The sequence below is a fragment of the Oenanthe melanoleuca genome, chromosome 20 (genome assembly GCF_029582105.1).
Source record: "Oenanthe melanoleuca isolate GR-GAL-2019-014 chromosome 20, OMel1.0, whole genome shotgun sequence".
Classification (NCBI taxonomy): domain Eukaryota; kingdom Metazoa; phylum Chordata; class Aves; order Passeriformes; family Muscicapidae; genus Oenanthe; species Oenanthe melanoleuca.
Genome location: NC_079353.1, coordinates 11,164,017 through 11,740,732, shown reverse-complemented (window position 1 = coordinate 11,740,732; position 576,716 = coordinate 11,164,017). Strand labels below are relative to the sequence as shown.

General features: G+C 43.2%; 2 protein-coding genes across 4 annotated transcripts; both read left to right on the top strand.

The window, feature by feature from the left end:
- Positions 1-93,862: 93,862 nt before the first annotated feature.
- PTPRT (protein tyrosine phosphatase receptor type T) lies at positions 93,863-532,928 on the top strand. 3 transcript variants are annotated; one of them, XM_056507593.1, is made up of 35 exons: positions 93,863-94,206; positions 203,547-203,672; positions 249,858-250,129; positions 256,633-256,714; positions 259,730-259,845; positions 262,530-262,704; positions 303,673-303,966; positions 373,930-374,226; positions 376,015-376,124; positions 411,998-412,199; positions 415,310-415,412; positions 433,604-433,877; positions 442,574-442,610; positions 446,890-446,946; positions 455,819-455,954; positions 461,361-461,390; positions 468,591-468,638; positions 471,803-471,951; positions 477,795-477,872; positions 478,078-478,113; positions 487,325-487,512; positions 493,437-493,524; positions 501,001-501,077; positions 501,947-501,983; positions 502,838-502,935; positions 504,671-504,787; positions 506,771-506,925; positions 509,021-509,156; positions 510,314-510,463; positions 514,192-514,365; positions 517,848-517,979; positions 521,685-521,810; positions 524,242-524,405; positions 525,205-525,340; positions 526,140-532,928. In XM_056507593.1, exons 1-35 carry the CDS (start codon positions 94,137-94,139, stop codon positions 526,191-526,193), a joined length of 4,524 nt encoding a protein of 1,507 aa, XP_056363568.1. In that variant the 5' UTR covers positions 93,863-94,136; the 3' UTR covers positions 526,194-532,928. The 3 variants fall into 3 exon arrangements, with proteins under 3 accessions (XP_056363568.1, XP_056363566.1, XP_056363567.1); XM_056507591.1 differs by lacking the exons at positions 446,890-446,946; positions 477,795-477,872; positions 478,078-478,113 and having other exon boundaries at positions 93,865-94,206; XM_056507592.1 differs by lacking the exons at positions 446,890-446,946; positions 468,591-468,638; positions 477,795-477,872 and having other exon boundaries at positions 93,866-94,206.
- A 14,502-nt stretch (positions 532,929-547,430) lies between these two features.
- On the top strand, positions 547,431-549,452 carry LOC130261524 (uncharacterized). Its single transcript, XM_056507832.1, has one exon. The coding sequence runs from the start codon at positions 547,431-547,433 to the stop codon at positions 549,450-549,452; it is 2,022 nt and encodes a 673-aa protein (XP_056363807.1).
- The last annotated feature ends 27,264 nt before the right edge of the window (positions 549,453-576,716 follow it).

Here is a 576,716-nt window from a genome sequence, read left to right as displayed (position 1 = left end):
ACAGAGCGTTTTAGTCTTGTCCTGCACTGTCCACTCCTGAATCCAGGAGTCTCCCTGCCCAGCCTGACTTTTTTTTTTTTTGCCCTAGGTGTTAGGGAAATAATAAAAAATAATGCATTTAATTGAAGGTCCCAAGTGCTTTCCAAATACTGGTGCACTATGCTTTGCCACTAAATTGGTGATAGCTTTATCCATATGCAAGTCCTGTCCTGTGGATAAGCATGCAGTACCTGTGAGATGCAGCACCACAGTAGATAACAGCATAATTTATACTTTATCAATCTTGCTGTACAGAAGTTTTGAAATAATTTTCAGCTCCCTTCATGTTTTGAAAACATTTTTCTAAACAATGCTACAAATAATTTTTAGGGTTTTTTCTTCGATCCTGTTTTTCTCAGTTCTTTGCAGAAGGATTGAGGAGCTGAAGAGAATTTACTCACATGAAAATGAACTTCAAAATTTTGACAAAACTGCCTTGTTTGTGAGCAAATTGTTAGGGGAAGTGGGTTCATTCTGTTTAGGTTTTATTGCACTCAGTCCACCACAAGACTTTTAAAATTTTAAAGGTTTATTAAACCTTAACAAGATACAACGAAGGACTGAATAAGGAAATATTACAGCATTGAGAACATAGGACTAAACTGCCATGTGCTCATCTAAAAAATGGATGCTTTGCTTTTTATACCCTTGGCTCCTCTTAAAGTCTTGTCAGTTAATTCTCCATCTATTGGTGGAGGATTCTTTTTTGCAACTTGATTGGAGATCAGGTGTTCCCATGCCATGCCTCCCTTGTCCCAAAATGCCCCATGCAAGGGGCACAGGTCAGTCACACAGGGGGGTGATGGGGACTGTGGGGAGAACAGAGGATATCTAAATAACAAATTACAATAACACAGCTAAACATCAATAAAGCTTCATTTAACACACACATAATATTAATTTCTTAATTGTGAGAGCATTTCCCATCTATGACAGCACTGACCCATGATCTGGTGGTGTGGATGCACCATTGGGTGGGTTTGGCAGAGGATGGGCTGCACTTCTGTGTTCTTTCTCTGCAGGAGAAACCCAGCACTTGCCCCTCAGCCAAAAGTGCTGCTGCTCCCAGACAAGACCAGACAGGGCAGGGTGCTGACAGAAATGGGAAATCTTGAAAAGGCCTGGAAGGGATTTGGATTGATATGGTCTTTATGGTCTTTCCAACCCAAAGCATTTTGTGATTCGTTCAGGTAAATGATGCACAGTACATAAGGGGACCTGGATAAATCCCAGAGGAGAGGAGGATATTGGGAGGGAGAGCAGCTGCTGTTTCTTACTGAAAGGAGCTTGCTGGGTTAGTTTTTTTCATTAAATTTGGATGTCAAACCCTATTTTGTAATTTTGGACTCCAGTATATAATTTCATACAGTGACTCACAAAGCCTTACTCAAAAACTAAGCTTGGTCTAATTCCTTGGAGTCAGTGCACATGGACTGAGCATTCCCTGAAGCTGTTAGCTGTGCCACATCAGTGTGCAAGGCCTGGCTAGGGGAAGCTTTGTTGGGCTACCTCAGGGACTTCTATTATGTTGTCTTGCTCAAATTCACAGTTACTGACCTGGAAAAGCAGATAGAAAGCACAGCAATTAAACTCCCAGGTGATACCTAAATTCAAGGCATAGCAAACAATAATGGGAAAACCATTCTGGGGAAAGCACTGATGGACCAAGAGAGGAAAGAAATGAGGCAAGGAGCAATGAGATTAAACCAATGGATGGATGGCTTGGTAGGTGGGATTGATTGGCTTTGGTAGGTGGGATACACTCAGCAGGGGGAGGCAATATGGAAAACCCCAAATATCTGATATTTCAGAGTGTATTTCTGGCAATGCAGCACAGCTGCAAATAAGTCCACCAGACAGTTAAGTCTGAAAGAGTTGAGGCTTGGAAGGGAGAAAAGATGTGAATATTTTCCATAAAAGAGCAGCTGGGCATATATAGAAAATTGTATTCTTTTATGACCACTTCAACACCAGGAAGAAGCCAACAAATGAAAAGCAATTAAGAAGGAGTGACAGAGAGTTATCTGATCAATAAAAGCTGTATTATGGCAGTGCTGCTGAGCTAAAATTTGAAGGGAGGAGGGAGAATTATGGTGAGCAACAAGTATTTAAGATGTAGATAGAAGCATTAACATGTAGATAGAAAAAGAGGCAGGGATTTCTGGTGGCAGCCAGAAAGTGCCCACTGGGGAGGAGAGGAAATTATTGGCTGAACATCAGCATCAGTTCCCTATTATCCAAGCAATTAGTCCTGTGGAATGAGCTCTGGAGAAAAGCACTGACTGATTTTAAACTGGTACAGTCTGAGAACTGGAAAATAAACCATGCAGCAGCAAACAGCCTTCCACTGGCACAGGGATTCAAAAAAACTTCATTTTCCTACAAGTTTTGTTTGCAGCTCTTGACAGTTAAATCATCCTGACACTCAATACTGTGACTGCTTGAAGGACTTTACTCTTTACCACTTTTATTTTAACACATAGGAGGGCAGCAGTTAACAAGGAAAAAACTCCCAGAGTGGATGAAGGACCTTTCCCATTCAGTCTTGGTAAAAAAAGATATGAGCAGAAGACTAAACCAACTTTCATCAAACTTTCTGATGCTCTCAGCTGGTGGGAATATTTTTGCAGCTCCCTGGTGTCCTGCTGCCACGTTGTGCAGCCCAGGCACCCCTGGGATTATTTGTGGAAGGCTGTAGGGCAGAGCAAGACATATTTCAGCTGACTCTTGCCAGTCTTTGGTTAAAATGACATAAAAGTGGTGCCTACTTGCTATGCAGAGTGAAACCACAGTGTAAGATATTCCTTTGTGAAAAGGGAGAAGGGTTTCTCCAGCTCTGCTTTTTGTTCCCTCCCAGGAATTATGAAAAACTGAGCACTTAAATCAAGCCCTATGCCTTGTTTCAGCAGGAGGAGATGTTAGGTGCTGAAAATGGGGACTTCAAACGGAGATATATTTGTGTGGAAAGAGTCAGCTGTGAATGCAACACCCATTTCCATAGCTGCAGGAGAGAAAAGGCTGGTTATACAGGAACAGCTTTTCCTCTAGCCTGAGACAGAACAGAGACAGATAATAAGGTCCTGAAGCCTCATGCAAATTTGCTTCATTTTTAACTTATGCTACTTTGAAGCTAGCCCAGCTCTGAGCAGTGGGTTGGACAGGGTGACCTCTGAAGTCTCTTCCAACCTGAATTATCCTGGATTTGTCATTGTAATTCTGCTCTTTCATCTCACCAAGACGTGTATGGCTGCCCAAGGAGGATCAGGGCTGCTCCCAAAGCGTGTCCTGCTGACCACCTCATGCTGGGGGAAAGGACAAATCTGCTCCTCAGGCTTCCAGACATTTTTAGGGAACTCATTATGTTCTAGATAAATTCACAGCGTTTAGCATTCATCTGCCAGTGCAATCTGTTGAGTTTGGATCAGGAGGAGAATTTGACCAAAATGAAACTTAGAACATTCAGAGATGAGTGCTAAGATCAAGGCTCACATTTCCCAGCAGGAATGCTGCCCCGAGGGCTGGATCAGGATGCTGAGCCACAGATACCCCTGGGAGCTGCCCTGCAGAGGGCAGGGTGCGTGTGGCCATCCCCTCCAGCCACCTGTGTCACCCACTGTCCCCTCCAGAGCTGGTGCTGGACCAAGTGTCAGCGAGCAGCAGCAGCAAGAAGTGCTCCTGCAATCATTTTATTGCTCACACAACGATGGTGCTGCACTGCAGGATAAGAAGGTTCTTTCATATCCAGTGCAGGAGCCAGCCTCAATCCCCGTTGTGCCTTCTCACTCACTTTATTAAGTTTACTTCATTTCTGCTCTGCCTCTGTACCTCTGTGCCCTCTGCTGTGTGTACCAAATCTTATTGACATTTTAATATTAAATTATTATGACAAGAAGATATTCCACTTGCTAAGTAATTTGTTTTATTCGGAGGAAAATTGGAAGCTGCAGAAAAACCATTATGAAAGATTAAGACAATGGAGTGATACTGACTGATACAATATAAATTATTATTTTGTCGGCAGCGCACCCAAAACCTCTACAAAAATTTTAAGCAATAAAGCCAACAAGTTAGAAAATTAAATTTGGGGGATGAAAAGAATATTATGCACACAGGAAAAAAAAAAAAAAAATCAGACTGACATTACAGAAAAATGCATCCCAGAGAAACCTGCAGGAACCAGAAGAGAATCAATAAATGAGCCCCTGGCCTCAACTGGGCTCATCAAGGGTGGGATTTTGGAATTGGCATTGACTTTGGGACACAATAGATTCTCACAAAAACTGATTCATAATGGTAAGGAATTTCCTTAAGTGATTGTTGAAGGGTGTATCCTTATTCTGTCATCTCCCCCTCTCCTTTTGAAGGCCTGAGCATCAGCCCTGATGGATGAACATGCAGTTCCTGTCCCTCATTTCTCTCTGCCTTCCATCTCCAGAAGCTCTTGAGATGCTCCAAGAGCTAAAATTATCTCCTGCCTCCTGCACTGGGACAATCAAAGCTCGAACACTGGAAGGGAGGTGACTTCCAGAGTGACATGTCATGGTTCCCAGGCAGCCTGGGGAGTGCAGCACATGTCCTTGCTGCTCCTGTGCTCCCTGCTCAGCAAGGGAAGCAGCTGGTAGGGATCGTGCTCTGGCACCAAGAAAAGCTCCTGACTTTTGGAAATGCCTTCCTGCTTCTAGGGTAGACCCAAGCTCACAGGAAATCTGGGAAATCAGGAGCCAGGAAACAAGGCTGTTAAAGAAAGGAATTTTATGTGCAACTTGTGGTCCTGCAGTTGGCGTTTCAGTTAAGATGTGCCACATTTTGGGTGAAGAATTATTGACCAAAATATTTCTCCCAACTGGCAATTAACCTCAAAAGCAATAGAACTGTAATCTGAACAAATGCAACTCATTCTTTGCCATCATATTTGTGACAGGAGTGACAACATCAAGAGTGAGGTTGCTGTTTGCTTTCTGGACACTCCTGATTTGACAGCACTGTGTGTGTTTAGCTTAGGTACAATTTCCTTTGTTCAAGCACAGGAGGGGAGCAGAGGTTTTATGGCTGTGTGAAAAGCCTGTGCATTGCAGATACACCCAGGAATGAAATGCCAGGACCCTTCCACCTCTCAGGGGTCTGGGATGGGTAAAACTGGCCAATGCCAGTGCAGAAGCCAAGGATACACATCCTCCTGCTCTGACTTTGGTTGAGGAAGCCTAAAGGCTTTCAGGGGAGCCAGTGGAGCAGGCTGGGAGAGACAAACATCAACCACTGGGTTCAGTCAGGCTGTACTGGGAATCATGAAGGAGCTGCAAAGCTCAGTGCCTGCCTGGGCATCACTGCCCCACACCTCCAGAGAAACCTGGGCATTACCTGTCCATACCTGCTCAAATAAGAGCCTTTAGAAAGCCTTCCCAGAGGGCACAAGTTAAGGCTCATACATTTTTGTGAAGCTGATAGATCATGGGGACCAAAATGCTGCACGTGGCTGCAGTCTGTTCAAGGCAGGTGAGCTGATCCCAGAGCCATGACCTGACTCCTGGCTCTGCTGGGATTTATTTTTTCAGATGATTGCAGCAGCAATGTGACCACAGGTCAGTGTATAAGCAGCTTTACCCTCTACTAGCTGGATTTGTCCATAAACTCACTCCAGATTAGAAATGAGCCCTTGCTACTCACACTCACTCTCTGGAGGTTTGTTTATTCAAAACCAATGGAAACATCCCTGCTGCAAATCTAAGAAGGATTGGGCTCTGCAGAACTTTTGGATGTCTGGAGTGTTTTATTCAGGGTTCACTTGCTAGCAAGAGAAAAGTAACTACTGTTAGGGAAGTAATCAATTCTTTAGGAAGGAAAGAGGAGCTGCTGCCAAACTGGAATTGTGGCCAGTGTCTGGCCCTTTCTTGTGAGGGTGGGGAGGTCCTGGCACAGGGTGCCCAGAGAAGCTGTTGATCCAATTCTGGACTCACCCCTGGAAGTGTCCAAAGTGTGGGACAGGGCTTGGAGCACCCTGGGGTGGTGGGAGTGGGACTGGGTGGGCTTTAAGGTCCCTTCCAACCCAAACCATGCTGGGATTTCATGATTCTTTAGGCAGCTCTTCAGAGCTTGTGGTGCAAGATTTTGCCTTGCATTATGTGAAGTCAGCAGAAGGGAGGCTGTGGATGGAGCACTCTCAGTTCCCAGAATGAGCCCTGTGCCTGAGAGCAGCACGTGCTGCTACCTCCCCCTAGGCAAGAAAACCACCCAACATCTGGAGCTGGCTCCTTCCACCTCTGCTTCTCCAGAGCACCAGGGGTGATGTGACATTTTCACACTGAGTCAGTTTAGCTTTTTGTCCTTCTTTCCTCTGGGCAGCCTGGAGTGTTCACATTCTCCCTTCCTTTGCTGTTTAAGGCAGGAGGAAGAAAAGTCAAAGTCATGATTTGTTAGGAAATATAAATTACAGCAGCTGTAAAACAGGGGAGGAATTTAGTTCATGGGCCTGTTGTATGTAATATCAGACTCTGAGCATGTCAGGTATTTGACTGACATTTAGAAAAAAAAGATTCATTAACCAAGTGGAAAGCTGATGTATTTCTTGAAGATCTTTGCAAAACTCCTATTATAAGGACAGGATTCTTGTGTACTAGACATGGAGTCCCCAGACACTTAACAGATGGAATTAGATCACAGTCTCTTTTTAATCTTCCAATGATGACCTCAATTGCAAAGGTACTGCTTCTCATCTTGTCCTGGCACTGATCTGGCTCCTCCTAGCATTTCACACTTGATGCTCAGTGGTACTGAATGTAAGCTGAAGAGAAAATAGAGAATTAAAATGTTAGCTCATTTTTTAAGACTCACAGGAACACCTTCACTGCCGGTAGGAGAGGGAATTCAGGGATCACTGTGTCCATAAAGTATTGTTATCATATTGAAGTCTAAATTTTGTAGGTCTATGCTGATCAAGTTTTGAAGATGAAAGATTGGCCTGTAGAAATTACATTGTAGAACAGGCATTAAATATTAATCTTTGGGTACCAGAGAGATTTCGGATTAAAATTTATGATCCTGAAACATCTCCCTGTTCCCTCCACATAAAAACACCGATTGTCTTGGTAAATGCAACTATTTTTGAGGAGAGAAAACAATCCAGGTTGAGAGCCAAGCCAAACCTCTCCAATGCAAAGCCATGGGTTTTTATAAAGTACCAGTGACTGTGGCCATGGCATGTCCACGGGAGGGCAGCAAGGAAACACCTTCAGCTCCTGTCTGGATTTTCCACAGGGATCCCTTGGCTCTCCAGAGCCCCCAAAGCCAAGGCTGGGACTGTCCCTGGGTGGGGACAGCAGGCTGGGGAGCAGGGACAGGACTCAGAGGAGCTCCCTCTGCTCCTCAGCTGCTGTGAGATGTGTAAAGACACAAAAACTGTGCAGTACACCTTGGCTGAGTTTGCAAAGTGGAGCAGAATAATCATCTGGGGTGAAACTGTAATTAAAGGCGTGCTGGTGTTCTCAGAGAATGAGAGTAAAGGAACAAAACATCACTTTGGGCTGGAAGGTTAATTTAAATGCCAAGCTTCCCTTCATATTTTGAAATAAAATTAGAATTAATCTGGAGATTAAATGTCACTTTGAGTGCATGTTAAAAAATGAGCCAAACTCGCCACAGCTAATGTCTAACTGAACCAGTGTTTTCAGATTGGCTTGCCCTGCTTTTGGTTTATTTTATTGCAGCCATTTTTCCCAAGTAAAACCTGAATTCATGGAACATTTCAGGGCTTATTTAAACTTTCCATTAATCAGGAGCATGAGAGCACCTGGAGCATCATCCCAACCCCAGCCCTGCTGGTTTCTGTCTGGAAGCCTTGCCTGGGTCAGTGCCTGGGTCAGTGCCTGGGTCAGTTCCTGCCCTTGGCACGATTGTCCCTTGTCCCCTCCTATGGCAGAGACCCCTTATGGAGAACTAATTCCATTCCTGGGAGGGCAGTGTGCAGCCACAGCCCTGCTGACTGACCAGTCTCCTGCAGTAAGTGTCAAACAGACCCTTCCAGTCAGCAGTGTGAGCAGAACTGAAACAGAAGGAGAGTTTCCAGAAGTGATGTGCTCAGCAATGAGGCACGAAGGCTGAGCAAAGAGAGATGCTCAATATGGCTCCAGTGGAACTGAAACCATGGCCTATATTAATATTTTTTTTTTTCATTTTATATCGATCTCAAAAGCTTCCACCCAGAAAAAAAAAAAATAAAAGGAAAAAAAAAACAAAAACAGAGAGACTGCAGACTGAACAATATACTGAGCCTTATCTTAATTGAACATTAGGAGATGTTCCTGTGGCCAGCTCGAGCTTCTGCTGGTTCAGCACTCAGGATGGTATCTCCCAATTACTGCCATTAGCACTGTACTTAAGGGAAACGTTTTATCCTTTCCCAGGGAGGCTGAGCACCTGGAGGTGTCAGCGTGGATGAGTGAGGCTGCAGACCTGCAATTTGCTCTCCTCTGTTGTAAGTGCCCTCATACCTGCTTTTAACCTCTCATAAATGCAGTGTAGCTCACTTTCTTTTTTTTTTTTTTTTTTTTTTTTTTTTTTTAAATCTATTGAATAAAATGTATGAAATACCTTCAGAGAAAAACATTAGATTAGAGGACTATTTATTGAGGAGGTGCTGAGGCCCTGGCACAGGGTGCCCAGAGCAGCTGTGGCTGCCCCTGGATCCCTGGAAGTGTCCCAGGCCAGGCTGGACAGGGCTTGGAGCACCCTGGGACAGTGGAAGGTGTCCCTGCCCATGGCAGGGGAATGGAATTGGATGAGATTTATTCCAACCCTAAATCATTCTGGGATCCTGTGGTTCTGAGTGCAGGCACACTCTTAAGTTCCTGTGGGGAAGAGAGTAGCTGTAAATTCACAGCCACTGGAGCTGCCGTGGTGGCTGCACTACTGAGAACCAGCAGGCTCAAAAGTGATTTTCTGTAGGCAATTTCTGGCTATTTGCACACAGGAGTTTTGCTGGCTTATTGATTTACCCATTTCTTCCAGCCAGATTCATTCCAACACCAGAAACCCAGTTTGTCACATTACAATTTTCCCTTCAGGAATGATTTGTGACAATGAACACTACCAAGGTATATATTGACTGCAGTGTTATGAAATCACAGAATGGTTTGGGTTTGAAGGGGCCTTAAAGCTCCTCTCATTCCAACATCCTGCCATGGGCAGGGACACCTCACCCTAAACCAGCTGGCCCAGTGCCCCATCCACTCAGGCCTTGAACACTGCCTGGAAAACATCTATTTAAGATATGTGTTTTTTCACCATGCAGAGCTTAGGGAGATGATTTTTCATTCATGCACTCCTTTCCCTGCTGGGTGGATGTGCTGTGATGCTGGAGATGTCTTACATTATGCACAGACTTGAGGAAAGAAATACGTATATTTTCCTGGTAACTTCACTCTATTTTTCCAGAGTTTTTGGGGATATTCCAGTGTGTAGTAACTCTCTCCAGATCTGTTTTCAGAATGTAGTCTGCTCCAGATGAAGTTTGGAGTCTCTGCTGCCAGGTTATGCTGTGCCGAGACAGAGATTTTGTTTATCGTGCAGTTTCTTTACCAAAACACCCAAGATCGTGTTTTTCTCACTTCTCTTCTGAAGACATCACAAAGTGATAGATGATTGTCATTTTGCATAGCTGATTGCTATCCCAGAGCCTCAAGTGATTGCTTGAGCTTTTTGAGAGCTCTGCCACGCGTCGCTGCCTGGGTGGGCAGTGACACATTTCTCAGCAAAGTTGAGCATGGCACAGGAGAAAAGTGCTCCTGAGGTCCTTCCAGGAAGGACATGAAGATGTAGGAAGCAAAAAAAAATTTTTTTTTTTTTAAATCTGGGTTTCCCCAACACCCAGGAACGGGCAGTGCAGGCTTTGGCTGGGAGAAGAAATCACAAGGGAGGGAGTTCTTTCCTCTGTCAAATGTTCTACAGACAGTTGCCAGCTTGGTGCTAATTATATAGTGTTAGCCTACCACCAGGGCCAAGAGTTATCCAAGGAGACTTTTATCCTGTTGTTCAGCTTTAATTGACTGTGCCTAGCTGAAATTTGCCTTTGGAAGTCTCTCCATACTTCCAGTATCTTGGAAACAGAACCTTTTCAAGGAAGGAGCCTAATAATATATCTTCCTTCTCCCAGCCAGAACTTAGCTTAACAGACAAAGATTATTAAAATCCAAGTTCCAAGTAATTACTATCAGTCAAGGTGTGGAAGCTCTTCCATACTAAGTTGTCTGTGTCTTTTTGGTTTTACACAAATTCCCTCTGCTCTCTCTCCAGACTTTAAAGATTTAAACAATCAAGTTCCCAGTTTTCTCTTAATACTCTGCATTATAGCCATCAATAACTCTGGATCATGCTTTCCAAGCAAACATTTCCAAGAATAGAAATATATATAATTTTAATTATGGGGGGTAAAAGGGCTGAGTTGCTTAAGGAAAATGAAAGGAAGCAATCCATCCTGTGTTTCCAACAGAGGTTGATATGACCCATGCTCATGGACTATTGGACAAATCTTGAGTTCCTTTACAACCCCTCTTGTTCTGCTTTTATTCTTCTTATAGAGCTGAACACAGGTGGCAGGAGAGAACAGGAAACTCTTTTTAAGGACCTGTTCCTGTCAGAAATCTATCTACTCATCCTTTCCTTCCACTGACAGCATTCCTCATGCTGATGAAGAGCTGCATAAATCTCTCCTAGTTCTCTTCCTTATTTTCAGATCATTTCAGCTTTGCTAGAACTTTTCTTCTGCTCCCATCTTTCATTTGGGATGTTTTCCTTAATTTTGCTTCATACCTGATAATGTGCAGTATTCAATAATCAATCAGGGTCCCAAACACTTGAAATATATTGTCTGTATGCACTGTCACATTTGCAGCTGCTTCTGTTTAAAGGAAGCATGAATTTCCTCAGCATGTCATGCTCCAAATCCCTGTTTCTGAGAACCTTTCTCACTTACAGTCCCCAGTGCTGTAGTTACTGCCTTTAATAATTGTCTTCCTCCATTTTTATGTTGAGGAGTTCTTTTTAAGGCTCTCCTGGGGGAAGAAAAAGGCCATAAAATTCTTTAGTCTCAGGGTCATTTCAGACCAGGTACAGATTTTGTAGGCACCAGACTGGTGCCTTATTGCTCCATCTGTAGAAATTCACTGAGGTAATGGGAATAGCTCAGCCTGTCCTCCCGAGAGCAGCTGAATGTCCTACAGAGCTCTGTGTGACTGCCAGAGGAGCTGGGCAGATGTTAGCCATGAGGTGGCAAAGCTGCCCAAGCCCTGCTGCATTCATCCCCTCTGGGCTGCCCCACTGCAGGTACAGCTCCAGCAGCTCCCTGGGCTTTGTTGGGGCTCCCATGATAAATCTCAAGGCTGGGATATCTTTATGTAGGGCTAGGAAGTGGTGAAAGAACACATTAACACAACTCCTTTTCCAAGCAGCAAGAAAGAGTGATTTGTTGAAAAGCCATGGCATCTATATAAGGAAGATTGTGAAAAACAAAGTAGAAAAGACTCATTGGTCCAAGAAGGCAACACCTCTCTGAAAACATGCTTTGTGCAAACATCACCAGACACTCACACGGCTCCGTGGTCAACACCAGGTGTCTGTCTGTGTTTTCTTTCTTCCTTCCCTTGTTTTGTCTCTGAGAAAGATCCCAGCCTGGGAAAGATCCTGGCTGGAGCTGAGAAAAGCCAGATTATGTTTCTCCACGAGCCTTCAGCAGGGTCCACAGGAATATGTGACGAGGTGAGAGGTGCTGGTCAGCAGTTGGCTGCCGTGGTGCACAGATCCCTCGTGCTTCCTCCCCACTGCAGCTCCCAGGGAGGCACAGCTGGGCTGTGTAACCTCCCCATGGAGCAGAACCAGCACAGGGCACTGCTCTGCACACAGCTGTGCCCAGGGATCAGGTCTGGGATCTGCCATGGAACCCAAATTATTTACTCCATAACTTCTGGAGGTGACAGGGCTGGTGAATCCAGGCAGAGGCTGTGAGGAGCTGAGAGAATCAGAGAGTCACAGAAACTCTGAATGGTTTGGGTTGAAAGAGACCTTAAAACTGATCCAGTCATCAGCAGGGACACCTTCCACTATCCCAAGCACTGTCCAACCTGGCCTTGGACACTTCATGGGTGGAAACAAACTGTTCATTCCATTTCAGCTGCCTTCTTTGTGCCTTTAACAAAGCCTCACCCTTGGAAATAGCTTCCTCCCCTGAATCCTCACAAAGCTCTGGTTGCACACAGGGTTTTATCCAGCAGAGCTGGAGAGCCAGACAGTCTCTTGCCTTGCTCTGTATGGGCTTGGTAGTAATGGAATGAGTCATCAGCTGGGAGCTTAAAATTATGATGTGTGGCACCGCTTGTGCAAACCTAAAGAGATTAATATTAAAAAAAAAAAAAAAATGGATCTAGTTCACTCAGTGCTGTAATGAAGAGGTATTATACACACCAGGCACCTGTGTGAAGGTATCCCTGTAACAATCTATTACCATTTGAATGCAGACAGATTAAATACACACTAGAAACTGAGCACTGGGGAATTTATAATGTTTTCTCCAGGACTGCACCATGAGAGAAAAGAAGCTGCAAGGAAAAATGTAAAAATCCCTCAAAATACTTAAAAGGATATTGCTGCCCTGTATTTTGTGTCTCCTTGCTGCTCTCAGCACTAGGGATTTTTGTGTAAAAACAAAATACTTATGCCAGTGGGAGTTGGGTCCACAGACTTCCTTGCACATGCAGGGACTGGTTCTAATGATCCTTAATGGAGAAGCTCCCAAATGAATTTTCAAAGTCTCAGCTTTCCAAAATCCTTATCCATATCACTGATGGTCATGTTTTGTTGGAAATAGCATTTAGAAGGGATTTCTGTAAGAAATAAATTGCTGCCAAACTCCAAGAAACCAATACTTCACACACAAAGTCATCTTACTACACACTTTCAAGCAAGTACTTCACTTGCATTTTCCTTCCCATCATTGCTGATAAATAAAATAATATTACTTTTATCTGCTGCCTTTGTGAAGTGCTGTACATGTTATTTGTGCAAGGAGAATGCCAATGAACTCATTCTTTTTTCCATTACTTACATGAGAATAAAGCCCAATTTCTCGATAGAGGCAGCATCAGATATCCAGGTTCTAGATGAAGCAAATCAGATTTTTTTTTTTTTTTACTTGAAATTTAGCAGAGCTGAGTTTTCTAACACCAAGCAACAAAGCTTTTGGGGTAGATCACTGACCTGAGGAAGTGCTGCCATTCCTCAGGTGCCCTGCAGATCCCCCAGTACTACCTCACATATTGATGCACCAAAACATCCTGCTGCTCAAAATAGGTGGTTTAATTTTATTAAACCAGCTTTATTATCATTAGCCACAATTATTATTATTTAACCCCCATGAAAATAGGTTTTATTGGTGGTTCTTTAGGTTCTGCTTTTGTTGGTGTTGTGCCTGACCCACCAGAAGGTATTTCAAAGGAAATTCTTGGTGTCTTTAATGTGTTTTGCCCCATTTGATGCCCCTTTGGCTGCCAGATTATAGAGGGGTGGTCTTTGGAGCACAAAAAGATGTTGCCACATTGCTGTGTTTGCTTCCCTTAGAAATTGTGGATGTCAATCCAAGCAGAACTGTGGCACCAGGTGAGGCAGAACCTTGGGACCACAGCTATTCCTTCATCCTTTCTACTCTTGTATTTTCTTTTATGTCCCTTGTCATGAGTTCTCTTTGTACAGCAGGGTTTTAACAGGGTATCCCCAAGCTCTCCTGCAGATTTGATTTGTTGCTTTATTTCCATCGAGAAAGATGGGTGGGTGAGGAGGGAGGATGTTGATTTTTCCTGCATTAAAACTGGCAAAGAAAAGAAGAAAGGATCTGAAACCTAAGGAAATTGCACCACTAATCATATTTTTGTAAGCCGTCCTCTGTAGCACTACAGTCACAGAGTATATTTATAATTTGGTTTATATGAGCAACAGTTTAAGTTAAGGGAAATTGGTTTCCTTTTCAAAATGTCATGTTTCTCATTTTCTTGCCGAATCTTGGGCTGCTCTGAGCTCACATCAGACTTTAAATCATTCAAAACCACACTCCATAATTAAAACGCCGTAAATCCTCATTAATCAATTTAGCAAGTTTGATTTGTTCTAGAACACATTAAAATCAAGCTGAAAGCTCACTGAAATTCCAGGTAGCACATACACAAGTGCAAAGCAGAGGAAAGAGAAATCCACCACTGCAGAAAGGCTGCAGAGTGTGGGATTGGACTTGGAATTTTTTATGCCCTGTCCTGACCAACCCGGGTTAAAGGCTTCAGATTTCAACTTTGTGGGATTTGTTTTGCTTTAGAATTGAGCTTTTCTTTCTGGAATATTTAATGTTTTCTGTAGCACTGACAGTGTCCAAGCACTGTCCTGGCTCCTCAAACTTCCCCATGGACCATCTTTTATCCCCTATTCCAATCAAAGCCTTTGTCTTGATGGGTGAAGGCTCTGGGATTCTTTGTTGGGTGGAAATGAATTCAGTTCTGCCACAGCTCACAGATGTGAAATAGATATTTTGGACATTCCTCACCATGAGAGTCAGAAACAAATCACTGATTAACACAAGAAACTTGCACAGCCTTGTGACATTTGGTCTGGGGTTTGGACTTGTCCCATTAGTAATTATAAGAATGTGATAAAATCACAGCATATGAGAAGATGTGGAGACAAAATCTGTTGATTCATGGATCAAAAATTCTGAGTTTCACAGTGCAGTGTTGGTCAGCTGTCCCTTCCTTAAGGCTGCTTTATGTGAAAATGAAAAGTGTCATAGAAGTCCCTGCTGATATATATCCAGCTATACCCAGCTACTGGTAATGGTACTGAGATTTATTCAACCCAAATAGTTGCCTTCAGATCTCCATAAGTGTTAGAGTAAGGGAAAATAAATTAAAATTAAACTAAAGATAAATGAAAGAGGAAAGAACTGACCCCTGGGTCCCAGGAACATATTTGCTCACTGCAGTTCTTGCTGCAGAGGCAGCTACAGAAACAAACTGGTTGCATTAGAAACAACAAATAAAGGTACCACCCTAGAGGGAACAAACATTAATATTTCAGAAAGGATATACCCAGAAAAAAAAAAAATTATATTGGGCCTTTTTTTCCTTCAGAGTTTTCATGCCTATTGTTAGTGCAGGTAGAGCCAAAGCCAATAATTACACCTTATGGAAAGATATAATGTTTTTTCTAGAAATTTAACTTAAGAAAATGTGGCAAGGGAGAAGCAGGTTGTTGAGGATGAGCACTATTAATGCAACATTTCACAGAAGAGAAAAATGAAGTTTTCTTGGAAAGGCAGGGAGATCAGGGTCCTTATATGTTTCTATTAAAGAGTGATAAAGGCCTGCTGTCCCAGGCTGTGGGACACTGGCAGGGTCCTTGCATATGGATTTCCCTTTCCCTGCCAGCACTCAGCTGGATGAAAGCCCAGCAGTGCATTCTGTTAAGGAGCTTATCCATACAATTAACTTTAATTGTCAGCAGTTTTGGTACTTCAAACTAAAATGAAACCTGGCTCCATTTCTGCATCTTAGATTCACCTGCAGCCTGGGAGAATTCTGAAGGTATTAAAATTAGAGTCTTGCATTGCTAAAACACCAGCCAGCTGCAGGGATTAATTCTGCACGAGCAGGTTGTTTCCTCCCAGGCCTGGGGAACAGAGCAGCAGCTCCTCAACACAGTATTTTTATTTTTCTTAAGCAAGTTTCTCAGGCACTAGAGCACAGGGAAGGTCTTTCCTGCCCACATTGCCCTCCCCCAGCTCCAGGACAGGTTTTTGCAAGATAGACAAACAGACCATAATTGATATTTTCCTTAGGCTGAAGTGACATTTTGCCTTATCACCAGACTCACACACAGTGTGCTGATGAGCCTGAACCTTAGTGTTGCCCTCAGTACTAGAAGAGAAAATCTGAGGAATGCTCTACTTCTGGTGTTGCTTCCTGATTTCTGACTCAAGAATTCCTGTTCTTTATTTCTCTTTCATCACTGGAAGTGTCACAAGGCCATACTGGACAGGGCTTGGAGCAGCCTGGGACAGTGGAGGAAGGGGGTGGAACAAAGTGGTCTTTAAAGTCCTTTTCAGCCCAAATGATTTGAGAATTCTGTGTTTCTGTGATTAATTTTAAATCAGGATCACAACAAATCAATGTCTGTGGCCCTCCAGTGTCAGTTTTTAGTTTAGGAATCTTGCTGGTGCACATTCTGAGCTGCCTGGGATGAGGATTTTACACAGTTAAAAGCAGTCCTGGCTCCCACACCAATAGGTAACACCATCTAAGCTTTACTTCCATGGAAGCATCAGGGAATTCATCATCTATCCTGGCCTGGGTCTTAGGGTGAGGTTGTGACCATGACTGGGCTGTTTGACCTGGAGGATTAAGGCTGAGTTAGATGTTCTTTATTTGAGCATTGATTTGAACCAAAATGCACTCTCTGCTCATGAGTGTCCAGCCCCCATGGAGGGTGAGAGGCACAGAACTGTGGCAGAGGGTTTGTCATAACTGGGATGCTCTCATAAAAAGCAAGATTATTTGGGTAAAATTGCTGCCCTAAATTGGTGCAACGGAGGATTTGAACCTGAAACTCTGTAATTTTGGATGAGACTTTTAACACTTGGTACCCAAGACCAGGACAGTAACATTCTACTTTCCCTCCTGCCTTGTAAATGGTGGCAAGGTCCTTTTCTAGCTCCACCACTCTCCTTCTATTTTTCCTTCACCTTTTAAAGTACCCAAAATCAAAACATTGTATTTTGCTTCATTTAAATCAGTTTCACATATTCATGCAAATTACTTTAAATTCTGTCTCCAGGTGATCCTAATGGACTGTTCCTTTTCCCCCAGACCTCTCATTATAATCACCTATCACAGCAGTGATCATTTACTTGTGCCTTACTCAACATCCACAGGAATACTTCAAGGAGCAAGAGTTCAGTGCACAGCCCAAGTCACGTTTCTGTGACATGAGCAGGTGATTTGCAGAGGCAGGATAACCACAACTAATCACATTTTGCAATTCATGGAAATTGTGACATTACTTAATCAGCTGCTGCCATAAACACCAAAACCTTTGTCCTCCTTTAGAAACCAAATTACAGGAGAAAGAATTTCACCCGAGCTTTACCTGTCCATTACAGTGCTGCTGGATCATTAGGGAGAGCAATTAAACATCAAGCAGGAATAATTATTATAATTACAGGACATTTGAGATTTCATTTGCTTTCATGAAATATGAGTTACATAAACTAATTCCTTTTGTAAGGCCCTCTCATAATAACAGTGAATGTCCAAACAGCTCTGGTCTTTGCCTGCTGATTTTGGCAGCATTATTGGGCCAATGTTATAGTACCTATTAAAACCTCTGAAATTACCAACTATTATGATACCAGGATAGCCAAATGGCCTCTGTGTAGTTAGAAAATAGGAAATTACCATAGTAATTGTACTAGTTCTTTCTGTTCCTGCTTTCAGAGTGAGAAACTCTGGGAATAGTCCAGTATTTTCTCTACTGCACTGATTACAACAGAAAATGTTCAGTTCCTGATGGCAACAACCACTGCTTTTTTTGGTTTTTATATTGTATTTTATAATTTGTTTACAGCTGGATTTTGGTGCTGTGGTGACTTTGTGAGGGTAGTGAGCTAATTCAGCACCCAAGCCCTGCAGCATCCTCTCCTCTGCCTCCTCAGGAGTGGTTTGCTCTTGGACTCTACCTGAGCTGAAGGATCTTGGCCAGCATGGCTGAGGCAATCTAAAGCAGCACCACTGAAATATTTCCCAGTGAAATACTCCTTCCTGCTGAATGTTTTGAGAGAAGTGAGCTGGCTCCTAGAGAAGGGCAGGGCAGCTTCCTGAGGGACTCTAATGTGCATGTTCTTCTGCAGGTAATCAAGAGATTGCTCTGACACGTTGTACTAGTTAGAAAGCAAACCAGCAAGAGATTCCAAGTCAGAACTACAGTGTAATAGGAAAATGAAAATAAAGACAGAAAGATACAGGCTTGAACTGACAGAGTCAGGATATATCCCTGTTGGTCAGGGTGGGGGAAGAAGTCTGATTAAATGGTGGCTGCTGAAGTCCTGTTGAAGTGATAAATGTGGTTCTGTTGAAGCTGTGATCCTCTAGAAGGGTCTGGTCTTCCTCTGGTGGTTATGGGGCTCTTGTTCCCTGGGAATCCAGTGGATAAAGCTGTTCAAACCAGATTATATCAAGATTATATTCTGGTAGGAATGCTTGGTTCGTCCCCCTGGGAGGAGCATCTCTCAACGGGATGATGGAATTTATGAGTCATGCAGTGAGACCTGATGGCCCATTAACAGAAGATATCCCTCAGAGGGAGTTACCAGGGATGAGCCATGGAGGAGATCAAGAACACCACCCCACCTGTTTTTAACAGTTTATGGAAATGGTGGTAGAATGTAGCAAACTGTAACTCCCTCCTAGCTATTCACTCTGAGGGAGCTAGAGTTTGTTACATAGATAAAAAAGGAATCCAAAAGAGGCTGTTTGTCTTTCTCAGGGTTCTGGTTTATTGCATGATGACTCCAGGGAACAAAGAGGCAGAGGATCTAAGCTAAGGTCCTTTTCTAGGGAAAGGGTCAGGGAGGGGATTTGGCTTTGTGCCAATAAGGTAGTGACACGAGGTTAGGGTAACCGGAGAGATAAGGGAGGAAAGAGGCCCCCAGGGCTTTTCTGCCAATGGGATAGGGACCTGAGAAGGGTAACACATTCCTTATACCTCTAAGAATTGGGTTACAACAGTAGAATACTTGTGGGTACATCTTACACTGTAACCTGAGACACACATGTACAGAAACATACAGGTTTTGCCAACAGACTGCATTAGGTCTGGATGCTCAGAATTACACATTTATTTTCCTCTCTGTGATGATGTGCTGGAGAAGGCTTCTCATTCACAGAGCCCTGCCCTACAAAGGCACTGCTGGTGCAATAGCAAGTGGGGTGTGTAGTAAGAAAAAGTGGAAGAGGACATACAAATATCAAAGCCACCATTTTAATTTAATTTCTCCAAGAAAGGGAATGTGTCGGAGTAGTGGGGTAATGTAAATGATAGAAATTAACCCAGAGATATTGTATTTAGGTAAAAAGTTTAAAATAGGGCTTGTTCTGGTTAAAGAAATGCTGTAGACCTACATCCAGAGCATCCATCTGCTTGTGGCTGGCAAGTACTTTACATGCAGGGTACAGGGAGAAGGACACAGGTTTGGAAAAATGGCCAGAAAACACCACCAGCAACAGGGAAAAGTGGCTTTATGGTGTTTAATTTCTCCTACACACATCACAGCAAAATGTCCCCAACTCTGCAGGGTTTGCTTCCTCATTTTGAAGCAGTAGAACAGAGTTCCAGGGCAGGGATAAAGGCATCTCCCTGTGAGCTTGGGCAGGGCTAGGCAGTGTCAGCAGGCACAACTGGGGATGGAGGAGGTTTTCTCTTCCCTCTTCCCCCTGACCCATGAGCCTGGATACCTGGAATGCGTTTTCAGTCTGAACCAGCTTTCCTATCTCTTCCCTTTTTTCCTTTTCATGACAAACTCAAACCAGCCATGGCCACCCCACCGAGCTGCTCCAGCCAGGATTTGCACCAGCTGCCCTTTCAAATGGAAATAAGTACAGAGTGGCCCGTGAATACAGACTTCTTTAAAAGGTTCCAGGATTACATTAAAGGGGGCGATTTGGGCACAGAAAATCACAAAGAAAGTCACAGCCAAATTTTACCCAGGTTTCCAGGGAGCAACCTAATAAAGAAGAATGAATAATACCCAACAAGAGGCTATGACTCCTATTAATTCATTTGTTTACTCGGCTCCCAGAGATGTTCTTGCCACATTATCCTGCAAAGGAGGCTCAGGTGGCTTTTTATTTGCTTATTTAAATGCCTTCCCCACCTTGTGCAGAATCCCTGTGGGTTGTGACTGTGCCAGGCTGATTCTGCTACTGTTATTCCCTGGAATGTCTGAGTTTATTCAGTTCTCCATGGGATTATCAGGCAAGGAAGGAGATAACAAAGAGATCCATTGTCTACATTTAGGAGAATAAACAGATTTAAAATGAGTCCAGCATCTCCACAAAAGTATTTAGCTCTGGCTAAATGTATTCCTTCTCCTCACATAATGAAACAGGAATTAGAAATGATCATTGAGAAACCAAATTAGTGCAACAGGTTACTGTTAATGCATAAACTCAGCAACCTGTTTGTCTTATATTTCTCCTGTTTGGTTTCAAATGTACATAATTAATTATTGCATTTAATCTCTGCTCTCCCTCCAGTCTGCAGCATCAAACCAGGCCTTGATGGTGTCAAAGCTCATGTCAATCTGAGAAAAAAATTATGGGACCTTGCTTTACAGTTTCTAGGACTCTTTGGTATAGCAATTAAGATGCAAATGAAAGAAATTAATTGATATAAGTAAGTTATTATCATCACCATCGATTAAGTATAATCAAAATCAGTGTCTACATGAGCTATTGATTGCCACTTGCTTTTGTAAGTGTAATTGTAGCATGAATTGTCTGTGCATGGCTGGGCCTTTTATTGTTGTAAATATCCAAGCAAAGCAAGAGATTAAATTCTGTGCAAGCTCTAAAGTGTGAAACCTTTGCTTTCATTCGTTGCTGTGAAGATTTAAATAGAGTACTGAAGGAATATTTTTCGGTTCCCTCAATTGGATTACAGGTCTCGTCACATTTGTGCAAGGATAACAATCTCTAGACTGTGAGGCAGCTTTATAAACAGACCAAAACCAGTCTGCAGTCTCTCAGGTCATATCTGGCACTGTCCACCAGCCTGGGCTGCTGCAGAGGAAGCCAATTCTGCAAAACAGATGGGCAATGGCATATGCAAAATTTAACTTCTTGCATAAATGCTCCTGTTTGACCACAGGATTTATCCAATACCTAATTCTGCAGGATTTCAGTCCCAGTAAATCTGGAAGTGCTTCAAGTGCAAAATCACTGCATTTCCTTGTTGCTCGTGGCACCTTTTGGCAGCTGTGATCAGTACTGAGCATTTTCAGTCACGTTACTTGAAAATCTGACTCTGTGTCTCATCTGGAGTATTTATGCCATAAGGAAAACAAAGACCTGATTGTGCTGATTCACCCCTTTGCAGGCAACACCAAGAATTCTGATATAAATAGCAAAATACAGTAGGTGATCACAATGGTTGATTAGAAAAGTTACCTAATTACATCTCTTTTTTTTCCAAACTTGTTATTTAAAATCTGCTTCTGCTATTCTCCCTTTGCACACAGTGTGGGGCCTTGCTTTACTTTCCCTTTGCAAACTCCATGCAGAGCATGGGGAGAGGTAGGGGCTGGCAGGCTTAGCTGGGATTTCAGTATCAGACTATAATCTGGAATTATTTCAGTGTGACCAAAGGCTCCATAATTCTGTGGCTGAGCTGCTCCACTTCACCCAACCACTGAGTCCATTCTGCAGTGAGGAAATTGAGAGCAAATATCAGGGTTCCAGACGAGGTGACATCACTCTCAGATGGCTTATTAGCCACACTAGAAGATAATTTTGGAACCTTTAATCTTCAGTATTGGTTTCCAAATGACAGCTGAAGTTCGCTGGAGAGGCTCTGTGCATGGGAGATGTCATTCTCCTGCTCCACCACTGCTCCATCCTCCTGCTTAATTTTAGTTAAACAAACTTCAGATAATTATTTTCCTTGATGATGTTACTCTTATCCATAGCTAGTACCAGAGATGCAATTATTTAATCTGGAAGTGGATGGACACTTGCTTTTAACATTTTTTGGGGTGCTGCTTCCTGTCAATCCAAGCTGGACTGAGCTTCACAAGCATGGAACAAATGTAGGTTGTCTGAGAAGGGTTTCCAAAGCTGTTTCTTCACCCTCATCAGCAAATTTAGAAAGAAATTTGAACCGAATGTGCTCAGCTCTGGGAGTTGCCATGGTTGCAACACAGACGATCTAAATGTGGGAGATTATATAATCAGACAGAATGACTATTTATACAAAGAGTTTAATTTAAACAAAAAAAGGGAGAGAAAAGCAAATGCACTGTACAATACCCGACTTTGTCCCTATGGCAGAGCTGCAGGGGCACCAAAGGTGTTAAATCCCAGTGCTCACACTCCCCTTCTTGGCAAGGTGTTTGTAATGAGCACTGAATCTAAAATAAAAACAAGAAAAACATGAAGCAAAAAGTTGTGTAGATTACACAGATCCATCCAGGCCAGAAGGAAGCTGTTTATTACACCTGGGTCAAAGGCAGTCTCTTCTTTATGGAGAGTCCTGTAAACCTTTAAAGCACAGTGGTGTGGGTCTCCTCCTTTGGAAGGATTATCCTGTGTATCCTACCACAGGGACTGATTTATATTCCCTGGAAGTGATTAATCATATGGGAGAAGATTCTATGGCTCATAGGATGTTACCTATGCATGGTCATGTCACTCCTTCTGGTTCAGCTCTTGTCCTGCTCCCTCGAGGCTGCATTTCCCTCTCCTGCACATCCTGGGCTCATCCACGCATCAGAGACTGGCTGGAGTGAGATTTCACCCCTACAGATTTCCCTTTAAACAGGTTCTTGGGGTCTGTAGGTCTTGGGAGCTCAGCAGGGACTTCCCCACAATGTGCTGTTTCCCACAGTGAGGTGAGGAGCAAGGTAATAATCAACACTCACCACAGGCAGCCCAGGTTGTTTCCTAGAGCTTGGCCTCACCTTTGCTGGTTCCAGATTAGACAGATGTGAACAGTTTGCTTTCATACTTCAACATTCTAGGACATCCCACAAGATGCCCTTTAATGCCCACTAATGGGAAGCTGGAAGGAGGGTGTATTTATTAAACACCTTTTTGGAGTGGGGGAACTTTCTGCCCAGTGACAGGAAATGCTGAAGCCACCAAACCAAGCTGATGCTGCATTCTGGCATCAATCAGCTGAGCCATTAGTCTGAGCAGTGGGTGTTTCTCCTCCCTGCCTTTTACTTTCTGTGATGATAAACTTCCCATGGAAGTATAGCTCTGCTCAAATGACAATGAGAAATGGGCTGGGGAACCGCAGGGGGCAAGGACAGAAGAAAATCTCTATTGCAGACATAAAAATGTTAAGGTTGCACAAGTAAATCCAGTTAGAGGAGAGAGATTTGCAGCAGAACCTGTCTGTCCATCAGACCATGGAGGAAAGTGCAGGTCTTTTTTCATTATTTACTGATTTTCCAGGTTTTTTTAATCACCTTGTAGTGTAGTGTGGACATACCAAGACTGGGGTTTGAGTATGAATGAATTCTTTTCAGTTTTAGAGGAGCTGACCCCAAAACCCAGTGCAGGGGCAGATATAACTTCCCATGATGGGCAGTGCTGAGCTCCAGTTTCAGTGGGAGGGTTGAGCTCCCCATGGGTGCAGGGAGGGTCACAACTTCTGTCGCTGCAGGGTTTTTTGGGGAGGTGGCTCTGAGGGGAACATGCAGCCCTGCAAGGAAAACAAAATTGGTGCCAGGCAGTTCTCTCTTGGGCTGTTGTGGGAGCTGAATCTTGTCTTGCTGCTTAAAAAGCTCTTGGGTGGTTGCAGAGTGCAGAGCACACACAGTCCCTTTGGTAGGACACTCTGCTTTCTTCTCTTCTAATCCCATAGTGGATGTCTCTTGCCATTGTAAGGTTCACCTCTTCTACCTTCACCTCTTCTAGAGTGAAAAAAGACTTGCAAATGTTGGCCCCCTTGTGTGAAATGCTTCATTTTCATTTTAAAGGAGTACAAAGAGAAAGCTTATATTTATAATTCAGGCAGGGAAGGCAGATTCTGCTCTGTATTTCTGAGCTGAAAGCACGGTGTGAGAGAGGCCTTGCAGCAGCCTGGAGCAGGTCCCTGCTGCTCTGCTGTAAATCTCAGCAAACAGGGATGCTGCAGCCAGAGCTCTGCCTTTGCACAGGGTGTTGTCACTAGAAAATACATGGATTTTTCAAAGGTGATTAATGCTCAGCTCTCCCACACCCCAAGGAGCCACCCACTTGCTGTCTGCTCCAAAGGAGGGGTAGCTGAGAGCTGAAGGTTCTCAAGGGAGCAGGACACAAGCACATTCCCATGGGCAGAGAGCTGGAGGTGTGCAAAACCCATGTCCAAATTAAACATCTGCTGCTGTCTCTGTGGAGACTCTCAGGTGAGAGATTTAAACACTGCTGCTGCAGGCACACTGCTCTGTCCACCCTCCTGCTGGGCAGATAGCCATGGGTCACAAGGAATGTGAAACTGGTATTTCAGAGAGGTTACTGGGTGTGGGAAGATTTTCCCCATTCACTTTTGGGCCTCTGAAGTGTCAGTGTGGGCACAGTCACTGGAGAATGTCCTCCCTGCACGTGCTCTCTGATCAGAGTCTGGGTGGGGATGGGTTTCTGTATCTCACACATCCTGAAGCACCCTCAGACAGCCCCTGCCAGCCCTGTTCTACAGGAGCCTGACTCTGGTACTGCTCTCTGCCTTCCAACCTCCCTGGGACAGCAGCTATGGAAAGAGGAAAGCTAAAGGACAGTTTTAAAGCTCAGGGAGGCTTTTTAATCTTGCCCCAGCTCCTGTTGAGATCCCCATGGCCCAGCCTTTGGCAAGCAGTGGGATGGTCATTGGGGTGGGTTCCCCCTCTGAGCTGCAGAGTCCTTGTGCATCTCACTGGGCTGGGTGAGCCCTGGCTCCCTGGGGAGGAGGGGGTGCTTGCCCAGGTTGATTCACCTTTCTGCTGTGCTAACACTGAGAGGAGCACACCCTAAAAATAATTATTTCTTTCCCTTGACTTTGAGGTGGATTGCAGAAATGGAGACATTTCCTTTTGGGCAAAGAGCCCTACCCTGATGGATCAACGTGCCTGAATCTGATGTGTGAGTGTCATAAATCACATACTGAGATCCCAGGTTCAGTTATTTGCAGGTGTTTTGGTACATTTTGCATTGAGATCTAAGGCAGTATGCCTGGCATTGATTTAATTTCAGACTTTCTTTTTCATAGGGGATCTTCCCTACAAGCTGTCATGTTTATTTTACCACCCCCCAAATCCTATTCACTTATACATGTTTCCTTAGTGGCATTTCTGGGATGACATGGGATTGTACCAAGGTCTTAAGAGGTCTTTTTTCATCTAGCCTCTAGCCTTTTTATCTTCCTAAAGCTCCATGTTATCTGAGAAGTACTTCAAACTGCATCTCACTGTCCTCTCGTGTCTTCTAAGTAAAAAGTATGAAATAAGCTTAGTCCAAATCTCTGGAGGAATTTTTTTCTGATTGACAAGTCCTTGCAAATATGTCCTGGGACCTGTCTGTTCTGCCTAATAAATCATCATTAACTCTCAGCAGATGAAGAGAGATTCTCATCATCTGACAGGGTATCAATTCACTTGCCTTAATGTATATAAGGCTTTAGGTCTCTCCCCCAGTGCTCTCCAAGAGAGGCTTTCTGTCAAGTGAAAAAATGGGATTTGGGCAGCAGAACTGAGCTGCCAGGTTTGCCAGTGATGGATAAGGCAGGTGGGAATGCAGCTCTTTCCTCCTCTGCTTTATTGATCCTGTGGCTCTGGCCAGTGTAGCAAAGTTTCTGCAGTGCTCAAACCAAGCAGGAAATTAATAAGGGGGAGATGAAAGCCTGAAGTTGGAGTCAAAGCCTGGCTGCTCTTGGGGAGAGCTTCTGGGAGGCTGCCAGCAGTGTCACCTCTAACCTGGGCCAGTGCAGGACCTCACAGGACAGAGAGCCACAGTCTGGCACCAGCCCAGATGGCAGCACCAGTGGAAGGAAGTTTCCATTTCCTTGATTGTGGCTGTCTCTGGGTAGATGGTGTAGGGCAAAACTCAAACACTCTGTTGGACCTAAAGGCTGCAGTTCCAGTTTATTATAAAAGAGCCTGCTAGGGGCTGCCCAGCACAGCCCCAGAGCAAGATTAAAGAGATAAAGGGGGGAGAGAGAGAGAGAAGAGGGAGGGTAAAAGAGAGAGAGTAAAAGGCGGTAAAAGAGTAAAAAAGTAAAGGCAGGAGGGAGAGTAAAGAGAGTAAAGAGAAAAAGAGACCAACTTCCCTTTTACAATACAGTAAATCTTCTTCCATGATGAATATTCTAATTTCCAAGAATCAATCTAATACAACATACAAATTCTATAGCATTTACATGCAGCCTATAGGAATCCTTATATTAGCATAGTGTGTTATATTTTAAACTCTAAGATCTTTGGACCCTGGCAAGTCTTTTGTGACCTTTGGTCCTGCCCTCTGACCAAAGGCATTGTTTAATCAAGAGAGGATTAGCTCCAGGGGCCATCCTATTGTTTCATGGTTATTTAGTAACTAAGGCTTTCCTGTTTTACCTTCCCCAACACTTGATCATCATCTTATTTGGGCACATCAGCAAAGAGCTGCTCACAAGCAAATCAAGAAACCAAAATAAGGCAGGCAAGCCATGGTTTCAGTGCTCACTGCTGGCCAGAGCCATTCCTTGCTGGAATTTGGAGTCTTGCCCTGGCTGAAGGGATGTGCTTCACCTTACCTGCCGTTCTCTCCTGGACTTCCCCACTTCTGCTGTCCAAAGCTTCAAAGAAACCTCCCCAAAGCCCCAAACCCACCAAATTATCCTCTTCTGCCTTGGCCTGAGGGGCACTTTTTTACATGCTAATTAATTAGAAATAATCTCCCAAATGTGCTGGGACCTTAAAAAATAATAGAAACCAGAATAGTTACAAAGTGCACAAATTCTTGCTAACATTAAATACAATCCAGGTATTTCACTAAGGCCTTCATTTTCTTTCCTTATCTTTATCTTTCTTAAGTATTTGTAGATTAAAAAAATACTTCTATGTATAACTACAGTTTATATTCTTTTGCATTTTTCTACATAAACACCAAGATTTTTTTAAAAAAGAGAAAGCTTTAAGGATTTTTCAACTTAATCCTTTCCCTGCAAGAGCTCAGCTATAAAGAAATACACCAGACAGAAGTGTTTTAATACACTCAGAGAAGTGGCAATACTGAAATCTCTGCAGTATTTTAGTCATTGTGTTTGAATACCAGGATCCTGCTTAGGAAAAAAAGCAGTTTATTGTCTGTTTGTTGGCTTAGTTGCTATGGCAGAGAGTTCAGTGTGAGTGGCTCTGTGGGGAGGCAAACACCTCCTGATATTTGAAATTGGGCTGTGGCCCTGGAGAAACACAACAGAATTTGTGCTGCCCATCAGAGGAGATGTGCAGGGAATATTCTGAGAAGAGTCCAGGACATTCCCAGGATTCTGATTCCCCAGCAGAATGTTAGTGCTCCCAGATCCACTATGAGAGTACCAGGGAAGTCAGATAAATATGCTGAGTTTGTTGAATTTAATTGTCTGGAATCAAGTAGACACAAGGGGGCAGGAAGTTGGGGAGCAAAATTCCAAAAATGCCACCAACCTGAAGGAAAGAGGAAGAAAGAAAAATTATTATGGTTGAGGCTGCTATGAAAACAGTCTGAGTGTCCAGATAAAGGAATCTACTGAAAAGTAAAAATTCACAGAATAGTTTGGGTTGGAAGGGACCTTAAAGACCATCTCATTCCAGACCTCTTCATGGCCAGAGACTTCTCACCAGAGAAAGTTTCTCCAAGATCCATCCAGCTTGGCCTCAAAATCAGTGATTCTGTTCTTTTAATCACTTTTAATCACTAAAGCTTGTGTCAATGAACAAGAGTGCAAACAAGATTTAAATATCTACTCAAATATTTTCATTCTGAAGATGCAACTATTTGAATAGCCATCCTTTTAAGATTTTCCTAGAGGTAAATCAGGTCCTTTTTAGTGCACAACTTGCTTTTCTGTCTTCTCCATTCCACAGGAAAGCTGAACTTTTGAGACTGTTCTCCTTCCCAGCCTTGACTCCATATAAAAACCATGAAGATTATTTTTATTGTCTGGTCCAATTTTTCAAGCAGTTGACAAGGCTTTTGAAAACAGCTACTTGAAATCTGTGCTAACACAGAAAATGATAGTAAAACACATATACCCCTCAGTGTTTAGGTTGTGAGAGCATAGGCATGTAAAGGTGGCATTCAGGGAACTGGAGCTTGCACTGCCTCTGGGGATTGAAGGAAAATCAGGGGCTGGGGCATGGAGCAAAAGAGCAGAGGAATGTGCAGTAAGTGGCCACCAACCAGCAGAAGAAAAGATGAAGGAAGGAAAATTCAGCTACTCATGTGGTTTAGGCTGTGCTAGAAAGAGTCTGGGCGCCCAGGTAAAGGAGCCATCAATGGAAAGTTAAAATAAGAAGCAGAATCAGTCATCACTGAAGCATCAGTGTCAAGAGTCACCAAACAAAGAGCAGAGTCCTTTCCCTTCTATTGCCTGGCAAGTGAAGGAGGTGTTGGCAAATAAAAAGGAAATTTCTTAGAGTGCCTTCCAGCACTCAGCCCTGAGCCACTCAGTGCTTGGCACTTCTGCAGCACCTCTCACCTGGGAAAACATTGAGTGAGAGACCTGCTAGCAGCTTTGTGGTGTGAGGTAAATCCCATCATCCTGGACTGCATGAACATGGGTGGACTCCCAGCTGCTGGAGTGCCAGGGGACTGGGCTTTATCCAACTCTCAGACAAAGCAGAAAGAAACAACTTTGTGGAACAGGAAGTCAGGAGTTCTGCACATTTTTTTATTTTATTATGGCATGTGTCATAAATTTACAAAGGGCTCCCAACAGCACGAACACTGTCAGGCTTGTTACAGCACCACGACTTGTTTATGGCTTGGTTAACTGCACACACACACATAAAAACCTTCCACAGCTGTGTGGAATTCACAGCACAAACTGGCATCAGCTGCCTCGTGAACTCTGGTTTATTGTGATCCTAAATTAGGCCTCTTTCTGTAGGTAAGTAGTATTCAGTAATTTGCAGTGTTCTGGGAGAGGTTAACCAAGTGTTGGTGCATCATTGTGAGCAGGGGCTGTGTTTTCTCATGGCCTGGTACTGAAATGCTGCATCTGTTACCTTTCTGGTGATAGCTGTTCAGAAAACCTGGCCAGTTTCCAGAGCAGTACCTTTTTTTCATCACTGTCAGGTTCTGTCAGTTCATCTCTCAGTCATAAAATTTTTAAAACAAAGTCTACTGTCTGTTGTCTAATATTCCTTCCATTAGCCATGCCCTGCACTTTCATTGCAGGCATCTGACATTAACTTTTGGCACAGACAGTGTTTTACAAATCTAAAATACTGTGCTGACACTACCTGACCCTCCAAGCACGCTTAGGAAATTGCCATAACTATCTCTATTTTACAGAAAAGCCAGAAAGAAGACTCAGACAGAAGTGATACCCCAATTTTCATTCAGGGATGGTAATTTAGGTGTCTTGTTAGTTGTGCTCTCAGCACTTCAGCCTGAATTTCACTGCTGTTAAATAATCAGCTCTAACAGGATATGTGTGTGGTTTATTCTCCTGGAAACAAGGCATTGTGAGCAGGATGCCCCAAAAGGATGTGCACACAATAGAAATTTTAGTCCCTTTAAAAACTGAAGCTTCTGTCGTGAACAATAGACAAGGATTTAAGGAGCCTTGCAGATCCTCTGCAGGAATTTCAATGTGCTTACAACTTTTATTATTGTTCTTTTTTTTTTTAATTTCTTTTCCCCTTGTCCTTCATCTGTGCTGTTTTGCTGCAGTAATTTCACGACCTTCTGTTGAGGTATGATGTGTCCCAGCTAGTGGAGGTCTTGTTCCTTGGTATTGACTGTGCTGCACTATTGGAAACCTGTGGTTCAGTTTATAACCCATCATATTGTCCCTGGCTCTCTTCAGAGGAATAGTGCTTCTGATTAATTTTATTAGTGGGTTTATTTCAGTTCAAAATGAGGCGTGGGTTTCCAAGTGACAGAAAATAGTCCTTTTCTTAGAGTATAACAATGTAGTTCAGAGAGGTATTATCCAGAGAAAATGAGAAGATTTTAAAGGTTTCTTTAAAGGAAGAAAATTTCAGGCTTGATTAAAAACAGACCTAAAGGGGGAAAGAAAGGTTCAGCAGTAATTTCAAAACAGGAGTTGCAAAGATTTTTTTTCATGGGTGACTGCTGTAATCTATTACCAGCACAGCAACACAGTGCTGAACACTGGGTGGCAAAAATTCCATTAGATTAGGAGCTAGTGCACAAAATGTAGAAACTTCCAGATAAAAGAGAGCGATGGACTGAGAGTTTGAGGAACTAAACCTTAATACAAGAAGAAAGGGGAGCAACCACAAGTTGTGTGTCAGTCTCTGGATCCAAGGGCATGAATGAAATGGTTTTCACGAGCTTTTCTTGAGTAAGATTATTCATTCTAATTTCTTCCCCTTGCCTTGCAATTGGTGCAATTGATGGACAATGACCAATTCTGGAATTCTTTATTGTTCTCCCAAGACAGGCAGTATTTTTCCTGCACTGAGGACCACGTTCATCACAAAAAGTTTCCTCGTTTTTATTCCATCTTCCTACCTTTACAGCCCAGCTTCTTTCTCATCTGTGAATCATCTGCCTTACCTCTTGATACCAGAAGTGAAGTGAATGCTACATTTTGCTTAAATTCAATTATCTTCTCTCCCAGCCCATCTCTTTCTAAAGCATTCATCAAGCAAATTATGGAGTCTCGAGAGCATGAAGTTCTCCTGTTCAACTCTTTCCTCCCGTTTAAAGCAGCGAAGGCAGGGAGCAGAAATTAATGTAACTCTTGTCTCTGCCTAGACTTCAGAGATCTCTTAAAACAGAGAATTTCCTCTTATCAAAAGCTTTCTCCGAGGTGCTGCTCACTTTACTCAGAGCTGGTGTGCATCCATCTTCCTCAGTGCTTCATTAATCACTCAGGGGAGGTCTGCTGTGGGGGATCCTGGCTGAAACTCCTCCTGTTTTCTGGTTTAAACTGGGGGTTAATGGTTTGATACCTTTGTAGAACAAGCCCCTGTGGGCCAGGAGTGCTCTGGGTGCACTGGGAGCACTGGGAGCTCAGCCCACTATTGTTGACTCTACTCACCCCTTCACACTGGTGCTTTCCAGTGAAGTTTTTCAGTGTTAGAAAGTCCAGCATTGCTTGATTCTAATGTCCTTTATTGTGCCAACAGGAGTGACTAACTTTTCCTGGCTGACATTTATATCCTTTTGTAAATGAGTGATTGCACTGCCTGGTTCATGGTTATACACTTGCTGACAGCTACATGTTTAACTTCATTTTTATGAGTTATTTACAAGGGCAAAGTTAATTACAATTATTTTCTACCCAGTTTGCATAGGGGGTACATACAAATCACATGAAATATTTCAGATATCTGTGATTTTTTTTTTTCTGAAATGCCAAAGGCTGAACTATTGCAGAACATTAAAACAAAACAAGTAACTCCTTTTCCCAGGAGCTCTAATTTAGAATAAGCTTCCAGGCCAGCATGTACAAATACAATAAAGATTTGTAATGGTGTTTTGTACTTCCAGGTGTCTTTATATTCCTGGTATGCCCATTTCCCCTCCATAAGATATTCAAATTTTCATCCTTTATGTAAAAGCAATTTCATTTTTCGTCACTCTGTAAATCTACAGAGGTAGATGGTTTTTAGCAAATTAATTTATCCTGTAAGTCTCCTCAGCAGATCATTGGTGAGCCAACATATCAAGACACATCTTGAAAAGTAGAAGGAGTCATTCAGAAGAGGAAAGGAAGTTAAATAGGTTCAGAGTTGGGCATAGTTTAAAAAGGTTTGAAAGCATTGAAAGGAAGAAGGAAAGGCTGATGGAATTCCAGATCCAGCACAAAGATAGACCTTGCTCCACCTTACCCCACCACCCATTGAAAGGAATAATGCAAATCTTCAGTGCTGAAAAATTACTTTGAATCAGCCCTGAAAAAGGAGAAGCCAACCTCATCATGAGACATTCTGTGTTCTCATTTCTTTTGATTTTAATTTTTTAGGATCCAGAATGCAAACCTTCTTGACACAGGCTAATAGAAATTCCACTTGTGAACTCCAGTTGAATTGTAAGTCATTGGGAGTGGCCCAATTATTTTCCTTGAAAAGAGGCTGAAATAAGGATGTCAGCATGACCCTCATAGTGTTGCACACTAACTAGTTATACAAACATTTGGGATTTGAATTAATAGACCCCAGGCTCCTTAATCCCATGGCAATAATCAGCCTTAAGGATCTTTTAAGCTGTCATTAGAGATATAAGAAAAAGTAGTTAAAGAATGTAAGATGTTAGGTATAAAGCAAGGTTTTCATTTCAACAATATCCCTTAATCCTTTTTCCTTTAGCTATTTCTAAGGAAAAGTCAGGTTTGGATACTTTCAGGTGGTGCAAAAAAAAGATAACTATTTGGGAGAAAAGAGCAGTTAGTAGAGATAAGGGAGCTGATGTTACTGCTGCTGCTATTGCCTGTTGAAATCTAATTCTAATGCCTGAGGAAAAAAAAAAAAAAAAAAGAAAAAGAAAAAACACTGAGACACTCACACCAGGAGCAAGAAGAGATTAGCAAAGAAAAGATGCATCCTCTTTCTTTTGTGGGACAGATTGTTCCTGGCAGTTATACTTGTAGAGACACAGAGAGAGCCTGTGATCTGATCAGCTTCTCCAGCACTGATTGGGGTGCTGGAACTCTGTTTTTAACTTCATTTCCAGTAGCAAACACAGCTCTGCTGCAAAGAGATAGTGAAGTCTTGCCTGGCTGACCCTTTTCTGTTCTAATAGAAGAAGAAAATAGAGGAGGAGAATAGAAAATATAAGTAGATCTGTGAGGAATAAAAATTACTGAAGCCTTTTTTTTTAGGGATGTGTGTCCAGTGGCTGACTGGATTTCTGCCTGAGAAGATTACAGTGGAAATTCTTGCATGTTTAAGCCCCTTATCTTGGGACTCTGAGCACCCTGGTCTAGTGGAAAGCTTCCCTGCCCATGGCAGGGGGGTGGAATGAGATTTAAGGTCCCTTCTAGCCCAACCATTCTGTGATCTTACAGACAATACCTACAGTTTCTAGGGGCATTAATGTGTTTGTGTTTCTCCTCGCCCCTCTCCCAGCTGCCCATCCTCACCACACTGCTGAGGATCCAGTGGTCTTTGAGTTTTCCTCTGCCAGTTCTGCTCAAGACAGAGCTGCAGGCTGAGGAGCTGTGTGTGAGGTGAAGGGAGGAGAAAGAGCAGGATCACATGAGCCTTGTTTCCATAGTAAATGAGGTTGAGAAGGTGGAGGAAGAGAGAGGAGCCAGATGGCAAGTGGTGATGGCAGGAACCAGAGCTCTCTTCTGAGGGTGGCTTCAGGGTTTAGTCATGTATTGGAGCCAGAGATATAATTTCTCTCAATCAGCCAAGATGCTTTAGAGGATCACATGGAGTTGAAAGAGCACCAGGGAGCCAGGAAATTATAAGATGTTTTGGTAAACACAGTTCTTCTTCTTCATGTCCTTCTATGCAATGTCACAATATTTGGCCACCTTCCCTTCTAGTTTATTTGTTTATTCATTTTATTTGAGAAGGTCCCCAAATTCTGATGGCTCCCATTGTTTTTCAGGCCATTTTTTCCCTTCTACTACACCAGGTTTCTTCTACCCAGCCTGGCAGGAGCCTCTGTTGGGGGCTCAGCCACACAGTGCCTCCCCCAGACCCCAGCACATCTCTTAGAGCTGGCAGTTTTCATCTGATCTGCAATTCCTGACTCCTCTACATCCAACCCCAGCATCAGCTCAGACCATGGGGCACGTGGAAGTGCCAATTAATGGGACAAGAGGAATGGGCAGGAATTGATGCACAGCAAGTTCTACCTACATATTAGGAAAAACTTCTCCACTGGGAGTATCAGAAGAGATTTTCCAGAGAGGGTGTGGAGTCTCCCTCACTGGACATATTACAGACTCACCTGGACACAGTCCTGTGCCTTGTGCTCTGGGCAGGGAGTTTGCCCTAAGTGACCCCTGAGGTCCCATCCAGGCTGAACCATTTTGGGATTCTGTAGTAGTGGGGTGGAAGAGTTCAATGGCAGATGTCCTACATCTTCCCCATGTGCTGGGAAGGTGTCTTGGTTTGAAGGACAGGTGTCTGCTAAGAAAGGCAGGAGCCTCTCTTTGAAATGGAGAATGTAAACCCCCTCCTTAAAAATTATTATAATTTTGAAATTAAGGGGCTCTCAGGCAAAGATATGGGAATAGGAATAACAGTTCTTTACTAGGAAAATTAAAATAGAAATGCAGTATTACACAGAACAATCCCAACCCTGCCACAGTCAGAATCCAAGCTGACACCCGTCAGTCAGTCAGGGTGTTGGCACAGTCCCATTCAATGGTGGCTGCATCCTCCTGCAGGGGCAGATGTGGTTCAGCTGGAGCAGTGCTCCTGGAGAAGGTGCAGTTTCCTCTGAAGCTCCAGGGATGATGTGCAAAGGTCTGGCTTTCCTCTGGAATCCAGTGGAAAGAAGGTTGTCTTGGTGTCCCAAATGTCAGTTTTTATCTGGGTAGGAAAGGCTTGGCTCCTCCCCTGGCTGGAGCATCTCCCAGTGGGATGATGGAATTTTATCAGTCATGCCCTGGGACTCAATGGGCCAGCAGCAGATGATATCTTCCTGGAGGGAGGATGGGCTATGGGAAAGATAAAGATGATTGCCCAGCTGGTTTAAAGATGGCCCATTAGCAGATAATATGTGCCAGGAGATCAGGGTCACTGCCCCACCTGGTTTATGTTCTGTAGTGCAATCCCAGACAGAAGGTGACAGGGAGGTGTGCTCTTTGCAGGAGAGGAAATGTCCCCAGCAGTGCTGAGAATCCACTGTGGGTCCTTCAGAGCAGCTGCAGGTGATCCTCGTGCCAGGAATTGTGGCAGTGCCTGTGGATGGCTGATTGAATGCAGCTGGTTTGCCTCTGCCTGTCTCCTTCCCTCGTGCTCTGAATGATTCACTGTCAGGGCGAGGATGAGAGAAACCAGAGCACAAAGGCAGCTTTATCTGCATCCCTGCTCCCCTCTCCATCCTCGGAGATGCTGCTGTGGGGAGCTGCTGGTTGCCAGGGGGGCACTTCTGCACCTTGTGCTGGGTCAAATCCAAGCTGATCCTGTGCCCTTGAGCTGTGCTCAGCCCCTGGGCTGCAGGGCAGGCAGGGAGGGCCAGGCTGTCCTCTGCCAAAGTGGCAAAGAGTGAATTAACACAGCAGGTAACATTCTGTTGCTTTTAAGTAATCGTCAAACATAATGGCAGTTACCTGCCTGTTTCCTTGAGGGATTTGTACTGAACAAGGGGAAGAGCTGCTAACAGGATCCCAGGGTTGTGGAGAGATTTGAGAGGAAGGATCAGAAGAATTAAATACGTAGCATGCAGCGAGGAAAGATGATAATGAATGGGTGTATCTGCCTGTGCTGCTCACTGCAAGCCACTTGAATGAATTTATTTAGGGAACAGAAGCAAAATAGCTGAATTGCTGCGATTCTTTTTTCCCCTCAAAAATATCAGTTAGCTTGAGAAAAACCTTCTTTCCAGTTGCATGGGGCTGAAATGTTCCCATAGGCACACTTTTGGGATGATCTAATAGCCATTCAAATCAATGGAAACCCTTCCTTGGATCAAGATTTGAAATCCAGCTGTTTGAGGAGGAAGGGTTGTGCTAGAGCTCTGTATATTTTGGAGGCTGTAAATGCTGAGGTGAGAGGAAGGGGTTATTTCATGTAGCACAAAGAGATCTATTTAAGCACAGAGTTGCACTAAAATAGGAATTTTATATGAGCCATAAGAGTGTCAGATGGCTCAGATAATAATAATATCACATAAAATAAAGTAATTGTATTGTATAAAGGTTGTCAGTTTATTTGCAACACATCTAGTCATAAAGCTGATCATTTTCTGTTAAATTAAAGTTGCACAACTTGCCTCTGAGCAAGAAATAAAGGCCTGGTGCTCTTTATTCCATATTTGTAATTTGGCTTGCTCTGTTTATTGGATTTTTTAAGTCATTAAGTGAAAGACAGAGGGCCAGATGCCGACTCACTCAAACCCAGCCCACTTCAAGTGAAAAACTGAAGTCAGCTTTGGAATATTGCTTTTAAAAAGCACTTGTATGATGGGAGAGTGTCTCGAGGAAGGCAAAATGAGCATCATGACTGGGCATGGTTAAACCAGGCAGGACAGAGCAGCAGGAGAATGGTGCATTCAGTGCACTCAGGGGATGGACTGGAACCTCATGGGGCCTGGAAACCATTTGTAGCAGAAAACTCTCTGTTGCAGAGAAGCACAGGGTAGGAAAAATTAGGATGGAAGCTCCAATTTTTATGAAGAGCACCAAAGTTGTTCCAATTCTGTATTCTCAGCAGCAGGTCTTGTACATCTTCCATCACAGGGTATCAGTTTGGTGGCCTGCATTAAGTGGCACAGCAAATAGCACTCATATTTTATTTACTCTCTGGAACAGGACATATATATATAATTGTCAAAACTCATCATAAAACCCCTTTTTTTCGGTCCTTGATAAATGAGTTTAAAACTCCAACCCTTCAGATCAGTGAGTAAGGAAGATGAAGTAGTAAAGCAGAGAAGATACTTATTGCCAAATGGATTAGGAATTTGAGAACTCCCTCTATATAAGCTATAAGTCCCAAATCAGATTTGATAAATCAAGTGATATTAGAAGAGATCTTCAGGGCTCAGTAGACTTAAATATTGCAAGGAACTATTACTGTCATATCCATCTCAACACACAACAGTGCTGTATATTAAATGGCAATGGATCAGCCTCCCTCTGCCTCTTACATATTCCAAAGACAATAGATCTTAATTAAAAAAAAAAAAAAAAAAAAAAAAGGCAGTCCAAGTGGAACTGCATGAAGGGCGATTTCTGGCATTAATTTATTTGCACATTACATCTGTGCAGCAAAATTTGCTTCCCTTCCATGGGACCAGTACAGCCACAGCTGGATATACCAGAATGGTGCAGAGGCAGCTCAGATCTCTCTGACTTGAATGTGATTTTCAATTTTTTCATTAAAATTATTCCAGCTAGCAATGAAAGCAGGGTTAGAGAGTGGTCTCCACCTGTCACATGTTTGGACAGCACAGTCAGGGAATCCACACTAGACCTTTAATCCTTTCTGCTTCAGAGCCACATTCCAGTTCTGTCCAGAGTCCTGGTGAACATCTTGCACAGTGAACATCATCTCCACCAGCTCCTTTTGCTGCTGGACACTCTCTTCAGGTCCAGGTGAGTTCAGCAGTGGCACAGATGCTGTGTGAAGAGCCCCTGGGTGGTGACATGCTGCATTAAAAGGACAAACCCTGGGGAAATGGCTTGGTTAAGGTGCCAAGGTGCTGCTCCAGCACACTCAGAGTTTACAACACTCAGCACCAGTTTAACATGCTCTGGGTTGGACTTTGGAGCAGGAGGGAAAGCAGCTTTGTTCTCACCTGTTTTGGTGTCTGGCAGGACATCCCCTCACCACAGCAGAGCTCACCTGCTCTGTCCATCAGCTGGTGCAGCTCAGGACATTCTCCCCTGACATGAACTGATGAAATAACCCAGGTCAGCTCGTGTCATTACTGAATCCTCACTGGCTAGTGAGTTATTTCTCTCTCTGGCACCAGGGGTGGAATTCCCAATAAACAACTGGCAGTGAGAACAAGATGTGGGGAGGTAAGCTGGAATTCCTGACTGAGGGACACGACTTTTATAAACTATAAATGCTCTACAAACTTTCATGAATGCAGAAGCCTCTTCACACACCCAGGAAATGTATAGGACTTCTCCTGCAGAGTTTGGGCACAAATTCCATGGATAGTTTCCAGGGAACTGAGTGAAAGAATTCTATGTGTACTCCATCAGTTTGGTGATAAATTACATTGAATCCTAACCTATACTATTTCTTCACTAGCTGTAATATAGATACCTTTATTATGTATATTTGTATACTAGAACTACTTGTAGTTCTTTTTGTTTTACCCTGTGTAGTCTGTTCAAAGACTTAGGTCTGTTAAAATTGTATCTATTCAATAAATAATTTGTTTTGCAACAGACCTAATCAGCCATTATTAAGAATTTGTGAATGAGAACAATCTGGGGCACAGGCTGCCTCAAGCAGAGCTACTGCCAGAAATCTGAGTCAAGGGTAGGATCTGCACAAACTCTCATCTCCATTTGTAACCTCCAAACTCTCATCTCCATTTGTAACCTCCATGTCTCTGCAGTCATCCTGCCCTCAGCTCCCACGTGTCCTCCTGTCCTGAGCTCCTGGAGAGCCCAGAGCTCGTTCAGCTGCTGGGCTGGCAGGAGCCAGCACACAGATCTGGAGCTCTCATTGTACACCTGCCATGTACCATGGGCTCCTCTGCCACAGGAGCACTTGCTGATGTTCCTCCCCAGCCACCAGGTTTCTTCCAGGAAATTTAAAATCAAATGCAAAAGTTGTTTGGAGCAAGTAAAAGGAATTTTTGAGGGCATTCATTAGGTTTGCACAGTAGTTACTCGGAGCAGCTCTCTGCAGGTGTCCACGTTCCTTGGCAGGCAGTTTGATCTTTTGAATGTTAGGTGCTCTAAATTTCATCTTGGGTACCCATAATGTGCTGAAGCAGTGGCCATTAACACAATTCAACTGTCTGTGTCTTCACAGCCAGCCCACTTCTTGCTTTAACTGGGGTCTGCAGCTCCAGTCCTGCTCACTCCTGTACAGATATCAAAATAACAGTACTTATCCCTGATAAACTGAGGATTATTTCACACCACTTTTTTTTCTTCCAGCCTCCCATGAAGTGTAAAAGTGGCTGCTAGGGAGTCAGCTCAAAAAAAGAAAGTTAAAAGCACTTTCATTGACTTAGTGTATAACCTACCTTAAAAGGCTGGGTTGAATTCCACAGACAGAATATTTCTACCTGGCAATTATGGTCATTTTTCATTATTATCACAACCAAGATCCATTTAATAGAAGATATTCTCTTTAGCAATTCCTTTTTATGCTATTTGCCAGTGCATATACATTGCCAGCACCTATTTTTGCACGTGCAGGTCATGGAATGACAAGCAGAAATTGGCCAGGTGCAAAATAGATGTGGATACAAAAAGGTGAATTACTCTGATTTGGAAAGAAACCCTCTATAAAATCATGGAAGACAGGGAGATGGTGGTGTGATGTCCAATATGATTGAGCAGTAGGGCTGGAAGGGCTTGTCAGAGGACTTGGATGAGGCTCCAAAGGAAGGGAATTCTGCCCAGTTGGACAGACACCCTTGGCTCTGAAAATCAGGCCCTGGACTTGTACAAATGTGTAGATTTGATGAGCCTATTTAAAAGGAAACTAATTAGAAGTATAGACAATCCACCTTTCTTAAATGGAATTATTGTAGTCTCTGATCCATAAATCTGACATTTATACATATTTATACTCTATTTCTTAATGAATACCTGATTAAGGAATACAGCTGCCAAGTGAATAAATTTGTTGTTAATCAAATGATACCATAAAGACAGATCATCAGACCTATTAGAATATATTCATTTGGCAGATAAATCTGTTCACTGCAGCCTGTTAGTGCAACGTGTAATGCAAATCAAATTGTTCTTTAGAGCTAAACCTTCATCTTTGCCAGAATAAAAAAGACTTTGCATGGAGCAGATGAGATGAAATCCTATATTTTTATGGAGGGTGTGAAAGCCCTTGGCATTATGTCTTGTATTGAAAGTAAATTTCACCCTAATTGAAGACTAAAGACTGAGGAATGCTTAAGTCTGTGCACTGAAGATTTTGCTGTGGTATATAATTGCCTCTCTCTTTTGTTGCTTTATCTAATTCAGCAGTATAAATTACCAGCTTAATTTTTGTGTTATTGTGTGATGTACTTATACTATTATTTTGTACTACCAAGAATTAGCAACTGGCATTTGCCTTTATGGATCCTTTCATTCAGGGAAATTCTAATAACAACATTGGTCTAAATCTTACATTAAAGGGTTGAAGCATATGAAAAGATAGCCTGAGGTAACTGTGAAACGGCCACAGTGTTTACAGGGATCTGCCAAAACACTACAGTGACTTTCAGTAGTTTGAAATGGTGGTACATTTCTGTATGCAGGCTTGAAGTGCTGTTTGATGGACTGGACTTCATGCTGAGCCATGAAAAGTGTGTTTATGCTTCAGATATTAAAGGAGGGCAGACACAGGTCCTCTAGTTCATGCTGAGAACTGTCCACCCTTCTCCATCAGGCACCAATTCCACCAGTCAGCTGGAGGGGTTCAGACTGGGAATCACCCATGAGGAGCTGCTGATGCCTCTCCTCCAGTCCCTTGCCAATATTTTGAATTGAAATGCTGCACCTGTGCACAAATGAAGTGTTCAGGGCAGGTTTAAATCCAGCACAACCCTTTTTACCCTGATTGTGTACAAAAGTCCTGGTTGCCTTGCATAAAACATTAAATCAGGCATTTCCTTCATTTTTCCACCTCCAGCCAAGTTTTGTTGCCCCAGCTACTTCTCCTCAGCCCACTTTTCACCTGAGGAGTATTTGCTGATGATAGTTAATATAATAGTTCACATTCAGTTGAAATTATTCCTACTAGGTTTATTAGCATCTGTGAAGGAATAAAGGACATGAGCAAAAAGTCCAAGAAGAAGGGGAAAACTTTTGAGAAGTTCTGGTTTGGGACTTCTTGGTCCAGACTGTAGATGGGAAGAACAGGTTATTTCTCTGTTATTTTCCCATATGGTTTTGTTTCCTCTGGCTATGGAGAACTTGCTGGGAGAGTGGAAAAGGCTGGGAGAAGAGCAGGAGGAGGCTGGGCTGCACTTTCCTCCCAGGCCACCAGCAAAGGAGCTGGACTGAGGCAAGGCAGAGGCAAGAGAAGACAGTGTCCAGGGAAAGGCTGTCCCCATCCTGGAGAGACCTCCAGAGCAAAGAGAAGGAAAGCACCAGGCCTGTGCCTTGTTTGCTGCTCTGCTCCTGGCACTGAACAGGTTCCCACTCTATCTGCTGTCTGAATTGAATGTCAAAATCCAATCTAGTGCCTTATTAATTGCATTTATCATGTACTTTGACCATCTTACACGAAACTTGCCCATTAATTTGTCTCTCTGATGGCTTGACTTGCTCTTAAGAAACCTCTGGAGCTGCTTCAGAAAATGTTTTTCAAGCCAGATATTCTGGGTAATTTCTCCTTAAAACCCAATTAAGTCTCCTCAGCCAATGCAAGTGCATGGAAGGCAGCTCAATCTGCTTGTTTGTGCTGGGAACACCCTCTGGGCATGCACTGGCCAGTGGGCAAACAGAACCAGTCAGGAATGCAGAGCTTGAGTCAAATAACCCAATAAAAGCATCAGAGAAAATTAAGACTTGAATGGATCGGAGATTTGTCCTTTATTTGGATTGTTGTTCTTGCACAGATGTGTACAGATGTGTGTGCACCTGCAGTGCTCAGAGCTGCTCCTGGTGCTCTCCTGGCTTTGGTGGGGATGGGGTGCCCAGAGAGGATGTGGATGTCCCATCCCTGGCCAGGCTGGACAGGGCTTGGAGCACCCTGGGACAGTGGAAGGTGTCCCTGCCATGGCAGGGGCTGGGATGAGATGAGATTTAAGGTTTCTTCCAACCCAAACCATTCCATGATTTGGCAATTCTATAATTTATAATTCTACTCCCAAGCAAGCTCTATGTCCATAACTAAGCAGCTTTCCAGTATGATTAATGGGCCAGATGAAGGCTTCAGCTATTCCCTTTTTTCCTAACATACAGTACAGTATTCTTTCCTTTAGTATGAGCTCAGAAGGAGTCTTGATGTTTTTATTTCAGAATTTGTACAGAAGCTTTTCTTCACTGTCAGAAGTTTCAAGTGAAGTTCCAACTGAGATTTTTGCACTCGTCAGCGTTTCTCAGGTTTGCCTTGAATAACTGAAATGTTGCTGAGAACAACAAATATTGGTTTTGACAGAGTCCCAGAAGTTTTGCACACGGTGGAATCCATGCTTATGTCTCAGTTGTGTCAAAAGGTCATCTTAAATTATTTTTTTTATGTTTTTTTTTTTTTAAATTGACAAAACAAACAGCACACACAGAGACTCAGCAGTAAGAAATTTGGAAATCTATACTCAGAAGCATCACATGTGTATAACCCTAGAAAAAAACAAGGATTCTCCTGAAAGTAGTGAGGTACAATGGGATAAGGGGACAAGAGTGATTTTTTTTCTTTTCTATTTTGGAGGTTGCATATGAGGAGGGAGAAATTGGTTAAAAATACCTGTACAAATCAGAACAGACAGGAGAGGGAAGATTAAGCAGTGATTATAAGCATGCTGTCTGAAGAATCAGGTCGTGCATATGCTTAGGGTATGCACAGCTCTGTGATCTCACATCTCTCCCTTCCTGTTTGTTCCCTTCCTTTGTGTCATCAGGAGCTAAATGGCAGCAAATCTGTGAAAAGGTCTGTCTGCCTTGCATTTATAGAGCAAAGGGTTTCAATAGTGACAAGTGTCTGAACAGTGCTGTAACAGAAGCTCAGCCCTCCTCCTCTCTGTCCCTTGTCAATGTGCATACAGATGAGTGCTCCAGCTCCTCACCAAAGCACACACACACTCTGGTTTTGAGAGGAATGTTGGACTTGTCTTTGCAAACAAGCTGTGGGTCTGCTGGTGGGAAAGACTCAGAGATGAAAGAAACAATGGGATGGGTTCCACTGATTAATAAATGGAAAAAAGATGTTTGCCTTTACAAACAAACTGTAGGTTTGCTGATAAATGAAATTGGATATTGGAAGGTGAAAGAAGCAATGGGGAAAAACTATGAATTCTGTAAGAATTAAAAATTAAAAGGAAGGGTTATATTAAGGGAATCTTAGGTATCAGGTGTTTAGGGAAGTCTGTGCCTCTCAAGTACCTCAGCCCATGGGGAAAGAGAGAGGGAAATGCAGCTGGGAAAACAGGATAAAAAAGAGGCTGTGTCCTCCAAAAATCTGAGAGATCCCAGGGCAATGCCCCATGGCCTCTGCTTTTATTGGAATAAAGCAAAAAGAACTCCTCTGTCTCCTTTTTGGACATAAACCTCTGGTGTTTGTGGATTAATTGTGGATTGAACCCACAGCGATGAAATTGTAGATTTAGCCAAGTGACTGGAATTAATGCACCATCTGAACAGCTCTGGGAGGTCTGCCTTGATGTTCCTCATTTCCAATGAATCTCTCCAGACCTGAAGGCTGTTTGGGAGCAGCTGATGGTGCCTGTAATGAGGATTCCAATCTCCAAGTCTCCAAACTGGAATTAGACATATGTCCTGACATGTTGACATTAATTTGAGCTGTTATAGCTATAATGGGTTTATTTGGCTGGCATTTTTAATAGAATTTCAGGGGAGACAGGCTTTGCTTCATGAGTCAGGTTGGGGAAAGGCCGTGAGCAGCCATAATTTCAAAGGTTAATTTGAAAATGCTTTTCTCAACAGGACTTTTCTGAATTGCAAGGTTACTTGAAAATGTGGTATCATAATAGCTGGTGCTATGGCTGGAAATAGCAGGCTGGGGAATTTCCAGTGGGAATTTCCAGGTATCAGTTCCCTATTCCATCTTGACTCGAGGTGAAAGGCAATGATGAGTAAATCTAATAGAGCAAAAGTGATAGATTCTATTCCCTGTATAAAATATTGATGTACAGACCACAAACCCAGCACCAAACTTCAGTTTTCTACTAGGCAAACTTGCAGGTATTGACTGGAATGAGTTGGTTGAATGTGTTAACCCCACTCAGAGGGGCTCAGTACCTGGTTTATGTGACTTTTTTAAACCCATGAAGTATTTGGATGAGGCTCTGGGTGCCCATGGCAGGGGCTTGGACATGGATGATGTCTGAGGTCACTCCCAGCCCAAAGCAGTGAGTGACTCTGGGATGGTTATGAAGGGACAGGTGAGGAGGTTTCCTGACCCAGGGATGGTGATGGGGGATTTTGGAGGCCATGGAGGAGCATGGAGTGTGGACATGGGGACACCTCAGTCACACAGCTCCATCACAAACCACTTCCCCAGGGCACTCACTCCCAAACACCAGCTGCTTCTGGCAAAACTGCAAATGAGAGGCAAGTTCAGGCATGGGCATGGCTGAGTAAAAACTTTGTGTTTGGATTGAGGTGGGATGGAGACATCTTCTGCACTGTGGTGCTCTGGGGCTGGCAAGTAACTGATCACTTGACACAGAGTGTTTTAGTGATTTGATATTCAGCACCAGAGGATCCATCAGGGAGAGAGAACCCTTGTCCTGACAGTTTCCTCTGAGCAGAACCATTCTGCCTCCTCCACAAACCCCCTTCCCACTGCAGGGACCCCACAGAGATGCTGAGACCCTCTGCTGCCCACAACCCACAGAATGACCCAGGCTGAGCCACAGTTGAGTCAAAACTATTTTTTTATTAGATATAATTGAAATTTCACCACCTTTCTAGGGCCATTCTGTGGAGGGGCTGAAAGGAACTCAGTTTAGGAGAATGCTGGTTTTGAAGGGTAAAATGTCACTGATGGCAGATTTTTTAACTCAGTGCAATTTAGCAGATATTCAATACTTTTATTTCCTTCTGCTGACTTTATACAGTGGAACAGGAGGCGATTTGCAGAGATTAAACAATATTCTGCTCACAAATTAAAATCAATAACTTATTTATAGGGCTGCTGATGCTCCCAGAACAAAACAGGCCTGCCAAGAGGCTGTGAAAGTCCTGAATCAAATGTCATGTATATCCAGCCCATCTACACAGTCTGTGACTGCAGATATAACACAACCCACCCAGTCATTCAATCTCTTGATAATCACAGTACATAAATAAATATCATTCCTGAACCAAGCAGTGCTGGTGGTTGCTTTCAGGTCTAGACACTGCCTGCCCCCATATATCATTAATAAATTTAATATTATTCAGTGGGATTTTTCAGGAGCCCATTTCTTTTTGTGAAAGGGGGTTGGCCAGATGCTACACTGGGTTTTAAATTTCTGCAGATGTTCAAAAGAGCAAATCACACCGTGGTAAAGGGAGCATGACAGAAGATCGAAGCTCTGTAATTATTTTATTCCTATTCCTTTCAGCAAACCACATTCATGTGACTTGACACTGAGTTAAGTCCCTAATTCATTTCTTTTGCATATTCTACAGGCCACCATTTCTCTTCTTTGGAGTGTTTTGGTTCAGAGTGATCTTTGTTGGGTCACTGGCACCTCTGGGAGTCTTCACCACAAATCTACTGGGGCTCTGATCTCTGAAGGCAAATCTTTACACCAGAATTGTTTGGAACAATTTTGTCCCTGAGCTGTGAGAGGAATACCTTGGAAAGGGGAATTGTGTTTTCAGAGAAGCTGTTTCAAATAAGAACCATGTATGGAGGTGATGCTTTAGATGGGCTTGATGAGATTTTTGTACCTGGGTCTGCCAAAGCTCATATTTCTTAAAGAAAGAAATTTATGCTTTTATTGGCCTGAAGAAGTGATAAGTGCTTGAGCATGCTGCGGTGGGATATACAAGTCAAAGATTTTAGACTTTTTCTCTCCCTTTCAGTCTGGAACTCTCATAGCCAATAGTTTCTGTGAGTTGTAGTACATATCCAGGTTCTTGTGCATCAGGGCTTTGTCTTTCATTCCCTTTTTCTCTGAATATATGGGATCTTTAGGTTTGCATATCTGTTCTGGGACTGGTAAAACAGACTAATTTTCCCATCCTATTTTCCTCCCATCTTGGAGCACTGGGCAGCCCTGGCACCTGCTCCTGGAGCAGCAGCAGGGCAGGGATGCAGAAACCTCCAACTCCTGCTGAGGAAATGGAGGGAAAGGGAATGGGAGGAGAGATGGAAATAGATGCCACACAAATTGTCATTTTGCAAAATGACTTTTTACACGAGTGCTGCTCTGAATGCACAGTGACACTGTACAGATGATTCTTGGCCTGTTAAATAACATTCCCCATATTTATGGCTCTTGAGCTGTGCCTGACAGCTTTATTGCATGCAGACTGGCACATTATGAAAAGAAAAGTAAATAGGTCTGTGGAATCATGGCCACAGTATTCCTGTTTAAGGGGAAAACAACTCTTTGGTTTTACATGTTTGAAAAGAGGAGACAGCTCTCCCTCAGTGTTTTATGGCAGCTCCCCCTCCCGCCTCCCCCTCCTGCCTTAAACAGTCTGGATTTGTTTTGCTTGTATAATTAGGCAATAGCAGCTGATTGGGTTGGAATCCACAGCATTAAATCATCCCAAGAGCTGATGGACAGGAGAGGCAACATTCTGTTTGTTTGCCAGAGCTGCACTCGGGCCTGCCTGTGCCATGCACACAGCAAAGTGCAGCAGGGCAGGATTCTTGGAGAGCAGATACACTGCCAAGGCACTTGAACTCCATTATGATGTCAAGCTTCTGCTATTTTCTATTATCCTTAGAAAGAAAGCAAAGGAAATCTCTCACATGGTTCCATGAAAGAGGATCTATCATTTGAGAATAATTGTGCCCACAGCCCTTAATGCGCTGTCGAACCGGCACAAATTAAAAGAACCATTATCAAAGCCAGGGCAGTATTTATGCACTCAACCATCTCTTTGCTAAATAATTGCAATAATGGTGCACAGCAGCAGTGCTGAAAATGTGTTTTACTGACTTATTTCCTTCCTGCAAGAAGAGATACAGCTATCTTCTCCTATCAGCCAAGATTTGGATTTAATGACTTGCCCTCTTTCCTCCTAGCCTTCTCTGTCTGGTCAGTTAAGAGCTGCAACTCTTTTTTTCCCATGTATCCCACCCTATTTTTGCCCTCAGTTGCTTGCTGTTATCTCCTGCTGTGAACATCTTCTGCATAAGGTCTCTTGGTGCAGCAAGAGGCACCCCAAGGATGGCTGTGTGTGAGGATGCTAAAAAACCCAGGGAGGAAATCTCCCACAGAGCAGAGAGGTTTTTTCAATTATTTAATTGAGACTTAGAGACTTCACTGGCTGCCTGTAAAGCTGTGCTTGCTAGTTCAACCATACCCTTTCCAGCAAAGTAGTTTAAATTTTCTGCAGGAACTCCTGTGGAATTAGAACTGAATAATTCCATGAGTGTTGATTCAGATTAGAAATTAGAAAGAAATAATTCCCTGCAAGGGAGATGAGCCCTTGGCACAGGGTGCCCAGAGAAGCTGTGGCTGCCCCTGGATCCCTGGGAGTGTCCAAGGCCAGGTTTGACCTGGAATGAGATCCTGCCCATGGCAGGACTTGGAGCTGGGTGATCTTTAAAGTCTCTTCCAACCCAAACCATTCTGTACTTCTATGACTCTGTGATATTTGCACAACAAGACATAAACTAGTTTACCCATGCATTTGTTCACAACCAGATTAATTTCCCACCATATCTCAAAATATGTTTTTTCCTTTTGAAGTGGCAAAGCAGAGTGGAGTTTTCTCGGTGCCAGTGCCCCTGCAGCCTTGTGTCCAGTCCCTCTTGGTTCTGTGACAGGGCACTGGGGGTGCCTGGGCTCCTGCAGCTCTGGAGGCTCAGGAGGGGCAGCCTCAGGCTCTGCTGAGGATTCCCTGGTGCCTGGCAGGAGCTGAACTCAAGATGCTTCAGCCTCAGCTCAGCTGCTGCTGGGATGCATTTCCTGTTTTAATGTCTGATTCAGGAATTAATGGGAGCTTGTCACACAAGGTCTTGACAGATTGGGTGTGGGGACAGAAGGATCACAGGGCTAAGCACCTCTCCTGAAAGCAAGCCCTTCTCCCTTTTTATTCTCATTGCTCTTCCATCTGTTGTGCAGCCACCCAGGAGCTGAAATGAAAGAATGAAATCCATATTTGAACAAAAATCTCTGTAGCCACAGAAGTTCCACGGGTCACTGTGGCTCCCACCCTCAGTGGCAGCTCAGGTCTCTATTAAAAAGCAGTTTATTTGTCTCCCAGAAGATACTTTGAGCACCAAAAGAGGCAGCAGAGCCGTGCAGGCTGTGCTGGGAAAGGGGCTGCAGGGCTTTGCTGGCTGCTGTGTCTGGGAGCAGGGACAGAGCACTGATGGAGAGAGATGTGCAGGAAGATCCAATTTCCTTGGGAGAAGCTGTGCCTGGCCTGGCTGGGGCTCTCAGGCTCATTTTCATAAATACCAGATTTATTGTGACATTACAGTGAATATTTTTCTCTTGCCTGAGCTGGGGGAGTGAAGCAAACAGCAGCACTTGGCTAAACAGGTTCTTTCCACTCTGCTGTGTAAAAGGTGCCTGCCTTTTACACTTGTAAATATGAGAGAGAAAATGGTGTCATCAGCCTGTAATAAAGCATTCCAGTCTCAGATTGCCATCTGTCAATGATATTTTAGCTCATTTTCTTTCAGGGAAGAAAGTGAGCTTGTATTCTTTAATCTCCTGATAAAATTCCAGTTATTTACAGCATTGGATTTTCCTGAAAAAAAAAGAAGATTATGCTGCAGCCAAGAGAATTATTTGACCAAACAGGTTTTTTGGCCTTTGTTTCACTGCATTAGCTTATTTCAAAGGAGGAAATAAAAGCTTAGCTCGTGCTTTGTGGAGGCTGCTAAAAGTTTTTTACTTGCCAGCTCTTCTGTCTCTGCAAAAAAAAAAAAAAAAAAACCAAACCAACAAACCCATGATACAGAATTATCAACCTCACACCCTTTGGAAGTTTTAAAACCCAAATAACCCAGAACTGATTTTTTTTAAAATTTGGTTTTTTACACCATATTTTCATGCTTTTATTTGCTCCCTGCTTTGAGCCTCAGCTCATTGAAGATGCTCTATCATTTGGCTGCCATCAGGATGGAAACTTTCTGAGGGAAAACAGGGCTTTGCTGTCACCTCCAAGAACAGACTCCAAATAAACCCCAGTTCTGGCACTAGTTTTGGAAAAGGTGCCCAGGAACAGGAGTGAAGAAAGGAAAAGTAGTTTTGGGGAGGAAGAGGGATCCCATTTTGCCTTCTGATGGTCAGGGGTGTCTCAGCAGTGACAAGTGGGGTGTGAGTAAATCCATGTGGAGTGGGCACACTCCCTTCCATCATTCCCAAGCCCTCCTCAAGGAGTGTGATCCTCACCCCCCACACACCAGCAGCATTCAGCAGCTGAGGCACGAGCAGGAATTCAGCACTAATTAAACTCCAGGGACTGGGCTGGGATCAAATCCCACCTCCTGGAAGGAGGCAGGGAATGCACCTGGAGGCAGCCACTGATCTGCAGATTTGAAAACTGGGAAACAGCTCCCAGTGGAATTACTCTTCCCTAAATATTGCAGCTTCCATTTGCTAAATGGCTGGTGTTGGGAAGAACCTAAAGAATCAGCTCTACAGCCCATTATTCTTTTCACTAGCAGCTAATGAATTTCCCTCTGCCCTTCTACATCAGTTTTCTTTTAGCAAGAGACTTTTTTCCATATTACTTTCAGCTGTCTCTGGTGTTGGAGCTTTGATATGTGGTTAGTACAATCTGTAAAAACCACTCTGCAGACATTGCTCAAGGGCAGACTTTGACCCTGAGCTCTCCAGCAGCTCCTGCTCTAGGAAACACATCTGCAAAGAGTTAACTGTGAGAAGGGAAATGTGATGGTGGCCAAGTTTATCCCTGTCACACACAGTTGTTTTGGCATAAAAATACTCTATTATGTCAAAGTGTTGCCAACTCTTGCAGTTTTAATATGGTTCACACTTTATGTTTGTTTGGGCTTTTTCCTTTAAATTCCTGGAGTTCTGCCAGAGCTTTTCCCAGCTTTTTCTCCCCCCTAAAAGTAAGTTTCTACTTCATGGTTAAGAACAAAGCCTTGAAAAGATGATTTAAATTCATTTTAACAAGTCAGAAAAGCAGAAGATAAATAACTAAACGCATATTATTTTTCTGAAAGATAATACCTCATGTTTTTGTGAGGCCTGACTTGTGACTTTTAGATGCCAGTGGTTGGCAGCAGTGCTGTTATAATTTATGACTAAGTTTGATTTTTTTTTTGGTTTTGTTATTGTAATCAGTCATATCTATGTCTACATACTATATAGACTCCAAAATAAATGCATGTAACTCCCATGTTTGTACTGCAGGAAGGGGTTGCTGTTTACCTTTGTAGAGAGTTATATAATTCATGGAATAATTAACATTGGAAAAGATCAATCACATCCAAATTTGGCCCTCCAAGACCACCACATCCAAACTTTGGCCAAGTACTATGGTGTTCACTGAACCTTATTGTGAAGTGCCACATCTGCCTGGGTTTTAAACAATCCCAGGGATTGTGACTCCATCACTTCCCTGGGCACCTTGTTCCAAATTTTGACCACCTTTTCAGTGAATAATAAACAACTTGAGTCTCCCCTGATGCAGCTTGAGGCTGTTTCCTCTTGTCCTATCACTTGGGAAAAAACAAAAATCCCCCACCTGGCTCCAATCTCCTTCCAGGTGATTTTAGAGGGTGATAAGAACCTCCTGAGCCTCCTTTTCTCCAGGATAAACAACCCCAATCCCCTCAACTGCTCCTCATAGCTCTTATGCTCCATAACCCATAATATATCCAGATATCCAGTCCAGATTCAGTGTGAATTTCAGGAAGAGGAAAAAACCAGCACAACAGAGGTGCAGTTTTAATTTGAGAACAATGTCTCTGTAACAGTGTGGAAAAGATGGGAGAGCCAGCAAACATCCTCCTCCTCCCCACATCAAGCTGATCCATTTCACACTTGCCAAGGGGGATTTTTTGGCTGTCCTCATGCCAATTTTAAAGATTTACCTCATTTGGAGCTGGGGATGTGTTTGTGCAGAAGGGATGCACGACACCAAGGGCTGATGAGGCAGAGCTCCTCAGTCCCAACACCTGCCTCCAGGACTGGGGGTTTTTACACTTTTTTAAATGAACTGACCTTGTAAAGCCAGGTTTTGTGCTGAAGGAGGTGCCTCCACCATAAAACATGAATCTTGGCATCCTGTGTTCCAGGACAGGGCTTGGAGGAGCCTGATCTAGTGGAAGGTTCCCTGCTCATGACAGGGAGTTGGAGTGAGATGAATTTTAAGATCCTTTCCCACCCAAACCAGTCCTGGATTCTCAGATTATGGGGTTGAAACAGCCTTAACTGACCCAATGCACAGCCAGCCATTCCAGGGGGATGGCACTGCAGGGGTCTCTGGTTTGGCAAACCCTCCCTGGCTCAAAAGGAACCCTGACAGTGTTGGTAGAAAAAAAACCAAAACAGGATTCAGTCTTGGCTTTCCTTCTCCTTTTTCAACTCAGGAACTTCCCTCCTCCCCATAAAAAATCCCAAACAGAACAAACCCATAAGTATCATTGATATATTTATCTACTGATCCTGCTGCAAAGCAGGACATTCTATAATAAAATAGATTTCAGAAAATTGCCTTTTGAGCAGGATGTTTAACACAGAGCCTCTTCCATGCTGAAAATGCAAGATTTCCTGTGTGAGTGCTCAGTACAACAATTAGTGAGGGGCCTTATTTCAGCAAAACCTTGGCATTGCAGCAAAAACCTACTCAGGAATCTATTCAGTGAGCAAAACCTATTCAGGAAGCACAAGAAAATGTATAGAAATAGTAACACCTACCCCCCAAATATGCTGAACAATCAGGCAGAGCAGCATTTACCTCCCTGAGAACTTTCTGTGAGTGGCCACAAGGAGAAGAAGATGGACACAGAAAGTGCTGTGGCAGAGTTCTTGCTCTCCCTTGGCCCAGGAGATTGAGCCCTGGATAAATCCCAGCAGTCCCAGTTTCAGGTGGGACCAGGCTGGGAAATGGCCTTGGAATATCTCACAGACCCACTCTGCAACTGGCATTTGTATTTTCTAACCACACAGCTCACAGTCACACCTTCCAGTTTTGGGGCTACTTCCTGAAGCCCAGCTCCAATATTTCCCTGGCTTTCCAATCTCCTGAGTGCCCCTTTCCAACCCTGCTGGCACATGATCCATCAGCTCTCCCTGTGCTCCTTGAACCAGCAAACAGGGAGCTGCTCCAGTGCTAATAAACACCCTGCAAGAGCCAGGAGAGGCTGCTGGAATGCCTGCAGAAATAATATTGGAAATTTGATTTACAGTTTTCAGAGCCTCCTAAGGATTATGTCTCAAAATTAAGAAGGGAAAACTTATTTTTAACATCTTGGAGGATGAATAGAAAGCAGTGAGTGCTTGCTTTTCCTGCTTAACTTACACCTTTGCTCCTCTCTGCCTAAACATAGTCTTGGTACTTCATTATTTCAGCCTGGAAAATTCCTGAAGGTGGACAAGCTGGAAAAATCTGGGGTAACATTTAGTTTAAGTTTTCAGACTGAAAGGTATTTGCATTGATTTCATCCTACACAATTAACCCACTTTTCACTGATGTTCTTCCCTTGTTTTGGTAGAACTCCATAAATTTAACCTGTCTGTATGTAAAATAAAGAATTATCTCAATAAAGTAATTTCCTCATTTTCCCATTAGAGGTATTTGGTTTTTGTTTTCTCTTTTTTAGGGTTTATTTTGATGCAAACATCTCGATAAAAATGTTATGTAATGTCAGTCCTGGAAGGTAAAGAGAATGATGTACCTTGGGTTTTAGTGCATGAACCAGAGCTGTTCCCTACACATCAAACACCTGCTGGAAAATCAATGTACAGGCTGCATAACATAAATATTTGCACTTTGGGTGTTTTGCATGAGGCTTTTATTTTTAAGTAATGTCAAAATTTTTAAAAGTCTTAAGGATTGTTGGTCTGCTGATGTTGGTTATTCTGTAACAGCTTAAAAAGAGACTCAGGCTCTTTATTTGTCTGATAGGATCTCTAATACATATGTGAATACTGAAGGTAAGTAACTGTGCTGAGCTCCATTTGAAGAGAAATTCATTGCTGCAGCAGAGGTTTTTCATCACATTGCTGTGATTTGATAATTTCAGTGCTGCTGGTCAGGGAGTCTAAGGCAAAGCTCAGAGAATTATCAGCTAATAGCTCCTGAAGGCCTGCAGCTGATACTAAACTTGAATTTCTATGGAACTGGTTTTTCTGCTACAAAGAGGCCAAAAAAGCACATTAAATCTGTGCTAAATGAGAAAACATGTTTTTTCTCTTTGCATGGGGAGCAGTGCTTCCACACTTGCCCTGCCAGACCTTGGGCTAGCAACAAGCAGCATTTGGCCAGTCCAGAGTCAGAGCTGGTGCTGCCATGGCTGTGGGAGGTGAGAAGGAGATCTCTGAACTTGGCTTCTTAATGATGGATGCAGCCAGAGAATCCCAGAACAGTTTGGGGTGGAAGGACCTTAAAGATGCTCTCATTCCACACCTTGCACTGTCCCAGGTGTTCCAAGCCTGTCCAGCCTGGCCTTGGGCACTGCCAGGGATCCAGGGGCAGCCACAGCTGCTCTGGGCACCCTGTGCCACCACCCTCACAGGAAATAATTTCCTTTCTGCATATCAACCCAAATTTCCCCTCTTTCACTTTGAACCCATTCCCCTTGTCCTGCCACAGCAGCTCCTGATGCAGGGCCCCTCTCCTGCCTCCCTGGACACTCAAAGGCTGCTCTGAGCTCTCCACACAACTTTCTCTTCTCCAGGCTTGATATTGAGACAAAGAAAAAGTGACATTCTTATTATCTTTTAGACCAACCAGAAAAAAAATGCTGAATTTCTGAGAACTCACCCAAAACCAGGTGAGAAAGGCCTTTGAAATAATAGTGGATATTTTGACTGACCTTTTTTAATATATCTGCAGTATATGAAAAGCTATTTCATGAAAGCATCCCAGTGCAAACTCAATTATTTCAGTGCCACAGTTGTGTTGATGGGCATTTGTGAACTCCTTTTGTGGCTGGCACGAGGAGAATAAATCACACCCACACAAGGCTCTAATCAGTCACATTTTCCAGAAGAGCTCTTAGCAGGCCAAATAAAGCCTTTTAGCCTGTTCAGCCTGCAGGTAGGGGTTGGGGGGAGGGAGTTTTAGTGCAGAATGAGCAAATCTGGAGCAGCTGCTGGCAGAACATCCACCTCACCCTGTGCTGTGGAGACTCCCAGCTCCTGGGAATGACTGAATTTGCAGGAATCCTGCTCCCAGGAGGCAAGGCTTCAAGGAATAAATTCAGATGGCAAAGTAGGGGCATTCTGGCAGCAGGGTCAGTCCTCTTTTTTATAAATGATCATGTGTTTGTCCATTCTGTTCAAACTGCAATTAAAAGCACAGTCAGGTGATGCCCACAGTGCCATGGACAAAGAAAACACCTGGTTTGTCAGTCTCCAGGGCAGAAAAAGGAGGAGGAAACATCACAGGTTTGCTGCTTTCTGAAAGGTCAGTGTGAATAAAAAGGGACAAATCTGTGAGTGAGGGTAGAGCTCTGTATTATCCATTTATGTCCCAACTGATATTGCTGTGTAAAAAAGCCTGGTGAGATGTTCATTAAACACAGAGGCTTAATGATGTTTCAGGATTCAACACTTTCATAGGGTGTTCTCTGTCCCAGGAGCATTTGGGATGTTTTCTGTCAGAAATCTCAGTTAACCAAAGCAGCTGGAGGGAGGGCTGGCTGCAGCAATGCCATGGCACATCTCTCTTGTGGTTTACAGTTAATCTCCTAATTGCTCCCTGTCAGAGTAGGGAAACTCAGAAGCTCTCAGTTGTGGTTATAAAATATATTGGATTATACAAAAGACAAATTAGGCTCATATTTTTCCTAATTTATAAGCTTTTTGAATAAATTTCTCTGATTGCTGTGGAAAAAAAAAAAAAAGAAGAAATCAATTCTCTTGCTGCCTTGTGTTTTTTAAGAGTGCCAGGTGTGATTATAGGGACCAGCTGGGTAGGGCTGGGGGATGCAGTTTGCAAGGTGCAGAGAAGGGGAGGGAAGCAGGGAGGCAATCAGGAAACCAGGTGTTTGTGACCATGGAAACAATAAATTCCCAGGGAGGTGCAGGGACTGTGTGAGTTTTGTTGTGCTGCAGGAGCCTTGGCAGGAGGATTCACCTGGCTCGGTAGGTGAAGCTAAGCTGGTGTAGAAATCCCTAAATTTTTTTTTAAATTCTGGGTTCAGTTTGATGTTTTGTGCTTTTACTGTTGTAGAAATTTAATTAGTCTGACTTCTATACTGCTTAAACCTCATTCTTTCAGCTCAAAAGCTGGTTTAGTCTTTTGTGGTGCCCTGCTCTAAGGGAGAGGTTTGCCTCAAGGCCATGAGGATTCCTGATCCTGTGTTGCCCTCTCTACCTTTGGTGCAGGCTTCTGGGCATGTACCCAGTGGTATTTGCCCTTCTACACTTTGAATTTTATCAAAAGGAAAGAGTGCTGGAAGGAAATTAAGTATAAGTATAACTTACTCCAGGTCAGCTTGGTTAATTAGAGAGAAAATCCAGCCTGCAGCAGAGTCCAGTAGGGTCTAAAGCACAGAGAGCAAGGTAAAAATATGTCTAAAAATAGCATCTTTTGATCATCCAGAGCTCCCATTTTTAAGTGAAATCCTTTTGTCCACCACCCCAAACAACTCCTGGCACATTCTCTGGGGGGTTTGAAGCTGCTGGGGCAGACAGTGCTTCCCTTCCTGGTGGTGCTGGCTGGAGGATTTGGGAAAAGGGTTCCTGGGGCTGTGTTAGGGCACAGGGAAGCCCTGATGGATTTAGGGAGTTTTGGGAAGAGGGAAGCCCTGTTGGATAAAGGGAGGATTTTGGGAAGAGGGTTCCTGGGGCTGTTTTTAGGGTACAGGGAAGCCCTGTTGGATAAAGGAAGAGTTTTAGGAAGAAAGTTTCTGGGGCTGTTTTTAGGGCACAGAAAAGCCCTGATGGATTTAGAGAGGGTTTTGGGAAAAGGGAAGCCCTGTTGGATTAAGGGAAGATTTTTGGGAAGAGGGCTCCTGGGACTGTTTTAGAGTATAGGGAAGCCCTGATGGATAAAGGGAATTTTGGGAAGAGGGTTCCTGGGGCTGTGTTAGGGCACAGAGAAGCCCTGATGGATTAAGGGATGGGATGCTCTGCACAGGTGAGCACAGAAGGCTCCAGGATTAGCTGAGGAAAGTGTCTGCTGGGGAACCTGCTGAGATGAGGCTCCAAAGTGGCTTTTCCAGGAGATGAGGGGCCTGTGTAGGCTTGGCAGCCACACAGAAATTTCTTAACCTGGATTTTTCCTGCCCCTGTTGGGGATTGGAACTGGCTGATCCTTAAAGTCCCACCCAAACCATTCTGAGAGTCTCTGATAAAAGCAAACCTGCAAAGACCTTGTGTGGGGGGAAATAGTGGTAGAAAAGAGGCCTCTTTCAAAATCCTCTCCTAGTTCTGCTGCCTTTGTTTCCTCTTTCACAGATGTGTCTATTTAGTGTTTGCTCAAAGCAAAAGTATTGTTTTCCTTTTAAACTTCAATCCTCCCAGGGGATCTAGGAGCATCTCCCTGAAAGCTGTGCCTCACCATGAATCTCACCATGTCTGTTTAGCTGGGAAGGTGATTCTGAGCTTATTAGCCATGATAAAACAGAGTTTGGTAAAAAAAAAATACAAAGAATATCGAAGTTATGCTTTGAACTCGTGTTTTGACTTGAGGGATTTCTTCTTCCAAGCCTGCTTGCTCTTTTTTTTTTTTTTTTTTTTTTTTTTTTTTTAATTTCTGATGATCTTTCTAGTAATGAGAATGCAAGTTATTCAAAAGGGTTTATAAAGGTTGACAGTGAATTATTATTGGTCCGTTGGGTGTTTAAATTGCAAATATTACACTCAAAATCAAGCTTTAGAAGCAAGCTCTTCTTGAAAGATTTATGGCTAGAGTCACAGGGGGTGTGATAAATTTAACATGGAATACAAAGCTTTATCAGTCATGGCTTTCCTGACTGGATTCCTCCTTGCATTGGTTGTGAAAGCTGCTCCTGCTCTTGAGTCTTGGCAAAAAAAGCGTTTGGGATGTTGTGGAAATCATCACCTGATACAGGAAGAGAGAAAAATGATGTTTGTGTGCTGGGGCTCTGCTGGTGGCAGCTTCTCTCCTCTGTGCCCACCCAAGGGGCAAGAAGAAGGAAGGGCTGAAGTCAGATGTGAGTTCCAACCTTGACAAATCAGTAAGGTTGGAAAAAACATCCAGAATCATCAAGTCCAACCTCTTAATGGTGCCATTCACACGTGCTCCCAGTTTCACTTATGGCAGCAAAACTGGAGAAAAAACTAAACCCACTTCCAACTACTGCAAGCTCCATTGTCAGCTGTGTGCTTGGCAATTTATTTTTACTGCAAACTGGTTGTGCTTTAGGGGCATTTTTTTCAGAAGTTGGTTGAATTTCTAAGTGTTCCTCACCTGGAATTCATTGCTCACTGTAATTATCTTGTTGCTGTCGTGGCAGGGACTGATCATCTGCAGCTGAAACTTGTTCCACACCCCACCACAGTCCCACCTACCCTAGGTAAGTTGCTCATAGAGATATTTCTTCCTTTCCATTATTTATACAGACCAAAAGTAATCAAAGATGCCTTCCCATCCCTTTTGTTTTGTGCATTTTGAGGTGTCATTCACAGCACACCTCTGGTGCTCTGCTCCTCTCTGGAATGATGAGGAGATTATTTTGGTCAATATGACTGAACGATGATTTAATGCTTTTCAATGGTGGGCTGCATTAGTGACTCTTTAAGGATTAGAGGCTTAATGAAATGCACACACCAGGCTGGTGATTTAATCTTTTTCTCATAAAAATCTTCACAACAAGATAATAAAGCGTAAGAATAAAAATCATTTTGACAAACCTGTCTGGCTTTCAGGCTGTGAAAAGTCTGAGTTAATTACCTGTGGGCCCCTTCTGTTATACTGAGGATTATTGAAAGGGCAACTTCCAGGAAAGGTGCAAAGTTCCCATCTAGGCAACTGCAGTTCAAGGCTGGGAATAAAGGGCAGGAAATCTTTCCTTCCATACCAAGGCATGGAGCCTCAAATGTATCCCTGTGTGTGTTTGCCAACAAGTGATTTTAAATTTTCCTGTGCTTATTTATAAAATAAACCTTCAAATGTCACACTGGAAGGACTCTCTTATGAATCAAGCAGCTTTTCAAAATTTAATAGGACAGCTGCTCATTAGCAACTTGTCTGGGCTGGTGACTCTCTTGTTTTTTGGAAGTCTTGTCTGATTCCTCTTAGTCAGAATTTCTCTGGGTTATCAAGCTGAGCTTCTCCAAGGCTGAGCAGTGGAAGGTTTGGATTTGGCAGCTCCCTGAGGGCCTGGGTGAGAAGTTTGGTGTCTCAGCCCAGTTTGCAGCAGACAGAGGTTTTTTTTTTTGTTCTGGGCATGTGTTTTTATCTTTGTGCCTGCACTGGGAGCTCTTCTTTCTTCTCCCTCTCAAGTGGAGGGCACAGCTAAATGATGGCAAACATCCCTCTTGGAATTACCAGCTCCTGAATGGAGCTGGAGAAGGAATTTCCAACATGAAAAAACCGAAGTAAGTATAAAGTTACTCGTATTTATAACTTGAAAAAAGTTTCTGAACTCAGGCAGGAGCTCCTGTGTGGGTCTATTGCAAGGTGTGCTGTCCCATTCCTGGCTTTCCTCCTCCATCTCCCCTTTTTTTTTTTTTGGTGTAGAGGGAGTTGGCTGCTGTTAGAGCTGGTCTCCCATTTCCATAAGAAATTATAGAGGATCCCCAGAATGTCCTTCAGGTAAGGTAAGGAAATGACAGGAGGCATTGCAGCCATGGGCTGACACCTGGGCTTGGGAGCACAGAAGAAAAAGATATTCCAATAGAAAAGTAAATGCTCCATTGTGAGTAGCAAACTGGAATTTAAATGCAAAATGTCAGTTTTTTAGAAATAGACTTGAAGAGGAATAGGAAAATAGTTGAAATTTTTTTCCTCATTAAACAACATTCTGTGCTTTTCATATTATCCCTTCTTTCCTTTGAGAGCTTTTTGAGACTCAATGAATTGCCTTGTAAATGGTTATAAAGTGAAAGTGCCCCTTAAATGGTAAGATTTTTGCCAGATATAATTCCATCTCTTTTGTCTGTCTCTTGTTCTCCTCCTCCCCAGCTCTAAAACTTTGGGGTGGCACGGGGAGCAGCATCTCCTTTGTTAGATTTATAAAACTGCTCAGGGAGGAGCAGAACTTGTATAGGGGAAATCTCATTTATCACTGGCACTGCTTCTAAACTTGGACTTCTAAGACAGATGTGAGGAGGATGAACAAGACTCCAGGGAGGCTGAAATGTATTTTCTTAGGGATAATGGCAAGTCTTCCTAGAGAACTCTCTCCTGTTTCTCAGACTGGATGCCCTCAAGCTGCTATCCTGACACCTCTTTCCATATTTCTGTCTTCCTGGTAATCAAAGCTGAAATGATGCTCAGAATTACTACATTTAAATGAACTGCTTGCTGGTACTGAGATTCAAGGATGAATTTTAAAAAAGAAATAGTAATTTTGAGGTTGAAGTCTATTCTGGGCTGGAGTGTAATACAGAATAATCTGCTGGCTATCCAAGTAAATTCTTGTTCATTATATAAACATTTCCTTGGCTTTGATACTGTGGCTAAAACTAAGATAATCAGGTTTTGAAATCTGATTTAGAAAAGGCAAAATATACTTTGGTATCATTTGAGAGCTGACAGAACATGAATAGATCCCTTTTATCAGGCATCTGTACCAAAGCAAAAAGCTCAGAAGCTGATTTTTGACTCTGCTACCACAAAAATCAAATGCCAGTGCTTGTTTAGTGTTTTCTTACTAATGAACCCAAATGTTGTGACCTGGGTTTATGAATGTGCTTGATTTGTAATCAACTTCATCTGACAAGCTGTACTGCTGCCTTTTTTTTTTTTTGTTTTTTTTTGGGTTTTTTTTGTGGGTTTTTTTTTTTTTTTTTTTTTTTTTTTTTTTTGTTTTTTTTGTTTATTTTTGAGGGGATGTGCTGCTTGAAATGGTTTTTTTCATCTTTGAGATGCTCCCAGCAACTGTGTGTGCTCTGCTAACGAGCCTTGCTGCCCCTGCCTTTATGTTTGCTCACTGGCAGCCCTGCCAGCTTGATGTATGGAATAAAGCAGCTAATTCCAAGCAGTGCTCTCAGGCCAAATCCATGCTCTGGGTGGGAATTGCAGGGTTGGATGGATGGGGTCTGGTGAACAGGCAGGATGACAAGGATGCTGAAGTGATGCCATGTGGTCTGGGAAGGGTAGGGAGGAGAAAAAAGGGGGTTATGATATTTTTTTACATTTGTAGTATGATCAATAGCCCAGTGAAGCTGCTGGTAATGAGAAAAACCCAGCCATGGGAAAATCCTGATCTTGGTGTGGGTTGGACAGCAGGAGTGGGTAATCACCTGCTGCCTTAGTCTCAGGTTGCTGGAGAAGGAAATAATGACAACCAGAACTGAGCTTTTCCTCAGCACTCCTGGCAGTAAAAGCTGTTCCCTCTTCAGAAGTGCAGCACCCCCAGAAATCAGGAGATGCAAGTGCAGACCTGTGAAATCCTGTGAGCAGGGTCTGACAGGCTGCACTGGGGGGTGTTTCAAGTTTGGTTTTGGGTGAGGAGGCAAGGGGAGACTGAGGCTCTGTGTGCAGGTGAGTTTGTTTAAAGAGCAGCAGCACAAACCTCATTATGGGCTGTGCTGCAGGAGGGACCTGTCTGTGGCATTAATAATGAAAATTCAGAGGTGATTGCTGGCAGAAAGCCACTTTGTGCCACAAGAACTGCACAAACTCATGGCAGCAGAAGCCAAAAAACTTGTGCAATGCTTATGAATAGGCAGCAAGGATTTAAGAAGCTAAAAGTGCCCCTTAAAAGGTGCTTGAGTTCCTAGGGGGACTTTGCATAAGTGATCATCTTCCACCAACCTGTAAAGCTCTAAGTGGCCCAGTGCTATAAATAACTCAAAATTGGACACTTGTAGAAGCCAAAACTTTGCATTTTCAAATTTATGCAAATAGCTGGATGTGAAATGAAAACAAGGCAGTTTGCCTTGTTAGAAGGACTCTTTGCAGGGGGAGTTAAAATGTGCTGATGGGGGCTGCCCTTGTTGAAATGAAGTAACTTGGCAGGGCTGCACACCCTGGGAGTCTGTAGGATTCTGTCCCAACACAGGATGACAAAAGAAACAAATTGCTGAGTCTGATGGTCCTGGGCCAAAGACAAAGCCTGGTAACAAGAAACTACAACTACTTTTGGGGAAAATTCTACAAACAGGTTGTAGCTAAATGCAAGGGCTTTAGGAATCCTTGACTTCCAGCCAGGCATTTCTAAAAAGTTTTCTGCATTTAGCAACCACTTCATGGCTAAGACACAGATCCACTGGCGGGTTTCAGGGTAAAATCCTAGAAAGGAAAACTATTCCATATCTGCAGAGAATGCTGAGGACAGAGTGTCTTAGCAGAAGAGTTTGCTGAAAGAATCAGCATGGATGACTGACAGATATGACTTGGCATGTAGGGATGGCAAAGCTATGAATGAATTTTTCATCTGAGGTGGTTCCTGTGCTCTGTACAGACATGACCTGCTGTTTGTGCTGTGTCTGTGTGGCTGGAGGGAGGATCTGATGGTTAGGTGAACAGCAGGACAGGGATAATCAAGGTTAAATGCCATAAATAAAAGGACTTCTCTGAGATGAGCAAAATTTGTTTGAAACTCACATTTTTGTAGTGGGATTGACAGGCTTTCCACACTGAAGGAGATGAACCTGAACACTTGTCAGTGCTGGAAAAGGTGTTTCAAAGATGACAGTGAACATGTTTTTGCTCTCTTTTCCTCCTGGAGCCAGCTGTGAAATGTTTGAGATGGGAAAGGATGTGTTGGGTAAGGGAAGGATGGTCTGGGCTGTGTTACCCTGAGTGCCAGTGTCCTACAGGTTTGTCACACAAAGCTGTGCTGTTATTGCAGATTTCTTCTACATTTTCCATGTGTTGAACACCCACTGCCTGCTGGGTGTGATGTCTCATGTTGAGCAAAGAGGATTTGCCCAAAATCTGAAATTTTTAAGGTCCCTGGAACTGTTGGGGCAGTTCTTGGTCAGCATTAAAATGATCTCAGGTGCAGCAGCTTCCTTTTTCTCCCCAAAAGTAAAATTCATTCAGTCAACTTGCTACACATCCATCAAGGTCAGCCCTCACAGAGGAACAGGGCTCTAACAATAAACACCTTTTTCTTTTGTTTTAATTTGTATCCCAGTAATACTCATCTAGAAAGCTTTTTATTCTTCTGTCAGAAAACATGTGGATAACAAAGAGCAGCTTCAACAATTTCATTTCTTAAAAGCCTTAAAAATGCATGAAAAGCAAAGTTGTTTTTTTTTTTTTAATTAAAAGAAAACAAACACAAAAATGAAAATGGAAGAATCAAATGGCCTGTGAAATTAAATAAATGAGAGGAAGTTTGAGAGGAGGTGGTGCCTGGCCAAAGAACATAACCAAACTAGCATGTCTCAGTCTTCTTAATGTGGTGCAGAGTTCCCACAAATCACTTGGAGGAGGAGTCATTGAGGTTTCTCTGTCCCCCCACCCTTTGGAAGAGGGAAACTGAGAAGTTTTGTTATATTTAGGAAGGGCACTAACCCTCCACACATGGCTTTGTCCTCACTGTGTGCTCCTTGTGCCACAGCACTTGCCCTGATTGGAAAAAGGTTTTCCCTGTGCATTCCCTTCCTTTAGCACAATGACTGAAGAAGTTTTCTGCACTGATTGATTTCTCTGCTCTGAGGTATTGATTTGGTTTGTGGAAAATGGTCAAATAAAATCAAGTAGTTTTTGGTGCAGACTGAAAATCATCTTTTCCAGGCTCTTGTGATTAGATCACACTGGGCTTTGTTCTCTGCACATCCTGCTCAGCCTGGCACTAAAAGCCCTTGTGAGAGTTTGGCTGCAAGGCTGAGTAAATAGCTCAGTTGTGTTTCTGAGGTTCTTTAAAACAAACAAAAATCTTCCTGTTCAACAAGTAAGGATTGATACAGTGACCTGACCCTTTGTTCATCCCACCCATAACAGGTGAGACTCACATTTCTCAGGTAAATTTAACTTCCAGTGTCCTGGATATTAATGCCTGTGAATTTATTTTTTTTCCTTCTATCAAAAAATTCCTAAAACCAATAACAAAAAAAAAATTAAAAAATCCACAACTGCCCCCCAGTAGGCTCCTTGTTCTTTTTATTTTAGCTCTGAAGTTGGTTACTGTCATCACTGGAGATTAGGATTTTGATAAGACAGGTGAATGGTATTAATGCCTTTCAATCTATTAAATTGATTTTTGTAACTTAAAGAACTTCACAAAAATCTGAAGAAGTCAAACTGAAACCCAATCCCTGTTCAGCCTGAAAGAGGGAAAATTTAGATTTGATGCACAGAAGGAGAATTCCTCCCAGTGAGGGTGGGCAGGCCCTGGCACAGAGCAGCTGTGGCTGCCCCTGGATCCCTGGAATTGTCCAAGGACAGGTTGGACAGGGCTTGGAGCAGCTGGGACAGTGGAAGGTGTCCCTGCCATGGCAGGGGTGGGATGAGCTGAGCTTGAGGGTTTCTTCCAGCCCAAACCATCCCCTGGTTCAGTGATTGTCTCTGGACACCTCTGAGTGCTACAAGCATTTAACTCGGGTGTGACACAATTTTCTTGCCCAGGAACACGGACACAGAAATCCACCAAGAGCCTTTCTGGCCCCAAATTCTGGGCTCTGTAATCCCAGAGAAGCTGGGCAGTGACCAGGGAGGGGGGACAGCTGGCAGCTCAGGGGATGCACACTGAGGCACCTGGTGGTACCTGCAGGAGCACCAGGGGAGGGCTGAGAAGAAATGGAGAATAATGGAGAATGTGGGGGGTTTTTGGTTTGTTTTTTTTTTTTTTAATCTGGTGGTCAAGCACTGAGAGGAGCAAGAGCTCACACTGGAGGACTCTTTTGCCTCTGAGGGGTGAAGGGAAGGTTTAAATAACCTTTTGTTGACAGCAGCACAGTGGCAGAGCTGTGTCCTCTGTGCTGGGTGCCACTTCCTCAGGGCAGAGCAGGTGGAGAGCACTGAGCAGCCCCCAAACTCTGCTCCTCACCACCTCAAAGGCTCTGGAGTGCCCATAATCCACCTTAGTGCTGCTCCACAGGAGCCTTGGACAGAGAGTGCTCTTAACCTTGTCTCACCTGATGGTGGCAGGTGATGCTCCTGCCTCTACAATCCCATTTATTTTATGCCTGTCCATTTGGAGCAAGCAGTTGCAGTCATTGTGTTAGATGTGAATGGTTCTTCTGCTGCACTGTTAGCTGAATAACTCGAGCTGTGTTGCTTCAATGTGCTGCTATTGTAAGAGAACATCTTCAGGGGATTAAGGATTTATTATAGGAACAGTTGATTTGGCTCTCACTATTACATTAAATGCTCTTATTCTGTTTTCTGTGAAATAATTTGTTTCCTTTTGTTGTCTCTGCTAAAAGTATTTCAACAACTTGGCAGAAGAATAAACAAACAGCTTCAAAATAACTCGAAGTAGCAAGATTTTTATTTTTTTTTTTAAATTAAAAGAGGAGAAAACAGGTATGGGGGAAGCTTATTACTTAACACTTTGCTGCAATGATGAATTGCCTGGTTCTGATGCTTTTATTGCTGTTCATGTGACATCAGCCTGCTTCCTGAAGTCATCAGGTGAAAGAAGAATGAGGGTTTCTTGTGACTCACATTGTAATCTCTGCTTCATGTAACACAAACAACTTTGGTTCCTGTATTAGCATAGGAAAAACAAATAGATTTAAGGCAAGGCTGCGTTTTATTTGGAAGTTTTAGTCCTGAATGCTTCTCTGTGGAGCAGAGCAATTTCTCAGTTGCAAGCACAAATGTCAGTGTTCTGTTGTGTGGGTTAGCAGCACGTTGTGCTGTCAGAAAACAATCATTTCCTTCAGCACTGTGGTGCCAGTGCTTGGCTTTCTGTGGGTACAAGGTGGAGGGATGCAGATGAATCCACACAGATTTCTTGCTAAGTGCACTTGTTCAGCCTTGTCCCAACAACAGGAGACTGGTGATGGCAATGTCCTTGGTGCTTCAATTACCCTTCAGATCCAAGGAAAGAGAAACAGGAGCTGTTACATCAGACAGAAATACACATCAGGACAATATTGATTGTGGGGTAAACACCTGGTATGAGCTGTTGGGCTGGGAAATGAGTTGTGTTCACCTCTTATGCCCCATCAAGGCAAAAAGGAACACAGGAATAAAAATGTTCAACATTATTCCCATCTCTAAACATCCCCTTATCCAAATGCTGCCTCTGAACAGCCATAAATGCTGAGATTTCTCCTGGGTAGCTGGTTCTGATCTGCTCCTGGATCAGGTGTGGTGTCTTAGGTGGAAACTTCCCATCCTGATTTTTCAAGGTTACCATTCTGTGGTTTGTTTTCTTAGGTTTTTTCCAGTCTGTGTCTGTAGGAGCAGGACTTTAATATTATCACAGCAGTTTGTGGGTGAACTAAACCATATTTGCAGAGCATGCTTAGGATTTTTTTTCAACTTAATTATTTAAAAAAATTTATTAGCACAGCTTCCCTAAGGCAGAAGGCAAGGTAGATGAGTTACTTCATATGACAATCAAGGTACCTTGGGTGCTACAGGTTTGGCAGGAGCTCCTCACTACATTTTGGCACCTGCTGCCACTTTGCACCTCTGGTGTGTGAGATGCAGGGACTGTGCTGGTAATGCATGAGGAATTCCTGTGGCAAAAGCAGTCATGTGCTCTGGAGTGCCTTGTGACTTTATCTGGCAACCCATTTTCTCCTGAGTCCTTTGCTTCAGCCCAGGCTGTGTAATTAAATGGATTGATGGGTGCCAACAGGCTGGGCTGTCCACACCTGTGCTGAAAAAAGGGACAGGTAGGGAACATCTGAAAATCCAGGTGGGAGAGCACTAAATAAGCCATGTGAGTACTTCTGATAGGGCTGTTGAGATAGATAAAGCTGTACTTTGTGCAAGTATCTCTTGGTGTATTTTCTCATTGCAGGGCCCCTCTAAGTATGGCTAAAGTGCTGTTTCCCTGCTATAAATTGCTGGAGTGAAATCCAGAGAAGCAGGCAGAGCCACCTCTCCAAGAGACCCTGTAATTACATTTTTGACGACTCAAGGCTGGTGTTTGTCTTTTTGTTTGATGCTGGCAGGAGCCGTGTAGCAAAAAGCCTTTTGAAGTTAATACCTAATTAAGATGGATGGGGAAGGTCAGAGCCCCTGGTAGTGCTGTTGGTTCAGGCTGTTGGCTGCTTCAGGAAAGCATCAGCAGGAAGATTTACTGGGAGCCATTCTGTGCATCCAGGTTGGGAAATGTTATTTAAAAATCAATGGCTAAACAGGAGTCCTGAGTTCTGCACACAGATGGGGGAGCCAAGGTACTTAACTCATTTTCCTATCAGAACATCCTTGTTTCTGCTCTCCTCTGATTAAACACAGCATGAGAGGGGTTTGATTCACATGGAGGAACTGGGAATGTTGGGGCTGCAGGGTTGTAGATGCACCCAGGGTTTGGCTGTCAGGCTGTAAATGGAGCTTTGGCTCTGATGTGTGATCACAGCTGGTCCTCATAGCAGAGCAACACTGGATGTGAGCACCAAAATAAAGACTGGGATGTGTTCTCAAGCATGTTTTCCCAATCCTGAGCTGATGCTGCTGTTTGAGTGTAGGAGCATACAGTGAAAAACCAGAAAAGAAAGTGAACCTCAGACCCCATGGCACAGGGGAAAGGGAAACAAGGCAAAGTTTTGGATGACACTAAATCAGTTCACACTTTACAGAGCCCAGCTCTGTTCATTGTGCACCGTGGATGTGGGACACTGAGAGGGATACTGAGATTATTTGACCTATCTTAGAATAACAAGTGAACAAGACAGCCAGACAATTTCCTAAAGGGGTGATGTGTTTTGTGTGACTAAAGCAGACATGGACTAATGAGTGCCTGAGTTAAGGGAATTCCCACTGCTGCTAGATTGGATGTAGAGAAGCAAATTAAAATGTAGCCTGTTTAGGTGCTGTGTGCACCTCTGAGTTTTGGAGAGCAAAAAGTCTACCATGTCTTCTTTCTGAATTGAGTCCCAGCCTTATATTTGCAGCCTTACTGCTCTTTATTTGCTGCCTTTGCTCAGCCAGCTGAAAGCTTTTCAAGCCTTAGATGAGGTGGTGTTGCTAAATTACAGAAATCTGGCCTGAAGGTGGAAAGCTAGAAGGAGGTGGTGCTGTTAGGTAAGCCATAATTTAGTGTATTCATGCAGGCCCCAGTAAGTGTTTTGCACCACTTGAAAATTCAGGATGTCTAGTGAGAAAACACCGCTGGATAATGACAATACAGAAACTAGTTTCATCCTGGATAATTTCTGCCAGCTGGAAATGAGAAAGAAGAATAAAAGCACTTTCCAGGGGAGCTCTGGTAACCCAGATTCAACTCCTTTGCACAGGATGGCTTGGTCATGCCAGAGGGATGGGAGGCATATCTAGGTCTAGTGGTGGGTGGGGTGGCATGTTGGATCAGAGAGAAACCCCCCAAACTTCTCCACAGAGCTCCATTTGTTCCAGCTACAACCTTATTTCTTCATGTCAGTTTGTTATTGCTGCCTCCTACACGTTCCTTAGCACATTGGCCCTGCCATGGTCTCTCTCCTGCTGCTTCACAGAGCTGGAAAAATATCTCCTTGTGCCTGCAGTCAGTGGTTGAACAGGGGGGCTTTGGAGGTGAGTTTGTGAAAGATGGTTCAACTGTGTGAAGGTGTGTGGAGTATAACTGGGCTTGATACCAGCTCAGGTAGTTCAGAATGGGTGTTTTCTGCAGATAATTTCAATTAAATTTACTTTGTCTCGCTGTCCAAGAAAATGGTTACCACAGCAAAAAGCCAAGATTTGCTTATTGTATATATTTCTTGTTAAAAGCTAATGAAGAAGCCCTTCAGTAGCACTGAAAGAAAAAAAAATGGAAAAAAGTGGTAATAATGATGGTTCAATAATGTTGTAAGTATGCTCTTACTAATTTTGGGGGAATTTCAGCTAGGATTAAATTAGTCCCTTTGTTTTACTTAGTCCAGCAGCACCTTGGATTAATTATGGGGAGAGAAATTGCAATTTCTGTGCTGTGCTAGAATAGATTGTTAAATATCTAGATCAGTAGACCACCAGAGCAGAGATAAGTGGAGAATGAGAATCTGAGTGTTTCAATATTCATTAGGGATGCACCTTTTCTTTATTTAGGAATGGGAGCTCAGCCTTGAATGACCCAGGGAAAACATCCCTGGTCTAATGGTATTAATGGTTTGGTGTGTTTAAAAGTCTGTGCCACAGGGCAGTGGCACTTTGGAAACATTTTAAAGGGAGTATTTACAGTAGATCAGAGGATTTCATCCTGTTTGAAGCCCTGGAAAACAGTGCTGAGGCTTTCTGTGCACGCCTGATTTCTGCTGAGCAGACCACCTTGCTTGGCAGCAGGATTGCAGATGAGTGGGAGAGGATGCTGCAGGGACCTGGGGAGTGTGTTTGGAGTAAATGGAGTAAATTGCCCTGTGTGTTCAGCATGGGGATGCTGCCAGGAGGGTGGGGAGGGAGGAGGAGATTTGGGATCAGCACCCAGGGAATATGCTGGTTTTCTGAGAGCTGCTTTGGGGGATGGATCATTGGTGCCTCCATCTGCTGCACTGAATGCTCAGCTCTTGCCCTGTGTTTTTTTCCTTCCTTTGCCCACGAGTGCTGCTGATTCATTTGGAGGCCAGGGAGCCACACATACATCAGCTCTGGGAAAAGGCAGTGGGAGTGTTTGTGCTGAGTTACTTTGGACACTGAGCCTTCCAGGTGAGGCTGTTGGCAGCTTGCAGAGGAGTGACAGCACCTCCTCTGGCCCATCATCCTCCTCCTTTTCCATCTTCCACACAGCCCTGTGTATTCACCCAGTGCACTCCTTAGGTCCTGAGGTAATTGCTCTGCCCCTGCTGTGTTAATTCATACTGGGAATTAATCTCAGATGAGCAATGGTTATTGGATGTGGATATTAAATATTTGGTGATGAGCTCTGGAGTACTGCAGAGGAGGGATGTCTGTCAGGGTGTTGTGCTGTGAGCTCTGCAGGGTGGATCTGAGTGAATGCTGAGGTTGGGAGAATTGTTTGTTTATTCTGAGTCAGGATGTGGTAGGGTCAGGCCACCAGAGAAATGTCTGGGGGTGACTGAGAACATGCAGGAATAAAGTAGGCTGTGGAGAAGGAACAGAACAAGGAGATTCTTAAGGGCTAAGGAACAGAAGAATTTAAGGGAGAAGACAGAATGGGAGTTTAGAAGAGTAGAGGAAAGTGTTTTGGAGCAAAAATAACATTTGCTAAATTGCTGAAGAATTAAAATTAGGTGGAGTGGCTGAAGAAGTTGCTATAAAACTAAGCAGTCATGAAATTGAGGAAGTAGTTACCACAAATATCACACAGAGACAGGCATGGAGGGCTTGAGGACTTGGGGAGATGTTATTTGGCAAGAATTTTCCTTAAATTTAATCATGTGTGTAACATTTCCCACAGGAGCGATGAAATCCTTGTGTTCCCGGGCTGAGGAGTCTCTTGGGGACTTTGGCATTGCAGTCCCTGGTGGGGGATGAGGCAAAGCTGTGTCTCACAGCTCCCCAGGGCCCTGATGTGTGTCAGAGCTTCCCAGGGAGCCCCAGCACCGGGAGCTCGGGTTTGGGGGCAGGAGCAGCTCTGTGGATGAGACTTTTTGTGTCTCTCCCTGCTGCCATGGATTTTGGGGTGGCTGGAGGAGAGATCCTGAAGTTTCCAGCCTGCTGTAAAAAAAAAATAAAAATTACTTTTCAGCTGGTCCAATGACCCCATGTTGAGCAGTGGGATAACAGGAGCTTGGAGTCATCATTCTTGAGACTAACCCTGGCTTTTAGAGCCCCTCTTCTGGCTGTTCAGCCCTGTTTTAAACTGTTATTATTAATCAAGTTATTCCTTGGGATATTTGTCACCTCTGTGTGGTCTTTTGCAGCTTATAGTTGAAGCAGAAATGTTGGTTCTGTGTCTGGTCAGAGGATACCTACAGCACTGTCACAATCCTCAGCCTAACAGCCCTACAACCAGGCATAAATGAGATGTGAATTGCTGATGTTTATTAGTGTGCTACACTACAAAGTACTTTAGAGCCTTTCTGTCATATGTGTCAAACGATTCCACTTCAACCAGACAAATTGTCCCAGCTTAATTTCCAAGAAATCATTGTCAAAATTGCTGAACCAGTATAATTCTAAAGCACATATTTATACTGAGCTGCACAAAGCACACCGCCGAGTGAGATTACAAATGGCAGAAAGTTTAATCAGAAATGAGATTAAATTTGAAAATGTGGAGTGCTAGTGATTGCTGCTGAGGCTCAGACAGGGTGTAAAGTCAGAGATTTTTCTTAGCAGGGCTGAGAATAGCTCACTTGAGGAAGCTGAGGAGCACACATGGCCTGAGCTGACAGCGGGAGAGGGCGGCGGAGGCCTCGGAAAGGAGAATGGGGTTTGAGCAGGGTGCTGCAAGGTTGTGCTGTGGAGTGAGAGGGAAATCATTCAACAGGGTCCTCCTTGCCCCGAGTGGAGATGGGGGACTGCTGCATTTTGGCTATAGGAGAGCAGCAAAAAGATAATGCAACATAGTTCCTCATGTAATGGAGAAGGAAAGAGAGAAACTTCTATTTACAGAAACACCACACTTATATAGGGTAGTACGTGAAAAACAGAATAGAAAAGACTCATTGGTCCAAGAAGGCAACACCTCTTTGAAAACATGCTTTGTGCAAAACATCATGAGACACTCACACAGCTCTCACACACCCTGCAGGTGCATAATCATTGTTATAATTTCTTGTCCTTGAGCAGCCTGAGAAACCCAAGGTTCAAGGCTGCTTTTTCCCTGGTTCCCAGCAGTATCCAACGACATGGGACAGGAAATAAATAAATTGGTGTGAGCTGGTGCTTTGGGAGGTGCTGCCCAGCCCCTCTGAGGGGTTTGGAACACAAACCCTGTGAGGAACAGCTGGGGGTGTTCAGCCTGGAGAAAAGGAGACTCAGGGGTGACCTGATCACTCTGTACAGCTCCCTAAAGGTGGCTGTGCTCAGGTGGGGTTGGTCTCCTTCTCCAGGCAGCATTGACAGAACCAGGGGATACAGCCTCAAGCTGCACCAAGAGAAATTCAGGTTGGATATTAGGAAAAGTTCTTTATGGAAAGAGTGATCAAGTACTGGAATGGTCTGCCTGGGGAGGTGGTGGAGTCACCATCCCTGGATGCGTTTAAAAACAGACTGGATGTGCCAAGGTTTAGCTGAGTGGTGTTAGGGCATGGGTTGGGCTCGGTGATCTCCAAGGTCTCTTCCAAGCTGCTGATTCTGTTCTGGTTGGTGAGGACACCTGGCTGGTCTTGAGTTTTTGGGCCAGCTCTGTGTATTTAAGGGGAGGGTTTTGCCAGCTGAAGTTAGAGAGGAAGTTTCTGAGGTGGCATTTCCCCATGGATGCAGTGTCTCCACTGTGCCCTGGCACTGAAACAATGCCATGGTGCTTACTGATCCCAGGGTCAGCTTTAAATGCTGCCTGCCCCAAGAGTGACCTTTTTGTGCCATTCCTGATCCCATTACACCTAGATGGAGTGTATACATTTGTATTAATATGTTATGTTTGTATCCAGAGCTGCTGTCCTGCACATCCAAGCCCTGTTCTCTGTATGCAGGAGCCTTGGATGGGTGTGTGGAGCAGCAGGAGGAGACACAGTGCTGTCTGAATCTGTTTTTCCTGAAAATGTACACTTGGCTCAACTTCCCTCTTTTTGTATCGTGGGATGAGCAGTTCATGCTGATCATTTCAGCTGTAGGAGGAATTCTGAACCTCAAAATGGGATGTTTTGCTTTAGGGAAAGATTTTTTTTATTTTATTTTATTTGAACACTTTGGTGTGTTTTCTTTCTTTTTTTTTTTTTTTTTTTTTTTGAAGTCCTTTCTTGAGCACTTCTAAATAGGAAAGAATTGGTGCAAACCTGCTGTTGTTGCCACACTCCCCCTACAGAAATCTGAAAAAAATCCCCTAATTGAGAACTGAGCAGATCCCTGCCCCCAACACTTAGAGATTATGTGCTGTTTTATAATCACTACAGGGAGAAGCAAGGCAGAGCAGCAGCCTGTTTATTACAGATGAACCAGGATGAGCTCAGCAATCTCCCAGGCCTGTATTAAATCTGGGACACCTCTCCAAATTGCAGGTTGATGAGAAGTGCAGCCCAGGAGCAGCGTTAATGTTTTGATGTGTAACACAGATTACAGCAGCTGCTGCTAAGATGCTTGTGTTCCCTGCACTCTGAAGTGCACATCTTCAGGCCACCAAAGGCTCCTGATTGTCCTTATTTATTTTTTATTAAGCATTAATGAGACAATTTAAGCCTTGCACTTCTGCGACCACTTACTTCTCAGCTCTGTCCGTACTACTTTCTATTTTTTCTTGCAGCTCTTTAGTTTTGTGTTTCCTTCTAAAATTTATTCCTTGGAAAATTCTTTCTTGCTGATCCATATTTTAGTGTACAACAGGATTTAAATTGGAGGTGGTGTTTGGGTTTAAAGGCTCATGATACTTTTTTAAGGGATCTAAGTAGCACCAAGCACTGCTGACAGTTTGTGGTGCATACTTGCTTTGAGGGGAGAACAGAGAGGGATCCATTGCTTGGTGGACAATGTCCTCATGGAAAACTGACCCATAAGTGCCAAATGGACCAGTACAGAGATGGCATAAATCATAGAAGAGACCTTGATCACTTTAACATCTCAGGGATGACAAATTCTGTGTGTCTATGTAAGGAGTGATGGTGAACAATCCACCTAAGGAACACAACCTACCTCAAGTTTGGGTATTCAAAACTGTTCTGCTTTTGAATTATCTGTGAAGTTGACTGAATATACATTGTGTGAAGTTATTTGTCCTGGGAATGGGGTGGGACATCCTAGGAACTGGGGAAAAATCTTTGCTCCTCTTCCTGCTGCTTTGGGGTCTTGAAGGATGTGGTGCTGTTGATGTTGCTGGGTCTGTGGCTGCAGATGGGATTTCATGTTCAGTTACTGGGGCTGTGTTTAAAGAACTAGAAAGCCATGGAGGCTGGAAGCAGGTTCTCAGCAGGTCTGGCTGCTTGTGCCGCAGAGATGCCCACAATGATGTGCTAACATATATATAACAGGAATGTGTTATAATTCAAGCATCTCAGTGTTTTGCATGGAGGTAGGACCAGTTTTCTGAAATGTCTCCCTTTTGCAAGTATTGTGCAAGCTGATGGGTCATAATTTTAAAAAAAATCACAAAGCAAAAGCCCCACAAAACTTTGACATGCCAACACCTCACTGACTAACTTCATATGCTGATTTTACTTCCTTTAGTTCTGTGTCAATCAGCCACAAATTAGATTGTACAGCAGCTATTAAGAGCAAGTGTTGTGTTTTGGTCTTTAAAATGCTGGACAAGCTCTAAAAGCCTTTACTGAATTTCAAATATGGCCACGGTATAATTGGACCCAGGATTATATTGTCACTTCTCCCTAATATAGAATTATTAAAGCATATAAAGAGAGGAGCAGAGCTGGAGGCCAATATATCATGGGATAGACTTTGTGTCAGGCCACTGAGGGAATGCTGCTCACGCAGGACAGGGCAGAAGTGTTCCCTCACATGGAGACAAATTGGAGCAAGTGGCAGAAAGCTGGGCAGGCATTAAAGGGTGGCCTCAATTAGGGCAGAGGTTTGGTGGCTCCAGCAAAGGGAGCTGGCAGGCACAGCACGAGCCTGAGGAAAGGGAGGGCTATGCTGATGAAATAAAGACTTTTTGTGCTGTGGAGGAACCCACAAGCATCCCAGAGGGACCCATTAGTAAACACTGGCTGTGGTCCTGCACTGGGGTGGCAGTGGGGAGTGGGGGATGGATAACACACGGGGTATTAAACTGCTTGGCAGTATGTCCTTAAGTGTAATGATTGCTGCAGTGCTAAAGTGCCATGCATAAAATAGGCTCTGATGTCCTGAATACATTTTCTGTGTAGCTCTAAAGAGGTGGTTTTGTCTGTGCATAACCAGAAAATGAAAATGTCAAGAAAAGTTTCAAGTGCTGTTGCTTCTTAGGAAAATTATTTTCTTTGCATTGGCTGAAAGGAGAGTTCCTCACCTGCCTGAGCCTGGATCCTCTCCTTGGGTTTGTGTGGTGCCTTGCAGGAGCTGGAGAGCAGCAAGGTACACATTAATCTGTAACCTGAGCTGGGGTTTTTACACCAGGAGTGAGCCTGAGTCACGATTGTGTAGTGCCAGTAGAGATTGAAGGGTCTGAAATAGCTGGGCTGCACGTGGGTGAACAAAGACGTTAAAGCACAGCTTTTTGTTGTTCTGCAAGCATCTTAGGAAGGACACTTATTCAATTATTTTCTTTCCCTCCACTCTTCCCAGGAGCACGAATACAAAAGGAAACAAAGACTGAAGAGTGAGACTATAATTTTGTGGCATTACAAGGACACTTGCTTTGTTCAGTTCTTTGCTTCTTTCTTCTCAATATTGTTTCATGCTACTTTTATATCGAGTAGGTGCTTTAGTTTCTTGCAGATTGCACCCCTGAAAGGGTAACCTGGGTGAGTAGTGTGTAGTATGAGTTAAATGTGACAATCAGCAAGCAGCAAACTCTGAGAAGAGATTAAAAACTTTGCCTGTGCACACTAAGTTATGAAAAATCTTTACATGAATAAAATAGCACTTGGATCTCAAGAGCTTTATCCAGTATTGGAGAAATTATCTTTATTCCATGCATCAGGAACTGGTGACAGAGACAGCCTGACAGCTGCTGGGGAGGCTGTGGGTAGCCAAGCCAGTCCTGTAGTCAGGAAATGTGTAGGGACTTATTTGGAGCCCCTAGGGGAAGCTGTTAAATTTTCAGCCCATAAAGCAGTGTGGCAATGGGTTATTCTGCCTTTAAAGGAAATGGTGCCAAGCAGATCCTGTTGAGTTTTGAACTTGTAGCCCCACCGAGGGTGCTATTTAAAAATGATTCCATCTGACCAAACAGCAAGCGTGAGGGCAGCCAGCTTGGTGTGAGATAGCACCTGCTTCCCATGGAGAGATGTCTGTGGTGGAAGATTCTCACTGGCTGCTGTCAGCCAGCCAGAAGTGGATTATTGTGGAGGAGCAGGAGACAGACCCTGGCCTTTGTCAGCTGCAGAGCTGTTTTTCTCTGGTTGGCAGCCAGCAGCTTGCTGTGCTACTGCCCTGTTCCTGAGCTGAGGCTCCTCTGACAAATGAAACAGCAGTGATGGTGGAGAAAGGAGTGGCAGCAGCACTAGAAGATGCCCCTCAGATTCACATTTGCTTGGTGAGCCAGAGGATCCTGCAGAGTCTTCTGGGGATGGAAGTGGCAGTGCCTAGCTCTGCTATGACATGAGATGCATTCCCTCCCTTCTGTGATGACTAAAGTGGGAACTGGGCTGTGTTCCAGACCTGTAGCCTGTGGCATTGGGCTGAAGAGATAAGAATTCACAGAAATGTAGAGCACCACAAAGTATATGAGAAAAATTGAAATGACAAAGTTCTTACAGTAGAACTTCCATAACTGGAAGCGTTTCAAACAGTTTCATCCTCCCTGATAACTGCAGTCAGCTTTCATGCTCCCTTCTTATCTTCTCCTGCCATGTATGCAATTATCAAAAATGTTTGTTGAAAAAACCTTCCCTTGGTTGGGATTTCTGTTCTGTGTGAAATCCTTACAGCCAAACTGAGTGTGCACATGGAAGTTATCTCCCAGAGGTTTGAGCAGTGATGTCTCCTGTCTCCAGATCTCACACACGGGTTGTTCATGGAGCAAGGTTTGATGTTTACAGGCACCCACAGTCCAGACAAGCCATGGTGAGTGTGCATCCACAAGAGCCACACAGTTGATCTGAAATCCAAGGTATTGCTTGTTTGCAAATGCCTGATGCAGAGTTTTGCATATGCAAAGTGTTTCTGAAGGCATTCTGTCCTGCTAAGGAACAGCTTGGGTGCTGAAATACAGCTACTACTTCATTGGCAGAGTTTTCTGATGTATGAGGAAAACTCAAGATGAGCTGGGAAAACATTGTGCTCGCTTTTCATGGCGTAGTTCTGTCTTGTAGTAAGTTGATCATTATGGGTATGGAAGTGGCACTTGGCACAGAGATTCCTTTAATCCTTCAGTGATCTCAGCAGGGATGAGGATTTCACTGCTGCCCAGCATGAGGGATGGTGCTGCTTGGCTCTTACTGTGCCACTCATGGTGCTCAGGAGCCAAACCTGTAGATTTGTACTCTTTTAAAGCCATCAGTTGTTGGGGAAGTGTTGGGGAGAGGGAAGATGTTACAGGAAAGCCCTGGTTACTAAATAACCATGAAAACAACAGGGTAGCCCACTGAAGCTAATCCACTCTTAATTAAACAATGCTTTTGGCCAGAGGGCAAGGCCAAAAGACACAAGACTAGCCAGCACCCAAAGATTAGATCTTAGGCTTTAGAATGTCACACACTATGCTAATATAAGGATTCCTATAGGCTGCTTGTAAATGCTATAGAATTTGTATTTTGTATTAGATTGGTTAATGGAAATTAGAATATTCATCATGGAAACAGATTTATTGTATTACAAATGGGAAGTTGGCCTCTTTGCTCTTTTTTCCTTCTCTTCTCCCACTTCTCTCTTCTCCCTCTTCTATTACCCCAATACCCTTTTTCCCAATACTCTCTCTCCCTCCCCTTGCTCCTCTTAACTCTAATACTTCTCTCTTCTTCCTCTTTTTCATTTATGCTCTTTACCTTCTTTACTCTCTCTCTCTACCCTCCCTCTTCTCTCTTTCTTTCCCCCCTTTTAGCTCTTTAACCTGCACGTGGCTGTGCTGGGCAGCCCCTAGCAGACTCTCTTATAATAAACTGCAACTGCAGCTTTTAGCATTTACAGAGCGTTTGAGTTTTGTTCCACGCGTCCACCCTGATACAAAGAATCCAGGAGTCTCCCGCACCTTTGCCAATGGATAAATTGTCTTCTTAGGCCATTAAAAAATGATCTCAGTGTCACATGCCCCAGTTTCAAAAGAGCCCTGCTAATCAACAGAGCTCTTTAAGATTCAACGGGTTCCTTTAAAATGAGGAGCAGGAGGGATGGGCAAGGTGTGATCCTGGTCCTATCACCATATATCACAATCCTCATTTCCTCCTGGTCTTGCTAGTGTCACACTGGAGCAGGGCTGTGCCCCGAGCTCATCGCTGCGGGTTTGAATTTCCCGCTCTCTCACGCCATTGGTCGGAGCCTTAGCCCCGCCCAGCTCACTGGCCAATGGGAGCGCTGCTGGCACAAAGGGATTGGCTGGGCTGCCCTGTCTGGGTTTGAATTGACCAATCACGTTCAGAGCTGGGGATTGCTCACTCCTTGTTCTCTGAGGCGCCAGGGCTGGTCCCGCTGGGTCCCTCACGGCCGAATTGTCTGTGCAGCTGCTGTCTCATCCTAGAAAACAAGATTCTTGTTCTCAATCAAAATCTGGGGATGCTTTGCTGGAACATGCTCACATTTCTGTGACAATCCTTTTACTCTTGTTTTTCTTGTTCTTGATGCTGTGGGTGGGATTAGAGGAGCTCAGGAGTAAATGTGCCCATCTGTGTCTGCTCCCCATCCCTCCCCACATTCCTCTGCTAGCAGAAGAAAAGGGAAAGGGTAATGTGTAAATTTGCCAGATCAGGCTGATTTGATGAATGTCATCAAAGCTCTTTATGACAGTTCAATAGGTGGAATAGATTCAGTAAATTTTCCAAGGCCTGTAGTTTGGAATACATTCCACACTCCTCTCGGGCTTCGGGCATTGTGGCACTGCCAGCTGGGGGAATGCTGTGCAGCTCTGTAATTGTCATTCCATGGTGGTGGGATTCACATTCCCAGGTGTAAGTGGTGCTATCTGTTAGAAACACAATGCAGTTTTTTGCTTTTATGCTGTAATAGGAATAAATCTAACCCTCATAAAGAGTTCTGTATTACACATAGCCTGTTTTCTATAATGTATGCATGCACACTGCCGTATGTTTTTCCTTTGCACTGCAGGATACTACAAGACTCTGCCTTATTTAAGTCTCCAACAGTAGAAAAACCACACCAGGTTCATTAGGAAAGGCCATAAATAATTTTTTTTTTTTTTTTGGAGTGGGAGTGCAAAGGGGATGAGGAAGAATGGGAGTGTGAAACAACATTGACATTTCTGAGTGAATGGTAATAACTGAATGTTGTAGCAAGAGACAGAGTGATACTTTTCTTACTGACATTCAGTGATGCTTTGAAGACAGCAGGAAGCTTTGCTTTGAATCCTGAGCATATCAAAATTAGATAATTTAAATTTTTTTTGCCTCCAAATATACCTTGTCCTCGAGCAGTTTTTATTAAAGATGCTAATTGCCCAGACCCTGACTAATGCAGGCTGCACTGTGCTGCTGGATTATTCTCCTCTTCGCCTTCTGAAATTGGGCAAGGCAAAAATTAAAGCAGGAGATGTAAGTACCCTTTTAGTGCTTTAATACTGCAAATGCCATTGCAAGTGTAACTTAGCCTGGAGCCAGGGCACTGACGGGCAGCTTGCACAGAGCTCTATTCCCTATTAGCACATCTGAACCAAGTGTGCTGGACACAATATCCTGCATCAAGGAGCTGCCCACAAGTTTTTGTTCTCTCTCTCTAACAGTTGTGGAGTTGCACACTGAATTTTATAGATGCTTATCTGTATGTGTGAACTGGGCCACAATATCCTGGTATCACTGCCAGATCAGTTTTATTAATGACATAATTAAATGGCAGAAAATGGAGTGGAGCAGCTTCCTGCAGTTGATGGTTCTGTGTTCGTGCCCTTCAGATTTGTGGGGGATGATGCCTCCACCCCTATCCCACAGCCAGAAGCTGCTTGGCCCTGTTAGTGTTGCATCTGGGATAAAAGGGACTTGAAAGTCTCAGTGACAGCCTGCTGCACGCTTCCTCCTTTGTTGCTTTAAGGCAGCCTTCAGTTTTTCCTTTTAATTTTCTTGCATAAATCAAATGTCTTAAAATATCAACACTTCCTAATGACTTTTTTTCCCCTCAAACCGAGCCTTATTTCCCTCTAAACATTCAAAAAAAATCCTCATACTTGTCAGATTTATCTGTTTCAAGTATTTAGATGCCTCTTTAATAGATTAACTGTTTGACCATTTTCTTTTATGTTTCCTTCATTGGTGAGGAAAGAAACTATAGATTTTTTTTTTTTGCAGGCAAAAATAAGTCTATGGGGCAGCACTATTTATGCTGGATAAGAGCCTGGGAATCTTAACTGCTTTCTTCACAGACTGTAAGCACAACTAACTTAATGTCTCTTTATGGATTACATTGAATTGTAACTCTTCAGTGTTCCTGATGCTTATTTAGATTATTTTTTTAAGGATTCCGTGTACCATGCACTATATATTTTCATTGTCCTTATAATTTATGTTTTAATGTACTTTTGCTTTTTTATAAGCTCTGCCATTTTAACTGATGACTTATCTTGCTGCATTTATATGGGGAGAATAATTAAAGATACAGCAGCTCTGGTGGAGCCCAGTGTCTTGTCCATGTTCCACAGACAGTTTTCTCCCTCTGGATTCATTCCAGCATTGCCATTTTACTGTTGTACCCCCTGAATCCTGAACTTGCTGGCTGTTTTTGTTGGCATAAGGGTGACCTGGGAGAAGCAAATTGTGTGTGGTGCCCATTCCTGGGTTTTCCAGAAGGAGCAGCTGGCTCTGGAAGGACCCTGCTTGCCCTCGCTGGTGGGGCTGTGTGAATCCATCACTGTGCACTCAATCAGATTAACCTCCTCTCAAGTGGGAGTTCAGGAAGTCGGCAAAAGTTTGGGTGGCTGGGCTTTATCTGAAAATAATTGCCTGTCTTATCCTCCTCTAATTCAATAGTTCACAGATCATCTTTCAAGTTTCAGGGCAAGATAAGAGGTTTTAAAGGAGCGTCCCTCAACTTGCTGACCTCAGGCACAGCTCTGGCTACAGGAAGGTTTGAAGTGAGTGCTTTGGTTCACAGCATCTTGCTCTGGGTGCAGGGAGGGGTGAGTGTGTCGGAAATGCAAATTTTCAGAGGAAATGGGATCAGTCAAGTACTGACCAAGGTGTAAATTTACTTCCTAGAGCAACTGGAAATGTCAATTGCTGTTAATTTGGGTGGCTTAAATGGCTAATGGCAAGCAGAACTTCTTGTACCCCTGGTGAGGTGAGTGGTTGTTGAAAGAGTGGAGGATTTTTATGGGGCTCTAAAAAGAATTCAGAAATACTATTTTTCTTTTTTCTTGACTGTGCACTGAAGTGTATCATATTCAAGTCTAAGTGGCTGAGCTGCCACAGGGACTATTCTCATATTTGTCACTAATTTGCCATTTATTTTAACTGATATATCCTGTAACCTCTTGCAGTAGCAGTGCCTGTGATAACAGGCACGTTAAACTGTGTTTTAGAGATGCATCTAAAATACTCTTTGGATCTGGAGAGCTCTACAAAGCATCAGAAACCAAATTGTTCATCTCTGGTGATTCCAGCTCTGTTGATGAGCCTTACAGGTCCAGGCTCAGATGTTTTCATGCTGGTTTTAGGAATGAATAAAGTCTCTAAAACAAATCCAGCAGGTCTGCGCTGGCGTTCTGGGAACTTTCTCCAGCAGTGCAAACAGTAGGATCTTGCTGACATGAACGACTTGCTCCTACCTGGCACTTGGTTTGCACAACGTCCCAGCTGAAGGCTGAGTGAGAGAGGAAGGAAGGATTGATCAAGGCTCAATTCTGCCGAGAGTAGTGTGTATCCTACCAAAATGTATTCCTAGAATTGCAATCTCTCTCCTCAGTCCCGGATTGAATAGAGGGAATTTGGAGAACAAGGGGTCGTGAATAGCTGTCTCTGTGCTTATTCAGGGCTTGCAATTTACCTTGAGCCTTTCAGATGAAAGATGCTGTGAAAGACTCCAAATAGCCTGTAAAATAAAACAAGCCCTGCCTGGAAGGTGTAACAGACCTAAGTGAGTTAACATCTGCTCCAAGTTGAAGCCTTCAGGACAGATGCTGAGCTCCAAAAAACCTGAGCTGGGTGAGGGGAAGCAGAGCTGTGCAGGCGCTGCAGTGAGCCAGGTGAGTGCTGAGAGTGAGCTTTTATGTTCTGATTGCTCTTTATCACCTGCCATTTCTGGGGATTCTTCCCACTGAGCTGGTATTAGCTGTATAAAATATGTCTTCAGGAAGCTGTAGAAACGTCATGGGCTCCTTTTTTGCTTCTGAGAAAGCTGCATGCTGGGCAAAGGAAGACAAAGAAGTGTGTGTTTACAAACTGGCAGAGAAGAGAGTAAACCTGTATATAGAATTAAAAGATATTGTTTAGCTTGTTAAGAGAAGCTTATTTGGAAATGATTTTTGTTAATCAAGATGATACCCCTCATGCTGTCATTTTTGTGGCACTGTTTCAGTAGACAGTTATATTTATAAATCCAGCAATATGCCATATTCAAGAGCTCAGCCATGTGGGTTTGGTCTTCAGCATCCCCAATGATTATTTTACTGCTTCAAGTGGTGTAATTTTTTATTTAAGGGTGGTGGTGGTAGAAATAATGTTGCTGAGGTTTTGTGGTTTGCCTCATTTTTTTTTTTCCCCCCTCATTGTGGTTGGGCAGAGGAGAAAACTTGCCAAGTTTTTCAACTTGTCTGATTTAGCCTTGCAGACATTGCTCCTTGTTATGTTGTTCTCTATTACATTAAGAAGCTCTTTAGGAGCTGGTATCTTATCCCCAAGGACACACTTGTAATCAAGTCCCTTTCAATCTTTTTGATAAAATAACCAGAGTGATCTCTTGCCTACCCTCTCATTGTGAGACACTTGCTGCCCCTAAAACAAATATCCTGATGCTTTCCATAACATCTTGACTTCTTTTTATTGTGTTTTTTCAATATTGTGAGTGAATGTGAATGTTGGTTTTAAATCAGTACCTGTCATATGCAGTGGTGGGAAGAGTTTCTGTTGTTCCTGTTTCATAAATCCAGAAAAGCCTTAAAATTGCACAGGTCATTAGTGCCACACTACTGGTGTTGTTACTGAGAGTATGAACCATTAATCCCTCTCAGCTTCTCTCCTTACCAAAATTTGCCATTCCACAAATAATTCTGTCCGTTCTAGAACAGTCCTGCCTGGAATTGCTGAAATTCCAGTTGTGGGAGTGGATGTGTCCCTGTGGGAGCCCTCCAGGCTGCTGGGTGGGACAGACCTGCCTGATCAGCATCTCCAACTCCCAAAATGTTTGTGATCCAGGTGTTGAGCTTTACCCCATACTGCTGATAGACACAGTGATATCTGATGCACTGAGCTGGAGAGCTCATGACAAACTCTGATCACAGCTCCTGACAACCTGTGGAACAATCAACTCCTATTCCTTACTCTGTCTTAATCTCCTTATAGCTTACAGTATCTATTAGGGAACTGTGTGTGTTATTAAATCAAACACCTTAAAGCACTCAAAACCTCCCATCTGCCAAGGTCAGCTTGATGAAGGGATATCAACCCAACCTTCTATAAATTCCTGTCCCATAATTTCCCCTCAGTTACATAGCTGGACACATTTTTTCCTTTTTTGCCTAAGATTTAGCTCAGAGCAAACCAGTTTTTGTGCACTGAGTCACTTCCCTTGCCTTACATGGATATTGGTATGATGTTATCAGTCTTTAGAGATGTATTAAAATTAGCACCAGCATGTCAGCCATGTCCCAGGGTGCTTTCAGTGAGTTCCTGTTATCCTTGGAGTTGTTCTTGATTGCAGCTGCAGCATCAAGTACTTTGTCTTTCTCAAGTGATACAAGTATATCCTCCTCCTTCACTCAAAAATGCAAACCAGAAATATTTATTGAGCTTTTCTGTCATTATTAATAATTTTGCCCTTCTTCTGCAGCAATGGGCCCATGCCAATGATAAAAATCTCGTTGCACTTTAAAACAACAACTCTTTGTCATGCTTAGCCCTTCTGCTGTGGGTTTTCCCTGGTGCCTTTTGATTGCTCTATGAGTTATTCTCCATTTTCCAGTCTTGTGTCCATTGATTGTCCTCTATTAGTTTGTAATAATCACTCAGTTTCCCATTCCTGTGAGGTATGTTGGCTGCATGTGAACCCCATCAGAGGTGATTAAGGATAAATACATTTTTTTTTAGATAAATGAGCATTGGTGCAATTCTGTGACTGACCTATTGCATGTGAGCCACCTGTGATTTAGCCAATGAAATCTGATGCTTATTTTAGAGCAAATCAACTTCTAAAATTTTTTTTTCTAGTGTCACCTAAGGGAATTAATTTTAAATTCACTGGGATTTATTGGAAGCTTAATGCTACCTTTGAGCCTCTTTAAACTCCCAGCCTGATTTCTTTTTTCTAAGTGTCATGAATATATATGTAAGTGCTCTTGACTTTGTAGAAGAAACTGCCTTTGGTATTTCTAACAGAATTGTAACAATCCACTTCTAGAAAGTGTGGGTATTTTTGCTGAAGTGGAATTGTGTATCCCTCAACACAATGGGGCACAAAATGTGTGCCAGACAGAACTGGATTGCGTTCTAGGCCTGATGCTGTGTGCTGCTTATTTTCAGGGACATGGTTATTTAGGATTTGGAGGGGGAAAGATGGGAGATATTGCAGAGAGCTCAGGTTGCACCAGCTTGTGATCACTGGGAGTGCTTAATTTGATGTTCTTGCTGAGTGAACTGGATTTTTATAAACTTTGCTATGGTTGTGCCCTCAAGTTCACAGGAAATCTTGTCTGTTTATCTGCAGAGGGAAGCAGAGCTGAAGACTTCTGCCTTGTACGAGCAGTGTTGTTGCTGTTTGACATGGACAGTGAAATTTAATCTTTGCCTTGCCTGAGCTTTAAGGCTAAAATTAGTTCACCTGTCATGTAAGGGGAACTTCAGTAGTATTAACCAGTACTTTGGGAAGGCTATGAGAGAATGTAATGGGGGTATCATGTACATGAAAGTGCTGGACTACATAACCTACATTTTATTTTCCCCTCATTTTCCCAGTGGGAGTTCTGTTCAGAGGGCTAAAGGAAGGTAAATCCAAGCAATAAGGGTGAGGTGAAACACTCCCTGACTTGCCACTTGAACATGTCTTGCAATTAGTGAACTCTTCTCATGTGAGATTTCCCTGATTACACAGATTTTGGAAGTTGTGCTTTTACAAATTCACTTGTTAAGATACTGCTTTTACTGCAGACTGAACAGTTTTATTTCTGGCTCTAGCAGAAAGCAATTACTGCAGCTACAAAAACATTGAGTATTGAACTAGAATTCTCAGCCTGAGAATTTCTGGACCAATTTTTTTTTTCTTCTTTTTTGGTGGTGTTATATCAAGGTGAATTGCATATATGCTGTTTTGATTTTAAAACAACAAAAAAGCACTGCTAAATTCCCCAACCCTACAAAAATCTAAACTATGGTTTGAGACTTAAAGCATATCAAGGTGGGTTTTGTTGGTAGGGTGTAGAGTAGACTGGGTTTGTGGGGTTTTTCTGGAATGGGTTTTTATCATCTTGATTTTACTGCAATATCTTACACTGTCTTACAGTGATTACCTACAATGCCTTACACTGATTTTTTTTTTTTTTTTTTTTTTTTTTTTTTTTTTTAATGTATGATGCCAGTTGTGTCCATCTCAACAGAATTGCAGCAGCCAGGCAGTGCATCCTGCTCTGCAATAAGCTGCTCTTGGGAGGCAGCAGGACTGCTGCACAAACCCACTGCTCTATCGAGTGAATCAAGCACGTGGGAAGTCTGTCTGAAGCTGGTTTAAACAAATACTTGAAACCTTTCCATGTATTTTTACTAAAAGCTGGGTTTTTGGAAGGAAACTGTGATTATTGACTAAGTTTCCCATCCATGGGTTTTGTTTGTGAGCCATAAGGATACTGATAACATGGAATTAATTACATGTTTTAGTTCTAAAATTAGTTCTGCTCTGCACCTCTTCAGTGTGTTGTCAGAACTTGACCCTGTCTGTTTTTCTGTCTGTAAAATCAAGATAATGATGCTGCTCTGCTCAACACAGTTATCATAAGGTATTTGAATATGTAAAAAAAAAAAGATGCTAGCTGAAAAAGAAGCCTTAAGTTTAGGTGTGCCTGTATGTCAAGGAGATAATCAGGAGAATTTGAGCACTTGGTTTGAGTGGGGGTGTGATAGCCACACATTGCCATAGCAGGAGGGCTGGAAATGAGGAGAGCTGCTTTCAGAGAACTCTCTCAAATGCTATTTTCTATTAGGTGGTAAAGCTGATGCATTTGGGCACAGAGAGCCTTGCCAGGTTCCCAGCAGGGGACTGATTCTTCACACATCTTTGAGTGCACAGCCACTTAGTAACTTCCCAGGCTAAAATGCTTTCTCCCATCAAAAGCTTAGAGCTTTGTGTTGTTGGTTGTTTAGGTTTTTTTAATTTTTTTTTTATATTTTTTCCAAGAGACTGTGTAAGTGAGCTGGAAATATCACCAGTAGCTGTGATTCAAGTGAAATTCCTGCTGCTAATTACACAGGCTTTTTGCTAAAGGTAGTAAATAGAAATCATTCATGGGTCCTTAGAGGCCTCAAAATCATTCAGTATTCAGGGTAAATATATCAGAGAGCTTCATAAGAGAATAATTTTAAAACAAAGCCTGGTCAGCTCTTTAATAATTTACTGATTGTGATAGGAAGGAGAATGTCTAATAACTAGCAAGATTGGCTTTCAAGTAGAAAATAAATTAGTGTTAGAGGAGTGTTTTTTCAAAGAATCATAATTACTATTAGAGAAACATTTGGTTATCATATCAGTTCTTGATTGCTTTACAAGCACTTACTGAGGCAAAGGCACTTTATGTGATTGTTTAGGAAGCTGCAAAGACAGATTTATTCACGTGATGCTTGTCTGAGAGAGGGAACTCTCAACAGCCTTGTCAAGTCCAGTCTTTAAATACTGCAAGTGGTCCACTGAAATGTTTTTGTGTCTGATGGCCAGCTCTGTTCACTGGTCTGCCATGGGAAGGGATGCTCCTGGACTCACAAAGATGCTCCAAGGACTGGAACACCTCTCCTGGGCTGGGGTTACTCAGTCTGGAGAAAAGAAGGGTCCAGAAGACCTCAGAGCTCCTCTAGTGTCTGAGGGGGATTCTGGAGGAGCAGGACAAGCTTCAAACTGAAAGAGATTTGATTTAGATTGAATATTGGGAAAAAAACTCTGTGAGGGTGCTGAGGCCCTGGCACAGGTGCCCAGAGCAGCTGTGGCTGCCCCTGGATCTCTGGCAGTGCCCAAGGCCAGGCTGGACAGGGCTTGGAGCACCTGGGACAGTGGAAGGTGTCCCTGCCATGGCAGGGGATGGAACAGGATGAGCTTTAAGTTTCCTTCCAACCCAAACCATTCTGGGATTCTGTGACTTTGGCCAGCTGTCAGCTATTGAGTTTTATTTCTGAAAGCTAATCTAGGATATCTATAGGAATTCAGTGAGGGAATACAGGCTTGCACAGAAAGACAAGTCCTTGCTGTAGGATAACTTGCATCTGCTGATGTTGCTGCCAATGGCAAACCCAGATTACAGCCTGTAGGAGAACTTAAATGGGAAAATAGAAATGTGAGCAGTCCTTGCCTCCATCCCCCAGGATTTGGGTCTGTTTTGGTCCAGGAGGCCCAACAATTGGGGCCACTGAAATGGCAGGACCAGGGGGTTTGGTGAACTTGGCTTTATGGAAGGTTTCAGGCTGCTGAGAAGGGAAGATGAAGAACAATCATGTGGGAAATGTAGTCATGAGGGGGTCAACAAATGTAAATTGTTCACCTAAACACCTTTAGATGGACTGTGCCATGGGATGGGATGGTCAAAGGAAGAGGGAAAGTTGAATTAAATGGTGAAGGAATGGGTGGGGTTTTGTTTCCTATAGGTCCTTTGTCCTGAGGAGGAGTTTGCTCCTTTGTTTCCCAAGCTGTGACACTGCTCCTGCCTCCTCTGCTAATGGCTGTTAATGACACAGCACTGAAAGGAAAATATGGCCTTAATGAACCCTGATGAATGGCTATGTCTTAAAATGGAATTAAGTGATATTTTTTGAGGGGGGGGGAAGTGAAGATACATTAATTCTAATTACTTTTATTTTATGGCACTCTATATTTTCCAAATAACTGATAAAGTTTATGCTTGGTTGTAACACTGCAGTAAATTCCTAACAAAAAATATTTGTTATCATTATGCTAGCTTGTAAATTTCCCTGTAGATATTATTAGATAGGCTTCATGAACAATCCATTAAAAACGGGAGCTGTAGAATTTGCAGGTTTTCCATGCAGTTTACTTGAAATCTTCCATGTTTTCCTGAATGAGTGCATAATGGATGTGACTCTTTAGTCACAATTCATTGGCACATTGCAGGGGCTGGTGCTCTGCATGCTGTGCAGGGAGAAGAAAGGCTTCCACCTCCTGCCAAAGCTCAGCTGCTTTCTTTATGTGGGCTCAAATCCCCTGGGTACAGCTCATGAGAAGAAGGGAACAACTTATAGTTTACTCTGTGCTAATCCACATCGTCATAAATTTTAACAGAACCGGTTTACTTGTAAAGTAATTCCTGATGTTTTAGGCCTCTTGCACTTTCTAGGGAAGTTCCAATCACAGAATCTTACTTTTAAAGATCAACTGTGTCAATACTGCAGCACCACCATATTCAACTAATCCACGTCCTCAGTGCCACACCCACAGAATTTTTGGGTTTGGTGATTCCTCCACTTTCTGGGCAGCCCATTCTAATGCCTGGCTACCCTGTCCATGCAGAAATTTTTCCTGCTTATCTCCACTCTGTACTTCTGGGTTACATCCACATAGTGACAGGTTCTGCTTTTATATCTGCAAAAGAGAAGTGAAAAGCCTGCTGTAGGTTCCTACATAGGCAAGTATGAAGTGCTGAACATTTCTGGCTTTTCCTTTCTGGCAAACTGTTCTTTCCAAAGTTTCACAAGCTGCAGTGCTTGAGACAACTCTGTCTGCCATTTCTCATTGATTAACCTAAATGGCTTATGTTTTTTATTATTTTTTTGTTTGCTTTGGGTTGTTTTCTTTTTTTGTGGTTGTTTTGGTTTTTTTAAATGTATCTTGTAGAACCTTAGCTCCCAGATCAGGATTCTGCAGTTTCTAGGAAATAAGACAGAGTGAGGTAGTGGAAGAAGTGTCTGTGATTTGTTATACTGAGCTCAATTTATTTTGGAGAAAAAACGACTTTCAGATATGCTAGCTGGAGTTAAACTTGGCATAGTTGTTTATTCTTCCTTCTACCTCTTAAAAAAAAAAAAAACAAAGCAAGAGATTTCTAAAAGTTTTTAGAATTAGTATTTTTTTTTATTTGTGCTATTGCCTGTTCCATAAACTGTGCTTGGCGTAATTTTTAACTGGAATGCTCCCTTCTTTATAGATGTCAAATGCAGTAGCTATTTCTGGATCCCAATAGATACAGAGATAGAATATCACTTTCAGATGGTTTGCTGAGGTTTCCTATTGCAAGTGGAATCTCTGAGTTGTCTGAGTTAGGTAGCAACAAATTTATGTCCCCTGCCTGGAAGAGCTGTACTGTTCCTTGTGGCTGATGAAAAGGCACTTAGTTCCCCTTTTTCAGTGACAGCATCCTCTGGAAAGCTGTGCAGAACACCTGCATGATGATACAAATGTCATCCAGATCCCCTCTTCATAGTGTTAATTCAGGTTAATTCTACATCAAACAAAACATGGAAGCTTTCAATGAGAAAAATGAGCAGCATCGAGTGCTAGAGCTTGAGATGTATCATGGTACATGATGGAATTTTGGTAAAACAGGAGTTTTACCTGCTCAGTGCTCTGGAAACAGCTAAAAAGAATTGGATTAGTGGGGAAATATTCCATGCAGGGAAATGCACTCGAGGTCCCAGTGAGTCAGAAGGTGGCAGCAATGACACTGACATCCCTCTGCTGTGCTTTGCCTTGACAATGTACAGCTGGCACTGCAAGAATTGCAAACTTTGGATAACAGTTAAGAGCTCAGAGGGATCTTAAAAATATTGAACAAAAATTAAAGGTTGGCTGAGCAATCTGTTCCTCCAGAGTCAGTCTGTGCCCTCATGGAACAGTGCAGTGCAAACGCTGCACCAGCTCTTCCTGGTGCTCAGAAAAGCCTCTCTGCTCCCTCCAGGGCATCCCTGTGGGTCTGCAGTGCTGCTGCTCCTGGCTCCCCTCACCCTGGCTCACTTCTGCCATCTCAGGCTGCACATGAGAGCTTTCCCCACTGAGCACAACCAGGTGCTTTCCAGAGGGAGGGAAAATCCCCTCTCCCAGGGCAGGTTCCAGCCACCCTGAGTCTGCAGCCAGCACGAGGAGCCAGGTGCTGCCCCTTCTGCTGCTCACCTGTAGTGAACAGCAGGCAAGCTAAACATTGTGTGTTCCAGCTGTCTCTGGAATTTTATTAATTGTGATCCATAAATTGAGCTACACCCATGGAAAGCTGTGCATTCTTTTAGAAAGGTCTTATCAAGGTCTTCTGACTTATTCTATTATATGGGGAAGATAAAGTTTAAAATCAAAATTTGCTGCTAATGTTGTGCTTTCTTTTAGAAAGATGCATATCAAGGTCCTCTGACTTATTCTGTTATATGGGGAAGATAAAGTTTTAATTCAAAATTTGCTGCTAATGAAGAACAACTGCTGGGCTGTTTGACATTTTCAGACTGTTTTGATGTTGCCTCCTTGCTGTACCTTTCTATTTACTTGTGTCTGGCTATGATATTAATATATTGCTTTTCCATGAACCTGCATTGTTAAAATAAACTGCTAGATCCAGGTCCTTTTAGCATTTCCCAGAAGGTGTCATTGTGTTCATGTCTAAAGGTGAACTTGTATTTCTGAATAATTGATGGCAGGTAGTTAATTTCTTTATCTTCAGAAAGGAAGAAAGTTATTAATGAGGATAATGCATGGCAGATCAATGCCAATGTGTGTGACATCGATTAATGATTTCAACTTGTAACCAGGTTGGAAAAAGCAGCTGGGCTCTGTATTTGAGCACATAATTATCTGTAATTGTGCTGATTACATGGTGGGAGTGGAAAAACAGATAAGGCATCACTTAAAGGGTACAGAGAACTGGGCAGAGGTCTTCTTCCTGATACTCACTGAGCTGGTTTATTATTAACTCCTCAGTGGTTACAGTGATGCACAGATGTGGAGTGGGTTTATTTTTCCTGTGGGGATGGCATGTCTGGATGTGCATGTATATATCTATAAAAATGGATGAATCTGCACAAAGAATTGAAATCAGAGCTGGAGAGACAGTTTTGTTTTTAATAATAAAAAACTGTAATCAGGAAGGCAGATGGTGAAGTTGCAAATAGTACCAGGAGAACGACCCAAGGTGTTAAGTTTCCTTTCTTTAACACCATGACAACAAAAGCTCAACAGATCATGTTCTAGACCCAAGCCTCCAGTGCAGTGAAGTGGAAACTTTAATCTACTCTTTGAAGTTTACCTAAAACTTTTGCCCATCAGTCCTGGTTTTTAACCAGGGTACTGCCTCTGTAATGAAAGCTGTAAGTTGTGTGTGTATTTATTTGCAAGTACATATTTACTGCTTGACTTGGGGGAAAAAAAAGAGCTTGCTGTATGGAGCAGACTGATCTTGGTGTGTATTGAACTTCTCAAAGCTGAGGTTCTCTTTCAGCACCCACTGGTGTGTGGAATGAAGATTCTCCTATAGCCAGACTTGAGTGAGTTGTGTTTTGGGGACCTGTGCACCCTCAAAGAACCCTGTAGAACTGCAAAGAGATGTTTTCCTTCCCTTCCAAGAAAGCACATGGGCTGTGGAGTACTCACTCTCAGGCAGAGGAGCTGTGGTGTCTGTTGCAGAGGCTGTGCTCTGAGTCAGCTTTCTGCTGTGAGAGGTTCAACACACTGCAGGGGGCTGCAGCAGTTCCTCCACCTTCCCATTCTAGCCTGGTTGTAACACTGGATATTTACATATTAACTTTTTTGTTAAATACTTCAAAAACATACTTATTGATTCAGTCTTGTGAGCTGATGTTGTTTAATGTGTTTCCTTGATTAAATGCATCTTCTTTCCTAATGTGCTTTTTGTTGTTTAGCAGTTCATTTTCCTCACCACAAATGGTACTTCTTGTCCCTGGAAAAGAAACAGTTACGCTTTTTTGTCTCATCTGACCCAGTGAGGAAACAATTTTACAGAGTCAAGTAGCCTCAAGAAAACTTCAGTTTGTCATTGTTTCCTTTTTTAAGCCACTAGAGAGTCACTAGTAACAGCAAAATAAGCTGTGGTGTTGTACACTAGGATGGGATCAGACTTAGAATTCTTCTTCACAATTTTTAGAAAATAATGTCATGTAATACAGACTAGTCCTGAAATGTAGAAGTCTAATAAGACCCTTTTGTAGGGGTTTTAATTCTTCATGCCAGCTCCAAAGCCACCTATTATAAAAGCCTTTGTGTGTGTTACTGCTTGGTGAACACCTGAGTTTTAGAACACAGCTTGTCCCTGTCTTGCTTGATGGTTTATGAACCAACATTATGGCCCTGTTTGAATTTCAGGAGTTCCCTTAGCAGTAAATGAGTTATACTGGTGGCATGTCTCTTTATTTTTAAATTACACATTCCTTATCTGCAGCATGTTTTCTCATTTCCCTTCTCCCGCCTTACAACTTCTTTTAATAGCTGGATTTCATCCCACCACTATATATCTAGTCCTCAAAGATGCTGTTGTTGTCTGGAAGACTATTTCAATCCTCCTGGGTTACAAATATCTATTGACTTTGCCATTAACTGAAATAATTTCAGACTTTGCAATTTTGTGCTTACATATGCCTAGTTTTCCTTTGTCCTGTTCCTGCTGCAGTCATCCTGCATCTTATTTTCTTTGGCTTCCTTTCTCACAAGACTTTTTGAGTTCAGACAACTCTTCATAAGATTTTTAGCCTGATTTTAGTTCAGCCTAATGTTTGCCTTTGCACTAGCTGATGCCCAAGACAGTTTATCTCTTGTCAGTTTTTTCCTGGATTCTTGTAGGCAATTTATTTCCAACCTTTCTTCCCTATCCAGATCTTCCCTCCCACCCTTCTTCACCTTGCTTGTGATGCAGACTTCTTGGTTTGAATATCTCCCCTGTAAGAAGTATTAAGTTTCTCTCCTCTTCACTCCCTGAGTTCTCCTGGACCTCAGGAAGTCATTTAGTTTATAAATTTTTTGTCATTCTGAACATGAATGCCAGACTTGCTTCTGTTTTTTCCCTTTTATTTAGTTTATATGAAAACAACTTTATTTAGAGTTTTTTTACAGCTGTCCTTTGCTACTGTTTTATTAGCTTCTTACAGAGCATCCCTGTGTTTCAAGATTTTCTGTTCTTATTGCCCAGGCAATTTGCACTGATCTAAAAATTATTCCAGTGGTTTCTATGTCTACTGTGCTGGCTGGATCCTTTCTGCTGCCTAGCAGATTACTTAGTGAGGTTTTCTTCTTGTTGTTCTGTTCTCTGCTCTCCCTTAATCTACAGTTGTGCTTGTGATTGTCCTTGTGCTGAATGAAAGATAAGCAGTGCCTTAATTTCTGAAGTGATGCTGACATCTAAAGACAGGGTCACACATCATTGATTGGAGGGGTTCTAGGACTGGGCATTGGATTTTGTTGCCCAGAGAAGCTGTGGCTGCCCCTGGGGAGTGCCCAAGGCCAGGCTGGGCAGGGCTTGGAGCAGCCTGGAATATGTGTAAGGTGTCCCTGCCCATGGCAGGGGTGGGACTGGATGATCTTTAAGATCCTTCCAAACCAAACCATTCTCTGCTGACACACAGGGACCTCTCAAGCTCATTTCTGACTAGGGCTGTGAACAGCTGAGGAGGAGCATTAGCTGCAAACTGATGCTCTCTTTGCTCCCAGAGTGGTGCTCTTGCTTAACCAAGGGCTGCAATGTGCAATTCCTCAGTGGTTACTCCAGAACCACAGAACAGTTCAGATTGGAAAGGACCTCTAAGATCATTGGATCCAGCAGTGCCAAGCCCACCACCAAGCCATGCCCCAAGTGCCACAAGCACCTGCTTTTTAAATCTCCCCAAGCCAACCCTAATAGTGCGTGAAGAAATAATTTCTGACTATCGCACCAGGACACCTCGGCCCCTAAGAAACTTCCATACTCCGGTAATTATAAATCTCGTAGTATTTAAAGTGAAAGGCCAGGCGGCTGTTTTAAAGGCACAGCGGTGCGGTGGCTTTGGGTGGGAGAAGGGGAACGGGAGCGCTGCCCGTGCCCGGGGCACCCCCGGCAGCTCCCGCCGCCGGTCCAACACCGCCCCCTTCGGGCCTGCCGTGCCAAGGCCGGGACTAACTCAGAGCTGAGACTGACTAAGAGCCGGGATTAGCAGCCGGGACTGTGCCAGCCCCGCTGCGAGCCGGGCCCGGCTCACAGCCGGCCGCGCTGCGCTGTGTGCGCTGGCCGGTGCACGGTGCTGCTCAGCTCTCAGTGCTCTCCTTTTCGTGTGCATATTCCAGACTAATCCGAGACCTATTGGGTTTTCCCCCCACTTAGGGCAGCTCTGCGTTTTGGGTCAAGAAGTTCCCTGTGGGCAGCGATTGTGCCCGGAACTGTCTCCCTGCCTCAGCCTTAGGAGCGCCCAGGGTGCGGTGTGACTCGGTGCTCGGCAGTGAACTCCCGAAAGTGGAGCGAATGAGGATGGAAATCACTGTTTTCAGCTGTAGGTGCCCGTGAGCTGCTCGTAGCAGCCCATCCATCAAACGGCAGGGCTGGGGGCCCTACCTCCTCCGTGCCTCCAGCAGAGGGTCGCTCCCTCCATCCCATCCCATCCCATCGCGGCCCCAATCCCACCCCCAATCCCAGCCCACCGCTTAACGCCAGCCCCTCGCCAGCCTCGCAGGGAGCTGGGCAGGAGCAGCAAACCTGGCAGCGCCGAGCGATGCTGCGCTCCAGCCGCTGCCGCGGGGCGCTGTGCGAGCGCGCAGCCGGGCTTGACTAGGCACCGGGACCGGGCACCGGGACCCGGCACCGGCCCTGCCCGGGGCGGGGAGGGGGCCGGGCGAGCCCCGCGGGCAGCGGGGCCGGCTCTGCTCGGGCGCGGCCGGCGCTGCGCTCGGGGCTCCGCCGGGCAGCTCCGCGGGGCCGCGCCGCGCACCGCCACCAATGCGGGGGACAGCGGCGGGCAGGCAGCGGCTCCGCGGCAGCGGGGAGGGCAGCTGAACTCCGGGGAAGGATGACCGGCGTCGCCGCGATCCTCTTTTTCCTGCAGCTCTTGCCCAGGGCGGACGGACAGGTTTTCCCAGGTGAGTGATGCCCGCCCGCCCGGTGCGCTCTTCCATCCTCCGGCAGCCCGAACTCTTCGCCTCCGGCCTCGCAGGGCGCTCCCGGTGCCATCCGGGGGGCGGCAGGGGATGGAGGAGCTCGGCAGGGGATGGACAGCGAGCAGCATCGATCCCCGCCGGTTCCGAGGTTCGCGGATGCGGGGGCTCTGCCCGGCAGTGCGGGGTCCGGGGGGGCTCGCTCCTGCCGAAGTTGCGTGTGGCAAGAGGTGACAGCATCGCCTTTATTGCGGGATTCGCGACACGCGAGGCGGTTTTTGGTGGTGAGAGCGTTTGCGAGCCCGAGGCAGGAGTTGGCTCCCGCGGGGTGTGCAGCGCGGGGAGCCGCTGCTTTTCCCTTCCTCCGGTCAGGGAGAGGGGTCTGCGCTGGCCCGGGAACTTTGGCGGCAGCTGCTTCACCCCTTGCATGCCACAGCGCCAGGAACTTTCTCGGGGTGCTCAGCCACTCGATTGTCACTTTCTCTGTGGCTGATGTTAAGGAGTACTTTGTTCCCTGGCATGTGTACAGTAATAGTAGCCGGCTATTTTCCCACTCCTACGAGTTCCTTTAGGCATAGTTTGAATTACTTGAAGATGACAGGTGCTTATAGAGCTGGCTCTCTCCTCCTGTGCTATTCTGTAGGTAATCCAAAGCTACATGGGTCTTGTTTTTTACTGGATCTCGCAATACGTTAATTTTCTCACTGCAGTTTGTGCTCATGCCTAAAAAAATAAGCAGTTATAGCTTTCTTCCCTCTTGACTTAATAAAAAAAAAAAGTATTTTTAAACTACCTGTATATGTAAGACCAGTAAAATTTCCCCGTGTTACGTCGCTTAACATAGGGATGTAGCTCACTTCTTGTGACTTAGGCGTGCTGGAGGCACGAAACTAAGTTGAGCTCAAACACAAGGAGGTTTTTGTGACTGGGAGCAGCTCGCATGGCTCCGTCTCGCTGTTTTAAAGCAGCAGTAGTGGCGTGCTGGAGATGCTGAGCCCTGGGCTGGCCGGGCAGACCCTCGCCCAAGGAGGAGCTGTCACCACCCCGGCTGGCTTTGACACCTCCGGGATCTTGCTGACATTGCTAGGCAACTGCACAAAGAACAGATTTATTAGAGAGCCTGGGAAATCTAACCTAGTTAAATAACTGCTTCCTTGAGTAAGCAATATGTGGAGTTATTTATTTCCCCCCCCTTTTCTCTCTCCTTCCAACTGTTTTCATGTTCTTGACACTTGTCATATAAATTGAGATTAGATCCTGGGTTTTTGATGAATCATTTAGTCAGATACTTAGAAAGAAGAGTATTCTGTGAAAATAGCAAAGTTTTAAGGGGGCAGAAGACACTTTGTATTTGAGGGAGATACTGTAATAACTAAACACATGTAAATTTAACATATTTAAATTATTTTTAGGAAAGCCGTGGAATATTTTAATTATCAGTTCAGTGGAAATAATAACCGTGAGGATTTTTTTAATCATCAGTATCCCCTTCTCCCTCCTATTTGAGCATGTGTCCTACTATCCAAAGTAAGAGGCACTGATTTCAATAACTAATGTTTTCTGAGCTTCCTGTAGTACTGAAATTAGGAGAAAGTTTTCTACTCTTAAAATAAATACCTGCTGTGAAGTGTATCGGTCTGGACTTTGTCCCTGTAGCTGATTTTTACTTTTTTATGGTAAAAAGCAAAGTTTAGCAGGTGCACTTTGTCCCTGAAAATTCGGTGAAGTTTGGAGTGGCTCCAGTCGCTGCCATCGGTGTCTTTCCCCATCTTCCATCAGGTGGTGCTCTCTCCATAACTTTTAGGATGCAAATACCTCCCATCTCCGATTATTTTTCAAAGCCTACTGCGTTTATACAGCAACCTTTTGTTAAACATCCCGAAAAATCACTCTGCAAGTTGTTGGCTGTGTTGTTTCTCTTTTAAAAATTATTAAGTGATCGCTGGGCTAGGAAATAGGGAAGGCACAATCCAAGAGGAAATGTAGTCAATTCCTATCCGATTTGCACAGCTGCTGCTGCTGCTTTGTATCATCCCCAACGTAAAATTAGGAATACTACAGAGACAGCAGAGTGCTCATGGCTTCTCCCTGGAATACCTCGTTTCATCCTGAGGGAGCTGGCTAACACTCATTTCTTTATTTCTCTATCGCTCTATTTATAACTCTTCTCCCCAGCAATTACTTCCCCTTCTCTGCAGTATCTCTATTTATTTGTAACTCAACATATGCTTGTCGAGGTTCTAAACTTTTTTTGTCAGCTCTAGGGTCAGCTGCTAATTTAAACGCTTTATTTTCCGTGCCAGCCACAGAGGTAGCACCAGGTGATGACAGTGGTTCCCGGTTCTTTTTGAACTGAAGGAGCATTTCTTAGGGAAGTTCTTCTCCTGAAAGTCCATGTGAGGTTTTCCTCCCACCAGAACATGTGGGGTGTTCCTGCAGTGCCGCACACTTTCCTGTTGTCTGTTCTGTGAGGATTTTTAGCACAACAGGGGCATAAATAGATTAAAGTAATTTGCAGCTGTGAAAAAAGCATCTGGGGGGGGGAAAGTAGGACAGAGAGTTTACATGGGGGCAGTCGACCTGAACACCAGATTATTTAACTTGTTTTTCTGCTGCTGGCAGTGATTTAATTTTCCCACCATCCTGCTCCTCCTTTTGCTGGAAGTTGGAGCGCTCGGATGTGGATGCTCCCAAAAAAAAAAAAGCCAGATCGCAAACTCGCGGCAGCTGGGAGTTCATCACACACGGCTGGTCCGGGAGGAGAGGAGATGAAAAGGGAGCAAACCGCAAGGAAATTTTTGGGGGAAGCCTTAATTTAGTAGGAGTTCATTTGCCCAGGGTTTGCTGTCAGTAAATTGGCGGTGAAAAACGGGCCTTTCTGAGCGAGCTGCTCTGTGTGGCACTTGTTAACAATGCAGCCATTTAACTCAATAATCACTTTTCTCTCCCTCTGGGGAGCTGTTAGCGCCACAATTCCACTTTATTTTTATCCCTGGCTGGCTCGATTTGTTTTCTAATACATAAACAATTAATCCTAAGAAGGTGATGTTGTGAAACTGCCTCTTTCGACAGCGGCAACGAAAGGTCACTGTGTGTATAAAGGCGTTTGTGATTCTCCGAGGGATAATCCTTCTCTTTTACAAACGCAGAGCCCTTTTTAACCATCCACCCTCCTGCAAGTCCCCGAGCTCTGCTTTTCTTCTTTAATTGTACTTTTAAAGTCTGTTATGCTTTGCGTGCAGGCCCACGTGCTCCGGTTTTCATTAATATTACGGGAATGATTTGGGGCACTTACTGTAGAATATTAAAGTATATTTTTTTCAGAAGGCACCATCATCTGTTGCCATGGAAACCCGAATAGTAGTGAAGATGTAGGTCTGAGGCTTTGAACCTCGAAAGCCATGGACAGGGGTTGTTTCTTATAGGAACAATTACTTTTGTATATGAAATCCAGTTAAGTGGGGAGAAGAAAGGGAAATAAATTGATCTGTTCAGCATTGCTCTGACAATCCTCTTGAATAACATTCAGCACAGAAGGATCAGTGTCTCTGATTCTCACTGTGTGTATGGTGTGGGTTTTTTTAAAGCTCATTATTTATCATAATAGTTGCTTTATGCCTCTGGTAATTTTCATAGTGATTTTATAAGTGAGGTGCACAAATGTGTATTGGCAGGTATTGTTCTTTGCTTGAATGGGAAGCACTGAATGTACAATAAGAGGTGTGCATTGGAACTTAAATATTTTGGCAATGGGCAAATTTGAGACTGATTTAACGTGGCCCTAATTAAAAAAAAAAAAAAAAAAAAAAAAAAAAAAAAAAAAGAATAAAAGTAGCAGATGTTGTCTGAAATCCACCTACCGAAATCTGATTGCATGCAGGGGTTTGCTGACTGATGAGAGCAATACTTCTGCATTAGCACAGAAATCCTGCAGCCTGCTTGACATCCCCACAAACTCTTGCAGTGTTTGGGTGATGAGCAGCAGGATGTGTGTGTGCATTGCTATATAAAACCCTCTGTCTTTCTAGAGAGACATTCCTTCATTTTTTTATGGAAACTGCTGCAGTCTGTTTCCTCGGTGAGTTGTAATGCACAGATTAAAAATGTAACTGAGCTTCCAAAATGTGCTCCTAGGAGCATTCATAGATGATACTTTCCTTGCAATGCATTTGAAAAAGCAGCAGCACACAGGGCTCACCTGCTGCTGTGAACATCTCCATCTGAGATGCAGGAAACCTTCTGTGGCTCCTTGCCTCAGTAGCAGAGGACTCCTCTCCCCTTGGAAGGGCTGGCATTCCCTGGCTCTGTGTTCTGGATAAGAAGGTGGTATATGGCTCTTATGGTGTTTCTGGAACGTTTTATGGAGCAGGATTACTTGGTTTATTTAAGCCAGTGCATTTGGCCTGGAGTCACTTTTTTATACCACTCACAGTTCCTAGTTTTTGTATTTTTTTCTTTAGCTGTGTTCTCCCCTGTTTGTGCTGGATGGTACTACTTGGATGTACCTTCATTTAGATGGTCTCTTTTTTTTTTTTTTTTTTTTTTTTGAGGCATCCTTACCTACCTCTTACCCTACCACCTTCCTGGCCTGGTGCTGTCCCAGACTTTTGATGCCATTCCAGGCAAAGCCAGAGAAGAAGAGCAGGCACCCAAAAATGGTGGGTGTTGTTGATGGCATCAGTGAAGTCTTCTCACAGCCTGGTCCTGTCTTTCTGTGCACTTATCATTACATAACAAAAAAAGAGTTCATTATTGTGAGCCCTAAAGATCATACATCTTCATGGTGAAGGAGACAATTACTGTGTCTTAATTGGACCATGCATCATTTAATCAGTCCTGCTTGTTTTTTTAATCTCCAATAAATACATCCCATCTATCACTGCAGTTCAGAGATGTCAAATACTTTGTAAACTGGATGACAGGACATTGCATGTTCCAGAGGAAAATGCTGATAAGAAAGATATTTCAGCTGAAGCAAACAAGGACCTCTGGAGAATGAAGGCTGTTAAGGTGTTGTTTAATGCCCCAGTTAAAGATGATGTGATTCTGGGAAGTCCTGGTAAAACAGGACAAGAAACCCCAGGAAGAAAGGACCTACTTAGTACTTGGTCTCCTCTGGTTTTCTTGTTTTCTTTTAAGTAGTGCTTGTAAATCAATCCAAGACCAGTTTGTTTGATTTCTTTTCTCCAGCTGGGTCCCCCTGGGACTGCAGCCTTGGGAATCCAGAGCTTCTTGGTGAATTCTGCTGCTGTTTGAAGTGGTGCAGCTCATGTAGCTGAAGAATGATTGAGCTGCTTATGAATTTTGGGAGGATGGGACCTGGCTCTTGTTCCTTGATATTTTTGAGTTCATCTCTCAGGAAGGCTGTGGGGTTTGACAGCTGATGATGTTGTGTGGGCACAGATCAGTGCTGCAGCCTGAGCCAGCTCTGGTTCTGCACAGCTCTTTGTTCAGCCATGCTGCTCCCTTTGTGCTGGGAGTGCTCAAAGTGTCCCATATCTCATGTTTTCTTAGCTCAAACAGCTTCAGATCTGGCTTTACAGAGGAAACAGAGTTTATCACTTTTTTCCCCACATTCATCCCTGTCAATCTCAGCTTCATTCCTGGTAGTGGCTGTGTTGAATCACTGGGAAGCAGCTCCTGGCTGTGAATTCAGCTGTAGAGTGAAGGAGGGCTGCTCCACTCTTGTCCTCTGCAATGCTGTAAAGAACAACAAAATCAAGGGTATTACCACTTCAGCCAGGGTTTATCCATTTTTATGTTGAGGATCAATCCTTCCCTCTTTGAATCTGAAGCAAGTATCATTACCTGTGTGAGCAGAAGAAGGGCTTCATGCTGTGCTGGGGATATTACTGGAATATTGTGCTTTTGACTTCAGCACTGCTGAATTTCTTGCTGCTTCCTCAATCTGAATCTTCCTCCCCTTAGTACTGACTCAAAGGTCAGCCCTCAATAGCAGAGGGGAGAAAAGAAATCCTAAATTTGCAAAAATACCAATTTTGTGAAGTGGCCTTTCAGGATCCTTTTTTTTTTATTTTTATTTATTTTTAATTTTTTTTACTGTCAAAGTGTGGAATTGGGGATGGTAATGGTGCCACGTGGATTTGTTTATTTGAGAAGATAAGGATGATTTGTAGGAGTGTTGATTTGTAGGAGTGAAAAGCCTGTGTGATTGTGACCTAGCAGAAGTAGGGCACAAAGCAGGGGAGGGAGAAGGAATTAAAGCTCTGTAATGGGCCTTCCTTCCTTTAGAAATGTTTACTGGAAGTGCAGCAGCATTTGCTGGATAAGCAGAAGAGCTCTTCTGTCAGCAAGATGAGAAGCTGCTGAGCTTGATGGTTCTTTACTCCAGAAAAGGGATTTGCTGTCAACATGTCCCCACTTAGGTGTGGGCAGCCCAAATCTCATTCTGCATTTCTAGGTGGGAATTCAGCAATCTAATGGGAACAGTTGTTGCTGAAAATGTAAAGTGCAGTGTGTTTCTCCCACAGTCACTCATTTCTCAGGGAAATATTTCATGGTTTTGATGTTTCTTCAGAGGTGTGTGGCTGAGAGGTAGGTTTAAAAAAAACCCAACCAGCTTAGGCAAGAGGCTGTGTCCATCCAGCTCCACTCCACTGCTTTGGGCTGGTACCAAGAATTTTTACTGATTTGTTCTTTGTTCTTAAGAAAAGCACCAAAATAAACAACAATGAGCTATTTCTGGTGTTTTCCATGCATGCCCACCTGTTTAAAAGAGGTGTATCTCTATAGAAAGTCTGTTCTGTGTTTCTCTGGCCTTTATTTGGGGTGTTTGTCAAGTGGCTGAGCAGAAGTGCTCCTTAACTTCTTGTTACCTTCTCATTCCCCACTCAGAGGCAATTGCCAGTTTTGCAGTGGCACCAACTCTTCTCTCCTAAGGAGTCTCTTCAATAAAACTCCCTTCTCCCTCTTAATTGTTTATTAAACCTGAAGGGATGGCTTTGTTGTGTAGTAACTTTGGAACACTTGAAGAACTAAATGCTTTAGAGACACAAATTACTGTTTCTTTTTGTTTTGTTGTGGGTTTCTTTTTATTTTTTATTTATTTTTTTTTTGATACCCTGAAGAATGTTTTCTTTGCAGTTGTATGAGGGAGAAACAGAAACAGCAGCAGAAACATGAGCAGTGCCACAGTCAAGCAAGAAGGGTGGCAGCTGGCAGGATCCTGGTGTTTGGGTGGGGGTTAGGGATGGAGAGTGTGATGGGAAGGAGAATATGGTGAATTTACAGCAGTAGGAGGAGAGCAGGTGTAAAGGGAAATAGGAAAGGGACTTTGCCAGGACAGAAACACTGAGGAAGCAGGCATAAAGTAAAGCTCTGGAGTGGGCTGCTGGATGCTCTCAGGCTGGGAGGGTGGCTGGCACTGATATATTCTCCCTTTCTTTGAACTAATTGTCCATCAGAGTCATTGTGAGATAGCTCATGGCTGCAAATTTTCTCCTTAGGCTGAAATGTGGGATACAGCATCTAGTTCTTGTCTTTAATTTCACAGTGATTGAGCATCTCTCTTCACAAACCAAACTGATATGAATATTTTGGATTTACCAGCAGCCCATCCTGGGTTTGCTTAGCAAAGCATATATTTATCTGTTATATTTGCCAGTTGCTGATATTTTAAGAGCCTTAACCACACCACCAGCAGCTTCCCTGTTGTTCCTGCAGCTCAGCTGGTGTTTCATAGCTCTGCTCATGTGTTCACACGACAGTTGCACACTGTTTATTTCAGTAATGGAAAGGAATGAGCTTGTGAAAGGAAAAGCCTGTTGTATTTACACTCTGCAGAACACTGCTGCCTGTATCAGAGTGGCTGAGCAGGATATTCTGGGTACCTCAGTGCATCACTGGGCTCGGGTCAGAGCCTGTGCCAGCTGAGCTGTGCCTCAAATTAAACCTAATTAAACATCCAGGAGCCACCAGCCATCACCCACCTAAAACCAGTCACTCATCTTTGCTCCTTCCCTTCAAAGAGCTGGCTTGGAGCCTTCCACTGTTGGAATTTTGTGTTGCATTGCTGGCTCTGGCTGCCCAGGTGCAGTCACCTGGTGGATTTGACTTTCAGAGGGTGGCTCCCACTGCCCTGTGCCAGCACTGACTCATTCCTCTCTGGAAGTTTTCTGCTGCTCTCCTGCCCAGCAAGGCAGGTGAGGAGAGCCAGGGCTGGCTGCCAGCATCCCACTGATCCCATGGACCTCCTGTGCATTCAGTACCTGCCAGGGATGCTGCATTGCACCCACTGTTTGTTTATTTTAGGAAGTGGGAATTTAAATTAAATCCAGCCCCACTTGAAATTACCCCCAAATATAATCTGAATAGTCATTTTGTTGAAAAAGAGCTTCCCCACTTGAGGTTCAAACATTCCAGCCTGAATCAGGGAGAATAAATCCATATGAGCTAGTAAAAATAATAGGTTAAAAAAAAAAAAAATGGTTTTAAAATGGATCTTTGCCATGCAAATGTTGGTCCAAACATCTCCCCAGCTTCCTGAATAAATTTTTTGTTGGCAATAGGGTTTCCCACGCAAACAGTAAATATTTTTATGATTAAAACATGGGAGATGGTGTATGTGCTAACAGCTATCAGCACGTGGCAGGAATGATCAGAGAAGTGGAAAGCTTGGAAATAAACACAGTGTCTCTCTTGGCACAGGGATAACCCTGGAGACTGCCAAGGCCAGAGCCTGCAAAAATAAGAAAGTATAATTAATTGTCCTTAAATGAACTTACTGAGCAAAAATAACCCTTTTAAAGTAAACACTCAACTTTGCATCTTTTATAATAAAGCTTTTTCCATGTGCCAAAGATTTCCATGTCCTATAATGCATTTATTAAGATTTCTGTGCATATTTATTGTAAAAAAAAAAAAAAAAAAATTACCATGCAGAGTACAGCTGCACTGGACATCTGCTTTACCCTTGAACTTTGATTTTCTAGCAACAATAGAAAAATATTTCTGATGATGGTTGGGAAGTAACGTTTTGGAATGTTGCTTGATGGTTTCTGAAGCTCCCTTAGCAGTTGCCTGTGTTGAATCACTCCTGGGTTTTGGTGTGATTTTTTTTTTTTTTTTAAATTAGTTTTTGTTTGTTTGGATTTTTGAAGAGATTTTTCTTCCATCCTCAAAAGCTGCTACTGCTAACAGAATGCTCAATAAATGAGCATTTCAATGGAAGAAATATTAAATTTCCTTGAGTCCTTTAGTGTAATTCCCAGTGGTCACTGACTTCAGGGTGACTTGCAGGTATTTAAAACATGAAACAGCAGCAGCATTAATAGCACATAAATCCCAAACTTGTATCATCCTGCTTGCCAAGTGTAATTCATGCTGGAATTGCTGGAGAGAATACAGGAGAGTGTTTGGATTATCCAGTTTGGGTTACCCACAGAACTCTTCCTCTTGTAGGGGATGGCAGAAGGATCACTCATCAGATTCAGACTTCAGATGCAATCTCCATTAAAGCTGAGAAAATTTGAGTAGTTCCTTTATACATTTTTGCTTAGTGAGGTAAACTTTCAAATTTTCAGTTTTTAAAGAAAATGTCAGAGTTGGGAATCTCAAGCAGAAATTTAGCAAAAATCCTGAGTAGTATTGCAGTGTAAATCCAGAGTGAAGGTGTATACAAAGTAATTTTTGAGTGGAGGAGAGAAATCTGGGGGTGATTAATGCTGGGATATTTGGAGAGGACTGACTGGCAGTTGATGGGATATTTGCATCAAACTGAATGTGGGTTTGAAAAGCAGCAAGTGCACTAAACTAAGGGCAGAATATGCCACCTGCTGTGTTTGTATTTTAAAAAGATATGTCAGGATGTTTTCTCTGCCTGGAATATTCCTCCTGAGCATCCTCTTATTTCCAGGAGTGACAAATTAACATATTGAGAGTACACAAAAGTGGCATAAATTTCTCCTCTTCTGAGCAAAGATTTATAGTTTCTAAATCCATTTAATTTCTGGGTTTCTGCCTTAGAATGGAGTTGTGAAGAGGAGAGTACCTCAGAGGGAAGGAAGGGAATAAGGGAGAAATATTTAATGTACAGTGAAAGGAATAGAATGAGATAAAAACAAGGAAATAATTACTTTGGGCATTACAAAAGTCTGACTGCAGATCCATGAGGCTGTGGAATTGTGTCCCAGAGGAAATGGTGGAAACTCTGTTGTCTGAGTCACTTTAATTTAGACAGGACAAAAAATTGAACAATCTACTGCAGGCTTTTTTTTCCCTCTAAATTTCTGACTTTATTATAATGCTGTTGAAGAGGGTAAAGAAGAGGAGGTATGGTGAGAGAAAAAAAGTGATGATGCTTTATTTAGCATAAGTGATAACACATACTAATGCTTCTCTGCTGTTTTTTAGTTAATCTGATTATCTGTTAAATATCAACAGCATCATAGTGAAGACAAGATAGTTATCATGTGCCACTCACCCTCAAATCTGCACTTAGATTTTACCTAATCTGGGGGCAAATAGTGAGTGTGGGATTAAAAATCCCAACCAACCGAACAAACAACCCCACAAAAAAAAAATCTCAGCCCAAAGCCCCAAGCAAACAGAAAACCAGCCCAAACAAAACAACAAACCCCAATTAGAAGTGCAATATCTGATCTGTGGGTGCTAAAGAAGCACATAATGTACCAGTCAGGGAGAGGAGGAGTGTTAAGCATGTGATGCTTTATTTCTGTACCACAATTCCTGAGGCTGGTGGGTGAGTTTCTGGAGAGCTGTGGCAGGAGAGCATCAGCTCTTACCTGGGGGGGTGAGGGGAGACCCCAAAAAGGGTTTTGGATGTCCCATCACACCTGCAGTCAGGTTTTTCTGGGTTTGCAGAGCCTGAAAACCCCTGCTGGGAATGGGGAATGTGACCCCAACGTGGGTTAATCCTCAGTCTTTGAGTGCCTGAAAGGACAAGGTTGGGCACAGGTCTCTGAGGTGGGGTGGTGAGTGAGTCTGAAAGCTGCTGAAGGCCCAGAAATTCTATAGCTGTGCAGAAACCTGAGAGGAAATTAATGATTCTCTGTGTGGAGCTGGGTTTGCATAGTGTGCAGTGAATAATGCATGGGCCCACGGAGCTAACAGCAAGAATAAAACAAAATATTGAGCAGTGCCCCTCCAGGCAGGGCCATCCATCTTTGGCACAAACAACCAAAGGTCCTGTGGCAGAAGTGTGTGATCAGGTGATTTTTTCAGTCAAACCTGCAAGAGGGTTGGCACAGGGTTTTATGGATAACCTTCTACTAGGGCAACTAATACCCCTGAGAAAGCTTGATTATTTATTGATGTTGATATTACTCTTTTCTTAGTGTCCCTTTGTGGCAGGGGAGCCCATCACCTGAGTGGTGAGGAAATTGTGGGCTTCTCTTTTTTTCCTCTTTTTTTTTCTCTTTTTTTTTCCTCTTTTTTTTTCCTCCTTTTTTTCTCTTTTTTTTTTTTTTTTTCTTTTTTTTCCTCTTTTTTTTTTTCTCTTTTTTTTTTCCTCTTTTTTCTCTTTTTTCTCTTTTTTTTTTTTTCTCTCTGTAACTCTGCAACAGCCTTGTCCTTTTTTTGTATTACCCCAGAATTGATAAAGCAGGGCTGTGAACAGAATTTTGGGGATTTGGGCAGGGTAAACTGCCTTTTCTAGTCTAAACAATTGCATGGTTTTATGTTGTGAAAGCTGGTGACAAGCCATGAAAATGTAAGGAAAGTGTGTTGGAATTAATAGATTTGCTTTTTGCTGTCATAGATTCAGATTCCCTGAATTCATGCGGGAAGGCAAAGCTGTCACTTCTCAGGCTGTGTGTCAGGATAGTGACTTAGTTAATTGTTCAGAACTGGATGGCATTAGAAATTTTTCTTTTCTGAGAATTCAGGACTAAACAGAAGCCTGGAAACTGAGCCTGTGTTTTATTGGTAGTGCATGTCCATAGAGCTGTGCAGGCAGCTCTGTGAGCTGATCATGAAGGGCTGCAGGAATTTTATTGTGGTTTAGACTTGCAAGGAGGCAGTTGGACTGCAATGAATTGGGATTAAACTTTATGGTTTTGCTGAAATTTATATTTGCTATGTGGTGCACTGGTACTTTTTGTTTGAATCAAAATCAGCATCATGTACAAATTAAGGTCACCCTGCTTTGCTTGCCTTGACTGGAGTAGTAGAAAGCTGGGTGGGAAAACCAGTTGCAGTTAAACTGAATCATTTGAGTCCCATTAAAGAAAAAAAAGGAGGAGAGAAAACACTGTTATTTATCAGTCAACTTGAGGGAATTCATGTCTTCTGAAAATTAGCTTCAATCCTATTTTTTTTTGCTATTGTTCTCAGCGTTGTTGTTACTGTGGAGTTAAAGAGAAAAAATTATAATGAGTTTTTTCCAAACATTCCTTTTTCTTTATGCCCCTAGGCTTCCAATCCATTTTCCTTACTCTGCTCTCTCCTTTTGCAAGTGGCCTTTCATTCCTGCTGTGTTCCTGCAATGCTCATCTATGTTAAATGATATTCCAGGAATTTACAGTGGCACAGCAGCAGGTGTTTGTGTGCTCAGTAAAAGTTGTTTGTATGTGCCCAGTAAATCTGCAGATAATTTCCTGTTCTCAGGCTGTCAGGGTGATTAGGGCTGTAGGAAACTTCTAGATTTTCCACTTTGACAACTCTGTTAAGAGAAATAAAAATTTAAAAAATATCAGTGGTTAAAAATGTTTTAGCAGATGTGTCTTACAACCAGTGGTCTTGAGTTTGGCTTTCAGACACTTGATGGAAGGAAGGCAGGAAAATGATGGTTCATGCCAAGCTGTTGGTGCAAGGAGGTGTAATAAATTCATATTATTGTTTTTGCAAATATTAGGGTGGTGTTGAAATGGTCTTTAAGGTGTAGTTTTCTTTAGGAGAAACATAAGCTGATGAAGTGTCTTTGTAGTAAGTGAACTGCCTGCTTGGTTGGATAACACCCAGTGAAGACACCTGCTACTGATACACCAGCTACCAGAATGGACTGGTAGAAACTGAAAGTCTGTAGAAACTGAAGCCCAAATTAAGAGTGATAAGAAAAATAAATTTAAAAAAGAAAAACAAATTAAAACCACGCATGCTCTAAAAAGATGGACTCAAGGAGTGGCCATGCAAAACAGTTCCTGGAATATGGAAATTAGATTTTGGAAAAGTTTGAACATGTATGATGGCTCTGTGAATATGCAATGGGTTGATGAATTTGAGTTATGTCTCCAAACCAAGCACCCAGCCATATTACCTTTTGCTTTATTGTCTCTTACTGTCTTTTATTAAACTTTTTTAATTTTACCAGGACAGTGAAGCTTGTTTTTCAGAGGGAAGCCCTGCTGAAGGAGATCTCCCTGTGCTGCTGGGTTTTGCTTTCCTCCTCCTTGGGCTCATCCCACCAGCATGAGTGCTTCACCCTGACCTGCCAGGGGCTGGAGAGCTCTGCTGAGGATGCACACCAGGGATCTGGAAATCTCTGAAAAATCCAGCAGGACCAGGGCAGTGATTGTGACCCCCCACCTCAAATCCTGGGGTTACTTCTGGGGCCTTGTGACAAAATCCTGGAGGGGCTGGAGTGTCCAGGGAAGGGTCTGGAGCACCAGGAGGGGCTGGTGGAGCTGGGAAGGGGCTCAGGCTGGAGAAAAGGGGGATCAGGAGGGACCTTGTGGCTCTGCACAGCTCCCTGACAGGAGGGGACAGCTGGGGGGAGTTGGGATCTTATCCCAGGGAACAGGGACAGGAGAGGGAACAGCCTCAGGCTGGGCCAGGGGAGGTTTAGACTGAATATTAAGGAAAATTCCTTCATCAAACACTGGCACAGCTGCCCAGGGCAGTGGTGGAGTCCCCATCCCAGGGGAAATGAAAAGGTGTGTGGATGTGGCACTTGGGGACATGGTTTGGAGGTGGCTTGGCCAGGGCTGGGTTCACAGTCTGACTCAGTGATTTTGGAGAATTCCATGATTCAGTGTTGCAGGAGAAGCTGGTGGCAAGTTGCAAAAATCTGGGAGAAGCATGGTGGGATTAAGAAGTTGGCTTTTTGCAAATTTGCAGTTTTCTCTTTGTCATGGAGAGAGGTTCTGCTGGCATCTAATTCATGCAGGAAGACAGGGCTGCCACTTCTTAGCCTGTCTGTCAGAATGGGAGCTTAGGTAATTGTTCAGAAATAGCTGGAACTTGGAATTTTTCTTTTATGGGAACTCAGTACAAAATAAAAGCCTGGAAACCTAAACTGCAGTTTACTGGCAGTTCATGTCCTTGGGACACCATAATAAAATTGTACAAAATAATGGAAGCAGGAATTGCATCTCCAAGCTAAATATTTATGCATGAATTGACCTTGGTTCTTTCTCTTCCCTTCCTTGCCTTTAATATTTTAAAGAGGAAGTAAATACCAATGAAAAATTATTTGTTGTATTGAATACTGTTCCCCTGGATACCTCTCATCAGATGATAACTTTGATTCCAAAGATATTAGGGAGGAGGAAAATGTTTATGTTGCTGTTTTACAGCAAGGCAAATTGAGTGCAAGAACATTATCTGTAATATATGAGTAATTGCACAAGGAAATGATTTAAAGAAAAAGTATTTAAAGATGAACATGAATCAAGGTTCCCCTCCCCCAGCCCCTTATGATACTTCACTGCTAATTAATTCTTTCAGACTTAAGGGTATTGCAGCTCTCTGTCTGCTCCTGGTTCACCAGGAAAATCAAAGTGCTCTGACTCACCACACTTGTGTTTGGTAATCTCACAGGAGAGAGTGAAATCCTGCCTTTTTAGCAAAGTTCAGCTTTCCCTGGGAACAGAGCATCTCACTGGGTGTTGCACTGAAATCATGCAGGTAGTGAGAGCTGTGCTCCCTTCCAGCACTCCTCAGACTCAGGGATTCCTGCACTGGGGATGCTCCACCAGGGAGCAGCTGGGTCTTGGGTACTGTGCTTGGATCAGGGATTTGAAGGCTCAGGTTCCCTGGTCCAAACTCTGTCCCCATCTCTTTTGATAATCTTGGGCAAGTGAATCTTTTCCATGTCCCACATCAGCCTCTTGTAAGGAGCATCCTAGTTTCTTTTCTGTCTCTCTGGAGTTTGGGGTGAACTATTTGAAGATTTCCTGATGAAAGGTGGCATGGGGGGTGTGAGTTTTCAGGTTGGCTCCTATTTCTCAGCAGTATCAAATGATAACTTCTCAAGAAGGTTTGTTTAGATCTTGGCTGTCATCCATGAACATGAGTTCAATAAAATCAGAGGAGGTGCTGCTTCTTCACCTTCCAAAAACCTCATGAACACTGAGTGGTGCCAGTTCTTTCTTGGAGGAGATCATAAAATCAGAGAATGGTTTGGGTTGGAAGGGACCTGAAAGACCTTGTACCACCCTGCCATGGGCAGGGACACCTTCCACTGTCCCAGGGTGTCCAACCTGGCTTGGGCACTGCCAGGGATCCAGGGGCAGCCACAGCTACTCTGGGCAATCTCCTTTATTCCTTCCCATGGATAATCCACAGGAGCTTTCCTTAGACTGAGCTTTCCCAGCTTTCCTGGTGTGTCAGGTGCTGCAATCCCTTCATTTTTGTTGCCTTTTGCTGGGTTTCCATCCAAGCAAGGATGTCAGCAGGGCATCCATGTGTGTCCTGTAACACTTGTGTCTGTGTGTCTGTTTTAATCCTCTCTGCTCAACCCTCATACAAACCCTGTTTGTACTGTCACATTTTTTTCTGTGTGTATTTTACACATATATGTGTATTTTAGGATTTATGTGGAGGTAGCTGATGCACAGGACAGGATTTCCCAGGTGATTGTTGCTTGATTAAATTTTAGTGTGTGCTTCCTCAAATGTTTGGCTTTGCTGAATAAATTGGTGTATTATGTTCATCCTGATTTACTGGCTCAGTGCTGTCCACTCAATACAGAAAGTTAATAATCAGAGTGTCAGTAGCTCTTACATTTTCATTTAAGTGAAAACATACTTATTCTTTTTTGAGACAATATACAAGAGGAGAGATTTATTTTTTTTTGTGGCACACTGACTTGTCTAGAATTTGTTTTGCTAGAAGCTGAGGTGTTTTTGTTTTGTTTTAAAGGCTTCTTGAACAATTTATTTGGTTCTTTTGGAGAGCTGAACATGCTTCTAGTACTTGGCCTCATTGAAGTGTGGATATATCCCTGCTGTCCTTGTGGTTTGGACACTAAGACTAAACCTAGCTTAGAAGCAAGCTTAGAGTGTGTTTTAATTTTGTAAATTGTGAAAAAACCCAAGTCAGTTTTGTCTCCTGTGGTGTGTTGGGTGGGTTGGGCTGTTTGTGGTTTTACTCACTGAACACATTTATAGGGAATGGTGCTACAAAGTGCAGTGCTGCATATCTGACACCTCCAAAAGCCCTTTTCTGCCAGCACTCTCTTTGAAACTTATTTTTGCATTTGATCACATCTTAATATAGCAGAGCAGTCTTTGTAGGAGAAGGAGGTTTTTTTTTTTTATTTTTTTCATTGAAGGAGCTGAAGTAGAGAGAACTCTGAGCAGAGGCAGACTCCTGCTGTGTGCCCAAACCATCCTGCTTAGTCTGGGTTTGCTCCTCTGGCTCCGTGTGTGGCTCCATTAGCACCTTTAGCTCCCATTACAGGTTTGACAGTGCTGCTGTCTGTCTGCTTGGAGCAGCCTTGTTAAATGTAATGGTTTTTGAAACACTCCCCTGCCTGCCTGCATGGTGTAGTGTGAACTGCAAGCACTGCAAGTATTCCTGGAAGAGTATTTTAAATGTGTGCATTAAAAGGGTGGGAGAGAGCTGCTGTGCTCTGAGCTCCCCCTGCTTTGCTGAGGAAGGACACAAACATTTATCTGGACTTGTACAGATGCTCAGCTGCAGGGTTGGTGTAGTCTCATCCTGCCTGAGTCTGAAGAAGCTCCTACATTTTTTTTAACAGATAGAAAGGATGGTTTAGGATGAGGCTGTGCAGGCTCCTGTGGCTGCAGAGAGGTTTTGGCTCATGTTGGAGATGATGTTTCCTAAGGAATCAGGGGCAGCCTCAGTCCTGTCTGTAGCTCTGCAGGTAGGGGTAAAAACAGCTCATTTACCTCTTTTTCAGCAAGACAGGAAGAAAATGTGTCAGTTTTCACTGTATTCTTCCAGCTTTACTTACTTTTTTGGGGAAACTTTCAAGTTTTATATTACACCATGTAGGAATTGGAATGGAGCATTCTGCTGATGAGTGAAATTGGAATCAATAGTCCAACACCTGTTGAGGAGCAGTCTTTAGCAGAAAAGCATGGAAACCCTGCTTCAGTTCAGAGCAAAACATTACTTTGGAATGAACAATTAAAATCTATTGATTTTTAACTTGGAGGTATTAAAGTAAGGAAGTTTAGTGTCAGCTGCTAAATTGCTTCCTTTTAGCATTGTTTTCTCATCCAGATAAAGCCTTGCACATTGAGCTGACTGCTTTTCTTCCTTTTCCCCTGGCACCTTCCTCCAAATCTCTTTCCACATCTGTGCTGAGCTGTGGATTAGCACAGGCTGAAAATTGTCAGCATTTCCAATGGGTGTAGAAATATTTCTGAACTGTGTGGTTTTGTGAGACCTCTGCTGGCTTTGGGAACCAGAACTTTGGCAGGATGTTTCCCTGCTCCATGTGCATCCCATCCCTGCTCTGTGTATTTTGTACTGGGGGAAATTTTTTGTGAATTTTCTCCCAAATCAATGTTGAATCTAATTATTCTCATAGGGTTTTTCTATGAGTTAGAGGATACCAATCTGCACAAATCTCTCCACACAAGCTGGTGATTCTTAGCAAAGCTGGGAGTGACCTCATTGCTCCCACAAAGTCATGTGGCAAATAATTTACTTCAAAAAAAAACCAACTAAACTATATGAACAAATTTTGGGTCGTGGGGTTGATTTAATCTTCTTCCCCCCCTCATTTTTTAGGGTTTAAAACTCAATATAGTGAAGCTGCCTGTAATTCAAACAGTCTGCTCTGCACTTTTGTATTTGACTCTAAATGTTGCAGATTTTTATGTCTTTGTTTTGCAACTCTAAAAGTTTGAGTGTGTGTGTTTATATCCACTTGTGCACATATTCTTATATAGAAGAGGGGACAGAGGTTTCAGAGGGGAGTCTTGAAGACAGTTCTGTTAATTCTAACAGAGCTGGAAAGTTGATCAGCAATCCCATAAGTTGTTATTATAAGTTATTATAATAAGTTATTATAAGTTGTAGTAATCCCATGTTGTTATTTTGCTTGAATTTCTCTGTTGTTAATAATTAAAGGTAACTTACAGTGTTAAAAAAAAACGTTTATGGAAAGATGGTAATTTGCATATATGGTCCAAAATCTTTTCAGGTAATGTAATTTCCACTGTTGCAAGGAGGATGCTTAAGGAAAGGCTGGGGGAGGAGATGAATTTTTGGATTTGAAAAGAAAAGACCTGGGTTTCTGATGTATCTGACTTTCACTGATGCTGCTCACAGGTAAAATACAAACAGCAGAATTTTGCCTGTGACTTCAGCTGCACAGAGGAGACATTAAAGCATTCTTTGAGTTTCTGTGCAGGTTTGTGCATTAAGGACTGAGCAGCTGTGCTCAGGGATCTGCTTCAGAGCCCAGATGTGGAAAAGCTCCTGGTCACCCCTGAGCTGACCCACGGCTCTGCTGGACCAGATGGGTCTGAGCCTTTTACAGTGATTTTCTTCCTGTGAGTGTGGCATCTGTGTGCAGACCTCTGCCAGGGTCAGTACCCACATTGCAGCTGGCAGAGAGGGAGGGGGCTCAGCCCAGGTCCCAGCAGGGACAGGGACCCTGCTCTGCTCTGCTTGCAGATGCTCCTGCTCCATCAATATTTGTGCTTCTCATCCCTTGGAATATTGCCCTTCTCAGGAGAGCAAACATTTGCTCTTCCCTCCTTTCAGTATTGGGTTGTGAGAGAAAGGTGGTGATTGCTGCTTCATACCAGGGGTCTAGAAGGCATCTGAGTGCTGCTGGTTTGTTTTTCTTAAATGCCAACTTGTTTTTCTGCTTGGATTGCTGAAAATAATGTGTGTGTGTAGCTGTTCAGTAACATGTGCAGATGGAGGCCCTGACTAACTGTGAGGTTTGGGGAGTGTCTTGGCCCTGAATTAGGAGGATTAATCACATGTAAGAAATTATTCCTGTAGTTTCACTTTTGCCAAATGTAAAGCTTTTCTGGCACATGGAGTATCATATTTGGGCTGATGTCCAAAAATAAAAAATGGTCAGTAATGATTGCCAGTTACTCTGGCAAGGAACCAATTATCCCATTCTGTTTCCATCCCTCTGTGCACATGTCAATAAATAATCACTCACCCGTGATCCCAATCAACTCCCTGATTAAACATATGTGTGCTGAAAGCTTTGAAACTCTAAATGGTAGCAAATATCAAAATGCCTTTACTCATTTGGATTTCTTTCCATCTGTTAAAATACCCATTGAGGCCTTAAATTGTTTGATTACACTTAAAGTTGACTATGGAAAATCAGTTGCACATTGTGTGGACTGATCCATATTGACACAGAAATACCCATGCACTGTGTGAATTGTGTAATAGCACTGGGAAAGTGTCTCAGTGCTGAATAATGGGATTTCTGTCCATTTTAGAGCTGCTCAACTTGGGAAGTTGTACAGAGTGACTTTGTAGTTGTCCTTGTTTGTGAGATTTATAATCAGCTGTTCTGCATGCCACTTATGCAGGCTGGAGACTTTCAGATAAATCCAAGATTAAAAGAATTATTTTATAAACAGTCAATAGAGACAGTAATGGGTGTTGATAGAGATGGTTTTTGAGGCTGGCTTTAGTGGTAGCTGTGTGGCCAGCATGTCCCCAGTGCTGCCTGTGCATTCCCCAGCCTGCAGTGATGCTCCAAAATGATGCTGGCTGACTTTGGTCCATATCACCTGCAGCAGGCAGCATCAGATTGGCTCCAGGGCTCTGGAAGAGAGAAAAACTGTGGCTGCAGGACTTCAAACAAAAGTGGTGTTTGTGTTTTTGCATGTGGTGCAGGAGAGCTGTGGTGACAGCAGTGGGGTGTTTGTCCTTGTTCACCCCTGCTGCACATCAAACACTGTGCCACAGAGCTGTAATGCTGCTGATGAGACCTCCTGTCAGTGTTCAGGAGCAGATGTGCCTTCAGCTTAGGAATTCACATGTGGATGTTGGGGGAGCTGCTGGAGTACCAGGCTGAGGCTCTGTGGGCTGAACCTGAAGCTTGCCAGCAGCACAATTCCATGTTAAATGTAAATGCAGGGCTGCAGATGGCATCTCGGGTTTCAGGCATGGGAGATGAAGCTGCTGCTGAGCTGGGTTTGAATTCTCTTCCACCGTGGAAAAGCTGAAGCTGCACGAATTGGACCTTGGGTTTGTCTTTGTTCAGAGGAGAACAGATTGCTCATTTTATGACTGACAGCATTTTGCACTGAAAAAACCCCAAGTTCTCCCAAAGTTCCAGGTGCAAGGTGCCTGGGCTGTGACAGATTTTTCTTGTCTTGCTGCTTTGTTTACCTGATTCCAGCCATGTTGTATTTCATGCATCAGTAATAGTTTAATTTGTAATGATCTTGCACTTCCATGAACTTTTTGTGCTCAACCAAACAAAATTTGTCTCTGTTTTTAAAAAAAGTTCTGCTTTCTATTAATTTTCTCAGGAAAAAAAAAAAAAAAAAGGACATAAATAGTAGTATTCTACCTCTTTCTGTTTAGTTCTTTCTTTTGGATGTGTTGGGTTTTTTTTTTAGTTCTTGCTCCAAATTGTTGCAGGGCAGCATTAGCAGCTGTTCCTCCTGGCATATGCTGTTTAGTACAGTATGACACCACCAATTAATAAACCTTTTACTGGGATGAATAAAAATGTCAAATATGAAAGTTATGAGATCCTAATTTGATGCTGTCTTGAATTTAGTGAAATTCCCTTCCATGCTGCACCACTAGTTAGCTATTGATATTTATTTTACTGTCTTTTCTGTTGAGTATTTAATTGAGGTAAGTTCATATAAATCAATCATTTGAGACTGTGTAATGTAGAAATTTCTGTGGTTTGAAAATGGGAAGGGGTTGAGGCTCCTGTTGCAGACTTTCTAGCCCAAACCCCTTGGATCTCCATTGTGCTGCTACTCAGAGATCATTTCCTCCAATTTACAGCTGTGTTTAGACCCTGATCTCAATGTTAAGGAGGTTCAGCTCTTAAGATCACTTGACCTTCAGTAGGAGTGAGCTTGAATATGTAAGTTCTGTGCAAACTGAGTAATGTTTATTAAATGGGTTATCCAAGGCTCATTTTTCATGTATGGTGCTTCCCCTGATGCTCTCTTTTGGGGCCTCCCTATTTCTCCCTCTTTCAATTCATCTGTGGTAGAATTGATGGTATTTAGGAATAGCCTGGCTGTTTGCAGATGCTCTCTGTTTTTTGCCTGAGCTGCTTTTGATGCGTATGGCACAGCCCAGCCCACACACACACTTGTTCTCTCCTCTCTGAAGCTGCAAAACCTCAATTTTACCCTCACCCTGCTGTGCTGCCAGAGCTGTGGAAAGGATCTGGATCCCTAAGAAGGAACCCTACTCCTCTGTGCAGTCATTCCACCCAGGCAGAAAGAATGCATTTAAACTGTATTTTCTTATAAAGAAAATTAATTTTCAGTGCCTGGAGTCTGAGAGCTGGTGTTCAAGTCAGACTTCATCCCAGGGCACAGTTGTCTTTCCTCTGGTACAAGGGGTATGCAAGGGCACAAATGTCAGGTGACAAGTTGATTCCTTAATGCACAAAAACATTCTTAGTTTCTATAGTAAAAACCTTCCACATAGCAGAATTTGAGAAAAACAATTTGTAGAAGCAACTTCCTTTTGTTGGAAGAAGCTAGCAGGGGAGCTAGATTTGTGGTTTTGTTTAACTCCCTGAAAGTAGTTTAGGAGTTCAACAGGAGTTATTTTCAAGTTAACATTAAGCAAGATTTGTAAATGGTTCTTAAAGACCCCTCTGTGCTTCAAAAAAGCATAAAGCAGTTTCATGTGCTGCCATTTGGCTCCTGAATTTTGCAAGCCAGCCCCTCCTTTGGGCTGCTGTGTTTGGGAGGGAATTCCCTGGCCATCCTGTGAGGCTGGACAAATTGCTGCAGTTGTCCCTAGTCTGAACAGGCAGATGTCACAGTAAAAATGATTTGTGTGTGAGACAATGTGTGTGTCCAGAGGGTAATGTGCAAAGCAGCCAGGAAGTTTAACTTTTATTATTTTGGGGCAGGTTAGTGGCAGATGTCACTGCACTGAGCATGGAAAATTGCACGATGTGAATGTACCAGAGGAAACCTGATGGGGCCAGAGATGACATGATCAATAGAAAAAGAAATATGAACAGATCAATACCTTCAGATAGCTCTTCTAATTCAGAGAGAGGCACAGCATTGATTTGTAAAATCAGAGTATGGATGCAGCAGTTAAAGCACCCTGTGTGCACATGTACTAGATAATAAAATCATGTGCAGTGCCCTCAGCCTCAATCAAAGGGAGTAAATCAGCAAACCTGGGTCCCCTCTGAAGCAGGAGGCTGTGGAGCATGTAAATGAACAAGGTGCCTGAGAGAGGGAGAGCTGCACCCCCAGGGGATGTTCATCAGTCAGGGAGATGAACAGCCCTTGCTCCACATTGTGCAGCTGTCCTGCAGGATGCCATGAGTGAATTAGGAGTGTCTGGAGGATCCCACAGTGTAAAAATCAGTGTTTCCTATTGTGGATGTCTTCAGATCTCTCACTTGCAAATGCAGGCAGCTGTTTTGGGAATTACTTAATATCTAAAATCAGGGAAAATGCATTTTTCTCTCCTGAAGGATCCTGCATCTTGTCAATGTAGATGTGCAAAGAGAAGTGTTGGCTTTAACTGGGACTCACAGATGCACCAGAATTTTTAAGTTTATTTTGTTCTTAAACTTCTGTTTATGGCTGAAGGGCTGTAACCTTTCCTAGCCTGTTTCCTCAGTGGGCACCTGTTTTTTAGGGGCAGATGATGCACATTGATCCCCTATTAAGAGTGTCTGAAGTGGGGAAACCCAACAAGGTTACAGAGACAGGTTCAGTCCAAATAACAGGTCTGAGGGGAACAGCAGAAATTCCCCACCTGGATGAGAAAAAGTTATCATTGAACAGAAGTTACTGTTAAAGGAATTGTATTGTTAAAAAAATACAGCCCCCTGTGTTTTATACCACTTTTTTCAGTGCCCCTTCTACACGTACTTTTACCACTGACTTTTCCTGTTGCTGTGTTTGTAGATGAGCATGTCAGTTCTGACATATAATAATTCAGGTTTGGATATGTTTAGAGCTAAACTAGATGGGATTTGTATGTACAGAGGTGAATTATGAACTGCCTTCAGAAATTCCTGCTCTGAACACCTGATGGAAATTGGGTATCTGAGGCCTGTGTGACACAGAATTGCTCAGAATTTAATATTGCAGCTTTTCTGGCAGTTCTCATTTCAGGTAGGCAGTGGCAATTAATTATTAAGAACCACACATGAAGTTGTGGTCTTTAATAATAATGAAGTTTCTTTTATTTGTGGTTTTTGAAAGTGGGGGGATTATCTTCCCCAGTGCTCCTCAGTGTGTTCCTCACTTGCCTTAGGGAAAATTTATAATATTAGTGAGAATGAAAAGCTGCAGCTTTCTGGCTGTTCAGTACCTTTGCTGGTGGAGGGAATAACTGTTCTTGAAAGATTTTACAAAATTCCTTATTTTCTGCCAGAAAATATGCAAGGTGAGTGGCTGCAGGTGTTTGTGCTGTGCAGGTGTGTTTTGGGAGGGGAAACCCTTCAGATTCTGGAATCACAGGCAGATAAAGCTTTTCTCGTCCAGCCATGCAGGAGCCTGTTCAGGCTCAAAGGTGACACAGTGACACTGCTGTCATTGCTGTGTGACCTCACAGAGCAGGGCAAGCCAAGCCCCACATGGGGCTGCTCCTTTGTGCAGACAGGGATGATTTCCTGAGCATTTGCAGAGGTGGTAAATAATCTGTAAGTGCAGACTTTGCAATGCAAACACCTGTGTGAAACCCCTGGGCGACTCTCTGAGCAGAAACTCGACTTGAGGAGTGCCTGTGCTGGGATTGGGAAAGCCTAAAACAAAATAATCCTTCCAGAACAACTTCTAAATAAGCAGCTTTAGTTCCTCAGCCTTGCTGTGCATCTGAGTGATGTGTTGTCAGAGATAATGCTGTAGAGAGATGCTGGTGTATTATAAAAATGTTATTGAATTAAAATGTGAGCACGATCCAGCCCAAGCCATTCTATAAATATCTTATTATGAAAGGCTCAGAGATGTTTCTCTTAGCAAATTTAAAATAATCATTAGAATCCTTTAGCAGATTGCTGTTAATTGGATTGAGAATTAAACAGCTTTGTATGAGTGCAAAGTTAATTAATAGCTCATTACTTTTTAATAAGGCAAATTCATTTGGAAATAAAAGAGATGCCATGGAGTTTACCACAGATTTGAGATGAGATTGGGAATATCAGCTATTCTTTGTGAGAGAAAAGATTTATAATGAAGTTGCCAAGGTTGGCTGGTGGTGAGGGAGATGGAAGTGAGCAGAACTGGTGTTTGACTCCTCTGAGAGCTGGAGCCCTGGGGATGCCCTGTGGAGCAGCAGTCACAGCTCCTGACCCACCTGGGCAGCCCTGTGGGGCAAGAGTGGGGATCTGAGGTGCCCCAGAGCATTGTCTAGTTAAATTAAGTGTCTGGAAAAAAAAATCTATTCAGAAGTGTCTCCTACATAAAATGTTTGTGGCTTTTTTCCTTTCCTTGACAATTATTTACCTCTCCCAGTCTCTTGACTAGAACCAGCTCCTGACTTTCCCTATTGCTCCTTTCTCATGTCCCACATCCTCTGCTTGTTTTCCCTGCCCATTAAACACTCCACAGACCTCTCATGACTCAGAGGTGCTGGTTTATCTCCAGCAAACTGTGGGGTTAAGGAGCTGCAGCTCATCTTTGTGTCTGACCCCTCATGTGTCCTTGCCAGCTGTACTGAGGAATGTTTTATACCAGTGATCCCAGAGGAGGGCTGGAAAGCCAAAACTGCTGAATGTTGGAGAGGGAGAGGATGTCTTCCCCACAAAGGAAATGTGCCTGCCCTGTGCTGCTGCAGCAGCTGCTGAATTGAGCAGGTGCCACCTCATGCCAAGGGAAATGTGGAAGTTTGGAGTGACTTTATCAACACTTCCCCTTACTGGCATTTCAGAAGTTTTACTGGAAGAGATCCTATTGCTATATCAAGGGCTATTATTTTAGTCTGCATGGATTTATGGATTAATTAGTTTAATTCTTTAATAATTGATTTCTGTATCAGCTATTCAATTCTTTTACTTGGGGTTGATGCCAAGCTGAGAACTGCTCAGGTCATTTAAGTTGTCCTTTAGAATTTACAAATAAAAAACCCTCCCTTGCACATCTCCTTTAGGCTAAGTCATAGTGTTTGGATTTTACTCAGTACATAACTTCTTTATTTCTGTTCCTCTGCAAACACACTGTGGATTTTGGAACTTCTTGTGTTCTAGAGCTGTTTGTCCCCATTCCCATTTGCAGGGCCAGCAGAGTTCATCCCATTCAGTGGATGAATTTAGGTCTCACTAAATCCAGCACTCTGTTTTGTCACCTTTCTCTTTATTTTCTTGTCTGGCTCCAGTTAGCAAAGTGTCTTCCAGTCATGTGGAAATAGGATGATATTTTGTACAACTCATTAAACCAGCTTAGTTTTGAAAATCAGCTTTTTTTTCCTTTCCCCCTGAAGTCAGGATGTAGTCATCATCTGCTCTCTTCCCTTCCATCTTTTTCCCTCCCCTGTAAAATAGAAATGTAAAACCTGGAAATGAATCAAGAGCAGAAGCTGATTAGTTTGTGGCTTCTTGAACTATGATTTTGGGATGAGGTGGGAGACTTGATCTAGATTAATAAAACCCCAGAGATGGTTCCAAGTCTGGGCTGGCCTCACATGGAATCTTTAAGGCATGCTACAGCTCCTGATAAAAGCTGAGCATTAACAGGAGCTATTTTTAGAGTAAGACAAGGAAAGTAATTTCAATATCAAGCAGCAGTTTTGCTCCTGAATGAAAGAAAGCTTCACTAGCATCCCCCTGTGCAGTGGTGTGTCAGGTAAGGAGTTCCACTCATTGGGAAATACCTGCCTGGGTGTTTCTGGCTGCATCCATCTCTTCAAATCCTGGCACTTGCTGTGCCAAGGGATGTCCCTTGCAGATGGACCCATCTGTGCACTGACCCCAGGGGTCTCCAGCCATCAGTGATTTGTCATTTGGATTCATTTGGAATCTCTGCTTGAAAAAATGCCAGAGAATCCTCAGACACTTCATCATCCCATCCCTCAGTTGAACTGTTACTAATGTTTTGAGGAGAGTTATTGAAATCACTGGGTGAGGATTTCCAGGATTACCTGAAGAGAAGGGAGGAGGGGAAATACCCCAACCCCCTGTAGGCTTATTTAGAAACAATTAGGTCAGAACTAATGCCTGACACACACAGCTGATTTTTCAGCTGTTTCTAGGCTATATTTTCAGCTTATCCAGACTTATTTCCAGGACAGAGCAGCTGTTCCTGGGAGTTCTCTAAACTGATGTGGGGTGTACAGGTGAAGTGATGGTCACTGTGTTGGTGATCAGGTGTCCAAGGCCAGGCTGGATATTGGGGCTTGGAGCAGCCTGGGACAGTGGAAGGTGTCCCTGCCATGGCAGGGGGTGGAACAAGATGATCTTTGAGGTCCCTCCTAGTCCAGACCTTTCTGTGATTCTATGATCCATAAACTTTGTGTTACCAAATGCTGTGAGTGGAGAATTTCTCCTGTTGAACCTGCATCCTTGCAGGCAGCAAACCAACCTGACCTGGATGCAGCAGGATCAGGGCTTTTTGTCTTTAACACTGGAATTTCACCAGTGCAGGGAAAATCCTTCTCCATTAGCACTGCCAGCATTTATCACTGCCCACTTCACAGCCAGGAGAGCTGCCCTGAGTCCTGAGCTGATAATCCACAGCTCTGTCACTGCCAGCCCAGGCAGTCCCTTCCTTCACCTGCTAACATCTTGTTTTGCTCCAGAGGTGGGCAGAGATGATAGCTCAGACTGAGGATGCCCCTCCAGGTGTGATGGACTAATTAGAGCAGGAAGGAGTGGAGGAGCTGCACTTTGGGATTAAAGGAACCAACAGGGTCCTGCTGAGTGCTGCAGGCACCAAGGAGGTGCTTAATGCAGCTCTTACCACTTAATCAAGAAAAAGACATTGTCTGGGCATCAGTATCACTGTGGGCTCCCAGAGGCATCAAACCTGGGCTTTCTCTAAGCTTTTCTTCTTCAGTTTCAAGGTGTTTTTGAAATAAGATTAACTGATGCTTTTAATTCAGATGTTGTGTCCTAAGCTTTAGTGAAGGAGTGAGTTTAAAGGGCCTGAAATAAGGATGTGTTTATTCTTGTGATATGGTGAGAAAAATGTCTTCAGGTGTACCAAGGCCTTAAAGATCCAGAATTTTATTTAATGTAAGAAAACTAATACATAAAAGTCCACAAAAGCTATTTATGTCTGATGCTGTTATCAATTATTTCTGGCTTTTCAGAGAAAAAGCCTTTTTTTTGTGTGTGAGCATCAGGAGTGGTGAAAAAACAACATTCAGGTGTGAAGTAGGCTGAGCATTCTTTGGCATTAAAAATTTGGATTGCCATCCAAATAATCTCTCAATTTAGAGGTCAACAAGATATTTTCCTTGGAGATGTATTTTAAAAACCTGGTAAAACCCCAATTAATGAAAACAAGCTGCTTACTCTCCTTATGTGTATTTAGTATTTGCTGTAGGATTGGGTTTTCCCTAGCTTTTTTTAACTTTTTTTTTCATTTTTTGTTTTGTGAGTTGTGATAAATGTTACAGTAATGATAAATTTGGCTCATCTTCATGTTTTGCAACCTCCTAATTACAGTTCTTACTAATGGTAGTAGGAATTTAATCCATGTATGCTCTCTGAAGATCTCAAATCTTTATTATTGTAAATGAAACCATTGATCATCCTACAGGAAAATGAATAGGAATTGAAATGGCTGATGGTTCTGACAAGGAAGAAGATAAGAGTTGTTTTGATTTAATTTTTTTGAAGTTTCTGTAATTTTTTTACATTTTGAATACATGCTCCAGCCACGAGTTGTGTATGTAAAATGTATTTTGCATTGAGTGCAGACAACACTGCCTTTACTTAACTTTATTTTTGGAAAATGAAACCATCCTGAAATGTTTTTCATGAGGAATCAGTGACAAATTTGCAATATGTCTCTCTGCCCAAAGCAAGTGTCTTCTGAGGTGATGAATGGCTGGGAAGATGAAATTTGCACCCTCTGCAGACTGTTTTCTACCACATTCCTCCAGATGTGTATAAATCTTCCAGTATTTCCCCCTCCAGCCTTGCTGTGAGATGTCTCAGGTTTTTTATCTGGCATTTTCATTATGTTGCAGGAATGCTGGGGAACAATTGTGTTTTATCCTGGTGAATGCAGCCAGGAGATGGGCTTGGGCACTGCTGCCTTCCTAGCTCAGCCTTCCTCATCTTTCCCAAAAAAAAAAGCCAAATTTCATTCCCTTGAACCTGTATTAAGGGAAATCTGCTGTCATGAATCCCCAGGTCACAAACTTCTCTTTTATTGTACTGAAGTTTTGCAGTTGCAAAACCCAGTTATCCCTAGGGAGATGTAGGTGATGTTGGATGTCAGTTTGGCTTGTCCATAATTTTGGTGGGATTTGTGTCAAGGTGCCCACCACAGGCTTCATTTCCACAAGTTTTTTATTTTACAGCTTGAAGGGGGTCAAGCACAATCGCTAGTGAGGAGTAATATTCACTTGAGATGAATTAGATAATAGGAGTTTAAAGCTGTAAAATCTTAAAATATCTCATGTGGGAAGCTAAAAGAGGCTGATCTGTGCTATAGGATGGTCAGAGGGAACCCAAATCTGGCCATAAAGTGACAAATAAATTTTTTCCCATTAAAGCTGAGCCAGTGACCACAAATACCTCATGGGTGGCATGCAGCTGCCAGCACTCCCAAATCCCAGGTTGATCCCCATGTGTAGGACAAGGCTGCAAAGTGCAGGAGAGGTAGGAAGGGAAATGAAAACTTAAGTTCTGTTCTTCCCATCCAGCCTTCTTCCCAAAAAAGAGAAATAAGATGAATGCTGCTTTCAAAGAGAGTGATGGTGCTGGGGAAGAGATGTTTTGCCTGGAGGAAATACATTTGAATAGGTGCTGGCTTAAGCAAGTGAATAATTTATTTTGAGACTGAGGCATAATTTTGTGTGTTTCGAGTGTATAATTTTAGTCTTTTTCTTGTTTGCTTGAATAGTCATAAATTATTTTTTTTAAAGGAATTAAAGGCAACATTAGGGATTTGTCTGTTGGTTAATGCAGTGTTAGTTGTCAAAAGGCTTAATTGATTTCCACTCTGTATTTACTAGCTAAGGTTGTTTTCACACATGGATATTTAGAGAAGGAAGCACAAGATAGGTATCCACATGCAGTATCAGACTTCAGCTCCTGATTTCAGCCTCTGGCCCAGCCAATTTATTTTTCTCTTTTGAGATTCTGTGCCAAACACTTGTATTTGTGTGAAGTCTTGGTGTGCTCTTAAAATAAAATAAATAGTTTTCTTGTATTGTTTAGTGTGTTTTGGGGAGGCAGAATGCAAATCCCTGAAAAGCTGCACCCAAAGAGCAACAGAACCCCCCCAACTAATCTGATTCAAACCAGTTTCTCAGGATTAGTTCTCCTGAGATGCCCTGGGATTCTGGGTGAGGCACAGTTTGTGCCTGTGGTTAGTTATTGTAGGGACAGGGAATTGTTTAATATTTTGTGAATGAATTTTGAACACATAAGTGTCTTCTGTGATGCCTGTAACTGCTCCAGGTACATCTGAGTGCAGCAAGAATGCAAAGACAGATTTTGGGGGATAAGTCCAGATATAAATGAACTTCACCTGTGTGCTGGCAGAGCTGCTGCTCTGCTGTGTGAGGCTTCTCCCACTTTTCTTCTGGAGTGCTGAACCATGCAGCAGCAGCTGGGGCACAGGGATGCTTCAAACCAAGCAGATGTCATTTCTTTTTTTTTTTTTTTTTTTTTTAATTTTGCTGGGTAAGACAGATAATTGGTGATTCACAGGTCAGAAACTGTGCCCCCAAATTTTAAAAGAGAAAGATCAGGAGTCAAGGGGCTTATTAAATTTTGCACCAGGATTGAGTAGAGATGCTTCACGAGAAACTTGCTACTGAGCAGGTGGCTTTGAAAACCAGAAGTCTGGGCTGAAAATGTGCAAGGACAAACAGGGGACAGTGTCCAAACTGTGAAGGAATGTCATTTCTGTCTGACTCCATTGCCCAGATGTGCTGTTTGATGTCACACATCCTTCTGTCTGTCTCCAGCTCTGCTCTGTGTGGTGACTTTTTTTTAAGATGCATTTAGGCATTCAAGGCTGAGAACAAAACAGATGCTGAAGTTATCCCATCTGGAAGGGGATCTGCTCCCTCCTCCTCCTCTCTGGCTGAGCTCCCCACTGGGCTGTCTCTGCCTGGCTGAACATGTCCATTTATACCTATTTAGCACCACTGATGAGAGCTAGATAGATTTTTGGCACTCCCCACCCCATGGCATCTTATTTCTTCTCTGTTGAAGCCTTTAACTGTTGAAAGGCTTTGATCTCCTTTCCTTCCCAGCAGTTCTGTCAGCATGCTGATGCTCTGTGCTGTTGCAGGTGGAGCTGTGGTGCCAAGGGCACAGACCAGGCAGGTGGTGCAGGGCAGGGTGACTGTGCTGGGGTGGGTTTGCTAACAGCACCTCAGACAAATACTGACTGTTACAGCAGGGCTGAGCTCATGGTGCTTAAACAGAATCCCTTGGCCCTGCTGCTGCTGCTGGGAATCCTCTCTCAGCTTTGGAGGTACTTGGGAGAGGGGAGGAGAATCTCTTAGTCCTGAACTTGCTCTGAAACCCACTCAAATGCCTCATGTGCCAGAGCTTCCAGAGGAAAAGAGCTGCTGGATCCTCTCCAGAGGGTGGGATGAAGGACATGAGACCTGAGCAGGACCCCTGGGAGGGAGAACTTCTCCCAGGACTCTGGTCCTTGTCCTCAAACAGCTGAAAACATCAGCCCATCTATCCTGCTGCTCCTCTGCCACCACCACCACTCTCCTCTGTCCCAGCCTCAAATTATTCCTGGGAGCAAAACACAAGCTCTGCCACAAGAAAATCTCATTGCCACTTGCTGTGGATAATTCAGGAGGGACACTCTGCTGAAAGGGCTTGTAATGCTCCTTCCCAAATGGCATTTACTGGTTTTGCTTGCACTGGTAAAAGAACCATGAAAAGATTTAGCTGCTTGCTGATGTGTGTTGGGGGGAGGGGATTAAATTAATGATCCTGAATTTAAGGATGCTACTTATCTTTCTGCTCCTATTGCTGCAGTCTTCAAAGAAATGAAATTCATGAGGTTTATTGGCTCATAGTTATAAAGCATCAATAACGTTCCCCTTGGCAGGCTTTTCTATGTGTGTATGTGTGTGGTGAATAGAGGGAAATGTAATCTCCAAGTTATCAAACTGTTTTACAGTGTTCTCCCGAACTGCAGAAACCCTTGGGAATATTTATGCCTCTCCTGGGTCTTATTACCACAAAAATTATATGTGTATTTTATGGGATAGGAAATATATTGTACTCCTTTCTGATAATAAACAAAACAGAAATATGAGCTCTTACAAAAAAAATGTAGTGGATGCTTTTGGGCTGGTTTCAGTTGCTGCATCTCTCTGTGATGCTTTTCCCTTGGTTCTGACACCCCTGAAGATGCTTCTTGGGTTCATTTGCCTTTTCCCCTGTAGGTCCTGGAGCTGCTCCCAGGCTGTGTGAGCACAGGACCCTCCAGGGAAACTCAGGGGTGAAGAGACAGACAAAGCCAAATGCTGATTTGAATTTTATTTTTCCTCCAACTAAACTGGGGCAGCAGCATGGGAAGAGTCTGCAGATCACTTGGGAAGGGAAAAAACTCCCTGGGATGGAAGATGAAGCAGGTGTGCCATGCATCTTTTCCTCAGAGCTGTGTTTATCCTGCCTGTGAAAGGATTGTTTCATGGTGGGGCTGCACTGTGAACTGGGCTTCATGTGCCCTTTTTTACCAACTTACTGCCCAGTCTTGGATAACTGAGGCCTCTTGGATCTGCTGGAAATGAGCTGTGTTTAGGCACCTGCTTATCCTGACAAATCTGAGCCCTGGGTCTTGTGATTTATTTGCAGATGTCCTGAGGGGACACAACTTCTCTCTTGTCCAAGGATCCAAACAAATTAATAAAAGGACTTGATGTGTCCAGAGGTTGCAGAAATGGGGCTGCATAATTAATGTGGATGTAGCATCCTGTTGGAATCCCAGGTGACTCTGAGGATCAGGGTTTAGACTTTTGTATCTTTGAATTTTATCCATGTGAGAATTAAATCCAGTGTGAGGAGTAAGGGCAGTGTAGGAGTAACCTGCTACAGGTCTTGTCAGGTTTGACCACAAAAATCAGTGGGGTTTGATTTCTCTGTAAGTGATAAATACGAGCACGTAAAAGGAGGCTTCAAAAAAATGTTCTTTTTTTAACTGTATTGGACCTACTATCTGCCTTTTCAGAGAAATTTGGTGAATAGTTTTGTCTTAAGATTGTAATTTACCAATTGCTTTCAGGACTTGCACTCACTTGGAGATTAGGAGAAAATAGGAATAAGGGATGAGCCCTCATAGGATGAGACAAATTTGCTTTAGGTGAACCTTTTATTAAAGAGTTCTCTTAGTTTCTACTAAGAATGCTCAGCCATCACCAGCAGTAAGAGCTGTTTTTTTCTTTTTTTGTCCCCTTTCTTTATAAATATTGTTCAAACCTCTTTCTTCCCAAGAGACCCTAATTATTTATAGAAATTTCTCAGTGCTTTCCACACTCTTTTTGCCATGGAGGTGCAGTTCACAGTGTGAAATGCAGCTCAGGCTCTGCCAGTGTAGAGCTGCTCTCTCCCCTTGCTCCCTCTGCTTTTGGGCTGTCTGGGTTGTTCTGGGGGTGCTGGAAGGTGCTGTGCCAGCAATCCTAATTAGGAGTCAGGAACAGCTGAGCAGGACACACCAATGTGCAAGGGGCAGTGTGACTGAAGTTGCAGGGAGTGGAGCAGGAATAGTTTGCAAATGTCAGTGAGAAATTCAGAAGGGCACAGGGAGAGCTGTTACTCTGAAAATTTGCTGGAGGGGGTTTTCTCAGTGACCATGGGAAGTTAGGACCTTTGCTGAATCTTTTATCAGTTCAGGATTTGCTTTTCCCTTCTGATGGATGCTGCCTCCTGCTGTGCTGGCTGTCCTGCCCCTCTGGTGTCCCCAGCTGTCCCCACAGCCCAGAGGTGGCTGCTGGTGTGGGTGAGCTGGATGCAAGTCTGGGAATTCAGCACTAATTAAGTTCCTGGACATGAACTGCTTCACCAACTCCACTTAGAGGATTTGTCTAATTGACTGAGGAAATAGTTTGAAGTGGAGGAACATTATGAGCTGCAAATGACTGAATTTTGAAGCCTCCATATTTCCTGAAGATTAAAGCTTTCTCAAAAATGGGAACTGAACTTTGTTTTAAATCAGAAATAGATGCATTTGTATGGGGGGGAGGGTGTTTTAAGTAATTTTCTGCATGAATTATTTGAAAGCTGCTGATGACTGATAAAGATGGGCTGTAACATTTCCCACTTTTAGACTGGGCAATATATATATATAATTTTTTTATCTTCTGGAGTGGGAACTGATTGGGAGAGAGCAAAGACATTTCCTAGGCTTAGCAAACACCTTCTCATCTGAGCTGTGTCTGGTGCAGTCCTTCCCTTTACACAGCTGCCAATTACACAGCATCTGGGATGCACCTTTCTGTCATCATGGAGTGGCAGAATTAAGGTGGCAATTGCAGAACCAAGATGTTTTCCTTAAGGGATGGAATATCAGAGTGGGAGGGAGGGGGCAGAAGTACCAGACTGAGCATTTGACACGAAAACAGAGGCTGGTGCTGTAGGATTAGTCATGGGCTGATGCAGGATGAGACCACCATCAGCACAGGCTCACTTCCTTTTCCATGACCTTTTCACTTTGTGATGGATTGATCTTGAAAAAGCCCACAAAAACTACTGCTGCATTACCATATTTCCCTTCTTAAAAAATCCACAGTGGAACATTTTAAGGGCAAACGTTGTTCTACATTAAAGGAACCTTAAGATGATTCTGTGGGATCTTTAAATTTCCAGAGGCTGCAGCATTCTGGAAACCCCTCCCTGCTCTGGTGTAATTATATAAGGAACAGAACCATTCCTAATAATATCCTTGTATTGTTTCCCCCATCTGTTCTGCAGCCATTATGCTCCTGTGCAGGAGGAGCAGAGTCTTTATGCACAGCTAATGTGGGTACTCTCAGGGGATATAAATATCATTGCTCTTCCTCTGGAAAGGGGAGCAGATGGCACCTAGCCATGTACACACTGGGATTTTCTGCATGCTGATGTGCTGCTGTCTCAGGGGAAAGGGAAAAGAGAAACTTCACTATGCTGATGCCTTTTTGGGTTTACCTAAAAACACAGGCCAGACAAAATTTGGGAATAAAAAGTGATTGTATTTATTGAAGAGCCTTCAGGTACATTTTGGGCAGACAAAGCCTCTCCAGGAGCTACACCCAAAAATGGACAGTGGGTCACAGGTTTTCACACTTTTATGAGTTTGGTCCATTTGCATATTGGGGGTTAATCTCCCAATTACAGCTTCAGGTAATGAAGTCATTTACCCCAAGTTTGCTCTCCCCAATTTACTTTTATTTACATTTCTCAGGGCCTGAGACAATGAGGTGTCCTTGATTCCTAGAGAGAAATTGTTGTGTCTGGCCAAAATGGGAAAGCAGCATCTAACACTGAATATGGAATTTGGAGTTACAGACTAAAGAATTGCAGGATGACAAATATATGGAAAATAGAAAAGCTAAAATCCAAAAGCATCAAGCCTTTTGCTGCCCTCAGCAGGCAGGGCTGGTGCTGAGCTCTGTGAGCAGGGGCAGGTCTGGACAGGGGGGTCCCTGCTTTTATTTTGGGCAGGGAGGATGCCCTTTGCAGCTCTGGTCCTCTCATGGCTGCATCAGCTCATCCCCATCCCTAAAACAGAGATGAAAGGTGTTTCCTAGGGAGAGCAGTGAGCAGTATTTACTCAGAAGATGGAGAAGGAGATAAAAGGAGCTGCTTTGTTCTCCCCCTTCTCCCTGTGATGAAGCTTTGTCTTGAAGGATGTTAAAGGAAACTCCTGTTCAAAACAAAGCCTAAAGAAAGAAGATAACAGGAATTGGCTTCTAGGGGGTTTATTCTGCTTCCTAGATCTGCATCTCCTTTTTATTATGGAGAAATAATCCCTGCTTTGGATGAAGCTCATGTAGATCTACACTGTGTTAGCTTAATTCTAATTTAAAGCACATATTTGATCTATCTTTCAAAGTATTTCACTTCTGTGATGCTCATTCAGGTTTATAACCCTAGTTTTAACCCTGAACCTGGATGTGATCATCAGTCTTTGACCCAAAAGTGTTGCTGGTGGGAGCTGCTGGAATGGGATAAAAACCTGTGTGCCCCTGAAAGGAATTCTGCACATACTAAAGAAATTCCCTGCTTTAGATTATATTTTGAGTATTCTGAGCATGGAGTAATTCCATGTAACTGCCATTACTTAAGTTAATCTGCTTTTTTTTTTGTTTGTTTGTTTTTGACCGTCCTGCACCAGGCTCTGCCTCCTTGCTCAGGGTGGGTTTTGTTCACCTAGGCAGCAATTTCAGCTCTGAAAGGTCTTGCCTGCCTCTGTAATGAGGAGCTGGGAGCTCAGAGCCACGGGAGAACCCGTCAGCACAAGCACAGATTTTATGTGTATATAGTGCTTAGCAGAGGTGGTTTTAGAGGCTTTTATCATTTGTCAAGGAAGAGTTAGGAAGGGAAAAAAACCTCAGAATGAATGGGTACTGTCAGAAATGTCTGTGGCTCTGTAGTGAAGAGGATATGTTCAGTGTTCCCTGCCAGGCAGGTTCAAAGTGATCTGGGATGTTTCTCCCCTGGGCAAAGACAATCCCAGGATCTGAGTGGTGTGGGAGGGATAAACTGTGTGGGAGCATTTTCTTGTCAAACAGGGGTGGGTGCAGCTCTGGGGCTATGCCAGCCCTGTGTGGTTCAAGTCTCTAAACCAGGTTCTGACTCTGCTAACACCTTGGAATTGGGGTTTTTGAGGTGTTCTGTAAGAGCATCCCTTGGTCCAGGAGCAGAGGGAGAACTGGTGATGGAAGCCCTTGTGTGGCTGGGGTTGCAGGGCAATCTCTGTATGCAGTGAGTGGCTGCCTAAAATAGAGGGTAGACAAAATTAAGTGAATAAATGCAAGTATTTATTGAAGGCCTTGGGCAGCCAGGAGCCTCTGAGGAGCTACATTAAGATGGATGATGGTCACGAATTTTTCATATAATTATAGGTTTGTTCTATTTACATTTCATGGGTTAATCCTCCAGTTACAGCTTCAGGTAATGAAGTCATTTACCCCAAGTTTGCTCCCCCCAACTCACTTTTATTTACATTTCTTGGGGCCTGAGACAGTGAGATGTCCTTGATGCCCAGCCTGGAGAGGAATAGTTGTGTCTGCCCAAAATGTGAAGACAGCAGCTCACACTCTGTATGGATTTAGAATTATACACTAAAGCAGTTCAGGATCTGAAAATGCATCAGCTAAATCCTAAGGCACCAGCAGCAGGGCAGGGTCCAGGAACAGAGGCTGGTGTTGAGCAGGGATGCTGAAGCACAGCTGGAGCCCTCAGCAGGTCACATCTGGCCCTTGCTGGAGATGGAGAACATCCCTGAGCAGGGCCAGTGCCACCAGCTCTGCTGTGGAGACTTCTGGAGACTCCTTCAGCTCCAGAGGTTACCCACCCAGCTGGGACATAAGGTATAGGTGGTATTCTATTGAAAATTAGTTTTCTTCATGCCTAATGTCCTCAGCTCATTCATCTGTTGAAAGGAAATTATTGCAATTGCAGCTCTAAATGCCTTAAAGAGACTTTTTGTAGTTCCTGTGCAGTCACACACATCTCTCATTTTCCCCTCAAGGCTGCTAAGGAAAAGCCCAAATGATAAATCTGTGAAGACAGCTAATGGGAAATTATATTGATTGTTGTTTCAGAGTTACTTTTTATGCCAGTGGTCTGTGTGTCAGGTTGGGGGGTTTATTTTTTTAAACAGGTTCTGTTGAGGAACCTTAGAGATGTTTGGAATGACAGCAGGGGGTGCAGGGAGTTGGTAGGAGCTTGTTTTAATTGACTTTAAATGCCATGTTTGTGAGAAATAACAGATGATATCCAATTCCCCAGTGTCTCATTCCTGCCTGTGAGGTATCTCCAGTGTAAGGGTTTTTTCTGGCCCCTTTAGCACTCCTGATTTGAGCCTTTCTTTTGATGGAAGGAATGTTTTCTGATGAGCAGCTCCTGCACAAACAGAGCTGTGATACCCATCCATACAGTACAACTGGGAGGTAGATTCTGTTAAAAAAATTCAGCTTTTTTCCATTTCACTGTGGCACTGACTCCAGCAGGGTGGGCCCAGGGCTCTCTCTGAATTAACCCTTTGTCAATATGTCACAGTCCTCAGCATGAACACTTGGTTTCCACAATAAGTGTAAAAGGGAAGTTTGGTTGTAAGGACAGCAAATTTCTGGTTTGCATGTTTGCAAAGGAATGAAAATAAAACCATATTACACCTCAATAAACCCACTAAATCCCTCCTTAGGGTTTTCCAGCTGTCACAGCCAGTTTACTTGGCCATCTCCAGCAGCTCAGGAGCAGTGGGGTGTTTCTGAGTCTGATCTCCATCCACAGGTGCCCTTACAGAATTTCCTGTGTGCCTCTAAACCAGCTGGGTACTGCCTTCCCCTAAACTCATGTTCAGCAGCCTTCACCTACTTCACACAACCACAATATCAGTATGAAATGACCCTTTGCTGTATTTTTGTTGCTGCCAGTGTACCAGAAAATCCCAAATTTTCCCTACCCCTTATCAGAGAGTTTCCTAAATTGCTCAGGGAAATATTGTGCTATTGCACAATTAGCATAAATGTGTGCAGGTCTCCTGGAATATAAATCCTATATCTTATTTCAGAGGAATAAAAATGGAGAAGTTTGTTGTGATGGACTGCCCAGAGAGAGTAAATCTCTTACTGGGACTGCTGAGATCACATAGCACTTTCTTGGCTCCTTGAAATGTCATCTTTAACCAGCCCCATCCCATAACTCCAGATGATGTTCTGTGCAGCCACTAACACTGAAAAGTTGGTACCTCTTGGCAGCATCAGATGTTTATCTTGAGCATATGTTGTGAGGAAGGAAGAAAAGCCATTGCAGGGAAGGAACAGTGGAGGCTGTTCTGGGTGGGCTGGAGATGTCAGCTTGATTTCACAGTGGGAAATGTCAGAAGCATTGCTGGAGTGTGGGAGAAGTCACAATATTTGGTACAGGGTTTGGAGATGCCTTTTTTTTTTTTTTTTTCCCTCCCCTTGAAATCTCTTCTGTCTCCACCACGTGTTTTTGTGGAAGTGTCAACTGATGTTATTACACTTGGCATCCTGAACCCTGAGGTTGCTGAAAAAGCAATGTGAAGTGTGCATTTGTTTTCTCTTCAATAAAGCAGAGTTTTTTGATGTTGTAGGATCTTCAGGGCAGGTTCAGCAGTGTTTGCACACTGCCTGGTACAGGCAGAGCTGCAGCCTTTTCTCTGCCACCAAAATCAAAATACACCACATTGTTCTGAAGGGGAAAAAAACCTCAAAGAAAATCAGTCTAATCTCATGGCTTCTCACGTGCTGTGCAGGAGCAGTTTAATTTCTGGTTTCACCTTTTTCCTGTGCTTTAGAGATATGGTCTCAGTCCCAGCTTATTGTGCCACACACAGCAGTGTGGCTGAGGGCTCAGTGTGTGCATCCACAGCAGCCCTGGGGTACCCTGTTCTCTTGGCTCATGCAGGACACATTCCCTTCCTGCTGGAGCACTTGGGCAAAATAAAAAGTGATGAAGGATCTGGAGGGGCTACATGAGGAGTGGCTGAAGTCACTTTTTTGTTCAGCTGGAGAAGAGGAGCCTGAGGTCAGATCCCATCAGGGCTGCAGCTCCTCCCCAGGGCAGCTCTGATCTCTGGGACAGGGACAGGGACAGGAGCCAGGGCATGGCTGAGCTGTGTCAGGGAGGGTCAGGGTGGATATCAGGAAAGGTTCTCCCCAGAGGTGCTGGCAGTGCCCAGGCTCCCCAGGGAACAGCCCGAGGCTGCCAGAGCTCCAGGAGCTGACAGAGACACTCAGGGTGGAATTTTGGGGTGTCTGGGCAGGAACAGGAGCTGCCCTGGGTCATCCTGGGGGTCCCTCCCAGCTCAGGACATTCTGTGATTCTGTGAGGCTACAAAAACCCATAATCTGTACAATTTCTGTCCATGCATGTCTTTACTCATTCACAGCAAACTCTCCTGTGTAAAGGCAGAATAAATTTCAGGGTAACAAATGGGTGCATGTTAAACATTTAAAAACAAACTGAAAATGTCTAATTGCCTTAAAAACCCCAGGGAACCCAGCAGACTAGAAGCAGGGGTGCCCTGGGGGAGTGCAGTGTGCAGATGTTGCAGCTGTGGAGCTGAATTTAATAATACATTGGGTTTGTCATTTGGTAGGGGTTTGTTTCCTTTCCTCTTGCCTTGAAACTTCATAACCTTGTTTTTTGTTATGTGGTATCAAACCCCCTCTTTAATTTAAAACTATGACCATAACAAAGTAATTATAATCTGTTTTATCCCATTACAGATTTGTATGCTATGGCAATGGTGCAGAATGTACTTTTCAGCTCTTGTTTAAAATTTGACTTAATTTTTATTTATCTATGTATAGACTCCAAAACCCTAAGCTGCTTCAGCACTCCTCTCTCTGTAGCAAGCACTATTGAATTTCTTTTTGCATGCAGTGTGTGTAGCTGCATATCTGTGTGATCATCACTGCAAAGCACCTCAGTGACTTAAGGGAGATTTCCTGCTTCAGAAACATGGGTTTGCCTTCTGTGCTCAACAAAGAGAGTGTCTGCCAGCCCTTCCAGTGTTTTATGGCTGCTTCTCCTGGTTTAACCCCACAGAACAATCAAGGCCCACAGAGATGCTCACTCAGCATCAGTGGGAGGGGGAGAGAGTCAGGATGGGAGCAGGGACAACTTCTGGAGTAAGTGAAAGCTTTAATGGGGCAAGCCAAAGGTGTGCACACAAAGCCAACAAGGAGTTCATTCCCTGCTGCCCATGGCCATCCCCAGGGGAGCTGGGCTCCAGCACACTCAGTGCTGACTCCAAATGTCCCCCTCTTTTTAATTCCTCCTTCCCCAGGTTATTTACAGAGTGTGGTGTCACAGTCTGGGGTCTCCCTGGGGTCAGCTGTGCTCACCTCTCCTGGCTGGGTCCCCCAGTGTGGCCACAAGAGGGGCAGGACAGGCCTTGGCTCTGTGCAATCCCTGCTCAGCAATAACAAAAATATCTGTATTATCAACCCTGTGTTCAGCACAAATCCAAACCCAGCCCCAAACAGCCACTGGGGAGGGAATTAACTCTGCCCCAGCCAGAGCAGCACACTTCAGTGTATGAATGCATTCACTGAGCCTAGCAAGCTGTGTTAAACTGTGTTAAACCAGTGACACTCAAAATTTGTGCTTTAACTGCTGCTTTCCTTTCTGCAAAGACCTGGGCAGTGTGTGCTGTGCCCTGGGCAAGGGGAATATTTCAGCAGCTTGGGCTTTGGGGTGCTCTTCTACCTCCTGCTGTAGGATTGCTGTGCTGCTCCTTCAGTTCATTTCTAGTGGAAACTGCAAAATGAGGGTGGGAAAAGACACTGAGAACAGGCTGGGGAGAGGAGGGAAGCTTGGAAGGCCAGGAGAGCTGGCAGGGAGAAGTCAGGCATTTCTCCCTGATAAGCTGGCAGCCAGAGGGATGTGCAGGTGTGCATCTGCTGTGCCTCTCAGGTTGAAGAATTAGCAAGCAGGGAGCTCTAGGTGATATTTTTTAACTGACTTGTGCAGTGACTGGTTTTATCCCCAGTTTTTTTGGAAGCATGAGAGAGGAATTTGTAGCAGAGGTTGTAGCCTGTGAATGGTTAATCTTATCTCCTTTTAAACTTGAACTTTAAAATTGAAACAGACCATAATAATGCTGAGATTGGGCTCTGCTGAGTTTATAGTCAAAGTAAGTTAATGATGTAGTCCTTTTCTGCCTCCTCATCACTGCCCTCATTCCCAGAACGCTTCATGTGCCTGTTTTGATTTTCTTTCAAAATCAAAGACATCCATACTGGGAGGCACTATGAAGTCTCCATAATAAACAACCACTAAGGGATGACACAAAGTCATTTTCTTTAGTGAGAAAAGTCAAGGTCTATAGTAACCTTGTGACAAAAGCAAATGTAGCATCAGCTATTCAATTTAGCAACAGCCAGCACATTGGAAATGTGCAACAGAAAAAAGGTGAGTGACTCTGCCAAGGAGGGTGGGAGCAGAGGGGTAAGTGGCAGATGTTGTATTGACAAGCATGGGATGGCCCCTGTGCTCCTGGTGCCTTTGGGAGTGATGCTTTCCAAAACTGGCATCACCAAGTCAGAGGAGGAGAGGAGATGGGAATTCTGCACTGACACAGCAGAGGGGCCATTACACTGAGAGAGCTCCTGGTTAAAATACTGCTTTGGGTGAAAGCAAACACTTCTCAGTGAGCACATCTTGCTGTCTGAGCAGAATTTATCAAGAGCTTTCTCCACTGTAATCAGGGTATTAATGTTCAGTGGGTCCTGACACATCAAAGGCACTTGTGTGTCTGAATGCATCTTAGTGCCAAGCAAAGCCTTGCTGGGAAAACCCAACAGGGAAGTTCTTCAAAAGGGAACATCAGCCCAGGCCAGCCTGTCACAGAGCAGCTGAGGCTGTTACAGCTTTTCCAGTCAGTCCTGGGCTTGGATTTAAAACTTGAATTTCTGCTCTGGTTCAGTCCCCACCAGTGCTGTCACAGGAGGGTAAGTCTGTAACATCAGTGACATTAATGATCTCTCCTTAACAAAAGTTCTGGTATTGCCTTCCCTGCTGAAATACTGCCCTTACCAGGGGCACAGCACACACTGCCCAGGTCTTTGCAGAAAGGAAAGCACCAGTTAGAGCACAAATTTTGAGTGTCACTGGTTTAACACAGTTTAACACAGCTTGCTCAGGGTCAGTGAATGCATTCATGCACTGAAGTGTGCTGCTCTGGCTGGGGCAGAGTTAATTCCCTCCCCAGTGGCTGTTTGGGGCTGGGTTTGGATTTGTGCTGAGCACAGGGTTGATAATACAGATATTTTTGTTATTGCTGAGCAGGGATTGCACAGAGCCAAGGCCTGTCCTGCCCCTCTTGTGGCCACACTGGGGGGGCCCAGCCAGGAGAGGTGAGCACAGCTGACCCCAGGGAGACCCCAGACTGTGACACCACACTCTGTAAATAACCTGGGGAAGGAGGAATTAAAAAGAGGGGGACATTTGGAGTCAGCACTGAGTGTGCTGAAGCCCAGCTCCCCTGGGGATGGCTGCACACTCTATGGGAGTGGCTGTGCTGGTTTTCCTGGGGTGGCCCCTGTGGAGTGTGCCAGGACTGGGGGAGGCTGCACTGCCCTTCAGGGGCTTCCAAAAGTCACCCTGGGGTCCCAGGAGGAAGAACTCTGGATTGGTTTAATGGGATAAGGGCTGGAGGACAAGGGATCCTTCTGTGTTAGTGGCTTCTGGGCCACTTCCCTGCAGAGTTCAGGAATTTGGGCACCAGGGTCTCGCCCTGGGGTGAATTGGTGGGAATATCTCACTTTGAAGGGCTTCATGGTGGTGCTTTAGGATTTTAGCTTTTATATTATCCATACATTTGTAATCCTGCAATTCTTTAGTGTATAACTCTAAACTCCACATTCAGTGTTAGATGCTGCTCTCCCATTTTTTTGGTAATTCACAATTCCTCTCTAGGAATCAAGGACACCTCACTGTCTCAGGCCCTGAGAAATGTGAGTTGGGGGAGCAAACTTGGGGTAAATGACTTCATTAGCTGAAGCTGTAATTGGGAGATTAACCCCCAATATGCAAATGGACCAAACTCATAAAAGTGTGAAAACCTGTGACCCACTGTCCATTTTTGGGTGCAGCCTCTGGATGGACTTCATCTGCCCAAAATGCCCTTTAATAAGTATTTTTTATTCCCTTAACTTTGTCTGGTCTCTGATTTAGGTAAGTTTGAAAAGGCATCAGTGACCTTTGGGACAGAAAAGTGGGGCTGTAGTCCTCATGTGCTGGAATGGCGTTTTTAAGTTGTATTTTTTTATTATTTTTAACAGATGGCATTTCTAGGAGAAAGGTTAACAGGAGAAAATTTGAGCTTTATTTTCAAAGACAGAGAAGTCTCATGTCCCACTCAAAATAAGTGCAAGGAGAATGGAGAGATTTAGAAAAGCTTTCATAGCATTAATGTCTGATACATCTATTTATTATGCTTATTACTTGATTTTGTCAAGTGGCAGAGAGTAAAAATTCTTTATCAAGCATTTCCAGCACACCATTAACTTCTTTAGACCTTGTGAGTGTTGTACAGCACTTATGGCAGAGCCACTCTGGAAATCACCATAAAAAGAATACTAAGTCTGGAGGTGGATAAGCATGATTATTTAAATAGGAAATAATTTTGGTCTAGTAAAATGCTATGTTTTTCTTTTAAGATACAAATTCTCCAGAGAATATTCTGTCTCTTGTATAAATTTAGCAGAGAAGATTATCAGTTGATTTGCCTCTGCTTCATGCTCAAGTATGCAAAGCTGCTGAAGAGTTTTTGCTTTAAACTTCCCTGGGCTTTTTTGTCCTAATTTATTCTGTATTTCCAATTAAACTGGATGTTGTTTAAAAAGAAAACAAGTTACATATTTTTCCTTTTTTTTTCCCTCCTAAAAAATAAGTTTCTCTTCTAGTTGAATAAATCCCCAATGGAATCTTCCTGCAGCCTTTACTGAGAGAAAATTACAGTCGTTTTTCTGGAAGATCAAGATTGCATTTTTCACTCTGGAGTTAATGTGGCCTCTGCAGAAGTCAAGGATACACACTTGATGTGATTATTATAGCACTCCTCTGCCTGAAAATTCAAATGTGGAGCACTTACAAGAGTTTATAGTGTAAGAAAACAATGTATTTAGGTTTTATTTTAAATTTGGGGGGTACTTTCACTGCAGCCAAGCACATCTGCAGCAAATGGGTGCTGGATCAGGATGTAGATGTTTTTCCTCTGGCCAGGAATGACTGAAGAGCAGTGCCCAGGCACCCTAAGGAGACACTGGAGGGTTGTTTTGGGGCCCAGGATGGTGATGTCCCTCGGGTGTGATGCTACTCTGCAGGATTTCAAAACCTCAGTTAATTTGTTGGGTTTTTTTCCCTCAACCTGCCATTGACACCACAGTGCAGGAGTGAGAAATCACCTTTGAAATATATTGCTGATCTCTAGGGCTGAAGTGGTGGATGAAAGGGTTAATTGTGCATCCATCTAATTGAGGAAAAAGGGGTGGGGGACATGGCAGAGGGGGAAGGCTCAAGCTGTGCTTGAAGTGAGGAGTTTTGCAACACCAGAAAACAGCTCCATGTCCCCCCCAGGCACAGGATTTCTTTAGTTCCCAGGTGTGAGTATTCCCCATAGCTCTGGAATTTATATTTACCTGGGAATGCTACAGCCAAGGACTCATCTCTGGGAAGAAAATAGGAAAATTGCTCTGTTTTAATGCAGATTTTGAATTTGGCCTGTGCTGCCTGCTCAGGATGGTGAATTCCACCCAACACTGTGCCCCAGGGTATTTTCTCACTGTGGGACTTTGTGCCCAGCTCTGTGCAGAAGCTGTTTCATTCCATCCCTACCTGGGGGTCCCTGGGGTCACCAGGACTCCAGGGTAACCAGAATTTCACAAACATTATTCAGTATTTAAACTCTCAGGCTGTAACTTTTGAGCCTATTGACTGCATTGAGTGTTTGGTAAGAATAAAATAATTGGAGAAGCAGGGCTGCAGTTTCAGGTGTCAGATTTTTCACCTAAACCCTGCTTTAAAGACATACAAGGACACAATTTCTGTGTTCATGCAGCTTCTTAATGCTGTTTTAAGATACTTTCAGGAGTGTAACAGTAGAAATATTTCATTAGATATCTGTAGCAAATACCCAGTGATTTACATATTACTATTGAACATCAGTATGCAAAGGAAAATTAATTACTGCACACAGCACTTACAGGCAAAAGCAGGGCACTTTCTTGATAATTACAGTATCACTGCAGAGTAAATATATCGTTCTTCATCTGACAGTGTAATTTATAGCATCTCTGGAGCAGTTTGACTGCTGTACTTTTGTTCCCAGAGTGATTTTCTGGGTGGTGCTGAGCAGCTGTGGCTCCTCAGAGCTGGAGCTGTTTGCTCAGAGCCTCTGGAAACCACACCTGCAGTACCTGCACTTTGTGTGTTTCTCTTTGATTGATGAGCTGCTCAATTTTGGGAGTTGGGAATAAAGGAAATTTCGTTTTTTTGGTAAGACTTCCTGCTCAACTGAGAGAGAGGAAGACAGACAGAATAAAATCCAGAAATAAAGATCCCCAGTGCAAATTTCTGGTGCCGGGTTTTTTGACAGGTTAGTCACAAAATCATAAATTTGAGCATTTTGGCAGAACCAGCTGAGGACACAGCTTTAGCCTTTCTGCTCTGACAGGATGTGCCATGAGGATTAAATATTAAATGTGTGACTGAAGGAACAAGGTCTCTCTCTCTCTGTTTTCTGGCTGATCCAGTTCTGCAGCTCCTGAAGATTTTACCACCCTGTCCCATTGTGGTCATCAGCCTTTGGCCACCAAAGAGATTGCTTCAGTGCTTAGAACACAAGGAAATAGTGAAGTAAAAAAAATTCCAGATGGGATCTTACCTCTGCCTTTCCAGTATTTCCTGTGTCTCTGAACTGGTGAACAAAGTTTGAGTATTCTGGATAAACTTCCATGGTTTATAATGGTGACTCTTGGGGGAGATACTTTGGTTTTAATTTAATTCCCTGTTTTTGTAACTCCCACCTTTCTGTTCCTGTTTGTCAGGGGCATTACTTTACCAACAAAAATTACTCCAGCCAACCAACAAACCAAAAAATTCCCTCCACACCACACTTTGTATGCTTTGTTGGTCAGACCTGTGAAATTTTAAAGTCATGGTACTATTAATTAGTGCCATTAAGATTATGTAGTCTCATCATATTTAAAGCTAAGCCTCAGGTAATAGTTAATGGTGCTGCAAAGTATATTAATAAAATTACTTGTAGTAATTAAGGGAGAAATGGAGGAGGGAGAGAGAAGTTTGGAGTGTTATGTTAGGAATGGGAATGCAGCTCAAGGGGTTTTTGGCTGCTTGTCCATCCTCCCCAGGGTGTGTGGGTGGCCAGGGGGGACACTGGGCTTTGGAGCTGTGGGAGAGCATCCTCTGCATCCTCTGCCTGTGCTGGGCACTTGTGTTTGCACAGAGGCAGCTCAGCTATGGATTGACCCCTAAGAGTAAAGCAAGTAAGAAAGGATGGATTTAATTCTCTTCATTTACTCAGAAGAATTAGTCATGGATCATTTGCAGCTTTTGCTGCTGCAGGGTAGAACCTGAAGATTGATTCCTGCTGCTGCTCTGGAGGAAGCATTTCAAGGAGTTGTGTTGTCAGTGTAGCCCCAGATTTGGACATTTTGTTTTATCAATAACCTCTGGCAGCTCAAGTCACACATGGATGAACTTGGAGCACAGCTGGCTGTCACTTTTTGTGTCCATTCTTCCTTCTGTGCATGTAACTGGCTGCTCATTTACAGCTAATCACTAAAACCAAAGGGGTTTTATCGACCATGGAAAGCTTGCTCATCTTGCCAGTCTGTTTATATAATTGATTATATTATATATAATTTATTGCATCAGCCAAACATGGAATTTTGCAGAGTGGAGATTAAGAGACACCTCTGTCCCTTGCTGCCTCTCCTTGTAAAGTCCAGAGCATTCCCTCCCAGCCCTGGGGTCATTTCTGCCCCTTGCAAACATCACTGCAGCTGCTCTGGTTGCTGCAAAGAGGAAAAGGTGGAACCTGTGCTGTGCTTTTCTTTCCCTGGCTTCAAGCTGTGGCACTAATCACATTCCTGTAATTAAATGTTAGTAGAAAAAGTAAAATATTGTCTTAGGCTCTCTCTTTTTTGAGAGAAAAGGGGAATTGAATGGTAGTTAATGGTTTGAGAAGCTTCATGGCCTCTCTGCAGTCCCATGCCAAGCACAGGACTGTGCTAAATACCAAAACCTCAATGACTGCAGGATTTTACATTCCTTCTGGAAGTTCTTCTCTGTATTCAAATGAATTTGATCTTTCCTCCTGATACAGCAGGAACAGTGAATAAAAGCAGGTCTCCCTGACAGTACATGAATATCTGTGTTTGCTGAATTTCCAAGCCATGTTTCTCTGTCCTGGTGTTGTTTGTTGGTGTTTGTAGCTTCCTCAGATAATTTTGTCGGAGTTTTTATTGCTGGCTGCTTCAGAGCAGACAGAAGAAAACTCAAAACAAACAAACAAACAACAAACCAAAAAAGGGCAATTGGAAGATTAATGACAATTGGAATTAATTCTAGTGGCCCATTAACCACTACTCAGCCTTAAAGGAACACTGAGGGGAAAAGAAGCTTCAATGAGCAGTTCAAATATGAATTAATTCACAGCTTTAAATAAAAACTGTTTGGGAATTATTAATTGTAATTATTTTATGGTAGAAAGTGGTTTAACTTCTAAGTCAGTTTCTCAGTGGGGGTTTGAAGACAAGTTTGAAGATGAGCAAACAACTTCCCTCTTGCACTTTAAAGGAAACAGAGGATGCTTTTTTCATGGTCCATACAATAATATTGGTGCTTGGATTGAAGTGTCTGAACTATCTTCCAGTGTTTTCCATTTGAATTGGAGAAATTTTGGCTTTATTTTGCTCTGAACTCCTTCCTGCCTGGGACTGGCTAGAGCTGCATCTCCTGCAGCAGCATTCCCAAATTCTGATGGATCCCCAGTGCTGGAATGGGGCCCCCACAAAGGGCTGGTCCTGCCAGAGAGGGGAGCTCAGGATGGAAACATCCCTTCATAGGCTGACTTGCAGCTTGGAGGACTCAGAGGAGTGATCCTGAAATATCAAAATGTGTCATTTTGATTAAAAATACCATCAAAACAGAGCCTGAAGAATCCTGTTTCACAGGTTAAAAGAAATTCAGCTCTTACTCAGATTTGGAATGCAAATATTTTCGTGTTTGAATTTTTTTCTAACCCAGAAATGCTGAACTTAATTCTGCTTCTATTATAGCCTGGCAGAAATCTCCAGTGCCTTTGATTCTTCTGTTCATTACAGTGAAATGTTAAATTAAAATGAGAATGGCTTTGGTTTATCCAAATGAGAAATTCTTCATCAAAGTTTGGTCTCAGAGCAAACCATCAATGTGAGAGCTTTCCAGTACAGATCTGTTGCCTCTCTGAAAATGCAGTCAGAGCAGAAAACAATGCAGATTGTGTTGTCCTTGCCCTCAGTGGGCTGGGAGAGCTCATCAGCAGATGGAGAGGCTCTGGGCTGTGCATTCCCTGCACTCCTTGTCTGCCTTGTGGCTTTGGGGCAAATGAATCCCTTCTATTTCTCCATTTGCTGAGTGCAAGTACAGACCTTAGCTCTGAAGAGTTTAATGTGCTGATCTTCCTGCAGACAGGAAAGGCAGGAATGTGCAAAAGCCAGATTTTAACTTGTTTTCATTAAGCTTGTTAGTTTTAGGATGAAATTTAAAAACTACTTGGTGTGGTTTAGGCTTTTTTTCCCCATGGAATCCTGTGCCAGCTTCATCCCAACTGGAGCTGAACTTTGCTTGTTAGAAATCTCCCACTTTTAATTTTCTTTAGTTACATAAGGAAAAAAAAAGGTGTTTAACAAGTAAACAGTAGAAAACATGATGTTTCCAGTAGTATTGTGTAATAATAGATTTTAAAAAGAATTATTTCTCCCCTTTTTTGGGGGGGCTGCCTTGGGCAGTGGGTAGCAGAGGAAGGTCTGTGCATCAGGAGATTGCTGTGTGGCATTTTAGTAGGTGATTCATGGCACTGGGAGAAACATCCATTATACTTCCTGCAGTTCATGCAGGGAAAATGGGAATGCTGGCCCAGGCAGAGCCTCCTCAGAGCCCCTGAGTTAACAGGAATTTGCCTGAGATCAGCAGAGAGATGGAAAAAAACCCCCTATAGGTGTGGAGAATAGAGGGATCATTGCTTTCTTTCTGCTCTGCCCACAACTTGTGATGCTGTTCTTACTGGGCAGAATAAAGTTTGGGATGAAGTTTTCATCAGGAAGGTTAGAAAAATGCCAGCTTGCTGTGTCTCTCCAAAGTGACTGCTATGGATCATAAAGAATGGAAATTAGGAGCATCCTGCCTGTTCCTGCCACCACAGCTGCTCCACGTGCAGAATTACCCTGGATAGAGGAGAGGGCTTTTGGCTTTTAAATTCCAAGTTGCTGTTTTGATGCTGGAGAACCCCTGAAAGGCCCTGCCCTCTGCCAGCTCTCCTGTGGTTGAGTGGGAATGATTTACTGGCTCCTTTATCCTCATTGAAAAGATAAACACACCTGTTCAGTGCAGTCCTGCAGTCAGAGCTGGGACTTTACCTCTATAGATGTTTTTTTAGCTTTTTAAAATGTGTGTTCCACCTTAATTCCCTGTTGTTCCTGCTCCTGCAGATGGATGGCTGTGTCCAGCACAGGCACACATGAAAATCTCTGCTGGGTGCCTGACTTGCAGCAGGGGAAAGTCCAGGCTCTGTGTGGCTATTTTCCCTTCAGGTGAAACAAAATGCAGCTCAAGCAGTGAGAAAAACATTTTTCCCTGTGTGCAGGAGCCTGATGCAAGCAGTGCTGTGTCGTGAGAGCGAGCAGGAGTCATCATGTTGGAAAGATGAAACAGGAAAACCTTACAGATATGAATGCTCAGATTCTGGGAGTGTAGAAACCATGAACGAGGTTGAAGTGAAAGCCACGTTTGAGATACCAAACTTTAGTTCCTGAATTACCATGAAACAATGGGATGGCCAGCTGGGGGTAATCCCCTCCTGACAGAACAATGCCTTCTGCTGGATAGTGGGTCCAAAGGTCAGAGACATCCCTGCCAGGGCCCAAAGAGCAGTTTCTAAAGTAACACACTCTGGTAATGTAAGGATTCCTATAGGCTGTATGTAAATGCTATAGAATTTGTATCTTGTGTTAGATTGGTTAGTGGGAATTAGAATATTCATCATGGAAGAAGATTTCTTTTATTGTAGAGGGGAAATCACTCTCTTTACTCTCTCTTGCTCTTACTCTCTCTCTTACCCCTCTTGCTCTCTCTCCCTTCTTCTCTTCCCCCCTCACCCTCTTACCCCATTTCTCTTTCTCTAACCCCTCTCACTCCTTGTCCTACTCTGTGCTGCAGCCAGCAACACTCAGCAGGACTCTCTGTACTTTCACTCTTACAATAAATGGAACAGGAACTTTGAGCTTGCACAGAGTGAATGAGTTTTGTCCCTGGCACGTCTATCCTGACACAAACACTCCCACATCACCACTCTTGGGATGTGGGCTGAGAGAATGGGCTGAGCTCCACACCCAGCTGGGATGAGGGGTGAGGTAGAAATGTGTCTGTACTGCACCACAGGAAGGTTCTTGTTGCAGTTTGCATCTTGCAAACTTTTTCTTGGATTATTTGGAAGTGTGCTAGGCCAGACACTGCTCATTCCAGCCACTTCTGAGCTCTCAGTTCCCCTCAAGAGCCCAAAAGAACCTTGTGTTCCTTGAAAACACTGCCCTGCATGGGATTTCACTCCCTCACTAGCAGCTGCCATCACAAAAATCAGGTTTCAGACACAGGGAATGCCTGCTCTATATTCTACTTGCACTACCAAGAATTTCCCCCTTTTAATGGCCAGCTGGGGCATTATGAGATCCATATGCTTATGTAGACTGTCTAGGAGCTTTTAACTTGTGAGGAGGAACTCATGAGCTCAATTTGGAGGCATTAAACCACAACTCTTCTCCTGAGAGAAATTCTCCTGAAACAAAAATTGGATTTGATCAAGATGTTCCTGTTTGCATTGCAGCTTTCATTCCCTGGAGGGATATTTCATTAACATGTGACATCTGCTGGGGGTTTGGAGAGGTGATATTGAAAATGGAGGTGAAGGAAATAGGGCAGATATAACATCCCTGCATTGGCTGGGAAGGAATTGGGCATTAAAGGCACTAAAAGGTGGAGAGGAGCTTGGTGGGGTTTTGGTGAGAGAGAGGAAGCAGATCATATTTGGAATATCCTGTATTGAAGGCATCTTGAGCCTTTTCCTCTAATTTTGGGACAGTGAATTGAGAGGATCTGGTTTTGAGGGCTCTGAACTCCTTTTCTTCTGGATGGTACTGAATAACAGAAGTGCTGAGGTTAGATGGTGTCTCTAGAGATCCTTAAATATCTTCTCTGTCCTTACAGCAGGGTCACCTGGAGCAGGTTGCTCTGGAATTTATTTAATTTAAAATATCTCCAAGGGTGGAAACTCCCCAGCTTTTATGGGCAAATCTCTTTTAATGTTCAATCAAGGTTGTGGTAAAAGTTAATTCTTATGTTTAAATGAGAATAACAGCATTTTACTCTTTCCTCCTCTTGTCCTTTCACTGGACACCAGTGAGGAGAGAGTTCCTCCATCACCTTAGTTCCCTGCTTTAGGTGAGCCAGGACACTGCTGCTCCCAAAAATCCCTTTAGCACAACTTCTTGGTGCCTTCATCCCTTCTTGATATTTTGCCTAAATCTCTCTTTTTCCCCCTTACCTGTTGTGACTCTCAGGCTTTCTCTGATTAGCTCACCTTTGATTTCCTGTACCCTGCTGTTGGCACAGGGCTGAAACCAGACTCCTCTGTCTCCCTCATCTACATCTCCTCCTTTTTGTCAAACTGCTGGCCAAACCTGAAAACAGATTTAAGTAAATCTATGGCAGTTGGCATGTTAATGGATGAAAGTGTGTGTGGGGATCAGTCACACCTAGGTGAAAGTCAGGAGCCAATTTATAATGGGAATTAAAGGCCATTTAAATGCTAAAATAATAATCAGAGTGGTTGGGATGCTAAAGCTCATCCTTCAGGGGGATAGGAGAGAGCTCCCACAGAAGAATTTCTGCTTTATCTTCTCCACCCTTCCCCTAATAAAAATTCCTTTAGCAGCATCTATGTGAAAAGATTAAAGTTACATTAATAATAATAATACAATAATAATCAAAATTCAGATCTGTATCTCCTTCAGAAGCACTGTCTGAATGAGCCTGGGTATTTCAGAGCTGTGACATTACTGGGTGCATTATCTTGGTAACCTTTGTGAGGTGTTATTAACAGAGCTGCACAGATTCCCAAAGGAGCATTTGCAGTTCAGGAGAGGGTTAAGATCAGGACACAAATCACAGAGCTCCAGCCCCTCAATCAAAACAGGTGAAGATATTTAAAGAGGAATTGGTAAATAAAATAACTACTGAGAATAAATAAGGAGGGGGAAAGCTCTCCCATCCTTATTTTTATTATAAAATGCAAAATCACTGTTTTCTTGCATGTCACAGCACATCTGAGAGGGATTAACCCTTGCTGTCCCTGGCAGGTCAGGAGGCTCAGGGCTGGTTTGCACAGCTGGCAAAGGCAGGTTCACACCTCTGCCCTGCCAGATTTAACCAGGAAAAAGCCCACAAACAGCACAAGTGCTGCACTTGTGTAGATCCCTTCCTGCAAAATCTGCCTCTGGTCCTTTTCTGGATAAATATTTTGGTGCCAGAGTAATTTTTATTGGCCAGATGTGCCCAAACAGCTGGAGCTGCCTCACTACTGCTGTATCAGTGCCTTTCCCACAGTTTGGGTTTTCTTCCCCTTTAATATTCCCATTATGGCATATTTTCAGCTTAATTAGCAGCAGTCCTAATCTACCTTTTTTTTTTTCCTTCTCTCTCCTTGGCATTGGAGGCTGCAGGGGAGGCACTGGGGAGGACAGTGGGTCTCTTCCCACCTTCAGCACTGTTGGCAGTGCTGATGTGATGCTGGAGAGCCATGGGAAGTAACTCTGTAAATCAAGCCCTTTGCTGCTTTTCCTGTTTTCCAGGTATTTTCTCAGTTGTGCATAGCCTGTGCACTTCTGGAGTCAGGAACAGCAAAGTCAGCAGACCCCATCTTTGGTAAAATAACCTGAATCAAAGACCTGCATTCTCCATTGTGATTTACAGCATCATTATACATAAGATTTATCTGTCATCCTTAGTGCCTTATTTCCAGCTGTATCCAACACTCATCTCTAGAGAAAGGCAGGTAATCCTTTGGATAAAATAATTCTGGTATGATCTGCTTCCTCCCAGTGCAAATCTGAGTTTGAATCTGTGTTTTCCTGTCTATATACCATGAGAAAAAAAAAAAAAAAAAAAAAAAAGACATTTATGCCATTCTACTGTGTCAGTGGTAGGTGCAACCAATTATTTCAGCTGATGGATCTGCTTGGTCTCTAGGAGCTGCAGCTCTTTGATATCTAGTGAAAGTATTTGCCACTTTCAGTGCTTTACATCTTCAAAGCACTGTATAAACACTTAATTTAGTACAGAACCCACTGGGGATGGTAAATGAATGAAGAGTGTACAAACTTCCACTTAAAGGACTAAAAGGCCTGGGAAGTTACTCTTGCTTTACACAGCATGTAATTTATGCCAGTCCTGGTTTGTACCTGATGTTGCCTTTAAGGGACATCTCTGCTCAGGTGATGAGATTAAAACCTCCTCCACCCTCCTTCCCCTTATTTTTATCCATGTAAAACACCACACTCAATCCCCTGATCAATGAGGTTATTCCAGGATATTCCAGGAAGGGATTTTGCTGGCCCACAAAATTCCAGCTGAACCAAGCAGAGCAGTTGGACTTGGTGCTTTTAAAGGCTCCTTCCAACCTAAATGATTTTAGGATTCAAAGTTTCATCTTTAAAAATTCCCCTGGTATCATGTACCCTGTTTCCTTGCCCTGAGTGCCCTTCCCCTGGTTCTGCCAGTGCTGAGGTATCTGGTTCATGGTGCTTTGCTCCTGTGCTGAATGGAAGGTCCTAAGGAACCTGTGGCTTAATTCCAGTGGATTTCCAGTGTGGAGCAAATACTTTTTCACAGTCAGATCTGAAAGCAAGTCCAGGCATCCAGTTCTTCTGTCCCTGCTTGCCTTTCCTTTGCCTTCAGTCAGTGTACTCAGCCTTTTCTCAACACTGAGTCCTCTCTACCCAAAAAAGAGAGTTTATTCCAGCTGTTGGTATCATTACTGTTACCAAAATAAAGGCTGTGTGTGTGATGAGTGAGTTTAATTTGTTGCAATTAAAACTGCTGATTCCCAGCCAGTTATGGGGACTGGAAGTGTTAAACTAACTCAGACTGAACTTCCAGAGAGTTTCTTAATCCAGGCAGGGTCATGGAGAGCTGGGGTCTGTCTTCCAAGGCCCAGGATATTTTGTGTGGTGCTCTGTGCTGTGTTTTGCAGATCACTTAGGGCTATTCCTCTGCTGTAGCTTCCAGAAAATAGGTACCTGTGGAGGCACAATTGCAGCTGGGGCTCAGGGTGGTCACTGCTGGCTCCCAGGGCTTCAGCACAGGTTTGGTGTGAGCTGGGCTGCCCAGGGCTGGCACTCAGAGTCCTGTGAGCTGAAACTCATCAGTGCCTTCTGCCACTGTCCAGAGCAGCTGCTGGATGTGCACATCCAGCTCCCAGTCACACAGCTGTGCTTTCAATCAGTGAAAGGCTCAGAGCAAACAGCCCAGCAGACACGATAACACAGCAGGAAATTTTTTTTTCTTTATGATATTTGATTCTCAGAGGTGTTTGCACCCTCTTGCCAGTGTTGGGTTTGATGTGGTTTAGTCATCAGTGCCTCCAAGCTGCTGCTTCCCATTGCTCTGCTCTGAATCCCTCGTGGGTTTTGTAGTAAAAATCTAGCACAAATTACCTTGCCAATCTGTCTTTTGTAAATACCACTGCAAAAGAGGCAAACTTTGCATTCATGCATCCTTTCATTATTATGATAATTAATTTCAATTTATAACCGATTAATGCTGTTCTATGTCTAACCTGCCCCCTGTTAGTAGTAGCAAGAGGGAATCAGTGAGTGTCTGAATTGCAGATGCTGGGCTGTACACTGAGAGAAAAACTCCCTTGGCAGGGGCAAGGATCCTGCAGGAGCTGCTCTTCCCTCCTGTCCCACTTCCCAGAGCTGCAAATTGTGGTGGATACACTGGGATTCCATCACTGAGGTGCAGGGGGGAAGGTGAGAAGTGGGAATGCCTTGTAATTAAAAGTAGCAGTTAGCTGACAGTGTGATCAGAAATACAAACCTGTCTGGTGGAGCAAAGAGAGGGGAGGAGGAAATCAAAATCTTGCTGTGCACAGGTGCTCTTTGATCTCAGCTCTAATTCAGAGCAGCCCAGTCCTGCTGCAGGTGGCATTAGATAAGAGGATGAATTCCCTGGGTAGATTTTGCTGGCACTCTGAAGCAATTAACTTCTGCTTGTTTGTAAAGTGAACATAACCAGGTACTCCCCCTCTTCCCCAAAAAGGGTTTGAGACATCCTCATCTCCCGAATGGATTAATTATGGTTTCATCTCCCTCCTGGATCAATTATAGAAGTCTGTGCTGCTGGGTTTGCTGGGGGGGTTTCTTGTTCCCTTTCTCTCTCTCTCTTTTTCTTTTCTCCCCTCAAAGGTGCTCCTGAACTGAAATCCCTCTTAATGGGTGCAGAGTAAAAAGTTCAGAAACTCTGTAACATTAAACTGAGACCCAGAATAGTTCTAGTTCAAGGGCCAAGAAGTTCCTCACTGGAATGTGATGACATTGCTGAGGGAAATGGGGCAAGATGCAAGAGTGCCTTGGGGGAAGCAGAGCTGCAGTTTGGGCTGGGATGCTGCACATCCTGCTCTGTGTATTTTTCAGACTGTCTCTCTTCATAATGGAATACAAATCTCTGTGGCTGCTTCTCTGCTTTGTCCTAATTTTGTGCCAAATGACCCCTGCAAGGAGGAATGATGTGCATTAGGAGTGCAGCTGTGCCCTGCAGCTGCAGGAGGCTGCTCTGGCTCTGTGGAGCAGAGAGGCAGGTGTGACCCTGCTCAGGAAGGTAAACCTGCAGCCCTGAGCTAAAGCCTCACCTTAACAGGCATTTTCCTGCTGGTGATCTCTAGGCTGGACTGAGCAGAGCCTGGGAGGCAGAGGAGAGGTCCTGGCTTGGGAGAGAGGTGTGCTGCTCCATCAGGGATCAGCTCCTGCTGCAGCTTCTAAAATGCACATTTTAAACAAAGCTCCTTGCTCCGTGAAGAAATTCATAGGCAAAGAGAGGCAGGAGTTCAGGCTCCTTTCTCATCTATTTTGTGCTTGTTTTGTGTATTTTCCAAGGCAGACCCAAGGACCCTTCTGGAGGGTGCCCTGGGAAGCGCTGGGATTGCATTTGGAGTCCTTACCTCCAGCAATTAGTTTAACAAATCAGCTTTCTCCAGATCCTCAGCCATTTGCTGCCTCACAGTGTAATTGTGCGTGACTGCTCCTCATTAGACAGCACTATTTACCCCCAGGGAGTGAGGATTTCAGCCTGGGATGGATCAAACTTTGGCAAATGTCGCTGCTGTTGTCAGACAGGGCTGGAATGAAGGAGCTGGCTTGGAGCACAGCAGCTTTCAGCACCTGGGTGTTGTGTGGGGGCTGCCAGGGGGAGACAGGGCAGCTTTGACAGAGATGATGCTTGGAAACCCCGTTCCTTTCCGTGGAGCAGGAATTGAGAGCCTGAGCAGGCTGGAGAGTGTTTTGCTGTGCTCAGTTGGATTGCACTGGGGACCACTTGGCAGGGATGCCTTGCTCATAGCATCACTGCACAGGCTGCCAGGCTTGTTAGCAGTTGTGGTTTAGGGTGTGCACATCTGTGATCCTGACTGCCATCCAAGCTATTTTGCCTATTTGTGCAGGAATGCAAGAGGTAAATTCCAGCTTTAAGCCTGAAGGTTGCAGCTCTCCCTTAGGCTCCTCTCTGCAGGGGAAGGTGGGGATTCTCCTCTGTTTGGGGTTTTACAGAAGGCTTTACAAAGCCCTGCTTTGCTCACTTTATCATGTCTTATGTTATAATTTTATTTATCTTTTGTTGCCTTCATGGAAATCTGTTCCAGACAGTGGATTCTTATATCCAGGGTCCGAGCACAAGAAGTTAATGAGGCATCTGACCTGCAGTGAGAACTGATCTCTGTGAGCTGGATAAGCCAAGCTGCAGCTGCCTGAGCTCCCCTGAGTGCTCCAGAGGCACTGATGGGGTGACAGGGAGAGGAGGAGTAGGGCAATTCAGAGAAGCAAACTGGCCTGAGATTTTTTTTTTTTTAACTTATTTTACTAGTCATTCAAACTTTAGGATTGGTGCCCTCCTATGAAGCAGAAAGCAGGAAAAGCAGAAGGACCCAGAGTGTTAATTTGTCCTTGCAAGGGGAATTTGTTTATTTGGGGCTTGGAGGGTTTTTATCAGGAGATGTCAGAATAGGTGTGAGGCTGCCTGGTGACTGCTTGAATGTTTTGTGTAAATCTCTGGATGTGCTTTGTGGGTAGGTAAGGGTTGGAGTTTCCATGCTTCAGCCTGGGTGCTCCCTGCTCCTGATGTGCTCCTGGTGTTGGGATCAGGCCAGCACAACCACTGCCTTCCATTGCCCTGGCTTTTTTCACACACTGCTGCAACTGTCATACCATTCTCTGCTGTCTGTTTTACATTATCAGTATTAAACAGTAAATGGATTTTTCCTCATGGAGGTTTCCAAACACAGAAAAGAGCAGACAGGTATTTCTGCTTGGATACCAAGTGGGCTCAGCCTGTCCTCCTCAGTGGTAGAACTTGGAGCAATAAAAAACTTCTACTCTGCTGTGGTTGTGAACTAAAAAACCCAAACAAAACACACCAAAGGAAAAGGGAACAACAAAACATCAAAACTAAAAAGTACTGAAAAGACTATTTACAAGAGCATGGTCCCTGGATCTCTGGCAGTGTCCAGGGCCAGGCTGGACAGGGTTTGGAGAAGCCAGGGACAGTGGAAGGTGTCCCTGCCCATGGCAGGATGGAATGAAATGAGCCTTTATTTCCTTCCAGCCCAAGCCATTCCATGTTTCTGGTGGAGCTCTGTCAGCTCAGGATGCCAAGCAAAGGGCAGCTGGTCAAGGCTGTTCTAAGAATTGAGCTGGTGCTCTCAAATTTTGGTCAGATTTCGGTGGATGGGTGGGTTTGTTTGGCTTCTGACCCCTGAAGAGTGAGATCCATCCCTGTGAGGTGTCTGTGTCACTGGCAGCTGCCCTGGAGTGATCCCTCAGAGCCTCTGGAGTGTTCTCAAGGATGATCCATCTCACCAGGACATCTCCAGGAGCCTGGGATGACATTCAGAATATCAATTTTTCTTCAGTAACTGCAAAGAGAGCAGAGGTGCTGTGGGTGGCTGTTAGAATCATCTGAGATCTGGGTAAATCCCACCTGGTGTGATCTCTGTTCCTTGCTGAAGCTGGTGGGATTTCAGACCATTAAGTTTGATGTGGGGGATGTTGAACCTCACCAAACCAAGCCTGAACTGCCTGTGTCAGATGTGGCAGCTGTTCCACTTGTGTCCTAAACTGCCCTGGATGGTGAATGCTTTCATGTGTCAGGTGAAAAATTTGGATTTGGAATAAGCCACTGTTCAGTGATATTTGAGCACATCTCACAGTATCAGCTTAAAAGCTGAATAGATCCAGATATTCAGAATTCTCAAAGATCTTACTTTGTTGTACTTATTTTAATGCTTTTCCAGGGCAGCACAGTTCATTCTCTTCCTTGCATTTCACATTCAAAGCATCCGGTTTAAATACAAATTAGTCTGGAAACAATCCTCTCTTTACTTTAAATTTTAAAAGCTTGGATTTAGCTTTTAGGCTCATTAATATTCACAAACATTGCTTAGTTAAGCTTGCTTTAATTTCTCTGTGTGCTTTGTTAACAGGGATTATAGTGATGTTTGCATTTGCATGGGAGACTTTTAGTATTGTGCAAATTTTGGTCATTATTATGGAAAAAATGTTGAAAGTCTGCCTCAGTCTGTCTTGTACTTTCTCTGACTCTTGTACTTCTTGCTAGCTTAGTGAGAGTGTTTCTTTCCATATGCATTAGGTGGATTTTGCATTTTTCTTTGGAAGGTGTTTGAGAGTTTCAGAACCCCAGAGGAGACTTTTGGTGTCCAGGTACAACTTTGGCACTTGGCATCAACAGGGGAATGCATCCCTTCAAATTTGGGAGGCAAATTAAACTTGCACAGCCTTTCCTGAGGCACTGGCACACTGCCAGGGTTTGTCACCAGCCTTGGCCAAACCAGCTGGAATGCACAGCAGCCTTATCCCAGTGATGGGCTGGAGCTGAACATCTGGATGTGCATGTGGATGGGTGGATGATTGATGGTGGATGGATGGATTGATGGATGGATGGGTGGATGGATGATGGATGGATTGATGGATGATGGATGGATGATGGTGGATGGATGGATTGATGATGGATGGATGGATGATGGATGGATGGATGATGGAAGGATGGATGGATGGATGGATGGATGGATGGCTGATCCTCAGCTGCCCTTCCCCCTGCTGAACCCCAGTGCTCAGTGCTGATGAGCAGCAGCAGCACAGTGACTGGGGCAGCTCCAGCCCTGCCTGTGCTGGGAGGCTGCTCAGCCTGAGCAGTGCTGGCTGCTCCAGGGGAGCCCAGGGCTGCACCCCAGCCCTGCCCTGCTGCAGGGATGGACAGAGCTCCTGCAGCCCTGGCTGGGAGAGCTGGGAGTGCCCAGGGATGGACAGAGCTCCTGCAGCCCTGGCTGGGAGTGCCCAGGGATGGACAGAGCTCCTGCAGCCCTGGCTGGGAGGGCAGGGAGTGCCCAGGGATGGACAGAGCTCCTGCAGCCCTGGCTGGGAGTGCCCAGGGATGGACAGAGCTCCTGCAGCCCTGGCTGGGAGTGCCCAGGGATGGACAGAGCCCCTGCAGCCCTGGCTGGGAGTGCCCAGGGATGGACAGAGCTCCTGCAGCCCTGGCTGTGAGAGCTGGGAGTGCCCAGGGATGGACAGAGCTCCTGCAGCCCTGGCTGGGAGTGCCCAGGGATGGACAGAGCCCCTGCAGCCCTGGCTGGGAGTGCCCAGGGATGGACAGAGCTCCTGCAGCCCTGGCTGTGAGAGCTGGGAGTGCCCAGGGATGGACAGAGCTCCTGCAGCCCTGGCTGTGACAGCAGGGAGTGCCCAGGGATGGACAGAGCTCCTGCAGCCCTGGCTGGGAGAGCAGGGAGTTGGGGCACTGAAATGCTGAGACCAAGATTGATGCTCCCAACCCATCTCAGGGCAGCAACCACTGCTGTTGTGTTGGGATGGTTGGGATAACCTCCTGAAAAGTGGGAAGAGTTAGTTTAATTTCCTTTTCTTCTTTTTCCTGAATCACAGCTTTAGTGGAGAAACTTTAAGTTTCATTGCTTGTTTTGTTTTTGTGGGTTTTTTTTTTTTTTTTTTTTTTTTGGCTTGGGTGTACCAGCATTTCCAAGACATAGATGATTGCCATTGTAGTACCTTCTTCATGCTTAATTTAAAAGTTCATTTCAGCTCCCTAAGCCAAATCTTTTCTATTGCTAAGTGCCACTGGCACCTTGATCCTTTCTTCCTGGGGGGAAGAACAGCTCAAACTGGCTGGTTTTTTAATAGAAACTCGATGACAGAGAAGAATTTGCAACTGAGCCTGAAATTTGAAGGTTCTCATTCACAGGGCAGATGTCACACCTGCCCAGGCTCTGGGTGTGACAGCCCCTCCACCTGGGGGGAGCTCACCTCTTCTCTGTTGGAACTGTGTCCTTGACAATGCCATGAGAGGGAGGAGGTGTTACAAACCCTCTTCCAATCTTGCCTGCCTGTTCTTGCACTGTAGCACAGTTTATTTTCTTCCTCTGTCCTGTCAGCCTGACTTAGAGCAGCTCTATAGCTTGGCTTTCCTGATAACTTTAGCCTGGATTTTGTAAAGAAACAGTTTTTGGCAGAAGTTGTCCATGGAGACCTCTCCCTCCTGTATGAGTGACACAGACAGCTCTGTCACAGCCTCAGCTTCTGGGTTTTTGTCACATCTTTGCTAGCAGAGATATCCAGCTGTGTGCCTGACTAAGATTAACATGGTTTAAACCATCAGTGCCTGTGGAGAGGCTGTGTCAGAGCACCAGGCAGAGCCTGAGCTGAGCAAAGCTGCTTTGCCTCTCTCTGGGCTTTCCAGCTGGAGCCTGGTGCAGGTGGCTCTTGGCAAGTGTGAGAGGTGAGGAAGGAAGAGAATAACTGGCCATGTCCTACAGGAACTTCCCTTGCAGAGGAAAAGCTGCAGGATACAAATTGCTAAACCCCAAAATCTCACAAATCAGCAGCCAGGTGGAATCTGTACATCCAGGAACTTGTGATGCAAAGGGAACTTCTTTTGGCTGGTTTGACTGCATCTTGCATGCTGCACCTTCCCTTGGGATCTTTGAGAAGATGTTCCCCCCAGTCTGTAATTCATGCACCCCTGTAATTTGTCACTCTTGTAATTTTGGCTGCAAGAGATGCAGCAGAATCTATAAATCAGATAAAACATTACTTTGATCATACAATAAGTGAAGCCTTCATTTCATCTAATGTCTTCAGTGGCTCTTGGGTGTTGTTTTTGAGGGGTGCAGGGTGTTAAGGGGGTGGAAAATGTAATGGAATTCTCAGAGACTGCCCTTTGCATTTGGATTTGGCAGGAAATAATTCATTAATTGAGTTCCAGCTGTGTGCTCAGTCCCATTGTATGGGATTCATCACAGGAGTGTGGAAGAAACATCAGAGGAAAGTCCTGGTGCAACTTTTAGAGATGTTCTCTTTCCCCCTTCAGCTAGAAAGGTGCAGAGGGTTAATGTGTCTTAGGATTTGTTTATTTATTTATTGAGATTCAATCAAATGGATTTGGGGTTTTCCATTATCCATGTCACTGTCTAATCCTTTGTTGAATCAGTAGCAGCAGGATGCAGTTCTTTGTTTGCTCCAATTTAATAAATCATGGCAGAGGTTGGGAGGGGATAATAGTTTCTGTACCTTTCTGACTTAGAGTGCTTCATCCAAAGGCTCATTAAACTAATCTGCCCTGCTCAGAAAGAGGTGAGAACCTGAAAAAAAAACTAAAAAAAAAAAACAAGAGAGAAAGCAAATAATTTATTTAATTTTATTTATTTAATAGAAGTGTGCCCCTGTGCCAGGGCCTCAGCACCCTCACAGGGAACAGTTTCCTCCTCATATCCAATCTAAATCTCTCCTCTTGTAGTTTAAACCCATTCCCCTTGTGCTGTCACTATCAGTCCCTATCAAAAGTCACTCTCCAGCTTTCCCATAAACTCCTTTTAAGTAGTGGCAGCTCAGTGAGGTGTCCCTGGAGCCTTCCCTTCTCTGCCCATGTCATGCTGAGTGGATCTGGGTTGGGATTTGTGTGTTCAGGTGGATGAACAGATGCAAAACCCTGTTCTCTCCTTGTGTTTCAAACCAACAAAACTGTAGGAGATGATATTACACTAAAAAAAAATCATTGCTGGCTTTAGTGTTGGAGTTTCTGGCTTTCAGATCCTGTTTTTTTCATTTAGTTTTGTCATTTGAGTGGCTCCAGCAGAGTAGTGGTTGGAGATGAGTTCTGCAAGAGGCAGAACACTTTATTCTGTCAAATACATGCGTGTTTTTGAGTCCTGCTGACTCAGACCAGAGTGCTTTAGATGGCATAAAGCCATATCAATAGAGTTTAAAAGGCTTGAATTGAAACAGAGAATTTGTCACTCCAAGTTAAAGTAAAATAATGATATTTGGAGATTTTTGAGGTTTTTTTGACATAGAGCATCACCAATATGAGAGTAATGAAAGAGGCAGAATCATTAAATCTTCCAGAGTTTGTTTTGATGAGACAAGCTTTGCCTTGCTGGTTAAATCTGAAATAAAGGGTGATCTGAGAAGTGGCTGTTGAGGCCATTTTTCACATGTGTTCCTTCTCTTTCCCTGTGCACCCATAAAAGCTGTTCATATATCTAACCTAAATAGAAATTAGTCATTGAATAACTGACAGAAATTTTAACTGTATTTTATTTAGGGTCAGTGAGTCTTTAGATAGTTTTTATTGTGGCATTATGGGGTGACAAAAACATCTTATATGGTCCCAGTAGTAAGGGATTAATTACCTGAAACTTGACTGCTGCAGAGATTCTGTCTGGTTTGATTTAAACATTTAAGTCTTATCAAAGCTACAAGGTATTCAGAACATCTGAACATGGGAATGATTTTGAGCCTGAGGCTTAAGGGATGTTTGTGCTTCTGTGTGAGGCTTAAAGTGGCATCAAGGTTTAAGAATTGTTGTGTATGTGACACATTAATTTATTATTGTGAGAGGAAAGAAGGAATCTGAGGAAAAGAGAATAAAGATCCCATAAGAAGAATGAAAACATCCAGTTGCACAGATGTGTAAACTGTAAAGCTTAGCACTGGTAAAGATGGGATTATTGTTTCTGAAAACATGTTGCAATTATGCACTCTGCTTTGGAGACCTTAAGTCCTTTCATACACTCTCTCATTTTGAGATGAAAACTGCTAAGCAACAGAAGAGTTTAGCTGTGCTCTAACAGGATTTCTCTGATTATGTAGAAAGGTAATTGCAAAATCAAGCTTTTTTTTTTTAAAGGAACAACAATAAAACATCCTTCCAAAGCAAAATCACCATTTTCTACATTTAATAAAGCTCTGAAATATTTTGCTACAGCTAAATATTTTCATTCATATGGTTTAGATCTTCCCATTTGTGGTATCCCACAAGGGGATCAGTTTTGTCAGACATGTTCTTATGTTCTATGGTGACTCTGGAGAGATTTAGATATTTAGAAAAAATTCTTCCCCATGAGCCCCTGGCACAGGTGCCCAGAGCAGCTGTGGCTGCCCCTGGATCCCTGCAACAGTGGAAGGTGTCCCTGCCCATGGCACAGGCTGGAACTGGATTAATTTTAAGATCTCCAACCCAAACCATTTTATATTTCTGCCTGGAACTGGTTTTCTTAAGACAGCTGGGAAAACTGGCCAGGTTAGAAATATAAACCTTCAAGCCTAGGTTGAACTGGAAATGAGATTCTTGTGTGGATTGTGGTGAATTGTGCAGCTGTGAAATTGAAATGTTTATCTTTTTTTTCCTTGCTTTTGAGTTAAGTTCTTACAGTTCAGAACATTAAAAGTGTTGTAGAGAAGACAGAAAAGATTACCCAGTTTATTGAATCCTCTTTGCTTTTGCCATAGTAATCACTTTTACTTGAGACAAAGCAATAGTTCAAACTATGGATTATTATACTATCAAAAGAAAATACTTGTTAAGAATGAAAGAATTATGTTATCTAAAGTAAGACCATTTTAATATTCCATGGCTCTGCAGGCTTGAAATCTTAAGTTATTGCCTTAAAATCCTCTCTCATAAAATCCATAAGCCCTCTGAAGGAAGGGTTCTTGTTCCAGTTCTCTCAGAAGTGGTGTCTGCACTCCAGCCTGTCACCATCCCAAGGAAAACCTCCTGGAGTGAATTGTGTCCCACCTCTGAGACCTCACTTTTCCAAGCAGAAGAAGGTTTTGCAAATTTATGTGTGAGAATAGTCCTTAAAACTCAGTCAGAGGAATTAGGCACAGGAGGGACCATCCAGTGGCACTGCATTTTGTGGTAGTCAAACTGCTGCTTTTCACTTCTTTTCCTTCCCTCAGAGCCAAAAAAAGCACTGCAGCTCTGACCAAACCTAGCTGATGTTGTGTCTAAATGTGTCTTTTGGAAACTTTTCATCTCAAACATCAAGACATGGCAGCTCCAGTCCTTCCCTTTGCTGTTTGCCCCAGTGGTTAATCACCCATATACTGTAAAAAATGTGTCCCTTCTTCCTAATCTGAAATAGTCTGAGACTGTGGAGCAGCAGCTGTGAATCTTACAGAACAGTGTTTCATGTTCTTTCCCTGAAGTGCTCTAATAATTAACATCTGTGGACCCCTTGGGCTGCCAGGATTTTAAAAGCCTGCAGTGAGAGTTTGCATTATAAAGGACACCCCACTTTTGTGCTGCTCTCATACATGAACATTTGAGAAGTTTTTAGTAACATTTTTGTGGGCTGCACATTTATTGAGCTCTGCAGTATCAGTGTAAACTTGTATTTTTTGTGTATCTTCATCTTCCATGCCTGGATGCATTCTGCATTCTCTGTGCTGTCCTAGAAAAAAACAAACTGTCTTGGACAGAAATAGTAACTAGGTTTGGGCAAATGTTGCAAGTGTTTTTCAGTCCTAGAAAACTCAAAATTAAAACCTGGAGGGTGCAGTAGTTGTGCTTGAATTCAGGACTTGTTTAAAAAACTCCAAACAAATGAACAAATAAAATAGAGTCTTGTACTCTGAACAGAGACTTGCAGCAGGTTTGTTTGTGCTGCTTCATTTTGTTTTTCATAAATAAGAGTTTTGGTGGTACAGGAGATCAGAGCTTGTTGTTTCCTGAGACAGAGGTTTTTGGAGGCAGGACAGAAGATTTGTGCCTGGAGGTTCTTCCTGGGTTTGTGAGATGCCCCAAAAGGAGAGAGAGAGGGGCTTTGCTCTGCTTTGGTATCAGATACTGGAGAGTTTGTTCTTGTGGGTGACAGCCCAGGCTGCTTCAGAATTCCTAAGAGTTAAAAGGACAATGTTTCTTGCCCTGGAAGCTGCTGAGGCTGAGCACTGTGCTCTCTATTTGCTTCTTAAAACTCTTTTCATGGGCTGGGGATGGTGTGGTCACTGTTTTAACAAGTGTAGGAATGTGCTGAGAATGGAAATGACACAAGGTTCTCGGTCCTGGAATTTCACTACTTGAGAAATTCAGTATATTTGCTACTCCTAGGATTTCCACTTGCACATTAACTTCTCTTCTAGAGCCTTAACCTCAAGGGCTTTCCCATCAGTGGCACAGTGGGGCTGGAACACGATGTTATAAAGGTTTCTCCCATCCTGGTTCCATGAAGTGCTGAGCATTTGTACTGTGTTGAGCCATCCTTGTCCAGCCTACAACCCAGCACTCATCCCTTCTTTGGGACAAGAACAAATTACCTGCTGGTCAAGGCACTGGGTGTTAAATGCCTGCATCCAGCTCTTTGATGGAAGTTTGATACAAATTTCTGTGCTGTTAAGGACATGGGAGCTGTGTAGGAGCCTGATGCCAGCTTGAGAAAGGTGTTAAGTGATTAGTTCCCACTGGTTTTCAGTAGGAGTTTCGTGCCTGGCTGCTGCTTTCAACCTTGCTAATTGCCACCTTACAGCTTTGGGCACATTGCTACACATGAAAGTGTCTCCTGTGGTGCTTATATGACAGTTTTCACTCACAGTATAGGGACAGCGTTCATTCATTTCACATTAATGAAGAGCACGTGAAAAATTGCTGGATTCCTGAATTGTGTGGCTAAACAATTAAACTGATCCTTTGAGCAGCACTTGGTCATAAGCTCATAACCTCATTTCTCAGCAACACCTGAAGATTTTGCTTTTCATTTGAAAGCTGATTTTTGTATGAAAAAAATCCAAGTTTGGTTCTCAGCTTGCCTCTGGACCAAGGGGCTGAGAGCACAAAGCACTGAGGCAGAGGAACTGCAGGGAACACCTGGCACAGGGATGCTGAGAGGGGAGGGATGCTGGAGGTAATTTCCTCTGGCTGCAGAACACTCAGCAGCCTCAGTTCTGCATGGCAGCAATCCCACTGTGGCTTGGAAGGGATGGGATTAGAGGAGCAGTGATTAAGATTATCTTTTCCTTTAATGCTCCTGTTCTGTCTGTATTGGAATAGTCACTGTGATTATCCCCATACCCTGAGATTGATTTCTTGTCCTCAGATGATGGAGTAGGAAGTGTGGCTTTTATGCAAACATATTGTGAGTGTTGAACAAACTCAATATTGGTTCTGAGCTCAGAGGATCTTTCTCTAGGCATTGGTGTGATATGAAATCTTCTTTTATTTTGCCTTTACATGAAAGATCTGCCTCTGGCCTTCAAATACAATATTTTGGTCCATTCCTGCTCTTGGCCTCCTGTGGAATTAGTTTTTTTCAGATTTGAAGTGCTGTTTTGTTGGGTAGCAGTCTGTAATGCGTTTAGCTTCAAATTATGTTATATTAAAGTTCAGTGAAGCTGAATCTGTTTTTATTTCTCTGCCAGTCAAATCAATATCCTTCATCTATTTGCCAATGGGAGGCAGAAAAAAAAAGAATGGTTTATGTGGGTGGCAGTGCCTTGATTGGCACACGAGAGGAACAAACAGGAGCAGATAAATTGTTTTCCATTTTTCGTGTTTCTTTGTTTTCCAAGTTCCAGGGTTTATTTTTTTTCAGTAGGGTCTTAAGCAGCTCTCAAAATGATGGAATTTCAACTTGTGAGGAACACATGCTCTGTCAGTGCAGGGTTTGTTGTGAGATCCTTGAGGACCATGTGCTGCTGCAGGTGTTCCTCTGCTGACACAGTTGATTTCCCTGATGACACCTGGATCCTCACTAAAAGCTTTCCTTGGAAAGAAAAACATGAATATGACCAACTGCTTAAACCTATTCCTGGCTAGAATAAAGGCTAAAGAACATTCTTAAAATGACAGAATCACAGCATTTTGTTATTGCTGTTTTTGAGTCAGTAAAAGCTGAAATGCCACTTGAAGAGCTGTGAACAGAGAGCAGAAATTAGAGAAATGAAAAATGAGAGAAAGCTGCATCCATCACACCCAGTGGAAGGATTAGTGGAGGTTGAGGATTTCAGGAATAACCCATAGTGCCCTGATTCTGCTGCTGTCAAGGCTGGTGGGGAAAGGCTCCCTGGCAGCACTGAGAGCCAGGGTGAGCTGATGAGGAGCACTGGGGCAGCTCCATCCATGGAAAAACTGCTGAAGGGCACTGTGGCAGCTCCATCCATGGAAAACTGCTGAGGAGCACTGTGGCAGCTCCATCCATGGAAAACTTCTGAGGAGCACTGGGGCAGCTCCATACATGGAAAAACTGCTGAGGAGCACTGTGGCAGCTCCATCCATGGAAAAACTGCTGAGGAATCGCACTGTGGCAGCTCCATCCAATGGAAAAACTGCTGAGGAGAACTGTGGCAGCTCCATCCATGGAAAAACTGCTGAGGAGAACTGGGGCAGCTCCATCCATGGAAAACAGCTGAGGAGAACTGTGGCAGCTCCATCCATGGAAAACTGCTCTTGAGGAGCACTGTGGCAGCTCCATCCATGGAAAAACTGCTGAGGAGCACTGTGGCAGCTCCATCCATGGAAAACTGCTGAGGAAGAGCACTGTGGCAGCTCCATCCATGGAAAAACTGCTGAGGAGCACTGTGGCAGCTCCATCCATGGAAAAACTGCTGAGGAGAACTGGGGCAGCTCCATCCATGGAAAACTGCTGAGGAGAACTGGGGCAGCTCCATCCATGGAAAAACTGCTCTTGAGGAGCACTGTGGCAGCTCCATCCATGAAAAACTGCTGTGGAGAACTGTGACAGCTCCATCCATGGAAAAACTGCTGAGGAGCACTGTGGCAGCTCCATCCATGGAAAAACTGCTGAGGAGCACTGTGACAGCTCCATCCATGGAAAAACTGCTGAGGAGAACTGTGGAAGCTCCAAACATGGAAAAACTGCTGAGGAGCACTGTGGCAGCTCCAAACATGGAAAAACTGCTGAGGAGAACTGGGGCAGCTCCAAATATGGAAAACTGCTGAGGAGAACTGTGGAAGCTCCATCCATGGAAAAACTGCTGAGGAGCACTGGGGCAGCTCCATCCATGGAAAAACTGCTGTGGAGAACTGTGGCAGCTCCATCCATGGAAAACTGCTGAGGAGCACTGTGACAGCTCCATCCATGGAAAAACTGCTGAGGAGCACTGTGGCAGCTCCATCCATGGAAAACTGCTGAGGAGCACTGTGGCAGCTCCATCCATGGAAAAACTGCTGAGGAGAACTGGGGCAGCTCCATCCATGGAAAACTGCTGAGGAGAACTGGGGCAGCTCCATCCATGGAAAAACTGCTCTTGAGGAGCACTGTGGCAGCTCCATCCATGAAAAACTGCTGTGGAGAACTGTGACAGCTCCATCCATGGAAAAACTGCTGAGGAGCACTGTGGCAGCTCCATCCATGGAAAAACTGCTGAGGAGCACTGTGACAGCTCCATCCATGGAAAAACTGCTGAGGAGAACTGTGGAAGCTCCAAACATGGAAAAACTGCTGAGGAGCACTGTGGCAGCTCCAAACATGGAAAAACTGCTGAGGAGAACTGGGGCAGCTCCAAATATGGAAAACTGCTGAGGAGAACTGTGGAAGCTCCATCCATGGAAAAACTGCTGAGGAGCACTGGGGCAGCTCCATCCATGGAAAAACTGCTGTGGAGAACTGTGGCAGCTCCATCCATGGAAAACTGCTGAGGAGCACTGTGACAGCTCCATCCATGGAAAAACTGCTGAGGAGCACTGTGGCAGCTCCATCCATGGAAAACTGCTGAGGAGCACTGTGGCAGCTCCATCCATGGAAAAACTGCTGAGGAGCACTGTGACAGCTCCATCCATGGAAAACTGCTCTTGAGGAGCACTGTGGCAGCTCCATCCATGGAAAACAGCTGAGGAGCACTGTGGCAGCTCCAAACATGGAAAAACTGCTGAGGAGCACTGTGGCAGCTCCAAACATGGAAAAACTGCTGTGGAGATCTGTGGCAGCTCCATCCATGGAAAACTGCTGAAGGGCACTGTGGCAGCTCCATCCATGGAAAACTGCTGAGGAGAACTGGGGCAGCTCCATCCATGGAAAACTGCTGAGGAAGAGCACTGTGGCAGCTCCATCCATGGAAAAACTGCTGAGGAGCACTGTGGCAGCTCCATCCATGGAAAAACTCCTGGCTGCTCTTGAGCCCTGACATCTCTCATGCTCAGCCAGCTCTGGAGTGCCTTCACCTCTTAAATTTTAATTTAACATCCCAGTTTCTAATGATGATTGTAAAACTGGCAAGCAGGATGAAGCTGCATTTTGCTTTTCTACCTGGTTATTTTCTCAGGTTAAGATTCTCAATGGATGATAAATCCATTTAAAGCTTAAGGCAGGATGTATTCTTAGAGCTGAGTTTTTTAGTGCTAAGACTGCAATGTTTAAGCTATAAACACTTTTTTAAGCAGGTTTACAGATGGATGTGGATATGGGTTCTTGGTTTTCTGTATGTTTCTGTCACTGGGTGAATTGAGTGTTATTTTCATTAGATTTGGCTGTTACTTTTGATTTGTCTGTGTGCATTTGAATTGAAATTGGGAAAAAATGGTGTTTCAGGATGATTAAATACATAAAGCAGTTAAACTTACTGTCTGCAGAATGAGAAAATAAGCTTATAAGATTTTTTTTTTTTACATTAAAATTGATTTACTAAAGTAACTTGGTAGATAAAAAGTTGAAATAGATGTAATATAAGCCATGCAAAAACTTCCACTTACTTGCCTTGAGAGTGATGTAGAAGCAGTGGGGGCATTTCTGGCTCTGTGGGTGGAGAAGGTCAAGGATGAGCAGGAGACTGAAGGTTTCTGTGCTGGGCACAGCCCTGCCCTGCCCTGTACAGGAAATTTGGATTGAGGAGCTTCATCCTGCCCTGGCATCAAGGGCACTTCTCCTTTCCAATTCTCTCTCAAGTCACTAAGCTTTTTCCTAGCAAACCATAACACCTTGCTAGTCATCTCTAAAATGTTCACTCCAGATTTTTACTTAATTCCCACATTTTCACTCTGCTGGCCTCCTGATCACCACAAATCCTCTTTATCCTGGTGAATTGTGAATATGGAAAACTTCTTTTAAATAATGCTGCGTTTGAGCAGGAGATAATTATGTTTATCTGTGTCGTGCAAACCCAGCTTTCACAGCACATTAAGTCTGAGAAGTCAAGCATTTAGAAAAGAGCAGCATCACAGCTGAGCAGCAAATCTATGGGCTGTTATCCCCACTTGAGAAGGATGCTCCTGCCAGCTCCCCCTCTTCCTTGCTGCTTCCTGGGATTTTGGTCAGCAGAATTCCTGCAGGGGTGGGATGAAAACTGAAAACTCCCTTTTCCAGCAGCAGCAAAGTTGGCTGCCTTTACTACAGTGTCTGGACTCTTCCCATTTTTTTAATTCACCTGTTGGGGCTTTTTGGGAGCTGGGAGTGGGGCTTGCTAACACTTTGCTTTCCAAACCTGTTTTTGTGTCTGAATTTGTGCAAATTTCACCTTTTTTCATTCTGGGTAAATGCAGAGCTTCATCAGGCTTTCAAATAAAGCAGAAATTATCTATTGGTGAACTTGGCTACTGATCAGGAAGAAAATTTATGTGCTTTTATTATTAACACAAAGCTTAAGATTGCAGCTGCCATGCCATAAATTTTAAGTAAGGCTGCTGAAGTGGATCATTTTATACTTTGTGAAACAGCATAGAATGCAAACACTTAACAAGATTGGACCCAGCAGACACATCAGGCAGCAGCTTTGCAGAGCTGGCGTGCACACACTGAAACAAAAATGAACATGGAAAGGCCAGACCTGCTTTTGAGACACATAAACTAGAATTGATTCCCAAAACAGGTGTTGAGATGAGCATCCAGACAGGTGTAGCTGTGCCTGATGAAGAACTGAGGGGTTTTGCTCTTTTATTGATAATAGGTAGTTAAGAACTCAAGCTCAGCTCTGCTCCAGAAATCATCAGGAGGTTTTTTACTTTTGGTGATTTCCTGATCCTCAATGAGCAAGGCAGCTCTGCTCTCAGGCCAGGCTGTAACTCTGGATAAGTGTCCTCTCTGCCAGTGGTTGGTTTCCACCTGTTCAATGTCATGATAATTCAGAAATTATCAGAAAAATTCTGAATTTTGTGGTGTGTTTACAAACACAGTCAGGAGAATCTGTGCTCTGGAGTGTAACTTAGGCTGGGAGAGTGAATTCTGATGATGTGCACAAGGATATTGTGGACCAGAGCTGCTTCTGTGCTGTCTTGGAGGGGGAAATGTGAGGATTGAGAGACTCTGTTGGTGTCAACAGGTCGAGTTTTTCCTGCTCTCTGTACAGGTGTAAAATCACTGCTTAAAAGAAAATAAAAAATGAAGGCACTTGGATTTGTGCTGCTGGAGCAAAGCAGAACATTCCTCTCTGGGTGTAGTTTCTGTGCACTGAACAGATAGAGGCTCAAATGCTTTAAATATTGAAAGTGTGTTATTTTTTTCAAAATGCTTATTTACCAAAAACTAACAAGGAGAATATGGGAAGTAATTCCTGCCTTTCCATGCATCTCCAGGAGGGAGAATCCATCCTTATGTGCAAGGAGAGCACTGACCAGCTCAGCTGGAGACTTGGGAGCTCTAATGGAATTTGTCCCTTTCCAAGGACTCAGCTGTGGGAAAAGGTTCCTCTGGACTGGCAGCACTTTTGGAACTCATCCTCCTGAAATCCAAGACTGAGAGCTGCTGCTGTTTCCAAGATACTTTTGAAATCTGGCCTCACATTTTGGTTTGATCTGATGCACTTAGTTCCCTTCTTGCATACACTGCATTATCAACAAAGAAATAAAGCAGAGTGTGCATTGTGCTCTTTGTCTGCTGTGGGGTTTATTGGAATTCATAATCTAAACTGTGTATTAAAAATCATGGTAAATGTTGATACAGCATCTTCCCTTTTTAATTTCCTGCCTTTTCCCAGGACCTCAGCATCAATTGGTTATTTTTTCAACCACTGCCACAGTAGCCCTGACCCAAGACCATTCCAAATGATGTTCCCTCTGTTCTGCCAAGTCAATATTTTCTGTCTGCTGCTCTGTAAATACCTCATGTTATTAAGTCCCTGCCCTTTATTACATCTCTCTGTGGCCTCCCTGCTGGGATAGGACAAATATTTGGAAATGGAGAGAGAGTCAAATACAAAGAAGGATCTGAGTAAGAGACACAAAGTGGTTTTTCCTTGTGTCTGACTGAGGTGGCTGTGTGGATGTGGGTTTTAAAGCAGTGCAATTGTCACATCACCCTGCACAGCATCAGTCTTTCTGTAACTGTGCACTTCACTCCTGTGCTGTTGTAGAGGTGCTCCTCTTTGTCAGTGTGTTCTTGCTGTGTCTGCTCACTGATGTGCATTTTTGGGTTGTCTCTGAGTGTTTCAGGTGTGGGACAGCATTTGGGCTCAGTTTTTGTGTGGCATTTCCAGGATGGGATGGGCACTGTGAGGATCAGCCCAGGCTGGGTCTGGTATTTACTGGAAGCAGAAGAGAGCAGGAAGCAGTGCAAACACAGCTGGGTAGTGATAATGCAATGAAATTACTTCTCCCCATGTCCTCATTCTGCAGCCTCACCTCTGCTTCCCAACATGGAATAAATAGAAAGAAATTAAGTATTTGATTTCCTTAAGATGTCAATGCTACTGAAATCTCAGCTCTGAGATCAGAGGAGACTCGAGTGAGTTCTGTCATTCTAAGTGGCTTTGTCACCAGGGTGCTGAGCACAAACCTTCATTTCCACTTGGTCTCAGCAGTGATTGCATCAGGCACATCTTTTATGGTGCAGCCTCCCTGAGCATCTCAGAGATCACTGTGAGCACTGGGTGCTTCATGTGCCTTGGGAGATTCTCTGCTGCTCTCCCCAAATCCAAATATCCTCTTGGGGACTTGGTGTGTGTTTGCCTTGGTCACAATGTCTGCTCCTTTCTCTTAACTGAGGAATTCAGAGATGGCTTTGGCTTCCTCTGCCTTTCTTCAGTTATTTTCTGTGCATTCCAATGACAGAGCAAGGGAGGAAAAAGTTAATTTACAAACTTTTCAACAGAGTTTGAAACCAGCTCTGAAGTTATTTAACAATATTTAACAATTAGGAATAGATACTGTGGAACAGTTTCTTTCAGAGTAGCTTTGCTGCTGAAGATGTGTGTTGGGCAATGAACTGCTTGGCTCCCTGATTCCAGTGCACAGATAAGGAGATTAAAGTTGAAAATGGACTTATGACTATTCTTTAAAGCTTGGTACATTTAAAGCTGGTTCAAAAGGAATTATTAATGTCTATGTCGAGTAGGAGGACTGATCTTTTTTTTTCTTTTTTAAACATAATTTCTATTACCCCCTTTGAAAACCTCAATCTAACTCAAAGAGGTCAAGACCAAGTATTTCCTATGGGCAGGCACTGAGGCTCTCCCCCCATGCTGGTTGGAGTTATCAGCTGCCAAGAGTGGAAGAGACTCCAGGCATGAGGTGAATTCTTTCATATTATTTGATGTGTGGAGCATCAGCTGAGAGAAATTTGTCTGTGAATAAAGTTTTGCCTTCTGTTTCTAGTGTAGTTTGGGAGTTTCACAACTTGAACTGTTTTTTTTTTCTTGTATTTCTCTTGGTGAGTTTGGTTTGAGTGTGTTTGCTTTGCAGCCCTTCAGGTTACAGCTGAAGAACTTTTACAGCATCCTGAAGCAGATCTGTGTAATCAAAGCCAAAAAGGATTTCCCTGTGTCTGCTGGGGTCAGGCCACTGGTTTAGACAGGGAAAATGCTTTTTCACTCAGTTAGCACTAATGATTTCCTTTAGGTGATTTAATTTTAAGTGGCAGATGGAGCACCCATGACAAAGTCCCACTGTGGTCAGGAGGAGAGAGGCAGAGAAGGTTTGTGGCACTGGGTCAGTGTGGAGAGAAAAGAGCTGCAGGGAGCTCTGCTGTGCCTTTGTGCTCTGGGGAGAGGAGTCTGACAAAGGAGAGTGGATGTGGAGGAGCATTAATGATAATAAAATGTCACCTGTGAAGGCAGCACTGTCCTCCTGCACTCTGGGGCAGAGAGCTGCCAGCAGTGCTGGATGGGTGGCAACTCCCCTGTTAAGTGGAGGAGGGAATACAGGGTTTGTTCCAGCCTTTTAATTATACACAGGGCACAAAAATGCTGTAGTATCACCATGAACTAAATAATTTATTTTTTTTTTTAAACTTCCTTGTTCTTGAGATTGCACACATCAGCAACCTGTATGGCAATTTTCCTACCTCTCATATTTGAATTACAATCATGTCTCTCTTTCCTGGACCTGTTCTTGCAGGAACAATTTATTACAAACTACTTGAATTCGATATTCTGTGAGTTTAAAACTCAGAAGACACTGTGTATTTCTGTGGGGTAGCCATTCTATTTATAGTTACCATCACTCACTGTTTTTCCCTTGCTGGAGTGCTGAGCATGAGCAGCAAATCTAAACTCCAGCAAGAACCCTTCTCCATCCTGAGCCTGTTCTTGCTCAGCTCCTCAGTGCTGAATTTGAATTAACTTGAGCAATGGGGCTTCTAAACTTTTATCTTGGTGGTCTTACCTTAAAATACCCACTGTTCACTTTCTTAAGCTCTCTGGCTCTTTCCTGATAGTTATATAAAAGCAAAACACCGTTTTGGGGAGAATGTGCTCCAAGGTGAAGATGAAAAAATGAAATTCAAGTGACAGATGTTAATGGCAAGGCTGAATTCTCTGCTGGAAGCACAGCACTGAGGAGGGCTGGGTGAGAACCCACAACTGCTGATACTCATCACCAGGGAGGGCTCAGTGAGTGTGCAAGGTAATTAATGTCAGCAGAGTGCCTCTGCTCTGATTTACACAGATGTTACTGAGCTAAACACCATGCCCTTAATCATATTTGAAGCCTGGCAAATTGAAAACTTTTGCAGATTGTGGTTGTAACACTTAAAGGAAGATCTTAAATCTTTCTTGCCCCTGCTGCTCTTGCTGCCCTGTCCTTCCAGGTTTCTTAAGGGCCTGAGGGGCCACTTTCATCTCCTAATTGAGGTAAAGGGGGATACTTTTTCTGCTGAATTCTGGTTTTACTTGCTTAAAAGCTCTTCCTTCAGGCAAGAGGCTGTGCAACACTCCATTAATGCCAAGTGGTGAGGGTTTTCCTCCCCCTTCTACTGGGAGAAATCACAGAAACAGGGAAATGAGCAACTGCTGTAACACTCTGTAAGTAAAAGGTAACTTCTCCATTTTCATCTAAGCCTAGATTGCAGGAATTTCCAGAGTTGTTTTTTTGTCTAAGCTGCAGAGAATTCCAGGGAATTCTGGAGCTGGATCCCCATGGAGTGGATTTTGTTGTGTCCATCCTCTCCCTGCTGCTGTCTCAGGCTGTCAGCAGAGGAACTCACCAGTTTCAGCTGTTCCCAGGAGATAACTCTGGTTTTCCTTCAAACAGGCAAAATGCTTTGGGATTTTTCCCTTTAACTCTAGAGCACTGAGACTTTAATTTCTAGAAATGACTTTCTTAAACTAAAATTAGTTGAAATCCGTGAATTTTGCAGAACTTGGGGAAGTCCTAGTGCACAACTAAATCAACAACCCCAAAATGAAAGAGTTGGAATTGACAGGACCTGGTTGCCTGCAGAATTTTTGGGTTCTGGTCTTTTTTGAGTGAAATAATTTAGCAGCAAGGAGCAGGTTCATATTGAAAGTGCCTTGCACATGTTCCCTGCCAAATCACTTTTTATAGTTTCAGAAAAGTGTGGAAGATTTCTTCCAATGTTATAGACTGGGGAAAAGGTGTTGCAAAATTACTTGTTTAAAATTGTAAGGAACTGATTCACAGGTAATTAAAAATGTGAGTATTTAAAAATTCACTGAACTTTGCTTAGATTTCCAGAAATCAAGTCCAATCTGAAGGGATGTCAGGCATCCTGCCTTGAACTTTATTGCAAATTCTATTGTTGATATCAATGAATATTGCATCAGGTTTTAAGGATTGATAATACATTGAATTTTCATTAGTTTTGCTTTTTAAAACATATTCTGGAAATGCACAAATGTTTTGTGCCTGTCTGGAAGGGAATTTTTATATGTATTATCTTCTTGGAAGTTATCTCAAGTTACATTTGTATTAGGAAACAGCTTGAGTTTGCAGTGTTGATTCTGAGAGTAATTTTGTACAGATCAGGCCTTGGACATTTATTGTAACTTTGTTTTTTGCTGTTACCTAACTGAGGGAGGAAAAAAAGCCAAGGATTTTCTTCCATAGATGACAGTGGGATTTTTCAAGCTCCCAACAATAAAAAGATCTTAGCACTCTGATCCCTTCTTATAACAGTGGTGTCATAAGCAAACTGAAGATTTCCACTTGTGTACTGCAGATATTTGTATTCACTTTTGTGCCTGTTCATCATCTTCAGATCCTGTTCCCAGTCTCAGTACAAGAACTTTGAGGAAAAGTAATTTTTTGATCTACATGTGTCCTTCCACATCCCTCTTTACCTCCCTGTGTTCACCAAGCCTCCTTTCTTCCCTGGTTCTCGTTTCCAAGCTAATTTCTTCTGTGTTTTTTTTTTAGTGTGCATTTGATCAATTAACTAATCTGAAATGAAAATACAAGTCGGTGATCTTTAATTTTTGTGTCTTATAATGCACAAAAAAAAAAATCCATCAGAGAGAATGCAACATCTGTGCAGCTCTTTTTAACAGCTATTTGCCACTCTGGTAATGTGGGAACAAAAGGACATCCAAGAAATTTGGAAGGTGATGTATTTAAAAGTGAATAAAATGATCTTTTCTGCTGCTTGCCTGCCCTTCTGTCAGAGCTGAGCCCTGCACAAGCTGCTGCACTGCTCCAACCCAGTATGTTCCTCTTTAGTTTAGCTCAGCACACCAGTTAATTGCTCATAAAGCTGGCCAGGCTTTATGAGGTGGGTGATGCAGGAGGCACAGGAGTGATGTGTCAGGGCTGGGGCTGCTCCCACTGTGTGCTCACACCTCCTGCACAGCAAAGAGCTCACTGCAGCCATTGCTGTCCAGGGAATTTAAACAAATAATTATGGTGTTCATCCTTCCCTTCCCTCTTCCCTGAGCACTTGGTCTGTGGTGGTTTTGGGGGTGGCACAGGTGTGCTTGGGCTGGTGGCTGCTGCAGGGGAAGGAGGCTGGCTGGGACAGGGGGGAGTCACCAGCTCAGAGCCCTCAGAAATACCCCATGGAACCAGGGGGAAGGGGGCTAGCTTGGGAGTAAAGGACACAAAGCCCTGTGTTGGTTTCACACCTGTGGGGGGAAGCCTAAGAATCAATCTCTCCGTGCTGACATCCGAATGTTTCTTCCTTGTGCTTCACTGTGGTATTTCTGTTTCTGTGGCAACCAGGGGTTTTTCTAGGCTGGCAAACTTTCCTGTAGCACATCCAAGGAAACAGGTGCTGGCCAAAGCTTTTAGATTAGCCAGTAAAGGCCCCAGAGGAGGATGTGGCCCCAGGTGTGCAGGGATGCTGTGCCACTGCACCCCAAAGGCAGGGCAGCTCACTGAGTGCTCTCTGTTCCCAGGCTGCAGGTGGAAATCACATCAGGACTCCACTTTTAGAGTATAAGGCAGACATACAGAAAGGGTCAGAAAGCACTGACTTGTGTTTCATTCACACAAACTTTTGGTGGTGTGACATTTTAAGAAGCTGCTGCTTCTCCTTCAGATTAGATTTACAACTCTTCAGTCACATTGTCACCTTATGCCCAGGTGGAGCATTGATCCACATTGCTCCTAATAAGCTGCATTAACTAAAACATTATCTTTGGTTGCTAAGGAGTGTGAAAACTTGGCTTAATACATTGGTGGAATCAGCTGTCTGAGTGAGTAAAGTCAGAGCTGTGCCATTCCTTTCTGCATATTCACTGTAAGAAAGACAAAGAGGTGTGAGCTTCCCTAAGCCCTGTTTCTGCAGGCAGTGAGATCTTGGACCAGGGGAAGGAAAGCTGTAAAATCAGGCCTGTGAACTTGTATCCCCAAAGGACTTTGAGGTTTCTTTGTCTCTGTCACAGTGGTAAGGAGGTGTGTTGTATTTATGGTATGATTGTGGTATTCTGCTCTCCACATGTTTTCCCTGCTGGTGGATGTGTTGCTAAAAGAGGGGAACTGGGTGAAAGAAATGTTCTTTTTCTTAGTGTGTCTCTGTTGCATTAACAGCAAGAAGTGAGGTGTAAAATAGTCGCTAAAGAAAAAGTTGGTTTGGTACAATGCAATGCACTTTTCTTGTTGATTAAAAAAAGATAGGATAAAACACCTAGGGATTGGAAATGGTTTGTTTTCCTCCCAGCACAGTCAGATGAAGGTGTGAGCTGTAAAGCATGAACTGTGTGTGTAGCATTCAGGAAAAGCTGGCTGTGGATGGCAGCTCCTTGCCTCCCCCCGTGTGCTGTCCCCTGTAAAGAGAGATGGGTGAAATTAAGAAATGTTGGGTTTTAGTGAGGCATATGAATTGCCAGTGTGTACCCAAACCTCTGCAGGCTTAGTCTGGAAGTGCCACTGGATATCAGGCTGCTGTGGCAGGGCTGGAAATGCTCAGAACAGCCCTAAGTGGTGAATTTGTCCAGAGGGGAAGTCTTGGGGGAAACAAAAGACAGAACTTGGAGCTTTTAGGTGTTTGGTAGCAGCTTAGATGTGGGTGTTCTGTCTTCATATCTCATGGAAAGAAGAGATATCAAATCTCACTCAAATCTCAAACCACCCAAGTATAAATGTGCTTTGCAAGCAAATGTGATGGGGTTTTTATTGAACCCCTGGTGGAAAGCTTTTCTCTCTCAGCACGGTGGAATTGTGGATAGCTTGTACATCCTGTGGATCCCTCCCAAGAAGTGCATCTGTCTGGTGTCCCTGGTGTGGAAGCAGGATTTATTTCTGCCAGGAAGGAGGGCTGGGCTGGGTGGAATCCCAGCTCTGGGAGCTGAGCTCTCTGGAGCAGGGATGGTTTGATCCTGACCCTGCTGGATGTTGTCACTGTGGGACAAGGATGAGAGCAGAGGGGCTGGAGCAAGGTCTGAGCTTAGTCCATGTCTGGACACAGAAGAAGGGCCTGGGGTTCTCTCTGCTGAGTAGAAAAGAGATTGATGCATGTTCCATGCTGGGCACTTAACACTCCTCACATGTCAAAAATGCAAAGAAATGTTCTTTTCTCCCTGTGCCCTGCAGAGATTAGAGAGTCCAAACATTTACCCAACCTGACCACTAGAGTTGCAGGATGCTTGGGTTTGCTGGCAAAACCTTGAGTTCACATAATCACAGAATTGTGTAGGAAAAGACCTCTGAGAGCCTCAACTCCAGCACTGACCAGGCACTGCCAAGGCATCACTTGTGTCATTGAGCACCTCTGTGGGATGTACTGGGGTGTTACCAGCACTGCTGAACATTTCTGAATGATTGGAGAATAAAAGCTGGAAGTTCAGCAAGGCAATTTGTCAGATCTTCTTACCAAAAAAAAAAAAAATAAAAAAAAAAATAGTCTGGTGCTGGAGATGCAGCACCTGTTTGTCCCAAGACTGACTCTCCTTTTAAATGAGAGATGTCACTATCTTCCTTCTGCTGTGGGTCCTCCACCTTAGCAAACACTTCCAGGTGCTTCCAAAGCTTTCAGCATTTCAAACTGCTAGGCTGCATTTTGCTGTGTAAGTCTGATATTCCATTAGCAATTTGGCTCATTGCTGGGGAATGGATGTTTTTACAAAGTACTAAAAAAAAGGGATCATCTCTAAAATGAGCAAGTTTCAGAAAGAGTTTAGAAGTCTGTCTGATGAGACAGTGACAAAACTGGAGTCTCAATATCTAACTTCTGTTATTCCTTTATCCAGTCTGTTCATGGCTGTGGGAAAAAACAATTGGATTGATCCATGACAGTTGTTGGCTGTTACTCATTTCCTTGTCATCCAACTAGATATGAGTGATTTCTCTGTAAATATGTGCTAGTGCTCTGTGGAGGGATTTTGAGTTAAGCCAAACCAGACTGGGATTAGCAGGTTTTTTTGACAGGTATTAGGTTCACCTTTGTAGATATTCAAGATTCTCATCAGTCCTCTAAGTTTTATTGAAAATAAACAATGAAACCACCAGTTGTGAGAATTTTATCCAGCCAAGTTACAGATATTTGATATTTGTAGAGATGTTCAACTGTCTTCCCCCACATTTTGTCTGCTGTCACAATAGTGTTTTCTTACTGCCTTCTGTGGTGTTGCTTCTTTAATATAGTCCAAGGGTTTCTTGACAGGTTTTATAATATTATTTTAGCTGTTTCTGTGTCACTGGCCTGATCTCCATCTGCTCCTGATGGGACTCACTGAAGGACTATTGTCCATTTCACTCTCTTCAGTCTTCCTGCTTGCACATGAAATTACAGAAGAAATTGTGATTCAGTCCTTTTAGTTTCTCAGTGCTGTCCATTTTCTGTGCCATGAAAGTTTGCTTTAAAGAACTGCAAGGTTTCCTCATCATTCCATGGCTGTTAAAGTTGCACAGAAGTTGGAATAATTTTTGCCAAGCTGTGAATGCTCTAGATTATGGGTGATAACAACATTAAGCAATGAATTTTGGGGAAACTTTCCTCCTGCAGGTGAAATTCTGTAGCCACCTGTCCTCCAAAGAATTAAGTTTCAAACAGCACCGGGTACAGAAGTGTTCTGATGGTGTGGTGTGTCTGCCTGTGAGCTAAAATAAGAAGGGAATTTAGCTTTAGGGAGTTGTAAATGAGGCTGGAATGACTGATGGGCTTGGCTCACCATTATCCAGAGCTGGGTTTCCAAAATGGAACAGAGGGACTCAGCCTAATACCAATGAGAGGAAATGCCTTGCAAATAGTGGGGGGGATTGGGAACACCTCTCCTGTTCCAGCACTGGCAGAGGTTTCATGAATAAACATTTCTCTCTTACTGATTGAAGTTTAATTTTCTTGGGCTCCTTCCAGAAGGAGCTTGTGCCTCCTGATTCTGGCTCTCTCCACCTCATCCTCGCAGGAGAGGGAGCACCTAATTAAATTTCATGTTCCTGCCTAGGAACAGTCTCTGCTTTTGGCTGCCACTTCACAAAACCACAGAGAGAGGGTGAGGGGGGAGATGAGAGAAAATAGCGATTCAGGAAGATGTTACAACTTCACAAAAATGAGGGGAGAAATGGGAACACGTTATTTTCCTCTAATTATTGCAGCAGTGCTTAATACCTCACTTTCCTGGGGGCACACAGCAAGCTCTGGGGTACTTGGGGCTTTGATTTCAGGTTAAAGATGAACATCCTTATTCTCAGGAGTGTAGAGCTCTCTGTGCCTTCTCAAGGCAGAGAAGGGATAGATGGAGGAAATTTAAGAGCTAAAGGTGGAACACTTCAGACTGCTTGAGGAGATGGAAGGGATCCAGCTCTATTTTCACCTTTTCCTTCTCATAATGGTCCTGGTGTGCTCTTTGATCCTCTGGCAGCTGGGAAATGCAGCCATTGCTGCCTGTTAAAAGTGACATCTTGGTGGCATTACAGGAAATTAATTTCAATTCTTGGCTGAGAAATAATGAACAGCGAGTTTAGGGAAAACCTGAGTAATAAGAGACCTTAAGCAATGTGGGTTTTTAAAGCTGTGTTATGTACCTTTAATCTTTCTGAAGATTATAGGGTGACAGGATTTTCTGGAAATGGGCAGGCTTGTTAAAACAGTGTGTGGAGATCAGCTGAGAAACAGCTACTTTTATCATAACCCCTCAAAGAGATCTCTCATGGTGCAGTTGGGAGATAAGCGTGGGTTGTACCTGGGAAGTTATAATAAATGCTAATTGTGTTTAAGAACTACTTCTAAAACTGCTGCTTTTTCTGTTTCATGGGAGGAAAGAAGGGGAAGAGGGTAGGGTGGTTACTCCTTTGAACAGTGACTGAGCTAATTGACAAAACATGTTATTAGACTCTGCGTGTAAAAATATTTTTCTGTGCTTTGTAACAGATTCCTCGAGTTTACAGGAATGCTCTTTGTTTAGGAACAGCTTTGGTTACAGTAGAGCTCTCCTTACCCACCCACATGGTTGAAAACACAAATACACTCTAGGTGAGGAAAGTGCCACCATTCTTCATTTCTGGCTGCTTTGGCAATACCTGCTGAGGTGCATGTTCCCTCCAGACACCAAACCCCAAATGTGGCTCCTGCTGCCACCCCAGATGCACAATTTTCACGGGTCTGCAGTGAGTGACATTGTTCTGGCAGGGGCCTGAGATGTTTTCTCACAGAAATCTCCTGGTGGCATCTCAGAATTTTGCTGCTTTTTAATTTGGATCTGGGCAGCAAGCAGGAGTCTCCTGGCTGACCAGCTGAGGTCTGCTGCCTGTGAAGCTCTGCCCTCTCTGTAGGTGAGATGGACATGTTGGATATCTAGACAGACTTAAGGAGAACAAAAGGTTGGGTCACCTTGTGACATGAGAGGTCAAAGATTAAGAAAATGTTCACAAATTCTTCCCATCTGTAAGGTTTACAGGACAGTAGCCTGACAGGCTGGCCTGAGGTGCTTTGGCTCAGCCTGATGTCTTGAAACAGGTTTGCCAGCACACCCCAGAGAAATGCTTGCAGCTCTTCTCCCAGGTCCTGAGCTGGGACAGAACACATCCTCCCTTTCCTAGAGCCAAGGTGAATTGTCCTTCCCAAAGTGCAGCTGGATCTATTCCATCTTTGGGGCTTTCAGAGTGTTATGTTGGAGGCACATTTTTGCTGCCTTCTATTTCCTTGTGATTAATTCTGATCATGAGACACCCAGTGCCACACCAGAGTATTCAGAATGTAGGTTAGTATTAAGATGTTGGGAAATTGGTCCCCTCCTCTTGATTTTTGCAGGCTGGATGGATGTGAGTGCCAGGAACTCTGTGCAAATTCCTCCCTTTTGGTTGTGTGGCTTTCCCAGGAGCAGGTTCTGCTCCTGTTTGTGCTCTCCCATCCTGGAAGGGAAGGAAACTGCACACTGAAGGCTGTTTTTGATGAAAGGAGCAAGCCTCTACCACAGCTAAATGTTCCCTGTGGGCCTTTCACACTGTCAGGGTGACAACTCTGTGTTTTCTCACGAAAATTCTGCTTCAAGCACGTGCAACATGAGTGGTGCTGCTGCTCCTGTCCCTCCCCTGTGTCTCTGCCATGTGAGGAGCTCAGTGATGCTCAGGTGAGCAGGAGGCTGAGATGTGGCTGCCAGCATCCCCAGAGGTGGGGCAGTGATGGCAGGAAAGGGGAGTGCTGCCTGTTTCACTTCCTATTTGATGGTTTATGTGCACATAAGCCTGGGGGCTGTGCCCTTTCTCCACTGCAAGCTGTCCCCAGCACCTTTGCTCCCACACCTGAGCTCCTCTGCAGCTCTCTGTGCCTGAGGAAGGTGAGAGCTGCTGCCTGCCTGTGACCTACTTGTGAATCTTGTCTTTGGAAATCCATCCCACAGTAGTCATTCCCCTGGAGCAGACTTGAGGCAGAACTCTGTGCATGGAGCATCTGCTGGGGAGGGCAGGCAGTGTGGAGGGGCTGCAAAGTGCCATGTGCCAGGGGAATCTCAGTGTGGGGACACTCTGTGCCCCAGGCAGCAGCACTGGGTGAGCTGGGAGAACTGGGAGAGCTGGGAGGGAATAATCCCTGCCAGCCTGAGAGCAGGAAGGGAAAACTGCTGCTGGGGTGGAGGCTCCTTCTAGGTGGGGAAGGCTTGGGCTGTGTTTTGTGACAACAAGGAAGGAATTTCTTAACCTGACAACTTCATTGTTTGGAAGAGAGGGAATGTTCAAATTGTAGTACAGCCTTCAAATTGTGCTTCCTGAACTTGTGCCAGACAAAGAGACCAGTAAAAATGGCTTTTTTATTAGTTTGTTACAGGAATGTTGTTTGGGTTTGGGGTCCTGCTCTGTGCAGTTACACCTGCAGCATGTCAGCAGTGCCATCAGTTAATTATTACAGCAGCATCACAGCTTTTACACATCAGAAACCATGAAAATCATAGCCACTAAGCAATATCTGTTGTACCCTGCAAGATCTTTGGTACAGGAACATTAATTCTGTGTGATCCTTTGGGTTTCTGTCTTCTCCACAAGGTCTCCATAGAAAAAAACCCACAAAACCAACCAAACCAGGAAAGAATTGCAGCTGATGGAAACAGCCAGGTTTAGCTGGTGCTTTTTACAATGTAAAGAGAAAAAAAAAAAGGAAAAAAGTTGTTTGCAAGGTGCAATAAACACATTCTGTTGATGCACTGGCTTAGAGTCTATTTGAGCTTTTTTATGTCATTATAGTAGAAATCCTGAGCAGCCCTGACTCTACAACAGGAAACTACTCATTACTAGCAGGAGCATAGAAATACAGGAGGTAAATTCTCTCAGCTCTTGAGAGAAAGATAAGTGGCTTGCAGGGAATGGGAGAGAAAGGAAAGTCCAATTTTCCTGTTTTTTCTCTCCTCTCTGTTCATGTGAAGCAAATAATAGGGCAAAATTCTTCAGATGTAATTCTGGGTGGGTGAGTGTGCTCTGCTATACAGGGGGCAGTGGCAACTATGGGACCAGAAATGTAATGCTTTGAAACTTAGAATCCCTCAAAAAAAAAAAAAAAACCAAACCAAACCAAAACAAAAACAAAAAAAGGAGGGAAATCTGACACCTCTGCATATTCATATTCTGGATGCAAGATGTAGAAAAAATTTGCAGTTTCACACAAAAACCCCATCCATTTCAGACCACAGGACAATGAGAGCTGTGGCTGTGTTTGCAGTCTCAGAAATCTTTGCTGTCCCCACAGCAGCCATGGAAAGCATTTTCCTCAGCTTCCCATCCAAGTTACCTTCACCAGCTGCTCTCTGCTCCTTTTCCCTTTTGATCTTTTTTTTTTTGAAGCCAATCACCAAGTTCAGATGAATTCCAAGCAGGATTTAGTCCTGAGTAACATTTTGCAGGGGTGGAGGGGAGAGTAGTACCAAAGTTTGTAGTAGGTGCCAAATTAGAGGGCACCCAGCTGTGCTCAGTCCTGCTGTGCCTGGCTCAGGTCAGTAGGAGGGGATGGGGAGGTGCTGCACTGAAGTCTTGGGGATGTGAGCAGATAAAAGGATCAACACTTCAGAAAGTTTATTTCTGCTGAATATCAGGGTTTTGGTGGTCGATTGTTGCTGTTTTGGAGTGTTCTAATGATGCCATTTCATTCCTGTTAATTAATTTTCCTTCACAAAACTTTATTATTTTATTATTTTTAACACCCTTGTTCACTAAGGCCTTTCCTTGGCAGCAGCCTGGTTCAGCAGCCATGGGTGTGTATTTGTGCTTTTCTATTTCTATATATGTTCAGTTGTAAAGAACAGGAAGGTATTTGCCCTGTCCTGGCTTAAAGTCTTAGGTGGCAAATGCTTTTTTGCCAAACTCCATAAGTTTAAGTCTAGCTCTAAAACTACTTTTATGTCAGTGTCCATTCAAATTAGCACTTTATTCAAGCACTAATTAGCATCCCATTCAGATATTTGACTTTATCTGTGCAGAGGGTTTGAGCAGGGCACACTCATCCTCACAGTGGCTTCTACCCTGCTGCTCCAAAAGTTCATTTGGCTCCACACTTCAGGTTGAAATTGCTGGTTGTGAGTGTGTGGAACCAGCAATTTATAACTCAAGGGTTTTTGAATTTTCCCAGCGTGGAGACCTCCAGCCTGGCTCTGGCTTCCTGATCAAGTAATGCTTGTCTTGGGCTGTGATTCTTTATTTAAGGCTATCAAAGTTAATGCTGTGGTTAAATTGTTCACAGATGGTGCTTTTTGAAGTCCTCTTGACCCACCTTAGTATTTGGCATCAGCCAAACTGGGGCAAAAGGTAAAGAAATCACCAGAGACTTCTGCTGCTCTGGGTTATGCTGTGCACTTCAACTCCCAGCTTCAGCCTGGGGAAGTCTGCTTGAAGTTGATTTTTTTCAGTGGCTTCAGAGAACTACTGCAAAAGAATTTTAATTTTCTCTCTCTCATCTGAGTGGAACTGGTTTTATCAGCTCTTTAAATGGTTTAGTGTTTGTACTTCTTTGTTAGAATTCAGGACTGCTGATGCTGCTCCGATTTCTGAGCTATGGTTTTGCCTCTAATAACATGTTTTAAAAAGACAGAACACAACACAAATCAAACCCCTAATTCTCTTTTCCTGTCTCCCTTCCATACACAAAACAAAAACAAAAACCCAAATAAACAAAACAAAAAAAATCCAGCCAAAAAACAACCCAAAGAAGTAATTCCAGCTTGAGCTGAGTGCTGTGTGGGTCTCATTAGGATTTTGCCTTTACACTTTTGGGTGTGTGTGGTTAAAAACACCTAAATGAGAAGAGAACTGCTCTGCTTTGGCAGCCACATGCTTTGGATCAAATCTAGTTATTACTTCTGCATTTTTAGCTGGAGTTGTCTACAGGATTTTTGCTTCAGAATTTATCTATGTTTCCAGTCTTGTGCTTATTTGCAATCCCAGATTTGTAAGCAACTGAGTATTTCCTACCTGGTTAAAAATCATCCCAGGCAGTACTGCAGATGTAATTTATATTTTTTTATTGCAAGAGTGTGTTTGCACCTGTAAACATATTTTCAGTGAATATTTGTACACAGAGTTTAATGTTTTCTTTTTGCAGAGAGTGTGCCAGGAATTGCTGTATTTAAAAATTATACACCTGGCATTGGTGTGATTAAATTGCTTCCCAGTTTTTGAAGGAGTTTTTGCTGTTTGCTGCCTTGTTGCCACGGTGGCAGTAGTTTTGTTTCTGGAAATTTGTACTGTGCCTTCTTTGTGAAGGCTCTGTCAGTGCTATATTGACTGCTTAGAATACAGATTGGTTAAATTCCCATTGGTTAAAGAGGAAAGTCCAAACATATTGAATATAGAATTGTACGTAATAGTTGTACATAAATAAATGTCTAAGTGATTTGCCAGGAAATTGAAGTTAGTGTTTCAAAACTGCATTATTGTCAACTCAGGGTTTATTTTTCTTTGATTCAAGCAAGTGAGGGTGAGGAGTGAAGGTGCTGATGGCATCAGAAGAGCAGAGAGGTGTCTGCAGAGTGCTTTCCTCTTGTTCTGCAATAAAGAAATAACATGTTCTCTCCATCCTTTGTGTCCTCCTCCTTTCAGGAGCTGCACCATTTGACTGAAATGGGCCCTGTGTCTCCTGGAGGTAAATCATCCCCTGGTTGTAGCTATTTTGGAGGAGGTGTGGGGCAGCTGAGGAGTTTTGGATGAGCTGGGGGCTGTGGAGCCAGCGTGACTCAAACCTGCCCGTGGCTGCTCAGCCACTGAGAGCACGTTCAGAGGGTTTGTGGCAGGGTGAGGGGTGGCAGAGCTCAGCTTAGTGTAAAACCTCCTCGTGGAAAGTGCCAATTTCTGCCTCATCATCACTGCTAGCAGTGCTTTTGCTCTGTTCTGCTGTCAGCTGAGCCTGGAAATCAAGGTCAGTGATGTTTTCTGCAGCACTGGGAGAAGTGTTCTCCTTCCCACTGGCTGTGCCTCGGGGTCTGCTCAGGTCTTCAGAGCTTGGCTTGATTTGCTGTGTGCAAAACAGGTCAGGAAAACAATGAGGATACTGATCTGTGCCTGTTGCACTGGGGAATAGGAACACTAACATCCATAGTGAGACCTCCTCTCCTGTGGAAGATGTTTGAGCACTAAAATTCCCATGAATGAGAAGAAATTTTCTTTGCTCAACTGCAGCTGTTTCTTCTTCTGTGTATCACTCTTCACGTAGATAAATGTGAGGAGAAAATAAAAGGATCCAAAGTAACAATTTAGAATTTTTTTAGCTGATATAAAAGTACTTTGTGCTTCCAGTAAAACATTTCTCTAATGCTAAGGCTTGCAGCACCTATTTGTAAGTGGGAAAGGCAGGGAAAGAAATCCCAAGTGCCACAAGCATCCAAATACTCTTTGCTTCCAGGAGTTAATCCTGCAAATACATCTTGTTTGCCTTGTGATTTAAGACAAGCTTCAGATTTCTCACACCTTAGATTTTGAGAACCTGAGTATTGTACTTTCATTGCCACTTGGATTCAATACATGAACCATCTGATCCTAATTCCCCTTTTGTTTTTGCACCAGCTCAAAGCTGCAGGAGGTTTGAATGGTGATTTTTCTGAATATTGACAAATTCTCTAAGTGTTTCAGGGCAGCAAAACAATAGATTTTATGACTCCTGAGTTTAGCAAAGCTTTACTGGCTTAGAGGCTTTGGAAAAAATCGTTAAGAATTAGGATTTGATCTGCACTTCCATTTGCAGGGTCACAGCTACGAGTATAAAATTGTCAAAGAAAGTTCAATGTGTGCAAAGCTCGGAGCATTCAGCAGTTATTTATTGCTTGCTGCTTGTTTCTCTCTTGCACTGTTGCTTTTTCTTGTGTAGAAAGATGATCTGAAGTTGTGCTGGGGAGGTTTAGGAGAAGTTTTTTTGGAAAGGGCTGTCAAGCTCTGGCACAGCTGGCCAGGGCAGTGGTGGAGTTGACATTCCTGGGGGGATTTAAGAGGTGTGCAGGTGTGGCACTTGGGGACAGGGGTTAGTGCTGGGGAATGGTTGGATTCAATCATCTTGGAGGTCTTTTCCAGCCTAAATGATTTTGTGAATTTTAGAGGTGGAACATGACTTTGCATTTCAACGTGGCAACCCTAAGGATTTGTAGGAAACCGTCCTGGTTTTTGTGGGCAGGTGCACAAGCAAAAACTTTCCACTGAGTTCAGGTTTGTGCACCTAAGCAAGCTGTGCCATTTAAATTGTGTTTGTGGGAAAGGTTATTGCTGTTCCAGCATCATGAAAGGGATAAAAACACCAGGAGATTGTGTAAGGCTGGCAGAACAGGATGAAATTGAGTTTGGCACTTCTGGGTTCTCTGTCATGGAGTTGGTAAGTGTCTGATATCTTACTTGGACTGCTGGACATTTTCTTACACAGCAATGAAAAGATTTGCTGTTGTTTGGTTTATTTTGTTTTGGTTCAACCCCTCCCCCCTAGATTTTTGTAATTTCTAGGGAAGGTTTTGCTCTTGGGAGAAGGAAGGAAAGGATCTACACAGAAAACCCCCAGCATGTTTGGGTTTGGGTGTCTGAACAGCCCCCAGGAACATTTGTGTGGATCAGCAGTGCCAGTGCAAAGGGTGACAAAGCTTGGAAGAGCTCTGGGATGCTTTGACAGAGTAAGTTGGAAGGGAGGGAGGGAGAGGGGAAGCTCACACTGTAGCATTTTGCTTTTAAGTACCAGCTGTCCTTTCTGCAGCCCTGGATTTATCAAATTAACTCCCTTCTCTCCCCATGCTTAGTTTTAATATGTCCACTTGTACCACGGAAAAAATGCAATTAAACCTTTGCTTTCACTCAGGCATTGGTACAGCGAGAACATTTGCTCATTTACAGCAGTGGCAAGGTCATGAGCTGCACACTTATTTCAATCTAATTCTTGTGATTCTGTAGTTGACTTCTTAACTGAAATTTTCAGCTCCATTAATTAAATTTAAGCAGTTATTTATTTTTTTTTTCCCACCTAGGATTATCAGTTAAAAGGGAAAATGAGTGGGGAAAGCACAAACATTGCTTTCTGTTCCTACATCTTGATTTGAACTCTGTGCTGCTACTACCAGGAGAAAACATGAAAGAGTCTGAGAGATGAAACCCAGAGCTGCTGGTGAGGGGAGGGGAGGTCACAGGTCATGGTCAGTTTAGCAGGGACACAAAGGAGAGACAATGCAGTTGTGCAGAGGAAGACAATCTTTTCAAACAGCATTAATTCAGCTCAGAGTTTTAAAGCAGTATTGAAGTTGTTCTTCTGAAAATCTATTATCAGAGGCCACTGCTGGAGCTAAACCACATTTCCCTAATATACTGAGCAGCTGTCAAATGGGGTCTTCAGACTCTTGTCTTTCCATGTGTGTGTCCTGCTCCTACTTTCATTTGCTTGTCTGGCTCACTCTTCCTGTGTGTAATGTTAGGGAGGTCTGCAAACAGCCCAGAGTGAAAGTCTCTCAGTATTTAAGTTTCTCACAGCTAAGTGAAAAGCACTTAGTAAAAGTAATGCAGCACTATCCTTAATGCTAGACAATTCTTTTAAAAGGTCTATAAAGTAACACTGAAAGACTTTTTCACATAATCTAAAGTGATGGTAAGTACTGACCAATAAAACATTGTCTTTTCTAGAAATACTGCTTTTTCTGGAAGAGTAATATGATTATTCTCCTATTTAGCTTTCTTTTCCAAGGTAGAATTTGAAAGGGAAATGCCTGACCTGCTAATTGATAGATCTTATCCATTATTTTAATGTAGTCACATCAGGATGCATTTGAATTGTTTGTTGATGTGTCTGTCCCACAACCCCACATTGAGAAAGTATTTCCAACTGTTGTTTGCTTTTCAGGGAATTTTAAACCTAAATTGTAGGTGAAGGCTTTATAGTCACAGGTGTTAAGTTTAGTCACTGGTGAATGTGAACATGACAGCAGTGTGTGCCTGGGAATTACAGCCTGGGATGGGGGTGAGGTGGGATGGGGAATGAGGTGGGATGGGGAAGGAACTGGGATGGAGAAGAATCTGGGATGGGGAATGAGGTGGGATGGGGAGTGAGGTGGGATGGGGAAGGAACTGGAATGGGGAGAGAGATGGGATGGGGAAGGAGCTGGGATGGGGAAGGAGCTGGGATGGGGAGAGAGATGGGATGGAGAAGGATCTGGGATGGGGAAGGAGCTGGGATGGGGAAGGAGCTGGGATGGGGAAGGAGCTGCTGCTGCTGTCCCTGTGCTCAGCACGGGCAGGGCTGGGCTCTCCAAAGCAGGGTTGTGTGTGTGCAGCCAGAGGAGCTGCTGGGATCCATCCAGGGATCCATCCAGGGATCCATCCAGGGCAGGCTGGGCTCTGTTGGCAGCCCAGAGAGGCCATCAACAGCTGTCATTTTAGATTAGATATTAGAAGGAAATTCCTCCCTGTGAGGGTGGGCAGGCCCTGGCACAGGTGCCCAGAGCAGCTGTGGCTGCCCCTGGATCCCTGGCAGTGTCCCAGGCCAGGCTGGATGGGGCTTGGAGCACCCTGGGACAGTGGAAGGTGTCCCTGCCATGGCAGGGGGTGGAACAGGATGATTTTTAAGGTCCCTTTCAACTCAAACCATTCTGTGATTAACTGCCAGGAAGTTTTGGAGTCTGCAAAAATGCTCACAGGTGGAAATCCATGTTCTCTTTCTTGCTGAAAAAAAAAAAAAAGCCCTGTCTGGAATAGAAGTAAATTAATGATACAGGATCAGAGCATTTGATTTATTTGAATGCAGTGCTTTGTACCTCAGGGAGGAAAAAAAGAATCAGCAATTCTTTCCTTAAAAAGTATTTTTTTGATTGAGAATTAGCTTTGAACTTTATGTTGAAGATCTGAGATCTCCAAAGAAGTTAGAGACCCATAACTTGGTAGTTTTCCAGGAGCTGCAGCACAAGAATAACCATCACTCCTGCACCCTGTGTCTCTTTATAGGTAGCAGGGTGAAGCTGCTGGTGGTTCAGAGTTTCAACCCAGTTTTTGTTAAGGCTTTTGGATCTTTCAGGCAGAGCAAGTGTGATATTTGGCTGTGTGATTGTTTTGAGGAGTAATGAAAACACCTGATAATCTGAATTAGGTAAAGACTGTGTGGTCTGTGTGAGGACAGAAGATGGAAAATCTTCAGACTTGAATTCCTCTTTATTTTTCTTAATCTGTAGTTGTCAGTGTCTGTATCTGCCTTGCAGTGCCATGAAGGAGTCAGGTCAGAAAGAATCAAAGCAAAGAGCTGGAGCCTTTAATTTAAAAGCCTGTGACACCTTTGTGAATGAGGCTGGTGAGCCAGAACTGGAGAATCGATGGCAGCTGCTGCTTCCCTTGCCTGGGGAGTGGTGGGTGTGAACTGGGGGGAATTAAGGTACCTGTTGGGGAAGGTAAAAAAAAAAAGCCTTAGTTACTGAATGACCATGAAACAATAGGATGGCCTCTGGAGCTAATCCTCTCTTGATTAAACAATGCCTTTGGCCAGAGAGCAACTCCAAAGGTCACAAAAGACTTGCCAGGGTCCAAAGATTAGATCTTAGAGTTTAGAATTTAACACATTATGCTAATATAAGGATTCCTATAGGCTGCATGTAAATGCTATAGAATTAGTATTTTGTATTAGATTGGTTCTTGGAAATTAGAATATTCATCATGGAAGAAGATTTATTGTATTGAAAACGGGAAGTCTTTACTCTCTCTTTTACTCCCTTTTTATTCGCCCCTCTCCCAAGGATTGCTGGCAGTGCCCCTTCACTCAGGCACAGGAAAGCAGAATTTCAGCAGGTAAATCAGTGTTTGCAGCCAATCCTGGACTCCTGGCATTAATCCTAAACTCCTGCTCTCCCAGCACGCTGCCAGCATCTCATCCATCCAGATTCCAATCCATCACTGTGGCTTTACAGTGTAACAGAGATTCCACAGCAGTGAAGGGCTTTAGCTCAATAACCTGCATTTGATCACATTCTGGCCCCCATTCAGGTCTCTGGGGTGCTATGATAATACAAGTAATGGAAAGTTGCATATTCAGCTGGGTATATAGTTTTCATCTCCAGCATAAGGAAAAAGGATGAATATCCATTCCAGGGGACATTTTTGGAAAAGGCCTGTGATTGATATCTTAGCCAAAAAAGATTTAAAACTCTTTATAATTGCCTCAAAATGCTGGTACTGAGTGGCAGCAATTTTAATAATTTAAAGATTAAAATAAGATTATTATAATTTAATGAAGTCTCTTTATATGCCTGTGGTGTGTGAGGTTTCAGGAAGATCATGGTTTTTTAAAAGTCACACAGAAAAGGAACATAATTTAAAAGCTTAATAATAATTAAAAATGTAAAAAACAAGTCGTTCATTAAACTGCTTCCTATTTCCTAGAAACTTTTTCCTTTTTGAGTACATGAAGTCCACAAAGCTCACTGGAAGCAAGCAAAGGCTTTTTTAAGGCTGTTGTAGAAAATCATGGATTAATGGCTGGAATTATGTGACCTTCACAGGAGTCCAGAAATTTGCTGAGCTGACTGAAAAATTAAACAATATGTTCAATAAACTGAATTTCCTGGTAGAGAGGGAATTTATCTGGATCCCTGGAAGAGTCCAAGGCCAGGCTGGGTGAGGCTTGGAGCAGTCTGGGACAGTGGAAAGTGTCCCTGCATGGCAGGGATGGGGCTGGATGGGCTTTAAGGTCCTTTCCAACCCAAACCATTCTGTGTTTCTATGATTTTCATGTGTCCAAATCTCTTATTTCTGTGAGTGTGTAAAGGTATTACAAAATGATGTGGGCTTGGTGTTTGTTGTTGTTGGTTTTGGGGTTTTTTCTTTGGTTGGTTGGTTTGTTTTTGTTTTGTTTTTCTCTTCTCTGAGCAGTCTCTTAAGAAATTTTAAATTTTTTGCTGTGGGTGACATCTCTTCCACTCCAGTATAAATGCACTGTAGAGGGAAACAGTCATGGTGCATAATTTATACTCCTCATTGCCACATCCCTGTTCAATTAGTAATCAGCTTTATGATAGTTTGGTCCCTGGGATTCATCATCCTTAAAAAAAGAACTTGAATTCTGTTTCTGTGCTTTGGCACCTTTTTTATCATATCCCAAATATTGCTTAGCAGCACCTCATTGTTCTGTAAAACAAGGGACAGACCTAATGCTTTCCCCAGTTTTCCAGGGTTTGTTTCCTGACTCTCAGCTGCTGTCCTTGGTGAGTTACCTGTTCCCCTCCTGTTTGTACACAGGTTTTTTACACTGGGAAGGAAAATAAGGGGAAATGCAGATCAACTCCCTGAATGTGACAGTTAGCAGGAAGAGGATAGGATAATTCCCTAGGTGTGTATATGGATATACTTGTTATATGTATATAAAAATTAAACTTGCAAAGAACCAGCATTTCTGTTCAGTGTGTGGAATTCTCCTAAAATTCAATAAGGCCAAAATCTCACTTTGTAGTAACTAGTAAAGGTACTTAGGAGTTACTGATTCTAGATTATTGATTCTCCATATCAAAACAGTAACTGCAAGTTTGGGGAAGTCAGGTGGAGCTGGTTAAAGGAAAGGTTTTAGAGCAACTCTGGTTTTTTTGTGTTTCTCACCTTCCTGCCTGTGAAACACTGTCACTTTGCCAGGACTGAAAGTCAGGTTCTATTTTCTAATTGCCTTGTTTAATTAGTACCAGCATGTTAGTGCACTGACTTTATCTAAGATATTAAATCACATAACTGACACTTTCAGTGTTGTAAAGTGTGGAATTGAATGATGGAGGATTGGTCCAACAGGGCAGAAATTCTTTTATTCATACTGAGTCTTTTAATGTTGATTGCTAAAGCTGGAGAGGTTGAATTTAAAGTGTAGGTTTTTGGAAATACTACCATAGATCCTAAAATACAGACTTTACAAGGGAATTGGTACATGGATGCACTCTTTACCTGGATGATACCAAGAGATTATTTGTGTGTTTGAAATGCAGTGCACAGGGATGGGCAGCCTGGGACAGTGGAAGGTCCCTGCCATGGCAGGATGCTGGAACTGGATGGGCTTTAAGGTCCCTTCCAGCCCAAACCATGCCAGGATTCCGTGACTGCTTTGGAAAACACAGTGTGGTAAATTTAACTCAAGTTTAACAGCATTGCTATGGACAAATAAGTTAAATGTGTGAGTCTAGGAATGCCCTGGGCTTTCTACTGGACCAGGCTGGAGGAATCATAACTGACATTAAATGATAATATTTGAAATCTTAGTTTATTTCACTGCTGCTCTGAACAGAAAAACAAGAAATGTGCTGTTTTAGGTAGTCCCTCACATGCAGCTGGAGGAGGATAAAATTATCAGACAGGAGGAATTAGGATTTTGAAATGTGATGAAATAAAAAAATGGGATGTAATTTAGCATTACAGAATGCAAGGTCATGCATCTCAGGACTGATTAGTTTTTTTGGTTTAAGATTTGAAATCAGTTGGAAGTGACAAGAAGCTGGAGATTGAGATGAGTCTGAGATGTGCTTCTGCAAAGAGAATGTTTTTCTGTGAGGCAAGATGGCAAAACAGGAATGTCTTACATAGACCAAAAATTATTTTATCTGGAGTATTCAGGAAGGTGATTCCATCTGGACAGCACAGGAGCTCCTTCAGAGGAGAGATGAATTCAGCACATCACAGATGTGAAGAAGGGCTCCAAGGAGCTTTGGCATAGCTGAGAATCTTTGCCATGGAGAGACTGGAGTGTGTAGCTTCCTTAATCCAGTGAAGGAAAGCATGGAATGCTCCAGCCACTCTGGATTGGAAAAAGAATGAATTGAGCAGGTTTCACCATCTGTGAGGATCCAGCAGTGCCACCACTTCTAGTTCCAAGAATGGGAGGCAGTGCTTGGATCCTGCCTTAGCACCCCCCTCAGGCTGTGTGGTTTGGATGAGATTTCTTTCATGTGGGAACCTCACTCAGGAACAATCAGACTTCTGCTACAGTGAAACTGTGGTTTCACAATCTGCTGGTGCACCAAATTGGTGCCCAAACTCCTTCAGGAAGAAATTATTTTCTTTTCCTAAATAGCAATAAACAGTGCTTCACTTCTTTCCTTACCAAGGTGTCCCAAGAAAGCTTTGGTGACATTGGCAAGAAAATAACACTCTGTGTCATTGGTCATTTTTCTCTTGAGGACATCTTATTATTGCCTCCATCATTCAATGTAGGTTAAAAAAAATTAAAATCAGATAATTTTGCTGAGGATCTGTTAATAACTGTTGTAATTGTGGCTCTGGGCACCCAGCCTGTGCTGCCACCACGAGTTCAGTGTTCCCAGGGGCTGCTGTCAGGGCTGGCCAAAGAGGTCACTTTTTAATAACTCAGGTTTTTACATCCTTGTTTTCAGCTGAGTGCCATCAATTCCATGTTTGTGGTAGTTCCCCCATTGCAGAGGTGTTGTGGCAATGAGCTCTGGATAGGTGAGAAATCTGCCAGCACAGCTGGCCCTGAGCTCTGGTGCTGCTGTGGGGTCACCAGTGTAACTCTGAAAAGTTGGTGCTGGGACTGGGATTCAGGTGCAGTGTGCTCAGAAAGTCTCTGCTCACCCTTGTCCTGCAGCTGGATGCAGATGATCTGTGGTTGTGTCATCACCACCTCTGAGGAAAGAGAACATTAAACCAAACCCTGACTGACACAACTCCAGTATAACCTGTATATCTGAAACCAAGTCCACTCACTTGGATTGTTTTTAGTTTCTGTGCTAATAGAATTGTATCTGCTGGTTAAATAATGCCTTTTTTTTTTTTTTTATTAAATCCATATTAATTGTTTTATCTGTTCTGGGAAATTCTATTAGTTTTTGCCACAGATGAGTGTTTTCAGATAAACAACATCTTTATTCCAGCTGGGACTTCATCATTGAGTTTATCTTAATTATCTAATCTTAAAATAGTCTTAAACTGCTAGGAAGGCTGCAGTATAGTCAAGTATCACAATTATTTCCTCCCTGTGAGACAGTGCTTTAGAATTGAAAAAAACCAACCAAACAAGCAAACCAAAGCTGATATTGATATTCTGGTGAGAAGTCTGTCTTGTGTGAAGTGCAGAATGTGATGGGAAGCAGTTGTACCTCCTGGTACAGCCTGCCAGGCACAGTCATTTCCATGGAAAAACAACCTCCTGCAGTCCCTGTCTCATCCCTGGGGTGCTGGTTCAGCACTTGGCAGATGCTCTCTCTGCAGGGTCACTGTCCATGCCAGGGCAAAACCTCTGTCCCTCTGTCTGCAGCTGACCCCACGGAGGTGACAGCCAGATGTCAGGGTGTGGCAAAGCTGCAGAAGTTATCCTGGGAGACTACAATCCCAGAAGTGCAGAATGTTTAACTATCAGTGAAGCTTGTCCATGGAATCACAGAATATCCTGAGCTGGATCCCCAGGATGACCCAGGGCAGCTCCTGTCCCTGCACAGACACCCCAAAATCCCACCCTGAGCATCCCTGGCAGCTCCTGGAGCTCTGGCAGCCCATTCCCTGGGGAGCCTGGGCACTGCCAGCACCTCTGGAAGGTGGGAAGGGGTTTGAGGCTGGGAATGTGCTTTGAGGAAGGTGCAGTGTGTATTTATTCTGTTCATGAGTGTTTCCAGATAACCTCTGGCAGGTGTCTGGCCTGATCCAGCTCTTCTGCTGGTTTCCTGTTGTTTCCCTTTGCCAGTCACAAGTGTGTGCTGGTGAGGGGATTGTGAGAGGACTCTAGGGTATAAAAAAAAGTGGTTTAATGTCATAATTGTTACAATAGGCTGCAAACTGCAGAAATAACAAAAGAGATGCCTGATTAGCTTATTTTATTATTGTTTTTTATCTTACTTTAGCCTTTCAGGTACAAACCTTAGCACACTGAATAAAGATGAATAGAGAGGTCACAGGACAAAACCAAAGAAATTCACAGGACCATGGAATGGTTTGGGTTGGAAGGGACCTTAAAGAGGGAGGGCAGGGACACCTTCCACTATCTCAGGTTGTTCCAAGCCCCATCCAACCTGGCCTTGGACACTTCCATGGATCCAGGGGCAGCCACAGCTTCTCTGGGCACCCTGTGCCAGTGCCTCTGAGTAAAGAATTTCCTCTTAAATTCTAATCTGAATATCTCCTCTTTTATTTTAAAAATGTGCTTTCAAACATTCTTTCACTCCATCTCTCTTACATTTTTGGCTGCAATGCCTAATGTGCAGTTAGCTCAAGTATCACTATAATTGCACTCTGGTTATAATTGGATAAGTATATTTAATACCAATTCAGTTGATCAGAAACTGAATCTAATTTCTGAATGACTTAATGTCATGATCATAATCTTCAGAAGAATCATGTATTTAATAAATCAGATTCTCACACAGGCATCTTAAAATTTAAATGACTTGTATAAAAATGGACAATGGATTTATTAGAAATTTTATACTTAGTCAAGCTATGGAGCTGAAATCTTGAGGAGGACACTTATTAAAAATCTTTGCTTCTGAGTAGCTGCACTTTCACCAGGGGCTCTGGGAGTGCATTACATTTTAATGGAGTTTCCTGGGCTGTTAAATACTGCATGCAGCTATACTTACAAATACCCTTTCATCTACAAAATCAAGTGGAAAGGTGCTTTATAGGGCTTGGTGAAGATGTGGATAAAGCAATATCATGCACAAGGTATTTGTCTAATTTTTGGAGTTGGTGACATTCAATTTCAAGTGTAAAGAGAAGTCTTTAAAGCAAAGACAATTATCTTCTTAAATTGCTGGTAAGACCTTATTTCCAGATGTAAATATCCAGTAAATGAGCTTTTTGTGCATCTGAATTGCACTTAGGACTTTGACTATTTCAGTGCAAGAACAGCAATAAAGTTTGGGGTTTTACACAGGTTTTATAAAAGATTCCTGAAAGGAAATATTGATGCACTGTCTGGGAAACAGCTTTGAAGCCTGTTTGAAATTTAGATTTTTAGGCTCTGCCCTTTACTGGGCCATCTCTGCTGCATGTCCATCCCAACTGCAACACCAAGGGCTGGTGAGGTTGGGATAAAAAGCTCAGAGCACTTGGTTCACATGTCTCAATGGACCAAGGATTAAAAGCTGACTGAAACCATGGTTCATATGACAGAAAAGGGCTGGTTCCAAGCTGGTCATTCAGTATCCCAAGAAGTGATTGCTTTTTGATTCTTTCACCTTGTTCCTTTCATGTCTTAGAAAGAAATGTTTTAAGGATTTAATGCTTCCCAGCAGAGTTCAGGCTTGATGCTGCTTAAAAGAAATAAGAGCTGTGGAGTTCAGCAAATCTGTCTTGAAAAATATTTTCCCTTGGAAATGTATTATTCTAAGTTTCAGCCTTATACTGGAGGTTATCCATAGCAAAGACAAGAATAAGGCCTTAGATGATGGAACAAGAATGTTTTTCTTTCTGCTTGTTACCAACCTGGTTTTGTATAACAGAGATAGTACTGCCTGAAACTGTTCCAAGGTGAAGCGCAGAGTGAAAATAAGATGTTGACATTTCATTTCTATTTTAAAGTTAGGAATTCCTGAGCTGTTCACATCCTGTTATTAACAAATCATTTTCCCCCACCAGTGGATGGAGACTGGGGTGGCTCCTGGGGGCTCCTTCAGCAGCACGTGGCCATTTCTGAGCCCACCTGTGACTTGTCACTGGCTGCAGGTGGCCAAGGATGTGACAGGGCAACACCCAGGGGGATCAGAGGCTGTGATGGCCCCTTAACCAAACCTGAGCTGTCTGCAGAGATAACTGCACTCCTGCTGAAGTTACTCTGGGTTCTCTCCTCCTTGCCATGCTGTCCCTCATTAATACAGAGTTTGGAATGCTGCAGCTCTGCTAAATGCACATTCTGGGTCAGGGACTGTGAGAGGAAGATTCATGGCTGTAATTAGAGAGGCACTTTGCACATATGCTCATGTAGTAGTAGGAAATTTGGTTAAACAGAAGAGGAGCTCTGTATATTTTCAAGAACTCACAAGTGCTGTTAGGCAGAGACCCATTTATTCCTGGCACGTATTTACTCTGTGTTTTGCTCTTTGGGCAATGAATTTACACAGAGGAGGCTGGAAGATAAAAGCAAGCAGATCTTTTTTCTCACACAGCTTCCAGTGTGCTGCAGAGGAGCTTCCAGGGCTTGTTGTTTGCCCCACTGCTCTGGGATTCTGAACAGCATCCTGAGTATTGCAGTGCACTGGTACAGCAAGGGAGGAAATGTGGATAAAAAATGTGGATAAAAAATGCAGAGGCAGAATAAACAAAGTGAAAAAGCAATTAAAAGTAACAAATCACTAAAATTCCAATCTGTAGCTGACTGTCAGAGCCTCAGCCATCAGAGGACTGATGGAACTTTACAGGAGCTCTTAGGGAGCTCAGGATTTGCCCTCCTGCTCCCAGTGTGACTCCAGGGCACCTGGAGCAGAGCAGCTGGAGAGCCACTGCCACCTCTGGGGCTGACTTGCTCCTGACACACTGAATGAAGATCATGGCTTGACTGAAAACAATTTAAGATACATGTCTTTAAATATCCTTGACATTGCACTTTGACTGTAATTTGAAACAGTGACTGTCAGCAACAAGTGAAAGGGCATTTGGAAGATAACCTTGATCTGAGATATGGATAAAGGTGGAGCTATAGGAATGGTTAGAAGTCAATAAAATTATTTATACAGCTATTCTCTGGAAGTAGCTTCCAAAAACAAAGTTATTAAATTTAGCATGATATTCCAGTGGCAAGACTCATTGCAAGTTATTACCGTTGTATCATTAGCCAATTAGATTTTATTTGCTGTTACTCAGTAACAGATGATAGCTATCCTTTCATCTAAATCTGACATTTAACCAGGGTGGAGTTGAGCTAATACTTGTCAAGCATGGTAGCTCAAATATCAAGGAGTTTTTGGAGTCCTGCATAGTGCTGGATCTTTAATTGGACGTGTTCAGAAGCAATTTAAACAAAATATCAGTATTGTTCCTCAAGAATCAACCCACTTTGTTAGAATCTTTTCCAGGAAAACCTTTAAACTACTGATAGTTCTTTTGGGAACTGTTTAGAGTACAGATGGGATGTGTGTGTGCACATGGATGTTTTTGTCCTCATGAAGACTGGAAGTCCAGCACTGAGTTAATTTTCTTCCCTTGGCCTTATTTGGGAAGTTAATGGAATGATTATAAAAATGCCAATCCAATAAAAACTTAAATCCTTCTCTGAAAAGGATATGTCTGTTCTGGTTATATTTGATTGCAGCCAGATTGTGTTTAATTTTATTCTGTGTTTGGTGGTGTGGCAACAAACCAGACTTCCTACCCTTATTTAACAATCCTTGTGTTTTATGACCATGAACTTCCAATAAAACATCTCTGTTGGAAGGAGATCTTCCTCCAAAACAGGAGCCTGAAGAGCAGAACAGGGAAAGGAGAAAAATTGGAAGTTTTGTAGTTGCTGTTGGAATTCCTGGAATGGTGTCTGTTGAGACAATATTTTATTCATCACCAAAGATAATGTGAGTCAGTCAACAGCTGCTTCTTGCTTAAAGTTCAAACACATTAATTTGAAGTTTGTATAAAAGCTTATTGAGAAAGAGAGGCTTGCTAATAGAATATAAAATAAGTGAGAAACAGCTACTTCCAGACATGTTTTCTGCCTTGTAGAGTAAAGTAAGGATGTATTTTAAATGTGCAGCTTGAACAGGTATCCATGTGACAGGTAAAATGCTGAAATTAAGCAAGTCAATAGAGAGCTCTGACTGATCAATGCTCCAGTGTAGCAGCTGGAATTAGAATTTAGTGGAAATGCACTATAAACACAATGTTGGACAAAACTGTTAAGATCCACTGAATAATTAGCCCTAAGAATTTTCAGATATTGGAAGAAAAGAAAAGCAATGTTCCCTCTTTTTTTTTTTTTTTTTTTTTTTTTTAAACAATGAGCACCAACAAATAGCTTTTACTGACAACTATAACTAAGCACATCTTCAGCAATCATGGCTAACAATTTAAGGTGCATTTTTAGAATACAAAACAGAATTACTTTAGAAAAAAAAATGTCTGTGACTTTAAAAATGAATTGAAGTAAAGTAAGGCTTTTTTAAATATTTAGTCTACAAGTATAGCAGCAAGTGTGTGCTACAAATCTGTGTTTTTAAAAAGAAATTTTCGTTCTGTCATACTATGACTAAAGCAGAAGTCTGCTTCACTGGTGGAAAGCCATTAAATTTATAGATTGAAGGATCATTAGTTAGAATCTTGAGCAAAGTTAGTGGGGAATGTCTGTTTAAGAATCTTTTATGGGTTTGATAACCTGTGTTAATTTTACAGGTTTAATTTCCTTGGGACAGGCAAGTCTGAAAATTCTTAGCATAAATCTTGGTGTGTTGCAGCAGACTGGAACTAAGTGAACTTGGAAAGTCAGGGTTCTTTGAAAAGGTGCAGGATATTAACTGACTTTTTTTGTAGTTTGAAAAAAATAATTCAGTCAGATTAGAAATATGTACAGATCTCTAATATTAACTTATGCTTAAAGCAATAAAATGTTAATATTGAGCTATTGAAATAGTGACAGCTCAGCTGTCAGTAGCAAAAATGTATTCCTAGTATTAAATAAAGGACATACATTTTTGCAAGGCAAGTTAGATGAGTCATCCTTGATTTGGACATATAAATTGAAACAAATGACATTTAGTGTTAGTTTTAGTCCTGGGATACCTCAAAGTGATTTCACTGATCCGTGGTGGATTATGAAGTGCAGAATTAGTAATGAGTGTTTGAGCTGGTCTGGGGCTCAGTGATGAGACACAGGGAAAATTCAGCAAAGAGAAACCTGTAATGATGAATTTAAGGAAGAGAACTCAGCTTAAAATGACAAGTTCAGGGAATGGAGCTTAAGCACAGATTTCATGCATGTCAGGATCCACGGGATTAGGAGCAGAGCTGATGAACTCTGTGGGGCTCTGCTGCACATGTGGGACCAATGCTTCCTGCAGGGAAGGGCTGGGAGAAAATCTTGTTTTTACTGGGAGGGCACTTGAGGTGACAAAGCTGCACCTGTCTGCTCCTGGTGATGCTCCTCACGGACCCCACATGGGATCCCTTACTCAGGGGATGCAATAATTTGATTGTAGCAAGGTTCCTATGCAAGGAACCTCCAGCTATTGATTTTATCCCTGCATGGGCAACCTGTGTGCATGGAAACTGTGCTCAGAGCTGCTGCAAAGCATGTGGGAATAGATATGTAACACTGAACTGCAAAGACAGCAAGGTCACAGGGTGTATAATTGGAAAAAGACTTAGAAAATACATAAATATATGCTGATAGTATGAGTGTTTTCCTTAATGATTGATAGCACTTGGAATCACAATTCCAGTTTTGAAACCAAGAAGAAGAGCTTTTCTTGGTTCTGCATTCAGGATATTCAAGGATTACATTGATTTAAGGGAAAAATAATCTCAAACCCTATGCATATATATTTTAATTCTAAAGAGAAACAACTTAAATTGCTGTTTTTAAAAATAAAGACAAGTTTTCTGTATGCTTCCCCTGTAACCTCCATTGCCAGGGCACAGAATGTGTAAAAAGGAATGAAATTTAGTAAAATCTAACACAAAAGTTAACACAAACATTAATGGTTGAGTGACTCACCTGAATTTGCACAAAGTCTGAGCCCAGTTCTTAAAGAACTGACATCAGAACATGAAGTTATGAATGCTTTACCTCAGAGTTAATTCCTTCTTACTCACTTGAGAACCTGCTCCTCAGTTTCTCCTGCTGTGGGTCCTCTGTTAGCTAAAGAACCATAAAAAATGATCAAAAGTCTCCCTGGAGTTTGAGGAATCAGAGCATCTTTGTGTCCCTTGTAGAGTCTGAGTTTAAATACACCCTCAATCCATGGTGCTCTTTGACTCAGTAAAAATTACTCTTGTCTCTCTGCAGAAACCTTTTCTTTGAAAATCTGTGGCTGTAGAACAAACATTTGGTTAGGATAATAAAGTACTCACTGAAATTGGCCAGTTGAGAGCAGGTTGATATGTCTGATGTCTTCTGTCTTTATTTTCTGGAAGGACTAGGAAGCACATAAAGGACTTACTGCTCTTCCTGAGTGAGGAAATCCCAATATTCCTTGATTCATCCCATCCTAAAGCAACTCAGCACAAACTTTACATTTACATTTTCATTCTGCACTCTCTCCCACTTCCAGAACAATATACAATAAGATTTCTCAGGAATTTGCTATATGAATTCTACAGTCTGAAAAATAAGTTACAAATGGATTTTTATACAATAAATCCCACACTAGGAGTTACTTTAATGGGCCAAATGCATCTTCTCCAGCCCTGGTAAACAAGAATGTCTTTGGAAGGGATGAGAATGAATGATCAGAAACAGTGGTGGGTTAATTTGTAGAGTTTTATAGTTCATAAGCACTGCCTCATCCTGACAGCATTTGTTTTTTCCTTTACTTGCTTTGCATTTTGTGGGTTTAAGATAAAAACTGATAGACTAAATCTCAGCTCTCATGAAAGTTTCAAAGTGTTCATGCTTTCTTCTCTTTCTCCCATTTTGTTGCCATTTGGGGGTTATTGTTTTTTATTTGCTTTTATTTTTGTAGTAACTGAGAGAAGTAATCACTGATTTTTGGAGGAATGGTGGAGTGGATCAATGACACTGATGTTCTCATTGTCTCTATCCCTCTCCCTCTTTGGGAATGCTGTACATGCCTGATCAAATTATGTCTGCTGCTCTGTTTCCTGTGTGTGTTCAGAACCAAGGGATAACCAATGAAGCTTCTCACATCAGTGTGTTTCTTTATCCCCTTTCAGAAGTATTGTGTTTTTTATCTGGTGAGTCTGTGAGAGTTTGACATTGGATGACTTTATAAAACATTCAACTAATTGGATTTGTTAAAATAAATAAATCAAACACTAATTGGAATGTGCCCTGCCATTATTTTTGCTTACTGAATTAGATATTGTGGCGTGAAGTTCTTTTTATCATATTTGTGCACTTACTTAAACACCCCCCTGGCGCACACTCCTGCAAATTCAATTATGTATTCAAAGGAGCCATTCAATTTATGCAAGGCTGGTTTACATTTAATCCAGGGGCAAGTCTCAGTAACTGATGATAGGTCTGCTCAAGATTAATTAGCATCACTCAGATGAGCAGTGGCATTGTTACAAGCCCACAGTGTAAAACAAGGGATATTTTATCCTTCTTATGTGAGCCATTATTTGCTTCAATATGACCCTTTTCAGGAAGGGAAAAGCTTCCTTGTTTAGATTTCATCTTGTGGAAGGGGTTTAACACCACCTGTGTTATCCAACACCACCAAAGCCATCTCCATTCCAGCACTGGCCCCACTGAGCAACTGCATTTCTTTAATTTTTAGTCAGGCAGGACAAAACATCCCAATTTATTTTCCAAAAATCCTCATTCTTGCTAACAATTTATGAAGATGCAGCACCCCATTTTGGTGATTGTGCAAATGTTGTCATTCTCCTCAAGCTGCTCTGTGCTATGTGGCTGAAGTGATAGCATGCAGACCTGGTAACTAAATCCATCCAGTGGTTGGTCTTCCTTTCCCTTCAACTTGAGGATTACTTTTTCAAGGTTTATGAATAGCCCAGTTCTGCCTCTAGGCTGTCAGATTTCAGCCATGGATGATTTTCTCTGGGGATGGATCTAACCTCTTCCTATCTTTATGTTCCATCATATTTGGGTGTAGCTCATCTAAGTATCTGGGGTGTCTTTGGAAATGTTGAATATTAAGCTTACACTGACATCAGTGAAAACAACACTTCTGCTTGTTACTATTCCTACTTCAATGAACTCCTAAACTCTCTGCAATTTTCTGAACCTGGCTGCCTGTAAGGGAAAGCTGCAATGTCACATCTGGCAGCTTCTGCAGAAAGCAGTGTCACACTACTGTCCCTGCTCAGCAGGTATGAGCACAGACCACTGTGGCTGTGTGGCTTTACCAAGGACTGGATATAAGAATGAATTTTTTTTTTTTACTGTGAGGGTGGTGATGCCCTGGCACAGGTGCCCAGAGCAGCTGTGGCTGCCCCTGGATCCCTGGCAGTGCCCAAGGCCAGGCTGGATGGAACTTGGAGCCCCCTGGGACAGTGGAAGGTGTCCCTGCCATGGCAGGGGTGGCACTGGATGGGCTTTCAGACCCTTTCCAGCACAAACCATTCTGTGACTGTTAGAGTAACCCCAAAATGTGTCATGTTCTGATATAGTGTACCAATTACCTGTCACTTTCTGAAGTCTTTTCCTGTTCCATAATACAACATGCACTACAACAGTGTGAAGAGTTGTTGACTCTTTGGCTCACGAGTCACTGTGGCTCTGGCTCCCAGCTGAGTCTTTATTTAACTTTTAATTCTGCTCTCAGTGGGACACACCAGAGCAAGAAGCTGGTGGGCACTGCCCCCCTCTTGGCACCCAGGATTCACACAGGCAATCTTAGCCCTTAAAATTGACTCCAGCTTTTTCTCCTTGTCCTCATTTCCTGCAAATTCACCCCCACATTCCAATTCTGCTGCCTCCAGTAAATGAATCCTTCTGCCTTATTGCCCTGTCACTCTGTATTTGGAGGTTTCTCCACTAACCTTCTCTTCCTCTGAAATGTAGGTGTCTTGCTGCTGCTTTTAAGGCTCTCCATGGCTTATCCTTTCCTTTCCTACTCAGCTGTATTACAAGGTTAGCTTTGACTTTCAGGCAAGGCACTTTAAAGCTTCCTCAGCTGTTGTCTTGTATCAGCAGATGCTCCCAATTAATTTCCACAAGTTTTCACTTTTTCAGCTGCTCACACTCCACCTTCCTCAGTGAGGATAAAATCACCTGTTTAGCAGATTATGCCAGGCTATTGACAATTATATTCCCAGTTCAGTGAGCACTGCTGCCCCACATTTTGCTACTTATTGCTTGTTTTGCTTCTGGAACTTTGAAGCAGCTCCTGTGCAATTTTCCCTGTGTACAGGAGACCTCCTACCACAGTTGGGCTGGAGCAGAGCAGGTGTTTACAAATCCTTCAAAAGAATAGCTCCCAGACAGCCCCATGCCTGTGAATGAGCAGGGGGTGGGGATGGCTTGTGTCTGAATTAAAGGGTAGCTATCAAAATGAGAATGCCCTGTGTGGAGGCTGAGAGCAGAAGATTTGATTCTGCCTCTTGTTCTGCTTGCTGGGATAAGGTGACTTTCACTGCTCACTCCCACACAGTCCAGGCTGCTGGATTTTCCCTTAGATTTTTTTTTAATGAGCCTGTTCAATATTGTAATTTTGAACTTTTTCACCTAAATTAATTAAAAAAAGAAATTAGGGAAACAGTTTTTAAGTGTAATCCTGCTTGTTTTGACAGCTGGGAAAGCTTCACAAATGCAATAAATTAAAGGCAAGGATTATTTAAATATTATAAAATCATGACAACTCAGAAATATTTGCAGAAGCTACTGAAACAGGCAAATTGTCAAGGGTCATAAAATCTATTAACAGATCTATTTATAATGAAAATATGTAATATATAAAGTTTGGGGCAACAAACCTTCCTAGAATATATTTAACTAGAAATGTTTGGTGAAGTTTTGTAAAACCACTTAAAAAAAAACAGTTGGAGTGCACAGAGAATCATTTAACAGAGTAGGGGATTGAGAAATATTAATGACATGAAATATATTTGTAATATGTGAGGAGTTCCATAGGAACTGAGACAAAGTTTGGGCTTTCCAGGGTGATGGGGAATATGGGTGAAAATTAAAGAAGGCTTTAACTCAGTGTTGGGTGATGCTTTATTGCAGAGGAACCAGAGGTCAGTGGTGCTCCAGGTGCTCATTGTGTGAGTGCAGCTGTGGGAAGGAGGGAGGAGTTGGGGATACCTCTGTCCATCCAGCTCTGATTGGTGTCAGGAGCATTGTGCTTGGCTGGCAGAGCAGGGCAGTGTTACCCTGAGCACTGTTCCATGGATGTTCCATGTGCCCAGCGCCTTTGGAGAGCTGGGATCTGCTGAGGAAAATGATCCTTTCTTCCCTAAGAGAAACCAAAGCTTCATAGACACACCCTGGGCGTGATTCAAGTCTAAACTGAGGGATCAGTGTGACCCAAGTTTCAAAGATCTGCACTGGAATACAAAATTTCATTCCAAAGTCCCTGGATTTCCCTTGGTTCACAAGTGTTCAGGCAGCTGCCAATGTATTTATGAGAGTTAACTTCTTCCAAGAATTTCAGGAATTGCAGTAAAGATCTTTCAGTCAAAGTCTGGAAGGTGTGAATGCCAATTGACATCTGCTGCTTCTCATTCTCCTGTTCAGAAACTACAGAGCCATGCTCAAAAATATTGACTTGAAAGATTTGGAGGAAGCTCTGTGTGTTCCTGGACCACACAGAAATATGCATTGTTAAGTTTAGGAGATGGTAAAAGCCAGGTTAAATACAATCAAGGCTCAAAAGCAAAAAGAAGTGAGGCATTGCTGTAGGAACAGTTATGGTGTGCTTTTTTGTCATTTGCACCCCTCCTTACTTTTCCTGATTTTTGAAAAATTTCTTACTTAGAGGTTCATGCAAATATTCCTGCATGGGGGTATCCTGTAGAATTGTCCTTGAAAATGACAAGTTTAAATAAAGGAGACTTATCTTAGAAACAGTAGTGTGGAGGGAAGAAAATAAGGGCTTCCAGTGGGTATAAAACATGGGAAGTACAAAGATTTTTTTAGACATCACCTTTGGAGCTGCATGAAAAGTAATGTTGAGGAAATTAGTTCCATTTATTTTAATTTCCTATGTAAGCTTGGGTACAAAATATCTAAGTAAATGGCCTGCCACAATGAAAGAAAGCAAATGAACCCAGAAATGTTTTTGTTTTTCTTGTTTAGGTGGTTGCTCATTCGATGAGCACTACAGTAACTGTGGCTACAGCGTCGCCTTGGGAACCAATGGATTTACCTGGGAGCAGATCAACACCTGGGAAAAGCCAACAATGGATCCTGCTGTCCCAACTGGTGAGTAAGGAACCTCATCCACAGTGAAGAGATGTGGTTCTTGCAGGGAACCAGATGTTATTCCTGTATATTTGTGTACTGGCTCTGGATACACACAACAACAGAGTAGGATTTTATTCAGCAATAAAATGTTATTTTTGTGTTCAAAATAGTCTGGCAACAGAATTCATAGATGTGAGGTGGCTTTTTGGCAACACTTGCCATTAGATATCCTTGCAGAATTGTTTTACATTTCTTATTCTGTTTCTCATTTAGCAGAGAGAAAATGCTTTGGCTATAAAACTCCAAGCTTCAGCCAGCTCTTGGCATGTTTCTGGATGAGAGGTTATGTGAGCAGGTTCATGTTAGACAGGCCAGAAGAAGTAAAACCTTAAAATGTGTGGAAATATTGGACAGTCCAGCTACCATTTAGCTCTCAACTGATTGTTTTTAATTCCAATTTTGAGAAAGACAAGAAAGTTCCTAGAGAATTAATTGTGGTAGCTAATGCTTGATTAGGCTGGAACTTGAGACAGGAGAATTTTCATATGCAAGAAAAACATTTCCAGCAGAGAGTTACCAGAGTTTCTAATTTACTAATGTGTACTGAGTATAGTGTAGACTTCCCTGTGATAGTTGGAATATTCTTAGCAGAGCTCACTGTGGTAATAATTTCCAAGTCTTGTTTTTCATTGGAAGTTACCATGATGCTTTATATGAGAATGAATTCTCCAGCCTTAAGGTGCTGTGGAATGCTTTGTTTACATTGAAGAAGAACTTGATTTAAGAAAACACTAAAGTTCACCGAAGATCCTTCTTTGTCCATGTTGGTTGCCTAAAATAGCAATACAAGTCTCTTTCAGGCACACAGTGGCAAAAAGACTTCATCAGCCAGTTAAGACTTAAATTTCACTCCTAAAAAAAGAAATATTCATTCTGGTTAGTGCACTGCACTGTGAGAGCATGAGCTGCATGGAAGAACAGAATGTAATCTTGTTCAAGACATTTTCTGATGCCTGTAATTATTGGGATAAGAGACTTGTAATTGCTGGCTGCCTGGCAAGGACATGGTGTGGAGCTGAGACAGCAACAGCTCCCTGCCACTGCCTCTGCCAGACAGCCCAGACCCCATCCCTGGGTGCTTGTACTAAAAAAAACAGCTCAGGAGACACCAGCCTGGCTGGGCTTCCTCCAGCCCTGAAAGCTGTACAGGTTCAGTGGGTTTTAAATCATTTTATCATTGGAAGTTGTCCAGAATTGGAGCCTTCAAAGTGTGTCACACCTGGCACCACTTGGTTTGGCTGTGGCATCCCCACTGGGGTTAATTGTGGAAGCTGCAGATTTTTGGTCCTGTCTGTAAGAGTGTACTTTGGAATTCTGGGTGCTGTTGTGTTTTAAATGATAGTGATTTTATCTCTGGGGCTCCTCAGCTTTTGGTTCATTGCTATGTCCTTATTTTGTAAAGTCCAAGCTAGAGAGACATGGCAGATCTTTGAGTTAAGTGATCCCAGGGGGAAGGAGTAGGAATTCACACAGTTTTGGTGCAATTGAGAATCTGGAACAAATGGGAAGGTTTATATGGCTTGCAGGACAAGTTCAATGCTTTGTTACCTCTAGATGTCAAAGTAAACCCTTCCTGGCCTCCTTCAGGTGTATTGTCACCTGAAATACCCTGGAACCATGGAGAGGTCAGCAGAACTCACAGAGCTGGAAAAGACCTCTGTGGTTATTGACTCCAACCATTATCCCACCCCAAACTGTGCTCCCACATCTGTGTTTTATGACCACACGTGCCACATCCCCTCATTTTATGAATTCTCCCAGGGATGGTGACTCCACCACTTCCTGGGCAGCCATTCCAGTGCCTAACAACCCTTCCAACAAAGAAATTTTTCCTAATATCCAATCTAAGCAACAATAGACAAGCAACAGCCAGGAGTGGCTTGATTAAAAACCTCAAAGCAACAAACCAACCCAAAAAAATCCCAACCCCAAACAAACTGCTCCATATACACAAAAAAACCCATGTCAACCCCAAAGCATCACAGTGTAATTTCTCCAAATACTTGTGGTGTCCCCCTTTCCTTGATACCTGGTTTAAAAAAAAAAAAAATCTAGAGATACTCCAGCAGCTGCAAATTTAATAAAGGTTAGACCTAAAACAAAAAAATACAGAAAACTTTATTGAAGTTAAGAGGCAAAGGTAAAGCAGCCATCAAGTGGGAATGTGCTGATACTAGGTAAAAAGGTTTTAAAAGGAGCATGAGGGGAAATGAGTCAGTTCTAATGTGGCTGATTGGTGTCACAGGACTGCTCACAGAGAACAAAGGGCAAAATCAGTAGGTGGAAGATGATCAACCACAGCAAATGGCTACAGAAGGACCTGGTGTCACAAACCCCAAGTCTTGAAGAGCTGTCCAAATTGGAGCAAATTGCAGTGTTCAGTCAGACTCCTGAAGCTGGCAGAGATTTTTGGAGCTATTATTGAGAGTCTGTTGCTGGCTAGAATTGTGATGTTTGTGTTGGTTACTCTTTGAAAAGCTGTTTGGTGGGAATAAAAGTTGTTTACTTAATATTCATGTGGTGGCAAAGGCAGGTGGGTAAACTGAAGAGCAGCATGTTCCACTCCTACAGGCAGGCACATCTTTAAAGCTGGAGTCCCAGAACATGAGATGGTTGACTTTCCATTCCATTGAATTTCTCCACAGCAACTGAGAGAAGCAGGGTGCAAATCCACTGAGCTGCAGGGTGTTCACAAAGAGGTGTTCATGGAATAAGCATCCAGAGGCACGAGTGGTGGCAGGAGTGCCAGCAGGGCTCTGGGAACACACCAGTCATGCAGATTTTCTTTGCTGGGGCTGTATTTTAAACTCTACCTAATTTTTATTGCTAGAAAGAGGTTAAAATTCTACATTGTGGAATTGTTAAAAACAAAAAGTGAGCAGGGTTTAGGTTGGTTCAGTGACACTGAGTCAGCCTGCAGTGCTGGAAGCACCCCCAGCTGCTCAGCCCTTTCCTCTGGAAAACATTTTGGCTTTCCTGAGTACCAGCAGATCCCTTTGAATTCAACCAAGCCACAGAACTGTGTCCTCCTGAATACTAATGATGCTGTCCAGCACTTTTTAAAGTCCTTTTCACTGCTAGATCTCAGAGTGCTCTTCAAAGGAGGTCAGTACCATGAATGAGAGTCCGAGTCCCCAGAGCTGTGTAATTCTCTGCTGACACACTGCTGCAAAGGTCTCTGCCCAGGGATGTCTTTCTGGTCTTTATTTTTTTAATTAAAATGTCAAAAAGAAAAAAAAAGAGGCAATTAAATTGCTCCATTAGCAATGTAGAAGTTTGTAGGCAATTTGTTTTACTCCGTTGCCAGCAAATAAACTGTTTCCCATGAATTCTGTGATTAATTCCTTAGGGCTGGAAACAGTGTTAATTGGGGGATTAAGAACCAGATGTTTGTTGTTCTGAATAAATGTTTCAAAAATGTGGAACACATGAATCGTAGGTATCCAACCCCCAGACTTCAGTGGGACTTTGGTTCCACCTCCTTGCACAATAGCAGGAGTGATTATAACAAAATATGCTTGAACAGATGGGTGTTTACTTAAGCCTGAATACCCTCAGTGATGAGTATTCTGCAGCTCTTGGGCTATTTGTTCCACTCTTTGTATTGTAGAGGTTCTCAAACCTTCATTTTCTTTTCTGTGGCTGCAACTCATTATTTTTTTTTTCCATTTTTGAATAGGGAGAATAATCAGTTGTTGCTCTCTTATAACCTCTCCTATATAGTAATATGCAGTTAAATCTTTATTCTGTAGGACTAAATGTAACCCAGTCCTTTTCACCTTTCTTAATTGTCTTGTTGTCTTCAGTCACTATTTTCTCACCTTTTTTGGGGGTATTTGTGTGAAGTTGTGCTGCCAAGCAAGGATTCAGCACTTGGCATGGCAGTGCTGGGAGACACAAGAGCAGCCCAAGCCAGGCTGGGATCCTGTGAGAGCAGAACTTGAGCTCTTTTGTGGGTCTTTTTTGAGGCAGATGCTTGGTTAGCACGACAAAGGAATGTCTTTAAATCAACCAGGCAAAAGTACTGCTCCTATTCTCCATGTCACCACTTTGCAGCATTCCAAGGAGCCAGCACCTGGCTGCTCTTGCAGCACTTGCAAGAATGATATTAACAATGAAGGTATTTAACATTTAAAGTTCAAAGTGTTTTACTATCATTTGCTAATTAACTCCAACGGAGACTTAACCAGGGCTGACTAGACTGAAGTAATTACTTTAATTGTATTAAATATGATTCTATCTGAATGCACAGGCATCGTGTCTTGTGCCTTTGTGCAGCTTCATTCTTTGCTGTTAGATTTTAATCCCACGTTTACTTTGTGAAGTTTTCCTGTTCCAACTTAGCAGATAATCAGCAAAGAGAGGTTGAATTTCTGGCCCCATCTGCCTGACTGCTCACTTCCTTTCATCTCTGTAGCACTTATAGCAAGTGCTACTTACCTTTCACAGAAATAAACTATAATTCTTCCAAGAGAAATTGAGTATATGTGTATATAAACATGGATCTGCATCTCTGTGTGCTCCATATCACATCATTTCTTGCTCAACTGTTTGCCAACTGGACATTATATAGGCAACAGAAGTGTAAGTATGAAGAATATATGGATTGCCAAAATGTTTGGAATAAATGATAAATATGATAAATTCAAAATGACACCATTGTAGGTTGCCTAGCAAGTGCAAATGGCCTCACTTTGCATCATTATTCCACAAAACATTTTCTGCAAAGAGCAACAGGGACCTGTTATTGTTGAAAGGTAATTTTGTGAAAGAAATTGGTGCTTTTTTATCTCAAATGGAATCGTTTAGGCTGGAAAAGCCCCCTAAGATCATCAAGTCCAACCATTAACCCAGCACTGCCAAGACCACCACTAAAGCGTGGTCCCAAATGGTCCATGACATATTTTTCAATGTTTCCAGGGATGATGATTCTACTGCTGCCCTGAGTAGCCTGCTCCAAAGTCTGACCACCCTTTTGGTGAGGACATTTTTCCTGAGAACCAATCTAAACCTCCATCTAAATGGTGGGTTGTCCTGGTTTGAAAGATAGGCGTCTGCCAATAAAGGCAAGAGCCTCTCTCTGAAATGGAGAATGTAAACCCCCTCCCTCCAAATTGTTATAATTTTGAAATTAAGGGGCTCTCAGGCAAAGATATGGGAATTAGGAGTAACAGTTCTTTACTAGGAAAATTAAAATAGAAATGCAGTATTACACAGAACAATCCCAAACCCTGCCAGAGTCAGAATCCAAGCTGACACCCGTCAGTCAGTCAGGGTGTTGGCACAGTCCCATTCAATGGTGGCTGCATCCTCCTGCAGGGGCAGATGTGGTTCAGCTGAAGCAGTGCTCCTGGAGAAGGTGCAGTTTCCTCTGAAGCTCCAGGGATGATGTGGAAAGGTCTGGCTTTCCTCTGGAATCCAGTGGAAAGAAGGTTGTCTTGGTGTCCCAAAATCTCAGTTTTTATCTGGGTAGGAAAGGCTTGGCTCCTCCCCTGGCTGGAGCATCTCCCAGTGGGATGATGGAATTTTATCAGTCATGCCCTGGGACTCAATGGGCCAGCAGCAGATGATATCTTCCTGGAGGGAGGATGGGCTGTGGGAAAGATAAAGATGATTGCCCAGCTGGTTTAAAGATGGCCCATTAGCAGATAATATGTGCCAGGAGATCAGGGTCACTGCCCCACCTGGTTTAACAGATGGGGACAGAATTCACATTTCTGGCCACAATCCTGTATTGCAACTCAAGACCAAGGGTGTTTTGAGATGATGGTTTCAGGCACAGAGGAGTCCTGAGTGTGGCCTTACAGCCCATCCTGTGTCCCATGAAGTGAGTCCAGCTGGAGGGCTGCTCAGGGTGTGCAGTGCATCACCTCCCCTGGATGCACGGCCCCACCTCCCTGAGGAGCCACAGCAGAACTTTTATCTGTCCTCTTGCAGCAGAGATAAGGGATGGGGGGCTCTTCCCACTCTGCAGGGAGTGTGTTCCTTTGCTCCAGGAACTGGAGGAGTCTCTGAGCTTCTCACTGGAACAACAGAAGTGTCACCATCATTAGTGTTGCTCTGTGAAATACTCATTTAGCAGGTGAACATCCAGGATTTCCAGATGGCCAATTCCACACTGGATGGGCAGGATCCTTTAATTCTGTTCAGGAGATGAGAGATGTGAAGCTACTGCTGACCTCTAGAAAGGCCAGAGACCAACTGAGCATAGGTCAGGCATTTGTCTCTTCTCCCTGCAGGCCAGAATGGTGCCAGCAGGAGTTAGACTCAACATTTGTAAACCTGAAAGGCGAGGCAGTAAAATTAACATTTCCCCATGTCTGAGTGTATTAATTCTTGCTTACAAGAAAATACAAAAAGAAACTTGTTAAAGGAATAAATTAAAATTCATCTGTGTATATGATGAATCATGATCCAGTTTTGTCTGAGAGGGAGAAAAAAAAATTGGCTCAGCTGCCTGTATTTCTTTTTTTTTTCCTCCAAAAATATTTTATGCAGGGGAAATTACTAAGAATGAGTCAAATATGTTTTTCCCCACTCTTTCACTTCCATACAAGTAAATAGATTAGTCTGTGGCTTGTTAATAAACTCCAAGTAATTTCTCAGCTGTTAAGGTCTAAAGAGAAAGGGATCTCTGGAAAGTTTCCCCAATGTGTTTTTATTTTGCTATTTACTCTGCAGCCTCCTGTGTTTTGGATTTTTTTTCTTGTAGTTGTAAACAATTCTTCCCAATTTCCAGAATTCCACCCCTGCTTGATGTTAACCTGAATTTTTGGGGATAGATTGCAAGTGTTGGGTTTGTTTTGTTGGGTTTATTTTGGTGGATGTGCATGCTAATTTTGAGATTTCCAGGAAAGTGGACAGTTTTGACCTATTTATGAATGCAGCTTTGGGAGGAATGTAACCTTGCAGGGAATGAGGGGGGAAATTGCAGACCTATAAATTAAGTATATCCCACTTAGCTATGTGCTTGCTTTTATTCAATGATGTAAAAAGTTGATTTAATTAAGAACATTTAACTCTAGAAGACTTCTGCTGAGAGGAAGTTACATCCCAGTTTTCAAATCTGTTTCATTCCCATAGTGAAGGTGAGAGATAATTTCTCCTCATGTGCTGTTGTCAGAGGTCAGCAGAACCATCCTTCCATTTAGAGGGAGGTGTTTTGGTACTGAAATCAAGCTTAGCAAGGATGTGCAGCCTTCAGGGAGCTCACAGGGTAGAAAGAAACGATATCAAAGATGAGAATTGGCTTCTAGGAAGTGTTTTAATGACCCTGAAGGGATTGCTGTCTGCTGGGAGCACATGGTGTTCCTGCACCTTGATGTGCTAAATGGTACATCTGAACTGTTGTCAGTCTCTTCCTGACCCTCTCCTGTGAGAGAGAGCTGTTTGTGGGTGTCAGGACCTTTCCATTATCATCATTAGTGAGACCATGGCACTTCTGAAGCACTGCCACAGCATCACTCAGCATCACCCTGGGAGGAAGGACAAGCTCTTCTGCTCCTTTCTCCTGCATGGTTTCAGCACAGAAACATTAATTTTTCTCAGCTCCTGTTGGCTCTAGCAGGAATTGATGCCTCTCAGCATCTGAGCACACAGCCTGTATTTTTTATAATGTGTTATTTTGAGCTCTGCTAGGACATGCTGTCCAGATGCCAACATGTTAAAACTGTTTTTTGTTTGAGGGTTAAGTTAGGGAATTTTACAGCCACACCAGTGGAAAAATATTTCTCATTAACAGCTTCAAAATCTTCAGGAATTGGAAAATAGAAGAAAGAGAGGTTTCTTGCACATAGATGAAATTTAATAAAAATTCTATTGAAATAAATGGGGTTGCAGGAGTAAACAAATTGCATTGGTATAATGAGGGATGGAGAAGGTCTTTCTGACAAAAATACTAAAATTGATAAATGTGAAGTTAGTGGATATTAAGGAATAGAGGCAAAGCAGTCAGTAAATAGGAACAGAAGTTTTAGGAGGAGTAGATAAATTCTAGTGCTTTTGAAGGAACTGACAGAATTAGGGAATACTGCAGGTCTAGTGAGGGCAGAAATTTGTAACAACATTTGAAAAGTGAATTTTTGAGTAGACAGAATTCTGGTTTTATTTTTTCTTTTCCTCCTCTCAAACTGTGAACTTGCTCTGTATTGGGTATTTTTCCTTTTCCTTGCAAGGTTTTGAACAGGCTGGAGGTGGACAGGTTTAACAGGAAAGAAGTTCCAAAGGAGAGTGACCTGAAACCTGCATGGGGCAGGTGGTCAAAGTCAAGACAGACCAGATTTGATAGAGGGAAGAAGAAGCCCATGAATGAACAAATACTGACAGATAAGGGTTTACAAAAGGAAATGTTGGGGAAATCAGAGGCAAAATTACTCCTCAGCATGATCCAAGAAAGCAATTTGGTCATTCAACAGGGATTCAAGACAGAGGGTGGACAAAATACAGGAAATATAAGAAGTATTATTAAGTGTTGCTCTGCCCCTTATGAGCCTTGGTAGCTCTGAGTGAATTTTCAGCTTTTAGGAGTTGTTTAACAGTCAGTGGAATTCTCCTGAAATCCTTGAAATTCAGTGGGAGCTGGGTGTAATCTCTTGGAGGAGCTCTGTGCTGCAGTGCATTGTCTGGCTAATGCACTTTCCTCCCCCCATTTGTCTCCTTTGCAAAGAGAACTCTCTTCTTTAATCTTTCTTACTTTTTTCTTTAGTTTTTCACTTCTGTCACCAACCATCACACCACTTAACAGGCTCCCAGCACCAGAGTACAAAGCTATGGAGGAAGATTGCAGTGTTAAGAATTATTTAACTAATGCTGTTTCTTTACCACCAGCCCTATTCAGTGTATAGTGAACCAACTGTAAGTCTTTCTGCCAGCTTCAGAATAAACAGGATGGAGACTTATAATGAGCAGATTTTCAGATGCTTTACTATTTAATTAGAAGGATACAGATTATTTGATGGAATGATAATAACAACCTCTGATCACTGGTTCCAGTGAGAACTGTTGCTATTGAGAATTTGTGGGGGAAAGAGAGTTCATTTTTCATGCTTAGGAAATATTAGCATTTGCTATTGCCAGTATCAGATATTTAGTGCATGTAATTTGGCACATGAAAAATGCTGGCTTTTAAATCTCTTTTCCAAAAGTCATTTATGTATGTACAAAAGCAAGTTGATAGCAACAACATTAATATAGCTTCATGGGAAAAAAATAATGCAAGCTTCTCCTTCATAGGCAATCCAGCCATTCACCTCCTTTAGAAGGGACTGGAAACTGTTGTGCTTGTATTCCTTTGAGATGTAAAGTTGTTATATTGCAAATTATCGCTTGTTTTCAGTATTGACTAGATAAATAAATGCAATTATGTTTATCAATGTTGAAAATTAAGCAACAGAAAGCAATTGTGTGTGTTTGAGGGTCTTTTCAAATGAAAAGCTGTATTCAGTGAATTCTCATCGGCTCTTTTTCTCCCTGACATGTTTCATGGTGTGAGCTCTCAATTGAATGAACAGCTGCAGTAAAAATGGCACCAGCAAAGTCAGAGGGAATTCACAGGAAATTGAGATGTTTCAGGCTTCAGCACAAGCCATTTGGGCCCTCATTTAGCTGAGATGCTTGGCTTTTCCTTTGTCAAATGTCTATAAACACAGAAAGGTGTCAAGCCCTTTGGGCAAAGCTCATATTGGTAGAAGAAGGTCACTTTGCTGGGTGGGTTTATCTTTCTAATGGTGGAAGAAACTTTTCCTTCTGGTCTTCTACTTTGGAGTAACTTACAGTGCATGCATGAAGGGGTAACATGAAGGAAATGTCAGTGTTCATCAGAAGGAAGCAGAAAAAGAAACCCTTATCACAGCTCAGGTGAACCCTCATCACACTCTAAGAACCTCCTTGATTCATCTCATTCTTCTAAGACACTGAAGATCTGAAGATCTTTTAGACCTTTGGAAATGCCAAATTTGCCTTGTAGGGATGCTGGCAGAGTCAGGATGTTTTGTCCCAGCTTCCCACCCAGCCCTGGCACACACAGCAGGATGAGAAAAGCACCAAGTTGGAGGCAGAAAGTGGCTCACTGTCTTCAGAGCCATGAAACAGCAGAGCTGTTTCTGATTAATCTTAAATGCTTTAGAACAAATGTTTTATGTCCTCAAAGTTTATGCAGCACATCAATTTTTAAATTTACTTCTGTGCCACTCTTAACAGCCAAGTTAGTAAAGCTTTAAGCAGTGTGGTGAACATTGTCATGGCAGAACTGCTCCTGGTGCTTCCTCACAAGTCAGTCTGCCCCATAAACTCACCATTCATGGAAACATAAACCCTCTAAAATCTTCCTATCCCTCCATCCCTCTTGTGTCCCATGTATATGAGAGTTCTTTTGTATTTCTTTTTTCCTGCAATACCATCTTCATCTTATAATCTCCTCTAGTTATGGTAGTGAGGATCAAGCTGTGAAGAAATTTGGAATAAACCCCAAATCACCTTCTCCATCAACTCCAGCGTAATAGGAGATAATCAGAGTATTAAGAAACAAACAAACAAACTATAAGCTAAATTAACTTCTTGCTAAATTTGTTGCAGTCTGGGGTGGCTGAGTGAAGATGTGCCATGGATATTGCTGTGCTTTCTCATGGCCACTTTTACTACTCCATCTGTCCGTGGCAGAAGAATCTCTTTCCCCGTTTCAGTTTTATAGGTTTGAGTTGTTTAGCAGTACAGTTATGGGAATATTCAAAGGAGGAATCATAACCAGAGAAAAGTGGTTTAGCTTAGCTCTCATTAGCTGTTCACTAGAACAGATTGCCTAGGATGGACTTCTGGAGAGTGTCTGATTGCTGCAGCATGGTGACTTAATGGTGAGACGTTTCTATCAGCTTGTTTAAGGGTGCCAGCTGACCTCACAGCTTGGTGTGCAGTGAATGAGCTCTAGAAACTACAGTTTCAGTCCAGGATCTCATTTGTATGTCCCCCTCTGAACTTAATTTGCTGTTGTGTGTTTGGTTTGAATTTGGCATCTGGCATCGCTGATCTGAGCTAAACCTCCACCATCCATCCATAAACATTTATTGTCATTCAGTCCCGCTTTCTAGTCCAAAAAATCCTGCTCCCTACATTTTTCCTTCAGTCTCCTTATGCCCTAAGCCTTTCTTCTGATGTAAAATTCATGTTCCTAATCCTGCTTTTTCTAGGAACTAGGTTTTATTCCTTTACTCAGAAGTGCTTTTATATAGAAACAAACTGAGAAGCTTTCAAGCCTCACTACTGCAGCTCTTAAACCATCAGGGCCAGGTTGGACAGGTCTTAGAGGAGCCTGGTCTGATGGAAAGTGTCCCTCCCTGTCCATGGCAGGGGGTTGGAGTGTGATGAGCTTTAAGGTCCCTTCAAACCCACCCATTCTGTGATTCTGTGATTTCTGTGTGTCTTCATTCTCAGGACTGTGTCCATTACTTTTCCTCATCTGTTCCCTTCTTTAGCTTCAGCCCTCAGGATCTGCCATTCACAGCCTCAAACCCAGGGAGAGACCAATCTGTAAAACTCCCCTTCAGCTCACCAGGAAAACAGCACAAACACACTCCTGCAGCTGAGCTGAATTGGTACAGAAAGCATTTCTCAGCCTTGTAGCCTTAAAGTGAGAAACAGGATTTCAAAAGCTAATTTGCTTGTTTTTGTAGCACAATCTTAATTCTACAAGGGAGAGAAGATGATCTAATCTAATTTAATTTTGCTCTTTGAGGAGAAGGGAGATCACTTGGCCAGCTGCTGCTCTGAGCAAACACAGAGCGCAGGCTACAAGATAAGCTTTGAACTTTATCAAGTCTCTTGGCAGTATATGCTAATGTGTGCTGTTGGGAGAGTTCTGAAACTTTCGCCTCTGATTGTATTAATTAGTTTGCTGCTCCAAATGAGCCGTATCTCACTGTAAAATAAGGAGCTGGTACACATCAGACTTTCCCTGTCCCCCATGCTCTAGTGTTTGGGCAGAGTGGACCACGATTTCAAAATCAGGCCAAGCCTATGTCCTCACAGTACTGCTGCTGTTTTGATTTCTTTTTGAAACTTTAGGTATAATGTATTCAAGCTATTAATTTATTAATTAATCCTGTGCTTGAAGAGGAAGACTTTTCCTCCCCAAACATTTTGACTTTTCAAACCCAGGGTAAGGAAGCTTCTGTGGTCATACTGTCCAGACAGTGACAAACCCCTTCAAAAAACAAATCCACTGTGATTTAGGGCCTCAGGGTTCATAAAGTAATCTGTCTCTGAGGTGGATTTGCTGCATTCTTAAACCTGTAGTTTCTAGATGAGGTAAATTTACCAACGTGTTTAGATACATTTTCATGTCTATCACTTTTATGTGACAGCCACAGCTGCTCTGCAGCTGCACAGACAATTCGGCCGTGAGGGACCCAGCAGGACCAGCCCTGGCGCCTCAGAGAACAAGGAGTGAGCAATCCCCAGCTCTGAACGTGATTGGTCAATTCAAACCCAGACAGGGCAGCCCAGCCAATCCCTTTGTGCCAGCAGCGCTCCCATTGGCCAGTGAGCTGGGCGGGGCTAAGGCTCCGACCAATGGCGTGAGAGAGCGGGAAATTCAAACCCGCAGCGATGAGCTCGGGGCACGGCCCTGCTCCAGTGTGACACTCCTACAGCAGCCTGGGACCTTCCACCAACCAGCTGTGCCCTCCAAACCTTCCCTGCCACCTCTGCTTCCATCCCTGCTCTGCATTCCCAGCAGGAACGAGATCTTCCTGTGAAATCCACAGGGTTGTATCTCAAGGTGCAGATTGTTGGCAGGCGTGTGTGTTAGACATGGACAGTAATACAAAAGTCATACAAGCTTCGGGAAAAATTGGATTTTGTAGTGATTATCGTCTTATCTCTTCTTGCTGATGAGTTCATCATCTGACTCTGATCCTCTTCTTGCAGTGTTGTCCCAGGCTGTTTGACAGAGCCATCCCTGTCTTCAGGAAAATACTGCTAACCAGGGGTTAAGCTCCAGGAGTTCTGTGCTGCCTTTCTTGGTGGTACAGCAGAAGTCCATGACTGCTCCAACAGCAGTCAGCATTCCAGTGCTTCACTGCAGCCTGGATAACCTGGGCTGAGAACCAACACCCTGTGAGCTGACAGAGTGACACAGAGCCCCAAAACCTCACCCAGGCTGGGAGGTTCTGACTGTCTGAAGCTGTGATTCCATTCTTGCTGCATTCCAGAAGTTCTCCTGTCATCATGCTCATTTTTACAGATTTGCAGTCTACTAGGACAAAAAGCTTAACTTTATCTTCATTATATCACCTTAAAGATGATATCATTGCCTCATGCACGTGGTTTAAATTAAATAATTGACTTTTTCATCACTTTTTGTGAGCAAGCACGGGTCCAGCCTACAGCTTCACAGTTAGGCTGGCCTGTTGCTAAACTTTTACACCAAATGCCTGCAGGTTTTAAGTTGTGCTTAAGCCCCTCAGCCATCTCTCTAAGCTAAGAGATCTAAACTTTTGGCTAAAATCTCAGTTTTTGCTCAAAGATGAGTGTGAACTGCTCAGAAATGCTCGTTTCGATCGAGGCACTGCTCTGTGAGAGCATTTCCAACACAGGTAATACACTGGGAATTCTTTTGGCTTTCTTATTCTATCAGCTATCTCTTTAGATTTCTTTTTCCATTTCTCTGAGAAAGACTTAAGAAGTAGATGAATCACCAACATCCTTCTTGTGAAACAGGGAGTTCATACCTTCCATATTAAAGATAAAACTTCATCTCGAGTCCTTCATAAAGACTCCATATTCCTGTGGAAAAAGAGAAGATACTGACATTTCTATCTGAAATTAACTCCTTGCTCAAATTGCAGTCAGCCCAATCATTTTCCCTTACTATTTTTAATTAAAGGAATGTGACCAACAGTAGGGTTTTTTTAGGCAGCCTAAAGCTCTCTGCCTGCCTTTATATTTCTTTTTTTTTTAAATCTCATGAGATAGCAGACTTAATACTCCCACCTGCTTTTCCTGAATACTTTTACATTATTTGAAGAGCAAAGGCAATAAGCATTATCTCACTCAATGATAGTTATATTTAAAGCTTTCTTAAACTGAGGTCAGATAAAAAATCTGAGTGGCATAAACTGGGATTGTGAATGTAGAATGCAGCAGCCTGGATAGAATTCAGTGGGTTGTGGCAAATTTTCTACAAGCACAAATACTATTCTGTGTATTTGATGTGTGTATTCACATAACTCCACTTGAATTTAAAGAAAGTGATAAAACCTGTCAAACATCATGGGCCTTGGGGCAACCTGGGATAGTGGAAGGTATCCCTGGCCATGGCAGGGGGTGGCACAAGATGAATTTTAAGGTCCCTTCCAACCCAAACAATTCTGTGATCCTATAAACAATAAAGTCCATTCCATATTGTATCTAATAGGGGGGTTTGGGTAGTAATTGAAGCGTTTTTAGTAGATAATTATTCCTGGAGCCTGGTTGACTGTGTAGGTGTCTCCTGGTTAGACTGGAGGGATGGAGCTCTTGCCTCTCTGCTTGGAGCAAGGCTGGGAATGTTGTCCACCTCTGTAGTTTCTGCAGTGGGATGGGCCTGTCAAATGTGTGCCAAATTTGCTATTAAATGTTTTTTTTTCCTGTCATTACCTCATCCCCCAGCCTGTGATCCAAACACCAACCTTCATTTTCCCCTTGCTTATTTACAAGCCTGTAACTAATAATGCTTTCACAAACCAATTATGCTTTCACAAACTGATTATGCTTTTACAAACACATGCATAATCATTTATTGTCTCTAATTGAAAGTTTGCTGCAAAGACTCCATTTCCCAGGCCAGTGTACACAGTTTCTGTCGTGTTTGTTGTGCTTAGCTGGGATTGTTGGTGCAGTCCAACAGTGCTGTGCTGCCCTCTGCTACACCAGCACCCAGGAAATCAGGAAATCCCTGCACACAAATAATAACTTCTGCAATCCTTTCATGTCAACAGCTGTGCTAAGAGAGGGCAAGTGCTCAGGTGCATAGGTGAAAGCTGGAGATTTGGATAACACCTTTACTAATTAGTTCAGGCATGTAAGATAATTCTGCTAATTTTTGATTAGTTAAAAGTAAGTGGAGGATGGTGCAGCAGGGAAGGAAATTATTTCAGCTTCAGTTAACACACAGTAAACTACCTTTTCCAGCCTTTCCACTGCAGACTTACTTGAGAATATTAACAGTTCAAAGTACTTAGCTCTAAAAATCTCATCATGAACATAAGAATTATTTTTATTTCAGGATACTGTCTAACTGCAGCAGCAGTTCAATCAACCTTACTGTAGTGCAATCTTATTGAATTTCTGCCAGGAATGTAAATGGGAAGCCATTCTTCTTTAAAAGCTTCAGCTAATATAATTAATTGCATTCATTTTCAAGGTGATGTCTTGCTTGTTTGGGTGAGTGAGCAGTAGGGGATAAAAAAATGGAAATTTCATCAGTGATTACAAAAGAGATAGTGATTTACTAATTGCCTTTCACCTTTTCCTGACAGTTGGTATCTCTTACCAATCTGCCTCCAGCCACTGGAAACAGTTGTGTGGTGAGAGATTAGGATAAATACACTGTGAGGAATTCTTTAGTGGTGAATTTGTTTTTCCTTCACAGGGAACTACATTTGTCTTCTGTGCTTTGTAGCAAGTGCAGCCATTTACCCTGTGACCTCTGTGCTTTTGGTTAAAATGTGCTCCAGCAGAGAGGATTGTAGTTTGGAACAATCCTCCTTTGCAGGCTGCTGTGGACCTTGCTGGGAGCTGAGTCTTGTGTTTTCAGCTCCAGAAACATAAAATGAAGAGTGATTTACATCAGTTCCACAGAGGTGCCATGGGATGCTGCAGATGCTGCCCATTCCTTCATATTGCTGCCTTGACAAATGAGATGACCACAGTCAGATTTCACAGCCTGATGTGGGTGTTGGATATCAAGCAGGGCAGCAGCTCACCTGCTGGGATCACTCCTGGTCCCTTCATTTCCTTGTGCTGTGGAGTTTCAGTGTGCAGTGGCCTGTGCTGGGGAAATGCATGAGCTGCTCACAGGTGTGAAGAAGCAGATGTTTTTCTTGAAATCCATGATTGCAGAGTGATATGCATTTAAGGAAGCATTGCTCTTACATGAATATAAATACAGCTGGATATCCCCTGCTGCAGTTCAAGCTTGGGAACCTGGCTTAGGTTTTACCAGAAAAAAAATGAAAAAGCTTCAGAGTTGGAGAACCCTGAGAACAGACATGATAGCACATCCAGGAAACTTTTTAAAGCTATTTAAGCTTTGATGCAAAATATATTTATACTCCTGACAGTTATACTTCTTATTCCTCCATTTAAATGTCAGATATTTTATATCTACAGGAAACTCCCAGTGATATGGCTCAGTACTCTGAGGGAACCACCCGCACAAGAAAAGAGCACGAGAGTTTTATTTGAGCCCCACCTGTGTGAGGAAAGGCAGGAACCATCAGCACTGGCTTTGCCAGTGCCCTGGGGTTCAGAGGCTCTGTGATTCCCAGTTCTAGACACCAGGATGAGAGGGGACACTCCCAGCAATTTCTTTATTTCTGCAGAAAAGAAACCAGACCAAAGGGAGGCCATGGGATGCTCCAGCAAATCCTCTGTTGCTGAAGAACTGGAGAAACCTTGAGTAAAGGTGCAGAGTTGTCAGGTGTGCCCAAATACATTTGTCTCTTAGTAGAAACAGAGCTTCTGTGACCAACTGTTTAACAATAATTTTAACTCTGTTCTTCTCCTCTTAATTGCAGTAGTAATTTGGACAGATTAAAAAATATTAATTAGGATTTAGAAAGATTTTTCCAATCTCTTTTGCTATTATTTATTTGTTTTGCTAGAAGCAGGATTAGAGCTTGCTCCAGCCCACAGGCTGAGACAGTGTAAGGTTTGGGAGTTGCAGATAAATGGGATTTTGTGTGTTGGGTGACTGCAGCTGTGCCACGTACTGAATCAGGACAGTGGTTCCTGCAGCCTCCCTTGCTGCATCTGGTCCATCTGTCCTGGTTTGAAGGACAGGTGTCTGCCAATAAAGGCAGAAACTTCTCTTGGAAATGGAGAATGTAAACCCCCTTCCTCTAAATTATAATTTTGAAATTAAGGGGCTCTCAGGCGAATATATGGGAATTAGGAATAACAGCTCTTTACTAGGAAAATTAAAATAGAAATGCAGTATTACACAGAACAATCCCAAACCCTGCCAGAGTCAGAATCCAAGCTGACACCCGTCAGTCAGTCAGGGTGTTGGCACAGTCCCATTCAATGGTGGCTGCATCCTCCTGCAGGGGCAGATGTGGTTCAGCTGGAGCAGTGCTCCTGGAGAAGGTGCAGTTTCCTCTGAAGCTCCAGGGATGATGTGGAAAGGTCTGGCTTTCCTCTGGAATCCAGTGGAAAGAAGGTTCCTTGGTGTCCAAAATGTCAGTTTTTATCTGGGTAGGAAAGGCTTGGCTGCTCCCCTGGCTGGAGCATCTCCCAGTGGGATGATGGAATTTTATCAGTCATGCCCTGGGACTCAATGGGCCAGCAGCAGATGATATCTTCCTGGAGGGAGGATGGGCTGTGGGAAAGATAAAGATGATTGCCCAGCTGGTTTAAAGATGGCCCATTAGCAGATAATATGTGCCAGGAGATCAGGGTCACTGCCCCACCTGGTTCAACAGATGGGGACAGAATTCACATTTCTGGCCACATCCTGTATTGCAACCCAAGACACCATCTTTGCTGGAAATGTGCAGATAACTCATTAAATCGATCTGTTTAATGAGATCTGTTTGACTCTGTTTAATTTTGTAGAAAAGCGTATTGAATGCAGATGGAATCAGGGAAGTGCCCTCTCAGACAGATGTCTGGGCTGTGCTGGGGCTCCTTGGGGCATTTCCCAGTTTTTCTTAGCCATAGGAAAGTGCCAGCTTTGACCCCAGTGAGCTGGCAGATCCAAATCCATCAGCCTGTGGATCCAGGGAGGCAGAGCCCCTGCTGATGCCAGCAGATTCCCAGTTCCAGGGCTTTGACAAACCACAACTGGAGCCTCCAAAAACTATCAGCAGATAAACAGAAAGTATCAGAAGCTGAATAAACACTGAAGGGTTGGACAGCATAGTGAAAAAGACCACAAAGAATGTTTGCTGCTTCACTGAGGCTTAAATCATTCCCCTGTAGTTCTATTTGGAAATGCATAAATAAATACTTTGTACTGCAAGAATGGTTGCTTCTCTAGGATAAGCAAGTTGACAGTTGTTTTTAGGTTTTATTTCTCAAATACTTTTTTTTTTTTTTTTTTTTTTTTTTTTTGCAAAATCAATGCAGAAGAGCAGACAAACCTAGAAGAAAGAAAAGTAATAAAGTGTTAAAGGTCTGCCTCTCCTACAGTTGTAAAGATATCATTCTGTGACATTTCCTTTTGGTTTTGCTGTTATCCTGGAGTACTTTGCAAGCTGGTTCTGGTGTAAATTCACTCTTTTTATTCCTGGTTCATCTTCCTTCTTCCTGGGGGTAAAGTGGGGCAGGAAGGAGTGGAGTTCTGCTGCTTGTGGAGGATCCTGGCCCTGCAGCTCCGGGCTTGTAGTTTTAAATGGTGGCAGAAAGCTTAAAATGCTGAAGACACTCATTAAACTCTGAATCCAGCATTTGCTCCTTTCCCCAGCAGTTGCTGCTGGCATTCAAAGCCCCTGGGCCCAGTTGAGTTAACTGTGGTGGCTATCACAGAGTTGTTCCTCTTCCCTGCCTAAATGAGATGTCTCCCCTGAAAATAACACCAGTCTGGGATGCAGGTGGCACAGCTTTCAAATGTGAAACCACACAGCAATTATCCCCACTTAGTCACTCATTTGCAAACCTTCCCCAGGTTTTGCAGTTGGACTTTTTTTTTTTTTTTTTTTTTTTTTTTTTTTTTTTTCTCTCTTTTTAAGCAGTTGTGTTTGCTGTTTGATATTTAAAGACTTGTTTGCTTTTGCTAAAGTCATGGACTGTTCTCATCTGTGAGAAAGGCTGTGGCCAGGGACAGGAGGAACTTGGTTGATTCTCACCTCTGGAATTCCCCAGCACATAACAGGAGACTCTGTTCCCATGCAGAAAATCAACACTATTTCAATTTAAATGCTACATTTGCCATATACCACATTTCTTTTATTTTTTGAGCTTTAAAAAAAAAAAAAAAAAAAAAAAAAAGCCTTTAAAACTGTAACTTAGAATACAAATCAAGGCATGAGACTCTCCAAAAACTGATTTAGCCTGGAGATGGTTTGTGGAGTCTCTCTGCTCTGGAAATGCCCATCAGAAAACTTTGATCCCTCTCTCAGCTCCAGACAGGAGACACAGTTCTCAAAGAAGATGTGAAGATGCAGAACAACTTTATTTGCATTTTCTAGTATTTTAAAACAAAATAAAGTTGGATCAATTGGAAGTGTAGTGTGGATTTTTAAAATGTGAATACTGATTTCTGAAATTTAAAAATCATGTGATATTGAATAATTTCTCTGCAACAAAGGAAATTGTCTCATCTGGAAAGGAAAATGTAGAAGAACTTTGCTGCCTCCACAGAATCATTCTGCCTTCTGTAGTTGCTCTTTGATCAGTGTGGAGTGTAAAATGAAAAAGAAGTGGTCAGGATTGTTTCATTTCAATACCTTCAGGAGGATTTTTTCCAGTCTGCAAAACACAGATACTTCTGCATACCTTCTGATTTGTAAATTCAGTTTATGTTTCATGTCCTGGCACAACCCTTAAGAATCCAGTTGGATTGTGTAGACAGTGGAAATAAAAAGTGGATTATTTCTTGTGTAGAAGTGATAAAAGAATAATGAGTGTAATCTGAGTATGAAAACAAATTGCATCATCCTCTGGAATTAAGGTTGATGTTTGTATACATTAAATAAATTAAGGAGAAATATTTTTGGAGGAGGAATTGATCAAAGATCCAAAACCTGTTTGAGCTGGGCTTATGTACATATTTTACCTCTTTACAAGGTAGTAAATTGTCAAAATAAAAACTAGAACTGGCTTGAGGAGTTTCTCACAGGAGTGAGTAGGAAGTCTGTAGTAAGATGTTGAAAATGCAAACTTTAGGTTTTGTATAAAGGTTATTTTATAATCAAAGGGAAAAAAAATTATAGAATTTGCTCTAGCCCAGGGGTTAAGACAACCTTTGGTTTGGGAGTTGTAGGAAAACATAAGGCAATGAAACTGTAAAAGCTGAAAAGAAGGGGAATATAAATAATCATACAGTTAAAAGAAAAAACAAGGCAGCAATAGAAAAAAGGATTATAAAGGGTAAGGGGTGATGCCTTTAATGCACAGCTCAGCAGCATTAAATGTCTAATAAAAAGCAAATTCTGGGCTGAATGAGCAGAGTGAGGAAAATTGCACTTGTCTGCTCAGGGCTGCTCCCCTGTTATGGAAGGGATGTTCCAAAAGAGATCAGGGCACAGCCAAGGCCATGGTGGGATGGTCTGGGGTTCTGAGGGTGTAAAAGTCCTGAGGGACATTTGAAAAATGGGAGTTTAATACTTTGGGAATATAGAGAGGGGAAAAGGATTAGTGGGGGCTGATGGATTGATAAAGGCATTCTGCTGGAATAAAATGGGGAATGTCTGAGCTGGTGGGACATGAGGCCAAGGCACTGAAACTGGTGTGAGAAAGGGATTTATGCACTGGGTCATGGTTCCTTGGAATAGAGAGAAACACAGCAGAGGCTTTCAGGGAGAAGAGTGGGATAAATGCTATAAGGACTTCTAAAACTGGCTAAGCTGTGACTCAGTGTGAGGAGGAAAAGGGAAGCTGTTTCATGCATGCAAACTCTTTGCATGTTGTTGGAACAGTGCTGGAGATTATTGAGTTCATGTGGCTGCTGGGATCAGTGCTGAAAATCCAGGCTGAAGAGGGGAGAGAGGCTCTGAAAATTCAGCATTGCTGGGATTTAGGGGTTAAAATGGACCTTCCCCCAAAGCATGTGCCAGTGCTAGAGGTGTAACATTCCTATACAAATTTATTTAACATTCTTATATGAATTTATTTCAGTGTATATGGCAGCATCAATGGTACTACTGTGGTTTTCTAGTCTCTTTTATCTCTTGGATTGACTGCTTTAATTACACATTAATCACCCATTTAGACTGCAGTTGTAGTCAAAACAATGTATTTGTACATTCTGTATTTTTCTGACACTTGGTCAGGCTCTGTGTTTTTCCAGTGGACGAGTATTTCATGGATTTTCTCTGCTAGTTTTAAGAGACATTCTGTTTATTAGCTTGTCTAGATGCTTATTGTTTATATGTCAAATTCTTCAACACTTCACTTGTACTGATGATGTTTTTCTGGCTGTGAAGAGGTTGCTTTGTCCTGAAGGAATGATTGTTGTTTGTCTTGGTGGATAACACTTAACATAACTTTCTTCATAAACAGTAAATACAACAAAGCCATAAATATTGATTCTTTTATTAAAGAAACATTTGTTGTTGTTTTTTTACTCTGTTTCCAAACTAGCTCTTGCAGGCAAAAAGGAAACATTTAAGCATTATTTTTGTTCATGAAACTGTAAGTTTTCCCAGAAGGTGGGTTCCAGCTTCCTGGGTTGATTTTGACATCTGTACACAAGAATGCAATTACTGCAAAGTAAAATTCTCTGCTAATATTTGAGAGCAGAGTTAAAAACAGCCCTGTGTATGACCCTGTTCTTTGGATGCTGATCATGGGAATCCTTTTCCATCTCTTTGTCCTGCCTCATCCATGTATGACTGGATATTTTTGCAATTCCCATGAAATGTCTCCAGTGGCAACATTTCTCATTGGAAGTTGACTTCACTCTGAGAAATCCTTGTCCAATATCCAACACTTTTGTTTACTGGATTAGTTGTATCTCTTTGGAAGACTGTTCTACTGTAGGAAAAGAAATAAATTTCCTAGATCAGGTGATTTTTGCTTAATGATATTTACAGAAGTGAGGGATGGTTGCTGTTACCTGGAGCTGTGGTGTTAAAAAAGAGCAGAAAAGCCTCAGTTTGGAGAAGTCTCTTTATTTTTCAGTGTGTTGTGAGGAGTAACCTGCAGACCTTGTTACCATGGGCTGCTTCCTCCTCCCATAAGGAATCCCCTCAGGAAAGGGGAAGATGCTTGTCCAGAAACTCTTGGTCATCAGTGGAGAACTGGCTTGGTTGGGTTTTGGTGAATCCAGGATAATGTGTGGGCCTTTGAGATGTTTTTTAAGGGAGACATGGGTTGTTCACTGTGTTAGGACAATCCCAGCACTAACTTTGCCATGTCTCTCTGCCATTTGAGGTTTACCTCTTAGGATAAGATCTTAAATGCCATTAGCAGCTAAGGAATTACACCTGAGAAATGTCAAAGATCTCATTTAATGATCCTTGCAAATAACAAAATCACCTCTGAAAATCACCATGCTGAGCTAAAGCTAAAAGGACCTTTGTGGGGTTTTCTGTTTGCTTTTTGGGTTTTCCCATTCCCCCATGTTTCAGTACATCTCTCACCTCTCTCAGCTTTCTTGGAGCTTGGCCAGTTTGCATCAGTTGAGGATTTAATTTTTTTCTTGAAGGTCTCTCTATCAATTGCAGTTGTTTTCCTGGGGGAGGAGGAAGTATCTTTTCCCATTCTGCAACCTGTCTTTCTCCTTCCTGGTGTTTTTCAAAAGTCATCATATCTTAACACGTTCTAAATGTCACAAAGGGCTTGGATAACTTCTACTTCAACGTATGGTGTGGATCAGCTGTGAATTCCACTACAAAAAAAAAAAAAAGAAAGCAAACTGCATGAGGCAAGGCAGAAAGCAAATTAGGTGGAGGAAAAAAAAAGTGGAAATAGTGGAACAATGAGATAAATCAGTTCACCTATTTTAAATAGTTGGATAAAATAATATGCTTGAAATTCAAGAAGAAATTACTGGCTTGGCTTGTCTATGTCCATATTTATTTAATGTTTTCTGCCTGGTTTAAAAAACAATTATCTGTCCATATTTGACATAATTTTAAGTATTGACAAAAATGGGGACTTATAATTTAAAAGTAATTGTCTTTATTAATTAAGATCCAGAGGTGAGCCAGGCTGAACTCATTTGTCTGTAGATGACAAATGAAGGAAGGAGCATTTCCTTCCATGGCCCCAGAAAACCCCGTGAAACACAAATTATTTATCAAGATAAACAAGGTCAGAGGGTGACCTGCTACTTAATGGTGTTTTGTGGAATTTTTTTCTTTTTCTTGCTGTTATTTCCAGTTGATGAAGTGCTATATTATGCATCAGTGTACAGTGAGTATAAATATAAATATTGTGTGTATATATAGTGTTTGTACACTCATGAATAAAATATACATGTGTACACACACACATATATATATGTATATTTATATAGGCATTTTCTGCTGAGGAAGCATGGAACAGGCAGGACTATATTAATGAAGTTTCATGTTCTGAATTCCACTTTTCCTGGTGACTCTTTCTGTGGCAATGTGTGACTCCAGCCTCCCTGGTGAACAGAATCTCCAGAACCTCCAGTGGCTCTCTGAAGGCTCCAGCTGTACATTCCCAGTCCTGGCACATGGCTGGATACCTTTCCAGAGTTGTAAGGAGGCTGCTTTAAACACAAATTTATATTTCTCAAACTATAAAAAAAAGCAGCTGAAGTTCTCTAGAATATCATTGAGACAACTTGTGGAGGTGACATTGTTTCTTCCTTTTAAAATTTCTTTTTGCAGTGCATTCTGCATTCATATGTGAGAGATAAAGTTTATTTTATTGTGTCACCTGACCTCTGTCACCTCATGTGTCCCACTAAGGGATTTTTTATCTCACTGTGTGTTTCTGGTGTAGTGAGTCATGGGACAAGGGAATGCTAGGGATTTGTTCTCTGAGATTTTTACAGTGAAAATGGTTCCATTTACCTCTGTGCACTGAGCAATGTCCACTTGCTTGGTTTTGCACAAAAGGCAGAATCACTGTGGGCAGTTTGACTCCAGCCCATTGCAGCAGACCCTCAGGGGATGAAATCCTGCCAGCAGCAGGATTTGGGGCTCTCTGAGGGTCACAGTCCATCCCATGCATGTACAATACACCTCACTTCATCTGGACTTTCCTACATTCAGCTGATCTGAGATGCTGTTGAAATCTCTGCTGCTGGTGGGTCTCACTTTACTGGTTATCCAAAACAGGTAATTTAAAAAGCAAATTAAAGCTGAGTGAAAACCTGCTGAACAATGAAGTGTAATAGGAGGCAGATATCACTATATGTTTTACAGAAATAGACCTGTCAGAGGTATTTCTTTGTGACTCTACAGCTGAAATTGAATTTTCTAAACCGTGTCAAAAACTAAAAAACGACACAGTGCAAAGACTTAAAGATGTAGATAAACACAGAGCTTCTGTGGGGAAGCACAGAGAGGATCTGTGGTAATTGTAGGAATAAATCCCCTCATGTGAGTGACATATGTAACTCTAAAAATCCCCTCACCACTGGCACATGTAACTCTAATAGCCTTGTCTTTTTCCTGTCCTCAGCTGTGCTCTCTGTTGAGGCACAGGCTGCCTGGAGATTTGAACAGCTATTTAGAAGTGTGTCAGAATTTAAAAAAAAAAACCCCAAACAAACTTGAGATCTCCCTGTTTTGAGACAGCAGCTGCAATATAGGCTGGCACTCGTTTCCAAATGGTTATTACAGAAAACTTTGGTAAACGGGGTAAAAAAAGGCTTGGAGAGTTTTTCCTACAGTTTCCTGTAGGAATCAGGACATTGTGCACCTTTGGGTGATGCCATGGGCTGTGCTGGTGCAAAAAGGTGAGAACAGAGTGAAAAGCTCCAGGAGTTCCTGGGAGGAGCACAGGGCTCCATAGTGCACTTAAAATAAGCTTGGAATTGGGCACTTAATTAAATATTTGTTATCAATGGCATTGAAAGCCATGGGCAGGGACACCTTCCACTGTCCCAGGCTGCTCCAAGCCCCACCCAGGGGGCACACTTCAGGGATCCAGGGGCAGCCACATTTTTTCTTATTTTTTTTGTATTTCAGACCCCCAATGCAATAAAAGGCAAATACTTTTAAGGTGATTGATACTGCGTCTTCTAAATGCAAAATATTAAAAAGCAAAATAAAATATTACTTTTATCAGATTATTTTTTTGAATTAAAACTCTTGCAAGGCTTTGCTTTTCCCATTCTGTGTTTGGAATGTGTTGGTTGCAGTGTCTTTCTTCCCTGTGCATCCATCAGTGGTTTTAGGTTTTTTTTACAGATAAGTTCTATCACTAAGACCAGATTGGTGTTTCTTTCTGCCACTAAGGGAAAAGGTTGGCTCAGCAGTTGGAAAATCAGGTTTTTTCCTCTAAATACTTCCCCAGCCCCCAGAGCTGCTCAGTCCATTCAAAATCAGTGTGTGTGCTCCCTCTGGCACCCTTCTGACCCTGCTGTGGCTCTCATGCCTTTCTGAGGATGTTCATCTTATTCTCTTGATCAAGGACAAATAAAAATCAAATTGGACAGAGCAAGAGAGATATTGGGAAATCAATCACAATGTGAGTAGGTTTGGGGTTTTAGCAGATGGGAAGCTTAGAAATTTGGGCAAGTGGCTATTACTGACAATTTCAGAGTCTGCCTGAAAAAAATGCAGCTGATATTTGCTATTTGTTGTGTGAGCAGTTGTTCCTCTCTTGTAAAGGGCTCAGTGATCCAATCCAGGAATAGAAGCAGTGATTTTGTTGCTTGGAGGCACATGTTGTGATGAACAGAACTGAATAGTGAGTAACCCATCAGCTGAAAAATGCCACATACAGGATTTAGGCTATTACAGAGCCCAAACAATTTCCAAGGTGTCAAGCTGGGTTGGTGAATAATTCATAAGTGAGAGAATTGTCCATGTTACCAGGTAAAGAACTTGCACAGGGTTTTGCTGAGCCCTTCTCATGGTGGTGACTTATGAGCTTGTGTAACATTCTCTACACCCCCACAATAAAGCTTTTTTATTTAATTTATTTCCTAGCTGGGTCAGGAATTCAGCTGGCATCCCAACCCTTCTGCCAGAATTTCACAGGGAGCTCAGACATTGCCCTCAACAGATGGCCTGATGGGCTAAAACCCTGACTCCAGGGTGCAAGGCTTCCCCAAAATGCTGCTCCCAGGAGAGCATGTGCTCACATTCCTGCCAGGGGTTTGGACAGCAGCAAGGCATGGAAAGCTGATCCTGCATGGAGTGCTGGTGTGAATGCCATGCTTTTACACTTCTCCTGTGGATTTTTTCCTTCTCTAAGAGATACTCCATAGCAGGAAAGTATGAGAATATCAGTGATTTATTCATTTTGCTGAGCATAACATCACCCTTGCTGAGATTAAATCTTCCAGGGAGTTGGAGTTTCCTGTTTGTTTGGTTTTTGATGTTGTAGCAATAAGCAGAAAAACTCTGGCCTTAAGGGGTGAGGAAAGCAGCTGGCACATGAATGGCAGAAGCAGCTGAAGCCCTGAGATGTCTGAATAATTTCCAGTGTATTATCACCTCCCTTTTCATAACTACATTAGAGTTCATTAAAAAGATTGGTTCTTTGAACTGGCTGACATGGTGTTCACTGAAATATTTTGCCCAGCTCCCACCACTGGCTTGCATGTTAATAAGTGAAGCTCAAAGTCTGACCCTGGGTTTTGAAATCCTCTGGTGGCATGTCAGGGCTGGGGAATAGGCTTGTAATTGGATTTTTAACAGATACGAGTGTGTTTTAAGCTCTCCTTGAACTCTGTGAGTAGAACTGATGGAATATGCCAGTAAATAGGGAAAAGGAAAGTAAACACAGGATTTGGGGCATAGGGATCACTCTGTATCCCTTAACTCCTGAAGGAATCTCTGGGATGCTCTTCTACCAAGTGCAAATAATAAAGATCCAACAGCTGCTGTAAATAATACTGCTGGCCAGTTCAAGTGAAGACTCAAGGGAGACAAAGTTATTATTTTCTTTTTTTTCTTTCTCTTCTACTTCATTATTCATCATAGCAAATCAATGTATGCATGTATGTATGCTTCATGCATTAACAAGAGGTTATTTGTGGTACCTTGAGAGGAAAAAGCCCCAGAGAAAATAAAAAATAAAATTTACGAGTTCATATATTGAGATTAGACAATATCAGCCTTGTTATGAGTGGAGTAGGGTTTGGCAATTGTTTTCCTAATGACTTATTCATTAAAGAGAAGAAAATCTATATGGAAAGAACAGGAGAAATCTGTGTTTCTTCACAAACATTTGCATCAGCACAGACTCCAGCAGGTGCTGTGGCAGTGTGTGTTCTTCCCTGTGCCCATCACAGGGGACTGAATTCTGCCACACTCTGTTCTGGGGTAAGAGATCTGAGCAATGCTGGCTTCAGAACACTAAGGACATGTGTCTCCATTAATTAGGGAGCACATTCTGTTGTGTTTGCCTTTATTCAGGGAAGCTCTGCTGGTTGGGCTCTTTGGGGAAGAGGGACAGATTCTTTTCCTTTCCCACTTTTTGTATCTGCATTCAAATTTGTGACATTTTCAGGGCAGAAAGAGGCAACTCCCCAAAAAAGCTGAGATATCAGGACAATAAAACATCATTAATGTGTCTGTTGATTTAGGAAAGAAAGGCAGCTCTGAATTTTACTCTGTTTGAGGTGCCCTTCAGATCCTTGGCTTATTTAAAATTTGTCTTAGCAACAAATTTTCTGGTAGCAGATCTTTGAGCAGTAGCAACTCTGCTGTGATTCTCCATAGCTGAATAGAATTTCCTGTCCTTGTGATTTTTCCCTGTATAATAAGCCTAAAAGGAAATCTTCAGTTTAAAGGTTTCAAGGTTTCTAACTAATTACCCAGACTTAGAAAGCTTTCTCTGGAAGGTGTTGTACTGCAACTGCTCAGTAAAAGATTTTTTGTACTATTTTATTTGAAAGCATAGCTGAATCTAAAGAGAAAATACCAGACTAATTAGTTGCTTATCAAGTGGGATCTGTCAATTTGTATATTCTTTATCTGAAGTAAAACCCACAGTTTCACACTGCAGAAATATCAAACAATTGGACTAATTTCATGTTCACCTTAATGTTTACTCTGTCTTTGCTTTGAAGGAAGAACTGTTCTCCCAATATTTACATTTATTAGGAAAGTGTTGATTTTTAAGGAGTCTCTGGGAGATTTGCAGAGCTGATTTTCTGGATTAAGTGCTGTTTCAGCCATTGGAGCCACTCCTGGCTGTGCATTAAGAGGCTCGAGGCCAAAGCCAGGCTGTGATTTATTCTGTGGCCCTCTTGGCTGTGTAAATGGCATTTCACACCTTCTGTTTGGCTGTGATAAATGTGGAGGAATGAGTTCTAAGAGCCCTGCCCTGGCTCAGGGAGTCTTGGCTCTGGTTTTACTGGGAGCTTCAGCAAGGACATGGTCTGAGCTGGGACAGCACTGAGAAACTCAGTGACAAAGTGGAATAAAATTAATTTTTCTTGTGATTTCTCCTTGTATAATAAACCCAAAACTTCTTCAGTTGTGCTTTGTTGTCAGTGTCACCAGCTTTCAGTGCTGGAACAGTGCTGAACACTTGGAATCCCACATGTGTGGTTTGAAGGCTTGTGAAGGCTTTGGTTTTTTTGGGAGCACCAGGCTGAGGAGGGAAACCCAGAGACTGTGGCTGGACTTACCCATGGAACATCTTAGACATCAAAGCAGTAACAACATCATCTCTGAGAGCCTGATGAGTAACTGAACTCATTTCAAAGTTATGGGCAAGCAGTGCTTCACATTTTAACATCCTGTAAGACTTTGGCTGTAAAATTGTGTGGTTGAGTACATGGAATTTTAAAATCACAGAAAGGCTTGGTTTGAAAAGGATTTTAAGGATCATATAGTGCCAAAAAATGCCCCAAAAGCCTACAAAATACTTCATATCTTGGTTCAATGTGGCATTTTAGGTGACTTTTGATGCTTGATTTCTAGCACCACTGTGTATGAAGGAGACTTGTTGAGTAGTTTACTAAATAACAAATGGTTAAAACATTCTTTTACACTGAAGTCTAAGAAAAATCTATTAGAGAAAAATAAGTATGTTAAAGAGCCCAAGAATTCCAGGGGGGTTAAGGATATACTCTTTAGAAATACAGCTCTTAAAAAACTCACTGGGAAATGGCTGCACGCTGAGTCTGACAGATTCTGGAAACAGGAAGAAATTACACTCCACTGTTCTTCCAAATGAGTCCCCTTGATAGAGGCTCTATGAGTGCAAAATAGAAGCTGAGCCAAATGAGGCAAATTATCTTAATTTTTGTTAATTCGTTTATGTGTTGTCACAATACACTAAAAAAATCTTGAACTGTTTAAAATGGTGCAATAGTAGATCCAATATTTTAGAAGAAAAGTAGGATAAGATTCTTAAAGATGATTTTTTTTTTTTGAGGTTGGATTACATTTAGCATGTGGTACCTACAGCAGTATGAAATCAAAATTTCATGAAGATATCTGTGTTGCAAAAGTAAATCTAGGGCATGTTACCAGTTTGTAGTGGAATATTCTGAGCCTTTGCCTTACAAGAGTTGAATGTGTTTGTGTCCCAGGAAAGCACAAGCTGCAAGTGTTCCAAATGGAAAGGTGTGTTTTAAATGGACTGCCTGCAGATGGGGAAATTGGATTCTTCCTTCTAGCAGAGCTAGGCAAATCTGCAAAGCAATTGCCAGGTGCAGGACTGCTCAGTCCCAGTTCTCTCACATCATGGGGCTCTGTGTTGGAAAACACTGAACAAATGGACAGGAGCTTTGTTTGTCCTCAGGTACTTTCTGCATTTGCATCCCAATCTGAAGTGATTCACCTCAGTGACATTTCTTACTCAGCCACTGAAAATGGTTTGAGCCATTTGAAAATGCAGAACTGTTTGAGCAGGGCATTAAGTGAGACCATCCTAAGATTTTTGCTTTTTTTTTTTTAAACAAAGTAAGTGTTTGTTTTAATGTAGCATCTTCCTTATTCCTTAGAGTTGGGAAGGGAATAATTCTGTGTGTGGGGCAGCACTGAGCCCTTCATTGTGGTTACAGCATCACCATCCTCTGAGTTTCCACAGGTCTCTGACACAATTAAGATGCCAAACTCGAGGCATCAGTGCATCTCAGTGCTTTATCAAATAACAAAAGGAGGCAGGCTAAATGCCCTTGCTTTGTTTGTTTGTTTGTTTGTTTGTTGAGAAATACTCGAGTTGTCCAGGATCTGATATCATTGCTCCTGGCACATCAATTATCCTGGCAATAGTTGGCTACCTGTATGTGCACTCCCATTTAAAGGAAGATTTCATGGGTTTCATGGGGTTTCTCCTCACAGTGGGTTTATTATGGCAGTGATCTCTGTGAATGACAAAGTCATGAGCAGCTCACTCAGGTTCCTCTGATGGTGTGTGAGCACAAACTCCAAGGCAAAACCTGCTGTTGCCAACCTGTTGTGGCCAAGGGGTTGGAATTAGATGATCCTTAATGTCCTTTCCTACCCAACCTATTCTGTGATAAACATGGAGATCATTTCAGCAGGAGTATAAACTTCCAAATTCAGCCTTTCTTAGGGTTTATCTGTGAGTGGAGTGGAATTCTAGCCCCCTGCATGGAGGGTGTGTGCTGGCCCTGCTCTGGTGCCCAAGGAGTTAAAACCAGTAGCAGCCAATCTGTGGAAGGGTCCTCTGGAACATCTGTCCCAGATGTTAACACTGCTGCATTTTTAACTGCCTATTTTTTGGACTGTGTTGCAAGCTCAAGTAATGTTAATAAACAAGATTTTTCTAATGATCTGGTTTATGCTGAACTGTTGGAGGAAGAAATCTTATTCATCTATGCATTTGAAGACGTTCTCTTATTTCTCCTGAGAATTTTTTCACCACAGCTGTCTGGTTGAGTGCAGTCTCAAAGACAACAGGGACCCTCAGTTTTCTTTTGGAGTTGCCTTCTAAAGCCAAGATGGTTTAGGTTAAAGCATCCTGCTGATTCTCGTGCTACCTGTGTTCTGCACAGATCAGAAAAGAGTTCTGAACACTTACTTGACAAACACTTTGAAGATTTGGGGATGTATCTGTAAAAGATAAAGTTACCAGGGTAGTTTTCTTGCATGAAGAGATCTGAGAGCTTTAGTCACTTCAGGGAAATATCAGCAGCTGGCAATTATGGCATGCAGAGACACACATGTTTATTGAGAGATATTGCTGTATTTTCTTACAAGCCAGGCATCTCTTTAATGCTTGGTGTGGTATTGTGGAGACAACAAAGGAATAAGTGACACCAAGTGGCATTTCTAGTGGCAGAAGTACAGTGAACATCTGTCACACAGTGTATGATTTGGGCAAATCTAATGTACATCCCAAATTACAGCATTATTGTCAGTGGGTTAAAAACTCTTATGTCCAGAGGCTGACAGGAGTCTGGGGTGTGTGATTGTTTGTCTGCATTTGAAGGATGGTGTGCAAATTCTATTCCTTCAACTCTTTGCTGGAATTCACAAGTGAAAAGATGAATGGAAATAATCCCAGTTTGCTAAAACTGCTTAAACTGTGTTCTAAAAATGAGCAGAATGTGGATGTTGGGAAAATCTCCATCCCCAAATCCATATCAGAATAGAGTTGATGCTTGGAACTGTCTACAACACAACTCTTCAGTAAGGGTGGAATTTGATATATTAAACAGGGAGGAGTAGGAATGTGGTCCTGGATTAGATTTGTGTAGTAGAGATTAACAGAAAAACTGAAAGCTGCACTGTGTCTGCATGCTTAGAAGGTCAGGCTGTGGGTAGGAATTTGTGAGCTAACTCAGTGTAAATCCTGCATAAATGGCTTGTTTGTTTGCAGGGCCATGAGGAGTAATTATTTTCCAGGGATGGATAATCCTACTGAGAAAATGCTTGCTAATAATTTGGCACTGATGCTGATCATGCTGAGTTCAGGGGGAGGTTCATTTGTCTGGGTCATTTAGAGAAGAATCAGGACCCCAGAGAACCACTCAAGTGTATTTTAATTTGAATTCCTTCTACTCAAGGTGTTTACAACCTGTTTCAGCTCCAAAGTGTTGGAATTGTAGGATAAACCTTGCCTGTGGAAAAATCTCTGCTCCCTTTTGAAGTCCTGCCAGTACTGAAGCTGCATTCAGGTTCTAAAACACGACAGAAGTTTCTGCTTTACCTCTTGGCCATCTGAAATGCTCTGCTGTAATTGCCTAACATCCAATCAAGCCTCAATGTTTTCTATTGTTCCAAGATGTTTAATTTAGAATTTTAGTTTTTATTCCTATTTATGCCAGGAACATCTCCTGGCATTCTTTGTCTGTTAATGAGCAAAATGTGTAATCCCTCCAAATGTTTTACACCTGCTTGAATTACAGCAATTTTGATAAATAGAATTGGTGAATTGAGAGTGTGTCAGAGAACTGCTCTTTTACTGAACTGCAGATCTTGCCATTGCTTGCAGTGGAAGAATTAAATAATTCTGTCCACAGGAAACTGCTGGCAGCTGTAGTGTGGACCTGGATGTGTTTCAAACACAGAATTGTGGTGGTTGGGTGGGAAGAGACCCCAGAGACCCCATCCCACCCCTTGCCATGGACACTTTCCACTGTCCCAGGTTGTTCCAAACCCATCCAGCCTGGCCTTGGGCACTGCCAGGGATCCAGGGGCAGCCACAGCTGCTCTGGGCACCCTGTGCCAGGACCTCAGCACCCTCACAGGGAGGAATTTCCTCCTGAAATCCCACCTAACCCTGCCCTCTGACAGTCTGCACCCATTCCCCCTGTCCCATCACTTTTCACAAGTCCCTCTCCAGCTCTCTTGGAGCCCCTCTGGCTTCTGGAAGGGGCTCCAAGTTCTACTCAGCACCTTCTCTTCTCCAGGCTGAGCAGCCCAAATCTCTCAGCCTTTCAAATAAATGTAAACTTTGAGGATAAAAATGGCATCCAACTTTCCAAAATGGAGTCTACTAAGAATAATTTCCAACTGTAGTGTAGAGACTTGAAATTGGGGTGAAGAGAGAAGCTCAGCATAAGAGTAGGAGACTCTAGGTTTATTTAAATCTCCTAGCTGCAGGAAGTGGGAGCTGGTGAATCAGTGAGAATTGCAGTAATTAGCAGCTTCACTTAGAGAAAAATGCACACTTCAGAGGGTCCAAATGATTACTTTGCACTGGTGTTAATTCTAGAAATTACTGTGTCTTTTTGTGGATCTTTCTCGTGCATGTCAGACCCAGGAAATGTTGGGCAAACCACTGGTTATCATTTGGGTGAGGAACAACAAGTCTTTGAACATCTGAGGAGATTTTGAAGTGAAGTGGCTGCTTTGCTGATGTGTTCCTTTCATAGCTGTTTAATTGACCAGTAAATAGAAAAGCAGTGGGAATTTTTTCTTTGAAGAAGAGAAAATGGGGATGATTCCAGGAAGCTTGGAGGGAAAATGATGAAACAATAATAAACAGATGAATTCACTTAGGGTGGGTCCAGCATGGCAGACTCACCACCAGAACCTCTGCAGTGGAAAACTCGGATTTTTCTACTGTGCAGAAATTACTGTGCCACTGTAATAATGGATTTAAACTGGATTTACCAAGTACTTCAGAGCTTTTGAAATACCTTTCAGAGTTTATTATCTAAAGTGATCCTCTCAGGGGGGAAACAAAACTCCCTATGGGTTTTGAAGGCAAGTGCAGACAGCAAACAGTCAAAAGTTGCAGAGGGTTCACAACTGCTGGCCCAAATGTCCCTCCTAATCATGCATTAAATTCCATTCTGGGAGAGTGTGTGGACAACTGGATGAGTGGCACTGAGAGAAAAATGTGTGGGGAGCTGTACAAGCTCACAGCTCATCAACCTGGGGTAGGCTGGGGGCAGTTTCTCAGATAAAACTTCTGATTTTTGGTGAACACTGTGCACTCTACAAACTCAATGTATTCCTGGCCATCTAAATCAATCATTTTGCTGTGGCAGGAACCACAGGAAAAAGGTGGATTTAGATGGATCAGCAGTTACAATATCTGAAGTTCCCACCCAAGCAGAGGTGTCCAGTCCATCTGCCACGGCCTGCAGAGCTCAGGATGGCTCTGGTTGTTTCCTGCCCTCCTGGTTTTTGTCAGGAAAGTCTGGACCAGAGAATGTGATTCAGTAGATACCATTAATTTCTAATAAAAATTTAACAATGTGCATATAACACTGCTTATTTCTAAATGAACTGCAGTCCACAGGAAATAAATCTCTCTGTACATTTAGGCAATTTAGTAAAAAATGTTTCCAGGGGCATGCAGCTCAAAAAGCACATGGGAGTAACAGCCTCTGTAGATCCTGGTAATCCTGTTTCTGCCTAATATCAAAAAGACAAGAAGTGAAACATGATAAAATATTGCAAATTATGTGTCCTTTAAATGTACTGAGCCCATCTGATTAAACCAGGGGCATGTATGCAGTGGCTCAGAGCATGTTTCAAGCTACTCAAAAAGATGCTTTGTTACTAAACACAAGTGTCATTTGAACAAAAATGCTTTTCAAGTTTCAGTACTATCAGATGTTTCCTTAAATAATGATTAGATTTTGATGTAATGATGGATATAGTTTAATAATCTTTAATTATAACTGTGTGGTTTCGGATTTCTTTAAGCACAAATACTGAGTTGTGGTGTGAACCAGTCACCAAATTAATCATTTGATGCAGAAGTAGCTGCTATTTGGATTAAATTAGTCTGTTATCACAGAGACTTGGGCACCTTCTCTGAACACCAGGAGCAGCCACTCCTGGCAGCTGAGCTGCTTCAAGGTGGCATTTCCTTTTCTCTTTTGAAATATAAATCAGGAACATTCAGCAGGACAATGTCCCCCAGAACTGTGCAATCCTCTGCAGAAGAGGGTGCTGGCAGCAGCCCCCCTGTTTAGGTTGCTGCAGTTTTAACAGGAGTTAAGACAGGCAAACAAACATCATGTGTAGAAGAAAAATCTAATTTAGTTCCCATGGGGATGAGCAGGGCTGGTGATCTCAGCTGGGAAAACCATGGCTTGGCTGTGGCTCCTTCCCCACTGGGGTCTGCACCAGCCTCTGCTGGGGCACTCTGGAGCTGCTCCTTGTGGGAAATCAGGGTGCTGCTGAGCTCTGTGATGGCCTCAGTGATTTTTGAACCTGTTCTGCCAAATTCCATCCTTGGCTGTGCTGCAGCGCTCCCAGAATAGCAGCAGTGACTTCAGCAGCACCCAGTGCTCAGAAACTGAGCTCATCACAGCTGAAAATTGGGTGCAAAAATAGCTCAGCCTCTGACCTTTAATGCATTGTGAGCTTGGAGCTGTGGTGTTGATGTCTTAGATGTACACAGAAGTGACCATATGGTTAGAGCAGAGTTATGGAAAATTGAAGACACAATTCCTCTTCAGACATCATTTGCTCTGGTTGCCTTTTGGCATTACAATTAATATGTGCTTTCTGTCACAAACAGAAAAGGTAATAATCCCTCTGCAGTTTCCTAGAAAATGTTACATATACAAAACATATGGAAATGTTAGCTGAGTTGCAGAGACCATAAATGTTGGCTGGCAATGGAGCTGCATGCTTGCTAATGAGACATTTAATTCTGGCTGACATGGAAACCACTCCTAATACTCTAGAATTATGTAATAAAATATATTTAGCTATTTGTCTTTAATGATTAAGCAAACAGAGAGCCCAGTGTATTGAAAATAAGAGTGTGCCTGAGCTGTGGAGCTCAGTGCTGCCCAGGAAAACAAGGTTTGCACCAAAATACTTCTGGCAGCTGCCTGGCTGATGCCAAAGGCAATTCAAGAGTGGTTTCCACAAAGCCCTCGTTGGTTCAACCTTTAGGGTCCAACTGGCCCAGCAATTTAGATTTGATGTCAGTTTTAATTAAGCACAGCAGCAAGAAGATAAGCACAGTTTATTAACTTGCCACGAGCAGGAAGCTCTGGGTAGAGCTGTCTCAGCTGAAGGTCTTGGGAGGCTTTGGAGACACAGAGGCTTTTTTTAGACACAGCAGACTGGAGCCTGAGAACCTTGAACAACACCAGGGTAACCACCTGAGAGCAACCAAATTAAACAAAGTCAATTATGAATTATTATTATTATAACAGTAATTCCTTGCTGTGAACCTGGAACCATTCCTCCACACACCTCTCACAAATGAGGCTGGGAAGGGAGAAGGAGGCAGAATGGAGTTTGTAGTCTGTCCTTTATCTTTCAAAATGTTGTTAGAGGATTAGGCAAAAATAGAAAGATGTGTTCAGAGAATAAAACAAGTCGGAAAAGAGGATCAACACAAAATAAAAGTTGAGAACAAAGGCTGCCTGGGCAAAGGACTGTTGTTAAATTTGTAATGGCTAAATTGATCAGCCACTGGATCTGGGGAATGCACAGCAGTCTGTGAGGATAACAATGTGTTATCCAAAGTTGTTTCCTGTGTCTTTTCACCATTGTATAAATCAGACCTTTGTGGGATAGAGAGCACTGGAAACCTGACTTTTTAATCTAAATTTTGTGCATGTCATGTATGCTTAAGCATGTCAGATCCTGTTTCTGGAGAGAGGTTTTTACCCTGAGAAACAACAGACATTTTGGCTTGCTGCCCCCTCCAAGGAGAGCTGATGTTGCAGTGGCTGAGGTGCAGTGATTTAATTATTCAGCTGCTTGTAGTCACCAACTTAAAACATGTTTTCTTTGCATCTGCATCCACCTGGTTGGAGAGACTTTTATTTTTAACCCCAGGGTTTTGGCAGGATACAGAATTTAATTTTTAAAATAAGCACCGTGTTTGAATACAAAGCTGAGGCACACAAAGTAGCAATTACTTGTTCAAAAAGCACTGACCATTCCCTCTGAAGTCCTTTCCTGTTGGTGTTTTGAGAGAGGGCTGCATTTGGCAGAACTTTATGCCCCAGGTTAAATCAGGTGAGGAAGGGATGTTGTACTGCTGGATCCTGAGCTGACCTGAGCAACATCTGTGTGAGAGAATTCAAGCAGAGGTTGTGACTCACATCCCACAACATCTCTGGGACTTCACTTTCAAGCCTCAGCTGCAATAAAGCTCTCAGGTGCCAAGAACAGGAATTTTGATGTCATTAAATGAAGATATTATGTTGGATAATGGCTGTTAACCCTATTTTTTACTTGCCCATTTAATTACATAAATATTATTAACTGTTTAAATCAATTACCTGCATTTAAGTGGTAAGCTAGTGATTGGTAGGATAAGTAGTTGTCAGGATACTGGAATTAAAAAGCAAATAAACCTGTTTAGTTTGCAGGGTTTAGTGTACACTTCCATCAGTTTTGAATCACTTAACAAAATTAAATTTCCAGAGAATACTTGACTATTGTTTACAGTGAATTGTATGGTTTCTATTAAAAATGTTTTTTACCTGATACACTGGTGTAACTCCATTGCTAATGGACTCTTTTTTTTTTTAATATAACTGCCAAGCAATTTTTACCATGTTTGTAAATAATAGAATGAGGACACTGTTGAAGGAAACTACTGCAGTGACCCTAGCAACAGTGAATGCTGGCAATGAGTCTATTAAAAAGGTTTTTCACTGCTGAGATTTATAGAATCGTTTCTGGTTCTGCAGCACACATAAGTTTTTGCTTCTCAGTGAACCCAGGCTCTTAGCTGTGGCAGTGGAGTTTTATTAAAGAAAAGTTTATAAAATGTGGGAGGAAAACTCTAGAAATAGCAGTGGACTCTGGAGATAAGCATGAGGTGTGCTGTGCATGTCCCTGGCAGTGTTGGAAGGGGCTTGGAGCATCCTGGGATAGTGCAAAGAGTTTCTGTCCATGGCAGGGACATGGAATTAAATGTTTTTTAATGTTTCTTCCAACCCAAATAATTCTGGGATTCTCTGATGCACAGAGCAGCCTCCACATGGCTGTGGCTGTAGAGCAAAGGTTCTCCTGAATTCTCATGGACAATGATTTGTGTTGTAAATAAAAATTTGTTGGTGAAGAGGAGAATGTGATGGGAGGTCTGATGCTGCTCTAGCTGCAGTTCTCAGTGGTGGTTTTTAAAGAGGAAAGGTCTGTGCTCTGGAGATGCAGGTGGAAAGCAATGCTGGATCACCTTGCACCACTGAAATGAGAAATTTTGTCATGAATCTTTGTGATGAGCTGTGCAGTGCTTGTTGTAAACTAGAAATGTTAGATGTCAATGCCTTCAGGAGCTCACTGACTCAACCAATGTCTTCAGAACAAACACCTTGAAGTGCAGTGAGGTATCATTGCTGTGCTTGTGTCCACAGCCACAAAAATTCATTTTTCTGTGCTGATTTTCCCCAACAGGTTTCTGTATTGAGTACAGACTCCTGGAGACACTCTGGCCTGTTGCTGAGGCCAGGAACAGGCAATAGAGAAGCAGCTATTTTTAAATTTTTTTTATTCTGCCTTGTCATTTCTGTGGTGTTACAGTCAGTTTTCTTGCACTTCTAGATCATGCCTTGGTGAAAAATTGAGGCAGTAAATTCTTCCTGTGCTTAAAAATTTTCTCTTGTCTCTTCTGTGCTGGACACTCTCACTCTCCTAAGTGCTGCTTTTTAAGAGTTCTGCCTTCATGTTGCAGTTGAATTTTTTTCAGGCCAATGAAGAACTAAAACATGTGTCACTGAGAAATGATGAAGTCAGAACCTGAGTCCTCAGCATTATCTTTCTGTTGCAAATCTCTCTCTGTGTCATTTGCTGTCCTTGTCAGGGCCACAGAATGATGTGACCAAAAGTTGCACAAAACATCAGACTGCTGGAAGAATGCTTTTAAAATGTGATTTTATTTTTTCTTTTTCTTTGTAACCAATGATATATTTTTTGTCTTGTTTCTTCTGACCGAAGAAAAGCTTTTTACAAATAGTAGACTGTCCCTTTAAAAAATTCTTCCCCATTATCCAGAAATTTCTCAAGTGAATGAATTGTCCTCATGAATGATCCTGAACTCAACTTGCCATTTATATTTGTATTTATCAGCGAATCAAACTATCTAATTGATAAATTCAGTATTACTGACATTTGAGAATTAAACCCCATGGATCTGATTTTGCCCTAATACATGGAAAAGGGATGTGGTTGTGAGATACAGAAATTCTGGGTTTGTACAAGTGCTGCTGTCTGTAGTATATCAGTGAGGGGAAGAGATTTCTGAGCCTTTTCCCAGTGTTATGCACAAACAAGGATGTAAAAATCCCTACTTGGGAAGTGTGCAGCAGGTAGGTAATAATAAATTCCATAAAATAAGAACTACAGATTAGGTGACAGAATCCTGAAGCGCATGGAAATAGTAATTTATTTTCCCCAGCACAATGTATAATCAAACTCTAGAGCTCATCAACAGAGACTTACTCCTGACTCAACAAAAATGGTGAGAGAAAGATCATTCTGTGGCTAATTAATGAATGGGGTTATGCAGCTTTTGACTTAAAAAAAATCTTTATATTGCTGATTGTCAGAAGATTGAAACAGTAAATTCTGCTTAACAGCACCCTGTGAAGATTTCTTAAATTCTGCTTCAAGTGCCTGCTTTGCCACTGCTGGAAAACAACTGGAGGTTGATGGATTTCTTGTTATACTGTCCACAAACATATTTTGTCATATTTAACATAGAGATGCTCAATATCTGTTCTGTGGCCTTCAGAGTGACTGAGAGCCAGTGCAGGGAGACCCCTTGCTCTGATCCATCCTGCAGCCATCCCTGGGATAAAGGGATGGATAAAGGGCAAGGATCCCATGCTCTGTCCCTGTGTTAGGCACTGAGTGACCCTGGTGCTGTCCCCTGGGAATGGAGCACTGGGAAAGGGTCAGAGCTCCTGCAAAAGCACAGCTCACCTCACAAACCCTCTTCTGCAAGGAGGGTGTCAGGAATACTGAGTTATTTGTACCACAGCAGGTGCCTGGAGCATGAGAGACAGAAGATCTAACTGGAAATGAGAGAGTTTGGACTGAGAAAATAGGGAAAAAATCTATGAGGGTGGTGAGGCAGTGGAGGAGGCTTTGCAGAGGGGATGGGCAATCCTGTGGGGAGCTGTGAACCCTCTGTGGGAAGCTCAGGGCTGATCCTGCTCTGAGCAGGGCTTGGCCTGAGGCCCCTTCAGCCCATATTCTATTCTATTCTATTCTATTCTATTCTATTCTATTCTATTCTATTCTATTCTATTCTATTCTATTCTATTCTATTCTATTCTATTCTATTCTATTCTATTCTATTCTATTCTATTCTATTCTATTCTATTCTATTCTATTCTATTCTATTCTATTCTATTCTATTCTATTCTATTCTATTTCTGTTCTGTTCTGTTCTATTCTATTCTATTCTATTCTATTCTATTCTATTCTATTCTATTCTATTTCTATTTCTATTCTATTCTATTCTATTCTATTCTATTCTATTCTATTCTATTCTATTCTATTCTATTCTATTCTATTCTATTCTATTCTATTCTATTCTATTCTATTCTATTCTATTCTATTCTATTCTATTCTATTCTATTCTATTCTTTTTGTTCTGCCTTAGCAGGACAGGTGCCAGACTCACTTTCCTGGAGATGGAACTGTTCTTTGGCAATAAACACAGGTGTGGCTGCAGACACTGGCACACCTGCTGGAAACCCACATCTTCATTTTGGGGAGAGTCTGCTCCTGAAAACAGCACTGCACTCCTGGGTTTGGTGTTCAGCCTTGAGCAGCCCCAGAGCATTTGGACAGCTTCCTTTCCAGCTCTTCCCTGGCTGCTGTGGTTGAGTTTTGAAGCAGCCCTGTTGTGACAGGTGATGTCTCTTTGAGCCTGAGATCACTCACTGCACAGTCTTTGGTGGTTTTGGAGTTCTTGTTTTCCCAGGAAGAGTCAAAAGCTGCTTTCTGAGGTTTCCAAGGTTATTTATTCTTTCTTATCTAAGGAATTCTTTCCCTGACCTACAGAGGTCGGTCTGGCAGGTCAGTGGGAGGCACACTATAAATTTTATACTATAAATTACATACATGATGTTTACAATTACTTTCCAATCTATGACACATTGCACTGTCCAGCTTTCTCCCAAACCAATCCAGAGGTGCCATCCTAACCCAAAAAATGGATGACACAAAGGAGAAGAATGAAAGACATACCACACCCAAATTCCTCCATCTTAGCTCTGGACTCCTTATTATAAACAATTCTATAAATTCACTTTTTTACCTTCTAACAATCTAATTTATGCTTGTAATTCTTCCTGCAATGATGGTAATTTTCCCCAGGGACTGCAGTGAAACCCACAGGTGTCTTGGGCACTGTGCCCAGGCCTCTGAGCCCCCTGCCCAAGGGGTCCCAAGGGGTCCAGGGGAATATCCAGGATTCCCACACAGCCCAGCCCAGCCCTGCTGGCAGCTCCTTGGTGCATTTGTGTCAGGACAATGTGCAAAGGCATCACAAGCTCAATTCCAGCCTGGGAGAAGGCAAACACAAAGTGCTGGTGTGAGAACAGCTGCAGAGACAAGCAGGGATGCAGATGCATCAATAACAGGACGCTTATCAAGGCATCATTATCCACCAGGCAGGGGAAAAATTGAAATTTATGGCCAGCTAGAGAGCACTTCATGGTTTAATTCCTCAATTTTCAGTGCTATGTTTAATAACTAGGAGAGAGTGGCGTTTTACGTTCCTGGAACAAGGAAAGGGTTTTGGAAAATGAATTTATTTACAGTCTCTCTATCCTGTTTGACTGATCTGATTCATTTTCACATATAGTAAGGATAAAGCCAGCAAGATATTAATTAATTTAACCTGTTGATCCAAGAACACCATGTTTAATTGACCTTACACTCAATTTGCTTTAATGAGCTTATACTTCTCTGTCAAATAAACATAAAAAAGAGCTTTTATCCAGCAGAGATAATTTTTTTCCTCCAAAAATTCATTTTTTTTTCAGTTTAGTGTAGACTTGGAAACTTGAACTTTTGTAGGGAAGTAAACAAAACAATGAAACTCAATGATATTTTTGTTTCTTTTTTTTCCCAATTGGATATGCAACAGTCTAAACAAGAGTTTCTCCAGGATACCTTTTGTTTTATTCATATTCTTGCCTGGAGACATTCAGGAGGCTTTCAGTCATCTATTAGTCAATAATTTCCATTTGTGACATGTTAATTCATTCCTTAGTCCTTTGTATGAGTGGAAACTGTGACAAGTGATTTGTTGGTGCCAGACCTGATTGTATCTCTTTTATTTGCACATATAGGCCAATAAATTGAGAATAAGTCCCATCAGCATCAGCTCTGTGCTCAGTCTAAAGAAGGCTGTCAGACCCTAAATCACAATATGTCAATTTTTATTAAGGATAATGAGGAAAAACACATTTGTCTCTAAAAGGCTGGCTTGTTTTTTATTTATTTTCTCCTGGTGGGAGCTGTTCTCATGATCTCTCACCTACCCCTAAGTGATGGATCTTGCCCACACAAGGAAATTTGTAATAGGACAGTGGATCTCATCTGTTGATCTTGGAACATGCAGAGCAACTTTGTGAAGGTCCTGGAGGACAGGAGACCTGTTCAAGTTCACACTGTGAAAATAAAAATTAAAAATAAAACTATGTCTAACTGGGGACAATTTCTAGGATTCAGGGTATCATTTATTCACAGGTGAATTTTATAGAGTGAATATTTTATGAATTTTATTCGTGTGCCTGATGCCAATGATTGTTTTAATGGAATTACAAGTTCTCAGCCCCTAGGACGGCCAGGCTGGAGGTTTCTCTGTGCCTGGGGTATCCCAGGGAAGGGTTTGTGGGGGAAGCTGTCCCTCCAAGGCTCTGCAGAAGCAGAGGACAGTGGCAGAGTTCCTAGGGAACAAATCCCTTTAAACAAAGTGTGAGTTCTTTTCTCTGGCAGAGACGGCTCTGCAAGTGGAAATTTTAATTTTTACCACTGCATAAAATAATACAATACCTCTTATCAGGACTTTTCCTGAGAAAGTTGTGTTTTTTATAATATTTCTTCCTGTATCTCTACACACATTGTATTAAAAAATGATATGCTATAAATAGGAAGCTGGGAATAATTTATCCATGACAACTATTTTTTTAGTAATTAAGACTTATTATTTTGATAGGTGCTTTTTGGTGGATGGATATTATTCTTGTTGGTGTTGCCAGTCACTGGATTCAGGCTCCCCACTCTCCCCAGAATTGTCAGCAGTTGCACAAAAGGCCACGAACAGCTTGTGATTCATTTTATTGTGGGTGGCGAAAAATAAAATTGTAATTATTGCTTGGAACTTTTTATACAAGCTGATGTTTTTTCTCCCAGAGGAAAGCTCGTTGTTTTTATACATGGAGCTGTAGAAGTGAAATACTCCCTAACTTTTGCTGTCATTGAAGCCCTTGCCTCCCCCAGTGCAGTTCAAGCCTGCATTGTGTTAGACACAGCACAGATCAGAGCAGTTCTTTAGGGCAGGATAATCTACATATTATCCAAATTTAAAAGAGGAAAGTTGAGAGGCATGCCCAGAAGTGCAATGGTTTGAAAATCCCTTTTCCTTGGTCTCTCCCCAGTGTAGGAGGCACAGGAGCTCTGCTGTTCCTGGAGTGATTCTGGGCTGCACCTGCCTCCTCCTGGATCTGGCAGAGGGAGAACTTGTCTTCAAGAGATGTTGAAATGCTTCAGGCAGAGCATCCACAGCAGCAGCTGGGCTCCTCCAGACCATGCTACCTTTACTCAGCAGTTTCACAGTGTCTTACTTCCCAAATCCTCTGCACAGCAGTGCTTCTTGCATTTGTGTACTGACACAGATCCTGCAATCCCACAATAGTTTGGGTTGGGAGGGACCTTAAAGCCCATTTCCATCCCCTGCCATGGCAGGGACACCTCCCACTGTCCCAGCTGCTCCCAGCCCTGTCCAGCCTGGTCTTGGGCACTGCCAGGGATCCAGGGGCAGCCACAGCTTCCCTGTGCCACATTTTTACTTTTTTCTTTGTATTTCAGACCCCCAATCCATTAAAAGGCAAATATTTTTAAGGTGATTGATATTGCATCTTCCAAATGCCCACCTTTACAGGGAACATTTCCTTCCCAATTTCTGATCTAAATCTCCCTCCTTCAACTTAAAGCCATTCCTTCTTGTCCTGTCCCTCTATCCCTTAAGTCCCTCTCCAGCTCTCCTGGAGCCCATGTAGACCCTGGAAGGGGCTCTGAGATCTCTCTGGAACCTTTTTTTCTCCTGGTGACCTCCCCCAGCTCTCCCATCCCTGCTCCAGAGCAGAGGGGCTCCCAGCCTCGTGGATCTGGGTGTCACAATTCCCAAACCTGGCTGGGTCAGGCTCCCAGCCTCTGCCTCAGCTGCCAGGCTGTGCTGCCTCTCCAAGCCTGCTGGCACCTGTGCTTTCTGATAATAAATGTTCTCAGGTCATAGAAACAGAACCCACATTTCAATTTCTCAAATGTTTATCTTCTATGAGTAGATTTTTAATGGTAGTGTGCACACATTACATGGTGAAGAAGGTTTTATGGCTGACTGAGAGCAGAGTTACATCAGCAATGGAAATTTGTCAGGATCCTAATTTTTAGGGAGAAACTGAAAGTTTGGATTCAGCTCTAACATTTCTCCAAGTCCTTGCTGTGAATCTGGAATTTCTTGACTTGGGACCATTTTGTTTATTGTTTTTCCTTCATTTCCACTGAAAGGCAGCATTGCCAGAGACCATCTTGTCTATAATTTTTCTTAGAGTCTCTTCCTCTTCCCCAGCTGTGCACTGGAATTTTCCAAGGTCTTTAGAGTATGTAACTTTTTTTTTTTTCTTTTGGAAGATTGACTTCCTCCTGTCAATCCTTTACAAAATACATATATATCATATAAACACGGGGGAAAAAAAATCTTCGGAGAGAAAGTTACTTGTACTGTTATAAATGTCTAATATATGACTGTTCACTGCACAGAATTGATCCAAATGTTTGCCTGGCTCATCTGAGTCACTTGCTATGGTGAGGAAGAAGAAAAGTCAATAGGTCAGAAGTCAGGCAGGGCTTTTCAAACTCAATCTTCTGTGAGTTGTGAGAGGCCAGCACACAAACACATCTGCAGCACGGCTTGGAGCAGCATCAGAGCCAGGAGTGTCAAAGAGGCTGTGTTTGATTAAAAATTATCAAGCCTGGCTGCTGACACACAGATTCCCCCTGCCCCATGCAGGTGTTTTCTTTACTTTCTGAGTGTGACTGTCTGCACCCACATAAAGGAGATCCTGTAACCAGAATTGAATCAAATAACTCTCATCACGCTCTCCTTTATTGCTGACATTCGTCACCTTGATGCATCTGTGAGGAGATGAGTGGAGACACAATGTGCTATAAAATAACCGCTTGATGAATCCAAATGTGAGTTCAACATCGAGTGCCATGGTTAATATGATGCAGACTTTCAGGTTAACAAATTCATAAATTGCCTCAGTATACATTTCCCTCCCTAAATTACTCCTACCCTTCCCTCCCACAAGAATTATTGTCCTGTTGCATTATTACAAGTAAAGATGTTGCTGTTCTGTTGACAACCCTCCCTTGGTTGGACTCAGAAAATTGGGGTTTTCTTAACATGACCTTCAAATATTGAGGTGCCAGGGTTCACAGTTAGGGACTGACATGAAGGGTACTGGCAAATATCAGCTGTTGTAGTTTTTGTGTTGAATAAAACAATTGTTAAGGTTGGAAATGACTTTTATAGATCATCAAACCCAACCATCAACCCAACTCAATGCTCACCACTAAACCACATACACACATTTCTTGAACACTTCAGGCACAGTGACTCCACAGTCTGTTTACAACACTTCCCATGAAGAATTTTTTCCTAATATCCAAACTAAACCTCCCCTGGTGCAACTTGAGGCTGTTTCCTCTCATCCTTGCACTGAATGTGCCTTTGGGGGATGCTGTGCAGCAGCAGAACCCGGTTGTTGCTCGAAGCAGGAACGGGTTTTGTTTAGAGTGACTGTGTGATCACAAGGTGGTAAAACAATACAAGCAAGGCAGTATTTCTATTTTGATATGCAAGTTATTTAATTAAAGTGGTTCTATCTAGCCATCATACCCTGCAATTTTAATATCATTTCTCTCCTTAACAACTGGCATCAAGCAATGGTTTTGTGGAGGAACCGCTGAGCGCTTCCCACTGAAAATCCAGCCAAAGCCACTTTGTTCTTTCCCCTTTGCCCTGCAGGCTCCTTCATGATGGTGAACAGCTCGGGGCGGGCGTCGGGGCAGAAGGCTCACCTGCTGCTGCCCACGCTGAAGGAGAACGACACGCACTGCATCGACTTCCACTATTACCTGGCCAGCCGCGACCGCTCCAGCCCCGGCGCGCTCAACGTCTACGTCAAGGTCAACGGGGGCCCCCAGGGCAACCCCGTCTGGAACGTCTCAGGAGTGGTGACCGAAGGCTGGGTCAAGGCAGAGCTGGCCATCAGCACCTTCTGGCCACACTTCTATCAGGTAGGGGTGTGCCGTATTTTCCCCTCTCCGTCGGGAAGGATAAGGATTTGAATTTGACAGAAAGATCTTTGGATGTAGAATCTGAAGAATGATAGCAAGTTTTGATATAGAAGAAAATAATTGCTGAGCCAGTCTTACTGGGTAACTAAGAAGGCAAAGGGTATGTTATATGTTAGTATATTAGTTGGAAGGGGCTTTTATGACTTAGAGCAAAGGATAAATCCACCTCAAACAAAAGATGTTTTTGCCAAGCAAAAAGATATTCACAAATAAAAATGCCATGTTGCAAGTAAAGATCTCAGAATTTTCCACTGCGAGAAAACTGAAAAAACAAGTTCTAGCTTAAACTGTAATGTACTAACTTTTGGAAAATAGTAACATGAATATGGTAATGTAAGGAGTTATGATAAGCTGTAGGTAATAGTACAGGTTGTCATGTTTAAGATGCTCTGTAAGGAAAAGTATATAATGCATTGGAACCAGAACTAGAAGAAGCTTTCAGAAGAACCCACAGCTGTGGCTGAAAAGGGTGGGCTGGGCTCTTGTCACCCACCACCTGTGAACTGCTGCATATTTTGGATACAATAAACAGCATTCTAAATGATAAATGAATTGCTGCATCATTTGGATACAATAAACAGCATTTTAAAGAGCCCACCCTGAGGCATCCCTCTTTTAGGCTCTTACACCTCTCCCTCTCCCCTTTGGATCAACAAATATCAACACCTCCCTCCCTGATTTTTCCTCTCAGAATGAATTCACCTATAGTGGTTGTAGTGGTTATAGAGGCAGCTCAAGACATTTCTTCCCTCCACACTTTTTTCCTTCAGTTGTTGGCAGGCCACAGAGGGATGGATGGGAGGCAATTATTGACAAGACCCACTCGCTCATGATGAAATTGCCACTTGTATTGGCACTTTGCATGGCACTGTGTGACTGTAAACAAAACAGCTTCTGGATGTGAATCTGTGCTCTGCATAAATCTCCCTGGATTATTTCTGAGCCTTGGTTGGTTCCATAAGAAGGAACATTTTTTCACTTGGCTTTACTTGGCTTTGCATCTTGTGCCCATATGAGGGGTGTAAGGACATAAGGTACCAATAAATTCTTGTACCATGCTATCAAATGTGGATATTTTTCACTAGATCCTCAGTTCTTCTTTCTCGACAGCTTTATTTATTCTGTTAAAAGATTTTTTTTCTTTAGACAAGGACAAAGCCAAGAAATGTAATGGCTGCACTATTTTTTGGTTATATTAGTTTTACACCTACTTATTAGTTGTCTGCTTCAAACTACATGTGGCAACTTTGCAGCCATTATTTTAATTTTAGTCAGATAATTCTCACACAAAGGACTCACATATGACTTTTTTTTTGTTGAAGGAGTACTTTTGTCTTGTTTTATATTCAAGACACACACACCAAAAAAGAAAGCCTATGAGGCAATTTCATCCTAAACCTTGCAGGAGATTTGATGTCCATGTGATACTAATAAAAGACATGAGTGAGGCAGGGACCAGGATAGAATGAACTATGATAAAGCAGCAAATAGTCTGTGTATAAAAACCAGCAGGTAGAAAAACCTCTCTTTTTCTTGCTTCTAATAACTGGGTGGGAGGTCTGTAAAGTGTGAGCTGGAGGAGGATGCTTTAATGTTGTGCCTCTGAAAGAGTGGTGGATAGCAGCAGAACCCACAGAGTGCAGAGGGAAGGATAAAGAGATGCAAATGTGTGGAAAGTGGTGTTTGAAGGGCAGTGCACAACTTGTGGCTGCTCTGAAGGCACACTGGAGTGCTCCTGCTCCATTCATATTAACGTGAGCCTGGGCTTGAAGCAGAATTTGCTTCATCCCAGGTGCTCCACAGAGATAACAGAAATGATCTTTCACCCAGGAAATCGGCGCTTGAAAAACCTGCAACAGGCAGTCTGATCTCACACTAAGAGGGATCCTGCTCTCAGATATATCAATAGCAGCCTTCCTGAGCCTCACTTAGGTCTTTTACAAGTGCTTTGGCAGGTCAAGTTTGCTTTTTTTGGGCAAAAGAATCCTTTAAATCAAACTAGAATCTTCCCCTGAAGCACAAAAATGAATGGATTGGAAGGCAGTAGAACCTGCCCAGGAGTAGCTCCTTCCTAGAAAATGCAAGGGGCTTCTTTTTAATTTTGTGCTGAATGAAAGTGATATTTTCTTTTGGTCATACTACTATTTTTGATCCTTAAGCATGGCTTTTAAAATTTGAGATCTGTCCTGGATACTATGGGGATCTAGCAGATTAATTTCAGTCTCTGGTTTTATAAATCACCTTTGTTTGTCTTCTGTAGTTCTGTGAGTTTCTACATTTAAGCAAGGTTTAGGAAAAAATGAAAAGAAAAAAGAGAGCTTGAAAAAATGAAGAGGAAATATCATTGGTTTTTGCCAGCCTAAAGCAACATTTCTGCCTAAGTAAGTCCAGAGGTGGGAGGACAACAAAACCTGGGTGTGCTGCTGCCTGAGGAGTGACTTGTTTTCCACACTCATGATCTAGAATGTGCCACTGAAGTGATTTAATGAAATCCTTGGAGGGCTTGGGTTAGAAGGGACCCCAAAGCTCATCTCATTCCACCCCTGCCATGGCAGGGACACCTCCCACTGTCCCAGGCTGCTCCCAGCCCCAATGTCCAGCCTGGCCTTGGGCACTCAGGGATCCAGGGGCAGCCACAGCTGCTCTGGGCACCCTGTGCCAGGGCCTGCCCACCCTCACACTTGCCATTTCTTTGTCAGCTTTAAATCAAAATTGCATTCCTGGAGAAGTCTCTGTACACAAGAGAACTGACAGCCTGTTCTGTATTTTGAAAAGACCAGGCAAAACCAACATTTTCCCTAAATACTGAAATCTGCATCAGGCAAAATGTCCATCATGCTCCTAAAACACAGAAACCACACAATCCTGGATTGATATGTGCATCAAAAGTTCAGCCAATCTGAAGCTCTCTGCCTTGGTCTGAGGCTTTGTCAAGTACTTGGCACTTTGGAGATGTGGCTGGTGGAAAACTGGTATCCAGTTTTTACCAAACTGGTACCCAAAGCAGTTGCCAGAGGTTGTGGTTTAGGTCTGGCAGTTCTGTGCCAGGGTCATAGGAGTCATGTGGCTGCAGAAGCACTTAGCTGAGACAGAAATGTGGGGGATTTATCATGTCTACCCTGGAGTTAGCTGTACTTGCATCCCCAGCCTGCAAATGTTTCCCAGCGTAGCAAGAAAAAGCTCTAATGGCTCCTGGAGAAAGGTAATGCGTGTAATCTTGAATTACTGCTTGCCATGAGGATGAACTCAGCCCCAGAATGCACCAAGGGCAGCACTAGAGCCTGCCAGGAAGGGTTTTTTTGATGTATAGCAAGGACTGTTATTGATCCATGCCTGGAGAAAGCTGTTGTGGCACAGCAGATGAGCTGGGCTGTGCTGCTAACACAGACATTGCTGGTAAATCACAGCCCTGAACGGGGCTTCTTCAGTGGCAAGGAAACATGACATGACTCTGCATTTGCAGGCCTCAGGAGCATTTAAGAATCTTTTTTTTTTAAGAGTGAAGCATTGTATTTTGTCAGCTGTATTAATTTCTGTGTAGTTCTTTAAATGCAAAGCATTGCCTGTCTCAACCATCATGCTGCATTTCCAACTGAATTTAAAAGGACATGAGTGATACTGAGTGTGAGGCTTGCAGAAATGGGCCCCATAAACATTTATTCCTGCCTTTTCCCCATGCTGGGTCTCAGCTCCCAGTTTTCAGGAGAGCCTGGGTGCTTCTGTGCTTCTCACTTTGATAGGGATGAGATGCTTCAAAATACACAAAAAGACAATAATGTGTAAGTTTGAACTGGGAAAAGGCAGAACAGAATAAAATAGTCAAACAATATTCCTTAAATTGAGAGGAGTCCTCTATTCAGTGGATTCTGCACCAGTGGACAGGGATTTTTTAGAGGCTGAGCTGGTTATTATTAAGTTGTGCAGTATTAAAGACCCTGCAAATGTTGGTAATTAACCAAAGTCAATTCTCTGTCTATTGGTGATTACTTTTGCCACCCACTCATGCCTGATGTCAATGCCTTGGAGAACTTGACAAGCTCTTGCCTTGCAAATAATTGAGAATTACTTTGTTGTGGCTTATGACTTTTCACAAAAGTAAAACTAAAATAAGGTTTTGTAGCTGTAAAGTTGCACTTGAATTCAGGTCTGAAGGGAGTTGCAGTAAAACCCTGCATGACCTTCCCAGTAAATGTAATTTTTATCATGAATGATATTTAATTGCTAAAGTAATTATAATTTCCATACTAAAGACTCCTATTTTATACTCTTATTTTATACAGTCTCTAAAAAGCCTATCAAAGACCTTAATAATACAAAACACTTGCTAATGGTTTTTGGATTATTTTATCTTCCAGTGGCTTCTTCCTAGAATTCCTGGGCAGCCTAGTTTTTGTCCAGTCTTCTCTGGAGGAGAACTTTGTTTCTACATATTATTAGCACCTGAGCTTTTCTTAGTTTATCTTTGCTTGTTTATTTTTTTGTTCTACCTGTTTTTATGCCTTTTTTCCCTTATGGATATATTTAAGGAGATCTTCATCTGGTTGTGTTTTGAATTGGGGGAAGAGATCTTAGGAAGTCATGAAAACATGAGAAGAAACAATGTTCTGGAAGCCCAAATGCAAAGAAAAAGGAACAACAGCAGTTCTATAGTTAGGAAGGATATTTTGGATCTATTTTTATCCAGGGCAGCATTTGGACAGTTTATTAAAATTATCTTTTGCTGTATTAAATCTTCTGATGAAGGAATAAAGAAGAGGCTGAACAGTGTCAGGCTGGGAATGCCAGCTTTTATTTAGAACCAAAAGAACTGTTGAAAACTGGTTTTAAATAGTTAACTCTGTGTTCTAGTAGTGAATTTTGGAAGTTACAAAGGACTGGAATGCCTTCTCCTATGGAACTGTGCTGGCTGAAGGTGTGGTTAACTCTGTCCTTGGAAACCTGATTATTTACTCATGCAAAAATCAGCAATCCAGTATAGTGTGAACTGCTTTAGTCAGATGGAGTGAGACTGGGAATTTCCCTTTCACGTGCAGAGGACAGCACCCATTCCATCTCCACCCATTCATTTATTTAATGTGGTAAAGGACAGCACTTCATTCCCTTGGGAAGACAATCATTAATTTGAGAGGTAGCATCACTGATTATTCAATATCAAGCTGCATTATTATTATTATTATTATTATTATTATTATTATTATTATTATTGTTATTATTGTTATTATTGTTATTAGACATTTCTAAACGTCCTCTTCCTTCCAGAGTGAGTGCATGACTCAGGTTGGAAGGGAACCCACCAGGATCATTAAATCCAACTCCCTGCTCCTCACAGGACTGCTGAAAACTCATCCTTCAGATGCTCCATGAGCTGTGCCAGGCTTGGTGCTGTGTTCATTTCCAGGGACAGATCTCCCTCCCACTGAAGAACCTTTTCCCAAAGCCCTACCTGAGCTGTCCTCACTCAGCTTTTTTCCATTTCCTCTTGTCCTCTTGCTGGTCTCCACAGCCAGATCTGCACCTTCCCCTCCACTGCACCACTTTCCAACAATTAACTTATTTTTAATTATCTCTTTATCAGATTTTTAGTTTTTTGTTGTTTGGTTTTGTTTTGTTTTTTCTGCACTGCTGATTTTTTGATAGTCCATATATTTTTGTAACAAGATACCTCAGGGCAGTTTTCTCGATAAAAATTACAAAGCCATAGAGAAGAATGAGATATTTATTCATCTGTGATGGAATATCTGTCTTTTTAGACTCACATTACGGGGATGTTTTTATAATCCAAGTACACAAATTAAAAAAAAAAAAAAAAAAAAAAAAAAAAAAAAAAAAATTTTAATGTGCCATTAATGAAAAGAAATTGTACATATGGTTTTTAAGAATATTCCTTCTCAGATCATGCTAGTGAAATCCAGGGAGAGGCAGAAACACAATCATTATATCTGGGAAAATCTTACTTCAGCCCAGAATCCAGTGTCATCCTTAGCTTGTAATTTACTTTCTGGCTCTGCAAGGGCCTGCACAGCAAATCAGGGTTTTCTCCAGAAGACTCCATGCATGGTCACTGATTCAGGAAGAGAATTCTGTCTCATGTAGTGCTGTCTCCAATTTTCCAAGGCATACTGAGAACAAGATATCAAATTATTATCCACTTAATGTTCTTGGACTGGTGCTTAAGTGAATATAGGTGTGTGTATGAACCCAGGGCACTTTTTGCTTTTCCAAATCAGAGATGCACAGAGTTGGCTTTAATCCCATTGAATTTTGCTCTAATCCTTTGTTTTGCTTCCCCAACAGTTTAGGTGTTTTATTCACACACTGAACTGCCCTGGTACCCCTTCATTGTTAACAAAATGCCTTGAATGACTCAGACTTGGATGTGGTGACTGCTGAAATTACTGATGTCAATGTTCCTTCTCAGAATGTTTTTTTTTTTTGCATTTCAGGTGATATTTGAGTCTGTCTCTCTGAAAGGACACCCCGGGTACATCGCAGTGGATGAAGTCAGAGTTCTCGCCCATCCCTGCAGTGAGCACTCTTTATTTTTCTGACTGTGCCAGTCTGTAGCTTAAAGGAGAGATTTACCCAGCTGGGCCAGCACTGAAATGTCTTGTCTCCTTCCTAGACCCCCAAGGACAATCAGCCCTGCTTAAATCACCTCTCTCTGCAAGCTCTGCAAAAGGCAAAGCTGATCTCAGTTTATAGCTAGTGGGATTCTCTCTTCTTTACTTGATAATAAACTGATAGTTTTATTATTTCTTAATCTTTTTGCTGTAGAAAACAAGCTAAAAAGCTTCTCATAATAACCTGTGTGGTTAACTTCTGAAAAGAACAACCAAACAGTTTTAGTGTTTCCTTGGTAAGAGGCCTGTCCCAAAGGTCAGTTGGTTTCAGCATATTAGACCTGCACAGAAAGCTGAGAGATTAAAAATTAATCTTATTCAGACACTGCACTTATACAGGAGTAGAAACTAATGCAGGTTCATTACACTATTCAAAATTGTCAGTGCTGCATTTTTCTATTGCAGACACAACAATAAGCTGAGATTTATTTGCTTTTTTATGTTTAAAGGAACATTGTGCCTCAGTCTTTGAGTCTGAACTTTTTTTGGTTCCTTTACCCACCTTCAGTGGGGCTTGAGCACTTTATATTTTATGGATGTGATGTAAAGTTGCTTGTAAAGATGTTGTTTTAACAGCCCCTCTTTCTGGCTCATGGTTTCAGTAAGTCAGTGACAGCTGCTCACAAGAAAAGTGATGGCTCATGGATGGAGTGAAATCAACTGTTTTTCTATGATCAGAATGTCAAAGAACATCTGCCATTCAATGTGACAGACATGGTTCTGCTCAAGTTTAACAGGACATTTCTGATAACTGCATTATGGCTAATTGCTGCTTAAGTAAATTATATTTGTATTTACCATGTGCTCATTGCTCAGGCCTTTGGGTGCATTTACTTCATTAAGGAATGCTTACAGTCTGTATTAACCAGATGTTGCTGATAACTGGCAGCATCCAGACAAATCCCCAAATGGTCTGTGCCTTCCACAGCGTGCTGGGTGATCACTGGTCCCTTCACTGGGAAAGAGGCCACTAAACAAACCATGGGGCAGAGTCTCAACAAGAAAATGATGGGACTTAAAGCAGTCAGGCAGGATGCTGTGTTGTATCCCTGCTTAATTAAGTAAACTAATTTCAAATCCATTCCTTCAAGTATATGCAGGTCCTTCCTCAAAATTAAGTGCATTCTTGGTGACTCAACAACAAAATGATTCAAACAGGGTTGGTTGGTTGGTTTTTTTTCAATCTCTTTGCAGCCCCCAGCACACAGAGCTCATGACAAGCTGCAGGTTCTCTGCAGTCTCTTTAAATGCTGCTCCTGTCTGGTTCCCAGTGCTGCTTTTGTTGTAGAGCAGTGACAGTCACCAGGGTAAACATCACCCACGTGTTCCCTCTCCTTGTACAGCCTTTGCCCCTCAGATTCCTTTTACAATTGTTGTAAATCAAAACATGAAGCTCCTGGTGACCCTGGAGGTCACTGAAATCATTGGTCTTATTTCTTCATTTCTGCTTTACCTTCACAGATGACAAAGGCAGGCAAACCAAAGTCAGCAAAAACAGTATCCCCCTAATGACAGTTATACAGAAAAATAAAAGTATTGCTGGTGCTGCCTCTTGTTTTCCTTTGTCCTGTGAAGCAGCACACTGGAATATCCATTTTCCTTATGCTAAAAGCTCATTGACTCTGTGTGCATGAGCCTTGCCATCACAGCACAGCCCATGCTCCAGAAGATGGGCAGACCTAAGGATGTTGGCATTGGTGGGAATCTACACTTTGTATTTGTAGCTGACTTACAGCTTCAGATGCAGCCACAAATATTGGAATTATCCTGAAATACCATGTAGAATGTCCTGAATGTCACCCAGAGGGAGATTTCCAGTAAACCTTGATGCAAATTCCTGCTGCCCAGGATGGTACAGAGTCCCTGTCCTTCAGGAACTGTCAGTGAACTGTGCTGGATGGGGCACAGGAGCAGACAAAGCCATTTGACATGATGTACAAACATGTGTTCTCTGTTCACGTGTCAAACACTTGCACATCAAGTCTCAGCCATGCATGGCCACAGTGCCCACATCCCTTTAGAGCTGATTGCAACAGAAGAGGTTATAATGTCCTCTGAAACTCTCTATTTCTGTGTCTAACCATACTAGAAAATGTGCAGATGATGTTGAAAAACACTGACCTTTTTAGGTGTAAGTTTTTTCACTGTGTTCTACTGAAATTTTTTGAATTATGCACAAACCTTTTTCTGAAGACCTGCAAGAAAACAGTTCACTTAAAGATGTTGCATTCACTGCTGTAATCATGTTTATACTTCTAGTTAAATAGAGACCTTACTCAGTCTGATATTTAATCAAAAATATAATCCCCTCATCTGGTTTCTTTGTGAAAAAAAACCCAATATCTGCATTTGTTTAATTTTGAACTAATGCTGAATTTAGTGTCAGCAAAACACTGATAACAGTGATCTTAACTAAACCAGTGATACAATACTGTCAGTTAAATGAATTTAATATCTGATTTGATATTGATGATGCATTATTCTAAAGGTCTAGGATGTATCTGATAGTCAAGAAAAGCAAAAGGATAAAAGACCCTTGTGAAAATGAGGTTTAGGTCACTCATGCTTGACAAGCACAAAGGCACTTGACTTTTTTTGACCTTTTTAGAAACAGTTTTCTGAAGAAAAGAGATTACTCAATTACTCTTTATAGCAGGCAATAAGAAATTGTGCTGGTGACCATGAACTGGGGATTTGATCCAAATCTATGTTTTCAGAGGTGCCAGGGCTCTCTGAGACCCCTGAGGCCACCCTCTCTCAGCTCCATCACCCCTTCTCTCTGCAGGGAGGAGCCGAACGCTCTTTTTTTTTTTTGCAAAGCCGCTTTGGCAGGGGAGGTGCCAGGGCCCTGCTGGGTGTTTGGGGGGGTGCAGCAGGCTCAGCCTTGCTCTGCCCTGTAACCCTGTGCCTGTTTTGGCAGGAAAAGCCCCCCATTTCCTGCGGCTGCAGAACGTGGAGGTGAACGTGGGGCAGAACGCCACCTTCCAGTGCATCGCCGGCGGGAAGTGGTCACAGCACGACAAGCTCTGGCTCCAGGTACAGCAGTGCCCTGCTGGGCTCCCCTGCTTCATCTGGGCCTTTGGTTGCTGTTGCAAGGGAAAGAAATAGCTTGAGAAGCATTGGTGGTGGTGTGGCAAAATGTTTTCATCAAGATCCTTTCAAAAACTGCCTTAAATCACTTCTAGGTGAGAGTTGGAGGTGAGTGACTAAGCATGGAATTGGGAGACAGAAAAAGGAAAAGATGGCTAGTGACAGCAAAATTCTGGTTTCAAACAAATGCCCATGTACCCATAAACACTCAGAAAAGCAGAAAAGAGAGAAAGTGGAACAGGTTTCTTCTGCTTTATTATGTCATCTGCCTTCCTTTCACCCTCTAAAAATGTTCTCAGCCTGGAGTCGGTGGTAATTGTTAAGAAGGAAGTGTCCAAGGTCTGAAATTGCTTATCTGGGAGGTTAAAATAGGAAAACCCAGTTTGCTCCCAGTTTCCCTTGGCTGTGCTGACAGCAGATTTGGTCTGGCTCCTTTTAGTCACTCACTAAAAGACCAGAACATTCCCTCCCTGGATGTCTTATTTGCAGCCTGCTGATCAAACTTGTCTGGGTGCTGCTCTTCCAGTGGGTACAGCAAAAACCTTGGGAATTCATGGTCAGTGTTAGAATTTGAACTGGAACAGACACCAACCCCAACATCAGCACATGGTGTGTGTGTTTCCCAGCAGGGGAAACAAAAATTTCTGCTGCCCCTTGGATTTCTCTATCATGTGAACTCCCAGCATTACCATTCCAGAAGCTTTTAAAATCACTGAGTTCCTAAATGTGTAACTCCCAAACAAGCCAAGAGGATTCTAGTAGAATGTAAATAGGGCCAACATAACTTTCTCAGCTTGGACTAATGTGACTGAGGGTTTGATCACCCCACAGTTGTAATATCTGGGGCAGACAGGAAGGGCCTTTGTAGTCAAATAATTACCAGATTTCATCAAATTTTATAATTTACTTAAGGCATTTAAATAAAATTTAGAAAGAACATTTTCAAATCTAGTTTAAATCAAGGAATTGGCTTATCTAATAATAAAAATTAGGATTAGTACTGGGAAACAGACTTATGTTGGTGAGACATGTAGTTTGCATTATATAAAAATGATTTTACATCCAGTAACTATGCTCTCATCACAGCTGTTCTAAAAATTGCATTTTCAGTGTAAATTTATTTACCTATGGTGTACATCTAGCACCCACCAAGATATATTTTTTGCTTATTTTATCTTTTTTGGGTTTCTTTCATTAAAATATTAAAAGTTACAATTAGGTGTGTGTAAAAACAATTCTGACCTGCAGCAGTATGAACCTTTCCCCATGAGAAGCAGTTTAGGGAGGAAAGAATTGCTATTGTTAATGAAAACCTGCTTTCCATTCTCTAACTAAACTGCAACATTTGATGAAAATAGCCTTGGAAACACCCCTAAAAACTGTTTACTGGAAACTGCCAAAACAGCAATGTGCTTTCCTTTGAAATTCCTAATAAACTGGACAAATGAGCAAGTTGAGGTGTTTATACTGTGGAGAACAATTTCTGGCTAATTCTTCCTCTGTCCCTTTTCCAGTTGGAAAAATGTGCTCTGGCATTGGTAGAGAGGTTTATTGGGGAATGCTGAATGTACAAGGATGTCTGCTCATCCAACCAATTTATTTAAACTAGTCCAGAATCAGAGTTCTGCATCTGAAAAGGCCAAATTTACAGAATCTGTTCATTTGTAGTGTTTTCCCAGGTGAACACAAATCCTTCAGCTGTTGTGTTTTCACATCCAAGCCAGGCTTCTCCTTACACTGTGTGAAACTGCACTGTGGCAGTCAGAGCTGCCTTTGCAGGAACTGATCTTAGAGAATGTCCTTAGCTGAAGGGACCCCCAGGATGACCCAGGGCAGCCCCTGTCCCTGCACAGACACCCCAAAATCCACCCTGAGCATCCCTGGCAGTGCTGTCCTGGAGCTCCTGGAGCTCTGGCAGCCTCGGGGCTGTTCCCTGGGGAGCCTGGGCACTGCCAGCACCTCTGGGAGAACCTTTCCTGATCCCCACCCTAAACCCCTCTGACACAGCTCAGCCATGCCCTGGCTCCTGTCCCTGTCCCAGAGATCAGAGCTACCCTGGAGAGGAGCTGCAGCCCCTGGTGAAAGGTCTGACCTCAGTCTCCTTCTCCTACTCTGACCAAGCCACGTGTCCTCAGTATCCTGCCCCCCATATGGGTTCCCTTCCAGATCCTTTACCCTCTTTGTATCCTTAGAACACGCCAAAAGTCCAGATAATAGCTCAAATATTAAATAGAAATGCAAACATAAATATGTCACAGAATCAGAGGTTTGGGTTGAAAGGGACTTTAAAGTCAATTCAGTGCCACCCCTGCCACGGGCAGGAACAACTTCCATTGTCTCAGACTGCTCCAAGCCCTGTCCAGCCTGGCCTTGGGCACTGCCAGGGATCCAGGGGCAGCCACAGCTGCTCTGGGCACCCTGTGCCAGGACCTGCCCACCCTCACCTATGTATAAGAACATTTAGGGCTCAGCTGCCACAGCCCTGTGAATTTCCTGAGGGAATGGCTGAATTCTCACCCAGCAACGTCAACACGGAGCTCTGACCTGTGTTAAGGAGTAAATTACACATGGCTGCACCAATGCATAACCTGCCAGTCTCACTACCACATTCTTTCTCTCTGCCCCTGCAGCAGTGGAACGGGAGGGACACAGCCCTGATGGTCACTCGAGTGGTCAACCACAGGCGTTTCTCAGCCACGGTCAGCGTGGCCGACACGTCCCAGCGCAGCATCAGCAAGTACCGCTGCGTCATCCGCTCCGACGGCGGCTCCGGCGTCTCCAACTACGCCGAGCTCATCGTCAAAGGTAACTGCAAACTGCACACTCATCCCACAGCACTGCTCCCTCCTGGAGGAGAGCTGTCTCTAAAAACTGGCATGCTGTTGGATTGGACTGTCCTGGTTTGGAGAACATCTGTCTGCCAATGAAGGCACGAGCCTCTCTTTGAAATGGAGAATGTAAACCCCCTCCCTCCAAATTGTTATAATTTTGAAATTAAGGGGCTCTCAGGCAAAGATATGGGAATTAGGAGTAACAGTTCTTTACTAGGAAAATTAAAATAGAAATGCAGCATTACACAGAACAATCCCAAACCCTGCCAGAGTCAGAATCCAAGCTGACACCCGTCAGTCAGTCAGGGTGTTGGCACAGTCCCATTCAATGGTGGCTGCATCCTCCTGCAGGGGCAGATGTGGTTCAGCTGGAGCAGTGCTCCTGGAGAAGGTGCAGTTTCCTCTGAAGCTCCAGGGATGATGTGCAAAGGTCTGGCTTTCCTCTGGAATCCAGTGGAAAGAAGGTTGTCTTGGTGTCCCAAATCTCAGTTTTTATCTGGGTAGGAAAGGCTTGGCTCCTCCCCTGGCTGGAGCATCTCCCAGTGGGATGATGGAATTTTATCAGTCATGCCCTGGGACTCAATGGGCCAGCAGCAGATGATATCTTCCTGGAGGGAGGATGGGCTGTGGGAAAGATAAAGATGATTGCCCAGCTGGTTTAAAGATGGCCCATTAGCAGATAATATGTGCCAGGAGATCAGGGTCACTGCCCCACCTGGTTTAACAGATGGGGACAGAATTCACATTTCTGGCCATATCCTGTGTTGCAACCCAAGACATGGACCTTCTTTCATTCATGGTAAAATAAGAGAAAACTGTAAAAGTGACATGAGTTTAGCTTGGTATCTTGAATATTTGAATTTAAACTTTGGAATCTTTGTAAAAACTTCTGTAGTAAAATATGGTGGTTATGGAGATTTTTAATATAGTCAGCTGAACAGTCTGGCTGTCAGTCAGATTCACCTGCTTTCCTTGCAGTATTTTATCAGGCAGAAATAATCTTGTGGTGGAGCATTACATGTCAGGAGAACTGTTCAGGGCTGCTGGCAGTAAATGCTGGGATTGATTCTGCTGATGCTCCAGAATGGAATCATCAGTAGTTCTGGAAGGGTGTTTGGATTTTAGCCATGTTAATTACTGTGATTCAAGGGCCTGACACATGCAAGGTGTGTCTTAATCTCACCTTCACAGGCAAGTGGGGAAGTGCTATCCCCTGTGCTGGGTTCTTATTTATTTATTTCTTAAACTTGAGCTGCACCACAGGACTGCTCACTACTCTTAGGTGGTAAGGTCAGAAGCTGGATGAGATGTTCCTGAGGTCCTCAGTGTTTGGGGTGAGAGGAATTTGAAGTCTGGGTCTGCTCACAGTTTATAATTCACTGCTCTAAATGGTGGGTATGGAAATGAAGGGCAGCTGTAGAAATGAGACCAAACTGTCCACTGTGCTGTTTTCTGCCAACTGACTCTGTCCTTTGGTGATCAGATCATTTGTTGGAGTGTTGTGTGGTGCAGATGTTTAGATGACACAGATCATGAAGAGAATGTTTCTGCTGGATGCCAAGTGCATTTAATTCCCACCCAGTGATCTTGTACCTTGTTCAAATCTGGAAGGATTAGTTCATGATTTAAAGGGAATTGAGCTGCCAGGAGTGGCACACCTAGGGCTGTGCCACAGCCAAACAGAGCAAGCAGGTATCAGAGCGTTCCAGGCTCAGTTAGGTGCCTGGAACTTCATGTTTGTTGATACAAGCAGGGAAAAAAAATAGAAGAATAAATTAAAAGCATGAATGGCTGGTGGCTTCATTGCTGGATTGCTCAGCAATGCACCTACCTGGAAGAAACTTGAAGAGGGTAATATTGTTGTGGAAGGTCCCTTCCTGCTCCTCATCCCTGATTAGGATGCAGGTGAGGTTAAGTGGCTCATTTGAGGTCAGTCTGGTGCCACCCTGTGACACCTGTGACTGGGACTTCCAACCTGCCTGACCAATTTTATTATTATTAGAATAACAGCAAATTTGTAATGCATGTGCACAGGCGGAAATGAAAGCAAATTGGAATTGTTTAATTCTGAAGAGACGATTATTGAATTGTAATAATGTATTTGAGTATACATTCAATTAGCCTGTAATAGAGGTTTTGCTCAATTGATAGTCCTGCTCCTAAACCTGCTAAATCTGCTTCTCATGTGCTTTCTCTTAAGCAGAGGAACATAAAAGCACAAGGTATTTCTTCAACAAAGATTAAGATTTAAAAGTGTGTCTATGTAATCTTTTTTGTTTGCTTCCCTATGCATAAGAAGTGTTATTGGAGTATTTAGAACAGAAAGTAGTTTACATTTCTCAATATTGAATGAAAAAGTTTGGTAGATATAAAAATAGAGGTTTTACTTTGAAATGTGCATACTCCTAAACCCCAAACTGGACAGTAAATACCTGTTTCAGCAAATGGAATGATCAATGAAATTAAACACACCCCACCTTGCTTGTCTGTGGGCACCTTCACTAAGACCAGTGTATTATTGAAAAGAAATTACTGGCAATCTTATACAAAAGAATATAACAGTATTAGTTCCAAATGATTCAGTATGTTTAGTGGCAGGAGATACATTTGTAATCGTGTGAAAATGCTGTTCTCTAGTCAGCTATTTGCTGTATGTGCTAATGCTTCTCTGTCTCCTGCCTTGTATAAATGACAATACATTTATTCTTCTCTTTGCACTCTCCAATCATAATGGGCCACAAAAACCTATCATTTCCATCTGCACCTTTTGCCATCCTTTGGTGCTCCAGTGGAAATAGCTCTTCTCTATTTCTTCTCTCTCACTGGTGCACATATAGTAATTTAATACAATTTTGTACAGGACAGTTTAAAAAAAAACAGAGATTCTCGCTACACTGCTCACACCTGAATGGAACTTTTCTTGCCTGTAATTTTCTTTTAAGTAAAAGCTGCGTGACAGTTACCATATTCTGAGCAAAATGTAGGCCTTGCTTGTGTAAAGATTGTTTAAAATACTGTGGAAATTGGATAGGATTTTATCATTCAAGGTCTGTATTAATGCTGGTGTCCTTTCAGGACACTTGTCACATTAGGTAAGGCTATGGATAACATTTTAAACTCTGTGGGGGTGTATGGAGGACTGTTTGCTGTTGTTTTTTTTCCCTTGATCCCTTTCAGATACTCTGGATGCCCAAATTAATCACTCAATATATGATGGGAATCCGTGCAGAGCTGATAAAGAGGGAATATTACAGCATCTATAACCTATTTTTAATGAGCCAGTTTTTCTGAGATTTCCACTCTCCAGAAGCCTCTCAAAATTATTTTACTGCTACCTGTTGCTGCCTTAACATTCTTTTAAGGCTCCTGGTGTTTTCTTAGGGTCTGTTCTGCTACTACAGGGGTAGGAGGAGCCTGTTGAGCCTCAGCACAGCCTCTCTGCAGACCTCCAAGGATATGTTCTGTTCTCTTCAATTTTGTCTTAGTTGATTTTCAAAGTGTTTGGCTGAAAAAATAACCTGTCTCTTACCTGAGAGGCTTTCTGTCATCAGTGTGATATTTGGGACAGCTCGCTTTTTCTTTTATCAGGCTTTTATCAGCCACACAGGAGCTGATGCCTTGAGTGACACCAGAGGGAGAGGTGGGTTCCTTGTCAGAGTTGTTTACCATTCTCTCTCTAGGTCTCTTCTGGTGTGATGCTCGTCACTGTAATTCCACCATCTGTTTATTAACTCACCAGGTACACACTCAAATCTGCTCGAGTGATTGAGTCTCTTCCTAAAAACAGGCACTGGAATTTACAAAAAAACCCCAAACCACAAAACAAAGGAAAACAACATAGACACAAGCACTAAACAGTGAACTGACTCAAAAAAACTCAGTCACATTGTTGAAATTGAGACACTTTGGTGTGAAAAACATGATAAATAATTACCTATTTAAATAAATCCTTAAATGGAAGCTTCTCCAGTATGAAATATGCTGTGCAAATTTCAGATTTACAATTCTAAGACAGACTCCTCAAGGAAAAGCTCTACAAGTATTTTGGCTGTCTCAGTATTTATAACTGGAGCTGACTCCAGAATACTTTCAGTTAATTATTCAGCAGCAGGAAATTCTACTAGGAGAAAGAATTTTCTGGAGCTTAAAAGTCATAAAGAAATGAAAACATCTTTGTTCTTTAGCTGAGCCCAATCTTGGGCTGGAGCTGGTTCTAGAAATGTCACATCAGGCTCTCCATTCGTTTCCTTGGAAAGAAGTTCAGTGTAGGCATGAAAGTATGTGATTCATATGTGTGTAACATACCAGTGTGTTCTGGGATGAAAAGATAGTTGTCTTCCATGTAATTATAGAGGAGACTCACCAACTCCAAAGTTTTCCTATCGAGCTGTTATGGAAAAATGTGATGAATATGAAAAAGACTTTTAAAATATTTTCTGTAAATTTTTTGTTTGGTTGTTTTTTTTTTTTTTTGTTTTGTTTTCTTTTTGGGGTGGGGTTTTTCTTTGTTTTTATTTTTTTTTTGTTGTTGGTTTTTTTTTTTGGGTTTTTTTTTTTTTTGGTTTTGTTTTTTGGGGTTTTTTTGTGGGTTTTTTTTTAATATTTTCATGCCTGATACACAGATGGTTCTATACCCTGAGATATTGATGCCAAATGTACTCATTAAAATGGACATAACATCCTTGCCATCATGGGGTAATGTAACCTCTGTTGGTGATGCTCAAGTCCCCACACTTCACCGGGGAGATGGAGCTGTTGATAGGAAAAGTAAGTTTTGTATTGCACCTGTTTCTTTTTCCATCAGGGTTACTGGAAGACCGTGTCCTTCTGTCCCTTACAACTCTGTGAGTCAAGCTCAGCTGTGGCATGTCTGGTTTAGATTTTACTGTTAAAAAAAGCATTTTTTCCATGTGCATTAGTAAGTAGCTGGCAGGTGTGTGTGGCAGCAGCTGCACAGACAATTCGGCCGTGAGGGACCCAGCAGGACCAGCCCTGGCGCCTCAGAGAACAAGGAGTGAGCAATCCCCAGCTCTGAACGTGATTGGTCAATTCAAACCCAGACAGGGCAGCCCAGCCAATCCCTTTGTGCCAGCAGCGCTCCCATTGGCCAGTGAGCTGGGCGGGGCTAAGGCTCCGACCAATGGCGTGAGAGAGCGGGAAATTCAAACCCGCAGCGATGAGCTCGGCCTGTGCGGGCACGGCCCTGCTCCAGCTGCCACAGGTGTGAAGATTCCTGTCTGAATTTATCAGGTTCACATCACAGAGGTTTCTGGGCGCATTTGAATTCATCTGCCTGAGCTCTGCTCGTTAATCAAGGCCCTCAAAGTTACCAGCTTGTGAGCAGGAGTCAGTCCCAGCCAGGACACTGATAATAAGGGTTCCTGGGCTGCCTGCTCTCTCTTTGCCTGTTTTCTCCCAGTTCACACGAGCTCAGGCTGTTTATGAGGGTTGTGCTGCCTGTGAAATACCTGAATGAGGGAGAATGGCTCTGTCATGAACAGAGTGTCTGAAAAAGCCACTTCCTTTATATCTTTGCAGTCTCAGTGGTATAGGGAATGTAACAATCCCACCGTGGGTGTTGGCTGGCAATTACCTGAACTTGTCACTGCTCTGTTTAATTCAGTAGAGTTCAGTAGCAGTTGCTTTAACTCAGTTTTAATCATGGGGTGGGTGTGTAAGAAAAGGGGAGGCAAAGAGATTGCAAGCACTCACCAAGAGCTGTAACTCCAATTTCTCTGCTTTCCATCCAGCTTAATATCTGTGAAGCCAATGAAGGAATTGAAGACAAAGTTGTTGTATTGTAGATTTTCAGGATTATGAAATATGAGTCCTCTCAAAAGGAGATATTTCCCTCTCCTTATGTTTAACTTCCAAAGCAGAGCTGGGAAATGAAGCCATTTCCTTGAGAAGTGATAAATTTATCACTTTATACAAAGTTTATACAAAGGATCCAGTTTTCAGCATTGCATCCAGTGCCACACAGACTTGCAGTAATGGTCCAGAATTTCCTGGTTTCTCTTGTTTATATTCATCAGCAGGGTGTAAAGAAACAAGGAGAAATACAAAGCTGCAAGGAATACAAAACAAGTTCGTAGACTAACGGTGTATTCTCAATTCAAGCTGTATTTTTCCCAATTTTTTTGTTTCTCTCTTCAGCAGCCTTTTAGCTCCTGTGTAAGATGAGCAGGGAGTACTGGTTTAAACATGACCTTGTTTCTAATAACTGGGAAATTATAATGGCTCTCCTATCACACCACTGAGTGTTTATACATGATACACATGCAAAGCTTTTAGTTTCTAGTTAGAATTTAGAATTTCTAGTCAGAATTATTAAGGAGGTTTAAGGCAACTGCACAGAAATTAACTCAGGACTGTTGATGCTCAGAAAAGAACACAAAATACCAAGAACATATCCCTGTGCCTTTGCTACCTGGAAGTGTTCTTGCAGTGAATGAGCACCAGATATGTGCCAACATCAAACAAGCCTGGCAGCTTTTCATTCTTTGTTCCTTTTTAACATACACATTTCCATGCAAATTGATTGTTAATGATGATCATGTGACTTTAAAATTCAAAATTACATTTTTTTTTTTTTTTTTTTTTTTTTTGCTCATGACTGAGCTTAATAACTAAGCATGGAAGATGGGTCACATTCATTGTTAACTCTCTTCTGCTCGTCCTTTCTCTGCCTGCTTAATTGTTCAGAAGTTATTAATGGGCTTCTCCTGAAAAATAGGATCTAAAGCTGTTCTTAATTTATCCACCCTGTGGTTACAATGCTGTTGACTGCTTTCCATTCATGAAAACTCCCTTGAAGTGTCATCTGTCACCATTCATGGATGTTGGTGAAGATTCTGGTATGGTTCAGGTAGATTTGGGTACTTATGGGATACAATTGTTGAGCATGAGCTGTTATCTCAGCAGGTCAGGGATATCCCTTTCACATTAAAATATATTTGTTTTGATAACCCACTAAAAAAGCAATGTTTTACTTGATGTGAAATGCAAGCTAAGATACACCAGATTTCTTAGTAAGAACAGATGACAATTAGTATGACAGTCTTTAGTAATAAAACTGCATTAAAAAGGGTTTATTTGCAATACAGTGAGACCTTTAGATCCCATCTGTGTGGGAGAAACCAAATTTCCAAAGAAAAAACTGTTTCTGTAGATGCAAATACCTAAAGCCAATGTGGTTACTGGAACTTCTAAAAAATTTGCAGCACCCGATGCTAAAGAAGCTCAGATATTGATCTGTTTCAGACGTGCAGTAATTCCTGCAAGGCTTTCTGCAAAAGTCTTGCCTTTGTTGTAGGACACTGAACTTAGAAGTTGAACATCACCTGTGGAAGGGACTTCTGTCCTGAGCTAGGTGCTGATGAATTCCCCAGCTGTCTTTGCCTTGATTTGAGCTTTTACTTTTTGCTGGCAGCATCCTGTGAGTCTGCACAGTGCATGGTTGGGTTTCTTAGATGTGTGAAACGTGTGCTCAGAGTTTGTTTTTATTGTTTTTAAACAATAAGGAAGGAAAGACAGAGAACAGTAATTTTTCGTTTCTTTACATTGCCCTGATTTTTTGAACTTAGCTTTGTTTTGCTTTGTACAGCTGGAAGCACCTTGGATTGTGGTGAGGTCTAACCCTCCCTTAAACAATCTCTTCTTGTGGGTGTTCAGCCATCAGAGATTCCAGGTCTGGGTGCCACACACACTCCTCTCTCTCCCTTCAACACATCAGTACAGACTCTGCAAGGTTAAACTCCTCTGCTGGTTTAGAGACTGGCATTTACAAGCTGAGCCTCTAATCCTAAAGTAAAAAAGGTTGAAAGTTCATGAGGAAAAAGATGCTGGGAGCTCTGTAAACACTTGACTGATGAGGCCAAGGATACTGGCATTAAGGCAGCTCCAGAATCTTCTTAGCTTCCAGTCTGGGAGATGGCAGAAGGCTTTTGAAGTCTGTGAGTGGTGCTGAATGGAGACCTTGCAGGAGTTTGTGTCAGGAATTCAGGGGAATGGGATTTTTAATGTTTGCACAGCATTTAGCTCTGAATGCTGGAGCTGAGCTGATTTGCTTTCTGAGCCAGTGTAACTGAACTCCAGGGAGCTGCTGATGGTTGGTGATATTTGCATTTGTCCTATCTGAATGAAGAGATTGAAGAGCCTGTTGCAGTGTTAAGGAAAGAATGATCACTTTGAAGTTAGTTCACCATTCAACACTGAGATTGTGAGACAAGGAAACAGCCAAAACTGCAGTTTGGAGTGGAGATTTTGCAGCCCTCCTTTTCCATCTCAACTGAAGAATGCTTCATTTTTTGAAGCAAATAATTTCCCAGCATCTATTCTAGCTGCAAGCTGATGAAATACTCTTCTCATAAAATCACCACCTCAGACCTGTTGCACTGTTTTCCAGCTTTGCTCTGATGTGCTGATTTTCTGCCATGGTAGATACCTCCTCTGCTACTGGGAGACTGATTCAGGTCACACCCTCCCCATCACAGCCCAGCTGTGACTCTTAAAGATGTTTTAGATCTAAGACCAGAAACGTGCTGAGCAGCAAGGTGATGGTTACAGTAAGCCCTGCAACTATTTTATTAATTGGCCTAGGACTTTGAGAAGAAAACCCATAATAGGATGTTTCCTGTATCCCAAAATTCCACACTGCCTGCTGAACTGTGCACCTTCAAGGTGAACAGGAATGGTTTAAAACTAAAAGATAAGTATTTAGATTAGATGGTGGGATGAAATTCTTTGCTGAGAGTGCTGAGGCCCTGGCACAGGTCCCAGAGCAGCTGTGGCTGGCCCTGGATCCCTGGAAGTGTCCAAGCCAGGTTGGACAGGGCTTGGAGCACCCTGGGATAAGGTGAGGTGTCCCTGCCATGGCAGGGGACAAGAATTAAATATCTTTAAGGTTCTTTTCAACCCAAACCCTTCTTGATTATGCTCTGCTTTTGTGCCAAGATACACAAAGCCCCAGTCTAAAGAAATTATTCCCATCCTCTTTCTCCTTTTTTTCTAACCAGGTTTCCCTCCAGTGCATCTCTTGCCTCTCTCTCTCTTTCTCAGCAGGAAACTTTCCATCAGGGCTTGTTTGCATATGAGGAAGATGCAAATAGCTGCAAGACTTGGGCTCTCTCTGTTTGGATCCCATAAATCAGACTTTGCACACACTCTACTGTCCTATTTATTACCCTGAAGCTACTACTGACTTACATGACAGACTACAACTTACAAACTGTTTGTTCCCTCAGCAGGGTACAGACACAAATTAAAATGGAAGAGGTTTGGAATACTTGCTTCTATAATTTTCTTTTTTTCTTTCCTTTATATTACAGCAAAACCTTCTTTTGCTGCTGCTGCTCATGACTTTTTGACTGACCCTTGTAAACACTGCTGGCCATATCCTGCTGCCTTTTCATCAGCAATGTGGTATTGCAGATTGCTCATCAAATAGTGATTTATCAGTAACTTTGAGATTGAAATTCTAAATATAAACACTTCTGTGCTTGCTCTTACATTTTCTCCTTTTTACTTAACCTTTCCTGTGCTCTGCTGGAGGAGCCTTGCAGAAAATTTGCTTTTACTTGTGTCAAGAATATGATGCTTCAAAGATGACCCAGAGTGGCAGTTTCTGTTTGAAATTAGGCAGAAACTCTAATTTTGTGTGGTGGTTTTGGTTTCACTAATTTGAGATTTTTCAGCTAATGTACTAATTTATGTGGTAAGTTTAGTGTTGGCCAAAATGCCAGTGCCACTCACTAGGATTTTTTATTCATTTTCTGCTGTGAGATAGGATTAGATGGAAGGCAAAGCAGGCTCAAGCTTTAAAGAGTATAAAGAAAACCTTTATTAACAGAACTAAAAGAATAATAAGAATTAGAATAATTAGAATTCAGTCAGTTTATTGCTTCTAGAATAGTCTTCCTTCAGTTCATTTAGGGAGAGGAGTCTCTCTTGACGTGCTATGAAGACTTCTCTCCAAGAAAACAGTTCTGTTGTGGCTTCAATGTCACAGTGAACAGTGTCAGCCACCTGGGAGAATGGAAATCTGATCACTGTGTGAAAGTCCCTCCCCTTACAGCTTTCCCCACAACTGTTTCTGAGGGCTCACTCTTTGGCTAATAAAGTAGACTTTTAAGGATGAGCTGTTCAGAAGCAAAGGTTCTCTTCATCTGTCTCTAAAATCATCTTCATCTCTGGGAACAGAGATCTTTTACCCTGGGGGCAAAAGGTCTTCCTCACTCTTCTCTCTCTGTTCAAACCTCTCATGGGATCACAGATACTTCAACATCTGCTTGTTCAGGATGCCTTTGCTCATGTCTACAATTTGAACATTCCACCCCTGTGCTTTTTTTAAAACATGAGTTATAGGGAAAAAAGAGTCTGATGTACCAATCATATCTTCACCACAGCCTTACAAGAAAATTTTAGTCCAGGTTAGGGCACCTCCTCATCTTCTCCCATCTGGGATTTCTCTTCCTTCTTTACTGACCTAGATGTCTCCTTGTTGTTTCTCTGTGTGTCTTCCCTGTGTCCTTTTCTCTCACTTGAGAGAGGATGGAAGGTCTCCAGGTCTCATCTGTGCACTCTAAGAGTTAATATCTTGCCCAGGCAGCAGCTCGAGCAGTTACTGGAGTATTTCAGGCCATGCTGTTGTAGTCCAAACCCAACTGCTCTTGAGGATTGAAGTCTTGCCATAAACAAGCATTTTATATAAAATTTTATATATATAACCACCAGGATTCCTTTAGACTGCTTCATTAATTTCTCTTACAGGATTTAAAATGGTGTCATTAGGAAACATACATTCTTTGTCTCTAGGACAGAATTTTTTCCCCACATGCATGGTCCTCTCAAAGCCTGTCCAGTGGGATTTGATTCAGCATTAGTTGACACTGCATTTAGTCAAGCAGATTAAGGAAAATCATTCTGGTATAGAATTATCCTCAAATTCACCATAGTGTCTTTATATCTCATCTTCATGGAATCAAAGTACTGTTATAGTCTTTAGAGTGGGATTATTGGTGTTTCCTGAGCAAGAAGGGAATTTAATAGCCTTCATTAGAGCTGTGATAGTTTCAATAGGGACTAGACTATTCTCTATTCCAGGATTTACTTTCAACAGAGAGGATAAGAATGTTCTGTATGGCTCAGCCCCAGGTGTAGCAGCTCTACACTCATAAAGAAATTTAATTGTTTTTCATGTATCTCATCTCAATTACAGCTGTCATGCCAGGAAAAAAAAAAAAAAGCTTAATCTCATTTGACCTTTTGTAAAATGCAGGCCATAGAATTCACAAGTCATTCTTGCATCATGAGCACTACTGTATAAATAAAGCAGAAGAGTCTTCAAAAAGGATTGTGATTGAAAGGTTTTAAATTATAGAAAATCTCACCAGCCTTAGATAAGCTCTTTAAATACTTAATTATCTTCCCTGTGTAGTGTCTATACCTTATTTGAGTGAGATGTTTCCAGCTTTTGCAGCTAACAGATCTTGAGCCTTTCTTCTAAATATAATCAATCTTGAAGTATTGAATGTGAACTCGTATTGACCACAATCTTGGCTTTGTTTGGTTAATTTATGTGTCTTAATTTGCAAGGTCCCTTGTTCTGTTGAAGAACTGTTGTCAGTTCTGGGGAAATTATATTGATCTGGACTCTCAGGGATATCTGTGGAATATTTTGTTTCCACAATTAATACATTTCCTTACCAGGTTTGTCCTCTTTCTTGCTGTGGAATGGGGAAACCTTTAAGCACATGGATTTTATTAATATTTCTGTCCTCAATTCCAACACAAGCCTCTTCAGCAGAGACAAGGAGATGAACTATAAACATGTCCTACATGGTTAAGGAAAAACACTTGTTCCTCAAGCAATGTTTCATGTGACAGGAGATCACTGCCTACATGGGGAACTTCTGCATCAAACAGGAACAAATAATACATGAATTACTGAGAAAGTATCAAATAATACATGAATTGTAACAAATACATGAAAGTAAATAATACATGAATTATTGAGAAAGTATCTTGGAGATCTCAAAAATAACTAATGGAGATTTGATGGAAGTCACTGGTTTTCAGTTCAGCTGTGGTTAATTTAACATTATTTTTAATCAAACAGCCTTTTGGTGTCAAGCCCAGAAAGAAATCCCTTGAGCCCACCCCAGCAGGGATTTCTGTGCCACAGAAAAGCTTTCATAGCTGGGACATGCAGGATTTTTGTGTGTGCTCCTGCACCATGTTTCTAACCCTGCCTGCACACCATGAGGGCTGAACGTGCTCCACAGCAGCAAAATGTTAAATTTTGGGTATTTTTAGGGAATATGGGGACTCCTGCTTCACCTACTGTCCCAAGCCTTTGGATCTGGACATGAGTGCCTTGGGAATCCTGTGCTGTTGTATCAACATGAACTGTCCATTATTGTGTGTGACCTTGTGGTTCTGAGAGCTGTGAACCCCAGACCTTTGTTCTCAGGAATTCATCCAGGAGATAAAATTCCAAGAATTGTAGTGGAATTGTAGTAAAACAAAAAATTCAGAATTCCTTCTGTTTCTCTCCATATTTATGTCTTTTAGCTCTGACAAGAATAAAGCAGAGAAAGTATTTTGAGATCTGGCAACCAGACAGTGAGCTGAGCTGGTAGTCTGGCCATTATACATATTCTTTTGGAGAAAATGAGTCTCAGATTTTGTTTGCTGCTGTCTCTCCCACCCTTTTCCTTTTTTCAGGAATAATGAATGGTAGTTTCAGTCCTCCCCAGTTTCTTACAGGCTCTGGAATGCTTTTTGTTGAAATACCAGCACCTATCACCCATCATTGCAGCTCTCAGGGTGAACAGCACACTGTGCAGCATATTGGAATTTCTAGCATTTATTACTGCCTCAAAAAGCATTTTGTGAAAAAAGAAAGAACTGATCTTTTGGTGTAATACTGTGGGGTCTCTCTGAGGGAACAAAATAAATCAAGAATTATGTTGCAAGGCTGAGTTTTAAACTGGAAACAAACAGAAATACAGCCCAGGAGAGGGAAAGCTGGAAGGAGTGTTGTGGTCTGCAGGGTATTGTGAAACTCTCTGTATCATAAAAACCTGAAATAAAAAGAGAAGTATTGAGTGGTAAAGAAAGATTCACCAGGTTTTCATATGACTTAACTGGTTATCAGGCACTTCTGGTGTGTTTGCCTGCTGTATCTGGAGCATTAGATTGCTAGAGCTAGTAGTTCTGCTATTGTTGGCTTTTTATGAGTGACTTTTTATGGGGATTTTTGAAGCAAATGCTGAAGTTTGCTTCATCTCTGGGTTTTTATAAGTGGGCAGGGAGAGGGAGGGCTCCCAGCCAGAGTGATCCCTACTGGTTAATATCTTGGGTTTTTGTTTGGTTTGGTTTTTTTACAACCAAAATTTACTGATGCTTAGCAAAGGCTCTGTTTTTATCATTCAAATTTTATTTTCTGTTGCTTACATCTCAATAGGCTGCCAGCCTCAGCTGTGAGTTTGGTTGTTTGTTTTCTTTTTCTGTCAAGTTTGCCTTGATCATTTTGGATAAGTGAACCTGCAACCTGACCTTAAATGTGAGGGCTTTTTTTTTTTGTGGCTCACAGCGCTTGAGACAGAGCCTTGCTGGTTGTTCCAGCTAGAAGATAATCAAATGGAGTGAAACCAGGAGGGGGGAAGAGCTGAACAGATGTATTTACTTGGAAAATACAACTTAGTGCTCACTATCCCAGCTGGCATATGAATAGACATATGTAAACCACAGAGTGTCTGTGACCTCTGAGCACATGCAAAACAACCCAGAATATTTTTACACAATGTTTTTTAGGTTTGCTTAACTCTCTGAAGTCTAAGCAACCTCAGAGCCATCTTTACTCTGTGGCAGCTGAACTTACTTTAGGAACCTGCATTTTACTCCTGGGATTTTTGGGGTGGGGAATGTCACAGAGGTTTAGCAGAGTTACATTTCTGCTTCAAGAGCAGGAATGAGCAGCACAGATGGATCAGATTTATCTGAGGCATCAGCAAGAAAAAGTAAATTATATAAATGTGTATCAGCAATGGACTTGCTACTTAACTGAGCATGGCTTCCACAACGATGCTGCCAGCAGCTACAGGAAAATAAACTTTCTAACACAAAGCATGAGCTGAATATCACATGAGAGCATGAAGAAACAGCCCCTGAAGTTCATACTGTGCAGCTGGGGAGGTGTTCTAATGAAAGCTGTTTCAAGTGGCTGTGTACAGTAAATTAGCAGCCTCCTGTATTTACTGCACTCAGTGGTATGTACTGTACTGGCTGCTTGAAAAGCTGTAAAAAAGGGAGGCTTCTGCCTTGGGTAAAACCATTATAGGTTTTTGTGTCAGCTCTGAGATTTTTATAGGCACCTGTTCCTTGCCTTTCTCATTAGCTGCTCTCCAGGGCAGCAATTGGAGTGACAGCTATAATGTTATCCACTCACAGACACCTCTGCCCACATCAAAATGTTTTGCTGCAGGTGAGGTGATAATTTTCCTTGCATCAATCAAACTTCTGTCAGTAGGATCAGACAAATGGCCCCTCTGGTTCCTGCAGCATATATTTATCCTGTTTTCAATCTGAACAGGAGAAAATACAGTAGGTAATTCTGGTAGAAGGGAATGGAGGAAATTACTAATAATTGGTCAGTAAGACCCTGGCATTGTTAGGGTTATTCCACTATTCCTGTAGTGTGGGTTTATTTGCAGTTCCAGCAGTGTGAGTCCTTGTATGGAGGCTGCACTATTGATGAATGTTGCTTTATATGGTTTTTTTTGGGGAAAGCAGAAGAGGAAAGGCAGTTTATTTCAAAATGTAATGTTAATATTTTATGTAAAGCAGGTATATTTTAAAATGTTTCTTCATTAGCTTACAGTCTCTACCATGTGCTTTCTCTTTCTCTTGTGTCTATTGACCAAACCAGTGTTCCAGGTGATTGTTTCACAAACTGAGAGCAAAAAGAATGAGCTTGTTGAGAATTCAGCTTGTTGGATATGTGAGATACTGTGTTTGTATCCTTGGGGAGAAATGGGTCAACTTTTATGATCAAACTATGAAGAGACAAAACGTGTTTAAGTGACACAAACCAAAACAAACCCCAGTGCTGTATCAAAACAAAGCACAAAGGCATCAGTGTGGCACAACTTTGATTACATCTCCTGTTCTTCTTGTCCCATTGACCCCTGCAGACACCACCAAGTTTTGCTTATCCTGGAAATTCCTTTTAGGAGAAAAAGCCATCTATACTTGCTAGACCTGGACAGAGTGTGGAGGGATTGGCCCCTGGAGCCTTGTGCTGATAAAGGAACAGAACACTGAGCTCTTCCCTTCTGTTTTCTCCCAGGTATTATTCAAACAAGGCTTGTCATAGTTGAAGATAAAACCATGGAATCTTATGGTTGGAAAAGCCCCTAAAGTCATCAAGCCCAACCTGTGCCCAATCCCCATTGTGTCACCTCAGAGCACTGAGTGCCACATCAAGGTTCTTTGAACATCTCCAGGGAGGGTCTTTAGGGCTCCTGAAAGGAAAAAGTCCTTTTGTGTGCACAGCAGAAAATCAAACTGGATATTTGATAATATCCAATAATACCCAATAACACTGGGTATTTGCTGAACTTTTGTAAATAGATGGAGACAGGAGACAAACCAAAAGGCAGCAATTATGGCAGTGATTGCATTTCTGCAAACAAACAGAAATTTGCTTGTTGGCTGGCAGTAGGAGACATTCTCCTGCCAGAGATGAGTACTCAGAGCTGAGAAGAGCAGACTTTCCTTGGAGGACTCCAGACACCTGCTTTCTTTATCTGTAAAAGTGACTGAGGACTTGCTTTCTGAGGCTAAAGTGAATGCTCAAAATAGCAGCACTTGCTATCACTTCATGTGATTATTTTTGATTATTTCTAGAGTGGCTGTAAAGTTTACCCTGTGCCAGGTAAACTTTAAATCACAGGGCAGTGGCTGTAGCTGCCCAGGAGTACAAGCACAGGGAGATCCTGCCATGCTCTCCATCATGTGTGAGAGCAAATCTGTAACTTTTGTGAAGAACTGAACCCAGGGGACTTAATGTGGTATTTAACTAAATGACTGTGATTGAGGCCCTGAGGCCAATGGCATAAAATGTGACACCTGAAATTATACCTCAAACAATTTGTATGTTAAATGAGTTGTCTGATACCTTGGTAGGGTCTGCAGCTTTTTTTCTATTGTTGTTATGTTCCTTGGAGACAAAAAAAGAAAAGCATTCAGCAAAACCTTTTCATTTTCAGGAAAATAAAAAAAAAAAAATACAAACTTAATTAGAGGAATAAAATCATGGAGGGTGTGGAGTGGTAAGATCAATATTCAGGAAGAAAACAAAATTTTGTGGGATGTACACAAACCTTCTGGTCAAATATCTGCACATTGCTCTGTGATCCCAGCAGGTCCCAGTGCAGCAAGTACACACATGGATGATTTGTTTGAGTGTGTGGTTCAGACACCCCTTACCCCTCTGGAAACAGGAAAATTCACTTTTTCATTTAATTTTCTATGGTTCATTTCCACTGGGGGTTGTTTTGGGATGAAATTTTAATGAATGTCAGAGGACTTGGTTGGATTTCTCAAATGTAGTTGTCTGTGGTCAACTTCTCCCATCTGCAGGAGTGGTGGCCATTCCTATTTCTGTGTAGAGCTGTCTCTGCACTTAATTCCACCCTTTCTTGCATTCTTTTGTCCATCCTCCAAACCAGAACTTCCCACCCTACATATCTTCCTACCATGTCTCTTTGTTTCCCAGTTCCTCCTGCTTCACTGGGCTTTGGTGCTGTTCCTCTATCCTGACCAGAAAATAGGTTTCTAATTCAGGGATAATAAAAGGATGAGACTGGGAGCTGAGAGTCCTTGATGTCCTTAGGGAGGAATTACTCTGTCTGGAGCTTTGTGCAGTCATATGATTAACTGGGTGAGGGAAGAATAAGTTCCTCTCCTCTGTCATAACTTGTGCAAAAATAAGCCATTATATCTTTACCTGAATCCCAGAGTTTCTGTGCAGTGACCCAAAAGGAGGAACTTTTAAGATGAATATTGCTGCCTGTTGAAGTCTCTGTATCATCAAAGCAGGGGCTGAAAGTGCTGGGCTGAATAGGAGGTTTGGATTCTGTTTTTCCACGTGAAGGACAAGCAGATGATGAGCACAGTGCCTGGGATACCTGGAGGTCTCATCAGTTACAACCAATTAGTGTTTTGCTTATCAGTGGGAAAAAAGTGATTTCAGATGTAATTAGTAAACAAAAGCCCTTCATGTTCTTTAAAGACCACCTCAGGGAGTGCTGGTTTTGGACAGGTTAAAACCAGTTCATGTTTCATATGATCATTTGGAACACTGCAACAAAATTTATTTTAGTGCAAGACACTTTAGCATTCAGTGAAACTTCTTGAAAAGAGCTTTTTCTTTGTGGTTTTGTGGTGCAAAAGAACCCACAGTAAACACCACTGCCATCTGTTCCAAAGAAGAAATGTCCTTGCAAAAGCTGAAAAGCTTTTTAGCAGCTAAAAATGCATAATTTTAGAATTTTTGTTTGATTTTTCATCGATTTGATTGCATTGAACCAGATGGGTTTTGTTTTTTTCATGAAGAGCTTTCACCACATCCACGTGTATGATGCTTTGAGAAAATACATGGCTAGCAAATTTGGAGCTGATGGTGAGATTTGAAGATGCAGTGTCTCACAATTCTCTCAGCACTTTGGGAAGAATGCAAACCTGCTGTACCACCTACGATGAATGAGCTTGTTTGGCCAGATTTTCCATGTGTAATACTCATTTTTGTATCTGTCCACTCCCTTCCCTGCGTATTCAGTAGGAAAGTAAAGGAACTTTGATCCCAAAAAGCCTTTTTATTCTGCAGGGAATGGACACAGCCCTGAGGCTGCCAGAGCTCCAGGAGCATTTGGACAGCACTGCCAGGGATGCTCAGAGTGGAATTTTGGGGTGTCTGTGCAGGAACAGGAGCTGGATGATCCTGTGGGTCCCTTCCAGCTCAGGATAATCCATGAGTCCATGATGATTTCTCACCAAGGTTTGCCACGTGAATGGAGCAAAAGCTGTGTATAGACCAGAACAAGTAAAACTCCTGCATGGGTTGGAAACTGCAGATATAATCAGGAATGCTTTTATGTATCTGGAAACAGTGTGTTCCTCTAAAAGCTTGCTAATTTTATTTTTAAAAGGGAACATAAATATCTGACTCACTCTCCCATACGTCTGCTGCTCTTCTATAGAAAATGCCTCTGCTAACAATACTTTCATGTGGCTTGTCTTTTTAATGACTAAATAAGGATTTCTGAATAACAACCATCAAGCAAATTAGTAGAGATCATAAACATCTATTTTGTTTATCCTGATAAAGGATGCTGTGAATCCCCTCTCTGCTTCAACCCTTTCTTTTATTGGTAAGAGTCTTCTGAGGAGGCTGTGCTTGCAGATCTGCCTGACCTCTCTAATCTTCACTCCCAGACTGACATGTCACACTCCTTTGGGGAAGGATTTGAGTTCTCATTCTGTGTGGTGGATTAAATGTGTCCCTGGGTTTCTGAGCACCTTCCAGGAATTTCCTCTGAGTGAACCTTAAGTATTCTGTCTGTCAAGAGCTGTAGTTCCTGTCAGTGCTGGATTTGGACTCCCAGTTCTCCCAGTAGCAGGGTTCAGCACTCATTTATATTCATGGTGCTCCTCCAGGCATTGTTCCCCTGAGCAGCACCCCTGGGCTCTCCCAGAGCCTTGGACCAGGTGTGTTCTGCATTGTTCCCTCTGCATTTCATCTGATTTGGCTCCCTGATCCCATTTCTTTATTTGTTTCTTGTCTCCAGTTGTCTCCTGAAGTCTGTTCCTGTTTTTCCTGAACTCCTCCCCCTTGTTGGTGTGGAGAGCTCATTTGTGGGTGGTCCTGAGTTCCCAGTGGTTTTACTGGGAATTTAATATTAATTAATACTTGGAGTCTGGTGAGGTTGTAAATACCTACAGAAAACCACCTTTTATTTTTAAGAGCTATATGTGCCACTATTTAACATGTAAGAAATAATGAAATTTTGGGTACTCTCTTGCTGTTAATTTTACCTCAGCATTGTTTTCTGTATGAATAAGGACTGCACCTGGACATGGAACAGTTTTCCTGTATTATCCCAGTGGCAGGACAATTAGAGCATCTCTGCTGGCTGCTGACTTGGAACCACACATGGTTATATTCACAAGCCATCACTGCTGCTCTCTAATCTATCCAGTTCACAGGCAAATAAAATATGCCATCTTTCAGGATTGAATTACAGAATGGAAATGAAAGAAAAAAGATTAGTAAAAAAAGTAATGTCTGAAGAGTAGCCTTATTCTTCAGGGAGAAAATGAAATACCTGCTGACAGCTCTTACCTTAATGATGTTCTTGCTTCTGTCAAAACATCAGATGCCCCATCATTTTCACTGGCATTTGCAAGACTCTTTTAACAGATGCAGAGGAAAGCAAGAGTTTTGATGGGTGTTTTTTTTTTTTCCAGTTGGAATCCCTTTCCATCTGTCTCCTCTCAGGTCGATTTGAGAAGGATTTGGGAGCCAGAGGAAGTAAAGAGTAGATAAGGTATAAAATATTACCTCCTGTAATGCAATTAATGGTGGGAATTGCTGCTGCACAGTATCACTGCAATGGGTGCAAAAAGAGATATTTGTTAACTTGGGCAAGCTGACAGTGGGAACTGGGACACTCTGCCAAAACCAACCCCCTGTGTGTTTGTATTTACAAGGGACTGCAATTCCCTCTGTTCAGAGGTGTCTTCAAAGAAGACCTTGGAGAAGAAGCTTCAGCACAGTTTCTCTCTCTCTTCTATAGAAGCATCACCCAAATAGGAGGTGTGGTTGTATCTGTCTCTGAGGGTGCCACCAACTGCTCAGTTCTGGGGCAGGACACCCCAGTGGGTACTGACCCCTGAGAGCTGGTGATTTACAGAGTGCTTGCTGCTGGAAGGATGCAGACACACATTAGTGACCAGTTTTGCTCCTTACTTTCTTCAGCAAACCCTCTGACACGCTGGTTTTTCTTTTTTGTCCACACCCACTCATGTGACAGAGAGAGGATAAACCAAAATCATGGAGCCTGGGCAGTGAGGATGAGGGAGGGGTTCCCTGTGCAATTCCCCTTTATCCACAGGCTCTGTCAGTCCCTGGGGTGTGGCTGACAGGCAGGGAGCAGTGGGAAGGGGAAGGGAATCCACTGCAGCTGGACAGAACTTTCTCTTCTGCAAAGCATGCTCAGCACTAAGCTGCCTCTCCCAAAGCTGAATCACTTTGTTCTTTACCTCAGGTATTCTGGCATTGATCTCATCTCCTCCCTCACTGTTCTCAGGCCAGAGTTCAGGAATCAGGAACATTTAAAATTGATGTGCCATGGAAAGCAGATCCATTCCAGCTGACACACAGTGGATTCTACCTCTGGTTTTGATTCATACCCTAGTGGGTGCTGCTTCCCACAGCTACTATTGCTTCTTTAATTATTTGCCCTTCAGGGCTTTGCTGAATCTATTCTGAAAAATTTCAAACTCTACTACCCCTGGAAATTAAGATTCTCTCAGCATTCATGTTTCATGGAAAGACAAGATCTTAATGTAAAAATTATTTGCTTCTCTTTTCTTGAGCAAGTTTTCTGTACTGGAGGGCTCATACAGGGATGTGGTGAACAAACAGTTCGTTGTGAGATGTGTGCCTCTTAATTCAACTCAAAAGTTCTCACTTAAATTACAGCTTTATGAAAAATGGTTTTCTCCTTTAATTGTTTTTTACTTGCTTTCTCTTCTCCCTTGACCAGATGGAGTAAAATTCAAATATAGGCAACTCTACATTCATTCTAAGGGGCTTTTAAAGGAAATAACAGATCATGGGAAATTATATTCTTCCTCATCTCCAATCCTCAGAGCAGATTTAGATTGCCTCATTACAAGTCTTATTTTCTTTAAGAAATTTGCCTTCAAAGGTTTGTTTTCCCTTTTATACCTCTACAGAATGGAAGTTGCCTTTCCACTTTCTGGCATTTTTTTAGTGTGGTTTTTTTAACAAGAAAAGTTAATAGGGCTGATAGCTTAGAATGCACACTTAGGAAATGCATTTTAGAGCTCCTCTAAATGTAGAAGATTGTCTAAAACAAGCTTTTCCAACACTCTTTCCTTTTTGTTGTTAAATGAGCCTTTTTCAACAGCTGCCCCTTAGCTGCAAATTCTGCCACATTTTGCAACCCACCTTGATCCTTCAGGCCAGCCCCTGTGAAAATATTGACGAAAAATATTTCATGAAAAGACAGATTTTGCTCCATGAGAACTACTGGATGCTGGAGGGGAACTGCTGCTGCTGCACCAAATCCTGATATTCTGTCCCTCCTCCCCACAGGTTCCTCTGCTGGTATCTGTTTATCTGATTAAAGGAAATAAAACAAGCAGCCCTTTAAGCCACCACATTGTACATAAGGGACACAGAGCTCTGACAAACAACCAGAAAAGATAACCTGATAAGCAAACTGGCCTGAAAACTGCATATTGCAGGCATAAATCCTGGGGTGCTCCTGTCAGTCCTTAATGCCACAGGTGGAATCACAGAATGCTTTGGGTTGGAAGGGACCTTAAAGGTCATCATGTTTCAATCCTCTGCTGTGGAAAAAAAAAAAAAAAAAAAAAAAAAAAGGAAGTTGTGTTCTTGTGGTGGCCTTGTTTAGCTCTTTATGGAATTCTGGTTTCTACCAGCTTTCCTTGGCTGTATTTGGAAGTCTCTTGTGTGGTGAACACATTTAGCATAAATTAAGATGGGTAGATGTCTGGGTTTGTGATCAGTGTACCCTGAGCTCTGACAATTTGTCCCCAGCTGTGAAGTGACTGGGCAGAGGGCAGCACACAATCCTTTGGGAAGGAGGGCAGAACAATTCCTATGGCCCCAGGAATGAGTTCCTGTCCATTCTGAGAACTTTGTAGGAAAAAAGAGAATGGAATCCTGTGTTTAATAGAGGTGGGATGAATCATTTAGCAAGGCTGGATCCATTAGACTATGGACTGGACAAACTGACATGGATTAATGAGAAACTGTAAAGACCAGGTAAGGAAGAACAGCAGAATATAGATCCTACCAGCTGGGCCTTTTTAGGCAAAAGCATATCACAGAATTTACCACTGGAAGCAAGTTTTTGTTATCATCCAGCCCTGGGGGTGAAGAAAGAAGGGTTTGTAAGTGTGTTCCATATTCACTTTGAAAATCTTACCTGTTCCATGGGTGGCTTGTCATTTGAACCACCATAAGTGATCCATAATCACATTTTCCAGTGCTATTCCCCACAAATGAAACAACAGCAATAAACCCCATAACACAGCTAACCTTGGGATAGAGGTAATGAGAAGATATTTTGCCCACTCTGAACCCTGCTGCAGTTCTTTGGTGCTTTTATGTGTCAGATTACACCTGTGCCATAGTGGAAGGAACAGGACTGTATTCAACAGTTGTGCTTGTCCATTGTTCATCAAGGTTCTCCATCTTCTGCTGGGAGGAATTGGCAGGTTTGCCATGAAATTGGCCCTGTATGGGAGAGCTGTGATCCCTAAGTGCTAGTTTGAGTCATTGCATTTGCCTCCTGGGTCACATCAGGCTGCAGTTAATTCTACTGAATACATCTAGTGGCATCTGAGGGGTGTTTTTTAATAAGGAACACAAGAATCCCCCAAATGCAAACTGACTTTTCATGTGCAGATACTGAGCATTTTTGTTTGTTGATATGTAAGAATCCAATGCCTTTAGATTTATTTCACACCTAACTGTGAGATGCATGTGCTGCTATCATCCACTTAAATGACTTCTCATTGAAAAACCTTCTCTGCAAACACAATTGAGTTTAACATCCAGGCACTTGAACTGACCCATTGTGCCATCAGCTTAAGCAAAATAATTCATCCTCTCTTAATTCCAATGAAATTGAACACAAGACAGGCTGCTCACTTGCAGGAGTTTATTGTCCTGAAAAAGGGTGAGGTGTGTCTTGATCAGTGGGTTTTTAAATGTCTGAATACTACAACTCCTTCAGAAAATGTTGATTCACAAGCTTAGAATCTAAATCTGTGGTTTTCGAGGACAGGAATTGGGTACAATTCAGAAGCAAATTAATCTAGCTGAGTAATTAATCGTGTCAGATGAAAATTCTAAAATCTCCACTTCCATGTGCCTGTGCTCCTTTCACGTGGTTACCTTGGTCTCCTGAGGGATCCTGCTGATTGAAGAGGCAGATACTGCTGGTGCTAAACATGTGAAGGAGATTGAACTTAATGAATCAAAGAAATGAAGGGGTTTGTAACACCCAATTCAAGTAAAAAGCCACTTGAAAGATACTTGAAAAGGGCCATGTGGGTCAAGTTAGCTAATTGTGGATACCAATATGTGGATTCTATTCTGGCCACAAAACACAGGCACAGCTTGGGATACCTGTGGGATTGTGCCATGGGAGCAGAGTGTGTGCTGCTTTCTTTGTGATCTGTTACAGTGCCTGCTGTCTTCACACAATCAAAGCTTAGCAAAAGCCTCTGTGTGCCTTATGTTGGTAAGGCAAACTGCACCACAGCCTGGTTTTAATTCTTTAGTATATTTTGTTTCCTTGTGTTGAATAATGCAAAGGAATTTTTTTTTGTTTAGTGTGTTTTTGTTTTTTATCTTAATGGTGTTTTTTTCAGGCAGCTGGGGACCTGCTCTTAGCTGCTGAGAGTTCCTTTTGGCAGGTGTTACACGTAGATCTTTAAAAGTCCTTATCTTTAAAAATCAAACCCTTGTTTACACTTGCAGTGAAAACAAGCTTAAACATATAAGTGTAAATTTTAGCAGCAGCTCTGATCAACACGTACACAAAACCTTTATGAAAATATTGGTTTTCTGATGAAGAGAATCTTCAGTGTGCTGCAAGCACAAAACTGACAGTCTGTTTGTGGAGCTGCCAGCAGCTCCCTACATCTGCTTTGACCCCTCTGTGGCTTTACAAGTACAGCATTTCCCTAGTCCTGAGCTGTTTCAGGCTGCTGCTGTGCACATTTCCTTGAAGTTTTGAGCTGTGTGTCATTGTGAGCTGAGTGTGCTCTGCAGAACCCTGGAACCAGTTCCAGTAATTCTGTTGTCACTGGTAAGAACTAAATTAACAACTTAGCAGGGAACACTGAACAAGGTGCTCCTTGAAAATCCAGCACTTCTCCTGGACCACTCTTCTGAACTTGTACCCATGTCCATACCTTGAGCAAGCCAAAGTCTTATTTCCTGGTGCCTGGGGTTATGATCCTGTCTCTCAGGACCATGAACTACTGGAGGGTATCCAGCCTCACCTACAGCTCTTACACAGATGCATTGTGCTGGGTTTCCCAGCAAAAGAAATGCTTCTCTCTGCAGCAGGGCTGGCAGGGCACATTGCCTGCTGACCTTCCTGTTGTCCCTGATTATGCTCTGGAATTTTACCAGTAATTTCAATGAGTAAGATGGAGGAGGCAGCAGTATCCATTTTTTTTTTTTTTTTTTTTTTTTTTTTTTTTGTCTGTTATTACCTGCTGTTGTAATGCCTCATAAATAAGGATCTTAAACTCCTGGTTAAATTTAATAACTATCTGTAAAAGTTATTTTACTACCTAAACCCTTTGTTGTGGGACAGAGCTCACTCATAGCCTCTCTTGTGTTTGTGTTTCCTTTACAAAACTTTGGGCAATGTTCCAGCACAAGCACCTCTGATTTGGGAGGTGTGAAGTGATACCCACAGATCCCCAAGATTATCTGAATGTAAGAACTGGAATCCAGACCTGTGGAACAGGCAGTTAGGAGATGCAAGTTAAAATTGCAGGGCTTGGTGTAATGGATTGGCAGTAATGCAGTACTTGGAATTCATTTGGCATTTACATGCACAGTAAATTCCAAATGAGCTCCTAAGAACCCTATAAAAAGAAAAAAAAGGGTGTATGTGAAGCATTTGTTTCTCCCTGTAACATATATTCTGTGTTCTAGGTTATAGCTTGGCTTTGTATCATAAAGAAGGATCTTTTAATTTATACAAAGAGGTGATTTACATTCTTAGATAAAGTCCAGGCATTTCCAATAACATCAGTATAAGTGGACCACTGTTTTCTTTGCAGCTGAAGCTTGGAGATTGTGTGTGAATTCATCTCAGTTTTACTGCCCATGTTTCAGGGCAGCTTGCTTTTATGCAGTGAATATTGGTAGATCTCAAAGAAATATAGCCCCAGATTTTATTACCAATGAAGGGAATGCCTGCCAGTGGTGTGGCAGATCGTGTTCAAACTGGCAGCTGGTGACAGATTTGGATGTAATGGCACTAAATCACTGTGTGGACTCACTGTTTTCCATATTTTACTCAACTTCCAATAAGAGTCGTGCAAATAAATTAAAGTGCAGCTGTCAAGATCAGCAGCAGAGTTGAAGGCGTACGTATAATATAAAGTATTCAAGAGCTGGTGCTTTTTCCTGGAAAAATGTTGAAATATATTTTGTTAGATGAAAGCAGCAGATTTGTTTTCCCTGTTTGTTTTTCTTGTCTCGCTTTTAATAATCAGGAGCACTTGTAATCAAGTTTCAGATCTCAGAGGGGTTTGTTACAGTTTTGGGCTGGTTCTGCATCTGTTCCCTTACTCCCAGTGCACCCTTTTCTGGTTATTCCATCACTTAAACTCTGCTGGAAATGAAATCCTGTAATGATATACTTAGGGAGTAGAATACCTGTGCATGAACCAACCATTGCTGCTCAGAAGGTCTAGATGGGTTTAGCTCAGTTCTTGCCTTTTATGAAATTATTGCACACTTCTTAAAATCAAGGGTTTTTGTAATCTTATCACAAACCATCAGCAGACAACTCTATTAAAACCCCTGTTAATCCCTGTGTGCCCCAGAGAGGCCAGCTCTGGTCTCACCAGGGTGTGCCTGGCAGACTGATGAGCTCCACAGCAATTCCATTTGGCTGGAATTTGTCAGTCACTTTTTATCCAGTTAGCACTGCCTGTTTTGTCTGTGAGGTGCTGGCTCTGCTCTTCCCTGGATTTGGGAGAGATTTGAGCCAGACTTGGAGGCAAGGCTTCACTCTCTCACCTTGCAGCTCCTGTGTGGGCTGAGCAGTTCCTTTCTTGACTCTTCCATCATCTCCTGTTTCCTGGTACCCTGGGATCTGATCAAATATTCCTGTTGTGGTGGAAGGTACAGGCAGCCATGCAGAGGTTTCTTTTCCCTCACCCCCACATTTTGTTCCTGATCCTTGCAGAGTTTTTGGCAGTCATCACTTAATGGAATTAGGACTCTTTCAGATCCACAGAGCTATCGTTCTATTGTTGTTTAAACATTTTTAGAAAACATTAACTATTTCCACCTAGCATACAGTGCTCTTCCCTCCAGCCTGGCTACAGCCACCTGTTCAATGAGCTAAATTCATCAAGTCATTTTTAATCATGTTCATTGGACTGTGGAGCTCTGCCAGGGTCCTAATAAGCAACAAATGGGTTCAGAGCAGGCACAGAGCAGATTCTGTTAGAAAATAGTACCCTGTGGTGCTGGTTCTTATCAGCTTGCCTGTGGAGGATAAGGAATCATCATTTCAGATTCCTGAGGAACAAAAGAGAAGAAACTTGGCTTATTTGCATCACAGTGGTAACTCCATTTATTTTGGATTTGTATCAGCATAAACTAGAGAAGAATTGGGCACAGAGCCAAATAATCATTGTATTTCTTAAACAATTAAGTGAATCTACAAGGAGCTAAGTTGGTGAATGGCTAACAAGCTATTCATTAAAGCCAAGCACTGCACCATAACCTGTGTTTGCCTGTTCTTAACTCCAGAGATGCTCTACTGTTCTTATGGACACTGGAAAGATGAACTCTGAGTCTAGCATGAAGAATTTGGCTTGAAGCAAAAAGAATTTGTTTTAACTATCCTTATTAAGCAGCAGAACTCTTTGGTGCAAGTATTTTGGGCAAGATTTGACTTACAATATTGTTCCTCTGAAGGTAATGATTATGTCTAGCAATTCACTTCTAGAGTTTTGTATTTGAGACCCATGCAGGGAATGTAAATTTACAAGCTGGAGCAACAAATGGCTTTCTGTGGCATCGAACAAAGATCTCATCAGGTATTAACTGGAGCTTATTTGGACAATGGAGGTTTTTGCTTGTAAAGACAGGAAATAGAAGAAAAGTGGAAGAACTGAATACTGTGCTTCCATTTTGGGTCAGGTCCTTTCAAACACCTGCACAACACTGAGATGTTTGTGCTGCTGTTCTTCCCACAGGTGCTTTGACTCAATGAGAATCTGCAGTCCTGTTTTGTGTGGAGATGTGTAGGGATTGAATGTTTCCCCAGGTACCTGACAGGAACTACTGACAGGATGAAGGGTGAATTTTGACCCTGTGCTTGATAATTACATCGTGATAAAATCACTAACAGGCATTCCTGGTGATAAAAGTGACAGCTGATACAGTGACTCCTCTGCTTAAAATTTTGCTTTTGATCTACATCAGAGGAATTCCACACGTTCCAAGTAATAGGAAAATAATCCCTTATGTGTTCTAGCTCCATTTTATGTATGTAGCAAATGCACGATCAACTTTTTGGTATTTCATTTCAATGAGAAGTTGCAGCTCTAGAATTGAAAGTGTAGATTTCCAAACTGTGGCTGATCTTCCTTCTCCATCAGTGCTTAAAAACAGAGTAATAGAATCAAACATAATAACTTCTCTACTGAGTGAATACATAGAGTCCTTGTACCAAGTGATAAGCATCCCTTACAAAGGAGAAAAGTAATTTTCTAAACCGTGATTTGAAACTCTAATGTAGGAAGAAAACTTCTTGTACCTACTGCTGTGTTGGTCACTTTGCATTTTTGCTGCTGATTCTTCACTTTTGCAGGATGCCAAGTTGTTCAGGCTGCTGCTAATTATGTGCTCACTGTTATGGTAATTGGCATCTCTCAATTTTGTTGTTATGACTACAAAGTCCTTGGTAACAGGCTGGTGATGCAGGAAGGCTGAGCCTGTCCTGCTGGCTGACACTGATCTCTGCTGTTTTCTGCTCTGCCTGGCCACGTGTGCTGTCACAAACTGGTGCAGAAACTTTCTGGCACCAGATGTTAGAAGTGCCACAGAAATGCAAGTTGTGCAGGTCTGTCCATGTATAAACACATATAATCCACTTTTCTCAGTCACTCTGCAGCAGTGAAGTGCAGCATAAGGCTTGGCCTTATGCTTAGGTAGTGTGCTGTCCTCATTTCACCCTGAAAACTTGAGTGAGTTGCTGTTCCTTGATGGACCTTGACCTGTTTGGTAGCCATCCTTGGGGAAAACAGAATTAGCAGTATTCCAGTGTATACCAGCGTGTATCATCCTGAAAGGGTGACCAGTCAGTATAACCTTTGTACTGCTGGGATTAATATAAATAAAAAGTTTCCCTTGTGTCCTAGTAGATTTTCCGTCCTCTTCTTCCCTGTGTTTTTAGATTTTGCAGCACATGCAAAATCTTGGGAATTTAGTCAATGTATGCCTGTAGGCAACCAGACCATTTAAGGAACTCTCAGCTGATTAAATCAGTAAATCCAAATTGAATCTGGACCTTCTCAGGAAAGCTCAGGTTCAATTTGCATTGATTGGAGAAGTGATAATGTACTGTGAGCAGAAAGCTCTGCACAGGCAAGTGCCTCAGTGAAGAAACCATTTGAACTGATTAGTCATATATTCAGATATTGCAGATATCAGACATATTCAGATATTGGACATCTGCAGACTCTGCTTTAGGAAGATTTGTGGCACAGTAAATATTTGTCTTACAACTCCTTGAAAAAGCCTTTAAATGTATAATTTCTACTTGTGGAACATACATTTTGTGATATGAGTTTTCTTTGGAGCAACCTGACTTGAGGTCTTGGTGGATCTGCATAAAATTTGGTATTATGGGAATGAAACACAGCTTCTGCTCTACACGGACAGATTTTCCTTACCTAACTCCAAATGTGGGAAAATCCAGCCTGTGCAGGACCCAAAGATGAATTAACACTGGTTTTGAAATAAAGACCCATTAAAAGTCATTTCAGTTCTGAAATTTAAACTCCAAAAGCCATAATGCATCTTTCAAGCCCTTTGTCTGGTGGTAGATCTTGTTTTTATTAACTGTCCCAGGGTGAGACAGCAGCAAATAAGAAAGAATAAAGAATTCATTAACTAACTGCAGATATTCTTGGAAATATTGTGAGTCTTTTGAAAAGAAGTAGAACTGAATCCAGAATCCTGGATCTCTGGTGGCCTCTTAAGTCTTTAGGGTTAACAGGATCGACTCTGAGGTATTTCTGCACTTCCATTCAGAAGCAGAACGTTTGTTCCTTCTATTGGGGAAATAAAACAGTTGAAATATATCAGTTTAACTGCAAGCATTCAGTTTTGGGAGGACATCTCTGTGTAGCAGGCAGGATTTCTCTTGAGTGTGTTGTACACTGGAGATGCTGGTTCATGCCTTAGAGTTGGAAGAGATCTCTTTCTGTTCTGGAAATTGCCATGGAACTTGAAGTTGTTCTTCCTGGTGTTTAACCATCTGGACAATGTTTGTTTTTACCACCACAAGAAAAGACTGTTGCCATGCAAACTTTGTAATAGATTTGTTGCTTATGCAGCTGTGTAAGCAGCAGGGCTTTTGTGGCAGCACAAACAGTTATTAGTAATGGACCTGGCTCTTTTTCACACTTTGCTGTCAATAAAAGTGGAAGGATGATTAGCCTTCATCTTGAAATTCTGGGATGAAATGTGCTACTTTAGGTGTAAACCATAGGACAATTTCTGGGAATGTTTTGGAATCTGCATGAGGAATATTTAAGTATCCCTGATACCGAGTTATTCAAGGAGTTCCTTCAGGTTTCCTGGGGTGCCCATCTGTTCTTACCCCAGAGAAAGGAGTAAAGAGAGAAAATTTTAAAATCTGAATGAAGCATAGCTGTGACAACAGCAAATCCTGCTCATCCCTTGGGCTGTTAATGTTCCCAGGTCTGTAATTTCAGCCAGTTAAGGCAGGAGGAATGGCTGCCCAAAATGAGCATTCATCAAAGTACCTTTGGAAACGAGTCATGTCTGCTTCAGCCAAGTTCCACACTGACATCAGAACTGTGCTCTTGCCCAGACTGATACCAAGCAAACCTGCACTCAGGTGAGCACCCACTCTGAAACTTGGTTGTCTGCATAGTTTGTCAGATGCTGCTTCAGGATGTAGAGCTGAAAAAGCTGAAAAGCTCCATGGGGCTGCCCCCCGAGATCCCTGTTGGCACATTTGTTGTCTACTATTCCAGCATCAGCTCTTTTTTGTGTTGAATTTGACTTGCCTCCTCATGGTCAAATGTGATCTATGTTTTCCACAGATCTGTCACAGGAAAATAAATGCTTAAGTGAGAACATTTTTCTTTATGGACTGAAAAACCCTAAATTTGTATGTCAAGCCTGGCACATGCTTCTTTGTAGAGGTCATAAAGTCTGTAGGCTGGAACACAAGTCTGCATTCAGTCTCTGACCCTGCAGCCATCCATTAATCATTATTTCCACTTATAAAACAATATATTCCTAGTTGCTTCACTAGGGTTTTGTGGGGATTAACTGTAGCAGAGCCTGGAAATGCCCTGAGTGGACCCAGCTCTGGGTACAGGTTGTGTCTGAGAGAAGGGGATCATTGTCAAGGGTTGTAGTGCATTTAGTGCTGGCTAAATACCAGTCCACCTACTAGAAACTATTTATTCATTGTTGTTGTGAGCTATGGATTAGGATTAGGCTTAAAACTTTATTAACAAAATTAAAACAGTAACAAAATTAGAATAAACTTTAGAACACTTCTTCCCACACCCTCTTTTCTTTTCCATTGGTAACGCAGAGACAAAACCTGGAACTTTTAGTCAGTTTACCACCTCTAAAATAATTTTCTTCAGTTTACTTAGGGAGAGAAATCTCTCTTGCCTTGCCATGCCATGGAGACTTCTTCACAAGAAACATTTTCTCTAAGAGTGGCTTCTAATTTCTATGAATAGCAGCTGCCAGGAAATTTGTAACTGTGAAGTATTTCATGAACTATGTTAACTTACTGGGGTACTATTCTAAGGGTGAGTTGTTTTAGCATGAAAAAAAAAGTTCTTTTCACTTATTTCTGGGAATAGAGATTTTCTTCTTTTATTCCTGGGTGAAGTTTCTCATCTCTTTCATCTCTGTTCAAATTGCTCATTGGATCATAGCAACATCTACTTGCTCTAATACTGGTGCTTTGGCTCATGGTTATGTTAGAATGCTACATTTCTTTAATGCGTTTCCATGAGTTTTAGGGAAAAAACAAACAAAGTCTGATATATTACATGTATCTTCACCATAGCCTCACAAGAAAGAATTTTAGCCTAACAATAAGGCATCTCCTTAATCCTCTCCTATGTAGAATTTGACTCCTTTACTGACTTCAGAGTCCCATGTTGTCTCTATGTGTCTTCACCATTTCTTTTTTTCTGATTTTGGAGACAATTGGTGATCGTAGGTTGATTTGTCCTCAAGCTCTGTGAACTGGGTCAGTTTTATAGAGTCCTGCATGGCTGAAAAGCTGATCTTGTCCAGGCTGTGTCCTGCAGAGATCTCTCGCCTCTCTTGCTGCTCACGGGTTCCCGCTGATCCCGCCCGAGCCGTGAGGCGCCGGCTCCGCGGAGCGCCGACAGCAGGAAAACTGCCGCCGTTTTCGTCCTGTCCGCAGCACGGCTGGCTAAAAGTGGCTAAACACACACAGCCCACAGCGAGCCATGCTGAGGCAGCCACGGCCGAGCTAGTTTTTCGCCTGTGGGGTTTTAAATATGCGGCTGCTCCCGGTCCGGGCTCGGCTCCCCCTGAGGGACACCCGGCGGCTTCCCGGGCAGGGGCCGGGCGGGGGTCCGACCTCCAGTTACCTGTTTAAGCATGGAAGCCAAAACACCTGCCTTGAGCCTCCTTCGTCTTTCAATGCGTTATCCACAGAGGAGTAACTAGCTCTTTTGAGTGGTTTAAGCCGGTGTTAATCTTCTAACCTAGGCAGCTGATTGGCTAACTGGGTGTCAATCTTTTCGCGTAGGCAGCTGATTGGCTAATGGGGTGTCAATCTTCCGAGCCAGGCAGCTGATTGGCTAACTGGGTGTCAATCTTCCGAGCCAGGCAGCTGATTGGCTGACTGGGTGTCAATCTTCCGAGCCAGGCAGCTGATTGGTTCCGCCAGTCTCCCCAGGGAATCGTGCTGGGCTCTCTCCTCAGCTCAGGGTTACTGCGGCGGTGGTTGGGGACACGGTTAGGCCTGTGCTCACTGTCATGGTGCTCTCTCCTGTTTAACTCCAGCCTGGCTGCTTCCTCAGTTTGCTGAGTGCTGCCGTCAGTCCTGCACACCCCCGGGATGTAAAGGACAATGGGATTTTTACTGCCCCGCTTTGCCTCAAATGAAGTGAAGCATCCTGCCTCAGGCTTTTCCTGCAAGCCTAGCAGGTTGCTATGGATTAAGCTCCTTAATCAATCCAGACAAACCATTCCATGCTGCTTCCTGGTGGTCAATACCTCCAGTCACTTGCCATTTCAGCAGCTTAGAGACTAATGATCCTTCATTCTGCAGACAGAGATGTGCCAGAAAGCAGAAGTTGCTAAATAGCTGCTCTAGACAGAGCTATAAAATCCTTTTGCCTCTGTCCTTCCCCACCACCATCAGCTGGTAGCATAGCAACTGCTGAAGCTGCTTGAACTTGAGTTGACCTGAGATTACATGTTTCTCAGTTTACGTGTTTATTAACGCCTTTCTACTTTTTTTGGTGCTTGTTGAGATTACATTTTTCAGTCCCTGTGGGAGATGAGCAGCTTGTTCATGCAGAAAGCAGAAATAGACTTAATAACATGTGATGGATGAGCTCAGATGGACCCTGGAATTAGAAACATGAGGGAGAGCTGAAGGTGGCCCTGAGCAGTGGCTGGTGGAGAGACCCTTGGTTCTGGTGGGATGTAGATGCAGTTTTCCATGTAATTGTACAGGCTTGGAGGAGCCATGAGGAGGAGCAGCATCTCATAGGCTGTTTTCTCAAACTGTACAGATGGACAAGTGGCTGGCAAAGGAAACAAAGTGAACTGGAAATCAGCAGAGATTGTGGTACCCCTGGGATTGCTCACCTGGGGGAGAGAACTCAGACACAGATTCATGAGTATCCTGCAGCTTGAATGATTGTTGGTGCTTTTGCACCAATTTCTAGTGGAAGAATCAGTGTTTTGACCAGAGCTTCTGCAAAGCTGTATTTTAATCTCTCTTGTTAAAGAAGAGATGATACTTAGTTCTCATACTTTTGTAATTAATGTATTCAGATATGTTCTTTTGTTAAAATCTAACTTGTATTTCTTCATGGGCCATTTCCAGATTAGTATAAAACCTTGGTCCACACTTAGCTGATGTGCCTGTCATCAAGTCCAAGAAGTGAGCTTAAGCAGCAAAAATTAAAAATTACTAATTGTTGTGTAAGGAAAATACATCAAAGATAAGTCTGGAGAACAGGACTTGGTTCAAGCATGCTGGACATGCTCCTTGTGGGGCAAAGTGGAGCAGTTAGATGCTGCATAAAGTCATAGTCTTTTTATTTTTCCTGGTATTTTGGTCAAATGAAACCTGAACCATTTTTCTGTGTGTGACACAATCTCAGCAGATGGGACAAAGGCACTCCATTCTCAGAACAGTCTTAGTGGGAGAATGAAATCCTTTCCCCGACAGGCACTTTGAGCATTAAATTATTAAATCAAAGAGCATCACTGTCACCAGTGCATGCTCTGGCTGCATGTATGAAAGGAAAGTGAGTTGTTCTCACCTTTCCCAGAGAAAGGCATCACCATTTATCTTCATGTGAGGGTTTAGACTGCAACATCTGAGTTCTGCTGCCCTGAGTGAGGACTTTCAGAGAGAATTCAAGGGGCTTAGAGGTGCTCAGTATTATTTCTTGGCTTTCCCTTTAATAGACTGATCCAGTACCTCTCTGTGTTTCACACTGAGGGCAATGTGGTGAGAAAATAAAGAGTAAGGAGGTAAAATGTGTTTCAGCTGTATTTTAATACCAGTCAAAAGATGGTGGCATCAGGGAGCAATTAATTTTATCTGTCTTAGATATGTGCCTTAAGGTGAGCCCATTGTCTCCACTGGCAATTAAGGGAACCTGAGATAATTAATGCAGGCTGGAACATGGAGGAGCTACATAATGAAAGCCAAGCTAATTGTAATCAGCTCATGGATGCCCAAATGTCCTTGTGTTGGGCCTCTGGTGGCCCATGAAAGATCCCTGTAGAGAGAGTGACATCCCAGAAGCAGCAAGAAGCTCCGTGATGTGTTTGTGTTGCTATTTTGCAGTTGACAAACTCAGAAAATTACACGTGCTTTAAAGCTGAGTGTTAATTGTCCATGATTCCAGCCCTGGGGAGCTTGTAATTCCTGGAGATTAGCTCCAGAGCCTGTCTGAGCACTGGGGAGGGCAGCACTCCCATCCCAGTGGGAAAGGCTGCTGCTGGCACTCACGGTGCACAAGGCTTGGGAATGTGTTTTGCTGCAATAGTGGAGATTCCTGCACATCAATACTGAGAGTCTATAGCCACCCTTTTAACTCTGGTACAGTACAAATGGTGACTCAAAAGAGAAGCATTCAGGGCTAATCTATGTGAGTTCTTGTAATAAGCTTTACAATTAGAGCACAGACTCTTCCATCTAATTCACTTAATTTACGCTGGGAAATGAGATACTGTTCAACTAATCCGATGCTATTTTCTTTATTAGAGAATGAAAGCATCCTCTGAGGCTCTGGTGGGATTCAGGATAAGCTTCTGAGGCACAAATAGTGTGAAATGCTAATGAATTAGCACGCTGCTGTAATTCCCATTGGGATCTGGTGCCCTTCTCCTTTAGCCTCTCACCATTGGAAGGGTTGGCAGCAGGTCTGTACCAGCTCTTTGTGCACTCTGTAAATGTTTGATAAAATGACACTGACACAGATGAAACCTTCTTCAATCAGGATTTGTTCCAGCTGCCTGCCTGGTGGCTGCAGTGCTTTCAGGAAAGGGTTAAGAAGTTTTTTCCTGCTTTGCAGTAGCTCCTGTAAATGTTGTTGTGTTCTCTTTAATCCTTGACAGCCTAGTTGCTTAGTTTAGAACACATGTTCAAGTCACCAAGGGGCATTTCCTCTTCTTCTTGAGAGGAAAATAGAGAATGTTTTCTGTGTTTTCATCAGGCTGATGGATCAAGTTCTCCCTTCATATCTGTGTACTACACCTGTGCTGGTGGGAAATGTTGAGGGAATAGTCTGTAGTTTTTGAGTCTGGGGTTTTGAGGGGATGATAGGAGACAAGCATCCTGCCAAATATTGGGTCTCTTGCTCCACTGGCTTTCTTTGGTGTTATTGATTGCTGTCCTCTGGGTTCTGCTGATCTCTTATTTTCATTGCTGTTGTGCTGATTCTCTGACCACTTTGCTCACATTTTTCACATTTTCTGACTCATTTTTACTTTCTCCCTTGCTTTTTGTTCATGAAATGTGTGGTGAGCCCCCTGTAGACAGATGCAGCAACTCTTGAGGGAAAAACAAAAGGAAAAAAGCACATTATTGTGGCAAATGAGTATTTTATTTCCCAGAGTACCAAAGTCACTTATTGCTGTGTTAGTAAATTCTGTTTGGAAGGAGCACCAGATGGAGAGCAGTGACATGGAATTTGTCACATGATCCAAAGAACAAAGCTCCATCCCACAGTACAGGAATGCTCACAGAGGTATACAGGTGATGTTTGCCTGCTGGGAATGCTCTGTCCATAATGGGTGGTTTGAGTGTAAAACCAAACAGTAAATGCTTTGCACTTTTGAGATGTACAAACCTATGAAACCATTGTCCCTTGGTCTACAGGCTGTACAATCCTTTTCTGTCCCCTTTCTGGATTTTGGCTTTAATTAAATATCCAGAATTGTTGATTTTAGAATTGGTTCTGGGCACTTTTCCTGGAGCACAGACAGACCATATCATTCTCTGGTGTAATTTACCTGTCCAGGTGAATGAATCATTTATTGCTGCTGCTGGCACACTCTTCTAACACTTGACACGTGCCACTGCTGTCAGCCTTTTACAGTACTGAGAGACAGATCTGAATGTCTCTCTTAGACAAAAACTGTTAGTGCACTGTCAGCACAGTGAAATCTTCTCATGCTAAACATTGTAAAATCCAGGTGCCTTTTTTCTCTTGTGTAATAAATGGAACTGGAAGTTTGGAACATCACTAGAAAACTAAATTTACCTGCTGCATTTACAACAGTGGTAGGAAGTGTAAAAATAAGCAATGCCAGTATAAATATTGACATTCAGAGCTCTGAAGACTCACTGCTGTTGTATAAAACTAGAAAAGGTGCCCGTGGATGCTGTTCAAACAGTCTGGCTATTGTGTAGAAAACTATATAGATACTTTTAATTCTGTGTTTTCTGCTTAAAAGTAAAATTTGGTTTCCTTGTCTTTCAGTCTGATCCTGATTAGTTTGACAAGCACAGTCCACAGCTGCTTGTTTAGGACTTGGTGAGAAAAGCTTTTATAATTCCCATGAGTAGGAGCATGATGAGGATCATGTTGGAAACCACAGATCCTGCTTGTCAGGGAAAGGTCCCATCTTCACCTTTCCAACCCTCAAAGAATAAGAATCACTGCCTCTCTTCTGATCTTATTTTAACCTGTGCTCCATCCTATGCATGTAAGAAAACAAAACATGGAATTGCTGCCTGTGGTGACACACCAGAGGTCTGTGACATGAGGGGTTCTTTTTGTCTAAAACCATCCCATGCCAATGAGAGTTTATGGTCGCCTTATCCATACAGTTTTATGACATATCAGATGTCATCAGATCAGAGAAAAATATATCAGATGGTTTTGTTATGAAAAAGGGAGAAATTAAAAAAAAACCCCATAGTTTAAGAGGTGTATCCAGCTGTTTTAAGATTGCATTTTCTGTAATGGCTTTCTTTATGGATTATTTCACAGGAGAAAGTGGTAACAGTTGTTGAGGATTTTTCTTTAGTTTTTCAGTCTTTCCAGTGGCATCTTAAGGATTCATGGAGCCAATTATTCGTCCATCATGTAAAAATTGCTTAGAATTGCCTTGCTTAGAAACCAAAGATAGAAATATTCCAGCAGTAGAGTAGAAACAGTCAGGAATATTTGCCAAAGAGTAAAATGCATTTGTTTTCCACAGTAGTTGGAAAGTAGAGTGTTAATGGTGCTAAGAGTGTAAGAGTTGAGGAAGTGTCTGGAAAATGCTCTTTGTCATTGTAGAATCCCAGAATAATTTGGGTTGAAAGGGACCTTAAAATTAACCTTCCACTGTCTCAGGCTGTTCCAAGCCCTGTCCAGCCTGGCCTTGGACTCTGCAGGGATCCAGGGGCAGCCACAGCTGCTCTGGGCACCTGTGCCAGGCCCTGCCCACCCTCACAGGGAGGAATTTCTGATATCCAGTCTATCCCTGTCCTCTCTCAGTTCAAAGCCATCATCCCTTGTCCTATCACTATGGATGATGGAATTCTAGGTGGTCCTGCAAGGAACAGGGGTTTGGACTTGATCTTTGTAGGGCTTGAGATCCTCTGTGATTCTATTTGGTCTGTTCTGGTCCTTCATGTTAATTTTGTTTTCTCACACTCTTTGCATTACTGGAGTTTATATCATTTTCAAGCTCTAACAGTGTTCAGCCTTCTGAGGTGCAGGCAGGAGCTGTATTTTCTGTTTAATAGGAGGAGAAATGCACACCCCAATTCCCTTTGTGTCTGCACAACTGGACCTGGTTTTAGATTCAATAAAATAGACTCATGGTCAAAAACTTTTTTTTTGTTTTTTTTTTTTTTTAGTCTGAACTACCTATGCATTTTTTTTTTCTTGAAGTGAGCACTTGTAAGCACATTTTACCATGTAATTCCAAAGTCTGGGGTTCAGTTGGATGTTCCAGATGTTCTGGTTGCTGAGGAGGCTTTGGCTTCCTCCTCCCTGTCTGGAGGAGGTGGGAGAGTGGTTGAAAGGGAGCACCAGGCCAGGCAAAGCTCATGATCTAAAACAGTGTTGGGATGAAATGGGGCTTAAAATATGGTCGTTCACAATAACATGTGTACAAGGCCAATCTGTCACCATGTTTATTTAATCAAGGTCAAACAGAGATTTTAATTAAAATAGTGAGCTCATAACATCAGGCAAGTGGGTTTGTAACAGAGAGCAAAAAATGTTCTCATTTATGTGCCAGTTTTGCTAAATAATGGGTAACTTGTTTAGATCACTTGCAGTAATTTGGCATAGAGTGATATTAAAAAAATGAAAGCTTTTGCTCCAGTTGGTGCTAGTAGGAAATAATCTATTATTTTCAGTGAGGTGGGACTGATTCTTTAAAAACTACTGGAACAGCTGCTTATCTTAGTGCCTTTAATTCAGAAAACAGGAGCAACAGTTAAAATTCCTACTTTTATTACATTATACAGCACCTGTTTTTTTAGTGGTAGAGAAAGGGGAAAATAAATGGGGGAAAGAAGGGAAGCCACCATCACTTTTTTCTTTTTTTTTTTTTTTTTGGTGTTAATTTGGATTGGGACAAAAGTAGGGAAGATGGGTGTGCTGGGTGACATCGTAATTTAAATCAGTTTGGCAATAATAGTTACTAAACTTGCTAGATGAGATCTTCATGTCTGCTTAGTAGGATAAACTGCTCTATTAATTAAGTTCAGTCCCATAAATCTCCTCTAAGTTGCCATCAAATCCCAGAGTAACCTGGATCACGTTGCTATTGAAATCTGCAGCCCAGGAGAATGGAGTTTAATATTTCATTTGTCTTGTGTTCAGCTATGATGTGACTTGTACGATGTAGTTTTTGCATTGGGAATAAAAAAACCCCAAGTCTGTCTTTTAATTGCCTTGCACCAAGAAACAAGTAATAAACTGCTTGTGATCTATAATAATTTGATTTTTAATGAAAATGTATCCACACGTTTCTTGAAAACAATTTTCTTGGAGAAATAACTTTGTAAATCAAAACATAATCAGCCTGGCATTTCATATCAGAAAAAGAGTCTGGCAGGAGTTATGGAATGGTGCAAAATTAAAGCAGAAACAGACATTCCACAGAAAACATATCTGGCATCACTGATTTTTGTTCATGTTGGATACCTGCTGCAATTACAATTCAGATTAGTTTTTCTCCAGAGATACAATGCACAACTCCTGCAGTCAGTCTCAAGGAGATGGGATGTTTTGTTGTAAACAGTTAAAGGAAATGAAATCAAGCCTAATTTCACTTGTTCTTTTGTACAACACTTTCTTTCTCTTCACTGAGCAGATCTTAACCTGCAAGGATTGTCCTGAGGGGAAAATCCAATCTTCCTCACATCATGTGGTGCTCAAAGTCCTTTCTTCCACATTTCCGTGGGTCTTGGATTCTTCCAGTTGTTTGGGTTCCTTGAGGAATCACCTCTAGGAGAGAGGGATTTAGAATGACTCCCCACTGAACCCTGAATTTCTTCTGTTGTAACATTTATTTGTTTCTTTTTCTGAGATCACAGGAAGGTTTGGGTTGGAAGGGACCTTAAAGCCCATCCGGTGCCACTCCTGCCATGACAGGGACACCTTCCACTGTCCCAGGCTGGCCTTGGGCACTGCCAGGGATCCAGGGGCAGCCACAGCTGTGCCAGTGTTTTAAACCCCTCTTGATAAAAATATTCTTATTTGTGACCTGAATTTCACGAGAGAATAGAGTCTGTGTCCTCTGGGCTGAGGGCAAACCGTGTTATAGTGTGGCAGAGGGAAGGCTAGGCAAGATTCAGGAAATTGCTCATCATCTTGCAGAGTTCAGCTCAGGTTTTCAGAGCCACAAGGTGTATGCTATTCATGTGGTTTCCAGAATGCAAGTGTTATTTACACTGACAGGGAGGGGAAAAAGAATAATAAAAATCAGGCAGCAGCCAGAGCTCTGTAGAATTTTTTTTTGTAGCTTCCATCAAAGGGAGCTGCTGAGATGTCTTTTATCAGCTTGCTTTGCTCTTTCTCACAGAGGTGGTACTCAATAGCTGGTTCCTGCCTCCTCATGCTGCTTCTCAAACATCCAGGCACTCTTCAGGTCTCATGCAGACTTTTTTGAGTACCTTTGCTCATGAAGTTGAGCAAACTTTGCAATCAAACACCGTAGGAGGTGGTAATTCACTGTTGCCTTGGAGTTTTCTTAATTCTAAGCTACCAAGAGCCCCACTTAGAGCCAGTTCCAGCAGCATCCTGGCTGCTGGGCATGGGAAGATCACTGGTGGTTAAATTTGCTAATATTGTCTCAGCCAGTGCTTTGATTAGAAAATATCCTATTGTTTATCTCTATTTTTGGAGGGGGTTAAGATCAGAAAATGAATAAGTTATTTGAGTTTTTCTCTCATTGCTAATTGTGTCATCTTAAGCATTAGAATTTGGCTGAACCACATCAGTCAGAGACTGGGATATTATTCTGTGTCAGGACAGAGGAAGGTCTGAGCTGGAATCCTTTTATTCGTGATTTGTGCTAAGGACACTCTGTTGTCTTTATTTAGGATTTCTTTCCCCCTCCCTCACCATCCAAGATTCTGCTGAATGCTGTTGTTCATATACTTAAAAGAGGGAGCAAGTATAAATCTCATGATGATCTAAAAGGCACTTTTAAAACAGAAAGCTGCTTTGTGGTTCCAGTATTTTCACAGGTTTTTCTCAACTGGTAACACTACCCCCAGTGCAAGGGGGCTGAAATTTAAGCACAAAAAACCTAAACCCGATTCATTCCAGTAACAGATGAAATTCCTATAAAAGATTTGGTAAATGAGAGGGGGAACTGTGCCTTTGTTGCATTTTCTGACTCCTCGTGGCTCGTCTTTGTCCCCAGAGCCTCCCACCCCGATCGCGCCTCCGGAGCTGCTGGCCGTGGGAGCCACGTACCTGTGGATCAAACCCAACGCCAACTCCATCATCGGGGACGGGCCCATCATCCTGAAGGAGGTGGAGTACAGGACCACCACGGGCAACTGGGCAGAGACTCACATCGTGGACTCTCCCAACTACAAGCTGTGGCACCTGGACCCCGACGTGGAGTACGAGATCCGCGTGCTGCTGACGCGCCCCGGGGAAGGGGGCACGGGGCCCCCCGGGCCCCCCCTCACCACCAGGACCAAGTGTGCAGGTGAGGCTGGACAGGCTGAGCTGATATGCTCTGGTTTATCTGACAAACTCTTGCCACAGCATGAGGCTGCTTTCTGTTGGAACAGGCAAACAACTTTTTTTTCCAACCAATCCTCCAGTAGGAAAATTGTTCTTAAGGCCAGGCTGCAATAAAATTTTCACCTCTAAAGTGCAGAACAAAATTTATGTTTTTCTTGGATAGTGGATCTGCAGTGGTTATTAACAAATTGACACCAGTATCAGTTTGAGTGCACTGTGGTGAAGGAGGAAACATTTAATTTTTAAAATACCTTTTGTGTTCTATTTGATGGAACTGATTCCCCTCTTCATTTCTGACAAAGGGCTGTGTTCCAACACTGTGCAGCAGCCTCCTTTTCTCTTTCATGTTGGAATGGATCAATTCTGATCTGGGGCAGAAGTAGTCTGTCTTTCTTTCTAAGCCATATTGGACTTCCTGTGAAAAACTGATAGATGGTGTTGCTCATGTTTCAGATATATTGGCTATTCATCCTGTTGTCATACATTAATCATTAGCCATTAAGGGAAAGCAAGCCCTGTGCCTGGCAGGGGGATGAACAAAGCACTTTTCTGCCTCACAGGTTTTTTTCCACCACAAAACTTAATTTTCTCTCATTTTTGTAATTTTTGCAAGGTCCTTACTGTGGTATGAACAAAGAACAGGGACTAAAAGGCTGCTCTCATTTTGCTATAAACCCTCCTTCCCTCTCCACAAATTAGTGGTTTACAAGATGTGGATTTAAGTAGTGAAAACCTTATAAGAACATTCTGTTTCCTGTTAGTCTTTCTGATCAAACAGCAAATCTGAAGTGGGAGGAAGGCATTCAGAACACCCAGAGTCATTCTAGGATGGGATTAAGCAGTGCAGTGTTAGTGTTCCTCATCCACTTCATGGCAGGAACACTTGCAGCAACATCCTCTTCCTCAAGAGAGGAAGCCTGGCAGGCTGACTGTGTTTTGGGTGGCACATCCTTTATTATGAAGGCTGGAAATTAGTGAACATTTAGTGCCCCTTTGAGACTATTTGATTAAAAATGAATAAATCTGAGCACAAGGCCCTGACATGCAGGTATTTGCTTGGTTCAGCACCTGCTCTTTGGTAGAATACAGATGTTAAAGGCTTTGCAGCAGCTGTGTGGAAAGCATGAAGTGCATGGATGATGTCCTGGCCTGTTTGGGAAGTTGGAAAATGTTCTGCTGCTCACCTTCTGGCTTTCTTATTCCCTAGTGTGGCCAAATTCTGTGGCATCACCAGAAGTTTCTGCAGGCCTGGAGATGGAAATGTGATGTGCTCAGATTTGGTCTGGAGTTAATGTGTTGTCACTTTGCAGTCACACTCTCTGCAGCAGCCAAACTTCCAAACCTCTCTGCCTTACCAGTTAAAAATGCTGGGTTTAGCTTGATTCAGGAGTTAAGATTAAAAAAGTTGACTTTGTGCTTAATGTCTTGTCCTGTGTCCCAGATTGCTGAGTTTCCTGCCCTGCTCTGGTATTGACTGACACTGAGAAGGATGACGTGGATAATTTGTTCAAATTGGCAAAGCTGAGGCACTTTCTGTTTTCCATCCTATTTTACTAATGAAAATCTAACTGGAGAAGGTCATTCTGTTAATGTTAGCTGTCATGCAGGCCTTGTTGAGATTGATGGCAATGGCATTTATGTTTTGTTTAGGGCACTGGGTAGAAGAAATTGTAATGATCTTGATCTAAATGTGGACCAGGAGGAAGGGAGAGACTTAATAGCTAAAGATGTCCAATTTCACCAAATGCCAGCTGAAGTGATAGACAAGAAAATGCAACTCATTATTCCAATTTTCATACGTCGTGGAACTCCTTCAAAACACCGTTTTGAGGGTAATTACACAAAATGTTCATGGTGAAGGTTTTCAGAAATGTGCTGAACTGAGAAAACAGCTCTGCTGCCTTGATTTTCCTAAGAGTACCTAATGAATGACATCAGGGAAAATTGAGGGGTTTTTAAATAGTTGAGGGATGAGTGATGCTGCATTCTTATGTGAATTTTTTTGTTGTTTTTACTCTCTCTTTACTTTTTCTGAGCACAAGGGAGGTACCAAACTCCTACACATTTGTATGCAGGTGATTGGAGCAGCCCAGTTTTACTGCACTGTTTGGTGTTGTGCTATGTTTGTTAAGCCCACAAATAAAGGTAACAAAATTGATTGCACAAATAAGAGTAGAGAATATCACCTGTACTGGAGAAACACTTACTTATTTAAATTGCTAGAAATCAGTGTAAAAATAAACAGAAAGTGGCTGCAACCTTGTAAGAGAGGGAAGTCAATATCCCTTGTAACTGAATATTCTTCCCTGGCTCTTTTCACGTAGAGACTGGATATTTTTTTGTTCTGGGGAGGCTGAGTAACTGCTGGCCTTCAATTTAAGCACAAGTTGCAATGAGATTCTTATTTAGAGGTGAAAATGAGAAGGATTTGGGAACGACCATGCTTCTCTTGCACTTCAAATCAAGCAACAGAAATTCATTTCCTGTGTGTTTCTTGACTTTCAGATTGGCATCAGAGCAAAAGCATGGCCAGGATGCTCCAGCATGAGCTCAGACATCATGACAACTCTTACCAAAATCATTCATGAGTTTCAGATTTTGATCACACTAAATGGAAGGTGTTTATATGGACTTGAAAGGTTTTATTTTTTTAAGGTAATTATGGAAGGTCCTGCTCTAAATGAGCATAAAGAAGTTTTATTAAACTGGATAAAAAAACTGGATATTAAACTGGACAAACTAAATTTCTGTTAGCTGTATGTGCCCAGGTGTGTTATCCCACTGGTGATGCTTTTGGTGTTCTACAGGACAGCATTATAAGATTTAATTAATATTTGATCTATAGAAATAATACTGAAAAATAAATCCCAGCTTACCTCCTTCAAGGAAAAGCCAACTGCCAGAAAATATGGCAAACCCTGCACAAATGATTTGCTTGTTGCAGGTTTTGTGTTTTGGATTTGAATTAATTTTTTTCATGGACTGTGATAGGTTGTGACTTGGGACAGGAAAAGATGAAATGACCTTGAGGCAAAACCCAGTGCAGTGTCAGTCAGAGGGAAGAGCTGCTCAGCAGGGAATGGGGAAAAGAGAGAGATTGTTTAAGGTTAAGACCAGACATGGGGTTGAAGGTTGGTTAAAGGAAAGATAGATATAAAACATTAGTGTTTATCCCCAAAATAATAGGTTGAGGAGATAACAGGATTAGAATAAAGTGTTTGAACACAGTTCCCAATAGTGCCTGGTATTCAGCACTGCTTCTCTAAGTGTGGGGCCTTTTTAGCCACCCTCTATAGATAAACAGTGCTTTAAAAATCCTTGTTCCATGGCCTTTGTTCACAGGAGTGTGCTCTGGGAAGCTTGAGGCTTATTTTCTTCTCTCTGCTTATTGACTATTCCTCTCGTTTTTTGTTGTTGTTTTTTTTCCCCTTTCTTCAGTTTCCACAGAAAGGCAGAATAGGGGAAAAGTTGTTTTTAGCTCTTGTGGATGGAAAAAAGGGAAAAGTTGCCTTTGAGGTCATCATCATGCAGGCAATCTCATCTGAAAACTGTTTGCTTCTAGTGGGGCAAACTCACATGAAAAACAAGGCCAAAGAGTAATATTTAAATGAATATTAATAAAGAGACAGAGTAAATGCTTTCTTTATGATTAATACTTACTCCTGATTAAAATACTGTCTGAAAAAGCTGCCTTGAACATTTGCTTCTCTTTAGCTTCCTTAGAACATTGTCTGATCTTCATTAGCTGTTGAGATTAAAGGGGGGAAGCCCCAGGGGGACCTTCTCCCTCTCTAAAACTCCCTGAAAAGAGATTGTGGCCAGGTGGGGATCAGGCTCTGCTCCCAGGGAACAAGTGGCAGAAGGAGAGAAAACATCCCCAGGTTGTGTTACAGAAGGTTTAAATTGGATCTTAGGGAAAAATTCCTTATTGAAAGGGTTGTCAGGCACAGGAACAGGCTGCTCAGGGCAGCCCTCCATCACTGGGAGTGTTCAGAAGGTGTGTGGAAGTGAACATGGTTTAGTGGTGAACGTGGTGGTGTTGAGTTAATGGTTGAACTCTGATCTTGGAGGGCTTTTCCAGCCTTTATAACTTTATAATTCTCTGCCTTTTGGGAGAGAGTTGGATGTTGTTGTTGGAATTGTTGGATGATGGCAACGGGTTGTAAAATGACTTGTAAAGTGGGATAACTTTATAACCTTGTGGTTTGGAAGAAGGAAACTGTCTATTCTGACAGAACTGCTTGGTAAGGAATGGGAGGGGAGAAGAAGTGCTGAGAAACCCCATCATCTCCTCCCAGAGAACCCATGGCAATGATTCCTCATGGAACAGCCTTGTGCTCACCAGAAATCTGTCCTCATGAAAAATTCCTGTGGCTCACACACAGCTCTCCCTTCAGATAAGCTGCTGGAGACTGCCTTAGTCAGCACAGGATGATTTAACTCCTGCAAAAAAAGAGCAGTTGTCAAGATCAATACTCAATTTTTGGTGCAGGCCTAGGGAAATAAAAGTTCTTGAATGATGGGGCTGAATTTGTTACTCCTTTTAAAAACAGTCTGGCTGCAATGGCTGATACAAATGCAAATGATCTGATCATTCAGTTTGATATGGTGCTGCCAAGGAGCTGGAAAACTTTTCCCTTTGGTGGTTGTTAACAGGTGACTTTGTTGCCATGAAATCTAGTGAAGTTTACCAGTAGTAAGCAGCTTTATTCCATTTTTTTATTGGTTTAAGGGAATAGTTCCAAATTTATAGAAATATTTCTGGTTTTTGCTCTGTTACAGGTGTTAGGAAAAGAAGGTATTTGCACACTGTTATGAAATGTATGAACTGAACAACCTCAAGCATGTGCACTGAGTATGAGTTCAAAACCACTTCTTTCTGGTTTAATTTTAAGGTGATTCTCCCAAATAGGAAACTTCCACATGTTAGGGTTGAAAAACTTTGATTCAAGGTTGCTACACTGCTGCCTTCATTTTTTTTCCTCAAGCTTATAATAAAAACAAAAATTAAAACTCAGATCTACGAGTCAAAGCACTGCACAAAAGGCATATCAAGTGATTTGAAAGAGTGCTCTGTACAACTGATTTTTTGATACTATTGAAACCACTGATTCAAAGACTAATTTAACTTGGAGCTACTCTAAGCCTTGTGCTGAAAGATGCATTAATTTCCCCTATTAATATTAAATTTAACTCTTAGCTCCAGTCTCCTGTAACTTTAAATAGAGAGGGTGGGGAGAATTCTTTATTATAGAATTCTAGAATATCCCTGAGCTGGAAGGGCTCACCCAGGCAGCTCCTGTCCCTGCACAGACACCCCAAAATCCCACCCTGAGCATCCCTGGCAGTGCTGTCCTGGAGCTCCTGGAGCTCTGGCAGCCTCGGGGCTGAGCTTGGGTCTGGGGATCCCCCAAAGCCTGGGAGGCTGGAGCCCATTTTAGGGACATTCCCTACCTTGATTGAAGCTCTGATTTCATTCCACCTCAAATATCCTTTGGCATGTCAGCCAGAGGGATTAGAGTTACAGAAATACAATATTCCTTCATTTTGATCCTTGATCCCCAGTTTGTGCTTGGGAACATCCTGGTAGCATTGCTGAAGGATAGAGGCTTCATCCTAACGGATTAAATCCCTTTGCATGCAAGATGATGATTTTTCCCTGCAAAGTTGATTAAATTGATAAATATATCTTGATTTCTGCTTTATTCTTTCCCCCTCCTTGCTTATTTTTTGTTGGAGTAGAAAGGAAGCACCTACCCTTTGATTAACAATAGCAAAACATGGGGGGGGAAAAAAGAAAAGGTGATGTATTTCTTGATAAAAAAATGTATTTCTGGTTTCTCTTCAAGTTACAGCTGGTTTCCCAGGAAAAATGCATCTTTTTGAGGAACCCCCAGGATCAAGTTATGGCTGTGTTGGTTGTAGCAAGAAAGACACCTTTAAAAGAATGGAGGATAGATTGGATCTGTGAATTATTTACTGGAAAAGATTTGAAAGAAGGAGCTCTGTTATTGAGATATAGCAGTGACAACCTGTATGGGACAGAAGGAATCTTGGGAGATTAAATGGTGAAAGGGGGGAGAGTGCTTTGGTGCATTTGGAGTGACTGAGGGAATCCAGGACTCCTGAAAATGGCATTTTTTGGATTGTTGGAGCTGACTGGTGGTTTGGTTTGGCATGAGGCTGTGATCCACCCTGAGTTCAGGCACTAAATTCTGTGTGTGGGAAAGCAGCAACATGCAGAGGGGAGGCTGGGATTTACTGCTGGAGCACATCAGTGTGCCATAAATCTGATATTTGTTTCCAGCACTGACCAATCCCCAAACATTCCTGAGTCTCCCAAAGCATGTCCCCTATTGCCTTTAACCATGGGACATATGGTGAGGATTTTTCTTTATCCTGATCCTTGCAGAAGATCAGCTTTTTGTCCTGAGGCCTGGGGATTGATTGCCCTTATCTTAGTCTCCATAAATACAGTTCTGAATATAAATCCAGCCACAATAGTGCTTTGGTCCAGATTTTTTTTTTTTTTTTCCCCAGAGGGATTTTGCTCACGATGGATTTAAATTCTAGGGATTTACTGTTTTTATCTGCAAAGGTGTTTTTTTTATCCAGAAATGTTTTATTTTCATTTTTATTTACTGGGAAGAAGTCTAGTTATTCATTTCCACATCACACTGTTTCTGTCTGGTGCTGTTGCTGTTTAATTTAATGTTTTTTTTCAGAATATGGTTTGAATTTATAATTATTTTTTGGAGTGGGCAGGCTGGTCAGGAAGATGACAACTTCCAGAAAGGCATAAGGCTCTTATGCCAAGAACTGTTCTCACTAATGGTGGGATTTCACAACTTCTCCCAAAAGAAGTGAACCTTTCCCAGCTCTTGCTTTCACACCAGCTGAATTTAGGACACTGTTCTTTTTGATGTTTGTCTCCTGAGCTCTGTCCAGGCTTCCTCCCAAACAGCTATTCTTAATCTGAAGAGGCAAAAATAGAAAAGGAGAGAGGAGAACACAAAACAAAAAAAAGCCTAAAACAGAACCAACAAAACCCCATTCTGTTTGGTTGGACTCAGAAGAATCCTCGAGCCCAGCTTGACTTTGTGGTGTTACAGATGTGAGGCAGCTGGACACCTGCTGTATGCACACTGCTCTTCTAAAGGAAAAGTGGGTTTGAATCAAATTTGGAGGGAATACAAGCAACTGAATTTTCTGCAGTTTTTCAAGGATGTATTTCTGTACCTTGAGGTACTTGAGAGTGTCCAGGGAAGGGAAGCTGAGCTGAAGGGTCTGGAGCCCCAGGAACAGCTGAGGGAGCTGGAAAGGGGCTCAGCCTGGAGAAAAGAGAGATCAGGAGGGACCTTGTGGCTCTGCACAGCTCCCTGACAGGAGGGGACAGTAAAGGGTGGAGCTCTGGGAACAGGGAGCAGGGACAGGAGGAGAGGGAACAGCCCCAAGTTGTGTCAGAGGATGTTCAGATTGGATATGAGGAAAAGTTCTTGACAGGAAGGATGGTCAGGTGTTGGAACAGGCTGCCCAGGGAATTTTTGGAGTCACAATCCCTGGAGGGATTTAAAACACATGTAGGTGTAGAGCACTTGGGGACGTGGTTTAATGTCCCCAAGCAGTGGGACAGATACTCAATGCTGGAGTCTGGACACAAGTGGTGCCCAGAGAAACCAAACCAAAATTGTCTCAGCTGCTGTGTTACCCTGGGTTAGTCAGGGAGCTGGGTTCTTTGTGCACAACACAATGGTGGATGAGTTTTCTTGTGTGCTTTTGGATAATTGTATGAGTCCCCTTCTCAGCTTTCTTAACAAAATTGTACAGGGAGGGAAGAAACATAAGCAGATATTTGATGTATTAATAACTTCTTCCCTGCTTGCTTGTGCAGCTTCATTTCAGCATTCTCAATTGAAGGGTTTTTCCAGTGTGGGCCTAAAAATGTGACTCCATAGCTTGTGCAAACCTGTCACTGCTTTGCCTAAGTCAGCATTTTACACCCACTGAAAATCTGCCCCACCATTTGCAAAAACAGGCCAGGCATTTTCCTCAATTGTCACTCAGTGCCCTGCTAAAAGCAATTTTATTGAAATTGCATGGTGTCTTTTAGTCTTCAGTTGAGAGGCATCTTTCACACACTCTCATCCCTTATTACCATGTTATTACTGCCTTGCTGCCTCTCCCAGGGTGCACGAGATGATCGCTTCCAGCTGTGCCTTTATCCGGGTGTGAAAAGCCCAGGCAGTGGGAGGAAGCTGAGCTGGAGGATGCTGTGTGTGTGTTCCCCATTGAGCTGGGGCTCAGGAGGGCCTGAGGGAGGTGGCTTGGCTTCCTCTGTGCCATAACTCATCCCAAAAATCAATGACAGACCCATCCTTGTAAAGCATCCATTCAGGATTTGCATATCCTGATCCCATCTTTGTCCTGGGACAAGCATTGCTTCCTGCTTGTGCTCCTCTTGCTGCTTTCCCAAAGGCAGCTGAAACATCAATGACTTTCATTTTCAAACGTGTTTTTAATACAAGTCTGCTTTGAAAAGCACTCAAATAATAAGAGATGCTGAGACTGTATACGCTGAAAGTGGCCAATTTTAAACATTTCAAAGAATAAAATGCACGTTAATTGGCTTTCATGGATGCTTTAACATAGAGTACAAAAGCCAGGCAGAGGCAAAGTGGAAGAGAGCAGTACATTCTCACCATGCTAAGGCTTTTAACCCTGAGGCATTTGCAAGACATTTAGGAACAGTTTTCTTCCTTACATGTTTAGCTGTTCTACATTTTGTCATAAATATTTTACCCTTTTATTTTTCCCCAGTGGACTCTGAAATGTTGAGATGAACATGACTTCTTGTTTAACACTTGGCAGCTCATCCAGATGAGCAGGGGTTTTGCACAACTGGGGGACACTAAGGAAAAGGCAGGTTGGTGTCTTAAACGGTGCTGCAGGACCAGCAGATGGAGCATGAGAGTTCAGAGCCTGGTTTGCAATGGTGTGTCTGTCTGTCTGCACAGCCACGCTGCATTTTCACAGTGTTTGAGCTTGAAAATGCACTTTTTAAAGTCAGTTTTAGCCACCTATTCTGCCCATGAGCATTTCTGCTGCCTGTTAAAGGCAGCACCTGGACATGACAAGCCCAGAGCAGAGCTCTCATCCCCTTGGAGGTGTCCTGGGATCCCTTCAGGGTTCCTGTTACACAGGTGGGAAGCAAAGACCCCCAGTCTCCCCAGGCTGTGATTTGTGATCCAGCTGATTGCCACGGCCATGGGACTGGATTGGGGTTTTACACTTAGCCACCCTTTTAATTATTTGTTATTCAACTGAGTACAGTGAGGAAAGCTTTCAACTCCTTTTAACTTATTTTTGTTTTTTAGTTTCATAAGCTAAAAGCTTAAAAGCTTTGGGCTTTTATTTATTTAGTTTTTCTTTAGCTGTTTCTTTATTTTTTTTTTTTAATGTGAAGCAGTGGAATATTTTATGACTTTAGAAATAATACTGAAGTACAAACCATAGCTGTGACTGCATCAAAGCACTTCAATATTGCTGGAGAGACTTAGAGGCCTGAGCATCCAAATCAGCCTGACAGTTGTTATTACAGTGTATTTTCCTCAAAATCCACAAATCCTCATTTCAGCTGCCAATAATCCTTCAAATTATTAAACTAAAATCTTGGTGCAGAGACCATCAGAAGGGGTTTGAAAGCAAGACCACAACTCACAGGATAACAAAATCTGAAAGCCTGAACATCATAATTTCCACCCTGTGGCACTTGGAGATGTTTTCTAGCATACCCTAGAGAAGAAAAAAAAAAAAAACAGGAGGGAAGTAGGTCTTACAAACAGATCCAAACCACCAGAAATTGATTTGTCCATTCATGAAGTTTGACAAAAATCTTTGGTGAGCCTGGAAGATTAGATTATATATCAAGGAACTCCACCACTTGGAAGATAAAGCCTTCAAGTGATAACTGTATTTAATAACATTTTTAATAAGAAGATAAACTGTTGGCATGAAGTTGGCTGTTTTAACAGAGGACTGGGATGCTGAATTTAAGACAAGGAATGCTGCACCAAAGGCAATGCTGTGTATGAACTTCTATATTTGTATAAAATCAGTTCTTCACAGTTGATTTTATCCCCTTCAGATGGATTATTTTTAAGCTATTAGAGGAATAAATCTTCCCACCTGCCTTCCACCTGTTCCATAGGTCTCTGGCATAGTGTTTATGTTTACATTCATAACACATTCCTCTGTATAGAGATCCACACAATTCTTTTTCCTGGACAGAAAGAATCTGATTTCATTAAAGAAACTGTGCCTGAAAGCAACTCTAGAGCTGTGATGGTTTTTTATTTTGTATGGAATTAAAACTGTCTGATGGCAGCTCAGACAAAGCACTTGCTGCTTTAAGAGTGCATAAATGTCTTTTTTGTTGTCTGATAGGTGCTGTAGATTAAAATCCAGGATTGAAGTGCTGAATTTTTATTCTGTAGTTTGCTCTGTGGTGATGGAAGGGGTTTCAGGTGATAAGAGTTAAGTTTCTTGTAAACACTGATTCCCATCACATCTCAGCATGTGTGTTATCTTTTCCTTCAAAATCAGACAAGACACTCATACAAGTTTCAGGTATAAAACTTCCCTTTCCTTTGTGAAAACTCAACTTTTCTGATTGTGGTTTTTGTGCTGCTCTTCTAAAGAAACCAGGAACCACAGAGTTAAAAGATGAACTTTGCAGTACCTGACACAAGATCTGCAGAGTGAAAATGAATTCTGTATCTACTTTTGTTGTTCCCATTTCTGTTCTGAAGCTGTTTTCAATACTTGTTGTTTCCAATTAATGTTGTGTATGTGAAGTGCAGATAGGCACCTTCTGCCAGCCTTCTCCTGTCTAGGAGAGGCAATTGAGAGCTTTCCCCTGATCCAGCTGGCACAGCAGAGCAAATATTTACTTATTTCCAAACAGAAGCAAATATCTCAGCTTAAAAGAGTTGGAAGCAGACTCTGTGCAAACAGGTGCTTCATATTCTATTGGTGTGTTATGCTGCAACCCATCAGGCATTTCTAGAGAATTTTCACTGGCACTCATGGGATTGAGACTCACAGGTTGGTGTCAGCACTCCTGGGGTTTCAGACTTGCTTAATTAATTTGTGAGTGATAATTTGCTTCCCTATTTGTCTCTGCCTGTCCCAGTATAAAAGATGCTCTTGCTATTATAATAAGAAATAATCTCCAAACCTTACTGTGGTGGTCTGTGCTGGAAGTAACATTACCTTGAAGTCCTCTTTAGGCTGTAGGAATGTACCTGTGTGCTGAATGCACAATCATGATCTGCTTGTTATTCTGGCCTTTTGCCTGTCCCAGGGGTGTCCCTTGGCAGTGAAATACTGAGAAGATTTAAAAACAAGTGAGAGAGGGGAGGGCAGAGCACTGTCTGTGCTCCAGGTGTGTTAAGCAAAGGTAACATCATTAAAGTATGATGTCAGAGCATAAAAGAAAAAAAAAAAAGAAGAGGTGGGCTATTTTTATTCTGTAGCAAAACCTCTCAAATTCTTTTCAAGCAGCACTGTTTGTTGGGATGTGTTTTCTGTTCTAAATTGCTTTAGTGCTGTTAGGTTATTTTATTCAGAGAAAAAGGTCTGGTTTTTGTGGGTTTTTTTTTCTAGTTAGAGCGTTTGGGCTAAAATATTTGCCCTGCATCACCTTAATTTTGAGCAATAAAGAAATGTATTCATATGTTTGCTCTTAACCCACAATATTCCAGCAACTATCAGGTCCTGTGGCCACCTCTGCTTAGTGGCAACACAGGGCTCTGAAATACCCACCTTTGCCTTATTTATACCAGAATGGTTGGGTTGGAAGGGACCTTCAGACTCATCTTGATCCACCCCCTGCCATGTGCAGGGACACCTCCCACTGTCCCAGATTGCTCCAAGCCCTGTCCAGCCTGGCCCTGGGCACTGCCAGGGATCCAGGGGCAGCCACCAAAAAGACCCAAAAATTCCAATGTGACTTTGTGTCTGAGAGCTTTGTCCACACACTTCTGTATCTCTGGTGGGCTTTTATTTATTCATATTTATTCAGGGTCATGTCTTCCATGAAAAATCCAGAGTGTGCCTAGCACAGAATCCCTTTTTTTATCTTTACAGGGGGCACAATGTTCTGTTTTTCATGACAGCTGTCTAGAGGCTTGTCCTCCACAGCTGTCCCCTAGCATTTGCTCCACTTAGAAGCTGCTGAAGGGGAAACAGGAGGAGTTGTAGCAACTCAGAATATATCTAATCTCAGTTTTTCAATTACAAGATAATTATGAAAATCTATATATGTTCTGTACAATGTACTCTTTGTCCACCAAAAATAACTGAAGCTTCTCTGACCTGCCTGTAACACAGCCATGTTGGGCATTGCTTTTGTGCAAAAATGGAATTTTCTGCTCGAAAGTTCTTTTCTGTGAAGTCATGACTTGATGAGGTTGGTGGGAAAGGGATGAGTCTTCATTTAAATTTGGACAGAGTACTCAGGCTTGAGTATTTGGAAGAGCATGTAGAGGTGTTTGGTTTTTTTCCAGCACACTTCCCTCATTCATGGTATGAAAAAGGACCTCACAAATAAATCAGAATTTTTTTGCAGAAGGTGTCCCCACCCATGGCAGAGATGATTGTTAAGGACCCTTCCAGCCTAAGCCCTGCTGGTGTCCTGTGACTCAACTCTGTAACTCTGGTGGCTGTAGAACATCTTTTCTTCCCTCAGGGATGTATTTCCCTCGATGGAGCTCCCATCCCCTGTTAACTATCCCCCTTGGCACAATCATTTTTATCCCTTCAACCCTTTCCAACTGATTGCTCAGATCTTTTCAGCTGTCAGCAAATCTTTGCAGTTCCTCCTTAACCCAGGCATTGTTTGTGTGTCCCCACTGGAGGTAAATAACTTGAAGAAGAGTTAGGTGAGAAAAGCAGGATGGGATTAAACTGCTGCCTGAGTTACAGATTTGCAAGCATCATGCAGAAATGCCTTCAGCACAGGAGGACAAGCCCTTGCACACTGCAGAGATTTGCTCAGGAGTCACAGAATGCCATTGCTTCTGATCATCTACTTGAATGTGTTGACAGCCAGAAATGCTTTTAAACTCAAATGCCTTTAAGACTTTATGAAACAAATCCTACCTCGGGTTGTCCCCAGGGTTAAGGACAGGGTAGTAATGGTATATCACCTTCAGCATTTCCTTCAAATTTGTCTTCCTTAAAGGAGCAAATTGTAGCCTGCAGCACTCCTTCTGTTCCCTCCTGAGAGCAGGGAACTGGGAGATGCTCTGGGCCCCTTCACAGCCCTGTAAGTTTCCTTCTTGTGTATTCAGAGCACAGAGACAACACTGATGTGGTCACATTTTAGGCAGCAAAGCTGAGTGATTCCCAGCCTCTGTTGACAGGTCTATCCTTAAAAATCCTTCCTATTTGGCTTTTGTAATATTTATGAGAGTTACAGTGCTGTTGGTCCAAAGAGCTCAAAAATCCTGAGTCAGAAGTCAACCCTCTATTTCCCCACTCTGTGTTCATGGACTCTCATGAAATGTGGTCTGGATTTTTTGCTGTATTTAAACCTTCCACTTGCTTTTCCTTTCATCAATAAGTGTCAGGCACAAATCACTCATTCATTCTCCATGCAAAACTGCTTCTAGGTCTGTGTTCTCCTGTCTGCTGCATTGTTCCTCCTCAGGATGGAAAACCTTTCTGGAGTGGCAAAGCTGGCAGCTTTCCCTGTGATACACTGGCACGGGAAAAAGGGAATTTATTTTAGCTGGGTGGTGGCTCCATGTCTACATTGGGCATTAAGGGGATGAAGGTGGGGACAGGTTGCTAAAACAACTCAGTGAGATCTGTTCCTTGTTCTCCGTCGTGTCCAGCTCCAAGTCAGTCAGAGAGAGGAAGGTGGAGCCAGAGCTTTGAGGCTGGCTGAGAACCTGGCTGGAAGTTCTTTCTCCAGCCTCAAAAAGCTGCTGAGAAAGCAGCTGCCCCCACTGGCTGCATTGCTGTGCCCCAGGGAGGTGGGAGAAGCTCAGGGGTCCCCATGGAGCACCAGGAGTGCCTTTGCAGCCCCAGGAAACGCTCAGCACTGCTGCTCCTTCTGATCACTCTTAGCTCAAACAATTCCTCTGAGCTTTCTGGCTTTCTTTCAGAGGTACCCACCAAATTATACAGCTTGCTACAATTTTAGCTTTGCTTACACTAAAATACCACTCCAGACTATCTAGGGAGCCCTGCTCTGTGATGTCTGCTGGAAGAGAAGCGTGGGAGCCTCAGGATCTGTTCCAGGCTGTGTGATGTGCAGAGCTTTACATGTCCTACACTGCTGAGCATGCACCACACTGGAGAGAGACATCCAGCAGGGGAGGTTTGACAGGACTTTCAGCAAGCACTGCTCGTTGGCAGCTTGGTTTTTTGTGGTGTATGGTGGTTTTTGTGGTTTTTAATGTGCACAGTTCAATTTAGAGGGGAGCAGCAGTAGATGTTGGGAATGCTGTCAAGATCACTGTGGATATAGCAATGCTGAGTTGACTCCTGTTCAACTTTTACATTATCATCTCTCTCACTTCTGTTTCCTTTATTTTCTTTAAATTTTATTATCTCTCATCTGGTGAAAAAGCAGTATTTGAATTTCAGAGCTGAGCTGGTGCTCTGTCCTGTGGGAATAAGAGCTCATCTTCTCCTCCCTGAAAGCACAGTCTCAGATCTCTGCCTCCTTTAAGTGCTGTCCCAGCTTTCAGCTGTCGAGTGCCTGTTTGCCTTGGACTGGTGTGTGAAGTGGGTAGTGAGTCCTGCTGCCTTCAGATTCTAGGAATTGTCCTAGGAGGATGAGGCACTGTGGAATAGGATTTTTTTAATCCTATAAATTGTGTTGTCTGGGTAGGAATTTTGGGTTTTAATTAATGTTTTTAGAAACTCACATGGTGAGTTAAGCCATTTTTGAACAATCACTCAGCCATTTTATCATTCCTTAGACACAATTTGTTAACTGAGAGGAAAATTGCCCTAAGATGTACATTTGAAAAGTTGTATAGGGAGAGAGAAGTAACCTCCAAGTAAATTGTGTGGCAATTATATAACTAAGTCAGGTCACTTGCTTAGAAGCAGCTTTGGGGAGGGTTTCATTATTTTATCCCATAGAATGAATTTTTTGTAATAATGTAAGTTTGCATGGAGGAACTGGTGTTTGTTCTGTGTGTGTCTGTAGGTATTTCCCTCAGAATCTGCCACCCTGTGTGTTTGGGCTCTGGGAACCTGAACTGTGTCCCAGCTCACAGCCCCTGATCCAATCCTAATTAATTTATATAAGCACAGACTGGGAGAAGCACTTTGGTGGAAAATACTTTCCAGCACTCATGGCTGGAAAAGCTGGACATTTTTATATGGACAGAGAATGCCAGGACAAGGGGGAATGGCTTTAAACTGAAAAGAGGGCAGGTTTAGATTAGATGCTAGGAAGAAATTCTTCCCTGGAAGTGTCCAAAGCCGGGTTGGACAGGGATTGGAGCAGCCTGGGATAGTGGAAGGGGTCCCTGCACATGGCAGGGGGCTGGAATGAGAAGGTCTTTGAGGTCCCTTCCAACCCCAACCATTCTGTGATTCCAAACACACAAAGAGACATTGAACATTTTAAGATCATTGTTTTGCCAAATTAAATTGTTTTGCATTAAAATCTGGAGGAGAGGATCCAACCCCCACATGTTGCAGTTCACTTCAGTTGCATTTCTAACCCCTGCTTCCTCAGAGGATCACTGTCAAATTCATATAGACAGTGTAAACATTTATTTATTTCTACCCTGAAATTGCCATCTAAAACTGAAGTGTGAAGATGGTTACTGTGCTCAGTGTGGCTGAGGCTGAAGTAGAAGATGAAAGAAGAGGAATCATGTAATTATTGCCTAATTCTAAGCACTGGTGTTCAAGTGTGAAGTGCTACTGATGTAATTAAAGTGTAGAAGAAGCAGTGCAACTTTCCTGTTGTCAAAATGTTCAGCTTGACATACCATGTGAAAATCAGAGGAATTTCTTTAAGCTTTCACTGTTAATCAGTGCTGAGGAGCTATTTTCTTCCTAATACCATCTGCAAGTCTCCATCAATAGTGTGCAAGTGTTGATTGTGTGTTACAATACTTCATTTTAATTAGACTCCATAGGAGATAGTTGAAGGGCTGATGGGGGAAGATACTGTAGCAGTAAATATTGTGGCACATTTGGAAACGAGGAGGGGAAGAGGAACGTGTTGGCTTCAGTGTTGACATAGCTGGTGCTCAGCACTCTGGGACACACTTGTCACTGCTGGGGACTGCAGGCACTGGTGATGGATTGCATTCCAGTTCAGCAAATCTTCCTTAGGGGACCAGTTTGTCAATGTAACAGCCCAGGGAGGAGATGCAGCTGCGTGGCTGTGTTAATAATCAGCAATTCTGGGTCACCCTGGCAGCTGAGGGGTGGCCATGGCAGGTGAGAGATGGCCATGGCAGGTGAGGGATGGCCATGGCAGGTGAGGGGTGGCCATGGCAGGTGAGGGATGGCCATGGCAGGTGGTTGGTGGCCATGGCAGGTGAGGAATGGCCATGGCAGGTGAGGGTGGCCATGGCAGGTGAGGGATGGCCATGCCAGGTGATTGTTGGCCATGGCAGGTGAGGGGTGGCCATGGCAGGTGGTTGGTGGCCATGGCAGGTGAGGAATGGCCATGGCAAGTAAGGGATGGCCATGGCAGGTGAGGGATGGCCATGCCAGGTGATTGTTGGCCATGGCAGGTGAGGGGTGGCCATGGCAGGTGGTTGGTGGCCATGGCAGGTGAGGGGTGGCCATGCCAGGTGAGGGATGGCCATGGCAGGTGAGGGATGGCCATGGCAGGTGAGGGATGGCCATGGCAAGTAAGGGATGGCCATGGCAGGTGAGAGATGGCCATTCCAGGTGAGAGATGGCCATGGCAGGTGAGGGATGGCCATGGCAGGTGAGGGGTGGCCATGGCAAGTAAGGGATGGCCATGGCAGGTGAGAGATGGCCATGGCAGGTGATTGTTGGCCATAGCAGGTGAGGAATGGCCATGGCAGGTGAGGAATGGCCATGGCAAGTAAGGGATGGCCATGGCAGGTGAGAGATGGCCATTCCAGGTGAGAGATGGCCATGGCAGGTGAGGGATGGCCATGGCAGGTGAGGGGTGGCCATGGCAAGTGAGGGATGGCCATGGCAGATGAAGGGTGGCCAGGGCAGCTGAGCAGTGGCCATGGCAGGTGAGGCATGGCCATGGCAGGTGAGGCATGGCCATGCCAGGTGATTGTTTGCCATGGCAGGTGAGGGATGGCCATGCCAGGTGATTGTTGGCCATGGCAGGTGAGGGATGGCCATGGCAGGTGAGGGTGGCCATGGCAGGTGAGGGGTGGCCAGGGCAGCTGAGCAGTGGCCATGGCAGGTGAGGAATGGCCATGCCAGGTGATTGTTGGCCATGGCAGGTGAGGGGTGGCCCTGGCAGGTGGATGAGGGCCCTGGCTGGTGGCCGTGTGGGTCACAGAGCAGAGCAGACCCAGCTGGATGCTGATCCAGAGCCAGAGCACCTGGGGGCTCAGGGCTCAGAATGAGGGTGCTCTGCCTTAGGAGGTTCCTCCCAGGGGTTGGTGACACGAGGGGCTGCTCAAGGCAGGGGACAGGGCAGTGTCTCTGCAAAAGCAAAGATGCACTCAAGTGACTGTCCCAATCCTCTGGTCCCAGAATCAGGCAGTGATGCTTTTATTGCCATTTTGCTTCTGTTTATTGATCAGGCTTTTGTGGCCCAGAGGCTGCTCAGAGGACCTTTAGCCTTTTGCATTGTGTTTCATTGAACTCAGAGTTCTTTTTCTGGCTCTTTGGCTGTAACTCACTGCAGGGTCAGCAGGTTGTGGCATTTATTCACACTAAATACTGAACAGGCACTAAAACCTAATTAGAAATCCTCCCTATCCCTGCACAGGATAGGGAAAGTCATTTCAGGGAAATTAAGTAACCTGGCCTAGCTTCTAAAAACAGAGTCATAAATAAAACCTGTGGCAAATGTGGCTTTCAGTGTGACTCCTGGGCCAAGCAGTAACTATCACATTTCTGATGCAGTGCAGGTTCTCACATGGATTCTCAGTTACTGGTTCTGCCATCCCAAGATGAGACAAAATGAGGTTTCCTTGTGTAGTAGGTGGCAGTTTGAAACATTAACTGCTGTGGAAGAAGATTTGAAAGGCAATTTCCCATCTCAATTTTCTCTTCAGTCATTAAAATTCATCTTTACTTCTTGAAGTATCCAAATTTCTGTTCTGCCTAGGTATCTGGGCTGGAAATCTTACTGCACTGAATATCCCTTAAATTTATGGCAAACTGTTCAACACCATTTTACAAGCCATCCATGATTCTCCAGATTTATCTTTAGAAGATTAATTTTTTCCCTCCCCACAAAATTGATGCTAATCTTGCTATGAACTGAGTTTAAAACTACTTAAACCTGAAGTTACTTCTTTGCTCTTTACTTCTGAGAGTTTAGCACTGCTCAGCTCCTTTCTTGTCACTTGTCTACAGGTTGTTCTCATTCTATGGTTCTTTAATATGTTCTTCTGTTGCACTGATCACTCTGGCATCACTCAGGTGAGTGGTGTGAGGAGCTGAGTGTGCTATTTACTCCTCTATGCTTTAAAAGCATCTACTTGGGAAGTGAGGGCACTCAAAGTCTGTCCTGGAAGTGCAGAAGGGTATAAAAATAACTTAATAACTGTGCCACCTTATTTGAATTTAAAATAGCTCTCTTTTTAATTCATAAAAAGAGAGTTGTCAGGCTTTGGGTGACAGAGGGTGATGAATCTGTGTGGGAGTGTGGACTTCCTGCACTTCCCTTCTTTAGGAAGCTTGTGGAAGGGGAATAACCTTTTGTCATACTCATGTCACATTTTATTTGGGCTTAAGTCTGATGAGAGAAGAGAGAAATCTGGCTGTCAAGAACAGCCTGTCTCCTCCGTGTGTCTTTTTAGTTCCTCTGATCCTCAGCTGCTGCTGCTCCTTGGAGCACAGGAGAGGCAAAGCTCCAGCTAATCCCAGCAGAAGCATCCCTGGGGCTTTTCCTCTGCCCCCTGCCCAGCTCCCAGCCCTGACTTTGTGTTAAATCACCTGGGAGCTGTGTGTGGCTTTTTTGTCTGGGCAGTAACCTCATCAATGACAATTTCAAAGATTTAAGGTTAATCACGACACTCTTGCCAAGGTGCTCTGATGGAATTGCTGGGGAGGGAAACATGGACACAGAGAGGGTTTATTTACATCCCAGCCATGGTTCTCGGCTCTCCTGGAAGGCACAGGAGGCTGTGAGGACATTCATGTTGTTCTCTGACATTGTTTTGTGCTTAAAGGCAGACACTAAAGAAAAAGGTTAAATGAATGGTGAGAACCTCTTCTTTTTTCTTTATTTTTTTTTTCTTTGATTGTGCCCATAATTGTGTGCTACTCATTAAGTAGCCAAAGGCCTTTTGAAAAGTCCTTTCATTTGAGAAAGATGCCAGGCAGAGCTGCTTGTGAAATAATTACAGAAAATGAGTGTTGATGCATGTTTTGACTCTGCTGTAGAAGTAATTCTGTCTTCTCTAGCTGAAGTAATTACATTTGTTTCTAAACAGAAGAAGAGAAATGGCAATTGTAAAGAAAAGAGCATAGATCTCACTTCTACATTTATGTAGTGGCAGATAGATGGGTAGCAAAAAATTAATTATGATATTAGTGGAGTCATTATTGTGTGTTATTTATTGAAGTGAGGTACCATTATTAAATACACCGAGTCATGGAAGATTTGTGGGACTTGCAGACTCCTTTGCTTGATGGTTACTTTCTTTAGCACTGAGGAGTATAAACACTTTTACAGTGTGTTAAGGTAATAATTAATTTAGGATAGATATCTGCAAGGACTCACTAGCTATTAATTACTTTTTATTTCATTCAGAGGGAAAAGGTTTTCAGTTATTACAATCCAGAGTGCTCACATCAGGGAGGGCTGAGTGCTTCTGTTTTCTTTTATGGGAAGTTTCTCCTCAGTTCAGATGGTCAGGGGGGTAAAATTGTGCAGCAGCTGGGATGGTGCCTTTGCTGGTTTTGGAGTGGGATGGATCTGCTGTGTTTTATGTCATGAGACAGCACCACTGCTGTTATCCCAGGCAGCATGGATAAAATCCTGCCAGTCAATTCCCATTTCACCCTCTGTCTTTCATGTTAAGGAAATCAACGTTTGTGTTATGCTGAAAAGGTGACCTCACCTGGAAAGTAACCTTCACTGAAAATGTGATTAAACTCTTTGGAGTAAACCTTGGATGCATTCTGGCCAGGGTACTAAAATCTTACTGGCCCCTCTGTGAAAGCAGAATTAGGCATCTGGAATACACTCTGTGCTTATGGGAGTTGTTTTATGATAGGCTATTAATTACTGAGTGCATTGTTAAAGAGAGAAGTCAAAGTGAAAGGAATGAAGTGGAAGGATGCTTTGAGTTCTCTGTTTAGTATCAGTTAATCTCCATATTTCCTGGAGAGGCTTCTTATCTCTCTGTCTTCCTAAAGCTTTCACTCATCTGGCAAGAATAATTTGCATTTCCAGGACATGATATTGAACAGATGTACCTTGATTTCAAACCGAAAAAGAAGAAATTTAGGGTAGATATAGGAAAGAAACCCTTCCCTGTGAGGGTGGGCAGGGCTGGCACAGGGTGCCCAGAGCAGCTGTGGCTGCCCCTGGATCCCTGGCAGTGCCCAAGGCCAGGCTGGACAGGGCTTGGAACAACCTGGGACAGTGGAAGGTGTCCCTGCCATGGCAGGGGTGGAACAAGGTGAGATTTAAGGTCCCTTCCAACCCAAACTGTTCCATGGTTCCACCTCAGTGTGGTGTCACGAACTCAGGGTTGGTCACGGGTTTAACCTGGCACTTCCACATTTCTGAGATCTGTGCTGATTTGGAACATTGTAAATCACCCTGCTGGACACTGGAAAACCTGTCTGTGTAAAATCACTGACAGGGTTCCAGGATCAATTCCATGGGTTGGCTTTGTTGTCCAAAGAGGACAAAGTGTTCAGCTGCAAGCTGCCCTCTGTGTGGTGAAGGGAGCAGCACAGGAGACAGCAAAGCTCTCTGCTCCAAACCAGACCCAGATTAGATTTTAAACAAAAAGTCAAACCTCTCTTAATTCCCGTGGCATTTTATTATCCTTCAGAATTGAATTCTATTTGCACAAGGCAGTTCTTTCAATTTCTAAGGGAGGGCTGTCAAAAAGTGAGTCAAGAACCCTCCCTACTTTTTGCAGAGCAGAAGGTCAGAGTCCTGAGAGTTTTGCTTTGGCATAAAAGTTTGATGAGTTGGCCAAACCACTGTGCAGAGTTACATACAGACTGCTCCTTAGTGAGTCACAAAGTAATAATCCACTTCCATTTTTTCTTATTTTTTCTTGCTTGTGCTGGAAAGCTTTGGAAGACACATGATGCTGTCAAGCCTGTCAAAATTTCATACAGGCAATTTCAGGTCTTAAAAAAAAAAAAAAAAAAAAAAAAAAAGTTAAATAAAAAATACAACTGGTGTGAATGGGAACAGGAAGAATCTGGCAATCTCACTGACATCAAGGAATGGGGAGGGTGTTGAGAGATTCCCCCTCTCCAAAATCATGAGCACCATATGTTCAACTTGGATTCTCGTGGTTTCTTGGGGAGTAAAACAAAAAGGCCATCTTCCCCCTCCTCCCCTGCATGCCTGTGAAAGAAAACAGTGTCTGTTGCATTGCTGTGCTAGCACAGCACAAATGGGGAGGAAGGTTTGTCTCCAGCTGGCTTCAGGTCATGGGATCACACTGGGCTGGGCACTGGCAGGTGTGAAGGTGTTTTTGGGGTCTCCTGGAGGCCTGTAGGTGACTGGAGCTTGTTGGAAAAGCTATTTCCATGCCGAAAGTAATCACACTGCTGGTAGGGCAGCATGGCAGGATCCAAGCACTCCAGGAGCCTTTGAAAAGCAGCAAGAATCATTCCAGGCTGTAGGTGCTGAATGAGCCAAAAAGGAGGACAGGTGTCTGCTAAGAAAGGCAGAACCTTCTCTTTGAAATGGAGAATGTAAACCCCCTCCTTACAAATTATTAAAATTTTGAAATTAAGGGGCTCTCAGGCAAAGATATGGGAATTAGGAATAACAGCTCTTTACTAGGAAAATTAAAATAGAACAATCCCAAACCCTGCCAGAGTCAGAATCCAAGCTGACACCCGTCAGTCAGTCAGGGTGTTGGCACAGTCCCATTCAATGGTGGCTGCATCCTCCTGCAGGGGCAGATGTGGTTCAGCTGGAGCAGTGCTCCTGGAGAAGGTGCAGTTTCCTCTGAAGCTCCAGGGATGATGTGGAAAGGTCTGGCTTTCCTCTGGAATCCAGTGGAAAGAACGTTCCTTGGTGTCCAAAATGTCAGTTTTTATCTGGGTAGGAAAGGCTTGGCTCCTGCCCTGGCTGGAGCATCTCCCAGTGGGATGATGGAATTTTATCAGTCATGCCCTGGGACTCAATGGGCCAGCAGCAGATGATATCTTCCTGGAGGGAGGATGGGCTGTGGAAAGATAAAGATGATTGCCCAGCTGGTTTTAAAGATGGTGATAGAATATGCATTTCTGGTCACGTTTTGTATTGCAACCCAAGACAAAGGAGATTCTCCAACTTGGAGCTGCTGCTCCTCAGCACTTTGGACTCTGGAGGTTGGTGGCAGCTTTGGCTGCTGGGACCATGAGATCATGGATGTGAAGTCCTGAGGGAAGTGATGGTTGTGAAAAAAAAAGGATGAAGCCACATAATTTTGGAGATGTGTAGTGAGAAGACTATAGAAAAAATAGTTTGAATTTCAGAATTGAATGTAACTGAAGTTAGCTGTGCTTTTGGTAGGGAGTTGAATCAGTAGACTTGGAAATGTCTCCTCCAACCTGAATTACTCAGTGACTGATTTTACTCATTTGTTATGGCCTTTAGTGGAGTATATCACAGGTTATTGTCTTGTTCAGCAGGAATCTTTAACTTCTTGTTCTCTTGCTCAAAAACCTCATTCTTCTGTCCAGAGTCTGAGTTCCTTCATCCTTGGTGCTTTAATGTTGCCATACCAGCTGTTGGTGTGTGTTGGAGGGGGAGTGATGAGGGAAAGAGTTGCAGAATAAATCAGGGATTCTTGTTCAGGGGAGGGGGAGAAATGGGATAAAAAGCAGGACTGTCTGGTCACCCTGGTAGGGGGTTGTTGTTCCTCAGGACATCCTGCAGAGAGAACTGCTCCAGAGATATTGATGCAAACACTTTTCTCTACACTGTTCTTCATGAACCTGCTCTGTGCAGTTTTAACTCAGAGGGAAAGACATTTTATATTAACTCTATTGTGCAGCCTTTGTGAACTGCCTGAGCTCCCAGGTGGATCACACACAATTGAGGAGCAGCTCTATGAGCAGTGAGGTCCTTTTGCTCAATGGGGATCTGTATGCACTGGATTTTGAAAGATTCCATTTAAGGGAAAATAAGAGATCTTCAAAGCTGGAATTTTTCACATAAATAACTCCTTAGCTTTGATATACTTACTTCATTCTGCCTTGCCAGTGGAGAGGAAAGATGTACCTTAGCTCAAAGTAGAGAACAAGTGAGAATGAAAGCTAATAAAAATTTACAATTAAAAAAAAAAGAATCCCTGCCACAAAAAACATACAAGACATGGGTTTGTATCCATTGCAGGAAATATTCATAGAAATAAGTAGTTAAAGTATATCCTGACCTCAGAGACTGTTGGTGGAGTTTTGTCAGGTACTTAAAGCTCTGCAGAATGATGTGAAAAATAATAATAGGTGGAAACTATCCCCAGCCACTCAGTGTTGCAGTCACCTTGCAGAATTTCCTAATGTTGCCATTAGAAAAGAACAATCTCTAATGGGCTAATATCAGTTTTGCTGAGCAGGCAGGTACACAGCACCCAGAGCAGGATTCATTAGCCTTGTATTTCTTACCTGAAATCATCATGACTAATATTTAGGAGAGCAGTAGCCCACTGACCCTGAGCAGCCCTGTAGAGGCCACTCATCATTACAGAGCAGCCCTGCAGGAGCCATCAGCCTGGTGTTATAATTGAGAGCATTCATCACTTTTAAGGAAATTCGAGCTCCTGGACTTGAGGAAGTGTTTCAAATGAGTGGTGACTGCTGAGAACAGGGTAAACGAGTTGAGTTTGCTGTAAGACTTTGTCATCCTGTTGTCTGTGACAGGGTAAATTACAACTCCTGTTCTCAGAGACCTGGGTGTATTCAGCACTCACATTGTTCTTCTAATGGACACTGTTTTGGAGTTTGTTCCCTTCCTGATTTCAGTAATATTGTTGCACAGAGGATGGTGAGCCAGGTTTACATGCAGAAAGATTTAGTTGTTGCTGATGGCAATTACAATTGTTGAGGGAAGAGAGGCATCAGAGGACCAAAACCCCAAAGAAACAAAAAAGACAGAAAAAAAAAAAAGGGAAAGGAAAAGTCTTAGTGGCCAGCTGGAAGTGATTAAATTCTCCCTCCAATACCTCTGCAGTAAAATTCTACAATACTTTGATAAAGGAACCATGAACTTGTCATCAGGACCTTCTCAAACTCCTGGTTTTTTTGGGCAGAGCTGAGCCATGGAAAGCCTCAGGACCACAGGGATTGAGGCCCTGGAGTACCTGTGTGCCTGTGCATTCCCTCCCCTGCCTGGGGCTGTGTGACCAGCACCTTGTAATGGTCAATTTTCCACCTTCCACTCTCCTTGCCAGGAATTCTGTAGGAGAAGGAGGTAATATGGAAAAAACCCTTAAATAGCCATGCCATTCTTCCAGATAAACACCTCTCTGACTTGACAGGGAAAACTGGATGCTGCAGTTCTGAAGCAGAAGACACACAGTACTGTGATGAGTAGGATTTTGACTGCCTCTCAAAATAGTGTTGGTATTTCTATTTTTTATAGGGAATAATGGCAACAAGTTTCACTACTTCAGGCACGAGCCCTGCACAAAGAAGAGTCTGAAAAAGCCATAAAGCAATAGTTAGTACCAGCACATCCCTCTGCCACTAATGTCCTGCTGTTGTACACATCTTGGAAAACCATTCTCACAGTGTGTAAAATTGTCAAAGATTTCCTGGGTGCTGCATGTCAAACTGCTCCAGAACTGAGCTGCTCAGCCCTCTGAATGTCATAACTTGTTTTGTTTTCACAGTCAATATAAATGAATTAGTAATGGTTTGCCACTTACTATAAATAATGCCCTATTTCCTGCCTGTAGCTGTGCAGATCCTGCAGAAGATGATGTTTTTTACAGCACATGGGCCTGACAGAGCTGTTTCTCTGCAGACAGTTTGGACTGGTAGCAATGATGTGTGCATGGATTTAGGCACTGCAGATCTGGGAGCAGCTGCTTTTGACTTCCATTTTTCCTGTGGTATATCCTGCTCTATTAAAAAAAACCAAACAGAACAACAATCAAGTGACCAAACTGTGCTTGACAGAGCCTCAGGTCTGGAAAAGTGAAAAGCTTGAAATTTCAGCAGGGAATGGGCATTGAACACAGGCTGGGATTCACCTGGTGATGAAAGGACAGATGAGGAGGGGTACAAGGGAGCAATTTCATTAGGGAGAAATAGCAACAGATGCAATCTAGTATATGGAAAATATGTTATTTGGTGTATAGTATTCCTGTTTCTCTCTGTGTATCAGCCCTTCAGTGGATTTCCCTGAGAAACTTGGCATGAACAGGATTCTGTCCAAGCCCATGGAGTTCTGTTCAAGTCAGGTTCATATGATTAGATCCCAGTGAAGTTTGAGGTGAAAATCTGCAAAGGATGGCTTTTAGTAAATTCTGGAGCATCACATAAATAATTTCAAATCATAGAATGTGTTATAGGTAATGCACCTTTCCTAGAAAGACAGGGAAGAGAGACTTGGAGTTGTTCTGCCTGGAGAACACTCTGGAGAAGTCTTAGAGCCACTTCCAGTGCCTAAAGGGAGCTTATAAACGATGGAGAGCAAGTTTTACATGGGCAGATAGTGACAGGGCAAGGAAGAGTGGCTTCAAACTGACAGGAGATTTAGATTATATACCAGAAATTGTTCCCTGTGAGGGTGGTGATGCCCTGGCACAGGTGCCCAGAGCAGCTGTGGCTGCCCCTGGATCCCTGGCAGTGCCCAAGACCAGGCTGGACAGGGCTTGGAGCAACCTGGGATAGTGGAAGGTGTCCCTGCCCATGGCAGGGGTGGAATTAGATGATCTTTAAGCTCCCTTCCAACCCAAACCATTCTGTGATTCTCTGCTCACTACCATGCTGCAAAGCAGTAAAATTGAGGCTGCCTGGGATAAAATGTCTGGGGAAATAAACTCTGTCCCTGTTGTGCCTCACTAATCATCCCTGGCTTGTTAAAGCAGGTAGGGGAAAACACTGCTCTGTGCTAACAGGCTGAGCTGGGAGGAACAGCCTGCCTGAGCAATGGAGACAGCAGCAGCACCAGCTAAAGGTGCTCCCATCAGGAGATATTTGCAGGCTCCTGAATTCTCCTCTGAGAGTCACATGTAGTGCAGTCTGTTCACTGGGAATCACATGGCATTGGGATAACATCCCTGAAACTGCCTCAAGCACTCCCCAGCTTCTTAACCTGGATTTGTGCTGCCTCCAGGTTTATTTGAGAGGGCTGGATTCACCTGGTGTTTTAAAATCTGTTGTTGTTAGCATGGAAGGATCTTAAGCCAGAATGTGTTCAGTGCTGCAGCAAACTGTGTGCAGTGATATCCCAGGGAAGGCGTAGGTTGGGAAGTGTTTGTAAATGTTTTACTTTAATTTAGAAAAAAAATGTGGTAGAGAAGAGATAAATAAGGAAAGAGAGGTTGAGGCAGCTATAACAGTCTTTAATGGAGAACTGACAAGTTTAAATGTCAAGGCCATAATAGCAATTAATTCCAAATGCTTAATTATCATTTTATAGCCAAGATTTGATCTGCATTCCACAAAGCTAAATACAAATTAAATTGCCTTCTGCTGAAATATGGCCACTGAGAGACTAAGACCTAGCAAGTGTTTTACTCCAGGAACATTATATAATGACCCATAATTCTGGTGAAAATGAGATGGAAACATCTCTTAAGGCTCTATTTTAGCACACAAAAAGACAACATCTTGGAATATCTCACATAGCTGTGTTTTGTATTGTTCAGAATGGCTCAGGACTCACCTCAAAAATGCTGGAACACCCAAAAAAACACCGGGAATGAATTTTTGTGCTTAGCTATGTTTACGTAAATAAATGCTTCCCTGCCCTGGGCTTTCTGGTGTGTGTTTTAGAGAGAGAGGGTTTGTCAGCAAACAGTGCAGCACATTCTGGGAGGGCTGGGAAAGCAATTATCCTCCCTGGGCTCAGAACCCAGCAATACTGTGGGGCAGGGAGCTAATTGCTCCATCTGCTGCCTGGGCCTCTCCGAGGGACAGGCTCAGTCTGGTGCCCAGCACACTGAACGTGCAGGGCTGGCTCTCCAGAGCAGGCAGCAGCAGGCTCCCCTTGGAAATTCAAAGTGCAATTTTGCTGTTATTACGCTGACTTTGTTCTAACCTCAGTGATTTCCAGTGCATTACTGCAGCAGCCAGAGTCCTTGTGTGTGTTACCTGTCACTCTGCAATCAGTGAGGTTCTTTGTTTGCCACCACAGCTTGTGCTGGGCATGTTTTTCTGCCCATTGGTTCAGCAGGAGCCTGATGAAAAGTGGGGTGTATCACAGGTTATTTGTCACTGTAAGGCTGGGAAGTGGTGAAAGAACACAGCAACACAACTCCTTCTAGGGAGCAGGAAAGAGAAGCAATTTATTGAAAAGCCATGGCATTTATATAAGGGAGATTGTGAAAAACAAAGTAGAAAAGACTCATTGGTCCAAGAAGGCAACACCTCTCTGAAAACATGCTTTGTGCAAACATCACCAGACACTCACTTGGTGCTCAACACCAGGTGTCTGTCTGTGTTTTCTTTCTACCTTCCCTTGTTTTGTCTCTGAGAAAGATCCCAGCCTGGGAAAGATCCTGGCTGGAGCTGAGAAAAGTCAACAGCCTGGGAAAAAACCAGATTAGGTTTCTTCATGAACCTTCAGCAGTGTCCACAGTTATTGTCTTCTTGTTCAACAGGAGTCTTTAATAAAGCTCTGTGTGCATGCAAACTGCTGGGCAAAAATGCATTTTGCTGCCATGGGCCAACATTACAGCTCCATGTGCAAAGGAGCCCTGAGTGAGCACCAGTCTGTATTGATTCCTTAGTGTGAAAAATGCACGTTGGCTTTTCTATCCTCAGACTTGTCCTGCAGTGTCTTTATGTCCTTATCCATATGGATGATGTTCTGATACATATTAGCATTGCTTTGTAATCTCACTCTTCTGAACTGCTTGGGGATTCTGCAATGGCACTTGCAAGATATTTGTGAATTAAAATTACAGACTGAGCTGTTTCCTCATTTATGCTCTTTGTTGCTGTTCACACTGCAGCTTGAAAAGGAAAAAGGCCTTAATGCACCTTTCTCAGCTCATGTGCAGGCAGAGCTTTTGGCATCTCCTATTCTGGTTTTAGGAGCTTAAAATAATAAAAAAAAAAAGAAAAACCAAACCAAAATTCAAGCCCTGACAGGGAGTATTTTTTATTATTCAGAGTTCATATCAATGTCAGTTGGTAATTTTTACTGCTCAGTACCTTCTATTTTTTAAAATTCTTAGGAGCATAGAATCATAAAATTAGTAAGATTGGAGAAGATCTCAGAGAACAAGTCCAGCCCTTGACCCAGCCCTGCAAAGCCCATCATTAATCCAGGTCTTTAAGCCCCACATCTGTGTGTTTTCTGAAGGCTTTCAGGGATTCAGGTGATTTCAAGTGATTTCATTACTTCCCCAGTCAGCCTGTTGCAATGCCTCAAAACCCTTTCAGTGGAGGAATTTTTCCTAACATTCTGCTTTAGATTCCTGCTGGCTCAGGTAATGCTGCAAAGTGATGAAAAAGGTGGATTTGTATCACCTGATACAAACAGCTCTCCATTGCATTCATCTTTCTTCCTGGGAGCTTCTTGGTTTGAGAGAAATCATAAAATCTAGTTTTGTCCTGTTTATGAATGCCTGCTGGCTAAGTTTGTCAGTCACTGCACAGTAGACAAGAGAGGAAAGAGAAGAAATTATTAATATTCAAAAATAATTTGCTGCCAGGGTGGCTTGGACAGGACATTGTGAGCTGTAGTTACATCTCTGGCTGAGTCACCTGGCCAGGCTCAGGTGAAGATGTGTTTATGCAGATACATCCCAAAAGCTCTGGAGGGATGACAGTGGGACTTCCTTCTCAAAATGAGAATGTCTTGTGGCTACACTTGTAAATATTGACCTGGTTAGGGAAGTTTTATTAAGGAATGTGGCTGGATGGAAGATCTTCTCAGCCTCTAGAACATGACCAAGGGATGTGGGAGACCAGACTTCAGTTCATTGTGCTGTGTCTCATACGAGGAAAAATAAGTTAATTATAGGCAGAGGGGTCTCAAAACAAGCAGAGGTGCAGGGCCCTGGAAGGATTGCACTGCTGCAGGCAGTGCTTTCTGCTTTGAGGAGGAAACTCTTGAGTTGTATGCTCTTCAGGTTTGGATCAACAGAACAAGGAGGTGCTCACAAGGTGCTTGGAGAGTTGTGGTTTTAGTTTCCTTTGCCTTTGTTTCTTTCATTATGCAGACCCCTAAAACTCCAGTCAATCCTGCTGATTAGCTCATCAAACAGACGAGCTCCTCAGCCCCCAACTTTGATCTTTGCTGTGTTAGAGATTTAAATGATAAAGGAGTCAGGGATTTTCTGTTGAGAAATCAAAAATAAAAAAAGTACAAATTTAAAGAGCCCAGAAGGTTTCTTAGCACTTATGGTACTTTGTTTTGCAAGATGTTCCACTTGAGCCTCTCTTCTTCTCTAAATATTATCCCCATGCCTTCCAGCTGTGGCTGCTCCATCCCTGGCAGTGCCCAAGGCCAGGTTGGATGGGGCTTGGAACAACCTGGGATAGTGGAAGGTGTCCCTGCCCATGGCAGGGGTGGAACAAGATGATCCTTAAGGTCCCTTTGAACCAAAACCATTCTGTGGGAGTTCTCAGCCCCTTTCTGATGGTAGCAGCAACAATTAAAAGAGTAAAACTGCACATCTTTAACTTAAAAGTTCCATGGTCAAAGGCACCTGAATATGAGGAGCTGTGGCCAGCAGGTCCCAGTTGTTGGGATGTGTCCACAGCACACCCTGCTCTCCCTGGACAGGGGGAAGGTGCCTCTTTCTAACCCTGAATCATTTCCCTGAGCCACATTCAGTGAAGACACTATGAATCAGCCCATGGTGAAAAGGTGAATTTTACTTTATTGAACTCCTTCAATTTTTATGGTTTGAGATTGAGAAAAGAATGAGTTACATTCCTAATTTATGAGGTTAATTTTTAGAATTTATAATTTATGTGAGCATACTTTTAGATGGATTCTGGTACTTTTAACTGAAATTTAAAAAGATTAAAAACTTAAGAGTTGGGGAGGTTAGTTTTCAGTCTGAAGTTAAAGATAACTGAACTGGCTACAGGACACAAACCAGGTTTGCATTCAAGGCTGATTTTTGAGGGATTGTTGGCTGTAGTATACAATATTTATTTGTTTTGGGAGATGCTGCAGTTCAGAAAGAGCATGTTTTATCCAGTGCCTGGTGCTGCACTTACAAGCAAAACTACAAGAAAGACTTTTTTTTTTTCTCCTCCTATTTTCAGTACCCAGGTACATAACTTAGAGTAATCTGTCCAGCTAAGTGACATGGCTGCAACAGCTTGGCCCCTGCAATAGTGGATGCAGGACATTCTTTCCAAAATTTTCAGGCCAACAAGTTCCTGAGGTATGGGACTTCTTCCACATCATAAATTTGACTTTGTTTAAAATGTAGTAAAGATCTGCTGCTTGAAATACTAACCAGTCTGCAAGAAAATGTGATTAAACTAAACCCAAAGCAGGCTAAGTGCCCCAAAGTGTTAGAACATAAAAAACCCCAAACAAACAGGAAAAATAAAAAAAACCCACACAACAAAACAAGAAATAACCCAAGTTTTTGAGGAAAATTGCCTTCCATGAAATGAGTTTGATGATCTTGACACCATTTTTGTTTAAAGACCCCTGAGGATATGTGAACCTACTGGCTGCTATGGCAGGAAGGTCCATGAGGAGCAGATGGCTGAGGCTGAAATTGCAGGTGTTTTCCAGCAGAGCTGCATCCCAGGAGAGCTGGAGCATCCAACAAGGCCCATGGGGCAGAGCAGGGGTTTTACCTAGGGTTGTTGCTTTGCTGACACCAGTTCCCACAAGAGTCAGAACTGAAGCCTCTCCTGTCACCTCCGCAAATCAGAAGAAAATAAAATCTGAGGCAACAACAACCCTTAGTTTGATTTTTGTAGCTCAGTGTAGAAAAAACATGACAGGAACAAGCTTGCTCTCTTTATTCTTTTTTGAACCAAACAAAAATTTAGGTGCTTGGGTGTTGCCTGAAGATTTATTTCACATGCAATAAGACATACAACCTAAGGAATGAAGATTCTTGGGGAACATGAATCACAGGGGAGAGAAACCAGGCACAGACAGGGCTGTGAACACAGGCACCCACTTTAGAATTTGGTTTTATACACATGAAGGTCAATGGCATGGAGTAAATGTGACCTGATAGACTTTAAATAACTTTGTGATTTGCTGGTGTTGCATGTTCTAAAACGTGGAAGATTTTAAATGCAGATGATCCTGGCAGAGCAAACCTGACTCTTGGATTGGCTCAGGGAATATTGCCAGCAAAGTGATAAGAGGAATTGCATTAAGACAAAGTTTCAGTTCCTGGAAGAGACTTGGATAATATAAAGGTGCAGATAATTTGACATTTATCTATTTTGAATTTTGATTCATTTCTGAGGATGCTCTGTTGATGGAAGTGGGTGTGTGTGCATGTTCTGTGTATAAAGTATGAATTTCCAAAGCTTTCAGGGAAACTTGGGCATCAGGAAAGCAGGATGAATGCACAGCCAGGCAGCCCTGGTGGGGAGGAGTTGTGCTCTTGGCTCTCCTTCCCTCCACACCATGCTCTTCCTGTCTGCATGGACCTCAGAGACCTTTTTCCCCTGATTTTTAGCACTTATGCACATAATTCCAGGAACAGCACTTTGCCTTTTTTAAGTCCCCATATGCACACAGCTTAAAGAATTAGGCCATATTTGCATCTCAGGCCACAGAGGATGCAGAGCAGAATATAGAAATCCTTTTAACAGCAATATTTAACAACAAAACAGCATCTGTTTTGCATAACCAGACACAGAATAGCAGCTAATTATCTCTCTTAAAAAGAAAATCCTGAATGATCCTGGATCAGTGACCCTGAATCTATGGCTGCTCTTTGAGATTTACAATGGGGATTTAAATGGGAAACAAATACAGTGGTAGATGATATGTAGGTAGGTGAAAGAGGATGAAAAAAATAGCAGAAGGATAAAATGAATGTGTCAGTACAGCAAATGTACAAGTCTGCAGCATTAATATCGTGCAGGGATGGGGCTGGTGGTAATGGGAATTCACAGAAAAACAAGTCTGGGAAACAGCAGGGGTCTTTTTCACTATTAAGCCTATGAACCCTTGGGCTACTCTCTATTAAGGGCATGCAATAAAACACTCTCAGGTGTTTCCAGACCACATTTTATGTCAGTGACCACAACAATACAGTGAAAGCATTGCCTGCATTTTATAGAGGCTTCTGGAATTGTGAGATACTTGAGAAATATTTTGGAGAAGTGCTTGAAAACACTCTGGGTCTGCCCCCAGGCCACTGCTGTGATGCTGAGCTGCTTTCTTCTCTCCTGTATTGTCACTTTTTCCTCTTTCTGTGCCCTGGGTTCCAGGCCAGTCCTGCAGCCCAGAAAATCAAATGTCATCCATGGCAGGGATGTTTGAGGGGTGTCTGTGCTGCAGGGAGCTGCTGATGGCTCTGGTGGTGGGAGGTGGGTGCTCATGGCCCTCTCAGCACCATCCTATCTGTAACTGAAGATCTTTAGTAAAATTAAATTTAGCAATGCATTTTCCTTTGTTTTGAGGATGGCTGAAGCTGACTGTGTTTTGATGCAGGAGTCCAACTGGACTGCACTTTAAAATCCTTCATTAAGCAGTTATTTAATTGTCCCTGTGGGTCAGTGTTACTGCTTATCTTTCCCATCCATCCCTTTAAGTGATTGCTGAATTTTCAGCAAGGTTTCCTTCTCCCCTAGTGCTGTATACTGAATTATGGGACCCATTGTGGTCTATTTCCATATCAAGTATTAGGTTTCCTTTGGCAGTTGTATCTCAAACCTTTAACTGAAAGAGGCATATCAACTGCTTTCAAAGGAATTGGCATTGGATGGGAAAAGAATTTGATGCAGATTCATTGTTTGGCAGTTTTGGCCCTTCCTTGCTGTGTTTGTGGCCCCTCAACAAATGCCATAAATAGTAAATTATATTTTTGGCTGAAGGATGTTCTACTGTGTGCTTGTTATATTTTTTGAACGTTTGGAAATCTGGTGATTGAATTTGGAAATTTTAAATGCTGTGGTGAGTTCCATTCATTGCTCTCCTTCACCCCCACTAACCCTGGTTTAAAATTGTTAAAATTGTTATTTGAAAGATGATAGTCAGTCCCTTGTGATCACAATATTCATAAAAAACAAGATGTAGGGTGACAAATGCTAACTGGCATGAAAAGGTTAGAGAAGCACAGAATGGTTTGGGTTGGAAGGGACTTCAAGTTCATCCTGTTCCACCCCCTGCCATGGCAGGGACACCTCCCACTGTCCCAATCCCCAATATCCAGCCTGGCCTTGGACACTGCCAGGGATCCAGGGTCACCCTGTGCCATGGTGTGGTCACTGGTTTTTGTGGAATCATTAATGTGTATTCAGCCCTTGTTGATGGGCAGCAGCATCTCAAGCATCTTGTTGGTGGAGGGATAATATTTATTCTGAAAAGAAGAGCTCATTTCTCATATTTTTGTGGTGGGTGAAGAAGCTGGAGCTGAACAGCAGCATTGGCTCCTGGTTGTGAATAGAGAAATAATTGAGTGACCCCAGGGCAGCTGAACTTAAATTGTTCCACCTCAGAATTGAAATATTCTAGAGTTACTGTGCTCTGTATCCCCTGCACATGCTCAGACAACCTCTGTGAACTATATCTGAGGAATTTATGAAGAATGAAAGCAAAGAGGTCCTGCAGGAATTACTTTTAAAACCAGCAGAAATTAATAAAGAATTATGTCTACTCCTAAAGATTTTTAAGGCCTCCCTATAAAATTCTATCACAGGAATAAAATTAAGTGTTAGGTTCTATACAGTGGTATGAAAACACTACATATAGAATGTAATAGAAAATTAAATATTTTGTAGGATACTTTCTCATAAGGGATAACTAAACAGTCTGCCTGGACCTTTAATCAATATAAAATTCAATTTGAAAAGGGAATAAAAGTGGTGACAACTTTCCTGCAAAAAGAAAATCACAATATATCACGGTCCTGGGAGCATAAGAAGTTCTGAAGCAGAGCAGAAATGTTTCAGCAGCAGAAAATGTCAGGGGACAATGTCTCCTGAGTGGGATTTGCTCACCAGGGAAGAGCTGCTGTCACAGTGCTCCATGGAGGGAGTGAAGTCATGGAGGATACAGAATGTGAAATGAGGGAAGGGCAGCTCCAGGCTCTCTAGTGTCACACAGAGGTGACTTTATTCCTTTTTTTGTGCATAGCCTCAGTAATTTTACCTGTGTTCTTTATTCAGCTGTAGAACAGTGAGTGGAATTGCAGGTGACTGCAGCCATGCAGACCTGGGGGCAGGGAACAATTCAGATCTCCAGAAAAGCTCCAGCTGCAGAGGTGGAAGATCCCATTGCAAGCACACATCATTATTTTTTTGTGGAGAAGAACACTGGTTACTTTTGGGGGCTCTGGCCACAAACTGTGCCTGTCTGGGTTCTCAATTACCTCAGTCCATGTAGTATAATTTTACCTGTCACTGCATAAACCCCAGAAAATGTGTTAGAAACAACACCTAAGTTCATGATCTGTGCTGTGTGGAAGGAATTGCATTTTCAGTGATCTTTTCTATGAAATATTCACCATCACATGGTTGGTTTCTTCAGCTGCTTTGTGAAATGACCAAAAAAACCTCCTCCTTGTTGGGCATTTAGTACAAAAAGTGTTAGGTTTGTTGTTTTTTTTTTTTTCCAGCTGACCTTTTCCAGTTCTCTTTACCATAAATGCAGCTAATGTTTGAGTTTCTTTAGAGTTACAATAAAAAGAAATGTCAATGGCAACTTGCAGCTGATTTGATGCTTTAAGAAAGATATAAAAGAAAGGAAGAAATAAAGGGGAGAAAACAGATGATTTAATGGGAAAGTGGGCACTCAGAGAGGGGCCTCTTATCTGCACATGTCATTGTAGCACAGCCAGACTGATATTTTGTGGTGTTCTGTTTTGCTTGCACTTCATCAGGAATGTGGTAGATGAGATGTATTTTACTCTGAGATATTTCAAATCACTTGATCCTATTTTAACAACTAATTTTTTAAGCTGATGCATTGAAACACCACAAAGGTTTTCAAGCATAAGGGCTCTCAAATGTCCTTGTGCTATTGACCATATCTTAATAATATCTCACGCTTGCCTCACATCACATTAAAGTCACAGAAATCATTTCTCCTTGCACCCTGTCCCTCTCCCATATCAGAAATTAGATTACTGGGTACCTGCAAGACAATTTTTTCTTTGGAAAACGAAAGCAGAATCATTCAGTAGCCAGTGTTTCAGAAGGAGCCAGTAGCATGGTTTCAAGTTTTTCTAGATTTAAAGTGACTTCTGAGCAAAATCCACAAGATTTTAACATTGAGGTCAGTACTGTGAAGTAGAAAATGGCAAAAGAAAAGAAAATATTTTATTCTTTGGGGTGTGTGTGTGGCTGTAAATATTTTATAAAGCCAAGGCTAGCCAATAGGTAAATATTCTGTTTACCCATTGTGACTAATTAGGAGATGTCTGAGCTTTCTGCTGCCACAGTGCCTTCAACAGCAATGGCCAGGAGCACAGCAAAGCTGCATTCCTTATTGGCTTGGACTGCTTTATGCTTCACCTTTATGCTGTGCTGCTGCAGACAGCATTAGATATCTGTCTGTATTAGATATCAGCCCAAAATCTAATTGAGCTTCCTGCTCTTGTCCTAATCATGTTAGAATGAATGGACTCAAACTTTGGTTTCACTCCCTGTGTATTTAAAATTAAACAATAAGGACCAAGCAGAATATCTGTATTTTATGGCTGTAGCTGCTGGCAAGAGCAGTGTTTGTGTCTATAAATTCTGTTTGATATTGTTGGAGCTCTTATATGACAGCAGGGTTGAAATGAAAGTATTGCTGCAGAGAATCCAGGCAGGAATTACACACCAACCTAGATGTGGGAATGTGGCCACAGCTTGGAAACCAAGATTTTTTCTTTGTTTTCCTTTCTTCTTCCTCGAAGAATGGGGAAAATATTTTTGAATACAGCTTTGTTTTTCATGCAACCTTCATTGTCTTTTTATTTTTTTCTATTCCCTCTACAAATAACTTGCTAGAGGAAAGTGTGGCTGGAGAAGATGTTTTTTAGATGCCTTTGAAGATGTAAGAACAGCAAATGGAGCCTGCAGTGGTATAAACTTCAAAGATCAGCCCAAGGAAAATCAAAGCATTTCTTTCAGTATATCAGCTTGCCCATAAATTGAAATTTTTCAACTCCTGGATGTATCCTCCATAGCAGGCACCTTACTATTGATTTTGATGGCACCCAAAGATAAAAGGATGTGCAGTACTAAAAATCTCCTTTTTCTATAGAATTCTACATCTCCATTTTAAAACAGCAGTTTTGCTGAACTGTCAAACTTCTTTTTTTTTTTTTTTTCCTTAAACACCCCATTTTTAAAAGTTTGGAGGCACAGGCAGCAACCTTCCTGCTGAAAAATGAAGGAACCAGTTGCTGTCATCCCAAAACTGGTACTGGGTGATGACAGCAATCAGTTTGGCTGGTTGAATTATATTTATTGCTCTTGGCACTGCAGCATTTTGTTATCAAATATTTAATGCCACTATTCTTACGTAGAGGGTGTGTGATCTACAATAAATAGTTCAGGATTAAATGTAGTAGTGCTGCTCAGTCCTCTGGGCTCCTGATTTCTATGAGTGTGCAGGAGGAGATGTGAGTGTGGCTTTGCTGAGGGGGGAGAGGGAAAGAGGAATATCATGAGCTGGATGTGGATGTCATGGCACTACATTGTCAGTGACACAAAAACCCACCAGCAGCTCCTGAACCCCAGTCCTTGTCTCCCACAGACTTACTCCTGAGTGAGGCACTCAGGGACTGATTGATTGATTGATTGATTGATGGCAGTGGGACATGCACATTATATTATTTTTGTATTATTGTATTATTTTCCTCCTTATGGCTTTTCAGAGTGAAAAAGCAAATTGACATCAGTGAGTTGGACATTATGTTTGCCACTTCTGCCATGTGACCAAGCTGAATCCAGCTGTTTTGGGGACAGAGATCTTGTAGGGGCAGGAGAAAGATCCTGGAGTGAACTCCCTGGTACTGAACATGAGCTGTTACAGGGCAGGTGATGCTTTCTGCAAGGAAGAGTGGAATTCTGCTTTGACACAATTGGATATAATGGTTGTCTTTGGGTGTTTTAACCTACTGGGTGTTTTGAACTACTACCATTAGTGGTGGCTTTTGTTTTGGTTTTTGAGGTTTGTTTAATTAAAAAAATACAATTTTGTGAGTTAAGTGTATTTTATGCAATACCACCTGCTATGTATTGCTTATAAGACTAATTTTAGTTTGATATGATTCTGATCGTGTCAAAATTTTGTTTCTTTGCTAATTTTCCCATTGCCTTTGTCTCTGTGGCTATTGCTCAAGTTTCTGGGTCTGGAGCTCTACGTTGGCAATGCCAGGGGTAACTGTTGGTGTTAAATGGACAACAGTAAAAGAAGAAAAGGACCAGCTATGACAACCCCACAGTACAATGCCAGATTTGTGACTGTACCCTGGGGCTCTGCCTGCTGTCCCTGCCAGCCTGGCCTGCACACCCACAGCACTGTGTGATCCATTAGTTTTATTCCTTCTATAAATGAGAATATTCTCCTTATCTTCCCACCCCTCTCCAACCTTGCCAGGATGCAGATCGGTTCATTTAATGCTTCTCCTTCTGCCCTGATGCAGTTAGGAGGGTGTGATGTGATAAATAAAAGGGTTGTTTATCTCTTTTTTGGTCTCTCAGTCACCCAAGGCTGGCCCATTACCACATGTCCCTTGGCTGGGCACCCATGCAAAGGCTCAAAACTCCTTAGATGCTTAATCTGGTTACCATTTGCACTGCCTGAACTGAAAACCTGATTTCCTTTTCCTTGCCTCACCTCAAAAGCTTTTCCCCTGTCCTCTGAGGATTTTGGTGCTTTCAAAGCCTGCCAAGTAATATTCTTGACCAGCAGGTCAGAAATATGGGGGAGGTTTTACAAGCAATTGGTTTGGGAGAAAGCAGGAAGATTGCAGAGGTTGGGTCCCTCTGCCAGGATGGATTAGTTGGAAATGTCTTTCCAGATGAGCTGGTGCACCTGGGGCACAGCTGCTGCCCAGGGCTGTACCCTTCATTTTAGCAAGTGCCTTTCTGGGAATTAGTGTGCTTTCCTCAGCTGCTGCATGTTCTTCATCACTAATGCTGGGTTGAAGCTTTTCTGGTGCTTGTAGGCCAAGGTGGAGCAGCAAGCCAAGGGACATCTTCACATGGATGCAGGAGGACCCTCATTGCTTCTGTCCAAGGGTTTCTGTCATCCTCTGTTGTGGGGCACAGAATTCCATGTCCCCAAACTTCCCAACCTGCTTTGGTTTCTGTGGGTGTGACCCTTGGTGTGGAGCAACCCCCTTCCCTTAGATTTTTTTCTGATCCCTTTTGAAAATTTGCCTTTTGATCTGTCACCCTAAATGTGCTTTGACACCCAGTTTATGTCCCCAGAACAAGTCAAGGGGCTGTGGGGTTGTGCTTTTTTTGAGTATGTAACAAATCTGAGGAGCATTTGTATTTGGCAGTACAAAATACTTGAATTTCAGTTATTTATTGAAGACTGAAGGGCAATTTTGAAGCTACCAGGGCTATTCAGAGTGTACATGGAGATGTAGCACAACTCAAAGTAGATTATTTTGTTGCTGAACCAGTGTTTTGTGTCATTTTTTTGTCAATCCCAATGAGGTAGAAAGCTAATACAGTTATCTGGGTTTGAGAAAAACACCTCCTTTGCTTTGGTAGGAGGAAAAAAAAAAAGAAGTGTGCACTTTTTTTGTTCTGGTGCAAGAAATAATACAGAGAAGTGAGAAGTGTTATAGCCAGAGAGCCTTAAACCATGGAGGTGAAATGCACAGGGGTGCAAAGGAGCCCTGAAACAAAATCTGCCCCCCAGGCCTCTCAGGAATCTGCAGTGGAGGGTTCAGGTGTTTGCTAAGTTAATTTTGTCCCAGGGGTTGTTTAGTTGTTGCCTATAGGTAAAGCCTTACAGAATAAGGGTCTTGTTACCCTTGTAAAATCCTGGCTCAGTCCTGCTACTTCAGCTAAGCAGGAAAGGGCTGTGGGAAGGAGACTCAGCTGAATTAGAGGCAGAAAAACAAGTTACAGAACCATTAGGTGCTCACATTGTGGTTGGTTGAATTGCATTTGTTGTGTTTAAATGGGATGTGACTGATTATGGGGTAACTGGTTTTTGCAGTAACCTGCCTGGGCACTCTGCCTTAATATTTAGTGAAGATTTTTCTCATTTTGTCCTACAATAGTGGGGCTTTGCTCTCTCACTCTCTGTTCCCTGGGACAGCAGTGCTCAGCTTAATCTGCTGCTAGGACATGAGCATGGCTAAAATCTTGGGTAGCTAAGGAAGCACTGACTTCTTTTAATGACATACATCCAGAAACTCCTCAAACTGCAGTGTTCACCTGGCTTTGCAGGGACCCTGAACGTTTCCATGGCTTCATGTCCAAGGATATCTCTGCATTTTTGTGCATGGGGATGGGAAAAGTTCATGTGAGATTCCATTATTGCTAAATTACAATTAAAAATCTTCCAGACTCTAATTTTATGCCTCGTGGCTTGACAGGATTGGAGAATACATTTTCATTTAAGGAAAAAAAGAAAAAAACAACTTTTTTTACAATTGTTTGTGGTGTCTCTATATAGGAGAGGTCTTTACATTAGATAGCAGCTGCTCTCCTTTTGAAGTGGGCAAAATACAGCAGGACCCAATAAGAACTTTTTTTTTTCTTTTTTTGAACATTCCTGTGTTTTGTCTTTGACCTGGGGGAGGTTGTTTATTGCCTGGTTCCTTTTTTTTCTCCTTTTTCTTACATGGGGTGGAATGTGCATTCACAAATGAAACATTGCTATCTGCAGAGATGTGACTGTCCCTGTTAATGCTCACAACAACACTGGGTGAAATTCAGATGCTTCTTGGGCAGAATACTGAGATCATTCAAGTGCTGTTTCAGAGAATGTCCACTGGGTCAGAAACAAGGGATGACATATCCTAAAGCAGTACAAGGATGACATGTGTGATTGCTGGCAGATCAAACTCACTGTCCTCCATGGCAAAGTGAAACATCTAAGCTGTTCAAAGAGTTCCTTTTTTATCACCCATGCTGACTGCAGGGCTTTGAACAAAAACCTCTTTTGAAAAGTCTTTCCCGAGATTACTTTTTTTTTTTCACTGTTGCATGTTAAAAAAGGTGGGAACTGTGTGTTTTGGGAAGAGAGAAGTGTGGAATTAGGAAGGACACTGTTATTTTAAAGGCAAAACACGTTTTACATAAAAATCAGGAGGTGCCATAGTTAAACCTCATTTCTTAAAGATCTTGAAGACCTTATTTCTGTTTCACTGGAAAATATCTGGGAACTCCACCACATCAGCAAGTCCAGGGCTGGTAGAGTTCAGAGAAGTTCAGCTATTTTCTGCTGTGCCCTCACAGTCTCTGTAACGTTTTTGCAATTTCTCTGCCATATCAGTGCTCAGAAATACATGTGATGCCACTTCTTCAGGCAATGCATTTGGATTTAGGGACCATTTTTAATCACTGGTGCAAAGTCAGAGGTTATTCCATGGAAAATCCAGGTGGTCACACAATTAACACATTAATAAAAATGCTGTTTTTCTGTCCTCCACATATGTAAATGCTCTTGGTGCAATGGGCAAAAAAAACCCACACACAAACAGAAAAGGGGAATGAATCTACAAATGTCACAGCCTCTGGTTTGAGGTGAAAATTGTTGCCTCCAAAGTAACAGCCTCATTTGCAGCTCTCTAGCTCAACTTGCCATAAACTTTGAAGAGAAAATGACTTTTGTTTTTGCAGTAAGTACAGGCCCTGAAGTATCTGGGGAAAGGAAGAAAGAAATTAAAATGTTTTTTAAGCTTCAGACAGTTTGGTTCAGTGTAAAGTTAGAAATTAGAAGTGTAGATGGGGATGATGATTCTTTCTAATGACCTCAGGTAATTTTTTGGATGGGGCTTGCATGGGGTTCAGTGTGACATGGAAGTGCCCTGTTTGGGTTTGCTGTATCCAGCAGAGAAGTGGCATCTTGGACAGGAGGAATTTTGTGTTTTCTGGTGTAACTTGTAGCTGTGGTGGCTAAAGGGATGTAGGAGGAGATGAAGGGGCAGTACAAAACAACTGCATTAATGTCAGGAGTGGATTGGTCACATCCTTCAGGGCTTAGATAAACCCACCATGATTTATCTCCTCCTCTTCCTGCTTGGTCCAGCATGTGAAAAAATGCTTGGGATTGATTCTCTCATACAGAGCTCTCAGATATTTGGGTTATTTTCTTTCCAAATGTATCAACCTCCCATATTTTTTTGCAATAGAACATTAGGGTTTCTCCTTTATTACAAAGTCCCAGCTCCTTTTTCACTAAGTGTGTCATGAATCTTGCAAATCTGCCAGAGTGGATCACGACACCACAGCCTGGGAGAGATGAGGCTCTCCTGTCCCTGCACAGAAACAGCAATCCCTTCTGACTCACCCAGTGTTGTGGGACTGCCTTGCTCTGTCTGTGCTTAAATATGTCCATGAGACATTAAATAAATCCAAATCTTGTTTCTGTGCTGTTGCACCTGGGCAGCCATGTCCTTGGAATATATTCTTTATTCTGTACCTGAAAGTCTGAAGTGACCAAACTTTCAGGAGAGAGATCCATTGGCAAGGAAGGAAGGAAGTGAGCAAAGTGAAAAGCCCCAAAAGCAAAGAACTCCACACCCACTGGGTGCATTTCTGGCTGTGTGTGCTTTATGACAGATTTCTTACAGCAAACTCTTTGAGCTCTTCCAGCAGGTTTCCCCTGCCCTGCCTAAATCTCTGGCTTGGTAATGACTGAGTTAAGCCCTGGAGAGGTGGCATTGCACACTGTAGACCAGTCTTTGAAATGCTCTGTGCAAACCTGGCCAGCAGGTATTTTGGGAGCAACACAGAACTGTAAAATTGACTAAGTATTCTCCCAAGGTTTTCTCCTTGTCACTGTTGCTGTCAGCTTTTGCTTCAAGGCAAGCTGGAAATGTTCCAGTTGCTGTTTCAGAGGCTCTGGAGGTCTCACAGTACAATGTGCCTTGGGTTGAATCTGTCTGGAATGTGCTGGAGAAGAAACTGCCTCTGTCATCACCCTTTTTACCCAATAAAAAGTGTTACCTGGTGTTCTAGAGGAGCTGAACAGCTACCTGTATGTTTGGTTATTCTGTCCTCTGACAGGGACTTTTGCATTGTTTGTAGGTTTTTTTTGGGACATGAAGCTGTTGAGCATTTTCTTAACACAATTATTCTTGACTGTAATGAGATTTTAGTAATGCTTCAAATGAAGAACCTAAACCAGTTTTGGACTCTGCAGAGTTACATGTGGAAAGCAACAGAAGAAGCCTGAAGAAAAACAGTAAAAGCAACCTGAAAGGCAAGATTTAGTCATTAGAACAGTTTTGTTGGGATGACATCACTTAAAGAGCATAATATTCTTCAAGAATATAAAAGGAAAGAAGAGAGTAATCTCTTCCTTCTGTCTGTAATGGGCAGGAATAGAAATTAATGGGGTTAAATAGCAGCAAGAAAGGTTCAGTTTAGGCTTTAAGGAAAAGCTTTTTGACATTAGGGTTAGTGAAGCACTCAGCTGGGCTGTGTGAGGAGGCTGTGCCACACCTGTCAGGAATGACACAGCTGCAGATATGACAGTGCCTGTAACACACTGGGCTGCTCCCATCTGTTTTCCCTGTCTCTTCTCTCACTGTGCCTCACAGGCAGCTGGAACCTGTTGATTAATGGAGTGGCAATGCTTTTGCCAAGCAGGTTGTTCTGCAGATGCTGATAAACCAGGGGAGGGGAGGGATTGAGGGGGCACATCTCACCTGCTCAGGGCTGCAGGACAGACCCACATTTTCCATACAGGTCACAGCTTGAGCACTGACAGCCCAGCAGGGCAGCAGGGGCTTAGGGGAAAGGATTTCCTTGCCACACCCAAAGAGATTTGGGTTTAGCCCTTCTGGGCTGGGTTGTGATCACCTTGCTTTGATATGAGTTGAGTTCACAGAAAAACTCATGGAGGAGAGCTCTGCAATTAGCTGGTATTAACCCAGGAAAGGCAAAACTTGGTCTGTAATTTCTGCTGCAAGACTCATTTGGCAAATTTAAAACTATGCTCTGAAATATAATTTACCATCATGCAAGAATTAAATGACATCAGTGGGAAAAAAAGATAAATTATTTTCTTTACCTAGGGAAATCTTTTGGTGGTAATGCTTGGAGATGTGTGTGCCTGTAATTAAATGCCCAATTTAATATGAGCATCTCACCTTGATAATTAAGCAATAAAGACACATCAGAATGCATTTCTGGGTGCTCATAACCTGACTTGGGTGGTACTATAAGGCATGAGGCCAAAGATTAAGTGGCTGAAACCACCTGAGAAATTCATTCATATCTAGAAATTTGCTGCCTAGAGTGTTTTGTTGCCACTGGGAACCAGACATAAAAATGAGGAAAATGGATGGTGTTACTGGGGATTTCACACAATGGGGCTGAAAGCTTTAGGATTCAGCAGTGGGTATATCAAGTGCTATCAGAGGATCATTTCAGGCTTTAGTGTACTAATTTAGGATGGCAATCTAAAGGGACAGTGCTGTTTTTAAGGGCATGGGAACAATACTGAATACAACAATATTCCCCCACTTCATCTTGTTCCATTTGTTCCTTTCTTGTATTTCCCTTCACTTTTTTTCCCCAAAACCCAAAAAATTATGTGAATATTCCACCCAATGATATACTTCTCATATATAGCAGCAAAATCTGGGTGAGTGCACATGCATCTAATTCCAGATTTTATCTCTAACTCTATAAAGCTTCTCTCAGTATATCCCAAGTGAGTGATTTGTCCCTGTGGCTTCAGCACCTGTTGGTGCTCACCAGGATTTGGAGAGAAGCTCTGGGCAGTGCAGCATCCTGCTGAGCAGAGGAGAGTGCTTTTTGTATCTTTTCTCTGGCAACCCAGCTTTCACCAGAGCTCTGATCTTAATGGATTTACACTGGATTTACAGACATGTAGAGAATCTAAAGAAAAAATTAAAGCCATTGGAGTATATTTTGACAAAGGGAACCATTATATATTTTGGTAGTTAGATTTTTTTTCCCCTTTGATTTATTTAAGATTTATGTTCTTTTTTTCCCTCTGTTTTCATGCACATGCCCAGAATATCTCTCTAAAATTTTGTTTTCTGATTACTGCAAGGTAATGGATTCCTAGAACTAGCACACATACCCCTGCACAATTTTATGTCAGTGGGGACTTGATGAGAGCTGTAGAGATGATAGTTTTAGCTGTCATCAAAGATGTGATGCCTGTCTGTTTATTTTTGGTTGGATGAAATATAATTGCTCTTCTGGTTGACATTAATAAATGGTGTTGACTGGAGTGTGTTCTTCTGATTGCTTCAATGAGTGACATGTATCATGTGCTGATTTTTGACTGTGAAACAAATATCAGGAGAAAGCAGATTATTAACCTCTTGCAGTGATGTGAGAATTAGACCCTATAAATGGAGTAAAGGGGGATCTCATGCTCCTTGGTGTTTAGTGAAGATGAAGTAACACCAACAGGAAACTATTAATTCTCTCTCAGTTCATGCTCCCAGGATAGGATATGTGCTTATTTTTTAATTCTAAATATTATTTTTTAAAAAATGAAACTAAGATATTATGTACAACACCACAGGAACTTTTGAGTTGAGTCAAATTTATTCAGAAATCTCTGTTCCACTTTTTTTTTTTTTTAAATGCAAAACTGACATATCTCAGCAGAGATGTGTTTGCAGTTCCAGAATTAGAATTGAGATTTGGGATGCACTAAATGTCTTTGGTTACATTTTGGCCCAAGTTCTGTTTCATTTGAATAAACAAACTTTGGAAGGGCTCGGGGGGAAGTGATTGAAAGGGAGAGAATAGATTTTCCTTCCCATTTGCAAAAAGGAATCTATTCCAGGCTCACTACATTTCTGCAGTGTCTGAAACATTCCCCCTTTCTCCTGTGGCTCTGCAAATGTTCTGCCTGGCACTAATCTCATCTCATCTCATCTCCCTCTGTGCTGGATTTCTAAATTTATTTCCTAATGATTTATTTGTGACATTTTTCTGTGCTTACTCATATTCCTATAGTGATGCCTAAAGTTGTGCACTAAAATTCATCTTCAAATACTTTTTTCTAGACAATTTTGTGATACTGAGTTGAAAATGAGGGCAAGTGTCTGTTTCTCAATATAATGGAGTACCTGCTACCTTCCTTTGGAATACCCAGAAATATTTCTCACACATGCATCTTCTATGTGTAAGACTTTTCCAAAAGACAGCAAAAATCCTGCTTGATAGGACTTTTTTCCTTTGTTTACATAATCTCACTTAAGGTGTTTTATAACTTAGTAAGATGATTTTATTTGTTGCATTTGTTGTACTGAAGGATTTATGCAGATTTTTGCAGATCCAACTAAAATGTTGGTAATCAGGAACAATGCATTTTTTTCCAGCTGTTATTTTTCTTGTGCCACTTTTAGAATGTTTTTTTTTCACGTTGACTTACATAATATTCCAAATACAACTTCTGGACCTACCCATCTTATAAACTATGAGGATTATCTAATGCTCTGGTTCAAAGCATGGAGAAGGGGGAGAGAGAGAAACATTCCTGAGCATATAATCATCATCATCATCATCAGTAATTATCTTTGAGAGGATGAAGAACTGGAAGGCTTTGAAATAATAGCACTCAAAATGCTCAGAGAAATAAAAGATGTTGTGGGCTTAAAGAGATAATGGGACATACATATTGTGCCTCTACTGGGCAGCATCTGGGCAGAGAGTACAAAATAAAGCTTGTGTGCAATACAGGCACTTGTAAACACTTAGGGGGAAGAATGTGGGCTGATACAGAGAATATAACTATGAATAGCAGAATGGGAATTAAGAAAGAAAAAAAAAGTGAGCTAATTCTATTAAAGCTCAGTGCTGGGAAATGTGTTAGAATGAGTCTCCTCTTTGCCTGGGGCGTTCTAGCTAGCATGGAAATTGTGGTGCCAGATCATTTCCTGCAGTGTGCTGTCCAAGGCAGGGGGATGATCCTAATGATCTGTGGGCCTGGGGCGTTTCTGAGTTAAACTTCTTGCTTCATGTAAACATAATGCTGGGGAGAAGTTGAATATTATTATTTTCCCATCTCCTTTGCTGCTGTTTGTTGCTGTTCAAGACCCAGTAGCAGTATGATATTAGTGTTGGATGGGATCACATAAGATTGTTGGTGTTCCTTTAGGATTTGTGCTTCTGAACCTCTGGCATGGAGCTGTAACGGATGGGACACTTTTGGAGCTGTGTGTGGTGACACCTGCCTTTGTTCATTGAGTAGCTGTGCCCTCCACTTGAGCTGCTTTAGGTCAGAGCAATTGTTGAGTTAAAAGTCTTTGGTTAACAGGTGGCCAACGAAGTTTTTAGGAAAAGCTGTATTTAAAGGTATACCTGTTGTAACCTGTGGTTTGAGGACTTCAGAGCTTGATGTCATTGATCTCACTGGTAGTTTTTCCAAGAATTTCCATCTTTAGCCTTCTCCCTTCTGGTGCTATCTGTGCTATTGATCACATAGTAAAGGTCAATCACAGATCAGTAGCTGCTAATTTACAAATGTGCTTTCAGCCTCCAGAACTCCTGCCACACTAATGAGAAATCCAAGTGCCATTAGTGACTGCCCTGAGAAATATCCAGGGCATTGTCCAGGGACACTGGAAAACAGCCAGTCAGTGCCAGCAAACCTTCCTTGAGGAGCTTGCATGGACTCTGCAAGGCCCTTTGAAAAAGCAATTTTGAATGTGTTGCTTCCTCTCTCTGAGGTTTTTTGTTCTTCTCTGTGTTTCTGCTGTAACAATCCTGGTGCTCTCCTCACAGTGCACATCTGGGCTACAGAGTTTTCTAGTGCCTTGGGAGAAAAGTGAGACCTTGAGATGCATTCCCTGCTTTGGTTGCTCTATATATTCCAATGTGCACCTGTGGCAAATGTGCATACAGATTCCTGTAAATTGAATGTAAAGCAACCTGTGAGAGTAGAGAGAAAGAAATGTCTTCAGCTTGCATTGGAATGCAGAGGAAAAGTGTTCAAGACAAATTCCATGCTGCAGGTTGCACACAAGCAATCCAGTTGGGAAGGGAGATCCCAGTGCTTTTGTGGCTGGCTGCCAGAGCAGGGCAATTGCACAGCAACCACCCAGCCCTGAGCCTGTGCCAGCAGCTGAGCATGAAACTGAGGCACAGGTACACTGACCAGCCACCTGCTTCCTCTCAGGATTGGAGAAAAATGGGAATGTCACACTTCAGAAAGTCTTAAGAACATGTCCAAGTATTTCCTGTTTCATGAAGAACTTATCTCCAAGATTACCTACACTGTGCCACATCAGAGTCAAACAGAGGTTAAATATTTTGTAAACGGTGTGAAAAGCTCAGAATGTTGACAGTGGCTCTCATTTGGAGCACAGCATGTTCCCCATCTCACACACAGATATTTCCTTCCTCAGGATTCCCTGCCCTGCCCTTCCTCACTGAATGTGAAAATCCATAAAGATTGAAGACACCTTATGATGTGAACATTCAAATCTGAACAGATGAAAATACTCAGCTTTAATTTCTTCTTGAGCAGGCTGGAACAAAATGATTGTCCTCTGAGCTGGGGGTAAAATGTGTTTTCACAGTCAGCTATTGAAAAATCGGAGAGCAGCTATTTTGGAAGGAGTTTGTCTGAAGTCTGCTTTATGTCCTAGGTCTGCACTAAAGGGCAATCTTGCATTTTTGACAAATGGGACCATTATGCTTTTTGAATAATGCTTCTGAAAACTGCCTTTTAAAAATCCTCCTATTCTATTAAAACCATTTGAGATTTTAAATTGGTCAATACAAATACAGCAACATCTGTGATTATCAGCTGACAAAAGCTTTGCCTGTTTGGACAAAATAACATCTGAAGTTCAGACCTTCCTATTAAAGAAGCAAACTAAACAAACATTTACAGGAAATTCAAAGGCAACAAAAAGCAATATGGAAGTGCTGAATGATAAGACTACTGTTGTATTAATATAGAGGTTTGCCTTAATCTCTGAGTTCAATGGCAAATACAGAAATATTCAGGGATTTGCAACAGGGGGCTGCTCCATGAGGGTGGACCAGTTGGGAGCACTGGCAGAAATTAAGCAGCAATTTCCTTTCCTATGCAGAATTCCATTCATAAAATCACCCCTTTGAGGACTGACAGAGAGAAAAGCTCCAAGTGCCAGTGTCTGTTAATGTTTGTGGCTCTTGTCTACACAGAGAGCTTCTGCTGCCTTTCATCAGCATGACATGCTCATCAAAGAAAACTTCTTTTATTCCCACTTGATTACTGTTACAGTTTTGGACCAGGAAAAGCGAGTACAGAGATAAAAGCAGACTGTCAGCAGTGACTGAGAGTTGTTTCCCTCTATTTCTGGCTAGCTGGTGACAGATCTCTGTGAGTACTGATGTTCCAGTGACAAATTCAATCCGTGGGCCAGGCTTCTTCTGTCACTTCATGCTCCTGAAAGAGCTTTTTGGGGGCATAAGTCCTTGGGGGTGGCTCCTGCAGAGGGGCCACTTCATTCCTGCTGTGTAACAACCAATTTTAGTAACATCCATGAGCTCATCCCAGAGCTTCTGGTAAAATTGGGGTTGTTCCAGTCCCTGAGTCAGCTCTGGCATGGTTCAGGTCTGGAAGGGGAACAGATCCCCCCAGATAACCAGTGTGTATTCCCACTGCTTCTTACTCAGCAGGGGCATTTTGCCAGTTCTGTGACCTTTTACAGGAATTGTAGATGAAAGAGAATTACATGAAGTTACAGCACTTGAGGTGTAAGTTGGAGGCTTCCAAGCATGAAGAGGGGCAGCTGTCTCTAATGCAATGATTACAATATTTATTGCATCCTGTTCAACCTGAGGAGTATTTTTCCTACTGGATACAGGTGGAAATTTAAATTTGAGGCCCTTTAGGTGTTCCCATTTGGCATGTCAAGCTCATGACAAGCTCTTGGTGCTTTTGATGGATAGCAGACTTAAGATTTTAGTATTTTACAGTACTCTATTTAAAAGTTCTAGGAGAAAAAAATCAAACCACTCCCCACCCCCCACAAAAAACCACCAAACCACAACAACAACAACAAAAAAAACAACCAAACCTCCCCCAAAACAAACAACAAAACCAAAAACAAACAAACAAAACAACAGGAAGAGGATTTTTACCTTGCTTTTCTCTTCCAAGGAAGAAATTTGGTCTCCAGAGCATCATCTTCTGAGAGTGCAGCCTTCATCTCTGTCTCTTTACTTATTTGGTGTGGTTTTCTCTTCTTTTGAAGCATTAGACACAAAATGAGGAAAAAAAGACAGTTACAGACTTTTTATCTGATATGTTTAGATCTGTGCCTCTATTCAAAGCACAGACAGCAAGTTTCTTAGTTCCTTTTGCTACAGTGTATTGTAGGCAAAAGCACATTTATAATTGCAGCAGTTCCCTTCCATGGGAGACTCTTATCATATTATCCTATTGAAGTAGTTCTGATCTATTTTCTATCCTGTGGATCTTTATTCACATGCAATGATTACTTGCACAAGGAAATCCATAGCATTCTTGAATCAGGCTTCAACTTCTGGGTGCTGCATCTGATCTGCTTCACCACCAAGTTCCTCACTGTTGATGTGTTTGGTTTTGGAACTGGCATCTTGGGAGCCTGGCAGTTTCCAACTTAATTCAGGACCTGGAACCACAGAATGTTTTGGGTTGGAAGGGGTCTTAAAGCCCATCCAGTGCCACCCCTGCCATGGCAGGGACATCTTCCACTGTCCCAGGCTGCTCCAAGCCCCATCCAGCCTGGCCTTGGGCACTGCCAGGGATCCAGGGGCAGCCACAGCTTCTTTGGGCACCCTGTTCCAGGGCCTCAGCACCCTCACAGGGAGCAATTTCATACCAACATCCAAATTAAATCTCTGCTCTTCTAGTTTCAAACAGTTACCATGGGATTTGTTTGTTGCTTCATGCCCCACACTGCAGAAGGAAGGACTCTAGAACTGCTCCAGCAGGAAGGAGTGGTGAACATTCCCAGTGTAGACAGCAGACTGGATTTTATCTACAAAAATTCCCCAGGAGAACCTGAGACCACTTTTTAAACTTTGAGGAACCTCTGGATTCAAACAAGCAAACAAACAAACCCCCAAGAATTAGAATTATTCACCAAAGAATATCAAGTTATTGCTCTGCTCTTTTGCTCAACACTATGAAAGTGAAAGAAAAGTGTAACTTCCCATTCCCTAATCCCTGTTTGCTGTGGAAGCCTGGACACATCCTTTTGAGCTCCCTTTTGAGCTCCCATTTCAGCTCATTTGCATAGCAAAGTAAGTGATCAGCACAGGTACAGCTTTGCAAGAGTCATAGCAGGATGTAATGAATATTCTGCACGTCTCCCAGAATGAGTTGTGCCCTGGTCCTGCCTCACACAGCCTGAGCAGCACCCACAGCTCCCTCAGCATGGCTCTGCAGTGGCCAAGAGCACATCCCTGCAGAATTCCAAAGGGAGAGTGATGAAGGACCTAACAAAGATCATTATCCCTGCAAAGTCTGTTGCTGCTCTAAGCTTTCCCACCAAGTCCTGTATGGATAAATTCTTCTTGGAGCTAAAAAAAATTCATAGAAACACAGAATCTCCAACAAGCATCATTCAGCCCAACTCCTGGCTGTACACAAGACAACCCCAAGGATCCCCCGATGTGCTCCTGGAGCTCTGGCAGCCTCAGGGCTGGGACCATTCCCTGGGCAGTGCCAGCACCTCTGGGGAAGAACCTTTCCCTGATCTCCAGCCTAAACATCCCCTGGCACAGCTCCAGCCATGCCCTGGCTCCTGTCACTGTCACAGCAGAGATCAGAGCTGCCCTCGGGAGGAGCTGCAGCCCCCAGTGAGGTCTGACCTCAGTCTCCTCTTGTCCAGACCCCTTAACAAATTTGGTCTTGGTTTTAATGAGCACAGACAGGAAGGTCAGCCCTAATGGACCTAAAATTGCACCCAGAGGATTGTTTATATAGCAGGCAACAGTCATAAAAATCTTTGAGGTTAGAGAAGACTTCTAAGATCCTGGAGCTCAACATTTGACCAAACACCACCATGTCCACTAAATCACATCATGACTGCTCATGTCCTCATTTGCAGGCAGGTGGGAATAATGGGCTGATTGACAGCCCTGCCTGCTTCCATCACATCCCATAGGCAGGAGCAGGAGATGGTCATCCACCAGCTGGGAAATTTGGATCACCAGGGACACAGAGCTCTGTGCTGCTGCAGCCAACAGCTCCAACACACGATCACAGCAGCCCAAGGAAGGGCTTGGACTGTCTGCATGCACGTGGATCACAGCTGGATGAAGCTGGGTTGACCTGGCACCTCTGGTTCTGTGGCTGCACTGTCCTCACCTGTGGCTTGTGAAACAGAGATGATAAAATCAAGGTTTACACTGCTAATGAGCAAGTTAGTCATGCCCTAAAAGTTAGGGGAAAGCTCATTTGTCCACATCAAGATCTTTTTTACTTTAGAATGGGGTTTTTTTCTGCTTGAATAGAGTTTCTTCCACTAGCTGTTTCTTACTGTGTATAAATAAATAAATAACTAAAAAGAGCTGAAGTGGAAAGAAAGCAGTGTGTTCTGTTTTCAGCAACTATGGCTTGATTCTTTGCTGCCATGGCCTCAGCAAGGCTCGAAGGAAGTGGGTGGGCATTCATGTGTGAGAAGAAGGCTATGTTTTTAACAGAATTAGGCAGCTGAGCTCATTTCCACCCCATTAGGATCACTCTATGAGACAGTGCTGCCAATGAAAGCACAGGAGATTAGTTTTCTCCTCAGTAGCTTAAGCAGTGCTCTGGGCACCAAATACAGATCATGGCACTTTTCAGGGATATTGCAAAGCTCATGCAGGGAACTGATCCAGATCCTACCTTTCAATCTCTCAGCAAAGCCATTTCCACACAAACACACCACTGTGCCCTGAAAGAGTTTATTTGGAAATAGAAAGAAGAGAAAGGAGCTAGATGCATATTGGAAATCCATTTGCTGGAAGTGTGTTAAAGAAAGCTAAGAGTTTCTAAGGAAAGGTCTGTTAATGGGTTACTGAAACATTCCAATAACTACTGCCACAGCTTGGCACCACAGGTCTGCAGGTTGTAACAGCATTTATGGTGAGACACAGGTTTTTTTTTTCATTTACTGTGCAATTGAATTTTTGTAAAGAGCATACCTTATTCCTAACCTCATTTTCCTCTAATATTCCTACCTCAACAAGTGCTGAAAAAGTCAGTTGGATGGTTGGTTGTTCTCCAGCTGTTAATGATTTCCTCCTTTTCAGAATAAAGGGCAAGAAAGAAGGGCAGAGAAAAAAATAATTACTGCTTGGCTATTAAAATAACAATATTCCTTGCAGACATGTGTTAGCATTTGCTCCCTAGGTGGTTATAACTTATCCAGAAAAGAAGATTAGAAAGATCCTGGATCTCCAAATGGCATCCATTCAGTTCCTCTCCAGATTTACAGATACAACCACTTACTCTTCCCTCCTCATCTTCAGAAAATCTCCTGTGAAATTTAAATCTCACAGCTGCAAAGTGAAGTGGCTCTGGTTAGAGTGAAGACTTTCAGAACCATTCTGTGAGGATTGTCCATTTTTCTCACAATTCAGGAGTAGCAGCCACCTTTTGTCAGCAGCTGTGGATGCTCAAAAGGAATGAATCTCTGTATGATGGGGAGATGGGATTCCCTGGCCATCTGGAGGGATTTTCTCTCTGCACCATTTCATATTGGCAGAAAACAATAATAATAATCACAGGAGAAACAACAGCAATAATAATGAAAACTCAGTAACAACAATCCCAAAATCTCCAGTTACCAAGGCTGGAAAATCACTTAGAGCAATGCAGAATATGCCACAACCACAGTAATGATAAGGTTAAGCAAATGGGGAGTCTTCAGGAATGTGGCTGGAAATTGAGCTGGGAGAAAAGAGAAGAGAGATGCCAACTGGTTCCTTTCCCCAGTTATTCCCTTAACCAGACCAAGAGATATTGAAATCCCTGCAGCTGAGCTCTGGCTGCAATGCACTCCAGCAACACGTGTTTATGAAGGGTCTAGATAGAATTTATGACCAGCTGTTTAATTCTAATTTCATGCTCATGTCCTCCTTCTGCCGGGGTGTTGAAGTCAGCAGTGCAATGCCATTAAGGCCATGGATGGTTAGCTCTTATGGGAATGTACATATTTGAACAAATGTACATTTCCAAATGCTTGTTGGGGTAGTGGAGGACAGATAAGAGTCTGCTCTGAACAAAATCAATGCCCTGCATTTAGCCCAATAATTGCCCCTTTCCAGGATGTGCTTGCATTTTAGCTCAAAAGAAAATAAAGGAAAACAATTTTATGCCCAAGGGAAATGGGAGCAGAGCACAGTGGGAGGGGCAGGGTCAGCACTCCTTTAACACCATTTTTATCTGATCAGCCTGACACTAAGAAAATACCCTTAAAGGATTTTAATAGAGGCATTATGTGTGAGAAAATGCAAATAAAACAGCTCTTCAGACACATTGTCAAGCCTATAAAAAGTGTAGCTCCCAGCCCAGCCAGGGCTCTGTTTAATCTGAACATACAGCAGTGTCAGGATTACAGCAGTCTGTTAATACCCCCCAACTGACATTTTTTTAAAGTCTCATTGAAATCCAAGCTGTTTTCTTGGTTTAAGAATAAGTCTTTAAATGCAGCAGTCTTTTTTTTTTTTTATTTTATTATTATTGTTTAAATGCAGCTGGATTAATTGCCTGCTTAGAAAATCACTCAATACTAAACAACACCAAACTGTTCTTAATTCCTGTAATCTCCCTGCTGTCAGAGGGGCCCTCTGCACATCCACAGGTTTCTGCCATCAGACAGAATCATGGAATGCTTTGGGTTGAAAGGACCTTAAAGCCATCCAGTGCCACCCCCTGCTATAGGCAGGGACACCTTCCACTGTCACAGGTTGTTCCTGTCCAACCTGGCCTTGGGCACTGCCAGGGATCCAGGGGCAGCCACAGCTGCTCTGGGTACCTGTGCCAGGGGCTGCCCACCCTCACAGGAAGGAATTCTTCAGGCACTGGAAGGGCTCTGAGCTCTCTCTGGAGCCTTCTTTTCTCCAGGTGAGCACCCCCAGCTCTCCCAGCCTGGCTCAGTCCTTGGGGCACCTCTGGACTTGTTACAAGAGACCCAAATCTTCCTTGCCTGGGCCCTCTGAGCTGGGTGCAGAGCTCACAGAGTGCTCCTTCTCCTCAGCCCCTGAGCTGGCCAGAACATCCCTGTGCTGGCAGAACATGTGCCCCTGTGCTGGCAGAGGAGAAACTGAGCAGTCAGATGCAAACTCCACTCTCAGCCTCCCCCCCTGCCCCATCACCAGTCCAGGATTAAGTGACAAGTCTGGCTTTTTGTCACAAAGAAGTGTAAGATTGGAAATGCCAAAAATATTTTCTTATGTGAAAGCTGGCATTTCAGCTGATGAACTAAATAAGGCTGATTTAGGGTTATTTCTACCTGGGTATTAATTTCTGCTTATAATAGAAGCACCAGACATGTGCTGCCCAGTGCAGCTGAATGCAGCTTTATTTCACCTCTCAAAGCCATCTCCTGGCAAGTTGGATTTGTCACATCCTGGATGGAAGGATTATCCTCACAAGAGTATTACCCCTGTAGCTGAACATTTCTGCTTCTTAATTTCAGTTTCTTCTTTCTTCATACTTTCCTTATTTTCTGCCTGATGGACTGTACACACACAGTACACTCTGGTTTTTAGCTGCTGGATGTTATTGCCTCCTGTTTGTGAAGACATGCTCAAGCTAGTTTTAAATTGCCTGTTGGAAGCATATCCCAGAAGAGAATGGGATTCAACAGGAAAAAAACCAGCCCTGTATTTAATGAATTAATTCAGTGACATTTGCAGCATTTATGGAGTTTCAGTGGCTGCACTGCTAAGGATGCACAGTCCCTGCATTTGAGAGCTAGGCTGGTGTAAGAATAAAGCAGACTGGAGATTAAAACCTTCCTTTAGGAAGGAGCACAAAGGAAAATGCCCCTTTTAGTAAGTGATCAGGTGTGGGTTTGCTTTGACAGTGGGGAAGCTCTTCATGGCTTTGTAGTTTCACCAAATTACCCCCAAAGTCTGTTGTGGTTCCAGTGCTACATTTTCATGCCACTTTGCTTTAGATATAAATGGATTAAACAATAATGTGAATTGGTACATTTATGCATGGGCATAAAATAGGATTTCACACATTCTGAGATTAAACTGCAAGGATGGCAGGCCAGCTAAAGCTTGGAATTCTGCATGAACCTGAGCTTAGATGTGGCACCTGGGAACATGATTTAGGGGTGGGCTTGTCAGTGCTGGGTCAGCAGTTGGACTCAATGATCTCAGAGGGCTTTTCCAACCTTAATGGTTCAGTGATTCTGAGATTCTACAACAACATTTCTTGTACCACATCTGACACAGGACCCCCTTTGTTTGCAGGGTCAGCACTAGGGTGCTGCCAGTGTTATTCAGTTATTTATTCATCTATAGCCCCTAACATCAGGAATTCAGTAAGGTGGGAGACCCTCATGGTGCCAGGGCTGTTGCCTTGCTCTCTGGGGGTTGGTCACATTCCTCTGATGAGGCAGCCTGTGAGGCCATGGCTTATTCAAACTGACTCTGATGAATTCATCCCAGCCAACTGCAAGTCTTGTTGCAGTAATACCTTTGACAAAAATTGAAGTTAAACTGCTCTGAGTTGGTACAGAAATCTCCTTATGCTGCTCCCTGTATAATGACATTAACTTGTGCAGGAGTTGCTATGGGAGTGTATAAAGAGATTTGTGCTCTGGGTAATCTCTAACTTAGAACTGTTCTCAGGACTTTTAACTCCTTAATTAACTCTAATGTGACCAGTTTGCCTTCTATTAAATACACATTCCTGGGATCATCTTTATCACACCCAGGTAGCACAGTCCTGAGTACAAAGTGTGAAAATCACACTCTGGTATTCCCATCATAGTCCCAGTGTAAGAAAGAACCACTCTTTCTGTTTTAATTTCCAAATAGTTGATGCTCAGCATGGTTATTTAACATAAGTCTCTTCTGTGTCAATGTAGTGACAAAGGTCATCTTCTGAGTCAGATATATAAACTTTGGTTCTCATTTAAAATGAGCATCTTGGGCCTCATGATTTCCTTTCTGGTTTATTTGGATATGGGAGCCTCTGGTTTTCCCCCTGCAGCATCACAAATCACTACAAACATTAAAAATGTTTGCATGTCTGATGTAGAACAAGAAGCCAGAAAAAAGTTCATCAGAACTTAGTTTACTCAGAGTGTCTGAGCTGTGCCTGATGCACCTGCTATGAATTGTAACTTACTTCAAGGGGTTTTCTCAGGGTTTTTTTAACATTTGCATGTCAATTCATGCAGCTGAAAACTCTCTCTGACACTACCAAGTCTCATTGCCTCATATTGCTTCCCATTATTACATAAAATCTTCTTTTGATACAACTACTTAGGCTGACTTTGAAATCTAAAGAGATTTATATTTTTTTTTTTAGCTACACTTAAACCAAAAGATTATTTTTTGCTGGCTTTTGGAAATACAGGAGTGTCTTTTTTATACTCTATTGGTTGTTGTTTGGCCTTCATTTTCTAATGGGAGTAAGAAAATAAAGGTAGACAGCTCTTCCCCCATCCATCAGCCATTTTCCCCCAGAATCTGATCACTGGATTATATCATGTTTGCTTTTGGACAAGGTGCTTCACCAGCTCTGGCTGGTGTGGATCAATTACCTCTCACCCAGCTGAAATTGTGAGAGCAGTGGGGGAAGAAATGAAATTTATGATTCTTGATCCTGATTGATCTTATACACTGTCTTTCTCATAGAAAGTCCCACCACTGCTCTGTGGCTCCAGGAAAAAAAATCCTTCCTGTCTGGAGGTGCTGGAGGGTAAAGCACACAGAAGACACAAACATGAGCAGGGCAGAGATGAAGGGCAGTGTGAATTTATTTATTGCTGAATTTATTCATTTTTGTGTCTGAAAGCCACCAGTGCCATACATCCTGTGACTATGTTAAATATGCCTTGTTGGGATAATGGGATGTCAGCCAGGACAGAAGGGGTTCCAAAGCTCTCATTTTTTCAGTGCTGGAGACAGAAGATGCTGTGCCATTGATGTGGGTTAACCTGGTGCACAGGGAGGCTCAGACTGCCTTACAGGGATGCTCCAGAGCAAGATTTCTGAGTGGAGCAGCTGGGCTTGGCTTGTTTTCCATAGGGATTCATGAAGATATTGGGAAATTTAGCTGAGGAAGAACACAACAGCACAAATGGAGATGCAGGCTAAGCCTGCAGACACACTGCACTTGGCACTTGCTGGATTTGCCCCTGGTGCTCCCTGCAAATATCCCAGGCACTGTTTGTGGGACAGATCTCAAATTAACCCCAAACCTTGTTCTGCTGCAGGAAAAATTCCCCAGTGTGTTCTGCAGTTCATCATCCTGTAAAGCAGACACACACAGTGTGTTGCTCCTTATTTCACCAAGAAATAAGTTTAGTTGATTAATCTACAGCCTAAAGTTACTCTACATTTTTACTGCTTTTTGCTACTTTTTCTTCACATAATTTCTGAGTGAAATAATTCCATTTGGCTGATGGATTCAGGAATTTGACTGTCACATTCGAGACATGACATTTGAAAACCCATGGTAATGGACTTGAAATGTGTCACTGTAAATTTTAAAGTGATTTTTTTGTAATGTTGAGGTGGAGCACTAATATCCCTTTGGGTAAAATCTATTACCCCTAGAAACAATATTTCAAAGTTCACTAATATTCACTGTGTTCCCCTTGAAAGAAAACCAATGGGCTTTACAGGCTGGTTGCAGAGTGCAGGGCTGCCCTAGGAGTGCAGAGAGCAGCTGCATTGCCCCCTGACCTGCTGTGTCAGCACATTAAATTATATTAAAATATTTAATATATATTAAAATATCAACACTGCTACAAGTTAGAGGTGGAAACTGTGTGTTTGCAATTTTAAGTAGTGATAAATCACTAATCATATCAAAAATTAGCGAGCAGCTCACTTGATAAAGAGGAGGCAGTTTTTGCAGACTGTCACTTCTCAAGGATAAATAACGTGTTTTACAGAGAATATGCTTCAGCCAGAATAATTAGGGAAAATCAGATGAGAGTTGTATGGCTGATGGAGTTACCCTCTGCTGTTGCTCTCAGAGGGCTCTCTTGAAAATCAGATCTTTAATGGATGTTATGGAGATTTGAAAGAAAATTTGAAACATGCGACTTTTTATCTGCTTTTGATGTTACATTCAGCTGCTTTCATCTCGGAGGATAAAAGTAATTGAACAATAATCCCAAAGAGAGTCAAATACACAAATCAATAAACTGCTCTCACAGGAGAATTTATTTTAATGAGCACACTCACACTTCCCCAGGCTGGGAGGTTTCCATTAGGTGATGTTCCCTTTAGTACAGAAAGTGTGCCCTGGCTGGGAACAGACACAATGAATGAGGCAGATCTGCTCACTCAGTATCACCAGACAAGGGCAGCTTTCTGCCTCCTTTGAGTGGCATCCTAATCTTGATTGAGTGTTGAAAGTTTGGCACTGTCTTTTTATTTTTGTGTTCTTTTGGGAAGTATAATGAAAGCCAAGGGTTAGTGCTTCCATTAGACACAGTGAGAATGCAGGCTGGTGTTAGGCAACTCCCTCTGAGTGTTTTCCTACCTTGGTCTGTGAAGTACAGAGGAAATTTTCTTCCTTTGTATTCCTTTGCTCTGCAGTGCTTTACAGTGATTGGTTGTTTTAATACATTATGATTTATTCATCTGAACTTTTATATGCATTCTATAATAAATCCCAGGGTGGGTCAGGCTGGAAGGGACACGGTGGTCACTGGTGGCACCTCCCTGCTCAGGCAGGGCCACCCCAGAGCTCAGGGCACAGGGCTATGTCCAGCTGGCTCTGGAATATCCCCAGGAGGAGACTCCAGCCCCTCTCTGGGCACTGCCCAGGGCACAAGTTCTGCCTCCTGTGCAGGAATTGCTGGGCTCAGCCCCTGGCCCTGGCTCTGGGGCACTGCTGGGACTGGGGCAGAGCCTGGGACTGCTGTGAGCCCCTGCACTCAGGGACAGACAGACAGACAGACAGACAGGAACAGACAGACTGGGACAGACAGACAGACAGACAGACTGGGACAGACAGACAGGGACAGAAGGGACAAACAGGGACAGACAGGGACAGACAGACAGACAGACGGGGACAGACAGGAACAGAGAGACAGGGACACCTGGGACAGACAGGGGCAGTTGGGACACAGAGGCACACCCAAGAACACCCAAAAACACCCAGGACACACAGGGACAGACAGACAGGGACAGACAGACAAGGACAGACAGACAGACACCCAGGCACACCCAGGGCTGGGCTCCTCTCTCTGGGCTCCTCCCCAGGCTGAGCCCCCCCAGCTCCCTCAGCCTTCTCTGGGCACTGAGATGCTGCAGCCCCTGCTCAGCTCCAGGAGCTCCTGTCCCTGTAAGCTGAGGATCCAGAGCTGGCACAGCACCCAGAGCTGGGCACAGCACCCAGAGCTGATCCAGAGCTGGCACAGCACCCAGAGCTGGCACAGAGCTGGCACAGCACCCAGAGCTGACACAGCACCCAGAGCTGATCCAGAGCTGGCACAGCACCCAGGGCTGGCACAGAGCTGGGCACAGCACCCAGAGCTGACACAGCACCCAGAGCTGGGCACAGCACCCAGGGCTGGCACAGAGCTGGGCACAGCACCCAGAGCTGGGCACAGCACCCAGAGCTGGCACAGAGCTGGCACAGCACCCAGAGCTGGGCACAGCACCCAGAGATGGGCACAGCACCCAGAGCTGGCACAGCACCCAGAGCTGGACACAGCACCCAGAGATGGGCACAGCACCCAGAGATGGGCACAGCACCCAGAGCTGGCACAGCACCCAGAGCTGGACACAGCACCCAGAGATGGGCACAGCACCCAGAGATGGCACAGAGCTGGGCACAGCACCCAGAGCTGGTACAGCACCCAGGGCTGGCACAGCACCCAGAGCTGGCACAGAGCTGGGCACAGCACCCAGAGCTGGCACAGAGCTGGCACAGCACCCAGAGCTGGCACAGAGCTGGCACAGCACCCAGAGATGGGCACAGCACCCAGAGCTGGACACAGCACCCAGAGCTGGCACAGAGCTGGCACAGCACCCAGAGCTGGGCACAGCACCCAGAGCTGGTACAGAACCCAGAGCTGGTACAGAACCCAGAGCTGGTACAGAGCTGGGCACAGCACCCAGGGCTGGGCACAGCACCCAGAGCTGGTACAGAACCCAGAGCTGGTACAGAACCCAGAGCTGCCCCAGAGCTGGATCACCTCCCTTGATGTGCTGTCGAGGCCTCAAGGGGTTTAGGACAATTTGCTCTCCCAGCAGTGCTCTCAAAGCCACTGTGTCATCAACTTTAGAAGCTCCTTCTGCCAGATCCAACAAGTAGAGCTGGGGATATTTTTTTTTTTTTTTAGTATCTGTTGAAGAACATGATTCTGAAGGAATATTGAGAATTTCTCCTGCAGGTTGCACAGATATTTAAAGAACCCACAGTTACAAATGAGAGAAAACATGTCTTCAAGAATGCTTTTTTTTTTCAGAATAATTGAAACGCCCCATGCCTGTGTAGAGGAAGCCTTTCTTTTACTCTTTTATTTTGATTACCTTATTTTTATGAGATAATTTATATTTTGTCAGGATCTAGCTTCTGTGCTACTCTGAGTCTCCTCCACTTAGTCCATTTGAGAATAACAGCAAAGCACAAAGAGGAAGAGATAATAAAAATAAATGCATGTATGTGTTAGTAAAACAAACAGTTAAAATAAATATTTTATTGAGGCATAATGAAATAAATTTGTAAAATCAGATTTCTTACTTTTGTTTGGCAGAAACCAAGTGGTTTACCTGCTTTGTAATCTCACTTTCATTAGCATATTTAATTATGCTATTGTATTTAATCATCACAATGCTCAGTAATGTACATTTTGTTCCCAGCCATGGAATACCACTGCTATGTGTATCCATGATAGATGTTTTTAATAAAATCAGTAATTACCCTTTATTGTTCTTTTAAATGTTATTTTTTAAGTGTGTTAGGGCACAACAGGTTTGGGGTATAGAGAAAAGCAAGCTCTCATTTTGCCAATTCGTAATATAATGAAAAAAATTTCCTTTAAATAGATGCTAATAAACCTTTTTTAAAAAGCAGTGCTTAATTATCTTGAAGTTGTTTACAAATGGAGCTTTGGCAGCTCAGCTCTGGCTGCAGCAGTGCTGGGGCAGGTGTTGGGAGGGCTGTGCTGGCACCTCAGGTCCTGCTCTCCACAGCCTCTGCTCTCCCCGTGCCCTTGGATTTGCTCTGGGAGTGTGACAGGCACATTTTGTGACAAATGGAGGGGTCCAGATAGATCTGAGATCATTTAATTGCATTGAGGTTGTTTTAAACTTGTTTTGTTTGGTTCTGTTTAACAAAGTAGAACTCTCAGATTAGAAGATGTTTTATGGGATTTCTAATGTATCAAATATTTTCCTTTTTTATACATATTTTCAAATCTTGGATGTCTTTCAGTGCAGAATTCTAAGTAAAATTTGCAACTGAAACAAAACCAGATTAATTAAAAAATGAAGAGGATTTGCAGTTAACTGAATTAAAATGATGGTGTTAGTTGTGGAGAGAGCTCAGTTAGGCTTGTCTAACCACATGCTCCATTATCTAGCTTATTTCCTATTTCTGTTATAATAGTGTGGCAGCATTCCTCCTTCTTTATTGCTCAGACAATGCCCTAAAATAGCCTGGTTTAGTTTATCAGCTGTAATGACACCTATTTCTTTGTACAAGGTTTGGGCTGTAGTGATTGAAGGCCTCACAAACAGGTTGTTGTTCTCTGCTGATTTTATTGTGTCAGTCTCAGGAGCTCTTTGAAGGGATGAGCAGCACACACTGGGAGGGGCTGGGTTTACCCTGAACCACCACACACCTGTGAATTCTGCATTTCAGGAAAACCTCTGGATTATTTTTGCTGTGTTTGCCCTGCTGCATTTTTTCATAGTAGCTGTGTTTCCCTAGACTTGTTTCATCCTGTGGAAATTAGAGGAGGAAGATGAGGAATAAGGAATAAAGGGGAGAGAGAGAAGGCTTCAGCTTTTATCTAACACCATGAATAAAATCCTTGTTGGGCACATTTCTGTTGGGTTTTCCATCCTTAGACCAAGAACACTCTCTGAAAAACACAAAGGAAACCTTCTGCTGGTTCCAGACCAGAGGAAGGTTTCCCTGCTCATGGCAGGGAGGTTGGAAGGAGATTATCCTCAGGGTCCCTGCCAACCCAAGCCTTTCAGAGATTCTGAGATTATGAGGTTTTTTGCTGTTGGTTGAAAAATGGCAACTGTTTCATTTATTGTGGGAGTGAAATATTCTGTGCACTTCTCCACCACTCTCTGATGCTGCCAAATTTGTATTTTATAAATAAAAATTACTTCAGATTTTTCCTGGGCTACAGAGAGAGTCTATATCATGCTGGTAGTTGGGAGAACACAGGTTTTGGTGGCGTTTCCAGTTACCAATACACCAAATTTTCTCCTTATCTCCTCCCAGTCTGCCTAGAGGAAGGGCTGGGGACTTTACTGGGTTGCCCAGATTCTGGATGGCCTGTGCTGGTTGGAGTGACTGACTGATATGGGTACAGAGGGGAAGACAGAATTCATAGTTACACCTGTTTTCTCTCTCTTTGTCTGAAAGTATCAATTCAGCATTCACACAAAGGCTGCTGCTCATGCCATGCTCTTTTTTCTTCCCTTTGTGCATTCTCAATCTCTGTAACCTGCTGCTGGGAAACAGAATTTAATCAGTGCACTGCTAATAAAGTCTGCCTCCTGCTCTCCCAGGGTCAGGGGACACGGGCACAGGGCCCCAGATGAGGAGGGACATCTCCACTCCTGTCATGTCTTTACTGACAGCAGCAATTTCTTGCAATTAGGCTCCTGCAGCAGGTACTTAACCCAGGGGCAGCAGCTGATTGTCTGTGTTTAACTCCACTCCTCCACCTGAGCTCTGTGTTCAAACCCCAGTGTCCCCCCACGGCTTCCTTTCCTCCCTGCCCTTCCCCTGATGGAGGGTTACAGAGCTCTGACAATTGTCATTGATAATCTAAACCAACCTTTTCTTTTCTACACCTCACCTCGAGCGAGAGGATGGCAGAGAACAAAACGAGCTCCGTGACACTCAGTAAGGAATGAGCAAAACTGGCCTTAAAAGTCAGCAATTCTGATGGCAGAAAAAGCAGGCTCTGGACATTGTTTGCTCAACAATGCCTTTTTACCTGGGCTGAGAGCACAGATTCCACTGGAGGATCCCTGCAGAGTTTGTTTCATTCAGGCCACTTACAATCATCAAATCATTTAGGTGGGAAAGCCCTTAAAGACCGAGTCCAAGTGCTGACCCAGCACTGCCAAGACTGTCCCACTGCTTGGGGACATTAAACCACGTCCCCAAGTGCTCTACACCTACATGTGTTTTAAATCCCTCCAGGGACTGTGACTCCAAAAGTTCCCTGGGCAGCCTGTTCCAACACCTGACCATCCTTCCTGTGAAGAACTTTTCCTCGTATCCAATCTGAACATCCTCTGACACAACTTGGGGCTGTTCCCTCTCCTCCTGTCCCTGTTCCCTGTTCCCAGAACCTGACCTCCACCTGTCCCCTCCTGTCAGGGAGCTGTGCAGAGCCACAAGGTCCCTCCTGAGACTCCTTTTCTCCAGTCTGAGCCCCTTTCCAGCTCCCTCAGCCACTCCTCACAGGACTTGAGCTCCAGACTTGCACATCCCAAAGATTCCTGCCTGCTGAGTGTTTGCTGCAGCCACCAGAGCAATGAAAGGTAGCAAAGCATCACTGGGTGATGAGGTGTTAAAAAACACTGTTCAGTCCTTGACTTTGATGTGAACATTCAAGATGTAATTAATGGTTCAACCAGGCTGAAATAAGAATACAGCATTTGCACAGTGAAATCCCAGAGACTGCAATTTTCCTTGAGTGGGTTCAAGACTCGTTTCAGTAGGTCTGTGGAAGCTGTTTCCTTGCTTAAGCTTCTTAAGAATTTGCTTTTTTTCCCCCCCCAAGGTATCAGGACACAGAAAATTTTACTTAAGGGTATACAGTTTACACCAATATCTGATTTCTATGTATTCAAATTGGTTTAAGTATTCAAATTAGTTCTGTTTCTATCTTGCTTTGGTGGGTATCTTTGGATAGTTGAAGCTGAGATATATATTAGCAGCTTTTATTCCACTAACCAAGTGCAAAGTTACTACTTTTCAGATATTTTCTTGCATGATTTGGAAGCTATCCAAGAATACAGAAATGGAGAAGTTTTTTCAGTTTCAAATATCAGCACTGCCAGAGAATTGTACATGAATTATAAATTTACCTTATCTTTTGGAAGGAAACATTAAGAAAAAGGTGATGTCAGACAGGTGCCAGGAATAGGTGCTACAGACCTTTTGAGACTGAATACTCACAGAGCTAACAGGCAGAAGGAATTATACAGAGAGGACAGTAGGACTTTAAAAACAACAATACAAAATCTCATCCTGAAAAAGGGGCTTTCAATGGCTTCTGCTGTGGAGGAAATCAGTGTGGCAACAAGAAAACATTTTCAAAATTATATATTCTCAGTGTTCAGAAAAAAAAGGAGATTGAAACCAAGAGAAGAAAACTAGAGAGAATATAAAGCTTTCCAGGGCCAGCTTCTGTTTGTTAATTTAATTCCAGTTTGGTTTCTCTCTGAACCTAAAATTTAAGTAGTTTTTACTGACTTATTCTCCCTCTACTTAAAGATCTAGATGGCCACCAGATGTCAATCTCTACACTTGCAGCCAGGGACACCTCAGGACATGGGATTTTGAGATTTTGTTTATGACTGTCAGCCTGAGAACAGATGGGAAAAATGGGAAAAATGTGGTGTAGTGGGCTGTGCCCTATGGGTTTTACCTTCTTGCTTTGTAACCAAATTCATCTGTGGTTCACAGGCTGGTTACTCAGTCCAGAGGCTGTTTCAAACTCTGTGTGTGTGATGGAGCTTGCAGCATTTACAGCAAAGTTTTGAGCAGAATTAGAAGCTGGTTGTGAGAAGCTTTTACCACTTGGAGTTTGGGGTAGGAAAGGAAAGAGCAAATGTGGACAGGATGAGAAAGGAAGCTAAAAAGTGCAGGAAATCTTCCCTAACCCAGCTTTGGGCAGATGACTTGGTGAGGTGATGATCAGGTTGTTCCTTACAGGTACAGTCAGCACATTCATTAATCAGACACCCTCTGCCAATAATTGCAATAAGAAAATAAAATACAATAAAGGCAGTATAACATTAATTTGGTGGTGAATTGCCATTTTCAGATGCCATATTACATTTCTGTGAAATGTTTTTGCCTCGTCTCAGCCACGTTCTGAGCTGGGCTCTGCAGTTGAGTGCTTGGTGTAAGGCAGAATTCAGCAGGGCAAATATCTACATTTGCTTTTGCTTTTCTTTCCTTTGGATGCATCTTGGAATGAGGCTTGGGATTACCTTTACTGGGGTTACCTTACTTTGGGATTACCTTCACTGTTTCAGAAGCTGAATATTTTCAGAGAACCATTATTTTGTTGGTCTAATTTATCTGTACAATTCATCTGCAGAAACATAATTTTCTGGGATTTATAGAAAATGAATGCTTACACCTCATGCTTGGTATATATGTGTAGATTAATGCATAAAAATTTCCTGATTTCTAAATTAATTTTTTTTTTTTTGTTTGACACACAGAGTTAAAGACTCACTTTTAAGAGGCTTTTTCTGGACGTTGAGGGATTGACATGATTTATAGGGAAATCTAAACCATTTGCTGGCTTTAGACCCCTGGTCTTTTCATATCCATCCCATTTCCAAAGTGTCTGCACATATGTATATCTATAAAAAGATGCAGATACTTTCCCATTGCCAGTCCTTAGGGGATTTTTAGCAGTAATACAGAATATGCAGGTTGTTAAAATGTATTTTCTGCTTATTGCATGAGTAGATTGATGTCAGGGTGGTTGGTGCGTGCTTTACTTTGAAGAATTACTAGAAGGGTTTTTTCCCACTTTAATTATCTCTCAAAGAAGTGTGACTGTATTCAGGAGTCCTTCCAACTTTTTTCTTCCCATGAAAACATTTTTTTCATAGGCTCAAGTCGTGAGAGACTATGAGAAGTGGGAAGAACTCTGAATTGTGCTATAAATTAAGAAACTTTACATGAAATTATGTATTTTCTGACTACCTTGTTCAGATATATATTGAGTAAAAGAGCAAATACAAGTTGAAAAAAATGTCAGATAAACAAACTGACATCTGTAGAATTTTTATGGTCTGAGTTATCTCAAACACTGATTTTACACAGTCATCCTTCATTCTTTATATCTACATGTCTAGTGGCACATGCATTTATATTTTATATAAAGGGCAGAGTGTAGTCAGAGCATTTGAGTTAGGCTGTTAAAAATAAATTAAGGAACAGCAGGTGAAAATGATTCCTCCACATGAATATTCAAAGTGTACCTCTGCCAGATACTGTAGAAAGAATAATAAAGAGCAAAGAAACTTTGATGGGACCAAGGCGTGGAGATGATCTGAAATTAAAGTTTTATTGGCACCAGATTGAGATGACTCAGAAAACTTACTCAGGAGTGGCAGGATGTGCCTGTACACCCCATTGCCAGAACATCCAGGAGTGTGACAGATGAGGGGACACTGGGATGTTGGATATAAAGCAGTTGGTTCCTTAGTCTTGATCCTTTCTCTCTTGAGCCTTCAGTGTGAGCAGGATTTGGAGGTGGCAGGAGGGTGTAGGGGCCATGGAGTTGAGTTCAAAGCTGAGAGACTTGAATTCCTTCCTTCCCCAGGGACCATTTCCTGTGTGTTTGCATCACTTAGGGCTGGACTCACCAAGGTCATTAAGCACTATCAAGTGGGCCATCAGCTGCTATTATTTTTTAATTTTTTTCTTTGTAAGAATGAAGAAAGATCAACTTCCCCGCCCCTTACCTGATGGAATCCTGTTGCCACTGTTGGATTCAGGGAGATTTCACTGGAATCAGGAGCAGGACAACTCTTCAGGGCCTCCTGACAGGAAATTTCCAGGCCAAACTCAGGAGCCAGAGTGCAGTTGTGTGTGGATGTTCAGACACCCCTTTAGGGCCCCCTTGGAATCTTCTCCCCTAAGATAAGAAATCCTTCCTTAGGATTGAAACACTAATCTTAGAAAATTAGGATTTTAGTTAGCTTGCTGAAAATAATTAGAAGTTAGAAGGGTGTAGTTATCTGAAACTTAATAATTTACTGTCTCTCATTTGATGTTTGCTCAGCTGTGCTTACAATGGGAAAACACAAAACTAGTGAGCAGATCCAAAGGAACATGGACAATGCAACCAGAAACCCATTCTTTGGAAAACTGGACTAAACCCAGAAATCATTTGTATTGTCATTGATAGAAAAGGTTAAGAGTTCAGGGTGAGGAAGACTCGCTTTACTTCCTCCTTTTAAGACCCCTCCCCAAAAAAGTGGCCCCAGATTTAATTCAAGAAGCCAACCACACATGCCTAATAGCCATTCAAGCTAATTACCATCGGGAGTGGGGATGGGAGGGGCTGTTATTATGAATATGGATTTGTTTGAATCCTTTGTCAGTAAATAAACTCTGTGATCACCTGTGATTTTGCAGTGTGTATTAGAGGGTTACCTCACACTGCTGAATAAACACACACTTTGTAACTTTAAATTGTTAGAGAATCTTTTGTCCAACACAGTTGAGTATCAATATTAGACCAGTACTCTTATTTTAGGAAATCAGGATGACTCATGCTAGAGAAATGTTCATCCCCCAGTAGACCCCTGTGTTATCTTTTAGAGTTTTAATTGGTCTTTACCTCTTCTAGATAATTGGTCACTTTCTACCTAAAACCTTAAAGTAATTGGATAACTTTCAACTTACAACTCTATTGGTCACTTTTCAAGTCACCCCAACCCTATAAAACCCTTTTGATATTCTATGTATTTGGATTTGCTGTTGGACCCAGTTGTCTACGGAATCTCTGTGCAGATCTCCCAGATCTCTTCTCTCACGCAGATCTCCCAGATCTCTTCTCTTGCTGGCTAAGAGAGTGCTGCAAGCAGAATGAAACCACAGAAGAGCTGATGGCCTAAGCCTAGGCCTTGCTTGCATTGGAGCACTCTGTGGCTGACTCCTGCCTTGAAGCAGCCAGGAGTTCTGTTCTATTTGGGACGTTTATCCGCGTTTGCTGTGGCAGCCTGGGGCAGAACCCCAGCCCCGGCAGCTACAGTTGTGGATCCGATGTTCATTTCCCTATCGTGTTATACATTGTACAAATGAGAACATCACAACTGCCGAGTGTTGGGACACACACATTTATAGGTAATAAAGAAACTCAGCCGAATTAAATATAATAAAAATAAGTGATAATTTATTTTGGAATACGGTCCACGACAGCCACAATCGCAAAGCACAGCGCCAAGCTCTGAACACGCTGTGATCCGAACTCTATCAGATCCCCCAGTGTTCACAAAACCACCTTGGTCAGTCCAGTTTTTATACAGTTTTTCCTAGCCTGGAGCAGAGGTCTTTGTCTCCTTTCGTTGTTCCACATATTCATGTGGTTTTCTTTCTCTGCGTTGGGTTGGACAAAACCAGATTCTGGGAGACGATATTGATATTGAAATGTATCTTTCCTGATGGCTCTGGTTATCTTAATCATCAGTACTTGCTGGGCACTCATCATTTGGGTTCCCTGGACAGTTTCTGAGAGAGCCATCTCCGTTGGGGCTACCTTTATATACTTGTTAATCTGAGCTCTTCAGCTTTTGTTGGCGGTCACAATGTTGCCATGAAGCAATCTGTGTCCCTTCCTGCGCGGTTTTTCTTTTTTGGCTTCCGCGTTTTTATTATTTTATTTATACAAACATTATTTATTCCACATTAATTTACAAACTAACACGAATGACATCATATTGTTTATTACTTGAATCCCAACCTGTGTCTGTGTTTCTCTGTGCCCAGACCCCGTGCACGGGCCGCAGAACGTGGAGGTGGTTGACATCCGCTCGCGGCAGCTGACGCTGCAGTGGGAGCCCTTCGGCTACGCCGTGACGCGCTGCCACAGCTACAACCTCACCGTGCACTACCAGTACGTCTTCAACCAGCAGAAATTCGAGGCAGAGGAGCTCATCCAAACTTCTTCCCACTACACCCTGCGGGGGCTCCGGCCCTTCATGACCATCAGGCTGAGGTTGGCCCTTTCCAACCCCGAGGGCAAGATGGAAAGCGAGGAGCTGGTGGTGCAGACTGAGGAGGATGGTGAGTTGTGGTGGGCTGGGCTGGTTGGGTTTGTGAGATGTTACATAGTGATTCGTGCCATTATAATCAATATAAACAAGAAGACTGAATCTAAAGTAAAGCACAAACATGAGACATAGAAAAATCTAATTTCGTTATATTTGTTTAAATCGCTTTGTTGTAGATTGTTGATTTTTTTTTGTTTATCTGAATTCTTATCATTTTGTCACTATAATCATGAATTGTATCCATGTTTATGTGTATGAAAAATGTGAGGTTGTTTGGACATGAGCAGGCTTTTCCTTGCTTGCTAGGAGTATAACCTGAAAACATGTTCAAGCCTTGTCCAGACCTGCTGGGGGCTTGTGGCCACTGCTGCTGGAGTGCTGGCCAACATGTTCGGGCTTGCTCAGGCTGGTACCAGCACAGTGGGCATGTCACAGCCCACCAAGAATCTGCCTGTAACAGGGGCAGTGACCAGGGGTAGGGTGGGTGTGTTGGCAGAGCACAGACTCCCACGTCCCCAGCGCTGCGTTGCCTGTTCCTTATCAATGAACTAATAAATTGCCTTATTGACTGACCTACCCGATTGTAGTAAGTAATTTATAACAGGTTTGAGGGAAGACTCATCTTCAAGTTGTAAATAACAGCACAACCCTCTGCCACAAGACTGGTGCAGCTTCTCTGGACAGTGTCTGTTCTGAGTGTGAAACTTGTAGGTTTAAATGATTCCCATTTCACAGCCAAGTTCTTGAAAGGGCAAAGGTCCCTGAAATGCTTGGGCATGACAGAGTCTGAGCAGTGGTTAAAGAGCTGTAGGTTTAATTTTTTGTGTTCTGAACCACCCAGCAGCTTCCTTTATCATTTGGGCAAATGCAGTCCTGGTATTTATTGATTTTTCTTGTGCCTTCACACAAAAGAACTGTATAGTTCCTCCTTTCCAGAGTGTAGCTTTTCTTAATAGTGATCTTCTGGACATCACATTTTATAGAGATCTCAGAAGCAAAATTAATTGTGTGTATAAAAGAACAGTTGTGGATATAAAAGAACAGATTTCTAGAGGAACTGATGGAAAGCTTTGAAGCATTGTTATCCCACCTGAGCTATTTCAGACCAAGAACTAAATTCCTTGCCTGGACTGTAGAAGTTGCTGTCCTAAGTTTCTCTCAGCTGGAAGTGGCTCCTCCAGCCCCATATATCACATGGGGAGACACAAAAGGATGGCAGATATTTGAGAAAAATGAGCAGGGTTTTTATCAGACAGACTTGGGAGTGCATTTAGTTGGTTATCTCCCACAGCATTAACGTTTTGCTGGAGTAGGTGGATTTTTGAGCTGGCCTTGTAGCTGTAATTAAATATAAATCTTGCAGTAAGCAAATCAATCTTTCCTATTGATAAAGGTGTGTAGCTCCATAGAATCTCCATGCCAAGGTGCAGTCTGGTTGTTTAAATGGAGAGTTCTGCTGTTGAGTGGGTGGAGAAGGAGAGCTGCTGCTCTGCTGTACTGGAATAAACTCATCCTGAAATTAGCATCATATTTTCATGGATTCTGATTTTATTTGTCACTTAGTGGTTATGTTAGGGTGTTGTTATTTGAACCAAAAGTTGAAAAATAAGCCTTTCACATTGATAGTAGCTTGGTAATGGTAGTGCCTTGAGGGATTTTAATTTTTAATTTTATTTATTTATTTTTAGCACTCAGCTTCCTGTCTGATGGCCTTTTGGGTGTCTCATGTGTGTGCAGCTGGAGCTGGTGATGCTTCTAACACAGTTTTTTGTTGGTTTTTTTTTTTCTTTTCCCCCTGCAGTTCCTGGACCCGTTCCCTTGGAATCTATCCAAGGAGGACCTTTTGAAGAGAAGATCTACATTCAGTGGAAGCCTCCAAATGAGACAAACGGCATCATTACACTCTATGAGGTGAGAAGAACAGATTGTTGTCAAGGAATAGGTGCCACAGGGCCCTTTTCATGTGTGTTTAAGCCAATCCTGAGCTCTAAGAGATCTCAGCAGGTGCTGAAAGAAGCCTGATTAAAATAGATAAGAATCTTCACCATAATCTGTTGCTACCACTGAAAAAATTTCACACTTCAAAGAGGAGAAAGATTTTTTTCCAATATTTGTGTCGAATTGAGAGCCACACATTTCTCTGTGTCTCAGGTGCCCTGTTTCCTTCTGCAGTAGCTCTAAGGTCTGTTTTCTTTCCTTTTTTTTTTTTTTCTTCTTGAGATAAAACACTGCAAGGTTCAAACCTACACAGTGTAACTGATTCCTGATTGCCTTCCACCAGTCACAGCACTTCCTGGCAATATCAGCAGAATGGAACCGTCACCTCTTATCTCTTTTCAAAGGTTTCAGTGATAATATTTGTACATCCCAATAATTTCTCTGATGACAAAGTGTAGAGCAGGTTATGGGATGAGCACTGACCATCCTCTGCTGGATGAGAAATAAACAATTCAGTGTGATTCTAGAGTGTATATGTTTCTTGTGAAGGTAAGGAAGTGTTACTGCTGTCATGTGCTCCTGGTGAAATTCTCCATAATGTCATGTGTTCCCAAATATGTGGAACAGGAATGTAAGAGGAGGGACTCTTTAGGGGATCATGTGATATAAAATACAATCCTAAAAGAGAAGGCGAAAGCCCTTGGATTAAATAGCAGAAAGTGGTGCACCAGTACTGGCTGAGTGTGTGTCAGTTTATGGGTTCAGAATTTACCTCTGTAAGATTAGAGAGAGTAAAAATAATTTTTTGTAATGGACACATAAAACCTCTCACTGTGCCTTGTGCAGCATGTAGTGACACAGAGGGGCAAGAACCAATATTTCAGTCTCTCTTTTGTGCTTTTTGTACAAACTCACTTTGGAAAAGCCACAGGTGCAAGAAGCAGCTCTGCCATTGCTGATGAGGTTCTGCCTCTTTCCTTTTCCCATCCAGCCTCTCTATTTGGGACAGGATGTGTCACTCCCAGATGTCCTTACTAGCACTGCTCTCTCTGTCACAGTCAAATGGGAAAAATGAAGCAGGTTTAACATCACTGAGATCTTACACTCCATCATGAGCAGTGGGTGAAACTTTCTCCTGTAACTCCACTTTTAGGTCATCATTTGGCTCACAAAGGCCAGGCAGAGTTTGTTACAGCAACACAAAACAGATGAACAGAATTTGCTCTTGCTAATTTAGTGCCATTTCAGCCAGGCTGAAATCCTTGACTGAGTCTGGAGTCATTGTTGATCACTGTTGAGACACTTACAGAAATGCATGCAGGGTGCAAATCATCTGTCAGTACTAAAATAGAACTAACCCTCATCATTTCATGGTTTTTGAGGGTGTCTGTCTAAGGAATTAGGCAATAAACCTGAGTGTGTTTTAAAGGAATTAATCTGAATAGAATCAGTTGCAAGTTCATTTTTTTCTGGCAACACAGGTGACCTATAACAGAACATGTTTTAAATTTGACCCAAGTCAAATGATGCAAATGATGCAAAAATAACTCCTTTTAATTTTTAAAGAAGCAGTTTCTTACTAAAATATTGCCTTGGGCTCAGCTTGTTGAAAGGACTTCAACAATCTGAGTGTCTTTTCTGGCTGAGCAGCTGCATGAGACACTTTAGTGCCTGCAGGGTTGTGATGCATCATGACAGTGCCTTTGCCCCTGAAGTCATATCATTGCTCGAGTCTCAGTGGAGGCAAACAAATTTTTCTTCTCTGATAATGACTCTCTGCATATTTGGCAGCTGAAGAGAAAGAGAAGTCAAGGTGAATTCAAACTCTTCCTCCTTTTCCTATACCTCCTTATCTCCAAAAGGATGAAACACTGAGGACCAGAGTGCCTGGAGGTTGTCATGATGAAAATGTCCTTTCCTGTCCCTTTTTCCATGTGAAAATTCCTACAGAGCCTTTCCACTGTCCAAGGAAGCCTGAGACAAATCCATCAGCTGGAGATAAAAGTCCAGCAGAGCAGCTGGACAGATGGCCAGGGCACTCTCAGGGTGGTTTGCTCTTTTTGGAACAAGGGGATCCCTGCAGATGGAACCCACACAATTCCTGTGCTCTCTTACTGGTGTCACTGGGAATTCTGCTCTGTCCTGGGAGATTCAGTGATCTTCCAGTGAATTTGCAGCTCTCTGGAAGCTCTGCAATTGTGTTGCTGTTATTAGGGAGAAACAAACACAAAGGCTTCTGAGCATTTATTAAAGAAACATTCCCTGCAAAGTATTTATTAATATTATCACTTTATGAAGTGAGTTAGTGGTGTCAGGTCCTGCTTTACACCTGGAGGTAGCTGGCTAAATTCACACATAGGAATTGTGCTACTGAGAGTGTCTCAAACCCCTCTGGGCACAAACCCTCCTAATAAAAACAAATAAAACCCCACCTTTTCCTAAGTTGTAGTTCCCTTTTCACCATCAACATCACAATCTGATTCATTGTATCTGGATATTGTATTTTCCCTCTAATTCTGTTTAAAAAAAAAATGTTATAAGCTTCTAAAATGCTTCAGAATAATCATGCTGTCTATTCTATATACATCCACTTGCTTCCCTTTGGGACTGATTTTCTTCTCAGGTCCCTAATCATTCTTGCAGCTCCCTGCCAGATGTCCCTATAACCCAAATTGCTGTTGCAGTTTTCATATCCACTGCTTGGGTGCCAACTGGGCTGGGATTCAGCAGCACAACCTTCAGCAAGTCTTTTGGCAGGCAGAAGCACTAATTTCATAATGACTGAATACATCTAAAGAGCCTAAACAGAATGGAAGGACCTTAATGAACCTCTTTGACTTTTGCAGGTCTCTTATGGATGGATATTTTTCCTTCAAAATGCTATTGTTGCCTTTTAACAAAGCAAGAGCATTGCATTTAAAAGTGGTTTAAACCCTTCTGTGTTCACTTGCAGAATTAATTGTTTCACTGGGTACAGAAACAGCTGGGTTTTTAAATAGAAGGACCTTTTAGATCCCTTGTAATTGCAGTTCTAGATCCTTCTCTAATTGCAGTCTCTTTCTGGGGAGCACAAACCTCTTGTTGAAGACAGCTTGGAAGGTTCTGGGAATTACAAATCAGTGCTGCAAAGATTAGGATAGGAGCTGGGTAGAAAGAGAGGACAGAACAGATGATTCTGGGGTGCTGGGAGCCCAACAAAGCTCACAGGTGTGTGGTGAGACAAGAGGTGTCTGTCTGTCTGTCCATCAGGAAAGCCAGGAATATGCACAGGCTGCTGTTAGGAGTGACAGAGGGAAAGCTTAAAGCCTCTAACAGGTCCCCAGGTGGCTTCAAGGTGTGCAGGTACCTACAGGGGGCAGGCAGACCAACCTGGCTCAGAAACCAATGGCAGCAGAGCTGGGCTTTGCTGGTTCCTTGGTTTGGGTAAAATGCCCCACACAGATGGTTCTGCATGTGACACTCATGGCAGAGGCACTATTCCACTGGTTTTGTTCTTATTGTCTCTGGGAGCAGCCTGTGAGTGGCACAATTCAATAATATCTCAGTAATCCTGCCCCACAATCACTCCTGTTTCCTGGCTGAAAGCACCACGACTTGTTGAAATTTGTATTTTACATTTTTTTTTAACCAGTCCTGAAAAGCTGTTCTATAAAATCCCTGATAATCAAATGCTGCTCATTGTCCTCACACCATGTGGGAGTTCAGCTTCAAAGCCTTTGTGTACAAAGACAGGCAACAAAGATTTATTCCTTTTAATTTATTTTTCCTAAGTGTGTGCAAAGTCAAACTACCATCAGACAGACTTACACTGTCATTGGGCTGCAAGGGCAAGCAATCTAATTTAAGGTCATGGACCAGCTTTGGCACTAAAATTCTTCTGCTTTTAGATGACATGAGGTTGTCTTAGATGTATGTTTGAGCAAACTTGCATCTAAAAAATTTAAGTAAATAAAACTTATTTATAGCTGCATTTTGCTGTTCCTTTGGGCAGCTGAGAGATTTCAAGTGCACTCTGTAAGTGACACTGGCTTTTGCCTTTGTAAATACGTTTTTTGTGTGTATTATATTTCTCAGAATTGTCAGGTTTTAGAATATCTCACCCTTAAACAGGAAGAAAGAAAGAGAAACCCACCTATCATTGCTGTCTGAAGTACTTGTCACATCCCTTGGGGGAAGGCATTGTTGGGGCATTGCAATCCTAACAGCATTTAAAGGGTGGATCTGAAATATTCATCTCCTTGGCTGCAAAAATGGCTCCCAGACTGCTGAAGTCCTTTCAGTGAGCCATGCCTAAGGGCAGTATTGAAACAGCAAACTGTCTTTTTAAACATCTGTAAGGTGCAGTCTGTAATCACTTCCATCCTCATCTTTAGGATTGTTAAATCCCCGGTGGTTTTGGAGAAAAATAAGGACGCATTTGCAGCTTCTAACTAGCTAGTTTTGTCAGTCACTGTTTCTGAAACACTGTAAATCTCTATTTTGATGCCAGGAATAATAATACAGGGGACTTTCAGACACAATTTCAGCTCTTTAATGGCATGCTCTGAGCCTAGTACATCTAATCCCAGTGGATTTGAGTTTAAATTGCACTTCAGAGGCTACAGATCCTCTTAGTTACCATGTAAAATTGCAGTCTGCCCTTCTTCATCTCTCCAGTTGCCAATATGCCATTCCTTCTCCATCACCTCACTCCATCACTTCTGCTCTGCAGGAGAGGTTGTTACACACAAACTGCCTTTTTAGAGTGTCTTGCATGAGGTCAATATTTGTGGGCTGCATTTCCTGTATTTATAAAAGGGTGGAAACAAATTTCTTCCACCCTTGACCCCTGAAAGTGCATGCTTATTATAACAAAAAGCAGGATTATCTGGTGTGATAGCTATGCAGGGATATGCATCCATTTCTATTCATAGCTCTTTTCTAAGCTATTCAGGAAACCTGATTTTTTTAAAGATACAATCTTTCCTGCTAAAAAGTGTTGCAAAAAAATATTTCTCTGGAACAAGCTGCAAGGTTTGGGAACTCGGCTTAGTCATTTGTTTGTTTATTTAAAGGGTTTGGGTGGGTTTTTTTTTGGTTGTGAAGGGTGAAAAGTGGCTCCCATAAGAAGGAAAGCAACAACCACAAAATCTTGCAACCGATTTATATAAAGCTCTACCGTTGAAATAGTGGAAAGATGACAATTCTCGGAAATTGCCTTCAGTGAAAAGTGGCTTTGAATGTTCCCATGAAAATCAATCGTGTTACAGCCTCTCGATTGCATTCCATGGATGCAGGAGACTCCTGGGATGGAGCTTGCTCACTGAAACTCGCCTGCCTTGGGCTGTGCCACGCACAGCTGGGGCTGCATTTAGCTGAACATTAGTAGAACATTCTGGAGACTGTCAAGGGCTCAAAAGGCAGGCAGTGATCAATGAAAGATGGGGTACTGGCTCCTGGCTTTATCACTCATTTGCAGGGACATTGTTGGGAATTATTCCCTGTTCATCTGCAGCACTAATGCTGTTTGTCTCCGACAATGGATTTATAAGATGTAGCCTATTGTTTGTCCAGAGTCCATGAAAGTCGATTACAAGAATAAGGGGTTTACTGCATCTGTGCTATATTGAATTAGACTTCTTTAATAATCTAAGCTAGCAATGGAAGTGTGTGGCCATATATCATCTGTTCAAGTCTGAAGCTCTGTCAGCCCTATGGAGGCTGTGTCACCCTCTCGGTGACGTGTGAGGAGAGCTGTTCACATCTACCCAGCTGTGCTGGTTTTGCACTTTTGACATTTAGTAAAGAGGGAAGAAGCCACCCACAAAAACGATTTTTCTGAGAGGAACTGCTAAGAGCTTCCTCCAAACCAATCAGTGAGTAGTTTTGAGAACTGACAACCTGTTAAACCACTGAGAAAGCTGAGCACACCTCTGTGAACACATGTTGAAAACAGATGAGCCTGGGAAAAAGCTCTCTTGCTTTCCAGCCTTTGGAGAGAGAAGTTCTTCCCCATCTGGGCCTGGTGGCTGGGCAGGGGAGTGGAGGCTGTGGGCCTCAGCTTGGGCTGGGCTGGGCCATGGCTGCTGACATCTTACCAGCATTAAACCCTGTCACATCTTACCAACACTAAACCCTGTTCCATTGCCAGGCTGGGCTGGGCCATGGCTGCTAACATCTTACCAGCATTAAACCCTGTCACACCTTACCAGCACTAAACCCTGTCACACCTTACCAGCATTAAACCCTGTCACACCTTACCAGCATTAAACCCTGACACATCTTACCAGCACTAAACCCTGTTCCATTGCCAGGCTGGGCTGGGCCATGGCTGCTAACATCTTACCAGCATTAAACCCTGACACATCTTACCAGCACTAAACCCTGATCCATCTTACCAACACTAAACCCTGACACATCTTACCAATACTAAACCCTGACACATCTTACCAGCACTAAACCCTGACACATCTTACCAGCACTAAACCCTGACACATCTTACCAACATTAAACCCTGACACATCTTACCAGCACTAAACCCTGTTCCATTGCCAGGCTGGGTTGAACCATGGCTGCTGACATCTTACCAGCATTAAACCCTGTCACATCTTACCAGCATTAAACCCTTACACATTTTACCAACATTAAATCCTGCTCCACTGCCAGGCTGGGCTGGGCCATGGCTGCTAACATCTTACCAGCATTAAATCCTGTCACACCTTACCAGCATTAAACCCTGTCACATCTTACCACCATTAAACCTTGACACATCTTACCATCATTAAACCCTGCTCCACTGCCAGGCTGGGCTGAGATGTGGCTACTAACATTTTACCAACACTAAACCCTGCCCCACTGCCAGGCTGGGCCAGGCCATTGTTACTAGCATCTTACCAACATTAAACCTTGACACATCTTACTGACATTAAACCTGTCCCACTGCTGGCCTGGGCCAAGCCAGGGTGCCCCAGGCCCCAGGAGCAGCTCCAGGCCAGGCCCCAGTGGCTGCTGGCCAGGGGGAGGAGAAGCCATCAGCCCCATGGCTGGAACTGAACACATCAAAAGCTGAAAAACAAAGGTGTGGCCAGAGTGGCCACTGCCCTTCTGGCAGATCCCAGCCTTCTCCACAACAAAACAGCCCTGGCGACCTGGCAGGGACCACACAGCCATCTGCAGGCCTGGGGTGAGATATTAACTCTTTCACTGCACAAATGAGACCTGCAAACCTTCAATCCTCTCTCAAGTGAAAGAGAAGGCCAGAATGATGACACTCAAAGAAGCATCATGAAGGCACCAAAGTCAGTAAAGTAGAAGTCAGGTGCCAGATGGGAGGGATTGAGGAGATGCCTCACTCTTGGGCTGAAATCCTCTTGTAAAGCTATAGAGAAGATATAATTGATACATCAGACTCTTTTTCCCTTAATTCATTGAAAAGCACGGGGGGGTTGAAATGTTCAAACTATAGATATGAACAAAAGCATCCATTCTGAACAAGCAGATGTTGAAGTAGCTGTGATCCCATGACAAGTTTGAACAGAGAGAGTGATGAAGACTTTTTGCCCTGGGAAGAAGATCTCTGTTCCCAGAGATAAAGATGATCTCAGAAATACATGTAGAGAACCTTTACTCCTGAACAGCTCATTCTTGAAAGTGTATCCCATTAGCTAAAGAGTGAGCCCTCAAAAACAATTGTGGGGGAAAGCTGTAAGTCAAGGGAAGAGACTTTTACACAGTGATCAAATTTCCATAAAGCCACAAAAAACCTGCTTTCTTGTAGAGAAGTCTCCACGGCATAACAAAAGAGACTCCTCTCCCTAAGTGAAATAAAGAAAGACTATTCTAGAAGCAATAAACTTACTAAATTGTTTCTGCACGTTGTCAATAGGAAAGAAAAGAGAGTACGGGGTAGAAGTGTTCTGAAAGTTTTATTCTAATTCTTACTATTATTTTAATTCTGTTAATAATTTTTTTCTTATACCCTTTAAAGTTTAAGCCTACCTTGCCTTCCTCCTAATCCCATCTCACAATAAAAAAATAAATAATTCTAGTAAATACACTAACAATTTAGCCAACACCAAACCCACCACATAAATTAGTACATTAACCAAAAAATATCAAATTAGAAAATCGAAACCACTACACAGCTCAATTAGATCTAGAGTTTAGCACAGAAGGGCTCTGGAACAGGGCTGGGCTGGCTGAAGAGAAATTGTTTATTTTATGCCTGCTGACGAGTATTCACTGAGCACTTGGTGAACAGGTTGGTTAAACACTGCCAGTATTCTGGGCTCCACTTAATAAAGATTCAGGCCAGAATATGGGAAATGAGCACTGCTGATTGCTCTGATTTATTGTCATTTCTTGGCAAGTGAGAAGGATGATAAATCAGCATTGCTTGCTCTCATGTAGCCTGGGATGCTGCATTAGTCACAGGCCCTGTGTCTCTGTTCCTAGAACAAGGCAGGGCTCAGTCACACAGCTTTCCAGTGAAACTTGAACATCACAAGGTCACAGAAAATATCTTTCCTCCACCCCACAATCAGTGGCATCCCACAGAGAGCTCCTCCCCTTCACCCCCATGCTCTTTAATCCATTTTAATAATTTAACAGGGTTTATAAGCTCCCCTGTCAGAATAGGAGTGACTCTCTTGCCAACCCAGGTGTTCAGTTAAAGTGTCTTCTCTCATCCTGCAAGGAAAGCACAATCTGCCTGTGGGCAATAACACAGAGTGCTGCAGTTGTTCTGGTGGAACAGGATGGTTTTCCTTCCCCATCACGTTAGGAAACATCAGATGCCGTGGCAGGACTGGAGTTAGCTGGAGCTGTGTTATTTCAGGTGCTGTGGGGAGCTAACAGCTGGGCTCTGTCTGCCTGGCACATCCCAGGGTGATGGCCCTGCCTGGCTGCTCCTGCCTCTCCAGCAAGGGAGAGCAGCAGCAGGGAGGATGCTCCAGGTGCAGGCTGGGGGGTACTCAGGGATTACTCCTTGTTGGAAAGAGCCTGCTGTATTGATGCCTTAGGATTTTAGCTTTTCTATTTTTCATATGTTTGTGACCCTGCAATTCTTTAGTGTATAATTCTAAACTCCATACACAGTGCTAGCTGCTGCTTTCCCACTTGTGTTAGTCACAATTCCTCTCTAGGCCTGGGAATCAAGGACACCTCACTCAGGCCCCAAGAAATGTAAATAAAAGTGAGCTGGGGGAGCAAACTTGGGGTAAATGACTTCATTAGCTGAAGCTGTAATTGGAAGATTAACACCCATTATGCAAATAGACCAAACTTATAAAAGTGTGAAAACTCATGAACCATCATCCATTTTTGAGTGCAGCCCTGGGGGGGCTTTGTCTGCCCAAAATGTACCTGAAGACCCTTCAATAAATAGAACTGCTTTTTATTCCCTTAACTTTGGCCTCTGATTTCAGGTGATCTCGACAATGCATCAGCTCCTGTTCCTCTCCACCCTGCCCCAGTTATTTTAACACAGCCTTAAACTTAGGGGATGTTTAAATGGTTTCCTAATTAGGGATGCTTTACTGAATAAGCATCTCAAAGAGCTTTTGAACAAACTTCTTCAAATTATATAGGATTCTTAATTGTGTGTTTCTCACTTGCTGTTACTTGCAAGATGTGCTTAACTTGGGAGCTTTTGGTAATGATGCTTTTTAAAATCCTATGGTTTCCAGAAACATCTTTGGGAGAAAATGAAGGGTTTTTCTGAAAAACTCAGATGTCAGGGTTTTTCAAATGTATGACAACCTCCAGGTAAGTAGCATACTTGTGTTATAAATAGAATGAATCAACTGTTTAAAAAAAAAAAATTGTTTGATCAAGCTCTTCAGAAATTAAAGCATAATGTGGTCCCTTGAGCACAACAATTTCTTTGATTACCTTTTTATTGTTCTTTTGAAGCCAATAGACATGCAGTGATATAAATCTCATGCAAATGAGAAGATATTTGGTTACAATAACACTTTTTTTAAAAGGAGCTGAATATTTTAGTGTGCACATTGTGCTTTTTCTAAGCCAAACTAAATGATAAGAACTGAAAAAAATTCCAACTTATTCTTTCTTATAATGAAATTCCGTTTTAAAACATCCTTTTGTAGATACCTCAGCATCTTGTCTTTCTGCCTTGCAATGCTTTTCTTTTTCCAGAAAAAAAATATAATTTCAGTCTATTCTTTCTTCTCTATATTGCTCATTCAGGAGAACAGCTGATCCTTAATCCCATTTCCTCCATCTCATCTTTTCTTGTGGCAGGTACCTGTGCAGTTAAGAGCTCTTTAACAACTCCATTTTCACATCTTGCAGTATTTTGTTTACCAAAATGTATCAGCTATCTAAGTTGAAAGCAAACTGCAGATGCATGTTTGCACTTCCTTCCTAGATGATTGGGTTGTTTTTTTTTCCTCTGTTTCATCTTCAGCATTGTTTAATTTAGAAAATACATAGGACTGAATAATTCAGGTGTGGTGGTGACTTCATCCTGTTAATGGATGCCACCGAGGAACTTTGCAAAGGGGGAGAAGCCAGTCAAGGTGATCTTTGCATCCCCTTCAGCATGTGTATGTGTGGATGCATGGCTCCTTTTGGGAAATTCACCTTGTTGCTGTCCTTTGTGTCTTAGAGCCAGTCTTTATGATCCTGCCATCCAGGATGGGTTTGGGTTTTCTGTGCCCTGCTCATTTATCAATTTCTGTCACTTTGAGTCCTCTGCCTCCTTTCTCCTTCCCCTTTTTCCCTCCCCTGTTGGTTATACCTGTCCCTGGCCCTGCTCTCCCTGCTGGCCAGGTGGCATTGCTGGCAGTGAGGGTGAGGTGGCTTTCAGGAGAATGGAGGCTTTAGCACAGAGAGAACAACTTTTCCTTTCGTTCTCAATTTGTTTGCTTTGGTCTGAATTTGGGAAAAGTGGCTTAGGCTGAGCTTAGATAGGGCTTGGAGCAGCCTGGCCTAGTGGAAGGTGACAGGGGGCTGAACTGGACTGATCTTTAAGGTCCCTTCCAACCCAAACATTCTGTGAGGCAGACAGTTACCTTGGAGAATAAGTGCAAATGTATAGCTTAAAATTCAAGTGCCTGAAACTACACCATATCACAGTTGTCAGCTACAGTAAGAACTGAGTCTGATACTTGATCTATAAATGTGGCCAGACCATTTTTTACACACGTGGGCCTTGCTGCTGTGCTCTCTGCTGTGCAGCAACCCAGCAGCTGTGAGCTGTGTGTGATGCTCACATCCCACTCTGTGCTTTGAGGGGCTGCTCCTTGCCCACAGCTTTCCCTACACCCAGTGTATCATGGCAAACCACAATGAGGGGTTTTAGGCAGAGCTTTCAGCATCAAGGAATAACTGAGGAACAAGCATTGAGACTGAATAACTGCCTCAATGCTGCAGTCCTATCAAAGCAATTTCTATAGTTGTCATTTTCTGCTATTAAGCTGAACAATGAGGCTCTCCAATAAAATCATATGAAATAACAGCTCATTAAAAGCTCTCCTTAATATATAGCATGCTAATTAATGTCAGTGGGGTGCAAGCTTGAATGGCAGAATAGACTATAATGTTTAGAAAGTAGGTGAAATAAAAGAAGATATTTTATCGTTAATGACCTTTTAGTAAACCTAATGAAATCCTTAACGGCCTGAATACATTACTGAGGCACTCCCAATTGCTTTGCTACCTAGTCCATTCTTCCTCCTTTTCACACTTGGCTTTGTTTTATAAAAACCCAAAAGCCATAACATGCCAAGGAAATATGAAGAAAGAGTCTGTGCAGAAGGAGAGTAGAGGAGAGTTCTGAGCCCTGCTGTTCCTGGTCCTGCTCCAGACTGGGTGCAGGACCAGTTCTGTCCTGCCTTGGCTGTGCTGCCAGTGTTTGGATTTGGGTTTAATTGCCCCCGTGTTTATGTGGCTGTCAGTAAATAGGCCAGGGAGCAAATGGGCCTCTTTTATTCCTGAGGTCTCCCTAGGTTAAGTTCCATATTCATTCCTAATGAATAGCTGTGCTCTGGCTTTTTATACTCCTACCAGCCATGCTGTGCTTGTGCTGTGACTCAATTAAAGGACTTTATTCTGCAGGGCTTTTAGTCTTTCACATGTTGCCAGCCTTAAATATAACTTGCAAATGCTGATTAACTCTGCCTTAACCTTATCCCAAAAGAAGTAGCACAAAAATGGGAAAGCAAAAGGCCTTTGCTTCCTCCCATTCCCTGGATGAAATTCGCTGGGCTGGGGAAGGATGTAAGTGCAGTAATTGCATGGCTTAAAGGGAGTTTTAAGATGGAAAATGTGCCCATTCATCTGATCATAAAATACATTCTTCAGTTCTTTACTTTTCCACCTCTGGAGAAGGACCAGGATTGTTCACTAACCTGTTCACCAGCTCTCCCTGTCATTGGAAGATAACTTCCTTCAAATTATTCCCTTTGTGCCATACTTGATGCCATTAACTTTGGTCTCCTAGCCCAAAATGTCTGAAACTCCCTGATAAGATTGAACCTAAGTCCATCCCAGGTGCAATCTGAAGTCACCTGCAGTAATAATTGTTCTTAAGAAGCACAGGAGGCTGGGGAGTCTCAGAGCAAAGAGCCCCTGGCTTGCTGTGTAATCATGTTTCAATCAGCCTCATGGAACCATGAAATGGATTGTCCCCCTGATGTTCCTACACTCCAGGACACTCTCTGCTGGGCCAGTTAATTCCTTGTTTGGCTCCAAACACAAACAGAGCTCCTGGTTTCCCCTCCCATCCCTGCAAAGGAGAAAGGGAGCACAAATCACCCTGAAATCAGAATTTGAGAGCATAGCAGCATCAGCCAGCCCTGTTTTGTTTTCCCAGTTATCCAGTGAGAAGTGTGGTGCTTTAGGAGGAAGATGTCCAGGTCTTGGCTGTGTACAAGGGGTTTGGATGAATGCCAAGGCCAGCAGTGGTGAGGACCAGGGGGTCCTGGATCAAAGAGCTGCAGGAGCTGCAGTCTGACAGGAAGGAGATCCCAGCCAGTGTAAATGTGGTGTCCCCTTGGATGGAGCTCCTCTGTCCCCTCTTCTGGAGATGGAAGAAAGAAGATGCTGTGAAGACACAATCCTGAGGCAATGAAGGATAGGACACCTGCAAGGAAGGTCTGGTCATGTGTTGACAGAAGTAAATTCCCATTTCTAATTCCCCCATTTCAGGAATGTTTTGGTCTTTTAACATCAGTGAAACTTCATTCAAAACAAATCAAAAATCAGCTCACAAGTGAAAATTCTAGGAACCCTTTCTTACATCTGAGTCTCGTCCATGGAAGATTTAACATGTCTGACAGTTTTTGTATTTTGTGTTGAAATGTTCCCAGTTCAGGGTCACTCTGAATTTCAGGTCTGAAACCCTTCTGCTGATGGAAGTAATTCATTCAGCCCTGGGCTTTAGTGGGCTAATTCTAAAGTTCACAGGAAGGAATCAAGAAAACAAGGCTATTGCTGTCGTCCTTAAAATGCTTCCACAAGGTCCATATCTTGGAGAGAGAACACAAGCTGAAAAATATCTGATAATAAAATAAAACAAAACAACTTCCCCCTGCTGAAACAGCAAAAGGTGCTTCTATCCAGATTTATGATATCTTTGAGTGATTTTCCCCAAGGCTCACACCTTGGTGCTTTTCAAAGGTTCCCCAAAGTGCAGGACAAGTTCAAGGTTTTTCTCCTCCATGAGCCCCTGCCCAGGACAGGTCCTGTGTGAGGGGGATGGTCCAGCTCTTCCCAGGCTGCAGTCCTGGCAGCAGAGCAATGGGAACTGGTAGGGTTTGTTTCTTTATTTTCTTTTGCACAGAGCACAAGGGCCTTGTGGCTGCACAATCATTATTAGTCTGTCTGCTAGAAGAGAAACCCAAACACAAGTCATACAGAACTAGGCATGTTACTGCCTAGAATATTTTTCCTTTTAGTGCTTGATAAGTTCCTTTTTCTACTGAGCCAAAAGGTTTTTCTGAGCTATTTAACTTTGTCTTTGTGACAGTGTTGAACTTGCACTAAATTTAAAGAGGAAAAAAATGCATATACAGCATTATTAACTTGCCATTTTCTTATTTAGGCCACAGACAAATTAGAAATTATTCAAAAGCTACATCCTCACCAATCCAACATCCTTACTAGGAGTGAACTCTGTGAACTCATCCATATTGCTGCTGAGCAATCACTGCTGCTTGCTGGATGCAGCTCAGTCTTTTCCCTCACACTCTAATCTTTCTCTCTCATTATATTTTATAAAATCTGTCTTGTAATGACCCTTATTCCAGGAACATTCTTTCTTCTTTCCAAACCTCTCTCTACAGCAGAAGACAGGTTTCCAGCTAGATAAACCCATGGCTTCAGCTTTCAGAGGAGTTGCCAGCAAGGGACAAGGCTGTGCTGGAGTGACACTGAGGTTGTAGCAGCCTTGGCTTGGGCAGGAGTAATGAGACACAGCCCTGGGCTATAAATTGCATGACTTGGGATCCAGGGGAGTTTGTTCTGCTTTGCCTGAGGCAAAGGTCTGCCATGCTGTCAGCTGAGTTTCTTAGACTCTCCTTTTCCTCTGTCATGGTAATAAGTACCAAGAAAGCTGCTTGTGAAAGACTTTTGAGGAAATCCCTTGTTACCTGCTACTGGTTTGTGTAATCCCAGCATCAGCAGCAGAGGGACATCTATTTCTGGCTGCTTTGCTGACAGGTTGAAATAAAGACTGCACTTTGTGGGACTTTGGAACAGCCTTTCTGGACCATGAGAAGTTCCCTGCAGCTGCAGTGGTTTGCTAGGAGTTGTCAAGGGAAGGATGACAATCGATGAGTTCTGCCTGCTGCATGCAGATCTTGGTGTTTCCTTTACCCTGAGCTCCTCAGTGGTGTGAGAAAAGCCATGGCAGTGTATGTGACATTTCTAACAGGGAAACAAGATAGCAGTGGCTCTTTTTCTCCCTAGCAAATCTGATGAAGAAGAAGCCTTAGTGAAGCATTCATGCCCAAGAAGAATCAAGATGTGCAGTTTACCCAGTGCTTTTTCACACCATCTCATAATTGTTTTAGCAGCTTCCCTCCTCACGGGCTCCATGCACATCTCAGTGACCAAGTTATTTGCTGGGATTTAACACAGTGCTGTCTAAACAGAGTATCTGTGAACATAATCTTTAATGATGTGCTGGGGGCACACACTGCTCATGGAAGTCTTGCCTGTGATTAATCAATTAAGCATGAGATAAACCTAAAAGAGTTTTGGTAGACAATTCAAAACCTGCCGAGGCTGAACGTGCATCTGTTCTGTTTGCAGTTCCACATTGGTGTTTCAGTGTTGTCTGAAATTAGATAAGCACAGAAAGAAAATAACTCTCCAGTTGTTGCTGTGCACAGTAGTGGATCTTTCAGGAATGATAGCACCTGCTTGTTGGAGAAAGCCACCTTTTTGTACCAATAGAAGAATTTGTGGTAGAGACCTGGACAGCAGTGATTTGACACTCCTGCCAGTCTGTGTGCAGGTGTGTGAGAGATTGTGGTGTGAGTTTGCTGATCTCTGTATCACTGTGCTGAGCAGGCTGAGCCCTGGATCAGATTGGCAGAATTGCCATCTGGTCAGGAGATCTCAGAGTCCTCACCACTCTATTACAGGTCTTCTCTGAACTTACCAGCTGTGTCAGTGTCGATGAGAAAACCAACAGCAGCTCTTGGGGAATGGAGTGTCCCTGCTGGATGACACTGATCCCTTTAGGATCCCTGCTTGCTCTGAGTCTCCCCAGCAACATCAGCTGTGCTGCCCCTGAGCCCCCAGGTGCTGGCATCATGTGCAGTGTGTGTTTCTTACCCTCTCCCCCAGTGAACAGAGGGAAATCAAATAACAACCAAAGCAATTGAATTAGTTTTCATGCTCCATGATAACTGTTGGAAGAGGTGGAATTTCAGAAGATAGAGATGCATTTTATTTTTCATTTACTTGCCTTCAGAAGATGTGGTGATGTTTCTGAGAATTCATACTGGTAAAGGATAACTAATCATTTATGGGAGGACCACTTCCCTCTGCATCCTGTTCTCACCTGAAGGGATGCAGAATTTGGGCAGAACACTCTGTGACATGGCTTGTGCAGCTTTTACCAATGCAGCAGTCTCTAAATCTACTGTTTATAAATATTTCTGCATATAAATTAGTGATTATAAATATTGCCTGCAGCTGAAAACAATCTGGTACAACCCATTCAGCCTTGTCTGCCCCTCAGAGAGCCATTGTTTTGCTGAGGAAGGTAACAGATGAGGTGACAGAGCTCTTCTCTGAGGTGACACTTGTTTTTCCTACTTGCCATTGCAGGCAGATATGTCTCTGGATATAAATGTAGAGAAAGATATGTTGCCTTCTGTTCAGCAGCTTTTCCTTTTCATGCCCAAGTCCCTAGAGGGAAATAAGCTTTAGTGGTTTGGGACTCTTGCTAGGCATCAATGCAGCCTTGTGATATTAAATTAAAATTAATGTCACTGCCAAGAACCTGCTGTAATCAGGAGCCAATGTCACACATTTGAGGCAGGGACAGAGATGACCCCAGAAGAGATGATGGGTTCCTGCCTTCTTTTCAAAATTTAGAAGCTGAAGTAGTGGCTAGATAAGTTTTGTAGTTCAAGAAGCCAAATCTCTTTGCAGATATTTCTGTAAATCCTGAGTAAAGACTTGAGTTTGACTTCTAGAGAGATGTCTGGGGTCATCCCTTTTATTCAGGACACACACACTGCAAGAACTGCCTGAGCTGTTGAATTTTTGGGTGCACTTATACCCAAGTTCTAAATATTATGATCACAGACTCATCTAATAACAGCAGACTTGGAGTTTGATCATCAGTTTTATAGAATCACAGAATAATCTGATTTGCAAGGGACCCACAAGGATCCTCAAGTCCAAGTCTTAAGTGAATGGCCCATCCAGGGGTTGAACCACCAACTCTGGTGTTTTTAGCACCAGGCTCTGACCAGCTGAGCTGATCTCGGGGTCTCTTCATTAAACTGGCTTTTCTTCCTTTTTCCCCCTGGTTTGTCCCTGGAAATGCTGCTATTTCCTCAGCCTCTCTTGGCTGTTACAGACACTGCAAAGGGAGAGTCTGTGTGGGGACCTTGAGTTGTATCCAAGTGTCTCTAACAAGTGTTTCCAGCAGCTGTGTTCTCAGTTCATTGATTTTTGACGATGTGACAGTAAAAATAAAAGTAACTGTACAAGGGAGTGAAAAAGGGTGAACAAAAAGCCCACAAACCTCCCAGTGTCTGAAAGGAAGCCAATCCTGGCTGTGAGAGTGGGCAGAGTCCTCTCTCTGCAGATGGGTTCTGTGAGCAGCAGGTCATGCAGACATCAGAGCTATGGAATAATGACTTTGTGTCAGAGTGTGGCTTGTGCTCTTGTACTTCCATTACTCCTGTTCCCACTCAGTACTCCTTGTACCATACTTCCAACATGATAAATATACCTGGAATGAAAATGCCTGGCTGTATCCTCATAGAGAACTCCTAATTATAGGAGGATCCTGAGGTTATGATGACAGTGCTGCATGAATGCAGAGTGGTACTTTCCAAAAGGGCTCCTAGAGAACCTCAATTCTGCCCTCTCTTCTCTGTTCACCTTGGCATTTTGGGGTCAAGTTGTTCCCACGATGTTTTTCAGAGAGTATCATGACTTTTCCAATGTAGATCTGTCTCTTACTCTAATAGCTGAATATTTGGAGCTGCAAAATGCAAGTTATTAATAGCAGCTCTCCATGGATCTATTTGTGACCATATTGCATAGCCTGTATGTAGTAGGTGGATGTTGCTGGGAAAGGCAGATGCAGTTGTGAGAAATATCTGAGTGAAGCAATACTTCTGGAGGGAGCTGGACTGTCTTCTTCATGGACATTTCAGCTGCACATGGCAAGGAGTGAAAAGCTCTCAGTGAAGAGTTGTGGTCAGCCTTGCCCAGCAGCACCCTGGGCTTCCCTGGCCCTTCATCACAAGCTGCTTGTGTGGCTCAGTTCAGAGAAATGGGTTAAAAAAATAAACAAAAATAAAGTGCAGGTTTGGCCTGCAGAGCCAGCATTGGAGAGACAGATGAGCTGGATGAAGTGAATTTGCAGGGCTGGAGCTGCAGGGGTCAAGCACCCTGCAAACATCAGGAAGGTTTCCCCTTTGCATCAGCTGAGACATCGGTTCAGTGTTTTCTTTGCCAACTTCAGTTCAGGTTTTATTGCTAAATTCAAGCCATTAAGAATGAAAGTCTGCAATCCATGTGTAATTTAAAAAAATTGCTTAAAAATAAGATTGTCATTAGTACAGCAGGAGGCACTTATTTAAAAAAAAAATATTGCACCATGAAAACTAATAGAACCTTGATGCAATATTCAAAGTGCCTGGTCCTGGTTTTAGTTATGCTGGTTTTCTCCAAAAACGGCCCATAAAAATTTATATTATTTTAGAGCTTTAATTAGCTAAGTATGTAAACTAAAATAAATAAGAGTTTTGGAGACAGTCAGAGGGGAAGAAAGGACAATATAAATGTTCATTCTAATTCTTATTTAGATGAAGAGTAATTATTTCCTTTGAAGTTAAATCACCTTTTCTTTTTCTCACTCCATCCATGAATTTTCTCTCTGCTAACAGAACCTTGGGATTTTATTCCCAACACTTTGGCCCTGTCATTCTGCTTTATTAAACTGGCAGTTTGTTTGAACACTTCAGTTACTCATTAAATTTTACATTTTCTCTAGCTGTATTAATCACTGCTTTTTACGAACTGGGAATGTAAATGATTCCTTTGCCATCCACACCGTGGGATAATTTGCCTTTGTAAGAGGCTCCTCAGCATTTCATGCAGTTTTCCTAGTCTTGTAATAAGAGGGTTTTTCTCCCTTCACTGTAAGATTTACTTTGGATCCTGCTTTTTACTATTGTTTTGCACAAAGCAATTCCCCCCAAAAGTGGGATTTTCATAAAACTAACAGTCCTGTTTACGTGCTGCTCTGGCATTAAACTGTGCATATGCAAATGGCAAAATGCAAATGTGGGAATGTGTTAAAGGAGCCACTCTGTGGCTGGGGGAGAGAAACTGCTTCTCTCAAATCCCCAGGTGTTCCAAGGGAGCTCACACAGATGGAAACTGGCTTAAATCCCTTGGGAAAGTTTAGCTCCCAGAGATCAATAATGTGTGAGCATGTTCACAGAGATTAATTCCATGGCTGATAACCTGGCTGGGTGTGACACAGGGACAGCAGCCAGGGATGTGGGAAGGCAGGGAAATGTCTCTGTCTCTCTCTTGGTGTTTTACACCTGGCTCTTCCCAGGTTTCCTCATAAACATGGAAGTTTTGTAGTGAGGAGCTCCAGAAGAAACAGCCTGGTTGTCTCAGGAGCTGGGGAAGGGAATCCAGTGCTCTGGGTGGGGTTGGTGGGGTTAGGATCACATGGGAGACTCATTCTGTGCCACAGCTCAGGAGGATGAGGAAACAATCAGAATATCCTGAGCTGGGAAGGACCCACAGGATCACCCAGCCCAGCTCCTGGCCCTGCACAGACACCCCAAAAACCCAGAATTCACAGAATTCACAGAGTGACTGGGTTGGAAGAGACCTTTAAGATCATCAAGTCCAACCCATGCCCTAACACCTCAACTAGACCATGGCACCCAGTGCCACATCCAGTCTGTTTAAACACATCCAGGGATGGTGACTCCACCATCTGGAATGGGCAGACCATTCCAATATTTCATCACTCCTTCTGTGAAAAACTTTTTATTAATATCCAACCTGAATTTCTCTTGGTGCAGCCTGTGTCCTCTGGTTCTGTCAGTGCTGCCTGGAGAAGGAGACCAACCCCACCTGAGCACAGCCACCTTTCAGGAGCTGTACAGAGTGATCAGGTCACCCCTGAGTCTCCTTTTCTCCAGGCTGAACACCCCCAGCTGTTCCTCACAGGGTTTGTGTTCCAAACCCCTCACCAGCCTCGTTCCCTCCTCTGGATGTGCTTGAGCATCTCAACGTCCTCCCTAAACTGAGGGGCCAGAACTGGGCACAGCACTCGAGGTGTGGCCTCACCAGTGCTGAGTGCAGGGGCAGAGTGACCTCCCTGCTCCTGCTGGCCACACCATTCCTGACCCAGGCCAGGATGCCCCACCCTGAGCATCCCTGCAGCGCTGTCCTGGAGCTCCTGGAGCTCTGGCAGCCTCGGGGCTGTGCCCTGGGGAGCCTGGGCACTGCCACTTGGTCCCACCCACACTCCAGTTAAACTCTGGGATCAGTAGCCTGTGACTCTGGCTGTAGGGAATCTGGCAATGAAAAGATGAACCATTTAGTTTAGGAAATGTTTACATGTGTATGAGCACCCCAGAGTTGCTCCAAGACTGCTGCAATGTCTCTGATATCACATTTTCTCCAGTTTTATCAGTGAAGATCCAATCTATGTTTAAGAAATGCCAAACCTGGAAGAATTGAGCAGCTTCCCCATGGAGCAACAGGCTTCCCTTGGCAGGTAGTTGTGATGTAGACACCACCAATGTTTTTGGGTCTGAGACCTACACTCAGATGTCCCCTGTAGTACCTGATCTCCCTGGGATAGTTCAGGTTTGTTTTGGTTCCAAGAGCTGTGCAACAAAGGCTCCTCATGCTTTGAGGACAAAATCCACCAACTGGGGGTCCTAGGACCTACTGAAGCCAGAGGACAATTAGATTTCATCACTTGGAAGGGCCAGAGAGGATAAGGATGACCTGACTGCTCGTGATAGAGTTAAAGAGGGGAGGAATTGAAGTGCCAAAGGATTGGGCTGTCTCACAGCAAAGGCTCAGGACCAGCTGCTTTTCCCTTGCTGAGGCAGTGACTGCAGAGCTGCTGCTCTCTGCACCCACCAGGCTCTGTGTGTGTGAGTCAAATAGATCAAAACACACTTAGACTTCTGCGTCTTTCAGCAACGTCTTTCATGCAAATTGTGGCCTTTTTTTCAATAAATTACCCTTAATTTGAATCAATAAAAAAAAATCTGCTTTTCCATTACTGTGTGATGACTCTCTCTGGCTCCCTAGTGAATTCACAAATCTGTTTCATGTTCAAGCCTCCAAATTATTTTGATGAGAAATAAGGCAGTATAAACTAAGTTTTCTGGATGACTTTTCAGGACCAGGTGTCTGCACTCTAATTTGCCACATTTTGATGCCACCCTCCTTGTGTTTTAGACGTGGGAGTTGAAGCTGAGTCTCATTCAAATTTGTGTTCTTGTTATTGCTATTCAGAGCCTGAATACTTGTTGGTGAAAGGCTCTAATACTCCACTAAGTCCAGGAGCAGCTGCTACATCTATTTAAATTATACTTTGTACCAAGCTCAAATTGTCAATAAAGGGTCTTTTTCCTTCTATAAAATGCCCTGATATTTTTTTCAGGGTAATTTAGGCAGCAACCACCTGAAGGTATTTTACCTTCAGGTATGGGTAAGCATAATATTTCTACACTTTTTATGCCTATTGCCATCTTCAGCAGACTTACCAGCTTTGGAAAACTCATTTCAAGGGTCTGTAAAACCCTGAAATCAGGCTGGAAGAACCTGGTGCAAAATACTTTATCCACAGCTTTGATATATCCAATAACATGCAATTATTTTTATGTTCTTTGAGGCTGAACTACTATAAGGCTTTGAGGTTGAAGTCATGAATCACTTGAGACAATCAGAAAATAAAGGCTTGCATTAATCAAGGGCTTTTATTGCTGAAATTACAACTCAAGCTTGGCCATAAATAGACATCCCTTTTCTAGTGGTGGCATTTAGATTTTTGAAGTCTGTATTGTGAGTTCTAAAAGAATTGGTATATCCTCTACCAATTTTGATTTGTGGAAACCCCTGCACTACTTCCCTTCCCCTGGAATATTTCTTATGAAGGTGCAGACCACTGTACAGCAAATTTAACTATCCTGGCTAGCTTGTTTTTCAGTCATCTTTAAAATGTGTCAGACATCCAGGAAAAAAAATTTAAAGAAAATCTGTTAGGATTTGAAAAGTGTGATCTGGGTGGATGGAGGAGAATGTGGCATCAGGATGATTTGCTGCATGAATCACTGTGACTAAGTGTCCTTTACGTACTTGCCTGGGGTTGTAAAAGTCTGAGGGGCTCCTGCCTTCTCCTCCCCTGGCCCTGCTGCAGTCATCCTGAGAGTGGGCACAGCCCAGGGTCATGGTGACTGGGTATATGGGACAGTGTGGGAGACAGAAATGCCTTAAAGCAGGAGAAATATCCACCACTGCTTGTTCTGTGCTCCTCTCATTGTGCTTGGTAGTTGAAACCTAATGAAGTACCATTTGAAAAGTGCCCAGGCCATTCAGGCTGAGTTTTATTCTGCAGCTCCCAGCATGGGAAGCCCAAGTCAGCAATTTAACCTTGGTCACCCCCTCTCCAGGACACATTAAAACTCGGGGTTTCCCCTGGCTGCTCACAGCCCTGCCCTGCTCTGTGTCCAGACACTGCCCAGCAGAGGTTGGCACTGTGCCTTCCTTGGCACTCTCCTGTCCTTCTGCCCTCTCCAAACACTGCTGGAGTTACAGGGAATGCAGAACATGTGGAGCAGAGTCCATGTGTGCTCCTGGGGAGACCCTTGCCAAGGGAGAGGACCCCAAAAGACTCCATATATTTCTTATGGAGGTTTCTCTCCTTATTTATAAAGCAGAGGTGCAGCTAGCCAGACTCATCTGATTCTGCATGTCATTAGCAAAAGGGAAGAAGCAGCAGAGCAAGATCATCCTAAAAGGGGAGTTGGGAGAATAAATTGGATTATTTTAAAGTTCATCATTTGAGACTCTAAGCTGTGAAGACTTTTAATGCTACCTGAAGGAATTCAAAATATCCTTGGAGCATCACAAGGGTGGAGTGAAGACTGCTCAGAATATTGCTGTTAATATGGGGAACAAAAAAAGGAGGTTGAACCAATCTAATGGATTATCCAATAAACACAATTCATGGCTGATGATATTCCCACAGATGAAGTAGTAGGAAAATCCAATAGACTATTAAAAAATGGAACACAAAATTATCTTTTTTCATTCCTGTTTGGAACTCAAGAGCAGGCAAGTATAATGAAGTACAACAAGTGCATTATGCCAAGAGTTTTGCAAAACATTTTTAAAGTGTGATTGAAATGTTTTTGTGTGGATTGGAAGTTGATTGCAGCACCATAAAACCAGAATTGGAGTTGAGAGGTATCTAAAGATCTTAACAGTTCACTTTTCTTTGGCAAGGTCTTACACTGTGCCTTCAAAAAGCAAAATAACACAGCTGCAATAAACCTTACAATGTAAAATGGACCATAATGCACATAATACAGTTATTTTTGTCCTAGTCAGTGTTTGAGTGAATGCCCATGTTTTCTCAAATTGAGTAAAATACAAAAATCAATGTACCATGAGGAGAAATGTCTGGAGCTGGCTTTAGTTTGCCCTTGTGTGAACACACATCCCACCTTGTTGACCAGCAGTTTCATTTGAAGACAGCTGGATTTTAGGAAATATTTATACAGAACAGCACACAAAGAGCTGGGTCATGGTATATTTTTTCCTCCTCCAGCCTCTTTTTTTTTAGTGGGCAAAAGGTTTGTAGACAGTGGATTTTTAAGTCTTTAGGAACAGCCCTGTCTGGCCAGTCCTTCCCAGAGTCCTGTGTCCAGCTCAGATTCCCCAGTGGTGCTGGAGCACTCCTGGGGAGGAGCATTGCCTCAGCTTCTGACTTTGGAACACATTTTCTGCACTTGCTGTGTGTTTTTTCCCTCTACAAAGAGTATTTAGCTGTTCAGTGAGACGTAGCTCACTTGGAGCTAATGGATAGCTCAGAGACACCTTTGTGTGGGAAGTCACTTAAAAAAAAAAAAAAAATTGAAACATTTGTTTTGGTAGGAATTTTTTAACTTGCTTTATAAATTGTGGATTTTACAGCCTCTGGCTTCTGGGAAAATATGGTTCAGGTAAATAAAGCAGAAAACTTGCTGCAGCAAACCTGATTGGAGACAACCTCTTCTATAATAGTAATGGGATTTTCTTCATGTAGTACCTAATGTGTCTCCAAAAACTATATCCCATGTATTTACTCCAAAGCAGTTTGGTCCTGATGTTGTTTTTCCAAGGTGATGGAGGATTTCCAGATGTCTTCTGGCTTTGGATTTTCCCCAGGACATTAGAAAATCAGGTCTAGGATTTATTCAAGAGGGAACCAGCAGCAGTGAGTTTATAAGTTGCAAACAGTCAGTGCACGAATGAACAGCCTCTGGATGTGAGCACTGGCAAGTCTTTTAAAGGCTCTGTAATGTCAGGCACAGTTTTATTAGAGGGGAAAGCAAAAAGTGTCAATCAAGCCCTGTGCCCCTGAGAGAGGGAGGGAGCAGAAACTTTCCAGCAAGGGTGGGGAGGAGGAGGGTGCTATGTGAGGAGTTCAGGGCAGTTAAATGGCTTTTTCCAGTGAAAATGTAGAATGAATCCTTGAAGTTTTAGCTGATGCAACATGTTGAGATGTAGATTCAGAAAAGATTGTTGGGATTGGGGCAGTTGGTTGTTAACCCCTCAGGCTTCTGTTCTGCTCTGAGATGGGGTTTGGGGAGCTCTGTCTCCCCTTCCCCATTTCCCCAGATCCACCCCATGGATCCTGGACCCTTCTACCCCAGTGTCACAGTGAGGTGGGGCCAGCAGAGAGCTCTGCAGAGCCCAGCTGAATCACAGGCTGAGCAATATCCATGAGAACTTCAGCCTTGCCTACCTTTGCACAGCTGCTCAGGAAAACATGTTCCATCTTCTGTAAATACTAATACACAAGGCAGCTTCTTAAGCACTAAATTCCAAGCAAATATTTTGCATATAAACATTTATTTTCTTCACTGTTATCTAGCTGAATGCTGACCATTTTTCTGCTAAAATGTGCAGAAGCAACTTGGCTTTTTTTTTTTTTCTGCTGGCTGAAGCATTTCAGGTGGATTTATTTGCTGTTACTTAGGGCATTTTAACAAGGTTTTTACATTGGCTTCAGAAGGAATTTCTTACCCCCTTATTTATGGCAGGTGTGCATTAATGGGGGAGCTGGTTTGGCTTCCATTCTGTTTTGCAGGACTGATTTAGACTTGCAGCAGTTTTAAAAATCTTTGCAAGTGGCAAAACTATTTTTTGGCAATTATGCTAGATAGGAAGTGTGAAGGTATTAATTTATAAATTTGGAAAATGGGTTGGGAAATTGCACAGCCTGTGAAAAAAAAAATCCAAAGTTAATGATGTAGCTTGAGAGGCAACTGTAAAAAGTGCAGTCATAGTCATTGTTTTAACACACAATGTCAAAAAATGGTTGTATCTGCTCTTGTGATGCTTTGTCTTTCTGATAAACTCTGTGCAAAGAGCATGGTGAGGTACAGACAAATAATTTTGTGATTAGCAAAGTGTGACCACTCTTACTTATTACTCATGGATACTTGGGGTTTGAGATGCTTTCAGTTCTGCTCTAAGTCTGAACATTTTAAGATAGAGGCCAAAAAGAATGGGCAAAAAAATCAACATAGAAAAGTAAATTTTGTTGTAATAGGTGCCAGTACTGATTTACAAGTGAGTTCTCATCCTTAGTGCTCTGTGACTCCTTCATTGAAGAAGAATTTTTAATTCTTTCTGTGTGAGTGATCACAGGTTGATCTTGGGATAATAACAGAGCTCTGGGCTTGATTCATTTATCCTCTGCTTTTGAGATGAGAATGTAGAGATGCACTTCAGATCCCCTTGGCAGGAAGGGAGGCTAAAGGTGTGTTTGAGGGCTTTGCTGGGCTCAGAATATTGGCTCAATGCTTCCAGCTGCTGTTCTGTGCTGAGTGCTCCTCCTGCCCTTCATCCCTTGCAGATGGATCCAGGTGTGCAGCCAGGTTCTTGTGTCTTAAGAACATTAAGACTTTTGCAAGGCTTCCCACATGGTTTGGGGTTAAAGCTGTGACTTGATCACTCTGTGCTGCTTTTGCTCTGTTAATCACCTTCAGTCTGTGACTGAAGGCAGTAATTACTGGGGCAGTAATGTTCACAGAATCCTAGAATGTTTGGGTTGGAGAGGATCCTAAATCCCATCCAGGGGTCAGCTTGGAGGAGAAAAGGCTCTGAGAAGACCTTAGAGCACTTTCCATTACCTAAAATGGTATAAGAGAATTAGAGAGAGGCTTTGTGAAGGCATGGAGCAATAGGACAAGGGAAAATGGTTTTAAACTGGAAGAGGGCAGAGATTTACATTAGATATTAGGAGGAAATTCTTAGTTACTAAGAGGGTGGTGCAGCACTGGAGATGGTCACTGAGAGCAGCTGTGGCTGCCCCTGGATCCCTGGAAGTGTCCAAGGCCAGGTTGGATGGGGCTTGGAGAAACCTGGGACAGTGCAAGGTGTCCCTGCCCATGGCAGGATTAATTTCAAGGTCCCTTCCAACCCAAACCATTTTGTGATTCTTTGAATTGAGTCTCTACTATTGCATTCCTTACATTTAACAGCCCATGGGGTGTTGTAGAGGGATCATCTTCTCTGCTGTTTCCTCCAAGAAAACAAGCAGCTCTAATAGTATATGTGGAAAAGAAGAGATTCCTTATGTTCTCCATGCCTTATCTTTCACACCAACTGAGGCTTGTGCTGGAATGTGAAGATGGAGGTGAGCTAGACAAAATATTAGCATGCTTTGATGCAAAACACAGATCTGAGTCCTCCACCTCTGACACTCAGCTTTGAACTTGAAATCAAATGCAAAGCCCACATTCTGGGCCCTGGCTGTTTATGATTTACACTGTGCTCAATACCAGCCTTGGAACTGGAAGTGGCAAGTGCTACCAGTCATGCTGTAAACAGGGATGGGGCTGTGCCAGGCTCCATGTGGCTGGGAGCCTGGAGTGGATCTCTGTTACAGCAGGAGAATCTCTGTAGCTACTTAAAATGATACAAACCACAATTATATTTCACCTTTGGAAAGCAAATGATCTTTAATTGTCTGCTGAAACTGTGGTTTGCCAAGATTAAAAGGAGGATTTCTGCCTGGAAGTGAAGATTTCTGCAGAAAAAGCAGTATAACCCAAGTCTGGGCTGTGTCCCATAGAGGTGTACCTGCTTTTGTTCTTGGGTTCAGCAGGCAGTGACTGGAATTCACTCTGTATTGCATCAGGTGTCCATGCAGGGCTGCTTTCCTGTGGAGCTGTGGTTCTGAGGGTGACCCCAGGCAAGGGGCTGTGGGGAGAAAAGAGCTGATTTTCATTCTCCAGTGAGTTTCAGGCTGGGGAAGGTGCTGGCTTGCCAAGTTTGAGTTCAGGAGTGCAAATTGTCCTTACCCAGCTTGAGCCCTGGTGCTCAGAGCTGTCACTGCAGGGGAGGGGACAATTAAACCTTCCTGGCTCAGCCTGGTGGGCAGAGACTGGGGAAGAGCCACTGGTGGTGCTGGGATGATCTGTGTAAGAAATATGTAATTTTAAAAGCATCTATAGATCTTGTTGTCAAGTCTCAAGTGAGCAGGAAGGGAAGGCTGTGATTGGGAATGGCTGTTCCTGCTGTTCTTCCCACTGAAATCTGGAGCTGCTTTTCATGTTGGGTATCTCATGAGCACTACAAACTCAAGTTTTTTGTAGTGCTGACTACAGGAGAATAAATCCATATGTGGTAAGAGCTATGGAGAAGCCTTATGAAATGTCTGGAAGATGATGATGATGATGATGATGATGATGATGATGATGATGATGGTGAGTGAGATGTTCAATAGAAGTCTTCACTTTGTACACCCTCTGCACCTGCTGAATTCAAAATAAAACATTTCCAGCAGACACCTTGAGCTGCAGCTGGTTCTCTTCCATCATAAAAACCTGCTCTAGTGGAAGGTGCCCCACCCATGGCAGTGGATTTGGAACCAGATGAAGTTTCAGGTCCCTTCCAAGCCAAACCACTCTGTGCTAGAAGTCCTTTTCATGGTTAACTCACATTGCACATGGCATTTAACACCTGGCTGGAGGAACACTGCTTCCCTGAGGCAGCAGCCAGGGAAATGAATGGTTGTGTTTGTATAACTTTGAGTTCAAGGATATTTCTGTCAGACTTGAATGCATCGGTTGATTTGTGTTTATTTTTGGGATACGGGGGAAAATGAAGTTTTCCTGTCGGCTTTATTAGAGCATGGAGTGGAATATGTAAGGCAAGATTTAAAACTAAATAGCCTATTGTTTCCTGAGGTGTTTTCAATCATCAAGCCTTGCAGTTGGTTTCCCCTCCCCTCCATCTGCAGTGCTGAACCCTGTGAAACACATCCAGCTCTCTGCTGATACCTGACTCCCTTATCTCTGCACTCTTATGAATTGCAGAATGGTTTCCAGCTCTGGAAAATCACACTTTGCCCGTGACAAAATTCTTCCTCATCCGTTTGTGAAGTCTCATGCCAGCTGTGTTATGAATTTGAAGCAAGAGGTGTGGCACAGCACAGGGGAGAGTTCCTGGTGGCTGCAGGCTGCAGGTGCTGGGCAGGAGCACAGCCTGGCACTCACAGAGCTCTGCTCTGTGCTGGGTGTGGGTGCACTGGAGCTGGGCTGGGCAGCTGAACACTGAGCATTTCTAAAGCTCTCTGAGGAGGATTTAAACACCACTAAGTCAGGCGTGTTCACAGCTGAGTCTGCCTGGGTGTCATCTGGGTAAATAGAAGGGACTCTGGCTCCAGAGAGGATTATGCAATTGGGGCTGATGTGCTTTTCAAATTGAGAATTATAGAGCCCCAGAATGGTTCAGGTTGGAAGAGACCTTAAAGCTCATGTGGTTCTACCCCTCCCATGGGTAGGGACACCTCCCACTTGACCAGGTTGCTCCAAGCCCCATCCTACTTTGGATTTGCACACATCCAGGGATGGCAGGAGCACAAACTCCCTGGGCAGCCTGTGCCAGTGCCTCTCCACATTTACAGGGAAGGATTTTACAATATCAAATCTAAGTCATTCCCCCTTGTCCATCACTACATGCCCTTGTGAAAAGTCCCTCTCCAGAAGGGTCCACTTAAAAAAAAGGCAGGAATTAAAGCTGGGACTGGTTTGCAGCTTTAATATTCTGGGATGCCAGCATCTTTGTTGTTTCAGTGGGTTTGGTCCCAGACTTTTCCATCAGCTGGGCAGGGCAGTCAGCAATGGGACAGGTGGGACCTGGTGGCAGGACACAGTCCCACAGGGCAGGTGAAGCTGGGCCCAGCCCTGGTGAGGGAAAGGACTCCAGACAATGGGATTTCCTGGTCAGATGGACAGGCTGCCTCCTCCTCTCCTGCTTGCTGAGCAGTGCTGGAGGAGCTGACATCTGTGACAGTCACTGGGATCCTTATTCCCAATGCAGGCCACCTCCCTGTGCCCTGTGTGCAGCATGGTATGATAATAACTGAGAGATAAAAAAGGTCTTGATGCAAGGTCTTGCTTCACAAGGCAGGAGTGAGTTCAAAAAGCAGCAAGAAGTCAGGGAAAGCTGCCTTTTCTTCTGGCTCAGTAAAGGGACAGACCAGTGAGGGTGTCCCTGCAGACCCTGCTCCTGACCTTGGCACACTCATGCATGGAGTGGCTGTGTCATCTTCCTTGTGCTGCCTCCTCTCTTGTCCATAGCAAGAGATTGTTTTAGTCTTGAGGCATTGCTGAGTGAAAAAAGGGGAGAAAACCCCCTATATTATATACAGAGAGAGCTACTGCAGCTTTCTGTCATCCCCAGATGGGAGGGGCTGCAGGAGGGGTGTGGAGAGGCAGAACGGGCTGTTTTAAAAGACAGGCACATAAAACATCAGAGGGAATGTAAGGGAATAATGCAATGGATTTATAGGCTTCAAATGCCTTCCCCAAACTGCTATGCAGGCTGTCACTAAAATGGAAAATAGATATAAGGTTGTATAATGTACCCACAAAGTAGTGTGTGATTTAACAGCAGTACTTACCATTTGCATTGAAACAGGCTGCAATTGCTAAAATCAGAGGGGAAGCTTAAAGTCCTAATGTTTGATGGTGGATATGGCTGTAGAGAGCAATATTCTGCTCACTGGGGTTGATTAATTCTATATGGCAAGAGATATAAGATAAAGTGGTCTGCATACTGGGATCAATTGCTGTGGGAAGAAACATATGAGCATAATTTTTTTTTTTGCCTTGACTGGCAAGTTCTCAATCCTGAGACTTTGGAGTGTTCTGCCCTCAGTTTTAAGGTTATGAACACACAAAATCTGACAACTCTGTTATTCATCAGGGTGAAATCTTACTCATATGTACCAAATGTATGGGCAGGCTAAATGGATCTATCAGCCACGATTTGAGCAGAATATTCTGCCTTGTTAATTTATTTATTTAAGAGGATTAAAGAGAGTCTGAACAGCCATCCTGGCTTCCCTGAGGGTTTTAGTAGTGCTGGGCAAGAAGGGCCATTACAGTGGAGTGATGAGATCTTTATCACAATGTGCTCCTGTATCAAGCTTGGGGCCTCGTGCCATAATAGGCTCTTCCAAAGGAACTTCTAAACACGAAGTTAATTCATCACATCTCTTGATGGTCTATTTCCCTCTTTAATTACCACATTTTCAACAACATTTTTTTTTCTATAGGGATTTTTTAACCTCTAATTTTCAACTCTTGTTGGCATTTCTATTTTAGAAAGCACAGGACAAAGCACTTTCTTCCTCCACCATGCAAAGGAGGAGTAAAATTCACCAGACTTGTGCACTTGCTTGTTTGCCACTGGAGTTTTGAAAAAATCCAAGTGGGTTATTTTCGTTATTTTTAAAATTATGTGTTTTCTCTCTTGCAGTGGGAAATAAATTTGTGCTTCTTAGTTTAGTTAATACCTCTGCTATCATCTCTCCCTTCCCCATGAAAGTTTTATGTCCTTGTAAGAGAAGTTCTGCAGTCACAGATGATGACACTTAGCAAAGTGTTCACGTCTCCCCAGAAAATTGTCTCAAATTGGGCTCTGGGAAGGAGAGAAGAGCTGTGCTTATGCTCTTAATATTACATCTACATCTCTGGGTTGTTACCATAGCTCAGTGATTTCAAGGAGTTAATATTCCAAGGTTTAAAGTGGATAAAAATCAGAGGAATAAGAGGGGGTGCCCCTGGTTAATGGGGACTAGAGTGCACTGGAAGAGGTTGCTTAAATAACAACCAGGAGTGCACTGCTCACCAGCCTACTCCTTTATGCTGATCTGTTCTTATTCTCCAGCAATTATACATCACTGAACACCTGGACATTATAAGGCCTTTTCTGGTAGTTTCCAGTAGACTCGAGCTTGTACTGTTGGCCTGCTTTACATTTTACTAAGAATTTGGACTCATGTAGCCAAATTTTGCACAGTTGACTGGGGGTTTCAGCATCTGAGTAGCTCCTGAATCCATCTTGGAGAATAAATCCTGCTGGGTACATCCTGCTGGATCCGTCCTGCTGGATCTATCCTGCTGGATAAATCCTGCTGGATCCATCCTGCTGGAAAAATCCTGCTGAATCCATCCTGCTGAATAAATCCTGCTGGATCCATCCCTCCTGTCCAGCTGGGAGAACCCTGGGCTCAGTGTTCTGCCCCTCTTGTGCTGGTGGGAAAATTGCTGTTCTTTTTTCTTCTGAGTTTCCTTCACCATTTGGTTTTTTGATTTTTTCAAGTTTACTGCCTTTATTGCTTAAGTATGAGAGGTATTTAATTAACTCAGTGAAGGAGGTTCCAAGGAGATTTAGGATTTATTTTAATCTGTATTTCTTTGCCTGGTTTTGCTGTGTTTAGATCCATAGCAGTGTTGACCACTAAAATTTCCTTGGGACCATCAAGTTCCCCTGGAGCTGATGCTGAACTTTTCATTCTCTGTGGAAACCCTGGACAGACATTCCAGTTTGCAGAGGAAAGAAAACTTTCCTCTTAGGACAGTGCCTGGACTGCAGGGAGATCAGGAAGGTGGTTAAAAACCATAGAGTTTCAGTCTTGTGAGAAATTTCCTCATCTTTGTATTTGCATTTATTCTGTATCAGAATGCAAATAAATATTTTCAATATTTCCAATCAGAATTAAATTTTAAAATATATTTTTTGGTATTTTTCTGTTTGTTTTCTGTGTATGCTTTTGCACTTTTAAATTAATAATGTTTATATATTTTTTTGAGAACACAGACATATTAGATGGCTCAGCTTGTCTTTAAAATAGATTATTTAAAAATAATTTAGAACAGCTGCTTTTGAGCGATTGAGTCATCTCATTTTTTTAGATTAGAATCTCTTGTTTGTTTTGTAATGAAATGCTTTGACACTTGGAACAAGAAATTAAGATAAATATTCAGCATACAAACCACAAGGCAGGTGTTTTTACCAGCATCCTTCTTGTTCCAGAGAAGTGCCATATTTCTTCTCCAGACATGTTTTTGTGCCTTTATAAATTACTCCAGAGTCAGAAATTTCTACAGTTTCTTGAAAATTTTTCACTCTCTGATTCACTTCAATTTCTCTCACTTCAGAAAATTGAGTTTAAATCAGTTGAGAAGACAGGAAACTTCTTTTTACCTGTGCCTTCCTTTAACCCAGCTGTGGTTTGGTGGAGGAACATGGAAATGAACATCTGAGTGACACACTGATTTCTGCAGGACAAATCCTCTGCCCCAGAGCCATGGATCACACAAACCGTGTGTGTGGCACTTTTGAGCCATTCCCTGGGGAAATGCCACTGCCTTGAGCCCAGGGAGCTGCTGCTGGCTGTGGAGGGGCAGAGCAGGGATGTGCCAGGACACAGCTGGCAGGGACAGCTGTGCTGCAGCTGGAGTGGCAGCTGCTCTCACCGTGCCTGCAGGTCCAGAGAGGAGAGAGGCTGAGACAGAGCTCTCAGCTGTTGGTCCACACTCAGGGCAGCACTTAGAGCTGACAAACAGCAGGAAGAGGAAAATGGTTGGTTGTTTTTTTTTTCTCCTGAGCTGGAGGAGTTTCCCCTCCTTTTCCAAGTGGGCAGCTCTGTTTCCAGAGCTGCTTCATCTGGTTCACTGGGGGTTTGGCTGCTTAACCAGCAGCACTCAGCAATTACAGAAATCCACAGACTTCTCAAACACACAAATGTTTGTGTAGAGGAGTGCAGAATCCCTGCTTTTATAAATGGCAGCCTGGAGACCTGGAGAGCACCAGGTCCTTGTGGTGATGAGGAGGGTCCTCCCAGAGGTGGGCACACAGCCCTGGCACACACCCTGGCAGTGTCTGTGCACTTTCCTGCCCACTCCAGTCACTCAGAGCCCTCCTGGAGGGGAGCAGAGAAGAGCTCAGCCCTGATGAGGGCAGGAATTGGTTGCTGTATCTGCACCATTTGCATTTATCAGCCCATAAATATTTCTGCTGCTGGACTCAGTGACACTGGACAGCTTTGCACTGTTGTGTTTCTGTTCTCTGTGCTGCATCCATTCTGTTCATGTGTTAAAGTCAAATGTTCTGTTTGGGGACAAGGGCGGCTTCTCTGAATGTCCTCACACCACCTGGTTTGACAGAGTCCATTTCTACTGGCAAGAGACTTTGCTACAGGAAAAGTAAACTCACACTTGGCTGTGCCACAAATCTCTCTGCTAGAATTTATATATCCTGAAAAGAGTCTTGGGAGATCCTGATTTGAGTGAGCAGTTGCTCTGAAAGTTGACCCACACTACAATATCAAACTGGGGATATTCTCTCAAGTGCTGTTTCCTCCTTCCCTGCTTCTTGTGAGTTGACCCAGGTTGTTTTAAAATCCCTTGTACTCATTCCCTGCTATAGTTAACAGAAAAATAAAGACTGGGTTGGTTTGTTTGTTTTTTAAAATCAGTGAGTTGGTTTTTTTCCTTCTTTTGTGTTTTTTCTTCTTGAAAGCTTTTCTAGCTCTTTTTGCCTTAAGGGGATAGATTTTCTTTGAGTTTTTTTTTAATAAGGAAAAATAACTGTTTCTGTAATGATTTTAGAACTGCTGAAGGTAGCTGAATACATTTATTTGTATGGATGGAGATCAAGGACAAGTGCATCTTGCACTTGTATTTATAACCTTCAGTTTAATGTGCTTGAAAATAAATATTACTGATTTTGCATAGGCCACTGCCTGACCTGGGCATCCTGTGAATGTGCCCAGGTGTAGGAAATTCCCTTCTTTTTCCCCAATTCCTATTTTGCTGATCTCTCTTTGTAGTTTTATAGAATTTCTATTTCTCTAGCTCTTGATGTGCCAGCAGAGCATACAAGATTGCATTGGCTCATTCCTACACAACATGAAATTAAATGCATTTTTCTTTCTGGATTTTAGCTATGGCATGGACATGGTCATGTCTCTTGATTTAAGTATTTATTTTTCTATTTCATTCCAGTGGTCTTCTTCCTAATTCCCTTGCCTTGGAGCAATAAGAACTCAGGAAATACTGTCCCATGCCATGCTGGTTCTTGACCCCCTGAGGGAAAAGCAATGTGTGTAGAGATTTTCCTCCTGTTTTTAATTTTTTTGTTTGTTTTAAGAACCATTATACTCAGATCTCTCTATTTCTCAGGTGTCTGGTGCATAATAAAAATTTAAACCCAGGTTGTAATTCCTGGACAAATTAGCTGGTTTTCAATGAAATCACCTGCAAGCTGTCTAATTATAATTCCTTTAAGAGTTCTGCTTCTGCACTTTGTTGTTGCTGGTGTAATTCATGCCTCTTCTCTGTTACACTGCCTTATCTTGGGTGTCAGCGCTGTCTAAATTGTTCTTGTCTGTCCAAATAACAGGATTCACATGCTCTGGTGTCAGTAACATCAGTCTCAGTCTCTTATTTATCCTGTTATTATTAAAGCCTCCCTTTTTAAACACTGGATATTTCTTTTTCCTCAAAATGTAACATTTTCTTCCTGTCATGCAGCAAGCAACTTAAAGATTTTCAAAAGCTCTTTCAGAAAGGCTGGGAATTAGATTATTGTGGAGACCTTAATAAAAAATTGAAGACCTCATGTATTAACATACATTGATTTATTCATAGTGTTTCATTACAAATAAGTGAGGATCCCATAATATCAAAAAAGGTTAGGAGAGCAGCAAAGCACGGTACATTATATTGACAGCTCTGTTGAAACTGAGCTGCCTTGGGATTGAATTTGGAGCTCAGGCAAGGAATTGGCTGGTAAATAAGTCATGAGTTTCCCTTGAAGCGTCTGTATATCAGGGTGAGCGTGCTGAGGTTTCCAGGTGTGCTGGCACCAGCTCCAGCTGTACTCAGGACGTCCCTCCAGCTCTGGAACCCTCCTGCTTAAACCAGGTGTGAACCAGACACTGCCCCACGTGCAAATCTGCACTCTGAGGCTCAGAATGAGGGCAGGGAAGGGACAGCAGAAGCTGGTTTCCACAGAGAGAAGGGCTTTTGTCTAAAGACAGGATGATATTTATTTCATTGAAACATATCATTTCATTTCAGCGTTTTCTCTGTAGCACAGGAAAAGGCTTCCTAAGCTTTTGTTGTCAGAAGGAGGCTGCCATTGTTTTCAGCTGCCTTTTGAGGAGATGATTTGCCAAAAGGAGACATATCCATGTTTGCACTGAGAGATTTCATGAGCTGTGGGGGTAACATGGGCAATTCTCATGAAAATCCTGCCAGTCGTGCTGTGTGCTCTGGTTTGACTACAGAACTTCTGAGCTTGGGAACATAAAGCAATTCTTTACATCTTTTGTTATAAGTCAGAACATGCTGAGGCTTTAGCAGAGACAGGAAATTAGTTTTTCCCTAAGTGAAGCCTTGGAAAAATTGTCGTGTTTGTTTGACAGCACCCAAATACAAAACCTCTCACGGGAGATACGGAAATAATCCTGAATTAATGCCTGTCCTTGAAATTCAGTCAGGAGAGGTGACAAACAGGGGAGCAGGGAGAGGCCACGTGCAGAATGCCCTCATCACCTTGCTGTCCTTGTTCTCCATTTGCAGATCACCTACAAGGCTGTTGGGTCTCTGGATCCCAGTGCTGACCTGTCCAGCCAGAGAGGGAAAGTCTTCAAGCTGCGGAATGAAACCCATCACCTTTTTGTGGGGCTGTACCCAGGCACCACCTACTCATTCACCATCAAAGCCAGCACAGTCAAGGGCTTTGGGCCCCCCATCACCACCAGGATTGCAACTAAGATTTCAGGTACTGCTTTGGAGATGGGGAAAAAAATCCTTATAGGGCTTTGTGCTTTAGACTTAAAGCTGATGCATAAAATTATAAAAAATACTCAGCTTAATGTCTCTCTTAAGTTTCATAGGGCAGAGTTTTGAAACAGCCACAGATCTTTGTTTATTTACAAATACAAGGGTTAATTTGTGGGTGTCCTAAATACCTGTGGATATCTGTGGAGCATTTTAAATGAGAGCCAACATTAGTTCAACAAATGAACTGCCCTTATAGTAATTATTGTTAGCATTCTCTGCCTGGCTGGGGAAGCTCCTTCTGTAATGTGGTTTTTATTTTCAAGATGTATGAAAATGGATGTAATGCAGTAATGGAATTAATAGTGCAAAGAGACTAAAATAAGGGAGGAAAGCCATTTTTCTTGGGTTTTTATATGAGTAAGAACAGAGGAAGAACTTGAGGCAAGAATATGAAAGGCATTAAAATAAGGAGGAAATAGCAAAGAAAAGGTGTGGAAAATAAAAGGGGAAGCAGGTCAGTTATCAAAAAAAAAAAAGGACAGTAGTGGTGATATTGGGCAGAAACATGTGGATTTTAACATTTAGTTGATAGCACTAAAATAGGTTCTCTAGCAGAGAGAAAAACTGTCATTTTCTGGACTATTTTAACTATTTTTTCAGTAAAGTCAAAATACACATCAGGAACATTCAGGACACTGGTAATGCTTGAAATTATGGCAGTTTATTGTAGAAAAGACTGCACTACAATATAGATTTTTCCACTGCCCTATTTCAAAATCAGTTAATAATAGCCAGTTGTGAGCAGTAAGTGACAGGGTAAATTTTAAGGAAGCAAAGCACATCCCCTCCCTCTGCTCGGGGTGTGAACCCTTCACATTTAGCACTAAAACTCTGAACCACTTGAAGTAAAAGCCATTAAGTGTCCAAACAGCTCCATGGGCTGTTTGGGCTTCTGCAGCCCTGCTGTGAATGTGCACTCCATTCCTTTGTGGTCAGAGAAATAAAAAACACAGTAATGGTTTGAGGGCCTTTTCTCCCCAGATTCAGTTTCTTTGCATTTTATCATCCCCTAAGAGCTCAAATTGTTTTAGCAGCCTGAGTGCCAGCTATATGCATACTGAGCTTGGTTTACTGACTTTTTTACTCCCCATCTTCCAAATATCTGTCTCTCACTAGGTGGGTACAAACCATGCAAGCATTAGGGTAAACTCTGACATTAGATTATTTCATTGCATGGTCGAGGTTTTGATACATTTTTCCATATAATTTGAAAATTACTGTTCAACTTGCTCTAAGAGGTAATTACCCTCGAGGTAATTAGGGAGAAGAAGGATTTTTTCATTGGCAGGAATGTCCTTGTGAGGCTGTATTTTTGTTTTTTCTGTGCTGTAGCAATGTGTGAGTGTATTTGTTGGTGTGGTGCACTAAGCTGTGCTGTAGCACTGTCCCCCCTGGCTGGAGCAGGGGCTCAGCAATTCCTGCTGTGCCAGCAGGTTGAGGGAGGGGATTTTCCTCCTCTCCTCTGCCCTGGTGAGACCTCTCCTGGAGCTCTGCATCCAGCTCTGGGTCCTCAGCACGGGAAGGAAAGGAAGGACAATGTTGGAGACCATGGGGATGCTCCAGGGCTGGAGCCCCTCTGCTCTGAGCCAGGCTGGGAGGGCTGGGGGTGCTCACCTGGAGGGTTAGGTTGGATGTCAGGAGGAAATCCTTCCCTGTGAGGGTGCTGAGCCCCTGGCACAGGTGCCCAGAGCAGCTGTGGCTGCCCCTGGATCCCTGGCAGTGCCCAAGGCCAGGCTGGGGCAACCTGGGCTAGTGGAAGGTGTGCCTGCCCATGGCAGGGGTGGAAATCTTTAAGATCCCTTCCAACCAAACCATTCTGTGATCTCCAGTGATCTCTGGTGTGGAAGACCACTGGGGATGTGTCTCCTTTCAATGGGTCACTGCTTCCCCTTGATGGAGAGCACCTTATTCCAGAGAAAGCCTTCTTAAGCAGTTGACATTCACTCTGATGAATTCCCAGCTTATTGACAGGGGAGCCAGCAGCTGAGCTGATAATAGCAACCCCCATTCTTGACAGTTTTCAGGCATTTAGATAAAAATCCTGATTGTAAACAGGATTACAGTGAAAATCACTATGAGAGGATTAAATATGGGATCCCCCACAATGCAGCTTGCCCTTGTAAGCTACAGAAGAACTATTTGTGTGAATTCTTCTGTTTGCTTTATTCTTTAAAGTTATTTCAGCAAAACCTGCATCTTTGGGACAAATTTAGTGCTGCTCTGACCTGATGATCTCTACAAGTAAAACCTGTCCCAAACAGATGCCTGCTTCTGGGAAGGGAGAAGTAATAAGTGAAATATATTTCCTAAGGAAAGCTGTCCTACTTTCATGAAATGGTCCTAAGAGAAGATAGCAAAGCAGAAGGGGAAACTAGAGTTTGGCTGAGTGGGTTTTTATTCAGTGGGTTTCTGTATTGCTGGGGGGAACACATCAGAGATGGGTGGGCACTGCCCAGGGGTGGCACTGGGATCTCTGCAGCTGCCTCTGGGTCAGCAGCACTTAAGTACCAGGGTAGAACGTCCTGGGTTTGGGTGCAAAAATAACCTGGCTAATTTTTTCTCCTCTCTTTTCATCTTTTGTGTTTCCTAGCACACCCTCCAGCTAATCAAGGGGACACAGATTAAGTCTGTGCATTAAAATCTCTTAAGATGTGAGAGGGCTAATCCACTGACCAGAACAAGGAAAAAGGTTCTGGATTCAGGGATTTTCTTAACTCTGTCACTGATTCACTCATCCTGATAGTTTGGGGTTTTTTATAATGTCTATGCAGTTTTCTTTCCTCACTTTAACACTGAAGGAATGATCCCATCTCAAGGGCTTACTAAGTCTTCAAAATTCAAGATGGGATTTTCAAATCCAGTTGAAGATTGTCCGACTCCCGTTTAATTGCAATGGAAAAAGAGTGTACAAATATTTCAGCAGGTTTGATCATTCTGGTCACAACACTGGGAAGTATTTTGCTATTTCATTTGGGAAATGTCAGTGTAATGTTGCCATAGCTCCAGAGGCAGTGGTGCCCAGTGAAGTGTTGCTTTGTCCCGCTGCAGCGCCGTCCATGCCCGAGTACGACACGGACTCTCCCCTCAACGAGACTGACACCACCATCACCGTCATGCTGAAGCCTGCTCAGTCCCGGGGAGCCCCTGTCAGGTGGGTGTTTTGTCTTTTTTTGTCTTCCCACACTTCCCTCCTCTCCCTCCTGCCCAGCTTCCCTCACTGCTCTCTCATTCTGCCGAAAGCGAGCGCTGACTGCAGCCAGCTCAGCTCTTGGTTCTGCCTTTCACAGGCCTTTCATGAGTGCTTCAGCCTCCTTGCCTCCTGCTGCCAACCTCCAGGAAGGATGGCTGCTGGCACTGGTGGGGTCATTACCCTCCCAGCATCACTTCAGATGCCTCTGCAGTGCTGGAGCACAGCGGGATGTGGAGCTGGAGACTGAACATCCCCACACGAGGGTGGAGGAGGCTCCAGGTCTCCATGCTGCCCTCTCTTCCATGATGAACAAGGCCTGCTGGGAGCTATTGTGGGAATGCCTGCCCTGTCTTTAATGCTTGTGGAGGTATTTGCTCAGTTGCAGGGTTTAACACACTTCTCACATTCACAATCCAGCTGTGCTGCTGGGCTGGCTGTGCTGTAAAGCAGTAATCTAGTCCAGAAAAAGGAATTTTTGATTTAGTGAGGCTTTGCTAGAGTAGACAAGCTGCAGAGTAGAGGATTTACAGAATCACAGAATCTGTCAGGTTGGAAAAGACCTCCAAGACCATTGAGTCCAACCTCTGACCACTCACCACCTTATCAGCCAGCCCAGAGCACTGAGTGCCATCTGCAGCCATTTCTTGGACCTCTCCAGGGATGGGGACTCCACCACCTCTGTGGGCAGCCCTTCCAATGCCTGACCACCCTTTCTGTGAAGAAATTCCTCCTAATGTCCAACCTGACCCTCCCCTGGCACAGCTTGAGGCCATTTCTTCTTGTCCTGTCCCTGGGAGCAGAGCCTGACCTGTCCCTGGCTGCTCCCTCCTGTCAGGGAGAGGGAGAAGGTCCCCCCTGAGCCTCCTTTACTCCAGGTTAACCAACTCCAGCTGCTCCTCACAGGACTGAGTCTCCAGCCCCTCCATGTTCTTGCAGTGAGGGGCCCAGAACTGGACACAGGACTCCAGGTGTCACCTCCCCAGTGCCAAGAGCAGGGGTGCCATCCCTTCCCTGGCCATTTAGTGCATCCCTGGAATAGGGTGGGCACCTTGCAGGGCACCTTGCTGCCTGAGCAGGCCCTGCTCTCAATGGTGAGATGCTGATGGGGGACACACCTGCAGGTTGCTCCCTGGAATTCTGTACTCATCACTCTTTTCCATCTCAGTGAGTTTGTGTGCAGGAGTGTCTGTGTGGGGATGGATGGTTCCCAGGGACAGAACTCTGTACAAGCTGGTGTTACAGCTGCAGTTATTGTAAGGGTTATATTGTGGGGATACAGAGTCCTGCTAAGGGCTGCCAGCCTCAGCCCAGAGTAGGACACAGAAAGAATGGGGGGAAGAGAAGAGAGAGAGAAGAGCAAGAGGGGTAAGAGAGCGATTTCCCATTTACAATACAATAAATCTTCTTCCATGATGAATATTCTAATTCTATTCTAATTCTATGATGAATATTCTAATATTCTAACCAATCTAACACAAGATACAAATTCTGTAGCATTTACATACAGCCTATAAGAATCCTTACATTACCATAGTGTGTTATACTTTAAACTCTAAAAAATACTCTTTGGGCCCTGCAAGGTCTTCTCTGACCTTTGGACTTGCTCTCCAGCAGAAGACATTGTTCTGTCAAGGGGGGATTACTTTCAGCTGGCCATCCTATTGTCTTACAGTTATTCAGTAACTGAGGTTTGGTATCTCAAAAGTGGCTTTCATTTCAATCTGGCTCATGGTTTCCATATTCTCAGAATCTAGCATTCATATTTGTAAGGTCTTCCTGGTTCATCTTTCCAACATTTGTGTTTGGTGCAAGGCATCAGCGCAGATGAACAAATTTCCCTTCTGAGCCCACCCTGCCTCACCTGTTGCTGGCAGAAGTGCCAGCTGCTCCTTCATCCTGCCACTCATCCTGCCAGCAGCAATTGGAATCACTTATAAAAACTGTGGGTCCTGCCTTGCAGAGGGGTCCAGCACATGTTCATTACCTCCCTGTGGGATCTTCAAGCTTTTACCTCCAGTTTTCACAAGAGGCTCTTGAAGTTTTTCCCATGGGTGTTATTTTCAAAACACCACAGTTCCCCCTTTCATAATGCTTGGGTTTCTGTGTCCCACTGACAGGTTCTTAATGCTTTTGAAGGATGTCCACTAAGTATTCAGGGGCAAATTGCTCCAGATGCAAACTACTGGATTTAATTAAATATTCTGTATCAGCTGGTGGCCCCCAGCTGTGTCGTGGCTTGGCCCCAAATTGCATTGACAAGCTCAAAAAAAGAAAAAAAATCCATTCTTTAAGACTAAGCACCATCCCTTCTCTGTTTTCTCTGGGTAATGTATTTCAAAGTTTGCCTTTCAATCTCTGGTACTCCATATGAGCAAATTTAGGAGCCTATTTTCTGAGTCCTTTAGGGATGTTTTTCTGCTGGAAAAGAGCAGTAAAATCACACAGCTTTGTTTTGTTTTATTTCTTTATGTGGGGGAACATTCCTGTATCTCGTTTTACCACCTGCTGTCTTAGCAGTGTTGCTATTTTGTCTTTTTATTGAAAAGTCTTGTGATTTTTCTCAAAGTCGATTTACTGCACTTTAACTGCATTCAGTGAATAATGCCTTTTCCATCAAATGCATCTATACATAAAATTGGTAGATATTCTTTATAAATTTTCACTGATTTCTTTAATTGCATTGTAGCCTATTACACATGTTTGCAGAGAGTGCAATATTTACATGTCACATCAAAGTGATAAAATTATTTCCTATAATGAGTCCATTTCATTGACTTACAGATGTGTGTATGAAAAGCAGAAGGGCAGGGGACTAAGGGGGAAGGAATCTTGGGGAGAATTTTAGCTTTTTATTAACTCTGACAGGCTCAGAATTCTTCCCCTGTAGAACCATCCAGACTGTTCTTAGGCTAACCTTAATAAATCCAGTTTTTCAAGCTTCAGTTCTCCCAAACTGACCCTTCATCTCCCACCCTGCCTCACATGGGGCTGGACTGGTCCTGAGAGGAGTCTGAAGTGGATTTTTCTCACTATTTTCTCTGCTATTTGGAGCTTTCTCTGGGCAGGAACAGGTTGACTCCTTGTCCCCTCAACCTGAGAGTTTCTGCTCTGCAGTTCTCCAGTTTTTATTATAGTCCTTCCCATATGTGAAGATGAAAAACAGTTAGTGTAAAGTAATTATTCTAGTATTTCCTCTTCTGTTTGGGGGATGGTGAGTGGGAGAACATGTAGGGATGTGACTGTAAGGCAATACCTGTACTTGGTCCTGAGTTATTTCATTCTGCTGGAGCACAGAGATGGAGCATGGGCTGCATGAACATCTTCAGAATAATACAGAAAGATATTTAAAATAAGATTGATTGTATTTTCATTCATCTGAAATGCAGGTACACCAGATCCAAAGTCACTTTCAGCATTAAGACACTTCTGATGCTCCCCAGTGCTCATGATAAATAATTTAAATGTGGCTGTTTAGAAAAGTAACGATCATGAACTCGGCATTGTTAATGATCTATAGATAACAATGAGGATGCTTTCATGCAACCTAATAGGATTAATATAAACTTAGATATTCTTTGATCTATTTTGTCCTATTGCCAAAAGAAAGGTGAAGTCTCAGCAAGCAGAAATCCTCTCCCTTGTGGCACAGGCGTTTCATTTTTGCCTTTATTTTTTTGTGGTGTAACCTGCAGAGTTTGACTCCACATTGCCCTTTAAAAATAACTTTTAGCTGTTCTTATATCAATCTAAACCCTGTGAATGGTGCTGTGATTGATTTGCTGGAGGCTGACATTCATCTATAATACATTCACAAGAGGAAGGAAGAATGCAAGTGTTCTCAATCTTTACTCCTCAACTCTTTCCTGAAAACCTCCAATGTGATTTTGAGGATATTTCTGCCTTTGAATCTGTTATTGTCAGGAGGGCTGAGTCAGTCCTTCATAGATTATTCACATATGACATCTTTAGACCTCTATTTGAGAATTTATATCCCACTCCCAGCTTGGAAATAACACTCTGAGGGGTTTTATCTGCAGGACATGTCCACAGGCTGGTTTTTGTGTGTTGGATATTTAAGGGTCCATCTGGTTTATTAACACACAGTTGGTTCTGTCAATCTACCTATACTGCTGTTATGGAGAAAATCAAATTTCCAGAGCATGTGTTAGTTCTGAGGATCTCAGAGTTTAGATAAATGCTCCCCTTAGGTGTGATTGCCTGGTCAATACCCTGCTCTGCATGGTGGAGCTGTAGGACACTGCAGAAGGACATTTGAGAAGAGCCTGCAATTATTTTGAGGTGGGGTTCAGAAAACAGAAAACTTTTTTGTTGGAGCAATATGGATTTGGTCTCTCTTCCTTCAGTTCTCATAGGTGTGTCAGTAAATAATTTGTGATATTCTTTTGTGCGCTGGCACACAGGTACAGATGGGTCAGTTTGTTAATGTACATCTTAAAGGAAATATGTAAATAAGAGAAAATACTTTAAATAATTAAAATATCTGAGCAAAGGTGAAATAAATATTTTTATATCAACAGCCAGCAGGAGAAGAAATTAATTTATATGGACCAAGCCCTGTGTTACACTTGAGTGTTATTATTTGATTCTTGATCTATCAAGCATGAAATAAAGGGAAATTTCACTCTACATGATGCTAAAAAATTAAGAGAAAACAGCTGTAGTGTTATTTACAGAACACCTAAGAACAATTTTTTTTTTTTTTTTCTGGTTTTATACTCAAGCTATTCTCCCAGGAAAAAATCCAGTAGGATGTATCTGTGCACTTAAATATTCCTACATGCAATAATGAGTAAAACTTTCCTGGAAGGAAGGGCCATGGTATTGCTTCCATCTTATGTTAGAGAGCTGAAAGCAGCAAAAGCTTTTCTGCCTATCTTCAACAAGCTAAAAATGGAGAAAACTTGCAGCCATAGGCTAGACATTTAATCTCCACATAATTCTTTATTTTCTGTGATTTTGGGCATTATCTGCTCATCCTGAGCCCGCCTTTCCTGGATCCCTCATTCAGATTTTGCCTTTACTGCACAGTAGTTCTTCCCAGCCTTACAAAGGAGTGGTTTGCAAGCCCAGTGACCTTGATTTTGTGATGGAGAAACTATAAATTCACAATATTTGCTGGTGCTTTTGTTTTGCTTTGCTGCTGGTGACTTTGCTTTGTAGATCTCCATTAGTATAGAGGGAGCAGTGCTGCTCAGATCTCTGCTTTGCAGCCTCTTGGTGGCATCACATGAGCCTGCCTCAGGCATTTATCATGCTGATAATTGATTCATTAATGCCAGAAAAGGGTGGCAATTCCTAGTTCTTAAAACTCCCATGTAGATACCTTGTATATGAAAATAAAGACTGGAGTGAAGGAGCAGCAAAACAATCAAAAGGGTGCTGAGGGTGAAATTATCATGCCCTTGGTAATTCAGAAAGTTAGATTCTCTTGATAGGCACATTCTTAGTACTTGGAAAAGAAAATTCCTGATCTGCTTTTTCTGAGCTCCTGTTTAAATGTCTGCATCACATGAGTTGGTTGATTCAATACAGGGCAAGCAGTCATCACTTTAGATCTTCTAGTTTTGTAGTATTTAATGAGAAATGTGATTATCAATCTAGGCTTCTGATATTATAAGCCAAATTATTTGTATTAATTGACATCTCCTATAATATACTTCAGGGATATTGTTGTGAAATCATTCAAACTGAGTTTCTCCTGCCTGGCACTCTGCCTTCAATTTAGCTGAGAGTTTGGAGGTACATGAAGAAGTTTCTTCTTAGAGATAAACCAGATCTACATTTTCTTCAACTGTGTGTGAATGTGTGAGAAGGAAATTGAGAATTTGGGTGAAAGGCATCATGTACTTGAAATTATTATAAATATTGGAGATGCTTTGCTTATTATCAGGAGAAAAGCAAAACAGAGATGCAGGTGTGTAAGGTACAACCAGAAGTATCAGGAAGGAATATTTAGTCTTTTGTATAACATGGTAGAATTAGTTGAATAGGGGCTTAAAGGTTTTTTTTGGTTCTCTGAAGAGTCAGGTGTTAGTCCCAAAAAGTGAGGCTAAAGGGCATCTTGGAAAATGGGAAATGCATTTTCCTACTGGATCAGCAGATCATGCAATTAAAATCCAGTCCCCTGAAGAGGACAAATCTGCCTTTTAGCATTTATCAGCCATGCAAACCATGGCCATTTTCACAGCCTGGGTGACCTGCTGTGTCTGACCATTCCACAGGGAACTTTGGCAGGGGACAGAAATGGGAGAGGAAAGCCAGAATATTTGTGTCTATTGTAACAATCAAATTACATGTGGAGCCAATTCTTTGTTGTCAAGCAGCATTTTATTATTGCTACAGAGAGGCTTTTGCTAACACTTTTTAGTTTTGTGAAGACCTGAAGATAGTGAGTGGGGGAAGGAGGTTTTTTGCATAAATCTTTTATGCTGTCTCTGTAAACTGCCAGATTCAATACCAGCAACCAACAGGTTAATGAATTCTGAGCTTTTAGCTGATATTCACAAATTGATGGACAACTCCTCACATCAGCCTGTCCCCCTGTTAGATTGGGGAACAGGAGAAAACACCCATGGTTCCAGTTTGAGGGCTTCTGTTCCCAAGACATTTCTCTGCTCCACAGCTCTCAGAGCCACTGTGCCCCTTCCTTGATGTCACAGAATGAAAAGGTAAAAACAACACAAAAAACTGTAAAAATCAGAAACTCTGACCTGCAGGAGGTGCAGTGCCAAGCCTGTGAGAGCTCTTGGATGGAATGAGCTGAGCTGCTCAGGGGTGGGAAGCCACAGGAAGGACCTTGGCTCTTTTGGAGGATCATCAAGCATCATTTACCTAATTGAAGCAGCTCCTTAAGGCACTTAAAATGCAACAGGATGAGCCTGAGCACAAGTCCCTGGCAGTTGTCCAGCCCTCAGGGGCAGTGCCCAGGCTTTCCCCAGCCAGCAGTGAGGGGCTGAGCTCAGAGCACAAGTGGCCCTTCCTTCTCTGCTGCACAGAGAGATGCTCACACAGGCAGGTGCCCCTCAATGTGTCTATAACAACACAGAATCACAATAAAAGGGAAGATGAGCCAGCTCTGCTTTGCTGTTGCAGAATAAGGCATTTCAGGATTTAATTATACTACAGGTATATAAATTCCGGAAACATGTTAATGCTCCCGTGATTAAAATTATAGAGGGCCTAATTGAAAAAGCATAAACTGAATTGAAGAATTCCTAATTATAGTTTGCTTTGAGGTGTTAATTTCCTCCATAATGAATTCATAATTTCTTGGAGCTAGAAAATGGGGTTGCTGCACCAGTGCGTGGGATGCAGATGGAATGAAGGGATTATCACAAATGCAGCCAGACAGTTTTTAGGAATAAACCTCTGCAGCCATGATGCTCTTCTGCCTGCCCATAATCTCAGCTTTCCTTGCACAGTGGTTTTCCAAAGCAAAAGGCAGAGCTGGGAACAGTGAAGGATTTGCTTGCAGTGCAGAAGAAAGGGGAAATAGGACTGGTGTCATTCAAAGCAGTCATGGTGCAAGAGGGGAAGGCAAGGAGAGAGGCAGAATGTGGAGTATTTCTAGTGGGAAAGTCAGTAAAAGGGGAGGAAATGCAAATTTCCCTCATGGCCCACCTTGGCTGATCCCTGAGGAACTGCAGGAGCTGATGTTGATGCAGGTTGAGGGCTTTTTTCTGCCAAAGGACACAGCCTATTCGTAATGTTTGCTCTTTTGTAAAACATACTCTTAGTTTTGAAGGGAGTTGGTGGACTACAGGATTGCCAGACACAATCTCCTAACATTTAAATCCATCCCATTCCCACTGTGGTGGGGGTGGGAGGTGTTTGTGGATGAATTGCTGCAGAGAAGTTCTTATCCTCCTTCTGTCCTGGATTTCCCTTCATTCTGGGGCAGATGTAGTGAAAACACCATTTTAGTTCTCTCCCTGGTATCAGAAGCATGACAATTTTGCACTTTCTGAAAATCAAAACATGTCCAGAAAAGGTGGAAAGGAGCTGGTGGATACTCCTGCAGCTGCAGGTGCTGAAAATCTGTGTTAGGCTTCCCCAGGAGAGCTCATCATCATTGCACATTGACCACAATGTCAGCTGTGAGCAGTTACCTGACTGCAGGGGCCTTGTTGGGGAATGAACTTTATCAGAAAGTTGCAAACAGAGCAAGTTCCCTCTTTTTTCCTAGTGTTTTTCTTAGCCTTTTAATTAAAAAAATATTCAAACAGACGTGGCACCAATAAAAGTATTTTTCTAGTGTTTTCTAGTGTTCTCTCTTAAGAAAGACAGCAGATTTTTCTGTGTGGGTTTTCCCTGCATAGTCTGGTAGCTGTGGAAAAGGCAGAGGAAGCTTGAATTCCCAGCTAGATTATTTCTGCATCCAAATGAACCTACTTTGATGGGAGCCATTGGAAAATCCCAAATTAATTCTGACTGAGAATAGATGCAAATACCCCCATCCTCTTGTCCAAGCTGCTGCCTTTATGAGGGGCATGGCAGAAGGGGCTGGACAGTCCCAGTAAGAGTTTTCCATGGTCCCTCCTTGCCCTGCAGGTTGTTCAAGAACCACTTGGGCTCTTCTTGTCCTTGAAACCTCCTCCTGGTCTTAAACCAGCACTTGCTGAGGATGGCAGGACCTCAGTCAGCGATGCCTGTTTAATACAAAGCAACATTAACAGAACAGAGTTTGTGTTTGGCTTTGGTTTTTTTAGATTAAACAGATGGCAGGTGGCTCAGGAGGGAAGAGACACCTCCAAAGCCACTCACATCAGCTCCTGTTGCAGAGGAAACTGTTGCTGTCTGCACTCATTATCTTCAATCTGCCAGAAGAAAATAGCACTGAACTGGAGAGAGGGACTGGGCCACTTCCACTGGGGAGCAGCAGCTGTTACCCCTAGTCTGGGTTGCAAGCCAGGTCAGGCTTATGGAGATGGTTGAGATAATGGAGTTTTGAAATGCCCTCCAGTTCTTTTTTTTTTTTTTTTTTTTTTTTTTTTTTTTTTTTTTTAATTCCTGGAAGATTAAATAGAGAATTTTAGCAAGCACAAGTAATATGACACATGTACAAGTAAAGAGATGCAGGAGCAACGTTCTGGTGGGCTGGGAATGGTCATTTTGTGAGCATAGATTGCATCTTTTATCAGGCCAAATGATACAGCTGGGGAAAATGGCCCTTTAAGTACACAAATCCTTCTTTCTGCTCAGTGAATACAGTTGTGTACAGGACAGCTCCTCAGGTTTTGTGCTGTCCCCACATTGCTGTTTGCTGTGCACAGGTGCTGTGGTGATGGCCTTAGAGCTATATGGGAATATCTGGATTTTGGGATGCCTTTCCATAGCTGTCATAGCCTCTTCAGTCAGAGAAGAGTCATGTTGGGTGGAACCTTATGAGGAAACACTGATTTTAGTAGATGTATTTATGTGTGGGTACACACACAGGTGCACACAGGTGTGCTCATACAGAATCATAGAAGCACAGAATGATTTGGGTTGAAAAAACCTTAAAGCCCACCTGGTTCCAGCCCCTGCCATGGGCAGGGACACCTTTCCCTATCCCAGGCTGCTCAGAGCCCCATTATTTCAACCATCATTAATGGAACAATGTTGTTACTGGTTCTGCTGCATCTTTTGTGTGGTGCAATTTTAATACAGAGCCAAACTCCTCTTTCCCCATCACTTTATCACTGCAGGTCACATCTCCAGTGATGCCCAGAAGTCACATTTTTCTCCTTTTTTTTTCTTGATTTGACACATTTGGTGGGGGTAGCATGTGTTCAGACTGGATACTCCAGACTCCATCATACAGGACATATTGGCTGGTGGGTGGATGAGGGAATACTGGACAGGAAAGTGTGGATTTGTTTACACACAAGTGATGTTGTGATATCAGGCAGAGTCACCTTCCCCATGCCTCTGTTTATATATCTGCAACAGTGGAGTAAAGAGTTGTGTCAGGACAAAACCTATGCAACCCAGGAAGGCCATGGGATATTTGATATTACAATGTCACTTTTTATACTAAAAACCCACCAAAAACCCCAAACAACCTGCCCCCCCCACCTTCCAACAGAGTTTCCATTTTTTCAGTCAGTGGGAGTGTGTGTGAGACTGCAAAGGAATTTCAGACAAAGCATCCTGGCCAAAGACATTGTTAGTTAGAGTGACACTGGCAGGATGCTTTTCTGCAATTACAAACATTTTGTTTGGGTTTGCTGTTTTCCTCAGGCTTGGCACAGTGCACAGTTCCTGAAATAGATGGCACTGCCTGTCCCACAGGCAGCTCAGCACAGCTCCTGCCCATCTCTCTCCCCTCTACAGGAGCCATGCACTCATTAAACATCCTCACTTCTTCAATCACTGGAGAAATTTAACAAAGCTTGAAATTTTAGCCATAAAAGAATGCCTGTGTGAAAAGGCTGACTCCAAATGGTTTTATCCAAGTGTGAAATCACTACCTTTTGTTTCATGAATTTCAGGGTCTGACATGCCCTGGTAGTAAATCTGGAGCACTGAGCTGAATATGAGAGTGGAAGAAATGTGAAGAGATTCTTCCCAGCCTTCTTGATTATTAAATGGATTTCATTATTATTGGCTCTATCTCAGCAGGTTTTTTTCATTGCAATGGCAGTAATTACCATCTTTTCTTCCTATGCCATTTTTTACAAATTTGGCTGAATTTTAACTTTTTTTTTTTGTATTCTTCAACTTCAGTGAACGTAGAAGAGTTGTTTAATTTAAATGACTGTTAAAAGAACACGCAAAAATAACTCCAAAATGAAGGCTCTGGTGTGAATAACTTTGCAATATGAGAGACTATTTCCTCAAGTAGCATCACTATTATCAGCTCTATTTTTTGTGAATGCTTTGCAGATGCAAGCAAGCTGATTGATGACAGTGCAGCCCAATATTCATAATGGGCTACTTTTTGAATCTTTGCAACAGCCAAGCACATTCCAGAAGATGACACTGTAGAACAATTTATTTTATTTTTTTTTGCCTATTTTGTGCATGAAAATGTTTATTGAAAGCAAACCTTCACTTCAGCACATTGTATTCTGCACGGAGCTGTAAAAATGGAAACAGAAGTGATCTTTAATTGATTTTAATGTGTTTGAATCAGTTCTTCAACAGACAGAAAATTGCAGAGCAGAGCTCTGGCTCCTGTCGGTGTGTCCTAGGTGGCTGTGAGATGAAGTTCATTATGGTCTGTTGATTAGTTTCAGAGCTTCTGATTAAAAATGCTATTGGAGGTACTGAGGGTGACATTTGAGAATATGTGAAGGCAGTAACTCAGTTCTCAGGGATGTATTGGCACCCAGAAAGCTTTATGAATTTGGAAGTTCTCTGGGAAGTTGACTCTTGGCTGCCTGAGTGTTTGATTGCAGGAAATGCACCCCTGGAGCCCAAGGAAAGCAGTGCTGCAGTGGGTGCTCTGAGCAGTCTCAGCATCAGCCTTTATGGCAGCTTGAGTTCTTGTAAACTTCAGGGGAATGTTTGTTATATAAAGCTTTTTTAGCTTTTGGTTTGGGTTGAATTTTTAACAAAATCCCCCATATGCAGATTCATGGTGGGGCTGGAAGCACATTGTGAGAAGATCTATTTACAGTTTAATGTCACAGTTTTTTAGGGTAAACTATACAGAGTACTGATATTTGGAGTACCTTTCTTCAAAATCCCCATTCTTTTATTTCTTACTGTCTCTGGCAGAATTCTGGCTTTGATATTGATATTTTTAAGAGGGAGAAATAAAGATGTTGATGCTGCTCTTCTGTCTCAGTGTGCATCACTGAAGGCAGCTTGGCCATAAAACAAGCATCTGCACATCCAGTGGATAATCTGAATTCTAAATGTGGGTATCAGACAGCACATCAAACCCTCTCTCCCATGCCAGTGGTTGTTGGTCCCCCTACTTATTTTATATTACTTTGTCCCTGTTCATGTGCTGCCAGTGCCTTTTCTTTACCTCTGTGCATTGGTCAGACAGCATTTGGGGTTTATTTTCATGGGTTTGGGTGGCCTTTTTGGAATAGCTGGATCTGTTCCTTCATAGAATATGTGCAGGAGTGGAAATTCAACATCCAGCTCCACGTCAGCTGCTACATCCCACATGGGGAGGTACAAATCTTTTCCATCCTTCCTTCATTTGCTCCTTTTTGTGCTTCATTCATTGAATTAAAATAGCCAGTAAGAAGGAAACCACTACTCTCTTATTTCCTGTAGCCCATCATAGAGTTATTTTGAAAGTCATGTGTTAATTTGAGCTAGAAGTGGGAAGTTCCTGTTCTCTGTAGGATGAACAACAAAACCTGCTCACAGTTGTCTGCTAAAAAAAAAAGCACTACAAGCTGTACTAATTGCCACTTATTTTTGCTCCCTGGGAGAAAATAATATTGGAAATAATATATGGCTGATAATAAATTTATGTGTTAAATGAAAATATATTAAATCTTTATATGATGTGAAGGAAAGTTTAATCACGAGATTGGTCCAGAGGGAGTACTCAGCTGCTGAACATTGTTTCTTGTAAGATTTAATAATTCAGGTGAGTGGATCACTGTGAGGTTACAAAGAAATGCTGTTCCTTTTCCTACCCCCTCATTATCAAGAGTACAGTGAAGGTTTCACCTTGGTGTGTCAGGATACCAAAGTGCATGGGCCAGATGTTGGATGCTTCATGGAGAGCTCTGACTCAGCTTTTCCTCCCCACATTCCTGTGCATCCTACACTCAAAATTTGAGACTGGTCTTAATTAGTGGACTGGTGTTGCCTCAGTCCATCCTCAAGAAAACAAAAATCAAGATCAGGGAAAGGAGAAGCCTGAGGCAAACAGAGAGATCTCCATCACAGAAATGGGCTGTGACTGGGAATGTTGATTTTCTTCACGCTGAATAGGGAACTCATCATTTAAAAAATTACCTTGTAGATGGTGATAAGGGCACCTTTCATTCCTCTGCAGACAACTCTTGTGCTGTGGCCCATTATGGTGGGTGCTTTTATCAGTGATTTACAGCCGAGCTGTCAAAAACTTTAAAAAGCTTCTATTAAATTGATGTGGATTTATCTGTCTAAGACCTTTGAAATTTATAAAGGAGCCCAGTTTTGGCCTCCTTTTCTAATCAGAGTGTGCAGCTGCACACAGGGCACTCAGCTCCCCAGCCTTCTAGGAGGTCAGGCATTTGTTTTGTGGCCCAGATTTGAGAATCCTCGAGAGTCTCTGGAGAGCAGAGCCCGTGGATGTTTGGAAAGCAGTCCCTGGTGTTTTTAGGGGACAGCAGCATTATTTGTCTGCACTGAAGCAGGCTGGGGTGGCACTGGGAGCACAAAACCCCTGCTAACTACTGCCCTGCAGCACATCCACGTGTGTTTGATTGCAGTGTCTCCAAATGCATCCTGACATTAAAAACTGGAATGCAGGAGTTGTTGTGCCTGTCTCATCTTTCATTTCACTGGCACTGAAGTTGTTATCTCGTGTAGGAGTTGGGATACTCTGTTTTTGTTCTCTTTGAATATTATTTCTGTGTATGACACCGACTCTCATACCCAGCTGGGTGCTTGCAGCCCAGGCATGGATTCCTGCCAGGAAAGCCATGTTAGCTGGTCCTGCCTGGGAGCAGCAGCTTTGAAGGCTGAGATGGGCAGAGCCCCAGGAGATCCCTGTTACTGCCTACCTGGTGGATGGAATAAGAGCTATTAGAACAGTTTGGATATCTCCTCCTTATTTTCATTGCCCACTTGCTTTGTTTATCCTTCCCTCCAGTACCACTTTTTGGAAAACCACTCCTCCTTTCCCTTGTCTGTAGTGGCACTGGTGTTACAGAATTTTCAGGGATAGCAAATTGCACAGGGTGGGCCCTGCTGAGCCCTGACCTGGAGGATGAGTGCAGCTGAAGGGCAGATCCTGCTCACCAAGTTTATCCTGAGTTGGTGCCCAGCCATGACCTTGGGGATTGTGGTGTATCCCACCAAGTTCCCATCTTCTGAGCAAAGCTGGATTAGTTTTACTCTTTGGAGAAATGTTGTAGTAATGCAGATGGTTTGCTAAACTTTGGGGTGGGTAATAAGACATTTGCTACTCAGAATTCCCACAGCAGTTCCATTGGGTGGAGGATTGGTGGGGTTTTCCTCCAAGTTACAAGAACACCTCAGTGCAGGTGTGGGAGCACTTGCTGTGCTTTGCAGCACTTCACTGGTTAATGCAGAGAAGTTGATCTCTGAAAACGCCCTAAAGGCAGGCAGGGAAATTCTGCTCCTAGGTACAAACAAGACAGGAGGAGAGGAGCATAACTCAAAAAAAACCAAAACCCTAACCAAACCAAAGAAGGAAAACAAAACAAGAACCAAAACAAACAAACTAAACAAACCAAGCAAACAAACAAACAAAACAAATAAACAGACACACAAGAAACAATTATAGGGGAAAAAAAAAAAAAAAGAGTCTGGATCAGTCTGTGGCCCAAAGGAAGCTTTGAACTCAGATGTGCTCTCAGCTGCTTGAGCACTTCCTTGGAGAGTGGCCTCTTGACCAGGCTCAGGGAGGGGCAAGGCTGGAGGATGCTGCACCCCAGCCAAGCAGCCAAAGCAAAGCTGAGTCAGTGTCAGTGTGAGCTGGGGCACCAGAGAGGAAAATGCCATGGAAGCAGCCAGTCCCCCAGCCTAATGTCACCAGAGGGGCAATGACAGCAGAGCTAGCTCAGATACCTGTTCTATGGAAAAGGAGGCAGCACTTGAGCAGGAGATGAGCAGGATTTTAACTTGAACACAAATAGGGCAATTGCTGCACCCCAGCTAAATGTCAATGAACACATCCTTGTGCTTCCAGAGGAACCTTGGTTCATTTCAAAATAATAAAGATTAAAAGCAAAATTTCATGCCACTACAAGAGCGAGTTATCCCTGTGAAGGGAAGAAGTATGTCAACAGCTAAGTGGGAAAGGGAAAATGTGAAAGAATAGAGGCAAAAGGGTATCTGTGACTGGGTTCTGTATGCATCAAAATTCTTGCTCATGATAAAAAGTGTCTGTGGTGTTCTAATGATTTGGGAAAGAGTTGCCTGGCAGTTCATGTTCCTCCAAAGACAGGCAGTGCATGAGTTCATGGCTTGCAAGTGGGATAACCCAGGGAATGAGTGTCACCCTTAGGTCTGGGGAGAGAGGAGGAGGGAGTTCTTGGCCTCTGTGTGGGCTGAAAGCAGATTAATGTATATCTATATAAATATATATATTTGTGTATATGCCTAAAGGAAACATTTTCTATGGCCAGAAAATGCAAGTGTTTAGGATTGGATGAAACAGAAACCAAATGTTTTTAGGTTAGAAATCATCTGGCAAATGTCTGTGAAAGTGTCAGCTACAATTTTGCACATGGCTGACAAACAAAATGACAAACTTTCCCAGCAGTGTAGATTATTATTGCCAGAGGGAAGGGTCAGAATAAGAATGTACACTCCCATTAAACAGTGGCCAAACCAAGCCAGTAGGAGTTGCTATTGCTGAGCTGAGGACAGGGTTTGTATTGAACAGGCTTGCAGCTCCCACTGCATCCTCAGTGACAAAGTGTTGCTTGGAAACCTGGTTTTGTCTTTTTAAAATTGTAAAATAAATATCAGAGAAGGTCTAAAATATTTTATTTAAGGCTCTGATGAACTGGAGGTGGAGGACAGCTTTCCAAAATGCTGATGGGACATCATTAAAGGCTGCAGTCCATGCAGCTGGTGCTCCTGCTACATTAGCAAACACCAGTGTGAGGACAGCTTTAGTATTGAGTAATTCATAAATTGCTCGTGCTTGTACAGATTAGCTGGGATTGTGTCTAGCAGTGGGAGCCAAATGGTTTCCAAGTGCTTCCCTGCCTGCCCTGCTGTCAGCAGAGCATGAGCCAGATCCCCATGGGCCCCAGGAGCTGGGAATTCAAAAACAGGAGCTGGGAATTCAGAAACAGGAGCTGGGAATTCAAAAGCAGGAGCTGGGAATTCAGAAACAGGAGCTGGGAATTCAGAAACAGGAGCTGGGAATTCAGAAACAGGAGCTGGGAATTCAAAAACGAGCTGGGAATTCAAAAACAGGAGCTGGGAATTCAGAAGCAGGAGCTGGGAATTCAAAATCAGGAGCTGGGAATTCAGAAGCAGGAGCTGGGAATTCAGAAACAGGAGCTGGGAATTCAAAAACAGGAGCTGGGAATTCAGAAACAGGAGCTGGGAATTCAAAAACAGGAGCTGGGAATTCAGAAACAGGAGCTGGGAATTCAAAAACAGGAGCTGGGAATTCAAAAATAGGAGCTGGGAATTCAGAAAGAGGAGCTGGGAATTCAAAAACAGGAGCTGGGAATTCAAAATCAGGAGCTGGGAATTCAGAAGCAGGAGCTGGGAATTCAAAAGCAGGAGCTGGGAATTCAGAACAAGGAGCTGGGAATTCAGAAACAGGAGCTGGGAATTCAAAAACAGGAGCTGGGAATTCAAAAGCAGGAGCTGGGAATTCAAAAACGAGCTGGGAATTCAAAAACAGGAGCTGGGAATTCAAAAGCAGGAGCTGGGAATTCAGAAGCAGGAGCTGGGAATTCAGAAATAGGAGCTGGGAATTCAGAAACAGGAGCTGGGAATTCAAAAGCAGGAGCTGGGAATTCAGAAACAGGATCTGGGAATTCAGAACAAGGAGCTGGGAATTCAAAATCAGGAGCTGGGAATTCAGAAGCAGGAGCTGGGAATTCAGAAACAGGAGCTGGGAATTCAGAAGCAGGAGCTGGGAATTCAGAAGCAGGAGCTGGGAATTCAGAAGCAGGAGCTGGGAATTCAGAAGCAGGAGCTGTGTCTTGTTTCACTGCTGTGTGCTGGAGGAGCCAGAACTCCACTCCTCACAGGAGCATTGATGAGCTATTGCTGTGCCAGAAGTTTCCCAGAGCAATCTTGGTGCAGCAATGAGCCTGTGAAAGCCAGGACAGAGATCCACTTGGGGCTGCTCCCAATCTCTTAATCCATCTCCCCTGTCTTGGTGAACAAAGGCCCAGCCTGGCACAGACAGCTGAGGGCAGCACATCTGAATATCCTGACAGAAGTGAAATGACTGCAGCTCTATCTCTCTTTGTCAAGTGTGTGAGTGGTGTTAAACAGACAGTAAAACCTGCCTGGGCTATGGCAGCACCAAACTCCAGGAAAGAAAAAAAAAAGCAGAGTGCATTTGAATGCCTTGCAAGCTCTGAGCCTGGAATAGGAAGCTAGAAATAACAAGATTGCTATTATATATCATAATGGCCAAAAGCTTAGCAGGAATCCAAAAGGATTACCATTTCATAGAGTCAGAGAGAATATGAGGAGTTGTTGTTGTTTCTTGAAACAAAAGTGGATTGAGAGAGCTGTAAAGCCACCTGCTCAGTACATAAAGAGTCTGTGAGGGATGGGAGAGGAGACTTGCCATTGGGAATTAGAGAATTCTGCATTGCAGGATGTCCCAGAAAGAGGTCATAGAATGCCAGGATGGTCTGGCTTGGAAGGAATCTCAAAGCCCATCTAATTTCAACCCAGGGACACCTTCCACTGCCCCAGGCTGCTCCAAACCTTGGCCTTGGACATTTCCAGGGGTCCAGGGGCAGCCACAGCTGCTCTGGGCACCCTGTGCCAGGACCTTCCAGGTCCTTATGTGGACATCAGGGCACAAAAAGGTGATGTTCAAGATTGTTTTTGGCCTAAACAGCTTTTTGGACCCTGAAACTGTTTCCAAAGGCACCTGAGACCATTGCCACCTGCTCGTGCTCTCCTCCACTGCAGCCACCAAGCCAACAATTCATGTTTTACTTTAGTGGCTGAAGGAGAAAACATCTGCTTGCCAACATTCAGCACATTAAAAATTCATTCTAGACTGGATATTTCAGTAGTTACTCCTTTTCCTAAAAATGACATGATTGAAGTCTGCTCTTTCACCAACGTTTATCCTGATTTACTCAATTAAACCAGCAAAGCCCATCCTGGTCCCACGGTGACTTTCAGTGGCCACTGCCCCTGCCACTGGTGTGCCAGGAGCTGTGTTTGCAGGGACACCTCAGCTGGGTGTTTCTGACTCTGCTCTACTCTTGCCCTTTTATTGCTGGAAACATTCCTGAGTTCAAGGCTCTGGGGTCTCTAACCTCACCTTTCTCTCTCCCTCCCAGCGTTTACCAGCTCGTTGTCAAGGAGGAGAAGCTGCAGAAAGCCCGGAGAGCTGCAGACATCACCGAGTGCTTCTCAGTGCCAGTGAGCTACAAGAATGCCTCCAGCCTGGACTCCCCTCACTACTTTGCAGCTGAGCTGAAGCCCATCAACCTTCCTGTCACACAGCCCTTCACTGTGGGCGACAACAAGACCTACAATGGCTACTGGAATGCTCCTCTTTCCCCCCTGAAAAGCTACAGCATATACTTCCAGGCTCTTAGCAAGGCCAATGGAGTAAGTGCAGGGAAAACTGAGCTGCATCTGTAGGTGTGACTGCCTCTCTCTGTCCTCCTCATCATTCTCTTTCCTTCTCGATTGGATGCTGGTTTTACTTCTTCTTATTACCCTCTTACAGAAATCTGATGAAAATCAAGCATGCCATTACTTGTCCTTCACTCAGATCTCTCTCTGATGCTCAGACCCAATGAGAAATCTGCTGAGGACCCTGATTCTGTAAAGGCACATGTTGCCATGTGATTTACTAAATGAGCTCCTTAGAACTTAGATACTTTTTTTTTTTTTTTTTTTTTAATCTTTTCATAAGCATGAATGTCAGAGTAGGGGCTATTGTGCTTTTAAAAGCCATAATTGCAGTATCTTGATAGTTCACAGTGCTTGTGATTTTAGAGGAGATGTAATCAATCTGGATTACCTTGGAGCTTGCACTTGCCATATAATGCAGCACTTGTGGATGGGAGTTTCAGCTTGAGGAGGTCAGGTACTGCAGTGGGGACTGTCTGCATGTCTGTCCTACCCCTCTGCAGTGTTATATTTTTATATTCTTTACTCTGTGATATTTGGTTTAAAATGCAGACTGCACAGGAAATGCAGCCTGTGCCATTCTCAAATGACTCAAAAGACACACACAATGCCACAACACACCCATCCCACCAGGAAAACAGGAGGCCTCTCTTCCCTCTTCCAGCTGAGGATAATTTGTGACCTTTTACCTCTCCTGTTTCAGGCCAGGTCCAGCCTCAGTGCATCACCTTCCTCCCCTTTGCTCCCCAGCTCTTTTCCATTAACACATAACAGAAAACAATTTGCCACTCTGGCCTCCTGAACAGGTTTAGAGCATTAACAAGGCAGCACAGATCTGGGTAGCAGAGTCTGCTATTATTAGCATGTTTGCCAGTGCTTTCAGGAATTTAATTTTAACATGGATAAATTCTCTATGATACCACCCCTGAGAGAGCAAAATTGCAAAAATCAGTCAAAGGTGAACAGTGCAGGCTTTAGTGGCTTTTATACCTGAAGTGCAGCTGCACATTGCAGAGCACTGGGATGGTTTCACAGGCTGGCAGTGCCAGTGAGTGTTCACAACACACCTTAGTGCTTTACACCCTTCATTTATCACCATTGTCCTGCAGAGCTTCAGCTGTGTGGCTGACAAGTACAAAATCTCTTCAACACCTTGCTGGTTTTCACCCTGATTTCCTTTCTAGCCAATCCACTTTCCTTCCAGCACTGCTCAATTAATTCAGTTTTGGATGTTCCTTTATAAAAGAAATTGTGAATATGTGAATATCTGTTTCTAGTTAGTTCCCCCATGTGTGATAGTTAATTGCTAGTGAATGGATCCCCAGGGAAGAAGAAACTTTATTTGCTTAAGTACAATATAATATTCCATAAATGGGTTTTGTGGATGGAAATGTAGGCTTCCCTTGGTGTTCTGGATTCAGGCATCACTGGTGTTCCTGCTTTTCCTGCATCTCACCCTACATTCCAGGTGTTAAAAGGATGCTTGGGCTGTCCTAACAGGAACTAGATTGTAAAGGGTTTTTTAAGCATGAGTTAATCAAATAGTCTTAATGCAACAATGCCCAGTTCACGACAGGATGAGAAGTGTCCAGCAAGACACAGTAAATTCCTATTTGAGAAACCAATTTCCTCCTGTGGTAATAATTTCTATTTCTACAGGATATGCTTTATATATCCTCAAAGTGTAGTGCTGTGGGTAAAAGTATAGAGGAAATACCCAAGAGTGGAATATGGGTCCTCAGAGGAGTAGCTCCTGTTCTAATATCTTCTTTTTCTTGGTAAAATCATTAAACCCTACATTTCAAGCATTAGGGTCAATTTGCATTCACTCTTTTGCAGCTCTAAATAGTAGGTTTTTGTTCCATTCCCAGAATTATTTTCAGGTATCATTTGCATTTGAGAGTTCTGGGTTTTCACATTTCTGTAACCTGAGCAGCTTTGACTGGTCTTGGAAAATCCTACAAACAATTATGGCATTTCCATCCCTGGAAGTGTCCAGGGCCAGGCTGGATGGGATTTGGAGCAGCCTGGGATAGTGGAAGGTGTCCCTGCCCATGGCAGGGCATTGGAACTGGATGGTCTTTAAGGTCATTTCCAACCCAAACCATTCCATGATTTATGATAAGGCACATCTCCAAAATACCAATTTAGCACAAAAGTAGAGCCTTATGTTCCCTTACACATGAAAAAAATTAACAGAACATTGCCACCCATTTTTTCATTAGGATATCCTATAATTTCATTAATCACTGATGGTTGTGGAACAATGAAATTTCTTTCCCCACCTGGAAGCTGCAATGAGAAGCCTTCATGCAGTGAACCAGAACATCTTCCTTTGGAAACAGAGGGCTCTGGGTACAGCTTAATTTGAAGAAAGAGTCTGGATTTGGTCAAAAAGCTTGATTAGGAGGAGGTTAGTAGTGTTGTAGGAATTCTGCATTGTTTGAGCTCCTCTGTACGTGGAGGGTTGTGCTCATTTGGAGTTCCCGTCTGCTCTGCAGCCATTAGCTCTGATTGTTACACTGAAAGGAACATAATTAACAGCTGGATGCAAAACAAGTGTGGCAAATTGCTGCAGAAGCAGATCACAGCTCTTCTGCCTTCCCCTGTGCTCGTCTCAGAGTCTGAATGAAGAAGCTTTGCTGGCTGGATCCATCTCCAGGGCACTTGGGTGCAGTTTGGTCACTGAGGTGCTGCCTCCAGACAGGAGACTGAGCACAGCACTCTGAGACTGAGTGGTTTTCAGCTTTGTCACACAGAACACTTCCAAATTGTGTGAATTTCCCTCCTAGGCACTGCTGACAGCCAGGTGCTGAGCTGAGATGTGGCAGAGTTTCAAGTGAGAGAGGGGAGAAAGAGGAAGGGGACACAGAAACTCCAGGTTTGTGGCTGTGGCAGTGAGAAGCACCATCAGTTATTGTTTAGTTGATAGAAGGAGTCAGCACAAGAGGTGGCACAGAAGCAGAGGGGACATTTGGCTTGGCTCTGCCCTGGCAGCATCTCCAGACACTGTCACAGCCATCCAGGTAGGGATCTGCTGTTTGCTGCTTGTCCTGGTGCCACCTGCTGCAGATGGCTGCCTGACAGAGCATGAAGATTGGCTTGTCTGAAAACCCTCCCTGAGCTCAGCCCCTTTAAAGCTCCAGCCCTGCCAGTACTTTTCCCTCTGAAAGGTGAGGCCAGGTTGACAACCCTGTGTTACTCCTTATCCTTCCACTGGCTCAATAATCAAACTGAGATGCTGCAGGTTTGATTGTCCCCAGGTCTTTATCTGGCTCACTGCAAGTCTCTGGTTGCTGATCCAGCACCATGCTCCAATGGGGAGAATTCATGGCTGCTGTGGGAAACCTGCCTGAATTTTTGAGCAGCTCAGTAACCAGAGCTCCTTAAAAAAATCCTTTCTGGAGCTGCCTTTTACCTGATTGAGTTAAAATGAAATCTGTAACAGCACAGCTGCAATCAATAACTCCTGGCCATTTTTCCTTTAAATGGGAGATGAGCAGGAGCCTGTGTAACACAGCTGGGAGGGATGGGGGGATGCTGCCAGCTGCTCTGCCAGCCTGGTGGTCCAACAGGTGACTGATGTCTTCTACCCAGAATTGTGAAAAGTAGCACTGCAGGAATCAATGAGAATATTATTTTTTTGAGGGAATGATAGACTCTACTGAAATTCCTATCGATTTTTTTCCTCTCTAATGACTTGTACTACATGCACAATCGGGCAGCTCATTATTATCAGGGGACTTGAGGCTGGATTTCTTGATGCTGACAGGTCTGCTCACAGCACACAGCATTATTCTTCTGGGACATTTTGGAGGTATGGATAGAGCTGCCAGCAGAGATGCCATTCATCCCTGTGGGGATGGCCATGAAAAAACAGGAAGGTGTTTGAGTTCAGCACGAGCCGTGCTCTGAAAGAAGAAATGGCACCAGGGCTGCCTGCACCACTTCTGTGAGCTGCTAACCAGCTTTGGGGAGTCTGTGTTCAGGGGGATTTGGGGTGTACAGTTTATCCACTTACATTCACTCCTTCTTAATCTCATCTTGGAGGTGCTGGTGCAGAAATAAAGCAGCTGTGGGAACACTTCACTCTTTGTACATCCCTGTTTCCACATTTGGTTGACCAGAGGATGTGGACCTGAGTGTTTTCTGCATAGCAAATAAAATCCTCCTCCAGCCTACCTCATTTTTGAGAGGCTGAGAGGAGTGGGTATCCAATCATCAACTACAGGTCATTGAAATAACTTCCTACTGTAAATAATAAAAGCCCTAACCAATTTGTTATACCTCCCTTCTCCAAATGACACAGATACTAAAAAAAAGCTGATAATTGGAATAGCAATATTAGGTTTGGCTCAGTCTCTGGAAGGAAATAGCAATTTCCTGAAGCTGGCAATAAAAATTATAGGAGAGTCTATTGACCCTGCACAGACATATTTTAAGACTGCAAACCACTGGCTGCAATGGGATAGAAAATAAACATACAATTTAGAGCTCTCCTGAAGTTGGGCAAAATTTGTTGAGGACCAAAAAAATAATTCCTTAAGGCTGAGCAAACCCATGGTTTCCACCCTGTGTGAAGCAGTGAGTTCCATGCTCAGCTCTAGGATGTGGGCAAGCAAAGCTGGAACTGAGGCCAAGGGCAGAGTGGTGATTCCTTCACTGGTCCCAGATAAAATTTTCTGTTCCCAGTTTGAGCTGCCAAAAAACCCCTGCCTGTTGTAGGGCTGGCCCAATGGCACATCTGGGGACAGTGGGTCCTGCTGGTGCTGGCAGGTGATTCTTCAGGCAAGGCAAGCTCTGTGTGACTGCTGCAGAGTCCTAATCATAGCACAGGGAAGGGGAAATGGTGGGTGTGAAAACAGATGGATGAAAAAGCTTTGCTGCTTCCATTGTTGTTCATAGTCTGTAAACAGCAAGCTGTCAGTTTCAAAGAAAAGGGGGAAAAAAGATCATGTGGCTTTTTAGGTTGTGAAGATGCAGCTGTCACACAAACATATGTCCTGCTGCCCTCGTAGCCCTTCTCTGCAGAAAATTATTCCCATCCAAATACTGAAGAGACAGAGGCAGAATTCATCTTGTTATCATCCATTTCACATGAGTGAAACGTGCATTTAGGAACCTCAGTAATTAGCAGATAGCAGCAGCTCCTTTGCTTCTGAAATGAAAGAATAAAGCTGTATTAAAAGAATGTTTTGAAATTGAGGGGGATGCTAAAGCAGGCTCATGCATGGGGTGCAGTTTCCAGGCTGTGGGAGCACAGGAGTGTCTCCAGAGGGTCCCAGCTTGTGCTGATCCCCCCTCAGGAACAGGCTGGCAGCACCTGGGACACAGTGCTCAGATGTGTCCATGGTGGGGGGACTGAAAAATAGAGCCAGGGTTCAGCCCTGAGAGAGGGTACACCACAAACTCTTTTTTTATTCATAGGTAAGTTAGTTCCAGAAAACAAATTCCATCAATATGTTGGGTTAGACACGTGGATGGGTTTATTCTGCAGGAGCTTTCAGGGCATGGAGCATGTTGGAAAGTGAGGGCTGGATGAAGAGCTGCAGGATGCAGTCATGGAGGGTTTTCCTATTCCAGGATCTCATGTGCCTACCTTGCTCCATTACTCTTTGGCTGTACAATATCTGGCAGTGATGCAGAGGTGAAGCACACTGGCATCTTAATTGAAGTTATTCCTGTGAAACAGATATGCAGAATATGTTGGCTCTCTGGTTATCATTAAGATTGTTGTAGATATATAAGGCCTTGTAAAACTTTTGTGATACCATAAAATGGGAATTAAGTATCACAGCATTTGAAAGAACATTCAGAAATAACAGAGACTGAATTTTGGGGAGTTAATTGGGGTTTTATTCTAAAACATCTACTATTATCTCTCTTTTTTTTTTCTTTTTTCTTTTTTTTTTTTTTTGCCATTGCTTTAAGCAGTGGATGGATTCTTGATAATTGCCTACATTGTTTATTCCTGCTTTGCTGGTGGCTGGAGAGAAGCACCTTGCATTGGTAGGACAAGAAGTAGTGTATACAAATTGAAAAATGGGAAATGTAGCTTAGGAAAAAAAATAAAATAAAAGCATTGTCCCTGCCTATGGCACTTGAAGGTGCCCATTAACATTAACATTAACATTAACACATTCTATGATCTTTACTGTGTACAGGAAAGCACCTTGAAGCAAAAGCAATATTTTTCAGACAACAAACATGATTGTGGGAAAGTGGGTTTACTGGTTTTGGGGGGGATGATTAAGTTGTGTGGGGTTTTTTCTTTTTGGTTTTTGGGATTTTTTTTGTTTCTTTGTTTTGGTTTTGGTTTTTTTTTTTTTTTTTTGGGGGGGGAGATACATATTTATTTACTCTGTTTCTTCTTAAAAAGATTCATGCAAACTTACAATTCTCAGTATCAACCAAAGAAAAGTAGAGTAAATTGAAAAGGATCCCATTTTTATGAGACACCAAAGAGATGAGCAGTGGGGTGATCAGGGGAAAGCAACAGAATAATCAACCCTAATCCAGAATATGGATTAAATTCGAGTCTTTAAACTTTAGCACCCCTGGGAGCTGGGAGCCTGTGCAGGTTCCTTTGTGCTTCCCTGCCCAGAAGATGCAATTTGAAATGAAGGTCTGAAGTTCCTGTAGCCCTTGCTTTTGGCAGTGCCAGTTCTGAGCTGTGCTCGTGCTCAATGCAGCCATCAGCAGATGCAAACAGAACAAATCCTGTCCTCCCAAATCACCCTGTGGAGGGTCCCATGCAGGAATACACACATGTTCAAATGAGATCACTCTAAGCTCTTCTTTTTCCAGCACTGACTAATTTCTCCAGCTTTCTGTTACATTCTGAAGCCAGCAGAAAGCAACAAATACACAAGAAAATTTTCCTCAACAAAATGTGAGCAAATGTCCACCTACTTGTACACTGCAAAAATCCTGTCTATTATTTTTTTATTTTACTCTTCATTGCTGATTTTCCAGGTCAGCTTGCTGTATATCAGAAACTACATCAGGATCTCTCTGTCTTCTGGTTCCCAGCACTATGTGCAGAGACAGCTCTGAAATCAAAGCTGTGTTTTTCCCTGCTTCATAAATCACAAACAGCAACAAAGACTTTGGATTTCCAGAATAACTGGCAATTCAAATTGTTGCCCACGAGGCAGAGGGGAGTGGGGAGCTCTGTGTGCAGCTGTGGTGACTTTGCAGTGCCAGTGTTGGTGCAGCTTGTGCAGGGGAGCTGATTTTTGAGGGACAGGGGGATGTAACTAAAGAGATGTCTCTGGTTTGTTGGGATAAACAGGGCTTCAGCCCCACCCTGGAGCATATGTGACTGGGAAATAGATATGGTTTGTCCTCAATGATCCAGGAATTCCTTAAAAGAGTTTGAAGGCAAGGTCAAAGGGAGGGTTTGTCCTGAGCATCTTGTTTTTAGACTGCACCCAGGGTGGCTTATATCCAGACTGTGTCACAAGAAGGGATCAGAGGGAATTGCTCCTGTGATTCCCAGTGTTTCCCAGCACAGATCCTGCAATCATCCCCTTCCTATGTGCAACAAAGGTGTGAGGAGAAAGGCACAGAGGGGCTGTGTGTGTCTGCTCCAGCCAAGGAGCATTTGGCATAGATGGAGCCGTTTTCTCCCAGAGCAAATTCAGATTTCCACAAGGTTTGTCCAGTTGTTTGAGGATGGAGGGAGGTGCTCAGCAGTGCTTTCTTTGCTGGGCTGTTGTTTCCAGAGCTCAGACAGCATCCATATTAATGGAGCATTGTTAGCACAGTAATTTATGCTGTGTTCATTACACCTGAGACGTGCAGAGGCATGAAGTGCTCTGCAAACCCTGCTGCAGCTTGGAGCTGACAGAGGCAGCTCTCTAACCAAGCAGCACATTCTGTTTGGATGGCAGTCACAGGCTGGACAGCACAACCCTGCCAGGAAGGGCTGGGCACTGAGGAGCTGGGGACTCCACAAAGGTGGTGTTTGCAGCAGAGGTGGCCTGAGAAAGCTGCTGGATTTGAGCTGTTTGTGAGCCAAATACAACATTTGGATCCAAATCCCATTTCTGCAGCTCTGCAGGCTCCAGGGTGGATTGAACACAAAGCATTGGGTCCTGTCCCAGCTCTGCAATGAGGAGCTGCAGTGGTGAGGGTTGTTAGAACAGCTCGTTTGGCAGAGGCAGCAGCACAGAATGTTGCTCTGCTCCACATCCATCAGAGAGCTGAAATATTCAAATGACTTCTTCGGTGCCTGTTTGCCATGTGTTTAAATAAATACCCAATTTGCAAAATTTGCAGTAATGGTGCATGAAAATGAGATGTACAGTGGCGTGTACTTTTGACCCAAGGCTTGTCAGTCTATTACAGAGCAGGTCATTTAACTGGGAAATTCTATTAGCTAATCAGGCACTTATGTGGGACCCATCACTCACACATGGAGCATGGAGAAACGTGCTGTCACTCCCAAAATTTTCAATACTTAAGAGAACCAACTGCAGGCAAGTCCAATGGTGTGGAGTATTTTATGCAACAAAAACTGTTGGTGGTATTTTCAAAGATGAAGTGCAAGAAAAGATACATGTATTTTAGTAGGTTTTTAAAGGAATGTATGTTTATTGCAGATGGGCAAATTACACACTGTGATGTTTTCCTATATATTTTTCTTGTGTTTTTTTATTTTTCAGGAAACAAAAATCAACTGTGTCCGGCTGGCAACAAAAGGTATGTGGGTCTCTCTTTCCTGCAAAACACAATACCAGAAATGTAAAAACTGCAGTGGTGGCACAACTTGATTACAGTTCCTAGCCAAAGAACCAGCCTCTTTATTTCCTCTTTTATTTTTTTAAAAAAGGAAGATTGACAAGCCAGAACAACAATTTCCAGGACCACTCCACTATATTTGCGGCCTCTGTTATTTTTTTTAAACGCAGGGTATAATTCTCTGTGGTGCCTCCTTCCCCTCGTTCTGTTGACAGCTTTTCTGTCCTGAGGACTGTTCTTGCTGTTGGCAGAACATCACTGAAAAAGTGACATTAACTTCCTATTCAATTTGTTCTCTCCACAACTGTACAAAGTAGATAAGGGGAGATCTCACGTAAGCCTAACCTTGTACACAGCAGGGCACAATTCTTACATCACGCCATTTTCATGGTATAATTGAACAAACTAGGAGAGAGCATTCCTGATTTTCACTCTGGTGAGCTCAGAACAGACCAATCTGACAGGTCACACAGGGCAAAGCCAAGACAAACAGCCCCAGGTTGGTTCACAAGGTGTAGCTCTTGAGGGACCAACGGTGACGATGTCTGAGCTCCTTCTCAGAGTTTACAGCTGCTTTTAACAACTCTTCTAAAGATTTCTAAATCACCCCAGGGGCTGCTTTTCCAGAAAAGATGTCAGACACGAATTTATTTGTAACACAGAGTAGCTGTAAAAAGATTTCCCCAACAAGTGTTGTAGTCTGCAGAGAGCTGTGGGGACACGCTGGGGTTTTGCCATGGGCTGTGCTGCACATGACTCCCCATTCCCAAACTTAGCTCTGCCAGCTTGTGCTGTTCCTGCTGTGCTGTCATGTGAAATACCTCCATGGCTGCCTGTGGAGGCCTTGAGAGTTCACCAAAATTGGCAGGAACCCAGAAATCCTTTGAAGCACCATCCCATTTTTCCCATTTTTCCATCTGTTTTGACTTGTGGCAGAAGTTAATGACATCAAGGTCCTTTCTGCTGATCCCTTCTGCATCTCTACTTGCAGAGGGGTTGGGAGGGCTCAAAGAAACCCCATTAGCCATTGGAGGGCATTTTCCATCTCCCTGTGGAGACATCCCCAGGCTGTCAGAGCCAGCCAGGCACAGGGGCAGGTGGAGTTCCCACTGTGATGAGTTTTTCCCTGCTCAGACTTGGCCATGTGGGGCTGTAAGCAGTTGTGTCACCACTGAAAGCTGAGGAGGAGGAGCCCATTTCTCCCATTTCTCCTTCTCATCTGTGGCTCTGGTGCTCCCCAGACCCTCTTGTTCTATTCCTGTTTAAAAGTTCCTTGTAAAATCTTTATTTAATTCATTCTCTGGGTTACAAACCTTTTATGTGTCTCAGTCTATGTGTCTCCTTCCTCTCAATTTTCCCAGCTGGTAGTAATGTGATCATTTCAAATACCTGATTTTGGCTTTCTGGTGGTAGAAAGAGCAAGGGCAGGACTAGGTGGAATGAATTTCCACAAGCCTTTCCAATGGCATAGTCTCCTCATGAGATCAGGGACACTGGATTAATTAATTTTTGGAAACCTGTAGTTCATTCCATTTCAGTTTTTCATTTTTCTGGAGCTGGTGGAAGACTGTTGTCATGCTAGCAGGAAAGATTTGCTCTGTGACTATTCAAAAGAAAATAACTTACACATCTTGAAAAACCCCATTCTGGCATGACCTTTTGTTTGCACTCTCTGGTTTGGGTACCTCAGTGAAGTGTCCCATTAGATGTTTGACCTTCATTTGACTTCTGCTAACTGAGATAATTTTCATTAACCCTGTTAGGTCACCAGGAAGAGCCACCCAGTCAATGAGCTCCCTCCTTCAGTTGGTTCTGAATGTCATCTCTTTTTAAAAAATAATCTCTTGCTAGATTTAATTTAATAGAGATAGAAAAGAAATGAGTAGAGCCTAAGGATGTCTAGAGCCACTGCTTTTTGGTGATCTTATTATTTAGGTGTTTTTCTTTATTGAGTTGAATGGAAAAGGACAAGAAATGATGGTAGTTCTAGTGTTTATTCTCGCTGTCTCAATTCATCTCACTTTTGATTTATATCACTTTTGATTCATATCACTTTTGATTTGTAGGTAGATATCCTATTCCTGTGGAAATTCTTTTCCTCTTGGCCTCTCTCTGGATAGCAGGGCTGCAATTCCCAGTGCCTGGCCCTTAGCAAGGAGCCTGGAATTCCCCAGCTCTGCTGATGGGAGGCAGGTTTAGCTCTCCAGAGGAGCAGGGGTGGTGGCAATGTCACAGGACCTGGGCAGGGCCAGCAGCTGAGCCACAGCTGAACAAAGTGGTTCTGTGAGCTTTCCCACCATTTCAGGTTTTCCCACCTTATGGATAAAGGGACCAGCCCCTGGAGAGGGGTGTTGTACCTGCCCCCTCTCTGCAGTGGGACAATGCACAGAAACACTCACAAAACTGTAATTACACCATGGCCTCAGCAAAGGCTGATAGCTGGAATGTTGCAGATGACCTCCTGTGTCTGTGCTGCCTTCTGTCTGCTCATTTTATTGATTATCCTTAATGGCATTGCTCTGTATTCCCCTTTATTTGCATTGGTGTTTTTCTGAGGATAGAATGAGCAAACCTGAAGTCTGCCTTGAACAAAATCAACAGAGCTGCCAGTGAGGATGCCACTGTGGTGTCTTTGGTAGGAATTAAGGAAAAAAAAATATTTTTGGAGTCAGGATTAATCTCAGCATTAAAAGCTCTGCTTTGAGTTGGTACTAGAGGAGAAAAATTCTGATGCAAAAAAATAAATACATACTACTGATGCCAGACTAAATGTTCAATTTGGAATAGAGGCCAAATTTTCCCATTCCTAGACATTTGTCACTGCAGCAGCTCCATCAGCACCAGTGGAATGAGTTCTGATTTACAGCAGTGACAGGAAGATTAGGATGGAGGCATGTTTGAGCAAGGCAAGAATTCTCCTGAAGCACTGGATTAACAAGGGCACTAAACGTGAGCGTGGGAGTAATTAGGCAGTGAAATGTGTTAGGCATGTGTTGCTGGGGGATTGTAACACATCCTGGGTGTTGCTGCAAGGCACCTGCTCAGAAGCTGAGTCTCTTTAATTACTCGAGAGACACACGGGGCTGTTCCACCGCCTCTCCTTCAGCTGCCTGCCAGGGAGTTTGCTTCTGTGTCTGTCCATTGCCCCTACACCAGGAAAAGGAAAGCAGAGCATTTAAAAGTGGTTTAATCCACAAAAAAGAAATAAAATAGAGTTTTGGTGCTTTCCCAGCTTTCTTCCCTCTTTAGCTGTCCAGATGAGCCCTTTCCAGTGCAGCCTGGAGCTGCTTCCCAGCTCTCCTGTGGTGTCTCTCTTCATGCTTCTCTGTGTGCTGCTCCTGGTTAGGTGAACTTGGTTAGCAAGAAAAACCTCTCAAATCCTTTTGCATTGTGATTTTAAGTGGTGGCATCATCACTGCAGAGCAGCAGGTCCCATCCCAGCACATGCCCTGGGCTCATTTCCATCCATCCAGTGCCAGGTGAGGGCAGGGACTCACCAGCAGCCCTTGCTGCTGACCTGGGTGATCCATCAGAAAGCTCCCTGCCTTCCTCCTCTCTGTGTAGCCATCCCACACTTTGCCAGCATGTCCAACTTTATTAACCTTTTGTATCTACGTGTGTATTGATTTTCAGATTCGTTGCTCTCAGATCTCTCACCATGTCCCTCCTCACATGGGCTACTCTCTTTTTTTTTTTTTTTTTTTTAATTACTGGACTAATGTTATCTTTCACAGCATTAGGCACTGGGATGCATCTCATTAACATAAAACACTCTTTTAAGATGTTTGTAATTAAACCTCAATTTACCAGCTCTCTGCCATACAGTTTTCATTCAGATGTGTTATTTATAGGTTTTGCCATTCGGTTTCCTTGACAGCATTTGTTTTAATGTGTCCCATTCTTTCTGAATTAACTGACTTGCTCTCTCTGTCTTAAAGCAACATATTTATATCGACACTTTATTAGAGAAAATTGCAACCTCTTACCGAGAGAGAGCGATTACCTCTTGTATTCCTAAAGTGCGTTAAATTAATTTCACAGTGTAATTGAAACCAAGGCAGAGGGCTCATTAATGGTTCCTTATCTCCCGATACTCATTTCTTCTTGCCTTAAAATGTGAGTTCTTGCAAATGAAAGAATGGAACTATAATAACCATTATGAGGTACATTTTTATTTTTTTTCCCTTTTATTTTTTTTGTCTTGTGCATGCTGCCTGGGAACCATTTTGCTTGTTCTTAGCAGTGCTAGGTAGACGAGAGGTGACCACGCGAAACCCGCCCAGCCTCTTGAGCACAGGTGATTATCAGCTCAGGAAAAGGAAAACTGGCCAAACCTCAGAGGCCTGAGCAGCTTCTTGACTTCTTGTTTAATACTTGTTTTGCATGAGAAATCACTTTTACAGCTCCAGCTGCAGTGTAAAGGAGGGCAGTGCTTTTGTGGCACTCCTTCAGTGAAGATCTGCCTGTGCTGAGGGTCAGCTGGGGGCTCAACACTGTGAGATGTTCACTGGAGTGTGCTGGGGGAGCCCCATGGATCCCTCTGCACAGGCTGAGGGACCCCTGAGCAGGGCTTGCATTTCCAATTACAGGAGCTGTGCCATTTTCTGGGGCTGATTATTGTGCTTATTCACAGACAGCTGAGTCCTGCTGTGGGAGAAATGGTGGGAGGAGAAGGAAAACTTGATTCTGTAAGCACTCTGTAGGAGAGCAGAGGAATTATAGAAACTGTAGTTTCTATAGAAACTTCTGCTGGAGCCAGAGATGCTGCAGAGTTGAGCCTCAGCAGCACCAAGGCACTCACAGTGGGGAGTAAAGTCACAGTGGGAGGTTCAGAACCTCTCAAGGGTTTTGCAGATTCCATCAGAAGGAACTTGGAGGTCTGTGTGCCATAAAATTGCCCCATCATATTAACATTGGGACCAGGAGAATCATTAACTCCAGAAAATTTAAATATAGAGAGGAGGTCCCATCAGTTTGTGGAAATAGGTTCTTCTGCTTCAGCCTGATGTGACAGAATGAGGGGCTGGGATGTGACAGTGTCACATGAGATTAATGGGAAAGGAGAGTTGCTTTTTCAGTTTTTAGATGGATTACGTTTCTCTAGGAATATTCCTCTCCCAGTGCTGCATGGTTGTTCCTGCCTAGTTGTGACTTCTTCACCCAGCAATTATTTCAACATTATTGCACATCAGCTGTGATGACACAGGGGCAAAAAGGAGTGAACTGGGAAGTTCAAATGCATTGGAAAAGAAGATTTTTGGTAATTCATCAGCAGGGGGAGAAAGAAACTTCCTGGAAGAATTTTGGGATCCCAGTAAAGAACCTGGGTCTCAAATGTGACCAAGGAGATCTTGGGCTGGAGGGGGAGATTGCAAAAAAATCAGTGGAAAAGGAGGAAGGAAAAAGTTCCTGCTGTTCCCACACAATTTTGCTGCACGTGAAAACTGTTGATTTAATAACTCCTGCTCTTTCAAATCCATTGAAGAGGCTTCTTTTGTTTCCTGAAATATATTCTGGTTTTGTAGACAGATAATGTATTTTTTAAACAGATCTAATCCCACTTCAAATCTGTTTGTTGCTGCATTTTGCTTCTAATACACTGGAATATTATTCCTTTGACAGGTTTATTCTGTTTTGCACTATTTATTTCAGAGGAGTTTAAAACACTTCTGAAGTTGAAATGCCTGAAAATGTTTGGTTGGTTTTTTTTCCCCCTGAACAAATTCCTGCCTTCTAAAAGTTATTTTTTAGCACAAGTTTTGTGTATCACAATCCCTTTAGGGGCTCCTTTATCCCAGGGCACAGCTTTGAATTAGTGCAGAATGAGATGAGGTCAGGAGTGAACTGGATTTTGTATGTCCAGCCCAGTGTCCAGGGGTCATCATCTCCTCCAGAGCTCTGCTGCATTGCCAGACCCTAATCTTGGGCTCCCCAATTAAAAAAAGCATCTGGAGCAAAGGGGAGAGGAAGCATAAAAGAAGAAGATAAAATTTGAGATAGTTTAGCAACAGGAGAGTGTGAAAACATCACCTTTGTAAGTCAAAGCATCCTCTACCAGGACACAAGTAGCTTCAGGAAAGAAAAGGCTTTGGAGAAATGAAAATAAAATATATTCTAGCTGTGTGAGCCAAGCCCTCCAGGAGTCAAAGCAGGCAAGGATTTACCTGGAGCAGTGTGGAGGTTCTTGTCCCTTTTCAGGACCCACCTGGTGGGAAAGGATGCTCTTGGCCATGTATTGTGGCTGGCTCTGGGCCAGTGTAGATAATGCAGATAAATTGGTAGTCAGATGAAGGAGTGGAAATTAAAGAAAAAGTCAGTAGCTGGACACAAAAGCCACAAGTGAAGGTCAAATTAAAAATGTTTTGCTTTGGTTCTTTGGTTTTGTTTTACTTAGTTTGAATGCAGGGAGCATTGGACAATTCCTCACATGAAATTTAGGGGCTTGTTTTTCATCTCTTCTGCTGGAAAGTTTGCAGGAAGAGCTCTTTGGATGTCCCTTGGAGCTGTTCTGCACAGGGGCTGAGAGGTGGCACAGAGGAGGGGGCAGCAGCATGGGGGAGGCAGATCTCTCATGTGTTAGAGGACAGTTTTGTGTTCCTGACCTTCACACCCTCACACCAACTCATTTGGGTGATCAGGAGTGTGTCTCCATTTCCTGACACCTGCAGATCCTTTCTAGGGTGGGTCACTGGGCAGGTGCTGCAGATCACTTAAAATGGTTTTCATAAATAGATGATCATTGTTGGTGTCCTTTAACAACACTTCCAAAGGCATGACAGACCCAGGACTGTACAAATGCATGATGCCTGTTTCCTTAAATAGATTTTTTGATAAGCCAATATTCAGAAACAGGTTGATATTAACGAGCCTCTGAACTTCTTCCAGGAGCTGGACATTAAAAACTATTGCATTAGGATATGTGATAAAATTACAAGGTAGGTGTGAGACTGTTTTGTAGTATTGTTGTAGAGGAAAATCTTCATTCCAGTCTTGCCTGGAAGTGCTGCTTCAACTTGGCAGAGCACAGGAAGTGTCCTGGTGTTTATGCAGCACACGAAGAGTGTGAGTACACAGACTCCCAACACTGCCCAGCTGACTTTTTTCCACTGGAAGAGAGATTCCTCCTCCCCATGCTGCTCTCTCAGCTCGGGGTGAAGCTCACAGGGCAGGTTTTTGTAGGGTCACCCTGGTACTTGAGGCATCTTCATCCATTTGGGCTCAAAAAGTGACTTTATTTCAGTGTTGACTTCTGCCCACCCCTGGGATTTGCTCACTGGTTTTGCAGCTCCTGCAGCTGCTGTGGGTGTGGATTTTTTTATGATAATCAAGATGAGAGCAGGGTAATTACTTAGAGGGGGCTGACTGGGGGAAAAGTCAATAATTGGGGTGATTCTGTTGTATATCCTTAACATTGTCAGGCACTGAGAAGTTTTTGCCTGTTACCAGTCAAAAGGTTGATCTCCCTGTGTCTAAGACTTTATAGAAATAAAGTTACATCTGTAAATTTGAACTTGTTATATTGGTGATTGTACTAATTTTCCATTTTTATAATTTTGAGCTAGTTTTTAAGTACAGTTTTGCAGAAGTGAAGAGTTAAACATGCCCTCACCCTCTGAACCATCAGATCACTTGTTGGCATTACAGCAGCTCTCTTTAGGGCAGCTCTTTTTTCAGGGGAATGAATGTTGTAACCTTTCTTATTCTTTGGGACCATATATCTGCTTTTAGCCCAAATTAAGGGCTCCTCTTTTGAAGAGAGAGGAAGAAAAACAGGAGGAAAAAAGAAAAGTCTTTGTGCTGGATTTGCCTGGAATCTCCAGGATCAATTATTCACTTACAGCTATTTTTTAATTCTCATTCAGCTTAGCCATGCTGATCTTGATGCCTCACTGTGTGTTTACCCTCATCCTCCTACAGATTCCACCCATAAGCCTGCAAATCCCTCATACAAATTCTGGTCTGTCTTCTTCTCCAGGACTGCTTTGTTTTGCTGCTCTCTCAGCTCAGAATATGGTTGAAAGCTTTTGGCTCTCATCATTCTCTCTGTTCCTTTTGAGCTTTGTTAAAGGAATGAGTGTGTCTCATTATAGTCTCAAGCCTGTGCTGTTTGCAGCCTTCAGTAACTGGAGGTGGAAAATTGGTGTAGTGACGTTGTGAGTGGTGATCCTCCTTGTGATATTCATTTTTTAATAAATTGCAGCAAAGAAATAGCCAAAGAGGCTTTTAGATGTGATGAGCTGTTCCACTCTGTTGGCTCATGGTTCATGGAGACACCAGCATCATGCACAGATGTTTTTAGTGCTAATACACAGCTGGAAGGTGTGGTCAGCTGCCACCCTGGGCTGGTGCTGGGTATTTCCACACCAGGATGTAAAAAAGGTGCCTTTCCACATTTATCTCAGAGTTATCATTCCTGGAGGCACCTGTCTGCCCTTGTGTTTCCACATCAGACTGTGTTTTACAGATATAGATACCATCAGGAACTGAAAACATGAGGGAAAACATTCCTGCATGCAGAGCTGCTTTAATAATTTGTAGGCCACTCACATAGAAAGCACCATAAAAAAATAAATAAAGGAAATCATGTTTACAAGTGATTTGAGAATAGCTGTCTTTTGAATACAAGCCTCTAGGTCTATTAGGAGATTTTACATTCAGCCCACTGCCTGGCCATTATGTGCTGCAAAGAAATTACTCTGATTGTGCAGATCATTTCAGCACATAATGACTGGGAGCCTAATATTTTTCAATAATTTTTCTGGGTTAAATAATGCTCTGAAGTAATCTTTCTGATTATTTTTTGTTCCAAGAGTGGATTTCTTTCTGAAGAAGCTGTGTTCTTAGGTGTTACAATTTTGAAACCAAACTTCATCATTGCCACACTTGTTCCCTTGCTGGGTCTTTCCTGTCACCTGGAGGTGCCTGAACTTCCATTTCTTGTGTTGCTTCTCTCATTTTTTCCCTCCCTCCTTCACACTTGCATTACCCTTTTCTTGACTCTGAATATGGCGTTCCTTGGAATAATTTTATTTCTTTTCTTCTCCTGTTAAGCTTTGGGATGCTTCTCTCTCCTTCAGTGTCTTGGCTTCTGGTGATTGTGGTGCCACTTCCATTCCAGGATTTCGTGCCTCACCAGCTGGAAATCTCTCATAAATACCTGACTTTTCCTCCTGCTTATGCCTCTCTTGAATTCTTTTTCCTGGCAGTGTAATTTTTTTTTAAATGCAATATTGCAATTGCTGCCTAAAGTAAAGAATGTTTCAAATTGCAGTTTGTGAAATAGGTTTTATGGAAGAAACTTGTATTATCAGCCCTGCTTAGCTACCTGCACTCAGTAATCATTCTTTCCTGGATGTTTTTCACAGTGCCACCTCCACAGAGGAGGTTGCTTTATATTTGGTGGCTTATTTTCAAATAATATACCTGTGCAGAAATTGCTGGGAGAGAGATTGCCATGGTATCTTTCCCTTAGATGCCACTGCTGGTTTGCACATTCCTGAGGCTGCCAGAGCTCCAGGAACATTTGGACAGCACTGCCAGGGATGCTCAGGGTGGAATTTTGGGGTGTCTGCAGGGCCAGGAGCCGAGTTTGAGGATCCTGATGTGTCTCTTCCAGCTGAGCACATTCTGTGGTTCTATGAATCAACATTAGCATGGCCAGATTAGACCTTAATTAAAACCTTAATTAAACCATCAGTGTGTGATGATCCAGAAACCTGACTTCTCATGGCTGGACAGCTCTGGGAAATTGGCCCTTTGCCCCTGCCCTGCTCTCTTTGCATCTCTGCAGCATCACCAGAGCTGGATCTCCCATGAATGTGCTTCCTCTGCTGTCTCACTGCAAGATGCTGGATCTGGGAACTTTGGAAGGGATTGAAGAGAAACAAAATCAATTGGGTTGCTAGGAAAGGACTAAAATGTTGACATAGCTCTGAGTGACCAGTGGAGTGCTGGGTGAATGTCAGAGCCACTGCTCTGGCTCCTGGGATGGTGCATTCTGTACATTCTGTACATTCTGTACACTACATAAATGAGTATCCCTCAGAGCCTGGTGAGTAGATAAGGCACAGATAGGGAGTCAGGGGATCTACAATCTTCACTCCCCTGGCACTGCCTCCTATCATTTGCTTTCCTTATTAAGAGAGCAAGCTTAGGGCAGAAAATTGTCCTGGTTTGTGTTAATGCAGAGTAAGGGGGTCCTGAGCTCTGTGGGGGCTCTGGGTGCCACTGAAATACACACACTAGTAACAGTGGTGACCTGCTCTGTCTCTCACTATTCCAGCATCCAGCTTCTGTTACAAGGAACAATTCATTCCAGGAAATGTGGTGGAAGTAACCAGTAGAAAATACAGTTATAGCTTGTTTTCATTCCTTTTTAATGCCAGCAATATATAAACATGGCTTTTCAGAAAGAAAAGGGTGGCCCCTCAAGTACAGTAGTGCAGAGATTTGCAAGTGTGTTTAAAGATATTTGTATGAAATGGCCATCTGAGCAGTTTTTATGAGCTGCTGTGCTCAGAGGATTTCAGATCCTGCATCTCTATGAAGGAGAAAAGCAAAACTGAATTCTAAAAGAGCTTTTCTGTCAGGAAAGTCATCTCCTGTGAGCAAGAGCTCACAGAGCTCCTCCTGCCAGGGTAGGAGGTGGGAAACCAGAGCAACCAGAGGAGATTCAGACATCTGCATGGAAAATAAGCCAGAACAGCAGGAAAACAATGGATTTCTGCAGCAATGTTTCATTGCAAGGCTTTGAGAATCCCAGAGTCAGGAATTTGCTGACACTATCAGAGTCTCCATTCCTAGGCACTGTTTGCTGACATAACTTAAAAATGGTTGGGGTAGTGGCCTAAAGGAGCTGCTGGCCTCTGCCAGGAGAGAGAGAGCTGCCCAGAAGGTTGGAGTGAATCAGTGGTGTGCAGGTGTCAGGATGGATAGTGAGCCTTCCTTCTCCTCCTGGAACTGCAGGAGCCTGCAGTGGGGTGGGAATACCAGATAAAAACACTCTGACCACACATTGCCTGGAGAAATGAGCAGCAGCCTGGAAAAATCATACCAATCTGGTGGATTGGAAAGTGGAGTTGACATCAGGCTCTTATTCCTTCTAACACAGCTCACACTTCAGAGGGTGTTCAGATGGTACAAAAATGAAGGGAGTCTGGCTGTGCTGTTTATAGTAGAAAACCATTCTCCAGCACCTATTATTTAGGGTCATAGGAGTAACTGCAGCTCAGCTGAAGGATAATTTGGAGTACTTCTGACTTTCACTTCACATGAATAGAGTTTGAGCCATTTTCAGGGAGAAATGGTACCTTTGTTGTGTGACAGTGTGGGGATTGCCTGTCTGATGGTGTGCAGCTCACCTCTTGGACACATTTACTGCAGGATTGTGGGAGAGCTTGTCAAATAAAGATGGAAATATGCAGCTGGTACATTATTTTATTTTCATCTCAGGAGTCCCATTAATGCATTTCAGACATGTGAGCACAGAAGTTATCAGTGAACTCTTAACTGAATGGGCAGATTGGTGAATGCAGCAGAATAGCAGAGTTGTCAGGGGCAAATGCTGAAAATGATACCTGTGATTCCAGGAGCCAGCCCTTTTCGCTTGGTAAATTCTGTGTTTTGCTCTGGCTAAACTAGATTAACAGCTAGGAGAAGTGAAATCATGCTTTTATCACTGCATCATCTCTTAGAGCATATGCAGTCAAACATGTGGCAAAGAGGAAAACAACACCCCAGTGCCAATAACACTGCTGTCTCACCAACACAAGGCTTTGATTGAATATTATCTCCCCAAGCAAGTGACTTCATGAACAGAAGTGATTCAGATTTCCTGAAGATCAGCAGCACAGACCTGTTAAAAGAGCACAACATTATGTTCTTCTGATGTCAGCCCTGTGTGTTCACCTTGGATTCCCTCCCCCTACCATGTTTGAACTGCAGAGGAAGACCTGGCTGACTCCAGAGGTGAAGGTGAAGCCCAGGATAAGAGTGGAGCTCATGAATTCATTTAACTTCATGAACTGCAGGGGTGATATTTTTAGGAGTAGTTAAGAGTAACAGGAATATAATGAAGATAGGCTTATTTAGTCTTTAGAGTAGCCATGACTCAAATCTTGTGGGGCTTTCTAAATGGAGCTCAGTGGCTGAAGCTATATCTGGAAATATTCTGTGCAGCAAGCAGTGAAGTCAGCAGAGCTAAGGGCTGTAATGAGGACTAATGAGGTCTCAACAATAGGGTAGAGGGCAGCTTTCTCCAAGGTGCTCATTTAGAGCAGAAATGCTGTGCAAATAATGTTCCTAAATATGTTTTATTTTCAGGTGTGTAGGTTTCACTTGTTAGAAAAACAAACAAACAATACAAAAGCCCCAAAAATTTCAAATACAAGTTATGCTCTCTTTTTTGGGCTGAAGAAATCGTGCCTGGTGTGTGATGTTAAAGGGTGCTGAGGAACTGGAATTGGTTGTCCAGAGAAGCTGTGGCTGCCCCATCCCTGGAAATGTCCAAGGCCAGGCTGGATGGAGCTCCTGGGTTCAGCCTGGTCCAGTGGAAGGTGTCCTTGCCCATGGCAGGGCTTGGAATGAGATGGGCTTTAAGGTCCCTTCCACCTCAAATCATTCCATGGATGATTCTGGATGTTGGATAATGCTTGTCACATGTCTATCTCTAATGGGATGTTTAAAAAAGCCAGGCCTCCAATACACTGAGAAATACAAATGTGAGCTGATTTTAGAGGGAAGAAAGTTTCTGCCAGAAGTATTATTATTATTATTATTATTATTATTATTACATGTTACTGTGCTCACTGTTTCCATGAGTAAGGACTGCAAGTCCATTTAAACTATTTGAGATTAAAATTAGAGCTGTTGTTCTCCTGTTTCTGGGTGCATGCTGAGTGCTTCAGAAGAGTAAATGCCCCATTACAGTACAACTTAGTAAAATATTAGAGTCATTTGCACTACACTGGGATTGTACACCCTATTACTGCTCTGAATTATCTGTCATTAGCCCTCATTAAAGGCAGATTTGGTTAGATGGACAATTGTCTATTGCAATTTGGTTGCAAATATGTTGTTAGGCTTTCAAATGAATATTTAAAGTGGATCATTGCACAGTTTTCTACAATTTTTTTTTTTATCTTGTCCTTCCTCTCCCTCCATCTTTTAAGGAGCTTCCACCCAGAATTCCAATGCAGTGGAGCCTGAAAAGCAAGTTGACAGCACAGTGAAAATGGCTGGAGTCATAGCTGGTCTCCTGATGTTTGTTATTATCCTCCTGGGAGCAATGCTAACCATCAAAAGAAGGTAAGTTCCTGCTTTGCTTCCATCTTGGACCCCTGGGCTACATTGTTGTATTTTCCAAAAGAAGAACAAATAAAGGTCAAGCATTCTTTATGTGTGACAGAGAGCAGCAGTTCATGCCTGTGTACACACCACTGACACTGAGAAGAAAAACCAGTTCTGGGAGATCCAGCAACAAAAGAGTGGTTGTTACTGCAAAGAGATAATGATAATTATCTCTAATATAATGATATTATATTAATGATAATGAATGTCAAGGGATAAGTCATGAAGTAGCATGGAGAAGTACTAGGGGATAAAAGGAGAAGCTCTCCTAACAGGAAAGGCTGAAAGACTTGGGAATGCTGAGTCTGGGGAAGAGAAGCTTTGGAGTGACCAATTGTGGCCTTCCAGTGCTTGAAGGGAGCCAAGAAAGATGGAGAGGGACAATTTACAAGGCTTGGAGTGACAGGACAGGGACAGGGAGCAGTGGCTTCAGGCTGACAGAGGGCAGGGTTATATCAGACATGGGCAGGAAATTCCTCCCTGTGACAGGGGTGAGGCCCTGACACAGGGTACCCAGAGAAGCTGTGGCTGCTTCATCCCAACCATTTTCCCAACACTTGGTTCCTCTGCTGCTTTGCCTGTCACAACTGCTACAGCACAAGTTATTGCCTCACAGATAACACAGACAAACCCCCAGGCAAAATCACTCATAACACAGAATGAGTCCCAGGGGTTGGGCAGGGAGGATCCATTTGATCCATGTGAACATTCCCAAGCTCCTGCTGAGCTGAGCTGGCCCCTGAGACAGTGCCCAGGACCTTCAGCTGAGCTGGACCTTAGTGTCCAGGACCTTCAGCTGAGCTGGACCTTAGACAGTGCCCAGGACCTTCAGCTGAGCTGAGCTGGACCTTAGACAGTGCCCAGGACCTTCAGCTGAGCTGGACCTTAGACAGTGCCCAGGACCTTCAGCTGAGCTGGTCCTTAGACAGTGCCCAGGACCTTCAGCTGAGCTGGACCTTAGTGCCCAGGACCTTCAGCTGAGCTTGCCTGGACCTGAGACAGTGCCCAGGACCCTCAGCTGAGCTGAGCTGGACCTTAGACAGTGCCCAGGACCTTCAGCTGAGCTGGACCTTAGACAGTGCCCAGGATCTTCAGCTGAGCTTGCCTGGACCTGAGACAGTGCCCAGGACCTTCAGCTGAGCTTGCCTGGTCCCTGGAGCAGCAATGTTTGGTGAATTTTGTAGTAATATCTTATACACAGATCTTTGCCCTATCTGGTTTTGCCACAGGCTCTCTAAACCTGGGCAACTTTCTTCAAAGTTAACATTAGAAAGGAGGTGAGTGGGAGTATTAGAAATGTAAATTCTCCCATTTTTTCCCTAGAGCTGGAAAACCACAGTTTCCCCCGTGCTGTTCCCACAGCAGCCCCTCCCAGGGCAGACAAGCAGAATCCCTGCAGTCTGTGTCTCTGCCTGTTTGCTGCAATTTGCAAGGATACCCAGTGGAAGACACACTGAAATAAGGAGTGAACTGGCTCATTGACTTTAAAATCTTTTCCCATTTAGAAGCTGTGAGTGCAGGAGGAGGTTTGGGAGGCTGTAGCACACCTCCAGCACCTCCAGAGCTGCTGGTCACATCCATTCTGGGCTGCCTTGGATGGGCACCACCAGCCATGTCCAGGGGGGCTCAGAGCTGCACATGGACAAGTGTTCCCTGCAGATGAACTTCAGCCTGCCAGGCTCATTTCATTTGTAAACTAGTGTGGGTTGGGAGCAGCTTTTATAAAAGGAGAAGCTGACTGGGACCACAGATTGATTGGAACTTGTGGAGGAGCAGAGCTGAAAGCTTGAGCTCTTCTAAGAGAACAGTTTAACAACAGAGTTCTCTTTTTATTTTGCAAACAGAAGCATTTGGAGCTTAAGCTCTTGCATTCCATGTTTGCATTAGCCTCAATTTGAAAAGAGTTCCTTTCCCAGTGCACCAAGGCCTCAGTGCAAAAATAATTTAATGAGCTGAACTTGAGATGTTGTCTTCAAATGGAGCTGGAAAATATCCCAGTGACATCTGTCCCTTGTCCAGGGCATCACAGGTCAGTGGGAACAGGCACAGGATTTCCTGGATGAAGCATTTTGTTAATAGTGCAGAGAGCAAAGGGAGGAGAGGGATTAGAAGGGAAAGGAGACCCTGGTTTGAGATAAGCACTGGTATCATCAGGAGCCTCTTTTTGTGCCTCTGAGACTCACCAGATTGGCAGCTGCTTGGAGCCTTTCAGACACAGAGCATGAGCAAGCAGTGCTCAGTTGCTCACAGTTTCAGCAGAACAAATTGCAAAAATTCCAGGAACTCAAAAATTTCTGGGGGCTGATAAAGTTTTAGAGGGTTTAGTCAGATATGTGAAGCTAAATTAAACCAGCCAGTGTATTTATGCAGTGAAAAATTTGGGTTTGACTATATGTTTGTTGTCTGAAAGTTTTAGTTGAAACTTGGGGTTGTCTAAACTCTGCTGAAGATTTCGTATCTGTATATCTATGTCAAAATTGTGTGTACATATAAATTTCTGTTTTAAACATTACTGTCTTACAGTATTTAAAATCAAAACCATTAACAGTTTGTTTTGTTGGGTTTGGGAACCCACTAACCAGGAGTTAAGTCACAGTATCACCATTACATGTATATGACACAAAAATTGCTGCCACATAATGGAGAGAAACTTTATACAAGGACATGTAGTGACAGGACAAGGGGGGATGGCTTCAAACTGAAAGAGATTAAATTTAGATTGGATATCAGGAAGAAATTCTTTACTCTGAATTCTGGACACACAGGGTGCCCAGAGCAGCTGTGGCTGATCCCTGGCAGTGCCCAAGGCCAGGCTGGACAGGGCTGGGAGCACCTGGGACAGTGGGAGGTGTCCCTGCCATGGCAGAGAGTTGGAATAATCTTGAAGGTTCATTCCATCCCAAACCACTCTGTGATTCTGTGATAATTTAGCCTGTTAATTTATCAGTGCCCACATGAGTGTATGTGCCCACAAAAGGCAGAACCACATTCTTTCATTAACATAATTTCCTAAAATATCTCATTTTTATTGCATGAAAATATTTCTAATTCTCTAAGGAGCTTGTTGTTTTTTCCTCAATTGTATGTAAATACCTTTGTGTAACAAATACAGAAAGAATACAGAATCATTTTGTAAAAACAAAAAGAAACAAGAAAAACAATTTTTTTTTTTGGGGGGGGGGGTAGAAAATAACCTTTGACTTTGCCCCTTCCCAAAGGATTTGATTTTGGTCAGTTCTGATTTCATCTGGTCAGTTTTAATTCTGATGTAATTGTGACTTGTATTTCTCTGGAGTGAAGAATGTGACACCTCTCAGGCTGGTGTGTTTGAGCAGACAAAGCCTCCACTGACCCCTTTAATATAAGACTGAATAAATAGGATCAGACAGCCTGTCATGGATGCACTGTAAATAAGTTCTTTAAACTGCTGTTGGTAGCAAAAAAGGAGATTTGGGGCTATGTAAGTTCTAGGATTATTTCCTTCTATGAAAATTCAGCTCCTTATTCTGGATTAGGATTTAGGTTGTTACCTTAAACTAATTAAATAAAACCCCAAAGCCTCTAGGGCAGGACATACCCAAGCTGTAGGACAGAGTTAGGAAAAGGACATTTGCACATCCAGTGACCAGTGTCCCCCTGTGTCCCTGCTCCAGGTGGGAGGCAGCAGGGCTTTGGGTTGTGCTGTACATTCTAGGATCAGGTCATGTTTTTACTGAACCATAACTCTGACCAGTTCTCCCAGTTAAACTTTGAAATATTCTTTAATAAATCCTTACTTCAGGCTGCATATGTTGGAAGAATTTGAGCCCAAATGTCCAATTCTGAAACATAATCCTCCTTTTGTTTGTCTTCCTTTATTTTCTGTCCTTATGGAGCAAACCTTTCTGAGCTTTCCTCTGCAGCCTGGAGGGATGTGCAGATTTTTAATGAGGGCTGAGAGTCTGGTGGGATCCCAGAGTCTGTGGCCCAGACAGGAGAGCAGCAGAAAGAGCAGCAAGATGTTCAAGGGAACAGTTCCAGTCCATAGAGCTGTGTGAGCCCTGGTGCTGGCCTCTCACAGGGCTTGGTTTAATTGAATCATTTTGGGAATTCCAGAGGTTCAGCTATGTGTGCTCTCATTTTCTACATCTTGGTCATGCTTCCCTTTGTTTAGAGGCTCAGTGGAACTCAGATTTTCAGGAAAGCTCAGTGGCAATCCCTGCACCTTCACTGGTGCATTGCCCTGTAGAATTGCTGCTTTCAGGATATAATAGCATTTAGTTAAAATAAATCCAGATGTATCTTGGAATCAGTGCCATGCAAATAACTTGACATACATCAGGAATCTGGCCAAAATGGCAGGTTTATAGCATCATCAGGAAAACCAGGCCACTTCAGTTGAATCCTCATGAACTGCTCTTTGCCCCATGTGTGCACAGCACAGAGGGTGACTGCACAGTGACTGAGCTGAGCCTGGTTTCCACTTGTGCTTGTGGAATTTGTGTCCAGAGCAACCATAAAAGTGAAAAAGCTGCACTTGTATTTCTCAGTGATTCCTAGTCACCCTGCTATCTTCAAGGATGGGATTTTAAAGCTGTGCAATACGTTGAAGTTTGTGTTTTACTGTTTCTCCCTGTCTTGACCACTGCTGCTGCTTCTGTGGCTTCTTGTGGCTGGTGGTAAATCTGCAACACTCTGGGCTAGGTCTGCCATGAACCAGTCTTTTCAGAGAAGGGAAAATATCACCTCTTAGACTACAAGTGACTGCCAAGGCTCAGTTTGTGGTTCTGCTCAAAATGTTGTGAAATGAATTGTTGAGAAACTGTGCTAGAAAATGCTTAATCACAGTGATGCAGAAAGCTAATGCATGCCCCCAGTGCTCAGCTATAAATATGGAGTGATGCTTGAATTGTTAATGAACTATTTGCATCTCAGAGTTTGATGAAGCTTGATTTATCATTAGACAATTTGCTCATTGTCTAAATATTCCAAAATTGTGGCGTGCTTACATTGTCACTTCCCTATTTATTGTTATTTGTATTAATAGCTCTGACATCTTTCTTTCCATTTCAGAAATATCAAAGCACTTGAGAGGCAAAATTAAATCTCATTGCCCATGTTACTGACATGATAAAGTGAGGGAATTAAAGGTGAGGGGATTTATTCATGGTGGCAGAATGGAAACATAACCTGTCTCCAGTTCAATATCTATTTATTCCTCCCCAGTATACAAAACAAGTGTAGGCAAATAGGATCTCAGTAAAAACAGCACAAATATTTTGTATACTGAAAAAGAAGCCTGGAGTTCATCTAAATCTAATTATGTGCTTTTCTTTTTTTCTCCTTTTGGATATTTTGTTCATCTGATTGGCCGTCAATATTTAGAAGAAATGCATATTCCTACTCCTACTACTTGTAAGTACTTGACTGGGGATGAGATTTTTTGAGCATGTTCACTCTGTGGTAATTTTATGCTTTGTTGTATTCTTTTTTTTATTGTTTTTTCTATTTACCACTCCATTTATCCTTGTCCTTCCAGCATCTTGTGTTTTATTTTCCCAGTTGCACGCTGTTATGTTTTCCCCATTTTCCCCCTGTAGCTGTGCCTGCAAACATATGAATGTCCACAGATATGTCAGTTACAGTTTATAGCTCTTCAAATTGGATATTCATCTTTAGATTGGATATCAGGAAAATTTCTTCACCAAAAGGGCTGTCCAGCACCAGAACATGTGGCCCAGGAAAGTGATGGAGTCCCCACTAAGGTGTTTAAAACTTGTGCAGATGTGGCACTTGGGGACAGGGTATGGGGATGGACACAGCAGTGTTGGAGAACAGTTGGACTTGATGATCTTGGAAATCTTTCCCAACATAAATGATTCTGTGATTCTGTAAATGCTAATGGACAGAGTGTCTCAAGTGCACTTTTGTAATTGTCCATTGCTGGTAGCCAGACTTCTGGGAAATTCACACCTGAAAGTTATTGTCAGGAATTTCTTAAGCTTTCTGACAACTGGGAGTTGACATTATCCCAGCAAACATCCCTGTTCCTGGAGCTGCCAGGTTCTGAGTGTTGGTTTAGATCATTGGATGATGAAGTGGTTCAGATATTCAGATCTAAATCACCTGTCCAGTCCTAATGACAATGCTGCATAATTAAGGCAGTTGTTAAAGCACATGAAAATGCTTCACACATCAGTACTTCCAGAGCCATCTGTTGCCTAAAGGCTGAGGGGCTGGGAAGCAATCAGGGCCAAGCTGTTTCTGCCATGATAATGGTTGTCTGAGGATCTGGGGGAGGAGAGAGCTGGATCAATGATGTGAGGAAAAAGTCCTGGAGAAGTGAGTTGAATGTCTCTGCTGCCATCAGAGGGCTGGGAGGGATGGAGGAGGCAGCTGCTGCTGCAGACAGGAGCAGCTCTGCCCTCTCCAGCTCTCAGAAGCAGCAGGAGCCCTGTCATCATCATCATCATCATCACCATCACCATCATCATCACCATCCCTTTCCCCAGACTGGTCAGGGCTCTGAACCCACCGAGGTGTCCAAAGGGCCACACGAGCCCTGACAGCCCCTCCTGCTCTGCAGCTCCAGGAACTGCCTCCTTTGCCCCTTCCTGCAGCTCCTCTTTGTCTCATCTTGTGCTTGTTTTCTGGAAGATGTTCAGCAGAATGAGAGTTAATGTGCTGCTGTTTTCAGGGCAGCTGATTTCCATATGAGCTGCTTTATGTCCAAAGAACAAGGCAGAGGAGGATTCCTGCTCACCACTGCTCGGGGGGGTTTTGTTTCTCCATGACCTGTCAGGAAGCTCTTGACAGAGGAACCTTTCCCACTTTCCAAGCAAGGGGGACCTTAGGGCACCATCATGAGTCTTTACTTGGCCCAGTGATGTAATTGTAAATGCAGAGTAACTCCACTTCCTCTAGAGCTCACACTGGTTCACCAAGGATAAAATTTGACCTCAAGCAGTCAGGTTAAAGAGGAGGTTAACTAAATGTAAAGTAGGGGATGGTTCTAACCCAAAGGTGCTACAAGCTAGTTGAATTTATTGATAGAACCTTTCCTCTTCTGCACATTTCTCATGTTTTACTGTTTGGTTTCCTTACAACCAGTAGCACCACTGCCTGAAAAATTCAGAGGCAAGCTTCCCATTATAATTCTGTCTTTTTCCAGCAGGCAGTATGTGGTCAGCATGTTCCCTGCTTCATTTTATTTTGAGATCTGTGTGTTAAAGAGATGAATCAACTTCTGAGTCCTCTGTGACCCATTTTGCAGCATTGCTTTAAGCAATCAGCTGAGGATTGCTCTGCCAGAGCGAGCACAGAGCTCCTTAAGGGGTCTGTTTGCTGTGGGTCAATTTGCTGGACCCTTCTTCCTCTGGGAGCAGTGCAGTGACTCAGGAAATGTGAAGAGGGTCACCCAAGCCTGGGGTTGCAATGAGCTTCAGCAGAGGAGAAGGAAGGGCTTCAATACAGTTTAATGAGGCAGATGTCCCCCATGCAGCACATCACACCAGGGAAGAGCCAGAGGTGCCATCAGGCAAGCTGAGTGTTCAGAGGAGCCAGTGCAGATTGGAGCTCAGCTTGCAGAAATCACAGAGCTTTTCCTCCCCAGTGCCACACCCACAATTTTCTGCAAACAGCTCCTTCTTAGCTGTCCCAGGGACAGCTCTGCAAGCTGGAGCATCCTGATACTGAAGGCAGCACATCAGCAGCACCTCAGCATAAACATCCCAGCACCAGGATCTGCTGCCAGCTCTTTGGTTCATATTTGCTCTGTTCCCTGTGCTGGGAAAACCAAGCTCTGCTTTGGTTTTTTTTCCCCTTGAACAACAATCAAGGTAAAAGGGATGTTCTTAGTGAGGGAAGAAAGCCCACAGTGAAGTTCTACTGAGTTTCATGTTTCAAGTTTCACATGAAATAGGTGTTTCATTAGAATTGCAGTTGAAGATCTGAAATTGCTAAGGACTGTGCAATTCTGAGCCAAACTTGATTCAAATTGCTCTGGACTCTTACGAGCAAAGAGGTTGGATTTAAGTTTATTTGAAATGCTGTTGAAATAACAGCAGCAGTATTGTTATATACAGATTTTTATTTTTAATAGAATTGGTTTCTATGCTATTGCCTTGCATGAATTATTTAGTCCTGAAGCAAAATTCAGTTGAATGAGGTACCAGTATTGAAAAGCAGGTTCCCAAATAGATCTGCTGGCAGATCTTTAAATGTGACCATATGGACTGTACCACTTCATGTTTGGCTTCAGTTTCTGGACTTCAAACCTGTGTTTCTTAGAGCAATTCTTGTTTGCTTTCAGATAATTCGTCCCAACCCTTTGTCATCTTCTGTACAGGCATTTCTTCTTGTTAGGGACCAAAATCTCCTTTCCTAACTCTTCCAGCCAGTTCTGAATGCTAGTTCTATTAAGGTCACAGAGACATTTTTCAGAGACAGGCCACATTTTGGTAATCTCTAGATTGTAGTCCTGCCCTCAGCCAGTCTTGTTGTAATTCAGGACTGGAAAATCTGATTCTGGGAGATGGTTGAGTACCTGCAGCTCTGACTGGTGAAACCAGCCCAGAATATTCACTTATAAGAGCAGCTATTATGGGCATGCACAGTTATAGGTAAATAGTTATGGGATTCTTCTATAGCAACACTTGATTGAAAACTTCCTACCACATATAGAAAAGGATGATAGAGAAGGCCATAGAGATCTTTAATATGCTTTTAGTGGAAATACAACCCAGGAGGCCTCAATTCCTAACTTGTAACTCATTGTGCAGGTTCAACATCATGTTGTGTACTTCAAAGTACACAAGTAAATTAGCAAAGGCTAATTATGGGTTGAGATCCTGTGAGGAGGAGATGGAATTTGGAGTTCTTGTCCTGGTGCACATCCCTGGGTGATGCCTGAACCTTTTCAGGGGAGTTACTCTGTATTTACACCATCACAAATGGTGTCTGAGGTTGGGGCAGAATTGCTGCTGCCTCTCTGCACCTCAGTTTAATGGGCAGTGTAAGGTACCAACCCAGCCAGGTCTGGAAGATGTTGGTTTTGTTCCCAGCTGAAGCTGTAAAACACAGCCAGCCATCCATCCAGTTTACAGGAGGGTTTGCATTTAGTGACTGACACCTCTTTTGCAGCAGTATTTTCAACTGCAGCAATCCATATCATGATTTTATTATTTGCTCACCAGGAAAATAAATGGAAATGTTTTCTGTGTGTGGGTTGTTTGTTTTGGTTTGTTTCTTTCTCCTGGGGGCTGGGTAATGGCTGCAGAATGAAATTTAATCAAGAGCAATATGAGACCAGGGAAGAATTTCTGGAAATACAGAGATTCATGTATGTGTTACAAGCAGTCAGATTAATGTTATTTATAAGAAAAGGGCACTCAATGGCCAAGATATTTTCCTTTTCCCCTGAAATGGCCAGAGCTCCAGGGACATGATTGCAGTGGAGGAAGCCCCTTCAACTCCCACTGGAATTTCACACCAATTTTAATTGTTGAGTGGTTTCAGCTGGGAGTTTCTTTTCATGGGAGAGATTGCAAATGTTATTAAGCTAACTGTATACTTAGATTTTTTGAAATAACAGAGTTTATGCTGAATTTATTGCCACCATCTGTGGGACATTTGAAAAGAAAAACATCCCTTTATTTTATTTATAAGCATACCTCTGTATTACCACATTCACCCATAAATATCTCCATGTATTTCCATGGATGGTGGGATCTGCCTGCACAGGTCAGCTTGCTAAATCAGGATTTTAAGAAGAAACATTCTCACTAAGTGCTTTTCTCATCAGATGATGGAAAAACAAGATCGTTAATCAGTGGCTATGCCTGTCTAATGAAAGCAAATTTAAAAAAAAATATATAGAAATGCAGAAAGTAGATGAGGTGTTATTTAGAACGTGTCTGTGTGGTGATTGCAAGCCTAAACCTTGCAGAGGGCAGGATTTGTGGCTGGCTGTACCAGCAGAGACTTACACTGGATGGCTCCTGTGTGCACCTAGCTGTAAGTAAAACTAAAAAATAAATAGAAATAGAAATAAATCCTTCACAAGCAGTGATTAATTTGATCAAGTGAAGCTTAGATCATGTGCTGGTATTCACACAGTGCAAAAACACTCAGGGCATCTTTTGACTTGTCTCCACTTCACTTTCTCCTGTCCTGTGAAGTCTGCTCTGTGACATTGGCCTTTGCTCTTCACTACACCTGTACTGCAGCAACCTCCCTCTGCTCCTGCCACAGCCTGGCTCCACCAGAGCAGTGTTAAAAGCACAGCTGAAGCTGTCAGTGCTGGGCTGGGGGCTTGCCCTTGCAGTGGCTCTGACAAAGCTGCCAGTGCTCAGTCCAGCAGGGCAGGTGAGCAGCACATTCCACCTGGAGCACGGAGCAGGAGGCTGCCCTGCTCTGAGCTCCCTTTCCTCTGTTCACACCCTCTAGGGACCCTGACAGCTCTGTCAGCCCCTGCCTGCCCCACTGGCTTGGGAGGCTGGCAGCTCCTCCTGCTCAGAGCTCTCCCCAGGTTAAAATGAGCAGCCTTCCCCAGAGCTCCCATTCCCCAGCCCCTGCAGGCAGCAACAACAGCTCCCCTCTGGTGTCTTTTCATGTCTGAAGACCTGTCAGCCCTATTTGATTTCCTTTTCTCTAGATCAAAGGTTCACATTTCCTTTGGCCTTTGCTTGTAGATCATGTTTCCCGTGTCGTGTCCTCCTTTGTGTGTGCCCCTGTAGCACAGGCTGATGTGAAGAGCAGTGCTGCAGCAGAGCCCTCTCCAATCCTCAGTCAGGGCAACAGCACACCCAGATTGTACTGCCATGCCCTTAAACCAGCATGATCCATTCTTCCCAAATGGATTTGTCATCTACTACAGGTTTAGGGCATGAGATCCTTTCCAATAAATCTGCTGTTTGACCAGTGCTCCCTGGCATTTTCATGGCTCATCACAGCCTGCCTTAAATTGGAGCATACTCCATCACAAATAACATGTGTACTCCTAGGTATTTGCTATGCACAATTCTCTAAAAGGAATTTTTTTAATTTTTTTTTTTTTGGCTTTCTCAAATTGCTTATTGAAAATGAGGGTAATACGCAATTTGTGTCTGTAGGACACAACTTACATGATCTATACCTAATGTCTAAGTTACCTGTGCATGCAAATCTGCACCACAGTGTGCATAATCCATCCTGGAGAAACATCTGAAATTAAACCTGTCAATGTACATGCACGAGAGTTCTCCAGGAGTGGCAGTTTTACAGATTTAATAGTCATGTATGTAGAATTGATAGAAAAAGTTAGAGAAGAGTTTGAAGCTGTTGTTAAAAAATAATCTCTGACAGTCATCCAACTCTCCACAAAACAGGGATCTGATGCTGCAGGTACTTCTAACAGAAAATATTGCTGGAGTTTCCTGATTAATGCCTGTGGCAGCAAATGGTTTGTGCTTGATACCAAGTTTGCATTCCTTGACTGTTTAAGTGGAAATCCCACAATTTTAATATAGTGCTTCAGATTTTATGTCTAGTATCTGATACGAGTAGAAGTTTCAAAAAATAACTGAATCAAATCTCCATCATTTTTTCCCCCCAAATCCACACTGAGTTGTGTTCACTGCCAATGGCTTTTCTCCTTGCTTTAGTGGGGTCAACTGCCTGATTATACAGCTGCTTTCATTTTTTCACTCAACTTTGAGCATCTTTCTGTCTCATCCCTCCTCTGTGTGTGTGGTGCTTGCAAACATCCCTTCATTTCCAAACTGAGAAGAGCAACCCAGTACACTCCATCCATGGACTGCTGCTTTCTTCTTGCCACATTTCCCTTACCCTCGAATGCAAACCAGCATTAAGATCATTTTATTCACATCCTGGCATCCTGTGTTGATTGCATCAGACTCTTCTTCCCAGTACCTGCCTGGTCCTTTATTTCTCCCCTTCCTGCATTCTGCATGAGTGGGAAGTGTCGGCTCCGTGCGGGGTTCAGCCGTGCTGGGCTGGCAGGGCACGCAGCCAGCCCGTGACTGACACTGCTGCTCCCACTGCAGCTTTGCTGGGGGGTTGCAGTGGCTCTGTGCAGGGCAGTGGGGACGCTGGGAGCTGTGTCAGTGATTCACAGAGATCTCTTGGAGCGCCCTGTTTTTGGGAACGGCATTTCTAGAGAAACGCTTTTCCGATTTCTAAAGGCGTTTTGACGTGCTGGGGAATAAACCTCTACCTAGCTGTGGGTTTTAAGTCACATCCCTAGCATTCTGGAAAGTGCTAGTCATTTGATTTTATAATCTTTTCTATGAATTATAATGATGGTAAGGACCAAATAGGCTTAGTCCTGTGCTGCCACTCTCTCCAGACACGGAACGGCAGCAAAAGGCACGTTTAGAAACCGAGAGCCCCTTGATGTGTCTGGCAAGCTTAGCTCTGAAATCCTCAAAAGAGATCTGTCTTCCTTTTCCCTCTAAATTTAGATGCAGAATTTTTACATTCTTGGAACAGAGAGGGAGGAAGGTGGAAACTGATAAGACGCTGTTGAATAAAATTGTGGCGTTTTCAGACGCAGACCTGGGTTGTGTGTGCGAGGTAGATTGAGAACTTTAAACTCATGTCACCTTTTCTTTTTAGGCATTCAAGCCAATGTTTTAGGGGCCTCTCTGTCTTCTACAGGACCAGGTAGAACTCCTTTGCATAGGGCTTTGTAAGCAGGCCTTTGGGGACTAAGGGGCTTGGGTTTGGGGTTATTTTTTTCCTGCCTAGGACATGCAGAAATGTTGGTGCTCATTCACACGAAGACAAAACGTTTGCTAATTCCAGCTCTTTGTAGCCTGTTGGTATTTCTGAAAAGATACCAGGCAATGGGGACTTACAGATAATTATTGCCACAAATAATTTAACTTCCACTGAATGAGGAAGTCGCCCCTTTTGACTCAGCATTTCCAACCATCAGGAGTGGTTGTCTGTAGGGGCTCACCCCAGCAGTCCAGAGTGCTTGTTTTGAAGGACTTCTGCATTTTGGATTAGTGTTTCCCACTGAGTGATTCTAATTCATGTTGCCAAAGAATTCCCACAGGCACATTTGATTAGGATTAAAAGAACCACACAGCAGGGTCAACACTCTTCAAGACTATTGCAGTTACCTCAGGAACCACAGCACAAAAAAATAGGGGCTCCCATGTGTGCAGCTCACAGCTCCTAAATCTGGCTGTGCCAACACTGCTGAACACTGGAAGCAAAGCTTTTAGCATCACTAAACATCAGCTTTTTGCTTCATCTCTCAAGGACTGCTCTCCTCTTTGCATCTTCATCTGCACAAGTGGATACACCCTGGAGGTTTTGGGAGGTCTGAAAAAGTCCCCTGGGGTGATGGACCCAATTTGAACAGCTCTGGGCTTGGATTGGAACCACTAATTGAAAATGGCTGAACCCCAACTGGCTGAGCAGATGAGACAGATGTGTTTGTTCAAAAGTTTGCAGCAAACATCTGAGTTTTCTCCATAAATCTGTGCTCTCCTGATCTGGATTATCTTTCTTTAAAACAGGCTTTCCCCCACAGACATAGGCAAAGGATTTAGCTCTCTTTGACCCTTCTTTGCAAACAAGTGGAACTGGCCAAGCTGCCCATGTCTTGAAGGCTGGGGCTCAGCTGTGTGCTTGAATTTGCCTGTAAATGCCACTCTGACATGTTCTGTGCATAAATAGAGCCTGTTAGACTATGTTGGAAGGAGTACCTTTTTTTTTTTTTAAGAATCTAATTAAGTTTAAAAGATGGGTAGTACTTACCATAAGCATGTTGTTTTAGAGAAGAAAAACCTCTTTGCAAAATGATTCAGTTGTTGGGATTTTTTTTTTTTTCTTCTTTGATTTGGAGAAAAGAAAGAAAACTAAAACTCCTTCTTACAGTAATCTGTTTTTCTCCCTTTTATTTTGTTTTATTTTCTTATCTAGAGAAGTCGTGTAAGCAAAGTCCTTTGCTGGTGCTGATTTGTGTGATATTTTTTCAAGGTGTGGATTGTAGAATGTCACACATTCATTTTTAAAGGGTTTTGCTCTCTGATACAAATGAAGCACAGGGCAGTCAAATGTCAGTGGAAGCTTAGCAGCTCACTTTTCCTGCTTCTCTCCATTTTATTATTCTCTGTGTTTGCAAAAGAGGAGCCTCTTACGTTCTCAGCTTTGTTAGTGTTTTCAGAGCAGGCAGCCTTGCTGCTTTTGTCCAAGTTTTTGCTGTCTCCTCAAAACAAGAAAAGACCTTTTTGTTTTGTTTTTTTTTCCAGAGCAGGGTCATATTTGGACATTGCCAAAACAACTTCAAGGTGCCCCAGCCTTCCCTGGCTGGGGATCCCAGAGCAGCTGGGGTGTGTGTGTATCAGCATTCAGGAGGCTGCTGCCCCCACTGCCCTGCTTGGGGACAGGACAGAGCTCTGCTCCAGCTCTCAGGTGGCACAGAGCCAGGTCTCACTCTCCCTCAAAGAGCATCCCACGGGATGGATGCAGATGTGCTGGTCCACTGGCGTGAGCAGTGCTCCCATCCCCAGCCCTCTGCTCCTCCTGGGGTGCACAGCACCTGCTCTGGGGGCTGCACTTATTGCATCTCTGCAAGGCACCAGCCCCAGGGCTGTGCTTATTGCACCCTCTGCAATGAACCAGCTCCAGGGCTGTGCTTATTGCACCTCTGCAATGAACCAGCCCCAGAGCTGTGCCTATTGCACCTCTGCAATGAACCAGCCCCAGGGCTGTGCTTATTGCACCTCTGCAATGAACCAGCCCCAGGGCTGTGCTTATTGCACCTCTGCAATGAACCAGCCCCAGAGCTGTGCCTATTGCACCTCTGCAATGAACCAGCCCCAGGGCTGTGCCTATTGCACCTCTGCAATGAACCAGCCCCAGGGCTGTGCTTATTGCACCTCTGCAATGAACCAGCCCCAGGGCTGTGCTTATTGCACCTCTGCAATGAACCAGCCCCAGAGCTGTGCCTATTGCACCTCTGCAATGAACCAGCCCCAGGGCTGTGCCTATTGCACCTCTGCAATGAACCAGCTCCAGGACTGTGCTTATTGCACCTCTGCAATGAACCAGCCCCAGGGCTGCACTTACTGCACCTCTGCAATGAACCAACCCCAGGGCTGTGCTTATTGCACCTCTGCAATGAACCAGCCCCAGAGCTGTGCTTATTGCACCTCTGCAATGAACCAGCTCCAGGACTGTGCTTATTGCACCTCTGCAATGAACCAGCTCCAGGGCTGTGCCTATTGCACCTCTGCAATGAACCAGCCCCAGGGCTGTGCTTACTGCACCTCTGCAATGAACCAGCCCCAGAGCTGTGCCTATTGCACCTCTGCAATGAACCAGCTCCAGGGCTGTGCTTATTGCACCTCTGCAATGAACCAGCCCCAGGGCTGTGCCTATTGCACCTCTGCAATGAACCAGCCCCAGGGCTGTGCTTATTGCACCCTCTGCAATGAACCAGCCCCAGAGCTGTGCTTACTGCACCTCTGCAATGAACCAGCCCCAGGGCTGTGCTTATTGCACCTCTGCAATGAACCAGCCCCAGGACTGTGCCTATTGCACCCTCTGCAAGGCTGAGGTAGCACTCCCACTGCTGGGGTGATGCAGGTTTGTGCCCGATGAGTGACTGGGAGGGAGAGCTCCAGGCTGATATTTTTCGCGCTCCACAAGTTACAGTAAAAATCTGTGGGGTTTCCTGGCGTGCAGTTTGTCACATGCCTTGCATGCATGTCTGACCAAGTGGGGTAATTTTGTCAAAATATTTTGCCATGGCTTTGCTTTTAACGAGGGCAAACTGACCTTGCTTTCTCCCCTCTCCAAACCACCCAAAGGAAGCTAGCCAAGAAGCAGAAGGAGACTCAGACCAGCACGCAGAGGGAGATGGGTCCTGTGGCTACTTCTGACAAGACCTCCACCAAACTCAGTGCTGTTCACAATGAAGAAGCTTTTTCTTCCAGCTGCCAAGATGTTAATGGATTCAGTAAGTTTAACTTGCTTGCAATGGATATGACCCCCCTGGAGAGCTCTGGGTTCTTAAAAGGACCTATTCCTTTGGGCACAGGGATGAGGGGCTAGGAATGGCAGTGATGGAGATCATTCCATAGAAATCTGGAATGTCTCTGATACTGCCCCTGGTTTAACTGGCAGACAGGTGGAGAGCATTCCTCTGGGTGCAGATCTACTGAGAATAATTTATAAAGTCTGTTCTAATAACTGCATCAGAATAAGAGGCACAGGTTTATTTGTTGTTTAGAAATACTTTTCCTTTGTGAGTAGAAGAGTCAAATCACTTAGCTGACTTGTCAGAGGAAATAGCATTTTCTGTATGAAATTGTGAAAGAAGGCCTGGTCTTCTGGCTAGAGAACTGGAATGGAAATTCAGCATTTCTTCCTTTGTCTGTGTCCTTGGTTTATTCTTCACACTGGTTCAGTAAAACTGGTCTTAGTTAACATTTGTAAACCACTCAGACCTCTGTAGCTAAAAGAGTTTTGTGGGTCAAGCAGCACCAAGTCCTACTTTAGCCTCACTAGATCCAGGTTGAGTGCATGGTGGATTGCATGGTGGATTTGTAAACTTTTTTTGTATTAAATAAATTTAAACTTAGACACTATGGGCATGTCACTCCTTCTTTTGACCCTCAGCATGTTAGTTTGGACAAGGCACAGCTCTGAAACTCAAGTGTGTACTAAAACTCCTGTCTTTATTAAGCATCTTTAGTGAAGGGTTTTTTCCCCTCATTTCTAAAATGGAAGTGCTCATGATACAAAATGTGGTTTATCCTTGAAACCTCCCCTTGTAATCTGAAATTGAGTGGGACAGGTTGAGTGAATTCTTCCTTTCCCTCTCTCTGCAGGTCATGTCAAATTCCATCTGCATGTGCTGCTACTGCCACTTTGTGTAACACACCTGTGAGATGGATAAATAGGTGTTTGGGGCAGCCAAGGATGGCAGGGAACGCTTTTCTCTGATATTAAATTGACTTCAGTCAAGATCTAACTTTCTCAGGTGCTGAGTAGCTCTATCCTAAGGAGGCAGCAAGAGTTCTGTGGGGTTCATATTTTTGAAAGCCAGGAGAGCAGCAGACATTGTTGTAGCAGCCACCCCAAAACAGCAAAGGCAGCTTGGCTGGAGAATGTGGGGAAATCAAGTGTTTAACACTTCCCTCAGAATATGGGTTTCTGAAAGTTGGGGGATTCTTTTTCCAGCCAGAAAATTAGAAAAGACACAAGCTTGAAATGTGACCTCATATTCCCACCCCCTTGTTATTTTGACAGACTAATTAAAACAGTTGAGTCATTTGCTTGAAATGGTAATTACAGAGAATATGAAGTATCAATTTTTGTAAAGAAACTTCACTCCTGGTTTTCAATTTCTTGAATCAGTTAGACCTTTACTTGTCTGACATCTCTGCAGATTTTATCACTGCCTTCCCCTATAACCTGAGTCAGTCATTGGCAGATTCTTTTTTTTCCCTCTATATCTATGAGAAAGAATTATCAATAAACCTCCATGATTTCTCCAAATTTTTTACTGCCAAGTCCAGGATGCTGAGGTATTTGAGGTAAGTTCTGTGCAGCAGTGTGCACATGCTGATACAGGAATTTTATGGGTAAAAGAATTCCTTGAAAAGAAAAATAAAATAAATTGCCTTAATAGAGTTTAATACTTGTGGTTTCTATACAGGCCTACTTTGGAATAACATAATAGGATTATTTCTTAACCTTCCTGCTAACTAATAGAGTTTTACAGGGTTTATCCACCAGAGCTGTTGAAATCAAATGTCTTAAACAGCAGTCAGATTCCTTCTTAAATTGCTTTTTTGCCTGCCAACAGTGAATAGCATTTTCAGCATCTGATGGCAGTCACCCTCTCCACCCTGCCCCTAGCTGTGGGAGCCTGAGCTGGCTCTATCAGGGATGTGCAAATGCCCCTCTCCTGTTGGAAGAAGAGCCCACCAAGGGAAGCAAAGTGTTTTCAGTGCCAGGATCACAAAATCAATCCAACAGAACAGGACAGTTTGCTAAGGAGGATCCTCAGTTACTGAATGACTTGCAGGCAGCTTTACCTGAGAATACAATGTCCTTGCAGGGCTTGTGTTCTTGCCTCCAGTTTTTACTTTCTGTCACAATGATTTTGATAATTTTCAGACAGAACAAAGTCAGTGAGTGCCTACAGAAGCTTTTCTTTTCCCATGCTCTTTCCAGCACCTCTCCACTGGTCTGCTCCTGGGTGAGTCCTGTCCATCCTGCTGCTGTTGCTTACCCTGCCTCCCTGCCCCATCACCACACAGCACTATTTTTTAAAACCAGTTAGATTTAAAAATCCCACTTTCAAGGGTGCTGCCTGATGCTCTGCACAGTGAGGGAGATAAAAATTAACAGCTGCTCTTCTTCTTATCAGCCCCTTGTTTTCTGTTGAGGCATCAAGACCTCAGGTCTTGCTGAAAGGAGGAAGAGAACTGGGCATTTATCTTTCCTGGCCTGAAGCAAACCCCTCATCCCTCTTTCCATTCTGCAGCATTAGTTGTTATCCTGGCAGGATTCTCACTGATACACACAGGTGTTGAAATTAAAGAGATTTTTTGGACTCGGCCTCTGCCACTCCACAGAATCAGAGAAGGTGTTTGGTGAAACCCAGATTGGTCTGTGGCTGTTCCAGCTTGTCTGCTTTTACTCAGGGATTATGAACAATCCCATTGGTTCATTTTCTCAAATACCTTGGGTTTTTTATGATAACAGTATGTCCTAACTGCATTGAGGGCAGTGGCTGAGCAGTTCCCAGGAGTGCAGGAGTGCTGGGAAGCAGCACAGTCATGTGTGGACATTGGCTCAGGGCAGGGATTTTATGAAACAAGATGGGAAATGGGAAACATTTGCCCCCCAGTGTCTGCACTGACCAGAAGGGTGTTCAGGGGGTTGTCACCCCTCAGAAACCACGGGCAGTTTGGCAGTGATGGGATCAGTGAGTGGATCAGCTCAGCAGGGATGCACTGAGATGTGCTCTGCACAAGGAGCTGCTCTTGTGGCTCTGCAGTGTCAGGTGCCCTGGACCAGCCTTGTCCAGGAGAGTTCCTGCCCTCAGCAGAGCCATCCTGACACCCTTGCAGGGGTTCTGGCAGCAGCTGTTTGTTTCTGAGGATTTGACCCATTCCAATGCAGCCAGTTTTGCTGGAGACTGATTCATTAAGGTGTGCTTTACCTGTGTGACATCTCCATTTGTGGGGAGACAGCCCTCCAGACCCCTTCAGGAGGGACCCTGATGAAGGAGTGGCTTTAATGCTTCAGGCAGAGCATTTTGGAAGTGAAGGAACTTTTGCAGTAGGAACCACTACCACAAGTTACCAAATCAGTGTGATTTCACTTATGAGAGCAAGAAGCTGAGAGGGAGGTGTAGGAAGTGGCACTCAGGGTTTAAAGGATCCATTTGTACCAAGAAACACAGAAATCCACACTTTTCCCCAATCCTCCATGATTTTGTGATCAGTGAGATGCAAAGGTCTTCACAAAAGACAAACACAGCAAGATGTAGTTCTTACTCCTGCCCCATAGATCATTTTCACTCTTAATTAGGTGACCTGATAAATGCAGTCTAAGGACTTGTAGGGTCATGGACATGAGGTGTTTCCTTAAGCAAAAAAAAATCTTAAAATAATTTTAAAATAAAAGGCAAAACCACATTTTATCAAAGGCACAAAAGGAAAATATACTCAATTCCCTTTTACTGGCTTCCATGGGATTTTTGTGGGGTTTGCTAGTTTAGGAAATATTATAAAAATTGAAGAATAATTTTCAGGATAGGAAGGAGCCTTCACCACTCTGCCTGACTGAAGGGATCTGTGTGGCCTCACGTGCCACTCCAGGGAGCACAAAGAGAATTTTTAATGAAGTCTTAATCTCTACCCTGATGTGAAATCCTCTCTGGACATGTTTCCTTTGATTACAGCCCCCAGTGCCTGTAAGAAATGCTAGTTAGAAAGCAGCTCTGTGTATACATCTCATTATACAACCTGACTGATTTCAGGAATAAGTTCTCCATAGTTTTAAGAAACTTCTCTTTTGTGTTTGTGGGGTTTGGGGGATTTTTGTTTTGGCTTAGTTTTTTGGTTTGTGTTTTCCTTTGTTTTGGTTTTGGGTTGGGTTTTTTTTCTCAGTTTTGGTTGTGTTTGTTTGGGTTTCTTTTCCCTCCTTTTTAATCTGAATCTAGAAGTCACATCCTTGTGTCACAAACACAGTTCATGCTATAAACCTCAGCTGGTGACACCTTTAATCAGACTCACTGACATGAGGTGTTTGCCTGGTAATTCATCCTCAGCAGCTCTGGAAAGGCAGCATGGCCCTGTGAGTTCTTTTATTTTTATTCTCCCTAATTCCAGAAAACCTCGAGTGCTGCCCCAAGCCCTGAGTGTTGCCTTGCCCTGTGACACTGGGCAAACCAACTGCTCTTTTTAGATCTTATTTTATGATATCTGAAACGTGGCCAGGTGCTAAGTGTGGTGAGAGAAGGGTCTGATTTGGGCTGACAAACTGCAGAGAAGTGCAAGAGCCCCCAATGCAGAGAAACTTTATGACTTAAGGCAGCTGGGGCAGAGCTCCAGCAGACAAAACCATGAGGAATTTGATTGTTTTAATGTGTTTCAAGTCATGTAGGTCTGAAAATATGGTGTGAGAATGCAGACTGAGAGTGAGTTCTAGATGATTATAAACTGCTCAGGAGGTAATTCTGACTTTATGGAACTCCCTAGACCAAACTTCTTTGGGTTTTCCCCACAGAATAACTTGAAATTTTTAAGCACTGTTTGCTCCATAGATACAAAAAATTGCTTCTGAAATTACTTTGATGTACACTGAGTTTTATCTACTTCTGTTGGGCTATGGAATAGTTTTTCCTGTGTTATCTGTTGTCATCTCTCTGATGTACTGAGATTTGTATTAGCTTGTTTCCCAACATTCTGAGGAGGAGATAAATAAATGCCTGTAACTCTGAGAGTGAATGCAGAGTGATAACAAAAGAATATGCCTTCAAAAATGATGGATTACCATGAGAATGTGCATGCTTGCTGTTGTAGGTATAAACCAGCCTCATAAATTTACTATCAAGACAAGAATCTGCCATGAAGATGTTGAGCCCTTCCTCCTTTCAAAAACAAAAAAAAAAAATTATTAATATGGAAATACTTGATTTTATTAATATGGAAATTTGTGGATTCTTGTCCAGAAAAAGCTAATTCTGTAATGGAAGAAGGCAAAGATGAAAGATTCTTGTCCTGTTGGAAGAACCCAGCTCACAAGGGAGGGGGTTATAGGATTTCCTATGAACAGTCCTGGGTTGAAGAACAAGTCCCTTGTAATCCTGTAATGTTTTAACACAAAAATTGCTACCCCACCTGTGTATTTTTGTGGTACATTGTGTTTGAGTAGGTTTATTTTACTGTCAATACTGATTCTCTGTAGTTTGTATTTTGGGGTCATTTTAGACAAATTTCCTCTTAGAGACAAACCCCTAAGTTTGCTCCTTTGGTTAAAAAAAAAGAACATTTAGAGTATAAACCTTTGAATGTAGCTCTGTGTGTATCCTGTTTAGGAACACATTGATTTACAGTAACTATAATCCTATATTTGGGGTCTGGAGTGCTTATATTAAAGAAAATCCATCATGATGACAATGTAATAAATGTAATATGCATGTTGAAATGAAAAATATAATTCATTTTGATAAGCCTTATATATCCCATATTACTGTGTTCTTTGAGGAACATTCTCCCTGTTCTCTTTCTCTCTCTTAATATATGTCTAAAGTCTTTTCCTTATGTCTTTCCTACCTAGCATCACCCTCTCCTTGTTCATTTTCTGTCCAAAGCAAAACCCTTCAGAGCAAATCTATGTTGAATTCCTACTACTCAGGTACTAGTGCCAGAATTTTCTTTCATTCCTAAATTTTCTTTGCTTTTGTACATTACCCAATATAACCTATAATAATAGACTGAGGCTTCTGAGTGTGAGACACAGCTAACCTTGTTTTCATTTTCTGTAACTCTTCTTTTCCTGTTGATCCCCTGTTGATTTCATTGATCCCTGTCGTGTGGGTGAACGGAATTCCATCTCAAAGTTTCATCAGACACCGTCCCATCGACCACACTGCTAGGTAAGAGCACAGGTATGGTGTGCTGGAGGGCAAACACACTCTCTGTGTCACAAAAACAACACTCTCAAGTGTTTGGCTTCCAAAATCAGAATTAATCCTGTGGTTGTGTGTTAATCAGCAAACTTCTGTTTTGTTATTGCTCTTAATTGCTGTCAAAGGAAAGAAAAATTCAACAATTAGGGTTTTGTAATTTTTTCAAGTATATGTTGTTTCTGTTCATCTGTGGGTACTGGTGGAGATTCAGGAAAGATGCAGCTTGCACTTGTCCCTGGATCTTCAGCAGTACCCACATTCATCAGTGAGATTTGGGGTCCTGGGCCCTGTTCCCCCACACTGCCTTGCCTTAGGCTTAGTTTAACTCCTGCAGGAGGTTGTGCCTGTGCAGCTGGCACAGAACCACAGAATAGCTGGGGCTGGAAGGGATCTTTAAAGGCTCTTTAGGCAAATCAATCCCCTGCCATGGGCAGGAACACTTTCCTACAGACCAGATTGCTCAGAGCCCCTCCAACCTGACCTGGAACATTTCCATGCATGGAGCATCTTCCTCCCCTCTGGGCAACCTGTGCCAGTGCCTCACCACCCTGTTTATATCAAGTTTATTCTTTGTATCTAGTCTATATTACCCTTTTTCTATTTAAAACCACCCTTTGTGATATGTGTGAGCTGTACCTGCCTCAGGGGTTCAAATTTAAGTGAGGATTTGCATGTCTGCAGTTTAGGGTAAAGTTGCATGTGTAAAGGTTGTTTGGAGAAATTCCTGGCTGGGCTTTGAGAAGTGGCTCCATCTGCTTCTGTGTATGCTGAGAGTTGAATGCTAAATCTTTCAGGCAGTCAGGTATGGGTTTGAGAGGATAACAGGCAGGTCCTGAGAGGCACAGGCTGTTCTGTGGCTGTAAAAGATATCAGAAATAAATTCTCCCCTGTGAGGGTGGGGAGCCCTGGCACAGGTGCCCAGAGCAGCTGTGGCTGCCCCTGGATCCCTGGCAGTGCCCAAGGCCAGGCTGGACAGGGCTGGGAGCAGCTGGGACAGTGGAAGGTGTCCCTGCCATGGCACTGGATGGCTCTGAGTTCCCTTCTCACCCAAACTACTCTGATTGATTTATGAATTCCTCCCCTATGGAGCAGAAAGATGATGTGTGGCTGATCAGAATCTAGCCAGGGTTTATCATTTTGGATTATCTACAATAAATGTTCCTTCCAGACACAACAATGTACCGTGGCTGCTTCAATCATCACTCAGAACATGTGCAAGGGCCACAGTTAGACCAGGAAGAAATGACAGCCAGTGGCTGTTCTTGGTTTGCAGCCTGGCACAGAGGCTTGGAGGGGCAGCCACAGCACACACATCAGTCCTGCTGCCTGCCAGAGCACTGATGGCAGGGAATGAGACCTCTGAATGGGGTGGGGAAGGAAAGGAGTCCATTCCCAGAAGGTTTGTTCTCATTTCCAGAGGCTCAGTGTCACCAAGAGAAAGCCTAAAGGCAGGTTTCTCTTGTGCCTGTGCTTTAGAAGCAAGGCCCTGAGCTGCAGTTTGATGGCAGATACCAAACTCTGTCTGGTGTTTGGCATCTGGGAAAAGGAAAACCTGGCCATTCTTTGGGGGAGCTGTGTTCCCCCTCTGCCCTGGTGGGTTAAGGTGTGAACTGCACTCTTGGTGCTCTGAAGCTCAAGGAGCAATGAGCAGGCTCCCTCTGTGCAAAGCAAAGGCCCCCAAAACTTTTAAACCCCCAAATTTTGCAGATGACAAAGATTAAATAGGAATTTAACCAGCCTTATGGTTATATATTCAAAACTATTTCAAATTTCTACTATTTCACTATTGCTAAGCACTGTGTCTGAGTGAGGATTGATATTCCTGTTTTACACATGGGAAGTTAAGTATAGAGCACTTTTAGGAGATGAATTAAGCAGAGTGGTCACTGTCCCAGTTCCACCTGAATTTAAGAGCCTGTGAAACAGCCCCTGATATTGGAGAAATTTTTATCTTGTCACTTGCAGACAAATGAAAGCCTTGGCATTCTCAGACAAATCCATCAGATGTTGGATGTTGCTGTATGAGCTAAATAAGTTTAATTTTTGATGTTTATTAATATTAATTCCCAGGGAAGAAAAACATGTCTTGAAAAGGGATCAGCCATCCCACTACCATTATCTGTACCTGCAATTCAGTATTGTTTGTTCCCATCTGTTATGCTTTCTGCTAATAAATGTTCTATATTTGCAGTGTTTCATGGCTCCCTAGGCTTGGCTGTGACATGTCAGATACAGGAGATTTGGGATTTGTCTCTATCCCAATTCCTGATTAACAATTTTTCATTAATGCATGTTTTTAGTGAAGTCATCTTCTCTTCCAGTTGTTGATAACTTTGGATTTTAAATGTTTTGCTCCAACATCTTCCCTAGAGAAGGGAATATCTAACACTAAAAAATAAATGAGGTAGATTTCCACTTGAAGATGAGATAGCACAATTTTAAGGATTACTTTTGGGGAAAGGATTTATGTCCAGTAGCTCTTGAAGATGTTCAGATGTCATCAGGGCAGTCTCTGCAGGGGAACCATCATGTCCTTCCCTTGCATCCCTTGGCATCTCCTGGCAGCAGGAAAGGACATTTAGCCTTGTTCTTATTCCAGCTGCTCATGAGGATGCTGACAAGAGTCAGTACCCAGAGAGGAGAGGGATTTTAGTGCCTTGCAGATGGGCAGAACAAGCAGAGAGAGCTCTCTGACACAAAGTCTCAGACAAAAAACGGGCTGTGCTTAGAAACACATAAAAATTTTCCATGGATTTCAGACTTCTGTAGCTTTTTTGCCCACCCCTAGTCAGTCTGCTGTACATCCCCAAGCTGGTTTGAACAGCTCAAAGATGTTAAGAAGCCAATGTTGCTGCTTTAGCAGGTGCCTCCATCACTTTTTAAATTGTCGGATGAATTATTTTTTTGCAAGGGATGCTCAAAAATTCCATGGCTTGACCTGCCTCGGTTGAATCAGAAGACTCCAGGCCAAGTCAGCTCTAATAAGGAGCTGTGGGAGAGTTTTTCCCAGAACTTTGCTGTGCTGAGGTTGGCCAGGAGCACCAAAGGTTCAGACCTTTGCAGGCTGGGCCTTGAATTTCTCTTGCATTTCTTCCTTCCTGCAGAAATGGAAAATTCTCTCTTCCAGTCTTTAGTGGCTTGCAGTTTCATGTGCTGCTTTGAAGTCTGCAGTTGTTTTCCAGATGTGGCTGAATTTCTCTGGAAGGGGGGTTCATCTGCAGCCTCTTTTCACCAAGGAGGCAAAGATTTGATTTGGTGAGATGCACACACATCCAAAGAGCTTCACAGTTACATTTGTACCAAATAATCCCAAATCATTGCCCACCTCACCAAAGCATCTCCTTTGCATCTTTAACAGGATTTTCTGCAATGCTACCTGATGAAGAAAATGTATATAATAGTTTTTATAAGATCAGAATAGCTTTATGTAAGAATACTCTTATAATATTAGAATACTCTAATATTCTTATTAGAATACCCTTATAGGATTAGAATACTCTTATGCTTGGTACTAACCAAGCAATTCTTACAAAGTTCTAGAATCTAGAAAAAAAACTACTTACTTTAAAGGAAAAAAAAAAGAACATGTGGCTTCTTCATGCAGTTGAAATGAAAGGGGCACCCTCTGTGCTCTGCCAAGCCTGCTGTCAGAAGGCTTTGTTAAGGAATGTGCCCTTTCAGAGCTCAGTTGATATCATTAGATAAATGATGTTTTGCCTTTGGTTTGCCATACCACTGTTGGTACTGTAGATAGAATATTAGTGCTAGGTATTCATCATGTAATAAAGCCTTGACACACACAAAAAAAGCAAATTATTTTTCATCTTGCACCATATCCCTGGTGAAAGGGGGGAGGTATTAGCCATGCTCTAGACACCCCCAGAAGATGTCAAAGAATGATAGCCTTTGCTCTAGTGTGGAGAGACTGGCTCTGTGTGTAATTAAATCTACCACAAACACCACTCAGAACATAATTTATTTTGTGCAAAGGGTGTCACATCGCATCTTATCACTTGCCAAGGCTAAGAGAATAAAAAATATAAGCAGATATGATAGCCCTGTCATTTCAGCCACAGGAGGAATTTGTGGCCATTAAAGCAGAAGTTTTGAGAGAAGCTTCTCCACATGTAGAAGATGACACATCAATGCACCTTTGCTTTTAGTTGTGAGAGGCATGGGTGAGCTTTCTGGTCAGGAGACACCACCACACTCTGTGCCCAGATATCCATTTCTCAGTCTGTGTCTACAAAACAAATGATCTCTGTAAAACCATCCAAAGCTTTACTCCCTGAAGCTGCTCTGGATGAGCAGGACCCTTCCCAGCAGCTTTACTGGGATGTTGCACAGGGCTCTGATCATGCAGAGCCACTTCCAGACTGGCAATCTAATCTCTCAGCTGCTCTTCATCTTGTCTGTGACATTTATGGAGAAGTTCATCAGTTTTGTCTGGGGAGGCAAACATATTTATTTGACTTGTCTGAATAGCACAAAAGTACAGAACAGAAGGTGGTGTAGGAACAGGCAAGCAATAATAACTCACTGTCAGGGGTGCTCAAATGGGGGAGGTTTCACTGAAGTGACCTCTGCTCCAGCCCCTGGACTATGTTACTTCTTGGCACAATAAGACCTCAGAGTTGCTTTCTGCAAGTTCATGATTATTTCACTCACAGAAAGCAGGCAGGGAGAATTTGTGAATATGTGAACTCAGCATTGTTACATTTGCTTATCTGCAGCTACACACTAAACACATGAACTGAGATACCTGAAGGGTTTCCCAATCAGCCAAGTTATCTAAGAGACAGGAATCACTCCTTTGCTGTCTTCTACAAAATTTCAGGGTGTTAGGTGAACTCTCAAGCTGGTCACAGAGGGGTTTGGGTTGGAAGGAATTTTAAAGCTGATCTCCTTCCACCCCCTGCCATGGGCAGGGACACCTTCCACTGTCCCAGGCTGCTCCAAGCCCTGTCCAACCTGGCCTTGGGCACTGCCAGGAATGAAATTTCCATGAAAATGCCAGCTTCCAGAATCAAAACATCTGAGTTGGCAAAGCACATCTTCATATGGGGAGTGAGAGTGGCACTGAGAAGGGTTAACAAACAAGCTGGCAACACACTTTGCTGTCCCAAGCTGCTGATATTAGAAACAATCCTGTCATAAACAGCATGTTCCCAGCCACATGCAGAATACCTGCCTTATTTGCAGCTGCACAAATAGAACTGTGGAAAATTGGAAATTGTTCTAGGAAGGAGCTGGAGCCCTGAGCATCCTGCCCTAATGAGACTTCAGAAGCTCTCAATTGATTTACTTTATCAAAGAGAAACTGAAGAAGTGATTTGATCAGTGCCTGCATGGGTCAGGATTTCAAATGCTCAGAGGGCTCTTTAATCTAACAGAAGGTATAATAAGATTCAGTGCCTGCAATCGAAGCTAAGCAAAATCAAATTGCAATTAAGAAATGTTTAGACAGCAAGGGTAATTAACCACTGCCACAATTTTGGGGGTCAGAATGGAATTACCAGCTCTTGAAATGCTTTAATTGGAATTATTTCTTGGAATAGTATTCCATCTTTGGAATGCAGTGAGATATGGTGGTGTATGTTCCTATCAAAAGCACGAGGACATATGACTGGGATAAATGTGTATGTGAAATATAATTTAAAAAAAACAAACCCTGATGCATGATCTTGTACATTTAGTGGTTTCTGAGTCTTATTTCCTGCAACTTTTCCATTAAAAAAAACTTCTATTTTCCTGTTTTGCTTTTCTCACCGAAAACTCTTCAAAGGCACACATGGTTTATAGGCACTGCCAAAAATTTAGTGAAAAGTCTTGGCCAATTTGCCCTGCAAAGTCATCCACATTTGCAGGGGACTGGGGACATGTTTGTGAGAAGCAGACAGAGAAAAGAGAGTGTGAAAAATTACTTTAACTTGGCTTTAGTGCAGCAATTAAAGCAGCAGCCTGACTTTGCTGGAATCTTTGTTGTCTTTCCCAGTAGTAATGGTGCCAGAAGGAGTGAGATGTGCATTATAGCTGCAAACAGAAGGAAAAGCAAAGCCTGTTTGCCAGCCCTCCAAAGGCTCTTTTGCTTGACTGTTCTAGTGAGAGATCAGTTCACTGCCACCTCCCCTCCCACCTGCATTTTGAATTGCTCACAAAATTGCTGCAAACACATCCTGAGAGGTGCCTGGCCCTGCTGAGCCCCTCATTACCTGTGCTTAGCTCCACACTCGTGGGGTGATTAGATGGAGAGGGAACAATGTGTTACCTGCATCAGGCTTTATTAGCAGAACATGGAAGTGTTAAGCTCAGCTCACACACAGCAATTTGTGTCCAGAAAAGCCTCTCTACGTTTTCTTTGGCCCAGATAAAATGCTGGGGGGGAGTGAGTGAGAGTCCAGAGCTGCTGCTGTTGTTGGGTTGGGATTTTTTGCAGGTAGCAGAGTTGCCATGCCTGATGGGTTTGTCACAGAGGGCTGGAGGAGGTGATGGCCCAGCTTCAGCTGTGTGTCCCAGGGTGGAGAGGAGGGTGACCCACACTGTGTGATGCTTTTCTTTAAGCAGAAACACCTGACTGGGTGAGGCACACAAACGGTGCTGCCACAGATCACACTCTGCATTCTTCCCTGTGAGGGTGGGAGGCCCTGGCACAGGTGCCCAGAGCAGCTGTGGCTGCCCCTGGATCCCTGGCAGTGCCCAAGGCCAGGCTGGACAGGGCTTGGAGCACCTGGGATACTGAAATGAGATGGTCCCTTCCAATCCCAAACCATTCTGTGCTTCAGCCACAAGAGCTGTTCCTACAATCTGTGGGATTTGCAGCAATTTTTATCCCATTGACCCAAGAGTCACTATGTGACCAGTTATCTCTATGGACTCAAAAGCAATCAACACACCCCTCTTTGCTGCTGAGCACCTTTTTCCAGTCCCAGCTCCATACCATGAGTGCCTACCTTAAGGGAAGTTATTCTGCAAAGAAAGGGCCACCACTTTCCTGGCTCTCACCTCTCCCATCTCTGAGAAGAGAGCCAAGTACACCAGAATTAAAGGAACTGATGAAGAGAGAAATTAGTAATTGGCTGCAAAGGAGCTGGCTGAACTGAGCTCCATTTGACAAGTCGCCTGTGCTCTGCGTGTGCCCTGCCCGAATTAGCACCAGAACCACACATTAGTTTTAAGACTCCCTCTCGAATTGGGATCTCGTAATGTTTTTTAATTGGGGCTGATAAAAACGTGGCATTACTTGCAGGTTCCTCAGAGAAGCCAGTTGTGAAATTGGGTTTGTATTAAACCTAATGATGGAAAATTAAGCATAGTGCGTCTGTCGGAAATGGTCCGCGATAAAAATCTTCTCCTTTTCATTACAGGAGGTTAATAGGGAATAGGGGAGCAAAGATGCACTGGGAAAGCGAATCCAACTAGGGGAATTAATAAGCCTTGAAATTCCCTCTGTTCAGAGTTCTCACACTGTCATTAGTCAGAGCATTAGGGATGATTATACAAATGCTTTGGATGTTACTCTTCCTTAAATCCCAAATTTATTCACATTTTGTGTGCGAGGGTTGCTTTGCTTGAGCCATAGTTCTGTAAATCTCCGAATGTCCTGGGAATGTGGCTGTGTTTATGAGAACTTGGGACTCAGAAATCCCAAAATTCAGGAATCTAATCTTCAAAGCAGATGATCACTGTGCTAATTTGTTTCAGAGGAGCAGGCTGTGCTCAGCATCTCTGATCATTCACCCCCCAGCCGTGTTCATGTCCCCCTGGTGATGAGCTGGTCCTGCAGCAGTGTCCACTGCTGGCATTCCTGTCTCCTCACAGTCCTGCAGCTACCAAACAGAGCATATCCCTGCTCTCACATCTTCCCCTCAGCTAATAATAAACCAGCTGAAGTGCTATTTGTCACATCTGTGCTTTGCCAGCTGCTGAGGGTGCGCTCAGCTCTCTGCCCCTGCCCACCTTTGCAGCCCCTGCCCGAACACCACACTGGTTTCTCAAGCAGAGCAATGCTTACAAGAGCCATTTCTGCCTCACAGAAATCACCCTGAAATTGCAATTTGATTTATTTATTCTTCATCCCTTCACAAACGTGGCCATAGTGTTGCTCTCAAGGGGTGTTTCAGCTCTTTGTCAGTGAAGCTGCTGTAAGAAACAAACCCTGTGTGTGGAAGCTCAGGGGGTTTTGTGAACCATCTGAGGGAGGTGCATTTGCTGTTTGCTGGTACCTTGGTTTGGGTAAGACCAGAAAGAATTGATGCAGGCTGTGTGTGGAAGGAGCTGAGCATCTCAGATCCATGCAATCATAGGAAAAAAACAGTGCTGTGTTTGGACAACAACTTAAATTTGGACAGCTCTGCTAGATAAGTCATTGAATTTTTCATTTAGTCTGTATTCCTGTTGCTAAAGATTGTTACAGTCAATTTTCATTTAGTCTGAATTCCTATTAAAGATTGTTACAGTCAGTTGTTTGGTTATTGAAGTTATTTTTTAAGTTTTTCTGTTAGTTCACTGGTAATATTTTGTTGTGCATACAGTTTTGCTGGGGATATGAGGTTGCAATTCCATCTGCATAGTGATAGATTTCTTTAAATTCACTTCTCACAGAAAAAAAGCCCATTTCTATTAAGTTTACATATCTGAAATTTAAATTTCTGCACACAAGATAACTACATTTTTATGCTGGTTTATTTTTTTTCCTGATGATATTACATCTTTGTCATTGACATTCCAAGTTTTAGGCCTGAACTAGCAGAGCAGTTGAATTTGCCTCAGCATCCTGACTTATTTGAAATGCTAATCACATGCTTGCTGTTCACTCGGGTCCCTCTCATGCTGTACACCCCAAATCCTGCCTGAATTTCTTGCTCATCTCTGTGTATTCTGAGCTGTGTTCTTTGCAGGTTTGGGAAGACAGTAGCTATGCAGCTCTGTGGGGAGTTCACCCTTGCTGTGCCATATCCTTGTTAGCCTGGCTGCCTGTTCACTCTCTTTCTTTTCAGGTTTGTCCGTTTGCACAAAAAATATTCAAGCGCGATTGAATCTTTCTAGGCACCGTGTGTTTTCCACTCGTTTCTTTACTCCCTTCTGCCTGCACCCACCTGCAGGGTGGTGTTAAACAAACAGAGAGAGGATGAAATTGGAGTACCAGGTAGCTGAAAGCTGTTTTTGCCTGTCCCAGCAGACAGCAGCCACGGGGAGCTGGCGCAGCCCACGCTGACCATCCAGACGCACCCGTACCGCGGCTGCGAGCCCGTGGAGATGTCCTACCCCCGGGGCCAGTTCCAGCCCGCCATCCGGGTGGCAGACCTGCTGCAGCACATCACCCAGATGAAGAGGGGACAGGGCTATGGCTTCAAGGAGGAGTATGAGGTGAGAGGAGCCTTTTGTTGCACTCATGAGGGGTAGAAGCTTGGGTAAGGGAGTAGGTGGTTTTGGGAGCTTCTTTTCGTTATTCACCCTCTTGGGGACACTGCTGAAGGGCTGTGGGAAAATCCAATATGGATTTTTCCCTGGTTGTTGATTTTCTCAGCTTCAGCTTGGGTCTTTCCCAGGCTGGGGATCTTTCTCAGAGACAAAACAAGGGAAGGTAGAAAGAAAAGACAGATAAACACTTGATGTTGACCACTGAGATGTGAGAGTCTCGTGATATTTTGCAGAAAGCATGTTTTCAGAGAGGTGTTGCCTTCTTGGATCAATAAGTCTTTTCTACTTTGTTTTTCACAATCTCCCTTAAATAAATGCCATGGCTTTTCAATAAATTGCTCTTTCCTGCTACTTGGAAGGAGTCTTGTTGCTGTATTCTTTTTCTGCTTCCTGGCCTTACAGCAACATCCTCTTAATCCTTTTCTTTCTGATTTTGGTTTTGAGGGCAGGATTTTGCAGCACTATCAATCTTTGGAGACCCTCTATGCCAAAGAGAAGGTGTTTCCTACAGCAGTAAGTGGGTGACACTGTGCTCATCCCTCTGTCCCATAAAGAGCAGACAGTAAATATTCAACAGGTGCTGAACCCAACACAGGCCATGCAGTCCCACAGTCCCTTCCTTATCCATGCTTTCCTTGAGTAGTGTGAGCCAGGCTGTGAAAAGAGTAAGGGGTTTTCCCTGAGCTTTTTGGGAGCTCTAAGTCCTCTCTCATAGCTGATCACATTAAATCACAGTGCAATGACCTGAATGCACAATAGTCAAGTGCAAGTATTTGTGTAGCTAAAATGAAGGTGAAATTTTCCAATATGATCAAACCTCTGGCTCAGAATAGGCTTCACTGGCATCCTCTATCAACTCCATGTGAGGAGGGGAGTAAAGAAAGGGTAAGCTGGAAAAATGAAAGCTGCCCTCTTTCCCCTCATCTCTCCCCCCTGCAAACTGGAATGACCAGGAATATAATCCACATGAGCAGAGGGCATGATGTTGGGCATGATTTGGAAGAGGAAAACACATTTAGAGCAGAGCAAACAGAAGAGGGAAATAGCATCAAACATATGTGAGACTCAGCTCTAGCAAGAGATAATTATAATGAATGTAGTAAGCTCATGGGAAGGCAATAAGAAATTAATATGCATAGTGGCATTAAAGCTATTTAAAAATAATGTAACAGCTGTGAAAATAAGTTACTTAATGAAAACAGCTCACTTTTCCACCCTGCAAGTAAGAGACCATGGGGTTTGTCTCCTCAGTGCTGAGGTTTGCTGTAATTGAGAGCCTGTCTTTTCCTGGTCCTCACCAGGGAGCATTTTTTAAATCAGGTGGCATCAAAAACTGTCATAGCAAGTGTTTCTGAAAGTGTGTGCTAACCAGGTCTAGGCACTCTTGCCCCATAATCAAGCGTGCTAATTAAACTATCAATATAAAGAGTTTTGTTTAATATTGGAAAAGGGTAATAATTCTCTGAGGAGATTTACTCAGCCCCCCTTGGCCTCCATTTCCATGAGGAGTACCCAAAACCACAGTGAGCTCAATTACAGATGCCCTAAGTCCCAGTTCTTGATGTTCAAGAAGAAAACAGGTGCTGGCATAGATGTAATTTTCTGGAGCTGGCATCAGTAATTATCAAAATAGCACATTAGCATGAAAAATGTCAATGCAACTTTCAGCTCCACGAGCTCTGCCTTCCCCAGCAAGTGCTGTATGTAAGGATGATGACATTACACAGATTTGCATAATTCCTTTCTCTACAAGGAGTGGCCTGGAGGATGCCACGAGCTCACAAATCCCCTGTGCCATCCCATGGATCCATCTGTAATTGCAGGAGCTCTCCATGGTGGGATGTGGGGGCTGGAGCATGGGATGCAGGCAGCACTTCAGCTCCAAATAGCAGTGGGGAGGATGGCAGGGAGCATGAGAGCTCCTGGAAGGTGGGAGGTTTGAGCTGCTTGTGAGTGGGGGCTCAGCCTGGATCTGCAGGAGCACGGAGCTGCAGAATCAGCTTTGCAAGATGCTTTGCAGAGCAGCTGATCAAATCTCGAGGAAGAATTTGATGTCTCTTTTAAAATGTGTTTTCAGACACTAATATCAGTGTCACCTCCAAATATGCTCTCTTTTTTTTCTTCTGAGGAGCTGATTTTCTACTTACTTTGCAAATTGATAGCATAAATTGCAGCCTGTTTAGTGACATGTTACCAAATAATTTTACTCTCATGAAAAATCACTTTGAACGGAGCATATCAGTCACACATGACAATCTCTTATCTCTGTGCCTTCCCATTTCCACCGAGGAACCTGGAAATTGCATTCCATATTTGTTTAAAGGATGCCTGCACCTACATGTTGGAGCACAGACAGCTTGTTTTGCTGAGGGCATCTAGAAGAATATTCCAGGCAGAGCTGAGAAACAGGATGGGATTGTGTGAGGGTGTCAGTGCTGGTGTGAAATGAGTGTAAACTGGGTGTGAATAATGGAGAATCTGTCAGCACTCCCCTGTCTGTGTTATTTTGGGGCTGCCTGCTACACAGGAGGGCACAGTGTGACTTTGGGCCTTTTTGGCTGCTGTTCTGTTCAGTGATAACACAAGTGAAACAGAAGAGGAAAATCTGTCAGTGGTGCTGGGTGGAGATGGCACCGTTTGGGGTTGGGAATAGCCATAAACATTTAAACGGGGCACATTTAAATGTCACCAGCTCCTTTTCCAGAGCACATCAGCTCTGATTTGTTGGGAGCTGTGGGACCAGTCCCACAGACTTATTGTGAGCACCAATTACTGGCTAAGGAGATAATAAGCTTAATTACCCAAACTCATTTTCCATTATGATTTAGGATGTCACTAATGCACATTCTCCTGCTGCATTACTGAGACTGTTCAGCTATTTCAGATTTTGTGGCTCCTTTCCTCAAGCATCTTAGTGCTGAGAGCCTTCAGATTGTGGAATTCACCCCTGGACTTTAACCCTTTAATTTCTGCCTCCACATTTTCATGTGGCCAGAAGAATAGACCTGATGGTCAGGGCACTGCAAAATGAACGGATGAAATACCTTTTTTTTTTTTTTTTCAGATTATGTTTTTTAGCCCAGGTAATTTTTAATTCTGGTTCCCAGCAGATTTGTGGGAAGAGTTTTTCCACCACTGTTGAGAAGGGAATGGCTTCAGGGAGAGGGCCAGGGCTCCATGGCACACTCTGGGGTGAACAGGAAGGCTTTGAAATGATGACATTGCCTTTGGCAACAAAACTGCAGCATTGAGGTGGATCAGTGAAAATGAAGGATTAGAGTTTTTGTATTTAAATTAAAAGCAAATAGCAAACTAACTAAATGCATCCATCCAAAATTTAAATTGGCTTGCAGTGAGCCTGAGTTTAATGGGAACACTTCAGTTCTGTCTGGGCTGTGGTGCTTAGGAAGCTTGATTGAGATGAAGCTGACTTTGAGAGATCTATCCTTGTAATTTCAGCTAAAATTTAGATCAATTTAGTTTAAAAAGCTTCACTGTAACCTAAATTCCACTAGTGGGAAGATATTTCAGTATAAATTTCACAAAACTCCTCTAAGAGAAGTTTAGAGTGTTCTGAAAGTAGAAAAAGCCTAAAAATCAAGTATAAGTTTTTTAAACCTTAAAATTCTTCTGTTACCAAGTCGAAGAAAGAAGGGGGAGAATTTCCTCTGTAAGACAGATTAAATAGCAGTGCCTGAGTGATCTGTCCTGGTTTAACATTGCTGATAATGCAGATGGAAACAGGACTTTTCTTACAATTATAGAGATACTCATTGTACCAAAAAAATTTGAAGGAACAAAGCATTAGCTGTGCTCCTCATTTTCTGGATGCAAGCCAATTATAATCCATATTCTCATCTTTATTTTTAATGTAGTTCCAATTCTTGGTGCTGCATTTTTGGGGATCTCATGGGGAAATCATTTGGATTTGACATGGAGTTACTCCAGTTTGTTCATCTGATGTTTATAAAGGTGGGGATGTAAGGGTGGTTTGTGTTCATCACCAGCCAGAGCTGTGCTCCCTCCCTTCAGAGCTGGTCAGTTCTGGGGAAAGCAGGGATTTCTGTGGCATTGAGTGAGATGAAAATCCTGGACTCTTAAACCTTGGGAGGCTCAATCAGCAAATATAAAAACATCCATTTCAGTGGAGAATTGCATGTTCAAATCAAATGAAAGGATATGGTTTGTTGAAAAGGGATTTATTAGACCTGAATATATTTTCTCTGGCCAAGATAGCTTCTCCCATGTGGAAGTCATGAGAAAGGATTTTCTTTTATTTCTTTTTCCTTTCAGATGGCTCTGATTAGGCACCTAATGACTGTTGCCATTCTTGGTCAATCTGCTGTAATTTGATATTAGTGGAAAAATAAGGCACCTTTTTCCTTGCTCTTTGAAGATGAAAATGAGTCTTCTTCACCTCTTTTCTTTTACTCAGAGATTTTTTTTTTTTGTTGTGTGTGGGTTTGTTGGTTGGGTGTTTTTCCTCAGAAGATGAGCTGCTCTTTGGAAACAATAGTCTGCAAAGGAAATATATGTGTGATCAAAGCCCTCACCAATTACAGAGTTATTACTCTTTCTCCTGGGCTTTTGAATAGGAACTCAGTGTCCCTGTCTTTGTCAGCAGAGCTCGTGGCAGTGCTGCAGTGCCTGACATTTTCTGTCCTGGAACCCTCTGGGGCAAATTCACAGCGATCTGCTCTGCCAGGGGTTTGCTCATATTAAGTTTAATTGTGACATCAGTGTTGTAGATCCTAATTGTGTCTCTCTGCTGTTGCATTCAGGCACATAATAGACCTGGGTGCCTTGTGAAGATGAATATAAATTCATTTTGTAATGAATTTACAGCTGAGTCAAACTACCCGCTGCTGGCTGAGGCAGATGTGATTCTACAACAACTGTGGCATAAACCTTCTGTAATTCCCCAGGGACCAGAAATAATGGAACTTTCAGTGAAGATTTTGGTGATGTAGAATCATGTAAGGGGCTGCTCTCCTCACCCATGTTTTTCCCAAGGAAGGCAGGACCATCCTCCAGCCTTGTCCTTTGCCAGCTGCTGCTTTCCAGGCTGTGCCCTGGAAATCCCTCCTGGACACGTCTCTAGGATAAAGGGGCTCATTTGAGGGTGTGCAGAACAGTTGTAGGGCTGAGCTGCAGGGAGGGTGGCACTGTGTGCTGCCAGTTCCTTCCTTCCTTCCTTCCTTCCTTCCTTCCTTCCTTCCTTCCTTCCTTCCTTCCTTCCTTCCTTCCTTCCTTCCTTCCTTCCTTCCTTCCTTCCTTCCTCAACTAAAAGAGCAGATTTTAGGAAAATGGCTGTTTATTCTTGTGCTTCACGAGCATGCTTTATCTCATTTATCTTTTCTTTCTTACACATGATCTAAAACCCTGAGCTGCTTTATCTTTCCCCAGAGAAATCCAGTGAATGGCTTGTATTGCCTTGCCCATTATTAACACAGAAATAGGTGAAACCACTCTATTTCCAGCTTAAATATGAAAGGCTGAGCACTGGGTTTCAACCACCTGGGTTTTCTTAGAGGTGTAGTCAAGTGAAATCTCCCCAAGCCTTGTTCTGCAGGGGAAATGAGGTTAACCTGTGACTGTGCAGCCAAAAACAAATTCCCCTGATCTTTTTAGATGAGAAGTAGCAGAAGGAAAATGATTCTTAGCTGGCAGAAGCCAAGAGATGCAAATGGTGTGCACCAAGCTCTGCTTTTCACTTTAGTGGAGGAGCCCTTTCCTCACCAGCAGCTGTTTCCTTGTCAGACACTGAATGGTGCAGCTCCTTTATTTTTGCCCTGCTCTTCTTTAGGCCTCTTCAGCCAGCTGAAGGTATTGGCCAGAGTTTTTACCCCCCCTTACTGTTTATTTTGCAGGCACTCCCCGAGGGGCAGACGGCGTCCTGGGACACGGCCAAGGAAGACGAGAACCGCAACAAGAACAGATATGGAAACATAATCTCCTGTAGGTGTAAATTCCCATTAAACTGAGTGTTCTGTCAGATTTACATCTGTGCTGTGTGTTTGAGAAGCTCACCAGGAGCTAACAGTGCTGAGCATTCCACCCATTTGTTACAGGCTTTATTCCTGGGATTTATTTTATCCAATGTTTTTTTAAACCTTATTTTTCATAACATCATTGCATGGTGTTACACATTTTCTACCTGCCTTGCTTTCTGCTTTAGGTTTGTAGCTTGAGGGCTAAATCCTTTTGTCACTTTTTATGTGATGATGTCCATTTTCTCAGTTTTCACTACAAAACCCAGAGCTTCCAGTGCCACAAAAGGGAGCACAAAGGAGCTGCAGATGGATCAGATTTTTAGCTATGACTCAGAGGCCAGATTTTCTCCTTCCTTGTGGTCAGTAGCCACTGGAGCAGTCACTGCTTGTCCCCAGAGAGCTGGTTTGAAGGGAGGAACAAACTTAACTTCTGCCTCAGGATCATAATAAGGCAGCTGAAAATGCACTAAAACTTCTTGGCTTACTTCTTTCAGTGATCAGTTCCTGTTGGTGTTACAGGAATATCAATACACAGCAGAACTGCAGGGCAGGGAAGGCACCATAAAACCATTTAGGTCAGCTTTATTCTCCAAAGCAGGACTAAACTCACCTTCCTCATTTTTGTCAGATATTTGTGAAGCCTCTTACAAAATTGCTCTCCAAAACTGAGCTTCCCACAAGCTTTCCAGGCAGTTCCCCAGTGTTTCATTATTCCTGATAATGACTGGGGAGAGGAGGTGTGAGAATTAATTCTTTTCAAGGGCTCCTGAGCTGCATCAAGTTGAAGAAGCCAAGCTTGAAACCATCAGAACAAGAAATCAGAATATAAATGAATGTGCCATAGATTTTCATGGCTGGGAAAATCTATAGAATGCTCTAAGAGCAAAATTAAGTCATGTTGAGTGATATATTTCACACTGTATTTTTTCTTGTGTTAAGAAATTTATTTCTTGTACAACAAATAGATTTTACTAAATTTTTTTTTAACCAAGAAAAAACACCAAAAAACCACTAAAACCAAACAGGAACAATAAAAAACCCCAAACCCCAACTTCTTCATAAAGAAACATAACTACTCCTCTCTTTGAAGCCTTGAAATAACTGATTAATGTTCCAGTTTTGGGGAATGACACAGAGCATTTCAGTTCAGGGCCCCCATGGTAGAGATGAAGGAATCTGGAAATGAAGATTGAAGTTTGTGAGCCCTGATGTGATCCCAGTTCTGCTGCTGGCTTTGTGTGGCTGTGAGCTGGTCACCAAGTTCTCCAGTGTTCTTTATCCATGTGGAAAATGGAAGTGACACTACTGGAATATTATAATTAGCATGGAAGTTGTGTTCCTGAATTTCAGCTCCACCTTGCTGTGAGCTTCCTGTGTCCAGTGGCAAAGAGAGACATCCAGAGGCTCTAATTTACCTGTCTATACAATTAACTCCAATTAAATGGGTCTAAGAGATAAATCTTCCAGCTATAAACACTGGATTGAAAGTGGAAGTGCCATGGTATGATAAGAGGAAGGAAAAGTGAAAGACTTTGTTCCTCTGTATGATTTTGAGGAAGAACTTGGCATAATTCAAAAGCGAAGATGAAAAGAGGCAAAACTGTGCAAAAGCTTCCATCTCATTTATGTTGAAGGTGGTCATGAAGAAAACCTTGAACTGCAAGTGAAAAGTGAGGAGTTCAAGAAGTAAAATCAGGGAAGATAAATGGGATGTTATGTAAAGAGAAGGTGTTCACAAAGACAAATTGTTGTCTAACGAAGAGTGACGTGATCCTTTTGGCTCCGAGTATAAATACAGCAGCAGTGCAGATAGGAGGTGATGAACTTGAATGAGGGAATGCAAAATGTAATCAGAGCTAAGGAACAAGAATCTGCACAGAGTAAGGTGTCAGAAAAGGAGCTCAAGTTTGAGGACTGTTGGGAAAGATTTCAGAATGGGGCTGAGAGGGTGGAATGGGCTTTCTTCTCTTCAAATATTTATCAGAACAAAGAGTTTGAGAAGGAGACAAGGGCTCTTTTAAAAGACAGCAAGGAGAATTTAGAAACATACAATAGTGATATTGAGAAGGCTCAGAAGGGAGAAGGAAGGAGGATGCCTAAGGAAGGAGCATATCATTCATCAGATATTTTGTAAAACCTTTGCAAAGTTATCAGCTGAGCCTGGAGCCACACCCCACTGGTGGGTGAGTTGGGCAAAGTCCCTGAGTAAAGTCAGGGCAGGATCCAGAGCAGAGGATGGAGAGCAGAGCTGAGAATTGCAGGACAGTGATTCCCTCCAGGCAGGTCATGAAAACAAATTCTGCTCTGTGGGTACAAACTGGGCAAAAGCCCAGCAGAGGAGTGGAACACAGTTATACCCTGAGCTGTTCTGTTCTGCTTCAGTTGTAGGGGCTGGTGAAACCCAGAGCAGGCACTGGTTGCCCCTACCAGTTTATTTGGTAAAAGGCTGCACGTGGCAATTAACATGATTTATTTACCCACAGCTGCCATTTCATCACTCCTGGAATGACAAATCCCCTGCATTTTGGGGACTGAATTACAAAGTCAGGTTTTGATCTGACTTCTGCAGCAGCTTCAGAGACTGGTGTTAAAGAGTGGGTTTGTAAGCCCTTGCAATGAGCAGCATTGCTCAGTGAATCACAGCAGATTAGATCTTGTCTTTACAGCCTCCTGGGTTACAGGGCTGTTTTACTGGCTCCCCCAGAGCTGCATTAACATCCTGCCTCTCTGAAAACCTAGATCACACTGCCAGCCCCACCACCTGCAGACCAGCCTGGGAGCTGATCTGTTGGTGCACAGGAGGGGCAAGAGAACTCAAAGAGCTCTCCCAGCTTTCCATGGTTCTCTCCCATCTGTGACTGTTTCTGGAGCAAGGGAAAAGCTGAGCAGTGAATTTGGGGCCTGCATGACCACAGAAATCCACTGTGGATGGTGGGAAGATGCAGACGGACTTACCATGCTGAAGGAAACTGTTCTGCTTGAACCTTTTATTATATGAGCAGAGTCCATGAGCTTTGCTCCTACACTTTTATAAAAGCTGTAAAAACAAAGGCAGTTGTGGAGATGCCAGGTTTTTCTTTAGGGGGCAAGCGTAGGCAGTGTACCCATTTATGTGCTGAAGCAAAATGATTTAATTCTGCTTTAGGGCCCAGATATTGAGACCTTCAAAGAGCATCAGAAAATGATTGTTGGAGGAAGGATGTTGAGCTGAATCTATTACATGAGAAGAGAAAATGTCCAGAAGCTATATGGGACCTTTGGTTCTATTTGATTTCTCTCCATCTTGCCCAGATTTAGAACCATTACATTACAGGAGAATAAAAACTCTCAGAGGAGAGCTGAGGATGAGAAGAGGTAGGATTGTGTTTTGCTTCAGCTGATGGACAGCACTTTCTCTGCCTTTCTTTTTCCCACTGAGGCACCTTGGTTTGAAGTCTCATGATGGTCCTTTAAAAACTATGGAGCTGGTGACAAAAAGCAAAGAAATTTTCTTTGTTTGCTTCATGCTCTGACTGCCCTATGCTTTGGGTTGGAAAAGTGTGAATTAATCAGAGAATTTTGGGGTGAAAGAGATGAAGAAGCTTTCAGCTGCCACGCAGGTGGAGAGCACTTCTTGCCCACAGACAGGGATAAGACATGAAATAAAAAAACCTACAAAGAATTCCAGACTGGTTTGGGTTGGAAGGCTCATCCAGTGCCACCCCTGCCATGGCAGGGACACCTTCCTCTGTCCCAGGCTGCCCCAACCCTGTCCAGCCTGGCCTGGGACACTGCCAGAGACAGCTTGTGCCAGTGCCTGACATCAGTATTGCATTTAGAACAGAAATCTTCCAACTTCCAAACATTTTTATTCCATGATTTCTTCTGCCATGCCTAACCTCTTGCAGTTCTGTGTGACACCCTTGGAATGTGATCCTGCCAGGGTGGGATTTACCACACCTGGATGTTCCCATGGCACAGTGCAGGGTCAGTGGGGCAGAAGGGGAGGGCAGAGTGAGGATAAATCATCTTTTTGCCCCAGAACTGGGCTGACTCTCCAGAGCTGTCTGTGTTTCCCCATTCCAGTTTGGAACCCTGACACTCCAGCTGAGCTGTTAATGTTTGGAGGGTGAAAGTTGTGTGAGATGATTCCAGTGCTGGTGTCAAAATGAGACGTGGAAAAATTGCAATGATACTTCAAATGAGCACTAATGGGAATTTTGACAGGAGTTTAAAACTCTAACAATTTTGTGCTAAAATGGAAGCACTGAGCTTTTCAGTGAAATTCGTGTCATTTTTGAAGTCTGTTTTAAGACCAATTTTCAGTCAAACAACTCTTCATATAAATTTAGAGTTCTGCTAACTTGCAGAAGGACTGGAGTAAATGGGTAGAAATAAAAACATTTACACATTTGTTAAGGTTTTTTCTATTTTTGTGACCCTGAATGCAACTTTTTTTTTTCTAGTTTTTCCCTCAATTTTTAATGTTTCTTAGAGTCCATTTTCAACACATAGAGATATGATGTCTGATAAATTTAGTGAAGAGTTGAGCAACATTTTCATTTCAGTCTGCCAGGAATGCTGTTGTCCTTGGCTAGAGGAGTCCAGTGGAAAAGGAGAAGAATCAGAAATAAGCTTTAACATTGGGAGAAGATATAATAAAGGCATTTGCTGTTCTTTAAATAGCTCTTTAATGTCTGTAGGCAAAAAAAATCTAAGTATAAGATCCTTACTACTAAGAGCATAATAATTTGCCTTTTTTTTTTACTTAAGTCAAATCCTGAAGTTTTTTTGGGGTTGTTTTGTTGTTGTTGTTGTTGTTGTTGTTGTTATGTAAAAAAGAAATTTAAAAGGGAACTTATTTTATGCACTTTTATCCAGACTGTTCTCCTAAACTTTGGAACAAGGTTAAAGATACCATTAAGACATCATTAATATTTTGTGTGCTTCACATATACATAGATTTTTTTTTTTTTTTCTGCTGCACTGTTCTCACTTGTAAGAGCAATAAATCTCCCTCAGGAATTAATCTCATTTTAGTAAAATATGCAATGAAATATTTTGAATTCTGTCCTCCGAAAGCAAAGTTCAGCTTAAAGCATTTTTCATTTCGTCCCAAAATATGATTAGACCTGAATGTCTCCTTTTAAAAACAAAAAACTAGCATTAATCTTCAATTAAATTTCATACTTTATGTTTTTTCCCATATTTGACTTCAAAAATAAAAAGGGAAAAAGGAAAACAAACCAACAACACTTTTTTGCACCTAGAGAGCATCTTTTCCTTAGGCACAATTATCCATAATTGCCTGAAATCATGGAGTCTGCTTCCCAGGCTTTCCCCACCCAGCTCCCTCTGGGTGTATTCATCCTCCTGCTTTACCTTGCTGTCCAAAGAGTGCCTCAAATGCTGGGACTTCATTTTGATGTTTGGCTCCATTAAATGAAGAGAGGCAGGTGCATCCTCCAGGGTTATTCAGAAAGCTCCATCTACAGAAACTGTGTGTCCCTCATTAAAAAACGAACCTGAGATTCTTTTCCCCTGACACTGGGGGACAATTTTGGTCTCATAATTTTTGCTTCTGTTGTTGCAATGAGCTGAGACTTCCACAGTGGTGTTCTCTTGGGAGGAGTCAGTAAATGTTCCCCTTCCAGGCATTTGCTCCAGGGTTTGTTTTTACTTTGTTTTTTTTTTTTTTGTTTTTTTTTCTGTGTCCTAACAAGCTGAGTTTGCTGCCTGGCATTGCAAGTGTGAAATTGTCTGCGGGAGTTTCCCTGTATTTCATCCACATGTCCAGTTTAATCAGCTCTTTGTCTGTCTTTGTGAATTGCTCTAAGTATAAATTCCTTTGTTGTCTGTCTAACCACATGATTTACTGGGACTCCTCGTGCTGCTGCCTTGAGTGCAGGTAATTGGGAACATCAGCACTCAGAAAAATATTCTCCCTTCCCTGTGTCTACAAAGGTTATATTTATTAATACAAATATAGCAAAGCTTTTGATGGATTCACCTGCAAAGAACCTTCTTTGAATGCAGATATGGGATTTGATAAAGGCAGCAATGTGCTTGTATTTTTTTAGGTGTGTAAATCTCACCCACAGGCTGAACAGAGTAGAATCATTCCTTTACATGGCCAAATGAATATTTAATATATATCCAAGTCTTGATTTTTAGAACTGCTTGCACATCTGTCTTCACAATTATTATCTGATTCTACATTTAATTAAGACATGACTAAATCCCTTTTGACTGAGTTACTGCAGAATCACACCTCATATTTTTTATGTTTCATTGCTATGATTCTTTTTAATTGAATGTAAATCATGCTTAGGCCTGTGTTCTGCAAAGTGCTGCTAAACATTAATGCTGCTCTGACTGAGAGCTATGCTCCATAGAGCTGGTAGGGAGGAAATAAACTTAATGGACTCAATATTATACTTCTTTTAAAAAAATCATTTAAAAATGAGCACAGCATGGCCAGCAGTGACCCCCATAACCCAGTAGCCTCTGCCAAGCAGTTCTGCAATTAACTGCATACCAGTGCTGGGATTGCCAGAGCAAATCACATCAGCAGCCTGGCTCTGGAGTATCTCCTGTGACAGAGCCCAGCACCAGCTGTTGCACAGAAAGATCAAAATATTCCCCTGGTGGAAAATCATGACATAATCTGCCTGCTGGGGTAGTTCCTTTTTGCATCTGAACCATGGAGCATGCTGGGGGATTAAAAGATTGATCTCTGCTATTTTATTGCCTTATCTAAAGAAACTTTGAATCTCCTCAAAAATATGAACATTTCTGATTTTGTTGGTTTTTTTCATGTCATTTTGCTGCTGTGAATTCTGTGGCTTACATAAAGGAATGTTGCTCTGATTTAATTTGTATTTCCTTCCAGTTTCTGGGTTTTTTTCGTTTCTTATTTGCAGTGTTTCATTGCCATTTTACCCTCCCTAATCTTTCATATCTCTGTCATGATCTATTTAATTATGTTCTGGTCTTGTCAGTTTTAGCTCTTGCCTCAGTTTCCATAGATTAGATGAGTTTGTAGCTTCCAAGCAGGAAAATGGTTTTTGTCATGGAGACACACCTTGCAAAGATCTGTCCTAAACCTCCCAAACCTCTGTGACCTGTCTCAAATCTTCAGCAGGATTATGGTGACAGCAATGAATTTAATGAATACAGAGCATGACTACCTTAAGGATCTAAACATTACATATTAAACACAAAACAAAGGGCTTTTAGCAACAGGAATACACGTGATGCTACTCCATTTTTGGGTATTGTAAGTATCCAGTTATTCAAGGTGGGATTTTTGAGGCCAGGAGTTGCACTTTGTGTGTCCCTTTCAGCCCAGGGCATTCTCTAATTCCATGATACCACCCTTGCAGGACTCAGCAGATACAACAGAGCCCTTAGGAACTCCTCTTTATCGTTACTGTCACTTCCTTTCCTTTCCTTCCTTCAGATGATCACTCAAGGGTGAGACTGCAGCTGCTGGATGGGGACCCTCACTCCGACTACATCAACGCCAATTACATCGACGTAAGGCTGCTGGACATCCCCTGTGACAAACCCCCTGTGACAAGCCTGCTCAGGAACCTGGTGCCTCTGACACAGGGACAGGCTGAGTGAATGACAGCTGAGCAGTTGTACAAACATCGTGTTGTGACAGGGAGAAGGTTCTCAGTCTCCTGTTTGTTTTGTCTGACCGAGCTGGACAGATGGAGATTCCCTGTGTTTGACAGATCCACCAGCATAAGTGGGACATGGGCTAAGTGATGGATGCACAAATCAATATCAGCCCCTCACTGTAGCATTAATAGATATCAGAGACTTGCCAACTACTCCCAGAGTTGTGGTGCAGAAGGCATGTGTGTAAACAGATTGATTTTTTTAAGTGCTATAAAATGACATGGGAAGAGCAGCCTCTGTCTCACAGAGTGATCCAATGCAATGCATTTCTTCAATGCAGCTCTTAAGTCACAGCAACAGGAAATGTTCGGGATAGTTTCTTGAAAGGATAAAAGATGCCCTCAGAATTTTCACAGAGACAAGTGCATTACCTTTCTTCACCACAAATAAGAAGATGCAGTGTTTTATCTATCTGTTTTCAGCATTACCCTCAAGTAACACAGGATTAGTGTTTCTTTGTGGAAATAGTTAAAAAGTGCCCCATTCTTGTCATCTTAGGCAGGAAGAGATTATTTAGCCTGAAGGAAATGCCCTCACTTAAAATCTCTCAGGGCAGCCCAGTTGTCCCTCCATTCAATCATTCCATAAATAGTTAATTATAATACATAATTATACACTGTCCAGAGGGCAGCAGTAAGCACTTGGAAAGTATCAAATTCCTGGTGGGCTTGTCTGAGCTGTGATCTCACAGACACTCATCTATTTTCCTTTTTTTCCAGGGGTACCATCGGCCTCGCCATTACATTGCAACTCAAGGCAAGTTCACTCTTGAATGTCTAAATATTTGTAAACCCACTGCTGGTTCACACTGTTGTAGGAGCTTTTTGTGGGGTGACATCATCTCTTGTGGGGAACATCTGAAAATTTATTATATGGGCAAAAGAGGGAAGGATATAGAATTTTCCAAGATCTTTATGGCACTCAGACTTAAAAGCTCAGCTGCAGGAAGAGAAAATGCCACAGAGGTGGCAGTGCAGCTTAGAATGTGTCATTTGTGCATGAAATGTGAGAGGACAGCTACAGGGGACTTGGTGTGGCCTGGGTTTGCCTTGCTTGAGGTGGGCAGTGTGAATAAGCTGAGCCTTTGAGGGGAACTAGCAGGAAATGCATTTGAGCATCACCTTCTGTAAGTCACTTGATGAGTTTCCTGTAAGAAAGGAGATAAGGTCAGGGAGAAGCTCTAGACTGACAAACCTCTTGTGAGCACTGGTTGGATGGCTGGCATTTTTCTGGAGGAAACTTCAGAACAGAGCTCATTTCTGCATGTTTCCTTCCTCTTCCATAATTAATCAATAATTAATCAATGTTGAACTGTGAAAGGGTGTGAATTACAGCACATACAGGTTCAGTGTGGGGTACATCCTTGTCCCATCACTTACACACTTACCTGCTGGTGCCATCACTGTGTTGCCACTGTGCTGGAACCTTCAATTGCTGCTGTGAGGAAGGGTCTGACCTCCCAGAGAGCTCCAGGCTGTTCGTGTCTGCAGCCCTGAACGACAGAGGGATGCTCTGAGGGAGAGCAGCATCCTGTGGGAACAGGAGAGTGGGGTTCTTGGCATTCCATGCACTCTTTTGAGATGCCCTTTTTGTCTTCTCTCCTGCCCCAGGACCGATGCAGGAGACAGTGAAGGATTTCTGGAGGATGATCTGGCAAGAAAACTCTGCGAGTGTTGTCATGGTCACCAACCTGGTGGAGGTGGGCAGGGTAAGGTGCCACTGCCAGTGTGTAAAACCAGACCAGGGCTGTGTTTAACACAGAGCTGCTGCTCAGGAGAGCTCAGCAGCAAAATGCCTTTTGCTTCCTGCAGGAAGGGAATGAATTCAGCCACTCTGGGTTCTTCTGTAAAATGCTGGATTTTGTAATACTTAGCTGCTTCCCTTCTAGACTAATAAGGATTGTGTTCCTGCTGTAAGCCTGGGCTTTGGCAGAGTTATACAAATTTATGCTAGCTCAGAAGCTGTCTCCTTCCTCACTACAGATGTACTTCTGTACTAGTTATTCCTTATCTGATGATTTGAATACTCCTCTAAAAATCCAGAGGAATGAGGATGTGTGACTGGTACTCCAACTATCAAAAGACTTCTCTTTACATGAGAGTCCAAAGCCTGGAGTTCCTGAGGTCACTGTTCCTGGTGGTTGAGGTTTTTGTGGATCCTGGGACCACCCAGCAGTGTTGGCCTCCTAAACACCCATGAATTCCCTTGCCTGAACTGACCTGGACAGACATCCCTGGCCCAGAAATGTGTGTCAGCACAAGGCAATTCCCAAAGCCCAGCATGGAACCAAATGTGGGATAATTCAAAAGGTGTAGGCTGGACCTCAGGAAATAAGAAGGCAGAATATCTGGGGTGGCATTTCCAGCATGGATTTTGTTTTAGAGACATTTGCAGCCAGAAACTGGAGTTCTTAAAAAAATTTGTCCTCATTTTTGTCACTTTCCATTGCTTTGGTACTAAGGAAAATTTAAATTATCATTTACTCAAAGCCATTAGTAATTCAGCTGCTTTGTGTTTGATTTCCCTTAGATCTCATGGTTGAATGCCAGCTACTTCTGTTCATTTATTACTATTTATTCTATTTTACCTTCTACTGACACTTCAGTTTGAAATAAATGCTTCTGTGTAACAGAAAAAAACCAAACAACAAAAAAGCCACAACAAACCTACATTAATCATATTTAATATTTATAAAACCCCTTTCAATTATGACTGGAACTGGAACATGAAGCCTGCTTTGCAGCAGCTAATTGCTTCAGCTTTAGGTATTGTTCCACTCTTTCATGCTAGAGCATTTAATAACCTGATAGTCTTTGTTAGCCTAAATATCCTTTCTGGAGCTTCACAACCTTGCTTTTATTTCTTCTGGTGGTTTTGCACATGGCTCCTAGAACTGGCTAAGCTGGAATATGTTTACCTGCTCAGGAGATTTCTCTCTTTAGCCTTACTTGAAGCCTGCCCCTGGTTAAATGCCAAATTTGTGTCCATATCTGATAAAGAAAGCTCAGGGTCAAACAAATTTAGTGTCTCAGCATGTATCCCACAGTCCCCATGAACTGAAATTTTTTGGCTAAACAGAGAGATCTCAGAATTGCAGGAGCAGTAGCACGGGTTTTTTCTCAAAAGGGATGGTGGTGGTGACTGTCAGGTGTTCTGTACATCTGATATGGGCCAGGCATGTATGGAAATTCAATGAATATTTAAAAAAAAATCTAAATGCATCATTTTCATTCGTATGGACAACAAAGAGAACTTTTAAAAAATCCTGCCTGTGGTTTCTATGTGTGGTAAAGGAATTTTGATCTAATTTATACAGTTAATTTTGGCAACTGCATATCAGAAGAAAGCCCAATTTGCAATTTGCATTGGTTTCAGCATGAAAGTGGAGAAAAATGTAGGTCAGCTCTGCCTGCAGCTCCTCTCAATGTTTTCCTTTCCCCCAGGTGAAGTGTGTTCGATACTGGCCAGATGACACAGAAGTGTATGGAGACATTAAAGTCACATTAATTGAGACAGAGCCACTGGCAGAGTATGTCATACGAACCTTCACTGTCCAAAAGGTAAGGAGGTCTCCAGGCAGCTGAGATTGTCACACACTCCATTTGTGTTTGTGGGAAACACATCCAGACTGCTCTTGGAGATGGGAGCTATGCTACTTGGACAGGCTTCACTTCAGCAAACTAAATTTTTGACAGAGATTCCATTTTTGGGCAAATGATTTTACAGGAACATCTTGATGTAGCCACAAAAGTAGAATCCACAGTGCATAAGGTTTAACTGCATCCAAAAGGCAGCAGATAGCTGATGGTATGCCAGGAACAATAACTGCCTTGTTTCACAGTGGCAAATGGCAGAGGAAAAAAGGTGCCACTTAAACTGGATGCCAGGCAGGGTCCCCTTCCATCAGAAATGAGAATATAATAAAAGCAAGAGTATAAAAACTATCCCCAAACCAGCAGGATTTGGAAGATTTTGTCACTTGTAATTAGAAATTGGAAGTCTAAGTGTCAGAGTATTCCAGGTCTGTCCAAATTACTTTCCAAACACTCAGTAAGTGGTTTTAAAGATTTTCCAAAATTGCTGCTCACTGAACTTCAGCCACAATGGGAATATTGTTTCAGCTTTCTGATACAAAAGCTCCATATTTCATTAAATCAGTGAAAAACTTGGTGAGAAATGCCAAAACCTGACAGGCTAGAGGAGCTGCTGCTGGATTCCACCCACATTTCCTGTACAATAAAACACAGTTGACCCAGAGTTCTGTGTTCCCCTTTGCAGGTCAGATAAAGGTGTGATTTTCACATACCAACAGCTTGCTCTCCCAAAAAATATGGTTCTGGGTACCAATTTTTGTCCTTTTCACTGCCAGCAGTATTTCAAATTGAGAATTTTTTTGGCAGGAGGTGGCAAAAAATCTGCTGTTACCTGGGACATATCCACTCTTGAGGTGTTCATTCCCTAGGCTCTTGCTTCAATGCCTCAAACAGGATTTAGGAGTGAATTTTTGGTGGTTTATGGCTGTAACACAACAGGATGAGGGTAAACACAGCCATGCAGTGCTAGGGCTGAGGTGACCCTGGTGAGGTGGGTTTGAGCTGTGAGAGCACAGGCTGGAACTGGGAGCTGGTTCCACCTTCCCAGCCCTCAGGTGAGCGTTACCCACTTCACTGGGAGCTGGGATTTGGTTTTTGGAGTGAAAAGCAGCTTTGGACACATTTCCATGCATAGTGAGAGCTCAGTGCTTGTTACACCTCTGCGTGAGTGTCCTGGTTTGAAGGAGAGGTGTCTGCCAATAAAGGCAGAAGCCTTTCTTTGAAATGGAGAATGTAAACCCCCTCCCTCTAAATTATTATAATTTTGAAATTAAGGGGCTCTCAGGCAAAGATATGGGAATAGGAATAACAATTCTTGACTAGGAAAATTAAAATAGAAATGCAGTATTACAAAGAACAATCCCAAACACTGCCAGAGTCAGAATCCAAGCTGACACCCGTCAGTCAGTCAGGGTGTTGGCACAGTCCCATTCAATGGTGGCTGCATCCTCCTGCAGTGGCAGATGTGGTTCAGCTGGAGCAGTGCTCCTGGAGAAGGTGCAGTTTCCTCTGAAGCTCCAGGGATGACGTGGAAAGGTCTGGCTTTCCTCTGGAATCCAGTGGAAAGAAGGTGCCTTGGTGTCCAAAATGTCAGTTTTTATCTGGGTAGGAAAGGCTTGGCTGGAGCATCTCCCAGTGGGATGATGGAATTTTATCAGTCATGCCCTGGGACTCAATGGGCCAGCAGCAGATGATATCTTCCTGGAGGAAGGATGGGCTGTGGAAAGATAAAGATGATTGCCCAGCTGGTTTAAAGATGGCCCATTAGCAGATAATATGTGCCAGGAGATCAGGGTCACTGCCACACCTGGTTCAACAGATGGGGACAGAATTCACATTTCTGGCCACATCCTGTATTGCAACCCAGGACAGTGAGGGCAGGCAGCAGGGAGCAGGGTACGCTGACTGGAGCCTGATGGAAGGAAAATAGAGGCTGTGTTGTCTCCTCAGAAAGGCTACCACGAGATCCGGGAGATTCGGCAGTTCCACTTCACCAGCTGGCCGGACCACGGCGTGCCCTGCTACGCCACCGGGCTCCTGGGCTTCGTGCGCCAGGTGAAGTTCCTCAACCCCCCCGAGGCTGGACCCATCGTGGTGCACTGCAGGTAGGACAGCTCTCCACCTGAGCCCCTCCTCCAGCAGCTTTTCCCTCTCTTTGCTCCTCTCCTGGCAATAAACAGCTGCTGTTTAAGGGTAACATTTCCTTGCACGCAGGAAAGAAAGGGAAATATGTTTTTCTTCCCTGAAGTGGCAGATCTGGAGCCAAGCTGGCATGAGTTGGAGATAATGGGAGTAGGTCACAGAGGGCCCTCACTGGTCTGTGCTCTGTTGGATGCTCTTAGCAGAGCTGGGGAAGAGGTGAATATCTGGGACAGCCATTCCAGACCTTCAAACCTCGTGTGGCAGAATGGACAATGCTGACACAAAGACAGGAAATTTTAAAGTGACTTTGCTTTTCTGTACCACCATGTGCTGCAGCTCAGCATTAACGGCCTTACCTGGTCTGGTGGAAGGGGTCCCTGCCCCTTTAAGGTCCATACCAACACAGATCATTCCATGATTTTATGTTTTTATGGTCTGAAATATTTGTCTGGCCAAGTCTGGCTGCCAGCTCTTGGGCACCTTGGCTTCCTCTTAGCCCAGGAGTTGGGGTGGGAATCTCAGATTAAAAACTTGCCCAGCAACTTCCAGCTAGCAAATAAAAGGAGTTAAATGATTTCAAATGCAAGGAAAGGCAGTGCTACAAACCCAGAGTCTGGTCAGCTATATCCACAGGGCTCAGGGCATGTGTGAGCTAAAGAAGATATGGCTTGAGCACAAGGCTAGAGAGCAGAGCTGGCTGTCCCAAAATCTCTCTTCCCTAAGCAATCCACAGGGAACTGCCTCTAGTTCCCACTCTGTGTCTTGAGAAAGAGAGAGAAAATACATCCCACAACTACTTTAAAAAGGAAAATCAATTAAATCTTGTATTTTCTAAGCAGTTTTGGATTGGGTGGGTGTTTTGTTCTGTTGGATTTTTTTAGCAAGCAGTGCGTCAGTTTTATAATCAAGTAAAGCTAAGCCTGAGGAGTTGGCAGAAATTTCATTTACAGCAGAGGACCTGAGTTTGCTGCTCTGGTGCCATGACATGGGGCTGGCCCTGGAAGGTGTCTGAACCTGACTAATTGTCACCAAGAAAGCAAGGAGAGATATTTTATCCTTCCCATTTTAATGAATAAATGGCATTTCCTCTGTGTTATTTATCTGCTTTTGAATTTTAATGACTTGCTTTAAGTGGTAATTACCAAATTCTCCCCACCGATGCCTGGCTGGATAATATCACTGTTCGATATTTATGAAGTGCCAGGATCCTCTAAATATAGAACTATTAAAACTATTTGTTAAAATTCTGGAAAGCTGAGAGATAAAGGGAGAGGAAATGCCACTAATTCATTAAAATTCTGCAAATGAAAAATATCTTCTCTCTATTCAGCAGTTGATTAATCTGGTCCATTAATTTATGGTCATTCATATCTCCTTGCTTTGGGCTCTGGTGGAGTGTTCATTGCAGCTGAAGTTTCCCTGGTTTGAGCAGAGTTCTGCTTCCTTCAGAGTAATGTGAAGAGACGTTCTCCTCTCTCCATCCTTCACACCTAAGCAGCTTGGATGGTTTCCCAGAGGAGAAGGAGGACACGATGACAGCACAGTTTTGCAGGAGATGTCCCAGTTCTCACAAGCAGTGGGGAGCTCTGAACTGAAGGGTTCAAGTAGCCTCGAGCTCCTTTCTCTGTAATTTACAATCCATGACTTGAAATCACCCTCCTCAGGATCCAAACTCCTCTGTATTCAGAAGGGAAAAGAAGCATTTGAGGTGGAGAACTGAGCTCCTTTCGTCATGCCCACTGGACTGAATGTATGCATGCCTTCTCCAGAGTCCCAGGGAAGGAATTTTCCGGAATTGTGCCTGTTTGCAACCCGGGGGCTGCTCTCCCCTGTGTGATGAGAGGTGTGCAGGCCACCTGACCTGTAAAATTATGAGTTTTTTTTATACTATTTCCCCTCATTCTCTTAAATCCTAAAACAGAAAAATGAATCCAGCAGGGAGAAGGAGCAGCTCCTGAGAGGGGAGATGAGGTGTGTGCGTGCTGCTGTTATTCTCTCCTTCACAGAGCCCTCCATGACCCCTTGGTCACACAGCCCTCCTGGTTTTTCCTTTTGCAGTGCTGGGGCCGGGAGGACAGGGTGCTTTATTGCCATTGACATCATGCTGGACATGGCAGAGAACGAGGGCGTGGTGGATATATTCAACTGCGTGCGAGAGCTGCGCTCCCAGCGGGTCAACTTGGTGCAGACAGAGGTGGGTGCCAGCAGCTCTCCCTGCACGAGGTGATGCTTCCCTGTCAGCTTCTCTGCCCAGCAATTAGTTAAGTCAACACTGGCTCGCTCTGTGCCTTGATTATGCAGAACTTGCAGTGGCCAAACATGCCGGGGTTTGCTCCGAATCAATTCGCTGGCAGCTGCTCGGGGCCTCCAAGACAGGAGGGCAAACCTTGAAGTGTAGGTCTGTGCATTGCTGATTAATTTTATTCTCATAGCAGGAAAAAAGAGCTCCTGAAGCCTCTCATGACTCATTCATAGGAACACTGCAGGCTCCAGTAGTACCTAGTGTATAGCAATTACAAGCTAAGCAAAGAAAACATCTTTGATTCAAGCTTTGCTGATTGAGCAAGGTGCTCCATCACACAGTGTCTGGCAGCTGCACAAACTCCTGTGGAACTCTTATCCTGTTGCACAGGTTTTATGTGTGCCCCTTAACCCTTTCCCCTCCTGAGGGACAGGACAATAGCCTAGAACACAGAAGGGTTGTTAGTTTTGTTGGACCTCCCATATTTACTTTAGGGAAAGAGTTTTACCCAAAATTCCCAGAACCCAGGATTCTGAAGAAACCTGATAGTTCTACACAGCTGTGCCAGGGAAGGTTAAATTGTATATTAGGAAAAGTTTTTTCATTTAAAGGTTTGCCCAGCCCTGGTGGTGGAGTCACCATCCCTGCAAGGATCTAACAGACATGTAGATGTGGCACTTGGGGACAGGGTCAGTGGTTAATTGGCAGTGCTGGCTTGGATTCAGTGATCTTAGAGATCTTTTCCAACCTAAACAATTCTGTGATTCTCTGGTGTTATTGCAGGTCCATCCCTGACCATTTCCCTGTGGACAGAGAGGTTTTCACCCTGATGACTTCCTCATCTCTCACCCATTTTGTCCCAACACTCCTGAGAGTGCCAACTCCCCATTTTCCATGTAAATCTGAAATGAGCACATGAGACCTCACATTGGATGATGGATGAAATATGCTCACAAAGCTGTCACACAGCACACTGTGTAATTTGTCTCCATGTGAAACAGAGCCAAATATACATATTGGGCATGACTTAAGGGAAAAAAAACCCCAGTGCTATTTGATGATCTGTATTAAAAATGTGGTTTTAATGTCTCCTCCCCTCCCCTGTGCAGGAGCAGTACGTGTTTGTCCATGATGCCATTTTGGAGGCATGTCTCTGTGGCAACACAGCCATTCCAGTCTGTGAGTTCAGATCCATATATTACAACATCAGCAGACTGGATCCACAGACCAATTCCAGCCAGATAAAAGATGAGTTTCAGGTAATTTCATATCTCTCAGTCACTGCAGTTGGTGTATTGGAGGTGTTTAATCAATTTCTGTGTGTTATTTTGTGATTTCCAGCAGGGCAGACAAGGGGGACTGAGCCAAGGTCTGATTTCAGTTGATTTTTGTTGCTGTATTTCTGGGTCAGGCAGAGGTTTGTTTTTGAGCATGGACTATTCAGCCTTCAGCAAGGAAAAAATTGTCCCCATCACTCCAGTAGAACAAGGGCACTAATTTTCACACATAATGCTGTACTTCTTATTTTAATAAGTATTGTGTTTTTCATTTCCTTCCATAATTTATACAGAAACATTTATGCCTCAAGGTGCCTTATTATCCATTCTTGTGGCTCATATGGTGCTTCCAAGCTTTGACAATCAACTTGTTGACAACCTTCCACACAGGGGAGAGAGGGAGCTCAGTGAGCATCATTTTGGCCATTGTTAATTTTCAATTAAATGCCAATGAATCCCTCAGTTTGCTGCAGATGTTTTGCCTTTTGTGCTTGATGATGAGATCCAAAATGATGGACAGTAAAACTAGCAAGTGCTCCATTAGTGCTCTTAGCCCAGGGCAAGCAACAAAATAGAAATAAAATTTGTTTCCTGTCCTCATTGTTTATCCCACGCTGGGAAATGGGTTTGGGACACTGTGGGAAATGTGGAGCAAGGTGAGTTTGATAGGAAATAAAGATACATCTACAATTTGTTGAGGCGACTCATAGTCAGAGTAAAAAGGTGGAGATTGCTTTAATTATAGTAAATTCCCACCCCCTCTCCCAGGAAAGTGTCTTTTGCAGCAAGAGAATGTCTTTTTGGAGCCCCAGCCTGTGTCAGAGATCTCCTTTCCTCCCTTTCTATGCCAAGGGAGAATGTGTGTCTTTTATCTGAAGCCTTACAGGGAATCATCAGGGTTGGTATAGTGAGATAAAGAATGTGGATCCCAACTGATGGCAGCTCAATTAAAAAAAGATCTGGTTCTATCAAGTGATAGCAGGTCTGTAAAAGTGTTTCTGGGTCTGAATGCTCGGCATGAAGGAGCCAGAGCCGAACTTCATCAAATGCTGTTTAAAAAAACACTATTAAAAAAAAGCCACCACTTGCTGGGTGTATTTTGTCATGACATGAGATGGGATTTGTCACCTCTGTGCTTGTTCTTTTGAGCTGCCAGGGGCTGGCAGCTCCTGTGGGAAGGAACTGCTCCACTGCTTTGCATAAGAGGTTGGGTGTCTGTCTCGTTGTAGAATCTATTTTTACAGGATTTTGGCTCAGAGCGTTCCTCAGCCCTGATTGTCTGGATTTAATGCAAAAGCTGGTATCTCTGTTGCAATCTTTAGGAACCAGTAGCTATAACTATAGATCTGTGCTTGCAGTTTGTGGTATTTTGGTCCCACTGGCCCTGAGGTAAGGCTAGATGTATTTTTCATGCTCTACATGTTGTCTGGACACACAAAAGCTCACTCTGGAGAGTTTTTGTAATCTGAATCAGTACAGGAACAAGGGAGAGAGGAGAGCAGCATAAAATAGGCAGGAGTAAATCACTAGCAAGTCACCTACCTGATTATCTGCACTGTCAGAGATCTGAGATTTCATGTTGTTTCCCCAGCCAGACTCCCTGCTTTCCACCTCCAGACAATGTAGAACCTGAATAATTTAAAGCAACTATATTATTTCAAGTTTTATACTTTGACACATTCTTTTATCTTGGATTGTTTGACCTTCCTCTTTTCTTCATTCATAACCTCTCTGTGGCAGAAGTCCACCTCTTTGTAAGATTTTTTTTTTTTTTGGTCCCTAAATATTTTGCATTCTTCTGGCTGCAGAGTTCACTGTAGGACTCCATGGGCTTTGCTCAAGAAGGAGAGATGTAAAAGTGAAAACACAAAGACATCAGGCAGCCACTGATCCACCACCACTTAAGCACTGGTGCTAAGATGCATTCACTTTGATTTCTGAGTTTTGATCCTTGTTGATCAGCGTGGACTGGTTTGCCAGGAGGCCTCCACAATGGGGAACACAAAAGTAAAATAGATTTAAAGAAACATAGTCTGTCAAGCTGTGGAAAAGACAGACGACAGTCAAAGACTGACAGCAAGGCCCCAGAGATTAGGTATGACTATGTAAGTGAAGAATCCTGTGTGGCTTCAAAAGCAAAGTAACAATCTAAATAATATATGAAACAAATAGACTTTTCTATTAAAAAACCCCTAAGAATTTTATCTTAGGTTTTTATAAGATAAGTCAGTAGTTTGATGGATCACCAGTCTGACCTGCTGGGTGGTCAATACTCAGGGTACACCTGCACAGGACCCACCTGAAGAGGGGGAAGGATTTGTGTTTCCATCCTGGGGATGGTAGAAACAGGAGGAGGATTCACTCCATCACCAGCTCAAAGTTGCATCTTATACCTGGACACCTATTTCCAGCCTCAAGGAAAGAACAGGAATGTTGTCTAGCTGCTCTGTGGGTTTAGAGCTGGAAATGTTTGGGAGGTGTATAGTGCTTCCAATTTTTGCTCTTCCAACAATGTTTGGACGAGTTCCTGAGGAGAATATGCAAAACACAATGTGTTATGACAGCAAAAAACTCCTTACTGCTTCTTCCTTTTTATCTCTGGGATGCCAAATGTTACAAAGCAGAAGGACACCCTTTATTGAGAGCCCCTTATTGCAAAAACCAGGCCTTTCTAAGCAGTCATCCAATAATCAGTTCCATCCCATTTAAACACAACAAATGCAATTCAACCAACCACCATAAACCACGATGTGAGCAAGTAATGGTTCTATAACTTGTTTTTCTACCTCTAATTCAGCTGAGTCTCTTCCCCACAGCCCTTTCCTGCTTAGCTGAAGTAGCAGGACTGAGCCAGGATTTTACAAGGGTAACAAGACCCTTATTCTGTAAGGCTTTACCTATAGGAAACAGCCAGAGCTCTGCTACTCTGAGTCCCTTTGAAACAAACTGTGCTGGTTTGGAGAGCAGGAGCCTCTCTTTGAAATGGAGAATGTAAACCCCCTTCCTCCAAATTATTATAATTTTGAAATTAAGGGGCTCTCAGGCAAAGATATGGGAATAGGAATAACAGTTCTTTACTAGGAAAATTAAAATAGAAATGCAGTATTACAAAGAACAATCCCAACCCCTGCCAGAGTCAGAATCCAAGCTGACACCCGTCAGTCAGTCAGGGTGTTGGCACAGTCCCATTCAATGGTGGCTGCATCCTCCTGCAGTGGCAGATGTGGTTCAGCTGGAGCAGTGCTCCTGGAGAAGGGGCAGTTTCCTCTGAAGCTCCAGGGATGATGTGCAAAGGTCTGGCTTTCCTCTGGAATCCAGTGGAAAGAAGGTTGTCTTGGTGTCCAAAATGTCAGTTTTTATCTGGGTAGGAAAGGCTTGGCTCCTCCCCTGGCTGGAGCATCTCCCAGTGGGATGATGGAATTTTATCAGTCATGCCCTGGGACTCAATGGGCCAGCAGCAGATGATATCTTCCTGGAGGGAGGATGGGCTGTGGAAAGATAAAGATGATTGCCCAGCTGGTTTAAAGATGGCCCATTAGCAGATAATGTGTGCCAGGAGATCAGGGTCACTGCCCCACCTGGTTTAACAGATGGGGACAGAACACACACTTTTGGTCACACCCTGTATTGCAAGCCAGGACACAACACACTGCAGTGGCATCAGAGGCACTGAGGCTGTGTGTGTCCCTGTTCCTCTCCCTGCCTGGCAGACCCTGAACATCGTGACGCCGCGCGTGCGGCCGGAGGACTGCAGCATCGGGCTGCTGCCGCGCAACCACGACAAGAACCGCTGCATGGACGTGCTGCCCCTGGACCGCTGCCTGCCCTTCCTCATCTCCGTGGATGGAGAGTCCAGCAACTACATCAATGCTGCCCTCATGGATGTGAGCACTGCTCTGGCATGGAGTTCGTCCCTGGGGATCCTTAAAGTTAGAGGGTTTTGGGAAAGCTGCAAAAAGCGGGCTTCAGAAACAGCAGAGCTGCAATTAGAGCTAAGTGGCAGCCATTAGATTTGTCAGCAGAAATGTTATATGAGATGTAGGCAGCAAGGACAAATAAAACAATGGTCTGTGTATTAACACTTGGCTAGAACACCCTGAGCTGCAGAAAAGTATATCTAGGAAGGTCTAAGATTAATAATGAAGCTCTGTACATTGTATTTTAAGGCTTACAAGCAGGTATAGTATTTGAAATAAGCAAGCATTGTTTTAACCAAAGGAACGTGTACTTATAGTGGTTGGATAGAACTATTGTCAGTATGCTTTTTGTGATTGGTCAAAGTTTTTAAAGTGAGTTGTAACACCAAGTTCTGTGGCTGCTGCTGAGGATGTGAGCTGCTGGCATTTTCCCATTGTCTCAAACCATGGGATGCTGAGACTGATGCTGGAAATAAACAGCTTGAGACATGTTCCACAGCAGTCCCATCCCATTCATGATTCTGTCTAGAAACCTGTAGCCAGCATTATTTGTCCACTCTCATGATGCTTTTCTGGGAGAATGGAGCTAAAGGTAAAAACCTAGTTAGCTGTAATTTCTGAGTCTGGTGTCTCCAAACTGGGCAAAGTGTATGAATTTTCTGTTCATCACCAAAACATGCCCTCTAGACTATGATTATCCCAGGGAAGTGGTCACAGCACCAGCCTGGCAGAGTTCAAGAAGCTTTCAGACAATAATTTTGGGCACTCTTGGGGATGGTGCTGTGCAGGGCCAGGAGCTGGACTCCATGATCCTTGAGGGTCCTTTCCAGCTCAGCATATTCTGTTCCATTCTGTTATTCTGTGATCACACACCCTAGCTCTGCACCACATTGGCAGAAAATTTTTTGGCAAAGGCATCCCTCAGTGTGCAGTCTGAGGCTGGATCACAGAAAGGTAGATGCAGAGAAATGTGGGGGGACAGCTCTGCCCATACATTGGTTTTTATATCCATTGGGAAGAGAAATGTTTGCCAGGTCAGCTCTTTGGAAAGGATAATTTGCAGTGTGAAGCGAGTGATTGATTTGATCTTATGCAGTTAAGAATGTGGGAGTGCAGGGATCAGATGTGCAAAATATTTTCAGGCTAAAGGATGTGAGTTGAGCTGATGTGACTCTGTCCAAAGGCGTTTTCCCTCCTTTTGTTTATAGCCTGGAATCTCACAGCATGGGTCATTTGTGGAGGGTGAATTATGTTGATGGCTTTTTGCTGTGCTGCCTTTGGACACAGATGTCTTTAAAGCCACTAATTATTGCAGTTGGAGTATGTGTAAATATGATCCAGGGTGAAATGCCATCATTTTTTCCCTGCCAGCAGCAGGGTCTCTGTTTTTTAATTTTGTCTGTTCTTCAGTCTTTGGGAGACAGCGATATTATTGCATTTAAGATATTCAGTCAAATGTCTCAGAATTTATTTTAGATTTTTTTCAGCAAGATTGTGGTGTTTTCATTGCAAACATGCCTAAACAAACTTTTTTTTTTAAGTGTGTTTAGGGCTTTTGCACATCAGCAGAAGCACAATCCAGTCTTTGGTTTCTTAGGGATTGGGAATGTTTGTACATCTCAGCCCTCATTACCTGAAATCACTTTGCAAATATTTGTATCCTTCCCCACAAAATTCTGGTGGATTAATTTTTTTAAGTACAAAGCAATTTTTCACCTGTCATTGAAATTCAGCCACTGTGATGTTCTTTGACTGTCCTTTACCTTTCCATAAAGGATTCAGGAAGTTTTGGGGACAAAAATAATCACGGGAACAGCCAGAATCCTACATTTTCATAGCTGTTCTTGCTGAGGACAGATCTGTGAGTGAACTCTTGTGCTGAGCAGGGACTCTTAGAGGACACCCTCCATCCCATATTGCCTTAAAAGGAGCAAAACTGTCCCTCAGCTTCCCCCAAAACAATGGAACATAATCCTTAAAAAATGAGACTTAAATCACATCATGAGTCAATCATGAAGAAGTGATAATAGATTTGTGTTTAATCCATGGAGTTTGGAGAAAAACATGAATTTATATTCTCCCAATATCCCACACAAGTTCTCTTGCATGAGTAATTCACACCTCTGTGAATTCCCTTTGGGACAGGACAGTGAACCTGGTTCCTGCCCTGTAGCAAAGAGCTGGGGAGGGTTTATTTTTCTCCTAATGGCAAACCCTTCAGCCAAGAGTTTAGCCAGGTTTGGTGCTGGCACAGTATGAAAAAAAAACCACAGCAGGAGCATTCTGGTATTTAGTAAGAGATAAACCTCAGCATTTTATCTGCCACTCTGTTGCCACCACTGGTCTGGTGTACTTAACTTTTGACCCATTCTGGTGTTTCTTGATGTGGAATGCAGAGTGGGGAATAAGACAAAAGAGATAAGAAAGACAAAAGTCCATTCCAGACTAAAATTTCCCAATAAATTACTTCCTTGTCCTTCTCTCTACATCTCATGTCCCATCACCTTCCTCAGAAGTTCCTTTTTCCCAGCATGGCCTGCCCAGCACTTCCACCCACATCTGTCTCACACAGAGGAGAAAAGGCAAACCCTCACAATGGGCAGCTTAATACTGCAGGATTTTATTTATTTCTTCACTTTAAATCCAAAATTTTATTCCACTGGAGGATTTTTTGGTGCTTTTTTTTCTTTACCTCAGAATTAGTGTGCCTTTTGATTCCAGTCTGCTCCACAGATGTGCAGCACAAAGGACTGTGCAGTTCCAGGCTCATTTAAGCCTTGCCTGTGGTTGGGAAGTGATAAAGTTTTCAGCTTGTTGCCTTTCATCAAACATTCATTAATTTAGCCCAACAGAGGATGGGAGCACAGCTCCACCCATGCTTAGGGAGGCTGAGGTCAGGGGGTGTTTTTGGGGTGAAAGAATAACATCAGAAATTGAATGTCAGTGTCACAGGCTCTGAATGCTGCCCCATGAGCCTTTAAAGGAGGGCTGGGATCCAGAAGTGCCACCTCTGTCACTCTGCACCCCCAGGCAGGGCTAATCCCTTCTGGAGCTCCCTGAGGCCACTGCAGCACAAAGGAGAGCATTTGCTCCCAGCTGTTTTCCTTCCAATTATTAATATTACTGATAGTCATACTAGTAGTAATAGTAGAATTAGCATTATTTGCTGAGTCTCAAAATATAAATAATTGATTTGGGTAATCTCTGCTCTTGTGACACTTCTTTAATGAAATGTCTTTATTGGGAGCACAAGAATCCCATTAGGAGGCGTTCATTCATTGTGGAGTGATAACAAGAGCAGGAGATGTGATTTGTATAATCTGGTTAAATGCCTCAGATTGCCTCCCCACAGCCTCCCAGCTATAATATTCCTTTGAATAAAACTTGATTGAATATTTCTTTTTTTTTTTTTTTTTTTTTTTTTCTAACTAATCTTATTCTTTTGTTAGAGCCACAAGCAACCTGCTGCCTTCATTGTCACCCAGCACCCCTTGCCCAACACCATTGCAGACTTCTGGAGGCTGGTGTTTGATTACAACTGCTCCTCTGTGGTGATGCTCAACGAGATGGATGCAGCTCAGGTGAGTGGCTCTTCACTCCTGGCATGGCACTCCCTTCTCCAATCCAGCAGAATCCCTGCTGCCAATTTCTGCTGCCTTCCCACCCACAGAAATAAATGAGGGGGAGCTGGAAAGTAAAAAGTGATGTTTTGGGGTTTTAAGGGAGAATAAGTGCATATGCCTGGTTCTTTGTTGGCTAATTCTTATTGTAATTAACAGGGATTATAGAAGGGTTTGGGTGGGAAGGGACCTTAAAGACCATCTTACTAGAACCCCCTGCCATGGCAGGGACACCTTCCCCTACCCCAGGTTGTTCCAAGCCCCATCCTTGGGCACTGCCAGGGATCCAGGGGCAGCCACAGCTTTTGTGTGCCAGGGCCTCCCCACCCTCACAGGGAGCAATTTCTTCCTGATATCCCATCTAATCTGCCTTCCTTAGCTTAATGCTATTCCCCCTTTTCCTATCACTCCCTATCCTTCTGAAAAGTCCCCCTCCAGCCTTCCTGTAAGCCCCTGTCATGTACTGGAAAGGTGCTATAAAGTCTCCCCATTTATTATATAAATACTTTGATGTATTTGATGTTTAAAATTATGTAAAATAGATATATTTAAAAATATCCAAAATTTTATATACATACTTTATATATTACAGAATTACTTCATGTTTGCAGGCTAAAGTTTCCCTCCCAAACCACTTTCTCCCCTTTCACATTTTTGTCTGTGTTTGGTTCAGCCCCAGGGTGCTTCATGCTTCCCTTTTTCACATGGCATTTCCAGAAGAATAAAACCAAGAGACCTGAAATAATTTGAAGGATCTTTCCCCTGAGATTTCCAGTATGATTCTGTAATACTGAGAAATGTGCTTTGCACAGTTTGAGGATTATATAATCCTTCATCTCTTTATTATTCTTTTTCATTCCCTGTCTAAGTTGGGTTTTGGCTACTGGACACAGCACTGTTTTCAGGATTTGAGCTTGCCAGGGAGGAGATTTTGCCACTCCTCCTGTCCTGGTGTCTCCATCCACCTTGCTGATGAGTGGCAGAGGATTGCAGCTTTCAAAAAGGTGTAATGATGCAATTTGTGTGGAGAGTACATCTGGCATGGTTAATTCACCCATTACAGCCTTTGTTCAACGAGAGGAGAGGAACCTTCAATAGTTGGTTTTGTTTTTCATTTGTCTCTTCCCTGCCTTACCACTCTTGAAGGCAGGGAATTATTGGTCTCTTTTTTGGATGGTGATGGAGAAGCCAATCACCCAGTCCTGAAGGGGCTGTCCTATCAGGGGGAGCTCTGTGGGATTCCATTCCAGCCCCAGGGACAGCTCTGTTCAGCAGTGGGCTCTCCTGGTGCCTGCAGAGTCCCACCACCCTGTGAGCAGCCAGAGTCCTCTGTATCTTCTGCTTTCCTCTCCCATCCACCCTCCCTGATTCTGCATCTTGGCATTGAATCCTGAGACCAAGTTCACCCTTTTTTTTTTTTTTTTCCCTGACACTTCAAAGCAAAACCCAGCTTTTTCTGGAAATGACCCACTTTCTCACTCTTGGCTCTGGGAAAACACAAACCTTTCAGCCCCAGCCAGTGTTATTCTTGTGACTGTCTTTCTGCACAAAGCTCAGTTTTTTTCCTAGCAAAGTTTTGCTGTTGTGATGTGGTCTGTAGGCACAGAAGAGGGGATTTGGCAGTGCATGGAGTCACTTTGACAGTTTCTGTAGCATGGTGTCACCTCCCTGAGAGTGCAGCCAGTGCCAGAACACCCAGGTGGCACTGAGAGTTAAGGAGGATTTTAAAGTTTGTATTTTATGAGCTACCAGGACACTGTGAGACACTTTGATATCATAGAAGCATTTGGGGTGGAAAAGATCTTTAAGATCATCGAGTCCAGTTGTTATTTCAGCACCACCAAGGCCACCCCTAATCCCTGTCCCCAAGTGCCACATCAACACATATTTTAGATCCTTCAGGGGTGGTGACTCCATTGCTGCTCTGGACAGCTGTGACATTGCCTGACCACTCTTCCAGTGATGAAATATTCCCAATATCCAATCTAAACTTCCCCTGGCACAGTTTGAAGCTGTTTCCTCTCATCCTGTCCCTTGTTCCTTGGGAACAGAGCCTGACCCCCACCTGGCTGCACCCTCAGGGAGTTGTGGAGAGTGAGAGGATTTCCCCCTGAGCCTCCTTTGCTCCAGGCTGAGCCCCCCCAGCTCCCTCAGCTGCTCCTGGGGGCTCCAGACCCTTCCCCAGCTCTGTTGCCCTTCAGGTCACACACACCCATTGTGTGACTGAGTGGCCTCCAGCCCATCAATCCAGATCTCTGTACAGGTCCCTCCCACCCTCCAGCAGATCAGATCCCTTTGGAGAGTGTTTTCTGGAGGGACTGTGATGCCATTGCCTGTCTGTTCAGCAGTACCTGATCCCAAGCTGTGCCCTGAGTGCAGGGAAAAGGCAAATGAACCCCTGGGGAGGTCAGAGCACACAGCAGGCACCTTTCAGACACACCTGGGTGTTTGGAGAGGTGGCCATTCACAGACCTGCTGTGGGAGAAGCAAATTTTCCATGCTAAGGAAAGGTTTAATCTTTTTCTGCTTTCCAGTGCTCCTTGAGGTTGTTTGCTAAGGCTCCTGCTCAGCTCACATCTGCCTGCCTGTGGGACAGATGCTTTGAGAGGAGATCACTAGGCAGCTTGAAAGTCTGAATGAAGAGTAAAGGAGCCCTTCAAAGGACTTGCTTGTGTGGTCTTGGCTGGCTTGCTTAATCTTGAAAAACTAACAAGGGCAAAGATGCATAAGACAGTGTGAATATCCCACCCAATTTCAATCCTATATGATCAAAGCAAGAACAGGAGTGCAGAATTAATGCAGTCACATGCACACACTCAACGTTGTTGCTGGCAGTGATTGAACTTGAAAAGCTCGAGTTCAAATGAGCATCTGGGGGTTTCAAAACTTGTACAAAATTACACTTGAAAATAGGAAGAAAAAAAAAACCACAAAGAAATACAATCTTAGCAGAAACTGCTAATGAGATCTCAAGCAAAATATTTTTGTGCCATGATCTGTTTCCAGCTGGATTTAAAATCCTTAGATTGTAATTTGTGTGCATAGGGTGCTTTTTGTCCTTTCAACTCAGTAATATCAGCACAAGAAAAAACTCCCAGTTTGCTTCACAAACTTCAGAGGTGCAGTTGTGCTTCACCCTGAAACCAGAGTTGCTCTTGTTGCTCTCAGAACAAACTCAATCTCCTTCCCCTGCTCACTGGAAGAGCCAGAAAACTAAAAAGTTTATCTTATAGAAAAAAAGACATTTCAGTTTGTTTGAATTAAGATTAATTTTCTTGGTGCCTGTACTGTTTCCTCATTTTTACACTCTATAGTTCCTATAAAATTTATCTACAGACACAAATCTTTTAATGTTCCTGTTAAATCTCTACCCTTACAGAAGCTTCATTTGTCATCCACTTTCTGTGCACCTCTAGACCCAGAATTAAATAAGTTCCAAATTGTTTGTACAAAAATAAAGAGGAAGAAAAGTACAGGCCCTAAAATATATTTTTTTTTCTTCATATTCAGGATATAAAATGTTTTACTGAGCTAGAATGAGATTTTCTCTGAAGAAAGCCACAATATACAAGATTAGTGATGGATTTTGAGCTGTTCATAGATCCAAAAGGTATGACAGGATATGTTAATAGTTAAGATTTCTGTTGGTTTTGTGTTTTTTCCTAGCTCTGCATGCAGTACTGGCCAGAGAAGACATCCTGTTGTTATGGCCCAATCCAAGTGGAGTTTGTTTCAGCAGACATTGATGAAGATATCATCAACCGGATATTCCGGATTTGCAACATGGCCAGGGTAAGAGAGGAGAAACACCACGTTCCCTAGGCATGCTCAAAAACACATTTTGGCTCCAGGAAGAGGCAGAGCCAAGACTTGTGGTTTAGAGATGCAGAATCTCTCACCTAGGAATGAAATTCCACTGCAGCTACTTCCTTTAATTAACATTTAATCAGCCTGCATTGCTAAAGGACTCTTGGCTGAAGGCAGCAAGTGGATGATATGAGCTGAAAATCTGTATTTAAATGGTGAGCATTTTTCTGTGTATATTTGAGAACAATTCATCACTTAGAAGCTGATATAAAGCCATCAGTATTGCAGGAAATAAACTGGGATGGTGTCAGCAGCTTTCCATCTGTCAGCTCCCAGGCAGCATCTCTGAAGACAGATGCAATGTTTACTGGCTAGACTGGGATTCCCAATTGCCACTGCTTTCCCTATAAATAAGCAACTGCCATTTCTGTAAGCAACTCTTTGTCTGTGTCCCTGAGCCCCAGGACAGCTGAAATGATAGAAACAAAGTTTATCTGCACACTGAGCCCTGGCAATCCAACTTCAGGGCTGCAGGAAAGGGCTTCAGCTGAGGATTTTTCTCTCATTAGTTGTTTCCCAGATTGATTATGTTTCCTTTGTTGCTCCTCTTTCATTTTTTCTAGTCAGAAATGGAAGCAGGCTCTGCAAATTATATTTCCATGCAGCTTAACACATCAGTGTCTGCATGGCCAGAGCCTGTGCAGCAGTTCAGGTGTGGCACTGCAGAGGGAACCTTGTGGTCCAGCCACAGAAATTGATAAATTGGTTGGATATTAGATACTTTCCTGTGTCCCAGGAGAGCCTGGGGGTGATAAAACTGGTGAGACCAAGGCTCTGTGACTCCCAGATGGAGCTGGCCCACGGATGCAGAGCTGGCAGGGCAGGTGCTGTGCATTCACAGCTCTCTGCACTCATCCATGTCCAACACCACAGCCACTGCCAGAGAATTTGTGAGGATCCTTTCCCTCCAAAATCCCCAGAGAATTTTTGAGGGCTGCCTCTACTTCCTGTGGCACAGCATAGTCAACCAGGAAAGAGACATTTGATCTGTTTGTGCAGTTTGATGAAACTTTATTCTGGAAACCAAACAAGGGTCCCGTGCACTCGGTGTCTGCTTGGCTCTGTAATAATTAGAGAAAAGCCCTTGTTTCTGCACTGTGCCAGTGCCCAGCGTGGAGGGGAGCACCAGCAGTGCTCCCAGCCCTGCCCCGTGCCTGTGAAGGACAGGTATCTGCCAATAAAGGCAGAAGCTTCTCTTTGAAATGGAAAATGTAAACCCTCTTCCTCCAAATTATTATTATAATTTTGAAATTAAGGGGCTCTCAGGTAAAGATTGAGGAATTAGGAATAACAATTCTTGACTAGGAAAATTAAAATAGAAATGCAGTATTACAAAGAACAATCCCAACCCCTGCCAGAGTCAGAATCCAAGCTGACACCCGTCAGTCAGTCAGGGTGTTGGCACAGTCCCATTCAATGGTGGCTGCATCCTCCTGCAGGGGCAGATGTGGTTCAGCTGGAGCAGTGCTCCTGGAGAAGGTGCAGTTTTCCTCTGAAGCTCCAGGGATGATGTGGAAAGGTCTGGCTTTCCTCTGGAATCCAGTGGAAAGAAGGTTGTCTTGGTGTCCCAAATGTCAGTTTTTATCTGGGTAGGAAAGGCTTGGCTGCTCCCCTGGCTGGAGCATCTCCCAGTGGGATGATGGAATTTTATCAGTCATGCACTGGGACTCAATGGGCCAGCAGCAGATGATATCTTCCTGGAGGGAGGATGGGCTGTGGGAAAGATAAAGATGATTGCCCAGCTGGTTTAAAGATGGCCCATTAGCAGATAATATGTGCCAGGAGATCAGGGTCACTGCTCCACCCAGCTGCAGCAGATGGTGACAGAATTCACATTTCTGGTCACATCAACCTATCACAGTCCCCAGCCCTGAGCAGCTCTGTGCTGCAGGAGCAGAGGGGAGGTGCTGTGTGAGCAGAGCCCTGCCCTGCCTGTGCCTGTCCCCAGCTCTGTGCAGTGTGAGCAGAGCCCTGCCCTGCCCCGGGGCTGTCCCCAGCTCTGTGCAGTGTGAGCAGAGCCCTGCCCTGCCTGTGCCTGTCCCCAGCTCTGAGCAGTGTGAGCAGAGCCCTGCCCTGCCTGTGCCTGTCCCCAGCTCTGTGCAGTGTGAGCAGAGCCCTGCCCTGCCCCGGGGCTGTCCCCAGCCCTGAGCAGTGTGAGCAGAGCCCTGCCCTGCCTGTGCCTGTCCCCAGCTCTGTGCAGTGTGAGCAGAGCCCTGCCCTGCCTGTGCCTGTCCCCAGCCCTGAGCAGTGTGAGCAGAGCCCTGCCCTGCCTGTGCCTGTCCCCAGCCCTGAGCAGGGTGAGCAGAGCCCTGCCCTGCCTGTGCCTGTCCCCAGCCCTGAGCAGCTCTGTGTTCAGCCGCAGGACGGGTACCGCATCGTGCAGCATCTGCAGTACATCGGCTGGCCCGCCTACAGGGACACCCCTCCCTCCAAACGCTCCCTGCTGAAGGTGGTCCGGAGGCTGGAGAAGTGGCAGGAGCAGTACGACGGCAGAGACGGGCGCACTGTGGTCCACTGCCTGTAAGTGGGGTGGGGATGTCTGCAGCCTCGCGTGGTGCTGAGTGGAGACAACCATCTGGAAATCTGCTGCTTTGCCAGGCTCCAGCTGGGGACAATGGAGTTAAAGTGCATTTATAATACGCTTCAAGTTGAATGTTGTACTGCATTATAGTCTCCTGGCCCAGGGATTGTAGTGACTGCAGTGAGAAATAGCTCCCAGAGCCCTGGTATGTTGTGGGTCTCGTGGCAGGAGCCCAGACAGAGCTGAAGCAGCCCTGCCATGGACCCAGCTCTGAGCACAGAGCTGCTGAGAGCCCAGAGCTTCCCTGAGCTTCCCTGTCCCCCACTCCAGGAATCCCTTCCATCCCTGCCCCTGTTCCAGCTCTCCACTTTCACAGACTCACAGAATGGTTTGGAAACACCACTCAGGTCTTGTGGACACCTTCCACTGTCCCAGGCTGCTCCAAGCCCTGTCCAGCCTGGCCTTGGACACTCCCAGGGATCCAGGGGCAGCCACAGCTGCTCTGGGCACCCTGTGCCAGGGCTCCCCACCCTCAGAATGAGGAATTCCTTCCCAATATCCCATCCATCCCTGCCCTCTGGCAGTGGGAAGCCATTCCCCCTTATCCTGTCACTCCATGCTCTTGTCCAAACCCCCCTCCAGCTCTCCTGGAGCCCCTTTAGGACACAAACCACTGAACATCCATCACCAGCCCTTACATCAGAGACCTTCCCCAGTGTCCACGGGGTGTGAGCTGTGTGTGCTGTCCTTCCCTCAGCCCCAGCAGCTCCACCTTCAGCTCTCCTCTCCTGCTCCCAGGAACGGTGGAGGACGCAGCGGCACCTTCTGTGCCATCTGCAGCGTGTGTGAGATGATCCAGCAGCAGAACATCATCGATGTGTTCCACATAGTGAAAACGCTAAGGAATAACAAATCCAACATGGTGGAGTCACTGGTAAGGCTTTTTTCTGCTCACTCCCCTCCCAGTGTGTGCAAGGGACTTCAGGATGGGTAAGAAAATGTCAAAATGGCTTAGTTCAGGATGAGTCAAAATGAATGGGGACACAAAGACACCAGAATTAAAACTGGTGCTGTTTTAGCATGTTCAGTGAGTCTTCCTGCTTCTCCTTTTGAGAAGAGGGGATGCCCTGGCAGAATGATGGACCCTGTGTCCCAACTGCCTCAGGAGGTCAAACCCCACAGAGCTGTCACCATGGCTGTGGAAAGAGTGAGATTTGTCCTCCTGTCCATTCAGGGATTTGTCCTCCTGTCCATGCAGGAATTTGTCCTCCTGTCCATGCAGGGATTTCTCCTCCTGTCCATGCAGGGATTTGTCCTCCTGTCCATGCAGGGATTTGTCCTCCTGCCCAGCCCAGTGCTGGGTGCTGTGACATGTTTTGAAACCAAGAAGGAAGAACAGTCCAGTCCCCAGGCCTGGCTCCCTGCAGCCCAGGAGATTAAACTGTCCTGAATTCAGTCATCTCCATCCATCACACTGAGTTTGTGCCTCAAAAGCAGCACGTGCAGTGAGGGCTGGAGGCAAATAATGAATAGTCCAGACTGGGGCTCTCTCTTTGAGTGCTTTTCTCTTCCACTCCCAGCCATGCTTGCTCAGGATCACTCAGAAACACAACCAGTGTTTGTCTGCTCCTGCCAAAGGCTGTAGGAAAGAGGGAAGAGGTATTTTTGCTTGTAGAAGGCTCTGAGGAATTTCCCCATATCCTAATGCCATCCCTTTGTGTCCTCTCTTTCAGGAACAGTATAAATTTGTATACGAGGTTGCACTGGAATACTTGAGCTCCTTTTAGCCCAGCAGAGGGAGGGGACCCCACGATGTGCCAGACCCCAACTCTGGAGGATGCTTCTCCCCTGTCCCACACTGGAAGGCAGTAACAAGTGTGGGAAGGAAAACTTCTCCTTCCTTCTCAGCAAGAGACTGAGGTTGCAGAGACCTCGCTGGAAGGAGGGGATGATGCCTGTGTGTGCTGCTGCCTGCTTTCTATTGGAACATCTACTGCTTCTTAAATAACTTACTGTAAAAATTAGCAAAATGGGAGACAGGCTGAAAGACTGGACTTTCTAATCCCCTCTGACTTCTCTCCTCTTCTGGATTGTGTTTTTGTTCTGCTTGCTGCAGAGTGGGGAAGGAATGAAACCCTTAGGAAATTCTCTTTTAAATGTCTCCTTTTTAATTTATAATTTTGTTCTCAAATCCCAGCCTTTTAATTTTTTAATTTCATGCAGCAGTCATTTGGGAAAAACGAGATAGCCATAGGGGATACATGAAATGTTTCATTACAATTTGTCTACCTTATCTGTTTCTTTTTATTTGTTTTTCCAAATGAAAAGGCCAACACACACAAAGAAAAAAAAAAAAAAAAAAAAAAAAAAAAAAAAGACTACACTGGAATTCTCTTCCCAAATGTAGTCCCTTTTAGCATGAGAATAGATGGTGGAGATGAGAGCTGTTCATGGATTCGCTGCCTCCACACAAATATTTCCTCCCAGTTTCTGCTCAACTTCCAGGGCTGTGCATGACCCAGTTCCATCCCTCTGGTCTGTGTCCTTTCACTGCTGGTGAAGCTGCTGAGGAGTTTCCCAGCCACATGAACCTGAAGGTTAAATATTTGCATCAAACAAATGGCATTTATCTCACAACTTCAGAAACTCTGTTACCACATTTCCCAAGTACTAGCTGGGGTGCAGTGTGTCTTTGACAAACAGGGTATGAAGTAGATATTATTGCTTATATACTATGTAGAACTATTTTTTATTTATTATTTGTATTGCTGTAGAACTTAGGACCCCTAGTTATGCCAGGACCCTGCTGAACTAGGCACTGTGCAAGCAGACAGCAAAGAAAGTTTCTGCTCAAGAGTTTAATGTCTGAAGGTTCTTAAAATTTGGTTTGGGCAAGATTTCCTCACTATTTCCAGGCCCTGCAAGCTTCAAAGTTGTAACCCACTAGAGCTGTAGGAAAGGTGATGTACATACACAGAAACCTATTCTGACACCTGTAAAGGGAAGTGTTAGCCCAGCACAGCAACTTCTCCTCTTAAGCAAAACAGCTTTTGTTTTATTCTGCAAAAATGCCTGTGCAAGTCTCCTTTTCTGACACAAACACCAGATGTGTTTTGCCACAGTTCTGGATCTCATTCTGACTTCTTAGCAGCTAAGAAATTGCTTTTCTGAAAAAGTGTGTTTAAGTAGTTAATCACTAAGGTCTGCAGGGTAATCTTGGGGAAAAAATAATTGAATGAACGAGACTTTACAATAATTAGTATTTCAATTTAGCCATTTATTTATCTTGAGGGTGTGGGATATGAGGTTGCTCTGTGTGTAAATTAGATTCTGGGGCATAGAGTTCTTCAAATTCAGACTTGCTAAAAGATAGACTGAAGGTAAGAGTTGAAGGAGACTCCAGCTTCCTTATCACCCTGTAGTTTTGCACCCTCAGGTAAATCCTGAGAGGCTGCTGGGAGCTCTGTCCTGCCCATGCCTGGCACAGAGCATGCCAGAAGTTCTAAATGCTTTGCTAATTCTGTCTATGAACTCAAAAGGCACCTCTGCTTCATGGCCATTCTTTCTTCAGTAGTCACACCCTCACCTTGAGCAGGAGGGAGGGAAATGAAATCTGGCAGAAGCAGCTCTTGACTCAGACACACCAGTACCAAGCAAACCGCTGTCATCCACCAGGACCTGCCCCAGCCTAGGGGAGGATATTTGTAGTTCCATTAGTGCCCCTCCTGACAAGCAAAGGATGCTGAACCAGCTGGGGTTTTCCTAAGGAGCTTTGGATTCCTGGCTTTAATATCATGAAAGTCTTAACTGATCCTGAGCCACCTTCTCACAGGAGCCTCTGTGCTGTGTCTGGTTGGTCCTTTCTGTTGCCTGCAAAAAAAAAAAAAATCATGAAATCAACTTTATTTCCAGTTGAGGCTGTTGGTGGGTGTCTGGCATCTCAAGGGACAGGCTGCTGGTCTGAATAGTTTTTTTTTTTTCTTTTTGCAATTGTACAACACAATTCAGCAGGAAAAAAAAAAAAAACAAAATCTAACTATAAGGCAAAATGAAACTATGAAATGAGATAAAAGTGAGAGGAAAAGTATAATATTGGTGTTTTGATTACAGGTGGCTGGATGGAACAGTGTAGGTCAGGTGTTGGGAGAGAAAAGGGAAGAGGGAATTCTAATCTCAGGATGGGATTTTTCAATGACTGCCAGGTATGAAGAAACTACAAGTCAGCAAAGCATTTTTTACTCTGTTGACTCCAGAAAGCCAAAGGGAACCACTCCCTGTGGATACAATGGAAATATGAATCAGTGTTAATTAGTATTTAGCATTCAGTTAATTTTACATGGGAAGCAGCACAGTGACAGGTCTCCCTTGTGACTTTGGGGAGTGAAGCCAGCACTGAGGGTGACAGCTGGGATAAGGGAACAGAGAGGTAAAGGAGTGCCAGCATCACTGAGGTGTGAGGTGTAGGAGGTAATTTAGGCTGAACTTCAAAGACAGTGGATTGAAATTGAGTTAAGCCCACAGGAGGGGTGTGTGAGTGAGGGGAAGGAGGTGTGGGATGAGCAGAGCAGAGCAGCACTGGCAGTGCAGTGGTTTAGGGTCTGGAGGTAGGTTTGGATGTGTTTTATGGTATGAAAAACACTGCTGAAAGGTCAGGTACCTGTATCAGCAACTCCCTGTGTCCTCAGCCCTCTGCAAATGCCAAGTGATGTTGGCACAAACTGCAGGGAAAGGTATTTAAGCTCAATTTTACCTTTTATAGGAGTTCAATGCAAATATTGGTCACCACAGCCCAACTGTTAGTCACAGCTTATTATGTGGCCACTCAGCCATGTGTCTGAAGCTCCTGATGTCCAGCCCAAAACCCATATGGAAAGATGCTCAGCAGACACTGCTTTGTTTGATTGTGTTGCCAAACTATTATAAATTCCTGCAGTTATGGTGCTTTTGGGGGCTGACCCAGCTCCAGTCTGTGTTGGCTCAGGGATCTTCATGCTGTTCCTCCCTGCACAGTGCATATATGCCAAGTGTGAATTAATGATGAAGGGAATTGTGTGGAAAAGCTCACTTTAAATCACTTTATTACCTTGAGGTAGATGAAACCCTGGAGAACAACCCATAGTGAAGTAGGTAATGTGTTTGAAGCAAGATTATGGGTGATGGGTTTGTTTTCATGGGGAAAGAAAGAAACTATGAGGTGAGATAAAGGAGGTTTTCTCACTCCTGGAAGGATTAATAGTGAGCTTTTCAGCCTGAGCATTCCCTGCTGTGGATGAAAAGTGATAATGTGCAGTAAAAAAAAGGTGAATTCCTCAGTGATTGAATTTGAGGCTGGAAAAAATGTCATATTGACTATATTTGAATGGACATAATGAAGATGAACTTATTCCCATGGAGACATCCTTCAGAGGTGAGGGGGAGCTGTTTGTGATAGCAGAGTTGGTGTAGAGTTTGGTCTGAAATACAAGGAAGTAGAAACAGGTGGTTTGGGGTCACTATCTCACAGCGGGGGTAACCATCATCTTAAATTATTAATGGATGTGATTGCAGCAGTGAATCCCACTGGTTATCAATAGTTTCTAGCCTTTTATTCTGGAGCTGTAAACTCCCTGGGAAAAAAAAGTCCAGTAGCCACACAGGCCCCACAGTAGTAGATTTAAGCCTGTGGATGGTAGATTGGCTTTTCCATTTACTTTCCACGTGCTCTTTATCAGTAGTTTGTGGGATTTCCCTTGGGAATCTCAAGCCAGGGATTGCTCTTGGTGTGCTGCAGAGTGGGAGGAAGGAGAGGCTCCTGCAGCAGGTGGTTCAGGAGGAGTTAAACTCCTGAAAACTCTTTCCATCTGGAAGAGAAGGAGAGGAGAAATCTCCTTTGGGAGAAACCAAACATTGGAGGAGAAGGCAGATGAAATGGATCCTGAAAGAGGTAGGAAATTTGCACCTTGCTCTCTCACTCTTGCACAGCTGCTCCCATCTCTCTCTTACTCTTCTGAGTTCCTGCCAAGATCATAAAAAACAGGTAATGTCACATTCTGTGCTGTGGAGATGGAGCACTCAGAGTGTGATAGAGGGAATAAACCCTGAGGGACAAAGATAAAAGATTTGCTTGAGAGAGAAATCTTCAAATATGAGGTGCTTCTATCTGTCACACTTGCAGAATTTTTAGTAAAGTCATCACAGAGCAGTGCACAGTCCTGGAATGGTCCCTGATGTGCCAGGCAAAGTTCCCCTTGGAAAACTCCATTGTCCTGTAATAAATGTGAGCAACCAACTCCATGACGTTGGCAGCACAGTTAATTTCTGTGATCACTCCAGCCAGTGCAATGGGCATCTCAAGACCTTGGTGTGAAACTGCTGCATTTTCATTTGAGAATCTTTAATTTGTCTAAAGTGTACAAAAGACAGTCAACCCCATTTTTTAGGAAAATAAAAGGGGGCCATGTGGCAAAAGTGGCAACATTTATTCAGCATAACCACTGCCATTGGGTCAAAAATTCCATATTCCTGCTGAGTGAGGGCAGAAGAAAGCATTGCAGCTGCCCTGCCCAGACAGAGGAACAGGAGGAGCCAGCTAAGTCAGAGACAGATGTGGGTAGTGAGGATTCTGTTAACCCTCCTGTGCTCCTGCTTATTTAGATTGCAGTTTCTATAGCCATACATACATAATATACAACTTCAATGCAAGTGCTCTTTCTTTCCCTGTTCCCAAAAATACCTACAGCTCTTTTTCCTCGAGGGTGAGTCAACAGCATAGTGAGCAAAGCCCAATTTCTGCTGTTTTGGCAAGGACCACAAGGAAAATCCATCATGTATTATCTGTTCATTGACTTGGAAAAGGTATCAATCATCTCCCTCATATGCATATTTGAAGAATGTACAATTTGCTCAAACTGTCAAGCAGAATCATGCATTTTCATATACCAAGACCAAATCCTGGTGGTACAGAGTGTGATGGAAAAAAAAAAAAAAAGATGAAAACTTGCTGACTTCCAGTGACCTCTAGTCTATAACATTTATTTGCTGTGTTAAAATATTTTAAAAGTTTCCCTTGTGAAAAAAAAAAAATAAACTGTGCTCAGAATATTCTACAGTTTAATGTTGAACTAGCAGAATGTGAAAACCTGGCAGCTTTTCCAGTTTGTAAAAACATGAGAGATCTAAATTAGTCTTTCCATCCCCATCCTAGTTCATGCAGCAGATTTTCCACCACTATTCTGTTTTCAACCTGAGCCTTAAAAGACAAACTAATGCAGCAGACTGAATGCCAGATGCTGGTGTTCCCATAGAGTTTCCTGAGAGAAAAAAAAAAAAAAAAAAAAAAAAAAAAAAGGATGAAAAGGGGAAAAGAACGAGCTAAGATGGTTTTTGTTGGAATTCAATTCAATGAGCTGTTTCTGAGCAGTATAAACATGAGCCAGTCCATGCCACTCTGGTGGTACAGGGTGAAGGTTCTGTTGATGTCCCTTAGGGACCAATCCTGATATTTCATGTATAGGTACCCTAGAGCGTGGTGGTTCCTTTAGTGGAGGCAGTTGTCACAGAAGGAGTGAACAGTGGAGATCTGTTACCCTGAAATTCCACTCTTTGGGACACCCTGAGGGACACCTCAAGTGTGCTGCACTGTGGGGATGGATTTCCTTGTGTGAGTACATCATCTTTCAGTGAGGACCTCCAGGGAATCTTCGTGTGAAATAATGGAAAGGAGTGTGTTTTGGGGGATGGAAGAGGAAGTGGGGCCAGCACTTTACAAGCTTTCATGGATTGAGGTACCCTGGGACTCCCCAGGCCAAACACTGGTCAGTTTTTCACGTTGCTGACAGTCAAACCAAACGTCACGTGCTGGATGTCCATTACCTGGAGCAGAACTGGAACTGCCCCTCATTCCCCTCCAGCCCTTTCTTGCATTGCCAGCATTTCAACACTGTACTTCTATGCCAAAAGTCTGAGCTGCATCCTTAACACATCCCTTAACCCATCCTGACTAACTGCCGTGACAAAATTCACTCCCGCACTGATTTAATCTCCTCCCTCCTGTCGGAATCAAAACGTGGCAGCATCACTTCTTGCCAGACTTGTCACCACTTCCCAGGGCTGGGCTGTGGCTGCCTCTGGCTGAGCCTGTGCAGCTCCCTGGAGGTGTTTTTGGGCAGGGAGGAGTGCTGCATGAGTCTCTGCTGTTGCCATGCCGCCCTCTCTCCTCCCCCTCGGCCTTTATGGATTACTGGTGAAACTCACTTGTACAGTTTGGATGTTTGATAGATAAAGCACGTATGAAAAAAAAAGGAAAAAAATATAAATACAAAACTCTCAACACTGTGCATTCAGTGTCTTTTCTTTCTAGCTTAAAAGAAGGAAGGTAAATAATGTCAAGTCAATGAATATCAGATATATTTTTTGACTGTACATTACAGTGAAGTGTAATCTTTTTTTTACAACTGCGAGTCCATCTTATTTATTCTTGTAAATGTTCCCAGACAATGTTTGTAATATGGGCTGTGTTGCAAATCCATAAAATAAATCTGTGATCTGAGATTAATGTTTTACTAAGAGACTCTTGTGCTTGTGCCTTTTCTTTGCATTTAAAGGAGGCAGGGCATTGTGAGCAGCCCTGCTGGAAATGATGGGGTGATTGCATAAAATAAGACCAGCATCTTTGCATCATGGCTGTCATTCAGGAGATGAAGAGCAGCAAAGAGAATTCAGCAGGCACTTCATCCTAGCTGCAGCTTTTGTGTCCTCTCAGACAGCCTGTGGATGTGAGCTAAGGAGTTTTCAAAATTACAGTCTTAGCAGCATGGGTTAGAGCAAAGCATATTTTTGCAATTTTTTTCTCTCTAGCAGGTATTACTGTATTGTTTTCTTGGTACTCAGTGCTGGATGACAATTGCTGATAGGTTCCTGAGATTTTTCTGGTGGTTTCTATAGATAGACTGTGCTGGTTCAGCTGGGTAGAGTTAATTCCCTCCCCAGTGGCTGTTTGGGGCTGGGTTTGGATTTGTGCTGAGCACAGGGTTGATAATACAGATATTTTGTTATTGCTGAGCAGGGATTGCACAGAGCCAAGGCCTTTCCTCATACAGTCACGCTGAGGAGGCACAGCCAGGACAGGTGACCCAAACTGACCAAAAGCAAGTCCCAGATTATATGCATGAAGTGGGGGAGGAAGAGAGAAAAGAGGAACATTTGGAGTGATGGGGTTTTCTTCCCAATTAGTGTGGCAGGGCCCTGCTCTCCTGAGGATGGCTGAGCCTGCCCAGCCATGGGAAGTGAGGAATGAGCTCCTTCGTTTGCTTCCTCCTTGTCTGAACAGCTGTTGATTTCCCTTCTCTCTATCCCAACCCACGAGCTTTCTGCCTTTTAACCTTCCCACTCCCTCCCTGACCCAGCTGGAGGGGGACGAGAGAGCAGCCAGGTGGGGCTTGGCTGTTGCTGGGCCTAAGCCATGACACAGAGCCATAGAAATCACAGAATCATGGAATATCCTGAGCTGGACCCCCAGGGTGACCCAGGGCAGCTCCTGTTCCTGCACAGACACCCCAAAATCCACCCTGAGCATCCCTGGAGTGATATCCTGGAGCTCTGGCAGCCTCAGGGCTGTTCCCTGGGCACTGCCAGCACCTCTGGGAGAAATTTCCTGATCCCCACCCAAACCTCACCTGGGGACTCTGCGGGATTCTTTGTATCAGGGCAGACGGTGTGGGGCAAAACTCAAACGCTCTGTTGGAGCTAAAGGCTGCAGCTGCAGTTTATTATAAAACAGCCTGCTAGGGGCTGCCCTGCACAGCCCCAGAGCAGGATTAAAGAGATAAAGGGGGGAGAGAGAGAGAGAAGAGGGAGAAGAGGGAGAAGAGAGCAAGAAGAGCAAGAGAGAGAATAAGGAGAAGAGAGGAAGAGGAGTAAGAGAGTAAAAAGAGTAAAGAGACTGATTTCCCATTTACAATACAATAAATCTTCTTCCATGATGAATATTCTAATTTCCAAGAACCAATCTAATACAAAATACAAATTCTATAGCATTTACATGCAGCCTCTAGGAATCCTTATATTAGTATAGTGTGTTACATTTTAAACTCTAAGATCTAATCTTTGGACCCTAGCAAGTCTTTTGTGACCTTTGGTCTTGCTCTCTGGCCAAGGGCATTGTTTAATCAAGAGAGGATTAGCTCCAGGGGCCATCCTATTGTTTCATGGTCATTCACTAAGGCTTGGCATCTCAAATGTGGCTTTTATTTCAATTTCGTTCATGGTTTCTGTATTCCCAGAATCTGAGCATTCACATTTGCAAGATTCCTCTGTTTCATCTCTTCCAACACTCACCCAAACAGTTCCAAGCCATTTTCTTCCTGCCACTGGTGACAAGACTAGAGAACTTGGAGCTGTCCCCCCAGTGCTCCCTGTGAGGATGTTGAACAAACAAACAAACAAAGAAACAAACAAAAGTCTTATTAACAAGAATACATAGCTCCTATTTTTGCTAGAGGAGTTGGAGTCAAGGATCCTTGTGGATCCCTTCCAAATCAGGATTATCTGTGATTGCACTGTACATGTGCCTTGGAAATGTAATTTACTGTTCCTTTCTGTATCGTTATTTTCTTTTGAAAATGCTTCATTTTAATTCTTCATTACAATGAAAAAAAAAAAAAAAAAAAAAGCTGTTTCTGTTCTGGGTGTTTGGCTCAGATATGGGTGTTTTGCTTTTTTTATTGGCCTGATGAAGCAAATTCCCCATCTTAATTGTGGTGAACATTCAGATACAACTGTTTGTTTGAAGAGTTCATTATGATGAGGTCAGACTGTATGAAACACCTTTCAGAGTTATTGTTACAGCAGGGAGAGTGTTAGAAGAAGTTGATGCTAAAAAAAAAAAAGCTCCTTACTGAACTGTCAGATTGAGGGGAAGTTTTACTGAGAGTCCCAACTGTGTAACAGAGACAGTTGTCTGTTCATAGTGATTAATTACACTTCAGCTTGGCACTTTATCCAGATTTATCCAAAATATTTTGCTGACACTTGATATTAACAACAGGTTGCATTTAGGGAAGGTAAACAGCAGAGACAGCTCTGCCATATTCCAGATGGTCTTATAAAGATCTGCTGGAGCACCAGCACTGAGAAACAGCCCCAAATTCACCTTTCTGTCCTCTCATCTGCCCAGCACAAGGATGACAATGGGATAAAGCTGGGAAAACAGATGGAACAGCCTGAAACCCACTGGGGCTCAAAGAGCTTCACACCCCGTTCCTGCTGCTGTGGCAGACGAGTGCCAAGGTGTGAATCCACAGGTATTCCATCCAGGGCAGCCTCTGCCTCCAGTCAGCAGCTGCTTTTCCATCCATCCATCCCCTCAGCAGCCCAGATCCATCCTGCTCTGCTGCAAGGTCTGTCAGCTTTGACAAACACTCTCTGCCTGAGCTGCAGATCTTTGTCTCACAAGCTGAACCTTTAAATACCAGCTCCCACACTGAGCTGAGCATGCAGCTGTTGTTTTCCAGCAGGCTCCAAAACTGGGACTTGGTTGCTTACATGATAGTTAGAATCACAAAGTTGTTTAGATTGGAAAAGATCTTTAAGACCCTCAAGTCCAGCCATTCCCCCAGCACTGCCAAGGCCACCACTAATCCATGTCCCCAAGTGCCACATCCACATGATTTTTAAATACCTCCAGGGATGGTGGCTTCACCACTGCTCAGGGCAGCCTGTTACATGATTTGACAACCCTTTCTCTGAAGCAATTTTTCCTAATTTCCAATCTAAACCTCCCCTGGCACGACCTTGAGGCCGTTTCCTCTTGTCCTATTTTGTTACAGAGAAGACAGCAAGTTGTCCAGCTCTAGAGAAGGAACACAAAAATGACCTTGATGGTGAGAAAAAGGTATCTCCAGAGGGTGAGTCTGTCTGGGATACAGCAGCCTGAGGCACAGGGGTTGGATTGTTCCTTTACAGCCTGGTTTGCTGTTTGAGTTAGCTCAGGGACAAACATTGATTTGGGCAACTAATTCTGAGATGGCTGCAGTGAGATGTGAAGTGCTCCCTCATCAATAGATACCTGCAGGAAAATGACCTGTGTCATAAATGAAATGGCATAAAGACAGAAGGAACAGATTTAATGCTTCTTGTTTGTGCTGGGAAATTCTCCTGATCTACGTTGGCCATTTCAGGTTCTCCTCTTCTTTTCTTGAGTCACATATTTGAAAAATCTCTTTATATTATTTTATATTTCTTTTATTATATCAATTTAAAATTCTACTCTGTGTTAATTTTGCTTCTGTATGCTGAGGTAGAACTTTAATTTGCAGGAGCTGAACCAAATAAAAAGACTTTTAGTCTTTCTTGTAATGATCTTGTTTCCCTGTGAGTTATTTCTGTGTCTATTTGGGAGTGTGTCATATTTCTCACTAAGAGTGTTTTTATAAATGGCTTTTAAAGGTTTATCTATAAAGTGCTTATATATATATTGTGAATCAGTAGCTACAGGGCTTTTATGTTACAGGTCAATGGGGTTACTTAAAAATCTGTAACATTTACTGATGTGTTTATAAACACCAATAATGTACCCTTTATGCCAAAACCAATATAATATTTAGTACCCCTTTATTAGTGCATTGTAAATGATAGACTGTTAAGATAAACTATAACCTGATGGAATTTTCAGCAATGGTGAAATAGCTTTTTTATTGCATATATAAATGGTTGTCTCTAAAACAACTGTGAGAGACAGCCTGGCTTGCACAGAAAAATCAGTGAAACCTACAGAACCTGATTCTGGAGATGGATAAACCCAGAAGTTTCCAGCAGTAATCTTCTTAGAAGGATGGATGTGAGCCTTGGTCTGTGTAGGATCAAGAGACTGAGGAGCTTGTACTAAATATCCTTTTATTTGAAATTTCCAGAGGTGCTCCTGGGAGCATCCTTTCCCTTGTGTATCATGACTGAGTGTGCTCAGAAGGTGGGAGAAGCCAGCAGTTATTTCCCAAGTCTGTTATCATTGGAAACACTGAGTTCAGCTGTCAGATTCACTATGGATTTACCATTGGTTGTTGAGAAAGTTGTGCTGGTGGTACACAAAATGCTGAATTTACAATGTCCTTTCCTGGTCCAGTGCCTGAGCATGGGATATCACAAATCCCATACCTGGATGGATTTTTCTTCCAAGTAATGAGCTGAATTTGAACTTGGCTCAGATTTTTTCCATTCAGACAGTCCTTGTAGGACTTCTAACCCCCAGCAGAGCCTGCCAAGAGCACAGACAGAAAGAATCTCCACCCATGGTTGACACAGCCCAGCTCTGTGCATCATTCCTGGAGATGAACCTGTTTGATCAGCAGAGTGGGGAAGCGACTGTGTGTGTGACTCTGCGTGTGTGTGCACTCACCTGTGTCTTCTGACCAACCTGGCCTAGTGGACCACACTTTTTGCAGGGATTAGGTGGCCTCTAAAGGTCCCTTCCAACCCAAACTATTCCATGGTTCTGTTACCTCCTCCCAAAAGCTGAGCATCTAAACCCAGCACGATTACAAAGCTCCATCAGCAGAGATTGCACTGCCCAGAGAGCTGACAATGAAAGAATGGCTTGTCTGGGGAAATGCTGGTGGATGTGCAAAGATCCAAAATTATTGTTTATTCTGGTGCTATAGGAACAATCTTGCAAAGAAAAATAGGCTGTGACAAAGGAGGTAATGAGCAAGCCCAGTTCTCTGTGGCTGTGTGTACAGGCAGTTGAATTATAATGGCACCACACACTGAATGTGCACATTCACCACTTGTGAGCAGCCAGCTCCCAGCTCAGCCTGCAGCAGGAGAACATCACAACATGTGATACTGGCTCCTGGCCCACTTGTGATGTGAAGGATTAGCTGTGGCCTGAGTCAAAATTAATATTAAAATCCCAAATAAGCACTTAGTTTGGTTTTCTGGATCCTAAGGAAATTGCTTTTTTTTTTTTTTTTTTTTTTTTTTTCCAGAAGTTTTGTGTAGAAATTATGTTGCTTTTTATGGATTTGCTTTTGCTCATTCCATACCAGTTGTAGCACTGTCTCCATTGCTGCAGACAGAAACTTTACTGAGGAATTTTGTGTGGTACAGGAGAAAGGTTGGTTTGATGTTTGGGGAGGGATTTATTTCTTCCAGTCATGCCAGTCACCCACACACCCTGTGACCCATCTTCTGCACAGCACTGAGAGCTGCTGCTTCCTCCTGAGCTGCTGAAAAAAGAGCCAAGTGCCACTATTCTGGTTTAGTAACATTTTATATCAAAATCTAGAACCTGAAAATATTTTGTAATGAATGAGACCTGCTATGAGTGTTCACTACTTGCTGTGTTACTGGTATGTGATCCTTTTGTTTGAATATGACTCAATTCAGGCTTCACTGCCTAAAAATGACATTTTCCTACCAGCTGTTGCAAAAAACCCCTGCCTTTAGAATTTCCATCACCCTGCAGTTGGGTCAGGACTGAAGAGTGGATCTGGGGCTTGGCCCAAGCTCAGGGATGGAAAATGAGAAGCAAGGGGGCCTGGGGAGGAGGGATGTGCCCACATCAACTCCCTCCTCACTTCTCAGGTAGGTTCTAACCTCTCACCATCCTCCCACCCTCATCTGTCCAAGTCAAACCGTCCCCTTCCCCCATCCTCCCACCCCTGTTTTGGGCAGAACAGCTGCAAAAACTTCCATTGTGCCATGGACAAGTATTAAGTCAAAACTCAATTTGGGCTGTAAACATGCAAATAATTCTCTTTGACAAACTCCTGCTGCTGCTGCTGATTACATGAATCAACTTTGCAAGTCTGGAGATTTAATTTGTGCAAATTGCAGCTGGAAAACCATAGGACCAGGCTAAAAAGACAGACTTACACTGCAGAAATATAAAGCAGACAGTAGCTTGCTGGAAGAGAACAGATCTCTGTCAGAACCTGTTCTTTTAACAATTCTGGGGCTGGAAGGATGCTGACTAATGTCAGAATTGTGTCTGCATCAGGACATGGAAAACAATGCCCTTTCTTTGATGCTGCTATGTTTTCTGTTCTGTCTGCTGCTTTTAAAATAATTTTCTTTCTGTGGTGCCCATGTGAAAGTGCAGGAGCAGTGGCAAGCATTGGAAAGCAGGGTCCATGAGGAGATCAGAGAGGAACATTTATTCCTGGGAATTGTACTGGATTTTTAGGGAGATAACTCCATCTCTTCAGGATGTAATTATTTGCAATTTTCTCGCTCTTTCACAGACTTATGAAAAAAGGAGAGCCTTAGAAGTTATCAGTCCCAAAGCCAGCTCTGAGGGATTGATAAGAACATGCTGCACCCTTTGAACCTGAGGGGCAACCTGAAAAAAAAAGAGTATTGCAGATGGATTTAACCTCTTTGGCAAATACAGCGGAGAGATGGAAATGAAATGTTTTCCTAACATGTTCCATCCAATTTGAAACAACCTAAGCACTGAAATCACTTTCTGGTGTTTCTCCCTTCCCTGGTTTGGTGGTCCTCACTGGAAAGCAATTTTCTTTGGTCATTGTGTCCTTGTGGGAAGCTGCTCAGTTGCCCAGGTGCTGGGTCAGGAACAGCTCCAGCAGCCTGGGAGATTCCTGGGCATTTGGATGAAATATCACTTTGATCTTGCCTTTTGCACCTTCACTTTGTGGCAATTCAGGTGATTTGTTTACTTATAAGTTGTGTAAATCCTGGCTTGGATCAGGATATATCTTTATGTCCTTTATATCTGTATGTCCTACATATGTGTATGGAACATATATAACTTAAAACCACTACTTATATATGTGTATAGATGTGTGTGTGTGTAAATAGATATTATGCTACTTGTAGCTTAACACAAACTTGCAATTTGTAATACAGCATACCATATATATCTATATACAACTTCTAAACTCCACTTACACATATATATGTGTGTGTATATATATGTAAATATTTTTTGTGCTGCTTCCTGTGGGGGTATCCAGCAAGCTGGGTGTTATCTTGGAAAGGTGTTATCCAGTTCACTGGAGTGATACCTGGTGGAAAACATGTGTGTGGGATTTCTTCATCATCACAAAATCCATATTGTGATGTTTTGGGAATTTTCTCCCAGACATTCCCAAACTTTGCTGTTTATTCTGCATGTTTCCCTTAGCAATATCCACACTCCTGACCCACAAGGCTGAATCTCTGTGTGCCAATATCTTGTAATCACAATATAATGCACAAATGCAAGTCTGAAGTGTCCTGCACACCTTTACAGGGTTAAAGATAAGCATAAAAACAGGGCTCAAACTCCCAGATATGTTTAAATAGTTCAGGATCAGGTTAATCCAGGATGGGTTAACCCAGAGGTGCCAGGGCTGTGGCTGCTGAAGTGACAGTGAGTGAGTTTTTCTTACAATCTCCCATCTCAGTTGAGAGTGGAACATCACAAAGGCCTTGACTCCTTTTCCTTTCTGTTATTCCCAGTGCCCAAGCATTTCCCTCAAGCTGAAGCTGGGACTTTAATTCGCACCCCTGCTTTTGGAGGAATGTCTGTGTGTTAGCAGGGGGCCCTGTTTGTACATCAGCATGGTGGGAACTCTGTGCTGAGCAGCAGAGGAGGCTACCAGGTGGAAAACAGAGAATTTAAATTTCTGAAAGCTCCCCTAAACCTGCTCAAATCTCTGCACTGTGCAGATAAGGCCAGGCTGTTGCATAAGCTGACACAGTCAGAACAAACTTCTGGCATATGCACAGCAGTTACAGAATTAGAATTGTAAAACACCTATTCCCCCTCTTCTTCTTCTTCTTCTTCTTTTTTTTTTTTTTTTTTTTTTTTTTTTTTTTTTTTTTAATCAAGGTAGGAGCAAATTTGAAAGGATGATTTGTGTTGTGTGTTTTCAGCTACAAACAAGAAAAAAATCAAGGGTTGGAAAAGAGGTGAGGAATCTGAGCAAGCACAACAAGTCTGATCTAATTAATCTGGTTGCCTCAAATGTCATCACTATTTTACCTCAAATACATTTTAGTCTCAGGATATTGCAGATGTCAGTGTTGTTTAAATGAGGGGAAAAAAACAACATATGAACTCTTCTCTGATGGAATCCTTCCTTCTGAGAAGGATTAACCTAAAATATGTGCCTAAACTAACTTTTACCTTTATCTGGGTGATATAAATATACAATAAGAGGGAAGCAAGTGGATTTTTTTTTTTTATAAATGGCTTGTTTGGGTTGGTACATACAGGTGTCAACAGGCACTGGCTCTGCCACCCTTCAGGACAAAGGGTTTGTTTCCTTTGCCTCCACAACCATGCTGTAGTCTAACACACTTAAAAACTTTGGAAACTGCCACCCAGACAACACCAGCACATTTTAAAATTCAGGTTTAAAACACCTACAAAGCAAACATTTCTGCCTTGTAAAGATGTGTTGGGTGTCACTCAGCAAAACACCTCCCAGCAAACACCACTCTCCATCTGCCTCATTTCCTCCTTCCCTGAGACACAATAATTGCAAAGCTCTGGGTTGTGCTTGATGTTCTGCCTCTGAAATCTGTGCCACGGTCTGGCTATTGTTACAGTAATGCTGCAGGTAAGAAAAGGAAATGTATTCATGTAGTTTTTGATTGCAAAGGTACTAATTTAATCTGAAACTCAGGTATAGCCATGCTCCTTTAGAAATTTAGGAGTTGGAATTTTCTGTTTTTGATGTTACAAAAACCACTTGAAAGGAATAGGAAAAATACTGTGTGTATAAAGTCAAGTGCATCATTCTGTGGTTGTGTTTTCAAAGCAAAATGCTGGGATGGATGAAGGTGGAGAGAGCAGGGCAGGACCTGAATATGCTGTAAAATTGATGGAATGAGAGGAAAAGAGTGAAGGGACTCTGAGCAATTTCTTTAAAAACATGGGCCATACATGTTGAATTAGCAGGATTGTAGAGACAGCTCCTGGCTGTTGTTCTGGGCAGCAAACAAAGCTGTTCCCCTAGATCTGCTTCTCCAAAAAGGGGCCACAGCCCAGGGGGAAAGGAGCAAGGTGATTTAAAGTGTAAATGTGCAATGTCTAATCAGGCAGGAGGTGACAAGGAGGCCACTCTGGGGGTCCAGTCTCTCAGTCCACACTTGATGCTCTGTGGGTGTCACCAAACCCATCAGTGTCACAAGGGGTGACCTTGTACCTCTGACTTGAGGGGGAATCCTTGAGCTCAGCAAAGGGGAACTGCTGCTGTTATCACAGGACTCAGATATCAGCAGGTGTTAAAAATGAACTAATGAACATAGCTTAAAAAATCCCAAAACCTCCAAGCCAAGATTTGCCAGCTTCAGTTTTCATCTCTTTCAGCTCAATATACTGATTAAACTCTGACCAAAGCAGAACATTATATATTTTTAGTTTTAAAGAACATAGACAGCAGCATTTTACAAATGCAGCCATTTCCCTGTGTCCAGAAGGAATGAGTATTTTGGCTCCCTCCACGAGATGCAGTTGCCAAGTGGTGTTCAGCTGCTGTCCCAGCTTTGTGATGCCCACAGCACTCCTGCCCCCCAAAATGGAACCCTTCTGCTATTGTCTGCCTGTGTCTCTTTCTGAATGCATTTCCAAAACAGTTGGAGATGGGGACATTTGTTGGCTTTAAAACTTGCTGGATGACAGCTCAGCCTGACTTCCAGCACAAATGATCAGGGGAAGAAGTGACTCTGCCAGGGAATATGAGGTCCCACATCCTCACAAGAAGAATTCTGCTGGGCCTTGTGCAAGGCTGTCGTTCTTTCCTCCTGATATTAATTTACTCTGCTTGCTCAGCACTGTTAAAGCTCTGCACAAACCTGTTTTTCTTTTGTCCCCCATTGCTCTGGCTCTGTCCTGAATCCAAGAGGGCTCTTGGGAAGAGCATCCCATTGGGCTGTCATTTACACAGACTCTATACCCAGATAATAATGATGGCAACTCCAATATAAGGGATTGGTGAGCAGGTAAGGATGATTTTTCAGCACAATTCATTGCTTTGTAGCACTGCAGACAACCTGAAATGTCTATTTCTGAAACCAGGTCTCCCATTCAAAGCACTGCTGTTTGCTGGTGTTGATGTGTGTGCACTGGACAGGAAAAATACTGGTAAAAATCAGTTTTCTGTTTTTCCCTTCACTGAAAACCCAGACTTTTTTTCCTTCTATTAACTCTCCTGAAAGTCTAGAGCTGCCTATTACCTTGGGCTGCAATGGATTCAATGGGGTTTTATCAACCTTTGGCCCTGTCACTATAAAACCCTTCCATGTTTTTGCCAAACCTCCCTCTGAAAGATTACTTTTGCTTGGAGGAGGCCAATAAAGGAAATTGCTTTCACGAGGAAAGAGGAAGGAAGACAACCCTAGACCCCTTCATTTGGATTTCCTCCAATCTCAAATTTATTGGGACTGAAGAGCAATCCCAAATATATTATAAAATGCACTGTGATCCCAGCAGTGTGGTCTCTCTGGGCAGTGTTTTGGTGCCTCCTGCCCCTTCAGCTTTTGAGCAAAACATTAAAAAAAAAAAAAAATAAACCCCTATGCAGACAGATGAGGTACAAAGCACTTGGCAGAGACTGCAATGTGTAAGAACTGAAATGAGGGATGTGGGGCTTCAGGTGGCTTTTAAAAATGCTGTTTATTTATTTTCTTTATTATTTTATTATTTAATTTATTTTTATTTTTATTATATTTATATTTATATTTATATTTATATTTATATTTATATTTATATTTATATTTATATTTATATTTATATTTATATTTATATTTATATTTATATTTATTATTTTCTTTATTTTATTGAGATGATACAGCAGTTCATGGACTGTAGGTGACAAGAGCCCAGCCTACAGTTTTTTCATCTACAGCTCTAAGTTGGTCTGAAGCTAACTTTAGTTTTATTTACAATGCATTATCTACTTGTCACTGCAAAGCATTTTAAGACACAAAAACTAATCAATAGTTTTACTATTATTTATAGCTTATTATAACTACCAACATTATTATATTTATGTTACTATTTTTAATCACAAAAATTTAGTATGTTAAAGTTCAAATTAAAAGTTGTTTTTCAGTTTTCTTTTAGCAAAAAATTTTGAAATTTTTCCTTTATTTGCAGCACAAGTTTTTTTGTTTGCCTGTAAAAATCTTTTTTGCTCTTCCTTTACCCCAAATCTCTCTGTACAATCTGAGGAGCTGCTGGACCAGCTGGGGGCTGGCTGTGCATCGTGGAAAGCCTGGAGAGGTGAGGCAGGGAAGGAAGGCACTGTCTCTGTGCACAGACTGGAATGAAAATGAAAACAAAAATGGAAATGAAAAACAAAAACAAAAATGAAAATCAAAAATGAACCAACTCGAGGAGTTGGTGGGAGCTCTGCTGCTGCCCCAGCCAAGCCCAAAGCAAGGCTGTGCAAATGGATGAGTTCCCTCATGTTCCCTAAAGTGTTCCATCCAATTTGAAACAACCTAAGCACTGAAATCACTTTCTGGTGCTTCTCCCTTCCCTGGTTTGGTGGTCCTCACTGGAAAGCAATTTTCTTTGGTCATTGTGTCCTTGTGGGAAGCTGCTCAGTTGCCCAGGTGCTGGGTCAGGAACAGCTCCAGCAGCCTGGGAGATTCCTGGGCATTTGGATGAAATATCACTTTGATCTTGCCTTTTGCACCTTCACTTTGTGGCAATTCAGGCAATTTATTTACTTACAAATTGTGTAAATATTGGCTTGGGTCAGGATATATCTTTATATCCTGTACAGCTGTATATCCTACATATGTGTATAGAACATTTATAATTTAAAACCACTACTTCTAGATGTGTATAGATGTGTGTGTGTGTCACAGGGCAGGTGAGTGAGGGATCAGAGCTACACACACACCTGATCCCAACCTCCTGCTCTGAGATGGGGCCTTAAAATGGCTTTTATCTGCATGGAAAGGGGAAAACTGCTGGGTGGGGAGGCAGCTGGGATAAATCGAGAAGAGAAAGAGAAGAGAAGAGAAGAGAAGAGAAGAGAAGAGAAGAGAAGAGAAGAGAAGAGAAGAGAAGAGAAGAGAAGAGAAGAGAAGAGAAGAGAAGAGAAGAGAAGAGAAGAGAAGAGAAGAGAAGAGAAGAGAAGAGAAGAGAAGAGAAGAGAAGAGAAGAGAAGAGAAGAGAAGAGAAGAGAAGAGAAGAGAAGAGAAGAGAAGAGAAGAGAAGAGAAGAGAAGAGAAGAGAAGAGAAGAGAAGAGAAGAGAAGAGAAGAGAAGAGAAGAGAAGAGAAGAGAAGAGAAGAGAAGAGAAAAGAGAAGAGTATACAAAAATATCTGTATTTCTGAGACCTTGGAGTCCTGTGAGTTCCCTGAGGTGCCCAGAGAGGCTGTGTGGAGCTGCCTGGCTCTGCCTGCAGGGAGCTCTTCCAGAGCTGACCCCTCCACTGGTACATACATCACATCCTGTGTCTTTCTGGTCTGGTTGGTCTCCTCTGAGGTCAACTCAATCAAATCACTACTGTTGGAGAAGATGAAACTGAGGAATCTTGCAAATATGAATGCTCAGATTCTGGGAATTGTTAGGGAAGGTAGAACAGGAAAGCCCTAGTTACTGAATTACCATAAACACAATAGGATGGCTCACCAAAGCTAATCCACTCTTAACTAAACAATGCTTTTGGCCAGAGGGCAAGGCCAAAAGACACAAAAGACTGACCCGAACCCAAAAATTAGATCTTAGAGTTTAGAATGTCACTTGCTATGCTAATGTAAGATTTCCTATAGGCTGTATGTAAATGATATAGAATTAGTATTTTGTATTAGATTGGTTCTTAGGAATTAGAATATTCATGATGGAAGTGGATTTATTGTGTTACAAACAGAAAGTCTCTCCTCTTCTCTCCTCTCCTCTCTTCTCTTCTCTCTTTCTCTTCCTATCTTTACTCCTTGCTCTTCTCCCTCTCCCTTTACCCCAATACCCTTTTATCCCATTACTCTTCTCCTCTTCTTCCTCTCTTCTCTCTTTTCTTTTCCTCTTCTCTTCCCCTCTTTACCTTCTTTACTCTCTCTCTATACCCTCCTTCTTCTCTCTTTCTCTCCCCCTTTTTATCTCTTTAATCTGCACGTGGCTGTGCCGGGCAGCTCCTTGCAGACTCCTTTATAATAAACTGCAACTGTAGCTTTTAGCATTTACAGAGCGTCTGAGTCTTGTCCCTCGCGTCCACCCTGATACAAAGAATCCAGGAGTCTCCCGCAGAGTGGCGCCCAACGTCATTTAAAGAACCAGCTCACCCGTTTTTGGTTGCGGGACGTTTTTTCCTGGACGGTAATTATTAAACCTACTTTTACCTACTTTCCTCGCTTGCCGTGAGCACAGCTTTGCGTTGGTTCAGCAACGTATTGGGCTGGAGCTCTTAAAATATTCTTACTGTCGAGAAAGCCGTGGAGTAAGGGGAGCCAAGCTTTGCACGGACTTTCTGACAGCCCTCGAGCACACAGTTACTGCCGGTCAGTACTGCCTGGAGCTCTCTGAGGGAACCGCCGCGGCACTCCCTGCCGTGGCACCGAGTACAGCCACACGCTGCCTGGCGGTGTGTGAGCTGTAACTCAGTGGAGGGAGGTCCCGAGTCCGCTACGCCGTTGCACAGCGACGCATAGAGCGGTGCTCAGAGAGGGGACCGGAAATACAGTGTCTTCCACCCAGAAAGGACGCCTGGCCAGCGCTTTCGTGGGACCTCGGAAATTTTACACTGTATCAGCGGCAAACCGAGGTTAGTAGTTAAAAGTTAATATAAAAGTTAGTAGTTAAAAGTTAATATAAAAGTTAGTAGTTAAAAGTTAATATAAAAGTTAGTAGTTAAAAGTTAATATAAAAGTTAATAATGGGACAGACTCATTCCGCTCAAGAGAGAGACCTGTATAAGCAGTTGAAACATTTATTAAGTTCTCATCACCATGACCTGCCTAAGCAAGAGTTAAAAAATCTTTTGGAGTGGACTTTACTTAATTTTCCTCATGCAGACCGTTCCGTAGTTTTTACCGCAGATTTTTGGGAGAAAGTAGGGGTTAAACTTTTTAACCGCATTTCCCGCCGAGATATGGCTGTAGCAGAACTAGTCCCGGCATGTCGCGCGTTGCTTGAGTTGTTTGTGGACAAGTCCTCAGCAGCCACCTCCCCTCATGCCCCCGCGGTTCCCCCCTCCGTTTCTACAACCCCGGTCCCCGCGGCACCGGTTCCCCTGCTCCCCCGAGTCCCGGCCGCAGCGCCTCCAACCCACGTGGTCCCGGGACCCGCTCCCCCAGTCCATCCATCTTCCCCGGACCCCGCAGCCTCTCCCGCTGCTCCCGCCGCCCCGGCGGGCACCATCCCCCACGCCCCCGGGGCCCCTCCCCCCGCGGTTTCTGCAGCCCCGGGCCCCGCACCGCCGGTCTCCCTGCTTCCCCAAACTCCTGCCGCCACGCTTCTGACCCACGTTGCTCCTGCCCCTCCTCCCCCTGTCTCCGCTCCCGTATCCCCAAACTCCGTCCCCGTAAACCCACCCGCCGCGTCCGCACCCAATCTTGCTAATCTCCCTCCCGTCCCGGTAACTACGACCGTTCCTGTCTCTCATGCTTCCTCAGTAACCCCAAATCCCGCCCCTCCGCTCGCAATCTGCACTTTCCCCACCCCCGGTCCTGGCCCGTCCCCGTCCCTTGCCCCCGCCCCCGCTCTCCCCGCCCCCGCTATCTCCGCCCCCGCGCCCGTCACTGCCGTGGCCCCGCCCCTTGGCTCCGCCCCTGCACGCCCACCCGCCAACGTCATCGCCTCCGCCCCGCCCCTCGCTTATGGCGTCACGCCGACCCCGCCCCCCTCCCTCGCTCCCGCGAGTCCCTCAGCCCCTCCCCCGATACCCGGCGCCGCCGCCATGACGCCCGTGGCCGCGGCTCCCTTTGTTCCCACCCCGTTGCAGACACGCCAGTCTGCAAATGCCATAGTGCCTGCAGTTACGGCATCGGTGCAGTCCAGCGTCCTGACGGACCGGGCTGCGCCGCTCGGCTCCACACCGGCACTGCCGGCAGCAGCACAGATGCTCCCCGTTCCCAACCCGGGAGCCGCCTGGCGCGGAGCGAGCCCGCCGTCGGAGCTGGCCCGCGCCGATGCACCGCTGCCTGCGCGCAGCTCCACGGATGCGCAGAGCACAACGTCAGCGCTGACCACCGTCCCGGAGTGCCGAGACGTGCCTGTCGGTCCCACGCCAGCGCTGCAGGCTCCGGCCAGCCCAATCCTCGGGCAGGCGGTGGGGGACGCTCAGCCTGGAGCTCCCCCACCTCCTGTGCCGCCTCGAGCCACTGCGTTCCTGCCTCAGTTCTGTCCGGTGACCATCGCAGCTCACCCCCTGAACTCCCGGTGCTCGGCAGCGCCCCACCCCCAGTCGGCAGCGTTCACCGACAAGCCGCCGCCCACCCAACCCCCCGTCCGAGACACAGCCGCAGCCGCGCCACCGCTCAGCTGCTCTTCTGTGTCAGCAGTGCAAACTACGTTCCCTATGCACCTCCCCGCCTGCGCCCCGCCTCCGCCTCCTGCCCTGGTCCCGCCGCACACGGCTCCGCCGCCTGCGACCCGCATGGCACCACCGGCCGCCACCATGCAGCCAAGTCCGCCGGTGGGAGCCCTGACACAGCATCCTGCCCCAGTTCAACCGCAGCCGCCCGTTGCAGCCCCAATCCTGCCTCCCGTTTTAGTCCCATTGAATGCAACTCCGCAGCCCGTGCCCACCAGTGCTACTCAGTCCTTCCCAGCCCCTCCTGATCCACAGCACCCCACCGGAGCCGTCAGCAAGCAGCCCGCCACAATCACAGACGCCATGCCTGTCCACATAACACTGGACACAAACACCCCCCATGCCCACAACTCGCCAGCGCCTCCTGCATCTGCGCTGTCCCCGTCTCTCCTATGGCCCAAAGCGTCCCTTCAGCAGTACCCCTCTGCAGCCCGCTGTCCAATACTCTATATGCCTACCGCACCACAGCCAGATCCACCGCCGGACTTACCCAGTTCAGCCCTGTTATCGCAACCTGGCACACATATTATGCAAAACAGAGGGGGAATTGACGGCATTGCACCCCCCGGTTTTGGTTAAAAACTCAAAAACACCTCAAGAAAAAATTTGAATTTTATCGTTTTTGCAAATGCATGCTAATTTTCTTCCTTTGTTTTAGTTTTTATAGTGAAACCTTATCTGTAAATCAACCTAAGATATATGCCTGGGTTGCTTTAGCCAAATCCGCAAGCTATAATATCATCTGTCTATTTAACACATGTAAAAATTTTCACAAATTTGCTGCATAAAGTTATCAAACTATTTTGCAAAATTTAAAAAATTTGGCTGACCAAATTACAAAAAGTTACTACCTAGCTGAACAGTTTGTTCAAAGTTAAGGCTTTGCCTCTTGGCTAAAGAAACTCTGTTTAACTCTAAAATAAGTTTGTGTATTCTAGTAGTATTAATTTTAGTTTTAATATTTGTACCCTGCAAATACTAATCAAAGCAATATCCAATGTATTAATTGTTAAACAAAACGGGGGAGATGTTGGAGAAGATGAAACTGAGGAATCTTGCAAATATGAATGCTCAGATTCTGGGAATTGTTAGGGAAGGTAGAACAGGAAAGCCCTAGTTACTGAATTACCATAAACACAATAGGATGGCTCACCAAAGCTAATCCACTCTTAACTAAACAATGCTTTTGGCCAGAGGGCAAGGCCAAAAGACACAAAAGACTGACCCGAACCCAAAAATTAGATCTTAGAGTTTAGAATGTCACTTGCTATGCTAATGTAAGATTTCCTATAGGCTGTATGTAAATGATATAGAATTAGTATTTTGTATTAGATTGGTTCTTAGGAATTAGAATATTCATGATGGAAGTGGATTTATTGTGTTACAAACAGGAAGTCTCTCCTCTTCTCTCCTCTCCTCTCTTCTCTCTTTCTCTTCCTATCTTTACTCCTTGCTCTTCTCCCTCTCCCTTTACCCCAATACCCTTTTATCCCATTACTCTTCTCCTCTTCTTCCTCTCTTCTCTCTTTTCTTTTCCTCTTCTCTTCCCCTCTTTACCTTCTTTACTCTCTCTCTATACCCTCCTTCTTCTCTCTTTCTCTCCCCCTTTTTATCTCTTTAATCTGCACGTGGCTGTGCCGGGCAGCTCCTTGCAGACTCCTTTATAATAAACTGCAACTGTAGCTTTTAGCATTTACAGAGCGTCTGAGTCTTGTCCCTCGCGTCCACCCTGATACAAAGAATCCAGGAGTCCCCCGCAACTACTATTCAAGATCTGAGAATGCAACAGAAAAAACAGGGACCCCATTCTTTTTTTGATAACACATTCTTCAGATTTGCCTTGTAGTTATCAAGATGCTTTTCTATATGCATCAAAGCAGGAATAATTTCACTTTTCTTCTTTGAGTAATGATTTTGCCTTTCACTTTTTTCAGTTACGTTTATCTTCAAGGCATTGATTTCATTCCTTTTTAAATTTTTTAAACTTCTTTCTCCTCTGCCTTATTTTGTAGTGATTCTGAATGAATTATCCTGGCTCTGTAATTATTTTGAATAGACACTGCACTTAACATGTAGTGCCCAAAAAAGGGTAAAAACCTGAGGCTAAACTCTTCTAATGGTAACTTCCTCTGCACCTTCTGAAGTTTTTTTGAAATCTTGCTTTGGTAATAGTTTACTGGATGCATTAACTAAAATAGTTGATTGTTCCCTTGTTCCCTGGAGCCATTCCTGACTTTTCCACATGGCAACACTCCCAGGAGCCCCTCAGAGCTGGTGTCTCCCTGGCCTGCCCTGGGTGGGACTGGGTGCCAAGGAGAGCATGGCAATTACTGGACATCAGACTGCCTGATTTAATTCCCCCAGATTTTGGGGTGGAAGACTGAGGCAGCAGTTTAGCTGAGTGAGTCCATCAGGGAGCAGCAGGCAGAGGTGCTCCCAGCAGGGCAGATTGTTGAGCTGCTTTGACTCCTCAGAGCAGCACATTTGCATTCAGAGCACACAGCCAGTTGTGTTGTTCCCTGCAGCCACTGGGATGATTTATTTACATAACTTTGGTTTCCAGGACTGTGTAGCCAGATCAGATTGTATAATCAGGACTAGAGCTCTGCCTACAAAGCATCCTATGGTTATTGCCATGGATGTTCAGTGCCATCAGAAGAGCAGACCCCACCTCTGGGACCCCAAATCAGGTAACCTAGACACTGGGCACAGTCAAATGGAGCTCCTGGACTTTGAGAGTGCTCCTAGCCATGAGCTGTAGGAAAAAAAATAACTCTTGTGTGATGGTACAAACTGTACTAGAGAATGTGCCCAAGCACTTTTTTTTTCTCCTTTCATTATTTTGTTCTCCCATCCTTTTATGTTTTATGTGATGGCTCTAAATGTTTCATTGTTAGCTCTGTTCAAACATAATTTTGCACAGAACAACCAGCTGACCACCAAATCCCATCATTTGAGATGTAATGTTCTCTGTAATAACAGCTCCATCACAGAACTTGTGACAGTGATGGCCCTGGCTGTTGTGGCAGGGACTGGGATTTATTCTGGTGGAAGAAAAAGCTATTTAAAAAAAAAAAAAGTGTGCAGGAATTCACATCCATTTGAGTAATTTCACAAAATTACTAGTGAGAATATTAACCCATTCAGACCTAGAAAAGAGGTTTTTGAAGCATGGCACACATTTGACACCTCTAGACACCTAACCAGGCCTCAGAGAATCCAAAATACCAGTTCAAATCCTGAAGTGTAGGTTTCTTGTCCAGAAAGGGGCCTGATTATGGAACAAACTTCCTGAAGAAAATGGACAAGGCCAAATTCTGTGACTCAGGAGTTTGCTGCAGCTCCATCCCCTTAGGAAGCACGGTAGGAAAATGGAATTTGCTTTCAGCCTCACAGGAAATTAACACATGTGGACTCACTTCCCATGGGATTCTGTGTACACAGAAAATGACAATGAACCAAGAGCCCCACAGAGACTCAGATTTTGCTAATCTGCTTTACATTTCTGATGTTCTGATACCATGGTGATGGGCACCAGCAGAAAGACCTAAAACAGAGCTTAAGTGTTTTCAACAGCTTTCTCTTACTAAGTGCACTTCTTACATCATGAGAAAGTCCTCGGGTTTTTTTTTTCCTCTTTCTCCCACTTGAAAAAAATTATCTAGTATCTAAAAGGTCATTTTGAAGAACTTTGCTTTTCTATGAATTACTGGATTTTGTAAAAACATTGCATATAAGTGATGATTTCTTATGTGTCTGTATTTAATACCTTCCTTTTAGACTCCTAAGAGAGAGCCTTTACCAATTTCCTCAAACAGAATGGGGTGAGGGAGGCAAATGGAGAGGGAGGAGACTGTACTGCATTTTCTTTTTGAAATTTTCCATGAATCTTGAACACAAAAGGAATGAGCATCCCAGAATGATTGGTGTAATGATAATAAAGAAGACAGAAAAGCCTTATCTTCTAAGCCCTGTGTTTGTTCCTGCTCTTTGCAGTGCTGTGCATGGCCCAGCCTGGCAGGGCTGCAGCTTCCCCAGGGAGCTGCACTCTCACAGGGAGTAGGGAGTGGTGAGTTCTGTGGGCTTTTGCTGGATTTTGGGTACCTTTTATTTTTCCCTGCCTTCTGGAGCTAATCTTATGCCTGGCTTCAATAATTTTGAAGGCATTTGAGGGCTCTGTGTTAACTGAGGGGTTGAGTTTATCAATGCTGTGTTTAAATCCATGATGTGATGCCAGGGTGCCACACTGGCAGCCCTGGGAGGTGACACTGCAGTGTCACCCAGCCTGCTCCCACAGCTCAGCCTCTGTTCACAACAAGGGGGTTTCAAGGCCTGGATTTCAAGTCAAATCCCATCACTTTCTGTCAAAGGGGCATTCTGTGTGTGCAGGATGTGCTGAGCCTGTTGCTGCAGGAGGCTCCTGGCTTTCTTTTCTTTCCCATATCTTTCTCTTCCCTATTTTCCCTTCACTTCCCTTCAATTTTCCCCTCTGTGCTCTGGAAAACTTCCCCTTCCTTTGGTGCTGCTGCAAAGCTCAGTGGCCCATTCTAATGCAATATTTAGGTGCCTCCTGGCTGTGGTTTAAAAGTTGCTTTAACATTTCCTGCACTAAAGTGGATTTTTCTTATAGCCCAGCAATTCTCAGTTCTTAGCCCCTTAGGCTCCTGGAGCTCAGACTTAGAGTCAAACCAAAGCCCCAGATCTCAGTGGCTCACATCTCATTTTCAGTATCAGGTGTTTTATCTGACAGTATCTTGTCTTTTTGCATCATTCAGAGTTGTTGTTGGTAGTTCCTTCTTATTTTACAAGTGCTAAATGCCACTATAGGCAAATGAGTGTTTATATGGAATAGTTGCTATATTATTTTTGTGTGTAGCAGAGGTTGGGGCTGAGTGAGGCAAGTATTTAAACCCATGAGAATTGGAAAAGATCCTGAGAAAGCAGAATTATTTCTTTTGCCTCTGTGCAACATCTAACAAATCTCCCTAGCTTCCCATCTCCTACTCAGGTCCAGGGAACAGCAGAGGGAGAGCTCTCAATGACTCCTTGAGATGATTCCATTTCAGATGGCACTGAAGCACTGCAAAAATTGCTGCTAAGAAAGCACAGGACCACTTGACCTTTCTGAGGCTCACAGTGGCTGCTGTGTCATCTACTCTTCATTTCAATACTATTTTCAGGGGGGGAAGCCTTCAGTGTAATCTGCTGCTCCAACATCTGGGGCAGTGCCCTGCTTGCTCTCAGGCCTGTCAGTCTTGGCAGGTGAGGAGAATTCTCTGGGGAAATTGTGGAGCTCAGACTTTAACAGGCTAATCTGCACCCCAGTGGAGCTTTTCAGTGCTTTCCAGGAGCTTTGCTTCATGCCTTTGAAGTCTGTGATTTCAGAAGGTGGGGGACAGGCAGGAATTGCAGCTTGAGTCTCTTCCTTGCACACTCCCATTCACACAGTCCCACAGCTGTGGTAATAAAATTCTGGTTATGGACTTATCCATGCAAAGCTGGGCAAAGCTGGGATATATCAATAACCCATTTTGCAGAAAAAGAAGTGAGAGGGATTAAATGATTTCTCCTGATTAATGCATGTGGGGAAGAGCACTGCTGAGAAAGGCAGCTGAGCTGCTGCTGCTGAGCTCTGCTCTGCTCAAACTGATGCTTCCCCATCCTATTTCTCCTTCTGGTGATCCCACAGCCCTGCTGAACCCTTGACAAGTCCATGGAGCTTTCTGAGCTGAAGAACACAATTATTTTTCCTTGCTGAGCTGTAGGTAGCAAAGGGCTGCAGGGTGAGCTGAGGGAGTGGGCAAGTGCCTGGCCAGGGGATGATCAGGAGGTCATAAACCATTTTTCCAGTGGCACCCACAATTTTGAGGCTCAAGACCTGGATGTCTTCCCTATCCCTTGTCATTCCCAAAGTTCAGATAGAATTTCTTCATGAAAGGCACCTGGCTTGAGTGAAGAAATAGGTCATTCATCCCAAATTCTGAGACCCAGCTCTTTCTCCACCTTGGCCTGTTGGATGTGTAGTGTCATACAAAGGCTTCCTTTGGTGGTGTCTTGACTTAATCCTTAAGTTATTGTTTTTTCCACAGGGTAAATGATTTTTACAATGGTGGAGCAGATCCTTCTCCCTGTGCTGTGGCTACCCAAACCCATGTGGCTCCTTCAGTGTGAGGCACAGGCAGCCATAACAGGTTTAGATTGGATATTAGGACAAAATTCTCCCCTGTGAGGTGCTGAGCCCTGGCACAGGGTGCCCAGAGAAGCTGTGGCTGTGGCTGGGTGTTCTGCAGCCCTGCCCTGCTCACCTTGTCCCAGACAGGTGAGCACAGGGACCAACACCACTATTTCATGAGATGATGTGTTTGTAACTGATTAATTCCACACTGGAAGCACACCCATCACTCCTGCAACATATGGCAGCTAATCTCTCCTTAAGCAGTTAATTAGGCACCATTTGTATGCAGGTTGGCCTTTGCACACCAAAGCAGCTGCATTCCTGCAGGAAGCTGTGTGTTCTGGGCTGCCTTTCTCCTTTGTGTGGGGAAAATGAGATGTTTCCCACTCATTCTTTGTGTGTTCTTTTCAAAGAACAGGCGTGCTGGGGTGCTGTGGACACTGCTGAAGGCTTGTGGAAAAATTCAGCCTGGACTTTTCCCAGGCTGGGATCTTTCTCAGAGACAAAACAAGGGAAGGAAGAAAGAACAACACAGACACCTGGTGTTGAGCACCAAGTCATGTGAGTGTCTGGTGATGTTTTGCACAAAGCATGTTTTCAGAGAGGTGTTGCCTTCTTGGACCAATGAGTCTTTTCTACTTTGTTTTTCACAATCTACCCTATATAAATGCCATGGCTTTTCAATAAATCACTTCTTGCTGCTTGGAAGGAGTCGTGTTGCTGTTTCTTTTGCCACTTCCCAGCCCTACAGCAACAAGGTGCTGCCCTGGGTGAGAGAGTGACCTGGTCTTTAGGGCCCTGGGTACGGGTTGAGATGAGCTGGGGTCAACTTTTTGGCTCTGTTCATGATTCATAGAATCATGGAATGGTTTGGACCTCAGAGATCATCTTGTTCCAAACCCTGCCATGGGCAGAGACACCTTCTACCAGACCAGGTTGCTCCAAGCCCAGCCAAAACTTCCAGGGGTGGGGTGGCCACAGCTTCTCTGGAAAACCTATGCCATCCTCACAGGGAAGAATTTCCTCCTAACATCCACCCTAAACCCACTCTCTGCCAATTTAAACCCATTGCTCCTGCCCTGACACTACATGTCCTTGCAAAAAGCTTCTACATCTTTCCTGTAGGCTCCCTTCAGGGATTGAGAGGCTGCAATTAGGTCACCTCAAAGCCTTCTCTTTTCCAGGCTGAACACCCCCAATTATCTCAGCCACTCCTGCTGATTACAGGGGGTAATGGTTAATTTGGCAGGAATTGCCCTCCTTGTGCCTTGACAGATCTGGTCAGAAAAACTTACTTAGAAGGCACTTAGATCTTTAAGGAAATTTACTAGGCAACATTATTTATTTCTAAATTTAAGAGTATTATAATCTCCTGCATTTAAGATTTAAAATTGTTAGTGCTTGATCTTGGGGAAAAAAAGAAAAACAATCTCCCAAACCACATGGATTTGTGCAGGATTTGGACTTGTTAGTCCTTGTGGCTCCCTTACAACTGTGGTTATTCTATGATTTTTAGTTCTGTACCCCCAAAATTGGAGCTCTTTTCTGTTAGGCATTCTCCAAACCACCCCATGAGCACATTCATCTCTTCAATGTGCTCATAATAAATATCAAAGGCCATGCAAGTTTGTGACTAGAAATGGGTTTGCTTTTCCATTATGAATGGGGAGGTACAGCAAGGATTAATTAAGATCTAGGGGTAAACATGGGGTCTGGATTCCTGAATGTCAGATGCAGTGCTGCAGCTAAGGATATCTTTGTTCCCTGGCTGAATTTCTGCTTTGCTATCGTGTGCCTGACATCTGGATGGCATTCTGAGAACTTCAGAGGGAAAATGTGTAATGGACAATCAATAAACTGTTTGTTGGAGAAATTTTCTCCTACCAGGATGATAAAATCAGGATCTGAAAAGGCCTGGGAAGACATCTCAGAGCTGTTCATCAATTATCACTGCTATTTATTTCCTGAAATTGGAATGGAATACTCAGTGCCTGAGTGGTTTGAAGACATAGGAAGTGCACGTTGTTCCACTGCCTCCAACTTTGGCAGACCCCTTGCAAGCCTGTGACAAATTACTAATCAGTCTGCAATTTTTCACACCTATCTTGTCTCTGTTTTGCTGTGCTCTGGTGTGATTGCTGCATATTCCATCTCCCAGCACCCTGTAAATGATCTATCAGCCTTATTGAATGCAGAGCTCCCTCCTGAATTTCATGAGCTGAGCCCAGGCTGGGCTCCTGCCCATGGCTGAGCCTTCCCTGCTCTCTCCAGGTGGGAGGCAGATTGCTCAAGTCAGGATCCTAACTAAACCCCTCAGAATACCCCCACAGAGCTGAATTTCTCCCCTTCATAATAGCAGTGTCTAGTGTTTCAAGTGGATGCAGATTTTTCCCTAGTTTTTACTGTCTTCTATTAAGTGAAACTTCCTTTTTCTTTCAGAGCAAGAATAAATTTACTAACTCCAAGTAATACACAGCAAAACAATGTTGTAACATTACTCTGCCTGTGAATGACTCTTTCCCCACCACCAGCCTCATTAATCCAATATAATTTTTGTCTCTTTCCCACACTGATTGGTTTTTTGTTGCATGGAGCCGATAAATTCCATTCTTTCAATGTAATGCATCACAGATCCCTCGGTGAATCCTTCAGAATCCTTCAGAGGAAAGTCTGAGACACAAGGTGCAGCAGGAGTAGGAGCAGCTGTGCTGATCCTTGCTCATCACTCTGCATGAGCCTGGTCCCAGGATCAGCCCCTGTGCATGTGACAGAGGGCACTGCCACCTCTGTGTCTCTGCAGGCTGAATCCCCAGGAGAGCTCAGGTGCAGGGAAAGATGAATTGATGGGAAATCCACTGGGGCCAATTACTGTGAAGTTTCTAGAAGAGAAATAATAGGAGAAAAAGCAGCAAGCTACAAACTAACATTACAAGGCACCTTCACGTACCAGGGACTGATAAATGAAAGAGAAATTTGCTTTTTAATTTTTTTTTTTTCCCAGCTATCACTGGGAGTTTCCAGGCTGCTGTTGGAGAAGCTGACTTAGTGCATCACTTAGCACATGGGACAGGTTTGCTGCTTTTGGAGGCACAGGTACAGCTCCAAGGCTGTCCCCTTTAGTGGGCTCTCTGCTCCCCATCATGTTTGTTATAGGAATTCCTGAGCAAAGGGGGAGTGTGGATGGTGTTAAACAGCTAACAGCTGTTAGCTGGCTTCCCCTTGGAGTCTGAAGGGATGGGATTGCTGTGAGAGGTGGCACAAAGGTTTCTATGCCAGGAGCAGAAGATCCTCGAGGCTGCAGAGAGCAGCACAAAATCAAGAAACCCTCAGTCAGGGCAGGAGACACTGCACAAAGGGGGCTGGGTGATTCAACAAGTCCTGCTGGCCACACTCCTGCAGGGATGAAGATGTGCTAGGAGGAGGCTGGAAGTCACCCAGGTGAAGGAAACAGTCAGATGGGATTATTGAGGTGATGGCTATTTGTATGCCAAAGTGACACAAGGATGAGCTAAAAGGCCAGGAGCTCAAGGGAGAAGTGGACTCTGTCAGCTGGGAGGAAAAAAAAGGGATAAAGAAGAAAGAGGGGAGAAGATGGCAGGGGTGAGGGAGTTGAGAGGCTGCTACAGCCTGAAAGAACCATTAGAAGAGCTATTATATTAAATGAAGAAGGGCATCAAGGGGGAATATTTTGCTTTTCCCGAAGTTTTGAAGAACTGTACTAATAAAGTAAGGTGAGCAGGCAAGGTCAAGGAGGCCAAAAATGAGCAATGAGGCAGCTTTACTGTTCTGACAGATACATGGCTCTGCACCTGCCACGGCCCAGATGTGGGACAAAGGCGTGAAGCAAGAGGCAGAAGATAAATAGTGGTGCAGGAAGGCTTTAAATTACAAGGGATCAATTCTTCTGACATAAATAAAGTTTCTTTAACCTCAGTTCCCCCATGAGTCAGCATTTTGGGCTGGAAATGATTTGCAGAAAAACCCAAGAGAAGTTTGAGATGTGATTGCAGTGGAGAATGTAAATTTAGGGAAAGCAATATTTAGTGAGGGGGTGAAATAAGATGCTGCTGGCAGTTCTGTAGTTTAACAGGTTGTTAGGTTGTGAGTGTGACAACTTTCAGAAGGCATTGTTCCTCAAAACAGGGCTCCAACCTGCCTGGCTTCAAGGAGAATCTGCTCATTCTGCCTCTATTAAAGCTGAGATGTGTTTCCAGCCAGGCTCCCAAGGGGCTGAACTTTTCCAGACTCTCACAGACCCACCTCCCTTGCAGAAGTGTGGAATGCTGGCACTTGCCCATTAACCCCTGAACCTGGTGTGAGCAGGGACTCACCTCCACTGTGCTAGCACTTCAGTTAGCCAATTTTAGCTCATTTGCACACATAATTTGCTGCCAAGGTGACATTATCAAGCGCTCCTGATGATGAGGACATTTTTTAGGCCAAGGGAAAAAAGAAAAAAAAAAAAAAAAAGCATAAACACAGGCTGGGAATCTGAGCTGAAGATAAGGTTGTTTGACAATGAAACACAGCACAGGGATGGTTGTAGGGCAGAGCTGCTTTGGTCTCTGGTTGAGATGCCTGTAGGTCATAAATCCATGGAGGTCAAACTGCCTGGATGATACCCATGGTTTAAAAAACACTGCTGGAGATTTGTTAGGGATTTATTTTTGCCATTACATTTTGGGTTGGTGGGAGTGGGGTTTTTTTGTTTGTTTTGTTGCTTTGTTGTTGTATTTTTCCTTGCTTGTTTTGATTCTCAAAAACTGGGAAAGGACCAGTGCAGCTCCCCCAAGGTCTGACTGCCTGAGCCAGTTGTTACTGAAAAGTAAAACATGTAATTTTACATCCATTTGTTTTAAAGGTCACATTATCCTGCTTATAGTGTTTCTACTATATATATTTTACTAGCATTCAGAAGCAAAAAACATCTTTCAGCCCCAATGGTCCTAAAGGACAGAAAACTGGAGGAATTTAAGCTCACTGCTCACATTACCTACATTATCAGGAACAGTGGGGTGTCAAACCAAGCAAACAGGATGTGGAGGAGCTCCTAGGAACTGCTGGAGTTGAACTTCTCACTGCATTCTCAAGCTCAGAAATCCCATCACAACTCATGCTCTCAGCCTTGGAAAATCCCAGGATCTGCTGGGCAGGAAGTCTCCTGGAAAAAGGAAAAAGTAGTGGAGAAAGGCCAGAAAGGCTGAGATTGATCTGCCATTTTTTGTCATTTTGAACTATTAAAATAAATGGGGAAAAGTGCCCATTGTTAAATGCTGAAATAAGCCTCCATAATTTTCTATGTTTCTCTTGATTTTCCACATTAGCTGTGAGTACTTTTAATGACTCTTTTTCTGAAAACCTCTTCTGGTGTGGGGGAAGTTATTAAGCCTGTTACAAAGGAATTTTATGGTTTTAATTATAAACAGGTAATAGAGTCTACGTAAAACTTACCTTTTGGCTTTGCAATAAAACCCATTTCCCCCAAGGTAAGAACTCCATAAAGAGAGAATTACACAGCAAGGGAGTGGAGAAGTCAGCTCTGAATTCACCAGGTGCCTCCACAAGATCAGCTTTCAAGAAGCCCTGGGGATGCACTGACCTTAGTCTGCATGTCTGTGTGTCTGTCTGTCTGCTGGAGGCCAAGGGAACAGCAGGGGGAAATGCAAGGCTCAGTGTCTCTGTCTATCTTAGGGCAGCCTCAGGACTCCATTAACCTCCTTAACAGGCCTGTCTGGACCAAAACCAAACCAAACCCCACAGTGGGGACTGATGCACAGTGGAGGGATGGAACAGCTCTGCTTCTTCCCTTCCACCTGTGCAGTGATGCCAGCACTAGCAAGAGTCATTCCTTTCCTTCTGGATAATACTCCTAGGCTTATCCACCCTGACTTTCTTGCTGTATTTTGTCAATGCTGCAGCAGGAATTCCTTGTGTCTCCACCACAGAGAAAGCTTTTTCAGTACAGGGGCTTTCTCTTTCAAAGCTTTCCACCACAAAGAAATAAGACTTTTCTGCTAGCCCTGTTCTGGAGGGGTTGGTCCAACTCTGAGCTCTCAGTGCAGCCAAGGCCAGTAGCCACTACTGTCCTTTTCTCTGTCTTGAAGGGAAAACAGTGTTTTGCCTCCTGATGTCCAACATACATTTCCTGAGTATTAGAGAAGGCATTTTCTTGGCACAAAGTCCCAGTGCTGGTGTTCAGTGCTGAGCTCAGCCGTGCTGCTCCCACAGGCTCCTTGTGCCCTTCAGTAAGTCACTTAATTCTCCTTTTGCTCATTGTTTCTCCTCTCTTCCTTCCTTCCCTTCCTCGCCTGTGCACAGAGGACAAGCCTTTGATGAATGGGTTGTCTTTTAGCATAAGGTCAAGTGATCCAAAGAGACTGAGCTGCTGTGACTTAATGAGTTAATTACGTCACCTGCCTGTCAGCAAGACCTGATGGAGGTGAGCTCTGAGCTGGCTCCTGCCAGGAAACAGCTCAGTGGTTTAAAAACAGAGTTTATGCTGTTTACAAAAGGCTACTGCATTTCCAGGTGCTCTAGTCCTGACCAGCTATCTGTGCCACCTAATAGAAGTGACTAGTAATTTGACTAATACCAACTGGTCAACATAAATTTTAATTCCTTCTTTCAGCTGGAAGACTGAGAAAGAAAGAAGGAGGTGAAGAGGGAAAAGCACAGCAGTGGAGACTTCAACTTGCTGTCTTTTAGCTCTCCCTGTATATCATTTATAAGGATATATAGACTGTTATGGCTCATCTGTATCCCTCTAATCATTAATGAGGTGCCTTCCATGCCCTAAAGTTAAAGTCATAAAAGTAAAGTGTGTTTTCTACTGCAGGTCCATTTCAGTTCTTTATACAAATGTTCTGTTGCCCTTTATAATGCATTTGCTATAAATCTTGACAGCGTTATTTGTTTTGTTTTTCTATCTAAATGCAGTGTTGAGTGGAAATGGCCTCATTATCTCCCTGTTTCTAAAGAGAATTCACTGTCTCTAAAAGGTGCTGAATTAAAAGCCCTAGAGATAGAGATCCCTGTTCAGGGAGAAGAGGCACAACACAGGCAGGCAAACCCAGCCTGCCCTTCCTTGCTGAGCTCTGCTGATGAGTGAGCTCTACTTCACTTACCTGTCCTGCTCTTGTGGCTTCAGCAGGCAGAGTGTGCTCACCCACACCTCCTCTCCCCCTAAAAGCAGAGCCAGGTGAAAGACTTTACCAAATCTAGGGAAATAAAAATTCATTTTGAACAAACTCTTTTTTTAACTTGGAGGCAGTTAGTGTGTAACAAGCTGAGCCTTGTTCTGTTGTTTGTAGTGATCACACTGATCACAATTGCACCTGACAGGTAACAGAGTTAGTGCTGCAGCAGGCTCTGAGCCTCTTTGAGGTCTCACTCTGGCACTGTCTCTGTGGCTCTCTTGGATGTCCCCTTGCTTTCCTCTCCTGCACTTTGCTTTAAAGCACTCCAGCAAGCTGCAATCCCAGCAGTCAACATCCAGAGCATGCTGCAGCCCCGAGGAAATTCTCCAGGTCCCATTCCCCAGCAGGAGCCTGCAGGGCTCTGGTGTGGGCAGGGCTTTGCTCAGCTGCACTTTCCACACCTGCAAAAGAAGAGTTTATCTATCCCAGCACTGATGTCCAGGTAGATCCCCAGGTGAGATTTTCCTTTCAGATTGGAGGCTGACTGCTCCTAATCTCACTTTTACCTTTCAATTCATCTGATATCCAAAGCAAAACCCATCTTTCATAAAAATGGATGTTTACAACTAACAGGCATAATTTTTAAAACACAGTGATTGCCAAAGCCTGCTGAATGAAGAGTCAAATAGGGAAGTTTTTCGCAGCTTCAGAGCTAATGAATTGTAGACATTGGCAAATACTGACTTTTTAAATTAGAGCTGCTATAGTTCAAAGGAGACAGATGGTTTTATTTATGAAAGGGATTTAAGGCCCACACACAGAAGACTACAGAAACACAATGTGTTGTTGGAGACCATGTATAATAAAAGGTGATATTTAAAACAGTTCAAATTTCCAATTCCCCTTTTCCTCCTTCCAGCCAAATTTGGTGCAGCAGCTTTTTGAAATCCAAGAACATTTGTGCTCTGATAAAAACAAACACAAAACAAGAAGAAACTTTGAGAGGTCACCTTCAAAGCTGAAAATACTGTAGAGTTCACCTTGGGCCTGATTCAAACCCCTTTGAACAAATTTCTGTTGATGCCAGTGTGATTATCTTCCATTCAATACCCATCATCTCGAACTAGGAGACCTGAGTCATCAATACTTTGTGTTGTTTCCAGGTTCCTCTTACACAACAGCCAAGGCATCTGGAGCACAGAGTTCCTGCTAGAAAGGCTACAACAACCATTTGCCAGGGTTGTATTTAAGCCTCAGTTTAAAATAAAGCTCGATCATCATTTAGGCCAGAGTTACAGAGATTTCAGTTGCTGTTTTTCAGCAGTAATGGGTAACGTTTTTGAGAGCAAAGAAAGAATAAAGCCATTCTTGTTCAGAAAATGGCTTTCATCTCACAGGAGAGGCCAGAAATGGAGTAGGCATGGAGAGGTTTTTAATTCACCCACAAAGCATCCAGATCTACCTCAGCCTGCACAGATTCCAGTGGGAAAGAGCCCCACTGGAGACACTGCTGAGAAAGCTGCTCCTTCAGAGAGGGACAGAGAATGTGCCAATACTGTGATGGGCAGGACTGAGAGCCCTGTGCTTGGTTTAAAATGAGCATCAAATCACAGCCCAGACTGGTACATAGCTGTTTGTGCTCTGGGGGGACCAGCTCCTCCTGGGGGAAGATATTTGTCTCCTGCTGCTGTTATGTTCTTTGCCAGCTTTAAGAAAACTCCAACAATCTCTTTGCTGTCAGCACAGCATATGTCTCCTCTGCTCTGCTGTTATCTGAACAGAATGCAGGATGGAAGCAATTTCCAGAAAGCACAGCAAATATTAACACATGCAGAAGGGCACGGAGGAAAAAAAATACCCCAGCAGTTATTTGACTCTCCTGAATATAGTGTGGCAGCTCAAATATTCATCAAGTTCATACTGCTCCCAACAAGGAGGCAAATTCTGAACCTTCAGTTGTACCAAGTGAGCCATTTATCTGTCTTGCAGCATTCATATGTCAGTGTTCCTTCTACATTTGCCTGGTTTAGTGCCCACATCTCCAACAAAGCTGGGCAACCTGCCCTGCTGTGTCCCTGCATCTGAGATTTTGGCACTCAGGTGGCCATTTGTGGCTATCTGAATGACAGAGACCGTTTGTGTAAATCACATTTTGTTTTCTAGACTGTGGGAACAGCATTGATGCAGTTATGTGGGTCCTGCAAAGGACTCAAGGAAAGTAAGAAGCTTTGAAATCTTCATCTCTGGAGACCATCACTGCTTTGAGCTGGGTCCTGTCCAGACCAGCTGTTGGTGGAAAAAGCAGTCTATGGCAGTGGCTGAATTTTTGCCACCCCACTGTCCTGAACAAAATGCACCCATACAAGAAAACTGCTGGTTTCTGATGGCAACCTGTTCCTCATCCTAACCCAACATACTCCTGTGAGCCAAGCACAGAACTACCCTAAACCATCATTTTCCAGAGCTGCTTTTCCCACGTCACCTGGCAGATGTGTAAAGCAGCTGCAGAGGGGAGACTGCAGCCTCTGTGCCAAGTGAACCCTCAGTCCCCAAGCAGCAGAGGAGCCACCAGTGCCCTGATAGTGCCATCTGTGCACCAGGAGGAGGTGACAGCCACCACTGCTCACAGAACCCCTAGCACCCATCTCGTGGCCACTGCCTGCAGCTGGAAATTCCTCAAATGTAGCCTCCAACCCTTCTTCCTAGCCCAGCTGTTAGGGCTGGAGGCTGCACTGAACTCAGCAATTTTATGCAGAAAGAAAATCTGACCTGATTGTTCAGGAACTAAAAAACTTTAATACTAGAAAATAACAAACAGCACGCTGAACAGTTTGCACTGAACTAACCAGGAAAGATGGTACAGGGAAGCTAGTGCCATGCATAAGGGCAAATGGCCAAAAGCAGGTGTTAGGGCATGTCAGGAGTATTTATAAACTTGGAGGAGGGGAGGAATTAGGGCAGGGTTAAAAGAGGAGGTCCAATAGGGAAGGGCAATTAGGAATATTAAAATTATTGCAGCAAAAAGGAACCAATGATAACAAGGGAAGCAGAGAACTTTCTGGCCATGATGAACATACAGGAACTGGAGGATTCTGGGGTGGGTTTTACTCACCACTACTGAAGGGTTTCCCAGCCTTAAGCTGTGGTCATTGCACTTCCATCAGACCTGACTCCAACACTCAAACCATGGTTGGAGTCACCATCTCCAGGCAGTGACTGAGGACAGGAAAGGTCTGGTTCTTGTTTAAAAAGCTCATTATCTTTGTCTTGATGGCTGCTCCACCAACACTGGTGTTCACTCCTGGAAGGGCTCAGAGCAGGAATGGATGTGGCTCTGAGGGGGACAGGGGTTGGTGGTGGGCTTGGCAAGGGTGGGTCAGTGGATGCTCTCGAGGATCTTGGAAGCCTTTTCCAACCTAAAAGAGTCTGTGATGTCTGTGATTTTGTGGGTTGGGGCTGTGTCCTGGTTTGAAGGACAGGTGTCTGCTAAGAAAGGCAGGAGCTTCTCTTTGAAATGGAGAATGTAAACCCCCTCCCTCCAAATTATTATAATTTTGAAATTAAGGGGCTCTCAGGCAAAGATATGGGAATTAGGAAGAACAGTTCTTTACTAGGAAAATTAAAATAGAAATACAGTATTACACAGAACAATCCCAAACCCTGCCAGAGTCAGAATCCAAGCTGACACCTGTCAGTCAGTCAGGGTGTTGGCACAGTCCCATTCAATGGTGGCTGCATCCTCCTGCAGGGGCAGATGTGGTTCAGCTGGAGCAGTGCTCCTGGAGAAGGTGCAGTTTTCCTCTGAAGCTCCAGGGATGATGTGCAAAGGTCTGGCTTTCCTCTGGAATCCAGTGGAAAGAAGGTTCCTTGGTGTCCCAAATGTCAGTTTTTATCTGGGTAGGAAAGGCTTGGCTGCTCCCCTGGCTGGAGCATCTCCCAGTGGGATGATGGAATTTTATCAGTCATGCCCTGGGACTCAATGGGCCAGCAGCAGATGATATCTTCCTGGAGGGAGGATGGGCTGTGGAAAGATAAAGGTGATTGCCCAGCTGGTTTAAAGATGGCCCATTAGCAGATAATATGTGCCAGGAGATCAGGGTCACTGCCCCACCTGGTTTAACAGATGGGGACAGAATTCACATTTCTGGTCACATCCTGGATTGCAACCCAAGACAAGCTGAAAGACCATTCTCCAACTTGGGCTGTCCATCTAATTACCACGAGGTTGCAGACACCACAGACAGACACATCCAGACTGTCTGCTAATAAAAGAGCACTTAGGAAATCCTGGGCTGGGTTAGTGCTATTCTGGAAGAAAACACAGTTAACATGAAGATCTCCCCACTGCAAAACAAGACTTGACACCACAGGGACAGGCAACAACTGCAAACTACTGTGAAGGGAAAGGTCTGCTGGGTTTGACATTCTGTAATCTTTCAATAAAGCATAATTTAGTCAATGAATAGGAACCCTTACAGCTTTAACATTGAAACCAATCTGACTGCTGGCACTAAGTGTAGCTGGGAATAAAGGCAGTAACAAGAAATTGCAGGAGAATAGCACAGGAAAGCTAATTTTCAGCAAAGCATAAGGAGAGGGAGTGTGTGTGTCCATTTATTTTAGGATTATGAAATTGCAGTTGGTTTGGGTTTTTTTTAACAAGATTCCAGCAGAAGAGGATAAATGAAGATAAGTGGCTGACTCAGGCATTCTGAAATTAGTACTGAAGCTCTCTCTTATAGGCTGTCATTGCTCTGTGAACTTGCAAAGTGAGAAAAAAATTGAAGTATTAAGTGAAGATGCCATTGAAACACAATGTGCAGTTATAAGGGCTAAAAAGCAGCTTGTTTTTATAGGCCCTTACACATTTTTTTTCATTTTGCTACTCCTTTCTTGTTTTACAAGGCACTGCTCTCCAGGGAGAGGGAAAAGAGACTCACGCCCTACTGACCTCTGTCTGTATTTAGAGTTTTGTGTGCATTACTATGCCATGTGGATTTATTATAAACTAATAAATAATATCTTAGATTTATAGAACACCTTTCTATTCCCAGAGATTCCAAAGCACTTTGTAAACAGCAGGACTTAATTGTCTTCTCACTTTCCTTTTATGCACTCTTGACTTCTGGGGGATTGTTCTCGATTTACACTAAAAATATACAAAAACTGGGTATCTTCCCTCTGGACCAGGGCCAAGAGGAGCCAGAGCAATCTAAGATTACTTAGAAGCATGAAAAGCCATTTAACACAGAGAATAAAAATTAGGGATTTTGATTTAACAGAAAAGAAAGTGCTGCAGAAAAGCAAAATAACCTAAACCACTCCTGGAATTTGGCTGGGAGGTGAGGCTCAGAATGATTTCGTCCAAAGCACCTTTTATCATCAGTGGCCATCCTTGAGTTAATATCTGATGGAGAGAGGGCACTTTTGGGACAGCCCTGGAATTCCAGTTTGGTGCCTGTGGCTGCTCACAGCCCCCTCCTGTTCTTGGGGTTTTGCTGCAATTTCCCTCCCTGTCTGGGCAGTGCCTACGTGGGCCTGGGAATTTATCAAATTCCTTTCTAGCAAAAGGCAATTCCCTGGGAAACAGTGTTTGAAACCAATACCAGATTGTTTTCCATTAACCTGTGAAGTGTGTACATTCAAATATGTGTAGCAGAGAGATCAATGTCCTATAAAGAGGGCAGAACAAATTGCAGATCTGAGAGCAGTGTCCTTGACTAGCAAGGGAAAGTTTTATTATCAGAATGCTTTAAAAGAATAGATTTCCATTTTTGCAAAAGCTGATGCTTTAAAAATCTTTGCCAAACCATTCAATCCACAAAGAATTATTCATTAGAAGAGAAATCAGAATACCATGATGCTTCAAAATGTTTTACTATTTTGAACTTTCCCTTAAAGTGACTTTTGTTGTCCCACTTGATATTTGAAGTGGTGTAGTGCAAATAGCATTCAACCAAAACCAGGACATGGGGGAAAATCTAATTGCTCTTTCATATTTGAATTTTCAGGCTTCCTAAAAATGGAATATTTTTATTTTTATTAGAAACACTTTTTACTTCCAAGGATTCCAGCTGGTCTCCTTATCATCTCAGTTGTGTCACGTGGTGGTTTGGTTTCCTAAAGATGGAAATGTAGACAGTGTGGCAAAGGTGGCTGATGGATGACAAAAATCATTGATAATGGACAGAGCTGCTCAGGAAAATTGAGGTAACAACATTCCCATGGGAAGATTCTCATTCCCTCTCCTATGCAGCTTTTATTTTGAGCAATATTTGAGAGTTGTGTTCAGCCATAAGCTCTGGTTAGAACATGAACAAGACTGAGGAAATTTCGTTTTCAGGGACACCAGGGCTGGTTTTCAGTCCTGAGCTGAGCTGTGCTAAGCTGAGCTGGGCTCCCCTTGTGTGTCCCCGTGGAGAGAGCAGTGGCTTCAGTCAGAAGTGAAGTTTGAAGTTTCATCTGTGGGTTTGGCAGTGCCTGTGCCCTTCCATGTACCAAAAGACAACCTCATGGTGTCCAGGTGGGGGGATTCACTCAGGTTAAAGTGGGAGCCAGAAACTAAAGTTCAAATTGCAGACACAAAGTGTGGAATAGCCCACAGGTGCCTGTGGTGGTGGCAGGGGGAATCCTGAGCACCTGATACGTTGCATTTTGGCTATAGGAGAGTAGGGAAAAGGATAATGCAACATAGTTCTTCGTGTGATGGAGAAGCAAAAGAGAGAGCTTTATTTAAACACTAATATATATAACTAATATAACCCTTATATATAGGATAGTTTGTGCAAAACAAAGTAGAAAAGACTCATTGGTCCAAGAAGGCAACACCTCTTTGAAAACATGCTTTCTGCAAAACATCACATCTCTCACACCTCCAGCAGGTGTTTAAACATTGTTATAATTTCTTGTCCTTGTGCAGCCTGAGAAGCCCAAGGCTTCAAGGTGCTTTTTCCCTGGTTCCCAGCAGTGTCCAACAACAGTGTCCACATCTCCTTAAACTGCAGTGACCCAGGCATGGGCTCTGCCCCATGGGAAGGTCACTGACTCCACCCAAGGAAGGATAGGAGGGGATGTTGGGTTTTGCCTTTGTGCCTGCACAGCTTCCCTGTCTCTGCCCAGCCCCACTTTGGCCCCAGGTTCTGAAGCAATTTTGTCCAGGCAGCCACAAGTCCAGAGATGACATGGAAAAGGTTTGAGAATGGAGGTTGCATCATCCCAGAGGAAATGAGGAACAATCTGCAAAGTTCCCAGCACAACATGTGAGAGCCACCAGGTGAGGGCAAAGTGCTCTTGCTGTTTCAAAAATATACTTGTGTGTTCTAAAGAATGAAGTGGTGCTTTGGAGAGAAATAAAAGCAGGATGAGGAAGCAGTAATAAACCAGGGCTGTTGTGCAAGCTGCCTTCCCAAAGGAGCACTTACAAGCCCTACTGACATGTGACAGACTCCTTATGGCTCAGTGCTACCAGCTTTTGGAATAAAAGTGGCCTTGGGATGGCTGGATGGGAGCTCCTGGCTGAGGTCTGACTGCTTTCAGCCCTCTGGGGAGAGGATTTACCTTGGATCTGGCAGGTCTGTGTCTAAGCCTGTGTCTCCTCACTTGCTGTTTATTGATCTCCAGGGAGAAGGCTCCATTGAGGGAGGGAATTTCTGGCTGCCAGCTCCTTAATGGCATAGGGCAAACAGCAAACATGAGCAGAAGAAAGAGGATTTAATGGGTAGCTCACATCTGAGATGTGATGGTTCTTCACAAATTAGAGGCTGAGTAACTCCTGAAGCTCAGCACTGTTTTGTGTCAATGTGTTTGCAGCATTCCCAGGTGGGTTCTTAAAAGGGGCTGCAGTAGCACCTTGGAAACAAACTCAACTTAGAGGCAGTGGTAAATACAATATTTGCTCTCAGGAGGCATTTACATGTGAATTCTGCCAAAATTTTTTTCAAGGTACAATAAAGAGTTTGATCTCTTGCTGGGCTGAATGCCAGCATAAAAAAATAAAAATAAAAATAATAAAAAAAAAGTCAGATAAAAATATATATGGAACTGTTACTTTTCCTGTGTTCAGTGGGTATCAAACCAAACTGGTTTGCTTCAGGCAGTTCAGCTTCCCATCTATTTCACAGAGCTGGGGAAGGTAACTTTGGTAAATTCTTGCTCAGAGCTCTTATTTTTTCATTGTTTTTTTTCTTGTTGAAGGAGTGAATGGAATGAAGACTCAGTGTCCAGAGCCTGCATGAGCAATGCCTTCAAAGCCCAGGGGAGCCCCAGGTGTGGCACCTGCTTCAGACCACAGGCTCTGGGCATGTCCAGGAGCTCTGGCTCTCCATGAATTGCTGAAGGAGCCTGGCAGACTTAAGCACACTGATTAAGGGGCTAATGTTATGTGAGGTGACTTTGTGCCCTGGGGAGCCCTTGATGGCTTTCACAGACAGCAAACACAACTTTCAGAGTAGAGACAACTCCCTGAAGGATGTGTTCACAGTTGCTTTTTGCTGACAGTAGCAATCCCCATGGCTATTGCTAAGAAAACACTTCCCCATGACCCCACCACCGTGGGCTGAGATCCTGGTGTTGCTTTAGCAAATGGGATGTTGTGGAACACTGCCTCCAGAGCTGAACTTATCAGCTCAGTCAGTCTCTAGATGCTAGTTAATGTTGTAAGAGAAAGTCCAGAAATACCCAAAAGTGATGCTCTAAGAAGAAGGAAACTTGTTTTTCCCTTTTTCTAATTTAGAGATACGTTGGTGTTCTGCAATTACACCAACACACTGAGCTGTGGGGATGCTTCTGATTCACTCCTTAGCTGCTCTTTATCCATATTTCCTTTGAACAGCTCATTAACTTAGTTATCCTTGGGACACCTCTGCAAATGGAAACTGAGGCATGGTGAGCCTGAGGGATTTCTCTCATATTGTATGAGGATTTGGAGAGAGATGGGAACTAGTCTCAAGTCCCAGTGTAGCTCCCCAAGCACTGAGCCTCCCTCCTGCAGCATTTTGGGACATCACTGCAGGGCTCCTGAGAAACTTCACAATTCTCTTCTGCTTGCAGAGTGCTCCCCTTGGAAGTGCTTTGGCTGGAATTCAGAGTGAGGATTTTCAGAAGTGACTACCACTTTTTGATCCTTGGAGTTCACAGAACAAGCCCAAGAAGTAGCAAACCCAAATCCTTCTCCTCCCCTCGAGGACAAAACATTCCATTTTCCACAAGTTCCTGTTCATTATTCTTGTTAAAATCATTATCAAGAAACCAGCTGGGGAGTTCCCACGTTTTTCACTCCCTCTCTCTGGTGCCTGGGTTGGAGAGGGCGTGGTTGGAACATCTCCTTGTTATTGCTGCAGTCTATGGAGATTTAAAACACAATTTTTTTTGATCAAGTAATTTTGTAGTATAGGAATGATAATGCTCCTACTGAAATAATATTATGATCATAATTAAAAGAACTCCCAGAAGAGAATCAGCAGCCTTGGAAAAAAAAAATCAACCTCATGCAAACAATAATATGAAAGGGCAGGACAGAGGTTTCTGAGTGCTTTCATTTGTGTTGACTCTGTAGTATTTCTGTAGGATTTACAAAAAAAAAATATGTAAAGTGATCCTTCTCCACCTGAATGCCACAAAACCATGCTTTAATAGTTGAACATTCAACAGAAAATGGAACAAAACATAGTTTTGTCTCTTTCAGCCATGCATAGGAGCATCACATCTGCACTGTCCTAAGGAATTGTAGAATATTTAGGGCCAAAAAAGACCTCTGAGATCCTTGAGTCCAACCAGGGCCACAAGTGCCACAGATCCATGTGTTTTGAAGGTTTTGGAGGCTGCTCCCCTCCCTGGGCAGTCTGTGTAAGGGTTTCTCTGCCCCTTGCTCTGGGGGAGGAGAGCTGTGTCCTGTGTCTCACCTGCCTGCACCAGCCTCTCCTGCTCACTCCTTGCTGCATCCCAAAAGATCACAAATGACTCTTGGGTGGCTCTGTGCTCTCCTGAAGGCACAATGGGCAATGGGGAAAGGCCAGACCAAGATCTTGGGGGGTGTTTTCATGCCCTGAACTTGAAAGCAAAAGTGACTCTGGACTAGGATTTATTATTTTGGTTTATAGTTTCATATAAACAATCACATTTTAGTCAATCAGCTGGATAAGGCATGAAAGCTGCTTTGGTTTTTTTTCCCCCTCAGGAAAATCTGTGTGGCTTAAACTTTGTGACCAGCAGAAATGAAGTTGGCTCCTGCATTCAGCTACATGAAGCTGATACAACATAATGGCTCTGCCAATTTATTCATACAGCTGATATTTGCTAATGCTCTTTGATTTATTGGCTTCCTCGTCTCACAGTAAAGCTGTATTTTTATATATTTTATTTCCTCCACAATCCCTAGCATGCACAGTTCCTGCTGGGCCTTCACAAATTAATCTCTGAGATTTTTTCTTTGCATCTTGAGCAAGCAGAGAGCACCATCCATCTCGGTCTGAAATTGGTTGTGCTCCAACTTTCTGCTTTTGCTTTTTCTCTTTTAGGCTTTTCTGTAGGACTTTCCAGGGTGGATTTGTGTCTGTTCACAGCAGACATGGCTCACTTCAGTGTGGAAAGGGAGGTTGTTAGACCCATTTGCATGTCCTGGGCTTCGAGATGCACCTTCAGAGGATGCTCAAAAAGAATTGCATTTGACTGGGGTGCTGAGTTAGGTTTAAATTTAGATGTAATTGTCTCTTTTTGTACAAAATCAGGGGAATGATATATGTAGAAAATTTGCCTTGCTATGCTTTGTTGCTACTGCTGTTGTTCTTTCCCAACACTTTGGTTGTGACACACAAATACAAACACCTGAAACAGGCAACGAGCATTGTAAGCTCCATTCTGGATGTCCTGGGGATGAACATGCACAGGGACAGCAATAAAAGCTTTCATTTTGCCAACCATGTTAGAAAGCTGAATTCACAGAATAGTTTAATGGAAGGATTTGGATGCTGGATAATTTTTTCCCCAGCCCTTTTAGATGTACTAACTGAAAGAGGGATAATCAAATTTAAGTGACTCTGCTTAATTCACTGGAAACCATATGATCCACCACTGAGACAGCTCTTTTACAAGGCTTGGGCCATTATCCCAAACAATTTTGGGCTCCCTGTGCACACAACTGAGTAGACCAGAGAAACCCAGCAGGACTATTTCCCAAAACTGCTGGAATTTTTATGATTGCTGTATTTTAAACTACTTACAAACTCACTGTTGGTCTGCTCCCAAGTACACCTGTGCTTTAGGATCCAGGTAAGTGTGTTTGAATGCAAATGTGGATAACACAATGCAAATTGCTTTAATGAAAGGGAAGCTGCCTATTTGAAAACATTGGCTTTACCAAAAAAAATCCAGGGTTGTGCAACCTCCCAGAATCCAGCTGGCTTTCAGAACTTTCAGACCCAGACACTCCCCAAAGAAGGTGCATTCAGTGCATAAATCAGAAGTAAGAATAGTGAAAAGGAATAAAAATGGCAATAAAGAAGAGATGAAAGGGAAGAGGAGAGAGCAAAGTGAGAGGGAAAGAGGATGCTACAAGAATAAGCAGAAGATTAAACTTGTGTTTGGTCTCAAAAGAAGAACTACACTTCAGCCTAGATTCTGCAATATTTATACATTTAAAGAAAAAAGAAAAATGAGTACTTCAGGGAATGGGTTTAAGCTGACAATGGTTTGGAATGAAAATCCTGAGGCCCCTCCTGTTCCAAATCTGAACCTGAGATGGACAGGACATCCCCCAGATCCCAGGCAGAAGTTCTGATCCTGGCCTGCTGCACAATGAGCTGTAGCTGCACTGGGAACCTGACCCTCTTTTTCATCTTTAATGCCAGCTCTGAAATGTAAAATGAGAATAAAATAATCAAGACTCACTCCGTCCTCACCTACCAGAAATCCAGAATGAATCCACTTGACAGTAAGTGCACTGGGATTTTGATAGGAATGGCAGGAGAGCCCTGGTGTCCTGCCTGGTAATCAGCAATATCTGTGTCTCATGGTATCACTGTGCAGAGAAGGAACAGTGGGAGAGGAGCCCTGTTTGCCCTAAGGCCTTTTCCTGTTCCACTAAAACTTGTGCATCATCCCACTGGCTTTGGTGAAAATGATGCAAAATTTCACTTTTGCTTTGTGGTTTCAAACCCAGTGATCAAATTACAAAAAAAAAAAAAAAAAAAAAAAAAAAGTGTGAAGAAGTATGTGAAAGAGAAGGAAGAGATGCACACTGATTCCTGCTCCAGATGTTTTCTTCACTCTGCCATTTGGTTTCTGCTCTCTCTAAGCACCACGAGTTAATCTTCCACAGCGAAGTAACAAAACCGAGTGACAGCTGCTGCCAACACCTCTCTGCTCAGCCCTGGGGGCAGAAATCTGCTCACAGGTCTGGAGGGTATCAGTGGTGCCATCCTGGTTTTCTGGTACTCGGGTTACATCTCTGCGAGGAAGGGCTGTCTCTGCCAGCTGGGACAGGCACAATCACGAGCTGTGTGCCATCCTGGTGGGGGTGACATTCTCCTCCACGGCTCCCCCGAGCTGCTCTGCAGCTGCAAAAAAAAAAAAAAAAATAAAAAAATAAAAAAAAAATTGGGTTGCAGCACATGCTGCTGGATCCCTGGCATCCAGGGAAGTGTAAATGACATTGTGAAGTTTCTTCTGTAATGAGCTGTGGGGCCAGGCTGGTGACAATGACACTGGCACTTGGACCTGGGTGATTTCCATGGGGCTCTGCAGGCTGAGCAGAGAACTCTCCAGGGTCCCAGTGGTTAAAGTTCAATATTGGGATCAGCAGGGTTTTGTGTTGTCTCTCAGCTTCCTTGGTGATGTATTTTAAGGACATTTTTGGCTTTGTGTGTCTGTAAAAACCATCTGCATGAGAATAATGGAAATGTGTGCTCCTATCTGGTGCCTTACTCATCTTCTCAGGACAGCCTGGAGGAGGAGGAGGCAGAGCTGGGTGTGGGGAACACTTGGTTTCTGCTCACCCTGGCCCTGCTCTGTCCCCAGGCAGCAGCAGCCTGCAGAGATATCCCTGAGCCAAAGAGCAGGAACCAAAAGGATCAGCCTTAGATTGTAAATGGGTTAATTGCACCACCTTATTAGTGGCTTGTCTTCATTTTTTTCTGTCTTTACTCAGAGTCAGGATTAAAAACGTGAAGGAGACAAATTTTTCATTCTGATTGGATGTTTATTAAATCTTATTTAAAGTACAGAGAGTTCTGGAAGACTTTTAGCCACCAGCCAAAAAGCAAGCAAAATGGAGATGAATCTAGCTAGTTACAAGGTTTTTAAAGTTAAATAGTCCAATAAAGAGTAATCACTTATATTATTTATACTTTTGACTCAACAACTAAACTTCTATGACCTGCAGTGCAGCACTAACTATCCAACCAGAAACTACTGCCTGAAAGCATGAAGAAGACAGAAAGAAACAATGCCTAAGAACTTCCATTTTGTCCCATACTCATCACTATATTTTAAAACCCCCAAATTTAAAACCCTTCACCATGTGAAATTACACATTACTTTTATTATACATTACTTTTATTTTAACTCCACACCCATGAATCCAACTCCATCACTCAAATTTGGAAGCCTCCTCCAAGGCCCCAAGTCAAAAGCAGTGTTCTCCAGGGTGTCAGTGCCAGAAAGCACAGATAGCTCAGAGCTCCCAGGCTTTTGGGATCATGGTGGATACTTGGACAGGCCTTGGGCACTTCAGGGGTGGGGCAGACACAGTTTCTGTGGCCAACCTCTGCCAGGGCCTCACCTCCAGCACAACACAGAATTATTTTCCTGATGTCTCCCCTAAACCTGGTGTCAGTGTGAAGCCATTCCCCCTTGTCCTGCCGCCCTGTGCTCCTGTAAGAAGCCCCTGCCCACCAGCCCAGCCCTGCTGCAGGACTGGCAGTGCAGCTGGGGGCTCTGGGCAGCTGCTCTGGGCTCTGCCTCCCCCTGCCCTGGCTCTGCTCCAGGGGCAGAGAGCCCCAGGAGCTGCCCTGCAGGAGCCAGGGCCAGCAGCACTGCTGTGGCTGCTCTAGGACACTGAGCCCAGACCTCTCACACAGCTCAGGGAGCATTTCCACTCCCCTCCATTCTCCTTTTATTTCCCTAAAGGTGATGATGTAGAGGTTGGTGACAAAACAAGAGTAAATTGGGTATCAGCCCCCAGGATGTGCTGCCCCTTCCAGCACTGGATTAGCAGTAAAGAGCTGGATGGAGAGGAACTGCACACAGCTTTTGCCAAGGAGTTTGCCTTGAAATGCTGATTCCAGGAAAGCAAAACCACACAGACCCTTGCCTTTTCCCTTTGCTGCCTGGAGGACACAGCTGGAAAAGCTGTGAGTGATTCTATCTGAGCCTGAGTTCCCCCAGGACATGTAGGTGGTTTGGAGTTCAGGTTTCCCAGCCCAATCACTGGAGAAGAGTCAGGAGGCAGTTTTCAAAAGTTTCCAAGGTTATTTATTGTTTCTTATCTAAGAAATTCTTTCTCTAACTAACAGTGGTCTGCTCAGCATGGAGATGCAA

Coding starts and splice junctions, on each gene's coding strand:
- PTPRT (XM_056507593.1), top strand. CDS start 94,137: ATGACCGGCGTCGCCGCGATCCTCTTTTTCCTGCAGCTCTTGCCCAGG. Junction 415,413..433,603: donor TCCCGGGGAGCCCCTGTCAG/GTGGGTGTTTTG, acceptor TCTCCCTCCCAG/CGTTTACCAGCTCGTTGTCA. Junction 502,936..504,670: donor ACCTGGTGGAGGTGGGCAGG/GTAAGGTGCCAC, acceptor CCTTTCCCCCAG/GTGAAGTGTGTTCGATACTG.
- LOC130261524 (XM_056507832.1), top strand. CDS start 547,431: ATGGCTGTAGCAGAACTAGTCCCGGCATGTCGCGCGTTGCTTGAGTTG.